Source organism: Carassius auratus, chromosome 11, assembly GCF_003368295.1.
Source record: "Carassius auratus strain Wakin chromosome 11, ASM336829v1, whole genome shotgun sequence".
Lineage (NCBI taxonomy): Eukaryota > Metazoa > Chordata > Actinopteri > Cypriniformes > Cyprinidae > Carassius > Carassius auratus.
The window spans coordinates 14,523,546-14,999,575 of record NC_039253.1 but is presented as its reverse complement, the minus strand read 5'-3'; the positions used below and the strand labels follow the sequence as shown (position 1 = coordinate 14,999,575).

The 476,030-nt window shown below is 36.7% G+C and overlaps 15 protein-coding genes across 35 annotated transcripts; 9 read left to right on the top strand and 6 right to left on the bottom strand.

The window, feature by feature from the left end:
- Positions 1 to 3,948: 3,948 nt before the first annotated feature.
- LOC113111129 (forkhead box protein J3-like) lies at positions 3,949 to 94,374 on the bottom strand. Of its 2 annotated transcripts, none has more exons than XM_026275618.1 (12): positions 94,145 to 94,374; positions 53,919 to 54,351; positions 32,571 to 32,645; positions 26,519 to 26,602; positions 21,155 to 21,256; positions 15,507 to 15,635; positions 13,481 to 13,655; positions 10,230 to 10,640; positions 9,754 to 9,855; positions 9,311 to 9,496; positions 9,131 to 9,244; positions 3,949 to 8,335 (listed from the first exon to the last, which is right to left on the bottom strand). In XM_026275618.1, the coding sequence occupies exons 2-12, from the start codon at positions 54,237 to 54,239 to the stop codon at positions 8,223 to 8,225; spliced, it is 1,812 nt and encodes a 603-aa protein (XP_026131403.1). In that variant the 5' UTR covers positions 54,240 to 54,351; positions 94,145 to 94,374; the 3' UTR covers positions 3,949 to 8,222. The 2 variants fall into 2 exon arrangements, with proteins under 2 accessions (XP_026131403.1, XP_026131404.1); XM_026275619.1 differs by having other exon boundaries at positions 9,131 to 9,232.
- A 1,163-nt stretch (positions 94,375 to 95,537) lies between these two features.
- ppcs (phosphopantothenoylcysteine synthetase) lies at positions 95,538 to 98,018 on the top strand. The gene is made up of 4 exons (XM_026275617.1): positions 95,538 to 95,685; positions 96,104 to 96,645; positions 96,731 to 96,834; positions 97,252 to 98,018. Exons 2-4 carry the CDS (start codon positions 96,111 to 96,113, stop codon positions 97,570 to 97,572), a joined length of 960 nt encoding a protein of 319 aa, XP_026131402.1. The 5' UTR covers positions 95,538 to 95,685; positions 96,104 to 96,110; the 3' UTR covers positions 97,573 to 98,018.
- A 14-nt stretch (positions 98,019 to 98,032) lies between these two features.
- Positions 98,033 to 102,228, bottom strand: utp3 (UTP3 small subunit processome component). The gene is made up of 16 exons (XM_026275616.1): positions 102,060 to 102,228; positions 101,671 to 101,758; positions 101,540 to 101,596; positions 101,392 to 101,448; positions 101,139 to 101,271; positions 100,904 to 100,972; positions 100,690 to 100,811; positions 100,441 to 100,593; positions 100,267 to 100,338; positions 100,070 to 100,110; positions 99,160 to 99,256; positions 98,961 to 99,077; positions 98,743 to 98,876; positions 98,615 to 98,669; positions 98,392 to 98,499; positions 98,033 to 98,292 (listed from the first exon to the last, which is right to left on the bottom strand). Exons 1-16 carry the CDS (start codon positions 102,074 to 102,076, stop codon positions 98,203 to 98,205), a joined length of 1,410 nt encoding a protein of 469 aa, XP_026131401.1. The 5' UTR covers positions 102,077 to 102,228; the 3' UTR covers positions 98,033 to 98,202.
- Positions 102,229 to 103,574: 1,346 nt separating this feature from the next.
- On the top strand, positions 103,575 to 128,567 carry cpne1 (copine I). Of its 4 annotated transcripts, XM_026275613.1 has the most exons (17): positions 103,637 to 103,687; positions 105,550 to 105,633; positions 121,716 to 121,847; positions 122,156 to 122,335; positions 123,170 to 123,244; positions 123,660 to 123,731; positions 123,914 to 123,997; positions 124,123 to 124,212; positions 125,149 to 125,247; positions 125,404 to 125,490; positions 125,598 to 125,657; positions 125,825 to 125,958; positions 126,431 to 126,485; positions 126,576 to 126,627; positions 126,737 to 126,870; positions 127,021 to 127,257; positions 127,367 to 128,567. In XM_026275613.1, exons 3-17 carry the CDS (start codon positions 121,716 to 121,718, stop codon positions 127,478 to 127,480), a joined length of 1,605 nt encoding a protein of 534 aa, XP_026131398.1. In that variant the 5' UTR covers positions 103,637 to 103,687; positions 105,550 to 105,633; the 3' UTR covers positions 127,481 to 128,567. The 4 variants fall into 4 exon arrangements, with proteins under 4 accessions (XP_026131399.1, XP_026131398.1, XP_026131397.1 ...); XM_026275614.1 differs by lacking the exon at positions 105,550 to 105,633 and having other exon boundaries at positions 103,575 to 103,687; XM_026275612.1 differs by lacking the exons at positions 103,637 to 103,687; positions 105,550 to 105,633 and adding an exon at positions 121,141 to 121,262.
- On the top strand, positions 103,584 to 119,218 carry rbm12 (RNA binding motif protein 12). 2 transcript variants are annotated; one of them, XM_026275610.1, is made up of 3 exons: positions 103,588 to 103,687; positions 105,550 to 105,633; positions 115,653 to 119,218. In XM_026275610.1, exon 3 carries the CDS (start codon positions 115,675 to 115,677, stop codon positions 118,285 to 118,287), a length of 2,613 nt encoding a protein of 870 aa, XP_026131395.1. In that variant the 5' UTR covers positions 103,588 to 103,687; positions 105,550 to 105,633; positions 115,653 to 115,674; the 3' UTR covers positions 118,288 to 119,218. The 2 variants fall into 2 exon arrangements, with proteins under 2 accessions (XP_026131396.1, XP_026131395.1); XM_026275611.1 differs by lacking the exon at positions 105,550 to 105,633 and having other exon boundaries at positions 103,584 to 103,687.
- Positions 128,568 to 133,824: 5,257 nt separating the features above from the next.
- On the top strand, positions 133,825 to 146,502 carry LOC113110597 (fer-1-like protein 4). The gene is given in 25 exon segments (XM_074559939.1): positions 133,825 to 133,892; positions 134,069 to 134,238; positions 134,638 to 134,832; positions 135,214 to 135,327; positions 135,330 to 135,395; positions 135,689 to 135,796; positions 136,341 to 136,444; positions 136,446 to 136,531; positions 136,633 to 136,658; positions 136,661 to 136,749; positions 136,922 to 136,975; positions 136,977 to 137,023; positions 137,541 to 137,661; positions 137,896 to 138,075; positions 138,078 to 138,176; positions 138,697 to 138,817; positions 139,042 to 139,214; positions 139,562 to 139,744; positions 141,330 to 141,371; positions 141,475 to 141,553; positions 142,239 to 142,342; positions 142,504 to 142,638; positions 142,731 to 142,844; positions 143,517 to 143,644; positions 146,322 to 146,502. Coding segments are annotated over 25 exon segments (2,787 nt in total).
- A 2,209-nt stretch (positions 146,503 to 148,711) lies between these two features.
- Positions 148,712 to 185,749, top strand: unm_sa1614 (un-named sa1614). Of its 3 annotated transcripts, none has more exons than XM_026275603.1 (29): positions 148,712 to 149,063; positions 157,883 to 157,955; positions 158,377 to 158,522; positions 158,830 to 158,904; positions 159,511 to 159,560; positions 160,410 to 160,539; positions 162,089 to 162,174; positions 162,594 to 162,669; positions 164,431 to 164,517; positions 165,150 to 165,161; positions 167,568 to 167,668; positions 167,941 to 168,010; positions 168,718 to 168,805; positions 169,293 to 169,341; positions 170,719 to 170,882; positions 172,015 to 172,148; positions 172,306 to 172,397; positions 173,808 to 173,994; positions 174,354 to 174,439; positions 174,599 to 174,714; positions 175,040 to 175,107; positions 176,151 to 176,258; positions 176,402 to 176,636; positions 176,709 to 176,891; positions 177,027 to 177,090; positions 182,388 to 182,449; positions 182,567 to 182,754; positions 183,382 to 183,504; positions 184,685 to 185,749. In XM_026275603.1, the coding sequence occupies exons 1-29, from the start codon at positions 148,938 to 148,940 to the stop codon at positions 184,757 to 184,759; spliced, it is 3,054 nt and encodes a 1,017-aa protein (XP_026131388.1). In that variant the 5' UTR covers positions 148,712 to 148,937; the 3' UTR covers positions 184,760 to 185,749. The 3 variants fall into 3 exon arrangements, with proteins under 3 accessions (XP_026131388.1, XP_026131387.1, XP_026131389.1); XM_026275602.1 differs by having other exon boundaries at positions 182,564 to 182,754; XM_026275604.1 differs by lacking the exon at positions 165,150 to 165,161 and having other exon boundaries at positions 182,564 to 182,754.
- A 134-nt stretch (positions 185,750 to 185,883) lies between these two features.
- st3gal8 (ST3 beta-galactoside alpha-2,3-sialyltransferase 8) lies at positions 185,884 to 202,368 on the bottom strand. 4 transcript variants are annotated; one of them, XM_026275606.1, is made up of 7 exons: positions 202,240 to 202,368; positions 194,172 to 194,882; positions 190,053 to 190,240; positions 189,491 to 189,670; positions 188,929 to 188,974; positions 188,723 to 188,842; positions 185,884 to 188,642 (listed from the first exon to the last, which is right to left on the bottom strand). In XM_026275606.1, the coding sequence occupies exons 2-7, from the start codon at positions 194,439 to 194,441 to the stop codon at positions 188,475 to 188,477; spliced, it is 972 nt and encodes a 323-aa protein (XP_026131391.1). In that variant the 5' UTR covers positions 194,442 to 194,882; positions 202,240 to 202,368; the 3' UTR covers positions 185,884 to 188,474. The 4 variants fall into 4 exon arrangements, with proteins under 4 accessions (XP_026131391.1, XP_026131390.1, XP_026131392.1 ...); XM_026275605.1 differs by having other exon boundaries at positions 202,236 to 202,357; XM_026275607.1 differs by lacking the exon at positions 202,240 to 202,368 and adding an exon at positions 198,208 to 198,866.
- Positions 202,369 to 207,083: 4,715 nt separating this feature from the next.
- On the top strand, positions 207,084 to 209,842 carry dynlrb1 (dynein, light chain, roadblock-type 1). Of its 2 annotated transcripts, none has more exons than XM_026275601.1 (4): positions 207,084 to 207,163; positions 208,033 to 208,108; positions 208,246 to 208,413; positions 209,527 to 209,842. In XM_026275601.1, the coding sequence occupies exons 1-4, from the start codon at positions 207,161 to 207,163 to the stop codon at positions 209,568 to 209,570; spliced, it is 291 nt and encodes a 96-aa protein (XP_026131386.1). In that variant the 5' UTR covers positions 207,084 to 207,160; the 3' UTR covers positions 209,571 to 209,842. The 2 variants fall into 2 exon arrangements, with proteins under 2 accessions (XP_026131386.1, XP_026131385.1); XM_026275600.1 differs by lacking the exon at positions 207,084 to 207,163 and adding an exon at positions 207,558 to 207,706.
- A 303-nt stretch (positions 209,843 to 210,145) lies between these two features.
- map1lc3a (microtubule-associated protein 1 light chain 3 alpha) lies at positions 210,146 to 215,393 on the top strand. The gene is made up of 4 exons (XM_026275599.1): positions 210,146 to 210,325; positions 211,609 to 211,664; positions 212,417 to 212,523; positions 214,030 to 215,393. Exons 1-4 carry the CDS (start codon positions 210,286 to 210,288, stop codon positions 214,190 to 214,192), a joined length of 366 nt encoding a protein of 121 aa, XP_026131384.1. The 5' UTR covers positions 210,146 to 210,285; the 3' UTR covers positions 214,193 to 215,393.
- A 152-nt stretch (positions 215,394 to 215,545) lies between these two features.
- On the bottom strand, positions 215,546 to 233,934 carry efcc1 (EF-hand and coiled-coil domain containing 1). Its single transcript, XM_026275598.1, is given in 9 exon segments — positions 215,546 to 216,213; positions 216,215 to 216,308; positions 217,291 to 217,360; positions 218,012 to 218,170; positions 220,128 to 220,293; positions 220,487 to 220,622; positions 221,782 to 221,930; positions 231,768 to 232,183; positions 233,071 to 233,934. Coding segments are annotated over 9 exon segments (1,995 nt in total). The 5' UTR covers positions 233,836 to 233,934; the 3' UTR covers positions 215,546 to 216,173.
- A 785-nt stretch (positions 233,935 to 234,719) lies between these two features.
- Positions 234,720 to 243,035, top strand: cfap92 (cilia and flagella associated protein 92 (putative)). Its single transcript, XM_026275595.1, has 12 exons — positions 234,720 to 235,118; positions 235,267 to 235,528; positions 235,697 to 235,902; positions 236,711 to 236,930; positions 237,882 to 238,040; positions 239,378 to 239,562; positions 239,644 to 240,452; positions 240,559 to 240,753; positions 241,028 to 241,528; positions 241,672 to 241,776; positions 242,252 to 242,405; positions 242,776 to 243,035. The coding sequence occupies exons 2-9, from the start codon at positions 235,282 to 235,284 to the stop codon at positions 241,341 to 241,343; spliced, it is 2,337 nt and encodes a 778-aa protein (XP_026131380.1). The 5' UTR covers positions 234,720 to 235,118; positions 235,267 to 235,281; the 3' UTR covers positions 241,344 to 241,528; positions 241,672 to 241,776; positions 242,252 to 242,405; positions 242,776 to 243,035.
- Positions 243,036 to 243,044: 9 nt separating this feature from the next.
- LOC113111117 (acyl-CoA dehydrogenase family member 9, mitochondrial-like) lies at positions 243,045 to 252,989 on the bottom strand. Its single transcript, XM_026275597.1, has 18 exons — positions 252,734 to 252,989; positions 251,887 to 251,980; positions 251,570 to 251,671; positions 251,308 to 251,414; positions 250,407 to 250,507; positions 250,238 to 250,316; positions 249,975 to 250,149; positions 249,147 to 249,220; positions 248,993 to 249,068; positions 248,830 to 248,900; positions 248,620 to 248,739; positions 248,398 to 248,526; positions 247,122 to 247,201; positions 246,922 to 247,048; positions 246,557 to 246,634; positions 245,092 to 245,220; positions 244,381 to 244,453; positions 243,045 to 244,144 (listed from the first exon to the last, which is right to left on the bottom strand). The coding sequence occupies exons 1-18, from the start codon at positions 252,899 to 252,901 to the stop codon at positions 244,044 to 244,046; spliced, it is 1,884 nt and encodes a 627-aa protein (XP_026131382.1). The 5' UTR covers positions 252,902 to 252,989; the 3' UTR covers positions 243,045 to 244,043.
- Positions 252,990 to 254,333: 1,344 nt separating this feature from the next.
- iqsec1b (IQ motif and Sec7 domain ArfGEF 1b) lies at positions 254,334 to 420,870 on the bottom strand. Of its 9 annotated transcripts, XM_026275586.1 has the most exons (16): positions 420,370 to 420,653; positions 381,788 to 381,823; positions 364,949 to 365,056; positions 275,256 to 275,529; positions 273,143 to 274,401; positions 271,587 to 271,748; positions 270,135 to 270,257; positions 268,990 to 269,156; positions 268,498 to 268,637; positions 265,683 to 265,712; positions 264,708 to 264,833; positions 264,337 to 264,436; positions 263,800 to 263,961; positions 263,537 to 263,713; positions 260,624 to 260,673; positions 254,334 to 258,163 (listed from the first exon to the last, which is right to left on the bottom strand). In XM_026275586.1, exons 1-16 carry the CDS (start codon positions 420,651 to 420,653, stop codon positions 257,624 to 257,626), a joined length of 3,738 nt encoding a protein of 1,245 aa, XP_026131371.1. In that variant the 3' UTR covers positions 254,334 to 257,623. The 9 variants fall into 9 exon arrangements, with proteins under 9 accessions (XP_026131371.1, XP_026131372.1, XP_026131377.1 ...); XM_026275587.1 differs by lacking the exon at positions 364,949 to 365,056 and having other exon boundaries at positions 257,624 to 258,163; positions 420,370 to 420,870; XM_026275593.1 differs by lacking the exon at positions 260,624 to 260,673 and having other exon boundaries at positions 257,910 to 258,163; positions 420,370 to 420,869.
- Positions 420,871 to 449,397: 28,527 nt separating this feature from the next.
- hdac11 (histone deacetylase 11) lies at positions 449,398 to 475,364 on the top strand. 2 transcript variants are annotated; one of them, XM_026275585.1, is made up of 12 exons: positions 449,398 to 449,604; positions 450,041 to 450,101; positions 450,277 to 450,425; positions 450,872 to 450,972; positions 452,558 to 452,584; positions 452,981 to 453,097; positions 458,034 to 458,076; positions 458,942 to 459,018; positions 459,830 to 459,892; positions 467,883 to 467,979; positions 470,679 to 470,857; positions 471,945 to 475,364. In XM_026275585.1, the coding sequence occupies exons 2-12, from the start codon at positions 450,067 to 450,069 to the stop codon at positions 472,182 to 472,184; spliced, it is 1,128 nt and encodes a 375-aa protein (XP_026131370.1). In that variant the 5' UTR covers positions 449,398 to 449,604; positions 450,041 to 450,066; the 3' UTR covers positions 472,185 to 475,364. The 2 variants fall into 2 exon arrangements, with proteins under 2 accessions (XP_026131370.1, XP_026131369.1); XM_026275584.1 differs by lacking the exon at positions 452,558 to 452,584.
- Positions 475,365 to 476,030: the final 666 nt, after the last annotated feature.

Sequence of the window (476,030 nt, the reverse complement as noted above, 5' to 3'; positions counted from 1 at the left end):
CCCTTTTGTGACAACATGCCCCACTTAGTTATGGTCAACATAATTAATACATTTGTCCAGTATATATGAAAAAAACGTCTTAATCGGTCTTAATTTATGTGACTGTGGTTTTATTGTGTTCAGTCTTTATTCAACAACTATAGCAAAACTGGTATTTCATTTTTTATCTTGGAGAATAAGCTTAAGTTTTTAAAAAGAAATCACAAAGGAACTCAAAAGTAGGATATTAGAAATAACTGAATGATTTAAGACTTTTGACTCAAAACCCTCCCTAAAATTAAATTAAATATATATATATATTCTTATTGCAGAGACATTTTATAAAAAGATAATGAAAATTAACCTGGAGTGGAGTTGATCAGATCATAAAATTTTCATTTTCACATGGTGTGTATTGACATTCAGAGACTATTGCTTTTTCATTCATCTTGTAGATCTGACCTGGCTTTTCATGCATTTTGAAAAAAAGACAATATTCTGCTCAGAATGCAGCAAATCCACCAAACATCAGATTTCATCAATTCTCTCCAAACATACTCTGGATACAATAATAAAAAAGGTGCTAAAAAAGAGGTGCTATAAAATAATGCAACATGATAAGTAATGCCTGAAATGTAAAATGCCATAAAAATAGATATACAAGTGTAACATGATAAATAACTTATGAAATTGGTAAATAACTAATCTAAAGTGCATTATATTTAATTGTAACCTCCAAATACAGTTTCTCTAATTGGATTTCCACCCCATCCCAAATAATTGGGCTAAAAGGCTTGTAGTCATTTCGGCCACTGGGGGGCACTGCGAATTCATGTCTTTAGATTGAGTTTGAGGCATTGGAAATTTGGGATCGCTTTGCAAATCTAACAATAATTTAACATGTATTGGGTCAGAGAGATTTTTTTAAACGTGTATTCAATCATAACAACAAAATTAAAATAGTTTAGAACAATTAAAAAACAGCTTGATCAATAAATATGCTTAGAACTCTTTCTCCGTTCTCAGAGAGAGCTGTCAACATGTGAAGCCCTTCTGTGTCTGGTCCACATGATTACAGCAGTCCACATCCCAAATAAATCCAGAACCAGCGTTTCCAATAAGTCTCATGTGTTATGATGTGGAGAGTGAGACATCTGCTTCTCAGAGTGATGCATGTTCCACATATGGATGCAGTTTCTCTGCTTGACCCAACAAGCATCCATTGTGAACATCCTGTACAACATGTGCTAAACACCCGTGTGTAAACTAAACGTCCTCAGAGAGTCACAGCTACACTAGTAACAGTCTATGAGGTGTCTGCCTTTATCTGCATACTTTGGGAATTTGTGATTTACTGATTTTTTTTATTTTTTATTATTCAATTACATGAAAGAGACGCATAAACAGATTTATGTTACAAATAGTTTGATCTTACACTATTATAGGAACAGTGCACCCCATAATGAACATTTCTTAAAATGTACAAACTCTCAGGTCATCCAAGATGTACATACATTTTCCTCTTCGTTGGAACAGATTTGGAGTAATCTCACATTATATCACCTGCTAACCACTGGATCCTCTGCTGTGAATGGGTGCCGTCAGAATAAATTTAAACAGATGATAAAAGCATCACAATAATCCATAAATAATCCACACATCTCCAGTCCATCAATTAACTTTGTGTGAAGTTAACAGCTGCATGTTTGTGATAAATTCCCCATTAATCAGCCAAAATATGAGTCAATAATCCATAATAATGACCCCTCCAGTATATATATATATATATATATATATATATACACACACACCAAAATCCACCATTTGATTTATTTTTATTTATAAATGGTGCTCGATCTGTACATAACTCTCCTTTTTCACTAGTTACATTTTAACTGAAATGTTTGAAGTTCAAAACATCTTGATGAATTTATTACAAACTTTCATCTTAACTGATAGACTGGAGTTGTGTGGATTGTAGTTACGTTTTTATCAGCTGTTTGAAAGGTCATTCTGACGGCACCCATTCACTGTACAGAGTCCATTAGAAAGAAAGCAAGTAATGTAATGCTAAATTTGTTCTAGATGAAGAAACCAATTAATCTATATTTTGAATGGCCTGAGGGTGAGAACATTTTCAGGAATTGTCAGTTTTTGGGTGAACTGTTCCTTTAAAGTGCATAATTTGACCACATTGTTCACAAGAAAGTATGTTGTAAAGGATGTAGATTATAATGCAATAATCCTATTCTAGTACTCACCAGATTGAGCACATTTTTCTTGACCAGGCTCTGCCTGCATAGCCCACGGTGATCAGAATGAGTGTCCAGAAGCAGACCTCAGCTAACCCATCCTAAAAAGCACAAGGTCTCTAAACAAAGCCAGTCTTGAGGCTGCACACTGAACATATTAGAGCGCATGCAATGCAGAAAGTATGCAGCACCATGGGATTGCTAGGCTCTTCTAGATCATCCAGAGGTTTCTCAGAATCACCTATTTCAGGAAAAATCTCAAAGCAGGAGGTAATGTTTCCTCCTCAATAAATCATTTATAAAGTGTTTTACTGTATTTCTTCCACAATAAAAAAAAAAAAAAAAAAAAGGTCAGTGATCAGAGTAATATCTGTGTTATTTTGCAGCAATTTAGATCAGACTGCTGTCCTGACAGAGCTTTCAAAAACAGAGAAAGAGATTCCCACATCACATCTTCCAAAATGCCATTAAGTTGAAGAGATTGATCTGATGGGGCCAAGGGGTCGATACGTATGTGAATTTACTAACAAAATCTATTTTAAAGTGTCTCTGAACATAAGCTTCAGATACTAGAAGTAGACCGCCAAGTCAGTGACAGCACCAGATCGTCAAATTCAAAATAGGTCGGTAAAATACCAAGGGACTGTGTGTGCTCTTCAGGAGGAAACTGGGATTACAAAGACTTAAGCGATTTCAAAGCACCACGGTGAGTGCACCAAATACAGAAGTGTGAGGAAACGCAAACTTGTAGGGGGCTTCAAACACTACAGCATCTTGAGAGAGCTTCTCAATGCTAAGAACATCCAGTCAACGGCTGTCTTGTCATCAGAAACAGGTTTTTACTGAAAAAGCAAGACAGCTAACCTAGATCTGCTGAGCAAAAGCAGGCTAGTTAACAAGCTTATTGTTCTAACCCAATGTGACAGCCGAGGCTCAGCTGCACGTGTACCATAGAAGACTACAGCGTGTACAGAACGATTTGATGAAAAATGAATCAGATTTGAAGTTTAATGTGAGATTGCAACCTTAAAAGTTCGCTTTAGGGTCAGATGCTTTAATGTTTCATGAATTAAGTTGACAGCATATGTGAATGTCTTATCCCATGTATTACATGGCTGGTCAAAAAAATAACAACAACTGTGGCCAATAAATACTTTACATTTAATTGAAATTTATTTTATAATTGTACCAGTTTTCCCATAAAACACTTAGCCTAGCTACAAGATGCACACAGCACAAATATTTTAATACTTAAATCCTTTTGGGCAGTTTTAATAATTTATGAAATGAGAAAAATCAAGTGTACAAGAAGGTAAGAACCATTCACATGGAATGAAAACATCTATATGTAGATATCTATATATCAACAAATCTATAGATGTGTTTTTTTGTTGTTGTTTTTGTTGCTTGAATGCTATATATAATTGATGAATTTTCTGTCAGTATTTCTGAACCATACAAGTTTTAAGAAATACTGGCATCCCGAGATCAAATCCCAGCTCGAGGACCTCCTCTTTCTCTCCCACTTCGCTTCCTGTCATCTCTACACTGTCCTGATACAATAATGGCAAAAAAGAAAAGAAAAAAGAAGATAATTGCGATCAGAATCAAATGATATATATCAAATAATGTTTTTGGCATTTTAGAGTATTCTGTGCAAGTACTTTAGTTTTTGCAAGGATTTGTATATGAAATAAATATCACGAAGCAGCAAAGATTCCACAGTGAAGTTAACATATTTTATTTCTTTAAGTGCCATTCATGCATATCGGGGGAAGGGGTGGTTTTGACAATCCTAATGACACTTCAGAGTTATTTTACAGCACTAAAACCAATACAAAGAGAAGCCGTGTCATCTTATTGGACAGCAAAAGTAATAAACCGTGCAATAACAAAATGGACAAAAAGGGGAAAATAAAGGAAACAACAAATACAAGTAATGACCAGGACAAAATCAAACAGAAAACAAAGATTAAAATAGAATCTAAACACTGAAACACTGAATGTTGAACCATAGTACAGGTAAAAGGTAGTCACACAAAAAGCCAACGCATTTTCATCACATATATACAATATAGATATATACATACGGTGTCACCCTTGGATTGGACAATAACAAAATACTCTGTATTCATCTCCCTCTTTTCTTTCGCAGGTGAACCCGAGCCCTTGCCTTGATCCCTCACCACCCCAGAGGAAAAAAGGACAATTCGAAAAGACATATATTTACAATAAGCACAATGACACACCAACAATGATTAAAATAGGCTCCAAATACCAGAACTTGTTGGCAGTTTTCTCCCATAAATGTAACAAGGCTTCTTCCTTGATTACAGTAATCTCTCTGGCAGACGCATCCCCACTTGTTTTTAGTTCTTTTTTTCTTTTGTTTTACGAAAACTGAGTTGTCTTTAAACAGTTAAAACTTTCACACAACACAAACACAAAATCAAAGGAGCAATGTTTTTCCTTTTTCTTTTTTGAGAAAAAGAGGAAGAGAGAGAGAGAACTCATCAACTGTCCAGCTCATATTCTCTAGCGCTCCCTTTACGCTTTCCGTTCAGTCCGATCCTTCAGAGTTATGTTACTCTTCCCCTGGGAAGGACGCCAATTACCTGCTGCCTTAAATGTTGCAAAATTAAACTTTCTCTCTTTGGCAAACAAGAGATCCAAACACATCACTACCAAACACAGATTGGCAATACATACGAAATATTTCCAACCGAAAACTGACCCTCCTTCTGCGGTCGACATCCAGACAAACCATGATCGAGGGTGAACCCCACAGTATGGTGTTAAAGTTCACACCGAGGGTGGATCGATGCCAGATGTTCACTTTGCAGCGAGCGAACAAGGTGAGATCCTGCTTGAGTAAATGAAGGACGTAAGCGTTTGTGCTTTTGAATTCTTTTCCAAGTGTACAAATGATCAGATAAAAGCCCTCAAAGCTCTTTGTATGACAAACACTGAGGCTGGGCGAACAAGGCTTGAGAACACTTCAACAGTATCCAAACAAAAACATGAGATGGAAAGAAAAGAGCAAGAACAGGATGCAGGGAGCCAAAGCAGATTTGGGCAATGAAGCTTAGCTTAAGAACAAAGTGCACAGCGTAACAGTCAAACAAAAAACACAGACGCTGAACAGTCTGTCTGGGGTAAAGTGGATAACGGTTCTGTCACTGTTCTGCCCTTCCTTGTAGAATCAGGCAATGTGAGCAGACTCACAAAATCAGCATCGTGGGCAATTTAAGTGGATTTCTAGGTTACGTCAGGCTTCAGTAATATGGTTTCGCCAATTTAAACCCTATTAGCATCAGAGAATCTGACAGTTGGATATGTACATGGATATGTAACAAACTACATAGCTGATCGCGGACAGGACTCCAGCTGAAATGTCATGAACATGAAGAAAGTTTGACTGGGTTCCTTAACCATTACAAACCTTTTAGGGTGAATCTCTCAGAAGCGGTCATATTTGACCCCAATTCAAAAAAATTGTAAATCGTTTTATATTATAATGTAAAGACTGTAAAAATATCATTACTAGTAGGGGGAAAAAAAAAGCTAAATTACACTTTTTCTACCACCTTTAAGGTAAATGTAATTATTCAACTACAAACAAATACTGTTTAACAGTAATGAGGAAACATCTAATGAATCATTGTTGAGAATAATGGGAATTACTAAAAGAAAAAGAAAATGTTAAATTTCTGAACAGATTACAGTAATGGGAATTTTGGAAGGAAGATGTACTTATGTGCCATTATAATAACAATACTGTTTCATGATTATTGATTTCAAAACTCCAAGTATTAATTCTCCTAATATATAATTTTTTTATGTAATCCATCATTTCTTTTTCTTTCTAACTGTGAGGTTTAAATGTGTGTTTTTATGAAGGACACATGATAAACTGTTCCATTAATATTAAGGGCCTTAGAGATAAAGGCCAATGCATCTCAATGACTAGTGTAAATACTTTGAGAGTTTAGAATACTGTGATACATTTAAAATAAAAAGATTGTCATAAGATCAGTTCACTTTTCCAAGTCTATTAGCACTTACACTCTGATGAATAACAAAACAAAGCCCATAAAGACGACTGAAAACTACCGAAGACAAAGGTGTGCATAAACCTTCAAGCTATGAGATCCACTCCTTCCCTTTTCAACTGCATTTTATGGCTTTTCTAAACCAGCCCTGCACTCTAAAATTTGGTCTAATCAAGTACTGCTTCTAACTGAGAAATACCCTGCTGAAGGTCAAAGACCGGACATATTTCTAATTTGGGTTCCGCTATTCTTGTCCACATCTTGTGCATCAGTTTTGTGCTCTTTAAGAGAGATGATTGTAATCATTAATAGCCCTAAATTAATTATATTGCACACAAATATCCATAATATCACTGATATGATAAAATGAGACTGGTTTGTAAAGTAAGCAGATACTTTCAACTAAAAGTCTTAAAATAAAGACTGTAGTATGCTAATTACAGCTGCTTAAGGGCGCTACACTTGATCGAGCAGGATGCAGCTACTGTTTAGTTCCAGCATCCAAGTAGATGTTTTTCTTGTTTAGTTTTTTTTTGAAGGATGGTCTGAACGTGTGTGATTTTAAACTTTGCACAACTTCTTAGTAGTAGAATTTCAAACGCAGCAGTTAACATTCCTCCAAAATAAGGCTATTAGTGTATCAAAGTACTTTAGTGATCTCCTTTCTCTCAGTATTACGCTAAACACAGCATTCAAAAGCCAAAGTGAAGGTATGCTCTCTGCAAAATGTTCTTGTCAGTGCAGCAAAGAGCAAGCGATTTCATGTCAGTTGGTCCTAGGGTTAAAATAAAGAGGGCTCTTTTATTGCGGACCATTAAGCAAATGTGCCTTGACGTGATTTTCATCTCCTCCTCAACACTGCTGTAAAGAGCCACACAGCAGGCTGATTTTCGCAACGTGAACAGGGCTCTCCGGTATTCCATAAATCTCCAGTCAGGGAAGTGATTGCTCCTAAACAATGCGTGAAATCTTCTGTGGCAGGTCCTGAGGGCTTTAAACGAACTCCAAAAGCAACGCAGTCCTATCGGGAGACTACAGGTTGACGGGTGATGGTCAACAGAACGAGGATTGTACATGCAAAAATAAAGCAGTGAGGATATCGATAGTGAGGTCTGGATCGAGATCATTTTCTGACACACACACACGTTCAGACTAGCCTAAAACTATTAGTGACAAAAACATGACACACTTCAGACAGCAAAGATACACAAGTACAAATACTGCAGGTAATGTGGCTTACATGTTTCATTATGAGCCTTAACAATCAGTAAAATCTGCTGGATTTGGATGCATGGCGATGTCTGCATTTTACAGTGTGTAGGGTCAGAGGAGCGAAAACAAAAAGGGCTACTTGTGCCTGAACGACGGCAGGTGCTTCGAGTGTCACATTACCTGCACCATCGGCCCTCTTCTGAAAAAGCGCCCTGCATCTCAGATGAAGTTTCACAACATAAATGAGGGAGCCAATCTTGTCTGATAGGCAGTCGAGGCCTGAGTTTATCACCATGAGAGGGGAGAACAAGCCGGATGCAATCACTCGAAAAATCACAGAACAACAGTTGAAGAGCAGGGGCGAGCTTGGCAAGTTTGCAGAGAGGCTGTGGGTCGGGAGACATTTGACTTAACAAACCACTTGCCTCTTGGACAAGTATAAAAGCGATCACTTAAACATGTCCTAGTAAATGTGATTGTCTTCAAAGTAATATCTTTTTTTTTTGTTTGTTTTTGTTTCATAAAAACACCAGGAACACAGGAGTTTCTTTCAGCTCATTATGAACAACACCTGCACTATTTTTCAAGTGTCCCATTCCAATCTGCCTTCTGTCGTGGGCATGCAGACACCTCAGGTCCAGCCCTCTTGCTCTGTAACAATAACACACTGACTCCATACGCTCCGTTCTCATTGTGTCTGCACCACTCTTCGCTCTCAGGGACTGGGTTAGACGATGGAGTCCCAGTCAAAGTCGTCCTGGATGTCATCGGCAGGCATGCGGCGTATCTGGAAGTTCCCAGCAGGCATCATATGCTGCTGGTTCATTTGAGTGTGATGACCTGAGTGCAGAGCAGAGGGGAATGGTCACTACATACAATGCTTTAGTGTGCAGAGATTTTTTAAGAAAACTATTTCGACTCATATTGTGGAAATATGCTAACGATACACAAAGGAGTGGATGCTTGTCTGTAGTTGTATGTGAATAATGTTTTACAGTGTTGCTATGCCTTAATTATATAAAGTGTGACTCCTAGGGTGTTTTGAGAATAACCAGGGTGTCTCTTTAATATCCTGGTCACTATATATTGCTCAGCTGCCTTAAATAAATGACTTAAAGGGATAGTTCACCGAGAAACATAAATTAAATTCTAATTATTCACCCTCATGCCGTTCCGAACCTGTAAGACCTTTGTTCATCTTCAGAACACAAATTAATATTTTTGATGAAATTCGAGAGCTTTTTGACCCTGCATAGACAGGAAGGGAAATGAGACGTTCAAGGCCCATAAAGTTAGTAAGTACATTGTTAAAATAGTTCATTTGACATCAATGGTTTAACCTTTATTTTATGAAGCTACAAAAATCAGCATATTAGAGTGAATTCTGAAGGATCATGTGACACTGATAACTGTAGTAATAACTTTTGCCATTACAGGAATTCATACATTTTTAGAAAACATTTTACTGTATTATGCATTCTTTAGATTAGGGGTTTGTTCTCTTATCCCAAGTATGAGTGATAGTAATATGTGTGATGATGGTATTACATACAATTGTAACATTGTTAAACACTGCATCCTGTTTAACATAATGCACATGCTGCCACATTTATAAGAGCTGAAAAGGACAAGGACCTGTCATAGTGGGGCCAGCGCTGCTCATGGGAGGCATATGAGGATATCCTGGTGGACCCATCATTGAACTCAAGCTCTGTCTCGAGTCCATGTACATGTTTCCTGAAAAACACACTGATGTTACTATGTTAATATTGTGGCAGTCTTAACATGTGACACTGTGGATTGTAGTCTGCTCACCTGTGTTGATGTGTGTGTTGGGTTTCGGATGCATGGAGCCGTGGCACACTGGAGGTTGCACTGCTCCTTGTGGCTGGATTCCAGTGCGAGCAAAGAACTGATTGATGGAGGAGCAGAGGTCTGCAATCTGAGTGGGCTCGAGAGACCAGTTATTCAGCTCTGCCTGCCTCATGCTCTCTTTCAAACCTTCAGAAAAACAGTGACATTATTTAATCGGTACGTCCAGTTGATTTCTCAAAACTAAAATGAAACTGCTTGCTAAACGCTACAGTTTAAATTTACTTAAGTAAATTATCAAATGCAACTCACAATATAATCATTATACATCATACAAGCTGAAGTAGTACAAAATTTACAGTAAAAAACAAAAAAGAGCATTTAGTGTCTTGATAAAAACAATAACAACAGTGAATTTACTATAGAAACAGACATTCTGATTATACCTTGGAAGGGTGACAGATCAACATCAGCCCAGTTGTAGCTGCTGGCGATGCGGCAGCTTTCTTTTAGCGCATCCAGGTTGGGGTACCAGTCACTGGGAAGACCTGCAGACAAAACAAGTAGGGAGTGAAGGCCACAGCAGACAACAGAACACTGAATGTGTGGAAGCTGTCATGCACTTCCTGTTTGAGGCAGCAGGGGGAGTCATAACCCTCTCCTACAGGCCTGCTCTCTAAAGTGTGCAGCATTTGCTTTGTTCTCATTAGACGGGCTGTATAAATCACCCTATGATTTACTGCTGACTGCTCCAAAGTTGCCATAAATTTCTTAATCTAAAATAAATGACTGTTAGAAGAGGCCTGAATAAATCGGCCTGTCAGGGCAATGCCAGCATGAAAGGAAGTATGCTGAGGGTTCGAGACAGAAAGCAAGAGAGAGGATCAGATAGCGAAAACTATCAAGACACACAGACTCTTACCGGTGTTGCACTGCATCTGTTGCTGGGCAGGATGAGGCTGGTGGGACAGATTCTGGTGCTGCTGCTGCTGCGGCGTGTGCTGGCCGTGGGCCTGGTGCTGGGAGGGATGCTGCCCATGCTGGCTGTGTTGGCTGTGCTGGGGGTGTTGGCTGTGCTGGCTCAGCGCTGTGTGTGGGTGCTGGCTGTGCTGGGTGTGAGGGCCATGCTGGGAGAGGTGCTGTCCGTGGGGCGAGTTGTGGGCCGAGTGAGGGGGGTGGGAGAGAGGCACCTGGCTACCGTTGTTGGGGTGAGAGTTAGTGATGCTGTTCTGGTTGTTGTGAGGGTGGGTGCTGATGGTGCTGCTGGGGGAGTGTTGGTAAGAGCAGGAGGTGTGGGTCTGCTGGGACGACTCCGAGGGCATACCCATCAGACCTGTAAGAATCAAACAAACCGTATCATTTCAAACAGGCTGCCTGCATCTGGTATGAAGCTTTTTCATCATGTCAATCTAAACTATTCATTAACACTCAAGTCTCTGATACAGGCAATAACTTTATATGAAGGCAAGTCAGTCGCAATAACTTTATGGAATTTATTTATCGTTTTGTTATTAATCTTAATGTTAATTTTTACATATGCTTTAAAAATATAGTTTTAAAAAACATTTTACCACTAGTTAGGCACTTAATGCATAAGCAAACAGTTAAAATATCAGTTAAAATGTTACGTTTATTTAAAATTTTACTGTATTTTATTTCAGTTTTTTATTTCATCATTCATTGACAGGTAATACTTCAATAAAACATTTAGACAAATGAACTTGCATTCAACAATAATATTACTGTTTAATTGATATTTCTAGCATTTAGTTATTTTAATTAATTTCAATAAAATTTTATCTTAATAAAGCACAATCATTTACAGCTTTTCATCTGCTGGTTATTAATCTTAAATGTACATTTCTACACATACTAACAGTTGTTTAATTTTGAAAGTGTAAAAATTAATATGTTAACATGCAAATGAAGTTAAAATGTATACATTTATATATATATTTTTTTTACTTTTGTCTTGATTTAAAATGTAATATCAAAACTATTTTTTATTATACATCAATGACATAATAACAACAACATGCAAATGTAAATCAAACAAGATTATTAAATGCTTTAATAAATGCATGTTTATTGCCATATTTCGACACTTTACCTATTAACTAAAATGAATGTACAGAACCTTACTGTAAAGTGTTATGTAAAAACCAACGGTCGAAGCTGTAGCCTGGAGGGCTTACCTCCATGCATTCTTTGAGTGAGCCACTGTTCTTGTGTAGGCAGCACGAGCTTGACTCCAGCTTGCAACTTTTTCTGATCTTGTGTCCTACTCTCCCCATAATGATACTTTATCCTATCCTTCCCTATTTTTATCAATGTGGCAAAAAAGGCCAAAACATTTTGAAAACATTTGAATCTGTCTTTTTAAAATGCACCGGGGCGCCGAGACGGTGACTCAGCACAAAGTTATCATCTCTTAAATTGCACCAGAATATCTCTCTCTCCAACTTGTGCAGCAATTGTTCTGAACTAGTTTCTGAAAATGCCTAACAAGCTTCCAACATCTGCACACTCAATAGCAATCAGTGAAGCGTGCGCCTCGTGGTCTTAAGAGGCCCTGTCCATCATGGCACTGGCACCGTAAACCTATTTCGGTGGAGAGCTTTTAGAGCAGACTGCGGGCCCTGCATCGCTGCAATCGGCAGAGAACACTCATCGGCGGGGTGACAGGGGTGCATCTCTTATCAGCAGAGAAAGCCTATTGTCCAACCATGGGAGAGCACAGAAAGCAATTAGCTAGCAGCCCCCCTGAATAATAATGCGAGTTCATTACCTATTATCAAAGCCAGTGAATTAGCTCAGTGTCTCCAGCAGTGGGGTGTGAAATCCTCTCGCCAGCTTTATTTGCTCATTTTAATTGCCCAAGCTTGTCTGACTAAGATATTTCACTTTTATGCACATAAAAAGGTAACAACGTTCAGCTAATGAAACATAGATGATAGATTAAAGAAGTTCACTTTGGAAACATTAACATGAAAAGCATCTGATTTGAGCAAAGCAGGTTAGACGTGGGGGCTCGTCTGGTGTTGCGTGCAACCCGCTTGTCAAGGGCTTTTTGTACATCAGTCAATCAGATTACAAACAACAGGAATTAACTTCCTATAAGACAGGCAAGCTTGCAGAGAACTAAATCTAGCACTGCATTTCATCAGAGCTGGAAAAATCTCTTCCAATGAAAAAAATCTTGGGAGCACACTGAGCCAATATCTTCCTTGTGATTCATAAAAATGGCTGCTAAACAAGGCTTGGAAAAAAAACATACTTCATAGGAGGCACATAAAACAAAACAAAGGAGGCACTGAGATCTTCATATATGTGAACACTTTGTTTTCCTAATAAATCCTCAAAGAATCCATAACCAGGAAGTTAACTGTGCTTTTAAAAGACACAATACTGTTTTAGATAAATAACTTGCACCACAATAATCTTGTCTTAATTTTGTTATAAAGTATTTTATAATGCTTTCAGATACAAAGAGGGTCATTGTTTGATAAATCGTATTTATTTCGGTTTAGACACTAAATTCCATATTTTGCAAAACAAATGATGTTAGGTTAAGCTTTGATCCATTTTAATTAACCAGCTAATATAATACTTGTTAGCATATAAAATTACATAAATTATATATAAAATATTATATTTATAAACGATTCTACCTATATCATAAATTATTTTTAATACAATTAAATAAATATAAATATTTTAAAATAAAATATAATTTAAGAATTAAATAAAACTTTGATCCATTATAATATACTTTCTTTTTTATATACAAAATGACAAAGTATAAAATATTATATTAACCTTTCCAAAATTAGAGGCCTATTCAACCAATACATATGATACATTATAACATTAATATACACATCTCAGTAGATATTATGAATTAATTATTATATAAAATTTTTATTTGCAATATATTGCAGTGAATTTCTGAAAATGACTCATCCGGCAGGCCCAAACAGAACCTGCACACTCCAAATTCTGCAGAACTGATCAGCTACTGCATGGTGATTTATGAATTATTTTGGCTGACTTGTTGATGCTTTCAGCTACCAATAAGCCTGAAGTACACTAAGCCCTGGAAGCTACAGACTAGTCTTGGCCTTCGTTTTTTCCCCAGAGCTGTCTGATGGGATGACCGAGTGTGCAACTCACCCTGTGGGTTGTAGGACTGCTCGAACACAGTCTTGTAAAGGCTGCGGAAGGAGGCACTGAGATCTTCGAAGTCAGAGAAGAGCAGCTGCTTGTCGCGTTCCGGTATGCTGTACTGGGCCTGAGGGGCCTGCTGCAAGCTCATGGACTGGGACACAGACTCTGGATGACTCGTCACCTAAAGGGGGAGGAGAGGAGGATGACTGTGGTGTGAGGGAACGAACACAAGATTAGCAACCTTGCCACTCTAAACGGCAGCACTGCTCAGCCAGGCCCAGTGACCGGCAGCTTAGAGCGGAGATAGAACATGACAGCACTGACTACAGCACTCAGCATCACGGCAAAGGAAATGAACTGCCTGACACACTGCAGTACAATACGCAGGAGCCAAATCTCAGGCGCACAAAACCCTCCAAATCTTGACCATTTATTTACTAGCACGGCTGAATCTCTACATAACCATACAGCCATGATCAAAACAGACATGTCTCCTGAGAGGCTCTCTCTGAAGTTGTTTTTATTATTTATTCTGTAATTAACAGCTTGGCGAAACTAACTGAGCAATGCAACCGAAATCGACAGCAAGATCATAAAAGCTCTCCTGCAAAAAAACAGGCACTGATCCATAAAACAAATCCTTCTAATGATAAATATCCAGTACAGGTTCGCCCATCAAAATGAATTAGATTGTGTGTCTAAAACTCTCAACGCAAGTGTTTCACTTCAAATCATCTACGCACTGTTTTGGGTCTGAAGAGATGCCTTTCATGCCCAGAATGAGGGATTCATTGAATAGCTCTCAAGGTCTCCATAATGCTGAGCATATTTGTGGCACACACAAGGGCAGAGGCTCTGCCATGTCTAGCTCAAGACAACAGTGTTTAGCAGACTGGAGAGGCTGGCAAAACAGTCATCTGCCACTCTGAAGAGAAGTCTAATTCTAGCTTTCAGTGTGAACTAGTGAGGGAAATACATGCATCTGAACACATCACAGTGCTATTACAAACAAGTCCTGTAAACAGATAACTGTAAACATCCCACTGATAATAAATGGTTCCAGCATTATACTACACAAAATCATTATTTTTTTAGAATTAAAATAAATTTTAAGGCAACAAAATTTTGTGAATATCTTACACTCCAGATCCCATTCATTCAGTAGAGGTTCACTGAAAATGTTAAGGGAGATAGTTTGCTTATAATATGCAATAGTTACATTTGTTAATAGCTAAAATGCATATGTAATCATATTAAGTACTGGACAGACAACAGTATTCTGCTAGGTATGCACAATATTAACCTTCTGGCTGACACTGATGAGATATATATTTTCATGCTATTGCTCATAACTAATAAATGGCCAATGGCTACACTATCTTTAAAAAGATAAAATACCATTAACCACTAAAATTAATACTATATATGAATTTTGGCATCACTAAATCAGAGCAGGAAACACTAGTTAGCTTGCATAGAACATTAGCAGCAGAGACTAATTGTACAGAAGAAATATGAGCAGTGGGAGTCAGATGACACACTATGCATCACTGTAAAGATGAGCGCATATAATCTGGTTATGTTCAAACAGACTACAGTGTTCGAATCAGCTGGATGAAGCAGAGAAAGACAGACAGAGAGAGAGCGAGCATTGTCTGGCCCACTGAAGTGAATCTATCAGTGTCTGTGCCGGATCAATGTTGAGAGCCTGGAGCGAGAAGCATGCAGGGCTTTCTAGGGGACCACAACAAAGAAGCGGCTTCTCTGGTGGGAGGACATCAGAGGCAGTGTCTCTCCTTAGCAGCGCGCCAGCAGTATGAGCTCTGTCTTTCATTCCCTTAACCTCTGTGTCAGTGCGCTCTCATGCACAGGCCTCCATACTCCAGTATTCTGACAAACGCACAGGAATCTTGCTGCTTCTCATAAAGAAGCGCTCCACAATAAAACTCAGCAAATTAAGAGCTCTGCTTCAGGTTCACAAGAGGTTGAAGAGCAGAATAGCGCCTGCAAAGTCTGAGAATTCAGCTCTTACTGGTGTGTAGCTGTGCACGCTGCCCACGCTGTTGAGATTAACAGAGGCCAGGCTCTGGTCAGAGAGGCTATTGTTAAGGCTGCTTCGAGGGCTGTCACTCCCGTCCTGGTCAGGGTTGTACAATGCCACCTGGAAATCAAGAAAGAGAAAGGGTCAATGATTTAGACAATTAATGAGTGCTTATGACACAAATCTAGCTTAAAACACAAGTGCCAAGTTCTTAGACATGTACTCTTTGTTCATGTTGGTTTCATAAGTTTAAGAAAAACTGGAAAATTGTATGCCTTTAATAAAAGCAAAATTTTTTGATTTAATGACACTAAAAAGGACAACATTTTCCGTTTACACTGAATACAACTCCCTATACACATTTTAATTATTTTTGTATATATAAAATTAATTAAAACAACAACAATAAAAATAATTACAAATATATTTGTTAAGAAAATTTAACCATAAATTTCATACACAATATATTGATATATTTTTATTTAACTTTTTTTTATTGATGTAAGACCGTTATTCAGACGACTGTAAACTGAACTATGTAATTATATATCTATTGCATTTTTAAAATTAAAAATAAAAATATATTAAATATATAAAAATATTCATAATAAAAAATTATTAAACATGCAACTCATTAACTGTATACATGTAAGTATTGAAGTTCCTCTCCATATATATATATATATATATATATATATATATATATATATATATATATATATATATATATATATATATATATATATATATATATGTGTTTGTGTGAACACAAAACCTGTTTTAAGTCGCTGGGTTATATTTTTAGCTATAGCCAAAAAAAATTCAAAATTATAGATTTTTCTTTTATGCCAAACATCATTAGGATATTAAGTAACGATCATGTTCCATGAAGATATTTTGTACATTTCCTACCATAAATATCAAAACCTAATTTTTGATTAGTAATATGCATTGCTAAGAATTCATTTGGACAACTTCAAAGGCAATTTTCTCAGTACCGCAATTAGATTTTTTTGCACCCTCAGAATCCAGATATTCAAATAGTTGTATCTCGGCCAAATATTGTCTGATCCTTATAAACCATACAATGGAAAGCTTATTTATTCAGCTTTCAGATTTAATATAAATCTCAATTCGAAAAAATTTACACTTAAAAATGGTTTTGTGGTCCAGGGTCACACACAAACATGCATATATATATAATTTTTATTTATTTTAATGGTTCATATGTGCATTAATTAAATTCATTTTTATATATTTTTTAAAATATTATTATTATTGTCTGTATATTTACGTGTATGAACTTATATGATAAGCTGATACCAAAGAGGAGTGTTGAGGAAAAGGAGCCAATCAAAAAGAAACTGCCTGGTTTCAGAGGTCTTGAGGGGAATTCTTAGCCCTTTTCATAACAGTAACAGCTGCATCACATACGTGACGTGTGGCATGCGTACGCCACACTGCCTGTACAAGAGTGAGGTCAGCGCTAACATGCCGTGCCCCACACTGTGGCTCATATGGAGAGAGAGCGTGGCTGGTGGCCAGCAAGATGATCTGCTGTCTCAGACGGCTGAGACGGGAGAGCTCTCCTTCAGTAAAGGTCACGATGCTGGCAGCATTGGAACCGTCAACTCACTCCGCAAATTGGTTGGGGACAGCTCACAAAGGTCCCAAATGCTACAGAGACCCTGACCTTTCTGTGTGCACTGTTGAATGCGCAGTTTTCCGAAGCCGAAGAACCTCCACTTCAAAATGATAATACCAATTATCATTTATAAAGCTGAACTGCAAATATGTGCTGGTTGCAAAATGAGAATAAATAAGGCATTGGAGGGATGGTATGGGAATGAATATAATGAGCTCCTGGGAGAATAGTCCTACATTGAGTTTGCCATGGTAGGAAAGGATGAATGGAACTGTAACAATGCTGGGTGCGCTCACATCACACGCCACATGTCTTGGCAGCAGCAGCGTAGTACTAAAACCACGCAACAAGTCCCAAGATTCACCTGCCTCAGTAAGGATGTGCAAAGGCTTTCATGCTACACTTAACCGGTCGCTTACCCAAAAATGAAAATACAGTCATTACTGATCATGTCGTTCCATACATTTGAACATATTTAACACAATGTCTCAATGCAAGTGGCTTTCATTGTATGGATATTTTAGAAAACCCTAGGGTTATCCATTTCAATAGTGAAAGGCCCAATAGATTTTTGGTTGCCACAAGAGATGCAAATGCAAACGTTTCGGTCCCATTCCTCCTTGACTCAGCGCGACAGCAGACAGAAAGACACATTACAGATCATGGTCTCTTACAGAGAATTATCATTCAAGCAGAATAAATGTTTCCCAATCCTATTATTCCCTGTTCATCAAAAGAGCGGAGCATAACGGTTGCCGGGGCTGCACTGGATTGAGGGTGGATGGGGGGTTAATGTCATGGAATGATTTGCATATTATAACTCTTCCCTCGTTCAGCTATGTTTAGGCCTGGAAACAGCACATTACCAGAACAACTAACCCTGTGTGCAACTAAGCTCAGGCATGTCGAAAATTCAATCATGCAGAAAACAGTTACAATTATAATCAAAACCTGGTGTGAAGAACAAGTATAAATGTTATATGTAATTAAGTCATAAAAGAGGCTTTTAGCCGTGAGCCTTTCACCACAATCTATTTTTACTCCCTGTATCCATAAAGTATGATTTAAAGACCTCGTCACACTGTGGTTTGTTCAAGGCCCAAAATGTAGACGCCTATATACTAACACTGTGTGCATGTCCACACGCACGCACACACACACACACACACACACACGCGCACACACGCGCGCGCATACACAGTGGGAAAGTAACACGCAGAGAGAAGGTAAGGGGTGAACAAATCCATTGCAAATACTCCTGTGTGTTTGCTGCAGTGGAAAAGGAGCGCTATATTTAGCCGTGAATTAAAGTAAAAAGCCAGTGGAGTCTTTCATACGGGCGACTAATCTTCAGCATGAGACAAGGATTATGAAATCAAAGAGAAATCCACCCAGGTGTCTCTAACAATAACTTACATTCAAAAGAAAATTTCTACTTCGACACAATTTAAAGAATGTCAGAAAAAAAAGGAGAGAAAGAAAGTTCAGCTTTGGCTTCAATCCATCTTTTGTTACAACCTTGACAATATAAAATAAGAAATATTATAAATATACAAATATATTTAAAATCATATCTAAAAATGTATATCATTAAATTACAAATCCCTCCCCTCCCTCTCTCTCTCTCTCACACACACACACACAAAATAATTATATTGATTATTCAGCAGTAATATGTACAATGCATTTAAAGAAAAAGTTAGAAAGAAGGTAAGAAATACAATATAATAACAAACATATAAAATATAATATTAACAATAAAATAATATATACTCATTATACACTTAAAATATCTGTTAATTTATTTAGCAGCATTTCACATTCATTTCTACTATGCAATTTAAGAAAAAGACTGAAAGTTCTTGTTAAGCATCAAGTTTCATTATATTTCAATATAATGAAAATACAAATATATTACAATATATTTAAATAATACTGAGTTTAACACTGCAATAACACTGCAGTAAAGTCTTGATTAACATATATGTCTTTTCTTAATTCACTTAGCAGATTCTCTCTTTAAAACATCATAGAATATACGTCTGCAGATTCCATCTGGGCCTACTCACAAAGCTCAGCCAACTGAACTGAGAGAGGGAAAAGCACAGCAATAGCATAGTGATCATTTAGTGAGTGAGAGAGAGAGAGAGAGAGAGAGAGAGAGAGAGAGAGAGAGAGAGAGAGAGAGAGAGAGAGAGAGAGAGAGAATGCTCTGTTTCAGCCAGGCTTTCCTTCTCCATGTTATGCAGCACAGGCGCTTTCCCATTGGCCTGCACCAGCAGGCGGGAAAGTAAGAGAAAGAAGGAATTCCTGTGGCTTGGCATGAAGTGCTCAAGAGGCGTGGTGTGTTCTCTGTTTACAGGGCCCACACTGAGAAACAGCATCTCCAAGGAGCCACCAAACTCTGCTTTTTTTACTCTCCTGTGTGTTTGGTTTCTAGTCTATCAGCATTTCGAGTAGGAGGGCAAAGAAAGCATATGCTCATGGGATAACCCGAAATCCCACTATGGGTGGATCTTGAAATACTTCCCATATGAATCAGTCATACCTTTAGCTTGAAATGTTTTGCTGTGTGAAATGCTGTAAAGGACATTTGGCGGTGTGCGAAAACAACAACACTAATATTGCAATAAAACAATGATAATAAAAAAAAAGATTTAAGGTTTATTGTGTTAACATATAGGATGTGTTCTAAAACCATAAAAAACAAATGTCAATATTAGCATGCATTTTAGCCTATATATATATATATATATATATATATATATATATATATATATATATATATATATATATATATATATATATATATATATATATATATATATATATATATTATGAGTATTACTGTTATTAGAAAACTGGTTCACTTTTAAAGTTCTATTTCAGTTAGGACAACTCACTAGGTTTTGCAAAGAAATGTTCTAGTAATCAACAAACAAATCTATATACACTGTATAAAAATTATATACAGCACCAACACTGTATTCTTTCCAGATTAACAGATCACCAAACATACTATAATTCAATCCAAACGAATTCCACATTCCCTCTCAGTCCTCATCTTAAACACCGAGCTTAATGTGAAATACTATTGGTTTAATGCCTGAAGTAAATTAATAACTGATGCTTTTGGGCTTTGTAAAAGCACTCCAGAGAGAGCGAGCAGCCCGCACCAGGCCAAGAGTGGAGCGCTTAAGGTTAAAAAGCCTATTTCAATTTCAGAGTGTTTGGCTCCATTCCTTTTTACACACTTCTCCATGAAGTCATGCCACGGAGGGCAAGTTATGGTACAAGTCACTCCGGGTGCTCTGCCTAGAAGCATACAGCAGGTAATCAGACCTCCAAACACTGAACAAACTCGCTGTTCTCTAGCAGAAATGTACTAAAACAATTTAGCACCACAATACAAGCTTTTATAGATGCAACACGATATTTAATGCAACTTAACATTCATGAGTATTTTAATATATACAGACCGGTCCCATCCACTTTCATTGCAAGTAACCAAGATTTTTGCTTTTTTTTTTTAAGGAGAACAAGAGACAAATGGGAGTTAATATTGTTGTTTCTGCATATTAAGATGGTATAAGAGGAATCATTTTAACATAAAATCAAACACTTTAGCTTTAACTGAATGACAGAACCATTGAGTCAAACCATATCCAAAGACAAAAAATACTGTATTCATGCACGGCTTCTGTAAGCGCAAACCTGACATTTTGGACTCGACAGACATATAGAACAAGGTTTTAGTGATTCACAATACACCGCATATGCACCGTTAAGAGGATTTGTGCACATAATGCCATTCCAGTATAGATGAGACTCTAAGTCAGTCTTCTCAGTGTCCGTGTAAACAAAAGCATCACTCTTCAGTCCTGTTATGAAGTGCACGCATATAGTCATGGCAGGAAAAAATAAATGTAAACTGGGTATGTAGGCCACTGGTGTCAGCTGTGATAGAGGAAACACAGCCAGGACCGAAAACTACCTTGTTAGTCACAGTGTTGATTGCCAGCGTTGGAGAGGCACTTCCAGAGATGATGCAGTCCATTCCCAAGTTATCCGACTCCAGGCTGTACGGCGTGGACGCCTGCAGGAAAACAAAGACATACTCAGCCAACCAGGATGGAGACAATAAGGGATGTGAAGTGACTTTGATTTCTATTCAAAGGCGTTTGGTATTACTCTGGTGAAAGAAATTTTAAAGCATACGCAGTGAGCGTTTATCAACAACAAAAGAGCAACACCTTTTATTTAGGTCAAAAATGGAGGCATTCTGGGAAAGAGATGAGCAGGAGAGAGGAACGGCTCCCTGTGCTCTGTCTGCTCTTGCTGGGGTAAAAGATAACTTCAGCACGCCTGTCTCCCAAAACTGCTTATTATAAGAGGATTGCCTGGCAACAATGCGATTTTTAATTTGTGATAAACATAAATGAGATTTAGCTAAGTCACAATTTTTTACGTCAAAGAATTTCTTAAAAGAGACAACAGGAGGATGAGAGAGAAACAGAGAGAAAGAAAGAGAGCACGAGTGTCTAAGGAAATATACTCCTAATAGCGAGCTTCACACTTTGCAAAGACCGAATTCCCACTTATTTTTGCATGCAGGATCAGGCTGAGAGAGAATGGATCTAATTGGAGGTTTTTGATGTGAGCGAAGTGAGTCTCAGTATGAAAAATGTTTGTGTGTGGCCTGAGGGCAGAGCTGTGTACCGAGAGAATGATACTCTCACTGGAGTCTAGAGTATGGCAATTATAAATGACACCGGCCCAACTGCCTGACCATACAGAGGAAAACACGCGCCACCAACTCAACACACATGAGGTCAATTAGGCTATCAGGCTTATCACATGTGATTTCTAACATATACACTTTCTGTCCAACCATTTTACATTCTCTTAAAGGGACAGTGGTGCGAGATGTGTATGGTCTCTGATAACATTGTAATTGTTGTTTTAACAATGTATGAGCAGCCACTTAGAAAAACACTCACTTAGTGACTACAAAACATGCCTTCATATCATGCACTCAGTGAGCTTGATGTAGTCTGTTTGATTGCAGTTTGAGTTCAGATATGGGGCCAAAACATTAAATAAAATAATAATGCCCCTCAAATGTGTTTTTTTTTATTTTTATTAAATTTACGTAATATGATACAATAAGGTGACACACATCACACAAGCAAGAGTGCTGTTTTCCCCTGAATATCAACACGACTACAAACGTTATCAAATTTGACATAAAATGTTGCATACATCTATTACTATAAAAAAAAAACACAAAGGATATGAACAATTTCTCTGTCAGGCCTACAGTCTACAGGCCTAAACCAGTCAAGAAAAAGCACAAAAACACTAAGCAAAATATTGTTTGATAATCATCAACAAAATCCCTGAAATTACTGCGTTATAATTTGAGCCGATTTTATTTCCAATTTGATTAATTTGATTTTTTTCATTACTCTGCATATATATTAGTCTAAAGTACATGAATTTAATTAACATTTAATAAATGTTATATAGTACTTCTATTTAGCAAAATGCTCCTCTCTAGCATTCATTTTTCTAGCTAACTAACACGTTTTTAGTCACCGAATACGTTTTTTTTCTGAGGTAAAAATGACATTATGTGACATTGTTTATAAGCTGTTTTATTGACGCCTTTCCCAATTGAGAGACTGATTGGGCAATTGCATATGACTGGATGTGGATTTTGGTAAGCTGTACTGTTTCTTAACATACCTTAGGATGTTCATTCATTTTTATTTTGTGGTGTAAATAGTTAAAGCAGAGGAGATTATCAGTTCATGTGTTTCGCGCTACCGCTTCTCTTGAAATAAAGCCTTACAACAATCTGTCACTTCATATTAAACAGCACCAAATTGGCATTTATTGTTTTAATATTGTAATAAAATGGCACAAATTTTAAATGAGAGACTTTGCTTCATATCAGAAGCAACAAAGTAAAACACTTTTGGGGAGTTTTTGGATGCAGAGGGCGCTACAATATTACATTCATTAACTGAAAACAGGTCAGCCCTAGTTATAATTTTGTCAGTATCGCACAATAAAATTCTTGGTGTCAGTTGCTAAAAATATCTAGTCCAAGCTAACACCCCACCATGCATCCCCCCCCCCCCAATTGTGCTTGTGACTACGATTTAGTCACAGTCTGAAGCCCTGATAAATAACATGCTTCTTTGCAAATGCTCTTTTCATCTATATGGTTTCATTTCATGGTTATATCGTCTACATGTCTTCATTCCCCGCCCCTTGCTCTAACACTAGCTAAACTTTTTTTGGTTCGCCTGCCTCCAATCCACAAAGCAGGGCTGGACAAAATGATGCAAGATGGCTCTGAGACAGGTCAAATTCGGAGGCCAGCGTCGAGTGCAGCCGAGTTGTATATTCCAGTGAGCACTGCACATAAATAATGGAAGGAAAAAGCTCCGGCTGAAAATAACCGGCGCAGAAACTCTGCATTAATTGATGTTTGCTAAAAAATGACTGCAGAATGCAACGTATGTAAAGGCTGCCTGGGGCACAGTTTATTAATAAGTTGGACCCCCTCAACAAGATAAACTGAGCTGCACTGAGTGAGACAACTATATAAAAAGAAATGAGCATGCAATCAGAAAACCTGTGTGCGGCACGAGGGTAAAGCACCGACTCAGACATGAAACAAAGCCAGACTGAGGAAATATTCAGTCCTGTCTCATTCTTTTCTATCAACACACCAAACCCATGTTGTCACATATTTCTGGCCTTGTAAAAAATCTAAAACCCAACACAGGCAGCATCATGCTAAAGGAAAAAGTCTGCAAGATAATGCTTATGGAAAAAAGAAACTTAAGCAATATCTTTATTTTGGCAAAACTAAAACATACTATGTTAATCTTAATCTAATGTGTGGTTTGTTGTTTGGTTTTGTTTGTTGCTCTTTCCAAAAGATAAAAAACATGTGCAATGAGCCATCAAAACATGAAGAAATAATATGGTTTTCTGCTGACCATTAAAGTTTAGAAAGATGAATCTGACTACAATAGTTTCAGATTTTTACACCTGTAATTCTTTTTCCCACAGAAATATATTTTCATAGCAGGGACTCAAAAGTGATCCTTACTACATACTAAAACAATATAATTTTTTTTTTATTTTGTATTTTAAAGCAAACATTAACACAACATTCAGTCAGAAAGCAAAGTGGATTAAAAGAAGTGATTCATGAGATTAAAGTTTGTGAATCATATAAACCTGAAGCAAATGCATTAAAAGTAGGGGTGGACCAAATGTTCGACAACCATAATTATTCAGCCAAAAATAGCAACAAAATCTCTTTGGGCATTTGGCCTAATAATCAAAAAGACTGAATAAATTGTACCGAACAATAACGTGACGCGTTCAAATAGAGGCGCGATCTAATGCAGCAAACATGAGGGCAGTGTGGAAGCATTTAAAACTATCAGAGAAAGACACAAAAATCATTATAAGCACCAACAGCGAGAGACTGTTTAGCACTGCATCAATTGTCTTCGATTAGAGAAGTGGAAGGGGTGGTTGTTGCTGGTTACTGTATGATGAAATCACGAAATGCACTTAATTAAATAAACTGCAGAACGTTGTGTTTTCTAATACACAAACAAATTGCATGTATTTTAACAGCGCTGCATGAGCTAGTGATGCCAGGGTTCAAAGTCCAATGCACGCGGAAAATCTGCGCTAAAATTGTGTTATTCATCAGTTGCTTAGTAAGGCATTTGACGATGCAATACATGCAACAAACATCTTTCCAAATTTGTAATGAGAATCATTTATAAATCTGCTGTTGTCAACAAAAAGAAGCACTGAGGTCGTCCTGTGGGTTTCTGGCAAAATAAAAGCTGAGAAAAAGCAAGAATTCCATCAACATTAATAAATGTTATTACAGTAATTTTACTGTTGTTCTGTAAAATAAAATAAAAAAGACAATAATAAGGATAATAATAATTACAACAGCTCTATTAATAAATTTATTATAGCATTCACACAAAGTGTTCAGACTAGGATCCGTAATACTTTCTAATGTTTTAAAATAAGTCTCTTCTGCTCAGCAAGGCTGAATTTATTTGTACAGTAAAAAAAATGGTTTTTGATTTTGGCTATTAAATTAATGCAATTGTGAAAAAAAAAAAAAGGCAAAATGGAGGGGCTGGGGGGTTTGCGAAAAACCGTATACGATATTTTGCCTTCGTCCCAGTGTGTTATTATTATATCATCTTTGAATTATTTCAGTTTTTAATATCATAAAAAATTATCATCTGAAACTGCCAAATCTTAGGTAAAACAATTTATATTTCCATGGGAGTGTAAATCATTGGTTCATTGGAACAAATTTGGAAAAATTTTAGCATTACATCACTTGCTTGCCAGTGGATCCTCTGCAGAATAGGTGCCGTCAGAATGAGAGTCCAAACAGCTGATTAAAACATCACAATAATCCATGAGTAATTCACACGACTCCAGTAAAGCAAAAAGCTGTTTGTTTGTTTGTTTGTTTTTAATAAAGAAGTCCTTAAGATGCTTTTGACTTCAAATCACTGCTTTAAAAGACATTAACTAATGGACTGAAAGTGATGTACTGCTAAATTTCTCTAAATCTATTCCAATGAAGAAATAAACTCATTTTGGATGGTCCAATGCTGAGTAAATTTTCTTTTTTTGGGTGAACAATTCCTTTCAAATTTTTAAAATAAAAGAAAACAAGAACTCGATTCAACTTAACAGTAACATTTCTTGTAATTCAACCCTTTAACAGTTCTTTCCTTAGGCGAAACAGGGTTTTGAAAAACATAAATAAATGAGGTAGCCTATCTCTAGATGCATGCAAAATATAAAAAAAAAATTTAACTGCATGGACATTATTAAAAGATTTTTCTGATTATGCAAAGCTCTTATTTGATTGTTTTTTTGTTTTTTTTACTATTATATTAATTGGGAATAAACTGTAAAAATATTTTTTAGTAAATCACAAACAACTGGAAAAGTTATGGGGACTCTGAATATTATTATAGAGAATGGGGAGCCATACAATGACTGTGCTGGAAACGGTGTAATAATCACAGTGGCATCTGAACAGTAATCTAAGCACATGGTCAAGAGAAGTGATGTAGCAAATCACTGACATTGAGCTTGAACTGGGAGAGTGAGACACTCACTGTTTTCTGCTTTTTGATCACTCCCGGACTTGAAGTAATTGGCTGAGTTTGGCTCGAAAAAGTCTGTATGTCTGAAAGCCGACCACCAGGGGGTCTCGGAGCACACACATAAACGTTAACGCGCACACACACAAAAACACAAACAAACTTTCACTCACCCGCTCTCCAGACCGTGGCCTCTTCTTGGGTCGTGTGGGCAGCGTGTCCTCCTTTGGATTTGTGTCGATTGCCCAGTACGAACCCTAAAAACAGGATGAGGATGGAATATTAGTCCCAAAGCAAGTCATCATACTCTAAAATAGTGGTCAACTTAAAGCCATTCAATAAAACTTTGATGAAAAGCAGAGCCCGATAATCAGCAGGGTTTCCAAGAGAGAAACTTCTGTAATCAAATACTGGGCACATTCACCGTCAAACACGTACAACTTTTAGTTCATCAAAGTTTCAGCAGGCTCATTTGTAAGCCCGTCACGTAGGGAACACGTATATGTTGAGGTGCGAAGAAGTTGGGTCTTTTGCTACAGCCGTTTCTTGCGCTCGCTCTCTCGCTTCGCATTTCTCCTGAGCCTTGGCAGAGGCAGGTAAAATGTTAAGCCCCTCCTGAAGCCCCTCTTCCTCAGCCGCAGGTTTATCGATTGCTCCTGTTCAGGGCTGGACACAGAGGTGTTGGATTTCTGGTCAGGTCTGAGCTCTGATAATCAGGCAGAAAATAGCACACCTTGGATTGGGGCTGCTGGTATCCAAGCACCCAAGACCCTGGCTGAATAATTTATCTTTGCATTCTTCCTGTTTAATTTATTTTTCAATAGTGCTGCTCTTCCCAGAAGCTAAAAGGCAAATCTGGACACAAAGTTAGTCAAAAAGAAAAAGAAATTAACCTCCAGGCTTGGGTTTTATTTTAAAATATTTCATATTATATGGGATAAGATCTCAATTGTCCAGAGAGGGTGCGATCAAGACCTTCAAAATTACTTGTGCACAGCTCGTGTGTGCACCTAAGCAATGCAAATAATTGAAAATCACCAAAGGATTTGTCTAGACCGCATGCTTCAGGTTTCTCAAACGTTCGGCCTCCAAAGACATATTGATAAAATGATGTAAATTTCTGCATTTAAACAGCAATACGGCACAGGTTAGAAGCTACAGTATGGCAATGAGCAAAGCCTCACTACCTTAAGAAAATTTCTCGTTATCCCTGTTTTAATACACGACTGCTGCAGCCATTTGTTAGCTAAGTGTGATGACAGCTCCAAAACAATCTGACCAATCGCAGTGCTCACAGCATGATCACACCTTGCTTTAACATGCCATTTTTTGGCCTTGGAAGCAGTGTATTAAAACCAGCCTAATGAGAGGATGTGACACAATTAACATTAATCAAATGGTAAACCAGGCATTCAGATTTTAACATTTATAAATGCTTATCACTTTTTAGCAGTCAACCAAAGTCAGACATTATAGTCATTACTTTATCTTAACTTTTAATAAGTGCCTCATTTAATTTTATATTCTTAAAAGGTACATACTGTACACACATTTGTGTGTGTACATATGTTATTTTTAATATTTGTTTAGTGGAATTTTGTTTATGAATTAAGGCGAGTATTACGGATACAAATACTGATGTCTCTATGAAATTGACTATTGACTATTTATTCAACATTAGAGTATAAATGACATATCAATTTTAAAGGGGTCATCGGATTACAAGAAGTTATCCTAAGCGATTGAGGCATTTTGTTGTTGGATGTAATGCTTGAACATAGCAGTCGTCATTTACTCCCGACATCTGAGCCACTGAAGATGCAGCGGATTTAATTTGTTTTTGAAGGAAATGCTTCCCGATCTACCTGAACATCTAATGCGTCCCTGATCTACCTATCTTCGTGTGAACATAGGTAGATCGCAAATAGGAATTAGATGCTATTTACACTAATGAAAACAGCATATTTTCATATCGATAGATGCTACTTACAGTAAGCGCAAATAGCTATAGATTCTATTTACACTATTTTAAATGTATTTATTGCAAAATAGTGGCAATTATCTCCACCTCAATATTGTAGTACATTGTAAAACAGTATGCTATATTGCTATATTAACTTACTGAGTGTAAATTTTAATTAATTTAAATTAATGGATGCCAACTTATTGGGACAATAAAGCCCTCCCTACACCGACCCTAACCGATACTTAATTTTAAAATTTTGGATAATATTCTTCATTTTCATTGAAATTAAATGCTTTTCTGATGTTATGTGAAATTTGAAAAGGGAGAAAAAGGCGCTTGGACATGGTTGCATTAGATATAATGAAGGGGGACGTTTAAGACGAGATATTGCGTTGGTCCCATATGGATTACTTTATAACTGAATATTTGTTTTTGGTAGTTTAGTTTAGTAACTTGTTTAGTTTAAAAGTAGACATGTCTAGTTTTCTATAGATATATCTCTCATGTCTCTTCGTTAAGTATTTACTGAGTTAGAGTTTTCTAAATGAAGATCACCGCAGACCAAGGCTGCAGACAGTGCACCTTAGTTTTATTTATTTTTTAAATGCACCAAGTTTAGTTGTTCTTATGCGTGTATACAGATAAAAATAGACCCTTATCAGATTTGATTGATGTATTGCTTTTATCTGTACAATCAAAACTGAAAGTGTAATTTAAGTTCTTTTTGGGGTTATCAGGAGAAGATGCCTCAAAACACGTATTCGCGTTGATCGACTCCAGAGGGTTAAGTAAAGATCATGTTCCATGAAGAAAATTTGTAAATTCCTACTGTAAATATATCAAAACCTAATTTCTGATTAGTAATATGCGTTGCTAAGAACTTCATTTAGACAACTTCAAAGGCGATTTTCTCAATATTTAGATTTTTTGCACCCTCAGGCCGGTGACAAACTGGATGCGTAGCGTAAGCGTTTCAGCTGCGTGGCGTGTCCATTTTTAATTCGATTCCCATGTTAACAGGTTAGAGCTTGCAGACTGCCTGCGTGAGACACGTGCATGCTAGAAATAGAACTGACGCCTATTTTTCAGGCGACACACAAGCGTTTTGGAAGCATTTCCAGGCAAAATAGAATAGGAAAATATGTTTATATGCCATTTTGTACACAAATACATATTAACTAATGAAATTTTGATGTTTGAAAGTCTATAGGTTGACATAAATTCAGATATAAGTGTAATTTAAGAAATAAATATCGATTTTCAAATATTGCAACTGTCAAACAGTCTATTTTGCCGTCAATACTGTTGACTGTGTTCTTTATCAGTAGGCTTTATATTTATGCTCAATGAAGTATAGATATTGTTGTCGTGAAGACAATGAGACTGGTCTGTCGGCGGCCTCCCTCTATGTCACATACAGCAGCAGCAGCGTGCCAGAGCCGCCTCAGGCAAGATTCTGGTGTGTAAAGACACAGAAAACGCGACGCAGGCGCCACTCAACTGACACGGAGCAGAAACACCACGCTCACGCCACGCAATCAGTGTGTCACTGGCCTCAGATTCCAGATATTCAAATAATTATATCTCGGCCAAATATTACATCAATGGAAAGCTTATTTATTCAACTTTCAGAAGATGTATAAATCTTAATTTAAAGAAAAAAGACCCTTATGACGAGTTTTGTTATCCATGGTCACATATACGCTTCATGCACACACAGAAGGTTTTGTTTCCTCTAACCATCTTTTAGGGGTTTCTTGCTTTTAGACTAGTCGGACACAAAACTTCAGTTTGAACAACAGTCAAATTTTTACAATAAATAAAAATTACATATTACATATTAAATAGCTACAGCATTACCCACAGTGCCATGGAGCACTCAAGACAAGCACTGTAACGTGATACTTAAAATTCTAACTTGTCACTGATTTCCTGGGAATAGGAATGACGTATCATTAGAGAGTGACATGTGCAGCAAAAACATCAAAAGCATATCCTGACATTCAGAGAATAAATCATCATACTGTACATATGATCTATTCTATGCAACTTGATAAACAGCGCATGGCACTTGAATTGAGAGGTGTGCTGATGTGAAAGGGTCTTCAGTTTCTTTATAAATTCTAATGTAGCATGAGTAGCTTAAAATGTTAAATGCTAAAGGTAGTGAGAGCTCCCACACAATAAATAGACTAGATAAGTACAGCAACTCTCAAATAGTTTAACAAATGGTGAAACAGGATCTTCACCTTGCATCACCATTTACGCATTAAATTCCACCATTAGACCATCAGAGTGCATAACATGCATGAAAATGTCCCTGTAACAAACATCCTAGTGTTCTTTATTTCAATTTAAATAACCATGTTCCTGTAACTGATGCAGTGACGATGAAGGACAGCTGAAGGTGACTGAGAACGCTGGCAGTATGTTACACCTAGCAGATGTAATTTAAATTTAAAATACAGCAAGACACTTTCACTGTGGAAGGGGAGGCTGAGTAGCGTTCCTTTTAATTAGCTGAAAAATCTTGAAAAACTGAAAGCCCTTGGGAGGGGAGTATCTGTAGGCTGCAACACAATCCCTGGAGAGAAAGCAGCGTTTAAAGAAATCCATGAAAGGAGAGTTTACATGAATCTGAAATGTAGGGCAATACTATAAAAGATTGTGTCGAGGTTACTTGTTTAGATAATAAATTCAGCTGAACCCCAAAATTAAAAGCCATTAAAGAAATGCACTTAAGAACATTAATACACCTCCCATAACAATATCCATCGCAAATCAAGTATTACATTTTTCAAAATGAAGAAGTACATTAACTGACGTTTTATCCAAACCAACTTGAAAAGGGGAATATATAAATATATTAAATACTATTGTTCAAAGGGTTTTTAGGGTGTTTAGGGTTGGAAAGATTTGTATTAGACCAATCAATATTGACAGTAAAGACTGAAGGATCATGTGACAATGAAGTCTGGAAAAATGTCTATTATATATTTTAACACGCTAAAATAGAAGATAGTTCATTTAAATTGTAACATTTCACAAGATTACTGTTCTTCATTTCTGAGCAAATAAATGCGGCCTTTGTGAACATAAGAAACTTATTTCAAAACTACAAATATAGAAATATGTATGTGCTGGCTTTTGCAGTGGTTTAATGTTAACTGCCTTCTAACTGAAATTTCCATTCTAATGGAAAAAAATCAGTAAGGTCTCAAAGCAGACTAAACCTCTCAGACCAGTAGTCTACTCAAGGGCAAATGCGATTGTATCTGTCCCAAAGTTTGGCCTTGCTCATTCTCAGTAGCTGCTGCGGATCACAAAGGTGAAGTGAACAATCGTTTTTGCCATCTCTGAGAAGCATACCTCAGTTACTATCTCGCACAAACAGCAGGGTCCATATTCCTGCCATATTACAATATTGATGGAACATATCAAGAAGAGCCCCGCGCAGCTTTGAAGTTCTCCTTCCACGGGGGAGGGATGTGTGGAAGGAGGCAAATTCCAAATTGAGCATTAGGGATGCAAGCATGTTGGCCATGCATAAGGAATAGAATCCATCCAGCGATAGATTATTTTGTATTTAGTGGAGCACATCCCAGGAGTGTCAATATCAGAGGATCACAGCAAAACATATAATTAGCATTCAGTCCCCATCCCCTGCATGCCTCGACTCTTCTCTTTATGTCGTGCTTTGAGCGTATGTGCGTGAACGTGCTCGCACAAGATGGCTGAGGATACAGAGAAATGAGTGTGTGTGTGTATTTTGGTGGCGGTGCTTTATAGAACAAAAAAAAAATAACAAAATAGGTTAACCGGGGTCCATCGATGCTGTATTGATGTACTGACAACACTGTATATATTTCAGAAAATAAACACGTGTTATCAGATGTGCATGCTTATTTTGAGGTATATCGCTCTGCACTCTGGCCTAAACGTGAATCAATCGGGCTGTTTTTGCTCTGGCGGGCCGGGCTAGCAGTACGCCGACTGAGGAGAAGCAGGTGGTGGTCTTCCCCCCTCTTGTGCAGTAAGTGCCGGGCTGAAGTACTTTCTCCTTTCCCTAAAAGAGCTCTGGAAAGTGCTTTTAAAACATTACTGCGAGTGCTCGCTCTCATCTATTTTCACAAGGATACAAATGCATTTTTTAACGGCCAAATCTGCTCTGGAAGCGGCATTTTGTATTTAGTGAATGTACAAAAACCTGCATTTCTGAATAAAACGGCACTACATATGGAGGAAAAGAGAACGCTTACCTTTCCTGGGTCATCTTTGGAGCGTGGCACTTTTAGAAAACACTTGTTCAACGAGAGATTGTGTCGTATTGAGTTCTGTAGGAGGAAAGGGAGAAAGAGATGCGTTTAGGTTGTTTATAGGTTAATGAGACTCTCGCATGATATTACACTACAATAGTCCCTAAAACCCTCATTTACATGCAGCCTATAGCGTGCTGCCAGACGGCGGCATAGCAATCGCAAGCATGTAGGGTCCCTGCAAATAAGAGAATATGAATAAAACACTGGGGTATTATAACCCAGAGCCTGCGTCATCTTTTCTGCACTATGCAAAGCAACCGGGCAAGAGAAATATATTAAAGAGATTCATCTTGCTGCAGACGACAGTCTCAAAAAAAAAAAAAAAAAAAAACATTTGCAGGACGATTAGGACAATTGCAGAATATTGAGACTCCTAAACTCAATAATAAAAACCCCTGACTCAACTATTTTTAACTACACAGATATTTTTCATAACTTCTGAGATTCCCACACGTCCGAGTGCACGGAGACTGATGTGACAAAAAAAAAATCCTATACATAAAGGATGTCCTGAGGTTAATAATAAAAAAATAAATTAAAAAAAAAAACAGAAAAAGATCCCATTTACTAGCATAGTAATTAATTAATCATCCCATTCCTCAGGGGGAAATGAATTATGCAATTATTATTATTATTTTTTTTAACTTACACAATTCTTTAATGAGCAAAAGGTAATTTTGCAGCATGTGAGGGATGAATCAGCAGGAGGCAGCTTGAACGCACATTATGCCTTAATGCTCGGCGTGTTCCAGCTGGAGCTTAGCCAGCCGCTTGGCTTAAGACACTAGAAACGCACAGGTTTTGAAATCATTTGACCAAATTGTATTGACAGATGGCTGTGATATAAAAGCTCTGGGATCTTTGCATGAGCTGGTCTGGTGTGGAACGAGCCTACCGCGAGAGAAATGCTCACGAGAGACGCGATTAGATGAAAATGCTAAGGAAACACACAGTCTAGGTTAATATGTGATGAATTTGTGTGAAATAACTACCATATAACATCTAATGAGGGCAATAATGGGCCATTTCCACTGGGCAGATCAAGGATGACTGCAGGTGCGTGATAGATGTTTAACAGGGGACCGAAGGGAATGACATGTCAAGGTAAGGGAGTCTCCGACTGCATCAGCAGTACTGAAACCATTAGTGGCAATAAAGGTGAGATCTCCAGGACAGCTGAACCTGAGAGTTCATGAGATGCACGCATAAAAACAAAGGCAGGTCAGAGCAGTTTATAACCCATTGTTGAACCCACTGCATCTGTCCACAGACCCAAATCTTGTAGAGCATTAAAACTTTAGCAGCCACAGCAACTCTAGACACTGCAATATCCAAGGCTAGTCACGCAGACAACGTCACATTCTCTCCCTGGAAAAAACAACAACAGCAACATCAATTACTTAAGCCTGCTCTGCAATAGCAATGTGCAATTTGGCCATTTTGAATGCCTGAGTACTTGACAAATAAAGCATAAGGGTAAGTTGAAGAGAACAGGTGAAGCAAGATCTTTCTATTTTTGAATTATTATAAATATGCTTCAGATGGACATGCTTCAGCTCATGAGTTTCACAATCTGCACAGAATCACTGAATAGATTAAATAGATCACTTTCTTGTTCAAAGCAATGATTCTGTGTTCACCTTCTATCAGGTTAGATGGCAACTAGCTAAGTGGACATGCAGGTCAGACAGGCAGGTCTCTTTCCCTGGCTGTCACTCTCTCGCTTTTGTCCTCCACTGCTTTAACCTTCCTCTCTCTTCTCGGTCTCTCCCTCTTTCTCTGTTGGGGGCCGGAGGGTTCAAGGCTGGCTCAGCAGGGCTCCAGCAGACAGCCACGGCTAATAAGCACTACTGCACCAGTCCAGTCTGTCTCCAACTCTCTATCAGGGGAACTAACCAGGAGAGCCGCAGGGCCAGCTGCCATTCTGACACACTAAGTTTGAGTGTGTGTGTGTGTGTGTGTGTGTGTGTGTGTGTGTGAGAGTGTGAGTGTGTGTGAGAGAGAGAGAGAGAGAGAGAGAGAGAGAGAGAAAGTAAGAAAAAAGGAAAGGAATGACCAAAAGAAGTCAGGGTGTGAAAGCTTGTGTGTGTAAAAGCCCACTTTTTATCAGATGCACATTGTACAGTGAAAGCTACCAAATCCAATGCATGTTATGAACATTAGCAACATGATCAACAGGGTTTTGCTATAAAACAACCTTTAAGTGATTCTTATTTTTTATTTTAATATATTAATACCTCTACATTTTATCACATATATTTTAGATCATAGGTCTTCAACCCTGCTTCCGGGGGACCCACTGTCCTGCAAAGTTTATTTCCAACATGCTACAGCACTCCCGGCCTGTGACTTTACAAGTGATCCAGAAGACCTTGATTATCTGGTTCAGGTGTGTTTGATTAGGGTTGGAGCTGATCTCTGCAGGACAGTGGATCCCCAGGAACTGGGTTGAAGACCTATGTATTAGATATTTTTATATAAATATTTAAATAAATATATGCATTCCATATTTTATATACAAATAGATAGGCCTACATAATTTATGACATGCATGTTTATAAAATTGAATGATACAATAAAAATATACTATTACTAATATTAACAACAAAGACAACAATGATAGTGAATGAATAAATTTGGGATCTTACGTCATTTTACTGCTGTAATAAAATATTTATTTTAACATTTATTATATTTACTATTTACTAAACAGACTTAATTGCATTTAAAATCTAATAATTTTTCAACAACAACAAATACAATCAATTTCAAAAAGATAAAAAACAGCTTTCATTTTTCTCCATGAATCATGTTTTCCACAAGGGTTGCAAATGCTTTTTCGTGTTGACGACATGGATTATTCATGACAACATGAAGTGCTACTATGGCTTAGATCTTTGCACACTTAAGGTAGGACATGTAAGGACATGTAACCTGTCTAAATTCATCAGAGGCCTGCTTGTCAGTGAACTACATACAAAACACCCCTTTTTTTATACCCTGAATTCAACCTGGAAAAAGAGTTTTACTTTTTGATGAGTTGTGTCTGTCTCTCATATATCACTACACGTTAACAAGCAAGTCCTGTCTGACAGTATCTTTACAGGCACATGTAAAACCAAAGGTTAGCAGGTCATTCCTGAACATTACAAAGGCCTTCTAGAATGTAAAAATATTCCACAACACATGAAATGATGAGCAGCTAACACTGCTGAATGTCGTATACTTGCATAGATTAAAGCTGGAGCTCAGAAGCACAGCAGTGCAATGAAGTGATGAAGAGGAGGAGGAAAAGAGCTGTAGGAGTCATCGAGGATGAGGAGCTACATTAAAAGGGTCAGACACTGAGCTCTGTAGGAGTGCCTGTCCATTACGGTCTCAGGGGGCTGAGATGTACCTGCATTCCAATGCGTTCCTGTCTTGTAACCCCCCTTGAAAACGGGCTCGCTGACAGTCAGTGCACCCATCCGCCCACTCACCCCGGCCTCTCGCCCACCTCTCCCATCATGACAGAAGGGCAGGCGGGGGAAAGTGGGTCAGGTTGACCTCCCTGTCCCGAGTATCAAGCGCTCAGCGTGAGTCAAAGGGACAGGCCGTGTCGCAGCAGAGTTCTTCATCAAGGACGCACCGCAGTTCCCCGCTTGCTCAGCCCAGGGAGCCCAGGTTACAGCAGAACCATCCCATCAATGCTGGCAAATCCAGCCTGACATCCTCACTCCACATACCACGACACAGAGGGAGACTTTAAATTATGGGGGGTTGGCTAGGAAACTGATGAACACTTGATTACAAGATAAAACACGTTTTAACATCTGAAGGTCTCAATGTAAAGGCTCTCTATATAGCAGAAAATCTATATGCATTAAATTCATGTCAGGCAATTATTGTGCTGTAACTGAATAAGTTAACATATGTGACCCTGGACCACAAGTCTTAACTGTAAAAAAAAATTCAGAAATTGAGATCATCTGAAAGCTCTGTCCGAGATATAACTGTCCGAGATGCAACTATTTGAAAATCTGGAATCTGAGGGTGCAAAAACAATGAGAAAATCGCCTTTAAAGTTGTCCAAATGAATTCTTAGCAATGCATATTATGAGTCAAAAATTACGTTTTGATATATTTATGGTAGGAAATTTACAAAATATCTTATATTTATGGAACATGATCTTGGAACATGAGGGGTGTACGATAATGACAAAAAAAGAAAATTCTGAAGTGCCATTTAGATGCAATAACACAAGCTGTATAATTCAGGACATGAATGCATTTACCCTAAGTAGCAGTTACAAATGCATAAATAATTGGCCTATTTTACTGAAAATAAAATTAACCTCAGAAATCTTGTATTCATTTTAATTTAATGTTACATTAAGCTACTATGATGTAGTTCCTAAAGGAGCATTTCAAAATTGTATTATAAAAAATAATATAGGTTTAAGTTTTATAAAGAAAATCTGTCTAGAAGAAAAGAGAAAAAAAAATATTCAAGACACAAAACAACTGGGTATATGGAATATAGGCCTGGGCGAAAAATCGATTGAATGAATTAATTTGAATTTTTTGTTACAGGCAATTTAAAAAAGTAAATCAAGTTTTTGTGTAATGGCACATTTTTGGCTCCCCGGAGCTTCCGTAGCGTTAGTTTCACATGGCAGTATGGCAAGCGACAACAACAACATCACAGCACACACGAAACAGCAAGCGACAACATGGCTACCAGTGAGAGTTGGAAGTTTGTTCCCAAGAAAGGAATAAAATCATCTGTTTTTTGGAACTGGTATGGGTTTGCTGTGACAGACGTGGAGCAAGAGACCCTAAAGCCCATCGCAGTCAAAAGCAGCAGCACCAGCCGAATATGAAAATGGGGGTTACATTTGTCTTGCTTTTGATTAGAGCTGCTCCGATAACGATTGGCCGATCGTTAATGCGTATCTCGTCAGTAAAGCCGGTTTTCTAATCAGCGGTAAATTCCCTCAGGTGCATGATTTCACATCGAGCAGGTGTTACTACAAGGAGCCATAACTGAGAAGATGCGCAAATCCACTTCATTTTCAGCATTTATTTGCGCATCTTTTCAGTTAACAAACGGCTCTGTGTAGTAACAGCTGCTCGATGTGAAATCACGCACCTGAGGGAATTTACCGCTGATTAGAAAACCGGCTTTACTGACGAGATGCGTATTAACGATCGGCCGATCATGATTGGAGCAGCCCTACTTTTGATTAAATAAAAGCAAAATTTGCTTTAAGTTGTCTGCTGTTTGTAATTGTTGCTTTCCTTAAGAAGGGGGAAAATCGGAAATCGAATTAAAAAAAATAAAATCTGAGATTTTATTTTTAGGCTATATCGCCCAGCCCTAATGGAATACGTGTATGACTTTAGCTTAAATTGTTAGTTTGGGGATATTGTCTAGCCATCAGTAAAGCAATTTTCAGCACAATGATGTACTATCATGTAAAAGGTGTAGGGGAAAATAAAAAGCAAGGTTTACTGATTGAGCAAGACAAAAAGTAGCGTTTCAATACTCCAGAGGACATTCCACACACAGCCTGGAATTCCCAGCATTCCTACTTATACACCGTGTGTCATTTCTGTGCAGTGTACCCATTCCCACCCATCCCATACACTATTTTGTTTTCTCTCTCAAATGCATTCAAATATCTTTGACATATGGGCTTTTCCGCAAACCATGCTCAAGATCCCTCAGCCACTACAGTTTCTGACAAGCTCTTTGCAAACACAGAGACACACAAAGGCATTTCTTAAGCTTGAAATATCTCTACACACGTTAAGGAATGTAGCACGTTGGCAGACTGTGTTTGTAATGGGTGTGAGAAGATGCTACAGTTGGTTTTTTCATGTACTCTGTGAGAGAAGGCACAAACTGTTCTCTTAACTGGACTCAGAGTGGAACACCCCATCCAGCTCGCAGACTATACCTGTGAAAATATCCACCACCTCTGACAGACAAGCCATGCGACTGCTGCCTGGAACTGGATGCAGTGAGGTTTTAATCACCCTCGGCCACAGCGATGAGGACAGCATGACTGAGTGTGAGAGAGGCTGCAGCTGATAAGGCACTAAGATGTGGAGGCCGCTTGTTAAATGAGTAACGGGAAGGCATTACTTACTGGAGCTGTACCTGAACTCTGGCACTGTTTACACCTGGTTTTACCATAAGTTTTAGGTGATCTTAGCACAAAAAGACACCAAGTACCATACATATTAAGCACTATACTGGTTGGCATACCAAATAATTCTTGCACATGTAACTGTATGGTTAAAATTGCCACAAATGTGTGAAAAAAAAAAGCTTTTAAAAAAGTTTTAGCACGTCTGGGAAAATAACTATTTACAATACAAATGCAATGTTTCATGGTTTTCTGCCTTCTTCTGTACGTAATGTTTCTTTAGTCTTATTTACAACACTAGATATTTTTTAATGATTAATAATTTATGAAATGTTTTCCAATGAAATACTCACAATTTTGTGTCACTGCAAAGTAAATATTTACGATTTTAAAGTTACATCACCTTAATTTAATGGTTAATGTTGGTTTTATACATACTAATTCATATTTAAAATGTATACATTAATTAGGAACAAATACTGTAAAACAAGATTAATTATTAATTCAAGATAACTTGGCATTTACCAGTTGAACTAATTGTAAATTATAATGAATATTTATGTATTTTTATGAATTAACATTTTAAAATTACAGTCCCCTAAATTGCTAGCATTGGTAATGCAATTCAAAATTACTTTTTTCTTTTCTTTTATAAAACTAAATTTAGCACAGACCACCTGAATGCTACATTTTACAGTAATTCACCAGAGATGAAAATTAATACCAGACAAACAACCTTTAAAAGTTAAAGGTTCTTCATGCATCACCAATGCCAATAAAAAGCTTTCACTCTTAAGAGTGTAAATAGGCTGTGATACCAGAGTATGTTCCATATATATCCATTTTATGAAAAAATTAATAAATAATGAATTTATTTTTCATTTAAATGGCTTACAATCACTTGAGAAAACATACCAAAGCAGAGCAAAACGGCATTTCTAACTTCAGCTTCAAGACAAACAGCCCACAATCGAGCAGCAGTGGACGACTAGTTTAATGATTTCTCAACTTCATATTTCAAGGACTTCAAAGGTATTTGATCTCTTTTCTCTTGGCATCTAGTAGCAGTGTCTTGGCATGCAACGTTTTTAAAGCCCATTCCTTCTCTGATCTTTACTCGCTTATACGTAGTTTTAATAAAACATGAAGATTTTGCTAGCTGCAGCAAAAATGAATGCCAAGGTGAAAACCACAAGAAACATAAAGAGCCCCATTACACAGAGATCTGAATAGCTTGCAACGAGAACAAGTTGAGAAGCGGCACGGTCAATACAAGCATGATGTAATGCCGCGTGCAGTGCACTCTGTGAAGTATTGCGATAATTAAAATTTGCAAATGCTGTACACAGTAATATAACACCTTTGGGAACTGACTAATTCGAGGTTTAAATTAAACCCATCATTCACGTAAAGTATGTTAATTTATAAGAGTAATAATACATGAGTACCATGGTAAGTGAGCCCTGAACAGATATTAGACTAGACAATGGCACTTTTTTTTTTTTCATCTTGACCAAATCAGCAAAGAATCTGAGGAAGCCTAGAGGATGGAGCCAGTGACTATGGCAAATATCAAGTGCAAGACTCTGTGTTTCTTAGAAAGACACAGGGAGTGCTGATGAAATAAATAAATAGTCTTAACCCCTTTGAGCATCTTGAGAGGTTGGCTACATGATCCTCTTATATAAAAAGTGGCAATGAAAGTCTTCCAAATGGACTTCCTTCTCTACATAAGAGCATAGCCGCAGCTCTGTCACAAACACTTCGAAAGCTATTGCAAACTAAACTGTGAAAGTTTTCAATAGAAATTCAAAAATCAGTCTCCAACTGTGTGACCAGGGTTCAAAAAGAGACAAGAGAGGACTATTCATTCAGATTTTCTTTCCAAGTTAGACTGGCTTTGTCACCCAAGGTGCTTTTAAAGCAAAGAGAGCTTTAAGACCTGAGCCATTTCATATGACCTGACCTCTCTCTGGAGATTTCAAAACCCTCTGTATCTTTTTCTAAATTTTTTCAAGGCTGCAGTACTTACTTTAGATTAACAGCAGGGAGTTCAATTTAAAACAGCTGCCATTTAATAAAGATTTTAAATGTTTTGGGAAGAAATTCACTAGTGTAATTCTGACTAATATGTCAAAAAAAAAAAAACTATAAAAAGGCACTTGTCCGGAGTTTTTAATCAATGTACTGTAAAGCTGCACTTTTAGCAAGGCATGTTCATACTTTAATGTTGAAAGGCTAACAAAAGAGCCTTTCCCTCAATTTTCTAACAACCTTGAAGAACACCAAATTCCACAGAATCCTGCCTTGCTCTGGTTTAGAGAGAAGACATTCAGGGGATTAGCTTGATTGAATTCTTCTGCTCTCTGTAGAGATCAGCAGACAAAACAAAGAAACATGTCCTTCTACATCAATTGCAGCTAGACACTCGCACATGAAATGGGACACAGTTATCAACAATGTAATGCATTTCCTTCATTATCCAAGCCAGATATTTTGGGATCATGAAAAATGGGCGTTTTACACACCAGAATGAGGAAAGGTGGTTGGAATTGACATTACGTGAACCTGGACCACAAAACCATTCATAAGGGTAATTTTTTTGAAATTGAGATTTATACTAAATCTGAAATGGTAAATAATCAGCTAACCTACTCTACTGACAAATAACACGCATGCATTCTCATTTCCCAACATGAATAATGTTCTTTGCTTGAGGTTCTATAAGATACAGGCAATGCCAGAATAAGAAGAAACGTCTCACAAAATTACAAAATAATTTTACACCACAATAAAAACATTTCCAAATAAGCAAGTAATCCAAGTAACGGCAAAATAGTGGTGGTACATAACACAAAAGCCATGTGTATTAGTCCAGTAAAAATCAGGAATATCTCACCGAGGCAAACAGAGAACTTGGCACTTGTGTGTGACATAGCTGCGTTGAGTTTTAAAGAGAGAGCTCTTTGCTCCGCTCTCCTCGGAGGAGCCGCAGAAGGTTATAAAAGATTACAAAGCAAAGAGACGTCTCTCCCAGTTTATCCTCCCTGAAAGCCTTCGTGTGCTCTCAGTTCCAGATGAGCGATCTGATGAGAGCCATTTGTCAGGCCCTCCTCTTAATTATCAGCCGGCTCAGAGCGGCATCCTGCAACAGCCACTGACAATGGCACTCTGGGCCTTATTCAGCAGCGCCTCAAAACTGCTGTCAGAAAGAGACAAAGAAACTGTGTTCATCTGAGAGTGGAGGTAAAGCTACTCAGCATAGTGAGTTCAAAACGCTTGTGCATTACTTTTTGTGTATTATAGAAGAGGAAGGTACAGCCGTCGCCTTTCCGTGCCACAGGGATTGGTGGGAAGTAAAATCATTTAAATGTTATAATTTAGGTCCATGCCAACAGATAAAACACAGGGTTAAGGAGTTGCGTGGGAGAAGTCCCTTTATAATCAGGGCTATGAGGAAGAAAATAAGAAGACAGTTGTGCAGAGAGCAGATGATATTAATGTTGGGGGGGGGGGGGTTGGTTTGTGGTTAGCTTCAAACAGCGTTTAAAAACGGCAAGTGGTTAGCGAGCAGTCTGTCCAAACAGGAGTGAATTTGTGGTATTTTAAGGGTTGTTTACTACCTTTTTAAATAAAGAGGCACTATTATATTTTATATATAGCCTAGCAAGTAAACAACATATTCCTCTCTGCATAAGGACTTATGTAATTAAAATATCTCCTGAAGGTCTGTCATTCACTTTTTACAGTTTACAATTTGCAAAGAACAATCAAAAAGCAGCTCTTTCAACAAACACAACACAGAATGAAAATCACATTTACATCTCATTCAAAATTCAGGTTTGTCTCTTGTTAAAACGTTAAAACAAACAGACACGCATAAATCATGTGAGTGAAATCAGGTAATGGGTGAAAATCTAGATGTGACAAAAGGTTTTTGGTTAAATATTTTACAAATCTCCCCTGAAGGAAGAACATTAAGGCATTTAAATGATATTACACATAGTAGTTATAATTGAAATAATACAGAAAGACTTTAATTTCATTACAAAAACAAGTAAATTAACTAAATTAACATCATTAAACAAATTCCAGTGTCAACAGACTAATTTAGGTTTGGGTCCATGTTGTGATGTTACATTTGGAGAATCCACAACCCAGTGTTTCATTTTGTTCGGCTTCAGCTACGGCCAAGAATGTTCATAATTGGTGCATCCCTACAGAGTACCTCTGATGTTAAAAGAGAGGAAAACCACACTAATTAATACTTAAATTAATATTTTCATGTGTCAATTTCATATTGTGACCAATGTATTGCAATATCACATCTTTTTTTTTTTATGTCGCCTTCTAGTATGCTCCAAATGTAAAAAAAAAAATACATAAATTCAATATTCACTGGTGCTTTAGATTTAAAAAAAAATGGGAACAGGACTGAAAATGTGAGGGCCACCAGCAAAACCAGAGTTTGGAATGGCCACTGCACACGAGTGGCGGATGAAGCGCAGCGAGAAGAGTGTCCTCAGAACCACTAGCAAACGCAGCACTCATCCATTGCACCTGGGAGAGCTGCCATTAATATTACAGGTGCTTAAAGCTCCATCCAGTCAATAACCACTATTACAGCCAATGGAGCTAATGAGGGGAGCAGAGGTGACCATCCAGTTCCCATATGCACAATGCAGCCCTATCTCTCAACACTACTGTAAGACAGGGGCTGTTGTGTGAACACTTCATTGTGCTAGTGGCCTACAATCAGCACAAGCAGATCAACAGAACACAACTGTTTAAGTCAATGTCGACAATTAGGCTCTTTGAAAACAAAATCAATCTGCTAGAGGCTCTAACAGTGGTGCAACGGCAATGCTCGCTTCCAAGAAAGGGCTAAAAAAAAAAAACTTCGGAGAGGCGGTTTTGGCAAAAGTAAGGGAAACTCTGCATTCATCTACGACTGCGGACTGACAAGAATCCCTCACACAATAGAGGCCGTTAATCAATCGACAGAAATGCACTGCAGGAGCAGCGAAGAGCGCGCTGAGGGTGGACAGGGACCCGTCTTTAACACCTTTATCCATCTGAAGCTCGTACACTGTCTTTCTCTTCAGGCAACGCTCTCCTTTAAACTGTAGCGGAGAAGAGAGAATAGCAGATTCTTTGTGCTTTGACAAAGAAGAGAGGGGGGAAAAAATTACCCAAGTTTCCCCATTTGTATTCAACTTAACACAGATCCAAAAGTCACAACCCTCCTATAGAGTCCATTAGCAAAGTTAATGTAAAACTGTCAAGCACAACGACCCATAAATAATACATTGCTGAGGTGAGGAGAGGCCGGGTACCCTTCTGCTCACCGCCGTCCCTCTAGTCAGACACTCCAGCCCTCTACAAGGACACATTAATTGTCTAATTCAGAGGCAATTAGTTGGCAGTGAGAGGTTGTGGCCTTGCAGCCAGCTGGCTCTGATAAGGAGGACAGAGGCTACAGGGGCGGCAACCAGCAGTAGTAGCTCTGCCCGTCTCTCTCTGCCTGCTGACCAGTCTCCACTGCTACAGACGGCCCACGTCACCTTGAAATGAAAGGCGATTGCCTACACAGCCTGGTTGTATAGCACATAAAATAGTTTTCAGGGCCACAAAAGTATTTGAACACTTAAAAGACGCCAATAAAGGATTGTATATTATTGCCATTAGAAAAAAAAACAAGTGGCCAGTGGCATCTGCAAATAAAGAATGATGTGTTGCAACACATTTTTACTATGGGGTGGGGTCGGTCGGTCGATATATATTTATTTATTATAGAGATGTCTGTAGGGTTTCTTGATAACCAGAACTTGTTTAAATGTTAATACTGAACAATATATCTACTCTTTTAAAATTTAAAACCAATCTCTTTTTGAAATGTTTTACTTACAACGTGTGCTTGTGTTATTTTTAAGTGCCACTTTGTTTGACGTTTTGCTATCTATAATACAATTCTTATACAGTTCTTCAATATGACTGCAGTGGGCAAACATTTTTGGTGCTACTGTACATGCATTTTTCCAAAGTTTCCTTCAATAAATTAGAATGGAAAAAGTGTTTTGAGAGTGCTGACATTGATGAATAGGCAATCATCAGTGAGGAATTAATGTGTCATATTCATGGCTGCTATGACCTGCGATTATCCAGAGTGATGCAAAGATGTTGGGAGTTTTGCCTGTCAATGGCTATGGGATAAGAAGACCGCGTTGATTCCTGGCATCTCATCCATCATTGGTTGTGCTTTACTGCCAGGAGGCACTGCCATTCTGCTCTCCCGAGTAAAGGGTGAATTCTGTAAGGACACGGTGCCTGTGGATACATAAATACTGTTGCGACAAACTAATGATGATACCAGGCATGTGAAGTGCATTTTCTAATCTCAAGATGATTACAGAAATTGGGTTTCTGGCAAAAATGAAATAAATAATCCAAAGACACATATTGCTTTGAAGCAGAGATCTTGTAATTTCTGCTGTTTCCTAGCGGGAATTTAAGTCAAAGGAGGGGGAAAAAACAGGCACGGGATCAAAAAGCCCAGTCTAACTCATTAGACCTCAAAGTCCTGGCCTTCCCAGCTACCAGCACAGACAAACCAAAGTCACCCAAAACCCAGATAGTAAAAACATGGAGCTCAATGACATTTTCGATGTGGGAGTTCTATGTGAAGTCTCTGGGCAGTGTGCCATATCCTCAGTGACACCACACACATGGTGCCATTCTGTCTGCAGCTCCTGCCTGCTAAAACCATGTCAGACGGGCATAAAATGAGATGAAACATTTCTGCCATGGCACATTTCCCTTTGTTAAAACTCAGCATTGTACTATTAATGTCTTGGCAGGCCTGCTTAATCTTTAAAATTCGAGTTAAAAAAAAAAAAAAAAAAAAAAGTGAAAAGAAAGGTCAGGTTTGCTAAAGAGTAAGCAAAGTAAATGGGCAGCTTACAGATAATTACTTCAAATCTCAAGTACTATTGTGTATGTATGTGCAGCATTTGCCTTCATTCTGGAAGAGGTGCTCCTCATGCAAACATCTAGATCATTCAAATCTGCTGTTATACTGGGTCTTCATGCTCAAATACAAATATAAAAAATAGAGGAAACACTTAAAAGGGTGTAAGATTTACTGTTAGTGTTACCGAGTACTGTTTACTCCCGCTGATGTTCCAATGTGCGATGCAGAGATGCGGAGGATATTTCACAGACAAAGACAGGGCTTAGCAGTGCAGGCGATTCGGTCGCAAATAAAAATAGATAAAATATACAAATATATTTAAGGAGCATGTGTGCGAAAAAAGCAAAATCCCTCCGGGTGAGTTTTCTTAAATTTAATGTCTTAAGTCTTCAGTACATGAAATGGTAAAACAAACTTCTATTTGACCAAGAAGGAGAGTGATGGGGTGCTGCCTGTGGGAAGCACTGTATAATATATATGAATTTATATTATGTGTTGGTCCTATTTAAATGTTTTTTTTTTTTTGAAGTTGTACAAAATGTATTTTTATACAGAAATCAAAATCAAGCTCATCTTAGAAGAGGTCTATGCAATAAAACAAAACATTTCAGCATTTCCAGAAAATAACATCATTAACATGAAATAACTCTGGATTACTTTATTATAGACACAATGTATTATTTCAAAACAATGATATGGAGGCCAAAAAGAGAGAAGGGGAGAATCACAATCAATTAATTAATCTAAAATGAAATCTTTCCAAAGTGAACTGCAAAACCGTTCATCAAAATTACAATTGTATTTTTTTCTTCTTTGCATAATGCCAGTGGCAGTGACAGTCCAACTCCAGCATAAGCAGATTTCAGAGACTAGATCTGGAGTTATAGGTGAATACCAAGGACTAGACTATTTATAGCATGCGCAAATTCATCATGGCTCAGCGCCTCTCTCTTGGGGCCAAATCACATCAGCGATGAGAGGCCATGTTCAGGTCATCCCGGCCTCAATTAATAAAGAGCCGGGCATCCACGCCAGAATGAGGGAAGCCGCTGACTCGTTTAAAGGCTGGAATGATAACGGTGCTGAATTATTAGATATATATTTTTTTTTTAAGTGGATTATGGAAAAACTTTAGGGTAGGAGTGAAAATGTATGTAGACAGAAAAATAAAAGGTATGAGAGGAAGGCCATCCCCTTCTTCAGCTGTGATGTTCAAAAGCATACCTTCAAATGTCCAATACAAAACAACACCATTGTACTCACACAGCTTATTGGACCAATATTTAAGTTTTTTGTTTTCTTTGTAGCACATACAGATCAGTTTGGTTGAAAATAGTTTTTAAACCCTAAGTGTCTGATGGAAAGGCAGCTGCTATTATACAAGCAGAAAGAAAAGCTAAAGAGGCCGACATTTCACCTAAGTTCACCCAGCATTAAATGTTCCATGTCAGGTATTGACTTTGTGTAACAGGCCTCATTATCACCGTAGATAGGGTTGAATCAATCAATGGAGGACAAATGATTGATGTTTAGTGGGTGAAGTACACACCTACATGCTCAGTAGGGATCATGGGCTTCTTGTTGTCAGTAAGTTTACTCACAAGATAGATCTAAGGAGATATTTGTTCCTTTTATTCAGCAAGGATGTATTAAATTAGCCAAAAGTGACAATGTTACAAAAATTTATATTTCACATAAATGCCTTTTTTTTTTTTTTATTAATTATACATGAAATCTTGAAAATTGTTTTTTACAAAATCGCACAAATTCCTAATCTGAGCACCAAATCAGATTTCTGAAGGATAATGTAACACTGAAGACTGGAGAAACAGATACTGAAAATTAAGCTTTGCAATCACAGGAGTAAATTAAATACTAAATTATTTTTTAAATCGCACAACTTCTTTAAGACCCCAAACAGTAATGTCTCACCGATAAAAATTATTTTTTGGTAAATACTACACAAATACAAATGTAATTTCTACATTAATTGTGTTAAGGCAAGAATTAAGTAAATAAAGTAAATTCTATGCAAGTACTCAATTTAAGCTTATAGACATTAAAGTTTCAACTCAAGTATATTTTAATTGGAACTATTTGTTATGTTTTCAAAGATTCTTTAAGTAAATATCAAGGTTATGATCCTATATGTCTGATCATGCATTGGGGCACGAATAATTAAAAATGTTAAGATTTTCATTGTTTTTGAGTAGTATTTATACTGTTTTATGGCTGCTTTTGTTGTTAGTTTTAGTAACATACTGACATCTAGAGTTAATTTTCTACTCAAAATGACCCATTCATACTCAAACACTGTTCACTGAGTCTTACCGTCATTATGTATGGTGTACCAAGTATTGAGGTTTCTGTGTTCATTTGGCTATTAATTTTATTGAGTGGGCACATTATCTTAAAAGGATAACAGTCGGTCTACTTACTTGCATGTTTGCAAGTGAACCACATGCTTTAATAGCATGGTTGTTTTCGAGTGTTACCTTGTTAAAGTAAATTTTATAAACGTACAGATTTTATTTAATTGAATGCTTAAGTTTTACTTAATGAATGAGTGCAAAATTTGCAAAAGAAAGAAAAATGAAGTAAATCTTACGCATTGTTTTTTTTTCAGTGTTGACATTTAATAGCACAGTGATAAGCATTACATATTGTAAAATTTACAAACAAAGAGTCAATAAAATCTAATGGAAATTCCCAAGTAAACTTAACTTAAACATTTCTATTAAAAGCTACTGATAATTATGTTTAGGCTTTTACTTGTCAAATTTTTTGTAAATTATCTAGCCTTTTCTGAGTGAGAATTGTTTCCAAGCTTTTTTTTTTCAAGTAAATCCTACTCCAAACTTTTTACAGTGTACAGACTAAAAATATCTCCCTAGAGTACCCAACTAGTTGGTTGACGTATCTGCCAATTATTCATAAGTAGTACTTCCCTTAATTAAAAAAACAGTAGAACAGGGCCGATTACATGGCAACAGCAGTACTGGTTAACGTGATTCAAAATCTCAGTTTCTTCCAAAAGCACTTCCAAAGCAAACTCGGTGCTTTGCGAGGTGTAGCGAGTGCCCTCTCTGCCAGCTCCACCTGGTGAGCCGCTACGCTTTCTGCCCACCTACTCTGTGTTGAGCGGCGGGGTACGAGTGGGATGGGGCAAGGTGAGGCTGGTGGGCGGGTGGCCAGGCGGGAGCTTCCTGACACGGGAGCCAACCACACAGCAGGATCAAACTGGCTAAGGCATGAATCACCAGTACTCCCACCACCGACACATCCACTTCTGCTGCTGCCACAATTAACAACACAGAGAGGCTACAAATTCAAAATTTGCAACAACAGACCTAAAACTGCACACTAGATTTTACATTTTGAAGGACTATAAGGTAAATATACATTTTTAGAAAATGTTGGCAGAAAAAAAACATGCAGACAACTTTTATCTTAACATTTTAATAATTTCATATCAGGAGGACGTTTAAAAATGAAATGCCCGACAGCGTAATGATCCTGGCTGGAGGATTAAACTTAAAATCAGAGTGTGCTGAAGCAATTTTACATCTTAATGTTCCAAACCCCGCACACCAAGCCTGAGTCGAGAGATATGATGAGTGCAATACCTGTGCTTCCACATTTAAATAAAAGCAAGGGGAGCTGGGATTTGGGCTGTTGAGTTACTTAAGAGATAATGTTCCCAGCTCGCAAGTAAATAACGCCCTGAGGGGGTGTGAAGCAGTCCCCCAAATCACTTATTAGGAAAAAAAAATGGTCAATCGCCTCTGGTTTTCATTATGTTGGCTGCCCAGCAGCAGGGGCAACCTTTGATCTGTTTAGGTTGGTGAGCATTTGCATTTCATAATGAGATCAAAGAAGAAGGTCCGGACACTCCACAAGTGCCAGGAGCGTTTTTAAACAGGGCAAGACTCAAACCTGCCAACCGCATTTATCCATTAGAGCAGGCTGAAACAGCTTTGGAGCATCAGCGGCTACTGCGTTTGTGAGGAATTAAGCATTTGCACACTTTTTCGCCTGCATGCAGGTGTGAAAACGCGAGAATATCATGCCAGTAGCGATGGAAGAGATTCAAGAACAAACATTTCAAGCATATTTAAACTGGTTAAGATGCGAGAACTGCTTGGGATTTTCGGCGGCTCTTCAGATGAGCCGTCTCCTGCACATTGAGATTCAGACTTTGGGTTCGAAAGTGAGTAGAGCGATGACCTGAAAAGTCACCCAGCTTCCCGAAGCAATGCTGGTAAATCATCAGGGAGCAATTAGGCGAGAAAGTGCCAGAACCACATTGTGTATTCTGTGGAGCAGCAGCCGTGGCAAAGCCATCATAAGCAGGCCGTGCTGTCACATCTGCTAGCACTGCACGTTTTCTGAGTGCCTGATCAGATTACGGCCTGCTCTGTGGCTGGATTACAAACCTGTTTTGTAAACAGATTGAAAATTCTCGGAGGATAACAAGAGCTTTCGCGTTGCTTGGGTCCTCCATAATCCTCTAACATCCATACATTTAATGCTTTTAAACTGAGGTTTAGCCTTCACTCTGTTACAGCTTCTATATAAGTGGTCTGATGTCAAACAGGATGGCTATGCTGAAACGCTCGGATCAGGTGGGTGCGATGGCTTTTGCTTCACCAGAAGCAGCTTTCAGTTTCAAATGCATAAACTCAGATGGTGACGGGTGCTAAGCATCTTGACAGCATTAAACATCTCATCAGTGACAAGTGGGTTTGACTGGGAACAGTGAGCCTCTCAACCCAATAGACGGCAAATTAATCTCATTTGCTCTTTCACTCTTTACACCGAGGTAGCTTGCATGCAGATAATTGGGATTATGAGAACTGGTCAAAGACGAGTATATTACATAAGAGCTTTCAAAAGGGATGATGGATTATTTCTTCAAAGCAGTAACTTGAATCGGTGTTGTGGCTACATAATTGAACACCACCCTGCTGTAATACTAGATTGTTTGATACAAAAAAAAAAAGTTTTCATTACTAAAAAAAAAAAGACTAAAATATTTTCATTGACAGACTAAATGTCATCAGTTTTTGTTGACTAAAACTAGACAAAAATAGTCATGGATAATTCTGACTAAAATAAGACTAAAATGCTCAGGCTTTTAGTTGACAAACTTGACTAGACTAAAAATGAGTATGAACGTGACAAACTAATAAAAACTAAAATGACAGCTTCACACAAAGACTAGACTATACCTAAAATTAAAACCAAAAAATAAATAAATAAATAAAAATTGGGATATAAACCTGCCTGCAACAAAAATGTTGAGATGAAAAAGGAGCTTTATCCTATTCATTTTAGCATTCCAAAACATTCCTCAATAAGCTATAAAAAAACAAAAAACAAAAAAAAAAAAAACTCTATACTAACGATTTCAAAAGTAACAGTACTTTGGTCGATACAATATTCTTTGAAGAATATAAAATTGAAACAGGCTTTATTTGAAATGTATATATTTTGTAAAACTAAAAATTAGTTATTTTCACTTTTGATTAATGTGATGTGTTCTTGAGGAATAAAAACATGCATTTATTTTTTTAAAAACTAATTAAAATCTTAATGACCCCAAGCTTTTAACCAGTAATGTATAGGAATATAGTCCCACACACTGCGATAGTGTATAAGAGTCCCCTTACAAAGCAATTGAGACAGAAAAGCAAACAAAAAAAGCAAACAAAAAAAAAGTTCTTTTAAAAGACAAATTATCTGTTCAATTTCACATCACTGTGAATTATTCTATATAGACCATTTAAAAAAAAAAAACCCTAGTATATAATATAAATAAAAACCCTTGTGCAGTAAGTAAAATTCTGCAACAAAAAAAGAAGTTAATTTCTAACCCTAGTGACAACCCAACTCTACAGTAACCAGTTTCATAATATTGCAGACAGAATGTGCTAAAATCCATCTCAGGCTGCATATCTGTCTCCCCTAATATAGCGTTAATTTTTTTTGACCTTGATGAATTATCTATTCTTATTGACAGCACTTATTGATATTTCTTAAAAGCGTTGGCTAATGGAGTTCTATTGAGATGACTAAATGAGTTGCTGCCGCCTGGATTAGCCTGGTCTCATCTCTCCGGCAAAGCTAGAATTATCATAGAGAACAGACGTGTGCGTGCACTGGGTCGTAAATTCCTGCTGCCGACATCTCAGGGGGGATGTGGAGAGATAGAGGGCGATGACTGCACACAGACCTACATTCACCCCAGCCACGCTCGGTATATGTGCGAACGCGCAAATATAGCAGCGTGCACTTCAGAGACAAAGGATCTCTCTAAAATAATAGTCAATAGCGGTCGGAGTGAGATTTGCGCGTTCTGGTCTATTAAAAGAAACACTTGTATTACTGTTATACAATTCTTAACACCAACTCTGTAGCTCTGTTTTCCCATCAGTACATGCTCTTCCGTCTGTGAGATGCATTTGTGCTGCAATATCCTGAAAGCCATTTTCCACTTCACATAGTTGGATCGCAAGCACTTTCACAAAGAGTGACCAGTGTGTCTTTGATTTCAGCTATATGCTTAACTTATATTTACATAAATAAAAATAAGCAAAAGGAACTGTATCCAATTATCGAACTATTCATTACTTTTAACATTTAAACGAATACTACACACACTACAGAATGCATATTTAAACTTTCATACTGCTAGATTCTTAATATATAATAGCTGTTACAATACATGATATAGAGATGGAATGTGGCAATTAAAAGCCATCATTGAGAACAGCGGTAGGTCGCCTCTTTCCATGAGGCTTTTGAAAAAAGGCTTTTGAAAAAAGGCTAAATTCCAGCTAAATGGAAAGCCGTCCCTTGCTAAACGTGTCAGGGCAGCAACCTTGTACAGCGATTTCAGTGAATTCAGTGAAAAACGCAGAAATCCATTTGTTATGTCTGCCCACCGTGTAAAATGTGTGCAGAGGGGGGAGGGGAAAGGAAAAGAGAAATGCTGATGTATTTACAGGTGCTAGCAAGCAATTTAACTTACAGCCATCTTCCCAGGTACCACAGACAAAGTGTGAGCACGTTTCTAGCAAGAGAATAAAAAGGTTCATTTTAAATAAGTAAAAGCACCACGTTGACCCCAAAAATGTGCAAATACAAATCTTTTCAGCGGGAAAAAGCGTTATGCTTCTGGAGGGAAGAAAACGTAAGGAAATAGGATTGATAAATATGCAATTGAAACTCTCCTGCTCTGTAATCCACAGACAACAATGGGGTGGAAGTGTATGGAGCCATATGTTTGATCTGTTATTTTGATGATAGTTAGCAAGTAACATATTTATTTCTTAAACATACTTTAACGTTATTTTTAAACTTACAAAATCATGTGTTGCTCTCATATCTACACTGACTTAAATATCCGTTTTACAGCAGAGCAAAAGAGGGTGGTGTGTGTGAAAACATGCTCACCAACAGATAGACGTGCACACACACACATGCATGCACGGGGACATGAACCACGTACATCTTGTGTGCCTGCAATAAAGCTGTGCTACCGATTCTATTGCCAATAAATGTCAACTGATTGGAAAGCTCATTCTAATATCAATTTCCATCTTCGCTCTTTAAAAGGCAATCAGCACAGCTTCATCTCTGTATATCATACGCTCCTTGAGATGGTGACACAGCAATGGCTCTCTCCAACATAATGGACTTCTATCAAGGCATCTGGCATGAATAATATAAGCTATGAAAGGCCGTTTTTTTTTTTCTCTTCTATGGCTTGTGTGGCTGGATCTGGCTGGGTGAATATCAACACACTTCCTTCTCACACACATGTCTCCAAAAGGAGCCTTTATTTTCTTGTGTCACAAGACAAAACACTGTGACAAATATTAATGGTCATAAACGGATCCGAATGGCTCTTTGCAAAACAGCAGCGTTGCTGTTGCTTTGAAATTTTTGAAATGCTCCTTGGTGAGGAAAGGAAGAAAAAAAAAGTCTTGACGGTACAGGAAATGAGAATAATTTCACACATTAACCTTGGCAGTCTCCTCTGACTAAATTCAGGGCTGATTCAGTACACTGATTGAATTTAAGTGGAGGGATGTCACTCTTGTGCATGCAAATGTCTCTGACGGGTAGAAAGCAAATAATGACAAATTAACTGGCGCTTACAGTCAGCACCTCCCTTACCTTCCACCCGCTGCCGGCTTCCCTGTAATAGGGAAAATTGTCACAGATCCACTGGTAGATCTCGCTCAGTGTCATTTTCTTCTTTGGCGAGCTGTTTATGGCAAACGTTATGAGGCTGGCGTAGCTGTATGGTGGTTTGCCATCCTTGTGCTGCTGCACCTCCTCCTGGTCCAGTGTGGTGTTGGGGTCCAGCAGGGCGCTCTTCTTAGCCATGCCCGGCCCGTGAACGTTCTGGGCATCCGATTTCTGAATGGCCGCCCGCATGGTCAGCTGCGGCAGCCAGTCCATGGAGGTCAAGCTGCTCTCCAGCTCCGACGTCATGGTGGCAGGTCGAGTGGCGGCGGCGGCAAAGGAGGGGTGACAATCCGGTGCGGCGACGACGAGGAGGCTCCCTCAGATCACTGTTTTTGTTGGCGTCACTCAAAAACTAAACCTGTGGAGAAGAGCAATAGAGGGGATCATTATATTGCCTGACACTGTCAGGATATGAGCGATCGCTTTTGAAACGCGCCAACACTTCAATAGTTAGAATCACTCCAGCTGGAACCAATGTCATTTTAATTAGCACATTCAAACAGAGCATTTCTCTTTGGAGAGAAGCTCTAGAACAGACGCAGATCTGCAGACATAGAAAAAAAAAAACCTACAAAAAAAAAAAAACACTGAGCTGCACAGACCGGCCAAGCCGTCTGGCCCACCTCCTACCTCCGGCCTGCACCCTGCAGCTGACTCACACAACTGTAATCCGAGCTGCAAACTGAGTAAATGCTGCGGAATTGTTTTCACAACTGCCAGCCAAATGGGGGAATGGTTCACAAGGAATTCCAATTCTCCTGAGGGTAGCGTAACCCTTTCTATCTCCCTCTATCCTTCCCCAGGACTCGACAATGCAAGCATTTCACTCGCATTTGCGACTAAAAATAGATGTGTGCTAACTGGAAAATTTATTTAGGAGCAAGAGTGGGAATAAAATATATTAAACATCCTAACTTATACGGCAGCCTATGAGAAAAGTAATACATTTCTTCAATTTATTTACGGAAAAACAGTGATACATCTTCATATGATTATTGAACTTTAAAAACAATTTTATTTAAATAGCACATATGAGAAGGTGCACATTTGACACTAGAGGGCACTGACGGAGGCAGAAATGCAACTGTTACCCTGGTAACCCTGTAAACAAGGAAGCTGGCTTTCTGTTTGTCATATTGATATTTAGATTTGCTTTAGTCTTAACCATGAAACCAAATAATTCATACTTAAAAACTTAATGAGCTATTTATTTTAAAACTTTTTTATTATATTTTAATCTAACCTAAAACATGACCTACCCGTAGGCCAATACTGACCGATTCGTAATTATTGTTCAATAACACTTAACAGGTTCCATCAACATTAGTTAATATGAAATAACGATGACTGCATTTATTAATCTTAGTTCATGTTCATTTCAACATTTAATACTACATTATAAAATCTAAATTTGTATCTGCTAATATTATTAAATGTAGCTTACATAAACTAACAATAAATAGAGATATTTATCAACATTAACAAATAATATTAACTACTGCAACAATAAGCTATTGCACATTGTTCGTTAATGTTAACCTGCTTTGAAGTTAACTAATGGGCCCCTATTGTAAAATGTTACCTATTGTTCTTTCTTTCATTTGAACTTAAATTTTTTGCACTCTTATCTTGAAACGCTTGTTTACTTTATACTTCTGTGTATTTTTTAAATTAAAGCCTTTCTTAAGTAAAAGATCTTTGAGTAAGTTATTTAACCTGTTAGGACAACACTCCCACCCCCCCCCCCCCCCTTTCCAAATTAATAGGACTACAAATAATTACATAATTAGCCTGTCTAAAGTCTAATAATAATAATAATAATAATAATAAAAACCTTTTGTATATTCTGTATTCTGATAAATTAAATAATTGCATTTGTAAAAGTCTCTTTATACCACCTTATTAAGCTACAACACAAAAATTAACATTGCCCCCCTAATTTTTTTTTGTGTGTTCCCATTTTTCAACTTAGCAGCACACGTGCTCTTTTGGAAAAAGGTAAGCATCAAGCCCTGTTCCCCCCTCCATCTCTCTGCATTGTAAACAGGCCTCAGTGTCGTCGTCTGGCAGCACGATCTCTCATTCCCGTCTGTGGCTACACCCCACACCCACAAACAACCTTGTGTTTTAGGCACGGTGCCCTCTCTGGCTCAAAATAGCAGCAAAAGTGTCCAGTCACATAGGCACAGGGTCGGGTGGCATAATCAATCTACACTTCGCACAGGACGTCTTATTGTGAAAATGACAACACGACTGGAAAAAAGGCACTGGGGAGGGAATATCCCACATATTATTCAGACGAACCTCGGTTTAAAAATACCTCCTCAGTTCTCTTGGGAACCTCATTGAAATTCCTCTAGAATGGTGGAAAGCGAGCGCGAGCCTCTGAAATCTGATAAATGAGATGTCTGTGAGGCCAGTGCTATGACAGACTGTTTTTTTCATCATTCTGTCATTTCCATAAAGGTGAGTCAGGACCCTCTAATTTAAAAGATTTTTTCCAGCAAAAGGATGGGACCTCTCTGATCCAGCTGTATGAAGTGCAAACTTAATTTTAATTTAACATCTTCGTCATTCACATATAGAAAATGAGCACTTGCTAATTCAATTAAATCTAATTTATACGCAGTGGACTCTTCAAAAAAAAAAAATCATGCATCCAATCTGATTTTCACATAGACTGCAGAAATAAACTGCATTGACAAACTGAAAATGCTGCATGTTGCAACAAACAGGCAACCACCCTGAAAGCAATGCCAGGCAGACGGCAGCCTTATAAATGTGAAAGGTAAGACAACTATCCATATACTGCTAAAATAAACAGTCTGAACTTGCGTTTGGAAAACATTTTCTGCCAAATGCATAAATGTAAATATATGGTTAGCCAGTATTCTGAAGGTTTTCAGAGTCACGTTATCAACACATCAAAAATCTATACAAAATAGTAGATGGCATTAATTAATCTCCTGTGGTGACATGCTAATGTCATCTCAAACTATTTTAAACAGAATCTTGCTTATTTTTCACAACGAATGCAACATTTATTACCTTAAATTAAACTTCATGAGAACCATTTATTATTTTTTTTTAAATGATTTAAAACAATACCCATTCAAAATACATTTAAACCCAAACAACTGACATTGATTCAGGAAAAAAAAAGTCTCATGGATATGTCTGATAACAACAGTGCCTTCAATAAAGGAGAATTTGCAGGCTTTGCCCTCGTTGATTATGACCATATGCATTTAAAAGTAAAGACTTCACAAGAAACACCAAAGCTGACTCTAGCAGATAAAACTGTGGGCAGCATAGTCAGAATTGCTCAGAAAAACTTTGAAATATTGATCAAAATAAAAGAGTTTGATAAAAAAAAAAAAGCATGAAAAAAAAGAAAGCAAGCTGCAATAAAAAACTGAAGCAAAGTTCAAAACTTTCACATCAAGTTTTAACTAAAAAGTCATCTGATTTTTTTGGAAAGTCAGAGTGACCAGAACGATGCTAAAATACTTTGTGAACTTATAAAACACACACTATAGAAGAGTTCTTATAACAAAAAAGGCTGATTGGATGTTAATTTGGACTTAGGATAAATATTTTAATATTTGTGTGGCTGTTCATGCCACGTGCATAATGCAAAATGTATTTTAAGGCTTTGACTAATGAAGTAATACATTACAAACATGCCAAATGGTGCATACAGAATGAGGCATTCTCTGCACTTAATATTCACATCACCTTTCCACAACCCATAGAAGTATACCTGCAAGAATTCTGAATGATGAAATCTGCAGATAAATGTTCAGGTCTCAAGCATCACCTACTTGCTACAGGGCTGCTGCTATTTTGACTCAATGCACATCACCCAGGAATGCACTGCTGTGGTAATCGGTGCACCTCTGCAGTGCCAGGCAGTAAAATGTAGCCTGCATCTCCCCTCATTAACAGTGGTATCTGTACAAATGACTCAGTTACAGGCCCATGCTGCAGAGGAACAGACATTAAAGCGATACTCCTCCCCAAAATGAGCATTTTGTCATGAATAACTTACCCTCATTTCATTCCAAACCTGTAAAAGCTTCGTTCATCTTCAAAGATTTAACAAAATTTGGAAGAAAACCGTGAGGCTTGTGATTGTCTAATTTACTGCCAAGTAAGTTACACTGTCAAGTGAAAATTTGAAACTTTTGTGATGCGTTACATTAAAATATTAATAGTGATGTGTAATATTATATAAGACCTGTGCATTAACCTGCTGCTGTCTGGGTCATTTATGTAAATCAAACAACAAAAGAAAAGGTTAAATACTCTTCACTGAATATATAACTAAAATAGTCCGAATATAAACACTTATTATAGGTGCACCCTAGTGATTCAGGACAAGCCAAAAACACGGTTTGGAAAATGGATTCATGGTGTACTCGCTTATTATATACATTTTTCTACATTTTGAACACAAACAAAGTTACGGACCGCAGCTCTGATTGGTTATTTTTTACCGGGAGCGCATGACTTTGTGCAAATGGCAATAGGACCACTGGGAGGAGCCAGAGGAGCTTGATTTTTTTCACAGATTATCGGTCTCATATTCTACTGTCAGGACATAATGACAGGTTTAATAAATATTCAAAAAATATTTGTTTACAAAAGTTCCCTACAGCACCTTTAAAGCAAATTCCTATAGATTAAAGCAAAATGTAAGTATTTATAAAAAATAAGGATAGTATCAGTGCTCAAGGATAGTATCAGTGCTCAAGGATAGTATCAGTTAAAGTGTAAGAGTATATATTGTGCTGGTATAATTGTAGTGCCCTGTGATTTCCGTGCTGCAGAAAACGTGGACGGAATCCAGTCATAAGAACAGAATTCACGGTTTAATGAGTGGAATTGGAGTGGAATTGGTCAAAATTTGAATGAATTAAAAGTAGGTCTTTACACAAATCAAAATCACGATATGGACTAGTATCTGTAACTATTAAGCCTTAAAAAGGCTATTTAAATATGAATCCTGCATGTTCTGCGTGACTAATGAATGGAGCCGACACGAGGTTTCATTTATACTGAAGCATGTGTGACGCTCGCAGTGATTTCAGCTTCTGTTGTCTCTCTAAATGAGGATGTAAAACACATTTTTTCAGTATAATGTACATGAGCTTACTACTACTGCTACTAAAATGAAACATTATTTGATTGAGTAATAATCACACATTTCTTCCATGTTTTCATTTTCATAGTAAATCCCCTTTGTTTGGCAAAAAAGATTGCTTAATTTTTTGTAATTAAAAGATAAATTAAATTAATGTGTCATGCCTTGATTTGATAACCTGAAAAATAAGAAGGGGCAAATAACATAATTTTGAAAAAAATAAAATGGAATTTAGGAAAAAAATTTCAACATTTACTTTTATTATTATTATTATTATTTATTACTATTACTACTACTATTATGATTCAACACCATTTTAGTTTTTGTTCAGTATGCATTTTAAAAACTATCGGTTAATTAATCTGTATCGGCCAGTGTGATCCAACCTAGCTATCAGTATCAGCAAAATCCATTATCGGGTTTTTTTATGCAAAAGGCACATTTTACTAACAAGGCCATTTTTGGAACAATGAGAGTGGTTTAGTAACAACTCACAAACTGTGAAAAAATGCTCTGAGCATTCATTTATTTTGCAAGGTAAAATATACAAAGGCAAATGTGATCCTACTGTAATTCAAAGATGACAATAACTGGGAGTAATCTCTTTCCAAAACTCAATATTATCCGATCACAGTGTTAAGAGAAAATGTTAATTGCTTTGGCACGCCGTATGCTCTCTCAGACGCCATTTCTACGAGTCAAAACGTGAACAATAAATATTTACTTTACGGAACGAACGCGAGCAAACTCGTGTGTGTACATGGATGTGTGGATTAGTAAGCAGACTTGCTGTGGAGGGGGGGGGGGTAACTTGGCTTCGGCAGAGGGGAATCACTCTCTGTGAGCTCCTTCCACAGTGCCTGAAGACCTGGCACACCGCTTCACAACAACAACAGTGATGTAACCTAGTAACAAGCCTTTTCTACTCCTAACCGAAACTCTGGCCATGTCTTCTACATCAACAACATTATTACGCATGTAGAAAGGCTTGTGTTGTCTTAGCAATCATGAAAGGGAAAACAGGGAGGGGTGGGAAACACGCTCACCTGCCCCAAAGTAAAAAGGAGATTCCTCATTTTTTCCACCGCCCTAGGCACTGCTCTCGAGTTATTTTTGAAAACAAGAATAACTAAAATAGCAACGGCTCTTTGTTGTGCCTGAATGTCGAGTGCTGTAATTGTTCGCTGCCCAAAGACTCATCTTCATTATATGGAAAAGTAGGTAACAGCACCAGCTTTTAAATGTCAGTCTACCCTCTCCATTAAAGGCTTAATGGTTGCATTGAAACCACCCCCAGAATGAGTGCATTAATAACCCAGTCATTACTCGCATTTTTAGGATGTGTCAATTATCGCTCTGCTGCGCACACTGCCAGCCGAGCGCATTGTTCGGCTTATTACAGCCTGCAGCAGATCAGGGATTGTCACAGTGAGACTGCCGCTCATCCTGGCCTCTTGGATGCCATCGCTGATTTCGGGCCTGCCAGAGAGACTACTTTAAGGCAGCATGCACAGACCGGGAGATCCCAGGTGTCGGAGTAGCCCTGTGCCAGTAACGAGGTCTGGCAGATACACATTGGCCAGGGTGCTGTGTCCTCCGAGTGCTAATCTCATTGCTTTACATGAGGGCAGATTCCCACCTCTCCAGATCAGCCATCTACAGGGGACGCATTCATGTACTCCATAATTAATCTGCCAGTCACAGCAAAGTGCCACTCTGGCTGGAAAGAAATGGAGAGCTGCATGCATACGAGCAGCTGATAATCATAAACGTAGCACCGTGTTAATGGTAGGTTAACGTGTAAGCCGCAGGATTTTCAAAAGCACAAAGGGCGAGGTATGCAGCGAAGACAAATGAACACTGAATTCCCACCCAATGCGCTCTTTTTTTATTGTTCAATTCATTTTTACAAAAAAGCTAAATCATCTTAAATTATATACAAGACAATGTAGCATTGCCGCGGTGGTAATGTACCAACTACTGCCAGCGGTCCGGTGTTAAGATTTATCTATCCATATAGGGTTGGGTATAGATTGGGTTTTTATTCGATACCGGTGCCATATTGATACTTTTAAAACGATACCGGTGCCTATACGGTGCCTGAATCAATACCTATTTCAAAATAAATAAAATAAAAAAAGACTAAAAAGGATAACATTAAAGAACATTAAAAAGATAAATAATAAATCCATAGCATTCACACGCTCCTTGGATGCTCTAATTCCCAAGTTATGCTTCCCTTACTCTAAGGCTAATAAATGTATTTCACGATCAGGGTCATTATTTAGGGTCAGAGTTGTATTGCAGGGAGCCAAGTAGAACTATGAATGAACGATCCATGGTTCTGCTCTAAGGATTTAATGTTAAGTTACAAGTTTGTGAAAATACTGCCAGTGCCAGGTAAGTAAAGCAGATTATGAATATACTTAAGATTCACAAATACCAAAACCGTGTCTACACAAAAGCAAATATAAACCCAGTGATGTTTTCTGCTGTAGATGCGACTTGACGCGGCAAGGCAAATTCAAGATAGTAAACTGATGCCCCATTCCATTTCTGATAAAACTCCAGCACTCTGACACAAAGGACAATTGGATTCGCAATGTGGGGAAGAGTGGGGAAAAGACAAGAAAATATGACTAGGCATATTTCACCTGCAGATTCACCAGTAAAAAGGTGGGTAAACAAGTTTAGACGGTAAGTAGGCTAGTTAAGTAGTACTATTTAATCACAATATGTCAAATCAAGATCATGTCTGGGAGGATGCGTGTATATATTAGGGCTGTCACTTTTAGTTCGAAAATTGATTGCATAATCGATCGGACCAACCAAAAATAGCTTCGAAAATGAAAAATAGGTAATCGATTTTAACCAAATATGTACACTATTAATTTTAAAATAATGAAACAATTTAAAAAATATAGATAACAAAACTTACAAACAAGCAGAAAAAGAAAACAGAATTCTGAAAGTGCAGTATGCCTTGCAAAAGCTAGACAGAAAATACCAGCAATTTTCCGTGCCAATAAGACCCTTTGATGTCAAAAGCGACCTCTTATGCTGCGTTCACACCAAATGTGAATAGAGCGTCTGGCGCGAATTATTTCAATGCTAAGAAAATGTAAAGGTGCGTTTAGGCGCGTCTGGAGGTCTCGTGGCGCGGTAGATGCGAATTCGCCTCATTCGCGCATCTAGTTACAGGAGATTCTGAGTTATGAAAAGGACCATTGCAAGCTGACAGCGACTGGTAATACCCCCACCTTGCACACCTGAGTGTCCCTGGGACATCAGTGCGGTCGGAGTGTGTCTTCTCAACAGCTGGACATATAGTAAGTAAAAAAAAACGCTCTGCTCTGGACCCTGAAAATGTTGATCGACTTGTTTTCCTGTCCAATAAATTTGTAATGGCCCTAGCTTTTTTGCGCATTTCAATATAACTGCCTAGTGCCGCCTAGCCTAAGTGTTGCTTACATTCAATACAAAAACAAACATGGCCTGTTTCTCAAATACAAGTTTAATTTTTTGAACAGTTGTTTGCAATGGATTGAATCATTATTTAAAATAATCTTATTTTAATAATCTCCCCTCTCCCCGTCCCCTCTACACATTTATTTTTTCGAGAATGTTGCACTCTCGTTGCTGTTTGTTATTCTGCACGAAACTCATGCCAATAAATAAGATTGCTGACTTGTGCGTTTCCAGCGCTCTCTTTACATTCATCCGTTATTTGACGTTGGAAAATCGATATTATAATCGATTCAATGAACATTTATGTCTTAAAAATCAAAAAAGATTTTTTCGCAAGTGAAAGTCCTAGTATATATATATATATATATATATATATATATATATATATATATATATATATATATATATATATATATATATATATATATATATATATATATATATATATATATATATGCACAAACTATTTTTCTTTACAATAGGTGGGCTCAGCAGAAAAAGCATGGGAACCACTGCCCAAAAGAATCATATGAACTTGAGGAAAATGGGCATCCGATGACCTCTTTAAACATTTTCTGCCTATTTAACCAAGATTGAATAGCAAACATCTATATAGTCATTGGGGAAATGAAATCAAAAACAACAAACACATCATGACTAAAACATTAGTCCATCAGAGTGCTAAATAATGATTGTTATGGTGCAACCTTCATTCTCACAATATAACTATTCTAAGCAGACCTCAGATTGCCTGATGCGGAATGCAAAGAACGAAAAGGTAAAACAAACTAATTTTATCCTTTACGACTGAATCACATATCAGCCTCCAGCTGCAGACACTGCACTAGTGCCTACTGAGAGAGCAGAAAAAAAGTCCTTACAGGCTAATCAGCTGCAGGATGTCACATGGGGTTAAAAGCAGAGACAACAGGCTTTGTAACCTCTGATGCAGATACACTCAAATAATTACTGAAAGAGAGGAAGGAATTTGAATTTATGCAAGAGTAATTATGCCATTTGGGGATATTAGAGAGATTTTCTCAGCAGTCTGCCACCACTCGCAGTGCTTTTCAGAGACGGGCAGCTAAGAGCGGCACACGCTGACAAACACAAGGCCTTCTGCTCATTGTGCAATCTGCGGGCCCTTACAAAATGACGCTCAGCATTCCAGTAATTCAATAAGCCCTACTAGTGAATTACAACCCTGATCAGGAGGGGGATTGTCCCTGGCAGCTAGGCTGGGAGGTGCCCTTTGTGTACGAAGCAGTGCCGCTGCCCTGACACCAACCATGCGAACTCAATTACACTGCTTTGTGAGCCTGCGGCCCCCATATTAACACATATTCTCCCCTGAGAATCGTCGACCAGTGCCAGCCTGGCAGCCATTCGCCAAAGCTCACTGTTGAATCTCAAATAAAGCACTTAAGGCTCTGGCAAAATAATCATTTGTCCCTGGCATTCTTGAAAGCCCCCTTTCTCATCAGAATTCCCAGTTCCTTTCCTTGGCAATTAAACGCTAAGCTCTTTGACACTCTGCAGCAGGCAGCACAATGGGACCTCAGAGCAGTGCAGACACAATTCAATGTTCACTTGCATTATATAAAAAAAAAAGATGACTTTCAGATGGGAAGGCTCTTTAATAAAAGATCTAAATCTCTGGCGTTTGACGGAACTAAATTAATGTTAATTGCTCTACTCTAGGTATAATGACAAACATCTCTACTACTGATAAATCTCACTCATATGTAATTTTTGTCTAATTCCAAAATATATTCCTTCGGAATATTCTGACAGTTTATCGTGATCTATCAGGTTAAATCCATCACACCTCTATAACTATTAAGTCACAACGAACAAATAAACAACCTGAAATAAACAAACTGAATGGCTTTAGCCATTTCAAGTTCATCTCACGTAGGCCTAAAATTGTCAACACTTGGAATGACATTAACACTTGGGTTATAATTAAACCCGTTTTGCTTTTCAATCAATATCCAATCTCTCAGAAGTAATTAACAACATATTAAAGAGTTTATTGCCTGGCAGAGCTGGCTGCTGCAGCATCATTAACTGTTAAAATGTGACTCTTTGACACCTACAGTCATTTAGCAGCTTTTTACTGCAACAACCCCCCACCCCCCACCCCCTTCTCTTGGCTGTCATTCCAGCATCCTCCTCAAAATGAAACGCATTACCTTCCGGCGGGTGCAGATTCGCATTAGGACTCGCACACAATGGCAGACACCAAAAAAAGAAGTTGCAGAACATGAGAGAGAGAAGAGAGATGCATAATCTGTGTCAAACACAATGCACAGTAATTATGAATTTGCACCTTGATGGAACATTAAATCAGATGTTTAAAAAATCAAAACAGAGCAATAATGCAGATATCAACCCGAACACATGCAGAGACAAAAATGCTTCATAAGGTTGTGAGTGTGGTGCGTGATGCGTCACAGGGGACTAATCCCTTAGGAAATGAAGAACTGAGACAACATGACTCAGAAGGGGAATACCAGCGAGGGCTGATGAAAAAATGGACTAAAGTGGTGATTTCAAACCCACATGCTTTAGTATTACTGATGCAACCTTATTAATTTAGCTAAATCTAAATAATGTAATGTAATATTTGACTAAGGTTATTCTCAGCAAGTCTACAAGGTTCAGATTACAGGCTACAAATGTGATAGTTCAGTGTTCAGAATTATTTTGTTTGCCATGAGGAATATTGCCATTTCTCTATTCATAAAAATACACACTCAGACAGTGCATAAAACTGACCCAAACGATGTGTTTGAAGTGCAATGCATTACTAAAAAAAAAAAAAAAAAACCTACTTTAAGTTACTGCATCTAGGGAAAACTCTTAGCGATGTCCCGACGACAATTCAAAGAGCAACAGTTACTGTTCAAAAGCAGCCACCCACTATAAAGACTTACCCCAGAATGATAATGCATTGGAATCTGTGGTTGCACAACGCGGCGGCACACTAGAGATTAGAGGATTAAGTCACAGGTCAGTAGTTTCATCTTTTGTTGATGTTCCAGCTTTCCCATTACTTTTAAAAGACAATGCAGGAAAGCAGCCATGTTATATGAGGCAAGAGGCATGTCAATATACTACATTCCCAGGGACACTTTAAGAAATGCAAATGGATACAAAAATGTATAAGATAAATCAGTGCAATATGGCAGAAGTAGGTGACAGGGAATAAATCAACTGGACCAACCTGCAAAGGAGTTTGACCAGGGATTCCTGGTCATGTAGCTTTATAGTTACACCCAGTCATAAATTCCTCCAAATCATGCCATATATAGAAAGTCCGGACCAAGTCATACTCATGGCTGGGTTTAGCTCTGTTGCTGCACAGTCATCACTTGCAAAAAACAGTAACAGATAGTAACATATTCTGCATGTAGGGCCCTATGATTTCGCGATGCGGAAAACACGGATGGAATTCAGAAATCCAGTCATAGAAACTTAATTTACTATTTAACGCAGAATTTCACAGAATTCGTCAGTTTGGATGACCGAATCAAAAGTAGTTCATAACACGTAAATCAAATGACGACATTGAGTAGTATCTGTAAATATTAAGCCACAAAAAGACAAATTTAAACATGAATCATGCATAATCTGTGTGTCTCTGTGTGAATGAAAGGCACAGATGTGCAGTTTCGTCCATTACACATAAATTGAAGCGTGCCTGACGCTAGCAGTGATTTCAGAGTCTGCCGCCTCACTTAATGAGGACATAAATACATGAACATCTCCAGAACTGCTCTGAGAGTACTTCATGAGTATTTTACAGTTTCATTTAAGTAAATCTAACAGTTAGCATCATATATGCGCAACATTTTTTAAAGGTATTTATGGCAAAAAATAAAAGTTTGGTTCAACTTGAAAACATTGTGCCAGAAATATGTAACAATCTATGTTATACTACTACTGCTAAAATTATTACAACTTTATTTTTAAAGGAATAACAACACAATATGTCTTCCATGTTTTAATTTTAATAGTAAATCCCTTAATAGGAAATGCAAATAATTAGACAAACTAAAACCCAGAAATTGGTAACAATAAAACATAAACTGAGAAAAAATAAGAAAAATAGAACAAAGGGCCCTAAACGTAATTTTGGTTCAACTTTCAATAAAATGATGTTAAATTGTATAAGTTTCATGATTTTAATGAATTACACATCCTTTTGATTAATATACTTCATTTAAATATTAAAAAAGAAATCCAGAAAAAAAAAGAAAACGGAAAAAAATGGAATCCAGGAAAATCAAGAAAAATAAATAAATAAATTTGAAAAAAAAAAAAAAAAAGATTTCAAAGGGCCCTATGTAGTTAAACAAACACTTCAAAAGCTTTGATGTTCCCAGTGACTAAGAAACCTATCCAACCATATACTTTATGAGTGAGAGCAGATATTCATCAAGGGCAAGTTGTTTACATACAGTTAATAAAAAGGCTTTCAATGTAATAAAATTGGGAGGTGTTTATGTTTCCCCATTACAAAGGAAAAGTATCAAAGTATTAGTCTCAATATCTAATATCACTACAGGATTTGCGGAAGTGAAAAAAACAACAACATATATACACATTTATAAACGTCATGAATAAAAAAGTGATGGTATTTTAATTTATTACATTGAAAAAGTCGTCTAAAAGTAAGATTAAATGTTAGGTTAAAATGTAATGTTAGGCTGCCTTGGTTAAAGGTCCCCACTGATTAAAACAGAACGGGAAAAAAAATCAACAAGCTTTATAATACATCTACTTAAGACTGTCAATCAAATACAGAAACTAATAATGAAAGAAGGAAAATCCTAAATGTGACTGACACAGATTTTTTTTATTACTACAGGAAAGCACGTCAAAGATCATACATCGCCTGACATCCCCATCTAACTATCCCCTAATTAGGATGTAAAATGATCCATGGAGAGCAACAGGGCCACGGGGGTAAGTTCCACATAAGGTCATGTTACACCAAGGTTGGAGTGCCCACTCTGGCTACAACTCAGTAGAGGCAGTAGCAGACGTTTAGACTGAAAGAGGAACTCAAGCATGACAGAGCAGAAAAAGGCTGCAGTTTGAGATGTCCTGTGAAAGGGAAAGTTTAGTTCTGCATGGAAACTCTCAATGCATGACACAGGCTAAGTCTTAGTACAGGACATCCACAGTAATTACCTGAGAATATTATCACATGTATGACTTGTTCTGAATTAATTGGAGAGAAGTAATAAAAAGACATTCAAACTCTTGACACGAAGAATCTCTGGGCAGAGGTGCAATCAGAGTATAAATGTGAGATTCAGGGCCTAAATTAAGATTAATAAAATGTTATTATATTAATATAATAAACACAAAAATATTAATAATACATATTAATATAATGATTAACAATAATAATAATAATCATTATTACTATTATTATTATTATAATTCTAATTATTATTATTATTCAAGCTAGACAGTCAAATTTTACCCATCATCACATTGCACATGTTGTAAAGTTACTGGCCACTGTTTTGTTTCCTTGCCAAAACCAATTTTTATTTCACATCTGGCATTTATGGAGTGTTAATTTTAATACCCTTGCGGCAGTTATTTTGCAGTGTAGGCAAGAAAAGTTAGTTGACAAAATGACCACAAGTGTCACTGATCTGCCTGTTTAGCAGTTGAACATTCACGGCTGCATCAAAGCTGCTAAGAGTAACACTATATTAAAGTTGAGTCCCCTCTCCCTACCCCCTTCAAAAGCTTAAGCTGCAAGAATAACATTAAGATCAACATATTAACTCAACTATTCATTAAAGAATGGAATTGTGTTTTAGTTCCTTTTACAAACAGATGATATGTCTGAGGATAAGGGGACTATGGGCAGACACACCTTTCTCACACACACACACACACACACACACACACACACACACACAGAGACACACACACTACATTTATCAACAGGATATTGTTGGGGCAGGATGCTGAAGCAGTGACTCATTTCCTTTCACTAATTTGTGGTATGAATCAAAATCTCAAGCTTTCGTAGGTCAAAGCAGATGTTCATCAAAAAGATTTCACCTAAAAGCAGCAAATGACCTTGGCCTTCTCACTGAGTGAATGAATGAGAAGCACTGCCTGTCTGCCCCCTGTGATTGCTATTGACATGTTTCCTGCAAGAAAACACAATTGCCGGCTAACAGTAAAGTAATCAACTAAACTGGCTGGCAGACACAGCGCCAATACAGTATCATGGAAGCTCAGGCTTATCATCCAAAGGCTTAAAAAATATACAACTACTTACATAAAATATAAGCACAGTGGTCCAAAAGCCTGAGACCATCATTTCTATTCAGCATTTTTTTTTTATTCTGAAATGTAAAAATTACATTTATAAAAATAATAATAAATGACTTCTTACACGTGTAAATTGGGATGGGGGGGGTACAAATGTTTGGGGTCAGTAAGATAGATATACATTTAAGAAATCAATACTTTTTCAGCAAGGATGCATTACATTGATCAAAAGTGAGAGTGATGCCACAAAATTTAGCAGCACAACTGTTTTCAATATTGATAATAGTAAGAAATGTTTCTTGAGCACCAGGACAGCATATAAGAATGATTTCTGAAGGATCAAGTGAGATTGAAGACTGGAACAATGGCTGATGAAAATTCAGCTTTGCCAGAGGAATAAATTACATTAAAAAAATATTTTCGAATAAAAAACAACTATCTGAAATTATTATTTCTGAATATTACTTTTTAATTTATTTCAATTTTGATCGAATAAATGCCTTGGAGAGTGTATCAAATTCCTTTGATTAACTAGTATCAATGAAAAACCTATACGCATAAGGTGAAATATTTAAAAATGTGATAATATTGAGAATCATCAGCATCATGCCTCATAAGTCTTCTAGTGAATTACATTTTTACTAGGTAACCTTCACCCTAGCCACACATTACAGAAAATGTTTTTGATGCAGTACCAAAGACATGATTTGCTGCTACTGAAGCCTTCAACCTATAATGGACAAACCTGCTTCAGCATGCTACACTGACATAAGGGTTAACACATGACAGACATAAACTATGCAAGACAATACTACTGCAAGTTGGATTAAAGAATAGCTTTAATTGAACCGGAGTTAACTGCGTCCAAAATGGGATTACACAATTCAGCCAAACAGCTGTTCTGAGGGAAATGCAGATGGCCTGCAAGCTCATTTACCAGCTCAGGAGGTAATAAAAGCTTTGAAATCTCGGCGTGAACTACCGCTTAAGTCTAAGCCATGAAAAAATGCAATAGCAGTCAAAGACACTTAATGTGCTGATTTACTGTGAATCGATGTAGGAAGCACATCAAAGAGTATCTTCAAATCCTCAGAGTATTAAGGCCTGCAAATGATGTCTGATGCATTTTTCATTGATTTGGAAGATCATTTAGTTGAACTATAAGAACTGCTCCAGGCATACAATTAACCCTTTTTAAATGCACAGAAACATCACTTTTGGCACTTCTACAGTACAAATAAAATAGCGGAAAACACACTGGCCAAATGTTTTTTAACAATGCAAACTGTAATCTAGCATGTACATGAACCAAAATGCAGAGTTGGCTACGCTAGCTTAATACTAAAACAACTAAACCAGAACATTATAGCAGCTTACTTTCACCACTCTGTGCCAGCTTTGTTTATTCTAGTTTAATACTCAATTACCCAAACCATTAACAGCTTTCCCCTTGAGCACTTTAACACCATAAGAGAAACACTAAGCAGGAAATCCAGTTAATTAATTAATACTTGATTTGAACGTGGATGAAATCCTGTTACAAACCATATCTTGGTACACTTCCATCTAATTCCACCTGTTTTATTTCACAAATCTGTCTGAAGCTCACCTTTATTTCTCATCCACTTAATATTCGTGAATGCTTTTTTAGCTTCGACACGAAACGGGCTGCACTCATTTAGCTGGATTTGCATGTCTGCTCCAGAACAATGTGAGTGGAGATAAATCAAAACTCCCAGTGGCTGCCTCTGCCAGGTTTCACTCATTTGACAGAAAGAGCTTCAGCTCAGATCCCAGATTGAGAGGCATAACAAAGCAGGAACTTAAAGGGTCTCACTCACCAAACCAAGCAACATCTGCAACAACGGTCATCACAGGTAAAAAAAAAAAAAAAAAAAAAAAAAAAAAAAAGAACAATGAATCGTGGACAATTCAATAATTTTGATTATTTGGCGAAGTAACCCTTAAAACCAAGCACTTCCTTAAATTATAACCTTCCTTTATTATAATTACTACTATTATCATTAGCTGGCACACTTTTTGCAGACTGTTTAAACATCAAATGTTTCATTAATAAAAAATAATTACAAAAATGATAATTTTAATTATTATGATTATAATTATTATTATGATAGGCAATTTGTTACAGATTCCTTTAACACCAAATGTTTTCTTAATAATAATAATAATTATTATTATTATTTATATGTTTATTCATTATTATCTGAAAAAATATAAAGCAATCTGTAAAAAAAAACAAAAAGTGTGCAAGCTTATTACTGTTCAGAATTTTTTTGGCCTAACCAAGAGCAAGAATGCAGCAGACGAGGGCAAACATCTGACTTAAAGTGAATAAAACCTGTTGGCGGAACCTGAATTGCGATGTCCACTATTTTGGTCAGCTGTAAAGCTGGTGTGTAGATGCCAAATCAGTGTCCATCGACAGATGCAGCTCAAATAAATCACAGTCAGAGTCCTGACATTTTCAAGCATCTCAAATGACTTTTCACTTAGCTGATAATGAGATGCTTTAAATCTTTGTTCACTATATCAGTAACAAATAACTGTTAGCTTTTATTTTGAAATATTTCAAGTGTCTTCTGAAAATATAAGCAATATTATAAATGAATAGAGACTATTTACCCCCAGAAAGTATTTAAACACTGGTCAATAATTTATCCCTGATTCTAAAAAACTCATATGGCCTATGTAAACATACGTGCAAATATGCACCTTCAATTTGTTAGTGTACTTCAACAAACCCCCCAAAATCCTGCCAGTATTAAGACATCAGAGTGGAAAAACTAAATTTTAGTTATGCCGGTGTTAATGAAATGAGAGGTTTCTTGACAACTCTCTTTAGATTTCTATCAACGTCTCTTTGAGAAGCTCCATCGCAAATGGCAGCAAACAGAAACCTTTATGACACCTCTAACCAGGGTTCTAAATTAACACCAGCCAAATGCGCCTTAAAATTCATTTTGGCGGGTGTTAATTAAAACTTACTAGCCAGTTTGGCTGGTGATGCATGACATGAGGCTCTGTTCTTGGTCATTTCCCATGAACACTGTGCTGTAATGCTACGTGATGACATTTCATATGCCCATTGGCTGCACGCAGTTTGCAGTGAAACCAGCGTGAAAAAAAATAGAAACGAATAGAGCGTCCATCAGAAAACACGAGGAAGAAGAACGAATGGAGCCAGAGCAGGGAGCATAGACTGAAAGAGGAGGGAGTTAGCCATTAAAGAAAAAAATTAAGATTAAACTAAATGCGGTGATGGTTGGGACAGATTTCTGGGGGAAAAAAGAGGAACGAGGCAGGGGATGAGGATATCGACATAGAAACAAAGAAAAGAAAATGTAATGCCAAATGGTTGACGGGTCATGAATGGCTTGTGTTTGATCACAAGAATGTCGTAATGCTTTATCAGGATTGCCACATCTAAGTTACGCGAAAGAAAAAAAAAACAAAACAAGCAATTTCAGGGTGGGAACTAATAATTTTAAATTTGAATCAGTGTATATTTTGTTGTATGCATTGTACTTTATATGCGTTTTTCATGCCAACAATAAAATTAACAAATGCATTCAGTGGCACTCATAATTTGTTATTTTTACCGGAAAAAAATGGCTAGTGGAAATTCTGATTGGCTGGTAACTTTAGAATGTTAACAGCCACATTGGCTGGTGATCAAAAAAGTTAATTAAGAACCCTGCCTCTAACCTCAGTTCCAACAGTAAATGTGACTACTAGGGATGCACGATATTGTAAAAAAAAAAAAAAAAAAAAAAAACTCACATTGTGATATTTTGTTTTTCTGCAATATTTTGCGATATTAAAGAAAAAAAATCTCCAGATGACCTGAATAGCTCTATTTGAAAGAAAAAAGAAAAAAAAAAACTGATTGGTGTGATTTTGTAGTTGAGTAAATTAGCATAGAAAAAACAAAAACCAATTTCAAACACAGCACAACAACCTGTCAAAAAAAAAAAGTCTGGATTAATTTGAAAACATTTGTACCAAAAATATATTACTATTGCTCAGTAGATTATATTACCACAATGAAACAAACATTATTTTTAGGGTATGATCACACATTTTTTTCCATGTTTTAACTTTAATTGTAAAAATTGTTAAAGTTATTTTTTTCCAAAAAATAAAGTTTACTTAATTTTCTATTAAAAGATAAATTAAATTAATGTTATATGCCTTCCTTCGATAACCAGAAAAATGTAAATACACAACAGAATTTCTGAGGGGGAAAAAAGGCTATTTTAATTTTTTTGATTCAAATAATCAGACATGCTAAATAAAACACAGAATTTGATAAAACATATGGTGCGAAAAAATAAAACATTTCCTAGGGCCCTATGTTACACATAGGGATGTAACAGGCTCTGCACATTTTTCATTTTTCTCTTATTGCTTCAGACGTTTGTTCTATTTGAATGTAAGTGCCCATCGAAGTGGACGTCAAAGGATATTCCGTCATGATTCCAGTTCGAAGTGAACGTACTGTATGTGTTCCATTCAAAGTGCATTAAAGTGTGCGAGTCGTGAATATAAATTGTTTTTATTTAGAGGTATATGATGTCACACTTGTCCGTGTGTGAAGACGTTGCACAGCGCAAATCCGTGAATGAATGTTCCAATGTGAAGTAAACTTCAACAGATTTCCCGTTCAGGGAGTAGGGAGCAATGAACACAGTGTAGAGACCATGTCAATGGGAACACAGTTCATGCACACTTCTAACAAGCTGATTATCTGAATCAGGTGTGTTAACAAAGAGAGACATGCAAAATATGCAGAGCGGGGAGTCGCGAGGACTGGAATTGAGAACTGATGACCTAAATGAGGTGTTCTTAATGCTGTTTTTGTCCACGGAGGTTATGGGAAACATCATCTTTTCCATTATTTATGGAGCAGATAAAATGTATATAATCATTAAGCAACTCTTATTTTGACATATCTTTAAAGGCTGAAATGTGAGGTTGACCTTTTTATTAAACTTTTTCAAAGCTTTATTTGAACATTTACATTAGATATCACAACATGCTATTAAACCGTGACAATTTTAGTCACTATAATGGTGAGAAATTTTCATACCATTAAAACCCTAGTTATACTTTCATTTTCTTTCTCAGTTGTTTACCATCACCTAAGCCATAAGTCACTGTATTTACAAGGATACTTGCAGAGACATGCATTTTGACAGTTGTGAACAGAATTCGGTGTTTATGCGCATAAATGTGACTTTCACCGTGTCTACATTGGACGCGAGTAGCGCAACAAAATGCTATATAGACTAATATGATGCTATCTGACTACACTGATGATGCTATCTGATGCAACTAGGCACGACATGACAAATCCCTAACAGTAAACTGATGCCCCGTTTATGACGTACTGACACAAAGTTCAAATGATTTGTAATGGTCGCTTTGTCGCGTCCAGTGTAGACAGGATAACTGTTGCAGCATGTCCGATGTAGACTATCTGTGCGTGATGGTGTCTGTCCGAGAGCAAAGAAAACTATCAGTTTACTAAACACTGCACATCCTGCAATGTTACTATCGCGGATGCGCACATCGTGATATCAATGCTAAACCTTTATATCATGCAGCCCTAGTGACTACTATAAAAAAAAAACTCCATCTTGGTAAAACACTATGGGCAGCTATTTTCTACAGTATGAAGGCAGCAGGCAAACAGATGCAGCTGATCCAATTACAAAAGATTCAGCACACTAATGCAAATAGTGCCCGAAATCACTAGCTAGCCATAATCTTGTCCATCCACATAAGCCATAGAAGATTGGATTCCCATGGTCCTCAATGTCTGTGAACTGCTCGTTTGGGTTATGACTCACTTGGCAGAAGTCACACGTCATGTGGCAGGCAGCATGACTCATTCAGAACAGAGGATTTCTAGTGCAAAATGCTGATCTGCCATTATCAGACATCACGAGCCATGTATTAGTATTGACATCTCAAAAGTCCACTTCCAGCACTCAAATGATGTGTGTTAATTTAAAGATTTCACGAAGGGAGAAGTTAAGGCAAATGTTTGTGTTCTCCACCAATTAGGGCTAAAATAAATGTTTGTAAAATGACACAGCTTTTTTAATATCTGAAAGTACACTCTTAACATCAGTCAGTCAAGCATTATAATATGATAATCAAGTATCATTTAATGGTAAAACTTTAGTAATTAGAATTAAAACTTGATTTTAAAACTATAAAACTAGATTTTTGGTAATTCAGTGTTTCTATAAAAGTAAAAATTGGGAAAAAAACTAACAAAAATACTGATGATAAAGATAGGGATAGTACTCAGGGTTTCCCATACATTTATTTATTTCTGGCGGGAACCCACAATATCAAAACTGACCACCACAAATAGATTTTCCAAAAGGCTTTGACTTCATTGAATAAACATGACCACGACAAGTTTCAAAATCAAAAAGTGCTGAGGGTGTTTTATATCAGAAGGAAAACCGATTGTTTTCAGATAATTTTCGATGTCATTTTCATTCCATCTTGCGAGTTAATGTCTGATAAATCAGCATTTGTGAGCTCAGTGGATTCGCTGAAATAGGAAAATACCACAAAGTATATAGTTTACCTGTAGCGTGTCAATTCTCTCCTTCACACTAGAGTTTACGGTATATCAAATACAGGAGCGTTGCACATCCATTAAGATGAAGCGAAAAATAGCACAGATCGTTTGATGGAGAGTGAAACTCTGAAGCGCTCAGTCAGTTTTCAGTGAGAGAAAATATATCTGTGCTAAATTTATTCTTGGCCTCCAACTCACACACTGGCGAGTAAAATTTGAGAATTTATTAGTCATTGGCTAATATTAGACATCATTTAATAACCCAGAGTGAAGATTTTGCACATATCAGCAGTAAATCTCCATCCAAGCCAGAGGGCTTTCCTAAAAAAATCCAAGTACGCCCCAAAAAGAAGCCCGGGAAATGCCTATAGCGGTAGCTGGATAAACAGAAGATTTAACTGCTTTAATTGACTGAACGTAACTAATAAACACAGGACTAAGACAATATATGGTTTATCGGAGTTCTTCTTCTCATTATTATTTTACATTAAAGTATATTTATAATTCAATGCCTTTACCACTGCTTAGAATACCATCAAATATTTTGCATGCCTTATTCTGTGTAAGAAGCTACATCATCTCACAGGATTTATTTCAAACACTTGACTGACTTTATGAAGTAAGCTTGAAGTAAAAATATATTATTAAATGTGGTATTTTCACATGCTTTCAAATAGAGCAGCATTCAATACACAGAGCCATAGTTCACTGAGAAGCTACGCAAAAAAAACTGTCATTATCGTGAACAATTTCTTAGATTTCATTTTACGTAACTTGTCAGTGAACTATGGCTCGGTGTAGTAAATCCTGCTCCATCTGAACGCATGTGATGATGATTTACTGCTGCTGATTACATGTGTGTCTCGTCAGTAAAGCCGGTTCTGTGATTAGCAGTAAATGTCCATCACCTGCTTTCAAATTGAGCGGCACTTAATAGACAGAGTCGCAGTTTGCTGACAAGCTACACAATATCACGTTTATAAGAGCATGTGATTCATCTGTGATTATAATGCGGCATTGCGTAGCTTGTCAGCAAACTACGGCTCTGTGTAGTAAGTGCCGCTCCATTTGAAAGCAGGTGATAAGGATTTACTGCTAATCATGGAACCGGCTTTACTGAAGAGATGGGCATGATCATATAATTCGATATATTGTCCAGCCCTACTTTAAATACAGCATGATCTCAATTGACTGGACATCAGCCTCTGAAATCAAAGCATGCTAACTACCAGGGACTCTGAAGAGAGACAACTGAGTGAAAGATTTCAAAGCCTCCTACCTAAACTTAAAGTTCAAAGCTAAAAATGGAATGACAGGCAAAAATACCATAATTTGCAGGCCCTATTGGCAACCTTCACATGACTCTTTTTTAAAATGCAGCTAGTAATAGGTATGTGTGGTCACAGTGTTCAGCCATTAAGCACCCTATGAAAAAGTCTGCTACCCCCTACCGCACAGCAGCTTTTACAAGCAACATCCTTTTTGCATGTTAATGGGATAGTAAATCAAGACGGGGATGTGAAGGTATCAAACCGTATTTAAAGACATCAGACTTAATGAATAAACACACTCCCCGGAGCCGACACAATAGGAGTTGCAGGGAGATTGGACTGTGCATGACTGCTCGTGTCAGATGAAGCTGCAGGGTTCACCGCAGATGACATCAAAGACACAGAGGCTTGTAAAAGGTGAAAAGCAGGCAATAAGCCACACTCAGTTCAAATTTGTCTCCAATTCAAAGCTAGACAAAAAATTCTGGATACAGCAATTAGTGGTTCAAAGTACCATATAAGAAATGGAGTGTTATTGCAAGCTCAAATAAAAACAGATTCGATTTTGCAAGTAGGGAATTTCTTTTTTTTTTTTTTTTTTTACACAGTATGACTTATTGTCACATCACCAATGTCATTTCTTTTGCCCAAAGCCTCACTATGCAATGCAAAACTCATCATCCAGTTAAACAGAGAAAGATGCTCTTAGGAAATCCCCAACATGGCGTTCCATTCAAAGCTTTTGATTTCATCTCAAGAGTAGTCAGACCAAACCATGCTTTTAAAAATGCTGTATGCCAGAGATGCAAAATGATCTTCTGACTAGAAAACAAAATAATAAAAATCTGATGAAAAGCAGCTTAAATGGTTCAGATTTCATGTTCAGACAATGGTGAAAAAATATGTCTGTTTTAGCTTTATCAGTACAATTTCTTTGAGGTGATGCACATAAAGATACAGCTTTTAAACATTGTCCTGAATAAAAAAAAATAATAATAAAAGATTTGTTTTTATCCACTATATTTTCTTATTATATAAAAAAAAGGAAAACTCAGCCTGGCACTCCTTGAAAATGTTAAAAGTAGGTCATTCAGTCTCCAGTGACCAATTCTGGCAATAAACCAAACAGTGCAGGTATAGGTAAGGCAAGAGCTTTTGTGACTGAATCTATTTGGCAGAAGGGTCATGTTTTAACAGCTTTAAATTCAGTTCACAAATCAACACACTGCCCCTTCAAAACATTAAATCCTTATGAATATCTTACAGAGAATGTGAAACTAAATCTCTAATATGGAGCCTCCACTTTAGGCATATTTAGGCTGACTGAGATAGCTAAAACATATTCAATAAATTTTTAAATGTTTGAATTAGTTTTCATTTTTTATGACTCGACTGGCAGTCAATAAATTGGCCGATCTCACAAACAGATTGCAAGGTGGCATCACACTTGAGCGTGGTAGTTATGTCTTTCCAGCATATATATGTGATCAACGATGTGAAATTATGAGGTCTGAAAAAACAATTCAAAAATAAATTAAATAAATAAATAAAAATAGCCTATCATGAAACACTGGCTTAAGAATATAATACCAAGAATCTGATTCGCAGAGCAAATAGCGACTTGGGGAAAAGTGTCTCTCCTTCTTTAGTCCCATTGATCTCTAGGAAGTAATATCAGTTTCAGCATTAGCCAGGTGGCGCATTGTTCTTTGATGAAGCCTTGTAAATTAATTCGTTTCAAAACCTGGTTTCATTCATGAATAAATCAGCATTTTTTCTCATTGAATGAACAGTTTAATGATTCATCATTCATAAAGACAATCCCCTGCAGCCACCTACTGGTGTAACAATGTAACTGCACGGACTGACAGCATGTCAATATGGGTTCAGTTACGTTAAGTTTTACATTAATTTTTGTATGTTCTTTAATAAGCCAAAGAACCCTAATATGGAGTGTTTGATGCAAGCTCTTATTTTAAAAGGCCTATTAAAATGTTCATTGTAAAATGAATATTTGTTGTGCTCATTTATTTGATTCAATTAAAACAGTAATATTTTTTAAATAATATTACCAAGGCAATGTATTATTTAAAAAACAAAATGTTTATACTAACAGCCACCATAGAGCTGACATATCACTTATATAAATCTTTAATGACCAGAGTCGAGGCTGGTATCGATTGGTATCAAAATATTTGCATCCAAAAGAGAGAAAACCATTTCAAACAAACGTTACAACAACAATGATGGTATATAAATTCAAAATGTTTCATTTAATAACTAAAACATAACTGGGGCCGATTCCCCACACAGTTCTTATTTAATGACATGTAAGGGGTGGAATGCCTCAACTTTTTCACGGTTTTAGAGTCGCAGTTCTGGTACAGTTCGGTACGTGCTATGTTTAAGGAAAAGCTATACTTTCAAATTAAATTTTTTTTAGGTAGGTCTAGCATAAGTTTTTAGCTACAGAAATTTTATAAAGTAATTAAAATGTAAAACAGCATTGCATATTGGACTGTATAAATTAAAGATGATTCTTTGTTAAAGCTTTTCAATCAAGAGCAGTTAGTGATTTATTTGTTGTTGCTGTTCGATTAATATAACTTTAAGAGAATTCACTGATCAAGTGCACTGATACAGTAGCCCAACGTTCAGCCGGCTATGTCTGCTCTAGGATACTTACCAAGATGGGGCATTTTGACAATTTTTGTGTGAATTTGTCCATTTAAACACAATACTTCAGAGTAGGGATGGGCGTTTTCTGCAAATATCACATTCGAATATTTGAGCTCACAAAAAACGAATATTTGGATATTCGTTTATTTAAATTAAGTTTAATGAGACAGACATTATTTTTCAACAACATTTATTTTTTCCGTCATTTTGAACAAGCTTACACACAATAAGCTTGAACATTACAGTACACATCGTGTTTTGTAGCTGAAAACCTTTAACAATGCATGCAAACAAACAAAAGTACAGATTAAAAGCAAAAAAAAAAAAAGTGAACAAAGAAAAAAGAAAAAGTTAAAGAAAAAACGTAAAACAGCCTGCAGCAATTAGGCTATTGTAGAACGTATCCTACACTTAGCTTTGAAACTTTTAAAATGTCAACAATTCTTTTTTGCTTTTCTTTCTATTGTTTTACATGTTCTTGTTAAGAAATACGGGCATGTAAACATGATCGGGGGAAAGTCGGCTCCTTAGTCTGTTAACAACAAGGCCGGCCGCGGAGAAAACACGCTCTGACGGCACAGACATTGTCTGGACTCACAAATAACGGTGTGCTAAGCGAATAAGTTTTGTGAAGCGCTTCGTGTTTTCGTTTCACCATTGAATGGGATCCTCATCTGGTGGAATACATGGCTCCAGCAAGAACTGTCCCCACTCGTCAGCTGATCATATCTGTATATGGATTTCCATTTTGAAATAAATTTAGTAGCAGAGCTACTGAAAGCGATTTTTTTGTGCTGCAAATCCATTTATCCTTTGCTGAAATTTCTTTCGTCTTCATGGAGAGAGCGTGTCTTTGTTGCTTAGCAACGACAGATGCCTCAGGAGCTTCTGCCCGAGCGCTTTGGAAAGAAGGGGAAAGCAGCGTGACTAGCGTTTAGCGTTACGCGTTTTTAGGCGCGATATGTGAACGGCCCCTTATTCATTCATTTTATTATTTTTTGCTTGCATACATCTTCAAATATGCCGTGGAGAATCACAGAAAGTGACCAAATTAGGTTTTATTGTGGTTATTCGTTTTTTTTTTTTTTTTTTTTTTTTGCAAAATTCAAATATAATTTTTATTTATCGAATAATTAGAGCAGAACGAATATTCGAATGTTCGACTATCCGTGCACACCCCTACTTCAGAGAGCGCTTAATATTCTGAGGCGCAGGTTTGCACACTTCGGATGAGCGCAGGAACAAATCGTCCTTTGGCTATTAAATGTTTAAACTGGCAAAGCTTAAATGAGTTTAGTTTAAACACTGATATCAACATGAGCTGTTCAGGTCTCAGCTGTGTGCGCACGCTATCAGCTCCCGGGTGATGACGGAATAAATAAAACATATTAATACTAGCCAGACTGCTTAGTTCTACTCTAATATCCTTTGCAAACATTCAAAATATCAACACCACAAAACTATACATTTGCAATGCTGAATTACCAATGCTGATCTATTATCATGGTTGGGCCGATTGATGATACTATCGTGCATCGCCAATGTTGAGCCGGCATCGTGATACCCACTCCCAATCCCCTTTGCAATCCTCCGCATCCCAAATACCATGTTCAGAAAGAAAATTACATGTAGGCCTACTACAGAACCCAGAAGAGATGGAAAGTTACATCATTGGGTAATTATACAGTAAATAAATTGTGTTCATCAGGTTGCCGCTATTATGCCTGGTACTGAAACTGCTTTTGAATGCACGATCGAAGACTTTCAAGATTCACGATCACACGTATTCGGTTTATACTATGGAGCGGCATTACTTAACACATTTTTCAAGATTAGAAGTTTGTCAGTGGTGTTCAGGATCTGCAAATCATTCGTCCATCTTCCTCTTATATGCAAGTGAAATTTATGTACTGTAATGTACCAAGCAACCGTTAGCAATCCTCATTTTCCCTTTCTATATACGAATTCTCACCCCACCCCCACTTCAACATCTTGATGTTTCACTGCAGTCATCGTGCAAGACCTATTTTGTAGACATTGCCCAACCCTAATTATCACCAACAAATATAGCTGGACTTCCCCTAAAGCTTGCATTATTCAAAATAATAATAGAACACCATAAATGTGAGTTCAGACACCAGGTGCAGCTTCTTCCTCTCCTGCAGCCACTGGCCGGGTCACTCCAAGGGCTAGGATTCCAGTCGGCCTATTTAATAGACGATGACTCAGCCGGCCCAACTTGATGTCAGTGGAGTCAGCCACTAAGGGATCTGGCATTCTAAAGAACCATTGATCAGTGTGGCTCATGTCCCATCACTGACACACCAACACAAGGCCAACTTCACTGACCAAGCCTCTGAAAGCTTTGGAGTCAAGCAGGGATGAGTGTGCCCCTCCCCCATGTTGAGTTAATTCAAGCAGTGCAAAGGGAGCAATGCGGAGTCCAAAGGAAATATGACTCATTTGAGTAACATGAGGCATTCTCCACAGAACTCTTGTTTGTTAAGTGAGAGAGGCCAGTTTAATGCAGAAGTGTGAGACTTCAGGAGGAGAGCTGGGCTTCGAGGGGGAGAAAGAAATCACTTTTTTCCGTCATCTTAAAGCTCCACTCCCCTATAGTTTCACTGAGCAGGTCTTTGGCTACATTAAAGGACTTTCTGAAGTATAATGACAGAATCGTTCCCCTTTTTTGTGCAGCAGAATATATTAGTCAATAGAGTCAAAAGGTTGAAAGAACATGCGTGAATGCATCACAAGAGAATGCAAACACTGTAACTTAAGCTCAATAGTGTGCTAAATGCATTAAACATTTCCTGTGCCAGTTTTACCTTTGATGCAAACCACAGCAGGTCTGTAATGATGCTGTCAACACATTTTAATCAGAAGACAGATGAGACAGTCAAAGACAAGAGTTGCTCAGACTGACCTAAGACAAAATAGTGTTGATGAACCTGTCATAATTATATAATCGCCTGTTCATGATTATTTGAGATATCAGGTATTATTGACCACTTAAGACCAACTGCATAGTTCAATTTAAAATTCTGAATACAGAAATTCATGAAATTACAATGGAAAAATTGAGAAATTACTTTAAACTACATATAGAATCTCCAAACTAGGGATGGGCATGATTAATCGACGATCGATCATTGATCGTTAAGATTTTCCTCGATCATGTTAATTTGTTATCGATTAATCTAAAGCATTTTTTTTAATCTAATGCAGGTTGCGTTGCGTAGTGCGAGTCTTGAAGCAATTAAATGAATTTCACTGTGTGGCAGCAATTAAATATTTTACCACCAGGGTGCAATATTTGACACCCTACTCGGTTATCTGTGATCTTCCGTTTTGATTTCAAAGAATAATCATGAAGATGTAACGGCGAAGTGTGGCGTGGGACCATTTTGATTTAAAAAGCGAACTAGTTAACTGCAAACATTGCGATGGGGTGTTTAAGTACAACTCGGCCACGACTCAAATGATGTACCTGTGCATCCCGGCAACGTCAGTTCCCTCAGAGCGGGTGTTTTCGGCGGCTGGACTGACGGTCACCATGGTTGCGGTCGCGTCTGACACCAGATCATGTCAACATGCGGTATTTCTCAGCAAAAATTCGTAGACTCGTGCAGAAGTTGTATGCTAGTTATTAAAGTTAGTTTATTTTTCATGAGGCTTTAAGTAGCATAATTTGTTACGTTAGCGTAATTGTTAGGAAGGCTAATATCTGGCCTTTTCTTCTAGCTTCGATAGTTTTGAGTTAACGTACATTTTAACAAAATCTGTCAGATCTAAGTATTATAATGTTTTTTTTAATGTTATTGTTTAACATGATTATTTTAACATTATTATTATTTTGGAACAAGTGAGGTCTCTGTTTAAGAACGCCTGCTAGCAGCTGCAGGTTCCGCTGCTTTAGAGCACTGCATATGTACGCGCATATATGTTCGGTTTGCCTGAACGTAGTTTAACTGTCTGCCACAAGTTGATCTTGTAATAAAGGTCTCACCGAGGAAAAACACGCTGTATTTTTGTATTCATTGCATTTTTTTATTATAAAAAATAAATAATTATATTATAAAAATATTAATGATTAATCGATAGTCGATCGTTAATTCTCCTGACGATCGACTAAGAAAATTTAATCGAATGCCCATCCCTACTCCAAGCGTCCTCCTTTTTTTAAAGAAAAGATGATGAAATAAAAATATTGTTTTTTGTATAATGTGATTGTTTTAATGTTCTTTGGAAATTGCATTAAATCAGCATATATTTGTTTACAATAAATACTAGTGAATCAGTTTCCTTTTGAAATACAATGATATAAAAACACCCAGACTGGTTTTTGATGTTGAAACGTGCAGTGTTCATGTTTATTCAATGAAGACAAAGTCTTTTGGAAAATCTATTTGTGGTGGTCAGTTTTGATATTGTGAAAGCCCACCACAAATAAATCAATGTGTGGGAAACCCTGCCTTAAAATAGAAATCAGTTATTTAAAGTTTTAATAATATTTCACAATATTACTGTATTTTACCATATTTTTGTTAAAATAAATGTAGATCAGGTGACCATAAGAGAGACTTTTTTTCCACAAAAAAAAAGGATAATTTTTTTTTTTTTTTTTCGAACGAAGGACTCAGTCCTTGGTTGAAATTCCAAGGATCCTCGACATTGGGACAGTCCTTCAACAGATGTCGATGACGTAGCATCCTCGAAATTCTAGCTTCCGAGGGTCCTTCCTTGACATTGAGAAACGCCTTATGCAGATACACTGTGATACTTTAAACAAATTATTTAAACTCCTATCTGATTTTCTATTAGGGCTGGGCAAAAAAAAAAAAAAAAGCTTTTCCGATTAATCGATTCGATTTGATATCGATTCTCAAAAGCCATGAATCGATATTTTCCGGTATTTATTTCAGCAGACATTTAAAAGAGGATCTGAATAATGTGAATCTTTTCATTACTCTATTCCACTAGATGTCACCCTCTTATTTACTTTGCCTGACACTCATTTAGTGGTTATCATGGCGGAGATACTGTTGTCCAGAACCAAGCATTTGATCATCACGTGTAAAGGCGCCATAAAATCCGCAATGAATGAATGGCGGATAGTGCAATGCACTGTTTTGTTAACAGTTACACAAGTGCAGATGGCGCTCGTGGGGGTATTCAAACCTCTGTCATCTCACTATGACATGAATACATGAATTTCATCCCTAGCTGCTCTGAGACTCACTTCATTAACATTTTATTGTTTAATTTGACAAAATTACCATCATATCAAATACCTTTCTTCACCCTCAATACCACGACTGAGGTGCATTTTTACTCAGCAAAACCCCATTCCATAGCCATACCTGTAAAACACCCAGTTTAAGAGCAGTTTTTTTCTTATTGTAATAAGGAGCACTTGTCCTCCCAATTTAAAAAAATTAGGAGTAACTTCTGATCAATAATAAAAAAAAAAAATTCTGGTCAAAACTTTGCCTTCCTAACTTTTGTCTCAAAGTAATTTACAGGAGCATTTTTCTTTTTACCTTTGTAATGGCATTTTTCTAATTTTATTAAATGTATGCAGTGTTTACTAAGATTTTTTTCCAGCTGAGGTGAAAGGACTATTTCCCATGGACCACTCACCCTCCCTACCCTAGAATCACATGCACTCAGAACTGAATTTATTTTTAAATAAAAAAGGCAAGTAAATAGTACATAATACTGGGTGATATTGAATATTAGCAATAATATGTAAATAATTTTAACGACAATGTAAAATTTGAAAATATTTGGAATATCGAATATTTAAAATTTAAGCATACTTTCCCAAAAGGCAGCACTGAACGTCCAAAAAAGGAACATGTAACTGCAGACTGCTCTACACGCCTCTACTTTACTGTTATATTAACCAGTTTTCATAATATAGAGAGAGAGAGAGTGCAAAAGTCTGTGATATTGATTTATATAGAGTCATCGGGACATTCTAAATGCTTAACGTGAAAAACACTTAACGTGGTTTAATGTACCAATACAGTGATATTAACAGACCAAACTCACTAAACATCATACTAATAAAGTATGCTATCTACAAAAAATCAGATGATCCCTGAATATGAATTCAATGCGTCTAATAACACGTTAAGGCGAGTTAACGAGTTATTAAACGAGTTGCATTCATATTCAGGGCTCATCTGATTTTTTTATAGATAGTATACTTTATTAGTATGATTTTAAGTTAGTTTGGTTTGTTAATATCACTGTCTTAGTACATTAAGCCATGTTAAGCGTTTTTCACGGTAAGCATTTTAGAGTGTCCCCTGTCATCCAGCGTAGCTGCCCCCTCAAGCATCAGGTCGCGGAGCAACATAAAAAAGAACAGCTCAGACCGGCCAACAGTTAGGAGTAGCTGAAGCCTTTGTGAAATCTGTAAAATACAGCCGTGAAAGTAACAGGCATACATACCTGCTGAAGTCACGGACAACCTCCACGTCAGTGCCCATACTCATATGGAGAGCGTGAGTAGATAACGAGCTCACATACGCTATCTGCTTGAGGAGTGCATCGACTCCAATGCGAATCCACTGTCCTGGTGGGCCAGTGGTGACGCGATAATCAGTCTAGATTTTCGCTGTTGTCCAAAGTCGCGCGCAAATACGTGTAATACATTTTAGAACTCTTTGATTTCTTAAAAAAATAATGTATTGGAAAATGCATGTTCTTGTTGCTGTTTGCCATTTAACAATAAACAAAAATGTTTTAAAACGGGTCTCTGTCAGTTAAAAAAAGCAACAATATATACTACATAACTCAACGATAGAGCTTTGCATGCAGCAAAATCAGAATAAATTATGTAAAAAAATAATAATAATAATAAAAAAAAAACAGCGATAATACAGCATATCACGCTATTGAGCCACCCATAATAACCGCAGGGGAAATTTCTTAACCGCCCTATCAGTGGGAACATAGTTTCATGCCACAGAGCTTCTCTTAAAACCGCAGACAGTTAACAGACTTGTGTTCTTAGCTAAAAAAAGTATTACAAAAAAAAAAGTGAATTGCATGCACTAAAAAGTTGACAGAATGCACTTTCCGTACTTTTTGCACTGCTTCATTTACATACATACATGCGTTCAGTTAATAAAAAGCAGTTAAGTGATCACTTGGTCTAGATTTTTTTAACTGCTTAAATAAGGTGTTTAAATTTATTTATTTTTTTTAATGGGCAAAAGAAAATCATGTTTTTTTATTATTTATATGCAAATGCAAACATAGAGATATAAATTGAATATCGTAAAAATTGACAATATCTAAATGTAATTTTTTATTATATATCACCCAGCTCTAGATGGAGTTACAATGTAAAGTTGCTAATACTTACATATTTCAGATGATAAGCTATATTTGAGGTCACTGAATGATGGCGAGCATTTTGATGTCCTGCTTGATGTACTGACTTCACCCTGTGGATTTTTCTGTTTCTGTGACTAAATGGCAAAAAAAAAAAAAAAAGTTAAACCAAGCCTCTTCTGGTCAACGATAAAGTTAAAGTATATTTTTTGATTGTGCTAATTATTCTGTGTTACTTCTGAAGCCATACAGGATCTTAATTCCAGTACTCGTGCCCCCATGCTCTGCACATTTTGTAAGTTTCTCTAAACGCTTCAGACTTTTGTTCTATTTGAATGTAAGTGCCCTGCGAAGTGGATGTCACAGGGTATTCCAACATGATTCCAGTTCGAAGCAAATGTATGTTCCAATCAAATCAAATGCGTCAATTTTGCATGTATGTAATACTCTCTCGTGCTCTCTGCTTTCACCAAAGCGACGGCGAGTGATGTGCCTTTACAGTAGAGTTTACGGTATGTGAACATACATCTGAGCTAAACTTATACTTAGCCTCAGACTCACTTACTGGCGAGTAAAATCTGAGAATTTATTAGCCAGTGGCTAATATTAGACATTTTGAGTGAAGATTTAGTCGCATATACAAGTGATTTACTCGCAATGTAGAGGATTGCTTATGGAAATTTTCTTATACCACATTAGTAATAGCATACCCCCACATGTCCCCACCTAATACAATACCGAAACCATGAACTGAACTGTGAAACTTGAACTGTTACACCCCTATTCAAAATACTTTCTGCAACCAGCAAACATTTTTATGATGCAGCATTTCTAGACCTTAAACATCTCTCAAGGAGGTACAGAAACGGAACACCGTAGTGTTTGTGTTTTGAGTTACTTCAAAGTTCTTCAAGCACATCTTAATATAACTAATTTCTCTTTTTCAGAAAAAGTGACCTAAAGCATTTAATTCTCCAATTACATGTCAAATTAACATTCATTAAGAGTCATTAAGAGCTATAAATTCTTTAAAAAAATGTTCTGAAAAACCACAAATGCAACACTATATAAAATGAACAATCTACCATTCTGCAATTTTTAAGCCAACTTTAAAAACAAAACTTGAACATTTCCACTGCACTAAACTAATATGCTTTATTAATCAGACAAATTTTTGCATTACAGCTTTGGCTACTCCAACTCACATGGGAGAAATGAACCAAAACATGTAGGGGAAACTGTGCAAAAATTACTCAGAGCGAGCATGGATAAATGTCCATCTTTAGCAAGTTATTAGGGCTTCTCCGGAAGTGCATTTGTAACTACAGCTGAATATGCAGTAAGATGAAATAATTACAATGGTTATTAAGAGGCATTATGAGCTTGATTATGATTACTTAAACGGTGTAATCTAAGTAAAATCCATTCCCTTCTCACAGCATCCACATCTCTGCTGAACAAGAGAGACTCCGTTACCTGCAGCAAGCACTAAGTGAAAGATACTGTGCTGCTCTACTGTTTTAAGAGACAAAAGTCTCAAAAGTCCTCTAATTCCACGGTGCACACCCTTGCAGACCAGCCCTTTTCACCAAGGACAAACAAGCAATGCAACAAGAAATATTTCTCCAGTCATAACGAAAGAAATGAACGTACACAAAGGTATATCCCCACAAAGTGCACTGACGTGCTGGTGGTTATGAACCGAGGGCTTGTGCAGTCAAATAGGTAATGCTGTATGGTTAATGAAAGAGACTGACTGACTGCTTGAAACCTTCTGAAGCCACAAAACGCTACAGTAGATGGGGAAAGAGATTAGTCAAACCAATGCATGAGGGCAAAATGGCATCCAAAGCCACGTTTGCACAAAAAACCTGATCTGGAAGGTAGAATGGGTCTCAGCCAGGTAATAGGGGTGGATGGCACATAATCTATCCACTACACTGAATATCTGGAGTACCAACTACTGTTGGATCTGCCAGTGCAGCACAGCACAGACCAACATCTAACAAAGTTCTCTGTACATGGAGAGACTGGTAGAGCTCTGGCAGTGTATTTCAGCATTAATAAAAAATTAAAGTGTAGTGCTTCGGTAGATCTGTGCTCCTCTTCCCAGGGGTGGGAGAGCTGTTTGAAAAACTCAGAACCAGTGCAGCATTCCCATATCCACCCATATCTAGTGAGGGGCTCTTTAAAAATTCATTAATTTACAGCAAAAATAGATTAAAGCACCCAGCTGAGCAAAACTTGAAATTTGGCTCCTGAATAACATTAATAATAAAACAGCTCCCAAAAGCCCTGGGGGTTACGCCTGAAGAAACTGTGTTGGCTTCGCCTCACCTCGAAACACCTTGTGAAAGGCTCATTTTTTAGAAGCACTAAAATATTTTCATTTACATTCATGAGAATGAATTAGTGCTGTCAAACAATTAATCGTGATTAATCTCATCCAAAATAAAAGTTTCTGTTTTCATAATATGTATATTTATTATGTATATGTATATGACACATACAGCATATATTTTGAAAATATTTGCATGTATTTATTTATATTCACATAAATTATATCATATATAAATATATTTAATATATAAATTAACATTTTTCTTAAATATATACAAGCTTGCATGTGTGTCTTTATATATACATAATAGATATACACAGTACACACACATATTATATAAACTTTTATTTTGGATGTGATTAATCTGGATGAATCACTTGACAGCACTAGAATGAATGTGTTCAAAATTGTTCTGCTATTCAACATCAATCCACATCCAATCGGATCATAGCCTTGGAACTGCAAAACTATCAACCAGTGGCCTAAAAATGCCTGGAACTGCAGTTACTGTAATTGCTCTGGTCAGTTCTAAATTAGGTTCACTTAAGTGCAATTATTCCCCAGTGATCTTTCACATAAAGAGACTTTTTGGACATGAAAAAGTGGGCGCTCACAATATGATAGCAAACAAGATTCAAATTGGAATCAGAGATGAATGGCTTCATAGCTCATCTGCATTCTAGTGATGAACAGCCTTGCTAATGAAGACCGAGCTACTTACTTTCACTACTCGCACAGCATGGCTTCATATTGGTTTTTGGAGCCTCGGCATGTAAGCCATAATTGCAACAGCCTAAAATGGATGGGCCAAAATGGTCGTCTAGTTGTCCAATAACAGATCAATAACAGACAGATTTGAAGGTGACAAAAGCAGATGCTATTCACAATTAAGTTATGAAATTTCAAAGAGAACATTTTAGCATCCTATGCACATGCTTTGATTTGGCAGGCTAAATGACCTCACGATTTGAGAGGATTGGTCTGTTAATTCATCATTTACAGTGATTATATATAGACGAGGCGTTTAGTGAAACTTTATTCACACAACAGAAAACAAACTAAAAGATCAATCTTTGTACTATTCACAAAATCGATGTTAATCAAAATGGAAATCAACCAAAATTGAGAAATCAAAATGTTAAGTAGACTTTAAACCTCAGACTAGTTGATTATGAAAATATGTTCCATCACATCTCTGCAACAAAAAGAATGGATAATGTTCTATGAAAGGACTAAATATTAATGGTGGCAGCTTTTCTGAATTTACACTGATTACCTGATATGATTCTGCATTTAACTAATAAACACTTATTATTTTAACACTAGTATTGCAAGAGTGCTATGCTCCACGTAATGTCTATGCTTTGCAAGCACCAACATGCAGTACTGACAGTCACTGAGGCTTACATAAAACGAAAAAGTAACAAAAAGGATTTTTATCCAAATATTTAATAAAAGAGGAGGGGAAACAATGCAACGAGTGGTTACCTGATGGGCAGTTTCTGAGCTGGGCAAGCCATTCATTTAGCTTGCATGGACCCCATTTACCAACAGGGGTCTGATAACTTCATCTCACGGACAGTCATTTGAATAATCGCTTCAACAAGGAGGAAAAATGAAAAGCCTCTCAGTGAGACAGGGCTGGGCAAATGGCCACAGCTGAATTCCAAATGAGCTACTGGTATTCGAAAGGTGAGGGGCTGTCTCTTCTTTGCTCACGTCAGACTGCTCAATCTACAAATGCTTTTCTACTAATTCAATGTCATAACAGTGCTTTTCAACATCACAAACTAAAATCTGTCCGATTGTGAAAATCGAATGGAGAAAATGGAAAGCAAACCACTTGTTGCAACCAGACAGAAAAAGAGAGAAAATTATACATTGGTTTCATACGAAACAAATGTAAGAGAACAGATGTTGGTGCTGCACAGCTGGAGAAAGGCCTAACTTTTCTAAATGTGGGACAAATCTTATCAACCAACTCAGTAGAGTGAAAAAAATAAAAATAAAATGCTAATACCTCAGAAAACTCTGTAAACGGCGTAACTGTAAAGACAGCTCGTTACAGTGAACACTGTATAGCTCCAATGTATAAAAAATTGAATAACACAGTCACCACAGTCATCAAATATCTAAAGCGCAATACAATGCTCCATGCAATGCCCCATTTAGCGTGTAGCCTATGGCATCGTTTACCAATGATAAAGTAGGTGGAATGCATAAAGCCAGCAGTTTCCAGGTGAGTTTAGACATAGCGGCAGGATGCCCACTGAGGCCTGAGGGCAAGGAGACGAGTCTGTATGCAATACTGCAGCGGAGGCCTCGTCAGATCCTGGCATGGGAACAGTTATGGTACGCTACAACAGATGCCATGCTTGTGTTCTTTAAGAGCTCCCATTCCAGCCCATTTAGCTAAACACTAATGAACAACATACAGAACAAGTTGAAAGATAAAAGACACTTAAAGGGTAATACCTTTCAGCATTTAAAACCAAAGTAACAAAACCTTCTTTCATGCTACTCTGTTAGCTTTACTATGAAATTAGGCCCAAAACGCTATAGTACATGCAATCAGAATAAGATTAATGTAAATAATGAATCATTCATGTGCTATACAATTTCATCTTCTATAAAAAATATATTACAAAATACAAAAAATGTAAAATGCATATTATATATATATATATATATATATATATATATATATATATATATATATATAGATTCATTTTAATCTGTCTGAAATTTTAGGTGCTTTATTTGTATTTTTTTTTCTTTATCTTCAAACAAATCCTATTACCTTTTAATCATTTCATATTTTTTTCCCTGTATTCTTAATATCACTTTCAATGCTGTTAGTCATTTCTAATACCTATGTTACATGTTACAATATACATTTAACTAACAAATGCTATGTCCCCAAAGACATCATCTTTCAGGAAATGACATTTTTGGTGGGAAAACAACTGCAAAAACATGAGCAAGCAGCAGCAATGAATTCTGTTATGTTGCATGGCATCACATGATAAAATCTGATAAATGATGTATCTATATGCATACACAACACAACATATAAAGTATGCTATAGCTTTTAGACATTTTATATAAATACTGAAGTACAAAACATTACAGAGACGAAAATGTACAAATATAACATTCATGACTCAAATCATGGTCTTGATGCAATAATTGTAAATACTAAAATGCAGTGGTTTCAGCACAAGAACCACCAGGCGTGTTCTGACAGGCAACTGATAGTTCAATCATTTTCTACGTTCTGTGAGCTGACAACCCAAAGACAAACAAGTCTGGTGCTAACGTGAATCTTTCACACTATTGTACTGCTACACTGACTGGGTGGGGAAAATATGTCCCGGGTAGTTCGTATATGTCCATCATTCAGTATTTTAAGCATGCTGGTACATAATGCAACAGTCTCTCCCTTCATAACTCTACACTTTAAGTGAAGGAGGAGGGGAAGAAAATCCTATTATAACTAATAGAATGCTGTTGGTCAATCCTCATCAGGCCAATACAAATTGTAACATGCATGAAAAAATATGCAGACAAGCTGTCATTGTCAACTTAAGGCAAGACACTACAGGCAGAACCATTGTCTTTTCATGGCACTGGTCAATTTTGAGGTATCAGTCTATTTATCTTCTATCTATTTGCATTTGTAGACTTCCATTACAATACATATTTTATAGGCTGTTTTCACAGAATGATTTTTTTTCCCTAAACTGAGACGGAAACCTTCGCTTCAGTTTTAATCCCATTTATATTCTTTACAGAGTGCCTTGTTCATATATCACTTACCTGACTGCATATCCCCTCTGTAACTTTTAAATGGCAAAAAATAAAACAAGAATTCTGAACATGGGAAAAACAATTGTCATATTGTACTGTGATTAATTAAATGGGGAAGTGAAGTGACATCTATTCGTTACTATATTCACCTGTGGAGTCTTTCCTAAATGTCAAATTATGGTGGCTCCATACAAATGATAAACGTTAGTAATCGTGATATAAACAACAACAAATCAGATTCACCCCAGAGCATAACATGACAGTAAAGGTCTGTTCTTGCAGTAACTAAAAGGGAAAATCCAAATACCTGACAAGCAGCGGGTAACATTCCAGCAGTTGACTAGATGGGGCACTAGTCTCGCATTGACTAAATATGACAGTCTACATATGATGTGTATAAAATCTTGCCAATAAGCCACAGGAGTTGCATGCAAGATCAGAACTGTAGAGACTTACTGGGTCTTATCATCACCTGTCGCACATGCTGACAGAAAGGCAATACCTCACGCACAACTTCATAAAGTTAAACTAAAGGTTTCAATAACGCTTCATTAACAATATTACATATCTGTTTGCACAGAAACCGAGCTCGTATGCATATTAATGGCACCACAAGTTGGCCAGGATTCTTATTTAAAATGAAAAGCAGCTGCCGCACGTCTGTTTCCAAAATATTAATAGATACGGCCTCCACCTCCAACTACTGTTAGTTGACAGCACCAAAAGTTGCTCGTCTGGCAGTTCCCGGTCGAAAAGCTCGCTTCCAGCTCGGCTTACTGACCGAGTTTCAGTCACAAATATTTCAAGTATGATACGCTCACAAATAGCAGGCGAGGTAAAGTAAAGCGGGCGGCTAACGTTAATTAGCAGCTCACTCTCGCTACCTGTCTGACAAAAACCATATTGGCGGCTAGCAGATTGCTAACTAAACTTGTTCTGTTGTGACAGAGGAGCTTGCAGTGTCCCCACCTGCCCCCGACCGACGGCGGCAGCGACATACCACTTGAGGCCTGAACGTCTGTCCTCTCGCTCTGCTCAGAACTTCAGCAGCACTCAACTAACGTAACAGTTAAAGTCGACCATTTTTCGCGGGCCCTGACTTCAACTTCGCGAGCTCCATGTCGCGAGCTCGTAACGTTCAGCCGCACTCACCCGGGCTTGCGTCCGCTGCTGGAGGCCAGTACAGGTCTGTCAAAGTTAGCCGTCCCCTTCCTTTTTTCGATCACAGCTCCCTCTGTTTCCTCGAAACGAGCCTCAGGACTCCGTGTTTATCGTGAGTTTGAGAGCCGCAATCCCTTTACCGGTTTGTCCGTAGCGTCTCCTAGCTTCTCCGCCTCTCTCTCTCTCTCGCTCGGTCGTTCGTCTTTCTCTCTGAATAGCTACATCCGGGGACTGCGCGGATCAACCGGAACTACTTTTGGACATTAGCCGGAGAACGGCCCACAGTACCAAGCTGAGACAGGCTTCGCAGCCGGAAAGTAGTGCCTTTAGTGTACAATAATATTTTTACGAGAATTATTAGCAATGGCTTTTCACATTTGCCTCTAATCACAAAACTACCATACAATAAAAACAATATAGATGTGAAATTTACTAGTCGATTCAAAACAAACTTTATTATTGCTAATACAGTAATATAATATTTTATTATAACTTTAATCTTATTTTTTTCTTATTTTAGGTGTTAATCTTAAAATAAAGAGTATTTATTTGTAGGATGTGTAAATATCGCATTTATAATGCGAAGTTTCTATGACCCCAGTTCTAAACTGTTGCAAAATAATTTGTAAAATACTTCTCATTTCGTATTGCTTAAACAATGCTGCCCCCTGTGAACCGAACGTGGATTACATGTTATTGAAATATTTTAGTTTGTTCTTCCTTCAAAGTCTACTGTAGCCTACATTAGAAATGTATTTTAAATGTTAGATGGATACTTATAACACTCTTTATTGACCACAGTAAATTAAAGATATTTAATAAATTACATATTATGCTCTTCTTCTTTTATCTCTGTTTTCTTGTGTACTTTCTTTTGTCTCTATGTTTGCAGTAGCTCCTCACTGCAGAACACAAGATCCAGGGGGCGTGGTTGGATCCCATCTAGAGGGGGTGGAGATTGATGGGTTTAGGGATCAGGGGGTGGAGTCGGGTACTTGTGGGTCTATGTGAGGTGGGAGGGGTTGGCTCTGATCCAACCACGCCCCCTGGATCTTGTGTTCTGCAGTGATGACCACCTCATTAAAGCGAAGTATTGGTCTCTGCAGGAAAGTAATGGGAGTTACCAGATCAGGGTGTTTTTAGACCATGATAACTGATTGGCTGACGTCATAGTGATGGTAGGTTTAAGGGTGGGGTTAGGTAAGGGGGATATTGTGATTGCGTGATTTAGAAACTCCCAGCAGTTTGAAAACACCCACAATATCATAAACGCCCACTTTTGCTCTGCAGAGACCCAAGTCTCATTAAAACGGAGAGAATAACAGTCGTCTGTAAACCTTTATTTTGGAATTTTCACAGTAGCCCACTGAAAGAGCCAATCGCGTCATCCGAAGCTGCGCATGCGCACCCTTAACCATAATAAGTTGTAGGAACTGCTCTTGCTGATCTCTCACACATTAGGTCCAAGTTTATTAGGGTCATTCTCAGTTTAATTATATTCTTGCGCGTATTATTTGTGAGCAAGCAAACAGGTAAACATTTGTTTATCTTATTATGTTTATTTATTCATATCAGCGGGAGAATAAGAGAAGCTTCACGGATACTGACAGCGAGAATGTATTGTTTGAGGGAGCAGCATATGATTTGTGTACTACGCATGTTAAGTGAAAATGCATTAGTTTTTGGTCTAGTGAAAGTCATGATAATTATGGTACTCTTTCTCTTATTTTGACATTAGTTTATATTATCTGACCTTCATTTCATAGTTGACCAACAGTATATTGCTCAGGGACAATTGAATACATTCAATACAATATAAACTCGTATTATTTTAAGATCTTTAATCTGTCAGAATCTATCATCTTCTGTATCTTATTTTAATTCCAAATCGTCATTCATGAACAGATGCACAGTGATGACACTTTATTAACTAAACCCTATTTATTGTAGGTTTATAATGGCCCACTGTGACCCCTCAGCCTCAAAGGCAGTGGATGGAGGTCTGTCTGAAGAATTTGCGGTCCCCTCTCATGTGGATGATGTCAAGAAACTCATGGCAGAGTTTGCCGAACATCACGGATCAGCCGGGCGCAGAGTGGTTCTCATCACCTCAGGAGGAACCAAAGTTCCTCTGGAATCCCGAACAGTACGGTTCCTGGACAACTTCAGCAGTGGTCGGCGAGGGGCCTCCTCTGCGGAGTATTTTCTGGACTCAGGCTACGCAGTGATCTTTCTGCACAGGCATCGTTCTCTCTACCCATACACTCGTCTGTACACAGGGGTCAATTTACTGGATAGCTTACAATTAGAAACTGGTAAGGAGGATGCTGGTCAGATCCTGGTTGATCAGAACGCACTTCCAAACATTGCAAAGGTTCTAAAGCGCTATCAGGAAGTGAAAGCCGCAGGATTACTGCTGCCGGTGGAATTCAACACCTTGTCAGAGTACCTCCATCTACTCAAGGCAGCAGCCCAAGCATTAAGCTCCATAGGTGAGCAAACCCACTTCATGATTATTTGAGGATGAATAGATTTGTAGTGGAATTACTTCTATTAATTTCTGTTTTTCCCTCCTAGGATCCAAGGCTATGTTTTATTTGGCTGCTGCGGTTTCTGATTTCTACATCCCAGCATATGAAATGCCAGAACATAAAATTCAGTCTTCTAATGGGCCACTTCAGGTGTTGTATAATAAATACAAATATTAATTGAGTCTCCTAGGCCAGGGGTTTAGTCTTTTAGGTTTTCCGTATAGACCCCTTCAAATATGATCACCCTCATGTAAGGGACCCCATTTTAAAATTTAAAAAGCAGCTGTATATTTTCATGGACTAAGAAAATTTGTGTGAAAAATGTATATTAGGAATGTATTAATTGGAAAACATTGTTAAATTTGTATTATTGGTTTATTAATATGAATTGTAGTTCACAATTTAATTTATTACATTTTTAAATGCATCCCCTAGCGCTCCCTTGCAGTCCCCTGAGGGTCCACGGATCCCAGTGTAAAACCCCCTGTGCTAAATTACATGGTGTTAATCTAGGCTCCAAACTTCATATGAAAAAAATAATTAATCTGCTTGTTTAATGTAATTTAGATAAGTATGAAGATGGTTCCCAAGATGCTGTCCCCATTGGTGAAGGACTGGGCACCCAAGGCATTTGTCATCTCTTTCAAGTTGGAAACGGACCCCTCCATCCTTTTGGAGCGAGCACGTCGTGCCTTAGAAACATACAACCACCAGGCAGTGGTTGCGAATGTTCTCGACACACGTCGTGGTTATGTGGTTGTTGTTACCAAGAACACCCAACAAGAGCTAGTCCTCACAGATGAGGAAATGCAGAAAGAGGTAGAGATTGAGGACAGAATTGTCAGTAACCTGACTGAAGCACACAGTGAATTTATGTCTCAAGTATGAAAAAAAAGAAACAACTTGCTGCAGGTTTGTAGCATGTACTGTAGGCTGAAGGTACAGCTGGGATTAGTGTTTGTTTTATTGTAATAACTATAGTTAAAATCTTAATATAGAAACAGATCCTGGAAAACTGACTTTAAATTCAGACTCCAAGTTCAGAAAAATAAACTAATAAAACTTTTAACAGAGTAGATTTTCTGATTTACTCTGTACTATGAGATCAGAATACATTTTATTTTATTTCTTTGGCCTTTAATCATAGTTTGAAAACAAGATAATATATACTTCAGTATTTATTAACCTAATCTTGCCTTTGCTTAGTATTTTGAAAACTTTGAATCCATCTGCAAAAAAAATCACACACTTTAACAGCTGATGTAAAGTACATTTTGAACAATATAATATGTATGTTGAATGTATAAAAAAAATAAACTCTTTCTGCACATGTATCACCAAAATTAAATTTGCGTTTTACTGTGATCGGAACTTGATTTTATTTCATTTGCTGTTTGAGCAGTTGAATTAAACATGTCAAATCCATTAGTTAATATATGTGATACAGAGTATAAACACTGCAGAAAAACTGCACTTAATATCACTTTCAAGCTTGGATGAGTATCATCTGCAGATTTATCACTTGAGTTTGACGCTTCTCTTAACTCCCGCACGAATACCAGACCATTCTCCACTGTATCTCGTCTCCTCACGGCGCACCTCACGAACCTGACACAAATAATCGGAGGTCAGTGTCCATTTTGGGTAGTGATACCTTCTGCTTCAAAAACAAAAGTGAATTAAAGAAATGAATCCTGTGACACTTACCTGTCCCTTCCGACGAACCTGGGCACGTCTGAACTTCTCTCTGTGTTTGACTCTGGGATTCCGATCAATCTTCTTCCTCTTTGGTGTGAGCCCTTTGTTCTTGGACATCTTTTCACAAAACAAATGATGAGATTATATAAACACTGTCCCTAACATTGTTTACAATGGTGCCTATGTTTTTTTGGAAAGCTGAAGCATGCATCATTTAACCACAACACCTCACCTGATAGGTGATCCTTCTTTTAGCATCTCCCTCCATCTTTTCCTCCTCCACCAAACTTAAAACGCAATCAGTGACAGTAAGTTTTCTGAACCATTATTTATGACAAACAATGTTGTCAGTGGACTCACCCGTCTTCGTTCTCCATTTCATTCTTCTTCCTCTTGAGTTTCTGTTTCTCCGCCATGGCGTTATAAAAGCGCAGATTTGCTTCCTCGTCTGATTCGGACTCCTCTGCTTCTTCTGGCCTAGCCTTTTCTGAAACCTAAAATAAAGACGTGTCAGACTTGGCGAAAATGGAGCCAATGCTGTAACTTACCTAAATAAAAATGGAATGACTCGTAATTACTTTTATATGTTTGGTGATTGCTGATTTCTTTAAAGTTCTGTTTTGCTGTTCTCCAGAGAGAAGCTCACGCAGTTGAGGAGCCAGTCTAGCATCTACTGCTCCTACTTCATTTATCAGCTGTGAAAGAGATCAAGGTTTGAAAAGTTAAAATTTTTTAAATGACTACCTGTGAAAATCTGGTAAATTGGTTAGTACTTACATTCCTGTAGGTCAGCAATCTCTCAATCACAGGATGATTATGAGCTGGAATCCGTTTCGCCTTTAGAACCAAATAAAAACTAATGTTTGTGCAATAGCTGGAAAAAAAGGGAAAATTCATAGTGAAGTGACAACAGGGAATATTTCACCATTTATTCAGTTCATAAAAGAAAAAGAAAAGCATTACTTTTCAAAAATGTATAGTATGTACATTTTTTACATTTTTAAAAGAACTCTTATACTTGTTAATTTTATAAAAATACAGTAAATCTAATAATATTGTATAATACCATTACATTTTAAAATAACTTTTTTATATATTTAAATACATTTTAAAATGCAATAAATTCCTGTGATGGCAAAGCTGAATTTTCAGCAGCCATTACTCTTTAAGTCACACGAACCTTTAGAAATCATTCTAATAAGTTGACTTGCTGCTCAAGAAACATTTCTGACAATGATGAATGATAAATGATGAAAACAGTTGTGCTGCTTAATTTTTTGTGGTACTCTGATATTTAAAAAAAAAACTAAAATATTAACTGTCAATTTTTAATCAACTGAATGCATCCTTAATAAATAAAGGTTTTTCTTAAAAAAAAAAAAAAATCTTACAGACTTATAAAAAAAAAAAAAAAAATGTATTGGTATGTTTGAGCTATGACTATAACTACTATATAATATGAATAAGGCAATCACAGAAATAAGAGTATACAGTGGGGAAAATGTTTATTTGATCCCCTGCTGATTTTGTCATTTTGCCCACTTACAAAGAAATTAAGGGTCTATATTTTTTATGGTAGGTTTATTTTAATGGATAGAGACAGAATATCAACCAAAAATCTAGGGAAAGAAAAAAAAAACATTTAAATATTTTCCCCACTGTACAAAATGTGGTAGGTAAAGCTTACTTTAGATAAAGCTGCTGTTTGGTGATGAGGTATTTTGCACCCTAGAGGAAGAAAAGGATATAAAACAAAAAAATAAAAATGACAGCAACAACAACAACAAAAAAAAAACATTAGACTCCATTTTAAAGCATAATTACATAAAAATTGAATAACAGTCTAAAAACCATGTATTAAGAGCTATAACTAGGTAGACTAGCCTTTCCAGGAGGAATTCGTCCATCTTTGACCATTTCTACGAGGGGCTGAACTTCATCCCTCAATTCTGTCAGCTGTGTATGCAATAAACACTCAAATGTATCAATAAAACAGCATTATGGGAATATCCTTGCAATGCAAAAAGCAGCGTAAATGTCATTGTAGCAATTCTCTACCTTTGCTTTGAAGTCCTGAATAAGTTCCAACAGCTCTGGTGATTCTTTCTTTAGCAGTTTGAGCTTTTCCTTCTGTGACATGGTCTTCAGATCCTTTACAATCCTTTCCTCTTTTTCATCCTCCTTCTCCACTTCAGCCGCTGCTGCAAATTCCTAAAAATCCACAGGAAGGGTACAAAGACTTTGGGTAAAATGATGCAAACACCCAAACTCTATTCATAGCTTAAGAAAACAAAGTAAATTTAGTACCTCAAGAAGGTTTAGATCATAGTCTTCCTCACTCAGGTTGGCTGCCAATCTTGTTTGAATTTTTTTGGCCTCCTCTTCCTCTTCTTTGTCTTCTGCCTCTATGTCTTCAAATGATTTTCCCTCTGCAAAATACAAAAATCAAACATGCTGGAATATGTATGTATTTTACCAGAAATATCTTACACATGCCTGGGTACACTGAAGAAATCCTTACTTTTAGTGGTATAATCAGAATCATAGAATATCTTCTTTTTATTTCCCCAAGCCATGTCATTTGGGAGATCTGGAAGAACGGAAATGAAAGTGTAAGAGACAATACCTCAAACATGTTTGAGCGTTTTTAAAGTGGAAGAAAATACTTGACTTAACTTTAATAACAATGTAATACAAAAATAAAAAAACACATTCATAAACAGTGTTATATCTGGCTAATCTTTAAAGCATATTACCATCATCTTGCTTTCCTTCCAAGTCACTCTCCATGTCTGACTCTTCCTCTTCTTCATTGTCCTCTTCCTGCACTACCTCCTCTTCCTCATCATCATCATCTGAATCAGAAAGTGCCAGGGGCATGATCTCCTCCTGGAAAGAAAAAACTATTATTGCTGATCACCAAGTAAAGCGGTAAAGGCCAAACTACCACCATCAGTAAAAAAGCCCCATGTTAAAAGTTAAAATTAAAATAAATAATTATTTGATTACCGCTTTATCTTCATCCTCTTGATCGCTGTCTTCTTGAATCCCTTGAGCCAAAAGTTTCTACAGAAGAAAGCCAAAGATTGAATATTATTTAATAGGATAGTATTTGTGGCAGTTCATGCTTAAAGAACGAGAGGAAAACACAACTCACTGATATTTTCTCATTGTGGAATTCATCTATTTTATCCTCCACATACTTTGACGATTTCTGAGGAGAAAAACAAAGTCGTTTACAATCAGATTATCACAATAATACATACCAAGTTTTATCCAAAAAATTACCTTGTCTGGAATGGCTTCACCTCCATACGCTTCAGGATCATCACTGTCATATTCTTGCTGCTTCTTTGCTCTAGGCTTTTTTACTATCCTTTGAATTTGGGGAAAATGTAATATTACAAACGTTACACTGTGATGGTAAAATAACTAAATATATTTGCATTGACATTGTACTGCAGACGTCTGCCTACATCTTTTAGTACATATTTGTTAGTAAAATGCAACCATGCCGAATACAATAAATTGGTTGATATAATCATCGATTTAAAAAAAAAACTGTTTCATAAACTGATATATCCGCTCACCGTTATCAAACTATTCTAACGTTGTGATACCGCACAAAACCTGCAATTAATTACAAAATCAAGTAACATTAGATTAACGTTACCTACCTTCTTGCTCGAACCATGCTCCCAACGATTTACAAAGATTACTATTAAATCTAAGTATTCGAGCAGTTCATAAATAGAGCACGGCTCATAAACCAACACACAAACAAGTGAAAACAGGCCAGCAACTATCCGCGTGGACTTCCCTCGTGCCTTTAGAACGGGAAGTACACTAACAGTGAGTAAGTACTTCCTCCACTGTCAAAATTAAAGTCTCGACAACTAAAACAGTTTTCAGAAACATACATCGCGTTATTCCCTTATGTGTGTCTATTTTCAAAGTAATCTATTAACATGTTTTACAAATAATAGTGCCAACATAATCAACACCCACACACTGATGATCTATCTATCTATCTATCTATCTATCTATCTATCTATCTATCTATCTATCTATCTATCTATCTATCTATCTATCTATCTATCTATCTTCTTCTTCTTCTTCTGAATTTTGGCAGATTACTATTTTGTAGTATACCGGTACACCAACTGTACAGGAGTGTGTAATACCATGAACGTCATAGAGTCTAGGCTTCTATTAATAATAAAAAAAAATTGTTCTGCTATGATTATATATGATTATATAACAGAACTTTATATTTTTCTGGGATCTTCTTTCGGATAAAAAAACATAGCCTTTGTTTTAGGAATGGAGAATTTAAATCCCCAATCAATACCCCAGACTTCTAGGGGAAGTCGTGGCCTAATGGTTAGAGGGTTGGACTCCCAATCGAAGGGTTGTGGGTTCTAGTCTTGGGCCGGACGGAATTGTGGGTGGGGGGAGTGCATGTACAGTTCTCTCTCCACCTTCAATACCACGACTTAGGTGCCCTTGAGCAAGGCATCGAACCCCCAACTGCTCCCTGGGCGCCGCAGCATAAATGGCTGCCCACTGCTCCGGGTGTGTGCTCACAGTGTGTGTGTGTGTGTGTGTGCTCACTGCTCTGTGTGTGTGCATTTCGGATGGGTTAAATGCAGAGCACAAATTCTGAGTATGGGTCACCATACTTGGCTGAATGTCACTTCACTTTCACTTTTTTCACTTTCACTTTCACTTTCACTTTTCTTGTTCTAACACATGTATGTCCTTTTGAATAGCTGTGGCTATGTATGCTATGTTGCGTCCCCTTTTCTATATGACAGCATCATCTGCATACAACAATCATATATTTCTTACCCCAACTTTTTCAAATATGTCATTTACCATAATATTAAATAATATGGGACTAATTCCTCTTTCAACCATAAACTCTTCACTTATTCCATTAGCAACTCTCTTAACGACTCTTATTGAAGGTTGTGATAGAAAGTCTAGTATATAATTATACATTCTTCCACTGATTCCCATTTTATCTAATTTAATTAATATACCCTCTGTCTGTCTATCTATCTATCTATCTATCTATCTATCTATCTATCTATCTATCTATCTTTTGATGTCCATAGACCCGCCCACTACACCATGCGCCTCCAGCTGATTGGCTTACAGGAGCGCATGCGCCGTCGCTCTCTTTCAGTCTCGATTCTGAAGAGCACGACCAGACTTGGAAGAGCAAGAGGTGGAAGAACACAACTGAAGCGTCTTGTCTTTATTTTTATTTTTTAAAGATCTGTTAAGACAAATAATTTCGGTAAGAATATGCCAACTACATCAGTTCACACCTTGTATTTCATGTAGCCATACACAACACTGTCGACATCTGCAAAAAGGCAATGGTTTTGATCAGTTTAATGGAGGGCAGGGTGATTGAGAGCTGCAAACAAACGACACAGTTTTGTTTAAATTTGTAATGCGCAGCTAGCCAGTCATTTCTTCCTTTGCGTGCAATGGTTCTATTGTTTTCTTATTTCTGAGAAATGCTGTGCTGAAATGAAAGATTGAGGGGAATAGCAGCGAGCTTTGTTTCTGCTGGAGACGGCATCAGTCCATCTGCGCTTGTAAATATTACACAGACGGCGCCATTTTGTCATCTCGCTGGGTTTGAGGTTTGAATGGCTGATGACGCCATGCCATGGATCTTATTGTTAACTCTTATTTAACTTGAAGGCTGGTCATGCCTGTTTGTTTCTATTGTTATGATTCGCTTTTGTATTTTAGTGGTTGGTTGGGTTTTCCTGCAAAATCAAGCTTGCAAGCGTGTATAAGCTCTTATTTGACGCATACTTTGCTATGTGCTACGGATGAAACTCATTTCATATTCGATTTGTATCACGTTTGTAGCCAACTTTGTCATATTTCAGCATAAATCTGAATTATGGTGACATTTGAGTGTTGAATTTCGTGGAAATCTTGTGTTATGGTTTTTACCCAATGTTTTCAAAGTGCAAATAAGAGACTTCAACCTTGATGTCTTATTTGAATTATTTGGTTGATGGTAGTTACTATCTGTTTACATTCAGGTTTATGTTCAAATGGTTAGTGGCCTCTGATTATGTGACCTGGTTTCCACCTCTGGGGGTTAAGACACTTAACAGTATCTAACTGGTAGAATGTATTGTCACGTTTTTTGTCTAAATACGCTATTATGTAAGAACTAACCTAGTTTTTGTGGTTTCTGGTTGTAGGTGATCCGATAGGCATATTCCTCTCTTATTTAAACTGTTTACCCAGACATGAAAATTATGTTCTCACCCCAAAAAGAAAAAAAAATCAGTCGTCATCGAAACACAAATGAAATATTTTTTTAAATCTGTCTAACCTTTGAAAGTTCATGCAACTAAAACTTAAGCACATCAAAATGCACATAAAGAGATAATTCTTTTTTATTATAATTAAAATCACCCTGATAGTTTAATCCACAACATCTTGCTTTAAATGATGACAAATGAAGAATATGAAAAAAATATTTGGGTTTCCAAAGATGAACTGGTGTCTTGGAAGTTGAGTAAAAGACTTTCCATTTATGAAGGGGGTAAATGTGTGATGGGTTAGTCTAAATTGTGTGTGAAACTGGAAGAAAAAAGAAATGGTTTCTTAAAATTCCCATTGGTTTTTCTGTTGTTTTTAGTTTTTTTCTGATTCTGTATGTTTAAGGTTTACCAAATTGTAGGTCAGAAATATGAGTTAGGTTAAGAAAACAAGGATGCTGTTAGATATATTCTCCAATTACGTTTCTTTCACATTGCTCACAATTTAACCATTAGATTAATAATCAGATTTTCTCTTCACTCCCTGACACTTTTTTTTTTTTCTTCATCTCTGAAACTGTTCCTGTATTTTTGTTTTGGTATAAAGTATAAATGTTTGCCGGTATACTTGAGATACATGATATGCATGCATTTTAAGATCAATTCTCATGTTGATTGGTTTTGTGAAGCAGCTGGCCAACATCTCATGCGCACAAGTGGTGATTCAATTTTTTGTTTCGCTGTACAAGAATATGTTATACTAAATGGTCTGGAAATGGCTGGCACTGAATGGTTTTTCCTCATGGGTATGCTTGTTCTAATGCTGTTTACATATATTTTCCTCCGTTTATTCTTTTTATTACAGTCAAGAATTGATTTTAAATGATTGCCGTCAGGATTGGCTTGGGTATCCTGTGCATCTTGTAACGAAGCAGCACTTTTAACACAGGTAAGCATCTGAGGGATCTTAGTCAATTAAAATTCGATAGATGTGGTCAAATTATTATCATCTAAAAAAGATTAAGAAAAATGCATTCACATACGGTCTAGAAATGTGGCTTAATGACATTTCTTGTCTTAAAATATGTCATTGCAATATGTATTCTGTGCAAATGGTTGACTATATCTACAATGCAATTCTCTTTCTATCTTTTTATACATTGCTATTAAAGGAACACTGCACTTTTTTTGGAAATAGGTTCATTCTCCAACTCCCCCAGAGTTTTATCATTTTCGATTCCGTTCAGCCAATCTCTGGGTCTGGCAATATCACTTTTAGCATAGCTTAGCATACATCATTGAATCCCATTAGACCAGTAGCATCACATTAAAAAATGACCAAAGAGTTTCTATATTTTTTTCTATAAAACTTTACTCTTCTGTAGTTATATCATGTACTAAGACCGGCGGAAAATGAAAAGTTGTGATTTTTTTTTTGGCTGATATGATTAGGGACTTCAATTCCGGCATAATGATCAAGGAATTGTGCTGCTGTTACATGGCTGCAGCAGGCACAGTGATATCACGCAGCACCTGAAAATAGTCCCCAGCTAGTTTGTGTAGTTGCAGCTATAGCTGAGTTGCTGGGAACTAACTACTGCATGATATAGCTGCGCCTGCTGCGGCAATGTTACGGCAGCACAGTTATAACACAATATAACTACAGAATAGTCAAGTTTTAAATAGGAAAAATATCGAAACTCTTTGGTCATTTTTGAATGCAATGCTACTGGTCTAATAGGATTCAATGATGTATGCTAAGCTATGCTAAAAGTGCTATCCCCAGACCCGAAAAAACAGCTGAATGGATTAAAAAAAGGTAAAACTCATTTTATTAACTCTAGGGGAGTTGGAGAATGATCCTATTTCCAAAAAAAGTGGAGTGTTCCTTTAAAGTTTTTGGGGACAATAAGAAAATTGCTTCACAAATTTCTTTTAGGTTGTTGCTTGTTACCATAACCTGTTATAAAGCATATTAAAGCCTTTTAAGAGTTCCCACTGGAAATTTAAGGAGAATTTTGAAATTGATATTCCCCAGGCTGAAAAAGTTGAGGAAATTAAAATCTTTAAGAAATGCAATGTAAAGTTTTCTGGTTCTGCTCAGCTCAATATAATTTGTCAACTAAGCTATAATTTGCTTTTGGTGAGTGAAATCTCTCTCTTTTTTTTTGTTGTATTTTTTTTAAGGATTTAAAAAAAGGTTTATCACATTAATCACAGGTGACTATGTATAAAAACAATTAAAATTAATTCGTCAAAGTTTGGGGACCCTGTGGTCAGTTAATCATTAAGCCAGAAGCACTGTAGAATAGGCTACACCCGTGGTCTTCAATCCACAGCACAGCGTATGTTTTATTAAAAACACCTGAGTGATTATCAGCTCATTAGGAAAGATCTTCATGAACTGAACTGAATGTGTCAGATGTTCAGTGCTGTGACCCCAGGACTGTTTTTGCTTAAAGGGGTCCTATTATGCTTTTTCACTTTTTGAAATTTAGTCGTGTGTAATGTGAATGTTTTGGTTTAAAGATCTACAAAGTTACAAATCTCAAAGTCCACTTCAAAGGGAGATATTTAGTCAAATAAAATCCCCTTTCAAGAACTACAACGAATGGCTCATTTAGACTACAGTGTTGTATTCCGTGATTTTATGTCACAAATCGGCCCATTTGAATATTGTTAAAGTAATTCATACCTACAGAAATTCGAAAGGTTGTGGTGTAGGGAGGGGTGAGTCATGGTTTGAACACTTGGTTGAGTCCATCAGATAAGACGGCGACGACAAAGTAGGAGAGGGGGTAAAATCTTTGCGTGGCAGGGGCAGCTGCCACTGAGACCTGTCACTCGACCCGTCACCGCCAGGGGCAGCTGCCACTCTACCTGTCACTGCTATGTGCGCCTGTCACTCAACCTGCCACTGCTGCCACTCGATCTGTCACTGATATACGCGCCGTTCACTCGATCGGTCACTGATATACGCGCCGTTCACTCGATCTGTCACTGATATACGCGCCGTTCACTCGACCCGTCACTGATATACGCGCCGTTCACTCGATCTGTCACTGATATAGGCGCCGTTCACTCGACCCGTCACTGATATAGGCGCCGTTCACTCGACCCGTCACTGATATAGGCGCCGTTCACTCGACCCGTCACTGATATACGCGCCTGTCACTCGACCCGTCACTGCTATACGCGCCTGTCACTCGACCCGTCACTGCTATACGCGCCTGTCACTCGACCCGTCACTGCTATACGCGCCTGTCACTCGACCCGTCACTGCTATACGCGCCGTTCACTCGACCCGTCACTGATATACGCGCACCTGTCACTGCTATACGCGCACCTGTCACGGATACCCAGGTGAAAAAAAGTACAATTCTATAATGTATTTAAAGTGCTCTGTTTTCGCGCACTAATTTCGTTCTTTACATAAGTGTTGTAAAGTTGGTTTTAGGTTTGATATTCGCTGGATATTCGCCTAGGCTGCTTTAGGGACCGTCTACAAATTTACCTCTCAGTACAAAACGAAGTCCAATAATTAATACAAATTATATTTACAAAGCCATAGTAAATGTCATAGTAAATTTTCTGGCAAACTGAAATATTATATTTACAATGCCATAGTAAATGCCATAGTAAATTTTCTGGCAAACTGACAGAAAATATTTAACCAATATGTTGCTACAGACAATATCTCCCTTAATGTATGTACAGTACATAATTATTGTTAGAAAACAATTACTGTAATTAATCAAAAAAGGTTTTTATGTTCTAACGGTTGTAGAACATTCCTAGTTGCGAGACTGAGTTACTACAGGTGAACGTTTGCCAATATCACCCTTACTGTACATACAGTACATAATTAATTATCGAATACATATACTGTATTTGACCAAAAGGGTTTTTTATGTTCCAAAGGTTAATTATTCTTAGAAAAAAGTTTTTTTTCCCCAAAGGTTGCTGTACATTCCTAGTGACCAGACTGACTCTCTACAGGTTACATTTTCACAATAACAGCCTTACTGCTTGTATGGCACTCACATATTTTAATTAAAAACTAATTCATTAAAATTCACCTAATTCACATTCATATTTGTTAATTTTTTATTTATTTATTTTTGTGTTATATATGGTTTATGAGGACACAAATGTGTATAATGTCATGGGTAGTACAACATAATCATGGTTTATGAGGACATTTCCTGTGTCCCAGTAAAACAAAAGGCTTAAAAAACAAACAAAACAGTTTTTTCTGAAATTCAAATGTTTCCATAAGTTTTCTGTGAAGGGTAGGTTTAGGTGTAGGGTTTGTGTAGGGTGATAGAAAATACAGTTTATATAGTATAAAAACTTTTACACCTATGGAGAGTCCCCGCAAACCACAAATGCAAGAGTGTGTGTGTGTGTCTTTGTACAGTGCATTCATACATTTTAGGCAAGTAATCATAATTTTAAACCAAGCACATTTTACAAATTCCAAAACCTCATCAATCTTAATAACTTTTTTTCCTCATTTTATTGTTAAAAGAAAATCTACACTGAAAATAATGACTCTGTGGTATGGTAAAATCTATAACATTAATTCATGTAATTTATACATTGTAAAATCAAGATTACGTTGGAACTATAATATCTTAAGTAAAAATAACACTTATATAATAATAATAATTATGCACACCTTGATATATGAATGTTTTCACTTCCAGCCCTTATGGACAATTATATATCACTTATAAATGATTAAATTAAATATAAAATTAATTGTAGTTATTAAGATTAATGTGGTGTGGAATTTGTTAAATCTGCTTGTTAAAATAAAAACTATGGTCAGAATATCAACTTGTCTAATAATTAGGCATGCACAATACATACAAACACAAGTGCACAAACACACACACATACATCCATACATAAATGAATATGAATAATTTGCTATAAAATCCAAGGCCATTAGGAGAGTACTACAACCTTTAGAACATGAAAACCTTTTGGAAAACAAAAAACCCATTTGTTGAATTACAGTAGCTGATTTTGAATATGAATGACGTACTGCATGTACAGTAAGGGAGATATTGGCAAATGTTCACCTGTAGTAAATCAGTCTTGTAACTACTAACTTACTACAGTCTTTGGAACATGAAAAAAAACCTTCTGGTTAATGACAGTAATTGTTTTCAAATAATAAGTATGTACTGTACGTACTATACAGTAAGATAGAAATTGGCAAAATTTCACCTGTAGTAAATCATTCTTGTAATTACAAACATATGACAGCCTTATGTACTATAAAAACCTTTTTGATGAACCACAGTATTTTTTAATTATTTTCTAAGAATTATGTACTGTACGTGCAGTAAGGAAGATATTGGCAAAATCGCACCAGTATTAAGTCAGCATCATAACTACAAATGTATTACAGCCTTTGGAACATGAGAAAATCCTTTAGGTCAATTACGGTTTTTGTAAAGATGAATTATGTACTGCATGTACAGTAAGGTTGATATTTGCTAAATTTAAACTGTAGTGAGTAAGTCTCACCACTAGGAACGTACTACAACCTTTCAGAACTTAAAAAAACCTTGTGGTGAATTACAGTAATTGTTTTTTTTTTTTTTTAAGAATAATTATGTACTGTATGTACTGTAAGGTTTATATTTGCAAAATTTCAGCTGTGTAAACTCTGAAATTTCTGGACACTAGGAATACAACATTTGGAACATAAAAAACCCATTTGTTGAATTACAGTAATTGTTTTCTTAGAATAATTATGTACTGTATGTACAGTAAAGGAGATGTTGGCAAAATGTTACCAGTAGTAAGTCTGAAATGTACTACAGCCTTTGGAAGATTAAAAAAAACCCATTTGTTGAATTAAAGTAATTTTTCATAAATTTGTGTACCATACATACAGTAAGGAAGATATAGCTAAATGTAACCTGTAGAAAGTCAACCTTGTATGTACAAACATTCTACAGCCTTTAGAATACCGAAAAAAGCAGGGCTACTAAAAATTTAAAATAGAAATTTACTGTTTTTCACCTGGGTAACCCACCTGTCACTCGACCCGTGTTCCATCAAACCTTCTGTCAAAGTCACCAATACATGTGTTTGGCTTGCCTTCAGCTTTGAATATGTATGCTAGTTGGATATTGCCAGAGGGCCTTACTGCTTTTATTGTAGCAAATTATACACAATAGCAGATCAAAATAGTAGGCTAGCCTATAGTATAGTAGCTAGTAGTACTTTTTCAGGATTTAATTATTAATAAAAAGTTAAAAAGAAGAGCATTTACAGAAAATATAGATCTTTTCTAACAATGTAAGTGTTAACTGTCACTTTTCCTCAATTTAACACATCTTTGCTGCATAAAGGTATTACTTTCTTTCAAAAAAATAAAGGAAAAATTAATGACCCCAACTTTTGAACGGTAGTGTATATTGCAAAATAGTTCCATTTTAAATAAATGCTGTAATTTTTCACTTTTTATTCATTAAAAGAATCCTGACAAATTTATTTATATTAAGCAGCACAACATTTTTCAACATTAATAATTAATCAGCTTATTGAAGGATCTATTTCTGAAGGATCATGTGAAACTGAAGACTGAAGTAATGATGCTGAAAATTCGACTTGGATCACAGTAATAAATTACACTTTAAAGTGTATTATGTGTGTGTGTCTGTGTGTGTGCGTGCGTGCGGTGCGTGTGTTTGTGTGTATATATATATATATATATATATATATATATATATATATAACCTATAAGCCCATTATTACACTAACCATTATTTTAAATTGTAATAATATTTGACAATAGTACTGTTTTTTTCTTTGAATTTTTTATTAAATAAATGCAGGCTTAATGGGCATAAAATACTTATTTTTAAAAACATTACAAATAGCAATGCGTGTAAACTTTTGACCAGTACTGTAAATATTTATATATATATATATATATATATATATATATATATATATATATATATATATATATATATATATATATATATATATATATATATATATATATATATAGCAATATTTTTATAAAATGTATGTAAATAACAATTATTTCTTAAAATGCATGCAAATTGCAATAGTGCACTTTTTGGAAGTTTTAGCACAACAAATTGTTGGTGAAATACTTAAACTTTAATAAACATTCTTTTTATATACATGTATTGCATTTTTGTGTGATTTTATTATAATTATTTTAGGTTACTGTTGTATAACTTGGTTTCAGAGCTACATCATTGTGTATTTCAAATCTTGCCTAAACATTGTTAGAATTTATCTAGTCTAACAAAACTTTAACTAGACTTAACAAAACAGGCCTTTAAAATAAGAATTAGTTTTCCTAGTCAACTTACGAAGTAGTTACTTAAGAAAATACAACTATAACTGGTTACTTGACCGGTATACGGTGGTTGGAGAGGCGCAAGGCAAATTAATTCAGCAGTGACAGTTCCAGGCGCGTTTATCTGTTGCAGGTCGGGGGGCAGTTGCGTATAGCCGTGACCGGTCGAGTGACCGGCGCCTACACCCGTGACCGGTCGAGTGACCGGCGCGTATAGCCGTGCGTATAACCGTGACCGGTCGAGTGACCGGCGCGTATAGCCGTGCGTATAACCGTGACCGGTCGAGTGTCAGGCGCGTATAGCCGTGACCGGTCGAGTGACCGGCGCGTATAGCCGTGCGTATAACCGTGACCGGTCGAGTGACCGGCGCGTATAGCCGTGCGTATAACCGTGACCGGTCGAGTGACAGGCGCGTATAACCAGGGGCGTGTCTAGAGCATTTTCAGTGGGGGGGCCATGCTGGGGCACTGCCTCCTAATGGGGTGGCCGCCACTGCCCCCCCCCCCCCCCCCAAAAAAAAGCGAAATTCTAAAGTGTATTACGTATATCCTATTGATTTTATTATTATTTTTAACTTGAATAAGTTACTTGTAAACAAATGCAGTAATAAAGCACATTTTTGATTACTTTAGTTTTTGTCATCCCTGTATATATCCATTAAGTTAAATTTGAGAATACATATATATTTTTTTTTTCATTGAAAGAAACTCCCTATATCTTTACTTCTTTTCATGGCTTGCCACTGCTCTCTTCCCTACCTTCAAAAGAAACACTTATGTGTGTCTGTTTTTCTCAATCTCAAAAAAAGAAATCAAATTGTAAATGAAATGCACAGAATGCATCCACAACATTTCATGTGTAAATGGCTAAGTTAGGCCTGACAATTTAACTGACTCTCTAACTGACTTACTCTCATGCATTAACAAGTAACGTGTCACCAGACAAATATTATTATGGAACATTCTGTGCATATTGTCATTTGGTGCAATCTTGCTATATGTGGTCACTGTCACAAAATAAACTGATACAAAATATGCAAATCAACATGACATGTTTATTGTTTGATAGCCCCCCATCGTATTTTACTTTTATTGTGTTTTATTAAACGTTGACTGAACGTTCGATTGAAATCAACCACGACCAACGCGAGCAGAGCCTGACGGGGTAAAAACATTGATCTGAGAAAACCATACAAACATTTTAAACCATACATAAAGGTTACCTACCAGCTCTTTGTTTGGTGTCTTGTGATGTGTCGTTCTTGAACGACGAATCTTTAATGTGACTAGGGAAGAACAAGTCGTCTCTACGACGGCGACATCACTTTGATTGTTTTTTTTTTTTTTTTGTTTTGTTTTTTTACAGTGGATTCTAATCTTCAAAAATGACCGTGTTGTATGATTTATATCTTTTGAGTTCACCCTTCAGATTAGACTATAGAACTGTAGTGTTACTCGTTTAGGATTCAAAATGTTGTTTGCTTTTAATTTATGTCATTATGTCCTTTTTGAGCAAGCATCTTATACATATATTATTAAAAATGGATTAAAAATTAAACTAGGCTATAAATACTTTATTAGATTATTATATAGCCTAGTGTTTATTTACTGATAGACAGTCAAAAAGACAAATTAATCAATATTTTATTTATTAAAAGGTTTTATTTATTTATAAAATAATAACATCACAGATCCTCAAGAAACAGTAACAAAAACACAGTGACAGAAATGTCAGAATCTGTCATGGGTCTGTCACGTGATTAAGGAATGATTTGAACCCGAAGACTTGTCAGACACGAGGTGAGTTAATCACAGACTGAAGACCCAGGTCAAGAATTAATTAATTAAGTCCAAGATCGCGACGAGCGTTGTTTCTCTGAAGACGCTGCACTTCTTTGAATCCCGAACTTCAGTAGAGTCTATAGACTGATTTGCCATAAAATGAACCAATCACAAGACATCTTATAGGGGGGGCACCTGGGGTGGCCAATCGAATTTCAGGGGGGGCCGGTGCCCCCCCTGGCCACCACGTAGACCCGCCCCTGCGTATAACCGTGACCGGTCGAGTGACCGGCGCGCGTATAGCCGTGCGTATAACCGTGACCGGTCGAGTGACAGGCGCGTATAACCGTGACCGGTCGAGTGACAGGCGCGTATAGCCGTGACAGATCGAGTGACAGGCGCGTTTATCAGTGACAGATCGAGTGAACGGCGCGTATATCAGTGACAGATCGAGTGGCAGCAGTGGCAGGTTGAGTGACAGGCGCACATAGCAGTGACAGGTCTCAGTGGCAGCTGCCCCTGCCACGCAAAGATTTTACTCCTACTGCAAAGTAGTGCTGCTGTTGCGTCAAGTTTTCACAAGTTATTACACATGCACCTGAATAATTATGTAAATATGTATGTTACAGTTATGAAAGCTTTTATAATAAATTGCTGACAGTAAAATACTGGTCTGTCTTTAAAAAACTGAATGTAATTTTAATTTCGTCTTGCGTGTAATATCTGATAAAGCAGTGTTTGTGAGCTGAGCGCTGCTCTTTGTACAGTGTTACCGGGGAAACATCGATCTCTACCACTCCAACATCGCATCCTGCCTTCAGAGAATGAGTTTGCATATATATGCCACCACAAATAGTCTGTGGGAAACACTGGACTATGGTATACAAATCTGAAACATGATTTTGCCAAAAAAGAAAACCAAACAATAACTAACGTTGCCACTCTAATATGTCTTGCAAAATCTGTGAGTGCCAAGGTTCTTCACAATCCTCTTGTTCAGTATTCTCGGGTCTGAATCTGGCTCAAAGTGATATGGCAATGTTGACGAAATTGCTGCTTTCGCGAGGGGAGTAGCAGTACTGAAAAACCATCCAAGTTGTTCGCCAATCACAATGCACTGGGACAGCTAACCAATCAAAATACATTTAGTTTTTTGGAAGGCGTTCCATCGTCAAACCTGTTAATAATTGAGCCGTTTGTGCCAGGCTAGAGAGAAAGGTATTGTAATGATGTAAATTATGTGGAAAAACAATGTGTTTTTGAACCACCGATCATGTGAGAATGTTCTAGAACACCACTAAAACAAAACCAAGACTTTGTAAAAGAGCGTAATAGGACCCCTGTAATACAAAATACCAAACGGTGTTATTGATCTCGGTCTTCTTGTCAGATTTGAAGATTGTGACTGAAGTTAAACTCTGGCAAATGGCATGTTTAAAATGGTGTTTTAAGTAGAATGCTTTGTTTAAAAATATTATTAAATGCACTAAAAATTTGCCGTTGTTTGATAAGTTTTGTTCAGCTCAATTCATTAGTCAAAATATGTTTTGGTTTTGTTTGTTGCATGCTATAAAATTAAATCAAGTATGGTAGTGTGCTTTGGCTACAACTACAAAGGCATTAAACAATGTAATGAGCTAAGAGTTTGTGTTTCTTACTGGCTTTGCAGGGTTACAATTCAAGCTCTATTTTTTTCTGCTATAATTTGTTTTCCTCCATAATATTTGGTCTTGCTGTTGATTGTGTTCTTGTGGTTTGTATACTGGTTTTGTTATCTTTTTGCCTTTTACCATAGCCTGACGGTCGTTGCCTTCTTTCATCTACAGGTGTGTGTTATTGCACCTCAGCATGGCTGTGGTCATCCGTTTGCAGGGTCTCCCCATTGTGGCTGGGACTATGGACATACGCCATTTCTTCTCTGGATTGACCATCCCGGATGGTGGTGTGCATATTGTAGGGGGTGAACACGGTGAGGCTTTTATCGTGTTCGCCACAGATGAAGATGCAAGGCTTGGGATGATGCGCACAGGGGGGTCAATCAAAGGATCCAAGGTTTCTTTGTTGCTGAGTAGCAAAACTGAAATGCAAAATATGATCGAGCTCAGCCGTAGGCGCTTTGAAACTGGCAGTGCAGATGTTGCCACAGGAAATGGCAGTAGGCCGGGTCCACCAGTTAGTACTGGTGGAAGTGGAAGGGGCAACTTGTCAACCACAGCACAAAGTTTTAGTAACACAACTTCAACTACAGCCACCACAGCACCATCAACACATGAGCCTGTAAGCAACAAGACTGTCCCTACTTTTTCCACCACTACCATTGGCAACATGCCCCCAAACTTTAATAATTTCAGCAGCCCAAGTCTTAGTTTGGGATCCACAATGACCACAGCAATGTCGTCGATGAACTCTGTACCTCCCCCGATACCTCCCTTGCCTACCATGCAAACTCTACCACCGATGCCCCCCATACCAGTACCACCACCAGTTTCCACATTGCCACCAGTACCAGCTGTTAATCCGCTAACATCAGTGCCTCCGGTCCCTCCCATTGCACACATGCCGCACATGCCTGCGTTTCCTCCGTTTAACCCTGGTGTCCCTCCCCCAGTTGGCCCTGTCGCTGGTGGTTTAGCCTCTGGTCCACTGTCTCTCGGAAATCCCAATCCAATGTTCCTGAATCCCCTAAACCCTCTAAACCACCTGAATCTCCAACCTCACATGAAATCGCCAGTGACAAACCCAGATGAGTTTTACGTTCATCTACATGGCCTTCCTTTTTCAGTCAGTGAAATTGAAGTTAGAGATTTTTTCCAGGGACTTGGGATTGAGTCTGTTCGTTTGCTCAAAGACAACCTGGGTAGGAACAACGGCATGGCATTGGTTAAGTTTTACTCACCCCAAGAATCTTTCGAGGCTCTGAAAAGAAACGCAGGAATGATAGGCCAAAGATATGTTGAGATTTATCCAGCTACAGAGCGGCAGTGGAGAGAGAGCTCGGGACAGTCTAAAGCAGGTGGTGATGCCGAACAAAGCCGTCATCATCGTAGAAACGTCAATTCGCCATCACCCTCTGGCCGTGAGCGTGCCAGATCCCGATCTCCCCACAAACTAGAATTCTGTGTTTATTTGAAAGGACTCCCTTATGAAGCGGAAAACAAGCAGATCTTTGAGTTTTTCAAAAATCTAAACATTGTTGAAGATAGTATTTATATTGCATATGGACCAAATGGCAGGGCAACAGGTGAGGGATTTGTGGAGTTTAGGAATGAAACGGACTACAAAGCTGCTCTCGGTTGCCATATGCAGTACATGGGTAGTCGGTTCATACAGGTGCATCCAATCACAAAGAAAAACATGTATGAAAAGATAGATACCATTCGTAAACGGATGCAGGGTTCCCAAGGTGATCAGAAGAATAGCTCGGGTGAAGGAGGAAAGAGTGCCAAGAATTGTGCTCACATAACCAATATTCCCTATAATGTGTCAAAAAAAGATGTCCGTTTGTTTCTTGATGGCATTCAGTTGTTTGAGGAAAGCCTCAAGGTGTTAGTTGACGCAAATGGTAATGGTCTGGGCCAGGCTATTGTGCAGTTTAAGTCTGATGAGGATGCACTTAAAGCAGAGAGACTACATAGGCAGAAATTGAATGGCAGGGATGCTTTTGTTCATTTAGTAACATTTGAGCAGATGAAGGAAGTTGAGAGAAATCCTCCTCCCCAGGCAAAAAGAGGCCAGAAATCTCAAGGAAATTCCCATGCTCATGCCTATGTACACTCTCAGCCTCAGGTCCAAGTTCCCCAAGCACCTCATGCTTTTCCAGGAATGACAGGAGATGAGTTTAATTTTCTGAGAAATGCTGTAGGGACCCTTGGCAACGGGCCTCCTTTTGTCAACCCATTTATTGCCCCAGGTAACGGACTGGCAGCTCCGCCGCCTTTGCCGCCACTTGGTGCTTCTATGGGTGACATCTCGTTTAGCATTCCCCCACCAATGGTTGGAGGACCTCTGCCCGGTCCTGTTCTAGAGCATCCTGGTTTCAGACCCGATGGAAACAGTGCACCTGCCGGCTTTGTTAGTGCGCTAGAGCCCTTAAGAGGCATCACACCATTTGATAATGGATCTTCTCGTAAAGCAGTCAGCCAAAATCATGGCAATAGCCAAGGTCAGCGGCCAGGTTCTGAGAGTTTAAGAGGACCATCCAGCAGTGGTCCGGGTAATTCACGGCCCATAATTGTCAAAATTCAAAACATGCCCTTTACTGTGACCGTTGATGAGATTATTGATTTCTTCTATGGCTATCAAGTGTTGAATGGTTCAGTATGCTTGCAATTTAATGAGAAGGGTTTGCCAACTGGGGAAGCGATGGTTGCTTTTGACTCCCATGATGAAGCAATGGCTGCTGTTATGGACCTGAATGATAGGCCCATTGGGGCAAGAAAAGTTAAGGTTACTTTGGGGTGAAAGCAACATCTTAGTCTTTGTAAAGTGTCTTATCTTTTGGCATGGTTTTCTGGAAAATGTACTTATCTGGTTGTTTTATGTACAGAGTAAAAACTAACAAGTATTAGATTCTCTTTTTTCTGTACACATTATTTATCCAAGGTTGTAGGTACATGACGCATGTAATAATTGAGTAAAGACAATGTTTATTTTAAATTCCTCTAAACGGCATTAAGACTAAAGGTCAAAAATGTTTTAGTTCACATCTGCAGATCTGAAAGACATGTTTATAGTGGTAGGTTCAATAGAGCCTAATATCTGCGATAGAGGTTAGCTGGCAAGTACGTTTCACTCTCAGAATTCCTCGTTTTTGTATCTCTGCTCAAGTTTTACACATCTGTATCCATGCTGCATCTACACATTTCTTTCTGAGGTAAAAACCGTGCTGCTGTGCATTGTGTGCGAAATTCATGCCTACATTTGAGTTACAATGTTTGCTCTCTGCTGCAAACTTTTCTCTGTCAATAAAATGCAAATGTTCATGTCTTTTTCATTATCTGTTGCTGTCACATTGGATTGCTTTAAAAAGCCTGATGTCAAACCAATTTTGTAAATGCCAAGCGGGATGTGAAGCATATGCAGCATTGTAATATGTATATAAAAGCATTTTATTCTCTTTGCTTAGCTTCTGTTCTCTTGTTGCTGTGGTGTTTGATAGTTTCCTTTTTTTTATATAATGTTTGGCATTTTTTTTCCAGAGTTGCTGAAATGGATCAGTTTTTATGCTTAGTTTTCGACGTTCCAGCGTTTTTTCTTTTGTAAATAATTTCCAGCTTAACTTTTGTCAATAAAATGCCATACCTGAAATGATGACACTTAAAGTTATTGTGTTCTCTCTTGTCCTTCTGTTTTTTTTCCCCCAGTTCAGATGAACAATAAAATATTTTGCTGTGACTTCTTTGTTTGAATTTATCTAATCTATTTCTTGTTGCTTTAGACTGTCTTTATATTGTAGTCTCACAGTGCATTATTTAAATGTATTTTTTTTAACCTGAGATTTGAAGGCACTCTTTATATTTTCTGCTACCACAGATAAGCATCTTTAATAAAAGAATCATACTATTGAGTGGGTTCTGCTTGTTTAGAGTGGAACATTTTTCGTTCAGTTGAGCCAGGAAGCTACATTTTGTAATTATTTTAGTTATTTGCTTAAAGCTTAGTATATTGATCAGAAACCCATGAAATTTTGCCCTTGTTGTGCCACAAATGGATTTTTAAAAATGCTGTCTCCATTTGTAAAATTAAAGAGGAACACGTTTTTGAGTTGAGTTGTTTTTGAAATTTGTTCTTATGTTATACAAGAGAATGAACAATACTCATGCAAGCTGAACTGATGAGAGGTGCATGAATTGTTTCATTGTTTACACTGTAGATTATGATGGCAAATGTTATTGCTTCATAAAATGTGCTTTTCTTAAGATTTTTCACTTACTTGCATGGTTGTCATTTCTCTCTTCCGACCAGTTTTTTATTTTTATTTTATTATTATTATAAGGACTCAAGATTCTCAATGCCTTTTTATAAAAGCAGGTCAAGTGGGATTGCTTTCAAATGCTGTTCTTTGATGCTTTGAATCTGCTTGTGATGGTCTTGTGCAAAAGATCAAAAGATCAGGGTTATTTATGCAAGTTCTATATATTTGGGTTGATATTTTGCGCATCTGTTGTTGTGAAAAGCTTTGGAATTAAATTCATAATGAGTTGAGTGGATTTCTGCCTGTTTGGCATTCTCGAGCGGTTCTTCAGCTTTGTGGACTGCATATTTTGCTTAGTGCCTTTTTTTGACACTGAGCCTTGGTTCCTGATTAACATGTTAATGCTCAGGTAAGTGCTAATCACAGATATGACTACTGCTATAAAATATCAGTGAGCATTGGATGGTCTTCCAGATTTATTACTGTTTCTACATTTCAAAGGAAGGATGCATTGTGTTGGGGGGAAAACATGGAATTATTTAGCTTTGTTTTGAATAATCATCCTTGTTTTGAAAAAACTATGCTGCTATGCATTGCCACAATTTTGGAAACTTTTCGGCTGATATTGCAACCAAAAATGTTTTAAAGAAACTAGATTTTGAGGTATGCAATTGAAATACTGTGTCTATAAGTTGTGTGAGTTACAGCACTGCTTTGCAGTTGTGATTTATTTGGTGAGACTGGTGTTAAGGAGTGAAGTTTTTAGATTTAAATTTTAGCCTATGCATCGATTGCACTGCAATATAAAGAATCAACAAATGCCTCTAATTTGTCACTCTGAATGATTATCCATAAAGAAGGAACATAGGTAATATAGGAATTTGTACTGTATTTGTTCGCTTTTTGCAAATAATTTGGCCCAATTGAGAAATCTCTGTTACTGTGGAGACGGTGGTCATGAAAAGCAAGCTCTGCCTGAGTTTTTTTTTTTTTTTTTTTTTAACCCAGATGCAAAGTCAGGTTGCCTTTAAACCAGTCGAGATGCTGGTAGAATACGTTACAAAAAGCTGCTGATTGATCGCTGCATTGTTGGCTGTATATTACGTGAAAGTATAAACTCGTGCACTCGAGCTGTTATTAACGCTGAAACGCTTTTTTTTCCAGATTCATATTGGTAGTTTTGGTTACACGCGTGTTTTAATATCATTTTAAGTGTAATGAGTGTAAGTTGAAGGCGTTGGTTAAAATTAGAACTGCTTGTTGTCGCGTCCTCTGTGTAATGAGTCAGTCCACGTTGGTTTCATGCAGGCTGCTCTGTGCTGCGGCTGTTGCGGTGATTGACAGGCTTCTGGCCAATCCCAGCCTAGTTCAGCTGACGTTCTGACCAATAGCGTTGCACGTCTGGAGAGGAACTGAATGGCAACGCCCTGCTCATTTTGTATTACATGAACGACAGGGTGGAGAAGGCAGTTTTGGCACAGAGTATCTCCGAACGGTTTCTATAGTTTGAAAATTGTTAAGGGTATGATATTTTTGATTTCACGGTCGCATTTGTCAGCTCATTTTGTATTAGCGGATTGCCTGTACGCCGTTAAGCAATGTTTTTTTGCACAAGTTTTGCTTTTAATCGATTTATAATACATTTAAGGCGTGACTGTCGGGAAGTCACAGATACTCTGACATTTAGGCCATCAGATACGATATTTACATTACCTCATTTCTTTGTTATTTGTTTTAAAACGCATAACGTTAGTTTTGTGAAATGGAGCATCCACGGTTCGACCATATATTATATTTACTTTTGTTTTGCTTGACTACGGACAAGTTCAGCAGAATGCGTCCTTCTGAACAGTTCTTTCCCTTTTCCTTCATCAAATATTTCACTTCCTCGCGTTTGTCCGCATTAGTGATTCATAGAAGAGGTTTAGTTTCGAGACAGAAACTTTAACAAGTTTGTATCTTTTGTGGTTTTCAGATGGCCGCTCAATGTGTGTCGAAGGTCGAGCTCTCCATCTCTTGCAATAATCTGCTGGATAAAGATGTTGGATCCAAGTCTGATCCACTCTGTGTTCTGCTGCAGAGTGTCGGGGACGACAAATGGTCGGAGGTATGTATGTTAACCGTTAAAAAGCCTCTGTGGCTACATTACGACCAAATACCTTTTTTTTTTTTTTTTTTTTTTGAGTATAACAGCAGCTGACGCTCACTGCAACTTTACATTGGGCAAAAAAAGTGCTGAATGTCACAGCTTGCCAAAGTTGCAGTTCGCTGATTATTGACACCAATATGAACAGTGATTTCTGTGATTTATAATTGACATTATTTATACAATCATTGGTTATTAATTATTTAAAATGTAGTTTACTTGTGTGGGTGTGTATATCCTTGTTTGCTTAATGTATGTGATCACTGCAGGTGGAACGAACAGAGAGAGTGAAGAATTGCCAGGACCCAGAGTTCTCAACAAAACTTCACATTGACTACCACTTTGAGAAGGTGCAGAAACTAAAGTTTGGCGTCTATGATATTGACAACAAATCTGTTGACCTCAAGGATGATGACTTCTTGGGAGGCTTTGAATGCACCCTTGGCCAGGTATGTATCTAGAAAATTGTTGCATTGAGATGCACATATTCTTATATATTTTCATGCAGTGCTAATATTAGTGGGACTGGACTTCATTAAGTAAGGGACAATGTACATGAGGGATAATCGCAGAATTAAGGCTGACAGCACTAATGCTGTGTAAGACTGAAGGCCTTATTTTGTGATAACAACCAGCTGGATGCATGTTATTCTGTTTATAACACGGCTACATGCCACAAAAGTAAATAATTAGTAACGAAATATTGATTCAGGTTGAAATATTTGAACGCAAAGCTTCCATGAAGAAAGCATTTCAGACTATACGGGCATTAAAAGATATGGTAGTCATGCTACTTTTTACACAGCATTTCACCACATGAATAATTATGGTGATTAAATATTACTGGTTTAAGATTAAGTTGTTTTTTAATCTTACCTGTTTGTTATTTAACTACAAACCAACAACAAAGCAATCGTCGCAAAATGGCAGCAGCTGCGTTTGTATGAATAAAGAGATCAAGTCTGCAATACCAAAATGAAATAATTAAATATTTGTACAGAGAATATTTTATTTGCCAACCAAATGCAAAGCTTCCATGAAGAACATTTTTTCCCAGCAAGCGAATAGCACCGACTGCGGTTACCTGGATGCGCCTATGTTATTCGTTTTTACCGGTTGTTATTGATGAATAACATACCTCGGAATGTGGTGACTGTCCAATCAGAATCGAGTATTCCACAGAGCAATGTATAACAATGTATAACACATGCATAATGTTTTTTTTTATTTTTAACAATACACTTGAATTCACAGCTTTGTTTATGCATCAAACTTTACAACAGATTGTGTCATCTAGGAAGATCACCAGACCCCTTCAGCTCAAGGCAACAAAACCGGCTGGGAAAGGCACAATAACAGTATGTGTTACTAAACATTCTTACTGCTATTTCTAATATGGCATCACTGGTAACAGAAAATGGAAATGTATCACGTTAGAGTTTTACCACCTTCCCGATAAATGTTTTATATACCACATAATTAAATTAATTTGCATTTGCAGTGTCTTTATTTGCAGGAGAATTTAAGAGCTTCACAGAAGAATGATTAATTTGCATAATGTATGGTTTTTAGTAAGCCACAAAGAGGCCTCTGTTTGAGCAAATTAACATTTGCATTTGTTAATGTATGCAAAGTTTGTCAATATACCATTTGTTAGCTTTATACTGCATATCATTAGCTGTTTCTTAGCTTTATATAGAAATTCACTAGCTTTTTTAAAGTAAACATTTAGCTATGTTCTCTTTCTTTTTTCTTTCTTTTTTATATGAACAGATCACAGCTGAAGAGGTGAAAGACAACAGGGCTGTTGTGATGGAAGTAGAGGCCAAAAACCTGGATAAAAAGGTTGATATAATCAGCCTCTGTGTTCTTGCATCTTTCTGTAACCATTTATAATTTGAACCTTATAAAGTACAAGTTACTGCTGGCCAAACACACAAAAATGATTGCCATATTCAGTTTTTAAAAGCAGCTATGTACTGTTGTGTTCTTTGGAAGATGCATGTTATATTCACTACTTCTTTCAGGATATGTTTGGGAAATCTGATCCATTCTTGGAGTTTTTCAAGCAGGAAGAAGATGGGAAGTGGCAACTAGTTCACAGGACTGAGGTTTTTACCCACTTTCACTTAAACCGAGAACTTTTTGGTGTGTGTGCATGCAAAACAATTCATCAATTATAGAATTTTTTTTGCTGATGGTTGTTGTTTTTTTTACTTTTTTCTGTTTTTAATAGGTCATCAAAAATAATTTGAACCCATCTTGGAAAAAGTTTACTGTTTCCCTGCATACATTCTGTAGTGGTGACCTGAATAAACCAATAAAGGTATCAAAGGGTTTTTATGCTCAGTCATATGTGTGTTTGTAATAGTATCTTAATTTAACAATTTCACCATACAAGAGAAACCTTTGGTTTTATTTTAGAAGATAGTTCAGCACATTTATCTTCAGGATTATTGGAAGAAATTGGTGCTTTTGGCACTCAGCATAATTGAGAATTTGAAAAGTTACTCATCTACACTTAATGTGAACACTTCTTTTTTAAATTTCTATCACATATATAGCCTTCAAAAGTTAGCTGTCAGTAAAATTTGTTTTTGAAAGAAGCTTTTTCTGCTTAACAATCCTGCATTTATTTGATAAAATATATAGTAAAAACGTAAATAGTCAAACAATTATAATTTAGGATAACTGTTTTGTTTGAATATATTTTAAAGTAATGGAAATTGTTATTAAAATTCTTCTTCTTGTTGAATTTAAAGTTTAAAAATACATTTTTTAAATAGTAATTTTACCAAAGTAAAAGTCTTTACATGTTACTTTACTGTGATCAATTAAATGCATCCTCGTTTAATACAGGAATTAATTTCTTTAAAATGTACTACCCTCAGACTTTGGAACAGTAGTATACAAAATTTGGTGACAACTTTTGGACAAAGCTATAAGATCAGATAAAAAGACGTATAGTATCATTCAAATATAGCTGTGTACCTGTTTTATGTCCCCAAAGACACCATCAGCTAGCACTTTCAGTTGTCCTAGTCCTTAGACTAAAGCTTTGTCTAATTGCTAGGTAACTTGTTACGATAAGGATGAAGACACAAGCTCAGACATGATAGGAGAGTTCTCCTGCACCACCGCTAAACTAATGGAGGCTAAAGACAATGCGGTGAGCAGGATGCATGTCTGTTAACCTTCCATAAACATCTTTATTTTTCTTTCTGTCTGTCTGTGTCTGTCTGTCCATGGGTTTTTGTTTTAGGTTCATTGTTTTGATTATGATAGCGATGGCACTCATGATCTCATTGGTGTGTTTCAAACTAATGTGTCAGATCTGCAGAAAGCAGCTACTGGCTCCCCGGTGAGACTGCACCTTCAATGCTCCAGGCTTTCTTGTTGTCTTTGTGTTAGCAGTAGAATATTTCCTTTTCCTCACATAAATTTCTATTCTGATCCACTTCAATAATTTCTATGAGTTTTGTTGTAGGGCATAAGTGAAAAGTTTTCATTTTTGTAGGTTGAGTTCGACTGCATCCATCCAGAGAAGCAAAAGAAGAAAAAGAATTATAAGAACTCTGGGGTCATCAGGATTAAGTATTGCAAGGTTCAAACAATCTTCATCTGTTTCGTATGAAAACATACCAAGCAGTATTATGTGTTGCAAGTAGCAGAATTGTTTAGAATCATTTTAATCTCCATTCTGTCTTTCAGCTGGAGGCACAGTATTCATTTCTGGATTATGTAATGGGAGGTTGCCAAATTAACTTCACGGTAAGATCTGTCATGCCACAACATTTGCTTCTAATAGCAGGTGTTTTTTCTGTATTCATTTATACGCGGATGTAATGAATGGGTATAATGCAGAACATTACATTTAGGATGTAAATTGGAGGTGTGGTTTAAACTCTAAAACAAAGCAGAAAATTGTTTGGTTTTAGGTGGGCATTGACTTTACTGGCTCTAATGGAGACCCCCGCTCCCCTGACTCTCTGCACTATCTCAGCCCTAACGGCGTAAACCAGTATCTGTCAGCCCTCTGGTCCGTTGGCCAGGTAGTCCAAGACTACGACACGTAAGAGAGAGATTTTTGTCCGTAAAGTTCACCCTTTGAGCACTGTACTGAAAAAATTGTTGTAGAGAAAATATAGAAATATTAAAAATGTTTATTCAGCAGGAATGCATTAAATTGATCAAAAGTGACAGTAAATATATTTTTTAATGTTAAAAATTATTTATATTTCAAATAAATGTGGTTCTTTTGAACTTCTGTTCAAAGAATCCCCAAAAATATCAGTTCAATAAAAGAAAAAACAACAAAACTACAGTTTATTATAAGAAATGTGTCTTGAGCTGAGTAATGGATGCTGAAAATAACAGGAATTCATTCCATTTTAAAATATATATAATAATAATTACTATATTTATCAGTACTGTTCGTTTTTAAATGTATTTTTAATAATAAATTCCAGCCTTTTTGTGTGTGTACATAGAAGTGTTTTTTTTTTTTCCTGAAATAGATATATTTTTTCTATCTTCTCCTATAGTGATAAACTTTTCCCAGCATTTGGATTTGGTGCTCAAGTTCCTCCAAACTTCCAGGTTAGCCATTACAAGTGTCCTTGATACTTATTCACTATTAGTTGTAATAGAAATTTAATTCAACAAAAGTACATCTTTGCAATTTCTTAGGTATCCCATGAGTTCCCATTGAACTTCAACCCCAATAGCCCATATTGTCAAGGTGAGACTGACAATGTTTGAAAAATTTAAATAGAACAATTTGAACACCTTTTTGACTAGAACATGTTCTAAGATGCTAGTGTCACATGGCTGATGTTTATACCATGCAGGAGTGCAAGGCATTGTGGAGGCCTACCGGATGGTTTTGCCTCAAATTCGTCTCTATGGACCCACCAACTTCTCCCCCATTATAAATCACGTGGCCCGTATTGCAGCTGGAGCCGCCCAGCAACCAAATGCAGCAGTGAGTAACTCCACAGGCCTTTACTGTGGTGTGCTGCCTCATCCACAGGATGTGGTTTGATTGGTATTCATGTGTCTTTTGTCTCTGTTGTTTGCCATGGTATTTTCAGTCCATTCGCAACATGTATGTCTTTTTCTGTTTCAAAATTAGCAATACTTTGTGCTGTTGATCATCACTGATGGAGAAATCACTGATCTCGACCAGACCAGACAATCCATAGTGAACAGCTCCAAACTGCCCATGTCCATCATCATCGTGGGTGTGGGTGAGGCAGACTTTAAGGCCATGGAGTTTCTGGACGGGGACAATGGAGTTCTCAAATCTGTGACTGGAGAACCAGCAGTCAGAGATATTGTGCAGTTTGTGCCCTTCAAGCAGTTTGCCAGTGTATGAGCCTCTTAAAATATGAATTGGTTTAATGTTCTTAAATTCACATCCAGTGTTTTCTGTAATTATATTACTGTCAGTAATTAGCCCATCTCTCGTTTCTCCTTAGGCTCCCAAAGAAGCGCTGGCTCAGAGTGTTCTAGCCGAGGTGCCAAATCAGCTGGTGTCATACTTTAAAATGAGAAATATGGCTCCTGTCAACCCACCTTCACCTGTCAAGTAGACACCGGTTGGGAGACTGAATTGTAGGCTTCTAAAAGAAATAGGAGTTAGTTAGAATTGGTATGGGCCACCACTAGAGGGAACCACAGCTCTGTTAAAGGAAGACTTTCATTAGAGTTCTTTCTCAGTCCTTCATATTTTTCTTTTACTTTCCAAGATGGTCATTCCTTATATTATTCTTTTCCAACTGGAGAACTTTTTATATAAATGTCTTTTTTTTATAGATCTATTTCTCTATATTATTCCATATATTTTTGTATTATTGTTCATGAATACAGATGCCTTGGGTTTTTAAGCCAATATTTGAAATCACTTTTAGGCCTTGCTTTGCTTTTTGATGTAGTTGTATGCCATATCAATTGGGAATGCTGTTGTTTCTGCGATCTAGTATTTGTCAGAAGAAAAAAAAACTGAATGACTCCAATCGCATTCAATCACTTTGCTGCAATTAATAATCACAAATAATCATGGTGCCATAACAGAGTGAGTAGCTATAACTTTACCAAAGAAATTGCTGCATGTTTTTCAATAGCAAACTGTTCTAATATAGTGTGAAGCTAGAATCTTTGAGATTTGTTTTGCTAATATGTTATCATTGTTTTGATGTAGTATGAATTTGAGTAGAATGGATTTTAAAAATACTGGTTTACTTGTATAAAGACACAGACATTGGGATCATAGAACTCCTTATCCGTTATGCCTTTTTATTTTGAGGATTTTGTACATTGTGTCAAATACTATTTTAAAGATTTTAAAGATAAAGAGCTGTTAATTTTATCTAACTCAAATGTTTGCACCTTAATCGCACAGTAAAGTTAATTGCACTTCTCTAGATCTATTGATTTTAGAAATGTACTCTTGCTCTTGCCACGTAAAGCCTTATGGGACTATTATCTTGTTTAAAGAATCTTTTTAGGGAATGGTATTGTAATCATATGAATGATTTTCTTCTTAGTAATTCAACATGTTCTTCAAAAGCCATTGTCACTCAGTTACACCAATTTTAGTGTCACAAAAAATGCTGAATAAAATAAAATTGCCTTATTAACACACACAAGACGTGTATGTCTGTCTGTGCAACAAAAAAAGCATAGTTTTATTTCAATAAACTTATCCAATTCTCACTTGTTCGATTATTATTTGAAGTTAATGGAATTGAAATGCAGAATGAACACAGCTGTTCACCTGTATACTCCTATTACACCCTTTGGTTCAACTGTTAACTATTGAGTTATCATAGGTAAATATAACAACTTGTCTTCTGCCTGTGGAGTTTTCTGTCTGATTGTATGCTCTGACTTTGGAGGTTACATGAATGCTGGATATTTAAGAGCGGGCTTATTGAGGATGTCTTTGTCTAGCACTTACTTTAAGTCAGATTTGAGTGTTTTGTTTGTACCTTAAGAACAATGAAGACCAACTTCACTCAAAGCTAACACAGTGGAACAGGATTAGAAGACACAGAAACCCAGCAGCGCTTGGCCATTTCTATTAATGTCCTTTTAAAGAAGATCTATAACTGCCAGGGAGATAAGACAGGAAAGTGGTCTTTGTTTTTTAGAGGTAAGTGCTAGATATTGAGGAATAATCGCGTTGTCATATTATTCAGTTTAATTGGGGAATGAAAATTTTTTGTATTTATATAATGTGAGAGGATATTTAGAAAAGCAAAAAAAAAAAATTACCCCTGCCACATAAAGGAAAGCTCATCAGTCGCTACAAAACCATTCAAACTGTTTTCCATTAATATATTAATTGTTATATATTTTTAAATGTAATTTATTCCTGTTTTAGTAGCCAATACTCCAGTTTTCATTGTCACATGATCCTTCAGAAATAATTTTAACAAGAACTATTTACTATTATTATCAATGTCTTTACTCTCACTGTTTGATAAATTGAATGAATCCTTGCTGATTAAAAATAGCATTGTCCCAAAGCTATTGAAATGTAGTGTGCTGGTTACCATGCACCTTCACATTTTAGGCTACCTTTATTTTTTCATAATACATTTGGAGACAGCCTGTGAAATCAACAAACAAAGCTGCTGCTTCTTCTGGAATGAAGATGAAATCAGTGTTTTATTGAGTATGTCGAGAGGAGGACTTCATGCTAACCACACCTGTCGTGTATAATCATGCTAGATCTACCACAGGCACTTTAACATTCCCAAAGTCAGTAAACAGTCACATCTATGAGCTCAGATACAGTAATGAAATTACAATATTTGAGGTCTGTCAGAAGGTTATCCTTTAACTTAAGCTAACTGATACTGGAATGATGGGAAGGACAAGAAAGAAAAGACATTCAATCTGAATGGCAATAAATCATGTTCACTGGCTTTATGGGGATGAAGTCCTTGGGATTTTCATTTATTAGAAATGCATTGACTGTAAAACAGGGAGATATATAACACAAACACCACCATTTTATAGATTTCTATTTATTTATTTATTTATTTTATTTATACCCACACACACTGCAAACACAAACTTCAAAAGTTTGGAATAATTAAATTATTATTTGAAAGAAGTCGTTTAGGCTGATTTGTTAAGTCAAAAATACAGTAAAGCATGAATATTGTAAAACATTTTTACAATTTAAAGTAACTGTTTCTATTTAGTATATTTAAAAATGTAGTTTATTGTAATATGCAAATTTAATAATCAGCGTTGAAAGCAAGCAAGGGCACATTAAAGGGATAGTTCACCCAGAAATTGAAAATTGAAAAACTGTTGTCATCATTTACTCACCCTCATGTCGACTCGAACCTTTATGCGTTGCTTTCTTATGTTGAACATAAAATAATTTATTTTAAAGATTGCTGGTAGTCACACATTTGGTGGCTGCCACTGACTTCCATAGTAGGAAAAAATGTCAGTGGCAACCACCAGCATCTTCAAAATATCTTCTTCAAAAGTGACAGAGCAAAACATTCATAATGTTATGATTTCTAATTAAAATATATGCTAAAAATCACCACAAAATTAATAATTAGGCAGCTTAACATTTTTCAACATTAAGATAATATTTCTTGAAAACCAAAAACCTAATAAGAAAAAACACACATTTAGTCTGCGTCCAATAAATGAAAATGTTTGTACATTTTGTTTTAATCTGTTATTGTGTATTTATATGACACTTTAGATGCCCTCACTATGGGAAGGTTGAGAGGGATGAATTTCTGTCAGTCAGCATCTACAACTGCAGTAAGAGTTCAGCAACAGGTCAGAACATGAATCAGCCGTCATACTGAAAGTACTCATTATAAATAAGATGAGGGAAATGAACTAAATGATTCTTAATGAACATAATATTCCAAAACAGTTGATTGGTGTGTGCACAGATTGCTGGGAAGGCTGGTGATCAGCCTGCAGCATGTGGTGTCTGTGAGCTCCTCTCTGATGTGAGTGAAGAGCTGCTCTCAGTTAAACTAATCCTCTTCATGAAGGGTTATTGAATCATTAGCTGTTGGCGTGAGTGAAGCTCTTTTGTGTTGATATGTGCTGATGGACTTTATTCTGTAGATCTACATAGAGCTGGAGGTGAAGTACAACCCTCTTTAGGGGGCTGCAGGTGGGTGGGACGGTGATGACTTCATCAAAGAACAGGACACTGATGGCTGAGAGACATCGTTATGTTCATCTCATCCATCCATATGTCCATTTATCCATCAATCCTACCTTCCTCCCATCCATTCTTCCTTGTTTTTCCTTTCATCTATTATCCCTTCTTTAATTATTTCAGCATCTTCCTTCAATCCATTCCAGCTTTGTCCCATCCGTCCATCCATCCATCCATCCATCCATCCACCCATCCATCATCCATCCATCATTTCACACCTGCCTGCTTTCCTTTACCTATTTCTTTTCATCTTCATTCTACTTAATTCTTTTTTCTCCATCTATTCTTCCTTCCTTCTGTTCTTCCTTCCTTGCATCCAGCAATGCGTTCATCCATTCTTCCTTCCTTCCTTCCTTCCTTCTGTTCCTTCTTCCATTCAACTCCATTCCTTTATTACTTCCACTGCTACATTCATTCTGTTTTTATTTCCTTCTCTTCTCCATCCATCCATCCATCTTTTCTTTCTACCTTCTTCTTTCCTTCCATAAATTCTTCCTTTCTATCTTCCTTCCATACAGCCATTCTTCCTTTCTTCTATTTCTTTTCATCCATTATTCTTTTCCTCCATCCTTCCCTCATTCCCTACCTCCTTCTTTCCTGTCTTCCATCCATCCATCCATCCATCCATCCCTTTATTCCTTCATACCCTCTATTCTTTATTCTGTTCCATCTATCCTTCCTTTCTTCCCTCTATTCTTCATCCTTCGTACTTCTTTCTACCTAGTTTGAATGGATGGATGGACCCATGGTTTCGTCCATTTAATATATGTCACATTTCATTAGTTTTTTAATCTCTTTGTAAATCTGGATGTTCTCTATTTCAGCTCAGAGCTTGTCATCAGGAACTCAGGCTTTACAGAAGCAAAGTAAAGATATCTTCAATCAGTTCATTCAACACATCTTCATATCCTTTATTCATGGAATTCACACTGTCTGATGTACTCAATAATTTGTAGTTCTTCAGACGGCCTGCGTCCTCAGCAGCTGGATGTGAGACAAGAATGATCGGGCGCAGTCTTTTGAAAACTGATGATGAGAAAGGAGACGAAGATGATGATAACGACCACGATGATAATTATGATTTTGCAAATATTTGAATGTGGCAGTGTGACATTCACTCCCATTTAGAGGTGTGTTTCAGTTACATTTCAGTATAATAACTTACCATAAAGAGATCAATTGTATTGCAGTGCAGTGTAATGCAATACATTACACACTATATAACTAAAAATGACTCATCGTGTAATTCCCATATTTGAAATTAAATCTGGGAATTTATAAATAATACTTCTATAACTCAAGCCTTTTTTCTGTGTGTAGTTGTTGCAGGGCCATAGCAAAGCACGAGCTTGCTGTCACACCTAGAGTGAAGTCTTTCAAGGTAAAACAATTAAATGAGGCCTGCTTATTTCATATACAAATAATTTTATAATTGTTTTTAGACCACACTGTTTGATGAGAATCTAGTATGTTTAAGTCTTTTATTCCACTCTTTTTCCCTCAGGTGAATGTAATGTGTCGGGGTTAACATCAACCAAGCAGTGTATGTGACTATTGGAGATGAAAATGTATTTATTTATTTATTTTTTTAATTTCTAGGCTATGCTTCAAGCACTGCAAGCCTTCTCTTAGCCACTTAATATATCTTTTGTACTACAAATGTCGGTTTATATATATTTTATCTGTTTTCATGATATAATTGCAATTTAACTTGATAGGTCATGTGATTAATCATGGATGTATGTGATCATGTGATCATACATGGCTGTATATATGGAGGTGTGTCTCCCCACTTGTTTTCATGTCTGATGAAGGGCTTGGACCCGAAACGTTACACGTGGTGAGCAATCATTAAAATTGCTAAGGAGCGTTTTCTGGTGTGCGGACTTTTTTTTACAGATGAAAAAAAGCACACAGCTACTCAGAAGTCTACCAACTGTCCATTTACAATGAGGTAACTACTTGCAGAGAACTCTGTTATAAGCTTCTGAAGGTTTAGGCATCTCTCCAATTTTGTTGTTGTTGTTGCTGTGTTTGTCTTTAAGAACTTCATGTTTAAGATGTGCTCTTTGATAAAGTGATTGAGATTTCTGTAAGTATTCTCAGAGACACTATCGGAGGGCAATTAAAAAGATTTAAATGGATTTACATAAGTTTCTTATAGACTGTATACAGCAGCTAAAATGGTTTTAATGTTATTTTGCCTATAATAACTAGTGATGCTCATGTAAAATGTGAAAAATATACAGTATTGAAATAATAACAGTTCTTAATCTGACCTTAATGTTTGATTTGTATAAACTGAATTCATTTATATACTGCCATATTTGAGGTCATCTGACACAATGTTTAATATTTATGTTATGTGTAACATGGTAATTTTTTCCTCCATTTATTCTTATATTTTAGGCGGTTCATAAGAAAATTCTTGCCTTTTTGATGTCCTGGATAGGAACTTTTAAGATCGACATCAGCACAGTGTATCAGCAGCCGGGTAAACCCAGATAAACCCAGATTGTGAAGCAAAAAGTGCTCACTGCAAGCTTTGTTGCACACATTTTAAGTAAAGAATACAGAAGTTGAAAGTTCATTCCATTGGTAAAATGATAATAACATACCCTAGGCATTTTAATGGTGATAATTAACTCATCACAGATGGTAAAAAAAATAATAATAATAATAATGATTATAGGTCTGCTTAGAACCACATTTTCTAAGACGATGAAAGGAGACCCCATGGGCATGGTCAGCTTGGCACCAGCTGGCAGCCAGAATGATGACATTGAAAAGTAAGAGCTTGCCTTATGTTAAGATGGCTGTTCTCCTCTTAAGGACACATCCCCCCTAAAAGAAACATTAATATCAGATGTTTGGTTCTTTGGTCATTGGCATTAGTATGTTCAGTAGACAGTTTTCAGCATCTGAAACTTCAATATATTTTGGTGCATTTTCATGTGGCATGTAGGAACCTTCTCCTTCCAAAGAGGATGCCTTCAGAACACCCTTGGGCAAAGTTTGTCCTGAAGATCTTCATAGCAGAAGGTCTGCCCAGCATGAACTCGGGTTTCATGGGGAATATAATGAGAGACAAGAAGGTTTTCCTCGACCCTTATGTTCAGGTCACATTCGCTGGCCAGCAGTTGAATTTCTTTCTATTTTGTTTTGAATTCGATATTTTGTTCCAACATAAAAATGTTAAACAGGAAGAATAGAAAGTCCTTCTTGCAATATATATCCAGTAGCAAATCATCAAATTCAGTCAAATGCTACATAAATTAATTAATATCAATTGGTAGAGCACTGTTTGGGGGTTCGATTCCCCGGGAACACATGATATGTAAAAATTGATAGCCTGAATGCACTGTAAGTCGCTTTGGATAAAAGCGTCTGCTAAATGCATACATTTCTTTCATTTAAATTTCATAAATTTAAAGTACATACTGTAAAATGAAAAATAAAAACAAAATCTAAAATAAAAACATGTTTTTTTATTTAACAATGCAATAGAAATTGCATGAAATAAGTTACATGTTTAACAGGGGGAAACGTCAGTAGACAGCAACTCTAATACTCCTGAGTGGAATAAACAGATATCCTTTATTGAGCAGTTTCCTCCTCTTGCTTGACGAATCAAAATCCAGATCCCCGATGATGCCAACATTGCAGATGTGGCTGTGGCAGCAACACACTTCCTGTACCTTCTTCAAATCTCCAATCCCAACCGAAATGGTCAGTTGTAATAGTGACTGCAGATTTAATGAGATAGTTCACCCAGAGATGGAAATTCTGTCATCATTTACTCACCCTCATGTCGTTCCAAACCTATTTGACTTTCTTTCTTCTGTGGAACACAACATTTTTGATTACCAACATTCTTCAAAGTGTCATCTTTTGTGTTCGTAAGAAAGTCATATAGGTGGAATGACATGAGGGTAAAGTAAGTAATTTGAGAATTAATGTTTTTTTTGTGGACTATCACTCTAGTCATGTATCTGCATCTTCATTTTAACAAGATACCTTCATGTTACCTTAGGTCTTTACTGCTTTTTGAACAACTTCTACTTAATTATTTTTCTTCAATTTATTTTGCCTCTTTCCTCCATCCATCAGGTTTCAATCCCACCTTTGCCTCTACTTGGGTCAATCGATTCGGCTCTCCTCAAAACTCCACGCTGAGAGACATCCACAGGGATCTTAATGAAGGTCTGAGTGAAGGGATCTTCTATGGGGCAGAATACTGCTCTTGCTGAGTGCGGAGGTTTATTCCTCCCCAACAGTTGTGGTGACGGAGAGTAAGAGCTGATGGTCCAAGGAGAAGACAGCAGGCAAAGAAGGTATTGTCAAAATATATTAATGCATCAAGGAATACGTGTAGTTGTGTCGCTTAAAATAATCATAACAACATTAGCTCAGCCAGTAGTGTAACACTACCTCTTTGTTCGACCAATGGCAGATATCAAAAAATTTGTTTGTCATTAGTGGATATGTAATGTACAATTTTTGGTCTTATGCATTCATACACACACAAAGATGTTTCAGAAATGCTCTAGCACTCTAATCACAAATGGAAAACGATTTTATTCAGCAGTGCAGAGTCCCAGTGGGCCTGCTGAGGAGTCTGAAGATGTTGGTGCTGAGGTACCAGCTGCCATTACTGTCAAAGTGGAAGATGTTCACCCTCTTCCTGAAGTCAGTGATCAGGTCTGCCTGATAGGAAGAGAGAAGACAGTCTACCATGTTCTATTTGGGCTTATATGCGAGTTAGTTCTTTAGTCTTCTAATTTGATTGGCTGAGCAGCATGACAAGAAAGCATCCTAACTGTGTGGGAATGTTTCTGCAGGTTACATCGTTACAGCAAGTGGTGACGAGTCGTTATGAGTGAACCGGAGGATCATTCACTCGATTGATTCATTCACAGCACTTAATTGGTTAGAAAACGAACAAAGGGGTTGTCTTTAAGTCATTGATTCATTCACTAAATGTGTTCAAAATACTGAATCATTCATTACTGTGTGTTGCTTGGAGACTCACAAAGGAGGAAAAATAGACAATACAATTTCCAATATTCCAATATGTTTACTAAACTGTTTAAAAGTACTGTCTAAAAGTAGTATAACAGTTGTTCTGACGTTATTAATTTATAGTTTCATCTGTTATTTATATTCGTTATAAAAAAAAATTTCTTTAAACATTTTTGGTTTTAGTTATATTTAGTTATGATTACACTGTTTCACAGGGAATTATGGGAAAACTGCAGATGTTGTAGTGAAGTCCAGCAAGAGTGGTAGTCAGGAGAATCTGGCTGAGGACAGACAGCCGCTGTTGAAATCAGACGATGAGTTTGGAGAGAGGTGAACCTCTGAACCCTGGCCCTCGAGACAAATCCGTCACCCCACCCAGGAGACCACAACCCACTGAATACAACACGTGAAATGACATTCTCAAGACTGACTGGCAGCTTATTGTTATGTGGAGTGCCGCAGAATTATCCAAGAAAAGCAGCAAACTTTATCATTTTTACCATCCAGATCATTTAGTTGCATTTCTTATTCCGAGAGAAACCATGTATCTTTGTGTGGAGCTATTTTGAAGATCACACCATCCGATTCCACAACAGCAATTGGTCCAAGATGGCTGACCGACTGGCAAGTGACACTGAGCAGAAATATATGATTGTGTCTTTAATGAGCAGAATTACGAATATAACAATCTAATGTGTGTTAGAGTCTACACGCTAACTTATTTCCCTTATGTCATTCCAAAAGCACTTGACTGTTAGAATTTTCTTAGTTTGGCTTGTGTCCTATGTTCTTTAAGGAAAATGGCATCGATGAAGTGGAGATGCTGTTGAAAAGATCAAAGATCAAGGCTTAAAGAACGTTTGGTTGAGGTCGTGCAGGAATTCTTTTCCACTTGCAAGTAGGACACATTTGTATGAAGTAGTTTGAAAATGAACTATACTATACATTAGCAATCATTTTGCAATTCGATTCTACAGTCTAATGTTTTCTTTAACCTTACTAAAAATGGAGCAACATATTGCTTATTTGTATTGTTTATTACTGTATTTTGTTGTTGTTGTTGTTGCATACAATCAGCATACAATTGAGAGTTGTGAATTTTTGATAAGATAAATGCAGCACTCTTTTAAACTGGAAGTATTTATGTGGCTTGGTATCATAAAAAACTGTGTCACCAGCCTTCCAGCAGAGTTTAGACCCATTTAAGAAGAAGCAACTTCTGGTGCATCAATTCCCTGTAACATGCCTCCCACCAAATTAGTGGTGGAAGGTACTTCCAACTTCATTTAGCTAATACAAACATCTTGGATATTCTCCATAATTTGTCTCAGGCGGCTTTGAAAATCAATCAGTTTTAATTTGGATGACATTTCATGAAAATGACAGTCCCTCCTTTTGTCCTTTCATCCAGACAGTTATTATTTCTAGTTACGTGCTCACATTTATCAAGCTCGTGGCATTATTGCAGCCGATGACAATGGACTGTCCGACCCCTTCACCAATGTTGTGTTCAGCACACAGTGTCAGCTCACATGGGTGGGTCTCTTATTTATTAACACTTAGGTTTGATTTTCTCTCTTCACAATAAAAAGCACTGTATAAGAAAATCACTAAAACCTTACTTTTATTCAGTTCACGTGTGATTAATTGCCCATTTATGATGTCCATTCAGTCCACCTGGATTCTGAAGGGACTTGGAAATGAGTCAGTCAGCTTTTATTGATTGCAATTTTGTGTCTCAGAGATTGTTAAAGATTTTATTCTTTGTAGGCGATGAAAGAAACTTTGTCCCCGACGTGGTGTGAGTTACTCGTCTGTGATCAGGTTCTGATGGAGGACAGTAAGGACGAGTACACAGAAGACTCTCCTGTGGTCATCATCAACATCTATGACTACAACAAACTAGTGAGTGATAGTTCTAAATGGTACTTTAAAAACCCTGCTTAAACAAAACCCTGCAGTTTTTTGAGATCACAAAAGGCAAAAGCAAAGCTACGGAAATTTTGGCAGTGCTTGAGCTCATCGAGTTGGATGACTCAAGCTTCGGAGAGGTCGGACTTCAGTTTTTCTCATTAATTTGACTGCAAAAGACAAGAGCCTAGCTTAACACACATATAGACATGACATGACCAATCATTCATTTGTCTGTTAGAGAGCAGCTTAATTCACCTGAATGAATAGAAAGATATATATAAAAGTATTTAATGTTTTTGAAAGTAGTCTCTTTATGTTCACCAAGGGTGCATTTATTTGAAGAAAAAAAAAAAAAAAAAAACAGTAATAAAGTGAACTAATATTGCTATTACATTATATTATTAACTTACATCTTCTACTTATATTTTAAAATGCAGTGTATTAAGGCAAAGCTAAAGTGTATTATGTCACAGAATCTTTTGATGTTGATTTGGTGCTCAAACAACAATTCCTATTATTATTTATGTTGAAAGCAGTTGTGTTTCTTTAACCTGATGGTAAATATGATTTGCAGCAATCCTCCACCTCAACATATATCAGAGAGTTTTAAAATGTGCCTTTTAAATGTCATGTTTGTGTGCTCGGAATCCATCCCAGCCAGCTCTGCCACTGGATGTTGACCCCAAGCATCCACAGTAGATGGAAGAAGAATGCTATTATATCATTCCCAAGGGAGTTCGACCTGTGCTCAGGAAATACAGAATAGAGGTGCAAACTTGAACAGATATGAACTGAATAAACATTGAAAGTGTTTTTTTATGTCACAATTTAAAGGTTTTCAATGCCGAAGAACAAACTGAATCATCAGATGTGCATAAGTCACCCCTTCGAGAGAGTGTTTAAAATAGCAGCATGGTTTGACCTACTGCACAAGTTTGCCTGCTGACTGGTGTGGTACTTATCTACAGTGTTTTGAACTCAAACCCTTAAACTGCAGTTTTAGGAGCCTGAGGGACCTGAAAAGAGTCAACCTGTTTGAAGCGGAGCAGCTTCAAGTGAGGATTGAGTGTGCGGGCCACATGATCGAGTCGGAGGAAATTCAGAGCTACAAGCAGAATCCCAACTTCAGTGATGTGGTTAAACACTTTGATGTCGTAAGACTCCCTCTTTTCAAAGTATTAGACCTTATCTCAGGAGCTGTGTTGAGAACATGCTTGCCATACATGCACTGATCACATGTCCTGTTTATGAATTACTAAAAGCACTACTGGTGAGATGTCTTGCTCAGAATGATTTATTACACAATATGAAGTCTTTGTTAGTTGTAATAGGTTATTATTTGTGATTGTTTGGTGCATGGTGACGTTTACTAACACAAAAGCAATCATTTTATATGTAACATCCTAATAAACATTAAAAAAGTAAGCATTAAATATTTGATGAGGATGGCTTAATATTAATCATCTACTTGCTTTTATTATCATAACTGTACAATAGCTCATAACTGGATATGTGTCCTCAGGAACTGCATCCCCCTATTTCTATCTTCATAATTGAGCAGAGGGCATTCGGGAGGCTGGTCCTGGTGGGAACTCACGTGGTCCGAAACCTCGTGCAGTTTGGTCCCAAGGATCAAGAGGAGTGGAAAGACGAGGAGGGGGAGGAGCCTGAGGGAATAGGACCTTTTATAGCTCATATGTTTCTAGTTTAAAGGCCAAAAAATAAAGCATCTGCTGTTCTGATATGTGTACATAAATAATGCACATACAAAAGTGCACCAGACTCTCTTTCTTTATAACTAGGATGGCGTGAAACTTTGCTGAAATGAGCAAAGACACTGACTACACTTATATGCACACTATTCTTATTGAGGATCTAAATTATGTTTAAGTTAGAAGATAGTTCTGAACATGAATTTAGTTCATGCTTTTAACAGCAACACACAATAATTACTTCCAATAAATTGCGAATTGAGAGCTCATGAGATTCCTGCAGCACTTTTTTTTGCTTATTTCTAGTATTGTTTGTAAGTCTGACTGATCCAAAAATGTTTTCTTTCAGAACAACTGCCTATTGCAGTCATTATTACATTAATTTGGATTGCACTGCTTTGAACAGTGAATGCTCTATATACGATGTAAGTTGTCATAATATTTCATAATAAGACTGTTTGTACTATTTTGATCAAATAAATGCAGCCATGGTGAGCATAAGACACTTCTTTGGAAAACAAAGTATTGTAATCATATAGTATAACCACATTTGGAAAAACATCACTATTTTTGCGGATCAAAACATGTTCACTGTTGACATTTATTTTTAATATAGAATATAGTTTTAAATATATTTTCACATAGAAAATTCCTTAACATTCGCTCACAATTTTAGAGAAGAATCCTCCCCAGAAGACCACTCCTCTAACCACGGTGATCACCACGGACTTGGGTGGACTTCCTCTGAAACATAGCAAAATTCCTCTTAACTTAGTCATGGTTAGTTCCACTGTCTTTTTGTACACATTCTGTAGTGTTCCTCAAATTGCTACTCACCATATGTGTGAAACAGTTCAAAACTGTACATGCCATCTTCCACCACTTTTCAGAGGTTTTGCAAACACTTATCTTCAGACAGCTCCCATGTGGTCATGGAGAATCCAGTTTGGGTGAAATGACGTTAGTTGGCTGCTTTGGGATGTTTGAAATAGCTCCTAATGAGTACTTAGCGCACATGTTTTAACCACCCACCGCCTGCAGATATTAAATGTGAAGCCCTTTGCACCCATTAACCTGTTGATTATGGTGTGATCTGCTGGTTTGTTGAGCGCAGTGAAGTGTGTTCCTGTGTCAGTTTGTGCTCCTGCTGTTAGATCACTCTGATTAATTGGGCAGCCACTGCATAGCCAAGACCCCTGCTGACATCCAAATGGGATGCTTTCAATCATGAATGTGTGCATTTGGCTTCTAAAAATCCATGTTCGTGTTTAGTGTGTAAAGTCCTGTTCACAAATTAAAGGTTAGGAATGACATCGGGGTGAGTGAATGAGTTTAAATTTTAAAAATAATGTATTGCAGAAAACTCTATTTTCAGTCTCCAATCAAAAAGGTGATTTAGAAAGAGGAGGAGTTAGAGGAGGAGCCATCAGAAAAGGAGGAGGTTGATTGGTGGTCTAGATATTATGCATCACTGGCTGAACTCGAAAAACAGGTGATAAATTATTTTGATCATATATTGTATAAACTACGTGCCTTGTTGATTGTCTCAATGTGTAAATGTTTCCATCTCTTCTTCAGGAGGAGAAAGAGGATGACTTGGAAGATGGACATGCAATGGAGGTATTATTAGCACAAGCATGATTTAATTGTTACTCTATTATAAATGAATCATTGTTTTTGAACAAATCAGTTGAGTGAATAAATCAATGTCTCATTCATAAAGACTTACATCACCTATCAGTACCAGCATCTGAATTTGGAAGAGCATAACAACAGCGAATTCAGACATCTGAATGAAACCAGTTTGACAGGGGCCTAAAACATATATGGGCGCTTAAAAGTTGATTATCAAATGCATTACATAACAAAATTCCAAATGTAGTTGAAAAAGACATGAAATTGTGTTTAGTCTACTGTGCAATTATGGGTGGACTGAAAGTGAAATTACTTGAGAAAAGGTCTACCGTAATTTGTTTGTGGATACCACTTGGTGTGAACTTTCTTGTGTGATGACATTCTGACATTTTTATTGTAACCTAAGTGGCCACATCCTTTGCTTAGGACGTGTGTGTGAATCTAAAGGTAAATTACTTCACACATGCACTAAAAATCAGCTATGAACTGATTGAAAGTGAAATTACTTTTGAGAAAAGGTCTAGCATAATGTATTTGTGGAGACCGTTTGGTGTGAACTTTCTTGTGTGATGACATTCAGACATTTTTAGTGTAACCTAAGTGGCCACATCCTTTGCTTAGGATGCCTGTGTGAATCTGAAGGTAAATATCTTCATACATGCACTAAAAATCAGCTATGAAAGTGAAGTTACTTCTGATGAAACGTACGTAATTTGTTTATGGATGTTGCTTGGTTTGAGCTGTCTTGTTTGATGAGTATATTTAGTGTGACCCAAGTGGTCACATCCTCTACTTTAGAATGCTTAATACTGAATTTATTTCAAAGTATCAGTGCAATGTCACATTGTGCAGATGGAGCACCACTGAGCATGTCAGCACTAGAGGCTGAGGATGATAAGGCTGTGATTGAAATAGAGCCGCCTGCTCCAAAGAGGAAGAAAATTGCCACATTACAGGTTTGACATGTTCTTCAAACTGTGATCATTTTATTTAATTCAGTACAGTGTTTATAGTTTTATTTCTTCTCCTAAGCCATCTAAAACTATTTGCATTATCTGCAATTTACATTTTCTGTTCTTTTTTTCTTTTTTAATCTCTTTGTTATTTAATTCCCCAGCTTTACAAGTCTGAACTTGAAAACAAATTCAGTCAGTTTTTGGACTGTTTGCCCATATTTTCTGTCTACAAAGGGAAATCCAGCCTGGAAGATGAAGAGGAAGATGAAAGTACGAGATATATGGGTAAATACAAGGTGAGATGTGCGTTTTGGCAAGCTCTCATGCACTGGATCAAGAGTGTTACAGCATGCATTAAAAACGTCAAGGATTAGAGGTTAAAGCAGAGCTGTGCTTCATTGCAGGGATCGTTTCTGGAGACGAGGATGCAGTCTGTCAGATCTCTAATGGGATTCCCAAAAATGCACCCATCAAAGTCCTTGTGAGGGTATATGTAGTAAAAGTAGGTATCAGTTGTTTTTTAAATTTACAAATTCTGCACAGTTAGTTGACAGAGTGGGCATGAACATTTTAGGCAGTTTATATGAATGTATGATTGAAAGTTTTATAATATATATATGTGGTCATTATTTCTTTTAAGTTGATATGAAATGATCCATCTATTTTCTAAATGCATGTCATTGATCTTATTGTGAATTATTCATCCATTTTCTTTCTTTCTCTCTCTCTTTAAAAGAAAAATCAATAATTTTATGCTGAAACATTAGACCTCTCTCTGTCTCTCTGGTAATGTATGCCATACTTCTCCACTCATTTAGTCTGCCTAAACTCTTCTTGTTTCTTAGAATTGACTTCAATTTTGCATTCAGCCTTCATCCAGTCAACAGCTGATGCATAAGACCAAGTCCCCTTTCAACATTTTTTATTTTATGATAATGCATTTCACACTGTCACAATACAGAAGGAAAGAACTGTTGTGGCCTTTTTTTCCGTCTTTTACATTTTTTAGATTAACAGTACTGCATGAATGTATACAATAATTAGAAAAATGTTAAATTTGAAGGGTGCATTGCTTGCATCATAATGGTACAGTTTTCTATCATTTCCTCTTATATTTTGTGTGCATTGAATGTGAATGTGAACTGTTTATCCTTTCTTTCCTTTGAACCCCAAGGCAACCAATCTGGCTCCCACAGACCCGAGTGGAAAGGCAGACCCCTATGTGGTGGTAAAGGTTGACCAGCAGCAAATGGACAGCAAAGAACACTACATTCCCAAAAAACTGAACCCAGTGTTTGGAGAGTAAGTGTCGTCTGTTCACAAAATGAATGAATGCTCAAAACATTTGGTGTGGTGGCTGTAAGAATGAAAAATTAAATGTAATTTTTCATAGAGCTTTGCATGTACAGTATTTTTTACTTTTGACAGCCTGTACAACAACAACTACTGTTGAAGCTTGAAAACAGCATGATTTGAGCTAAAAAAAAGGGCTAAATCTGTGATATCATTAATCTCAGGTTTGGTCATGCTGTTTGTGTTTGACCATGACCTTGTTGGTTCTGATGACCAATTGGTGCGACTTGCATAGACCTGGAGAACCGTTCCTACAGCCGCCATCGCACCGGGTGAGGCCTGGCTCTTCATTATGATAAGTGGGTAATGGTTTTAGCCTGTGATGATGGTGGTGATAGTTATCATAATGATGATTAGTATTATTATCTTTGTCGTGACCACTACTGTCATTGTCATCAGAATTTCTCAAAGCTCCTTGATTGCTTTAAGCTCATATTGGAAGAGCTCTCAGAAGACTGTCTGAAGCTGCAACGTTTAAGAGACTGAGATAAATCAAGCTGTTTTGTGGCCTGATTTGTTTGACTCTCTGTAGGTTAAATCAGATTAGGATGTCTTGTGATTTCAGGGATGGCTATAATAAATGGAGAGATGCCAAGAAACCCACTGCGATATTATCTGAGCTCTGCCGCATAAATGGGATTCCATCTCCAGAGTACAGAGAGTCTGAAATTAAAGTTCTCAACAAGATCTTCAGAGTTCCCAATGAGGCTTTTCCAGAAGGTGGAAATACAAGTTTGTTAAAATAAAATAAACGTTATAAAGCAGCTTCATGTAATACAAACTGTAATTTTGTGTTCTGTTTCTCCAATGAAAAAAATGAGTTTGCCATGTAACAGAGATACAAAAAATATCCACATCTTTTTATTGTTTTATGGCACTGAAGTCCAACATTTGCCTTTGCCTAATTGTAATATTATACATTGATTACCCAAGCAAATACAAATGCTGTTTTGAAATTATGATGATAAGGGAAAAAAGCTGTCCAAACCTGCCTGGCACTTCTTGAAAAAGTAATTGCCCCCTCAAATCTAATAACTGGTTGTGCCACCCTTTGCACCAACAACTGCATCCAGCATTTGCAATAACTGGCAGTGAGTCTTTCACATCGCTGTGGAAAAATTGTGGCCCACTCTTCTTTACAGAATTGTTTTAATTTAGCCACTTTAGAGGGTTTGAGAGCATGAATGGACTGTTTAAGGTCATGCCACAGCATCTCAATCAGATTTAAGTCCGTGCCACTCCAAAACCTTAATTTTGTTTTTCGAGCCATTCAGAGGTGGACTTACTGTGTGTTTGGGATCATTGTCCTGCTGCATAACCCAAATGTGACTGAGCTTGAGGTCACAAACTGATGGCCGGACATTCTCCTTCAAGGTTTTCTGATAGAGTGCATAATTCATGGTTCCATCAATTAAGGCAAGTCATCCAGGTCCTGAAGCTGTGAAGCAGCCCAAGTCCCACTACCATAAACATGTTTGACTGCTGGTATGATGTTCTTCTTATGAAATGCTGTGTTGGTTCTACACCAGATGTAATGGGACACCAAGTTCTAAAAAGTTCAACTTTTGTTTCATCAGTCCACAGAATATTTACCCAAAGGTCTTGGAGATAATTTAAATATTTTCGGGCAAATGCGAGATGAGCCTTTGTGTTCTTGTTGGTCAGCAGTGGCTTTAGTCTTGGAACTCTCCCGTGGAAGCCATTTTTGCCCAGTCTCTTTCTTACTGTTGAATCATGAACACTGACCTTAATTGAGGCAAGTGAGGCCTGCAGTTCTTTAGATGCTGTTCTGGGTTCTTTTATGAGCTCCTGGATGAGTCATCATTGTGCTCTTGGAGTAATTTCGGTAGGCCGGCCACTCCTGGGAAGGTTCACCACTGTTCCAAGTTTTCTCCATTTGTGGATAATGGCTCTGACTGTGGTTCGCTGGAGTCCCAATGCTTTAGAAATAGCTTTATAACCCTTTCCAGACTGATACATGTCAACTATTTTGTTTCTTATCTGTTCTTAAATTTCTTTAGATTGCGACATGATGTGTTGCACTTTAAGCATGCTTCACTTTGTCAGACAGATTCTGTTTATTTGATTTCTTGATTCAACTGTTCTGGCAATTGAGTGGGCAATTCATTTTTCACGTATAGGGCCAGGTAGGTTTGGACAGCTTTTTTCCCTTAATAAATTAAATCAGTATTTAAAAACTGCATTTCATATTTACTTGCAATATATTTGTGTAATATTAAAATGTGTTTGTTCCGAATCTTTTAAGTGTGACAAATATGCAGAAAAAAAAGAACACCTTCCTTCTAATGGTACAAGAACTTTTTCAGTGCACCAATTAAGAGTAAAATCAAATCATCACTTTTGATTACTTTGTAGGTAGACTCAAACTCTTCGATCGTTAATGAGGTTTGCAGGGTAAAGTAGAGGCAGAGTTCCACCTAGTGACAGCTGAAGAAGCTGAGAACACCCCTGTGGGAAAAGCACGTAAAGAACCCGATCCTCTGGACAAACCAAATTAAGAGACTAAAACACTCTATCTGTTTATATATAGATATTCATATCAGTTTGCATCTTTATTGTGTACTTACTAAAATGTGCTACGTAAACATGATTTTGTTCCCTTAAGCCGCCCCAAGACATCTTTCATCTGGTTTGTGAACCCCTTGAAAACCTTTGTGTTCTTTATCTGGAAGAAGTACAAGAAGTACATCACTGCTTTGATCATTTTGGTTATCCTGGGGCTCTTCCTCTTCCTCATCCTCTACACCCTGCCTACACACATCAGCCAGCTTATTGTCAATGGATGAGAAGGTGGGAATGCTCATAAACAAAGAAATGTACCAGTACTGATCAACAGGGGAAATATATAAATATAAATAAATAAATATATATATATATATATATATATATATATATATATATATATATATATATATATATATATATATATATATATATATATATATATTTAAAAGCAGCAGCATTTTTTTGTATATGTGTTCTAGGACTGTTTTGTCAATAAAGCAATATGGTATGGTATACACAACAAAATCATTGCCTTCATTCAGAAGAAAAATCTTTCATTTATGTCTAGACTGTCAGAACTTCACATGTCTTTTTCCATTCTTTTTCCGTTTTTTGCCATTTGACATACATAGATACATGGCAGAAAACTTGATAAATGAAATGCTCCAGGTCACAGTATATGCTACAGCTTCAGTGACACTGTTGCTCAGTGTACTTGATGATATGACAAATAGAAACCAACAACCATCATTAAAAAAAATGTTTTTCATTCAGCAACATGCTTCCTGCATCTTTAGAAAATAAACTTTTCTCATTTAGAGAAATAATATAAAACGTGACAGCCTTAGTGACAGTAAATTGTGTTTCAGCAGTCTGTGATTCTGGGCTGATCTCAGAGTACATGATCTAAAACCACTCATGTGAGATAATTGGCTGTGAAATATAGAGAAGGGTAATTATATAGAATCCACCAGTGAAGCTTTACTGTCACATGGGAATAAAACTAAAAACTAGCAGCTAATGGACATGCAAATGATCACTTAATAATTCCCACAGTTTCCATGGTTATTCTCCTGAACTGAGCAGTGTGATCTATACATCATCACATCTCAGTGTTACGGACAGAATGTCGCAAAATAGAAGTATGTGTAAACCATGGTACCATATGTTAATCATCTACTGTCTGATACCATAGCTACGATGTGCAGGAGATCCATTTTATTTCATTTTTATTTTCATCTCAGTTGTAATTGGATTGTCACTTTCATTTGATCAGCTTCCATCAGCTATACTTCAACGTTTAGGAGTGAATTATTATATGTATGAATTTACAATATTTTGCAATATTTAACTTTTTTAATAAGTTTGTTTTCAGTGTAGTCACCTTAAAGTAGGTCTACAAATATTTTACAGTGCATGGGCTTTAGGCACCTAGCAACCACAATGTGAGTTGTGAATGAACAGCTTGGGAACATGCAACAGGGGTCACATGGCTGTCTTTGGTAGAAGGGTGCCTGCGGCTGACTGAGTGAAACTCTAATCAGAGGTGACAGCTGGGATAGGTGACTTCCAGGCTTTTTATTAATGATGCGTTATGTTGTGCTCTCTTCTACAATCTCAAATCAAAAGGCATGTGTGTTGCCATAGTCCCTCTCTTGGAAAAGTTTTTAGTTTTCTGATATTCTCTCTTAAATATTTGTGTTGTTTGGTTTGTGAATGAATCATCATTTTGAATGAATAATTTACCTAAATGAACTGATTTCTAAAGAACCTACTGAATGAATACACCCTTCACAGAACAAGCCGATAGGTTTTAAATCTGAATGACAAAAGCTTGCGAATAAACAAACCGGGATATCACATTTTGAACAAAGATTCTGGACGTGCACAAATAGTTTGTGATGAACCAGTTAAATGATTCATTGTTTCACAACAAGACACTTGTCACCACCTACTGGCGTAGTGTAACCTACAAAAAAAAAGAGTCACAGAATAAATTAGTACATATAATATATGTATGTGTGTGTGTTTGTGTGTGTGTGTGTGTGTGTGTGCGCGCGCGCACAGGTGAATGGTAACATTAAGAAAAAGCAAAATTTTAATAAATAAGAGAAAAATATCTTAGAATTGGCTAAAATATCATAAATATAATCTGGCGCCGGTTGCAATAAACTATAGGCTAGTCTTAAAGTTAGTAATAAGTCGGTTACATAGAACTTGAATCTAAAAGTAAACTGATTACTAGACTGCTAACTTCGCAGCATCAGTGACCAAACTATAAGACACAGTCCTAAGATAGTGGCTATGTTTATGCAACTGCCCCCTGATGGTGGTTTTATTCTTTTTCAGAGTGCACTTGAAAACGCCATCTCCACTACCGGATAATATACTGACCACAGTAGATGCTTATAATAGTTTCACCAGAAGGTTATTAACCACCCCAGCCAATGATGTGCTTTGTGGAGCGAGCCCATTGACCAACTGCGCATGCGTACTATGGAACAGTCAGCGCTAGACTGACACTAAGATCGTCCTGTTTCCTCTTTATGCGCTTTTTATCCACTATAGCCAAACATAACACTGCTGCACTTTACTTTGATGCTGTGGTGACTTTACACACAGCTTGACACCAACTGCCTCACCGACAATATTATAGATTTTAAACGGCTTGCTGTGACACATTTATTTTATATCTAATTAGATTTTTTGTTTCATTATGCCTGAGTTCATATCAGTGGACGAGTTTATAGCGGAGACTTTGGAGGATTACAGCTCTCCCACCACCTCTTCCTTCTACACCAAAATGACAAGTTGCCGAAATTCCGCCAACAATATCGAGGAGGTATGATAATATGCTTTCATCTGCTATGATCGCTTGTTATGTCTTTGGCAGTTAAGTTGTACAACATTATGAATGAAATGAAGGTATTCTGTCCTGTCCGTCAGCAGCAGCTGTCTTTATCCTGTTTTACGCTGCTTTGTTTCAATGCAGAACTGCTTAGTCCAGTGAACATATTGGTTTTCATGTATTATTCTCCATGAACACTGCTTCAAACATTACTGCAACAGACACTGACGCTCTTTGTCTTGTTGAATCCACTGGGCTGAGCGCAGCCTATTTCCAACACCACAAACCATGTGATTTCAAGCTCAATTCTCAATTAAAATATAGAAAATTATTGTATTCATACAACTAGTGGGCTTTCAGCACAATTCAAATGATTAAATAGCATGTATCCTCTCGTTTTCATGTGGTGTTGTGACATATATACAACTGAAAGAGGACGGATAACATTCATTTGCGCGTTAACGTACATTTTCTCGTCGTTATTGCACATTAAATTGCACCGATTACTTTGCAATCTGTCCGTTTCTGTAGTAATATATTTGACTTTTTATTTCGCGCTTCTTAAAGCCTATCCCTCTTCTTCCGTCAATACTGGCTTCTTCTGTATTATCAAGAGCACGTGCCTTTCATCCAGCGTTTATTGAGCTGCATAAACAAAAGCCGGTGTTCTGACAGATTTTGCTACCTCCCATTAAAACAGACGGTAGCAAAATTCTATAGCGAAAAGTACTACCTATCCGATTTTGTTTCCAGCGTGATATTAATAAGGTCCAAGGCTTTATTAACGTGTACACCTACCCCAACCATAAACCTACCCTTACAGTAATACTGTGTTGATAGCATAATCTGCTAGGTAGCATTATTTGTTTGAACACTGATTTTGGATTCATGGACCTTCTGGAGCTAAGGAACCAGCGTCTGTTTCTGGATCAGCATCCTTTGTTGTTGTTGTTGTTGAAATAACCTTCCCATGAACCAATCATTGCCCTCTGATTTTAGGGTTAGGGATGGAATGACTGGTTGATAGGGCTGCTGTTCCAGGATCAGCAAAAAAAAAAAGTTTTAATTAAATATATATTTGTATTAATTGTTTGTTGGTTTGCTTTAAAAACATAACTTTATTTATTATTTAATTTGTATGTATTGTATGAATTTGACCTGAAAACAGTGTAATTATTTTGCTATTGTATATTTTTCATCCTCTTCCTAATAAAACAAAGCTAATTTTTATGGACATTGGTCTACGTTTTCAAAACCCACAGTTGTGCCAATTTGAGGCATACAGCCGGGTCAGGCAACAACTGAATGATGACTTCTTTAATAAGAGTGACATAGTGAAATGTAAAGTAACCATGGTGATGACCTGGCCTGTACAATTCATAGTCATACAAACTGAACAGTGCACTGCATTACGTGCTTGATTGTTTGGGCTTCATGTGACAGGATGGGTTCCTTAATATCTAATGAAACTTGCACATGCGCAGCCTCAGGGGGGTTCAGGACAAAAGCTGTATAAATGAGTAGTGGTCTGGTTTTTCTTCTGAAGAGTCAGCCACCACTATCGTCATCCTTCATAACCTTGAGACTGTTCACAGACCAGACTTTCGTTAATGAAGGACACCTCTGTATAATCTGCCTTAGTGCAGATTTACAGGCACTGAAGTAAATCCTGCTGTTTAAAGGGATAATTCACCCTAAAAAAAAAAAAAAAACAGTTCTTTGGAACGGAAACGAATATATTTTGAAGTATTCTGTCCACATTATCTAAGTTAAAAAAGCGTAAAACAATACTAGACCTAATTGAAAACACACACACAAACACATTTTTATGTTTTAGGTGAACTATCCCTTTAAATAATGAATGTTATCAGCTCTCTTGGTACAAGACCTGTTCCATTCATTCAACGTTGAATCTCACCTTATCCGCACTGACCTCAAGAGAGATAATGGGAACCCCATGCTATAATAGAGGCTGTGTTTAGGTCATGTGACTTAATGACAAAGCTGGAACTGAAAAGACTTCTCTGGACAATTCTGATGATGATCCAATACACAATTCAGCTATTTCGCTTCAACACAACACAGTGCTTGTGTGTTCCCATTGTATGTTGCCGAAAGTAAATTGAAATGGAGGCAATTGCGGATTAGCAGAGACACCGGAGAGGAATAATGAAAGATAATTGGAGTGCTTGGATAATCTGCTGCACCAGTAGGAGTAGCCGAGGCTATTGTGCATGCCTTGTTTTTCTCATATGAAGTAATGCAGAGTTCAGAATGGAGACACCTGATATTACTATTATCATCATTCCTGGAGCATTTGGGGAGAGTAGGATGAACAAAGGCATTATAGGGTTTTCCTCAGGTTTCTTAAAAGTACGCTCAGTATTTTTGTTTACTAATAAAAAGTTTTAAACATATTGTTTAAAAACAATTATACTTCCAGGTGCATCATAAAAATGAAATGTAATTTAATAAATTCAATATGTAAAAGGAATTGATAACCCATTTGGACCAGTTAAATGCATTACTGTCAATTATTGCAGTGCTTAATGCTATGAAAGCCAGCTTGATGTATTTACTAGTGATTTCATGGATGGATATCATGCATTTTCTTATGGACTTGATGCAGTTCAATGAAAACACGTCATTGTTTATTCACTGCCATGTCATTAAAACCTGTCTGACTTTTTTCCCCTGTGGAACATCAAATATGGTATTTTAGTGTCTCAGTGTGTCTCCCTTAAAGTGGAAGTAAGAGGTAACCAAAACAATTTGGTTATCAATATTTCCTTAGAAGAAATTCATGCAAGTTTGGAAATATATGAGGGTGGGTTTATGATGACAGAACAGTTATATGTGGGTGAACTATCACTTGGTTTATTTTAGTATGTCATAAAGCCCCATTGTGGTCACAGCTTTTCAAAGGAATTGGCATCAGCATGTTATTTTATACCGTAAAACATCTGCTGACTTCATCATAAACCTGCTAGGCATTCTTCATGCTGCTGAGCTTCATCTGAGTGGGTTTTATGCTATTTCTGATGTGTGTGTGTGTCTGTCTCAGACCACTCTCTGTCTTTAGAGCACTGTGGACACAAAACAAGCATGCCTTGCCACGTGAGTGGTCATAGCACTTCTGGACTGCATTTTCACAGGCTATCCCAAATACCAGTGAGAAAATGACCAGTCACCTTTTACCTTATCTTGCTGTTGACAGTTAATAACTGTAAGAACGTGAACTCATGGTGGTGTGATATTGTTTGAGTTTCACTTCTGGCCTTCTTGGTTAAGTGGTGAAGAGAGTGAATTGTGTGGGCTTTGCTTAATAAAGCACAAAGAGGGAGATAAACATCTGGTTGTGCTCCTCAATTATAAAATGCCTCAAAGCTCAAAACATTATTATTGCATGTCTCATGGTGGATTTCTGACTTGAAGCATTGGGGCTTTTATGTTTTAGTACAGAAGCTGTTCTGTTGTGGTGAATAATTAACATTTTTCGATAAATTTAAACACTGTTTTCACCCAAAGGAAAAGAAATAAACTTTGAAAAAAGAAAGAAATAATAATTATACAATTTTAATTAAAATGTGGGATGGAATTTCTTTTGGCAGTGTAACTGAATCAAGGGAATTTCACCAGCATTTTCACGTAATAGCACTAAATGCACACAAAAGCCAATCTAAAGGGCCAGGCACCATCACTGCCATAAAGAACAAAAGAGCAGTGAGGTTAGCCATGCTGAGTACAGAATTCTCACTCTGCCTAGTCAGGGGAATGTGGATTTCAGCATGGAATGCTGTTCCAGGTGAACCACCGCACGGTTGAATTGTTATTGGCCCAGTGTACACATAACAGAGCTGACTGGAAGGGCTAAAGTTGAGAAAGTCAAACATCCTTTATGTAAAATGAGCTGTTCTTAATGTGATTGCCTATTTACTTAACTTAAAGGAACTTTTAGCAAAACAATAGAAAGCTACAAAAAGAACATAACATAAAGCATATAAAACTATTCCGTAAAACTTATACACTATGGGTCCTATCATACACCCGGCCCAGTGCAGCGCAAGGCACGGCGCAAGTGTTTTTGCTAGCTCAGCCCGACGCAGTTCTCATTTTCCCGTCCTGCGCCACGTTGTTTAAATAGCATATGCATCTGTGCAACCATGGGTGTGCTGTTCTAAAAAAGAGGTGTGTTCAGGCGCATTGTTGGCGCATTGCTATTTTGAGGAACTGAAAATAGACTGTATTAGTCAATATTTACAATAGACAATATTTTTTATTTGTTATTTAAAGAGCGCATTAATAATATGTGTGCTTACACTTTGCTCATTACACAAAGAGATGTGCATCAGCACACAAAATGTAAAAAAATGTTAAATTACATTCCATCATGTAGCCTAAATAGCAAACCCACCATGGCAACTTTTAAATGGGGATGAGAGATTAGCTGTGATTGGTTTTACGCCTAAAAAACACCCATTACTCATTAAGAGAGTTTAGGTCTAACCCTAATCAAACACCTGAGCATGCTAATCAATACCAATCAATATCTTTGGGATCATTAAAAAAACACAGGCAGGTGACTTTGATCAGGGTTGGAGCTAAACCCTGCAGCACATTGGACCTTCAGGACAAGATTTGAGGAACCCTGGTTTAGACCATGCTTCCGAGCGCGCCGACTGTTTTCCCATCGTTAAACTAGCAAAAGTGGATTCGGACATGCCCTGAGTGTACCTGCTTCGTGCACTTTAGACCATGCGCTAAGATCGTTTTTGTGTGAGGAACAGTCCAAACTTGAGTTGGAAATCCTGCATTGAGAATCCCATCAATGCAGAAGCTTCTGCAATAAAGTTCTAATTTAATTTCCCACACAATATAAGAAATCATACAGGTTTGAGGGTGAGTAAATAATGCAAGCATTTTCATTTTGGGATCACCATAGATAAGGGATAAGTGTTGGTTGCCAAGTCAGATTATTTGTGATCACACTCAAAGTGTTTCTTAATCGTGCTGTTTGAGGAGTTCATTACAGGCTCTTTGAACTACTGTAATAACAGTGAATTACATTTTCCTCTTCACACTGTCATGTGTGACACCAATGAATATTAATTGCTCATAATCCTTTTATGCTGCCATTTGACAAGCCTGATTCCTTAGAGAATAAAAACAGCAAGTTAAGACATGAGTGTCAGAGACCGAGGTCCTCGGCTTTGAAACAGGAAGTCTCCATAGAAACGAGCTATTTTTTTAAAAGGAAATAGATTTCAGGGCTAAGGAGAACAAAGAATCTAGTTAATCTCAGTTTTCTGCATAGTTACTTTGTAGAGTTTTTGAAAATGCTCTACTACATTTAACACACAGTCAGACATAAACAGTGTTATGGACATGAATGTAGTGAAAGCAGTCAGTGTTTAGGATCGACACCCATATTTACTGTCCTGATCGCTCCATGGTCTGCTGAGAGTTCACAACATCCTGTGAGATCAGTCGCGCCCAGCACATCACCTGTTCCTCCTGCTTCCATCAGGAAGATGATACCAGGCCATCAGAGCCAGAACCACCAGACTGGCCTGCAACGTCTGCCTCCATTCCAGTGCAGTGTGACTGATGAACGTATATTATTTTAATATGAACCCAGCCCACCACATACACCACACTTCTTTTTCTACACAATTGCAATGTAGCTGGGAACTGGACTATGCATTGCTGCAGTATTTACACCATATCTCACAACTGCAGTATATTTTCATATGGAAAATAATCCCTATGTCTCTGCTGTTTGTTTGTCTGATTTAAAGTTGTTGAATGTATTGCACTTTATGGACTCTTATTGCACTTTTGCATTGTAGGCTGCTCTGATGTTATCTCGTGGTTAATAATAACAATGACAATAAATAAAGACAGAAAGAAACACATTTATGCAATCCCATTTGCTACATTTCCATCGCCATCATTAATGGTTGCGTTTATGTCTCTTGCTAACAGGGAATGTTTTTAGAACCTTGGCTAATGTTCTGATAAGATTCTCTCAAAGTTATGAAAAAACATTCTTCCAGTAACATTAATGGAATGTTCTTACAAAGTTATCAAGCCTTTTTAATAATGTTCTTAAAACATTAGCACAAAAACATTTAGCTTTTGATTGCAACACCAACATCTCAAAATCCAGTCAACAACCAATGGATAGACTGAATATCCATTTCACTCAGGTGTACGTCACAATATAAAAGAAAATATCTCACCTTCTGTTTCACACGACATATTCATCTCCTGTGTGAAAGTGGCCATCTAACAACCATCTAGAATACACTTGCAACCACATGGCAGTGTGTAAACACTCAGAGCAGCTAAGTGACCACATAGCTATGACTTTATAACATGTCAAAGTGTATTCCAGCCTTTAATTGCTGTTGTCATTGAGCACATGTGCAATGTCATGCTCTCTTGCATTGGTTTATGGGTATATGATATGGATATTAAAAGCACTGTTTTGTGTTGATGCTAATAAGACTTTGGCGATTTAGCTGTTTGTAAAAATGTGATTAAATAACCTGTGGCTAAAAATTCTGGCTCTGTTTAAGGCAATGCTGATGGGATATGAGCTATAGGGAAGTGTTATAAATTTTGCAGGGTTTCATTCTCCACCCTAAGGAACAAACTGTTTATCTTGAATGGAGGGAAGGATAATTGGGACAGACATCCACAGGAAATACTGTTTCCTATTAAAGATATGAAGAAACTAGACTGTCAAACTCAGGCGGGTTGCGACACTATGAAATAAAGTCAGGGATCTTGTTTGTAAAGCCCCATATTGCAACACATATTCTCTTATTGTACAACATGATCCCTACACTTTTGTTGTGAGTGGAAATGGTTTAAATGAGGCAAACTGTTGAAGACTTCACTGCAGTTTACTATTCTGTACCACACGCAGAAATGTCATGCTCTCAGATGGCAGGCTGTAAACAAGCAACTATGAAGCTGTTAATTCATTTTTCCTTGTTTGCTCTTGCTTATTTAGTGATACAACCATCAGACTTCATGCTCTACTTGCTGCCTTACAGTAACTCAATTGTTGCATAATTCAAATAGCTAGATTAGATTTTAGTATAAAAAATGTAGCAGGTGTAATTTCAGCAGTCCAGTTTCAGAAGGCAAGCTCTCTGGGTCTTTCATTATTTCATAATCATTTCATGATTGCATGTAATTGTTGTTTTTGAAACAGGAAATGTGTTTCTGTAAGGAATCGTTAAAAAAGTTCTGTTTGTGTCCCTGTATGCGTGTTTCCTTGTGTTTGTGTGTATTTCAACACGATTTAAACAAATTGAAGTGGTCTGGAATGAAAATACATTTACATTTATACATTTGGCTGAAGCATGTATGCAGATTTTCTTAAACCTAATTCAGGGTACAGTTTCAGAGTTTGTGGTTGGTATGATCTTTTAATGTTTTTGAAAGAAGGCTATATTTTGGCTAACTGATCACAAATTCTGTAATATTGTGAAATATTCTTAATGTAAAACAAGTTTTCTATTGTAATCGAGCGCAGCGTTAGTTCAGTCAGGCCACGGAGGCATAGGCTGCAACCAGCTGATGCGGTCAACTGTCAAATAGCTCCAATCACAACCATTCTCCTATTAGAAACGAGACATATATACGTGGCACTACTGCTCGACAAGTATGCACAAATGACTCGCAACCCTCCCTCCCTCTCCATTATAAACATGAGCATATTACCATGCACATTCTGGTTGTCGTTTCTTTGTTTCAGATCACTAAGGCTTTCAAGTCCCTGTTGGCATGGACCTCACTGAGGTCCACTGAGAGACACTCATCCTCATAATCAAGCTACAGGATAGACGTCCCACTGCCACATCTACATGATTACCACTGTTTGCTTTTAAAGACATTTATTAAGTGTCATAATTGTCATGTATTTCCAAGCTGATGGTTCTGGGGGGTTAATGTTTAAGCTCTTGTATGTTCAGTTAATTTGGGAGCAAGAACCCCCATAAGGAACCATACTGCCAAAGATAAATTGTGTTCAATAAACTCAAGTAACTTGCCAAAGTGGTCTGTCTGAAATATTTTTTTAAATGTAATTAATTCCTGTCATGGCAAAGCAAATTTTTTTTTGTTGCATAAATTACTTGTTCCCTTTCACTTGATTCCTCAAAAATCATTCTAATATTCCATATGATTTGCTCTTCAGAAGCAGTTCTTAATAAAAATCAAATTTCTATTTCCAATTTTGGAAGTAGAAATATATATATTTTTACATTTTAAGTCATTTTTAATCAATACAATGTGTTTTTACTAAATTATAGTATTAATTTCTTTCAAAAAAGAAAAAAAGAAGAAAACTTCCTGACCCAAGACTGTTGAATAGTATTGTATGTATATTAGGGAATCGAACCTGTGACCTTACTAGTGCTATTTCCATGCTCTACTTTATGAGCTAAAGGGAAAACCTTGTGATATTTTATTGTTAAAATTTACATATTCACTAATCCTGCTCCCATAATTGTGGGTGCATGTTCTAAACTAGTCAAAATATTATAATATTTTGAGATACTGAACCTTTTATTTTCCTAAGCTGTAAGTCATAATCATCAGAATAAAAACAAACAAACTCTTGAAATATTTCAGTTTGTGTGCAGTGAATCTAGAAAATAAGAAAGTTAGATTTTTTTAATTAAATTACAAAAAAATAAAAACCTCTTCCATGATTCAAATTTTTGAAATGCACCATGTAAAATCTTTATATGAATGCATTGTTGGTGATACCCTTATTTTTTTCTTTCCTTTTACAGGCTTTGGACTCTGACCGCACAATCTTGCAGAAAATGAAGAAAGCAGCCAAAGCAAAGCACATCTCTGGCCAAGGTAACAAGAAATTACATTGAAACTATTTGATGTATTTGTGTTTACATATGTGACTACCGGTAAGTACCTGAAAAGGTATAATTTCTCAGTTATTCGGGTGCTAGCAACATTTTGTCACAAATGTCTTTACTATGCCGTAGTTGTTTTTTGAATTTCATGCACATTAGACTGTAAGCAACATTCATTTAGTCTTGGAATCTATTAATTCATTACTGAGATTGACAGCGTATGCAAAACATTTCCTCCAGCTCAACTATCTATGAATATGAATGAAGTAGAAGGCAGATGCCCCCTCTGAGACCCAAACATGTCAACATCTCTATCTGTTTTTTAGTGTCATGTGCTTTTAGCCCAATCCTCATGCTTTCTCAGTTATATCTTCACAGTTTTTGCTGAATTTCTGTTACTGATCTTCTTGCAGACCACATATTACATTTGGAGTCTTACATCAATTCCATGGAGAAGTTGGCCGTGAATTTCCGTAACAATGGAGAACAGGAAGTGGCTTCTGCGTTTAATAAGTTTGCTGAATTCTCCAAAGAACTGCTGACGCCAATGAAGAACTTGGTGAGACACATGGAGCTCCGGGGAGGGCTTCCCGTTAGGCTTCTGTATAATCCCATAGAGTGTTTTTAGTATTAGTCACGGTTTGGACTTACAAGATAGGCCTTATCTGCAAACAACTCAGCTTCCTCGCCAAAGGTTGTCTCTCTGTCCACAGTTCCTTATCCCTTCCTGGCATATTCATGTTAAATAGATTTTTAAAGGGAAAAATGTTTAATGTGCTTGTTTGCAAGTATATGCTGACATCAACTGGGTCTAAATTGGTTTTGCCAGCTCATAATTTCCATTTTAATATTTCTATTTTTATCAGTTGAAGAGCATGTTGCACAACGTCAACTTCTTCCTGGACTCGCTGGTAAAAGGGGATCTGAAAGAGGTCAAAGGTGTAAGTTGAAATCTACAATACAACTGATCCACTTGAATTTAAATTGTTCTTGTATTTGCTTTGTAAATGTTACCATCAGATGAATGCAGATAAATCAATCTATCTACATTTAATAAAATATTATAAGTCAAAATATGCTCAAAGCATGAACTTTAAAAAATGTGAAGAAATCCATATTTAAAGAAAATAAATAATTGGGTAGATCACAAGTATTTGCTTAGTTCAGCCTGATGAAATCAAGTCAAATTACTTTTGCAAATACATTTTTTGATAGTACCCCACTGTTTACCATTATAGTAAATAATTACCATCTTGTTCCATGGCATTCATACAGCAACTTTCTGATACTTATGTTGCCTTGTAAGTGTTCCTGGTAGATATGATGCAAATACAGATGAAGTGTGCAGGATATTTTCCCAGAAGGCAACAAGGCATGTGTTCTAGTTGAAATCTATTACAAAGATCATTTCCATAAGCACAGTGTTTAATGAGACAGATAAAACAGACTTGTCTTAAATCTTCTCTGTCTGTCTTAATGCTCTTGTCTTTTACTGTAAGATGATGTAAGACTGACTTTATTCTAACTCCTTGTTTTCATCTTGTCAGGACCTGAAAAAGCCTTTTGACAAGGCATGGAGAGATTATGAGAATAAATTGTGAGTGCTTTTTATAAGACTGTTTTTAAACTAGGCTTATTCCAGTCTTTTTTTTCCAGGGTTTTTTTTCTCTTTTTTGACACCCGCAAAATGTGGTGGTTTATTTTGATTCATTAGATAAGAGATATTGCAAAAGCCTTGAAATAAACAAGAGAACAATAAAACATTTTATCCCTGGTTTCTGTCATGACAGTCTGTGTGTGTGTGTGTCAAACAACAACCAATTTTAGAAACTGTGTAGGATTTATATTCTTTGTGCTTCATATGTTACATATTCTCTGTAGCATCACTCTCACTTGTTCTCTTTCTCATATTTATTCACACTTTTTTTCAAAGCCAAGGTTGTTTGCGTTGTTTAGTGTAATTTTAGTCTTATGTACATGTCAGTAGGACTTAAGTGCTTCATCCAAACACCAAACCAGAGATGTGTCCTTTTTGGCAGATATTAAATGGATATAATGTAAAAATATAATTAATATTATGAAATTCACTTTTTTATCTGTAAAAAACTGAAAAACTGTAGGTGGAAACTCAAAGGTAGCACATACATTCATCCACACAAATAAATTAACACAGCAAAAATATAAAAACTAATTAAATAAAGTTCAAATCTACTAATCTTTCATTATTACCAGAAATCCTTTTAGTTCTTTCCCGTATTGTTATTTTGCTCCTTGTAATTTCAGTTTTTCATTTAATTGTAATTCTTGGTAGTGTCTCGCTTCACTTTTCTTATAATACTTTTGTATTGTGCTTCCACGAATCCAATGAGGACCATATTTGTGCATTATGTAGTACTTCACTATATAGTAGAACTGACCAGAGTCATATGATTTCTGTCCCCTTCAGCACTAAAATCGAAAAAGAGAAGAGGGAACTGGCGAAGCAGTATGGAATGGTGCGTACAGAGGTGAGCGGAGGAGAGATTGCAGAAGACATGGAGAAAGAACGCAGAATGTTCCAGCTACAGATGTGTGAAGTAAGATCTGCTTGTGTTTGTGTAAGCTTCTATAGAGGAACATGACAGATGTTGTTAGATTAATTGTGTGATAAGCTCGTCTGTATATAAATATATTAAATTCCAAACCTTTGTTATAAACTAGTTTTTTCTTTTTTATCTTTTTGATGCCTCGCATGGGTGGATACGATGATCCCATTTATAGTGTGTACAATATTTTATAAAGACATTGTTGCTTTCAAAATGAAACAATAATAAACCCAAAATGTTACATTATGGATAAAAGTTTTGACCAAATTATTGTTATAATATTTTTTTCAATAGTTTATAGTTTGAATATGAAAGAATAATCTAAGGATGGCCGATATTCTGGTAGACAGAATGGTAGAAATGACATTGCTGTGCTATGTGGCCACGGAAACTTTGTTTGCGCGCTTTTTTCAGCATTTCAGTTCAAAAGCGAGTAATTTTAAGCTGTTGCAATGCAATCAGCAGTGAAAGAGAACTCATTTCGCTGTTTGCGTGTGCTGGCGCATTGTGTGAAGACGTGTGCATAGAGTTTGAGAGCATTGAGGGTTAGAGGCTATGAATGGTTAAATACACACACTTGAATGTGTCAAAATGCCTGTCTTTGCACGTACCCTCATAAGCACAATAATTTAGGTATTAAGTGACAGCAAACAGCTGAGAAAGAAAACACATGTGTAACAGTATATTGAACCTGGGCATTTCTTAAAGTGACAGCAGTCTAATATTCTTGCCGTCTGTCATTCATGTTAATCAAACAACAAAAGACTGGAAATCTCTCACTGATCTTGACTAAATCGCCTCGAGCATGTCTGAACATCCAGTTTACGTACAGTTTTATTCTGATTAAAGCTTTAATACAGCACAGCAACCGTACGTGCATCCATGTATTACACTTATCATTGCTATGTGAAAATAAGTGTATAAATGGAACAGTTTGTTGGAGCTAATCTGACAATCTGAATGAGACAGGGAGAGAGAGAGAGAGAGAGAGAGAGAGAGCAGGGCGACATGAGGAACAGGATTGAGAACCACTCCTTTAGACACATTGGTTTTGAAACTGTGAATCCATTAGAATTGTTAGAAGACAGAATCTCGATTCATATATGAACAGATTTTTACGTGCGCCCCTAGTTTTCTCTTCCTCTTCTCTAAAGAGGTTTATGATGTAACAGACCCTGGAAGAAGCTTGTTTTAGTCTCTTACCAGCTGTTTTTAGGCATTAAACTCTGTTTGCATTGAACTTTTTAAAAAATCCATGGTAACAAAAAAATAAAAAAATACCATATTTAGAGTGAAAAAAACAAATATATATTACTTTATTATTATTATTATTGCTTTTCTTTTTTTTCTTTTTTGAAACCATTATGCTGTTTTTCAGGATTCTTTGATGAATAGAAGGTTACATATGTTTTTTTAAATATAATTATTTGAAAGATAATTTTTATAACAATGTAAAAAGCCTTTTTTCGAGATAATGTCTCCTTGCTGAATGGAAATTAAATTTTCTTTAAATCTCATTTGTCGTTTTCCTTATAAACAGTACCTCATCAAAGTGAATGAAATTAAAACCAAGAAAGGAGTAGACCTGCTACAGAACCTCATCAAACACTACCACTCTCAATGCAAGTAAGTCTGGGAAAGAAAAAAAAGTTTTTGGAATTATCATGCATTTTTATGGACTTCGGACAAAAAGTCCCTGTAAAGCAAGATATTCAGTCCCCAACAATTCTGTCCAATGTCATGAACCATACCATAGCAAAATGAAAAAAGTCAACCGTGTGAAGAGAAATCTGTGGGATGGGCAGCACACCTGTGCCTGCTTGGCACCATCTCCATCAGTGTTAAATGTGTGCGTGGTGTGACTGATTGCCTTGCTTTATAGTCACATCCCTCCACGCTCGAGTCTGTCACGCTGTTTTGAGTGTGACTGGAATTTGAGAGAGTGCGAAACCACTGAAAAAAGCGTGAGAGAGGAATAGAGATTCCTTGAGAATTGACAACATTTTTTTGCAGGATTTGTAATTAAAATTTCTCTCTCCCGTCAGTTTCTTTCAGGAGTGTCTGTCTGCAACAGAAAAACTCAAGCAGTACATTGATGCCCTTACAGGACAGCTGAGTGCTGTGAGTGATTCTGCACATATATCTATCTATCTCACAGGCTTTAAAACTACTTTAAACTTCAAACTATTTCAGACAAAAGAAGTTTGTCTTTTTTTATCTAGTTATTATTATTACTAACTACCCAGCCGATTCCATCCATTTAGCTCATTTCTTACAGTACGATGTGATTAAGACTATAGTTTGAGATAGGGAAGAACTGTCCAAATAGTTTTAGCACTTGACAGGTCATTAGCTTTTAAATTTAGCATAATTGTACTAAACTGACATTTCAATTGTAAATGCAGAGCGTTTATCTTTAATTAGGGAGTAACGGCTTACTCGAGGAAAGGTCAGAATGCATAAAAAGGTGTTGATTTCTAAACTGGCTTTAAATAATTCAGACAGATAACCTGTATAGCATCTGTCAAGCGGTTTGATAGATTAGGCCCTGTACTCAAAATCCATTCAGACAAACAGGATCAGCCCTGTGTGTGTGTGTGTGTGTGTGTGTGTGTGTGTGTGTGTGTGTGTGTGTGTTAATGGGAGGCATGGTCATGTGGTGGAGCAGCTAATCTGTATTCAGAACACAACTTTGCAGCAATGAAGCTCAGGATGAGCATGACATTGGTCCCAGTCACTCAGTCCATGCTATCATATAGATCCCTGGCGTATTAATATTTCTTCATATACCAGCTCATAAGCAAGGTCTTTATTTTTAAATGAAAAATTATTGAGGATCCTTCACATCCTTTGTTCATTCTCAGCCAAATATATCTCAGTCTCAGTTAGTAGATTGCTCATGCTGAGCAGCCAATGACTTTTGGGCAATTGCTCTGCGTCTTTATGGCATCCCATCATCCCTCGAGCTAACACAGTGCATTCTCAATGTCCCTTCATCTCCTACTACGTGCTTTGTATAGTCAGCCCAGATCAATAATTTGTAGGCTAAAAATAGTTAAGTCAATCATATTAATATGTGTAAACCCACAGTGATGTAACCAAGAGGGTTACTGGTTTTTACTTAACAAACCCAAATGAATCTTAGATGTAAAATTTAATCCTGCTCAAAAAAACTTTTTTTATGCATCCTAATGTGGATTAAGCTGGTCTAGTTGGACTCTTGGTCTGGTTTAGCTGGTTAATCTGCTGATCTCCTAGCTCAACCAGCTGTCAAGCATCCAGTTTTAAGTTCTGTTAACTAAAACTGTTACAACATTTTTGTTAAATCTAATAAAGCTGAAATGAAAAATAAAACCTAAACTAAATAATACTGGAATACAAATAAATAAATCACATGACTAAAAATGTATTTAAAATATATATATATATATTTATACTATATAAATAGTTCTAAATTAACGCTGCTAGAAATCAACCAGAACCACATTTTCTTGATGGTAAAAATGTAGGTGCTTTTAGTTAACATCCCAGATTTTCAATCTAGACCACAAAGAACCACAACAGAGTGGCTTTTGTTTGCTTTGATCACGGCGCATCAAGGTTACCAGCCTTCGCCAGTGTACCTCACACTGACACAACCAGAGAAAGATCTGAGCTGTAAGCAGCTGGTAACAGTAAATTTATGGCTGATAAAGCAGACACCTTCTTTCAGCTGCAGCAAAGTTGTGAGTAACAGACAACTTCATGAAAGAGCCATAGTCTTAACCCAAAGCCTAAGTAATCACACTTAAAAAAACATGGCTGAAGGAGTGTTCAAGGAGGAGAGGATATGTAGGATGTGTTTGGAGGAATTTAAGTCTGTGTGTGTGTGTGTTTATATAGATCAAACATAAGCAGGATGATGAGAAAAGACAGCTCTGTTCTCTCAGAGATCAGCTCAGACCGGCTGTGCTGCCTGAATTCAAAGAGGTAAAGAATGACACTCTATTTGCACCTCATTCCCGTTCCACGGCACACACATTTTTCCTGCTTTGGAATTCACACAAATTTTTCATGCATACTTTCACCTATTACACTCCCAGTTGTTCAGCTTACAAATTCTAAACAGGTTTTTCTAACACTTCCTTTGTATACGATCTTGCAATGTAAGGTTTACTGTAATTGAAGGCTTATATGTATAGTGGATACTGGGGTAAGTTGTCACAAGGACTATTTCCCAGTGTCTAGTGCAATAAACTTCTGCTCTGTTTTCAGTTGTGTATTGTGTAGGACTGCAGTATGTTTAACCCCCTGCTATGCTCTATGTTTTTCCTGTCTCAGAGTTCACCCACCACTATTGATTCAGTCCAGGAAAATCAATAACATTTTATGTTGCAGTGCATGGTGTTATATATAATTTGTCAGGGTAATAAATAGACAAGGTCTTAAGGAGTAATTTGTTAGTCCTATTCAAGTATTTAATGGGATTATGGTGGAGGGGGATCAATGTATATTTGTTGTTGTCAATCATCTTCTACAATAATTAAAAAAAATGACTGGAATAAATGTGAAGAGCAGCTATTAACATAATTGTTTTTCTAAATGCTCCACTGACAAAATAGCAGTCCAGAAGAGTGAGTCAAGATATATATATTTTTTTTAATCAGCATGTGATGTTATCAAACTGTAATTAACCGTAAACACTTGCTTGTGAACTGTCACCTCACATTTCTATAGTTGAAAAACTTTAGCTTGTGATATTATCGCTAAGGTTCTGCTGCAAAATGTATATCTTATTATAATGTTTTTTTTTCTGAATTTTCTGAAAGCTGTTGATATTTGGAATATTTTGTGTTAAGCATATGTTAAGCTGTCAACAGCATGTTGTCGACTCTTACACTACTATTATGTAATTATGTAACATTTTTCATTTATTTATTTATTTTTCACAAAATGTCAGTTATGGTTTGAAAATATGTTCTATTAAATATTATTTAACCCAAAATATTCCTTTTTTAATTTAATGTAAACTCATTGCATGAGTGACATTCATCATTCATTTCCTGCATGTATTGACTCTTCATCATAAATGTGAGCAGGTACTTCCTCTTAGTTTTAGTACCTCTCTGCATGAATGGTGTGAACTTTGCATGACTTTCTCCTCAGCTTGAGTAGATTCGACCCTACTTTTACAAACTGCGATCATCATTTAAAGGGTTAGTTCAGCCAAAAAGGAAAATTATGTCATTTATGACTCACTCTCATGTCGTAAGACCAAACCCGTAAGACCTCCGTTTATCTTTTTTAGATTTAGTCAGAGAGCTCTCAGTCCCTCCATTGAAGCTGTGTGTACGGTATACTGTCCATGTCCAGAAAGGTAACATAAACATCATCAAAGTAGTCCATGTGACATCAGAGGGTCAGTTAGAATTTTTTGAAGCATCGAAAATACATTTTGGTCTAAAAATAGCAAAAACTACGACTTTATTCAGCATTGTCTTCTCTTCCGTGTCTGTTGTGAGCACGTTCACTGCAGTGTAGTAATTTCCGGTTCGTGAACGAATCATTCGATGTAACCGGATCTTCTTGAACCATTTTTAATGTTGCTGACACTCCCTCTGAGTTAAGACAAACCAATATCCCGGAGTAATTCATGTACTCAAACAGTACACTGACTGAACTGCTGTGAAGCGAGAACTGAAGATGAACACCGAGCCGAGCCAGATAACGAACGAACGAGGGACTCGATCATTCTCGAGTCAAGATCTGGTTGCATCGGTTTTTGGATCACCAGTAGTGATGGGAATTTCAGTTCTTTTCCGCAAATCGGTTCTTTCTGGCAGTTTATTCAATAAACCGGTTGAAGAAAACGGTTCACCGGTTCTTTTGCGATCGACGAAATGGCGTCATTGGCGATGATTGCCCTACATTCAAGCCTTCGGTTTACCCGCACCCATAACACTAGCACAGAATCAGTTCAGAATCAGTCACCAAAAGAATCACTTCGGTTCAGACGCTGTGTGTCGGTCTGCTACACACTGAATCACACATGCGCAGTATCATCAGCTCCTCGGTTCTCGAATCGGACACGTCCGACAGAAACATTTCTTGACTTGTGAAGGTGTTCATCTTCAGTTCTCTCTTCACAGCAGTTCAGTCAGTGTACTGTTTAAGTACATTAATTACTCCGGGATATTGGTTTGTTTTAACTCAGAGAGAGTGTCAGCCACATTAAAAAAGTTAACAGCTTATGTCATTTGTGGATTAATGCTTACTGGAGACGCGAACCATTTCAAACGATTCAGTTCGATTCGGTGAACTGGTTCAAGAAGATCCGGTTACATCGAGTGATTCTTTCGTGAACCGGATATTACTACACTGCAGTGTATGCACTCACAACAGACACAGAAGAGAAGACAATGCTTAATAAAGTCGTAGTTTTTGCTATTTTTAGACCAAAATGTATTTTCAATGCTTCAAAAAACTGACCCTCTGATGTCACATGGACTACTTTGATGTTGTTTTTGTTACCTTTCTGGACATGGACAGTAGACCGTACACACAGTTTCAATGGAGGGACAGAAGACTAAATCTAAAATATCTTAAACTGTGTTCTGAAGATGAATGGAGGTCTTACTGGTTTGGAACGACATGAGAGTGAGTCATTAATGACATAATTTTCCTTTTTGGCTGAACTAACCCTTTAATCGCCCTCATCTCAGTCTAAGCCTGCATGACTTTTTCACACAATGTTCACACTGCTCTTTTCTTTTGTAGAATGAAAGTGAACCGTGTCTTATCTAGTTATATGGACTAATTTTATGGTATTTTTGTGTGGTCATTTTTTGAGCTGAAACCCCCTGGTTTATATCAACATTCATTCTATGAAAACGAGCAGTGGGAAGATTTTTGTTCCCAAGAACAAAAACAAAATTAAATGATACAGAAACTATTTGTGCAATATCCCATGCATAGTGGCAATGAAAATTAACAAAGCTTTTTGAGCAGAACATATAAACATTCCTGTTTCTGTTGTGCAGGACTCCCTAAGCAGACAGACTGTGTACAGCATGCATCAGCTTCAAGGCAACAAGCAATATGGCTCAGAGAAATCAGGCTACCTCTACAAGAGGAGTGATGGGTAAATGAATGGATGTTGTAGCGAATGGTTGTGATATTATCAGAGTTCTTTTCCCGGACCCTGCATTCTTCAAACATGAAGTATGATCTGCTCATTCGTTAAGATTTCCCTGATAAATCCTTTCGGAAGTGCTCTGGTAGCCCTTCGTTTCAAATGATTCATGCTGATGATGCAGCTGTAGGACACGACACACATGCATTCACTATATAGCTGTGTGTTGATTGAGGAGAATGTGATGTGGATGCTGTGCTGTAATCTCATTTCTCTGATAGGTTGAGGAAGATGTGGCAGAAGAGGAAATGTACCGTGCAGAACTGCTATCTTACCATCGCTCATGGAACTGTGAGTACTCACATCGTTAGCGGTAAATCTAGCAGTAAGCATTTTTTTTCTTCTGCTGGTTTTTGTGATAAAATGTAAATGCATCCTGGACATATGTTCAGTTCTACAGTCCAGGCTGTATTGCTACGGTAAAACATGGTATAACTTTGGTAAAGCACTCTTCAGGTTTGAAGTGTACCAAATGGAAATGAATGATTTTCTCAGAAATGTCTGTAAGGTCTATGCAGACCAATTAGATGTAGTGTTTGAATATGTGGATCTGTTTTTTTATTTTATTTTAATTGTTTGGATTTTGAATATGACACATTGGACTGTATGAATTTGCTCAGTTTTGTGATTTCTTATTATTTTTATATGTACACTACATCTCTAAAGTTTGGTGTAATCAGATGTATAATGTTTATAAAGTCTCTTTTGCTCAATAAGGCTACACTGATTTGATCAAAATACAATAAAACAGTAATATACTAAAACAGTAGTATATTGTTTTTTTATTTAAAAACAATTCTACATGTAATTTACTTCTGTGATGACAAAGCTGAATATCAGAAAACTTATTACTTACATTTTTAGTGTGATGTGATATTTGTATATTTCTTTGCTTCATTAATAATTTTAGTTTTTATTTACTGTTTTAAATTAGATGTAAATTAATGTCTTGATTAGTTATGATATGTTAGTCATGATGTGCTATCGTTTTGTTGCAGCCGAATAAATCACCAGCTAAACTGAATCTCCTCACCTGCCAAGTCAAACCAAGTCTGGAAGACAAGAAATGCTTTGACCTCATCTCACGTGAGTTAGCCATGCACTCTCTCAGCATATTCCTCAACCAAGAGCTCAGACCCATCTGATATAATAGAAAATAAACCCCATTCAAGGTAGATTTTAGGATCTTCACGTCAAGCTGAAGCATATGAGCCTCGGGGAATTTTTGGTGAAGAGAACTGCTTAATTGTATCTGCATGCATCCATGCATTATTTTGGCCTAAGGTCTCTAGTGCCATTATTATGTTACGTAACAATCCTGGCATGTTTTGCAGTACATACTGGAGTCCGTGAACTAAATGTTTTTTCTGAAAACTGCATTGTTTAAATTCAGTACTTCCATTAGAGCACAAATGATTTGTTCTTTCCTGCCACTTGTATGTGAACAAAAGACCTCAAACCTGTTTTCTCTCTCCTGATTGTTTGCTGATTACACGGCTGAGGATGGATTGTGAATTTGCCAGGAATAATGAGGGTTGTTTTTTTGTTTGTTTTTTTTTCTTATTTTTTTTAGATAATCGCACTTACCATTTTCTGGCAGAGGATGAATCTGATTGTGTGGCGTAAGTGTTTCTTTAGTTTATTCACAGCAACAAATGTATTCAAATGGCCCTATTTAGTGTGTTGATATTTCAACCTTAGCGAACCCTCTCAAGCATTTATGGATGATTCACTTAACCATGATTACGCATAACTTCAAGTAATAAAAAGCAACACAAACTATTTTTTCATACTACATTTATGTATAAATATACACAAAATGTGTCTTGAATTAATACAGAGCTAAGTTATAAATAATAACGCATTATTGTATTTCCTGAAATTGGAAGTCTGAGTAGGAAATTTCGGTTACTCCTTATTTTATGCTTCCTTTTTACAGAAATTTCAAAGAGCTTGTTGCTTTTTATTTGAATTTTCAACAGGGTTTAGATTACATCCCAGTTGTGAACTATGATTTGATACTGATGCAAGGGATGGGCCATGCATTCTGATTCTCAGAATGATTAAAACATTTTTTTTGTCAGTTTTCCCATGAGAAAGGCACTACATTTCAAAGTGTACACTACCATTCAAAAGTCTGGGTTTATAGACATTAATGCTACACATTAGATTGAAATGACAGTAAAGAAAAAATAAATTAAATCCAAAAATTCACAATATTACAGTATCACAGTATTTTTGATCAAATAAACACAGCCTTGGTGAGCACAAGAGTCTTCTTTTAAAAACAGTATAAATGTTTATGCCAACCCTGAACTTTTGAATGCATGTGTATATAAAAATGATAAATACACTTGCATAAAGATGATCTCAAAGCTCACAGTCACTCGGATTTCATGGGCTCTTTAAAAAGAAAAGCTTTTACTCTGTCTCAGTCCACCCATGTGACTGTCAGATGAGAATGTGTGGACGGCATCAGATAGGAAAAAGCTTGTATAATTTTCAGCGCACACACACACCTCCCTCAAGCTGACCTTTCCATCTTGACAAAGTAACAGAGTCTCCTCTCTTGGAGAGAAAGCAAAAATATGTAACATTTCTTCCTCTGATGTGGCTGTCTGTACAATGAGTGAAGTGCTCACAGCCCAGGCTTCCATCTTCAGCTAAATGTCAGAGTTGAAGAGGAGCGAGTGAAGAGATTATTGATAGTCACATTATACCGCACCTTTTTACAAATGAATCCAAGAGCTTACAGTATTCACTAAATAGAATTGCACAAAGCGTTGCACTGTTTACAAAAATTCCCTGAGCTGTGACCAAGGACGTCTTCTCATTAACTGCTGATGAACTCTGATGTAACCTCTTAGAGCAGGATCATTATTAGTCACAAATGACTTTTTCATACATGGTGCCACCTGGGAATGCTGATGTTATTTCGATCTGAAGTGTCTTGTCGCCCTCTAATGGTTATATTTATTTTTGCACCTTACTAAAAATAGGTGGATATCAGTGCTTACAAACAGTAAGCAGGAAGCTCTAAATGTGGCTCTGGATGAGAGGAAGCCAAGTGGGGAAAACAGTGTTGAGGATCTGACACGAGCCATCACTGAGGATATCCGCCGTCTGCCTGGAAACAACGTTTGCTGTGACTGTGGGGCCCAAGGTGCAAAAATTAAGTGTTTACAGTAACACAAACATTTTTGGACATGCACTTTATATAGGTAGACTCTAAATGTTCAGAATAGCTGCATTTTTTTAGTTACAGTGCTACAATTTGACACTGTAGTTCCCCCAGCCTTAAATATTTTATTACACTCTTGTTTATTACAGTGGTTATAACATTGTGAGTCATTAATAGGTTTGGTAAGTTGTTCCAGAAGACTGTAAAAATGAAATGTGGCAAAAGTAAAAAGTGAGTTTGCTCAACTTTTAGCCCCAAAAATCTAAATTCAAGGAGAATGAACCATTCTCACAGACAGTGCTTATATGATAAAGTTCTTTGTGTTTATATTAACAGCGCGCTTGGAATCAAACAGGTTTAGAAATAGAAACTAAGCAGGGTTGGAAAATGCTTTGGAAATGAGCCCCATCTAGCACCTGAGCTGGTCATGTTTTCATGCTGTTTTTTCCAATGCTTGTGCATAAATCATGTTTAATTAAATTAGAATCCAGCGAGTGGACACGGGCGAATGGCCTGCAGGATTTATTGGCATGGTTCCTCTAAGAAATGCTGACGTTTTGGCTGGAGAGTTCAGATTTTCCTCGGCTGCACCTTTTGTCTCCTTTCCAAAAAGCATGCGTATGTGAAATTGAATATTACTGGAGCTCTTTTACACTGGGCCAGTGTTATTATAGTAATTATTACTATTTTGAGTTACCTTTTACTTGTATATTTTCAGTTTTCATTTTGATTTGAGTTTATAAGTTTAAGTATTATAGTTTAGTAATTATGTGCTTTCTATCTTTAATATGGCATATAGCTTTAATAGCCAAGTCAACATTTCTAAAACTATTTATTTAAGTAGTTTTAGTTTTTGGATTTAGCTTTAGTTAACAATAACATCTGACCTTACAGTAACTTTTTTATGAGGCTCCCTATTGGTTACTTTTTTACGACATACTTTATTTGTTCCATGTAAATGAGTGATACTTCAATACTAAAAACATGAGGGAAAATCTGTAATCTAATTAAATGGGTAATCTTGTCAATCAGGTTGTATATATTGTTAATAAGCCTTCATTTACCCCCGTTTCAGCAGCTGATAATGTGTTTTCCTTATATTCTTTCCTTTCAGATCCGACTTGGATCTCTATAAACCTAGGAATCCTGACGTGTATTGAGTGCTCAGGGATCCATCGGGAAATGGGTGTACATTATTCACGCATACAGTCGCTTTCCCTGGACAAACTAGGCACTTCAGAATTGCTGGTGAGGATCTACAGTGCTAAACAGATGAGAAAAATTCATTCATACACTGTTTAATGTAGCAGGTTTGACTTGAATGTGTTCATGTATAAAAACATTTGTTATGATCTTTACCACTACCCACAGATTTATGGTTCTTTCTCTCTCTTTTGCTCCTCAGTTGGCAAGAAATGTGGGGAATTCCGGTTTTAATGAAATCGTGGAGGCCAAGCTTCCCAGTCCCTCTGTGAAGCCATCAGCAGAGAGTGGCATGTGAGTGATGAGCAGCCCTGTTATAGCTCTTCAAATGGCAGCCAAATGGTTTCAGCTCTCGGAGTCTCTGTGTCCCCATAGCACCGGGTGTCTTTAGCATTTCCCATAGCATTCGTATCACTCAATTCCCTCTCAATTATGATTTTTTTCCTCTCAAAAGAGCACTCTTCTCGACTGGGTCGGCCGTAACCTGTCTGCACACAATTAACCTGTCTGCAGATGGTGCAGAGCTTTTAAATTTGTTTTAAATTGATCATTCATAAAAGTAATTTGAAAGCTGAGGTAGATCCAAATTACTTTAACCTTCAAACTGAACAGTTTGATTTACCCCGCTGTCACGATCAACGGAAGGATGTATGGTTGTTTACACTACTCTCACTAGCTGCTCTAAACTAATAGAGCTATTATTAGATTCTTCCACAGAGCCCTGAAATAACATTAGTATTCATAACTTAACTTCTTTAGGGGTGGTATATAAGAGGAAATGTTTAGTTCACTCCGTTGTACATTTATTTCGGATACCTATTCTACCATCACCACCCAACCCTGACCGCGTTTGGGAGAACTACACACATTTGGACAGTATGGAAAATGTTGGTGTAGAGGGACTAAACATGGAAATTAAGATTTTCCTTGTTTTGATATCAACATTATTTTTTTAGCATCCATCAGTCCAGTCTTCAGTGTCACATGATACTTCAGAAATCATTCTAATATGCTGATTTGGTGTTTGAGAAACATTTCTTATATTAATCAATGCTGAAAACTGAAAAGCATTTATTTTAAAATTAGATATCTTTTGTAACAATATTATAAATGTCTGTACTGCAATTTTTAAACAAATTAATGTATCCTTGTGGAATGCAAGTATTACTTTTTTTCAAGAAAAAAAAAATATTACTGGCTCCAAACCTTTGAACAGTAGTTGTAATACTAGAAGATCCAACAGCAAAAATAGCCTGTGCAGCTTTAAGGATCAGAGAGAGAGAGTGCAAATGGTCATGTAGAACTACATGACAGCTGTTTCTGTTCACGAATCCTTGGATTTTTGATTAACATAACTGAGTTGACTTCAGGCGTACACTTAAAACGTGGCCCCTTTAAGAGTTCTCGCAGCTGTTATCTGCTGGTGTCTGTCTCAGAGACCAGGGCTGGATTTTTTTCCTAATGGCAGTCTCTGTAGAGTTTCAACCCACATCTGTCCAACATGGTACCCTGAAAAGAGAGGAGATTTGCACTAATGAGAGCTCCAGTTATGTTGTTTCTACATGGCAGAGATGTTTATTTTTTTGAATTTCACGGGATGAAAAACAAAAACATATTTATGGGTATTGCCATCTGTTAATTAACTCTGCCATTATTGATAACCGAAAAAAGGCAGTGTATTAAAATCGTTGGTGTTATTTTCAGGGCCGTACGTAAGGACTTCATACTCTCAAAGTATATGGAGTGGCAGTTTGCACAGCATAGCTGCAGCTCACCGGAAACAAAACGCAAATATCTGCAGGACGCTGTGCACAGTCGGGATGTGTTCAGCCTCTTACAGCTTTACGCTGAGAGAATGGACTTCAGCCTGCCACTGCCATGTCCCCTACAGGTCAGCAGATACAAATTTCCTGCTTGAAAAATAGAACTCTACCCAATATCGTCCCAAACCTGTATTACTTACTTTCTTTTGCAGAACTCTAAATAAATAAATAAATAAATAAATGATGTTGGTAACCAAACAGTTCTGTTCCCATTGACTATTTTTATCCATACAATGGAAGTCAATGGCCACCCAAACCCTTTAATTAATAACATTCTTCAAAATATCTTCCTTTACGTTCCTCAAAAGAAAGAAAGTCATACAGGGTTTGAACGACATGGGGTACTATCCTTTACATGGGCACAGAACATTAATATATAACCTACTATTTCCTTTTTTGCATATAATTGCATATTGTGTTTTGACAGGAAAAGGGAGAAACTGCACTACACCTAGCCGTCCTATTGTCTGACAGGACTTCACTTCATGTGGCTGACTTCTTGTTCCACAACTGGTTAGTTAGAAAAAAATGACATTGTTATTCTGAAAGTGGCCTTAAAGGGTTAGCTCACCCAAAAATGAAAACTAGTTTCCAGTGAACTAACCCTCAAAGCAGATTCACATATGGATTATCTTCATCACAACTGCCTTTTCTTCTTCTTTGCTGTTTCAGTAATAATTTGGATGCTCAAACTGTGAAGGGGAACACTGCTTTGCATTACTGCTGTCAGCACAATAAAACTGAGTGCCTTAAACTTCTGCTCAGAGCCAAGGCCAACACTCATATCAGTGAGTGGGACCCTCAAACCACAAAGACATTTTTTACTTTGATTTTTTTCATGTTTAATAATGTGTTTGCTTACTTGTCCAGTTTTCAATTTTAAGTTGTCTCTGTTTTAATAGGTAAAGTTTTTAAAATAAAACAAATACACACGTCAGATTTAACATTAATTGATACTATATAGGGCTTTGTCAGTATCTTATTAGTCATTTTTAAAGGAAGGAAGCTTGTTATGTTCTTCTGTTGGCTGGTTTGGCTGTTGGCTCATTCGTCAGGAGTTGATTAGAGAGCAGGAAGATCATTGTGCTGATGATTATTGCTGTTCTGTGATAGAGAATGATAATGGAGAGACAGGGTTGGACATGGCTCGCAGACTGAAGCACACACTGTGCGAGGAGCTGGTGAGTCAAAGAGCTTTTCAGCAGTGACTTGTTAAAACAAGTCTTAATTTCTATTATATTCATGTGGGTGTGAATTGTATATTTCACTTTTATTGAACCAAATTTTCAAAAGTGCTGTATCAAGGTCATGGTCTTTTTTCTATAAGTGGGGTTCCCACACACTTTGGCCAATGCATTTCAATAGCTTTTCAGACACTGATAGGATTTCTTTCAAACCATGCAGGGAAATCACAATGTAGAGTAATTTATTTTATCATATAAATAGCTATAATTACTATAGCTAGAAAAAATGTGTTACTAAACCATACACTACCATTCATTACTTGTGTTAGATTTGTAATGTTTTTGAAAGTATCTTATGCGAATCAAGGCTGCATTCATTAGATCAAAAATACAGTAAAAAACAATAATATTGTGAAATATAATTATGATTAAAAAAAACTGCTTTCTATGTTAATATATTTTAATTTATTCCAGTGAATTTTCAGCATTACTCTAGTCTTGTTAAATGATTTGTCAGAAATCATTATGCTGAATTAATGCTCAAGAAACATTATAGTTTTTTTAATGCTGAAAAAGTTGTTCTTGTTTTTCCTTCAGGATTCTTTCAAGAATTTAAAGTAAAACATTTTTTATTTATTTCAAATAGATATCTTCTGTTACATTTTAAATGTCTATGCTTTCACTTTGTATTTAATGTATTTTTGCTGAATAAAAGTATTACATAAATAATAAAAATAAGGTATAAATAATAATAAAAGTATCATATATAGAATACAAATCTCTGACCCCAGTAGTATAGGGTACATAATGGAAAAAAAATTCCTACAGACACAGATTAAAGTAATAAGAGTAATTTTTTAACTTACTTATTCCAAGCAGTGTTACTGCACACTAATGAAAAATACCCTAGCAATCTCTATATCTAAACTGATCTTTAAAAATATATTATCCAATGATACAAATACCCAGAAGGCATGTAAAAAGGAATTGGTCAAAAAGTCACTGATCCACATGTCAAAGTAATGATGTGTCATGTTCAGATCCACCAATCACAGAACAACCTGTTCAACATGCACGTGCACGTGGAGTATGACTGGAGACTCCGGCATGATGACCTCTATGAGAGTGACGATGACTTAGATGACAAGGTAACAACATAAGAAGACTACTCCAATCATAACTTAATAGAACATTCTTGCATAAAGTGCAGTGTTATAATACATAAAACACCATATTTGTGTATCATGCAATTCATTGTCCAATGTGTAACAGTGATGGTCCATTTTTGTAGATGGGCCCAGTGAAGAAGGAGCGTTTAGGACGGCCATTCAGCTTGTATCACAGTAGCTCTGCCTCTCATGCTGGAGGAGGGGGGTTGTTCAACGTGGGCCGGAGGCTGGCAATGGCCCGGGGAGAAAACCGGAGGGAGGTGTACGCCAGTCCCAACTCTCAGACACGTAGCCTCGACAGTCCCCCTCCTCCACCCCCTTCATCACCCGCACCGCCACTGCCACCTCGAGTCAGAGGTGGGAAACTTCTCTTCTTTTCTCTGCTCTTCTCTTCTACAGTCTTGTTTACTCTCCTCGTGTCCTTTCCAGCTCCAAACATCCCCCCTCCTCCCCCTCCTATGAGCTCACCTGATGGCTGGATGTCCCATGAAGTGAGTAGCAGTAAGAAACGAACCCCTCCTCCCCCTCTTATCATCCGACACAAGCGCACCTATTCTGAGCCCGACCCTCACATGCCCCCCAGCCCCCACTCTACAAGGCAGGAACCAACAGGTACGTGACAAACCTGGAATGATGCATGTCAGATGGTTCCCATTCACTGGTCAATAGGTGTGAAAACCTGCATGCATAATTTATTGTCATGTTTACAAGCTGTATAAATAAGTTTTGTTTAACTTTCTTGTATAGATTATGGAGTTCCTGCTGGTCAGAGAAGCTTCGGTGGTCCAGACTCACCTTTCCAGAAGTGTGTGTAAGTGCTTTTTGAAGCCACAAATGCTGACATCTCACAGTGTTTTAAAATAAAAGCATTAGCGGGCAAATATAATGATTTAGGGTAACACTTTATTATAATGTTCAGGTGCAAGTCATTTATAAGTGATTAGTTAATGATAAACTAATCATTTACAAAACATTCATAAGCTATTAATAAGTTATATGCTAAAAATGTGTCTACGTTTTGTTAATTACTAATAATTTACAAGTAATTAGTTAATGATGAACTAATAATTTACAAAACATGACTATGCATTCATAAATGATTAATAAGTGATTTGTTAATATTTGTATCTGTTTTATAGATTAAGTTATACATAATTTAAGAGATTAGATGATGATTAACTAATCATTTACAAAACATGACTTTACGTTCACAAATTATTATTAAGTAATATGCTAACGAATGATTTACTAATCTGTCATAAGTTGCCTTAAAAAGGCATCATGATATAATCAAACAGATCCTTAGTAAATGGTTAATAGTTATTAGTTAAGTTACCAGTTAATATATTATTAATCACTTATAAAACATTGTAATGTCAACTGTACCATCATCTCAATAAACATTTGTTAATTATGAACAAATGATCAAGACAAGTTGAGCATTATTGTCATTCCGCTTCATGTGTGAACATACAGTGGAACAAAATGTTGTGCCTCACAGGACCAAGGTGCTACAGTACATAAATACAGACCTACAACAATGAAGTAAAACAGTATAAACCTATACAAAAACCAACCTACTGACAGATTTTGTTTGGGGGATGGAGGAGGTGAGATGGTCAATGTTTCAGGAGGTAGTGGTCTTGTGTGGGGTTTCAGAAGAAAGTGTTATGATTTGAGTTCAGTGGTCTCGCAGCCTGGGGGAAAAAGCTGTTGAGCAGTCTGGCGGAGCGGGCTCTGATGCTCCGGTGTTGTCTTCCTGATGGTAGGAGCTGGAAGAGACTGTGAAAGGGATGGGTGTGGTCCTTCATGATACTGTTGGCTTTGTTGGAGCATCGTGTAAGGAAAATGTCCAGGACGGAAGGGAGAGGGGCACCTATGATCTTTGCAGCTGTGCTCACTGTCCACTGGAGGGTCTTGCGGTCTGCTGCACTACAGTTCTCATACCAGACAGTGGTGCAGCTGGTCAGCACACTCTCAATGGTGCCCCTGTAGAATGTGGTGAGGATGGGTGGAGGGAGACTTGCTCTGCTCAGCTGGCGGAGAAAGTATAGGTGCTGTTGTACCTTCTGGGAGAGTGACTTGGCGTTGGTGGTCCAGGTGAGATCCTCTGTGATGTGCACCCCCAGGAATTTACTGCTGCTGACTCTCTCCACAGTCGAGCTGTTGATGGTCAGTGGGGGGTGGTCAACGTAGTTTCTCCTGAAATCCATCACAACCTCCTTTGTCTTCCCCACATTGAGGGACAGGTTGTTAGTACCACGTCATTCAGTCAGCATTGCCTCTTCCTATCTGTAGTGTGTTTTATCACTGTTGCCGATGAGACCCACCACCATAGAGTCAACATTTCAAAACACTTCATCATGCTGATTGGAGTCAGTGCTATGGAATGTTAGTCGTTTAGACAGGACACTGGTGATTTCTTTGGTACTGGTATGATTGTTGTGGATTTGAGACATGTGGGGACAACTACCTGGCTCAGCGAGGTGTTGAAGATATCTGTTAGGTCATCTGTCAACTGTCCAGCACAGTCTCTAAGTACACGGCCAGGTATATTGTCAGGACCTGCAGCGTTGCGTGGGTTAATCTTAGATATTAGGGATGCACCAATACCATTCTTTCCAGTATTCGCCCAATTATGATACTTTAATTTTTGGTACTTGCCGGAGTACTGATACCGATATTTTTATTGCATTTGTTAATTTTTTAAATATTGGGTACAAAACCCAGAAGAGTATGTATAATGTTACCTGGTTAATTTAATTTATAAAATAGATACAGTCAAACCAAAATGTATTCGGACACCTTCAACATTTCTCACATTATCAGAAGTTTATTTTCTATAGTTTAGAAGATAGTAATAAAATATGACAAGAACTCACAGAACAAATTCAGCTTGATAATGTTAGATAACTTTGATAGAAAGGTGTGTAATGGATTACAATCAACCAACAATTATTCAGACAGCTTTTAGTATGACAGTACTTGAGTGCATCCAGGAGGGATCTGTCGTCACTCGTCATCACAGGCCTGTGGCGGGGGATTGTAGTCATGATGGTCTGAATGGCTTGCCACAGCCTCCGTGTGTCTCTGTTTTCAGCGAACTGATTGTTGATTATTTGAGCATTTGACTGTATTTCGCATTTTTGATGCCACAGAACAGCTGTTGCTCTTGCTGTTTTGAGAAACTGAATGCTTCTGGGCTTTAGAAGCCCTCTGCTGTCATCCACGGCTTCTGGTTTGCACGTGTGGTAATGGTCTTGGTGACTGTCACCTCATCAATGCACTTTTTGATATAAGCACTCACAGATTCAGTGTACTCCTGCAGGTCTGTGTTGTTGTTGTAGGTGGCTGCCGCTTTAAACATATTTTTGAACCGGTTTGGCGAGTTGCAGGAGTGGTCGGCATGCTGGAATTAGCATAACAGATATGTGATCCGAGTACCCAAGGGGGGGGGGGGCGGGGTACAGCCTTGTATGCGTTCTTTTCTGTTTTGTAAACAAAGTTCACATTTTGGTAGAACTTTGGTAAAAATGTCCAAGTTTGTGTCGTTGACGTATGTGTGGTTGAGATTTTTGTGGTTTAAGTCAACAGCTATTATGAAAAAGTCTAAGGGGATATTTGTTTGCTGTTCGCTGATGGTGCTGTACAGCTCGCGAAGCACGTCCTTGGTGTTTGCAGGCCGTGAACGATATAACGGCCGACACTTTACAAACATAAACTCCACCAGCGATGAACAGTGTTTTGTCACTACTACAGCATTGTTACATTACTCTTTGTTTATGTGCTCATACAAGCCACCCCTGAAAGTCTTACCAGACAGTGCTGTATCTCTGTCCGCTCGGTAGCAGATTAACCCATGCAGCTGAACAGCAGAGTTCAGGATGTTGTCGTTTAGCCAGGATTCAGTGAAAACAAACACCCAACAATCCCTTGTCTCAAGCTGTGAAGCCTTTAGCCTAGTTCGTGTGCCTCCATACTTGCCACACTTCTGTGCCCTCTCACACTGCCAGCGTCGTCGTTTTGTGCAGGTAGAGTCAGTATGCCGAGGTCTCGGGGTTCAGCTTCAGCAGTAGACAGAGGCCTCGTAGCTTCTCAGAAGTCACAGGCGAAAGCTGATGTTTGTATACACTGCCAATTTCCATAAGGCTCTGCCGATTATAGATACATTTCTGATGACTTTGCGATAAGGTGAGACTGTTCGAAGACAAGGAAACAAGACTAACAGACATAAAAACACAGTTTTTGGGACCGGTGTAGCCCCTGAGTCTGACCGTGCCGCCATCTTGGATTGTCCAAGATGTCCAAATTCTCCAAATGATGATTAAACCATTAGTTAATGATCAGTATAGAATTGATGTATGTTTCGTTAAACAATTTCATGAAAGTTCTGAAAATTCAGCTTTGCCATGACAGGAGTAAATTACATGTTCAAATATATTAAAGGTGCACTAAGCGATTTTTGAAAAACACTTTTGACCAAAGTGTTGAACCTAGTCCCAATACACACTCACAGCCAATGAGCAGTAAGGGGCATGTCCAGTAATGATAGGGAGAAGAGCGCTCAGTGAGTACACAGGGCCGATATTAACAGATTGACTATAGATAGTGAGAGATGCAATAAAAAAGGGGGAAACCTTTCGGAAAAAATAAACATTAAAAAAAGAGTTATGGTAAAAGGTAGTACTGTGTAAATGTTGAAGCAGCTTTCCAGAAGTGGAGAGAACTAAAGGAGCGGGAAAGGACTGGAATCTGATTTTTTTAAAAGAATAATAAATGATTTGCTGTCAGGTGAATAAATGTGAAAATGACTTAGTCAGGAGATTCCAGTGGGTTGCGTTAAACCCTTTCTCTCATCATCACTTGTGATCTGTCTGGAGTGTGTGGGATCTAGTGATAATGTGATCCAGTTTTACCCTCCACTCAAGTGCACAGTGTTAAAATACTCCATGTGTGTCAGAGAAGACATCTGTCTACACTCTCACCAGACAGCCTTTACATTGCAGTACACACTACAAAATATTCAAACCTGTTGCGTAAACACTTGAATAATTCATTTACAAAGCTTTCGTCCTCCCCTAATCTAGTGTAAACAATTCATCACTTGTAAGTGTGTTACTCATCATTTGTAGATAATTTATGACAGATTTGTAAATCATTAACATATTACTGAATTGTCATTTGTGAAAGTAAAGTCATGTTTTGTAAAGGATTAGTTAATCATCATCTAATCACTTGTAAATTATAACTTAATCTACAAAACAGATAAAATATGAATTTATCACCTATTAATCATTTATGAAGACAAAGTTATGTTTTGTAATGATTAGTTCATCATTATCTAATAACTTAGTTCATCATTATCTAATAACTTAGTTCGTCATTATCTAATAACTTATACATTTACTTACAACTGAATGTTATTATAAAGTGTTACCCTGATCCCAAAACATTTGTGTAAATAAAATGATTTATATGTGTGGCTGTGTGTATACACACACACACACACATTATATACATCATATGTCTTAAAAAAAATAGCATATCATGAAATAATCAAACAGTTATTCCTTAGTAAATGGTTAATAAGTTACTAGTTAATAAATACTCTATGTGTGTCAAAGAAAACATCTGTACACCCTCACCAGTCAGCTCTTACAAAGAAGTGCACTACAAACTATTCAAAACCTTGTTGTGTAGATGCATGAATAAATCATTTACAAAGCTTTCTGCATCCCTAAATCTACAGTGTAAACTACTCATCACTTGTAAATGTTTGTAGATCTTTGCCCACAGTGTGTATACACACACAACCTGTGGTTTGTAAAACATTTAGTAACTCAACTGATGAGTAGTTTACACTTTAGATTAGGGGATGCAGAAAGTGTTGTAAATGCCTTGTATACACCTACAGATCATTTGTAACAGGTAAGAAATATATATACAGTATATACACACACACACATCAATCATCTACTAAAGAAATGACTGTGCTACACTGTCATGATTACACTTTTACACTGCATTGTTTATATAAAATACAGTACAATGCAATACACTATATTGGTTCTTATTGACACATACTGATTGTAAGACTGTCTGTTTCAGCTCAGGTTCTCCCAAATACACCACGTCTACTCTCAACTCCTTATCTGAGCTACCAGAACGAGGTAATTCTTTTAGTGTCTAGTTATCTTTCCACTATATTGTTTCCAGTGAAGTTGTTTTGCATATCATGGCTCATGGCTTTTGTTACGATGTGTTGTGGCTGTAATCTCTCTCAGCAGGCTTTCGAGCAGATGGGGAGAGCAGCTCGTCTCACTTGCTGTACCAAACCCCACAGCCCATCAACAGCGGCGGGCGACATGCCCCGGCCCTGTCCCCCACCTCCCCACGCTCCTTCAGCCTGGAGACTAACGGCAGCTCCTCTTCCTCCTGCCAAACTGCTCCTCACCCACTGCCCAGAAAAATCCTGGTGAGAACGGAAACCATGAGAAATGCATGAACTAGAGAGATTAATTTCATACTGCTCACACATCGTTCTTTCATAGCTCAGGAGTTTTAATGGTCTCAATGTTTCTTCATAAGGAAAAATCAAAATATACTTCACTTGGGGGGTGGGTTTCTTAGAAGACAACAAGAAACTTAAGAGTAAAAAAAAACTAATTTAGAGTTAATTATTTAATTTGGGTTACTATGTTATTTTAATGTTTTTGTCATAGTCTCTTATGCTCACCGTGTTACAATGTTTTATTTTTTTTTCTCGTTACCCATTATTCCAGTCTTTTGTTTCACATAATCCACATTCATTGTGTGTTTTGCTTCTAACTTCACCTTTCCCAGCTGTTTTACATCAACCAATTTACCAGCACCAAACCAGCTTAAACCAGACTGTATCCACATGGGAATAAATGCTGGTCTGAGCTGGAGGAATGTTATTTAGTTTGTCTTTGGCTGTTGGAAAGACATCGAGTGATGCAGGCATTCCTTGACATGTTCCTCATGCTTGTGGTTTCCCATAACAAATTATTGAAAAATCTTTATTACTTAAAAGCCACATGATACAGTTTTTGCAACTTCTTGTTTTTGTTTTTGTGTTCAGATGAAGTCGAAGCTGAAGCGTGTTAAAGCCATGTATGACTGTGTGGCGGATCATCACGATGAGCTCACTTTCAGTGAGGGTGAGGTTCTGGTGGTGCTCGGAGAGGAGGATGCTGATTGGTGGGTGAGTATAAGAATGAAAGAACAGTTAATTTGAGATCAGTTTTAAAGCAAAATTAAGAGACATGCAACTAGTAAAATAATGTCCTGGGGGATGGTCATTTGTACAGTTTAGTAGCCATTATATGAAAAAAATGAGCAGAATAATGTGACTGACCAATCAGTTTCAAACATTCCAGAAAGCCATGTAAAAGCAGAATGTCTGATATATTATTAGTATTTGATGTTTAAGGAAAAGAAGCTGTGTTGGTAAAATAATTATTCAAAACTTTACTGTTTCATTCATAAATTACAATTGTCACCATTGCTTTTTAAATATTAGTTTCTAACAAATTGCTACATAAGAATCAATGTTATTTTAGCATTATGTAATACTATAGTATCTATTAATATTTAGAATTTATGTTTTTAGTTTTCATTCAAATTTTAGCTTAATTGTTAGTAATTTTGTTATCTACTTTTGTCATTTTTATTAGATTTAGTGTTTAACTATTTATACCTATATAGCTTTAATTTATTTTTATTTCAGTTTTATTTTATATTTGAATTTTATGAGCTTTATTTCAATTACTGAAAAAATATAAAAGTTTTATGTTTTGGTTCGCAGTGACACAACTGATTTTATGTTTTAGGTTTTTGTTTAAACGGGGGTTTTAAAATTCACTTGAGCGACTTTTTAATTTATGCTGTTGGCCATATGTATCTAAATATCCCCACTTTAATATTTTTTACTCTTAAATTGAAAAATGTTTATTTTCTTGTCCTTCCTTGTCTGGACATTCCACCAAATATTGTATATTTTTTATTTAACACTAAAAAAATTAGTTTCAATGATTTTGGCTTTTTGAAGTTCTGTTGGCATAAATGACTCAAATTCCTTGTTACGGTTAGAGATGGTTCTGAAGAGGAAGCTGCAGGGTTCTTGTTAGCCTTTGACAGACTCATGCTGTGTGTGCAGATGTATCCTATGATCCCATGGGAGCAGATGGAACTGATCAGAGCAAAGCTCTCAGTGTCCATATTTTATTCTGTTCTGCTTCCATATCGGAGTCAGAAAGCCACCCATACATCTCCAGTGGGCTTTTCTAATATCCTGCAGATTCTTAATTCATTCTTCAGCTAATTGAATTAAACATCTTTCATTTTGACGACTTTAACCAGAGCCAGTAATGTTTCCCTTTCAGCACGGCTACATCGAGGGACAGCCAGACAGAACAGGCTTATTTCCAGCATCATTTGTCTCTATGCTCACTGAATGAAGCCAGCCAACGGAGCTGAAATCATAGCACAGTCTACTCTACTGCCAAAGTACCTTGGCAAATGAGGGGCTTGAAGTCCCCCCACAGAACCATCGGTAATGAAGAATCAGCATAACAAAGCAGCACTCCCAGGCCCGTCTGCAGCGCCAAGAGAGATGGGATATGTGGAACACGTTGTGCTGTGAGCTAAACTACCATCATGTACTCTCCTAAAAATGCTCCAAAAGCACACACAGCATGAGCTGCATGTTACATTGAACTGAACTCAAATGTGAGGAATCATAAATGTCAGATCACAGGTTTGTATTACGAAAATATAATGCCAAATGTTGTGTTGCTATTCAAGGAATGGAGAACAGCTTTAGCACAATCCTCAGCAACAGGGTAACTGTTAAAATGTCATCAAAAACAAACAAATCAATTGTGGATATTGTGTGTTTGGCTGATTAGCACAAAAACACATCCGGGTCATATTTCGCTTACAAAGAAAAGAAAAAAAATTATTTTTTTATACCTAGAATTTTTGCTTTTTTTTACATTTAAGCACATTTCTACGACGGCATTTTAGTGCCACGTTCAATTTTAAAAAAAATCTAAGATTACAAGATTAAAGTTGTAATATTTCGAGAATGAAGTTGAAATACTATAAAATATTTATTCTCAAAATATTTAGACTTTATTCTCGAAACATTTAAACTTTTTTCTCGAAACATTAAAACTTTATTCTTGTAATATTTTTTTTTAACGTGGCACTTAAAACGCTGTCATACATTTCCCCCAAATTTCTTAGTTTTTCAAAAATTATATTCTAATTTTGAATTCTTATTTCCATTACTGTATTAAATACTGTAAACAGTATTTTTTTTAATGTAAAAGCAGGAACATTTTTGCGTATTTTTTGCATTAAAATAATGTCAATTCGATTTTTTTTCACATTATAGAAACAATATTGGGAAGAAAAGTGCTTTAAAAATAAAAGTTGTAATAAAACTTTTATGGTCCTAAAACATTTATTTCCGATAAACTTTATTATTACTTTTTTTGAAAGAGGGGATTTTGAGATCACCCATTTATTGTTCAATTACTTCCGTAAGGTCAGATGAAAAAAATCACTGAATAAATGGTGATTTTAAGTAAGTGGTTTATTGAAAACAGACCACAGATTAATCACACGTTCACACAAAACATCATGAACATAGAAGCTTACAAAATGTGCACACACCACGCAATTTGGCCATTACAATGCTGTCAGACCATCACATTCATCTGGACAGTCTTTGAACATGGACTAACTCCTTAAAGTGCTTCGAGAGTAGAGAACTACTTGTGGCAGAAGACATTTTTGCAAATCATTTCACACCCAGGGAATATTAAATCTGCAGTCACATGTTTGAGAATATGACAAGTAAACAAAACCATATAAACTCATTTGGCCACAGTTTTTTGACGTTACTGTTCAATATCTTGGACTCCTAAATAATTCCACCAGGGAGATGTAAAAATTATTCAATTATAATTGGTGAGCTGTTTCTCTACTTGCATTAGATATATACACCATCATGTATTAAAAGTTGAACTTGTGGTCTTAGCTCTGTTTTTTATGTTTAATAACCTGAATGGAAAACTGGGGTATTGTGAGATATTTATGTATTGTGTATCTCATTAAAAAAAATAGGCCTGTATGTTTTTTTGTATTTTTTATTTATTTATGCGACAATATCAAATATTTTTTTATTTTTAATACTGTCCTGGATGCCCTTAAACTGTGACTTTTGAATTGAATTATTATCATTTTTATTTTGTTTGTTTATGCTTTGGTTCGGTTTCTAAATAGATTGTTAAAACACACTTTCTTGTCAGTTTCTTTTTTGAATATTTTCCAAACTATAACTCTCCAATCCCGATGGTGTTCAGAATATATGTAATAGTAAACTGTGAAAGCCAATCATTAACATGAAGCAAGGAATCCAAAGCTAAAATTCATTCGAGAACAGAAGTCACAGAAAAAACCCACAGCTTGATAACACTTGGCAACAAACAATGAAATTACAGCTCAAGTTTCTACCTCGTCTCAATCCTTAAAACAGTTCACAATAATGCAAACTAGAAAGGTGGGTGGCACACAGAACATATATTTACGACTAGTAATTTCAACTATAAAAATACAGAGATCCATTCTAATTCAGGAAAAAAGATAATGAATCAAAGATGTATGGAAATACAGCATGTGCTCTGTCCAGGACTGTAAATCACCAGACAGGTTGTTGTACGAGTGCCACAGAGAACACTCTAGGGACGGCTTTGGTCTAAAGGTATATAATGAATGATATTAAACATGTAACACACAACAACGCTCCCATAGCAAACAACTCACTCTCAACATAGAACGCATTTTCACAGCTCTATGTAACAAATACATCTTCCAGGATGTGGTTTGGCTATATTTAACTGATTTCAGTATGGTTCAATAACGACAGGATTTTAAGGTGAAAAAAAAAACCCCTTCAAAAACAACACAGGAAACGTGTGGTGACTCGAGCAATGTCAGTGCAACTGTGCATCTAAAAATGTGTGTATTGCTCATTTGACATTTTAAAACATTAAAACCCCCAACATTGTAATCTAAAAAGCTTTAACGCACTGCAGGTTGAAGTTAAAAGTCAAAATGAAATTTTAAATGAACTGAAGTACTTCACCCAAAAAAAGAAACAAATACTGTCATCAGTTTCTCACGCTCATGTCGTTCCAAATCTGCATGATTTTAAAAAGTATATGTTTAAAATATAGTAGTCAACATTTGAAGTGGATCTTAAAAAAGCTCATCAAAGTTGTCCTAAGACAAGAACGCATTTCGGGTTTAGGTTTTAGGACAACTTTAATGAAAGTCACTTCAAATGTTAGCTAGTGTATAGGGAAAATTATAAAACATTTTTTATAAAAAAATATTGTTTGAACCCCTATGTTACCCAATGTGAAGAAAAAGTTATTTCTGTGTTAAACTTTACTTTTAATACTGGTCTCATTTTGCATGATTTATCATTAAATGCTATTTCAAAGAAAACTGTTTTCATAAGCTTTCATCCAAATTTAACAACTTGCTTAACCTCCGAAATGCATTTCCTTTTCTGCTGACATGAAACTCTCCAACCATACATCAAATGGTCCAACCTGGTATTTAACACCCACTTTTATGATCCAATCAATTACCGATAGATCAAATCAAGCCCCGCCCCCTCTCATCTAATATTCTGTTGCTGGGTTGTGAATTCTGCTTCATGTTGCCCTGAAAACTGCTTATGATCAACATCTTTCTTGTAGTGCGGACAGCTTTGTTGACTGTACATGAAACTAGTTTTGCACATTTGCAGTACAGAAACTGTGTAAAGTTAGTCATAACAGTTGCAGTAAGAAAGAAGTATATGAGGAGGACCACGTCAAGCTGTTTTGCTTACTGTTTGTCATCTTCGAAGTTTCAGTGCCTGGAAGGAAGGCAAAAATCCCTCTTTTCTTCAGGCACAAGGCAAATGAAAGAACAGGAGAAGTTAAGTTGGTCTTAGGACTACAGCTTGATGTCTGTGGGTTTGGTTCAGTGCAGTTCACAGTGGTCAATTAATGTTAGGGTGGATCACAGATCTGCGTCTCTTTGGCTTCCATGCAGCTGCTGCACGTTCTGGCTTTGAGCAGTACTGAGTCAACAAAGGCCACAATTACAGGCTCACATGTACAGTTTGATTTTGCCCTCTTTGTGGAGCCTCTGAATAATAGAAGTCTCGAAATCAGCATTGTGGACACCTGTCTTTCGAAAGGCGGCAGCATATTTGTTGTACTCCCAGTAGTGGTGCCAGCTTCCCTGCTTGTCTGCCCCATATCCAAACACTGACACCTGTTGGGATTGAACATCGTCAGTGAGAATAGTCTGCTGACGCAGAAATTGTTATCTTGCCTTTAAAAGCAAGTACAAACCTCATCACATTGATGCAGAGCAAACATAATGGCTACTATCCCAGTGGACGGGTACCTTCCATGACGCTCTGTCCATTTGTCATGTGTGTATTTAAAGAAGGCTGGATTTATAACCATCACCTGGACAGCACACACGGTAGGATGAGTTAGGTGTAACAGATGGATGCATTTATGGATTTACAAGCTTTAGTGTGATTAATAATCACCTTGTCTTTGTCAGCTTTTACACGACTTTTCACTCTCATGTACGTCCTGTTTGGGATATACAAACAGTTTTAGCAAAGAGAGAGGAAAATTATTTTACTTATTTATGATTTTACTTATAATCTACACTATAAGTCAAAGTTTTTGAACAGTAAGATTTTTCATGTTTTTAAAAGAATACTCTTCTGCTCACCAAGCTGCATTTGTTTGATCCAAATTCAAATTCAATTAATATTGTGAAATGTTTTTACTATTTAAAATAACTGCTTTCTAGTTGAAAATATTTTAAAATGTAATTTATTCCTGTGATAAAAGCAGAATTTTCAGCATCATCACTCCAGTCTTCAGCGTCACATGAAACTTTAGAAATCATTTTAATATACTGATTTGCTGTTCAATAAACATTAAGTATTAAATTGTACTGTTTTTGCTGTACTTTGGACCAAATAAATACAGGCTTGGTGAGCAGAACAGACTTCTTTAAAAAACATAAAAAATCGAATTGTTCAAAAAATGTGGCTGGTAGTGTATGTTTTCCAGTTTTCAGGAAAGATTTTGACATACATTTTGATCTCTCCTGTGGAAAGGGCGCTGGACAACCACTGAATGTCTTTCAGTTTGAAGGGAAGAAGGACGAGGTGGACACCAGGTCTCAGATCAATCGCACTCTCTGGGTACATGAAGTGATGGGTGGTTCGGTTACCAACATACTCTTCAAAACCCACAGTTACTGCCCTATTCATTCTGAGGGACATTCAAGACAAAATGCATTAGTAAAAAAATGTATTGCACTTATTGGTTAACTTAAAAAAAAAAAAAAAAAGAATCATATTAATGAATTTCTTCAGGTTTCACTCTCAGATACTTTTATACAGATACAGTTTATTATTATTATTTTTTTTAGGTGACACAGGAGTGTTTTAAACAAACACACAAAAAAAACATATTAAAAAAAAAAATCTGTTTTGTCCATACAGTGAAAGTCAATGAGGCCCAGGCCTGTTTTGAACCCCTTTGACTTTCAGAGTACAGACAAAAAGAGAATTATCTTTTTTATAAATGTATGTTTTTCTATTGGGTGTGTGTGCCTGTGTGTGTGTGCCTGTGTGTGTGTGTGTAAACAGACCTAATAACAAATGGGTGGGAATCTATCAAGGCTCCGTATTTGGACTTCAACAGATTCCCCGAGTTTCCAACAACCGCACACCTCCGGCACTGGCCCTGCTGTGGCATTTCGTTCTTATGTGGAGGGGGAATGATCTCAAACATCTTCTGGAAGACACCCTTTTTCACTCCATCAGATGCCTGCAAAGACTATACAAAACAATATGATAAATACAACTTCTAAAGCTAACCATTCCATCTTAATGTTTAAAGGAAAGAAGTTTTGGCTATCCAAACTATTCCAATCTTATTGTGTATGCAAAAAGTAGTAGAGGTCTATGAAATTTTCAGAATTGATTCCTAGAGAAGTTTTTCTTCCAAAATACATGCAATATTCTGATATAAATTTGTATAATGTTTCATGGTGTAAGCGATATACAAAGCCAATCTTGAGCTTTAAAACATAACTTGAATAAAAATAAGTAAATGAATTTAAAAAATCTGATAAATTTGACAAAGTCAGTAAACTAATTAATTTATATGAAAAAAAAAAATGTAGATCAAGAATCGTTTTGGAATCGGATTGTGAGGTGCATCATAATAAAAGATAGATTCATTATATATATATTATTATAAATACTTTGCCCTGAAAGTACCAGGTAGTCACACAGTGAGGAAAAAAGTCCTGGGTAACACTTTCTATGAAGCCCGTATTTATAACACATAATAAGGGTATTCTTAAGGCATTACAATGAATTCATAATGCATTATAAAAAAACTTTATAATATGCTATGTATATCCACTCATGAATAATAATAACAACAATTATAATACATCATAATGCTTGGTATTTGTGGTTATAAGTTTAAGGGTATGATTATTTATAACACACAATAAACACTATATTAAATATATTTAATTTACAGTATAATGGTGTGTATAATGTCTTGACATTGTTTATTTAATAAGATCTGCAAAGTATCTTACTACAGCTTGTGATTGTTTAGATGCGGAGTGTTATTTGAATGTTTCCTGTGGAGCTAATGTTAATTAATTGATATGAGCGTAATACTCCAACTGAAAAAATGCTATGTTTTATATGGTTACATTTTATTTTGATTGTACCCTTAATCAATCGACTATAACAAGCTTTGCAACAACATGCCAACTAACTCTCATTAGAGTATTAGTACGCTCGAGAAAGGTAGAATCTAGTACGGTAGAATAAGCTGACGTACTTGCAAAGACACTTATAGTCAGTTTATAACAGTCTATAACTGATATTACAATAAAAATAGTTCAAAGCAAATGTATCATATTACATATTCAACTGATATCAGATATCTGATCTTATGGCTGTTTGAGAAAATAATAATAAAATGTTATTATTAATATTATTGTTACTACTTACAAGTGGTCTTTGACCACTTTAAGTAAAGTAGCATCAGAAAAATGCCAAGATATGAGACTTATAATACATTATAACTATGAGCAGTATAATCCATCATGCATTCCTTATAATGCATTATGCATTCATTATAATGTCTTAAGAATACCCCTTATAATGTATTATAATTACAGGCTTCATAGAAAGTGTTACCAAGCCCTGTATAGAAGAAAGCTGCATCAAGATGCATAGATAATCATTTTTCGCATCTCTCTGAATCATAATCAAATCAAATCGTAAGGTGCCTAGAGATTTCACCCCTAAAAAAATAATGTCCAGCGTTTCTTATGTGCCATGTGTAAAGTCAAAACTCTTGAGCCACACCAATATCAAGCCGAGTATACTCATAAGCCGTTAATTAGGCTAAATGAAACCTCACTGAAACACATGGCAGGGCCGAAGGGCCTACTTGTGCCCTTGTTCCCTAGGGAGAATTACTTTTTTGTTTAAGGAAACCAGATAATGACTGCAGCTCTGGGGATCCACTACCATTGCATTAATGATGTTTGACAAACAGATATGATGGTTGTGAACTTGAGAGGGTCTGGAATGAACACCAGCTGTTGTCTTTCCCTGACATGTCCATGTGACAGAAAGGGAAAATGATATCTAGCTATAATGATTCAACTTTAGAGGGATGCCTACGAATCCCAAGAGCTATTCTGTCTGAGGCCAATGGTTGTGTAGAAACTAGCAAATTAATCTAGGAACAAATCCAACATTAACTGTCCAATTCATTGTAGAAATTGGAGAACTACATCAGTGGTGTTCTGAAATGAGGCAAAGTCCTCAGTTGTTGTTGTTTTCATTAATGTCCCGGTCACATTTTTTTTTGGGGGGGGGGGGGGATAAATTTAAATGTACATTTTTATCTCATTAACCAATCACAGCCAATTGTAACCAGTCATATGTAATAGTGGAGGCATTGCTTCCTCTCACATGACTTTCCCCCATTCAATTCTCAATTGTACACACACACACACATATACACACACAAACACATGTATGTATATAACATATATAATTATAAAAGGAGGATATGGACCAGAAGACATTGCAATTACTAAATTATATTTAGACAGACTTAAGGAAGTTCCAGATCTGTGTTATGTGTTATTGCTCTTGTGAATTTATCTTGATGTTAATTACATTGTGCGAGCTGTCTCTTTAATACCGAGTGGTTTGTATACATGTTGCTGCTGATTGGGCTGACATTTTTGACACACCCAACAAACAAGAGAAAACATATCTCAAACCCCTTCGCACACCGTTGCACACCGTTTCCAGGAAACATGTCATTCAAACTGGAAACCGTACCAAAACCTTGCGCACCGGTTTGAGCTTGAACTTTTGAGCACCAGATATCAATTGCTGAGAATCACATTGTGTTTGACGCAAAACCAACTAGACTAAATCACAAGAAAAGATTAGCTGTTACTGTTATTTTTATGTTTTCTCAAACTAAGCTAATTTTAAAATTCCACTGAACACATATCTTCTTACATTTTTGGTCATAGACAACATATATTGAAGACATCACTCAGCATACCAGGTTAAAAAAAGTCACGACTCACCACTATATAAATAAATAAATATATATATATATATATATATATATATATATATATATATATATATATATATATATATATATATATATATATATATATATATATATAAATGAATGTGGTTTATTGGAAATTTTATGTAGTGTCATATATATACAGTATATGCCACTACATAAAATGTCAAATACACTGCCTTAAATAATTTTCATTTGGTAACATTTTTATCTATTACACATATCTACCTTATTGTTTCTAGAAAAGTGGGCGCAGCCATTTGTAAATTTTATGGGTCTGGCTTCCGGTCTCATCTCAAAACTGCTTGATATTGCAAACTGGTGTCTTACCATATTATTTTAATGTATTTTCTCAATTATGAACACAATGGTTTGTAGTGCAAACAGTTGTATCACTTACTGCACGTTGTTATTCTTCACGTTATTTCCCTATAGCAGCTAATCAACTGGAACTCTCATAGTCTTACTTCCGCATTGAAGAATCAGGTGGATTCAATTATTTAGAAATATTTTCTCAGATTTAAGAGTATAGTGATTAACAAAAAGCATGTTTGTATATGAGTAGGTTATGCAGTAATGTAGTCAGTTCTATCATTGCTCAGTTAGCGGAGAAGTAGGCAAGCTGCCACATGAGTAGCATTTTGCCGAGAAAATGGATGTGAAAAAACTATGTCACAATAACTATTGATGTTGTAAATTAGGATGTGGTCTAATAGTAGTAACACTTTTTTTCATTGTGTTTTAGCATGTTTTTCAAAATGCAAATAATACATTTTCCAATTGTAAGTTATTGCTCGTATTGTGAATTATTCATCCATTTGTTACAGTGGAATGAATATCAACTTCTGGAATAAATGATCTGTTGCTTCTTGAGTTTAAATTAATTTCTTCCGTTTATGCGTTAAAAAAAACAGGGTGCCACAATGCAGTAGTAAAAGCTACTGTATTCTGTAAGATTATGTTTAATTGGATTATAAAAATGTTTGAATCATCGTTTAAGGGCCAGTGAGATGAAAGTGCATTATCTGATTAATTATTCAGCATATCATGCAATTGATTCAATCTGAATTTAAAAATGACTGGCAGCCTTAGACTAACGAAATGCACTTACCAGCCACCACTTCAGAGAAAGTGGATCTATGTCATCGTCCCTGCCGGTGAGGTAAGGTTGCTGTTTATGATCATAGCGTTGGTCGAACCACCCTGACACACCCTTGTCTGCTATACAGGATGGACAGCTACAGTTCTTGAAATCATGATGATGAGTGGATAAATCTATGTTGGGCACAACACTGGCCTTCTGAATGGTGTGAGCAGCTATCATTAAAAACAAAATAGCACCTAGCAAAGCGCCTAAGTACAGTTTTCTTCTCAATATCATGGTTAAGAAATTATAAACCTCTGGGTGAATTTCCAGAGAAAAGATTTAAAGGGAACCACCACAGCAACAGGAATTGACTTCTGCTTTGGCTTGTTCCTGCCAAATAGATTGTGGTTTTATGGTCTATGATGAGTTGCTTTACAAAACAAAATGGCCTCTGAGGTGGAAAATGACAGGATTATCAATCCACGATTGTTCATTATGGCCTTGTTCTATCTGTCCATCCTGTCATGATTTTTCAAAGCCCAAGCACAAGTCCTCACAGTGGGACATGCTAAAAAGAGACAGACATGCTGTTTCTAAGTGTTCAGTTCAGTGAAGGAAAAGAGTCGAAGGCAAAGCAGCTTCACTTCCTGTCTGTACAGCTGTAAACGTCTATCCTCATATTTCCTTCCGCATTTATCCTAATGTAGTATCCACTGCAGCCAAAGCTTCTCATTCCTGAAAAATACAGAAGAACATCATTTAGAACATGTTTGTTTTTTTATTTATTTTTTACACTTTCATTCTGATTCACTACATCACCTTTCAAAACTGGTCTAAATAATTCACTCACAACACAAACAGTGCTGGGAAGATTACTTATAAATTATAGTCCTTTACTAATTATAGATTACAAAATGAAAACTGTAGTTAGTTTCGTAATCTAGGTTACTCATTTGAGTTATTGTATTCTGACTGCTTTTTAGATTAATTTAAATTAAACTTATATTTTAAAATGCAATATTTAAAACCCTCGAGTACATTTTTTCAGGATTCTTTGATGAACAGAAAGATCAGCATTTATCTGAAATAAGCTTTTGTAACATTTTACACTATACCATTCAAAAGCTTGGAGTCAGTATTAATATAAGTGATGACAAAGACATTTATACTATTACAAAAGATTTCTATTTCAGATAAATGCTGTTCAGAACTTTTCTATCAAAGAAACCTGAACTGTTTTCAACTTAATAATAATACATGCTTTTTTTGAACAGCAAATCAGCATATTAGAATGATTTCTGAACAATCATTTGACACTGAAGTGAAGACTAGAGTAATGATAATGAAATTTTAGCTTTTACATCACAAGAATAAATTACATTTTTATATATACAGTATTGTTCAAAATAATAGCAGTACAATGTGACTAACCAGAATAATCAAGGTTTTTCGTATATTTTTTTATTGCTACGTGGCAAACAAGTTACCAGTAGGTTCAGTAGATTCTCAGAAATCAAATGAGACCCAGCATTCATGATATGCACGCTCTTAAGGCTGTGCAATTGGGCAATTAGTTGAATTAGTTGAAAGGGGTGTGTTAAAAAAAATAGCAGTGTGGCATTCAATCACTGAGGTCATCAATTTTGTGAAAAAACAGGTGTGAATCAGGTGGCCCCTATTTAAGGATGAAGCCAACACTTGTTGAACATGCATTTGAAAGCTGAGGAAAATGGGTCGTTCAAGACATTGTTCAGAAGAACAGCGTACTTTGATTAAAAAGTTGATTAGAGAGGGGAAAACCTATAAAGAGGTGCAAAAAATGATAGGCTGTTCAGCTAAAATGATCTCCAATGCCTTAAAATGGAGAGCAAAACCAGAGAGACGTGGAAGAAAACAGAAGACAACCATCAAAATGGATAGAAGAATAACCAGAATGGCAAAGGCTCAGCCAATGATCACCTCCAGGATGATCAAAGACAGTCTGGAGTTACCTGTAAGTACTGTGACAGTTAGAAGACGTCTGTGTGAAGCTAATCTATTTTCAAGAATCCCCCGCAAAGTCCCTCTGTTAAAAAAAAGGCATGTGCAGAAGAGGTTACAATTTGCCAAAGAACACATCAACTGGCCTAAAGAGAAATGGAGGAACATTTTGTGGACTGATGAGAGTAAAATTGTTCTTTTTGGGTCCAAGGGCCACAGGCAGTTTGTGAGACGACCCCCAAACTCTGAATTCCAGTCACAGTACACAGTGAAGACAGTGAAGCATGGAGGTGCAAGCATCATGATATGGGCATGTTTCTCCTACTATGGTGTTGGGCCTATTTATCGCATACCAGGGATCATGGATCAGTTTGCATATGTTAAAATACTTGAAGAGGTCATGTTGCCCTATGCTGAAGAGGACATGCCCTTGAAATGTTTGTTTCAACAAGACAATGACCCAAAACACACTAGTAAACGGGCAAAGTCTTGGTTCCAAACCAACAAAATTAATGTTATGGAGTGGCCAGCCCAATCTCCAGACCTTAATCCAATGGAGAACTTGTGGGGTGATATCAAAAATGCTGTTTCTGAAGCAAAACCAAGAAATGTGAATGAATTGTGGAATGTTGTTAAAGAATCATGGAGTGGAATAACAGCTGAGAGGTGCCACAAGTTGGTTGACTCCATGCCACACAGATGTCAAGCAGTTTTAAAAAACTGTGGTCATACAACTAAATATTAGTTTAGTGATTCACAGGATTGCTAAATCCCAGAAAAAAAAAATGTTTGTACAAAATAGTTTTGAGTTTGTACAGTCAAAGGTAGACACTGCTATTTTTTTGAACACACCCCTTTCAACTAATTGCCCAATTGCACAGCCTTAAGAGCGAGCATATCATGAATGCTGGGTCTTGTTTGTTTTCTGACAATCTACTGAACCTACTGGTAACTTGTTTGCCACGTAGCAATAAAAAATATACTAAAAACCTTGATTATTCTGGTTAGTCATATTGTACTGCTATTATTTTGAACAATACTGTATATTTAAATAGAAAGCAGTTATTTTAAAATGTACAAATATTTCAAAATTGTAATGTTTTCGCTGTACTTTGGATCGAATAAATGCAGGCTTGGTGACAAGAAGAGACTTCTTACAGTTCCAAGACTTTTGACTGAAAGTGTATATATAATATATTTAATACACCAATTTTTTATATAAAAATTATGAAAAAGTTGTTTGAATCAATGATTCAATGACTCACTCATAAACTTGTTTTATTACCTAATGAATTAGCATTTAAGAATGATTCTCTTAAAATAATTAATAAATAAATAATTCATTCAATGATAAATACAGTTTTTAATCACCTAGTGGCGACACAATGCACAAATCAGCACAAATGTTATTTGAAGCACAGTTACTTTCAAAATCGAGCAAAGCTCTCATTTTGATCGCTATCAAATACTTTGAGGTTTATTATCTGAACTATAAACTTTACCCCAGTATTCATGTGATAATATGAATGATTCTAAGACAGATATAATACTGTGTAGTTGAAAAGACAGTTTGTGAAGATGTTTCTGAACCAAACATGGTACCTGCTCTCTCTGTGTCAGTGCGAACACAGTTTTGAATGATCCAGTAAAACTTTGTCAAAGGTTTAATAGACTTGTCATTTAGAAATGAAATGGCCTGGGTGTCTGAATCGAGATCGCAATCTTTTAACTTTTAATTGTGCAGCTCTATCACAAATCATATCTTGTTACTTGAGTTTGGCTAGATTTAAGTGAATAAACATTTAGTCACTTCCTACTTATTTTACACATATTGACTACTTTGAAGTTTTTCAATCCTTTTTGAAGCTACAGTCCACATTTCTCCTAACTACATGGAGCAGAGCAAGGATTAAAGTATATTCCTCTGTATTTGTGTTCTACAGAAGAAATGAGTTCATATCAAGTACATGAAGGTGAATAAACAATGACAGAATTTCCTATTTTTTGTGAATCATCCTATTAAAGTCAACTTACGAAACTCACTCTTTGAGGCAGTGCTAAATGAAAGAATCATTTTCACCTTCAGTCATGATGAAATGGTGTAAAAGGGAGTCTGTCTGTCGACTTATTCTTCAAAAACATACTGCTTATACAAGACGAGATGCAGAAATGCCCCAACTGTTGCCTCCTGCTGAGATTGCAAGAATGTGGCTGAACCTCCCTCAGTCTCCGACCATATCCACAGTGAAGAACTACATAAATAAAGCACCACTGACTGCATTGGACCGGTGTAGCAATCCATCTTTAGACTGATGACTTTCAAACGCAGCTACTCCAACAGTTTCCAGTCTAGAGCTTTGTACTTGATCCATGGTACTTAAAAAAGCCTTCTTGATCTCCTTAACAAGCATCCTTGAAACAGCCACTTTACTCTGAAAGAAAAAAGGCTGCCCCACAAACCACAGTCAAAGTGACTGCAAAGCAAGGCTGAAATGTTATCCTATATGCTAAGCAGGAAGTCCCAGACTTTCCACCTCAGTTAGAGAGCCGTGTCCAGTGGAGCAGGGAGAGGCTGGTAATGGGGTGGGGGATGTGGGATCAGCTGACATTCAGCTGATTTGGAAGAACCGTCTCTCTATGCCAGACAGCTGTCTCGCTACAGACCAAACAGAATTACATCTCAGGCCAGCATGCCAAACCTAGCAAGTCAGCAAAGTGGATGAGTCTCCCCCACCTTTCTTTATTCAAAGTGAACTATGCTAAAAAAAATGAGCTTAAAGTAACCAGTCCAGAGCTGATGAATCCAGAATGTTCTCATTCACTTACGCTGAAAAACAAGCGGCCCATTCAGTAAACTAATCAGGAGGAATTACAACATGTGGGACACTAGAAAGACATATGAGTTTCCCTACAAGTGTCATTAAACATATTATACCAAAGTAATATTTGCACTGGGATGTGGGGAGCCTGCATATTGTGACGTTCTTCTAAAGATAAGAGTGATTCTCACAATTTGAAAATAGAGCAAATGTCAATGTCTTGATACCCTGCCAGGTTACCATGGATCATCACTTCTGCCTAATCTGACATTGCAAGGTCAAAGAACAGATATAACCACCACAATGAAGAACTGCTGTGTGTTTTTTGGTTGCATAGTTTTTTTTAGCTGAATTCATTCATTTGCATACCAATGTCAATTGGGACTCTCATATTGTTGAAACTAGAGGCTCCTCAGTGAGTGCCAAACTATTCCGATTTGATTGCTCATTAAAATGTGCCCTTTACTCAGCAAAAGGGACCCCTTTTCGCAGGACTTCTGCCCAAATTTTCTGTGTATGCCTTGAGGTCCACACTGGGTTTGGAAGACAGCCACTTCAAGCAAACAGTAGTTGATAAATGACATAACCTTTCAGAACTATCAGGACTGTGAATACAATCTCAGGATTTGGAAAGGACCAAATGAAACTAGATTCCCTAAAGACAGTGGAGGTGGCTAACTGGCGTACTGCATGTTGAGGGGGAACCATTCTAGAAATGTAGTGCATTGTGGCCTTCATTTACAAATCTTTCAATTTAAGATTAATTTAGTGCTTTTCACAATGCATATCAGCAGTTGCAACACATTTGCAATATAATTACAATGATTATAATATTAGACAGTTTTGTATGTCAATCCAAAGTTATTAAAAGGCATTATCTGAAATTTTTGTGCCTTGTTATGATTTTATTTATTTATTTATGACATTAAGATTTTAGATAATTTAATTATTGTTCTCCATCCCATCACAAGCTGCTTTTAATGAAAAAAGTATATGTAGTATAATATATAATACATTTCCACCATGGTCTGGTTGTTATTTAACTATTTCTCTAATATATTCTCAGTAAAAAGGGGTCCCTTTTGCTAAATAAAGGGCACTTCCAATATATTTATATATCAATTCTAGAATAAAAATATATAATAAAAATAATGTAATGATAATACATTTAATCTTTTTTCTTACTTGCTTAATTTCTCTATATACTGCATTTGTTGATTAAAACAAAAATATATCTAATTTAAATAAAAGAAAATATTAGAAGAACAAAAAGAAAGTAAATAATTTTACTGGAGCCATAATTTAACACAACCTATACAGAAACAGAGCCCGGTCAACTAAACGTGTCTTGCATTACAAAACTGGGTGTTTAAAATGTTAATCGCTAATAATATATCTGACTTCTAATCGGAATATTGAATCACCATCAGTGTCAAAAAAAATAAAAAGTGTCTGCAAAAGTCGAGACATCCCCTGCAAGCCACTCTCATTTTAACCATGCAAACGAAATAAACATTTTCTCATGTGTTACCAAACAGAATCCAAGGTTTCCATTCCATTTCCATTTTTATTAACACCAGAATTTTTTTATTTTTATTATTAATTACGAAACAGCACTCAAAACTGCTGAGGTGCTGAGAAACCTAAAATATTTTCCTTGGATATCAGCCAAAAGCTTTTTAACTTGCAGAGGCATGAGAGCCTTGTTTTGCTAAAGGCACGTTGAAGACTCGGGCCATGTTAACACTACAGTGCGAGTTTCAAGTGAGGTGTGGAGTGGACTGCTAAAGGCAGAGGGGCTTTGGGGGTCTCACATTTCCTGTAAAGTCAGTCTCGCAGTTGTGGAAATGTGTGTGGCATGGTTCCCTCGACAAGGGAAGGAAAATACCCAAGCCCACCATCCCCCACAATATTTCTGTAAGCATAGCACACTTATCAGCCTCCCTGGTAGCCAGATTATCTTTCAGAATGCAAAACAAGGGTGCCTCTCATTTCCTTTCCTTATTCCATTGCATATGGTAACTCTAAAACTGATCTTAAGAAACTGGAATAGCCACACTGTAAAGTCGCCTACTATATGTAAAAATGCTACTGTAAAAACCTGTTACACAGTTACCTTTCTGTATGCAGCAAAAATAGTATACTGACAAAACATACTTCTAACACATGTATACATTAATATGTTTTACTGTATTGTTTAAGAAGTTCACATATGAATTACTTTAAGCCAGTATAGCTACCTTCACAAAATATTGTTAAACTAATTTATAGGTTGTATTTTAATCCACAATACATCTACTATATAATTTGATAAATACAGGCTACACTACATCATTTACTGATATATAGGCTAATTTAAGAACTGTAAATTATACAGTCACCAAAATGCTTGATCGCTGTATTTTTGCACAACTTGCCAGTTTTGTAGGCTACAGCAAATGTCTCTTTATAGTGTAACCAACACTGCTGCTATTGGTAGGAACTTTTAGGTAAACAGCTTGTGGTAAGACACAGAACTTGAACTGACTCAACTGAAACCCTTAATTTAGACAAACTTAAATTATTCTACACTAGAATTAATAGTAGCATACGTGATTAAATTATATCTGGTCTAGACGAAACCACTATCATGCATTACTACTAACCACTGGGGCATTTAGTCACTCATAGGTTATGTGTCAGACTCTCGTTATTCAACATGGAGCAACATATTACTTCCTAGACTGTATTTTTGGCTATCGTATGGCGCAAGTGGTCGAACACTTCAACGCCGATTACCAACCAAAAAAAGCTAAGCATCTCATATAGTTATGAGACACGGCCGTGGTTTACGTCCAAATGAAAAGTTGTCTCTTTTACTTTTAAACTTCCGCACACAATTTCAATGAGCTCTAAAGCGCAATTTTAGGAAGATAACAGTCATAAAAGTCTTCAAAAGATAAAAGTCATTAGACTCAAACCGTTTCCTCTAGAAGTTCAGCTCAAGTTTAACGTTACTCGTTTAGGTGATGGATCACCGTGTCCAACTCGAAATAAATCTTTTAACTACAACCTGTTGTTTAGTAGTAAAAAGGACTAGTTAGCATTGCATTAGCTAAAAGTTTGGGTTAAAAAGCAGTAGAGCCAAAGAAAGAACATAACTTTGAGGCGGCAGCTCAACTCCGTTAACTCATTTGAAACCGCTTGCTCTCATTAGATTCCCTCGTTTTTCCCTCTACGGTTTTTGAAACGGTTTAGTAGAAGAACACACGCAGTTGCATAGAAAGCGGGATAAGTTTAGGCTACTTACCCACCTTTTTCTCAGCTTGAGTGAGGGTGACTAACACACAGTACTCTGGTGCTTTGAGGAGAAATGATGTCAAGCTTTACGTCCTGCGTCTACTCGCTCTGTGAGTGTGTGTGTGTGTGTGTGTGTGTGAGAGAGAGAGAGTGAGAGAGAGAGAGAGAGAGAGAGAGAGAGAGAGAGAGAGAGAGAGAGAGAGTGTGCTCGCGACTTGCTCGAAAAAACTATATGCCTATTATTAAATCAACTTAACTGTTTATAATATCAATATATTTTAATTGTTCAGTATCAGTTAGTATGTGCTATTATGTAAGTTTTGTTTTAAATGTCACTTTTACTTTTTAAGAAATGAACAGCATTTTAAGAAATATTAAAATGATATTGTTCTAGAAACAGAATCTACATGGAGCAGTTCAGCCCTTATGGTTGTTGCCATTGTTTAAGTATCACATGACCACCTGTTTCCTCCAACAGATTTTTGTGTTTCTACCACTACTAAACTGTCTACTAAATTGCCTGAACCCAAGATATATTGTTGAGACTGAATCTAAATTATATAGGCTATATAGATGTGAGTGTTATAAGATAGAGAAAACAAAGGAAAAGATACAGAACTACAAACAGTTTGCAGTTATGTGTTCACGGTGTGTGTGTGTGTGTGTGTGTGTGTGTGTGTGCACTTGGATGTGTTAAATGCAGATCACGAATTCTGGGTATGGGACATGTGTAGTTTCATTTGTGTTATTCTCAAGATAAACATTCCCTGCATGCACTGTTGCGCATTGTAACATGGGCAGGGCTTGTGCAAAGGGAGCTACGGGAAATGTTGAGATGTTAATCAGATATGAGAGAAACTTCAAAATCTAATATTGCTTATCTGCACATTTGGCATCCATCATGGGTCTGGTTTGTGTGGTTCTCTGATAGCTGTCCATTGCTTAGTCAATGCAGCAGTTCTCTGACAGGCCACTGAGGTTATTGGGAGTGCAGTGTTTACTCAAAAAATGAATTAGCTTGACATTAATTGTTGTATTAAAGCAGTGCAGCTTCAGAAGACTAGACCTTCGCCAATCAGTCCTGTCTCCTGATGTCATTTATGCAGGAGGACATGATGTACTTTTTGATTTTGAACATAGAACCCTGATGTAGACAAATAGCTTTTGCTTTTATCACAAACTTTTCAAATAAAATATTAGGAGAAGGTAAATGTCTTACCTGATGAGAGCAAATTGAAAGAAGCAGTTTATTGCACAAATAAAAGGGTTTTAACATGGTAATAAGAATAAAAGTGATACATTTTCTTAAGCACAGACAGTACACACATTTTTGCAAAAGACTACAGGACGGATCCAAGATAAGAGTAAAAGCAACCATTTTTGCGCCCATCAGATAAAGCAGTCAACTACAATGCCCATTTTTACAGGACAGAAGAAATGTGCCAAATCTGGGTGGAAAAACAAGTCAGTAGAGTATGTATGCTTGTGATTATTTACATGCACTTCAAACCACAAAAATGAATCATTGAAGAAAGAGAACACACATTTATTAAACCACAAAAATTGTACATGTCTGGTAATTTAAGGCTGAATATACAGTAGGTGTAGATGTTTTCCTGAACAGCCGTGGCTGAAATGAGAAATTCAATTTTGAAATGAGAGGTCAAATTATTTACAATATGGTTTGAATTCAAACTTTGTTCATATGTGATCATGTTAAGATGTTGTTGTGTAATGTTGGACCTATAAAGAGAAAGTACACCATATCTAGTTTAATAGACTTCAACTTTGGCATAAACTCGAAAAAACTGAAAAAAACTGAAATTTGGACATCTGCCAAACAAACTCAACATTTCTTTCGCAATGTTACTGATCTTCTGCTGTCCTTCTGATATCGCTTGTATAAATGTTTAAGAACATCTTTATTTTTTTCAATGCCATTTAATTTCTTTATTTTTTACAAAATAAATGACTGTAGATGAATAGCATCAACATAAATTAAGGTTGAGTTTCTTTACAGAAAAGATGTAACAACACTATTTCCACCAATCAGGGATAAGCTAAGAGTCCTATGATAATTTCATTATTTACCCACTTCCTTCCCAATATTACATGAATGGTTATTAAGGCTGTAAATAGGTATGCAGACTTTATAAAGAAAAAACTGATTTTGATGAATGTAATTTTTTTTTTATCTACATTTTGTTTAGTACTTTAACTTTTGCAGATAAAATCATATAACATTAGAAATAAACTGTAGATTCTTAGGCAAAATTTTATGCATTTTTTAAACGCTAATTTGAAACAATTATGCTAATACAGCTAACTAAACACTGGACGACAGGGTGAGGTCAGTTTAACACATTATAGCATGCCCTTACATAGAACTGAGACCTTTCATGTTGTATATATGGGGTCATTTGGAAGCTCAAAGCCAAAGGAAGTGTGGGTAAAATGTGCCCTGCAGTCTCTGGATCCACCAAGCCTGCTCTCTAGGGTTAAAAAAATAGATTTTCCACCATTGTGACTCAGACTGAGAAAATGTATACATAGACACAAAGTTCACACATAAATTTACACAGTTTATTTGTTAGATCTATATGTTCTCTACCTCAGTACACTGGAGTTGATTGTTCATTAAGCATAAATACAGTTAAGGAAGTTTGTTCTGGTAGTTTGATTTAAACACACACGTACACACTCCTGCATCAAACAGAAAGTGTATCTGAGCTGTGGTCACTCACAGAATATTAAACACTATGAGTTCTTTTATATTGTTTCAGTAAACCTATTTTAGAAGCAAACTACAGATGCTGAAACAAAAAGTGTTACAACCACAACCGATCTAACTATTAGGAACAAGAGAACAACCAAATATAAAACATAAAGTAGGCTACTTGTATAAGCAATATGGTTACTGAAGGCTGTGACAGGATGCTAAACAAGTTATATACAAAACCGTAGAACAGTTGAGTAATAGTTTCAATAGTTTTAAATAGTTAGCGTTTGTGTAGTTGAACACAACAGACAAATACACACAGAGTTGCTGTTTTTTAAGCTTTGTTAATAATTTCCAGGAATGGAAAAAGCTGTTTGGTCAGTGACTTGCTATTGAAGGACAATATGATAAGCAGGTGATGACTGAACTATAACATGAGATGTCCACGTAGGACTGTGAGAAAGCAAAATGTGAGTCAATAAGCAGTGTAAACCATCATTAACAGTTATAAAATTTAATAGCATATATAGCAGATTTCCAGATAAAGGATTTAACAAATGAAAATTAGCTTGTTTTATTTATCAATTCATTTATTTGAGTTGCTTATCTGAGACTTTTCTGAGACAAAAACCAAAAAAGCTCAAGATTATAAAGAAGAAAATTATTATTTTTCAAATTATTTTTATTACTTTGTTTGTATTTATTAGGCAGAAAAAAAGAGAGAAAAGCAGTGTTTTCAAAAGGGTTTGAAATGAACAGTACTTGTACTATAGTCACTTAGTCATATTTCCTAACCCCGTCAGCAGGCATGGACAAGATGAGACAACCCGTATTGGGCAATAGCTGGTGTCCAGTTACATATGACTAAGAGACAGGGATTTAACCACAATGTGAAATTGTGCATGTTGGCATGGAAACTTGTCTCTTAAAAAATGTGCTAGCAACAAATGAGGTACTAGCAGCAGACTATGTGAACAAACTTTTGCAGTTTGGCCTTCGTTTGGTTAAATGTATGGCTGTGCGTCTCAACAAAACCGGTATCAAGACAAGGATCTTTTCACATCACTTCAGATGGAATCTGAGAGTTCAGTGTCTCTGACTGTAAACTAAAATTATTTATTATGACAAGAAGACAGTGAAGAGGACCAGGAGGTGCTTGACTTTGAATGTGCAGGAGTAAGGAAAACCGTACACAAAGCCCACTTTAAAGAGCTCTATTACCCCTCCATCATGCATTAGCTGCACATATGGAACAAGTCAAAGTTTCCATGTTTAGACTAAAGAGTAGAGCTGACCGAGCTGCAGTCATTATTTGGAAAACCTGAGGCGAAGTTTGGAAAGGAAGTAAATGAGCTCATAAATCCCTAGTGTGTCTCCTCATGTCTGCCACACTCAACAGACTGTACCTGTACCATCTGTACTGTGGCCAGGATATAATCAACTTATTTTCATTAGTTCTTATCCTCAAATCAGCCATATATAAAAATTCAACACTGGGTCACACCAGGTGACGTCTTAATGTAACATGAAGATTGTTTGTTTTGGTGAGGTGTGAAAAAGTCTATGTTTTGCTAACTTTTTAGTCTATATACAGACTTTTTATACATTACGTATTTTAAGTATAAAACATGGAGTAGTAAGTAGTTTTACATGTTAATTTTACTTCATTCCATTCATGCAAATCTCAAGTCACTACTAGTAATATAATACTGAGTAATATAACTTGGAGGCAGTATGCTAACTCTCTTTCCTTTTTTTTCTGCAAAAATGTAACAGAAGTAGTAATGCATAACCATCCTTTTATATACTACACACTTCTAGTTCGGTAGCTTGCAGCATCATAGCAAAATTAAGAAAAGATGGTGAGAGTTATGGACACAGGAAGGAAAGTGAAGACACTTTCGATATGTGGATTACCAGAAAAAGTCAAACATATTTTTCTTAAATACGCTGGTTATAATGAAGGAGCTAAGGATAAAAAGGTTAACACTGAAGAGCTTGATGGTCGATAATTCAACAGTGACCAAATCTAGAAAACTAGTTTCATTGTAATATTTGTTTTCTCACTCTCTCCCCTTATATCAACGCCTCACACTCCACCCCAGGAGGTGGCGGAAAAACACCAAATCATGGTTTGCCAACCGCCATTAAATCCAAAAGAAGAAGAAGAAAAAGAAAAAGCATCATAGCAACGAAAACATCAACTTTCCTTCAAAATGGCAAGTACATTTTAGCACTTAATCTTGATAACGTTTGCTTATAATTGAAGAAAAAAAACTGTTTTAGTTCGTTATTGTCTCATTTAGGGTTTCACTTTAATTGCAGGGCTTGAGTAACTATAATAAATACGTAGCCTACATTTATAGATGTCACTATAATCGATAATATAAATTGCAAACATATCTACAAACACTGGAATACATTCTTAGAGTATCAGATGAAGAGACAACCTCAACATTGTATTTTGTTTATATTTATTTATTTAATGTTTAGTGTAAAACATAGCAAAAATGACACGTATATATTTTCATGTTTGACATGTATATATTTTCATGTTTGACTCGAACTATACTGCACGATAATCGATCTAAAAAACTAATTAGACTAGTTAATACAAGAGAACGAAGATCTCGATGGTGGCTGTCCTCCAGTCCAGCAGATGGCAGTAGCGCAGAACCGCGCGCTCACATCATACATTCTTCTAGTTCCGTAGCTCTCGGCACCCATCTAAGCAACGAAAACAGCAACATACGTTCACAATGGCAAGTACACTTTTTTGAACGTGATAATATGTACACATAATTGGAAGTATATGTTTTTCGTTCGTTATTGTCTCGGTTAAGGTTTTTTTGGGGAGCTAAATTTGACTGTAGGGCGTTGTCATTTAAGATATGACACTTAGTAACCAGCTGCTGCTCGAGTAAATAATATAACAAACAAAAGCAAAAATAAGTTTTTTTTCCCCCCACCGACAGGTTTATGGATTTTCAGAGCGGTTACTCCGAAGGATATTAGATATTAAGCAATGACATACAGCCTATTTCGTGTTGCTTTTGCCGTTTTAATCTCTTAATCTTTTGTGTTGCAGGCTGAGGTGGAAGAGACGATCAAAAGGATTCAGAGTCAGAAAGGAGTACAAGGAATCATCATTGTTAATGCAGAAGGTATCTGGCAAAGGAGAAATGCTTGTAGATGTTTTAGTTTGGGTGTAAACGATGTGCTTCATTGGCAGTATGATATTGATAAAACAAAGAGACCTTTGTTGTTATATCTGTAATATTTCTACGTGCTCTTTAAACAGGCATCCCCATCAAAAGCACTCTTGACAACTCGAGCACAGTTCAGTACGCTGGTAATGTCCACCAGCTGCTCATGAAAGCTCGGGGAATGGTGAGGGACATTGACCCTCAAAATGATCTCACCTTTCTCAGGGTTCGATCAAAGAAGAATGAGATCATGATTGCCCCAGGTAAAGAGATGTACACTTATGAAATGCTCATTTCCATTAGATTAGTGCAGTGGTTCTCAGCAAACTTCCAAGCCAGACAATGACTTAAAATGATTTCAATCAATTTACATTTTTGAATGACAATAATAATAACTATTAAATGAATATTTCACCCCAAAATTAGAATTTGCTGAAAATTGACTCACCCTTAGGCTATGGTATGTGTAACAGAGTTTGTTGTTTCATCAGAACAGATTTGGACAAATTAAGCTTAACATACTTTGATCCTCTACGGTGAATGGGTGCCGTCAGAATCAGAGTCACAACAATCCACAAGTATTTGTCACGACTCCAGTGAAGAAAGAAGCTGTGTGTTCAACTTTAACAAATCTTGAATCTGAATCAGGAGAGAAATCTGCCCTTCACAAGGCATTCATTGAAGGACTGGAGTTGTTTGGATTACTTGTGGATTATTGTGCTGTTTTTATCAGCGGATTGGGTTGTCATCCTGACGGCACCCATTCACTGCATATGATCCACTGGTGAATTAGTGTGATGTAATGCTAAATTTATCCAAATCTGTTTTGAAAAGGAAAAAAACTCAGTCATGGATTGCCTGAGGATGAGCCAATTTTTACTTTCGGGTGAACTACCTTTTAAAGTGTGAAAACAATCTAACTTAATTAACTTTAAGTCACAAAGGTCACCACTGAGTTAGATGTCCTGTGAAGCTATTTTACAGGTTTTGGGTGACAGTGTTTGACTAATCATGATTTGTCTTGAAATGAATAATTATATGTACAGTTTCCGTTTTTGTAGATCAGATTTTTTTTATTTATATTGAATAATATTTTTACTCTGCCAGGAGACTTGCAGACCATTTGAATGTAAGATGTGATGTTTAGGAACATAGTTCTACTGTGTGTTTCGCAAGTGAATCTCATCAGTTTGTTCAGAAAGTGTGGTCAATATCTGGTGTATCTACACTGTGCATAAACATTGTGTGTGTATGGAATGCATAGTTCTATTCAGAATACAAAAACCTGAACAGATGTGAGTTGTATATGATGTATAATCGTAAATATACTGATAAATCTGACCATAAATTAGTATTATATTCTGTTCTCTCCACAGATAAAGACTATTTCCTGATCGTCATTCAAAATCCTACAGAGTAGTTTGGAATTCTTCATAGATTTTGCTGTAGTATTTTTCCTTTTTGAATTATTTGCCAAAAGTGTTTCATTTCATGTTCTAGTTCAGTTTATACTGCTCTTGCTTATCATTCCAGGATTTTGCTCTTTGTGTTGTAATTTATTGTTCTCTCATATTCTCTCTTTTGCAAATTCACCATCTGTTCATCACCTCTAAGTATCAACATGACACTATGACATACTGTACTTGTTTATTCTTAAAAAAGGACAATAAAACAATAATGCATTTCCTTTCATTTATTTTGTGCGTGAATATTTTCATATGGAATGGAAAGATGAAGCCAAAGTACCATAATGCACAGTTTCCCGTAATGTAAAACTGTGTTTAGATTGATTTAAATGTGTATGACCTATTGATATGTTAAATGATTTAAAATGTTACAAATACGAAATTAAGCTATTGTAAATAGTTAATTAAATGCAGAATAGTTAAAGAAAATTATACGATTAGAATAAATACTTGGAAAAGGTAATATAAGTTTATATGTACTTTAATTGGGTGCTCTGTCCCTTTAAATCCTGCTATGACATCACGAACTTTAGTACATTGTCTAGAGCTCGGTTTGCTTACAGTGAGTCAGGATCTCGAGAAGAAGCGAAGTCGACCGAGAATTCAGCATATAATATAACGCCTTTAAGTTCAATATATATATATTTTTAATCACATTTAAGTCCAGTTATGCCATCTGACAGACCCTTCAAACAGAGACGGAGCTTTGGTAAGACGAGTTTTATTCGTGCTGTGTCAGCATACGTGTGTTTGTTTATCAGGTTTGTTTTTCTCCATAGCCTGCTAGCAGTTGGGTGACACACTTTACAGTTTCATATAAGGCCTCATGTGCTTATGAAACGATTTTTTGAGGGATTTAGAGATACGTTTAAAATGTAAGTAAAACGGTTTTTAACCAAACCGACAGATGTCATTTGGTAATCCAGTGAGCTAGCCTTTCCCATAGGCCTGGTTTCAATAACAACAGCTTTAATCCACACATTATTTATTAGAGATCATATACATCAAATACACGGATTTTTATGTTGGTGTATTGTTAACCCTATTTGAACTGTCAGGTATTAACATCTATTATAAATGATCTATGACATTCATTTACTGAAAATAGTATTATTGCATATGAACTGGTATAAACGAAAGAAAACAATCATTTTATGAATAAACAGTGATTAAAAACAATATTAAAGAAATTGACGGAGATTACACGTGTTGGTGAAATGATGCTGTAATTTGAGCCCTTTCTCATAGTCCAGACTAAGGACAGGGTGTGGGGAGGGAGGAGCATAAAACCCTTGCATAATATTCCTAAACATAACAAAAACAACATATCTGCAGTTTTAAACATCTGTAAGTGTCCAGGCCAATATGTTATGCATTTTTATTTGGCCTTTGGTATTATGTAATTGACATGAATGACCCTGACATGGGCTCAGTTAAGATTAAGACAAATTGACACCATTTGTACCAGCAAGCAGGCTTAGTGTTGTGGTTTAGCATTTGACATGTATGTTTTTTTCCTCCCCAATGTTACACTGACACAATCATTATGCTCTAAGAACAAAACGACTCCTCAGATAGAAGTGGGTTACTCTGGATAAAATAAGAGTACTAATCCCCTGTGAGATCAAGTGTGGGACTCTAGTTTCATAGCAATATTATATATGCCTCACACTCTTTGGGGAGATCGACTTTTCATATCTATACATCTTATATATGTTTAAAATAGAGTAGGGTATGTCAAAGAGCAAGGAAACCAGCAATAAGCAGCCCTTACTAGTTTCTTATGCATTGGGAATATTTATTGCCTGTTTCTGCTGAACAGGTTTTCTGTAAGTGATGCTAATGCAGTGACTATAGTGTTTAACTACTGTGATGTCAATCCTGTGTGTTTCTAGTTACATAAACACATCCTTGGGTAGTGTTGTAGTCATTTAAAGTGTGTTCTCTCTAAATGAGTGTATTCAATCTTTGTTTTGTTTTCTTGGTTTTCAGCTGACCGTTGCAAGGAAGTGCAGCAGATACGAGAGCAGCATCCTAATAAAATCCCGGTGAGAAACTCTTTCAGCTTATGGATGTGTCATAAATGAATTAGGACTGAGTGAAGAAGGACCTTATTGCTTTCAAGATATTACTTGCACATCTTTTTTAAAGATTCTAAGCTTCTTCTAAGGAGGTTTGAAGATCATTTAAAATAATTGAAATCAAGATAAAACAACTAAAAATAAATATTTCATTATTTTAATTAAGGGTACTCATGGTCTTTGGAAACCAGGATTTGTGAGAAAGCAGTGTTATTTTATGTCAGTGAGAAGCTATTATAGTTGTTATTAATATTTGAAATCAACTTTTATTTTTATGTCTTTTTTTTTTTTTTTTTTTTTGCAATTTTGTTATGATTTTATCACGTTTATTAGTTTTTTTTATGTGGTTATATTGTTTCTATTAACTTAGGTTGTTAAAACAACAAATGTTGTCTTGGAAAATTAGCTGAAATACATCCTTCAAAATATCTTATTTTATTTCAGCTAACAGGCTGAAAGGATGGTTTTTCAAGGATGATTTTTTTTTTAAAAGGGTGATTTCTAAACCTGGGAGTCATTTAAATTAATAAAAACTCTAATAACTCCATGGGCATTTTATATGAATAGACATTTTTCTAGCCATTCCCAGGTAGAAAGTAAAGTTTTAAAAAACCCATGTACTTGATTCTTATCCAGTAAATCAGAAACAACTGGAAAGTCACAGATATTTGTTAGATTAAATGTTGTGTATAATTATGGGCCTAATATTTTTTTTCCAGGTGATCATTGAGAGGTATAAGGGAGAAAAGCAACTTCCTGTCTTGGACAAGACCAAGTTCCTCGTCCCTGACCATGTTAACATGAGTGAGCTGGTAAAGATAATCAGGTAAACATTATATCCCAAGATCCAAGTTTGGACCTTTGACAATTTATTTTTTTTACTTGTTGAGTTTTTAAGATCAGGTTGTTGAGTGTACCTTCCTGCATTGACTTTTATTTGATTTCACTGATATATGCAGAGTTTTTTTCCCCGAGTATATTTGTTTCAGTCTCATGTGGTTTGTTTACTCGTCTGGTGGGGGGTTGAAGCAGGGTGGGGGAGGAGAATGCAACGGTGTGCCAAATTTGAGTGTCTGCTGACCCTGTCATCCACAGGGGACTTCTGCGAATGCTTTTAAACAGTTTGAACTTGGAAAAATGTTTGCACACTATCCACATTCTCCGTGGTGTTTTATTTTCATATATCCATTGCGGTGTATTATTTTCAAAACAAGACTCAAGTGAGCTAAAGTTTCCTCTCAAGGGAAGCTTATAGATAAGTGTTGCCTTCCAGGTATTTTAACACAGACTCAGTCAGATGATCAGACTAAGAATATTTTGTTGGACCCATGCTGCCTGTCATACTTAATAATCCTTGGCTGCGAGTCATGACTGCTTTATTATTTATAGTTCAGACTCGAAACAAAGATTAAGTGATTATTAGAATTTAAAAGCGAAGCGTGTCATTACAGCTGCGCTGAATCACAATTTACATGGCTGTTAACAAGATCAATAAACAAATGTTGACATGAATTCTAAAAATATTTCAGGTTCAAAACAAGTCCAGTCAACGTAATTTTGTGGCCAATATAATATAATAGTTTTCTTAAAATATATACCGGTAAATAAATAAGGCAAAATCATTGAGCGAGACATTCAAATGAATGAGGCAAGTTATTACAGGATTTAAAAGCATAAAGCAAGATATATATTTATTATTTTTAAAACTGTTATTTGAGTTGTAATGTTTACATGTTTTATACGGTTTTATGACAGCAAAAGTGCTAAATTGAGTGTAACTTTACACTTTTTTTTTGTAACAAATCATATTGTCTGCATCTTGTGGCTACATTATTGAAACAAATTATTTTAGGATTTACATTCATACTAAGTATTCACTTTAAACCAGATTTTTTTGCCTTTTTTTTGTGAGGCGTTTTAAGTCTTTTTTTTTTCAAAGATTTTTAAAACAAGTGTGAAGTTTATTCGTTTTAAAACTTGTGTGTTATTTGAGCTTTAAAGCTGTTTAAATCATTGAGATTTTCATGGCAATGAAATAGCAAAATTGGATATACCTTTACACAGATTTATGTTAGGTTGATTTTTATTTCCACACAAAAATCATATCAGGCATATATTGTTTGCATCTTTTGGCTTAATTATTAAAACAGTGATTATTTTAATGTTTACTTTGATCTGCAAACCATTTTTTTTAAAAAAGAAAATCAGGGACAAGTGCACATTGATTTTGGTGGTAATCAATATTATGCCACAAATGCTGTTGAACTTGTACTGAACCCTAAATATATCCCTTTACATCTGACTCAGTAGTCAAAACGTCTCTGTTTTCCAGGCGTAGACTGCAGCTCAACCCCACCCAGGCGTTTTTTCTTCTTGTCAATCAGCACAGCATGGTCAGTGTGTCCACCCCCATTTCTGAGATCTACGAACAAGAGCGAGATGAAGATGGCTTCCTCTACATGGTTTACGCCTCCCAGGAGACCTTTGGTTGCTAAGCAGGCCACTCGACCTTTGAGGGAGGGACAGCAGCGGGAGGGAGGGAGAGACGTCAACAGGAAGCAGGCTCACCCAAATGTTCCCATCTCTCTCTCTTCTCATCATCCCTGCGCTCTCCTCTCTTGCTGGTAGAAACAAAATAAAGCCGTTGATCCTTCTCCGTGTGACACTACAGTGCAAACCATAGCCATATACTGTAAACACTATTCAGACCCTTTGTCCCATTGTAAACTTACTTGTTTTTTTTTATAAGCTCAGCGTAGGTTTTACACTGTTAATGCTTCGTATTTGGCCCCAGTTGTTTTTCTCCCTTGCATTTTATTATTTTTGAGACTATGTCATGTCAGATAATTAGAAACACATATTGCTGTAAATAGACATGAGTGTTTTTTTTGTTTGTTTTGTTTTGTTTTAGGATTAATTTTCTTTTTCTGTCTGTTCGCTTGTAGTCATTACCTGTTACCAGACCTTAGTGGTGCTGGTGTAAGATTATAAAATCTTACTTCAGAATTAAGTGCTTTTTTCAAACCAAGTGATTAATCATAATGCAGCATAATTCTCATCAAGACCCATTCTGTGGTTCCCGTGATAAAACTGTAAAGAGACCAGTGGCTCCAAAGGTGTAGTTATAAATATGAATTGAACTGTCAGAGGGTTTCTGAAGCCTTTATGAGCCTGTGTTTATTTCTGGACTCCTGTGTAAAAATAACTCATCATTTACTCATTGTAGAATTAAAGGTAACATTGATCTGTACTGTACACATGTGAGCCAGAAGAACATCTGAAATCTTATGGCATACAGTATTCTGCAGTCAGACTTGCATAATATTTAGTAGATGCAAATAAATTGCTTTTTTTGCACAATTCAAACATCTTAAGAGGACAAAACTATTAGAAGGTCATTTATAGCACATAATTATATTCTCCTTTATACTTGTTTTTTTTTTCTCCTGTGTCACCATACGAACTGTATGCCTTCTGTTAAATCTCAAATGAAGGGATAGTGATGCACTACTTTGCATGTGTTTTTCTCAACCTTTTTATATATTGATTTCTGCTTTAGATTTGTTAATTATTTCAGCTTTATTTATAGCAAAAAAAGAATTTGTAGATGTTTTGAAACCAAAAGAAAAAAAAAACTAAATATGTATGTCTATGTATGTTTGAAAAATGTGTGAGTATAAATCATTGTATGATTGATGTGTTATGTGTTTCATTTCTAGACGTATATAACAAGGTTCATCTATATATATATATATATATATATATATATATATATATATATATATATATATATATATATACACATACATAAACGTACATGTATATCTGGAGATATGGGAGAGAGGCACAGACACTGACCATGAGACGGTAACGTTTTTCTAATACTATATATTTTTTCATGCAAATCATAGATAAAAATCATCCTTGAGCAAGAAAACTACCCAGATGTGCTAAAAGACAATTGACAGTTACAGATAAAACTGAAAAACAATGAAAGGTGCATAAATTCTGTTCTCAACATGTGTCCCGTCTGTGTAAGATATGGAGAACACTATTTGACTAAATTCACATCTGTAACTAATACCTTTTAGTATCATCGATGTTTTTCTATTGAAATAGGCTTGATATATTGAGCTTTACATAGTTTATACCTGAGAGTTTCTGTATGATCGGGTGGTTCAGTACCACACGATGAAGCTGAGAAGAATACTATTGTACAACATGCATGTATTTTAAGATAATACTGACCAACAATGTATGACATTGCAAAAGGAAAATCAGAAAAAGTAGCTTTGAAAAGGAATCAGATCATGTTTCCTTATAAATGATAGAGCTAAATGATTTATACAAATATACATAGAAATATAAACACAAAGACAAATACATGGCTAATTTTGGTCCCATTTTCCAACATGGCTAGTTGGTAGTTTCTGAAAGAGGCTGTAGCATCCTGTGGCCATCAGGTGGCAGTAATGTCTAGCAGGAGATGAGCAGTGAGTTGGTGAGAGACTGGTGACTGTGCTCTCTCTATCTTCTCGCCATTAGAGAGGATCTCACACGCAGCCAGTTCATGACAAAGAGCATTGAGCACCTCCAAGATATGTGCTTTCCCTGCAGATCAGTCAGAGCGGTGTTAAGCATTAGACGCATGTAAGGGTTCACCGCTATACACTCAATCTTTTTATTATATCTTTATACTGTGTACACTGGGGACAACATGTCTGAGATCAATAATGAAAATGCTTTTCTAACTCAGCACCATTTTTTATTATAAATTATCAGCAAAAAAAATTTGTCTCCTTTTTCAATGGTAACAGCACAGTTCAGTATCGCTGAGACACTAAAATAGTTTTTACAAATATTTAAAATTTTCATATTGCATTTAAGTTTTAGTAATTTTGTTGTGTGCTTTTGTCATTTTATTAGATGAAACATCTGTATATATATATATATATATATATATATATATATATATATATATATATATATATATATATATATATATATTATTGACCTTTATTTTATTTTGAATGATTTTAGTGCATCAAGTTAAACTGAAATAAAACTTATTTTTATTTTACCTCAAGTAATGAGTATTTGTGTACATGTTTTTGTGACATATCAGGACACAACTTTGTATAATGACATGGGTATGACACAGGTATTACAAGGAGAGGGTGACTTATGAGGACATAACCCATGTCCCCATTTTTCAAAATGCTTATAAATCATACAGAATGAGTTTTTTTTTTCAGAAAGTAAAATTGCACAAAGATTCATGTGAGGGTTAGGGTTAGGGTTAGGGGTAGGGTTGGTGTAGGGCCATAGAATATACAGTTTGTACAGTATAAAACCATTACGCCTATAAAATGTCCCCACTTTTCACAAAAACAAACGTGTGTGTATATGATATATGATTTGGGAAAGATCCAAAGTTTAATTAAAAAAAAAACAATACAAATAATATAATAATAATAATAATAATAAATCTCAGCTTTTAAAGTGGTCTGCTGCCACATTTTCACAGGCATGTTAAACAACGAAGGTTTTATAAGAGCAAAGATGCCAAGCTCAAAATGATTGTGTCTCTTACCATGCTGAGGATCACTGCAGGACTCCAATGTGCTGAGCAAAATCTTTCCTAAAGATCTTCTTGAGACTTTCTACAAAAAATTTACCACCATAATAAATGTTAATAAATGGTAATTAAATTGCATTAAATAAATACCATAAATTATATATGTGACCCTGGACCACAAACCAGTCATAAGTACCACGGGTATATTTGTAGCAATAGCCAACAATACATTGTATGGGTCAAAATGACTTAATTTTTGATTAGTAATATGCATGGCTAAGAACCTAATTTTGATTTGGGATTTTTGTTTTGCACCCTCAGATTCCAGATTTTCAAATAGTTGAATCTCTGCCAAATATTGTCCGATCCTAACAAACCATACATCAAGAGAAAGCTTATTTATTCTATTATGACAGGTTTTGTTGACTAGGGTAACACATATATGAATTATTTCTAAAATGAAAATAATAGAAAAATTATAAAATGGCAAAAGCTTAGTCAATATTAATGATGAAAATGCAGTCATCCAGCCTGACAAGATATCAGTTGCACAAAATACTGTACTTGTACAGAAACAACAATTAACAAGGAGGATAATCATATGGACATGTTGCTAAACGACTTCCAAAATGAAGTCTATATTATTTTAGAATCATCAGCAAAACCAATTTGTCTACTGTGGGCTTAGAAACATTTACAACAGCATCTCTGGGCTGACGAGTCTCTACAGACTGACCAGCTCTCGCAGCTGCTGCAGAAGCTGTAGCACATCCATCAGTTTCTCCTCCACCAGAGACAAACGCACCCGCTCCGTCTCCAACATCTGCAGCTCCAGGTGGAGCAGCTCTGTCTCCTCTGCCTTCTGCTGTAGTTCCTGGACCAGGGCGTCCCTCATCTGAAGACACATGACACTTACCGTTGACCTTGTGAAGATTTAAACACTAACGCTCCAACACGCAATGAATTTCAGGTTAGGAGAATCTTTGCCAGATGTGCCGATAGCCCATAATTCAGCTGAGACGCATAATTTCTCAGACAGAAATAGTTCAGATATGCTTGTTTTTGGCCTGTCTGACCATATGTCAAAAAAATCCACATCCATATCCAAGTCTCGGCCCAAACTGGTTATGCCCAGACCGTTCAAGGATGGGTTTTTTCCACGAATGTGTGTGGGGCCTTTTTAAAAACACTAGTGACATAGTTCACGTCTGGTGCTTCGCAGCTGAGCTGTGTCTAACAGCTCAATGTAGATGCAATTGTGTGAGGCCTGGAGGTTTATTCCTGCAGTCGTGTGATTGGCTGTTCACACAGACACACACACGCAGCTGGAGAGTGAGAGGCTGAGAGCTGTGGCTTTTCTTTGAAGCCTGTCTTCTCATAACAACCGCTCGGTGGGCAAGTGCCTTGTAATCTAATTTTACATCCCTGCACCCCGAAAGCAACCATGAACGTAAAAGTAAAACAGAACTGAAAGTCTTGGTTGGGTGACGTAAGCTGTTGAAAAGAGCAGCAGCAGCAGCCAAAGTTTATTTGGATGAACTTCTGCCCTCGCGTATGAAAATGTCTCATTAGTATTTGAAATGTTTGATACGGGTTTTAACTGCTGGGTTACTATGTGTGCGTGTGTTTGTTTTCCTTTAGAGTTGAATATGATTCTGTTCTTCAGCTGTTCATGTCCTCAAGCTCCGAAATTATTTGTTTCTATGGCAATGCACATCATAGCAAAACGAATCCAAATATTTACTTCACACGTCTATTTCTTTTACAAAATCGCATGCAATGCAAGGTAGCTGAATAAGCACTTTCATTCATTAGCCACTATTTTTTTTGTGCGTTTTTAAATTACAGCAATCACATAAGAGAAATTAAAATGTCTGAGTATTCATCTCTAGCTCACTACGCATATTTACCGAACAAATACAGCATCGTTTTAACCACTGCATGAGTGGAACATACTTATTGATATTGATAAGAAACAAAGTTGCATCTTTCAAATTCTGTCCAATTGTTTTAGGAAATTCAACAATAAATTCCGTTTTGGCACTCGTTTCGGCTGTATAAATGCCGCAGCATGAAATGCGAGTGAGCGTGATCTCTTTACTACAAGTTTTAATGTGAAATAAACATGAATGAACATCTCATGCCTCATGTAACTGCTCAATCAGAGCTTCAACCAAAAAAAGAGGTCAAAACAAAATTGCACATAGCAGTACATTTACATCAGGCAAGTCTAGAGAAGAGCATTTAACAAAATATTAGACCACTAATCGTTATATTTAACTTTACCTGTTCCTGATGGCTTAATTTTTTTAATTATGTTGAATAAAGAATAAGTTAAGAAACAAGTTATGACAGCCACTGTGTAAATCAAAAAAAATTCAACAACAAATAGAAAAGTTTCAATTTATAATTTACATGTGCAATTAAATGTTTGCATATTTTTTTAGTTGAATGTTGATTGTTATATTAAAAAAATAAAGAGTTATAAAATGTAAGTTTGGGCTCTGTTGTTAATTGTAACCTTCCAGTAATGTCAAAGGGCTCCCTCTAGTTAAGAGTGTAGGATGAGGTCAATTTTTATCCCTAAGGAAATTTGATTATGTATACATATGTCTCTGTTTTTATTTTTCCTTAAAATAGACGTCTATGCTACCATATCTGTTTTCTTACCGATATTCTTCAAAATATCTCCTTTCATGTTCCACAGAAGAAAGTATTCCATAAAGGTTTGAAATGACTTGAGAGTAAATGACAGAACTTCATTTTCTTTGTTTGAACGATCCCTTTAAGTGTTAAATATATCATGATATCTCACAAGCTGTTAAAAAAACATCACTTGAACGCAGTCATACCTGGTCAGTGTCCATCTCTGCCCTCTTGGCCTGACTCTCCTTCAGTTCCAGTTGTTTGTTGAGTCGTATGACCCTCTCCAGCAGCTCTAGCACAGCCGTCTGACTCTCCTCTGTGCGCGAGTCACCGAAATGAGACAGGAGCTTCTTCACTGCTTTCTCATCACATCTGAGAGCACATAAAACACGTGAAGAACCAAAACAAGTACGAATGTAAATTTCTGGCAGTATGTTTCCCTATAAGTCATTTACAAATTCTTGACATGTTTAGATCTCATTTGAGTTTCAGAGCGTACAAAATAATTGAAAACAGCTGTCCAAGGGCTTTTTAAAACGATATGGTTAGTAGGGGACTGATGTACCTGTCTCCACAGCAGGACAGCCTGGTGAGGATTCGCTTCACCTCGTCCACTTGTCTCTGCTGCTCTCCGGTCCATCTTTCTTCCTCTTCATCAGACGCTGCCTGACCCTCCACTGAACGGAAAAGCTGCTCCTCCACTGTGTGAACACAGCATAAACATTTAGGACATTTTAGACAATTTAGACAAAAGGCACTGATATATTTTAAGATCAGTCAGTGCAAGTTTCTCTCATTTGAAACAGCTCAGACTTAGACGTTAGTTTAGGACTAGGTTTCAGCCTTGTCTGTGAAACCAAGAGACTGTCTTTTATTTTAATACACTTTTACATGTAATTGAGTCCTGTGATGGCAAAGCTGAATTTTCAGTGTTTTTAGTCACATGATCCTTCAGAAATCATTCTAACAAGCTGATTTGCTGCTCAAGAAACATTTAGCATTATCAACGTTTAAACAGTTGTGCAGGCTATTCATTTTGTGGAAACCGTGATACATTTTATACAGGATTCTTTAAAGGTGCTGTAGGGAACTTTTGTAAAAAAAATATTTTTTACATATTTGTTAAACCTGTCATTATGTCCTGACAGTAGAATATGAGACAGACAATCTGTGAAAAATCAAGCTCCTCTGGCTCCTCCCAGTGGTCCTATTGCCATTTGCAGAAACTCCATCACTCCCGGTAAAAAATAACCAATCAGAGCTGCGGTCCGTAACTTTGTTTGTGTTCAAAATGTAGAAAAATGTATATAATAAGCGAGTACACCATGAATCCATTTTCCAAACCGTGTTTTTACCTTGTCTTGAATCACTAGGCTACACCTATAATAAGTGTTTATATTCTGACTATTTTACATTGCTTCGGGGATACAGCGGCGGAGTAACCCAGTACCTTTGTGATTCTTCATAGACATAAACAGAGAGAAGTAGTTCCGGCTACAATGTTCTTCCGCAAGACGAAAACAGTTCTGTTTATTAACCGCTAGAGCGTAAAAAGTTCCCTACCGCAGCTTTAATGAACAAAGTTTAAAAGAACAGCATTTATTAAACTATACATTTTTTGCCTCATAATTTGATGCATCCTTACTAAATAAAAGCATTCAGTTATTTAAATTTTTTTTTTTAGTAGCTCAGGTTCTCTAAACCTTTTTTTTTACTTACATACAAGAATCTGCAATAATGCAGTAGTTGCCCAGTTACTGTAATATCAAGGACATTATTGGGAAAATTATGCAAGTATCAACTACAAAAGTTGCATGCCAACAAAGTCTCAAAAAAGAGTAATGTCAATATTTGTCTTACTGGTGTCAGGCACAGTCTCTGCACGTCCCGTCGGAGAGCGTCGATCCTGCTCTGTGTCCAGGCAACAGCGTGGCACAGTCTGACCGGCCCTATTATACCGTCTGTCTGGTTTGTTGATGAATGGAACCGATGTTTTAGACACTTCAGATCTGTGAAGAATACAGTACAGTGAAATAACATGTCAGTGTGGATCAGATGTAATTGGTAGTTCTGGTTTAGGACATTAGACTAACATAACACTATAGCAACAAACTGCTAAGGGCGTGCTTGAATTGCAACAAGTAGCATTTATTAGTTAATTTAAGCATTGTATTAATGTTTCATCACGTTCAAACATATATAGAACTACACAACATCAGCAAAAGGTGGTTGTGGGTAATTGAAGCCAGGCAAAGTGACATAAGATTCATCAAAGTGAAAAGAAATTTCAGACTCATGAAAACTGCTAGACCCTTGAAACTCAGTATGCACTATAATGAATGTTTAACATATGGCTGACGTCATTTACACCAACGCATATCTGCAGCCAGGGATTAAAAGTACATTACTTTGAACATTTTTACTTTCGTCAGACAGCTATAAGTGAATGTTACTGTCATTTCAACGAAACGGTTTCTCTGAGCTTTGTGACAGAAGAAATGCAATAGGGGGCTTTCATGAATCAAAGAATAAATGTTTCCAGATGACAAGGTCCTGCCTTGCAGAAAAGAAAAAAGTTAAAGGCTGCAGAAATCCATTTGCTCCAGCATGAATCCCAGAGAGTGAAAAAAGGGAAAAGAATTTGAAGCCGGGTGCACTCATGCATATATCCTGCTGCCATGAGGAACCCTTCAGTGCAGAGCGGCCATAAATACAGACCGTATGAGCCCACAAAATCATCCCTCAGTACACTACGCTTTTGCTTCTGAGCGGTACGCACAGTTTAAGGTCAATATTTGGAATCCACATTGTCAGATGAGGGGGCGCAGTGTGTTTGAAAATGGGGGTGGGTCAGTTAAAGGTGGGTTTGAGGGCTCTCGGATGACCTACAGCCGCTGAAGGAGAGACCAGGGAGACCCTAAAAAGGTCTGTCATGGTTGCTGTAGGAACCCACTGACATAAGTGAGATATTATGGGATAAGAACAGTATGCAGTGTAATTAACTAGAGTCTAATTGACAGGGATGTTGAGTTTGTGTTGGAATGATGTGTACTGTACTAAAAGTAAAGGCACTTTCTAAGAACAGGTTACACATTTAAGAAGAAGAAAAAAACTGGAACCACAATGCAGTTTAAACATATTTACATGACTGTTTAAAAATGTAAAGGTTTTTAAGATATCTTCACTGCACAAGGATGCATTAAATTCAAAAGTACCATTAAAGATTTTTGCATTGCTAAAAAAATCATATAAATGCTTTCTAACTTCTATTCATCAAATAAATGTTTACAACTTTCTAATCATCAAAAGATCCCAAGACTTTCTGATATTAAGAATGTTAGGCTGCACGACTGTTTTCAATAGTTATAACAGGAAATGTTTCTAGAGCAGCAAATCAGCATATTAGAATGATTTCTGAAGGATCACGTTACACTAAAGACTAGAGTAATGACGCCGAAGACTGGCCATCATAGAAATAAATTGTGATTTAAACTATATTAAAATATAATATTTGTTATTTTAAATTGTAATGTATTCTTGACCCAAAAAAAATTCAGTTGAGCATAAGAGTTTTTTCAAACATTCAAAAAAATCCTACCAAGCACAAATATTTGAATGGTAGTGTATGAATACGTTATTTAAAAAAAAAAAAAATAATAATCTTGTATAATTTTGTGCCAAAAGATAACGTTCTGAAAAAGCAGGACAATATACTGTATTACACATTTGCTTAACATCAATATCAGTCTTGTATAAGTGATTAGAATTGTCTATATGACTAATACTGCTGACAGGGTCTGCTTTATGTCTTCATGACTGAGAATAACAAATGAAGATAAGCTACTGACAAGACTCTTACTGTAACCCACCGTCTGTAGAAATGGACAGATGAGCACACACTGAGAACAGTTAAAGGAACTCTCTAGACACCTGAATCCACTCCAAACACTTGGAAAGAGTCTCAATATTAGATCCAGCCATCTAACTCTCTTGGCCTCTTCAAACACTGACTGTGAAACAAGTCTGGCCAAAGAAAGTAGGATGGAACGGTTGCATAAGGGGTTATGAAAAAGCAATCAACAGAAAAATCTAGGGTGGAGAAAAGTATTTTCTTCTTAACAAAACCAAGTGCGATGGGTATCACTTAATAATGGCAGTTTTTTGGGGCATAGGACTAGCTAAACATCATGATAAATGAATATGCTAAACATTTACACCCTAAAATGTTATGCTGGGCTATATTATATCCAAAGTCCTTTTTTGGTAAGTGATCATAAAAAAAAAAAAAAAACAAGCTATAAATTAAATAAGACATTTTTTTTGCAATCCAGATTCGAACTCACAGCACAGTTCAACATGTAAAGAGTATCAAGTACAACATGAGTATAAGCGCTAACCTCTAGGCCACAGCTCTAACAAAATGAGAGGAATTGAATACACAGTATGTTACATCTAATGCACACTTTAGATGCTGAAACATACTGGTTTTATTTCACAGCGTTCTCAAAGAGAGAGAACAGAGCATATGTCTGGATAAGACAAACACAAAGCCCAAATATGACGGAACCTCCATCTGGCATATGTTAGCTCTCCCAGCCATTAATTCCATTCTGTTTGATTCCATCTCCACTGTCTTCCAAACATCCACCTTATATACAAAGCAAACTTCTTATTTAGTGACAACAGGAGACAAAGGAATAAAACAGCACTTGTGAGAGGATGAACTAATATTCCTTCACGTTTCTTTGTGATGCAGGATTGCTAAATTGTAAATGCAAGACAGAAGATTTTATGATCAGTATTTCTTGGAAACCCAATGGCCTAAAAGTCTTTTCTTTTACTTGAAAAGTGGAGATGGATTGGACATTTCCTAATGAGTCTGCAATGGCTGTACTAGAATCTGTCTTTCTGATAAGTGTCTGTAGAAAACTTTACGTCATATACTTAACCTCAAACCGTTCTTAAAATAATAATAATAATAAACTACTTGTACGTGTTTAAAGAGGAAAAAGACAACACTTACAGTACTATGAGCATCGAATTCTACCAAGCTTACTTACTTTTTTTTATTTTATTTTTTAGAAAATTTAGGGCAATTTACAAACCAAAACAGATGCAAGACAGAACTGTGGCAAAGTCTGTATCTCATTAGTCTGTGTATCTCTTTTGGCTGCATGTCTCATCTCTTGACTTGAATGACTCTATTTTGGTGGTCAAGCTGCTAACAATAGGTTTCTATCTTGCGACTATATTTACACTGGAACGGAGTGATGTGCTAACGTGGGGTGAGCCCAGCTGTTTGTAGTTTAGACGTGCACTTCCTGTGTTTATTGCAGCAGGATCTGAACTTCCAGACCCCCTCCTGCAACCAGTATTTCATTGGAATAAAGACTCAGAGTAAAGGAAGAAAGATGAGACAATCCTATATGTTAAACAACCACATAACTACATTTCTGCCCGGATGTTGCAAGGTTCTTGATAAATGCTGATAAAGTAATCGATTTATCTTGAGACTATGAAACAGATGTCCACAATTAAGACTAGGCACATAGTTGGTAACACGATACCCTGGTTAAGTAAGACTAGAGAGGCTGAGGCAAACTGGCAGACATGGACCATGTGTGGATGCCCAGATGCTGTTATTCTTCCACTATATAGTCTGAGACGCGGGAAATCAGCTGATCTTGGTGGGGGGTTCCGTCTGGAACCATCTTGAGATTCCAAACAGAACCAGACAGTAATTCATCAGAGTCCGGAATCTTTGTGATTACGAGAGCAGTCCCAGTAAACACAGCTTTGAAGGAGGTTCGTGAAGTGTTTACGCATCTTCACAAGTCATAAACACGAAACGAACACATTGTCGAAGAATCCAAAAGGACTTAAACAGACTGAGCCTCGTGCACATTTCCATTTCAGTCAAAGTGTTCACGAGGAAGTGGGAGAAGAACGTTTTCGAGAAGCTTTCTCCCACAGCTTGGGCAGTTTATTAGTTGCTGAGGTCTGCAGAGAAGGAATATCAGCTGGCCGAAGGTGGGAGGAGAAAGAGAAATGTTTGTAGCTGTGTTTGAAAATGGGAAAAAGTCAAGGTCTCTGGAGCTTTTCATTCTCAAAGTGCTTCGAAAATACTGGACCAAAAAATCATGCTGAATAAAATCCTCCTAAAGACAACATTTTTATGAGGCCTCATTTTGTTGACATTTCTTTACCTTATTCAGACATAATAGAGGGGAATTTTCAAAGGGTTGTTCATTCCATCTGTCCAGCCCTGTTATTATGTGTTGAGGTACAACAGGTTACCCAGACACATTGTACGTGAGTCGGCCGCACCGCAGCTGAAATAATAGTTCTCTGAATAATAACTGATTACTTTAGAGCAGTTAGACGCCCTTACTTTTACCATGTCAGTCTCTGTGATGTCAGCAAAGCTCAAAAAACTGCACAGACCTGATGATAAATTCATTGCTTTTCACCTGGTATGAATAGAAAGACATAAAGCACGTTCGAAAGCTGAGCAATAAATAGAGTAAGATGGTGGAAATTCATCCCCACTGAACAAACAGCCGAGTGTTTGCTTCTTCATCCAGATGGCGGCTCTTGTCCCCCCTCCTCTCTTTGTGTTCCTCTCGTACCGTCTGTCTCTTTTGTCCTGAGGTCCGCCTCGCTGCGGTTCTCTCGGGGTCTAGACTGAGGGCTTCGGTCCATCTTGGATTCTGAGGGAGAGAAAAACGCCTCCAGGCAGGACACACGGGATGGTGTGTTTTTCATGGAAATAAACTGGACAGATCAGGTCTGTTCCCACCACCTCCCCCATGAGACCTGGCCTTCATCTAAACCACTTCCTCTTTCTTTATTAGGGCCAAGAGGGCTTCAGGAAACCTTACACAATATCTGTGTGATCTACACTTGGAATTTCTCTCATTCTGAACGACATTAAAAAAAGCAAATTTCTCCAGGGGCCGCATATCACAATAATTATTTTCCGTTATACTACCATTCAAAATGGTGGGGTAAGTAAGATATTTTTTTTTTAAGAAATGTTTTTTTTAAACATTCTATTCCTCAAAGAATCCTGAAAAAAGGTGTCATGTTTTTCAGAAAAATAATAATGAATCTTTTTTTTAAAGAGAAAGCTTTTAAAACATTTTTAATGCCACTTTTGATCAATAAAATGTATTTAAAAAAGTACTTATCCCAGGGTTTTGAGTGGTAGTGTTTCATTGTTTCCACCAAAACATTAAGCAGTTTCAACACTGATAATAATAAGACACGTTTCTTGATCATCAAAGAGACATATTAGAGTGATTTCTGAAGGATCACATGACACTGAAGACTGGAGTAATGATGCTGAAAATTTTGCTTAGCCATCAATAAAATATAATAAAATGCGGAATAATTTTCCACAATATGTCTGTTTTACTGTATTTTTGATCAAATAAATGCAGCTTTGTTGAGCTAATAATGGACTTCAGTAACACTTTAGTATAGGGACAATTCTCACTATTAAAGGGTTACTCCACCCCAAAATGAAAATTTTGTCAGTAATCACTTACCCCCATGTTATTCCAAACCTGTAAAGGCTTTGTTTGTCTCCAGAACACAATTTAAGATATTTTAGATGAATACCGGGAGGCTTATGACTGTCCCATAGACTGCCAAGTAAGTTACACTGTCAAAGTCCAGAAAAGTATGAAAAGCATCGTCAGAATAGTCCATCTGCCATCAGTGGTTCAACCGTAATGTTATGAAGTGACGACAATCCTTTTTGTATGCGAATAAAACAAAAATAATGACTTTATTCAACAATTCCTTTGTCAACAGTCTCCTCTGTGTCTCTCCACATCACTCACATCAGCCACACCACAATGATGCACTGTTTCTACATGTATTTATGCTTTGATTTGAAAGAAAACAGTGTATCCTTGTGGTGCAGCTGACACAAAAGAGCATAGGCAGTTTGAGTGATGTGGAGAGACACATTTGATGTTTATTTGTTATAAAGCACATATTCTGCATGATCATATTCTACAGCTCTAATCCTACCCAATACCTAATCATAAAAAACACATTACTAACTATAAATAAGCTGCTAATGAGGAGTTTATTGAGGCAAAAGTCATTTTATTAAAGGGGGGGGTGAAATGCTATTTCATGCATACTGAGTTTTTTACTCTGTTAAAGAGTTGGATTCCCATGCTAAACATGGACAAAGTTTCAAAAATTAAGTTGTACATTTGAAGGAGTATTTCTGTTCCAATACTACAGTTTTTTTCGAGTATGGCTCTGTGTGACGTTAGATGGAGCGGAATTTCCTTATATGGGTCCTGACGCACTTCTGCCGGAAGAGCGCGCGCTCCCGTATAGCGAGGCTGAGCAGAGCATAGACATTTCACTGATCAGAGCGATTCACTGATCAGAGCGAGAGCGTCGCGAAAAGTCACAAAAGAAGTGTGTTTTTGGTTGCCAGGGCAAGACAACACTGCACAGATTACCAAAGAAACAGCATTAAGGGACCAGTGGATGGAGTTTATTTTTACAGAGCATCAACGGAGTTGTGCAAGTGTTTTTGTTTGTTCCCTGCATTTCGAAGATGCTTGTTTTACAAACAAGGCCCAGTTTGACGACGGATTTGCGTATCGTTTATTTCTTAAGGATGATGCAATCCCAAGGAAAAAGGGTCACAATCGTGTGTTGGAACTGCAGGCGGTGAGTAAAACTGCTTCAAATATCTCTGCCTCCTTGTTAGTGCATCCGCCTCCTATGCCGGAGACCCGGGTTCGAGCCCCGCTCGGAGCGAGTCGTTGCTGCTTTCGTTCAGTTTCAGCCTCTGGATCTGATTCTGGATCATAAATAAACGGCTGAATCTGACTGTAAGCCATGGTTTGTTTTGGATGATGGTTTTGTCCTCACGATAATGTCACAGCTTCCAAACGCTCTCAACGCAAAAGCCTATTCGTGCTCGTGATTCTTTAGCTCCGCCCACACGTCACGCCTCCAGTCAGTCGTGTTTTTCCGGCAAAAATCGGTACAGACTATCTTTCTCTTATGAATATAATAAAACTAAAGACTTTTTGGATTTATGAAGGATGCAGTACTACTCTATAGGTACTCAAGATTAACAGGATATTGAGTGAAAACGAGCATTTCACCCCCCCTTTAAGCTTTGATAATACCAAAACTATTACAAATTTAACTAATGACACACATGAAGAATCTGGAAGCATGAAATACCCAAACATCGGTTATTTTGGCCAAACATTGGTTATTTCAGTGACAGGGCAAATTTGTTTAGCTTCTCTTCCAGAACACCACTGAAGTCATAAAATCACATAATATTTTTGTGCGTGCAGAATCTGGAGTAAATTGTACCTCTTTGGTACAATTTTGATGCTTTGATCAGGTCCAGGTTTTTTTTTATCACACATATTGAAAAAATTAATTTGACATTAAAACAGTGTCTCTGGAAATGCAACATTTCCAATATATGACTACTCTGAAGAGAGAGATAATTAGTTTAGAAGACATCCCTTTTTTGTGGATAAAGAGTCAAATATGGTTGATTAATATCATGACAGATGGGGAGGTTAGAGCGGCAGGTGGGAGAACTGAAGTAAGCTATTAAAATGTGGGATTATTACAAGAACTGCATTAAGGTCTGAACAAAAAGGATATAAAAATAGCCAGCGGACACACCTCTTTTCAGATAAAAGGCATTGCTCTCAGTGTGAATGGGTCAGTCCATGACCCACGGAGCATGACCGGTCTCCTCTTCGCCCACTGGCAGCTGCATCAAAAGCTATCCTCCACTGGTTTTGTTTTCAGAAAGCTGTGTGCCCATTGGATGCACTCTAGGGACTTTTCGGCACTTGCCCATGGGGTGTTCGGGCCTCAAAGAAAAACCCTGCTCTGATCTGCCACATACCAGCCAAAGAGCTCTGCACGTGGCTAAGGCACAAAGCACGTTTACATTTCCCTCCCCAAAAAAAAGAGCAGCTGAAACACAAGCCTCCTGATTGCAGTTGTTGCCAAACTTTGTGAGCTTTGTTACTAGGAGAAAAGATGCACAGTGACTAACTCCGAAATGGAGTTTAAAAATCCTGGTAAAACTGGGCAAAAATGTCATCTAGACTCATTGCTGTCCAACAAAAGATGCTATATCTGGCAAAAATAGTTCAATGACTGCATGCAATTTTCTACTATATTCTTTTCAAGTGTGAAGACTTGAAGTAGTAAATATGGTGTAGAGATGAGAGGTCTGTTACTGGTTATGGCTTAAAATTAAAACAGCGGCACAGCCCAAGGAATTATTTACACCCACCCTAATAAAGTCTACAAAGGACGCTGTGCTTCTGAACAACATACTCATCGTCAGCATCACAAATATTTGGTATGGTAGTTTAATATAAAAACAAAAAGGAACAGACAGTTTGTAAGCAGCATGCCGACATCTCTAAACTTGTTGAGGGTGGTAGGAGTTGTTGCTAGGCTATAGTTCATCCATTATTCTCTAGAGCGGGGAAACTGTTTGAAGATAGATGGGAACTTCCAATCTGTTTAGGTCAGGCCTTGCTTGGCTGAATGGAACTCTCCCCAAATGTGTCAGCTCCATTGTGATCTGGAATGAATTATTTGGCTTAAGAGCATCAATGGAGGGGCCATAGAAAGGCTTTTTGGTAAAGTTCACCACAGACTTTACATAGATCAGTGCAGCTTGGAGGTATTCAAGTGAATGTTAAATGCATCTCTTTTAGTAAGACCTGCATCTTACTACTGAATAGATGGGATGACCACCTCAACATTCATTAATATATGTCTTTCCAAATCCAGACCTTTTATTTAAACTACCTGAAAAAGAAGGACACTATAGTCTTGAACTGACTGCAATAGTGTATCTCGATAATACACTTAATATATCTCTGTAAACAAGAAAACATAAATCCACTTTTATCAGGATTGCCAGGAATGCTGTCCCGAAATTAGCATGCAAGAAATATGTAAACATTGATGACGTTAGGCCTAACTCCTTGTAAACGTAAATTAAATGGTTGCGCACTAGAAAAGTTCAATGACAGCCCAAGTATAAAACCCAAACTACGAAATGAGTGGCTTCCAGCAGTAGCTCAGCATAATTTCAGCTAACCAAAATGGGAGCCCATTTGCCACACACGTTGACAACTATACAAACCCAAACAAAACAAGGTCTGCACTCGAGAAGCAGAACCACATCAAGCCAACCTAAATAGCATGTATGTTGGCACACTTTTGCACAATCGGAGCCAGAAAGTTCTGGCAGGAGCCATTTTAACGGAGAGGAATCTCAGTTCACTGTGAGTCAGATCATTTGAAGATACTTTATGTAATGAGACTGCATTCAGTTTGGGTTAGATAATGAAATTAGCCTCTCTCAGAGACGTGCTGTGCTCTCTTTGTGTAAATCATTTTTTACACTCCGCATCATAAAACGGAGAGTACTATTTAATGAATCTAAGATGAGCTCTGCAATTTCCATAATACCTTTCAAACTGTTGTAAACATCCTCACTTGTTAGGACAGTTGCCAAATTGTCATGTTTTGACAGCATCTTTTACATCGACATCAGTGAAATCCCCCGAAACCGATGCCAAACTGTGGTAAGTGAGGATAATTTCTTCTTTATGTTTCATGTAAGCTATCCCAATGTAAAAACAGATTACCTCACCATTACAAACGTCTGTGGGAATACATGATCCCTAGTTAGGCCTTCTGAATGAACGCTGTCAAAACGGCATTAACCAGCAGTTCAGTAAATAAAGTGATATACGTTTCACTTGTTTGTTGCTTCTGGAACTTAATGTCAGTGTTATACTAACCTGTAGAACAGAAGCTCCATCTCTAGCTGCTCAATGTGCCTCTGCAGAACAGGCACATGACTGGCTTTGGTTTCCAGCTCCTTCACTTTCTTGAGGCCACTGAGCACAGCTTGTCTGGCTTCCTCCACTCTTTTCCTCATCTCTACCTGCTCCTTCTTTAGAGTCCTGTTACATTCCTCCAGCAACAGAACGGTCTCACGTGATACTCGCAGCTCCTGCTCCAGCTTCTGGTTGAAGAGCATGGCCTCCTCGATCTGCCCATCTCGGGAACTCCGGATGTACTCCACTTCTCTCAGGAAACTCTGGATGTCCTTCAGGTTTCCAGAAATGTTGGGTTTCTGAGCTGCTCGCCTTTGGTGGGCGATGAAACAGCCACCCTCTGGTTTATGTTTCGAGTGGCTTTTCCACAGACCCACCTATGATACACAGAAACATGTTACAGCCTTTCTGAAAATGAGCCATGGTTTTATTATGGTAAGAGTGACGTCTTTAAGATGTGGGTGACAAAAGACTATGGGCTGGGTGGATTACAAATTGCAATCTGTTACTGAATTCAAATTACATGACAAAAATTGTAGTTCGTAATGTAATCCATTTCATTACACATATTAGGTAATATAATCAGACTACTTTTAGATTACTTTTGACCTAAATCATTTATCACATTGATTTAAATAGGATAAGCTTGTATTATATTGGCATAAAAATACAAAGAGTAAGAAAATACATGAAGTGTGTTAAACATTATATTAAGTCAAGGAACTTGAAATGAAAACTAATATTAAATCATAAAAATGTTAAAATAAAATAAATAATTTTAAAATCAATCAACATATTTTTTTTCATTAAATAAATATTTATTTACCTGCACGTCATGTGACTATTACTTTTAATGTGTTGGGACCTAACTATGACTGATCTCTATGTGAATGTCTACAAAACTGGAAGACTTTATATTTTAGAAAGGAAAAATGAAAAGATGAAACAAGAAGAATTAGGGAGAATCAATTATGTACAATTATGAATAATTTAGTTCTATTGTGTGATTATGTAATAATTTTATCCATAAAAAAGTAACTGTAGTCTGATTACGAGTATGTTAAAATCTAATTTCAAGTAGCCTACTTAATTTTTGGAATCTTATTACGTAATCCAGATTACATGTATTCAGTTACCCAGATCAGCAGATTCTACCTGTAATTCGATGTAATGATCAAGTACACTTTATTTAGACAATATTGTTGCTCGATTTCTGTGAGTTATTATTAGAATAATTGTGTACAGTTGATCACAATGACTGTACCTGTAAGGCCAGCGAGCGAGCATCACTGCTCTGAAGGGCCGCGCGCATGTCCTCCACCAACTCCCTGAGACTTGCATTTTCCTCCTCAAGTTTGGCTATCCTGTCCTCAGCCTCCTCGAGGGCCACAATTTCCTCGTAGCACTCCCTGGTGCAGGAGCCCAGCTGCCTACAACCCGACGCGTGTCTATCCACAGTGGGAGAAGAAGGCTCACCGCTTTCTCTCTTAGCGCTGGTACCCAAAGACAGCAGCTTCTTGCGCCGCCTCAAGGGGCTCCTGAGTCTGATCTGCGTCTCTATATGCTCGCTCTCCTTGCCAACCAACAGCCTCCCATTCTCATACTGGCATCCAGCTTTGGTACTGAAATAACAGCAGAGTTTAGCGTGAAACTGCCTGAAGCTGAACTCTTTGGGTAGATTATCCAATATCCCCGCGCACTCCTCCAGATCACTCTCTTTATTGAGTCCTAAAATCTCGCAAAGAATGTTAAAATCATCGGCTGGGATTTTTCCATCTCCCTGACAGTCTAGGTGATGAAATATCTCCTGGAGGTATTGATCCAGCCCGGTTGCGAGGACTATAATTTCGTTTTCCACTCCACGGTCTAGTCCGTAATGATACGCCAGAGTGCTCACTATCCATTGTGTCCTGCGCGCGGGTCGACTGTATGGATCGCATGCGTCCGACTTTTCCATACTTTTTCCCTCACAAGAATTCCATTTATAGCGCCTAAATGGATTAATGGATTCAACAGATCCTCTAAGCATACAAACAGCATACCAAGTTCAAGTCATCTGAACACTAGACCGCCCCACTCTTGTAGTAGAAACTCTCGCGCTGTGCGCGCGGGGGCGTTAGCGAATGGAGCACTGCCCACAAAATCTTAACTGCAGAGGGGAAAAAAACTTTTGAAAAGATTAAGAAGCTAACAATTCGATAGCCATTGTGGCGATGTACAGGATATTTCATACATATACAGATCATTAACTGATATAATGTATAAAAAAGAAGGGGAAAAAACACTAAAATCAATCTACGTTGTGAATTAAACCTTTCTTCCACGGTTTCACAGACAAGGTTTAAACCTAGTCCCTGACTAAAGCTGTTTCAAATGAAAGTAACTTTCACTGACTGGTCTTAAAATATATCAACGCCTTTTTTATCTCAAGATGCACAGGATCTTTTTTTTCTAAGGCACATATATATAAATCTTACATTTCCCAATTGAACTTTGGACTAATCAAGCCATGTGAAACCAGGCCACTACATAAAATTACTACTACTAATAATAGGTAAAAATGTGATAAATCAAGGTTAATCAGAATTTTATTTTCGTGAAGAATGACAAATCAAATAAAACTGTAATATATGCAAAATGTAACCCACGCATAGACAAAAAAAAAAAAAAAAAAAAAAAAAAAAAAAAACAATAAAAAACAATGATTACATGAGTAATATTGTACATTAAGTGATTATATTTATTTCCAAAAAATCACAGTAGTCTATTTTTAAATCAAAATGTTAATACATCTAATTATTTTTTTTATCATTATATTCCAGTGTAACATATGAGGTAATTAACCAACAGTGAGAAAATGTGCATTTTGACTGTATTTTATTTGTTTTTTAACTTTCGAACATGCCCTTTTAGTACAAAGTTTTACTTGCCCTGAAGTTCTTTTTTTTTTTTTTTTTTTTTTTTTTCTGGTAGCATGGGAATTGTTTTATACGTTGCAGAAATAATCTTCTCCTTTCAGCCGTGCAGTAAGTAAAAGCTTTGAAGTGCACTTTGAAGTGAAGCGGAGTCGAATGTCGATCGTTCACTGTGTAACTGCTGTTGACTGTAGTTACAGTTCCATGTGCCGCTTGTCATTTCCTATTCACCAGCGCGCGCGCTTCATTATGTTCGCGCGACTCATGGTTGTCAAGGCGACGCAAAGCATTCCATTTAACAAAAGCCAACGTTACAAAGTTCTCCAATGCACATGCGATCAATTAAAACACAAAAGTAGCGCTGAGGAGAAAGGCTGGAAATCTGCTTTCAGTTTTGGTAAGTTTTCTTATGACCTTTATAAAATAATAATGCTTATTCAACATTATGTAAAAAAAAAAGTTTTGGGATGTTATTCTTTTTGTATTGTGCTATCTGAAACTATCACATATATTATTGTGTGATAGTCCTATATCTCCTTATCCAGCATTTCTAGCTGACAATGGAACGCACTGAATTAACATCACCTGAAATAGAGAGAATTGATGAAGACGAGAAGGTTCTAAAAGAATTGTCTTCAAACTCCACACAACTCACAGACCGTGAATCTGATGCTGACAAAAGTAAAGATCCTTATATGGAGATGCCAGAATCCAGCCCTGAGGATGAACAAACCATAACAACATTTTCAGCAGACTCCAGCTACATTGTGACCTGTAGAGTCAGCATCGCATTAGCTTTCTTGAAAAGTATGGCGGTGGTATTGTTTCAGTGTTTCATATCTATATATGCAATCTAAAATATTGTATTTTAAATATTTTTTCTTGACACCTGCATAAGAAATAAACTAAAAAAAAATTTTGCCTAAACTATCGTATACATTTTTTTTACATTATTCTTTATATTCCTTAATCAAGCAGAGCATGAGGGGCATCTCACCAATTCTGAGAAAAGAAAAAAGGAGACAAAGAAAGACGCATCGAGTGAGGTAGTGGAGGCCCCCAGAGCCGAGGGCTATTATTGCATTGAGTACAACATGCTGCCTGATGACCCTGAACCAACCAGAGTGGATCTAGTGATGTTCGGCTTGGCTGCTAAACTCTACATGGCGAATGAGACTAAGGTAAACTATTGGAATTAATTAGGGGTTTATTCTATATGCTAGATCTTGTAAATAATAAATTATTTATAGGCTATGTAGAATAATACTACTACTTTGACCTGATAAACAAACAGTTCTTGGTGTTAGTATATGTTAATAAATTATGCATAAGGGTTTGCTCCACTGACCCAAAGAAAGCTGGTTTAGAGTTTCAGTTAATGACCTCTTTGGACTTCTATTGTGCACCTTGCTGTTTAGGAGTGAACACCTTTTGTCTACCACTTGCTTGCATTTTTTTTCAGTGACAGTAAATTAATAGTAAGGGCATTATGCTTGCTGACCAAAGCTGCATTTTTAAATCAAACAATTTGATAAAAAAAATAGTTAAACTAGTAATGCTATATTAAATATAATTACTTTTAATTTTAATTCAGGTTAACATTTAATTTATTCCTGTGATGGCAAAGCAGAATTTTCAGCATCATTACTCAATTCTTCAGAATCACATGATCCTTCAGAAATGATTCTAATATTCTGATTTGCTGCACAATAAACATTTCTTATTATCACCAGTGTTGAAAATAGTTGCGCTGCTGCTTAACATTTTTGTGGAAACTGATTTTTTTTAATGAATAGAAAGTTCAAAAGAACAACATTTATTTGAATACAACTGAATGTGTTCTTGAATAAAAACGTATTCTTTTTTTTAAAATAAACAAATACAATCATACTTAACCCAATATTTTAACAATAGTCTAATTCTATTGTATTTTAAAACAAAATCTATCTCTATATAATAATGAAATCATGTGCTATATGTTCTGACAAGGTGCTAAAGCCTTGGCGAGAAGGAAACAAGGTGTGGGTGAGTTGGTCCCATACTTTAGAACTCAATGTCACCAAAGAGCTCCTGATTAAACTGGCCTCTCATAAGATCACTGGGAGAGTATGGGACAGCAAAGACAAGGTGTCTTTCAAAGCCAGGAATGACAGACCCAAAGCCTTCAAACTGCCACAGGAGAGGACTGGAGATGATCCAGAACAAATGGGTATGATCTACCCCTGTTTTATTGATTGTGCTTCCTTTTAGGATTTCCTTCATTGTAATGTTGGTATCTTGCAGCAAGATCAAGAGTTTAGACACCACAAGTGTGTCTATGATAGAGGAAAAATGAACGAAAATTTAACTTATCCATTTACTTAAGAAAGAGGGCTAATCATATTGTGTTGTTGCTCATTTAAAGACAGTCATCTATATCACAGCAGGCAGGAAAATGAGTGTGAATGCAATTGTGAGATCTGGCACTCACATCCTCACTTCTGTTGCAGTGCTGTGAGAATGGAGAATATTATACTCAAGAAGCACAGAGAACAATGCAAACATGCTGCATTTTTAATCATCATTCTTTAATAAAAAAAAAATCCTCAGTGATTTAAAATTACCAAAGCTCTCACTAAATGTTTTTAATGGTGGCATCAGGAAGATGGTTTGTGAGATGAGAGCGGTCTATGAGAAGGAGAACGTAAAAATAAGTACTATGAAAAACCACAAAGATCTAGTATCATCAGACTATAGGAAGGATTCGGAGCTACACTGTGCCACAGGTACATGATGCTGATGTTTATACTATATGCTAATAAAAGATTTATGAAGGCGATTGTTATGTTTTACAAAAACATGGATAGGTTTAATTGTGTATGTGCTCAATACCAAAGTACCCTTATAATGAACAAAATACATAATTTTTTAAACACCAACAGCTTTCCTCTACAGTTGAAACACTTTAACCATTTGTTAGTACAGTTCAGATACATTCGTGAAAATCTTGTTGACCCTAAACTGTTGAATGGTAGTGTAAGTCTGCTATTTATGGATTGATGAATTAATATTGACTTGATACATCTATATACACTTGATAAAATGGTCTCATCACAATTTTATCATTATGACTCTTGGAGTAGCAAATCAGTGGGCATCTTATTTGTCTATTTCAATTTAGCTCCTAGTAAGAGTGGTTTAACGATAGAAAAGAGCCAAACGTCACCCACTAAGAAGACACTGTTGCAGAAACCCACCCAGGATTCTGCAGAACTCACCGAGGTCAAACAGGAAAAGGAGGCTGCCTCACTGGAACTCAGTTTCGCTCCTCTCCTTGCAGGTAATTTCTTCCTAGCAACCTTGCCTAGCTTTTGGAGCATAAAAGTATTTTCTGAGTTTTATGCTCCTAAAACCGCTATTAGCAGCCGACAGCTGTTGTATTCACTCACTCTTATGGCTCTTATACACAGGTTTCCTGTAAGTGAATGTTGTGTTTATATAATACATCATGAACATGACTTTAGCGAGGCAACTTGCCATTTAGGGTTGTGTTCCTTATTCCTGAACGCTGTGGGGTGGATTTGAGTAAGGGGCTTCCCTGCAGGGTCCCTGCTACTTAGCTTCTAATTGGCTGTGGAATGGCACCAACCAAAGCCAACTGACTGCTTCTTTAGCTTTTGATGTTTCTCATCCAGACCCCCAGCAGGAGCTACTGATGAAAGACTTGGCTTGGAAAATATTTTAGCCTCATTCCCATAAAGCCGAGCCAGAGAAATCACATGTAGCTTCTTTCATTGCAGGGTTGGACGGAGGATGGAGGCTATTACCAATCTTGTTATTATTTTGCCAAATTATGACCCATTAAGGACAGAAATCTCATATTCTCTTCATTATTATGATGGATATGTGGAAAGACATGGGAGTGATGGATACTCCCATAGTTAGACTATGAGATATAGATGATGGTTTGAAGGGTTTTGCTTACTTTCATTCAGATGAGCTGCATTAAATTGATCAAAATACAGTGAATAAATTTATAATGTTACAAAAGATTTCTATTTAAAATAAACATTGCACTCTTTCACATAATGTGACACTGAAGGAGGAAAAATTCAGATTTGCCATCACAGGAATAAATTACATTTAAAAATGCTGCACACAGATATATATATATATATATATATATATATATATATATATATATATATATATATATATTACATTTAAATTGCAATAATTAATGAATGCAATAATTAATTATCATTGTCCAACTCTACAATGAAATTTTAGTCTTATTCTGAAAAGTGCATGCAAACATGCACATACAAAATATAAAAAAAAATTATACAAATTTTAAACCGATTGTACGGATTATGTATGCAAATTTAATTATAAATGTAAAGAGTGCAAAATATTCCATATGTGCAGAGAAAGGCAAGTGCAAATATGAACAAGTGTGTACCATTCATGACAGAAATATATTAAAAATAAGAGAAAGAATTCTAAGGATTTGCTGTATCTTTGATTAAATAAATGCAGCCTTGGTGAGCATATGAGACTTTGGTAAGAAACATCTTACCAGTCCCAAACTTTTGAAAGGTAATGTATGATTTTTATTTTATTTTTATATTTTTAAAACATCAGCTACGTGGCTGGCATGTTCTGTCTTTATGTTAGGGAGTACGATGCTCTCTGACTGTCTGGGATTCTGTTCCGGAGAAGTACAAGAGGGATTCTGGAATATCACTCTTGATCAGCCACTTTTATCTGAGCAGCTAAAAGCTGAACTCAATCCACTAGTCATCACAGTTTTATCAGCTTCTTCTCTGCCATCATCCCCAGTTCCGTTCCATGTACTCAAGGTATGAGATTTCAGAAATTATTAATTGTATTATTCAACAAGAACATATGACACATTATTAAACACATTCATCTTTCAATAGGCAAAATGTCATCCTGTCTACTGTCAGTACAAGTTTTGCAACATGCCTGTTTACAGAACCAAAGGCCATGATCACAACGCTAATATCTTCTTCAAGGATGTGAATGTGATTTTTACTGGTCTGCTGAGCCCTGGAAAGCTGCGTGAGTTTCTTAATGGTCCACCCATGAAGATCGAAGTCCATGATCGGGATAGAAAAAAGGAAAAACCCTGCAGTACACCAGCTATATTTGGGACTGACCCCAAAGATGCCAAAGATGATTTATGGGTCACGCGTAATGCATCAAAAGCAGATACTGAACTTCATGATCCATACGGCACCGCAAAACTGGATCTCTCAGAACTTCTTCGAGGATGCAAATATTTAAAGCTTAAATTGCCCATAAGGAATTCTTCTGAGGTTCCCTCAGATATTGCAACACCAGTTGGTCATTATCTTGAAGCTGACACCCACCTGAAAGTCCAGGTGGAGATAGCACATACTCTTCATCATGAAGATGGCAACAGTGATAGAGATTGCCCTTTTGGTCGTGTCATTTATGTCTTCAAGTATAACAATGCACCTGTCTTAGCTAAACTGACATCAGAAATTCTGCAGATCAATGCAGACGCCTTCCAACTGAAGCATTATCCAGAGGAAACAATTCAAAGGCTCCTGTCTGGTCATAAAATAAGAGCCAAAGACAGCGAGAACAAAAGGCTGAATGTTCTCACTGGATTTCATGTGATGGATAAGGCTCTACACCTTTTTGTTCTGGAAGGATTCAAGGATCAAGCGGTCAAAAGACTGTGGACTACAGTGCCTATAAAGTAAGAAAGTCGTCATTTAAAACACTCCCACATGTGCACAACATTCACCAATATGCAGCAAAGCAAAAATTCCTGAAGATCATACGACTGATCTGATCCATTCCAGGTTGGATGGTGATGAGGAGGAACAGGTGTCTGCGCTGTATAACTCAGACTTGAGTTTCTCAGAGCGCCTGTATGACATGCTTGACGTGGGTCTGAGTCCCATTTGCCTTGTAAAGCCAATTGAGACCATTTTGATGGAGCCACTGGTGTTTATCAGAAATACAGTTCCTCATGCCTGTCTTGAAGCCTTGAAATGGTAAAATTGCAATTACACTCAAAGAGCACTCCTTTTTGCCTTATAATTTTCTAGCATGGACCTTTTTTCTTGGTTTTCTCATGACAGCACATTGATTGGATTAGGATAGTATTAATGTTTGGCTACAATTTCAAAATGGTAACAAGTACCAGGTGTAATTGGATGGATTATTCTTCTATTCTGTGTGGTATTTGCTAAACCTAGAGGAACTAACGTTCTGAAACACTGAGGTATTGTACCAGAAAGTTTAAATGTTTCCTATTCACTTTGTTAGTATAAGCCACATCTGCAAAGCCAAGAAGCTTCAAGAAGTAGTGCACCACGACCTGTTCCCATCAGCCGACATGATGCTAAGCTTAAGCAAGGAGTTTGGATCAGATCTTGGGAGAGGAGAGCTATGGTTGGTAACAGAGACCCAGCTATCTCAGGATATACCTGATTGTCATAACATCAGAAAGAGAACTCGGACACCTCTTGACAACTTCAACAGAGAATACTTCCAAAGGAAATGGAATGAGGGTAATAACGTGAAGGACTTTATCCAGGTAATTAATGACTCATATGGGAAACAAAGTGGGGAAATTGAGTGAACTACTAAATGAATGCATTTTTTTTTTTTTTGGCAAATATCGAAGACATCCACAGGGCAAGTAACGCTTTACAAAAATCAAAGCCTAATGTGTTTTTGGATAATATTATTGAAGGTCAGACCATCAATTACCACAATGTTCAAACAACGAATTCCCCTGCTCTACTCTACAGAGAATTTCTTAAGGTTGGCATACTTTTATTTACTTTCAAAGTTTGAAAACTATAAAAAAAGATGCAGGTGTTGTGCTTAGGCAGGATCCTCTGTATTTTTGAGATCATATTACCACGTCAAACTTAAAGTAAAATGAGACTTTATTGTATTTCTAGGACTCCACTTGCATTCGCTTCTCTTACCCAGGTTTTAAGAGCAGTATTGAATCTAACCAGCACCTGAATCAGCCAGACGATGCTCGGATAGAGGAGCTGAGAAAGGTGCTGTTGAGGTCATGCTATACCGCCGTTACCCCCATCTGTGTCATGTTTCCCTCTCAGTGCAATGTCAACTTTATGGACATTCCTAAGAGCTTAAGCAAGAAGATAGAGTTTTACCGATGTTTACCTACCTTGCCCACTTCTTTACAGATCCCCAGAGCTTAAGACAGTATTTAGTTGCAGGTTTGGTGACAGGGCTAATGCTGATTGACTCATGGGACACAACGTTATCTAGAAGCATGTGCTTGCCTGAAATTGATTTATCAGCCTTTCAGACCCTGTAACTTATTGTTCCCTCCTGAACATGAGCATAGCACCCAAAAATGTGAACCTTACAGATGACAGATGGATGTTATCATTAACAAGTTTGTCCTCTTTGAGCAACTGAACATGTTTAATTATGTTTTTCCAAAATTATTAATTTACCAGCTCTTTTAAACACAGGTTTAATTATTATTATTTCATTTTTTTACAGCCTTGGAGAGAAAACATTGTACATGGAAACAAATTGAAGCCAACGCTTTCCAGATTCAGGCTGCCGTGGATCCACAGACATCAGGATTTTGAACTTTACTCCAAGCCCCCATTAGATTTTGGAGCAGAACTCCCCCTGAGCATTCTTTTACCTGGTAATATTTTCTTAAAGGGGTCACGAACTGCCTTTTTTTGTACTGTTCTCTAAGGTACACTTATGTTATCAAGATTTTTGATTATTTAAAAATGGTGATTTAAGTGGTAATATTTACATTTAGTCATTTTGCAGATGCTTTTATCCGAAGCGACTTACAAATGAGGACAATGCAAAGCATAAAAAAAAAACAATCAATCTAGCAACATAAAAAAACACTGCAACAGTAATACGGTCTATTATAATATCAATTCTGAAGTCCTCTAATGTCATTTTCAGTACAGTTCATAACTAAGAAAGAAAGAAAGTGCCAGATTTGTTTGTATGAAACAAGACTCAACTGGACTCATTTTACCTTGTATTTTGTTTAGGAGAGGCTCTACATGAGGTACATGCTCAGTACAACAGGTGGCAGAGGACGATGTCGCCTGATGAGACCTCTACAGGAAGTGGAAGAATTCCTGAATTCCGATGTCACATGAGGAGAGCTGGTCTGGATAAACTACAAGACATACTGAAGGACAAGCCCATGAAATATTCTCTGAAGAGACCAGGAATGGCTTTAAAAGTAATAAAAAGCGAAGCTATTTCCTAAAACGATATTATTGCAGAATATAAAAATATGCAGGAAAGTCAAACATCTTTTTTTTTAATTTTTATTATTATATCAGATTTATTGTTAGATGAACATTTTTAGATCTCACATCTACAGACCATTATGTCTCCTATCAGGCAGACTTCCACCAAACATACTTTCCTTTAAAATCTAATCCCTGTTTTTTCCCTCTCAGCCCATTCCCGTTATTTCTGTGGTCCAGCCTTCTGAAAAGACTGGCTCAGCAGAGAGGGAGGCCAATATTCCATTTGCTCCTGGACCCTTTCAGAACCACAGCCTGAGCTGGGACAAAAACACAATTCCAAGATACTCATCCCAGTACAGAAAATTCCACTTCAGGTTAGACATAATCCTTGTTTTTCAGTTTGTACCTTTTTAATAATTAATAACAGGCTAAATTACTGCACCCCAACTTGTAAATAAGTGTGAACCATTCACACTATTAATATAAATTCTCGAAAAAAACACCAAATATGTCCTGGAAGCACTTCTTGGGTGCAGAAATGAGAGAAAAAAAATTAATTAATCAACTTTTAAACTGCTCTGTCAGTAAAAATCCGATTTTTTAAAAAACAGAGATTACTGGAGGCCACATTCCTTTCTGCACAAGCGAAGTGTTTTACCGCTCACAGATGAAGAGAAAAACAAACACTCCTGTCGGAAACCTCCTGAAGCCCCAAAGACACCTGTGACAACTGCCCACTTCAAACACACCAGAAACATCACGGAGATGAGAACCAACAAAGACATCACCTTACATGTGCATTAAAGGTATTTCTTCATAACCACTTGGATTTTATGTCATTCAACAAATATTAAGAAGCACTTAGGCAGCACTAGATATAAAATACTGATATAAAAAGAAGTAAAATGTTGAGAGTGAGGCTCAATCCGGACTGCATATTGTGAGGAACAGAAGTATTTTATAGTAAGTGAACAATCGCAGCAGTTCCTCTCACTTTTGCTGGGTTAAACGGAGACACAGGGTTGTGGGAAACCTTTCTGACAACGAGAGCCGTCTCATCAGAAGGTTCTGTCCAGAGGATGCGAGCAGACATACGCCCTCTTAGCTAAGACCTCCTGGGCGATCTTCTTTATGTTGGCATCATTGTTCTCCGGGGAATCTGGAGAGAACACAAACCCCAATCCGTTCAGTGACACTCTGATCTAATGCATTGACTGGAGTTATTAGGCGGATGGTAATTGGAACAGTATGAAGAGTGCATTCAAGTGTTAGCGACTGACTGACTTATGGTTTGTAAGGCATTGAAGGAAATTCTACAACATATGCAAGCGCTTTGTCTTGCTATGCAATAAAACGAGAAGGGCTGGTATTAATTATACTGTGCGTTTTACTCACTTTTTTGAAGCTGAGTCAACAAGAAGTTGTTCTTGAAATGAGCATCCTTGCAGAAAGTGTTGGTGAGCAGCACCTGAAACCCAGCAGAGATTTAACAAGGCTGTTTACATTAACGATTTCAAAATTAACGTGCAAGCAAATTTCCTTTATTATGAGGTTTTTGTTGGCAAAATTATTTTACACTCTTTGACCTAAGAGCCATTCAAAAAAAGTAGAAAAGACATGGGGAATTATGAAATGTATGTTTAGAAGCATGCAAAACCTTCTATTACTTTGTCGGATTAAGCCAATATGCAAGCAAGCAGCACAGTCACAGCATGACAAGTCATTAAAATGTTTCCGTCAATTGTTTCTCTCATGCAAAATCAAAACAGCTCTGCTGCTATGAATTAAAATGCCTCCCGGGAGCAATCCACTTCTGAGAAGAAATGCATTATTTGTCACGCTGCGACATCCACAATCCTTTCAAGTTTAGTCCTCTAAACAGGTCAAGTAAATAAGTGGTTTCTTTCTTCTGTCTTAATCTGTACTTGTTCAACACTGCATGCTTCATTTAAATGCTTTGACTGAACACTGAACAAAAAGACTGAAGTCTTGAGGCAAGTCTCAAAACTAAGAATCGCTTTACAGGACGAGGTAACGTGCTCCTTTAAAATGGCCTGTTTTGAAACTGAGTGTGACCTCAGGGTGGAAGGTTTAAGTGGCTGTTACCTCATGGTCATGGTTTCGCAGGCCGATGCTGATGGAGCGACTGGTGCGGGACAGGACGGCTGTCATGGCGTAGAGGTTAATTAATACATCTGCAACTTTCTTCAACACAAGCTGCTCCTCGACAATTGTCTGAAACAGATGAAGTTACAGATATAACTGCAGAAGTGAAAGTGTAATATTAAGGGTTTTTGACAAAATGCTTTATATAAAGAATCAATAAAGTTCATGCAAAAAACGTAATAAAGTTTAGATTTTTTGTTTGCATTCTATGAACACTACCATTCAAAAGTTAGAATTTTCAGCTTCAGTCTATAATAATGCTTCAGAAATCATTCCAATATGCTGATTTAGTGCTGCTCAGCTGCTCTGCTTAATAATTTTGTGGAAATTGTGGTATGTTTTTTCAGGATTCTTTGATGAATAGAAAGCGCCGTAGAACAGCATTTATTTGAAATAGATTTTTTGTAACATTATAAAATGTCTTTACTGTCACTTTTGATCAACATGAAACACCCTTGCTGAATAAAAGTATTGAATTATTTAAAAAAAGCATATACTGGAGCATATACTTAACTGAATTCACATTTCTCATGAACTTAAAAATATATATTTATCTACAAAGCCAATTCCTATCATTAAAGTTTGAATCAAAAAAAGTTTTTTATTTATTTACAAAAACTAACACTTCAATTAAAACAAAATCAGTTTAAAATGTTTTGGTCCCAACATAATTCTGTTGGTTTCATTTGTGTTATTTTATCATTTTGATGATGTGAAACTGTACTGATAATCATTTAAGCACAGATTTGTCTGTATCTAGAATTAAACCCTCTATCTCTATATTATATTTCAAGATGTTTCACTTGATCTAGGTCACTCAAAGTAGGAAAATCAAGGCAGTCCTAACAGTAACAGAAACAGTGCGCTGCAACAGGAAAAACAGTGTGTGGATATCTGAAGCACTTCCAGGCTGCTCTCTTGTGACTGCAGTCTGATTACAATAGCACGGCCACACAGACGTCCATTCAGAAAAGAGAGAGTGGGGCCAGCTGTGTCACATATGAACATTACCTCAACCCAACAGGAAAGAAGGGACCAGAGACGAGGTCCCAGCAGCGCTAACAGCCCACGCTAATCACCTTGTGCATTACAAGAAAAAACACGCCTGTTTCTGAATGTTAAACCAATGGTCATTTTTCATTTTCTAGCAGCATCTGAGGAATGTGCACAAACTCGGATTAAAAACTGATGGTGAGGAAAATGAGATTGATGGGAATGGTGACTATGTGGCGCAGCTTACTATAAATATCTGTTTCTATGTATAAAGAAAGAGGTTTGCTTTGGCAAGACATTATCTGTCATACAGTAAAATAAATAAATAATTATATAATTATTTCATTAAACAAGAATACAGCTTCAAAAAGTTTCTAAATAATCCAATAAGTAATAAATCAAACAGTTTTACCTTTCCATATTGGTACAGTAATCTTTCCACAGTGGAGCCGAAGTGTGCAGCGTTCTGCTCAAACATTTTGGCGCTCTCCTGTGGGAGAAAGATGACATCATCACTCCTCTGAAAACGAGCTGGGCTCAATTACCCGACCACACGGGTTTAAAGGAGAGATCAGAAGGAAGGATTTCGCCTGATGAAATGTGACTGGCAGGAGAACTAGGCGAGATCAGATGTGAGGGTGACAGGACTTTTACTGGACAACCCTGCGCTGCTGTTATTACCATGACGTACATTCAGTTTATGACCACTGGTGTCCTTTTACTCTATAATATGACAGTTTACGACTATATAGAGCACAAGCAGCACTGGTTCTGTACCGTCAGACTGGGGTGCACAACGCCATCTTTGCCGGTCAGTCCAAAGTCCACCGTCCTCACCACTGAGTCTTTCAATTTCTTTCCCAGAATCTCAAACACCACCCCCACATTACCCTTCTTCATCTCCCTGTGAGAAGACAATGTCATATGTCAAATCATGCAGTTGTGTTACTTTTAAATATAAACTATCAATGACATACTTTATTTTTCCTGTTAGTATTTTGCCAGCATACTGCATTCCGGTAAGTGCGATGTACATCCTCAAAATCTCATTAGTGCCCTAAAAGCAGGAAAGAAAAATAAAGCACATTATATAATACATTCAGTTGTTTTTGCATGTTTATTCTGGAGCCTTACGTTTATGACAACATGCCCCCTGGTGGTAAAAAAAAAATTCTATATATGGTCCCCGTGATTTTGGCAAGACAGACATGATCCTGGATCAAAATTATTGTCCAAAACATAGACCTAACCCTACCCATAATTTATCATTAAAATCTGAGAGAAATTATAGTTGAATATCAAGGGTGGAGAAGCACTTAACTCTGGTTGTAAGGCTAAAACTGACATTGTAAACTTGTCCCTCAATTCTGATTGGTTGCTTGAAATGTTGTTTCAGGATCAACGAATATGTGTGTGTGTGTGTGTGTGTGACCCTGGACCTTAAGTGTCAATTTTTTTAAATTGAGATTTATACATCACGTGAAAGTAATTATGTAATTATGTTTTTGGTTGATGTGAGGTTTGTTATGATCACACAATATTTGGCCGAGATGAAAATAAATCTAATCTGAATGAATCTAAGGGTGCAAGAAAATCTAAATAATGAGAAAATGACCTTTAAATCTGTCCAAATGAACCAAAATCAAAAATATTTATATATTTACGGTAGGAAATTTACAAAATATTTTAATGGAACATGATCTTTGATCAATATCCTAATGATTTTTGGCGGGAAAATTGTTTTTTTTTTGACCCATACAATGTTTTTTTTTTGGCTAATGCTAAAAATATACCCCAGTGACTTAAAGACTGGTTTTGTGGTCCAGGGTCACACACACACACACACACACACACACACACACACACACACACACACACACACACATTTATATTTCAAATAAAAGCTTCCTATTCAAAGAATCCTCAAAAATGAAACAGTTTCCATAAATATATTAAGATACACAACTGTTTTCAACTTTGATAAGAAATGTTGAGCAGCAAATAATAATATCAGAAAAATTAAACACTGAAATTTAAATGTTTTTTTTTTTTAATAAATGGAAAATGTTTATTTAACATGTAAAATATTTTAGTAGCCCTTCTCCCAGAACACAAGATCCAGGAGGCGTGGTTGGATCCACGTTTAGTGGGTGGAGAATGGTAGGGTTAATGGTGGAGATGGGTGGGTTTAGGTATATGTAAGGTGGGAGGAGTTGGAGCTGGATCCAGCCATGTAATCCTGTTCCTCTGTACCTCAAATATCTGGAGGATGCGGCAATCCCTGAGGTAGCGCTCGTAGGGGTAGTTCTTGGTGAAGCCCAGCCCTCCTAAAACCTGCAGGGCTTCACTCACACAGATCCAGCTGCCCTCAGAGCTGAAGACCTGTATAACCACCACTGAGGGTCAATGCTCCAACATGGTTTTTTTTTTCCATTTAGAATAGTGATAAGTGATAATGATTTCATGTTACTTTACTTTGACCATAGCAGCCTCCAGAGAACAGTCTGGGACTCCAGGTCGGTCCATCATTCCAGCAGTGAGATAAGCCATGCTCTCCATCACAAACGCATTCAGGGTCATGGTAGCAAACTTATCCTGTGCCAAAGAAAAATAAAATCACATGGTGACTTAGCAAATACTAACAACAGAATCATTCAATATGATTAAACATAAGACATAACATACCTGAATCATTCCAAACTCAGAAAGGCTCCTGCTGAATTGTTTTCTTGTGCATGCATATTCTGATGTCATCTCTGGAATGATGTGGCATGTGAATTTAAATTTAAGGATCCATTTACAAGGATGTGAGTAATAATGGTGAATTTTTAATGAATCGTGCTCTCACCGATCAGCCTCTTGATCATCCCTGCTCCTGCACTGCCCATGCTGAAGCGCCCATTATTCAGAATGTTCATGGCGACCTAAGCGTACATCACGTGTCAATGCAACATGATGTTGTCATGGTGTTAAAAATGTGCACTGAAGGGAGATTGCATCACCTTAAAACCACCACCAACTTCACCAATGACATTCTCAATTGGCACCTTGGTGTCTTCAAAGGTGATCTCACAGGCTATTGAAAGGAAGTACAAATATTCAATAAATTGATTTATATAACCAACCATTTCTGTGACGTCTTTTACTTAATAATGTGTAAGTGTATGCATAAAAAAACAACAACAAAAAAACGACAACTTAATTTCGAACAATAAATACAGTTATATATATATATATATATATATATATATATATATATATTAAATAATATATATGTTTATTTAATTTTTACTTAGGAATTAATGCCTGTTTGATACATCTTTAAAATAAATGGCAATTTGTTATATACAGTATATACTAACTTTCAATAGTTTGGGATTGATAAGATTTAATGTGTTTTTTTTTAAAACAACTTCACAATTTAAAATAACTTTTCTATTTTAATATATTTCAAAATGTAATTTATTATTCCTATCATGTTAATGTCCTTTGATCCTATAGAAATCATTCTAATAGGTAGATTTGGTGCTTAAGAAACATTTCTTTTTCATTAAAAATGTTGAAAACTGTTTAAGATTTTTTCGTTGAAACCGTGATTTCAGGATACTTTGATGAACAAAAGTTCAATAGAATAGCATTTATTTGAAAAATTTATCTTTTGGAACATTATAAAAGTCTTATTAAAAAAAAAATCATTTGAACTGTGGTTTACAGTAGAGGTCCGAGTTTTTCTCCAGTTTTGAGATGGATTGAAATTCAATCACAAATACATTTCAACATTAGCTTCAAACACAAAAGTAGATGAACTTACTAAAACAGTTTAAACTTACTGTTTGAGCCTCTGATGCCCAGTTTGTCTTCAGGCTTGCCACTTGCGATGCCACCGAACGCCCTCTCTACAATGAAAGCTGTGATCTTATCTTTCTTTTGACCATCTGTGTCAACAACTTCAGTTCTGGCAAACACAGTCATGATGTCTGCCCAGCCACCATTGGAGATCCAAAACTTGAGAGCAAACATAAAAATGTAATCAAAATCATCCAATAAAAAGACTTCACTATGCCAAACACAATGACCTGATTGAAGCAGTCACCTTTGTGCCATTGAGCAAGAAGTGCTTGCCATCTTCTGTCAGCGTGGCGCGTGTCTGTATAGATGCAGCATCACTGCCACTAACACGAGAGAAGATGTGTCATTTAAAAATAATTACCAAAGCAGATTTGAAAATGAAATGGCTTTTAATCTTAGGTTATATGTCGTACCTTCCAGGTTCAGTGAGGCAGAAAGCTGCAATATGCTCTCCTGTTGCTAGTTTGGGGAGGTACTTTGCTTTCTGAGCTTCATTTCCAGCTATCAGTATGCCCTGAAATACAGAGATTGTTATGGAAATTATCAATTAACATAGAACTTAAAGGAATAGCAAATGAAAATGAGCTCAAATGTGCTCATCTGCAGGCTATCCAAGATGTATACAAGTTTATTTCTTCCTCAGAATGGATTTGTAGAAATCTAGCATTACATCACTTGCTCACCAATGGATCCTCTGCAGTAAATGGGTGCCGTCAGAACAAGAGTCAAAACAGCTGATAAAAACATTACAGTAATCCACAAGTAATCCACATGACTCCAGTCTATCAATTGTGAAGTGAAAATCTGCATAATGCAATATTTTTCCTTAAGATAATTTATTTCACCTAGTTCCCTGTTCAAAATATTGCATGTCTTATCTGAATCAGGAGAGCACAGATCAAGTATTATTTGCCAGCAAAATGGTCAAAAATAGTTTAAAAACATATGTCAGTGGTTTTTGGTATGAAAGGATAACAATGTATGGGCTTTTTCACTGAACTATGTTAGATTATTTTGGACAGAAGTGACGAATTGAAATTTAATGCCTTAATAATGCATTTGTTTCTTATAAACACACAGCTTTTCACTTCACAAGACGTTAACTGACGGACTGCAGTTGTGTTGATTACTGGATTACTGCGTGGTTTTTATCAGTTGTTTTGACTCTCATTCTGATGGCACCCATTCACTGTAGAGAAACCATTGGGATCAAAATTTTCGATGGTGAGTACACTTTCAGCAAATTTTCATTTTTGGGTGAATTATTGCTTTACTACAGTATGCACGATGCAACACAGACAGTCATTTGCTCACCTTCAGACCAATGGCTTGATGTGCTGCCAGTGTGACCGCAATAGCCCCATCTAAAGACGTGATCTCTCCTAACCTGGCATACATGGTGTTTGAGAGGCCCAGACCGCCTGGAGAGAACAGGCAAAGAAGAAGATGCAAATCTCTGATGGTATATTAGAATATTATATATATATATATATATATATATATATATATATATATATATATATATATATATATATATATATATATATTAATTTATGAAATCAGAGGTCAGTCCCACCATATTCTTCAGGTATCTGGATCCCAAACAGCCCCAGTTCCTTCAGCCCATTTAAAGTCTCAGGCGGAATTACAGCATCATGGTCAATCTTCGTGGAATCAACTATGGTGATATTTGCACAAGTACAGAAAAATATATATTTCTCAGTCATTTGTATGAATAACATAAGAAAATGCAAAAGCTGATATCAGTTAATAAGCCAGTATAATACATGACATAATATATGAAGGCCTCACAATAATAATAATAATAATAATAATAATAATAATAATAATAATAATAATAAAAATCATTAATGCATGTTTTGTTGTACCCACCATCTTCATTGAAAAACTTTTCCACAGGCTGAACAAGTTGGTTTATTTCCTCTAATTCTTCATTACTGATTTCTGGGTAGGGAAAGACTTCAGCCTAAACGATGTATAAAGATGTATAAATATATTTAGAATAAAATTTTAATGTACAGTAACAATGCATTACTGAGTATTTAAATGGGGCATAATACACGCAGTTTCACCAAATCTCAAGTTAATCTTGAGTACCTATCGAGCAATAGTGCATCCTTCATATCTCCAAAAAGTATTTAGTTTTATCATATATATAAAAGAAATATACAGCTTTACGATTCTTTCCGGAAAAAGCCGAGCTCCTGGAGGCGTACCGTGGGCGGAGCTAAAGAGTGACGAGCACTTGAGCGCCGAATGCCAAAACACACTTCTGATCACTGAACTATAATAGAGAACAGATCAGTGCTTTTGATGCCGTTTCACTTACCCTCTGCAGATCTGAATCATGACCGGGATCTTTTATAGCTGGGACAGCTCCAAATCCAGCATCGAACTGGGCCTTGTTTTTAAAATGTTCAGCAACAACTCGCTTGTGAAACTATTGCTGCCCCGGAAAAACAAACTCTATCCACCGTTTATATACCGCTGGGAAATAAGATTTTTATCCAACTTTTTAACCGTGTAAACAATTCTGAATCCTTGAAACAGCATTGCCCCCCCCCCCCCCCAAAGAAAACCATCTTCTGTAATAACTATACATATTATTAACATTTTGACGCTTTGACCTTGCCCAAATGGTGTCATCTTTTAATAGCTATGTCAGATATGTACACAATAAACAACAATTTATTCTGCAGTTTGTTGACATTAACGTTACCTTGTTTACTTTGCCCAGGAACAGATCTTTGGCATATGTCAAACTCCTCGCACTGGATCTAATGGATCGTCGAGACTGAAAGTGATGCAGACAAGCTCCTCGTGCAGCAAACAGATTTCTCCCAAATTTGACCGATCTTGACACAACGATAAGTTTGTTCAGGTTCATCTTCAACGTAGATACTCACATTAAACACCCTGCAACTGACTAAAACACCTTTCACCCATTTTCGTCTCACGTTGATGACGACACGAGTCCGTTTGGCGGCAGTTCATTTGATGCCCTGCAGATGTCAGTGTTTAGCTGCAACACACAAATTATATATTTCGATGCTGAGTAAAAATATCTTGATCGTCAATTCTCTCTGGTCTCTGATTTCATCACAGTACTTGCTCGAGTTTAAGTGAATTCCTGGGTCCAGATATTACTGAAATAACAGTAATGAGCAGTTCAGCGGGGTTCTTTCCTTCCAGTCCATCTTTAGGCAGCAACACCGCCTTGGTGTTGACAGTGAAGATTTAACCCTTAAAGCTGCTCTATTTATAGCCTAGAGCAGGCGAGACAGACACAGACAAAAAGGGTGCAGAGTCTCTTTCTCACCACCTGTCTGTAGGTCACATGCGTAATACATTTTTATCCAGTCATTCACAACTTATGTGCTTGATTATTATATTCACAGAAAAACATATCTTGAAACTTTCAGCCTTATCATTTATGTTTGGGGTTGGTTAGTTTCAAATATTTTTTTTACACAAGTCTCTTATGCTCACAAAGGCTGCTTTTATTCGATCAAAAATACAGTACAATTTAACGTAACCGTTTTCCATTGTAATATATTTTTAATTTAATTTATTCCCGTGATGGCAAAGCTGAATTTTCAGAATCATTACTCCAGTCTTCAAGTGTCACATCATCCTTCAGAAATCATTCTAATATGCTGATTTTCGTGCTCGAAAAATATTACACATTTACAATGGTGAAAACGAAAGAGTTCAAAAGAACAGCATTTAATTTGAAAAATAAATATTCTGTAACACCTTAAATACTTCACTGTCACTTTTGATGTTAATGTGTCCTTGCTGAATTAAGTATGAAAAAAAAACCCTTACTGACATTTTGAACAGTAATGAACATTATATTTTTTATATTGTCAAAGCATTTGTTTGAAGTCTTGACTCCTGATTCAGACCTCATCTATGGATGCCACTGCATAAAGGAGGATGTACTGACCTTAAGTTTGACATTCACAAATATAAAGACACTAAGAAACTCCAGTTTATCAAAGCTCTCAAGGAGCACTGAGAAGATGAATAGGGACTAACAGTTATTCACAGAATGCTTTAGTCTGAACACTATTAACTGAAATGTATGAATAAAAATATATCAGAGTTGAAAGACTATTGCAAGAATTCTGAGAAGCAGCAAACCTTTCACAAAGCCAGTTACGCAATGACCTCGCTGGCTCAAATGTACCAGTATGGTGAATTCAGTTTGTAGAGTTTTGAAGGCTATTCCTTATGATTCATATTTAACTACAACACACAAATGTATTCATAAAGGGCTTTTGAGATGCACAGAAAATGTTAAGGACTTGGAAACATGCATTCAAAATGATTTATTTCAACATAATGTGTGCTTTAATACAGAACAATACAAGTTAGGAATTTTATGGTATATTGTTTTATTTCATGTTCTCAACATGGTCACAGTTATAGTTAAACATCAACAGGGTCTCATCATCTACTTAGAAACAGAATGCATATTAAAATCATCCTCTCCTTGTTTGGTAATTAAAAAAATGAAATGTATGAGTGGACGCACATGAAAGGCGATGAGAGTTATGTAACAGTCGGCTTATTAAAGAAGATCCTATGACAAACTTGAGAAGTACATTTGGTAGCAGAAGCAGTGTCATGTTATTTTGAGTCTCTTTAAGGTGAAAAAAGGACTACACTGTCAATGCGATGGCCGAGCGAAAAACAAAAAAGTATTATACAGACTATGTACACATAAACCCAACCCCCTACCCTTACACTTTCCCTTTTTCATCCATATTAGATTTATATATGATATGCTTTTTTTCTATTTTCTCACATTGGTTTGTGATATATACAGCGACACAGGCTTTTTACAGAAAAAACTAAACAAAAACAAAACTGAAGTGTAATCTTTTTTGGGGGGGTAAACAAGAGATATACATGCCGAAATGCAGTGGCACAGCATAAAATGTAACTGCAAGCCAACACCACTTAAAAAAAAAAACAACACAATCGAACAAACAAAAGAAAGCACATTTCTTCATTTTTAAATAAGGTCATATTTCAAGCAGAGGTGCTAGGCATCAGCTGCATGCAAAGCTTGGTGATGTTTTGACTTGACCGTCCAGTACTGTACAGTACATAGCTGAAGCGCACCAATACATTTACAATACACTGCACTTAAATCCATTAAAAACATTCAACACAAAGGTGAAAAACCTAAAAAAAAAAAAAAAAACCACCTTGGAAAGAGACATTTTCTTGACAATTTTATTGTATTTATGGTGTGTTGTTTGGTCAGAAATGGCTTCGAGTGATCGTATTTGTACACAGAGATGAGCTGCTGTACTTTACAAATTACTGGTTTCAGTGCATCTTGGGAACAAGCCAGGTGTTATGAAGTCTGATAATGACATAAACACGGATTTATGCTCTATAATCTGTAAGCTTCTATTATTATTATTATTATTATACGGATGTGCCCCGGCGGCACTTCATTACGATTAGGCTACCGACTAATATTTCCCTTTATAAACGATTTGATGTTCAGTGTTAGATTTTTCACGCTCAGATAAACAATAAAAAGATGTCTCCTAATTGAATCTATTTCGGTACGAAACAAGATAAAGACATTTCGAATGAAGAGAAGTCTACAGATTTTAATATGTTCATCATCATCATCATTATCATCATCACTCATTTAACAACGGTCAACTGTAACACTGATAATATCTCTGGAAATATGCAATATCTAGAGAATATTTTGTACAATATACATGCAAGAGTACTTTAGTTGACATTCCTGACTGTAGGTTGCAGGTAAAACAGAGACCAGGGAGAACAAGATGTCGGTGGGGGGGCGAGAAACAATTTGGGGTTTGAAGTATGATATTGGAAATATGATAACAGAAACAACAAACCAAATCAACCAACCAACTGGCTGAACTGTCAAAACTGAAACATACATATTGCACATGATTAATTCATTAAAAAAAGAAAGACTGAAAGAGAAACGACGCACATCAAATGTGCGTACACTGGTCTCGTATAAGAGAGCGAGCTCATTTCAACCGTGGTTTCTGTACACGAAGTGAATATTTACAAAGACGAGTGCTGTTCAGAAGCTCTGTACTTGAGTTAAAAGAGCGTCAACACACAAACTATTACATCGAATCACAGCTCCGTCACCATGTGTCTACTTACAGTATAAAACAAGTCAAAAATTGAACCGAGAAAGGGGATATGTGTGAAAAAACATGTCCAAATCTGTTCATCCGAACCGACCCACTGCTACATATTATATGCAGTTTACATTACATTAGCTGTGTTTCTGAGCAAGTGAAAGGCATTCTCACGGGAGGACAGGAGAATATGTATCAAATCTACTTCATTTCCACACAGAAGAGGGCACACGCTCAGCCTGCTGAGAAAAAAATCAACATCTCTGCACAAACTAACTCTTGAAATACGGGGAGAGAATTTGATCAGCTCTAGCTTTCCTCTGACCCAAACACAACCCCTAATGTTCGACGGCAAAATAGCCTTCCCCATCACACCGGCTTTACCATAAACATCTTCAAATGTACATTTATTTCATATTGATTTATTCATCTCTAAAAAAATAGTTAAAAAAATAAAACCATGTTGCAGCAGTGGCCGGGACCGACGAGTCGAGGCCGTGGAGGATCCATCCATGAGTTCCCCTGTTCCACCCTCACCCTTCCCACAGTCCCTGTGATTGGTTTGCGCTACGTAGATCCCGAAGGAGGTGGAGCGAACACAAGCCGGAGATTCCGGAAGAGTCTTCCAACTCCAAGGCAACCAATCATTTTCATGTTGTTCAACTGGCTGCCTACTGAGTTCAGTATCAGTGAAAACTAGTAACTCCTACGTCGAGAGTACATAGAGAATACTGAGATTTTATCTGAGGCTTCGGATCATTTTAGTCCTATAACAATAATAATAATAGCTGCTAATATTATTATTATTATTTTACAAAATACTATATGCACGACACACACAAAGCAAATCTTTTTTCGTTTTCTTTCTTTTTTTTTTTGGAATAACTCAGTCACTGCTTTTTAATAATTGGCACGTTATAGTCCCCTAACTATATCACAGAAATGTGTGGTCTACAGCTACATTAAATACTGGAACACCGCTCATTGTGACCGACTTCTCTCGAACCGTAGTTTAGTTTCTGCAAACTAATAAGCAGGCTATTTGATAATGCATTTAGGTAATTAAGTACAAGAAAACAGTTGCTCTGGTCTTTTGCGCATGCTCTTGCTTCGCCGCCAAAGTCGAGAGGGTTGAAAGTCTCTAAAATCGAGCCTAAAAGAAAGCAGCAGCAGCAGTTTTATCTGGGGCTCTACAGCTTGAACAATGACTGGTAAGAACTGATGATTTGAGTTCTAGCCGCCCAAAAAGAGAAGACCGGTGCTACACAGTGTGGCTCCCTTTTCCAGAGGAAACGGGTACTGGATGAGTTGAAACGTGAGTCATGGTGCCCTTTTATTCGTGTCCTTGTAGGCAGCAACAATCCGTCGCACGTTACAATCTAAAGAGAGGCCCAACGGTCACCCCGCCAAAAACGGTCCCATTCCCAAGTGGAAAGAGTTCACAGAGGGGCTCAAACCACAGTGCTGATGCCGCTGTGTTTTGGCTTGGTGCTGCTGGCCGCCGGAGGAGGGGCCGGAGGCTGGTTGTGGTGGTGAGGTGCATGCTGGGAGTGGGAGGGGTGCGAGGGGTGTGGCCCGTGGCCGTGGGGACCGTGCGAGTGGCTGTGAGAGGATGATGGGCCAGGCGGAGGGTGGTACTGGTGGGGTGGGTGTTGAACGTGCGCTGGGGGGTGGTAGTGATGGTGGTGGTGGTATGGAGGAGGATTCTGCATGTGGCAAAATTGAGCGTGGTGGGAGTGCATCTGTGCCTGGGTCTCGGTGACACCATCGCGGGCTGTGTGGTGCAGGGTGATAGGGTGCGGGGTGTGAGAGATGAGTGTCGGGTGGGAGGGGTGTGAGGGCTGGGGAGGCAGAGAGGGCGACTTGCCCCGCTTGGTGCCAAACAGGGAGCCCAGGAGAGAAGAGGAGTTGGGGATGGACTGCTGGCGGGAGGGGCAGTCGCGGCTGGAAGTGGCTCGACGCCGCATGTGGGGGCTGCTAATGATGGACCCCTGCAGGAGGAGGAGGAGAGAGAGAACAGAGACGTTTGTACAGCATGCTTGATGAATCAAGAGCACAGTTCCATTTATTAATAATGCACATTCTGCATTCTAAAATGTTAAATGTTTATTTGGCCGGATTTAAATGTGTAATCATTAGGGTTGGAAACCAAGAATCAATTCTGGCATTTTTTAAGTCAAAACAATAAAAAAACAACAATGATTTTCATGATATTTGATTCTATTAACAGGTCTTCAATTACCTTATTTTGCCAGGAATAATCCACAAATTATCAAAAAGACTCCCAGTCGTGTAAGAAATGAGTCGTGAACTCAAGAGTTATTGGTTTGAATCAGTCTAGTGGCTCTCTGAATGAATCATTTGATTCTTTAAGTCATTACTTTTATCATGTCCTAATCAAGAAAACCACAAACTAGTTTATGAATAGTTGTACTTAAAGCAATGTGTAGTTAAATACAAATTCAGAATATATATATATATATATATATATATATATATATATATATATATATATATATATATATATATATATATATATATATATATATATAATTTTTTTTTTGTATAAGTTAAAGTACCACCAAATATTAAGAATCAACTGTAGTTCAATTTGAAACAAATTCTTTGATTCCCATCCCTAAGAAATATATATTCCATATGTTTCAAATAATAAAACACTACCATTCAAAAGTTTGGGGTTGGTAATTTTTTTCTCCATTTATTTTAAGTCTCTTATGCTCACCCAGGCTGCATTTACTTAACTTTTTATTGCATTTTAAATTTCCATAAATTTTACTGCAATTTAAATTATCTGTTTTAACATATTTCAAAATGTAATTTACACTACTGGCCAAAATCATTAGAAAAATCTTATTTTCACCAGCTAAAAATGGTTTTAAGTCAAGTCTTTTGCTCTAGTGTGTTAGTAGGAAATATCAGTTTACATTACATTACATTTTGCCATTAATTGTAATATGTCTCTTCAAGCATATTGAAGATGTTGCCACAGTTCTTCTGGATTTAGTCTGTCTCAGTTTGTTCTGTTTCTTCATGTCATTTCAGACAGACTGGATGATGGTGAGATCAGATCTCTGTGTGGAGCACTGGCTGCTGTCAGACTCCATGTGCAAACAAAAATCTGACTGGATTATAACAGTTAATGGCAATAATAATAAATAATTATTAATAATAATAATTTTGGCCACCACTGTATTTTTGTGATGGCAAAGCTGAATTTTCAGCAGCCATTACTCCAGTCTTCACCGTACTTTCCTTATCCGTCATCCCAATATGTCAATTTGGTGCTCAAGAAGCATTTTGTACTATCATCCATGTTGAAAATGTTTGTGCTGCTTAACATTTGTTTCAGGTCTCTTTGATGAAAAAAATAACAACATTTATTTTAAATAGCAATCTGTTGTAACATTATACATGCATCCTTGGATTTCTTTCATATTCTTAAAAAAAATAAATCACACTTACCCCAAACTTTTGAGCGGTAGTGTAATATCTACCAAAAGGCAATGCAAATTTAATACCCAAAATAGCATCACATAAAAAGTAAATGATTCCATTTATTTCAGTATTATAAAACAAGGACACAGCACTCAAGCAATGCATCATTACCATCCATCAGCAGTTAATGCATTTATAAAAGAGTGAAGCAGATCCCTGAAAGCCATGCATTACATGCAAAAGCAGAAACAGGCAAGATTGAGTTAGTCAGCCTTTAGCAATGTTAAAGCAAGCATATGGGCTTATCCTGCATTCCAGGATGGGCTGCCAAACAAACTGGCACACATGATAACCTATACGGACATAATGGGTGACAATCCAAATCCAGTCTATTAAAGCAACACCTTTGCTAAACTCCCTCATGTTTATTATGCTTATCTGCACACAGATGGGAAACAGTTTCAAGGCATTCCGAAGGGGGTTGCAAGGGAAGAGGTCAAGTGGTGGGAGGTTGGTGAGGAAATGAAGACTTGCACTTTTTGAAGTGCTGAGGTGCAACATTATATTGTTCACTTGCAATGGCCAAGTGAAACATGCCACCAGGAGTCAAATCGAAACCATTTACAAAATAAAAAGACACACACAGCCCATGGTACGTGACTTAGGATGTTTGCATTAGTTGAGTCATGCTGACTAAGTTGAACCTTGGAGATGTTATGATATGTGATGTGAGCCAAGGGGCAGAATTCCCCATCATTCCACATAAGCTCCACAGGAACAAGCATCCCATGCATGCAGGGTTGCCTACATAGTCCAAAAACAACAGCACACACATACAGACAGTGGAAACTACTAAGCAAAGAAGCAACCGAAAAGAAAAGATGGTAGACAGACCAGAAAAACAAATTAAGCAAAGTTGCAGTTTCAAAATGCAACATTGTCACATAGAATAGCGGCCTGTTGTAGGTTCTTGTCTCCTATATCACAATACTTACTTCCATATTGCTGTCTAGAGATCCTGCACTGCTGCGGCGCCCCCGCTTGCCTGAGCGAGACATGCAATATGATAGATTAGAGCACGCTCGAACAGTCAGATATATAGAGGCGTGTGTAGAGCATATATATCCTGCCTGCCTACAGGGGCGCTATTGAGACACGAAGCAAGCAGCCGTTGTCCGGAAAGGGAGGAAGGGTAGAGCCAGGTGGGTCAGGAGCTTTTAAAGGGCCAAAGGATGAGGGTATACTGGTCCTAAGATCACTAAGCATAAAGCTACATCTTCAAGATCTTCAAGAGTCTTGAGCAAACGGGTTTGATGACTACAGACTGAAGTCCCTAAACAAGATCGTAGCAGCAACTGAACAAAAACAAGCAAAACGATAAAAAAATCTTGATAATTTCTGATGTATGGACAAATACAAATGTGGCAGCCTAGACTGGCAGAATGAAACCTTTGGCAGTCTTTAATAATAAGCACTGAATGATTGAATGTCAATGTTAGGAGAGCTATCAACTGCTATCTGTGTAGTTTCGTCTTGAAGTAATTTTTGCTGAAAATGTACTCAACTCTCAGGCCAGATGAGTTTTTTCTTTCATCTGAACAGATTTAGAGAAACTTAGAATTACATCACTTGCCTACTGATCACATCATGACAAGTAATCCACATGTCAATCAATTAACATCTAAGCTTTATAAGAAAGTATGCAGTACGTATACGAGTGTGTAAGAAACAAATGAATGATTCAGGCCAAGATATGTACCCAAAAACCATAATAATATTTCTGAGCCCAAAATCAGTCCACTTCAACATTCACCAACATATTTTTTTGAACTGTTTTTACCCATAAACAGTTCTTGACCTGTGCCTATTTCTCTCCTAATTCAGGCAAGATGATATTTTTACTGGAAAAAGCCATTTTATGGTTGGAGGACTTTGTTTCTTACAAACACACAGCTTTTCACTTCACAAGACATTAATTAATGGACTGGAGTCTTGTTTGTAAACTCTTATTATGACGGCACCCGTTCACTGCGGAGTGATGTAATGTTACATTTCTCCAAATCTGTTCTGATGAAGAAACAAACTCATCTACATCTTACATAACCTGAAGTTGAGTCAATTTTCAGCAAATTTTCATTTTTGGGTGAACTGTTTCTCTTATGCGTTAATGAAAAGATTCTGCACACATTTTTCAGTGCGGTTTACACTGCAGAGAATGCTGGAATAAGATATACATAGCTTTGCCAGACATGTCTCTAGTTCACATGTTGTGACTCCTGCTGTCAGGCTCAGCGGCTGGCTTGGTTGAGTTCGATTCACACTTATGGAGCGTTACTGCACTGTTAAATGTTTGTTCTAACAGAGAAAGCATGTGAGGTCACACTATCCATTTTTTTCTGTGTAGTGACTGCCATGTTTAGGGCTCAAAACGATGTGCTAGATAGGGTGAGAAGATATCACAGCTTGTGAATTGTGTTCGAAGGTTCAATTATAGAGTGGCGAAAAAAACTAATGTGGAAGATAATATTTGTCAGGATGCATCTAGCTTCATTAGCCATGGCAAAAGACATTCATAATAGGGATGGGTGGCAGGTTACTATTATTTAGATAATTTTCAGCATTTTATATAATAAATATTATATATATATATATATATATATATATATATATATATAATAAATATTATATATATATATATATATATATATATATATATATATATACTATAATACCAACAAAATAAAGTTGACTTTAAGATATACTGTAGATAAATAGATAAATAGAGAGATAGCTTAATGTATAGCTTGATATTTGTGTATTTGCTCAGAATTTGTATTTTTTTTCTTTATTATTATTATTATTATTATTATTATTATTTACATTTCAACAAGGAAGCCATGGAAATATAAAAAAAGTTTTGTTTATAAAAAGGTGTTATTTTAGTATCAGTAGTATACTATTATAATATTTATTAACATTTTGAATTAGCTGTTAATATATTTTATATATATATATATATATATATATATACAAGTGATCGGTCCCAGTTTTCTGAAATTATTCGGACCTCCCCAGCCCGCCCCGAAAATAAAGTCAAATTTCTTTACCCAACCCCCCCGACCCGTGCCGAAATCACGCAAGTTACATTGCTGCACAAACCTTTGTATTGTAACCTTATCAAAGAACCTAATTAAATATGAAAATATATTGAGTTATTTCAAAGTGATTTCAAAGATGGATCTGTAATTTCTTTACAATTTAATAGTATTAGAAATGAATCAGGTGTTTGGACGATTTGTAAATAACATACAGTAGTTTAACAGTTTGGTCAAACCCTTCTGAACAATTTATCTAAACAAACAAAAAAGCATATAATTCTTAAAATTTCTGTGGTCTGTTACGGAGCCCGTGGGTTATGAGACGACCCGTGCATCGCTTATATTTTCAGTCATTTTAGTAATTCAACTTATTTCAGTTAATTGACAAGTCAATTTAGCACCAAAAGCTATTTTTATTAGTTCTGGTTTTAGTTTTAATTAATTACACTGGTCTAGTGACAATAATCAAAGATGATTTTGCATACTGATTTTCAATAGGCAAGTACCTCAAAACTAGTCTAATGGCAAGGACTTTAGGAAACCTAACAGTCAAATAAAAGCACATTAAACAAATTAAATTCATCTTAAATTGGCAATAAAATCCTTGAATATGTTACACAACACCCAGCTCTAATTGCTAGATAATTGAGGCTACACAATGGACAAACACCAGTTTAGAAGCAAGCATTCAGCGCTCTACTTTGGCAAGAGGCGAAGTATTGTTTGGACAAGACTGCAAAACATAATCAATGTTTGTGACAGATAAAGCCAGAAACACATGACATGTCTTATGTGGGTCTGCACACTCACCTGCATCTGAAAGGTCACGTAAGGAGCTGCTGAGGGCACTTCTCTTGAGGCCTTCACCCATGGCGTAACTGTCATCCAGGCTGGTGCGGCTCAGATTGCCATTTCCTGTTTCTTTCTTCAGCCCTGAGCTCTGGGAAATGCTGGGACGTACCACACCTTTCTGCTTCTCCAGTTCGGCTGCATAAAACGACGTCAACTTCAAAGATCATGTCATTTCACACACATTTCACTGCTTTTAGGCACTATAAACAGGAGCTGCTTACACTCTATTCTGTATTTCTCCATTTCCTGGACCTCTGCGATGGACTCCCGCAGGTCATCTGTGAACTTCTTGCGGTCTTGCGGGTTGGGGGCGTTGAAGTTAATGAGAACCTTGATGTCTGCGCCTGGAAGAGCTGAAGTGAGACGCACTCCATTGGGGTAATCTGAAAAGCAGCAGCGGGAGAGAAACATTTACAGACTGGCGGATCATGACAGCACTCAGACATGCCCTTTTCAGAGGGACGCACGGATCGATATTCTCACATTACGCAATCGCATATGACAGATATTTTAATCTTTTTGTGAGAAAATGCATCGTAATACACAATACATTGAGAATTTGTTTGTTTTCAATCAACAGCAGAAGTGTTTTATGACCTTTAACACCTGTTTCATGTTATCCTGCAAAGCGAAAAGCCTGGTTTTTACTCGACACACAAGAACAAAAGTGAAATCAAACTGTATGAACAAGGTAAAACAGTCCAGAAAAGGGCAATATGGGGTCAGAAGTGCTTTGCACCTTCATTGAGGGCACTTACACTGGTTTTCAAACAGAAGCACCTGCATCCCGTATAGAGAAAAGGACTGCCTGAAGCTGTACGTCACCGAATTCTTCTTCTTCTGGAAAATCTTAGTGACCTGAAATGAAGGAATGTCACATTAGGACCCCATCTGTTCCTAATTATCCTTGGCTCTATTCTTTGAGTCTTTGGAAAAGCTGAGTAACACTTTCTGATCACATGATGTACACAATTGGTGAACTAGAATTGGACTAAATGTGTTTTGCTGAACATACAGTAACACAACCATAACAACAAAACATAACAAAAAAAGGTATGATGTAAGACTGTTCGACCTCATTTTTTGCTGTGTCCGGAGTTGCATCATGGGCTACGATGTGTGTGCTTACCACTAAAAGGTCATTGAATAGGAAGATTTCTCTCTGGTGGAGACCCAGTTTCTGAGGTTTGTTAGGGTCTGGCACTTCGAACAGCCTGCAGTAACATACCAGCCTGCGATGTGGTAGAGACAGCACCTGTGTATGGGACACAAATATTGATTTATTGAATTATTGAGAAAGGAAAATACCACACTAGTATACAACTTACTATTGCTGCTGTATATAGCATGTTAAATCTACAGAGTACGTCTATTTGCTGTAGTCAAAAAAAGCAGGGCACTTCAGTGTACTACAGAGCTTACTGCATGAAATACTGTATCCCATGCTCGACTTGCCATTACGGTGGAATGGTGGAACTGGTAATTTACATTTAAATGCATTTAAATGACCAGTTTAAACATTTAGAGTCTTTGTTTTTTGATCAAAATGCAGTGCAGTATTCAGAAACTAACATAAAATAGGTTTAATTATTTTTTTTATACATTTTTTGATTTTATTAAATAATATTTATTTACTTATTTATTGTAACACTATAACCTACTAGATTATGCTACAAAAACTGACCAGAATGTAGTATAGTAGTTTGAAATGCGGAATAATGCTTATTGTTTTACTTATTTTATAAACCAAGTAGATATTATAAATTGCTGAAGGTTAAATTGTTTATATATATATATATATATATATATATATATATATATATATATATATATATATATATATATATATATATATATATATATATATATATATATATATATATATATATATATATATAATATATATACACACACACACACACACACACACAACATATTAGATCAAACTTGGAAAAAACTGACCAGAAAGAATGCAGAAAACCCTCAATTAAAATAAATTATTTTGAAATTTTGTGATTGTATTACGGTTTTGTAACCATGGTTCTCTGGCTTATATTGTTTAATGACAGTAAGAGGATTAAGAACAGTAAAACATTATACTTACACATCCAAGGCCATGGTGCAAAGACCCGATCTGAAAAATGAAAAAATGAGACTGATGAGTAAGGATCATGGTGAGAGGACTGAAGGGAGGCTTGAAGGTCAGAGAGTGGTCTCTCTCTCTCTCTCTCTCTCTCGTTAAGACCCCCCTCACTCTACCTGTCAGATGTTAGCAGTGCTGTATGAATGAGGTGAGAAGGGAAGTTAATGAGAAGCCAAACTGCTGCTGCTGCTTGAAACTGTGACAGGAAGTCTCGGCCCATTTTCAGGAATCTAATTACAGCACCCGGGATGCAGCGTCTGCAGGCAGGGGTCTCGGGCATAGCAGCCTTCTATCTGAGCTCCACAGGAGATCTCCATTATGTCCTCTCCAAAGATGCGTGGAAGATACACCAGGGAGAAGGTTTTCCTGGCAATCAAGCCATGTGTGCAGTTTCCATTAAAGCTTAAATGTTAATTATTTCAGCTCTAAAAACCCACAGTGCTTCCAAATTCAACTGTGTGACAGGCACTCGACGGGGTAAAGATGATGCAAGTTCATTATGGAAACAGCTTCAGTTAGTTTAGCCTTGGGAAAGAACAACTCTGCTGGAAGGCTTGATGTATATTGTACTGATCTTATGTGGATTATACAACTCTCCAGATCTATACAGTTGAGGTAATGGACTTTAGTCAAGGCAGATGATAATGGACTGCCTTTTTTTTTTCAATTCCAGAGGGACACATTAAATTAATCAAAAGTGACAGTGAAAACCTGAAGAAAGTGCTGGTCTTTTAACTTTCTTTTTATCAAAGAAACCTGAAAAAAAGTATCAGTTTCCACAAAATTACTAACCAACACTGTTTTCAACACTGACAATAAGAAATGCGTATAATCAGCACATTAGAATGATTTCTAACGATCATGTTGAAGACTAAAGATTGGAGTAATGACTGCTGAAAATTAAGCTTTGCCATCACAGGAATAAATATATTTATTAGGGCTGTCAAATGAGTAAAATTTTTAATCAAATTAATCAGAATTTTCAGTGGATTAATCAGGATTAATCACTATTTGCAATTACACCTGAATCCTAACCATTTTTTTCTGAAATGCATACCAAAAGATAAATAACAGGACACAGATACATAATTTTCATGTATTGATTCATCAATATGTGGTTATTTTTTTCTGAATTTCAAAAGTTTAACATTTACTTAGATCAAATTTACCTGAGCACTATATCAAACCATGCCATTTAACTACAGATAGTGTAAGAATTTTAGGTGTACCAGTGGTTAAATATAGCCACATATCTATGAAGTTATGCATATGCAAATTATGAGAAACTCGAAAGAATGAACTCAGAAACACAAACATGCTCCACCATCACATAAGCAGCACTCTGGGCACTCTTGTTTTTGGGAGGTGTTCATTTGCTCTGCCACAATACGGATCGATATTTTCACGATCTGAAGGCTTCAAGTGCCAGTAAAACCAAGTAAAAATGCAAATGCTTTTCCAAACAGCTTTAATTTTCGCTGCATTGCATGTAGGCGTTCTGCGCATGCGCAGTGTGAAACACAGGACGCTATAACAGGAAGAAGCTCCAGCGTATCAACTACCAAAGTCGTCTATGTTTATCGAGCTTGGCATGAATGTATTTGAGAGTAACTGGGGTAAAACCTTAAGCTTCTTCGGTGTTTTCGTCGTGGCGCTCGCCACTGTTTTTTTACTATCTTGAGAATTCAGAGATCGACAAGACTTTCCTGACCTAAATAATTTGTCACACTGCGCATGCGTGAAATGCGTTAAAATATTTGACGTAATTAACGACAAACAACTAATTAACGTCGTTAACGCGCTATTTTTGACAGCCCTAATATTTATATATACATATAAATGCATTTATATATTTTATATAAAAATATTGTCAAATAGGAATCAGTTGTTTTAAATTGTAATAATATTTCACAATAATACTCTCTTTTTTTTGATCAAACAAATACAGTACATATAAGCATAAGAGACTGGGGGGGGGTGTAAAATATGTTTAAAAAATACACTATCAAGGTAAGCTAAGACACAGGTTGAGAAACTAAATTTCAGCTAAATATCATGCTTAAATATCATGTCTTTTTAAAAATATATATATAATAGTGATGGGGTGCCTTCTCCATTTCTCCTCAACCACAAAGTGATCATTATGCTGAAAAAAATGGAAGACCCCATTTGACAGCATGTCTATACATTTTAATTTGTGTCATATTAAATATATAATATTTGCCTCTTCCACTGAATAATATTATAGCTGTAACTTGCTAAACTGCATGATGCGGTGGTTGAGTTCAGAGCAGGTGAACTGTCAGTAGATTTAATCTTTAGGTAACTCTGAAGGCCTCTGTGGAGAAGCAAATCCCATTTATCATTGCAGAGAATCACGCAGCACTCGCCACATGACTTACATACACCACAGTCAGACACCGTGAAGGTCTCAAGATAGGTATTAGTGAAGATCTGTCATAAAGAAGAACAGCTTGTAGATAAAGAATCTTCTAAGAGTTTCAATGTCATGTGCCTCTTGAGGATTTAAAGTGTTTGTAAATGGTTCCTGACAGAACAATAAAACCTATAGATCTACACTGCATAGAGGGGTGAAAGCCTACAAACACACCATAGGTGAGAGAAGGAACACGTTTAACCAATGTCCTTGGATCATTTCACACCAATGGACCATGACTGGAATCAATAAAAGTGTCATTTCTAGAACCGGGGTCAATGTAAGTTCACAACATGACAGATAGAGATTGTGGAAGACAAAAGAGATGATGACACTCACCGGCTTCTTGCCAACAATGAGTTTCTCCACCTTCTGTACCTGGGAGACGTGGTCTTCATTCGTTTTAAGCTCTCGTTTCCGGATTCGTTCATAGATGCCCACCAACATCTCTCTTGGGATGTCCTCTCCATCATCCACCCCTGTGCACAGGAAGCAAATAAACAAAACAAAAGAAAAAAAACATGAATAATTAGGGCATGCAAACTATTTACGGAAATTCTAGGAGAGAATTCAAAATGTAGGTTAAGCACATCTGAATTACGATGTGACTATATTTACATATTGAAGTTAAAGGTGAATCACTGTTTGCTTTGCACCAATTTTTATTCAAGGTTATGACCAGAAAGATGTCATTGCTATCCCAAAGAGGCCATTAATCAGTCTGGAGCACATGTATTACGTTTAATTAGAGCAAATTTGTGTATTATTTTTTTAGTATGACAAAAACCTCTGAATGATTTTGAAGGGGAAAACTGTGAATCTGAATCTCACCGCGAAGGTTCTTTACAAAATCCTCCAGTTTCATCTTCCTCTCTGGTTTCACGTTTGGGCTGTACATGTCCGTGTTGAGAAGTATGATGGCAAACGCCAGGATGAAGATGGTATCTGGGTTCCTAAACTGACGCACCACCCCAGGGTTGCAGATGCAGTAGCGCTGACTGAATGGAAATAAAAACAACAACAAATGAACAAAGTGAACAAATGAATATGAGACTGTACTTTCACAAAATCAATAGCTGCTCTGGTGAGTAATTGGTTCTAGATGCACTAGCATGACAGAGAATGGTAAAAGTGCTACCCTGTTAAAGAGCGGTGTTCTTTTAGATAACACTTTAATGGCTTTTAAACAGTTCATTTGGAAACTGTGTCTGCCTCAAAGGGTTTAGCTATAACAATATTTTTTGAAGGTCTAAAAGTAGCGAGCAGGCAACCGTTGGAGTTATCTTCACATGCGTTGTATGCTGCTGTGATCGCTCAAATGACAGACAGTCCTTGAGCAGCCGATCGAATAATGTTATCTGTGGGCTAAAGGAGCGTTTTATGTTTTTGTGTTGGTAAAATCTAATGAAGGCCAAGAAAGCAAACTATCTTAGAGAATTTCTTGCTTCTTACTGGATATAAACAAGGTTTAATGGAAATTGCTAATTGATCCATTCTCATTGTCTCATTGTCAAGCTTCTCTTAAAAGGACAGTTCACAGAACAATGAAAATTACATGTATGTTATTTATTTACCCTTATGTTAGTCCAAACCCATACAACTGGTCGATTTTAAAGTGAATATCCTGACCAAAAAAAAAAAAAAAAAGAAAGTTGTGTATATATGCCGATATTTTTGGCCATGACTGTATATCATAAAAATGGTTCATATGACTTGAGGGCTATATTTCAAGTTTTCTGAAGCAATATTGTAGTTTGGTAGAGGAACAGACCAGGCACTAAAAAACTTGATCATTTTGGTATGTTCATAGAAAATAATATTTTGATTATGAATCACTGGATAATAAGTCTAAATGACTCATTCATGAATCAGATGGATGTAATGATACCATTTTTAAAACAAGAGAAAGTTTCATTTTTGTGTGACCTGCTCCTTTAAGGATGCTTTTTTCAAGAATCAATTGAAATGTTTTTCACCTGAAGGCTTCAATGAGTCGCTCCACTTTTTGTGCCTCTCCCTGCACCCGGATATGTGCCTGGAATTTTCTCAAGGCCTCATCCAGCTCCATTCCAGAGAAATCCATCTCATCTACCACACAGCTGGAAAAAGATAATGAACCAAGTCAAAGGACCGCTACATTCTTTCCAGCACTGTAGTATAGCCAGGATTGTGTATTCCTTATTAGTTTGGAAGTCTTCTGGGAAAAAATTGCATTCTATTCCATGAATTTTATTAAATTTTCATAGCACACATGAAAATATTTTAAACAGAGTGGTCACTGCTTTTAGACAAAGGAAAAAGCTAGACAAATTTAGTCTTTCCGATAAAAGGAAGTTCTAGCGGTCTCTAAATCACAATCATGGGGCATACAAAGCAATCTCAGGGAGATTTTGCTCCAGAGGTACTCAGAGTGCATTTTATCTCACATGTCAAGATTTACTGATTTCAAGGAAGTGCCTTCAAAAAGCAATGTCAAACCAAGCTGAACACAGACTGCTTGGCCTTATCTGCCCCCATTATCTTGACTGTTACTGTCAGACTGAAAAAGAAGGATGAGTGAACTCAAGAAAGAGTGAGAATGAGTTGATTCACGTCACCTCGGAAAAGTGTTTCATGAACCCAGACACCTGGCTGGAATAATCGTTTGTCATATGCAGACTAATTTCAAGAGGTCACTAACAATTACAGTAAATACTTGTGGTTACAACAAAAACGAACCAGTTTCAATTGTTCTGCAATAGAATTAATAATTTCCATCTTTGATCCTCAATGCGCTCGATTTAAAAAGAGGACACTAAATGGATGTGGGTACAATTGTAAAGAACCAGTTTCTAAAACAATAGACTACGAATTTGATCTTACATGCACTCAAAGCCACATGAGCTTGAAAGGCTTAGACGTGGTGGTCAGTTTGTCTCAGGAAGGAAAACATAAATTCATAAAGGCTCCAGTGATACTGGCTTGATGTAATTTACCAAGTTCATTCTGCTGTGGTGAGGACAGTGAAGGATAGCGAAAAGCATAATCACAGAGGAGCATCCTAAAATGAAAGATTACGATGGAATTCCAGTTGTTGTTGTTTTTTTGTTTTTTTTAGAGAATTTGCGTTTATTTTTTTGTAAATGTATGTTAAATATGGTTTGCTTGGAGCTTGGATTGATTAAACTGAAAAATTATTTTTAAAAAATTTGCAGCATCCGAAGCATCTACCAGTAAATTATTTAAAATTAATCAAAATTGTGTCATTCTTCCTAGAATAATATACTTCTACCTGTCCAGAGACAACTACTTGTTAATACACAAACGCACACACGGTTGTGTGTTCACGGTTTGTGTGTGTTCACTGCTGTGTGTGTGCACTTTGGATGGGTTAAATGTGTCACGTCACGTCACTTTCACTCTTGTCACTTTAAATTTGTTGAACTTACTCAAGAACATCTCTGTTAAACTGTTTCTGCCTGTTGCCCAGGAACTCGCCAATCATCTGTCGACTCAGACCTTTTCTCTGTAACAGGAAATGGGCAACTCCCACAGGTGTGTCTGGGACAAATCCTCTCTCAATCAGGTATTGGATGCCTTTTTCAGGTTTCCTAGAGACAATAAAAGAAGATCAAGAGTCTGAACAGTGCCTGCACTGCTCCCAAAGTGTGACTAACCAGCTCTCAGATCAAGTATGTTCTTGGGACTGGGCCGTTACCATACAAGATTAAAAGGAACTTAATGGCCCAGTGTAAAGACAGGCAAATCAACAATCATCCAAGATTAGAGGTACCCACTCTAAACAAGGCTTTAAATGAACAAACACATTCTAAGGCACACAAAAAAACATTCACAGCCCCGGCAGCAAGCAAGCACTTTAATCCATTCAATAAGAAATTAAATCTAATTTGAAATACCTCATGATTGCAAAATAAAGGATCAAACATAATCCGTACATTGTTGTAAGGAGATAAAAAAAATACAAACCCTGTTTGTCTCAAGTACACATCGTTAGATGGTAAACTCTGGTTATGAGGGCAGTGTGTTTTCCTTGATCAACAGCCCAACTAAACTAATAGTGTTCTCTTCACGGTTCTAATTGCTTGATCGCTAATCAAATTTAGAGCGCTGAGTGGCAATCAAACAGCACCACATGCATGCACACAGACACATACTGAATAAATAAATGAGCCAAAATTATAATGACTGTCTGGAAAAGGAAAACACACGTCTAATGCGCTTTGTGCACTTGGCTTAGATGATAATTGAAAAAACATTTGCTCCCAGCATTGTTCGTGTACTAAGATCTTTCAGTTATTAACACAGCTCTGATTGGTGCTAATGAAAATCATTATTCAATGCAACCCGAAACATTGACACTCCAAAACTGTGATTGTGAGCAGCGTGGGAATGAGAAGCAAAGTAGCATCATATTTGCCTGGATTGAGGTGTGTTCCTGTAGTTCAAATAGTTGATCATGATGCTAGCAATGCCAAGGCTGTAGGTTTGGATTGCTTAAATGCAAGTCACTTTTGATAAATAGATCGGCTGGTTATATTAATATAAAAAGCATAATGGAATTGCATGCTGGCAACATGGGCATATAAAAAAAAAAAAAAAAACTGAAACGACTTAAACTGTGGTCACATTTACTTTATGGCACTTATGGAATTCATCGGATTCAAGTCTGTATGTAAAACATGCAAATTTCCATGTTTAGTAAAATAAGGTTTATTGAATTGTGACCTGTGATTAAGCTATGCTTTTTGCTGCTTCGCTACGCTATTGACAATGGGCAATAGACCCACTTTGTTGGTGAAATTTAGCTTAAGTTTCGCTAATACGCCCTTAAAGTAACAGTGTGCAAACTTTTCTAGAAGCAGAAAATTAAAAAACCCAGAATGGATTTGTAGTGGATGCTTCACTCTACTCACACTCTACTCTACTCTACTCTTTTCCCATCTAGCTTTCTACAACCAAAAGCATGCATTCACATTTCACCTACTTGTTAAAAAGGTTCAGGCCAATACGATAGTGCCTCTTGCGGATGATATCATTGCTGAACGCGGGTGAGTCCCAACTGTTGCGTGTCTCTTTATGATACGTCTGCTTGCTGAGAGTCTGCTCTCGAAGACTATCCCTGGATGAGGACTCCGAACTGCAGTTGATGGTATCATTGGAATTGGAAGTGCTATTGATGCTGTCGTTATCGCCATCGGAGAAGTCAGACTCGGATTTGCTCTGTCGGTTGGCAGTGCCGTTGATTGCCAGGTGGCTCTCCAGTTGCCTTGGCCGATGCCTTGGAGCGTCGTCATCTCTTGCCGGTCCCCTTGGTGGTAGCGCATGAGAGGGAATGTGTTTTGGGCTGCCCTGCTGACTAGTGATGCCCCGTTCATAAGCGTTCTGCCTCTTGAGTGAGCTTCGGTCAGAACGGTCGCTCAGCTCAACCGAGCTATCGCTGGGAGGTTCAATTGTAAGCAAGGGAAGGTGGTCTATCCTCAGTCTCTGCTCTTGACACTCTAGAGATGGGGTGCTTCGGCAGCTAGTGTCTGTGTCACCCTTTTCCTCCTTATGAGCTAGAGACCAGTAGTCCTGTGAGTTCAAAGAACGTAGACGGAGGTCTGATTCTGTGCTAGAAGGTCTGTCAACTGATTGTGATAAAGGAAGTGGAGGGGAGAGCTCTTCCTCATCTATATAAAGTGTCACATCACTATAGGAAGCTGTCATCTCATCTCGCTTACGGTGGTCACTACTGTGAGAAGGCTTGACCTTGTAGGTTACCTCTTGTTCTATGTCTGGATGACCTCTGGCTGGCTCTGGCTGTCCCTCATCTCCATGTAGGCTGCGACAGTTCAGAGCATCATCTATAGACTCTGCCAATGACTTCACTTGTCGAGAGAAAACATCCTCCAGCTCTGTAATGGCATCCGAGAAATCGCTCTGGACTGCAGGAGACTTCATGTTGGCGGGGACCATCTCCCCACGCTCCGATTGCACCAATGCTCCTAGTTTAGAACCATCGTCTGTAAGAGACACCTGCTTCCCCTCAAAATATGAACTGTGGACTTTTTCAGGTCCTTCAAAAGAAAACTGCATTCTCATATTGGACAAAACTATGCGTCTGGACATGCGGTTCTCCGACATAGAACTCCTGAGGCGCTCAAAGTTCTTGTTCATCTGATATTGGCGGAAGGCAGTCTGGATTGTTCGCGCAGCATGTCGGGTTATAAAGCGCCCTCCATACTTGCGCTCCAGCATCTCCACCTTTGGAAACACAAAAAGATTATGCACCATTTTTAGTCAGAGTATCAAAACCCAAACATGCGAAACATGTCCCTTCTTTCATAGTCTGACATATTTTTTTTGTTGGCAAGGATATTATTTGGTTCGGATATAACTTTTTTTTGTTGACAATATTTGGTTCGCCCTCCCATGATATAATATAACTTGACCAAACCACAAGCCAAAACTGGTAAGCCACAGAAATAAAAGAAACAAATAAAAGCCACACATGGAACTAACTATTAAAGCTTGGGTATCTTGGGTATAAAACCATTTCATCCCTTATTAAGGCATCATGGACTGAAGTACGCCTTTAGTTTGGTATCTAAGAAAGCAGTTGTTACCCACTACCATGCGAAAGTCGGCTCAAGAACTTTTTTAGCCTGAAGAATGGGCAGAACTAATCACATTTCTCAGCTCTGTGAGACCTCACACAGAGATGGTGGGCAGCATGCCTCTGGACAGTACCACAACATCATCACTCTGAATACGAATCACTCTCTCAGCATGCACCGAGTTATGATTCTCATCTCCTAGATCCTAAAAGGTTCTCATTGATCTCATATCAGCCTTTGGGTATATTAAATTACTTCATATGAAAGACATGCAGTCACCACAAGCAACTTTAAGGAATTAATGTTCACCCAACTACAATAAACTAGATTTATTTACACAGTCCCTTGAGGGGAAGTACATCAAGTGTAAGATGAAGCCACTGAACCTCAATCACACTCCCTCTGCACCAAAAAGGCGCATCGCATTATGAATACAAATAGCTGGTGAAGAATTTATTGTTTCTTGGTAGCATTCCAGTTAAAGATCATGAAGAACTCTACCTGTTTGTCTTGGAGGTCAGTTGAGAGCTCATAACTCTCAGAGAGTGATCGTGAGCGTTTGATAGCCTCCTCCTCTGCCTGTTTGCGAAGGATCGATTGGGAATGCTGGAGTTTGGGTCGCCGTGGGCGCTGCCGTATGTCGTGAGCATACAGTGGTGGGCCGTCAAAGTGCTCGCCACTGATGATGGCACTGCGGCTCACCGGCCCTCGTAAATAACTGCCACTGTTCTCTAGAGAGGGGCCCGCCTCACCACCCGGAGCCTCACCTTCCACACTGTACAGGGAAAAAGAAAGAAATTGTAAGTTGATTGAGTGGGTTAGAATAGAGAAAAAACTGTTTATTTCATACTGATGAATGACTGAGGCATACCAATAGGGATTCGGTTTTGATTCAATGAGTCAGTTGTTCAAGAATCAGACTACACTGGTTGCATGATATGTTTTAGATTCACAATTTTTTTTTTTAACTGTTCTGATTATGTCATTATTTCATATTCAATACAAACAGCAAACTCAGATTCACAACTCTGTTATGACAAAAGATAAGATTCAGAACAAATCTACAGACCAACACTCTTTACAGAACATACACCACCTTGTTTTTCCAGACACAAAGTTCCTTGTAAATCCCAATATCCACTCCCACAAGTTTACACATAAGATTATGAGTTGAACATTGACAGTGGTGTGGAGGTATAAAAGCAAACCACTATGTATATAGCAAAGCAGAGTGGTACATATTGCATCTCACAGGCAAAACAATACACAAGCAAAAATACAGCCTAAATGGAATGATCAACACTAAGTTCCTGCAGACAAAAGTCACTTTCAGTTGGTTAAGTTTGCATTTATTCAGTACTTATTCAGTGGTGTAATCTGTTGATGTGCTTTTTTTTTTTTATAACATACAGCTTCCATAGTATGTGCTTCAGCTCCTAACTCCTCCAGTACTGAATACCAAGATAAAAAATCCTAGTAGTCTACTGTCAGCTTTCACATACATCATGCTTACATTCCAAATGACACACTCTGGGCCATAGCTTTGAGAATCAACAGCATAACTCCTACCTGTCAACACCTAAGCAGAGGTATACCTGCTGTGGAAAATGACTTTTTGTTACTTGAGGCGATAAGGAAAAAGAGAACTGTGACACATTTGTAAACAGACAAACAATCACACACACTTCAGACACATATGGGGCCCTATCTTGCACCCAGCGCAATTGACTTTGTACACCGACGCATGTGTCATTCCTATTTTGCACCCGCGCAAAGCGCGCTTTTCCCTCCACAGAGGCACGTCGCTAAACTAGTGAATGAACTTGCGCTCCCTGGGCGGTTCAGCGCAAAAAAGGAGGCGTGTTCCGGCGCAAACAATCCCTGGTGCTATTTTGCTGTTCCATTAAACAATTGCGCCACTGACCAGAAAAAACCTAGTCTAAAGTCAGTGGCGCGTTGCGCGCTGTTCATTATGCTATTTTAAGGGCGCATGCTTGACCTAATGTATATAGCGTGCACAACGCGCATACACTTTCCTCATGTAATCTACACAGATTTTTATTAAGATTCATAAATTGTTACACTAAAAAAATATTAACACATGAGATGACGGAAATCATTGTGGTGTGCCACGAAGATGTGAAAAAATAGGCATAAATCTTGCTTACAAATTATTCAGGCTAATTGTAGTAATTAAGGATCAGACCTGTTTGCCCAATAGTGGCAAGACATATATGTATATAAGGACATCTGACAAATTGGTTTGTCCATCAAGAACCAGGAAAAAAAATCGATGAAACAATTGTGGCTATTTCCTCCCACGCCTGTTTAACCGACGCTATTTTGGGTGGGTTTCTCCCATCCCCATACAACACAACTTCTCTGTCTTTCACTGCTCTTACAAGAACATCAGTCTCCTCGGCTGTGAACCGCTCCTGGCGTGCGCCTGGTAAATACGCCATAATAATAGCAATCCATAATGGAACTTGCGCACCTGCTTTTAAAGGGAATGTTGGATGACGCTCTGATTGGTTTATTTCACGTTACGCCCAAACCACACCTATGAATAATGAAGCTGCTTCAGACCAACCCACTTTAGATTTGCGCCGGGCGCAAGAGCCATTTATCCCGCCGGGAAAATAGCAACAGCGCCGAGACCCGCCCACAAACTTACTTGCCCTTCGCGCTTTGACACTTGCGTTTCAGATCGTTAAAATAGGGCCCCTAATGTGATTCCATGGAAAGGTCAAAGTAGGTAATGAGGGTTATTTGATTTCAATGCATATCAGTTACACCAGTGAAAGAGAGATGACAGATATAGGTGCCTCTGATGTTAGAAACAGTCTTATCATCGTCGATCTCAACACCAGTGACAAAACTCACATGGATGGGTCTCTCACATGGATTAAGTGCTCTTCTTTTAATTAAATGAATTAGTGTGCAGCAGAGCGCTCAGTATTACAGAGATGAGACCACTGACAGTCAGACTGATTGAATTTGTTCATCTTGTATAGGGGAAGGCGGCAGAGGAGAAGATGTATGAAAGTTGGGGCACTGTTTGCAGGTGTTTCCAATCTTGGATAAGACAATATGAGAGCCTGGTGTAGATTGACTTCAACAAGCAATATCCTCAAGGGGACAAGCTCTATTGAGCCGAGACACCCTTATACACCGCTTCAGCTAGTGCTGTGATCATCGAAAGACATACAGAGGATGTGCCAGAGAGATGTATAGAGACTGTTCTCACACTTCCTGTCAGGTCTGTATTCACCTGCTGCTTCTGTAAAAATGCTTCGAAATACAGATTCAAGAGGGAGGTCAACACGAAGAAACCGACATAAACATGTTTCCTCAGTCACAGGTCCAGGTTGTTGAATCGATTCTTGTGTGAGACAACAAGAAGTCTCCAGCATACAGTCCAGACGGCTGGCTTGTTTTTTATATTTATTTATTGGTTTTGGTTCTTTAACAGTTGATTTACTAATACCTGTAAAGAATAATTATTTGTATTAAAGACTAAGTCAATTTTATGCTGTAGCTTCAGTTGCACAAGGTTCCCAACCATTGTTCTGTCTGTTTTATAATGCAGAGCACATTGAGGTGTCTCTGAGTGCCAATGCTCCTTCCAGACATGACCCAGAGTCATGAACACACATAAAGCCCACCTGCTGATCCGAAGGACAGAGCTAATGAGAGGGCAAGATGGGTAAAGTAGAAGGTTCTATATAGATTTAAAGGTTAATGCAATGGCCTTGTTTCACGCATTCCCACATGCACACATAAACATTCCTGATCTGCCCACAGTGTTTGGTAAAATGAAGGAAGATAAACATGTCTTGTTACATGTGATTGCACATTACATGAAAACACAGTGCAAGGTAATTCAGATGATGAATTTGGCAGCTAATTTCCCCACATCTCTGCACTGAGGACACCCAGCTCCAATGACTTTCGGTGTCTGTCGCCTGATGTCTCCTGAAAGAGCTCTCAGCGGGCTTTGAAGGGTGGCAGCAAATACAATTTTCATTTTGTTTGGTTGCCTTCTCATCTCTCCGAGGAGAGCCGGGGTATTTTCAAAGCCTGACTCCCCCTAAACTGTGATAGATGATGGTGTCTGAAAAAGTCGCAATTATTGGGAACACAAGCGATATAAAGTCCTGTGAGGATGCAGGATGACAGGTCTTTGAATAGATTCAATGAAAAGTATAAGAAAATAAATACTTGGAAGTGTTAAGAGATCATCACAGTGATGGTGTGAGGGAAAAAAACGAACACCTTTCTGAAATGGAGGACATCTTTTCATCTCCGAGCAACACAATGGGCTAAATGTTCAAGGTTGAGATAAAGTGAAGTTACATGGCGGGATAAAGCTGAATAAATGGGAATGGGAAATGGGAAATTTTTCTGCCTTGTGTTATTTTTTTAAGACCGTGAACACTATAGCAAATTGAATTTAATGAGGAAGAAAGCCTGCTTTAATTGAGCCGAGGACTGCGCTCTCAAATCTATAAGCTGATGCTCAAAACACTAATTAGAAATGGTTTCATTGTTAAAATGAGACACAGATTAGCTTCCAACTCTGTCAAGTTTTAACTGTCTTTCTTGCTTCATTCTCAAAACTACTTGCTAGAAGACAAACCGACCACTAGTGGCACCAATATGCATTTTGAAAATTTAAAGTGATAGTTCACCCAAACGTAAAAGGGTGATTTCCTAACTTTCATTTTTGTCTTAACTATCACTTTTTTTTTTTTTTTTACACCGAAATGTGGTTTAAAGCATATAAATGTCGATTTTATCCAACCAAGTGAAGTGTGGAAACAGCTGAGGCTCAAGCCAGCTGGCCAAGTTCTAGATTTTCCAGAGGGCCTCATTAGACAGCAAGATGAGGTGTCTTTAAAGGACCAGTTTGGGCTTCAGTCAAGTCCAGCTTAGAGAGATGTGGGAAGTTCTGACAAGGGTAAGAGAACACAAGTGCTAACAAGATCTGACAGAAGATGAAACGCACCGTCTCTTGCTCTTCACTTTGGAGTTCACCTAAATGATCCCCCCGGAAGAAGGCCTCTATCTTATAGTGCTAAATGACTTGTTTGAATCTCAAAGCCAAGAATCTATTGTCTTACAACATGCTGATATAAAGAGGAACTAATCACTGGTAATTTCAATCATCTAAAATTCCCATGAGTTAAAGTACAACTGGTTGAACTGCATTTTATTTACATTTCATTCCACTGAAGAGTCAACAATTACGCTTTTTTCCCTTCCTTTATAGGCAGCAATTTCTGCTGAGCTTATTTAACCTCATACTTCATCTAATTGACTGTGAAGCTGAGGTGCAGATGCTGAGTCTAACAAGGTAAAATAACAAGCTCATTTACATTACACAAACTAAACCACATTTTATTTGAACTCTCGGGTGCTGATCACACTAAACCACAAAATGTCCTTAAACAGCTCAGAACAAGAAACTGATCTAAAAGACTTATTTTGCAAAATAAAATACTAGTCTATATAACAGGCTTTATATTTAATATAATGATAATAGTCTTTTATGCTTACCAAGGCTGCATTTATTTAAACATCAAGACAGTAAAACCAGTAATATTGTGAAATATTCCTACAAAATGAAAATAATATATTTTACATTTTAATGTAAATTATTCCTGTGATGCAAAGCCAGCATTCATTACTCCAATCTTCAGTAATCACATGATCCATCACAAAACATTCTAATCTGACTGCTCAAGAAACATTTCTTATCATAATAATTGTCGAAAAATGTTTTGCTGCTTAATAGTTTTGTGGAAATATTGTGAATCTTTTGGTAACTGGAAAGTTCAAACCAACAGTGAAACACTTACAGAAATCTTTTGTAACATTCTAAATATTACAAACTTTTTTTAATTTATAGAAAAACTCTAACTGAACTCAAACAACCTTAGGCTCTCAGGCTTTGAGGAGGCAGAAGAAGCTGTCAAAATTACAGATGGGGTGTTTCCACAGAATTACGAACACATATAAATTTCTCTGTCATTGATCGGTATTTGTGCAGCTATATATGCATATAATGTTCTAGTGTAGATTAAGACCCTTACATGACATGTTTAGTGCTTTAAATCCAGGTTTGAGAGCATTAAAGGACCAGTCAAGCTAAATTCACAAGCGTGGCACGTTGCATGAATGCAGCCCTGTTGATGACTGGCAAATGCTCCAGCATTTCGCATAAAGCATTCATTGTTCAAACAAAGCTTGTTTTACTAACATCCCCAAGCTTATTCTAGTATTGCATCAATTTCAATGGGGCTGATCTACTAATAGCTATACATATACCTCTCTATTTGTTATGAATCATAAAATCAAATCGTTTTGTTGGCAGTGCCACTATAGTATGACACCTTCCCATGAGCAAGTTAAGAAAATATAGAGCCGAAAAACTAACACTCACACAAATACTTCATTCATTACCAATAAAATCATGCATAATGATTGATGCAGAGACCTCACTAAACAGCTATTACTGTTATATAATACAATCCGCATTTACAATCAGGGATGGATCAATGAAAAAAAAAAAAACACAGAGAAGAAAATTCAGGAATGGCATTAAAGCAGATTTTCACAGAAATGACATGGATATAAGCGCGTCTATCCGACACAAGATCAACTGAAACATCACTCAACCATACAACTAGAAGCAGACGTGCACTCAAGAGCAACAATGGAGGGGTTTGCGCAAGAGAGGAAGATCCCCCATAATTCAAAGCAGGTAAATGAAACAAAGAGCCACAGAACTGGAAGTCTCATACAACATCTGTGCTCTATTCAAAAACAAACCCAAATACACCTATACACTCCATCCCAATGAGTACAAACACAGTAGAAACACACTTAAAACTTATTTCTACTTCTAAGCATATTCTTGAACACACACACACACTGAAATCTTACCAGCTCCCCAGTTCCAGCAGGGACTGGCTTCTGTCTGAAGCGCAGTGCAAACACCACATGTCGATCTCTGATTCCTACAAACATCAACATCCCTTTGGCCGGTGGCTGCCCATCTCTTCGTCAGGCAAAGCCGTCTCATAGGAAAAAGAGGCACACTCTCAGTCCGACTAAAGACCACTAAATCCTCACCCTCCCTGTTGCTCGCTTTCTTTCCTTCTCTCCTTTTTTCCTCTGACTTTGTGGAAGGGGTGCTCTGAGGGGTGTGCAGAGAAGGGGAGGGAATTCCACAGTCCGGAAAACTAATTACGTGATGGCGGGAATATAAACGACCAGCCCGTCCTAAAGAGGAGGGAACGGGCCAGCCCGCCGAGTCTGGAGCAACAGAGCCAAAAGAACATACTGTAGGCTGGAAAGCCATGAAGGGATCGGGAAGCCCCTCTAGAATGACAAAAGGATGTGAGTCTATAAATAGCATGATCACAGGACGGACTAAAACTAGACGGATTGGATGAAGGAAGTCTCGCTCTCTCAGGTTTCAACGGCTGCAGTAACATGAGCTCGTAACGTGTCGTACACATGCTCCAGACTGGACTGGAGAAGTGAAGCCAGAAAGTGCTCTTAACTCTGCTCCACCATCGGCCAGTTTACACACTCATGATGGAGGCTGAAGAAAGTCACAACCCAACTTTGTATTGTGTGAATGCTAATGATGTGCAGCTGTGTGGATTTCTGATTCCTTCGAGGCATAGTTCACCCAAAAAAATAATACAACTGTCATCATTTACTCACCCTCATGCCATTCCACACCCTTTCTTTTCTTCATGGAAAAAGACAGTTGTTTTAGTCCATACAATGAAAGCCAATGAGATCTAAAACAACACTGAACCCCATTGACTTTTATTGTCAGGATTTCAAATGAGAAGAAAACTAACAAAAACAGATGCATTTCAAAATATCTGCTTTTGCATTCCACACAAGAAACAAACTCACACAAGTTTTGGAACAACATGAGAATGAGTAAACTCTTCCTTGAAATATAAAAAAACCTCATTCAGAAACACCTAAAAATGGTCTAAAGTGCAACGTTGTCTAGCAGATGTCTTTTTCACAGACAAGGCTCTGTTGTCTTGTAAAAGAGGTCTAAAAACACACACAGCTGTATTTATGACTAACGGTTTGAATAACGTTTCTATAAGCTTTTCCCTCTTTTGCCTCCTCCCGTTTACTTGCTTAGGGAGGGCGGCCTGCCTTACGCATTTCCTTTCTGACATCATTAACTAAACAATGGGCGTCGGGCAGGCAAAGCCCAGATGCTATCACCCGCCCAAGTGTGCAGTTCAGAGTGTCCGTGGGGTCAGAGAAAATAACCTCTCGATGTAGACTAGCATGTTTTTAGGAGTCACATCACAAGAGAAAAGAAAAAAAACAACATGAATGGCTTCCAGGTGGTGATATCTTGGAGTTTGGTGTCTAACGGTCGAGAAGGGATGTTCTCTAATTAGAGTAAAGGCTCAAAGCTGTTCTCTAGTGAATGCCTCTTTTATTTCCTGTTCCTTGCTCTCTTCCTGAATGAAGAATCCCTTAAGGAAGACTAAAACAGGTTAAAACTGGACCAAAGGGGTCCAGATAGCCTTATTAACCACTGTTCTTCAATGGTAGCCTCAAGATGTACATGTGTTCTTCGTCAAAGATCTTCAGCTCTAAAGTGTAAAGCAGCAAAGAGGTATGAATCACAGCAGGAAGCTGAAAACTGATCATGTTATGTCCTTTTGGATCACACAAGCCAGTTTGGTAATGTCTCGGCACACAAGGAATAAATAAAAGCATCTGTGAGGACAGTACTTCAGTGAGTCAGAGGAGTCATGTGTTCAAGACTGTGACTCACTTCCAAATGGGATGGACACATGCAGGAATAACGAAACTTCACTAAACTGATGAATTGCTATTTTGAATGTACAATTGAATGCAGTTGAAGTTGGTGATGCAAAAGCCTGTTACACTTTTCTGTAGCTTGTACGAAGCGGGAGGTCACCGTGATTTAGTGCTTTTAGAGCCACCTGACAGAGTTCATTACTGAGGTCCTCAAATCTTTAATGCTAAAAGGCTTGGGGAGCAATAAAAACTTTCCTGCTTGTCAGAGTAAGGATTCAAGGAAAACAGTGTGACAAATTTATACATTTGGTTCTAGGTCCACTTATCTGTCACTCTGTTAGCCAGAACTTAGGCTAAAACACCACAATGACCATGGAAAACATTTCTTTCCACTATATACTTGAAGGATATTCAGCTATTTGCCGAATACAGAGTAACTTACATTTCAGAAAAAGAGAGTGTCTTTTGTTTGTTTTTTACTCCACCAATAAAAACAGTTCCAAACAAATCCACAGTGCCAACAGTAGTGAATAAATCAGTTAAATTAATAATTCACTGACTCACTCATATGAACAGCCATTTGATCCATTTCTGAATGGTAATGGGAATGATTCAATGACTCACTTTTAAAGACAGTCAGTTGATGCCACCTACTCATGAATACCGTTTTTATTACTATTATTATTTTTTCATTATATATTTCTTTTAAAGTTTCAATGAAGGGCTCCCTATTTATTCTAGCCTTTTCTCATCCAGTTGTCATTTATTCTTTCATCGCTATTCTCAGCCTGCAGTCTGGGCTGACAGACTGCTGAGCTTCCTGTGAACTCGAAAGACAGAATTACAATGCGTCATTCCAGGTCTGACTTCATTCTCATCTTCAATCCATGGAACAAATTCATTTCCACCAGACGAATATGGAAAAGGCATACAGCATATTTGAAAAGAGCTGGACTGGACTGTTAGCTTAATCACTGATTCCTTAGAAACAAAACCTAGTGAATCTACAGTACAAGTGTGAATTAAATTACAGGGTGAGGTCACGGAACAGCTTAATCTCTGATTTCAACTGCGGCTGTCTGGAAAAAACCTAATTGTTAAAATCTGCCTACAGTGACACAAATCCCCAGTGTTATTCTGCAGTGGATTTTGGTGTGAAATTACATGTTATCTCCACTATGGATAATAAACTAATTTCTTTCCATCTAAATAGTTACTTTGTGATGCATTCTTAAAGGTATAATTCTGTTTTTATTACTTATGCCATTGTCATTCTCAGTAAAACACAAAAATAAAAACTTGGAAAAATGCATTCTTGTTTACATAATATAAAATAATAGAATAGAATAGATTAGAATAAAATATCTCTTTTACAAGTAAATATGGACAGCCTAGATCTCTATTCAATGTCCGACAGTGCAACCAAGACATTCTTCAGAATTGATCCTTTTCTGTTTCAACGAAGAAAGTCAACATAAGGGTTTTTGGTTGAACAGTCCCTCTCAGTGTATTGATGTGAAATCAGGAATCTACAGACTAGTGTTTAGGTAACAACCACTCTGCAATCTATAGAGCTACAAAACAATAACAATAATCACAAAATAGTACAGAATGATTTCAATGGCCACTCAGAGGCTCTTAACGTGGGTTTACAATGCACATTACCATCATTTCATGTATACATAATTACATAGCATCGGGCAGCCGCCCCAGCACTGAGACGCAGACATGTTTGCCTTTAGGTCCAGCTGTAATTTAGAGAACATTAAGCCTCTTTGGGTTAAGTGCTCCTTGCACCCTTCTTAAACCTGATCAAACAGAAAAACAAGTCATCTTCCTGTCTTAAAGGTAGTGGTGGACTAGAAAACTCCTGTTTATTGCATAGCTAGTTGTTTATCAGCCAATACTGTTCATTCTTCCACAGCTAATGTTCTATCCAGACTGACCCAATATTAATCTACAACTTAAATAAAGCAAGTTCCAACTCACTCCTGATTGACAGATAACCATTTCCTTTTTAGCTGATAAAGTCTGCAAACAAATTTGATTTACACTGTCCATATAAGGATACCTAAACATCTGTGTTTGAATGGGTGAAGTTTACCTCCATTTATATTTCCCATTCCTTCCCCCCCCCATACGCCATAGTGAAGCTTAAACATGATTTTGGCTTCTCTCACAGGCCTAATCTCTAATCTGAGGGATCCGGTCCACGTGTGGTCCTCCATCACTGTTTCCCCCACGCGGGTCTTTGTGATGGATTAAGTGTTGCACAGTCGCACTCCCTCCATCCGATGCAAAACAACCACTTCTGCTTCCTGCATCCTGACCGAAAGAGCAAATAGCTTCCCCGCAGTGGAAATGCGGTTCGTTTTGGAGGGCCAGTCATGGTCAGGTGTTTTTTAAAGGCTTTGCCCTTTCACATCTTCACCATGCTTGAGAGTTGCTTAATGGGATGGAATTGTGCAGTTCCATTTACCTCCCCATGCCATCCAGCAGTGACAATACAACAATTGTGGCAAATGACGTTAGGCCTATACCACCTCACAGGCTAGATTTTGTGTCAGAGCCAGTGCCTCAGTCATCGACTAATGGCAAACATGCTTTACACACTGCCTGATAGGAACATCCAGATTAGTCAAATTAGAAAAAACTAAATAATATTAAAGGGATAGTTCACCCAAAAATTATATTCTGTCATCATTTACTCATCCTCATGTCATTCCAAACCTGTATGAGTTGCTTTCTTATGTTGAACATAAAATAAGATATTTTGAAGACTGCTGGTAATTAAAAGTTGGTGGTTGCCATTGACTTCCATAGTATTATTTTTTCCTACTATGGAAGTCAGTGGCAACCACCAACTGTTTGATTACCAGCAATCTTCAGAATATTTTCTCTTATGTTCAACGTAAGAAAGCAACTCATACAGGTTTGGAACGACATGAGGATGAGTAAATGATGATAGATTTTTAATTTTTGGGCGAAATATCCTTTTAATGACTGTGTCGCTTAAAGTCTAGGTAACAACTTTAATAATAAGGAAACCTGCAGTGGGTTTGCCTTTTGCCATATGATGCTGCAATCCACAAAACAATCAAACAAATGAAAAAAAAACTGATAACAAACCACTGAATTGAATATTGATTATTACTTTAAAAGAGTCAACCAACTGCTTTCATTGGTATTAAAACATGTTGGTATTTCTATCAAATTTGTTGAGCCAGCGTCTTTGTTTTTCTAGTTCTTGTGGTGTGCTGTAAGGCTCTTTGAAATAACTGAAAAAACAACAGAGTGCAACAGTGCCTGCCAACTTTTTCAGCGGCCTTGGTCCTCAAAAGTATTCCTTACAGGAATTTAAAAAAAAGTATTTGTTAAAGAGCCATGAACCAAACCAAACAGCTACAAGGTACCCAACTAGAGTCCCATGAGTCCCATAAAAATGATTGCCATACATTTTCATGTTGAAAGAGTTCATACAAATAACAGTCTCTTATGAGACCTTTTCTTTAAAGAATCATTCAAAAAGACTCACAAGTTACTGGTTTAAATCTGTTACAAAATGTAAATAATGACAGTAAAGATAAACATTTTTTTTTGCTACATACACAAACAGTATCACACAAGGCTTTGAATTTAGATTCCAAATGAAGTCTTTTCTATATAGGTTAAGATCTTAAGATTTTGTTGGATGCAGTACTGTAGTTTTCCAACATCTCTACGGGTACATGATGGAAACTACACAAAAACTCTTTCCAAATTAAGGAAATGCTTAATAAAGTAGAACAAGCAATTAGGATTGCTAATAAAAAGAGCAACAGAAAATGAGAGCCTTTTATCTTTCTAATCACTGTCCTTGCAGCATATCCAGAGGCATGTGTGAATAACGACACAAGCGATTCTGTTGCTCAAGCACAAACAGACAAACAAACAGGCCGGGCGGTTTCAGCATGCTCAGACATTATCAGACCCCAGACATTCCCTCTCGTCCAAAATGACCACTGAGGTTGAGTCTAAATAAATAAAGAGTCTGGAGGATGTGTCTTGTTATCCTCCCTGTCTGCTCTCTCCAGTGCGGCAGGGACTGCGCAGCACCATCTAGATCCAGAGATCTGCCTAGCACGGTCAAAGTCTCAAACTCGGTTCTTTAGATTGCCTCAAGGATGACAGGCATGGAAGAGTGGGCTGTCTGTGACAGCGTGAGACTACCTGACACATGACCCTCAGACTGCCATCTTTCCGATAAAAAAAAAGTAGACAGAAGGAACTGAGGGACCGGCACAGCCAAGCTGCACAAGTACTTAAATGAACAACTCATCAAAGTACCAATATCAGTTTTAATGTTGCACCAAAATAATTGATTCCCACCTACAAATATTGATTCTTGGTGTTTTTCTAAACTAATGATTTACTAATGATACATTTATTTGGCATTAAAAAATGACTTGCTTTGAAAGAACATGCACATGCAATACAAGCACATACAATATTCAAATAGAGAAAGCAGTGTATAGTATTAAAGTATTTTACTTCACTAAATAACCAGGTATGACATTATTATAAGCTAATAGTTTCTAGTTAATGCTGTTAATAAATGGAAAACATTCTGATTTGTATGTATATCCATTGCACACTACCGTTAAAAAACAAAAAAATGTTTTTTCAATGGAGTTATAGGTAACTATGTACAGTATATGAGCAATATTAGCCTTGATAGTATAGTAGATTCATCAGATCAAAAGTCAAAGAAATGATATCCCCATTCCTAAAGGACAGAAAAGGTTCATCTGTGTTCATCATGTCTGTCTCTTTAGGCACCTTGATTGATGTGAAGTGACCAGACAATTCCCATCTCATCACAGTGAGAGACATTCATGACACATTCAGATCTCAGTCTCTCTAATGCAGCGTCAAGGTCGTTTTATTAACTCAGGCATTGCAAAATAACACCCTTTCACACGCTGTGAACTCTCTGTTTCACTTGCAAAAAATCAGCAAGGTTTATTTGCAGTTTGCCAATGTAATGTGCCAGTGATATGTCATTACTAAATACAAAACTAGTTGAAAGAACAACAAACACAAATCACACGCTGCCAAACATCCTCAAATCTAACAACAATAAAAGTGCATATCCTACCCATCTGAAGGTAAAACACCAGCTGTCAAAATCTCCTCTCTCTCGCTTGGATTTCCTTTACTGGAGGTCACCAAAAATTTGGGCACCGCTTCTATTCCTTTACTATGAATTCCTTTGCCATAGGCTACACACACTCAGGGCATTAAGAGGCAACCAGCACCTCCCAAAGCTGTCGTCTGCTCCAGTCACAGCATTAGCACTGGCACCAGGTAATGTCTCTGCCGTCTGTGCTATCGTGTTGTGTGTTCCTGCTCTGCTGAGGAGGGCGCAGGCAGCGTTATGGGGAAGTGCTGAGTGTGTGTGTGTGTGTGTGTGTGTTGAGGTGAAAAGGAAGGGAGTGGTGCCTGTAACACAGCTGACTGCTTTCTCTGAATTGAGTGTGATTTAAAGTCAGATTGAATGTGAAACTGTGCTGGATATCCTGTGACAAATTATCCTATTTTCTCATGCAACATATGGAATTCTTGTGTTCGCAAATGTAATCTAGCCAGAGTTATTATTGTAACCCTTTTCAGTTTTCATTAAAAAAGTTTTCATTGCTTAAAAAAAAATACTTAAATAAATTGCTTAAATAAAATAAAATAAATTGCTAATTGCCAAAGCATTTCTTATTTGTGTTTTTTTAGTAGAGGTTCTAATTTTTTAACTACATAAACTATAAAGTTTATATGACTAATAAATATGACAAAAAAACTACTACTAAAACTTTTTTTATATTAACAATAGTATCTCAAAATTAACAATAATATCTAGCTTTACTAAACATTAGGGCTGCAATGATTAATCAAGATTAATCACATTCAAAATAAAAGTTTATTTACATACTATAAGTGTTTCTATATTTATTTTGTACATAAAAATACATGCATATATTTCTATACTAGATTTTAGATTTATATATAAAATATTTATATACAATAAATTATATACAAGTATCATTTTGCAGACCTACTAAACATATTTATGATGAATTATGGAGGAAAAAATACTATTTTATTAATTACCAAAAGAAAAACAATGTCTAAAACAGACAGTGAGTTATGAATAAATCTAGCACAGGTGGGCCATTGAGCCTTTGTTAAATCCTCTGTGGATTCATCTAAACCTGACTGTCTCAGTAATTACTTCTAATACAAAACGAGAGTAAATCATTTTCATCGCTCTGTGTTCATACAAAGGAGATGACACTGAATATTTCTTTACAATAATGTCCTGCATCAGTGGGGGAGAAATTTATATGGCCATCCATTCTACGACGATCCCAGGGCTCAGGACGTGCGGCAGATCAAATGATTGATTTCACTCGCACGCGGGAAGTTTCACACAAGGACCTTTGTGAGAACTTCAAGGCGCATGTCAAAGTCATTATTTCTCAATACGTAAGAATGTGGTATGATATGTGAGAAGGGCTGGAGTGGTTTCAATTTGAGCGCTCGCTGCTCAGAGAAACTTTGATACCATTTCATCGCTTAAAAATGGTTTTATAAAGGATCACAGACCTGACATGTGGAACTTCCCTTTTTTTATCACAATGATTCAGAACTTTTCCACCACGTCATTCTTACTAAGTTCATGGTAACCAAAGTTTCAACCAAAATACTATGGTTGCCCTCATTAATGTTTGTAAAAGCAACATTTATAATAATGGAAATTTTCTACACCAAATATTATTTTATCATCATCTTGTACTGTGGCATGAGAGACACATATCCATCTAAACAATTTCCAATCATAAACAGATTCCAGACAAGAGATGACCAGAAGGTCTAATTCTCCTTCTCCTGCTGTCGAATTCATTGTCAATTTCAAGGTCAGGGCACAACAACACAACGCAATTTGTGTCAGCCATTTACTTCATGAATACCAATGAGAGAGCATTACATGCAGCCCTTCCACTACATTCGCATAAAAGAACAAAGATGTTACGGAAAATCGCTATGAAACATTACATTTCAATGCAAGTACAGAGTCAAGGAATGATTAAACTGATCACATTACACAGTGAATAAATATATATGGTGGCTTATAAACATCAGAATATGTGATTTGATATCTCCAGTTAAAATATAATAATAGAATGGGACTTTACGACACTTTAACAAAGAAAAAAAAAAACATCAGATGAGAACACTGACCTATATGTTCTGGCATCCCTGGCAAAACGGTTCATTTTCTGTGCCAGTTGAATACGTTCTTATAAAAGATAATAGCTTGACATAAACCGATCCTTGTAAAATTCAAGCATAGCACAACTCCTATAAAACGCACATTTTGCTTTAAATTCCAAACAAGTTTACTTGAGTTACCTGGTGAGGTGGTCTCAGGCAACACTTGCAATTATACAAATAGTGTAGCACATCTGGGAGCTGTCGAGAGTAACCTTTACAAGGGGCCTTCAGCAGACGTGTGGGCCGTCCATGCATACCAATACAGATACGCAACACAACACTGCTGCTCACTGCTTATACTGACCAAATTCCCTAAAAACATTAATAAAAACCATGTATCATCTATAAAAACCATACGAGCTGTGAATATGACTTACATTAGAGTTCCTGTTTATAGTGCATACCTAAACTTTACTCTAAATTTACCATTAGTTAAGTTGAAAATTGTGTAGCTCTGTAGAATGGATTAAAACGTTAAAATAAGAACCAAGAGTAGCGCATGCTCGGCTGAAAAGTATAATCAAATTACTCAAAATAATCAATAAATCAACATGAGTGGGCCTAATTATTAGTAATGCCTCTTTGCATTTACTAGCAATAATCTGGAGTTTATAGCAGAACACTTATGTTGTGTGGACTATCAAGTCTAAATAATCTATAAAGGTTATCTATTCCATCTTTCAATTAGAGTTTTTGTCTTAACCATTTTGACACTATTTTGGTTTCTATTTCAGCATGGTTTCAGTTTGCAGCCAAACCCACTGTGGCCCAACATCTGTCTCCCAATAGTTTATAAATCAGATATGATTCTAATTGGTTAATTATGACACTTAAGCGTCTCTTGTAGGGCACTGAGTTGTGTGCATGCTAGTCATGCTAGTACACTTATTTGTCTAACATTTTAAGGGCTAGCAATAAGTGAAGGCTGTACATTTTCCAAAGTACTGATCAGAAAATTATAGTTTGTAAGTAATAGTCAAAGAAAATGAGTTTAACTGAGTTAAATGAGTTAACTGCAGATTGAACTGTGGCCTCTTCTGTTTAAAACAAACATAACCTGATGAGACCACTGTGAACGTGGATCTGAAAGAATCTCTTAGGCCTCCGGGTCAAATCCCATCCATCCCAGAAACCTTTTATCTGTCTTTACAAGCTTTATTGAAGCTGGGCTATGATTTTTCTCCCATGTTGACAACATGTTGCCACACTGAGGCCACAGAAGTCTATATTTACACAACTGGGTGTAACACCCTTCTGATGATAATCGGATGATTTCTCATCAGGCTTGTGTAAGGTGGAAGAAAAGAACTAGTCATTTCAAATTAATGAGAAGTCAATGAGCGGGAACGCAATAATTATACGCTGTGTCCTTAAGGTAATAATAGCATGATTTGTCATGACATACAGCTAAAGAAAGAAGCAGCAGAAAGAAAGGGAGTATAAACATAGCGTGAGCAGCACAGTATCTGAAGAGTTCTTATCTTATTATATAATGCTTTTCTATAATTGTTGTGCTGGAGGGTCTGCAGAAAACTTGAAATCACAAAATGTTATTTAACAGCAAGAAAAATAAAGCACTTAAATGATAGTGTGTACATATATATATATATATATATATATATATATATATATATATATATATATATATATACACATACATACATACATACATACACTTATATATATCTATCAAAAGTGTGATTATTTGATGATTATTTGATTAAAGATAAAGTAAAAATAGTGATAGTGAAATATTATCAAAAATCAAAATGTTATTGTAATATATATATATATATATATATATATATATATATATATATATATATATATATATATATATATATATATATATATATATATATATATATATATATATATATATACACACACTGTGAATACCTTGAGTAAAGCAACCATCAGATTTTTTTCAGCAGCTATTCCCTTTCCAAAGCCTCCAATTATTTGACAATGGTTTGGCTTAAGACAATAGATTGCTAATTACAAAGGCAATTATTTTGTACTGAAAGCACAGCTTTACACAGTATTGAAATAATTTATACACTAAAATATACCGCTGCCTTTATATTTGAAAGTTGTGGACAAAATACCCAGTTGTACATGTGATAGAAACTTTGAATCTTTATCTGGCAAGTAATTATCTGGAATTTCTTGGGTATAGTGTGTCAGGGGATCTTACGATGAGCTTGGATGATGCGGCCTGTCAGAAATGACGTAACCAGCAAGCCACAGAACTGCTTCTGTCCGTCCCTGCCTAGAGTCTGTTCCTTTAACTTCACATGTAAAGCCGCACACACACACACACACACACACACACACACACCCTACAGTCAAACATCTGCAGTGCAGCTCTGTCCAAGCCTCATCCCATAAAGCAGCTTTCAGTTTCATGCTCCTAAACACTGATGTGTTTCCATCAGTCACACAGAGGCAATTCCTTTAAAACCCACTTCTGAAATCTTTCAGAACTTTGCCACAGAATAAACGCCTCATTGTCTAGTTCCATATCTAAGGAGAAATGAAAGCTGATGTGTGTCATTTTGAAACCAGTGGAGGGGCTTTTGTTTTTTTCTGAAAGTGATTTAGTATCTTTCAAGTATTTGTAGTCTGTCTGCGGAAATGAGTTCTTGATTATTGCAGCTCAGAGAGTAAGTAAGGTTACTTTCTAAGGTCATTCAACTGTTTTCAAAGACTTAACCAAAGATGCAGTCCCAGTGAAATGTCGCTCTCTTGTAAAGAACGAGGCTTCCTCCATATGCCTTTCTCTCCTGTTGAAAGATAGCCAGGTGGCGATTAGCAAGTCCCGAAAACCTCAAACCCAAACAAGCCTTCATCATCCTACACCTTGTTGTTATGACAAACAATGGCGCTGCATTCTCCTCCTCCGGATTCCTGGGAACTATTTTTTTCTGAGGCAGACTCCGCTAAATGAAGCCAAGTGGCAATTATCACAGAGCCTGGTGCAGCTTGACTGAACACACCGCAACAAATTACAAACCATCTTGACATCGTCTATAAACATGCCGCTTCGCTACATAACAAAAATAATGTTTAAGGGCTGTTTACTTGAAGCGGACAGCAAGAGTGAATCTGCAGCATCCAAACAGTGTGCTGTTGTTTGAGATTCAAGAGAAGAATATCAAGATTTCAATTTTTGTGCTAAAATAGCAGGGTGAAACGCATAACAGTGCTGCTAAAATTGTTATGTAAACCAAACAAACTATTTTCCAGCAGCAGTCGTCTAGAATTTGTGATTATCATGGAATGCTTTGCATGGATATGGAGAGTGAAACACTGCTCCAGAGCTGACCAGACAGGTGGCTTTAATAAGCACTAAAGCAAAAATAGATCATACCAACTGAGCATCCAAAAACAGAAACACTCTGGGACGAATTCACTAAACAGCTGCATTACTTTTGTAAGCTGTGTTTCAGTGCTATGCACTAACCACCTATAATTTAATCTGACTGGATGCTAAATACACTAATTAAGTATTTACATCAAGTCTGATTTACATCAAGAATGAGAGACCTCTTTCTACCATTACTTAACTTGTAGTTGAGTAACTGGGTTTTTTTTAGAACACAATGTAGGACACAATGTGCAGATTCACAAACATAAAACAATTTCCTTATTGCTTAATTTCCTTATAACCCATAGAGTTATATTTCAGGTAGGCTGATTTTATAAAGAATCCGGTCATGAGTCGTAACCAAAAAACGAAATAAACCGAACCGATCAAAAAGAAATAAAAACATCAAATTCTTCCAGTTCTTCATCATTCATGGAAAATATATCATACCTGGTTTCTCATGCACTACGCTCTGTCTTCACAGGCTCCCTACATGACACAATGACACAGCAGATTCGGATGAGAAGGTACATACCCCTGTTTGTTACTGCACCAGCCTTGCGTTGCAATATTTCATTGCCAATGTCTAGATCTTGTGTCCTGAATACTAATTTAAAGACAAGTCCTGCATTAACTCAAACACAGGACAGATTCGGGTGCACCAAACACTCCTCGGGCCCCATGAAATGCAATGATAATCAAATATTTAACATTTATTTCGAGCTAAGAGGAAAGAACATGGTTTGATATCTGCTGACAGAGGACAGGGCTGAATCTTAATTTGCTTGACCTCCATTTTCAAAGTTATTTATATATTTAAACCAGTTATTTAAAGCAACAAGACAGCTGGGGTGTCAGCTGTCACAAGGTACAAAAAATGCATTCATTTAAATAATATTTGCACAATGCATATTGTATAACACCTGCAAATATATAAGGCTTTGAAACCTTTAAACAATAAGAAGTTTGTTTAATGATGTAGTCCATTTTTATAAAGTTATTATTTGCCACACACAGAGCTTTCCACATGATTTTTAACAACGTTATGGCGGTGACATACGTGATATGGTTTTATCTGTGGATCAGCGATCATAAGTAAGGGATAATGTACATATAGCCGGATGTTCTCGCAGAATAAACCCCAAAAGGGTGATCAGGACCCCGACACGAAGCAGAGGGTCCTGGGGTTTATGGAAACCATATCACACCAGCCATTATGTTGTTGAACATCATACAGCTACTTGCCACATAAGTAAATAATCAGATGTAATATATTGATTTGAGTTGAAATATTTGAACGCAAAGCTTCCGTGAAGACAGCAGTTTCGAGCAAGCTGCAAATTCAAACTAAACTAGTGAATCTCTTTGCTAGTGAATCCCTAGAGGAAAGCAGCCATAATGATGGCAAGATCGCACATGGCAGACTCAAACCCCAATGTCAAACTCACCAACACAACAGCGCTCGAAGAGATCATTCAGATCACATGACTGTCAGAATGTGTTCGGCCCAACAGCACAGTAACAGACAGCAGAAACTGGGACCATTGATATCATACCATCATAACGCTGTGTGGTTTGACCTTGTTTTCTAGTAGATGTATGCTGTGTGATAGCTGTGTAACCCCAGGAAGAGGTCTGAAATATTCTTGATGAGTCATGCGGGGTTGGATGACTATATAAATGCACAGCTGTTGTCACTGAATGTCACAGAAGAACAGACGTATTTTGGGCTGTTTGAGCTTAGGCACAAATATAGGCATAACCAGCATGAATATTAATAGGGACAGTTTACCCAAAAGTGTAAATTCGGTCATCAGTTATTCAACTATGAAAAATGGTTTAACTGTTTTTGTCTATATACTGAAAATCAAAAGGGTCCAAAAACAATGGCATAAAAAAATAAATAAAATAAAAATAAAACGGACCATAACAAAACCAAACAAACCAAACCATCAACAACAACAACAAAAAACACACACAAAAAAAGACAAAACAAAATCAATACAAAAACCCAGGATCAAACCAAAAAGCAAACAATAAAATAAAACAGGAACATTAAGTCAGGCTTGGGATTACATTCTAAAAATGATAACAGAATTTACATTTATGAGGGTGAAATATCTCATTAAATGCCCCCAATTTAAGCTAATATAAATTATTTTGAACTGTTATTGGTAGCAGTATTACTATCAATATTTCATTTTGTTATGGCCAGTAACCCAAAACTAAAATGAATAATAAACATTTTTACAAGTGACTTTATGCATCACAATGTTATAATTAGAAATTTACAGTTTGAAAATATATGCTTTTATCTACATCATAAAACAGGGGAAATTAACATCTAAAATTAAACAATCTACTGATACAACACAAAGGAACAAATCTCTAATATCAGCAGATTTGGTGTTGATATATGTGGGGCATCCCAACCATATATTATATGAAAGCCAAGCATATGTTGAAAATATGAAAGGATCAAGCCCCATGTTCACATATTACATGCGCTAAACTTAGAATCTAATTACATCAGCAGATCCAAAGATAGTTCAGCTGAAACTCGTATGAATGCAACAACACCACCAGCTCAGATGAATCTAGCTGAATTCATAACCACAAAGAATGATTATTGCTGCATTATCTGATACCAAGCAGATTATTGCTGTATAATCTTCCCCAAAACAACAAAAAAAAATCCATCGCCCAAGGACGCCACAGAAGCCAAAACACTCTCTGGATCACACCAGATGACAGAGGGGGCACAATAAAAGCAGAAAAAACGGGCTGGCATCAGGATATGGATGAACAAAACATGTCCTGCTATACATAAATATAAAACATGAAGGAACCTCTAGCGCAAGGATGTAAATTTTCCATTTACTCTTGCATTTAATTCCTGTAATGGTTGTCGGGCAGCCAATCTACGTGAAATGTGTTTGCGTCAGTTGTTTCTGCTTCAATGTCACCATCCTAATGGACAAACATAATAAACAAGCAGATCAATGCTCGCTACTTAGAGCTCCATCAGCAAAGTTCTAGAAAGAAATGTCAAATCAAACTCTGGACGTCATCAGAGATTTCAGATATCATGCAAAAGTTTTATATAGTCAGTTTGGCTTAGTAAGCAAACAACCTCCAGCTAGTCCGCATCAGACATCAGTGACATCAGACTACGGAAGAGAGCGAGAACGAGTGAAAGAGAGAGAGAGAAACATAGCTGCATGCCTCAACAGCTGCTGCAGTCATCTTTGCCAGACACCTGCGTGCTGCTCAGGCATCCGCATACACACACACACACACACACACATACCTCTCACTCCATCCTGAGCCCGGCTGGCCACAAATAACATACAGCGTCTGGAGGTCTGCTCTCTAACTTAAGCTGCGGAGGATAAACTCAGTCGTCCCTGAGCACCAAAAGCCTGCATTGTTGCAGTGGCCAGTTCTCCTCTCACCTAGCGTGACGATGCACTCCAATGGGCCGTCTGCCTCCCTCCTTTCCCTCGAACACCCTCTCGTTTTCTCTGTCTCTCCAAGTCACTCTCTCTATGCTCCTCTCAACCCCTCCCCCTGCACTCATCCCTCTCTTCCCTCCCTCTCTCTCGCCCTCTCTGTCTTTCTCCCCCCGTGTGGTTTCTGTTGAAGGTGGCATCTCAGTGCTCTTGCCCCACGCAAAGGGGGCTGTGTCCTGTTCCTCTTTTTTATTTTTTATCATTGCTGCAAGGTCACAGTTTTTTTTTTTTTTTTTTTACAGTTCGAAAAAAAAGGGTTGGACAGAATGAAAAACAGAGACAAAAAAAAGTAACTGAGAATGAAAAAGAGTTAACTAGTTAACTGCTAGTAAATCAGATTAATTCTAAAAGGGATAGTGCATTTAAAAATGAAAATCCTGTCATCAGTTACTCTCCCTCATGTCGTTCCATACCTGTAAGTCTATTCATTTTCGGAACAGAAATTAAGATATATTTTATGAAATCCGAGAGCTATCTGACCCTGCATACACAGCAATGACATTGACAAGACCCAGAAAGGTAGAAAGGACATTGTTTATTCAATTTAGTCTCTTCCATGTGAGTGTACCATGATGTATGCGCATAGGCAGAAGTCCTGGGGGGTCGGGGGGACAGGACCCCCTCCATCTGAGGGTTTTCTCCCCTAAAAATATGACTAAAAATTATAAATATTATAAATAACAATGTTTTATACTTAAATAATTGTATAAGTAGTAAAACAACAAAAGCGTGGCAAAAATGCATTTTAAGTTAGTAAACATTTTGAGTCTCCCCCTCCTTTGCCTCACAGTGCTTTGGTCCAAATGCCTGCTTTCCTCTTTTACATCACCTACACACACACAAGTCCGGTGAGAGAGAACAAAGCCAATAGTAGGGCTGCACGATTAATCGATTCGATTGTCATGCATGCCTCGTTAGTGAAGCCGGTTCTGTGATTAGCGGTAAATGTCCATCACCTGCTTTCAAATAGAGCGGCACTTAATAGATAGAGCCGTAGTTCGCTGACAAGCTATGCAATATCACGTTCATAATCGCAGATTAATCACATGCGGTTATAAACTCAATATTGCATAGCTTGTCAGCGAACTACAGCTCTGTCTATTAAGTGCCGCTCTATTTGAAAGCAGGTGATGGACATTTACCGCTAATCACAGAATGAGACACACATGACAATCGCAAGCAATTAATCGTGCAGCCCTAGTCAATAGTTGTGGAACTTCAGTAAGTATGGCTGTCAAGGCTATTTTATTCACTTAAACATCGGATGAAGTGATTACTGTCTCTTTATAATATATTTTTCTACGAGTCTGTTATGTTTGCAATAATAATGTCACTTGATGGAAAGGGTTGCCATGTTTTCACAAAAAAAACCCTCCCAATTACTAATCAAAACTATTTACTATACACGAAACTATACACGCTTCGAGGGGATCCAACGGCAAAATTCATGCATGTGTGAATGCACAGCAAAGACTTTCAGAAAACGAGAAATTGTTGAAATAAGTCATTATTTTTGTTTTCTTTGCACACAAAAAGTATTCTAGTAGAAATTCATAAAATTAAGGTTGAACCACTGATGTCAAATGGGCTGTTTTAACATTGTCCTTAACTACCTTTCTGGGCCTTGAAAGTGGTAGTTCCATTGCTGTCCATTGCATGCAGGGTAAATCTAAATCCGATTTAATTAAAAGTATATAAATTTGTGTTGTGAAGATGAACAAAGGTCTTAATGGGTTTGGAACAACAGAATTACTGACAGAATTTTTGGGGTAAACTATCCCTTTAAGACACAGCATTAACATAGATGCTAAGTTGATGCTACTGGCCCCAAACAAAACTTAACAACATTAAACAAACAAACAAATAAATACTACAATTAATTTTATTAATATTTTTACAGAAATGTTAAGAGAGATTTTAAAATTTTACAGAGATTTTAAGCTTATATTATGTTATAATATATTACAGAATTGCACTGCCACTACAGCGAATTCTCGTTCTTTCATAGTATGTACTGAATTTGATGAAGAACTTCTCGATCATTAATGAAGTATGTTCTGTAGGCATGCAGGTGTGTCTAAATGCATTTCCAGACATACTTCGTTCACTTGGTTGGCACAAACATTTGATCCTGTATTTTTTTTTTTTTTTTTACCTGGGATATACTAACAGTAACCACACAAATAATTATCTTTAAACCCTGCTGCTGTTATGCTTCTATTTTGTTGTCTTATTACAAGCTATTCCGAGCTAAATCCCACTCGTGGTTATCTGCTCTTAATATGTGGATCACGGTGAATAAGTGCTGCTGACTTACTGTTGCGCCTTCAGACGGCAGCTGGCATGAAGTGGCATCAATCTCCTGACCTGTACACGTTCCTGAAAAGCAAATGTCTCAAGGCTGACCTTGGCTCACACCACCGAGAGATCCGAACCGCAGCGAGCGTTCACAGAATCCGTATGAGTGTCAGGACCTCAAGTTTTGTGTACGTGCTAATCTAAGTCCAATACAATCTCTCTTTCACTGTATAGGAAGGATTTAACTTTAATGGGATTGCAAGCTGAATCCGGCAGGTGGTGTCCAAGATTAGCTCATGTTCAGCTTTTGCCTTTAAAAATGGCAGAGCGTTGCACAACAAACATATAGAGACTCAGTCATCTGCGGCGGCACCAACCCCCTTATTACCCACTTCACAAATTTTGATGACTCAAGTGGAGTGGCACCTGCCTACCAATGGAGCCAAAACAATCCTTGGGAAATTGCTTAAAGATTCCTGGTAAAACAATGACTGCTGCAAACTAGTTAATGTAAGTAATCATTGGTGTGTCTACTGAAACTGATCTAGGTGGACAGCTGCCAAACTCTACTAGGGTCTTAGTTTCCAACTCAAACAGCTCACTCTCGGTATATTACAAACCAAATGAGAACATACCCAAGAAAAAAAAGTAATATATTTAAAATAAAAAAATTTCAAATCGGTTAACTTATTTACTGAAATACTGCTTGAGACTAACTTATATAAAAATTACAATTAAACTTAATTTGGAGTACTATTTGAGCACAATGCACATTTCTTAATATTAAGCCTAATTTGTGTTTTAATATCAATACTGATGAGGATTGATTGATCTTTGAATAAAATTGGTCTTTAAATGCAAGATATGTAAAGTGAGCCTTAAAGTACAGTATACTTGCAATAGCTCCACTTTAGCACAATCAAATATACTTCAGTTAGGGCTGGGCACTTCTTCCGATTTTATCAATTAATTAAAATGTAATGTTTTGCACCAATAAAATTTTTAAGAAATCAAAAAATAAAAGAAAAAGTTACTTGAGGCATGTTGTAGTAATTTTTTTTTTTTTAAGTTGACTAGTTTAAATTATTTTATTTTTTATCGAGAATCGGCTTAACGCTAAAAAAATGCTTTGATCACAGAAATATATTTTTAAGTTAAGTAAAACAGAAAACCACGTTTTTAAATTATAATAATATTTCACAATATTATTGTTTTATTTTCAGTATTTTTGATCAAATAAATCCAGGCTTGGTGAGCATCAGAGACTTCTTTCAAAGGCATTAAAAATAGTCATATGTATACAGGCGAAGTAAAAATATGCAAAATTGAAAATCAAATGTTGTATAAACAAAAAGGGTAGGGATCATATTTGTTTCAAGTGCTTTTTATTGAGGAGCACGAATGTCTTATTCTCGCATAGTGACTGACAGCTGAAGGTCTGGAATCAATGGCAGCTTTCACTTGCTAAAGCCCGCCAATAAGGCCGTTTGACCAACATGTCAAACAACCAATCATTGTTCGTTTCATTCAGCGTCATGTTTCGGTGTGGGGAAATGTCGCCACAATAAACAAGTAAAACTCTCGAATGTATTTTAAAGATTCTGTGCCGTGACCTTTAAATATTTGACATACTTTTGAGAATCCGGCGTTTAGTTCATCCTGATAAGCGATCGTCGTCACAGTTGTAAACTCGAATTTCATAAGTGGGTTTGGCGCCACAGCATTTTTGTTTCGTTAAAGAACGCGACACACACGTCTCGCGGAAATCATGTATAATTCAACCAATCCGATGACGACTTCAACACTCCTGAAGTGTTTCCACTTTTGTGTCCCATATGCATCAGACGTCTAGTCCACGGTCCGTGGCCGTGACGACTGAAGCTGAGACTACGAATGTCTAGTATCGGCCTTGGCACATGTCTTTCTAAAGCCAATTACTGAATTACAGTAACAATTTTATATCGTCTTTACAATATAGCACTCAATATTTTTCCTCGAGCAGTGTTTTTATACATGAAAATAATTATATAAGGAAGAGTGTACCTGCAAAGGGATCATCATCAAAAAGTTACATCTAATCTATGTATCTTCATCGATACTCTGCATTGAACAACCTGCATGAGACAACCACCTTTCAAATGAATGTCTAAATATAGACTGTTATGGGAATTTACACGTCAATCAGCATAATTGACGTTTGTGCCTTTGCCAGAGTAATGGAGAAAAATGTCCTTATGGGTTAAAAGACTCTCCTGGGACAATCATGCACATGCACAAATAAGGAGCAGCTGGAGGGGAGTACTGGAACTCGAAAACGCTGGACCCTTCAATCCACAGACTGCTGTGCTCCTCCTATTTCTGTTTTATCTCTGACAGCTGACCACCTGGGACTGCTGTGAGCATCGACTCAAACTCCCGCCCAATCACACACTCCCATAAGCTAATGAAGCCTGGCCAGTAATACGTGAGCTGAGCTATAGCACAAGATGATCTTAATGACAAGAGCAAGACAACCTCAAGAACTGCAGAACTGGATGCTATGAAGAACCTTTTTTTCTTCAATAACTTTCAAATGGCTTAGTAAAGGTTTAGACAGAAAGAGAGAACAGTAATGAGTGTAAAGAGGCTAGTCATTAATCTGCTGAAAGCTGAACAGATTATGACATCATCATCAACGTCCAATGCCTGAATCGTATTGATTCAGAACACAGGACAAAATGCATGCAGTTACACAGCAAAAATTACAATAATAACACTAAAATCTACATTTTAGTTAGGAAAACCTCTAGATTTGAATGCATCTTCTTTGCTGGTTGAAGGACTCCCTCTGTCACAAATAGGTCTTTGCACAGAGTTTGCAGAAATAACACAAATACGCCCAAGGTTTGTTTTTTCTTTGAGCACCAAACTCAAAGAGCATTAAACTGTATGCTACTGGCTCCCTGAGTTGAGCTGAATGTTCAGGGAGAATGAAGCACCTTGAGGCAATGCCACAGCTGCTTGCTAAAGCACAAGGCTACATCTAGATCTTTTTGGCTTTTTTAAACATATGGTCCTAAACTAGCTAGCCCTCAACAGAACAAATCAATTTTGGCAATCCTGCAACCTTATTTTATTGTATTTTATTCCAAATCTTTCTAACAGGTTTGTAAAAATGGATATAATAGGAAATGCTCATATAAAGCGAACAGAAAATAAATGGCTCATACAATATTTAATCCAAACCTGCCACCATTACTATTATTTTATTTTATTTTATTTATAAGTTTAGTAACTAAAAATGTAAAAATGCAAAGATATATATATAGAAAATGCTCATATAAAATGCACAGAAAATAATGGGCTCGTATAATATTTAGTTTGACCTTTTGAGGTTGACAATCAACATTTTGAAAGGTGAAAAAAAATCAGTTGCACAAAAATGAAAGTTTTCTTGAACAGTATATGCATATTAATAACATATTACTGAACTTATGCAATTCATAATAATATTATTATAAAAAATTACAATAATACATTTTCTCTGATCATCAAGGATACATGAAACCATAACATGTTTCACTGCCTAAAAAGTACATTAAATTTCCTTGGAAAGGAAAGATGCTGTTGTGAGTGGCTGGAACGGCCTCATCCTGTGTTTTATCCCATCAGATATCATGACCCCAGTGTGAACGATAGAAGGGTAACAGTGTTTCTGTTTTGATGAGCCACGCTTGTGACCTCACTCACTTCCTCTGAGGTCAGGAGGAGGTGTGTGTGAGCGAGTCACGGATGGCAAAGCAGCCATACATGGAGTGTTTTGGTATTCCTCAGCACCTGTTTGGCACCCGACTGCAGACGGAGGCAAGACATGAACAGACATAACAATCCATTCTAGCAGTATTGAGCTCACAAAGCTACTCTGGAAATATGCAGAGGAGAGGGAATTGACATCACTGACTTGTAACATTTTATTACCAGAATTCCACATTCACCTCCGTTTCAGACTGTAGGGGGAGCCATCGTACAATCTACATATCTGATGACGATAATGGGAAAGATACCACACCATTATACTCTGTATTTAGCTCTTAGAGAATCAATGGAAAGACATTGCTAATGAACATATTCAAATCCACCCGAAGCTATAATTATAATTATAAATATATAATGTATAATAATTGCAATTAATTAAAATATTTAACGACCGATTTGGGACAAGATGGTCTTGTCACATGAGATTATTCCCCAGGTCTATATAGGAAGATTTTTCAAAAAGAAGCTGTAATGTATATAAATGTCACAGATTCTCTGAGGTGAACTGGCGTGTTGCAGTGGCATTACCCCTGCAGCCAATTAACACAAGCTAGGAGAGCCTATACCCGACTGTGATTGGCTGAGGGCACTCAGGGGATCTCATTACAGCATGGTAGTGCAACTCTTCACTGGCACAGCCTCTGACGGCAGTTTGATCACTGGCTCAAAGAGTGCCAGCATGGACGACCACATCTCCAGTATTCTTTTTCAACCAAAGCGTCACAGTTCTTCATATTCTATACTGTTTTATATGCAGAAAGTACTAGTAAGGTAACTGATACTGCTGATGTGATGAGCTAGCCTGATTGCAGTCAGCACTTCAGTGATGAACACACCCCAAACCGTCAGTATTACATTCTGACAGAAAATCCTGCACCGGATATTAATGAGAACTCCAATCTTGTGGGGTGCTATCAGATTTATGATGGATGATAAACTGTGAGACTTGGAGTGATTCTTTATAAAGTCTGGCATTTATAATAATAATAATAACAATCAGAAAATCTCTTTTTGGAAACAGAACTACTGTACCTTCAGAAAAAAATATGGACAAAATCAATAAAAATAAAAATGTTTTTAATATATCTTTTTTGATGTATCAGGCTTGTATTTCATTGCATTTGTAATCTTTAAAGCATTAAAGCATCTATTTAGTACTCTTTTTTTATTCATACGGGAATAATATATTAGATTATTAATATTAATATAACAAATCAAAAGTATGATAAGAATAACAAACAGCAATGAAGTCTGGGCTACAAATATATACTGACTTTAAGGGACAGTTCACCAAAAAAATGAAAATTACACATTGATTCATTCACTTCAGAAGGCCTTTATTAACCCCTCCGGAGCTATGTGGAGCACTTTTTATGATGTATGGATGCAGTTTTTTGGGCTTCAAAATCTTAAACCCCATTCGCTGCCATTCTAAAGCTTGGAAGAGCCAGGACTTCTGAAATATAACTTATTATATTCATCTGTAAGAAGAAAGTGAACTACTGTATACAGGAATCTCTAATGTATTGTTATGTTATTATTAATATTAACAGATTCATTATATTATACTAATTCATTCATAACAATAAAAAATGTGCTTAAATACATATAGATTTAATATACATACAAGTACCCATTCTAAATATACATTGCAATTATTACATTACATATTTTTCTGACATTCAAAAGTGAATAACAAACTTCTGGAAATGTTTTCGTTGCCAGACCTGACACAGAAAGCCTGTGGAGTGATGTCATGGTAAGAGAGGCAGGGGTGCAGTTTGAGGGTCCTGGCTGATTTACGTACATGCTTTCAGTGAATGTGGTCGGGAAAGAAGAAGCACTGTACAGATAAAACATACTGTATAAACACTAGACAGACAGATAGACGCTCAAATGCATTAAGAACACTCCTAAAAAAAAAAAAACCTCCATCTGAAGACTGGTCTATTATCACAGAGCCGAATGGATCCGTGACTGTGTGCAGAATGATGAGCTTATAATCCAGACAGATATATAAAGCTCTATAATACAAACAGAATGAAGCTTGGTAAACAAGCCTTTACCTGAGCTTCAGCTACAGGCTACGGCCTGGAGAAGACCCAATGTCTGCAACTATAGTGTGTGTGTGTGTGTGTGTGTGTGTGTGTGTGTGTGTGTGTGCGTGTGTGTGCGTGTGTTTACACCACACCATGCAGTGAGAACCGGATTTAATGACTGTTTACAGGCCGCGATGACGTGTGTTCCACACATACACAGCTGTCAGTGCGGTAACTGCCTCTTCACTGTGTGTTCACATGCCTCGACTAATTTAAAGGGAAGCCAGGACTTGTGTGCATCCTGCTGGGATGTTTGCCATAGTGGAATGGGGGAAGGGTGACGTCCGTATGTCAGGATACAGTCTGATGCCATATGGGGACGAAGCCCAAGGACTGAGTGTGTTTTTATTTAACTGTCCACAAAGGCTTTTGTTGAAGGGATAGTTGTTCATCCAAAAATGAACATTTTGCTGTCAAAGTTATTTTTAGCTATGGTTCATCACGTTCAAGGGTGGGAAGCTCCAAAAAGGACTAAAAATATTACAAAAGAACCATAAAAAAAGCCTTATGTGCTATATTTTGAGACTAATACTGAATATTGACTTAATTTTGGCGTGCTTTCATACTGATCTATTTACAGGTAGGGCTTCAAAAAACTATAATGAATGAGTGATATAAACTACCTTTATGGTACTGTCGTGGTGCTATTTTTGGAGATTGACAGCTTCACAATGAACTTTGTGAACTCCCCCCTTATCTATCAGCCTTATGTTCTGGAGTTTTCCTGTGTTTAACTGCTCACGGCGTATCAGACATTTCCAGGTTTGCTCATCCGTAGCGCTCCTGGCTTCAGAGAGCTTTGCAATGACAGCAGAATTAAAAAGCCTCTTTAAAATAAAGCACATGCTTACTTTCATATTTTTATTGTATTCTGAACGCACAATTTTGTCTGTTTCAGGGGTTTACCAAGTACTTATCTAAGTTTAACAATGATTTGTGATGGATGGTGTCTGGGAGCAAAGTATTTGACAAAAAAAACACCTCTGGGACTCTTACACCCTCTGATATCTCCCTACGCCTGCCTTATCCATTTCCAACCATTATCACTCCACATGAATGAATAATCTGCAATGAATTTCTAATGTTCAATTTCTCTGTGACGCCATCACACAATTTATCATTCACAGTGTCTGGTGAAGCTGGACTACTACTGTAGGTGATAACACTATATGGAAATGGACTGGTAAACGGACAAGCAGAGGATGGATGGGCCAGTAAACAATGCATGAGCACACACCCACCTGGAGCCTGACATCCCCCTCTTTCCTCTACACCACTTACTGGGAAAAGAGTTGGCATCAGAATCAGCAGAATACCACCACCTGCCCACCATCAGCAAAACCCATTTCTAAGAAATAAAAAGTGTCAAAATTTGCCTATAGGCTATAAAATAAATAAATAAATAAATTATATATATATATATATATATATATATATACACACACACACACACACACACACACACACACACACACACACACACATATATATATTTATATACATCTCTGACATACATACATATATAGTTACGTCTGATAACCGATAAACCAAACATTATAATTCTATAATACTTTGACTAAATAAATTTTAAATAAATGATTAGAAGATATATTTAATTATTTTTTAATTAGAATAAAACACAAATTCATTAAGTAGAATTAAAACAAATAAAAAAAATATTTTGGCTTACAACTGATAAATTAGAAAAAAACAACATATATATATATATATATATATTAGGGGTGCTCCGATCACGATCGGCCGATCATTAATGCGCATCTCGTCAGTAAAGCCGGTTTTCTAATCAGCGGTTAATTCCATCAGGTGCGTGATTTCACATAGAGCAGCTGTTACTACACAGAGCCGTTGTTAACTGAGAAGATGCGCCAAAAAACGCTGAAAATGAAGTGGATTTGCGCATCTTCTCTATTAACACCGGCTCTGTGTAGTAACAGCTGCTCTATGTGAAATCACGCACCTGATGGAATTAACCGCTGATTAAATAACCGGCTTTACTAACGAGATGCGCATAACGATCGGCCGATCGTGATCGGAGCACCCCTAATATATATATGGCTTATAATACTACAATATAGGATTTTGTCTAAATAATTTAAAAATAAGCTACAACTAATAAAAATGACTAATTTTTTCATACTGTATAATGGGCACTATAAAAAAAATATTAATTTTGAGATTTGCTAAAGTTACAGGCATTTAAAAAATTACCTTTAAATGAGCTTTAGATTATGGAAAAGATCATCTAAAGGCAAAAATAAGCAGCACAACTAAATTTCCGACATCAGCTGACACTGATAAATTAAACAATCTCTAATATATCAGCGGATAACGGCTACGGTACCGATTTATTGCACATCCCTTATCTGATCTTTTAAAATGACCAAATATCTATCCAGACTTTACTGCAAAACTCTGAACAAGCAATATCAAAACCCAGACCTCCACAATAATGTCAAAGAGAGCTCAATTATTCCCCAGCACCTCCAGTGAGATCTTTATATAGACCTTCTCTGTCTACAGAGTGAAGCAGCCTGGATTACAAAGAGAGAGTGGCTGGAAGCAGAAGGGTAATGAGTGACAAGCACGCATCAGCAAAAAGACAGAGCTGCCTAATTACAGCTTATACTTCTTCAGCTCTAGCTCTACTTAAACACAGGAGCGGATGGAAGCAGGCACTGAAAGAATGTGAGGTAAGCTTCACTTCATGATCCCTGGATATTACTTCATCTCTGATGTTCTGAGTGGCAGTTGAAAAGCATCTCCCAAAATGAATAATTTTGATTCAACCCCCGAAAAGCAAGGATTGTACACTTTGTTCCGGAGTCTTTCATCATCATTTTTTCATTCGTTACATCTGAAGAGGGCAAGAGAAAAATGAACAGGCCGTCTCGGCTGAGGCAACGCGTCATTTTAGTTTCCGCTGAAGGGATTTCCTTTTTTCTCTCTCTGTCTCCTTCTTTCCAGTAGATTAAAATCCTCTCCTTCCAGTCTCTCATGCATAATTATGTTCATCACAAAGGATGAGCCTTTTAAATGGGCAAGAATTGCAGATGAGGCTGGATTGATTGGTTGCCTGGAGTTCCTCTCATATTAGACCTGCATCGTTTGCTAGATTCCACTTCTGAATAGGACGATACAATACATTTCTAATAATTTTCTCTGAGCTTTAATTGCATTGGATCTTATTTGAGATAATGAATAATATTACTCAGAATAATATCAATTATTAACCTATTTTCTTGTTATCACTCGAAAGCAATATGTGAACACTGAAAGATAATGTTTTTATAGTTTAATTGTTTCATCTTAAAAGAGTCGTCGCTACTAACTTAAAAATACAAAATCAATCAGACCAGTCTGAAAATGGCAAAATGAAAACGAATAACAACAAGTCTCAAAAAAGAAAATCAATATAGTTCTCAAAAGCAGCATAAAAAAGGACCTTTCCCACAAACTACAGTCTGTTTGAAGTGAGACAATAAAATATGTCAAATATGTTTGGTCTCTGTACATCTATCTTTGAAGAGGAAGAATAGCCAAAGCATGTCTCCCTGGTCCTCTAATATAATTCAAACAGTCCACCCCACTATAAAAGTGTCCTAAATTTGTCCGGCCTCAAGAGTGGCTTTCAATAGAGCCTTGCACAAGAGTAAAAGAGCTTCAGAAAGGCTCTCACCGACTTCAATCAATACTTCAGAGGAGAAGAACCACAGAGAATGTTAGGAGGGACTTTACTACCTTTTTCCTAATAACAGTTTTACCACATAAATCGAAGTCCCAAAAGATGATTAATAATTGCGTGAGGGTGTGGAAATAAAGATAGAACATAAATTTTTGGACGTGCATTCCCTTTAATTCTGTGCTTTTAGAGTTTTTGGCTATTTCAAGTCTTTCCACCCTGCTATTTGCACTCTTTATTATTATTCTCAAGAACAGAAGTTGTGGTACATCTGTGGACAAAAGACTGGAAACAGTTTCGTGTTTGGGTTGAGAGTAAAATAGCTAAATATTTCCGACCACGTCACTCAGTCTGACATTTTCTTCCACTTTAAAATGGGAAAAAGTCAGTCTCATCTTTCCTTTCTAAAAGCTTCCTCTTTAGTGGCTATTGTGCCGCCCCTAGCTGTTTTGCAAGGGTGATTTTGTTTATATAAGTTACATAAAGGCATGCAGGCGTGCACAGCTCTGTCAATGGATCTGAAATCCACCAATTCGTTTGCTGTCTCATATAAAAAAAATAAACTTTTGAAGAGTCCTTCATATCGAGCTTTTTTGAAATGCTATGAGCCAAAATAGAATGAAGGCAGAAAACTCCCATTGAAATGTCATTGAGAGTTTCCCGTGGTGAAAATAACTATCTTTCCAATAACACGCAGGGGACACTTGAAAATGATATACAGTAATGAGATACAAAAGTGGTCTGAAAGGGAAAAACGGCTATCGTGGCAAACATGGGCTGAAAAACGAAGTAAAGATCTTCAATGTTTGCAGCTCTGCATCATTAATTGTACAATTCAATATCTACAATTTGCTCCCGAGCAAAAAATCCTAAAGAGAGGAGCATGTGATAAACTACATGACCGATTTCAAATTTAAAATAGTGGCCAGAGAGGAAGTTTGTGTGCGTAAGGTTTAAAGGGTCAAGCAACATTAAACAGGAGATGAACTGACCTATTCGCAAAGAGGTCACGAGCGCCATAAATTTTAGATGTGCAGCAGAGAGAGACCGTGCTGGGCAATGTGCTGTGAGATGCATAAAATATGGAGCCCCAGGTGGATGGGACAGGCCAATATCCAGCCATTACTCAAGCTTTGAGCTGACAGACCACTGGCTAAATGTTACATCATTAAAAAGCATTCAAAAGCTAAAGTCTCAGTAAAATGTACACAAGTTTGTGAGGCTTCAACAGAACATAATGTGTCATTTTCTTAACATACAGTTACAATGACAGTCATTTTACAACAAGAGATTTAACACGTTACAAGATTCAGCACCCACAGAAAGGAGTTTATGATCTGAAAGGTAAGCTTTGGTACGATAAGACTGGATAGATTGGATTTCGCATGCATTTGAAAGGTAGGGCGATTCACTTTGTATTGTTTAGGCAGAGCTGATATAAATTTAATGCGTCCTCCCGAGCTCATTCAGATCGAATAACTAGGAGAGCAAGACGTATGAATCCTTTCATAAACGGGCTGATAGGAAAACCATTCATTCAGTTTAAAAATAAACCATATTAGAGATTCACAGAAATCATGAAGTGACTGTTCAGCTGCACCACAAAATAAAACAACGACTCATCAAACCAAAGAATGTGTCACGTGATTATACTGCTGAATGTAACCTAATTACACCGTGTAAACCGCAACCCTGGCTCTGAAATATTAATAGATGCTAATAAGAATATTGGCACTGTGTCAAAGGAAAATGGGAACAGTGCCTTCACTCATGATGACATGTTTGTCAATGAAGAAAAATGACTAAATAATGAGTTTTTCCATATTGGAGTATGAGATTCCGACAATACACACCACTTGCCATGGAAAGCAATGTTCCCTTAAAAAGAAAATACATCGTAAGCTTGATCAATCACAAACACACACACACACAGACAGACAGATAGATTTCCCAGAGATCAAAACAAACAAGCATTCATGAGTCTCATATAGGCAAAAGGACTGAACTAATACAAAAATATCTGCAGGCTTCTCTTGTAATCTCTCCCCACATTGTGGTGTAGTTTCCCATCCAGCCAAGAGGCCATGGATTAGACAGCATTGCTTACTCACCCACAGACAGTTCAGTGATCTGTCTAGAGACGTGCTGCTGTCTTTCTGCCACCGTTTGCCCACTTGATCAGTCAAATGATTCAGAAAAATTCCAGTGTCTCCTCTGAATAGAGAACTCAAATCTCTCACGTTGATGTAGAATGATATAGGTTTCTTCTTCTTGCTGTAAGGTAAGTGAAAAAAAACTGTGACATCCAATCCACGAGCAACTTTTTGAAGTCTGGTTAGAAGTCTAAAAAAGCCTGACTGCAGGCAAAGAGGGCAAAAAAAGCCTGGAGATTCCTTTCCAAAACACAGGCTCCAGCAAACAGGTCGGCCCCGAGAGCCCCCTCCAAAGGTTTGGAAAATATTTGCAAATGTCTGGTGACGCACTGGAGGCAAACTCACGGATGCAGACAACCAGTCAGACAACCCATAGGAAACAGGGCATAACTGAGAGATTCATAAAGTCCTGCAATGAGAGTATGACAAAAAAAAGAACAACTACCTCTCCATTTCTACACAGTGTTTGAGAAGGAAAGACGGGATAAGGCAGGCACCTTCAGACACAAATGCAAGCCGCACAGAGTAAATTAATAATAGCCTGTGCTTCCACAGTGTGTTAGTTTAAACCACTAGATCAGGTTGCCTGACATCTACAGTTTCACAAGACCTTTATTTTACAACAGCCTAAAATCTTCCAAAAAGCAATTTCCTTAAGCCTTGATAAAACATCACAAGGGGTTCCTTCTGAATCCATAATCATTCCAAATAGTATTAAAAATAAGACATTGCATTCCTGGAAGAAGGCCCTTGTCCTTGGTTTGTGCCCTGAAGGCAGGTGAGGAGATATTTTTTCCTTGTGAAATAAGATCTAGAGAGTGAACTCATACTAAAGATGACAGCTGGAAGGCAGCTATGAACAAGCCGGAAAAGAACCGGAGAAGAACTTGAGAACTCTGCCATGAAACACCCAACGATGAGAGTTCCAAAGCTGAGATCATGGAGATCTGGCTTACAGGACCACTATAATCAAATTATGTCATAATTTAGTCATTATTAGGGATGGGCGTTTTCCCAAATATCACATTAGAATATTTGAGCTCACAAAACGAATATTCGAATATTCATTTATTCGTTTATTTAAATTAAGTTTAATGAGACAGACGTTGTTTATCAGCAACATTTATTGTTTCCATCATTTTGAACAAGCTTACACACAATAAGCTTGAACATATCGTGTTTTGTAGCTGAAAACCTTTAACAATGCGTGCAAACAAACAAAAGTACAGTAATACAAAAGTAAGAAATACGGGCATGTAAACATGATCGGGGGAAAGTCGGCTCCTTAGTCTGTTAACAATAAGGCCGGCCGTGGAGAAAACGCGCTCTGACGGCACAGACGTTGTCTGGACTCACAAATAACGGTGTGCTAAGCGAATATGTTTTGTGAAGCGCTTCATGTTTTGGTTTCACCACTGAATGGGATCCTCATCTGGTGGAATGCGAGAAGAGAAGTTTTCACTGCATTCTCCAAGTTAGCGGTGTTTATTCGTTACTTAAGAGATGCAGCAACAATGTTCTTGAATGTGATTCTTCAAGGCTTATTTGAAGTACTGTAGAAGACCGCGGTTCTTATGGGCTGTTCACATATCGCATCTTTCGCGCGCTCAAGTTCGTTATTTCCAATGTAGGCACACGGTGTGCGCACTCATAATGGAAGCGACACGGTTGCGATGCATGTTAAAAACATCTCAACTTTTCAGAATGCCGCAGGCGCGCCGTAGGTCATGTGACAAGAACTAAACATTCAGCTTCATCCTTTCCTGTAACAACGTTGGAAGCTCAGCCAAGATGAAGGAACAGTTGATCATAGCTGTATATGGATTGCCATTTTGAAATAAATTCAGTAGCAGAGCTACTGCAAGCGATTTTTTGTGCTGCAAATCCATTTATCCTTTGCTGAAATTTCCGCGTCTTCATGGAGAGAGCACGTCATTGTTGCTTAGCAATGGCAGATGCCTCAGGAGCGCTTCTGCACGAGCACAAGCGGAGAAAGCGGCGCGCCTAGCGGTTTCCACGCATTTTTAGGCGCGATATGTGAACGGCCCCTTATTCATTCATTAATTATTTTTTGGCTATACTGGTTGTGCCCTATGTTTTTGATTCACTAAACCGAACTGGCTCATATGAATCATTTATTTGTGATCTAAGCCATAAAACGAGATTCTGACAAAATAGTGACTTAAATTTCCATCTGGTTGGGAACTACATCACATGAACACAGGAGTTTCATCTTCATGCAAGCTATTCCTTAAAATACACCGTATGTATGCCCCAGGTAGAACTGCAGGAGACGATGTCGGGAAGAACCACAAGAAGACAACTTCGAGAGAGTGCTATGTGTCTGTGGATATAGAAGAAATGGACAATGACTGAATCAAAAGATCTAAATATGTGTGTCTATGGAGGAGGCAACAAAAACGCCTGTACCCTTCCACTACAAAACAACTGTAAAGCAAAGGATGATTCAGAAGATTCAGTTGAGTGCGTGGCTCACCAAATGCTAGGGAGCAAATTACAGAGCCATGGAAAACTGGTGGGCTGCTGTGGTGAATGAAGTTTTCTTTAGTCACTAATTTTAGCCAAGCTGGGTGGAAGCACACAGTCAAGTTGAGCTATTAATGAAATGACTGTACTAATCTACACAAAATAATAGAACAAAATAGCATGCAATTTCAATGATAAAGAACAAATTAAGCCATGTTCTGTATGCGTTTTAGGGCCTTATTTCTATGACTTATTTACTTATTTAGTTTTTCACTAACCATGCATAAATGTTTTCTCAAAAACACAAACATCTACTGTACATTCATGCTGCTCACATATTATTGCAGCCCAGTTTCTGATAATTAAAGCATAATTAGACTTTAGCCATTAACATGTTTTTAAGATGCTGGAAAAAAACAAAGGGCATGTCAAAACTTCTCAAGTGCCCCCAAACTCCTTCAGACCACAGAGGGTTAAAATTCCAAAAGCTGTACTTAATAAAATGATTCTTCATGAGATGTTTAATTTTTCCCAGCTAATACGCATTAGCTACGCATTTCTCTTGGTGAATACTTTCATTTCATAGAAGAAAACACTATAAAAGTTTACTGCAATGACAAAAACATGTGAAAATAATAACTTGGGTATTTCACATACTGTAAAAGACCATGAGTATCTATAAATTAATGTTGCCACATCTCACCCTAACCTGAGTTGTCTTGCCCTAAACTGTCTAATACTGGTAAACCATAATGTGTGAACGGACAGAACAGGTGTTTTGCTAGAGAACGTCAAAAACATATTTTTTCTCCTACCTTATCGTCCGCACTGAAATGCAGTATTTCCACATCAGATTCAACATGAGGGCATTTCCTGCCTGGCTGCTCGATGAGGGTCTTCGAAACAAGGTGGTGTAGATCCAAAGAGGAGGAGAAGAAAATACAGTGGAGCTCAGCATGTGCTGCTTGACTCAACTCAACTCCAATCATCCAGACTAGCCGCTCCTTCCTCTTTCCCTTCTCTCAACCACAAACGGAGTGCTACGCTTGAAGTGCTCATGAGTGGGGAAATAAAAAATCACTTATTCATTCACCCCCCCACCAGTTCAAGTTACAGCAGTTGTTGCTGCTTCTGAAGTAAAGGCATCTAGCTTTGTTTATGCAGCCATACCCCAACGTTCCCCTCTGAGAGAAGTCGTCTCGCAGCAATCAAAGGTTCCCATGCTAGCCAAGGAATGGAGCATGCTATGTATGAACATCACAGACATATCCGGATGTACTCGTTCTCCTCCAGCAGATGCACTGTCAGCAGCAGGCAGGGTGTTTCTTTTGGTTCGGAGGTTGTTAAATCATGGTTTGTGTCAAAAGGGAAAGGCAGGCCCGCTCGGGTAACACTTACGCCAAATGTGACACATCTCCCTAAGGAGGCCAGGGAGGGTCTGACCAATGTTTAAACTCTCAAATATGACTTGTGGATGTAGTTAATTAGTCTCAATAACATCCAATAAGTGTCGTAATGGAATTTGACTGTAAAAACGCTGATGCTGTTGAGCTGAGGGAGGCCAGATTTGTCCTGAAGAACAGGGCTGGAGGAGGCTATGAGATCATAATCAAAGCCTGCCATTGGAGTAAAGGCTTGGCACGCTCCATGGAAATGGATTATTCTCGAAAACTGTAACTTAAAGCCTTGCACACCAACACTGGAATACACATGGGAAAGCATGTGAGGAAAAGCCATGAAGAAGAAAAACTGGACGGGAGCCACTCAAAGAACTGTGCAGGAACATGGAAATGAAACTAGTCAGGAACATTTTCAAATTAACTTTAGGTTGGCTTAAAGTTCTGCAAATACAGATGAGTGAAATATAAAGTGAGATATATTTTAGATGATAACATTTGTTATGTTTGGCTCCGTTCACCTCCTCACTGGTTTACCAGAAACTATCCCACAACCTTTGAGATAAAGTGTCCACTGTAATTTAAAGGGACGGCGAATATTAAAACATTTTACTGTTTTTATTTTTTATATTACAGAGTTTATGCTGTGAAGCCAACTTAAAATTTACAAGGAAAACTATCCAAAACAAGTACTCGGGTACACTATTTTTCAAAAGTTCGGCTTATTATCAATGTTGAAAACCACATAATAATTTTTGTGGAAATGGGATAAAATTTATTTCAGGATTCTTTGATGAACAAAGTTTGAAAAAGAAATAATTTGTAATATGATGCATGTCTTTACTGTCACTTTTGATCAAGTTAATGGATTCCGGCTGAATAAAAGTATTCAGTTTTGATTATATAAGGCAAATTCAAAGACCAAAGTTGTAACCTTTAAATCACCGCAGTAATCTTACGGGAAGCCTGGTGTTCGTTTTTCCATAGGAAATATAGCCTGCAACAAAATATTATGAAAGCAAATTCACAAATGAAAAATTAAAATCTGCTTGCTTTCCATGCCAACTTGCCTGACAATTCACATGCTGCTGAAAACAGAAACCCTTTTCAAAAGGATAGGAATAATCACCAGCACCTTTCTGAAGCAGCCTTGTTGTGTTGTTTCAAGACTGTTTGAAGACTGCCACATCCTCCAAAAAACATCCTCTCTTTCTCTAATTACCGTCCAACACATTCACCCACATATGTCTGGACAGAAAGAAACACATACACACTGGAACACATACACATGTTCTTTTTTTCGTTTCTTTTTTTCTGTAGCCTCAGCGGCGAAAGACTGAACTAAATACAATTTGGACAAAAGCATTGTAATTCAAGGCACAGAGCACACAAACACACACACAAACCAAGTCCATTATAGAGTGGGGGGCTGCTGTATCGCTGTTAAAACTGACAGTTTAATACTGGCTAATAATCCCAATGGAAGTGTGGAACACATTATGAGGAGGAATTTATGACTACACCTTTATTTATGACATGGATGTGCAAGTTTAATATCTTACTATGTAGTCTCCATCTGACAAACTAAAATGATTAAAAGACAAATCAATATTTATTTGGTAAGTAGTCACATAATATGAAGGATAATGTACAGTTACACTGTTATTAATGCAATAAAACCACTTTAAGATGATACTGTACATTACCTCTTTCATATTAGCTTCACCTGAGACTTAGTTATGTCATTTCAAGTCATTCATCATGATAATCACAGTCTGGCACAGACTAAAAGACTGCTTACACAATGTCCAGATCAACTACACAACACCAGAGTGCAAATACATAAATAAATAAAAATAGAAATGAAAAAAAAAAGCAATGGGAACATACAGTTCACTCATATTTACACAAATTAAATAAAAGAGCGAGAATGAACAGAAAAGAAGCCCTGTTTCTGCTTCACCACAATTACAAGCAAAAAGCTCCATAAAAGGTGAGTCTGTTTTAAGAAATGACCACAGCAAGGGAAAAAACAACTTTTGGTATTTTTTTTTATTTCAGCGTCCAGACTTCAAAGAACGTTCCAGCCTGGCATGTGTACACCCACCTCCACAACCGAGGTGAATATTAATGATCTGCTCTGCTAATCTGCATACGAAAGGGATGCTGTGTTTGTCCTCAATTTGTGCTAAGCTACAATAGTTTGAAAATGCACAGAATATGTTTCTAGACTACAGACATACAGTAGATGTAGTTTCTGTAGAGGCAAATGTAGATTCAGTAACAACAGATTCAGAATGAGAACTAAATGGAGAACAAACTGGTGTAATCAGCAACACTAATGACTGTATCATATTAATCAGTGAAGCACCTGTATGTGAAGTAATATTAGGTTTTGTTCCAGTCTTAAAGGGCCAGCGCCCCTTAATATACTTTATATATTAATGCAGCTATTAGAGGCACCTTCAGCTAAAAGAGAATCCAATTATCTAGATAAATCAAATTGTCCAGAGAAAATTAATGTTTGCCCAACAAAAACGCAAAATGTTAATGCTTTTGAATCATTTTAATGTGCTCTAAAGAGGTTTCAGTGGGCCGCTTATATCCTGACAAACTCCTACACTAAGTATCTAACATATAGCATGCCGAGAATAATAATAAAGGGAGATTTTTCTCTTTTGTTTCTTCTGTTTTGTTTTTAAATGTGAGGTTGAAAGTCACTAACGACACTGCATATTGTGCTAGATTGACAGCATTGCACTGCGCACAAAAGCCACGTTGTGTGAACCGCGCAGTTTCCACTGATTACAGCAGTCAATTGAAGGAAACGGTTAGGCGAGAAGGTCAGCACAAACAGTTGACAGGGGATTTCCTGAGTCGCTGCTCGAGTCAGAGATGTCCGGATTCCTTAGTCAGCAAAGGTTAAGCACAACACCATCAAATTGTTTTTTTATTTATGGTGGTCACAGGAGGGGAAGAAGATGGGAGACCCATAAACTTCCTGGAAATTTAAGTTTATGGGTCTCCCATCTTCTTCCCCTCCTGTGACCACATTAAATAAAAAAACAACTTCCATTGTATTTCCAGGCAGGTTTTGACTGCATTACATGCCCAAATCCCTTCACCAAATGATTTCAGTTATTTCAAACGTCCTTAGTTACAGCTTACAAAAGCATAAGAACCGAAACCCACAAAGACACTGACAATAAATAAAGTAAACAATAGGGAAAAAAACTGACAAATAATTTCCAGATTTTTGCCACAAAATTCCATTTAATTATGCATGGAAAGCACATGCTCTCTTTCTCCTGCTCCCGGAAACATACACATGCAAAGAAACATGCTGTCAGCACTGCTCTGATGATTTTATAACTAATATACTTTAGCAACTCAAAAGCTATTCTTGAAGCAGATGAACTTAGAGTTTTGTTTTTAGTTGTGATGCAATAAAACTTAATTTTCTAACGATTCAACAGTCCATCATCAATTATTTCTGATATATAATATAATAATCAGAAAATACAGTATATAAAACTACAAACAAACAAATATTTCACATAGTTCTCAATATTAGTTAAAAATGATAAATAATAATAATAAGTAATAATAGAAGAATTTAGTTTAAACAAATGACACTGACACTGCTACCACTGCTTAAAATTTAATGTCAACTTAAAACCAAAGCTTAAAGTTCAGCCGGATGTAAGAAGAAAGACTATCCTCAAGCAATTACACGGTCTTGGACAGAACACACACACGTGACCCATCACAGGACCAAGCCCAGGGGTCCATTGGGTACCATGCCCCACAATAGAGGATCAGATCTGTGATGGAAACGCTTGTCATGTCACAGAAACACAAAAGATCTAGAGTTAAATTGGCCTGACTTGCTGTAACCTCAGCTTTACAGCCCTCAATTCACAATAACACAAAGACACACTGAACTGAGGTCAGTCATGGCTCTTTACTGACTGAATAACAGCCTATAAAGCTGATCTGAGAACTGTTACTGAGGAAGAACAATACAATGCAGACAATGACTTTTTAATTAGAAATTAATTGCTCATAATGTGACAAAGAAACACATTATAATAAGCTGATAATACCTTCAATCATTTGTAAAGTCAAATTTACTGTATATAAAAGCCACACAGACGCCAACACTGAACAAAGACCTCTTACCTTTTATAGAAGCCATTGAGAGGCTGTAAGCAAAGAAACTGCCAGTAATCCAAGCAGAAAGTCTTGAGCTTCAACATTTTCCTAAGGAAGAACTGACGCGTTTAGCGATTTAGCATCCCTGCTAGCCTGCATAAAACAGCTAAGATCCATGTGGTTGCACCATCACACCTGACTCAGAGATGTTTGAGTGACCCCAAACGTCACTATGCCAAACGTCCCGTAGATCGACATACGACAGGGCCTCAGCGGTGGCTGTAAATCCTTCCTGCACGGATGGTAACACCCTTTGTGATGTCCCTCACACCCTCAATGAAGATGTCACACACACTCACACACACCATGCGTCCGACTCTCCACCGTTTCAGGGATGTGACACAAAGTGTGTGAGAAAGATATCTGTATATCCTAGCACTAATCCAGCAGGCCCAAAACAGTCCAAAAGGAATAAAAAAAGCAAAAAGCTCAGCTTTGTATTACAGCTGCTTCCATTGTCTGTCAGTGCTGATGACAGAGTCCAGCTCCAGTGTGCTTCACCCCAACCACAAAGCCCCCTACGCCCCCCTGCCTGGCCCGTATTAATTATGCTTTATCTGATGGTGCACTCCCTTTGCCAGCCATGTGTGTGCTGAGCAGTGCTAATCACTAGAAGCACATGGTGATCAGCAGGGACTGACGCTCACCAAACACACGCTGGCTGATTTACAACCCAACGCTGATATGCTGATGCCCGTTGCTGAGATACAGAATCACTACTGATTAAAATGCTAAATGGAAGCCTTAAGATGATGTTGATTGGTTGAGAGTGGGAGAGTGGGTGTGGCCAAGTTAGTCAGTAAGGGTATCGATTTTTTTCTCCATTGCATTTCAGGGGAGCTAACATGAAACCCTAAGCAGTAATTTCTTCTTAATTTTAGGAAACTTCTTAATTTACTTCTTTATATTAATTTAGAGGTTATTCTGAGTAAATGTATTTTTTTTTGTAAATTATTATGTCACATTACAGGACTCCTAAGTGAAAAAAAAAATATTTGAAACAAAGGAATATTTGTATATTTAAATATTGTCACACTACATGACTATTTAAACAAACTGCAAAAAGCAAAAATATTCCTAAATAAATACAGCAAGTAAACATAACATACATTTTAACCTAAACACACAATGTCAAAAAGTTCAGAGATTATTATTAGTAAAAAGAAAGAAAAAAAATAAACAATGTAATTAGAGACACATTATTATGCATGAGCTGACCCTAAACCTGAATATTCAGAGAAACAAATGAGATGTGTCCACAGTGTCACAGAAATTGAATGCACTGAAAGAGGTGTATTTAAGCACATGATAGTACATTCACGCAATCCATTTCAAGGAGGCATGACCAGTAATTACCAAACCCTGTAGGCACTCATTTCTCTAGAGAATATCAACAAACTTGTATGTGTGTATGTGTGTTTGGGATGCTCATCATTATGCAAGACACTGAAGCCCCTACATGCAGACGAATCATTCTGCTCCCTCTCACGCCCTCTAAACTCTCTTCAATCCATCCACATCCTGGCACTCAAACAACAAACACAGTGCTCTCGCTGAAGATTGGTACAATAGATCAGGGATTTCTTTGTCTAAGTCTAAAGTGAGAAATGCTAAATGACGCTAGCAGCCAAACAGAGCTCTATAGAGTTGAGCAGTCATACTGTTTGTTTGCCAAGGCACAAAAAGTTGAATGGTAAAAACACACATTAGTCAGCAATATATATATATATATATATATATATATATATATATATATATATATATATATATATATATATATATATATATATATATATATATATAAAATAACATTTTTAAATTGAACAAAATATATTTAAAACATTTCCAAATGGTTCATTATTCATTAGTTCTTTGCTAGTACTCACATCCCAGACAGTCAATTCACACACACACACACACACACAAAAAAAACATCTACACTCCCCCTTTCTGCAATTTAACATGGAATTGTATTTAATTGTATGTTCCCTTTTACTTGTTTAAAACCCATAAACATAAGAGAGCCACACATGTCCCTTTTCCTCATTAATGAGTCTCAGCAAACAGCTCTTTTGTCCTGTGGGTACTTTAGGGGCCCATTTTGTCGAGGAGAAGGCTGGGGGTTGGTGTTGCCCACTAAACAAACGAGGAAACATCCATCATCCGGTTGACTGAGATGACTGTTGCCTACTTCCTCTTAACATCAAGGTATTTTAAATGCTACATGATCATTTAAACCTCCAGATTTAAATGAAGTTTTTACTATATATAGAAGATTAAAAAAAACAATAGAAGTAGTACTTATTCTTTAAAAGTCAATCGATAAGGTAGGCTAAAAATATCATTTAAAGATTCCAGTTTCTTCAATGAGAAACAAAACTTTATAATGGGGGAAGATGTAAGTGTTCTTGAGCAGGCAGACTGGGCCAAAGCCGCCCATTAGTCCTTCTTGTACACCAGGTGTTGGCTTTTCAGTACCCAGCTGTGCTCCACATCCCCAGTAAATGAGCCAAGCGGCTCTCTGGTGCTAATGACAGCGGTCAGCACCCGAGGAAGCACACGTCACACTGCTGTTAATGAACCAGTGCTCTGCAAGAACTCAGCACCAGTTAATGGACCTCATTCACAGTGACCTTTGAATGCCAATTTTACGATGCAAGGCATCATATTCACGAATTACACTCAAGGGAACGCAGGGGAAAATCTCAAACTGATAGTTTTTTGATAATTTAAGGCTATATATGAAATGCATGTATAAAATTGCCTGCATTTATTTGATTATTATTGTATTATTGTATTTTTATTTGATTATTATTTGTTTCGAGTATTATTGTGAAAATAATTTAATTTAGTAAAAATTTTATTTTGTTCTGTAACGGTACATTTTCAGCATCATTTCTCGAGACATGAGCCTTCAGAAAGATTCATTAGCATTTATTATTATTATCAATGTTTACATTTTAAATTAAATTAAATGTATGCATTTAGCAGACACTTTTATCCAAAGCGACTTACAGTGCATTCAGGCTATCAATTTTTACCAATCATGTTTAAAACAGCTGTTTCTATTGTGGTACTGTGAAGTGATACTTTTTCACAATACTTTTATGAATAGAAGTTTCAACTGATTTTTTGGTAGCAATGTAAAGTCTTTACTTTCACTTCAATCAGTTGTATGGAATAAAAGGATTATGAAAAATAAAATTTTTTGGAACCTAATTTAACTTAATTTACAGTGCTTTTTAATTCTTAATGATCAGCTTAAAATTACAAACTGTTTGAGCTCTGATTAAAGTTTAAATACTATTTTCTTTGGTACCTAGTGAAAAATAGTGGAATATACCTTTTAAAATTATTCAGACGAATATTAGTTCAAATGACAACTTAGATGGCTTCAGAACAGCCTTACAGATTTAGAAGTGGTAATATACTGTACAGTAGCAATAATTAAATAAAAAAAAAACTGCAGTATTACAAATTAGCAGAAAAAAAAACAATTATGTACAATTCAGAAGTCATTTAGACTTTTTATGCCAAGTATATGCCTCAGTACCATCTAAACAAGGATATTACATTTCTTTGTGATTGTTGGAGAGTTGCATTGCTCATATGGTACAGTTGAGTAAAAATGAACATTTACAGAAAAATCACACCAGTGAGTATTTCACACAGAGCTACCAGCTGTGTAAATACTGGTTGATTTCATGGTCCCAGGGACTGCTTTGATATACATAAGAACTGATTATATAACTATGTTTGCTCTATTGTAATGGTTCATCCAGGGGGCCTGATGTCTCTTCAAAGACAGATTTTCTAGTAAAATAGAGAGCAGGGTTATTAATTTACCAATGAAAAAGACAAAAAATATCTTTTTTTTCTTAATTTTTTTGGATATCAGTCCAAAAAACACTGCCCTCCCTACGGCTAAAACCAGTTTAAGCTGGCTGTTGTGTTTTGAAACATGGTTTCTAGCAAGTTTAAGTTGGTGGACCATCTTGGAGCAGCAGATATATCAGCTTAAGTTGTTTTTGGTACATGCTAGCTAGTCAACTAGCTAATACCAAGCTTGGACCAACAAAACATCAGCTACAGTATCATGTGCCAATAAACAGCTTAAACCGGATTTTCCAACAACATGTTTGTTTGTTGTCAATCACCGCACTGACAAATACTGCAAAACATGGCGATGTGAGATCATGTTACTGACACTCACTCCTAGTCTCCATCTTGTCTGCACTCTCTGCTAACTTCATTACTTCCCTCTTTTCTCTTCACAATGTTAACATCTTTTATGACAGTGCTGTATGGCTTCTTTTAATTCCCCTGGTGAATGGGGTGATGATGTCGTCAGAGATACATTTTGACGATAAAAAAACCTGAAGTATCTGTGCGCCTCTTGTTTGATTGGCGGAAACCAAATAAGTGATAAATACGGTCAGGCACCGGTTCGCGGGGCATCTTAAAGACCCCTGAGAGGCCTTGGGCACCTCAAATGGGTAGGTGGTTGTGTAATTGCAGTTATTGTCGTTGCACTAGGGGCCAGATGGGGTCTAGGCTGAAATGATGAGGGTAGGCTGTATTTTCGTGGCCTCAATATCACTTCTCTGAAAGATGGCTATCACGGTGAAGAGCTCTATCTGGGCTCTGACAGATAGACTAATTTATCTTGATATGTCCTGCCATACTGCTATTCTGTAGAAGGTGTCCTCAACCCAGGGCGAAGAATTATGATGGCCAATTGCCCACAGGCTTGAGAGAAACCAATATGTACATGGCTGATATTCAAATTGGCTCTTTTTAAAATCAACAGAAAGACACTGCTTATGGATAACCATCGGCAAGATGGATAAAACAACACCTAGAACATAAAAAGTGCTGTATATTCAACAAACTGATGTTGAAAATTTATTTTATAGCCGTATGTTAAAGTCCTCCAATCTGCTGAGGAAAATGGTGTGACAGCTGAGGAAGTTATTGCCTACTGGTGGCCCGTTTGGGGCTAAATGGAGCACTTTAAATATGCATTTATGACCCTCGCCAGGTTTCTTGTGAAAAAACAAAACAAAAATGAAGAGGGGCAGAAAAGCAGAATACCTTTGTCTATTTTTAGTCTAGTATTATTGTGATCACTCCCTTTCAAAGGTCTTCAGAAAGCCCCTTTTTTCCCTCACTCTCAAAGCTGGAACAATAGCTGCCTGTGGACTGTCCCTGTGAGAATCGTTCAAGCACAAAGAAACATGGGTGTGAAACTCACACCCAGTTCTGGATGAACTATTTATATTGTTCCAAACACCCTGAAGTGGATCATAAAGGCAAAACACAGCTTCTTAAACTTGATCCTCTTCTGAACATATGAACAGATCCCCTGGTGCACAGACATACAAATTACACAGAAACAAATGGCTGCAAATGTAAATGAGGACAGCTGGGCATAGAACAAGATCAGATGTGAGTTTAGCATATTAAACGACTGGTTGCCTTCCTGTATTGGAAAGCACATGCAAACTAAATGGACTTCAATGGTGAGCGCATTAAACACAATATTGCAGATAAAACATTGTGCATATTTATTCGATGTCATCGAGAGATGTGTACCATCTGAGATCATTGGAAACAGGCCAGACCGGTTAAAACACATTTAACCAAGGTCTAATGGTGTAAGTATTTAACGACCACATGAGATTAAGAGCCAATTAATTCAATCACAGACCAAAGAATTATAATTTCAGTTTCACTGGCTGAGATGGAGACCGATTACACTAAAACTCATCAACTTCACTCATTATGTGGCCCATAATACCAGATTTGAACTAAAAATGGCTTGTTGGATGGATAACTGTAGCGGCCCTCAACGCTAATGAAACAGTTATGGTCTCTCAGCTTCATTACGATCAGTTCATCAACGACTCCTTATTAAGAATCATATACATTTATGAAACTTCCTAATGATAACATCTTGTATATGAGAACCGTTTTCCTCTATTCCCTAATCAAATTATGCACTCAAAGAGACAAAGACTGAACATACTTATAGTGCGAGTGAAAACCAACGATATGGTGCTATTTTTGAGGTTGATGTGACAGTTTTGTGAGTGCTCTCCTCACACTGAGATGAATCAGGCAAGCCTTGGTGGGTTCAACCTTTGCTTTGAAGTGGCTGTTTGTTGTCAACAAATTATATAATACTACATAAAGATGAAAAATGAATAAAATCTCAGCAGAGGCTTGCTGTTTTGTGCTGTTCACCTGTTGACTGCTATGGAGATGTGAGTGTTGGAAGTGAACAATTCAGCACAAATACATCCAAAACGGACTCCTCAAGAGTGTGACACTATACATGCACTACATTACTGAATCCTAATGGCAAAGGAAAACTACATTTCCACATTTTCTGAAGAAAATGGCAGCATCTTGGCTGCTAGCCTGTTGCTGTGTGGCTACTATGGTTTTCTGGGTAGTTGCTATGGTGTAAGGGGTTTTGTGCCTATATACTGTATGAAAAAAAATATCATATGAATTTAAAAAGCATCACACAAAAAGTTTGAAATGTTTTAACATAAATAAAAATTCCATAAATATAAAAATAAACACCAATATTTTAACTGAGCTGTTATTTTTTAAATGTAATTGCCAATCTGATGTTTAATATTGTGTCTAAAACAACACTTTTAACAAATACAGACACGATATTAAACAAACAATAAAATTATAATAATGGGAAGGTAAAATATTGCTAAAATGATAATCGAATAACAGATGTTTCTATGCATTGGCAGCTCTATAGGAACAGTATCAATATACTCTCGACAAAGTGTACTGCTGTAGTAGCAGTTCAAAAAAAGTTGAGTAAGATGGCAACAAGTTCACTTTCTACTGCTGATTGAGTCGGCCATTTGCGACCCAGAACAAAGTGTTCATCTCTCTTACAACAGACATGGCGCTCTTGCTAGTGGTTTCACATAAACACTAAAAATCCTTAGGGACACAGAGCCTTTAGTTCAGCACAGAAAATCCTGTAGGCTATTTCTGAGGGTCATAGCATGACCCTACCAGCAGAGCCCTGTCAGACCCAATGGGCTTTCATCATCAGCCTTTGAGGACCGGAGTGAGGAACATGAACCGGTTATTGGTCTCACTTCCTGTGGTTTAAGATAACAGTCATGGGGATTTTCAAATCAAGGTGCAGAATTTTCTGTTCCTGCTTCTACTTTCTGATTCCAACTGAAGAAAACAAGATGATAACATTGATCATGAGTTCACATACAAAGAGAAGTACTTGTTCTTTCATGCATTCATTCACCTCTGTCAGCAGTTACTGACTTGTGCTTCTACTGGACAATACAGACATATGTCATTTATAACACAATAATAAACTTCAGATCATGTGACATAGGAAATGCTACATCTCTCAAATATAATGAATATTTTGCGATGAAATCTGAGCTATTGGATTTTGAGTAAACCAATACATAAAGCTAGAGATGAGCTACTCACACTTTCTGCACTGATTGGGAGAGAATATCATCATTAAAAATGTAGTGAAGAACAGAAAAAACGGCACTCTTATTGGTAAATGAAAATATAATGAAATCAGTCCAAATATTTCAACATTTGAAGCTTTCAGTCAGGCAAAGATCCTAATAGTTTATAAAGCTGCTAAAGATGTCACTAAGCAACTAATATTTTGAGACTTGTAGCATCATTAGAGGTGTAAAAATACATGAAATATATGTTTAATTCATACGATTAATTAATTAACTATTAAGAGGAGCTGTCATCTTCAAGACTGCACATACAGTACATAACAGCTTCTACCAAACAACTGAGCATTTATTGTGTTATATTTAACAACAAATCGAAATATGTCATATTGTATTTGTAACATATATTAATATTATTAATAATTTTTCAAGGCAGCAGCTATCTGTACTAAGGGCAAATAAGTTTTATTAGCAATTAGATGCTATTTACAGTAAGTGAGTTCACAGTATTTTCACAGTATCACAGTATGAGTTTACAGTATTTTCTTAGCGATAGATTCTATTTACACCATGTAAAATAGCATAATTTCCTTGCATTAATATTGTTTACATGTTTATTTATACTACAGCAAGTAGCAGATATGTGCACCTCAGTACTGTAGTACATTATAAAACAGAATGCAATAGCCTAATAATGTATTGAGTGTAAATGCCTTCCCTACACCACCCCTAACCCTAACCCTTACCCTAACCCTAACCAATAAACACCAGTGAGGTATTTTAATTTACACTTTTCGATCACAATCTTCATTTTATTGAAAATAAATGTGTTTCCAATCATGATATGTGATGTGAAAAGGTAGAAGCATGAGTTCGGCAAAAGGCAGATTCAAACTCGGGTCGATTGTTTCAAAATGTCTCTGTTATGCGCTTTATATTTGTACTTAGTGTAAATAGACACATTCCATTTTTAATGCATGTATACACATATCTGGGTTAGAAGCCCTAATCTCATCAGTGCACTGAGTGACAGAATAATGCTTTGCCACCACACTGAATCCTGCTCATCTGACCTCAGTGCTGGAGTCTGCCTCTCGCCGGCAGGCTAATGTGAATGCCTTCCTCCTGCGAGGCATGGCACCACGCCACCTCCCATTACTGTCACTGACACTACTGCTGCCGTCAAGCTATAAAAACACATTCAAATCACATTCACACACAAACTGCAAAAAATAGGCTGCAGCATTAGTTTAAACTGTGCATTTCTGAAGAGCATGATCTGTAATTGTCCAACAAAGAGAGAAAGAGAAAGAGAGATGGAAGAAAGAAAGAGTTATTAGTCATGGTCCACTCTGGAGGAGTAACGCTTGTACAGGGTGACCTTGAGGGAGGGTCACATGACAGCGAAAGGCTGCCTCAATCCCCTTCCCGCCCTCCCTTTCCCTCTGGGATGAGGCACAGGGGGCAGCAGTGCAGGCAGACAGAGCTCAGGAGCAGATGGAAACATGGGCCACTGGCTTATGCAATGTCCCAGCTGAGAACGAGGCTTGTTGACTCTCTCTTTACTCGCTTGATAAATCACCATTTGAAAACACAGCACATAAACAGTAATATATAAGATGCAAATTGTTTACCTATCTGTCAGTCTGTCCGTCCATCCATCCATCCATCCATCCATCCATCCATCCATCCATCTATCTATCTATCTATCTATCTATCTATCTATCTATCTATCTATCTATCTATCTATCTATCTATCTATCTATCTATCTATCTATCTATCTATCTATCTATCTATCATGTTTTGCACGTTTTGCGCAACTGAACAACAGCAGCTCTTTGTAATAAATGCTGCTCCATGTGAAAGCGCACCGGTGATGGAGATTTACCGCTAGTTACAGAACCTATCTATGTAATCTTCATAGATTTGCATAAAGACAGACAGACAGACAAACAGACAGGCAGATATGAAACACAATAAATGCGGTTATTGCTTTCGGAGGTGTTTGGGAATGCAGTCGTTTAAAAGTTCTGCGAGGGAATTATACAGAAATACTTTGATGACAGACTGTCCTCGGGCATTTCCAAATGACTATAACAACATTTCAGACGGTGTGGAACAAGATCAGTCTGCTGGTTAGTCAGGATTTACCATCACCATAGCACAAAGTCACATGTGTATATATATAGGAATATATTTGCGAAATGCATTTCCATCTCCCATTTCTCACAATAAACATTTTTTGCATAAGTCAAAAACATCCTCAAGCAAGCGTATACATTTTTGTTGAATTAAGACAACTTTCAATTTTCAAAAAATCCAGTGTTTCCATCACTTTTTTTCTGATGCGATACTTCAAAATGCACATAAAAGCAGGGTGTGGAAACCCAGCTTATGTAATATGCATAGATTTGCATAGAGAGAGACAGACAGACAGACAGATGTATACTTAAATGTGTATCTCTCTGTATATCTGTCTGTCTCTCTTTTTGTCTGTCTGTCTTGTCTCTCTATCTTTATTACTATTTATGAATGGCTGCTATCTATTAATTAATAATATTCAAGCATATTTTAAATGCCATTATTTAAACAGTAAAACATTTATTACAAGTTATTTGTACAATTATATTTTACTCCTTTAAATCAGTTTAAAATGACAAGAAAAATTTAGATGACTAACATTATTAACAAACAGTGCAATTAAATCTTATTTCTACAAATATCAATTTATTTCTTCAGAACTTATAAGGACATATTTTGTGCCAAAAAAAAAAAACAAAAAAAAAGAGTAAATCTTGAAACCCAGAGAGTGTGTAGTTCGTTCAGCCTGACAAACAGCAGTACGCTCAATACAGACTGAAACTGCTGTCTTATACCGTTTCCAAAAATAGTCCTGGCGTGACATCACCAGAGCTACGTAAACACTGTCCACTTTGTTTTCAGTCTGCGTATGCAAGATATCTCAGCATACAGAGCCAACCTTATCCCTCTGCCCTGGGCTTAGAGACACACAGCCTGTGGCAAACTCACAGAACATGCTGAACGTGTCTGCCTCAAACAGCCGACCAGTCCATTAACAATTAAACACATGACCCAAGATTCTGCTCCTCGTATGATGTGATGGCTTTTCAAGATGTTAAATGAAGCATCAAGCAACTGCAGCAGTCAAGTTGTCATGTATGAAATTGAAACGAGGTCTTACTCCTGCAGATACGGGCAGAATAACAAGATCTCCGTGCTGTCATAAGCACTCGCTTCCAGTGATTTGACATTCTCATGAATGCAATGCTGAGGTTCATATCATCTGTTGTTTCATATCAAAACAAATGCAAATCTCGATATTCTTCCAATCTCGAAATAAGTCTCGGCACAATTACACACACTCACATGCACAAATCAACCATGTACTCACAAGTAGTAGCGATGAAAAGCCATGAAGATGCTGTGCTGTGTGTGAGTCTCTTGAGCGTGCCAAACTAAGCTTTGGTCTCACACACACACACACACAACCTCTCCTCTCAAACACTCGCAGGCGTGCTCAGCTCATTCAAGCTTAGCCTCAGCGGGGCAGTACACGGCACGGAGTGTGTGATGTAATGTGCATTTCAAACACACACACACACACACACACACACACACGAACAAGTACATCTCATCATCGATGTTTCATATGATATTCAGAGTTATGATCAGACACATTCATACGGTATGATGTATCAAAAATGACGTATTTGGAAATGCACTTTTTCTGCCCTCGATTTGTTTTTGTTTACCTCTGATCTGTCCAACCCTGGACTGCAGTATGGTCCAGTGAGCCAGAGACCCAGTTGGCTCAGTGGTTGCTATAGTAACATGTTCTGTTTGTGAGGCTGGACCAATCAGCAGGAGCGTGCAGCATCCCTGATGACACAAACGGATTCATTAAGAACTAACAAAAGCTTGTGTGAATAGGCAGGCTGAAGACTTAATTATGCTGGGAGGGAGGAAGATACCTCTTGATTTTAGAAATGTTTTAATTACTGGTCTATGTGTTTAATCGAAAATCACTGGCAGTGATTTCAAGTTTTTAATTGTTGGTCTTCATCTCTATTATAAAACTGCTGGGCCCAATTAATATTTTTAATTGTTAGTCTACAGTTCTAATATAAAATATCTGGGGCAGATGTGATTTTTTTTTTTAATTATTGATCTATGTCCCTCATATCAAATCACTGGTCCTGATTTATATATACACACATACATATTTTAATTGCTGGTCTATGTCTTTAATATAAAATTGGCCTAATTTAGAGTTTTTAATTGTTGATCTATGCCCTTTATATAACATAGCTAGATGGGATTATGATTTTTCAAACTTATTGTCTACTTATATAAAATCGCTGGCCGTGATTTAAAATTTTAATTGTTGTTGTCTCTAATACAAATCCTAAAATTCTTTCTTTTTATACATTCCTAATACAAATTTCCTGTCTACAATTTGAATTTTTCAATTGTTGGTCGACTTTCCTAATATAATTTTCTTTATTGTATAGATTTTTTTATATTGTTCTACAATATAATCTGAAATTGCATGTCAATAATATAAAAAAAGCTGGGGCCGATTTGATATATATATTTTTATTTACTGATGTTTTTATTTTTTTAAATTGTTGTGTTATGTCCAAAATATAAAATCTTTGGGTGTCATTTACTTTTTTTTAACCTTTGCTCTTCAATCATTTTATAAATTCTCTGGAACCAAATTAAATTTTTAACTGTTGTTCCACATGTGTTCCCAATGTTTTTTTTTTTAAACTGCTGATCTAAATTACTAATATAAAAGTTTCAGGTTGCATGTTTTACCTTTTTTTCTGGAACATCTCAACAGACAACCGCCTCCACTCCCGCTGGGACCCTCCAGCATGTACCTGTCACCAGGTATCAGTAACACCGTGGCACATGCACATTACCAGTTACCATAACAATACCTGTTCCCAACATGCACCAGGAGACTTAGCCTCCCACACACCCTAATACCTCCACAAGCTGACATAGCACTCGAGACGTAGAGGGGCTTTGGAAACATCTCCACCCCTGATATAACAAGGTTGGGGCCTTTGTTATGCTGATTTATGCTCCCGAAGGAACATTGCATTGTGGGATCACATCTTTTCAGGGATAGGAAAAAGCAAAGTAATGAGGCTGTACATCCCCACGCAAACACGCTCATTATGGAGTCATGGTGGCAGGCACGAGGCAGGGACTTGTGGGACCAGTATGCATTCATGTATGGAGATGATGGACAGAGGCTGGGAACGAAAAGCTGCAGGTGCATCCATCAGGGACAACTGTCAAGAGATGCTGATATACTGATACATCAAAATGTGCAAATTCACATGCTAATGCAATATTAATCTTAAAGCCATTCACAAATACCTAAACACCTTCTAACATCTGTCATTTAAAAATAAATAAATAAATAAATATGTGTGTGTGTGTGTGTGTGTGTATGTATATATATATATATATATATATATATATATATATATATATATATATATATATATATATATATATATATATATATATATATATATATATATATATATATATATATAATTATTTATTTATCTATTTTTTTGCATGGTTGAGCAACTATTTTCAGGTATGTTTTTTTTTTTTTTTTATACTTTATTTTTTCGAACATGCATTACATTGATCAAAGGTGACATTAAAAACATTGATAATATTTTAAAAGGTTTCTCTTTCAAATAAATTGTTTCTTTTGAACTTTCTTCATTATAGAATCTTTAAAATGTGCAATGCTTTCCAAAATATTAGGCAACATAAATGTTTTTTAAAATTAAACCGTTAGAATGGTTTCTGAAGGATCATGTGGCAGTCAATACTGGATTAATGAATGCTATAAGAGAGTTCTTTCAAAAACATTTTAAACAATTTACTGACTCCAAATTTTACATGGAAGTGCACATAATATGTATTATAATACATATTTAAAAAATATGTTAATTTGTATCATCCATTAATATTTATCTATTGTATTACCAAAAGAAATGCAACAGGCTGCAAACCATAAACCCGGAACTATGAATAAAATAAAGTAAAATTAAATTAAATGAAATGCCAGCTATAACATTTTCTTTTTGACATAGGAGCTAAACATCACACTAGAGCTCTATCTCTGATTCCACTTCAAATCCTGGGAATAGCACTCATTCACTGCCCTGGAGGATGGCTGGAAATTGTGAGTGTCTACGTGTATGTGTGTCTGGTGGTTTCAAATAGGACTGCCCCCAGTCGTATTCACTCAACTACTTGTGATCAGAAATTAGCTTTGGCTGAGAGGGACGTGCCGAGATTCTCTTTTTCTCTGCTCTCTGAGGCTCTTGTCTGAGGAGCTGATGCAGGCTAATCTCTGCTAGCCCTGAGCTACTTGCTAACAATACAGCACCGAGGGAGAAAAGATTACTTACGACTGAACATCTATTACGGAGAAATGATTTATTGATTTGCTGAGGGGTGGAAAACCAGAGGGAGGCAGGGTCTTGATACATTGGAGAGATCTGCAGAGGAGGCAGGAGTTTTCATGAGATAGAATTGAGGCAGACATATTCATGAGGCGGAACTGATGCAGAAGTGTCCATGAGGTGAACTCGAAGTGGCAGGATGCTCAGGAAAGAGGTACGCGTTGTCAGAATTGAATTGAGAATCCTTTTAAAATTCCAATCCCTGAATTTGAATAACATTTGAATTGAAGTGCAGTGGCAGACAGAATGTGGACCTACAGTTCAAATTTGAATGTGAGGAAGGAGAAGAATTTGAAATTCAAAGAAGGTTATAATCCTTAGATACTGTAGCGATAGATAGATAGATAGATAGATAGATAGATAGATAGATAGATAGATAGATAGATAGATGGACAGACAGAAATAATTAAAGAAGATAAATAATTTAAATGTAGCCTAAATGCAAATATATAAATACATAAACACAAATACATAGTATTTATTTTATTCACTGTATACAAATTGCTAATTCCAAAACGTAATTTTAAACCTAGTAACAGAAGTTCGAGCCATTGATAGCAGACTAATGCAGCTAAAAACTAAGTTATGAGAGAGAGAGAGAGAGAGAGAGAGAGAGAGAGAGAGAGATTACCTCTGTGAGTGTGAATCTCTCAAAAGTTTTTGGCAGCAATGTAATGATGAAACTTTATGCACCGTTTTTGTTACCTCACTTGTGAGAAGTTATGTCGTTTTTAAATTGTTAAACTATGGTAATGTTTCTGATAAAATCGCCAGAGTAACGTAACTCTAACAGCATGAGCGCCATAATGTTCCTGTAAACTGTATGTGCGTCTGTGAGGGAGAGAGAGGGGGAGGCTATGTGCTTTCCGTACATAAACAGAATTTTGTGGCAAAAACATGGAAATGATTTTATCCTGTTGTTTACTATATTTATTTGTTTGGCCAGTGTCGTTTTGAGTTTTGGTTCTTATGCTGTTGTACACTGTAAAGACCTTTAAATGAACTCAAATCACTTGGCGAAGTGATATGGACATGTAATGCGGTCAAGACCAGCCTGGAGCTACGTTTGCCATGCGTTTCCCTGAAAATAATTGCACACCTTAGAACAGGGGTGTCAAACTCTAGATTCGTTGAGATGCAGCCCTAATTAACACACCTGATCCAACTAATCATGTCCCTCAGGCTTATCTTAAAACTTCACAGTACTAAGGCCTCGTAGTATTGCAATTTAGTATATTCTTCTTCCTGTCAATCCAATAAAAAACTTCCTGTGCGCTGTTTCACATTTCCACATTCATGATTAGAAAAGAAGCCATTTTTTCACCTCTGAATTTTTCAAAACTGAGACAAAAAGGTTTGTGCAGCAGAATCGAAACAGAAATTATTCAAAATTGAGTCTGAAGCATCTTTGCAGCATCTGAGGCAGAAGTGTTCATGAGGAATGAGGAAGTAACATAGCCTACATAATTACAACATAGGCTACATCAATCCTCACGGTGGAAATCAGCTCATCATGAGGCGTTCTGACTTAAATATACACGTCAAAGGCTTTCCTGTCTGCACTGTAATATATAGGCAGGCATACACACAAAAATGCTCATGAGCTGTCTCTCTTTCATAAGCAACAAGGCACCGAACACCTGACACCTCATCATCTCAAAGACGGAATGAGAGTGAAACATATGGGAGATCTATTTGCATGCCTCGCATCTCCCTGACTCACTTAAGAGTCACACTCAGTCTTCAGCTCTGCTCTCCGCTCGGAGGATCACTCAGACTGTGTGTATGAATAATGGACACACATTAAACCCCAGATGTGCAGCAGGAAAGAAAGAGAGGAAGATAAAGAGAGAAAAGGAGAACTGAAGTCGCTGCAGGGGACAGACAACTGAGACACGGGGGGGACAGAATTGAATTATAACTTGCGTGATCGAGGGCTCATTTTAAAGGGATGATAGCAAAGGTTCGGCTAGACCCGTGTCAAATATCTGTTCCTGGATCAGTGTGCTGATGAGAAGTAATAGTGCAGCTCTAATACTGCTCGGATCCTCCAATACACTGTCTCCCTCCTCTGGAAGAGAGCCATGCATAGGCTGTCAGATGACAAAAATATGCATGGAAATATATGAGCCATAACAGCAAACAAATCAGAAAATTCATGGCATACAGTAAAATATAGATAATGGAATATATAATGGAAAATTCCATTTAATAACAGAAATTATGATAATATTAAAATAATATTAAATAAAAAAAATATAAAATATTCATTTAGTTGCTATATTTTTTTAGTTTAATTGTTTCATTAAATATAATATTAAATAAGTTATTGTATTCTAATTACATAATATTTGTGGTCATGTAGTTTGAAAAGCAACATTTCATAGGTTTGATTTACAGTCAAACACAATTGATCAAATAAATAGCTTGAATGTAATTCAAGTTGTTAAAATAAAAATAATAGCATCAGCCAAATGCAAATCCACACAATCCAAGGTTTCTTCCAACGCAGAAACACAATTTAAACATTAACAGGGATGCAAGCACAACTAATTTATTCAGTGTACATAATTTCAAATCTACCTGAATGTATTTTAACAGTAGAGAACTGCCTGTTTATGAGAGTTCAACTGATGTAACATGTGACCATCAGGGGGCAGTGTTTTCACACATCTATCACACCATGCGTTTCTCTGCATATGGATTTCAGAAGTTGATGAGCCAACCATAAATATGCTCAGATCATCAGTTCAAACAACATTTCACTGGCAATTACTCCACCAGAAATATAAATTGTGTGTATATTCCATGTTGATGACTTAAAAAGCGACCAGGGTGCAGCTGAGGTGACAGGCATGAAATGAATAGGCAACAACATTTCTTCTCTCTGTGTAGTCTGGCACTGACTGAGTGCTCTCTGAAGACATCTTCAGATGTTGTCTACAAACAGACGCACAGCGGGGAAAGTTGGAGCCAATTCTCCTTGTCAAAGAAAGCCAGCCGGGATGTAGAGCATGGCTTCAATCACAGTCAGACGATGCAATGATGATTACAATAACGCTAATCTAAGGGCAAAATTGCTTCCATTATCATTACAGTTAATCACTGTGACTAGCAGACCAGTGCCAACAGGGAACTGTCACAGTTAAATGAAAGCTGGGTGTCAAATTGTACAGGTCACTGCAAAAACGACCTTCAACAGAACAAACGTCTGCCTCTGACAGCAGTAACACAAGTGCTCCAACCGAGATGTTCAATCCCGGACGTCAGCATTATCCTCACATAGAGAAGCGGAAGAGGAGATGACAGTGAATTCTATCTTAGCAGACAATCTGCAACTGCACCTGTGTGAAACTCACTGATGCTAGAGAGAACGACGGGTTGCGAAATAATGCAAATCAGATCTTAATTATGCATCGAGAGACACATCCATTCTTAAAATATCGATCACAAAACGACTGCGATCAATCGCCTCCAAAGGTTACCGGAAAGAAAGCCAGGAGTAAGCGAGCAATTATTTCAATTTGCTCTGTGGCTCCATCAGCACATCTACACACTTGGACCACGTCCACACACAAATGCAGTCTCCTGAGATTTCTTCCTTGCACATTCTCTCTCTCTCTCTCTCTCTCTCTCTGGGAGTGTTATGATACTCAGTGATGGACACAAACATTTAAATCAAACCCCTCCGGGCTAAGGCAACAATTATTCCAGACCCCTGAATCTGCTCAAAACTCACACTATCCCGGTGTCCTTGCAGCAGTGGACTAGTGCAGACTGAAGCAACACACACTTTCTTTCGAATGGGCACATTCACACACATTACATAAGCCCACAACGAGACCAACACCTCAGTTCTGGAGTAAGCACTACATTCTCTCCCAAGAAATGTCATTCAGTATCCCAAGTTGTCGAAAGTGATATTAAAAATATATACTTACACTATATTTTTGCGGAGGTACGAGTTTGTTTTATTAAAAGAAGTCTCATATTCTCACAGAGGCTGCATTTATTTGTTATATCCACTTGTATTTTAACACAATAATATGACAAAAGATTATTACTATTTAAAATAACTGTTTACTATTTTAATATGTTTTGAAATGTAATTCATTGTTATGATGGCAAAACTTAATATTATTTGTAGAAACTGTGATAAATCTTTCAGGATTCTCTGATTAATACAAAGCAAAATGAATAAATAAATGACACATCTAAAACACATCTTAGGCTTAATATTAAGAAATGTGCGCAGTTCTCCAAATAAAGTTTAATTATATTTGTTATATCAGTAATTCTCGAGCGATATGTCAGTCTTGAGTGATATGTCAGTAAATACAGTACATTACTTTTTACTGTTAAATAATTTATATGAAACTAAGCATCTTTATTCTCAATTTTGATCAATTTAATGCATCCCTTCTCAATAATAATAATAAAAAAAAAAAAATCATAATGAGCCCAAACTTTTACAGTAGTGTACAATAAAACAAAATTATAAAATAAGAATCTGTCATAGCATATGAAGCATGACACAATCAGAGCCAATTTAAAAGACATTTCATCTTTGAGGATTTTGGTCCAATGAAATTTCAGAGTGAAATTTACCTTCACTGTCATTGGCCGAATAATGAAGCTAAACACAAAGCCACCATCCAACCACAATGAGAATCATAACACAGTATATAAATAAATAATAGTAAAATACGAATCACAAGACAGTCCTCCACCTTCAAGTCATAATTAGATTCTGACAAATTTGGGCACATACTGGCAAAAAATTATTTTAAGAAGAATATGTTGCGAACCGTATTTGACCTCGTTTAATGTGTCAGAACACAAGCGCTACCTAACTGGCTTTGACAGTAGAAGACATTTTTACGTCCCACAAAAAGGTCTAAGTTAAATTGCTCTAAATGCTGTGTCTATTCACCATGTCCCCACAGAAACAGAAACTCTTTATTATGCCATACGTCCTCTACTCCAGCTAGGACAATTAAACCCAAGCGGCAGTCTTATAACTGACGTTTGTGTTTAATTAGAGCGAGACAGAAGGTGAGTTTTGGGCTCCACGCGGGTCTCTGATGCTTTCGTAGTACTTCACCTCTATAAGACTCTGTCTCCGCTATTTACTACAGCACCTCGCCTCCCAGCAAGACCCGCGTCTCCTTGGAAACAGAGATTTGGCTGTGATTTGTGTGTATGTGTGTGTGAGATGTCTGATGTAGTGGGATACTGTCTGTCCCTTCAGCTCTGCATGGTGAGACTAGTCAAGCATCTGTAGCGTGTCCACAGGAGCTGATGGAACACATATGCCAAAGACTCCAGCTGTAAACAAGAGAAGACGCATCCTCCACATAAGCACAGGAACACTTGACTTCCTCTTCACAACGGCTGCTGAAATGACTTTTGTTGTCACTAGGATTGTCATTATAACTACTTTCAATAGTTACTACCATACATTTTATGGTTATGAATAATGATTTTGATATCACAGTAATCAATGCAATAACTATAAACATGATTTAGAACACTTTTATTTGATCAGTTAAATGTTTATTAATTTAATCAGTAAATACTAAAGTAAATAACACTTTTTTTGTGTCCAATTAAAAGAGTATTTCTTGTTAAATCACCTATACTGTCTACTTCGAAATTGCAACAAATCTTATTTCTTGAAACTTTATATCTATATTATTGCTAAATATCGAAAAATGATTTCACAAAATTGTTACTAAATCACACAATTGCAACTATTTCTCATGCTGCAACTTTATATCTCTTAATAATGATTATTTCTCATAATCGCGACTTTGTAAGTCACAATTTTTTTCATTTCCAAAGAGTGAAAAATAATTTTTTTTTAAAATTGGACTAAATCACACAGCTGCAACCTTTTCTCAAATGCCAACTTTTTTTCCTCATAATTGAGATTTTATTGCACAACTGCGTCTCTTTATATATATATATATATATATATATATATATATATATATATATATATATATATATATATATATATACACTTTTTTTTTTTTTTTTTACAAATTGTAAAAAAAAAAAAAAAAGCTAAAAATTACATTTAAACAACTGCATCAACTTATTTCTTGCATAAATAAACATTGCTTCAAGCCATTCACTAGCAACAATTTTAAGCTGTCAAAAGCAGCAGACTTGTATCGAAAAACCGATTCTGTAGTAACCTGAATATGAAGTAGCATTGACACATTGTACTGTACCACTGTAATATCAGTTGGCTCTGGTCTAAAGAGGAACATCAGTAACGTTTTATTTTAGGGACCAAGTTGCTAATTAGCATGCATATAGTGTCTGTTATTAGTACTTATAAAGCACACATTTTTGCCTTATTCTGCATGACCATATTTTAGATCCCTTAATCCTACCTCTTACCTAAACTTTAGAACCTTACTAACTATTAATAAGCAGAACATGAGGAGTATATTAAGGCAATAATAGATAATATTATTAATAGATAATACTGAGAATTGGTGCCCAAACTAAAGAGTGACCGGAACATCTAACTGGCTTGGATGTCACACTCTCTCTCACACTTTCTCTGACAGACTGGTTATGATGTTAATGTCATTCCTCTTCCTCTCTCCCTTGCCTTTCTTTCTGTCATCTCCGGTCCACTGAATACTGTACTCCACACTTCCACAGAAGCCTGTCAAGGAGGTCTTTAAAACAACTTTGCAATTTGCTTTTATACGTTTGATGGAAAAGGTCAATCCGAGGTCGGTTAACCTCTTCTACAATTCAAGGCCTCCCGCTGAATTTTACCGTTGACCTTTTGGGGACAAACCAAAGTAACGAGGCAAACGATTTGGAAAAACCTATACCTCTTTCCTTTTCAGCTTGAATGGTGCTGCTTCTTTTGACGAGTGCTACGGCAGTCCTAGTATTGTATTTCCTTACAATGCGTCTTTTTTCCATTCTCTTTCAATCATGGTTTCATTCTTCACACCTCATTCAGCGTCTCTCCAATTCAGCTTTCGTAATTATTTGAGACTTAGAAATTGTATAGACATTTTAATATTTCACTACAAATATGATGCGTGAGAATGAGGAGTCCTTGGGGACTCAAAACAGAGGGAAGGAGAGAGAGAAGGAAAGAGTGAGGTTGAGAGGGCTAGAGTGAATGTCAGTAGTCGTGCGAGCTGTACGTGTTTGGACTCTTGATAAGAAAGCGACCAGACGGAGAGAACAGAACTGTAATGATTAATGAGAGAAAGTGTGCCATCTTTAAGAGATTGGCCACATCGTTTTGACTAAACATGACTTAACTGAAGCATTTGTACAGTTAACGAATCAAGGACTGAATCCACATAATAGCAAGATCTTTGCTCGTATTCGTGACTTCATGTTCAAAAGATTATTACAGTTGCTCACTAGCATAGGTTGTGTTTTGGATACCGCACTTATGGGAATTTTACCAAGTAGGACACATGGCTAGATCAACGTCCTTATATAAATTAAATATGAAAGCGATCATAACTATGGTCTACTCACAAGGAAGCACTCAGATTGGAGCAATGCATCACATGCATCATTGTATTCTGATTCAAAACGTTGAAATCAAATAGTTAAGAAATTTAAAACCCCCACAAGATCATAAATAAATAAAATTAGTATTGAATAATATTTAATATGCACAATTTAACTGATTAAAGTCGACCGTGTGTGAAGTTGGCACGATTACCATAACTCATTATATTACCTATTTCATTTTGCACCCCTACTACTTTGCTGAAATTTAGATGAGATTAGTTTGTTTGGCCTGAATGAAATTAACTTATTCAATATACTTTCAAAAGCACAACCCTGGACACACAAACAAAAATCCACAAAGGAAGAGGAAGGTATTTGAAAGATTCAAGATTCTTCGTAATTCTATTAATGATATTGTACTTTAGCGAATTTAAAACTTTTTTGGAAACTTCAAGATATGCCGAAACTCACGATGGCAAGCCCTGAGGATACACAGAAATCAATTTGAACACAACACTTGTCAGCTCTTACAAGAGCCAAGAAAATATCGAAATAAAGCCAAGATCAATACTACAGCTTGAGTCCACACGATGTTTGTATGCAGTCATGCTCATAAGAAAGAGATTTAGGTTTCATTTAGAAATAACACTTTAAAGCAGTCATATCAGAATAATTGTATAAAATAGATAACAAATTTCTTTGAGCCCAGATTTTCAGAGCTGTAGGCATGTACAGTACTGTAAATTACAAATTTCACTGCAGAAGATAATCGCTATTGCACATAATTGAGTTTTTATTCTGAATTTTGACTGAACACTTTAGCTTGTATTTAACATTTGGCTGTTTATGAAATAAATGAATTGCACGGCCAAACAATTCCTTCCATTTTTTATGGCAGCATAAAAATGCACAGCTAGAATATCAATAGCATGCTCAACTTTTTGCTCTTCTACTGCTAAAAAGGAAAAAAGTGAAATTGGCCACACTTTTTTCCCAACATACTGAATCACTTGCAAATCACATATAATTACAATCTTTAAGTAGGAAATTGCGTTGATTACTTTATCTCATTCACATAGACATATAGTCTAAAAAAACACTTCCTGAAATTCTCACACAGACATCTGCAGATGTAGGCAAGGCAAGGCAAGTTTATGTATATACTGTAGCACATTTCATACACAATGGTAATTCAAAGTGCATTACATGAAATGAATTTCAAACCAAATCATAAAAAATAAATCACAAAAACAAAACGAGGAAAACAAAAACTTTTACAATTATTTAAAATTGATATAAAATGAATTAAAATAGAAAAAGATTATACATGATATACAGTGCAATCAGTTCAGATGTAGAATAGTGCACAGAACTCATTCAATAAATGCACAGATAAACATCTGAGTTTTGAGTCATAGTTTACATGTGGCTAATGTTTTAGCACATCCGATCTATTCTGGAAGCTGATTCCAACTGCTGGCGACATAATAGCTATTAGTGGATTCCCTTTTTTTTGTGTGAACCTTTGGCATTTCTAACTGCCTCGATCCTAATGATCTGAGTGGTCTGTTAGGGTTATATGTCTGCAATGTGTTTAGGTCCTAGGCCATTGAGTGATTTATAAATAATAATAATTATTATTATTATTATTCATTACATTTATATAGCACTTTTCTAGGCACTCAAAGTGCTTACATGGTCAGGGGGTATCTCCTCATCCACCACCAGTGTGCAGCATCCACCAGGATGATGCGACGGCAGCCATATTGCGCCAGAACGCCCACCACACACCAGCTTACTGGTGGAGAGGAAATAGCGTGATGAAGCCAATCAGCAGATATGGGGATTGTTAGGAGGCCATGATGGTCGGAGGCCAATGGGCGAATTTAGCCAGGATGCCGAGGTCACACCTCTACTCTTTTCGAAAGACATCCTGGGATTTTTAATGACCACAGAGAGTCAGGACCTCGGTTTAACGTCTCATCCGAATGAGTAAAAGTACTTTAAAATCAATCCTAAATATAACTGGAAGCCAGTATAAGGTGTGATATGCTGAGATTGTCTGGTTCTTGTCAGAATCCTGGCAGCAGCATTCTGGATGAGCTGCAGCTGTCTAATAGTATTCTTGGGAAGGCTGGTGAGGAGCCCATTACAATAGTCCACCCTGCTGGTGAAAAAGGCATGTTTCTCTAAGTCTTGACTGGAAACTAAACATTGAATTCTTGCAATGTTTTTGAGATGATAGTATGCTGATTTAGTTACTGCTTTGACATGACTTGTGTTTTTCTCTCACCACCCCTGTAAAAATCCCAGGCCGAATTATCTACTGTTTTTGAAAAACACCAAGGTCGTGTGATAATTTAATTGCCGTCCAAATCCACACCTCTGAGTTAACAAAAAGAAATCGATTCAAAATTCAGTGCTTAAAAACCCTTTTAAGCACTCCTGAACACTGTAAGGTACGTTAATTATTGTACTTCGGTGTAATTTGCATACATATTGATTTCTGAAATGCTGGAAAGTTTTAAAAGAACAATACTGCTCATAACTGCTCACAGCAATTGGAAGCAGAAAGTGAAGAAAAGCACACAAATATAAAAAATGGGGATTTATTATGGCAGCAGCAGGTATGCAATACAGTTTTTAAAATGTGTAGGCCTATTATAAATGGAAAAATAGGCTACATAACTATATTGCGTATGCTTTTTAAACAGGAGATTTAAATAATCAAATAATAAATAGGATTAGGCCTGAATATTATAAAATAAGCTTGGAATAATAAGAATACATTTTACATAATAAGTATTTTAAAATGCATTTTACAGAAGAATAAGAATATATTTAGTAAATGAAATTCATTTTATTTACAACAGGCAATTATGTGACGGGTCACGTAAGCAGCACGTTCCCAGGTTCGTAGGATCACAGAACTCACTCCTCCTCTATGAATAGATCACCATGAGTGAATCCATGAGTTTTTATCAGTGAGGTGATATTTAAATGTATTTTTACAGACGTACACGTTTTTCTCTCACCACCCCTGTAAAAATCCCAGGCCGAATTATCTACTGTTTTTGAAAAACACCAAGGTCGTGTGATAATTTAATTGCCGTCCAAATCCACACCTCTGAGTTAACAAAAAGAAATCGATTCAAAATTCAGTGCTTAAAAACCCTTTTAAGCACTCCTGAACACTGTAAGGTACGTTAATTATTGTACTTCGGTGTAATTTGCATACATATTGATTTCTGAAATGCTGGAAAGTTTTAAAAGAACAATACTGCTCATAACTGCTCACAGCAATTGGAAGCAGAAAGTGAAGAAAAGCACACAAATATAAAAAATGGGGATTTATTATGGCAGCAGCAGGTATGCAATACAGTTTTTAAAATGTGTAGGCCTATTATAAATGGAAAAATAGGCTACATAACTATATTGCGTATGCTTTTTAAACAGGAGATTTAAATAATCAAATAATAAATAGGATTAGGCCTGAATATTATAAAATAAGCTTGGAATAATAAGAATACATTTTACATAATAAGTATTTTAAAATGCATTTTACAGAAGAATAAGAATATATTTAGTAAATGAAATTCATTTTATTTACAACAGGCAATTATGTGACGGGTCACGTAAGCAGCACGTTCCCAGGTTCGTAGGATCACAGAACTCACTCCTCCTCTATGAATAGATCACCATGAGTGAATCCATGAGTTTTTATCAGTGAGGTGATATTTTTACAGACGTACACGTGAGAAACAGTTACTGTCCGAATCGGGCATTTGTTTCCAAATGCAATTCTTCAGTTTTCTCCTTGTTAAACTGAAGAAATTTCCGGCACATCCAACTGTTAATTTCATCAGTGCATTGGCAGGAGGGAGTCATTTGGTGATAAGGCTAGGTAAATCTAGGTGTCCTCTGAATAGCTGTGATAGGCAATTCGGTCCTTTCTCATTATTTGACTTAGTGGGAGCATATACATGCTAAACAAGAGCGGTGTAAGAATTGATCCTTGTGGGACTCCGCATTTCATGGACGTTCACTTAGACTTATGCTCTCCTATACTCACATAATAACCTCTCCCTTCTAAGTATGACCTGAACCATTTGAGGACCATCCCAGAAAGCCCGACCCAGTTTTCCAGTCTCTCTAGTAGTGTGTTATGATAGACAATGTACACTACTGTTAAAAAATTGGGTAAGAAAGATGTTTCTTTTGTAAATAAATAAATACTTTTATGCAGTGAGGGTGAATTCAACTGATCAAAGGTGACCGTAAAAAAGACTTATGTTACAAATTATTTAAATTTCAAATACATGCTATTCTTTTGAATGAATGATTTCTAAAGGATCATGTGACACTGAAGACTGGAGTAATGGTTGACAAATTTTTTTTTTTTATTGTATTAATATTCCATTGTTTTTACTGTATTTTAATCAAATAAATGCAGTCTTGGTGTGCAATAAAAATAGATGATAGATAGATATCTATAATTGAAAGAAACTGTAACAGAGATATTCTACCCTAAAGAAAAATGTTTACTTAAAAGGTTTCCCTCAGTTCTGTATCCCATATAATAAAATAAACCCAATAATACATCTCCATGACAATGGACATAAAACTCTAAGTCAGATGGAAGTAATAGGAATACTGAAAGAAAAGAAAAGTAATATTGTGAGTGCTTTAGCAAGACTTTCTCAAGCTTTTTTTCTGAACATAATCCAGTATAACTACTGTCTGAATCTAATGTAGAAACATTTGGTTGTTTCTATGACACAGAGAACAATTTGTTACAGTCAAACACCCTTCGATTTGAGGAAGTGACGTATTCACATTCCATGGCAATATAAAAAGATATGAACAATGAAAAAGGCATAGTTTGAAACAAAATCTGTAAATTTAGATGCACTTCTAACCAAAATAAAAGGCTACTCTATATTAAAGTAAATTCCTACATTTTCTCCAGAACTAAGTGGTGTATGCTCAAGTAAAAAGCACAAGCCCGAAATCTCAAGTCCTGCCTTAAATTTTTATTTTCCACCTTTTGTAACTTCCACAAGGCGCTCGTTGAAATTCAGAGGGAAAAATATATTCAATATATTTTCAGCAGGCTGTTACACATTGAAAAAAAAATATGTAGATACATTATTCATAAATAATTACAAAGAATTGGTAAATTATTGAATTAAAATTCTTATTCCGAAGTATAAAGAATTGAAGGGTATTTTCTTGCAAAATGTACTCAAAAATCTCTACTTGCTTTATTTCGAAAAATCACTTTTAATGTGCCTCAGAAAGGATCAAAATATAATTTGCACAATTAGACTTAAAAGTTTCAGGCAACTTGTGAGTGACTTTATTTTAATTTGTCAAAGTCTATTTTTACTTGCATTTGGCACTTAGCTAGTGTTCATTTTGGATTTCAGCTGTTGGTTTCCAAGAGTTAGTTTTGCATGAAGTCTTTGAGCTCTCAGCACAGATGTGCATGATTTTGTTGAGCCGAAGAGGGGCGGGAGCTGGAACCATTTTAATCAACACCTGAAAGGCAAGAAGGAGTCCATGTGTGTGAGTGAGGAGGCTTTGTGGCTAAACAATAGAAAAATTACATATCAGTCTGTCAATTAAGTCCCCTCACGCCACGAATCTCAGCAAGACACACTCGCTGATTAACATGCACGCAGAGTTAACAAGCATCCAGCATGGGCAGAGTGACCACAGAAAGATTCCCACAGCATCTGCCTTAAGGAATCTTCAGAGAGAGGATAAGGGTTAATCATGTCTACAGCCAAAAATACACACGAATCCATAACTAGCCTTCATTGACAAAAAACAACAACAACCACCACACAAAATATTGACCTTAATCGGGTCGTTGGCACATTGAATGAATATTCCACGTTCAACACATATTGAATAGAAAAATAGATTTTTTTAAATTTTTATTAACACTTAAAATTAAAATACACAATATTTAAAATAGCAATAATAATAATAATAATAATAATAACAATATTGTATATTATTTAAGTTGCCCCATGAACTTTGCTACTTTAAATGAAAAAGAATATAAAATAAGTATAAAAATTTAAATAATTATTAATCATTTTAATACTTCCAAAAAAATTATTTTATTATTTATATATTTTATTATTACTATTAATATTATTTTGATTGCAAAAATGCTGTCAACCTGTTTTAAATATTCATTATTATTTGTATCAATTATCTGAAAGAAAAGTACAATTTATAGTGTATTTGGTTATAGATCATTGACGAAACACTAAATTTTCACTGTTTTCCAGCCAAAGGCATTATCTTATTAATCGGACCGCACTTGCATGCCTAACATTCTTGTTTTCATTCACATTAAATAAAACATGGCTAAAGTTTATTGTAAATCCACTATGTGAAAACTCCAGAGAGTGTATCTTTAAACAGAATCTTCAGCCCCGCCAATTTCCATTCAATGGTGTGCAATCAAAGCACTAATTACTGTGCAATCACGTTATCTACGCCCAGAACAACAAACTATAGCTGAGTACAGTACAGTGGCAGAGAAGCCACAGGCTGGGGGCGCTACGCTACAAGTGGTGACCTATGGGGAGAGATTGACAGGATGGTTTGTGATGGCTCACCACAGCAGGCACATGAGCTGCGCTGTGCGGCCCACCATATCAACACAGCACATACGGGGTCACATACGGAGGTTTACGCGACCACATGTGTTCAGCGAGGGGATGGGAAGACTGACGTTTTACTGTTTTACAGAAGCTGTCTGATCTTGCTCTGTCAACATCACATCTGTCAGAGAAACGGCGTACCACAAAGCAAACCAGTGATCTTGGGGTTGCCCTCTTATATGAGGTCTTCACAAACTGCAAATCACAATGAATCAAGTTGAGAGTGAGCCAGAGGCACATTGTGACACGTGGGGAAAGAAAGAAAAAAAAAATCAAGAAAGTGAGTGGTGAGAGAGAGGCTTGGCTTATTATATAAGACGGCTACTATTGCACAGTGCTGTAGTAAATCCATGCGTACCATATTAGGATGGATTTTAATGAGGTAACAGTGACCAGGGTTCCATTGGCATGTAAATTAATTGTTCTGTGGGCTCATGAGGGGTCAGCTGGCGAACAGGAGCATCATAAAGATACAATGCGTAATTACTGCTCAAGCTTCAGCTGCCAAATAAGCCGCCTTTATACTTGTCAGAATGGGAACTGCCACATTAGGAAGAGCAGTGTGATCTGACAAGCAGTCTAGGGAGAGAGACGCAAACACACATACGAAGAGAGAGAGAGAGACAGAGAGAGAGAGAGATGGAGGGAGAGACAGAAGAACGTAATAAAGGATAAGTGAGATATACATACACACACACACACACACACACACACACATACACATATACATACACATACATACATACAGTTGTGCTCAAAATTATTCATACCCTTGGTAAATATGATCAAAGAAGGTTGTGAAAATAAATCTGCATTGTTTATCCACTCAATCTTTTATGGAAAAAAAAAAAAAAAACATCTAACCTTTAAAGTCAAAAGTGGGGGAAAATCACTTTATGAAATAAATATTTTTCTCTAATGCAGTAAGAGGACGTGTGACTATCGTTGTTTGGGAGGGTTTCAAGAAAAAAACTAGAAAATAAAACATTTCTCATCCAAAAGCAAACTCAGATTCAGATTAAACTAAAAAATAAAAAAAAAGCTTTTTAGCAGCAAACACTCAAGATGGTTTTGGTGCACACAGGGATAAAAAAGTACCCCATGTGTACAATGAAATATACTGCTGGATCTTTAATGTTATGGGCCTATTTTTCTGCCAGGGATCCTGGATATTTTGTTCAGATAGATGGTATAATGGATTCTTTAAAATATAAATGGATAAAAAAAATTTCAACCGACTGTCCATGTGAGAAATCTTATAATGGGCCATAGTTAGATCTCCCGACAGGACAATAATCCACAAACAAACTTTAAAATCAAAACAAAAATGGGTCACTGAGAAGAAAACCAAGCTTATGCCCTGGCCAACCCAGTTCCCTGAGCTGAACCATATAGAAAATGAGTGTGGTTAACTGAAGAGGAGAAGCATCAACATGTAGCTGAAAATCTGAAGGCTCTGGAGAGATTCTCTATGAAGGAATGGTCTCTGATCTCCTCTCAGATGTTCTCTAAACTCTTTAGCCATTATAGGTGAAGACTCAGAGCTGTTCTCTTGGCAAAAGGAGGTTACAAAAAGTATTGAATAAAAGGGTATGATTAATTGTGACCAATGTGCATTTATTCCATAATGTGATTTCTCCAATGAAATGTTAGATTTTAGTCATTTTTTTATTAATGCAGATACATTTTCACAGCCTTCTCTGATCATATTTACCGAGGGTATGAATCATTTTGAGCACAACTATGTGTATATATATATATATATATATATATATATACACACACACACACATATATATATACACACACACACACACACACATACACATACACACACACACTTTTGTATAATATATACTAAATTACATTATATTAATATAAAATGTTTTATTATAAATAATATTGTTTTGAATTAACAATATTAAACATACTTTAATAAATATAAGACATTTTAAAGCAGCAAAAATAAATGAAAGGCAGTATTACCATCATACTATATAACTAAATAGTCAAAAAAATGTGTGTGTCATTTTTTTCTCCATTGGTAATTTACTAACAATTTACAGAAAAAAAAATATATATATATATATTTTCAGAATTATTCTAAGACATTATTCTTAATGTCCGCATTTGCTGTAACAATAATACTGTTGGGATGGTTGCCACAGATTTCATCAGAGACGCGTACCGTTCTCCACCCAGACACAAGTCTTGCAGGCTATTCTCTTCACTGTACTACATCTGAGACTCGTGAGGAAAGAGTTTTGGTTCTGACAGTCTGCTTCTAAACATGTATGAAACATGAACTGCACCGAACTCCTGCCTGTTTAAATCAAATCTTTCGTCTTCTTCTTCTGACTACAGTATGCATAATTTTGGGTGCCTCTTAGAAGTAGCGTTCCTATGAAGTTGGGGTTAGGGGGCGCAAAGACTGAAAGTCCGGCAGAAGCGAAAACGAGGAATAATGCATTGGAGTACGAGAGATAGAAGGCGACCATTTTCTAAACTAGCACACCAGAGGAGTCACTCCAAGAACAGCGTGTGCAAACAAAACACCCTCAACGCATAAAGACGTCTAGTCTTCTGAGGGAGGAGGTCATTAAGTAGATGGCTGGTGTGAGGGTGGGCTTTATTTGCTCACAAAGACCTGTTTTGCTTTAATCCACCATGAGCTGTGATGTGTTAAATTGCACCGGTGTCAGAAAATAACAGGCCTTCACACAATAACACACACCCTTGTCATTAAGAAGGGCTCACACAGAAGCACTGTCTTGAAGAAGGGGGGTGGGGTGTGGAGGATCAAGTCACAGCGTTGCTTTCAGTGTGACAATGCATAATATGCCTTCTGCAGCCCTGAACGATGTGCCACTGCAATTATATTAGCAACATCGTATCAGTTAAGACAAAAAAGCCAAGAGCCACATTACGAGATATTTTCTCAATTTTGAGGTTAATTCAAATTCCATCTTTACACTGGAGCTTTCCTCACCCACCGGATGACAAGGATGGAGATGGAGATTGGGTGCATGGATTTTTGCGATAGTGACTATTCACCAACCAAAACAACAAACAAAGCGATGTCTTTAGTGAAACACTGGCAGACCGATTTATCAACCAGGCCAATTAATCGTCCGACAATTGGCAATTTGAGATATTGTGCCTGCTTGGCTGATTAATGAACTTATTTGCATTTTTTTTTCTGTTTACAGTTATTTTTAATTGAAATATTTGAATAAATATTATGTTAAACTAATGTTCCCTTAATTTCAGAAATTTGTTTAAAAAAAAAAAAGTACAAGACACGTTACAGTTTGAAAGTTCGGGTCAGGAAGTTTTTTTTACATTTATTAATTTTTAAGAATTAATGGATGCAAAGATGACAAAGATCCATTATTCTTCAAAGATGACAGTAAATTTTAGATTTACAATCTAACAAAAAAATAGTTAAATTCTGTTCATTTTGTCTTTCTATTAAAAGGTAAATAAATAACAGTATGGTATAATTATAAAGGTATAATAATTACAATATAATTATTCACAAAAACACTAAGCTTAAGAATGATTTCTGAAAGATCATTTGACACTGGACACTGGAAAAATGGCTACTAAAAATTCAGCTTGGCCTTCAGTGGAATAAATTTTATTTTAAAATATATTAAAATCGAAAAAAACGCTATCTTTACTTTTTCTCAATATTAGCGTGTTCATTGTATTGTCGATCAAATAACTGCAGCCTTGTTGAGAATAAAAGACTTAAAAAAATGAAATAAATAATAATCTTAGCGACCCAAAACTATTAAATTGTAGAATGGGCGCATATACTGTATACTACACATATACTTGCGTACAATTATATAAACATCAAAATGTTGAAATGTTGAAAGCCCCACTTGGTTGAACAAGTATAAGAACATTCTAGAATGCTGAGAGGTCCAGATGTCTGCACGCGTCTCCACATATCTCCCAACAGCATTGGGGCGGTTTGTGTAACAGGTGGCGGGGTCTGCCCTCCTCTCCCAGCGCCCCTGCATGGGTTTGCGAGCACAGCACCACTAGTATCAGCATACTTTTCCAAACTTGCTAATGAACATCTCTCTTATAGCTACCACCTGGCTGGAGCAGCCCTCTGTACACCAGCCATCTGACGGATCAGGGACGGAATAATTAGTTCATTATTGGCTGGCTTTTGTGGGAAAAGATAAACACACAATTATTTTAGTTAATATTAAATATAATATTTCATAACAGTTGAGCTCTGACAGGTGCTGTTCTGTTGTATGAATAGAGCTTGTTAAATAAATAAAATGTCCAGTACTCCACACTAAATTATTACTGTAGATTGTATTGATTCACTGAACTGGAGAGAATCTTAACATGTACAGGAGAATTATGAGTTTATCTTCGCAGGTGGAGAGGTTGTTGAGTACACTTTAGCTGCAGGTAATATTAGCGTGACGACTTTGAGTTTTGAGGAAAGGGCAAACACTTATGCATGGTACAAATTTCCAATTTTCTCAGTGCTGATAAGACTTGATTCTAACCCTGATAACAGATTTTTACATCATGTAAAACCAACTTCAACAAACGGCAGTATGCTGGCCTTTCTAACTGTGAGAAAAACAGTCTAGTGTGGAAAAAAACTCTCTATAATATGTGACCCTGGACCACAAATCCCGTCTTGAGTCACTGGGGTATACTTGTAGCCAAAAATACATTGTATAGGTTAAAATTATTGATTTTTCTTTTATGCCAAAAATCTTTGAGATAATATATGCATGTTGAAAAATTGATCCTTATGGCTGGTTTTGTGATACAGGGTCACATATATTATACAGTACATATACATATACACTACCTTTCAAAAGTTTGAGGCTGTAAGATTTCTTTTTTGTGTACAGTATGTTTGGAAAAAAGTTTCTTACAGTATGTGCATCAAGGCTGCATTTATTTTGATAAAATACAGTAAAAACAGTAATATTGTGGAATATTACTGCAATTTCAAATTATGGTTTTCAATTTTAATGTCTTTATTAAAGTTATAATTACATAGTTTTATACAAATGTGTTAGTCATAGTTACCAATGTTGAAACTAGTTGTGCTGCTTAATATTTTGTACCTTTTTTCTTCAATGAATAGAAAGTTAGCTTGCTGAATAAAAACATTTTTCTTCTTCTTCAAAAAAAAAAACAATCGTACTGACCCCAAAGTTTTTAACAGTAGCATATTCATCTACATTTGCATCTGTATTATTTCTAACGATGTTCCTTCAGTATCAATTGTTACGTGATTTGGGAACAGATACAATTTTTAGAAATCACTAATTGCATAAACATTTGGTCATGTTGGGAGGTCCAACTGATGCCAGCCCCAAAGTTTCTCCCAGTATCACAGAACAGCAGATGGTGGGACAGACCACTGACTCTTGCTGGCCTCTCCATCTGTGAGGTCTGAGTGAATCAATCCATTTTGCGTAGACCTTCTGAACCTCTCCAGCAGCCTGTGGCAGCATTTAAGCTCCTGCAGACTTGCATGGAGACCTTGCTTTATCTTTGGCCACAGAGAGGGAGAGACACGGGAAAGTGTCTGGACAGGCACGACCGAAGCTATACATTTTTCATTAAAACCCTAACAAAACGCTTAGTGACACTGTGACTGCAGTGAGCAGTATGTCAGTAACAATTAAAGAATTGCTATCTCAGGGCAGAACATATGCTTTATCTGAAGGGGGCACACACTCTATTCTCCCTTATCTCACTGTGGAGGATCTACCAATATCTTGAGCTCCCGAAATTGTAAAATGAAAATAATCAAACAATAATCATACAAAAAATGCATACCACAACCACATCAAACGTTGTATATATAATGTATACATGTAGGCATGTAATGCAGGTTGTATATATAATGAATGCATTATAAAGGCATTCCAAATATAGACGGTTTCAACGGCAACAACATAAACAAACGTTACTGCGCGTGAATGTATTGTGGACCTAACTTAACTTCCGGTAGACTTCCAAATAGAATAAATAACAAAAGCCAACTCCCTCTAGAGTAGATAACTTTTTTGATAACAAACCAAATATGTTTGCTGCGTGGACTTAACGAAAATGTAAATTAATTATTTGCCAGCAGGAGATGTTTTAAAGCATAGACATAAAGCGTGAGAAATAGAGGTTTCCCCAGTAACAGCTGTAAACAAAGCAGAGCTGGTACGCTCACACGCTGCTTTATCAGGTATATAACATGCAAGTCTTCCTTCAGAAATACAGCGATATAAAAACACCTGTGCCTTGCTTTGATATTTAAACATATAAATGTAAGGAATTATTATTAATAAAAGTGCAGTACGTAACGTTACTCATGTTTATTCAACGAATCCTTTTTGAAAATCTATCAGTTTTAAAATTGTGGCGAGAATCCAAAAATAAATAAATGTATACCTTAAACCAGTTTTATGATCTCAAACAAATTGCAACACTAATAAAACATAAAAAATAACTAATAATGGTTTATATGGTTAATAACTAATAATCTTTATAAAAACAAGCATTAAATCATAAATGTCATATGTAATCACCATAAATATCCATTAGTTATATTTTACTGTTAAATATTAGCATTATTTGTTAGAAGCTAAAATGGATTGCAAAGTGTACTTTATGGCTTTATGAAATTGTAACGCATCAAAAATGCCTTTCTAATGCATTTGAAATATACAGTATATTTTATAAGGTGTGGGATGTGATAGTCTATGAAGGATGTTTGCTTATGTCATTTGCTCAAAAAGTGCTGCATAAGAGGAGGAAATGACTTTCAGTGATCTATTCAGTCAAGCCATTGATCCGGACTATAAATAATTAACATGAGAGGCTAGTTCCTGTTCACCACAAGAGTTTAGATTACCATTTCTGTCAGAGAAACTTCTGAGCATATTCTAAGAGGAATTTATTCATAAAAAGTCGGAGCAAGAAATTGTATCTTACATTTTTTCAAGTTTTTTTCTTTTTTTTCTGCTGATTTTTTTAGGGTAAAAGGGTGTGTGTATATGTATATATCTTATATGAACTTTTTTTTCTCCTACTACCCCTAAAGACTCGGAGATGCTCGTTAAAAACAAAATTGTGACAATGGCCAACTTCACAAAAATAACCGATGAAAGATTTTTGGCATTGGCCAAACAGGTTATTACATTATATTACAATGCACGCATTTATTTCTATACACCATCATATACATAGCCTCTAGCCATAATTATAAGAGAAATAGGTTGATTACTGTGTATATGAAATCAAATATAATTGCATATGCCATTAAAGTATAATTATGACAGTTAGATTAGTAGATCTGGCTAGTGCAGATCATCAATATTTAATAATTAAAGTTTAATAAAACCCGAATCACATTTCTTACATTCATATAAGCTCATTACCTTCAGGCTTCATCTACTTGACCAACTAGATTTTTTAGAACCAATTAAAGACGCATTGAATATGAATATCTATTTGGCTAAAACTTGACAATATCTATGTACAAAGCTTGACTAAATCAAGCATGAAATAGCGGTCCATACACTACTGTTGAAAAGTTTGGAGAGTGTGAGATCTTGATTTGGTGCTGAAGAATCATTTTTTTATTATTAGCATTATTAGCAAGTTAAAAAAAGGTGTGCTGTTAAATATTTTAGTGGGACCATGATATTCTTTGGTATAAAAAGTTCAACAACATTCATTTAAAACAGAAAACTTTTTTAGAATTGTGTCTTCACACCTTTGATGATTTTAATGAATCGTTTTTCTTTTTTTAATTAAAAATAAATAAATACAAATCTTTCTGGACCCAAACTTAGTATATAATGTATGAACAAGCTACAAGTCTCTCTCTGAGATACTTAGCAAAATATCTGAGCTTCTATTCTCTGTTCAATGAAAATGAATGGTGACCATGGAGTTCTAAAGCTCCAAAAAGGATCACAAAGCACCATAAAGACATAAAATTGTTTTAGTCCATATAACTAAAAAAGCAGCTTGAACAGTCTGCTATAAATAACTCCTTTTGTGCTCCACGGAGCAAGGAAAGTCATACAGGTTTCACATGAGGGTGTATTATTGATGACAGAATTAGTCATTTTTGGTTGAACTTTACCTTTATTAAGTTCCAGAGACCAACATCTCAAAGCTAGTGTCAGAATCACAATGCCTATGTTCCGGTCGGTTGCCAGTTTTGGGTAAATTGTACTTTCCTTTAGAAATCAAATTGGATTTCATGTCTCAGTAGTCTCTGAGGTCAGGGTGCAATATCCCAAATCTCTGTCGCCACAGAATTACAAATTTGTAACTCCATTTGAGAAATTAAGTTATGAGGAACACACATCCTCTCCCCTCTGAAAGTTTTCCAGTATTGTTCAAAACTGCATCAGGAATTGGAGTGCATCGGAGCACTCAATCTACAATCAGCACACTCACTGTTGCTTTTGAAGGCAGGCACCTGTGTCACTTATACCTCCTCTCAGCACGGACGGGAAGTTAATTAACTGCCTGTAGGACCAGCAGGGTCCTTTGACAGACACCGAGTTGGACACATTCTGTTCCACAGGCGTTTATAGTGATGAATTAGCTCTGCCGCACACCTCCACATCCCCCTCCTCATCATCGGTTTTGTACTTTGCTCATCCTAAGCAGCAGTGCTAGCTTTCAGGGAACTGCTGCTCTCTACAGCCACAGCATCACGTGACAGCAAAGTGCTCATTCCTTCCAACGTACCGGAGAGAGCAAGTCTGTAAAGAATAGCTAGGGGGTTTAATAACTAAAGTGAGGCTATATAATTCAAATAAGTACTTACAAAAACGTATATTATTATAGTGATGTTTAATAGTCGTTGCTGTTTAATATTTTTGTGGGATCTTTTTTCAAGATTATTCTTTGATTAAGAAAATATATCACTCACTCACTCACTCACTCACTCACTAAGGACATTTGTGTTTCATAAGCCTTTAACCTAAAAGTGTTGGACTGTGAAGATGGAGGTCATATCTGAACCTAGTCGATCATGTTACCTGTATTTATGTAATCATGTTTTAAAATGCCATCGCGGTATTCTGAAACATTTGCAACTAGACATTTCTGTCATTTCACAAACCGTTATCTAATGAATGACGATAAAGGAGCTCTATGTGAAAATGTTGAATGAGATATGAAGTGTTCCTGACCTATAGAACTCCCTCCCTGTCCTTATGTGAAGCATTGCTCTATTGCAGACTCTCCGTGCCCTTGACCAGCGATCAGTCAAGTGTGGGAAGGGACACACACACACACACACCCAAACACACACTTAAGCCAATATCCAATCCTTCCAGGGCCTGAAGGCCAAATAAACAGTCCGTGTCTGACACCCCTTAACTCTTACTATCAGATTATTTTAGTAGGGGTCAGAAGTTATGGTGTTATTGCTGCACACTAGCATAATACAAACAGATATCCCACTGGATAATATACTTCTACTGTATCAAAACAATCTAGATGCACTGTTAATTTATTAATACATAAAAGTTATTGTAACTTAATATGGATCTATTGACATTACCCATATTTATATATGATGAACAACTAGTGCCCACAAATTTCCACCCTCACAGGTCATCCTAGAATTGGTGGTTCTTGGTCAAAATAGTTATGTAAAAGGAATATGCATCAAATTGACAGAAGCGTGTGACAAATTATTCCCAGTAAAATCTCAACTGAAACTCATTCCAGACTTTGAGAGGAATTGACACAGTTTGATCACATTACAAAGTGAGTTAGGAATCAAAGTAGCCACTTTTTCATCTTTCAGAGGGTTTGTTGTGTGAAAGAAGTACAGTTAGCATGCTCTGCTGTATTGCAGTCTATTAGAAGCTTCCAGTGAAGCATGCTGGGTCAACCTGTCGAAATTCTTCCTCCTGTGGTGACAAGTTGAGATGTTATTTAAACAAACCACACAGACCAGGCCAGTATATGCACCGTCATGGTTGACAACAGACCCACTGCTGAGCAGCAAAGACATACTCCAGCACTCCAACTGCCAAACTTTACTTCTTAGGACTTCTTAAGACTCTTAAGAGCTGACGACAGTTATTATGCACAGTACAGTCATTACAAAGAAGAAGAAAACTAACATACTAGAGGAAATTGCACTGATTGTTCATCTAGTATGTCCTAAAGTCTAAAAGAACTCCATTTACTCTCCTTCAGAAATGTGTGTGGCACAGTAGAGATATTAAATATGGTGAGTGTAGAGAAACATACGGTCCTGATATACATACATGCTAACCCTCCCGATTTTTCTACAACGTGAAGATTAGGTAAATAAATGTTATGGCATATGACACTGTAATTTGCATAAGTTTATGATTGTCTGATCACAAACGATCTCACTGGGAATCCTGAGAACATCTATATAGGTAATAAAAAAATATTTTATTTTACCATGATAGGTAAAAAAAAAAAAAAAAAAGATAGCTTGAATGCACTGTTAGTCGCTTTGGATAAAAGCGTCTGCTAAATGCATTATAAAAAATAAATAAATAAATAAAAAAATAAAAATCACATTTTCTGACACAAAATTCATTTAAGCATTCATCTTCCTCCATGCAATCAAGGTTAAAAGGCAAGACTTATTATTATTTTTATACTTATTTACATTTTACAATATTAAAAACTCCTCTTCTGACAAAAGATCAGGTCATTTAAAAGGTCATTTAATGCCAAAAACAATCATTCTCTTGCTTTTTTAAATGACATTTTTTGTATCTCAATAAGTGAATTAATGCCGCGTTGCGCAGTCCTGTTTACCATTGCTTAGTGATTTTTACGTTCTTGGCTACGGCGGTGTGACATCAAACTTCCGGTCGCTGTAGCCGTTCCATTCGCAGCTGTTGCTTAAAGTCCCTAATAATAAAGGTTACACCTCGAAGTCAAGCGCGGCAAATTCAGAACAGAAAAAGAAGAAGAAGAATGGGAAGAGGATGAAAGAAGAGACATGGCGAATAAAAAGAAAAAAACATGCCTGCAAATTACTAGCTAAATGGACTGGGTTGGGTTGGGTTTGCATAAATGGGGTTGGGTTGTGATGGGTTGATGTTATTGTACATAATATGTATGTATAAACTATGTACAGATAAATGAATTATATTCTTCTTTACGTTTGTTTGTGTGTGTGATTATATATGACACAACCCCCCCCTGTTTGTATCCTAAGGAATAGTGCTAAGCTAAATGCTAACATAGTAGCCCGCACGCTACAGCGATTGAATACACCCACTGAGACGGGAGAGATACTTATCAACCTATCTAAGATGAGGGAAGAACATAGTGGAATATGGAAAAATTGTTCCTTTCAGATCAAAGTAGCTTGGATACGAATGTCTGCCCAGTGGATTGAAATAGGGCTACCTCCTGCTCTACCCAGATTTTAACATACATGCAAAGATCCTCTGTGAGAACCAGGGGTGAAGCAGATTGACTAGACATACATAATAGACAGTATACTGGAAAAAGTATCATTTTTTATTGTCTCTATGTAAACGTGATGTTTGAAATAGCATGCATTATGTAATGGTGGAAATTTTCATCTGCTAAACTATCATCACATGACCTCGTTATGTCACGTTGCATTCACATTAAGTGGAATCTAGTTATTAACTCTAAAATCAAAGTGGTATGTTTGCATTTTTATTTATTTATTTATTTAAATTGTGTTTCTTGGCAAGCAGATAAGTAAAACTTAACTTAAAAAAACATTATAAAAAAAGAAAAGAAAAGATAAAAATGTATAGGAGAAAGAAGGAGATGTTAATAATGTTATTAATTCCAAAGTCATTCAAGGATATTCATTATCATCTCTATGGTTGTTTTCAGAATGTAATACTAAATTGAGTAATAATATTACTATTTCCTGTATATTGTATATATTTCTTACATTTATTACACAATGGTAAACATTTTAAACTGTAGTATGCTAGACTGGTGTCCCATGACCTCACGATTGGGGCTGGGTATTGATTCAGATATCCCGAAAACACAAGTTCTTGATTCGATTCTCGATTTTTTTTTTTATATTCAGTGAATATAGTTTTAATACAAATGCTATTAATATTTCAAAAAAATTGACAATAAACATCAGTTTAAAAATGGTGAATAAAATTTTTTTAAGAATCACAAGCCTGTACTTTAAACCTATAATTTTTTTGTTTAGGGTCATTTTTTACACAATAATAGGGCCCTAGAAAATGTTCTTATTTTTTTCTGGTAATCAGATTAGAGCTGGACCAGAATATTTGATTATTCTAATATTCGTTCGGTGGGTAGGCATTAGATTTTAAATTTTGTGATTCGAATAATCTTTTTTCTTTTTTTCTTTTTTAACACCTGGCATCCCCCGTGAAACGGTATTCATTCGTGCTTGAATATAGCCGTTTTGTTACTATCGGGCCGAATGGTTCTAAGGACTGTCAGGTATGGTTACAGTGTGTGTGAAGTAACACACACTGTAACACACATATACATATATACACGTGTACACAGCACATATATCACTGATTCTTGAGAAGTTGATGTAGTGAGAAGACAATGAGTGTCATAGATTTGATGTAATAATGATACAGTTAAATTGAAGGAGACAATTGGGTTAAATACATTCTATTATTAATCTCTAATAAGATTTACAATTGAAAATATTGTAATTATTTAACCTTATAGCAGTTACGATTGCTAGACATGTTTCGTCCCATTTGTCAAGAATCAGTGATATATATATATATATATATATATATATATATATATATATATATATACACACACACACACACACACACACACACACACACACACACACACACACACACACACACACATTAAATTTCATTTAAATATAAACATTTCAATTAATGCATTTAGCAGATGCTTTTATCCAAAGCGACTTTCGTTGAATTCATTCAATTTCTCCTAACATGGATATATAATATATACTGCAGAAATAGCATAAAGTGTGTGGTACAACATTATGCAACTGTAAGCAATGGAATGAAACAACTGGTAGCTTGTCAGCTGCTTTTTCCGACAGCAACCACCACTATTGATCTCTTGGTCTATGAGTGGAGCTCTTGATTACTAATATGAGGCTGTTGCAATTAAGAACCTGGTTGTTGAAGTTCAAAGGCTGTAATTTACATGCTAATATGTAGCAGAGGCTAGAATCTTCTTTTATTGTGTTTAAAATCAACATTGGCGTTTTGATGTAATTGCATTCGTGAGACAGAATGTTTATTATCTTGTTAGCTGGTCATGAAGTATTGAAGAGGAGCAAAACAACAGCTGCTATTTGAAGTTTGGTTTTAAGAAATGACTAGCATGATAGTTTTAACTTGTGTACCTGGAATTGCACTTGGGTCTCTGATCAATAACCATTTCCTTAGTGCTTTGTCAATTCCTGGAGCCATGTCAATTTTTAACCTAGGCTCATTAGAAAAAATGTGCCTCCACTTACATTTTTGCAAAACTCCCATTTCCATAAATACGTTGAACACTATAGATACTCAAAGAAATTTAATTCCTTTTCAGAAAAAATCATGGCTTCAGAGGCAGATAGTTGAAAATTAAAGACAATTTTTTTTGTACAGTTCCTTAAAAATACTGTTATGACCTCAACCACATATGGCTTTTCTAAAGTAAACTTGCTTGGTAGCTCACCTGATAAAACATTGTACTTACGATGAAATGTGTCCAGTCGAACGCGAGTTACAATAAAAGTGCTCAAAAAGATAAAAAAAAAAAGCAGGATGAAATGGGATGGTCGCTTTAGAAAAAGTATTTTTATCTAATGTTTGTTTTTGTTACCACTATTAGTTAGTTTTAGGGTAGGATTTAGTGTGTTGCAGTTGTACACAATTTTCAAATGCATTAACCTTTTAGCACCACTTTTCCTTTCTGAACTGCTGCAATAATGTACAAAAATCAACAAAATAAAACATTGCTAGATACACATTCATTTGATTGAAATATAAAAATAAACCTCTCTGACTGAAGGAGCATAACATGTCTCCACAGGTACATTGTTCCAATGAGTCTGGGTTGTCAGTTTTGGTTGTGCTCTGTTTCTTTCACACATCTTTAAAATGGTTAGTGTTCATCCACATTTAAAAAATATAAAATAATAATAATTAACCACACCTTTCAAACCCCTTATAGACCATTTGCTTCCCATATGCTACCCACATTCTCATTTAGACAAAAAGATGTGCTTGAGAAAATCTTTGCTAGTCTTAACATATTGTTTTCATTTACATTAAAGGCCTGAGCGCATGCTTGCACACTAGAAAGTTCTTTCATTTCATCTTTTTATCATTGCCTTCCCTGCATGGCTCAGGCAAAGTCTGATCTCATGAAACCAGGATTGAGAGATCTCTAAACACTCCACCCAACTGTTTGAGCCTAAGATCCCACAGGATGACTGTTGTTATTTGTAGTTGCGCTCTAAGCCTGACATGTTATCTCGATCCGTGGTCAACGGCAGTTAATGTACAGGGATGTCTCGAGCCCTTGGGGTAATCACTAATGTTTATCAGAACCCGTCATCTCCAAAGCTAATTAAAAATCATCAAACAAGGCTAAACAACAGAGCTAATTAACAGGACACAGAATAACTATCCTCCACGGACAACAGGCTAGCATGAATTTTCATATAAACTAGAAGAGGCTTTTAATCATCAAAGTTCTATGGACATGCTATTGGCTATGCTATGCTACAGCACACACACATATTAAAAACTACAATCTCTGCCACTAGCTACAGTACATTATGGGGGAGAATTTCTAGCATGTAACAGTTTGTGTTATAGATCCAATACAAGTGCTGTCAAATGATTAATCACATCCAAAACAAAAGTTTTGTTCACATAATATATATATATAAGCGACTTACAGTGCATGCAGACAATTTTTTTTTTCTTTTTTTTACCAGTATGTGTGTTCCCTGGGAACTGAACCCACAACCTTTTACGCTGCTAATGCAATGCTCTACCACTAAGCCACAGGAACATTGTAAAGATCATTATTTTGTGTAATTGTTGTAACAGAATATGCTGACATGCTTTAATGTTTAAAAAAACACATTATTTTTCAAATACTGTACCTTATTGTAGGTCCTCTATGACCCCTCTCTCTCAAACATGTAATTTTCTACAAAGTCCCTCCTTCCGACAAGCGAAGTCTGCTTTGATTGGCCAACTGAATCAGGGCATTGTGATTGGCCAAACACCGCAAGCACTTGTTGGAAATGTAACGCTCCTTTTAAATTTTTTACATCATATGACCCCTTTAAATTCATCCATCTAAAGCCAAGCAATTTTTTTAAGTCTTTTAGGATTGTACTTGTCAGACTGTACAAACATTATGATCATGTCACACTGTGGGATCTCAGTTGTCATTAATGTCAAACTGTACAACAGTCAAGACGCATTAAATATGGGTGCGTGCAAGAAAACTTGTCCGGAGTTTTACCATATCAACCCATACTAGGGCTGGGCGATAAAACGATAACGATATGTATCGCGATGGACATGTAATCGATATCAATAAAAAATGCGTTACCTAGAAAATAAATTAGATTAAATTAGAAGTTTTTTGAGGAAAACATTTTAGGATTTTTTTTTTCATTAAATGAACTTCATTGGCAACCAACTCAGTTGCTATTGTTTCCTCAAAAAACAATTTATTTTCCACTTAAGAAAGAAAGACATGGATATCTTGGATTGCATTGGGGTGAGTAAATTCTTATTTTGAGTTAATATATTTTTCTCCTGGTCCTTATTTTGAATAGATCATAAAAATATCAATAATTATTGATATCGGCCGATATTAAACACTTATATCGTGATACAGTTTTCAGCCATATCGCCCAGCCCTAACCCATACACATTCAGTGATTGCGAGCTGCATTGCATGTGGGGCTGTAATTTTGACTATCATTAAAAGTATATGAATGGTGGCAATACCAGTGTGCTTATGCAGAGTAGTGGAAGCAGCACTACACACCCATAGAAAACAGCAGCGTTACTGGTGTTTATCATAGCAAAGGAAACATATCAGATGAATTTCCGTGAGCAGAGGATGGGTTTTTGCAGGAAGAAGAAATCTCTAGCATTTAGTTCTGATCATAGCTTGTCTTTAAAAACGAAGACAGTTTGATGTTCGTAGTAGGAGATGTCACACTGCAGGACTGTGCGCCAAATCTTCTGACACTGCTAGACGTTCGTCAGAGGTCAAGTTTGATCGCAACAGCCATTAATCAGCTGTCGGTGAACACGTCAAACTAATGATCAAAGACTACAGATTTTAGCCTAGGATTATAAGAATCTTTTAGGATTATAAAAATGTGTCTCAGATAACCGTATCATGGCCAAAATCGCACAGTGTGAGCCAGGCTTAACTTGACACAGTAAAAACCTTGCATCATACAAATGTCACACAATCAGCAGCATGACATCCCACTGCTCCACAGCAGGAGGAATCTATGTGTTTTTTCATTTTCTATCCGAGTGCACCATCAGACACAGGAGGTCCGCTTCCACAGAAGCCACAAAGAAGGAGCATTACAGTACTGCTCAGGGCCCAGTCATGGCAGACAGATCTATTAAATGAACACGGATGTGTATTTTTGAGCAATCAGCTGTATGTCGCTATGATGGGAGCATGACAATTTGCATAACCTGACACCAGGCCACCAATATGTGTGGAGAATAAGATAGAAGTTAGTCTATGCAGCAGCTCTGAGATATTAGCAAGTGAATATTAAACCCTTCCATTTACCCAAGAGATGCAGATTTCCATTTGCGACAGGGGTAACTTCTTCGACACAGCGGCACAATAAAGTTGCCAGGGTTATCTGTGACATCAAGGGGCAAAGAAGCGTGCCGTCTTCAAAAGGAAAAGAAAAAGAGAGACATGTTCAGCTTACAAGAGGTTCTTGATGTTCGGTCATGCTTCAAACAGATCAAAGTCAGCAAGGCACAAATCACAGGCAAGCCGTGATACAGTCTGAAATGCACAAAAAAATGAAATGTACTGAATCGGAATGATGGAAAAATGCGGTGTGTACATGCACAATCAAACCAGTTATGGTTAAAGAGATTCTCACAAAAAATGAACACTGTTATCATTTACTCACCCACATGTCATTGCAAAACATCTGGACTTTCTTTTTTCCATGGAAAGAAAAAGGAGAAACTTTTTTCCTATGCAATTAAAATGAACAGAAACTAGCGCTTCAAAAAGTGAAAACTATGAAATGATCAAAAATAATGCTGTAGGACTTGTGTACTACAGCTATATCTTCTGAAGTCAAACCATAACAAAACGGGCTGAACAAAAAAATACAGCTGGGCCAGTAGTTTAGAATTTTACTCTCATCCTAATGCACACTGTCCCACCTACGTATACTATATCTATGTTCATTCCCCCAGCTATGCATGTAAACATATTTCAGCAGATTTAATGTGTATATCTTAAATCAAAACCTCTGTCTTGATAGTTATTAGTGTTTTGATGTATATGTAAACACCGAATTCAGCAGTTGTCCATCCTTTGGAACCCTCTTTCGACTGAATGGCAGGCAACTGAAACTCATTTAAGAAGTGTGGGAAACCCATCAGTGCTTATAGACCAGAAAAGCTGACCAAGGCTGTTAGGGGACTGGAATATCTCGTTACTTGCATCCGGTGTGCATTGCATCTCAATGATTTCAAATCAAGGTCAGGAACTTTCGAATATGCATAATCACAGCTGACTATTGGCTGAATCAGCTCTCATCTGGCTGAAAGAATGTAAGGGGCGGACAGAGAGAAAAAAAGAGCGAGAACAAGCAAGAAAAACAATAATGAAATGTAAAAGAAAGACAAATGTGTTTACCTAATAAACCAGAGTGCTAAATTCATGAACACTCTTTATCATCTATTCAAGAAAAAAATAAAAATAAATAACATGTCCTTGGAAACAAAGGAAATTAAACATTTAAGGACAATTTTGCTGGGAAAACCTTCTCATAAGCGGACAGGACATAATTAGTCTAAAACCATGCCATGCTTCCTCAATTCAAAAGCATATTTCCTGTGATCTGAATAGCCTTCATCAACTCTACAATAAGTAAAGTCATTTCAGATTAAAAGCAAAATCCTGTGCTTATCCAAAATGGATGAGGACATCAAGTTAGTCCTTCTTAGCGCCGGATGAATAAATGGGCAAAATATATTCTAATTATTTTACTGCCAATAAAATTAAGCAATATTGTGAATATCATTCAAACATTCATAAAGAGATTTTTACTCTGTGTTTTAGGTCTTACATTAAACATTTTGATTATTTGAACCAGATTTCAGCCGATACATTAAACATTTAAACCTACTTTTAAATGATTTTAGAGCAAATGCATAAATACAGCGATACATAAAGAATATCATTAGATGGCTGAAAATGATTTTTTTAAAGATATATATCACACAGTCCTTCTTTCCAAAGAACAAGTGATGAAACAAGCAGATTTTTCTAATTTAAACCATTTTAAGTCTCCATGATTAATTAAATGGGAACAGATTACATCTCTTCCTGTTCACTTTTATAATCCTCATATCAGTGCACAAGATAATCTAAAGCGCTGAAGACACAATCCTGTGAAAAGCAGGTAGCATCCGACCAGAAAATAACATCTGCCTTTCTTCGCTGTGCAGCCAGTCAGGTGACATTTGGCTAATGTATGCAGAACATCTAAAAAACCTTATATTACGTCCCAAAAGGATGGCGGTATCGTAGATTACAGGAGAATTGCTCGGCATAATCATTACTGGCCAAGGGCTCATTTGCATTTGCAATGAGTAATAATCTTTCCAGACTATTAATGAAATCTAATGAAGGTGTATAAGAGGCTTACTGACAGTACAATTAGATGTCATGTTCATCACAACTGCTTCTGAGAGACCAGAGGTTTGAAGCGGTTAAACAGCATATGTGCCATCCTGGACACCTGGTCAGATTAAGCTAGTTCTACCAAACCAATTACCGGATCTTATTTTTCAATCTCACATCCAACATATAAAAACTATAGTACCTAAAAAAAGGCAGATTTTTGAGCATTACAGAGCATACCGCCCAAGTCAATATTACATGAGATTAAAAGACCAGATGTTTGCTGGATATCTGAGCCAGAGATGCTTTGAATGTCATGTTTTGCTTTTTTGAATTACGAAACTTGGCTAGTCAGGCTTAAATGTGAGTATTAACATTCACAGGAGGCGACACATGCTCTTTAATTATTTAAATTGAATGCATGCATTCAGTATTTTGTTTAAAATGGATTCTGTTGATTGAACAAAACTTCAATTGAATTTCAATCAAAGGCACCAAGGTCCCTCATCCAGTTAATCAACTATTTGGAATTGCTAAACTTATTACATTAAATTTATATTAACCCAAAATCTCACTCTGATTTGTCGCCATGGAAACAAACCAATGAATCAAATTGATCAAGATCCCCACACGTCTTTGTAATTTCCATTTTTGAAGACTGAATTATTAATTACCAAACAGTCGTCTTATTTTGTGTGCTTTCTTTATTCATTGGTACAGCATGTAGGGCTGAATTGTAAATCATTTAGCTTAATGAACCTTCTTATACATGGGCCAGCCAATTTCCCATGATGCACACATGTCCATTTCCAGCCTGCTAATATTTATGACTGTTCATTTCATGGGCAAAAAAGAGAGATCTTGCAATGTCACGTCAAAGCCGTTGGGTTTACAAGACATAACCACAAGACAAAGAAGCTGTTCTCCTCAGCGACTCTGCTAACCAACGATAATCGGTAATGTCATGGGATTAAACCCCTTTGAGTTTCCGCCCTGGCTGCCATAAGCTTTCTGTTATCACCACAGAGCAGGTTCTGGAGTTACATAACTCCTACAACTAAACAATCGCTCCTAAACTTAAACTAAAAAAAAGTCCAAAAAGCTGGCAAGAACTCAAAGCTAGCCTAAGATTAGCTTCGAGGACTAATTGAGCTGCAAAACTGCAGTATGAGCTTCATTTTATAGGAGATGTCCAAAAGTCTGATCAAACAGACACCCCCCAAATATTTTTAAGGGTTAGTTCACCTAACAATGAACATTCCAAGACCTCCATTCATCTTCGGAGCATAGATTCAAATATCTTTGATGGAATCTGAGAGTTCTCAGACCCTCCATAGACAGTAGTGGTCTTTGTGTTTTTTGACAGCTGATGCCGATGCCAATATCTTGGAAAGGAGGGTGGCCGATGGCCAGTATAAATGTATTTATTTTAATTAATATTTAATAAATTTGAAATAATTTGAAAATGGATTAACAATGATTTGTACAATAAGACATACTTTAACACAAATAAATAAACATTTCATAAAAATATAATTAAAAAGGAAGTAAACTGTAACCAACCGAGCACTGAGTATTCTGGGAAGTTTGTGTGCATTTTTTAATAAATAAACCCAAGGTAACACTCATTATAGATACAGCACACAGTGAAAATGATATGAATATAACAGTGGGAAAATGCATAATTTGAAATCCTGAATTTAATGTTTAAAGCATATACATGCCGTAAAAATAAAAGTCCCGCCTCGAAAGCATCGGCCAAACATTGAAAAATGCCAAATATCAGCTGATATATTAACCACTAATAGACAGCAAGGATATTACCCTGATAAACGCACAGACATGTACTGTAGCAATGACATCAGTAAAATAGTCCATGTGACATCAGGGGTTCAACCGTAATTTTACGAAGCTATGAGAATACTTTGTGCGCACAGAAAACAATAACAACACAATTTATTCAGCATATCTTATCCCATGCCTTTTTTTTTTAACCTTTAAAGCCTTGATGTTTACTACGAATCTTCAGTTCTTAAACATTTCTCCTTTTACCCTCCACTGACAAAAAGTCATACAAGTTTGGTATGTATTTATTTGTTTATTTAGTTATTTATTTATTTATAAATCCATGGACGTGGGGGGAATAATACTATGTAAAAAAAAAACTGACCCAGAACATGTTTACGTTATCGACGAAGTACATGGAGTCATGATTAAATCAACATAGTCTCTTAAAATCAATGCTAGGCAAGCCTTGACATTTTGCCAACCCTTTCCTTAAACAACATAATATGTAGAGAAAGATGATTGCTTTTGATTCTGTCTCATCTTAACCCTCTGAATCTCCATCCCACCCCATTTACTGACCCTAAAATCGGTTGGCAAATTTTCATTAGTTCGAGGTCCTTGGTTCCCATCTGACAGCATTGATATATGTGTCATTTCTGCCAATATTATATTGGTGATTCAGAGAGAAATAAAATGCCCCTGATTGAAATACTCAAGCAAAGCCAAAAGACTATTCCCATTTTTCATTGAGCACATGCTGCTTGCAATGGAGCTGCATTTAGCAGTACTGGCCGGCACCCAAACTACAAAACCGAGTAATTGTGTTTAAATGGTCCAGACTGATCAGCATTGTGATCACAGATCCTTTCATGCCTCTCAAATGGTTTCCTCAGATCCACCAGACAAACCTCCATGTTACCATCAATCGTGCATGAAAGTAAAGAAGCTTTGAACCATTAAGCCACTCTCGGCCCCTGGTGCTGTGAAACAAACCGAATCCGAGTGGCTATGCGGTTCAGCTTCACTGCACAACAATCCATCACAGATCTGCCAGTTTGTGAATGGACTGACTGCTAACACATGGGTGCTGAAAAACAAGGCCAAGCCACAATTGTGTCTGGAAGACCTATGGAGATGTAGAAATGAAATAAACATAGTCTATCATTGGTGTTTAACAAATGGTTGGTCACTTTATGTCAATCAGATAATCTCCTTTTGTTTAAGTGAGCATTAGTGATGCACCGAATGTTCGGCAACTGAAAGTATTCATCAGAAAACAGCAAAACAACAACAACAACAACAACAAAAAATCCTATTTCAGTGTTTGGCCAAATAAGCGGGAAGACTGAATAAATAATATTGAATAATGACTTGATTTGATCAAATAGAGGCGTGCATTTATGCAGCAAACACGTGGCCAGAACGGAAGCATTTAAAAGTGTCAGAGAAAGATGCAAAAAAGCACCAGCAGCGAGAGACTAGAGAGCCCAGTGAGAGACAATTACAGATTTGTGCACAACTTTGGCAGTATTTTATAAATGTATAAAAAGGTATTTTTCGAAATGACAGCGTCTCCATTAACCAATGTATTGCATTTTAAACATACATTTTTACTCTTGCGATAAGTCATGGCAATGGATTTTGGTGGGAGTTTGATGGATTTTGCAAATATTTATTTGAAGAAGTATGCGTACATCTTTACAGAAGCAGCATGGAGAGCTGCTTCAGAAATGTGTGTGGCACGGCTGGTAGAAACACAAGCATTGACTAGAGTGGTTACAATCAGCTTCAGTGGTGTATCAGAGCCACATTGCACCGCAGACGTGTGCAGTGTAAAATTATCTTATTACGTTTTACATATGCCATGTGACCCGTAAATGTGGAAAAACTTTTCCATTGCAGCATTGTGAAATATTCCTTTTTCGAATTGCAGAATTTTTTTTTTTTTTGTGCCATATATGGGAGTTCTTGCGAAATTGACATGTTTCCATTAGGCATATTTTAATTTTGCGCAATTTAAAAGGTAATGGAAATGTAGCTACTGCAGAGCATGTCTCTGATAAGAAGTGGTAGGGGTGGTTGTGGCTTGTTATTGTATGATGATTGAAAGCGCAAAATGGCTTAAAATTAGTTCATAAACTGCAGAATGTTGTTTTCTAATACATACATGAATTGAAAGAATTCTGACAACGCTGCACATGCTCACAACGTATCTGCTTGTTGGCAGGAATTCAAAGTGTAAAGTAAATCTGTGTTGAAACGATATTACTTGTTAGTTGCTCAGTAACATTCATATGAATTTTAACAAGGCATGTGGCAATGCGATATGTGTGAAAACCCCAATTTTCTAAATCTGCTGCTGTCAACAAAATAATTTATAATAAAAAAAAGAATAAAATCAACATTAATAAATGTTAGCATTGTTATTTTACTGTTGTTAGAATTGTTATTTTACTTTTGTTCTGAAATGAAATAAAAAGTAACACAATAATGATAATAGCAATTACAATTGCTCTATTAATCTTTTAATTATTTTCTGTTCTGCAAGGCTGCATTTATTTATACAGTAAAAAAAAAAATGCCTGATTCAAGAAGGGGGGTCTCAAAAATAGCCAAGAAATATTGTCTTACTAACTTATTGATTTTCAATTAAATTGTGCTTTATTGGTATAATGTCTGCTAGAACGTAAAAAAAAAAAAATCAATGTTAAGTAACCATTTTTAAATTGTTGTTTTATAATTGATTTTTTGGTAACACTTTATTTTAGGGTATCTTGTTGCTTATAAGCATGCATATTACTAGAATATTAGCCATTTATTTGTATTAATTAAGCACAAATTAATGCCTTATTCTACATTACCTTATTCTACATAATTCTACTGAATACCTAAACTTAACAGCTACCTTACTAAAAATGAATAAGCAGCAAATTAGGAATTCAATGAGGAAAAAGTTGTAGTTAATAGTGAATAAGTGTTCCTTATACTAAAGTGCTACCGATTTTTTTCTTTGAATGCAAGAATCTTTATTTCGGTAAATTTGTAGTGAGCATTCATTTAGTCAAAGGTCTGACTACAACAACATGTTTTTGTAGCAACCTAATGTTTGTAAGTGTATCTCCCCAGCTCTGTTTCCTGCTGCAGTGACCTCTTTCATTGTGCAGATGAATCATACAGAGGTCATTATCATATTGCTAATATATCATGGCAGAGGCACAGTGCTTAAAGCAGTGCACCTCCATAATTCAACTGCTCTTAATAAAAGTGTTAAACCTCCATCCCAAAAATGGTGCTGTGATAAAACTGTCCAGTGGAGTACTTTTAGTAAACCATCACTGTCAATAATGGGTGCATTTGGTGCCGGTCAACTGCAGTTCACAATACATTTCACTCCCAAAGTTGCATCAGTGGTGTGATGATTCTGTCATGTTTTTACCAGCTGTTTGGACTCTCAATCTGACAGCACCCATTCACTATAGAGGATCCAATGCTGAGTAATGAATATCTATGAATTGCTCACTGTAGCTCCTTTATACAAAAACTACCAATCAAAGGTTTTTGAACAAATTTTCATTATTAATTTTGATTTAAAGAAGTTTCTTCCTGCTCACCATGCCTGCATTTATTTGATCCAAAATACAGTAAAAGAAGTAATATTGTGAAATATTTGTACTATTAAAAGAACTGCTTTCTATTTTAATATATTTTAAAGTGCAATTTATTCCTGTGATCAAAGCTAAATTTTCAGCAACATTATCTCAGTCTTCAGTGTCATATGATCCTTCAAAAATCTTTCTGATATGCTGATTTGCTGTTAAAGAAACATTTATTAATATTATTATTATTATTATCAATATTTAAAACAGTTGAGTACATTTCTTTTTCAGGAATCTTTGATCAACAGAAAGATCCAAAGTTTAGCCTTTATCTGTAATAATAGGCTTCCATTCAAAAGCTTTAAGTTAGTTATAGGCATTATAGAAATTAATACTATTATTTAGCAAGGATGCTTTAAATTGATCAAAAGTGATGATAAAGACATTTATAATGTTACAAAAGATTTCTATTTGAGATAAATGCTGCTGAACTATTTATCAAAGAAATCTGAAAAATTCTACTTAGCTGTTTTCAACATAATAATAACAATAATGTTAATAAATGTTTTTTGCTGCGCAAATCAGAATAGTAGAATGATTGCTGGACAATCATTTGACTTCAGTAATGAGTAATTAGCAGATATTTTAAATATATATACACACACACACACACACACACACACAAAGATTCCATATATATATATATATATATATATATATATATATATATATATATATATATATATTTATTTATTTTTTTTTTTTACTGTTTTTGCTGTACTTTAGATCAATTAAATGTAGGCTTAGTGAGCAGAAGGGACTTCTTTAAAAATAACATAAAAAATCTTTTGACTGGTAGTGTACTATGCAAAGTATACTCAAACATTATTGACTGATAGTATGCTACTCCCAATATAGCCCTATTCCTCAATGTATAAAAGATGATAGTGGTAATAAAACATAAGAGGTTTAAATCTGGCTGTGAAACCTTTTTTCTATTTCACTCTCTCTGTCTCTGTCTGTCTATTTTTTGGTCTACCTCAGATCTCTCATAACCCTGAGGGAGCCTTTATTTATATGAGGCAGCAGCAACTTCAATGGCTTTTAATAATTAATGATTTTGCGACCTGGCTGTATAAGGCCAGCTCCACCAAACAGTAGTGAAGTACCACATACAGTATATTACTGCGGCTTTACAACACTCACTTTAACAGGGCACAAGTGCTTGGACAGAGCTCTGTGACTATCCCTCACATTGAAAAAACATGAGCTAGAAAGCAAGCCGGATGCTAGATATCCCCAGAGCTGCTGTCTTTGCAGTAGGCACCTGCAGTGGTTGTGAACTCCCCATAAGAGAGACTCCAAATTCCCTACATCTCTATGTAGCAGACCAGATGCAGAGTGAGAGAGAGGGAGAGAGAGTGTGAACACAAATACTGGCCCCTCAACAACGTAGTACGACCAGAATTTGTGCCAACACCAAAACTTGACTGAGAATTATTGCCTTGTAAAACCCATTTTGCTATGATGAGGCAGAGATACAGGGTGGATTAAGAGGAAACTGCACAATTAGTCAGAAGAAAGGGATATTAGGAAAACTACAAGTGCTGTAGCACTCTTTCTCTCAGGCGGTGTTCGAAGCTTACGTGAACCCCTCGTCTAGTTTTGCAAATATTGTGATGTCAAGGATCCCCATATACACTGAGAAAAATTTGGAGTAGAAACCATTTTTACTTAGAAATAATTAAATATAAAAAAAAAAAAAACAAAAAAAAAAACGAAGTAGCAGTAGTAAAAAAACTTATTTGTGAAATTTTGAAGTAGAAAGCCTGAAACAGTATTCTCATATATATATATATATATATATATATATATATTTATTACTACTACTTCACAAAATAGTCAGATATATATTTGTTAATATAAAAATCCATTTAAACTACATAAGACAAATTATATTATATATTAAAGACAAAATGTTGTTTCTTAAATTAAGTCATTTGTTACTGTACAAACACTAAAAGATCTTATTAAAAGACTAGGTGTAAAATAGAATAAAATTAGTTTTGTTTTTAGTGACCTTTTCTTAGTTTTAGATAAACACAAAAATAATGCACTATCACTCGATTGAAATGAACAATAATAATGATTATTATTATTAATAATAAAAGTTCTCCACAGCAAGAATAAAATTAACTGATTAAAACTTGCAGTAAAGACAATTATAATGTTATACAAAAGATTTATATTTCAAATAAATGCTGTTGTTTTGAACTTTCCATTCATCCTGAAAAAAAGTATCATGTTTCCTCAAAAATATTAAGCAGCACACCTGTTTTCGACATTAATAATATTATGAAATGTAATGTAGACTGACGTAAATGGCTCTAAAATCAGGCTTTTCCATAAAAGAAAATAAAATACATTTTAAAACGTATTCAAATAGAAAACAGTTGTTTTTAAATAGCAATAATATTACTGTATTATTTATTTAAAATACAGTTTTTTTTATGAATGCAGCCTTAATTGGTGAGTGTGAGAGACTTTTCTATTGAAAAATATTGAATTAAAAATAATTTTTACAAAATCATCAAAAATTATTAATCTTCTAAACTGTTTTGCAGATAAATATATTCATATTTATGAATTACTTAATAAATAAATTAACAATATTCATAATGTATTACAATAAAAAGCGCCTATTTGACACTACATGAAAATATTACTCTACTTTTTAAAGACACATTTTTGTCTGCCTTCAAAAATCAATCAAAAGGAGGCATTGACGACAGGATGTGACCCAAATACTGAATTCTGACATGCCTTGATACCCTCCTTCTTCCGGATACTTGAAAGATAAGCATTTTGTCAGGTCAGCGACACAGCCACACGTGTTTGTTTACCCAGTATCTGCAAGCAACCAGTGTGTGGCCGGCCCTGCCTACTTAACCTTGGCAAAGCCACAGGCCAAGTACAGAACAGCGTGTCAGGAGAAAGAACCCGTCTTACTCTGCACTGTTAGCGTGAGCATCAGAGCGCTGGAACAGAGCCTGTCAACAGCTGTGTGACACGTGCGCACGCACACGGAGTGGATCGGCTTCAATGGAGCAGCCTATTACAGGCCCCAAATCAATGAGCAGATACATAGAGAGTGAGAGAGAAGGCAGGAAGGTGAGTGTAAAGACCGAGGTGAAAATGAGAGAGGACAAATGCTCTGGGGAACCAGGTCTAAAAACCTCCCTGCGGCTATACTCACTCACACACACACGTCCTTGTCTAGAAGGAACAGTGTGTATTGTACAGGGCTGCTCGGTGGAAAGCAGAGGCGTGCTGATGTCATGCTGATGTATCCCACTAGCAAAGCCTGGCAGCAGTGACATATTTTGGTTTGTAGTAAGGGGAATAAAGAAAACTGCAAGAGGTGACATTTCACTCTGCTCTGATGATGGTCTGAGTCACTGAAATCGAAACGATTTGTCAAACAGACTACACTTCGTAAGTTTTATGAGAAAGTGTTATATCTCAAGTTATCCACAATAAACTGTGCTTTCAAAATGATTAAAGACTAAAATGAAGTTTAGTTTTGTTTTTCAAAGTGTGAAGGATTTTTTATCCTTAGAAATATTTCAGCCATTACTACATACAGTATATACACTGCCAAACATATACAGTTTTGGATGAGCCAGTTTAAATATATGTAACTTAAAAAAATATATATAATAATGTGAATTAAAAAAAAAAATCAAATGAATAATATAATAATAATAATATAATGAATAATACATTCATAATATTCATAGAAATACTAAATACTAAATAATATTAAAACAAAAACTGTCCTACCTGAAACAGTGGGAATAAAATATAAATACAATATATGTATATTAAAAATTGTCATAATGTATAACTACATAAAGACTACATGATCCTACTTGAAAATAAAATTGCATTCATAAATTTTTTTTGGATGAGCAGATTTAAATAAATTTAAAACTAAATTCTAAATTCATTTATTTATTGAAAAGTTTTCAGCAAAGAAATTGACTGTCAGGCTGATAATACACCGGGCAACTTTGAGAAATGTTGCCGTCAACTCTAACAACCAGATGATACACAGGGCCCATGACCAATCTAAAATATCCAGATAGAAATTTGTTAGCCATTCTCATGGGGAAAGTGCCCAAGCAATTGTTTAAAAAAGTTGCCCAGCAAAATCGCTCCAAAAGTTACCCCGTGTATCATCATTCACTCACACAACAATCCAAGGATAACACCCTCCGCTGCATCTCAAACCTTCAAGAAAGGCTCAACATGTTGTCTGCGCTTTGAAAATGATGAGAGAGTTTGACGACATTAAAACAGTGGCTGAAATAACACTGATATCTGACTCGACTGCCAGCATCCATTTATCAGTCTCAACATCAAAGTCTGACTGAGGCGGGACTTAAAAACGTCCAGATAAGGGAGAGATATGAGTGATATGCCTGTTCACTCAATTGAGTTTGGCTCGAAGCTTTGATATCGAAGAGGAGAACTTCACTGTAAGTGAAAATTCCCAGAGTATCTGCTTTCTTCAAGTGTTTGTCCCCATTTCTAGGGATAAAACAGTTGCTTAAAACTAAGAGTGTTTTCTGTGAAATATACCGCAGATGTAAATCTACTGCTGCAAATACACCCAGTGTAAGAGACTTCTTTTAAAAGTAAAAATGTTCCTAAAAACTTTTGAACGTTAGGTGATATGCAGTACATTAAAATATGTTAGTTTTTTTTTTCTTGTTTTCCATTTTCTCTTAAATTTTGTATTTCATTTAAGTTTTTACAATAATATATTACAAATATTTATTACTTTGTCCCTTCTGCGATGCGGAAAACAGGGAATCCACTCATAAAATTTTAATTTACTGTATAATGCGGAATGTCATGGAATTAATAAAATAAATAATAAATAAAAAGTAGGTGAGTACACTTAAATCAAAATATGATATGGTCTAGCACAGGGCTATTCAATTAGTTTAATTTGAGGGCCATAGTATCGAAAACTTTAAGTGGGCCAGGTGGGGGCGGTCATCCCAATGTCTTTTATAAGATAAGAAATTAAATTGAAAAGCAAATACAGCTGTAAAATAAACAAATATTATACCAACAATAACATCTCTGAAATGTTAACATTAGTGCTATCAATAGATTAAAAAAAATATTTAAATGATCGCACAATTTTATTTAATTAAATTTCATTGTAAGGATGCACGATCATGATTTTTCATTGCCTATTCCGATACCGATTTTTTTTTACAAGCATACTGGCCTATTCCGATTTCCTTTTTTTTTTTTCTTTAAGCAACAAACAAGAAAGAAGGAAAGTATGCATAAACAAGATGTTTATTTGGTATTTAATAGGCCAAACTGGCTTTTGGCTATTGAAAACAATAACCATAACCATCTGAAATTAACGGCAGTAACTGCACAGTAAGTAGACTACATTCAATACAAACATAGAAGGTACAAACATCAGCATTTAGCTTTTGTTTTTGAATTGGGTTGAAACTACATAGAACTGGCCTTAAATGAAAACATTAACTGTAATCATGTGAAATGAAAGGCAATAACTGCATAGTTCTACTCTACAACACAATCAACACACATTCAGTAAGAGGTTTCTTAATCAGCGTTCAGTATTTGCTTTAGTTTTTAAATTTGGTTTTAAATAAAAAAAAAGGTCTTTACCAGTGAGACTAAATAAAAGTATGCTATATAAAAATTGGAAAATGTTAAAATCAAATAATGTTGGTGTGAACAAAACAAAGAAGCAAAGTGTTTAATTCGTCCAATTAATAAAATAAAATAAAACAGGGTAATGATTCACATATTTATTTTACTTGAGGCACTGAAAAATAAATAAGTATTGTCTCAAAAAAATATAGATGTGAATAATTACTCGTAGTACTTTTTTTCAATGTGTGCTACAACAGGTGATTTTTAAATCAAATAATCGATGTAATTTTAAGGTAAAAAAATAAAAATCATCCTATACAGAACTGATGTTTACTTCTGGCTTCTCAAACGTATATGCAAGTTCTACTTTACAATAAAAAATAAAAAAATGAATTTTTTGTCCGTTTTGTTTCTCTTCCAAAATGCGAGAAGTTGAGCTGAACATCCCTTCACTGTCTCCGCTTGTGCAGGGCTTGTGCAGTGCAAGGGACTCTTATTTTGTGCATTAGGCTGTTCGCATCCTGCTATCTGTGCCTCAGATGTGCAGCTCTGCACTTCCAGTGCTGAATGGCTGCCTGTGTCCTGCTCATAGATTTCGAAATACTTCCACACAAATGACATGATAGCGAATGATTCCATTCCAATGTAGTTCCACGCAGGCGCACTTCCGGAAAAATTGGCCGAAAAAAAGACTAAAAACCGTCTGATTGCCGGGTCGTGTATTTTAAGCAAAAAACGTCCGGTTCCGATTTATGGCCGGTCAACCGGTGCAACCCTAATTAATTGCATATTAATATTTTTATGTTAAATATATATTTATGTTTGGTCTAGTGTCTGTGAATATTAAGCCACAAAAATACTATTTAAATATGAATACTTCATGTTCTGCATTTCTCAGACACACGGTTTTCATTTACATCAGCGCGTGATGCTTGTAGTATTTTCAGCCTCTGCCAACTCAATATTAGAGTACATGAACACACTGTTTATTGTCATATCATATACAAACAGAAACTCAAAGGTTTTCACAGCGACCTGTCAAAATAAAAGTTTGATTCAACTTGAAGAAACTGTGACAAAAATTTAGCTATTACTAAATGTAATGATAGAACTACTACTACTGATAAAATTAATATTAAAACAATATTTTCAAGGAATATTTACCAGAATATTTTTTACTAGAATTTCTTTCCCAAAAAATGTAAACGCACAAAGTAACAAATAAAGTAATACTAAACTTTGTTTTAATAAAATCCTTCATTTAGAGATGTTTTGATGATTAAAATATAAAGACACCATTAAAATAGAATCCAGAAAAGTAATGGAAAACAGAATTTGTTCAAGTTAAACTTTTCAATTAATTAAACATTCTTTTTGATTAATAAAAAACAGACTGTAGAAAAATGTAAAGAAAAAAAAATAATCCAGAAAAATTACAATGGAAAAAATTGAATTTGGAGCCATACACAAGAGGGAGGTAACACTGTTATATCAGCCAAGTGGACATGTTTATCAGCTGATGCAAATCATCTCAAAATGACCAAAGACCGGCTGGTATATTGGTCCATTAAAACACAAAAACGTTTTTCTTCCCAAATGTCTTAAACTGCCAAATTATACATCTGGTTCATTCACACCAACACAGGAAAGAGTTTTAAATTTAGATTCATATCAGACTCGCTTTTCCAATTCAACAATCTTATCTAGTTTTCCATGTTAATAAGACAGATCCGGGGGAAGAACACTAAGCCAAGAGACTGTCAACACAGGGCCTTTGGTTTTCATAAAGGCTAAGACTTTAAGGCTTTCCTCAGTCTAGAAAACTGCCTGTTTGCTCGCCTAACAAAAAATACACAGCGATCTTCCCCGATTATAATTATACACCCTCGATCCCTTACAGCACTTCACCCTAAAACTAATAAGCGTCATCCATCTGCAGCCAGATAATTTGCCAATTACCGACAACAACTGTTGTTGTGTGTTATCGTGTTTAATGTTGTTGCACAAGTCCAATGTTCCTCAAGAAGCGCTCCTTAGGGACAGCCTCTCGCTTTGATAAGCAGTCTGAGCTTCTTTTGCAACAATTTCCTCTCCAGTGCTCAATTCAAACTTCCCTGGCTGATGAAATCTGGGATCAACAGCAAACCCCCGAACAAGATCGTTTCAGTGGCTCACAAAATGCTACGAGTGTTGAGGAGGACCTGCTGGATGTTTGGGAGAGTCCCTGAGGATTCTGCTGCTCCATCGAAACTAATGCCACCCCCAGCTGGAAGGAAGCGTTGAGGTACATTGATTCACACTCTACAACACTGCAGTGCTGAGTGAGGATCTAATTAAGTCTGTTAATAACCTAGTGTTGATACAGCTGTAAATGTTCAACCGAATGGATACAGCAGCAGTCATCTTTCTGTTCGACTTGAGTTGCAATACAACGGTGCCTATGAATGTTATTAATAAAGACCTGCTTCAGAGAATCTATCACAATGAGGTAGAGACCCACGGCTCAGGATTGATGGGAAAAAATGTCTTACTGAAGTGCAAAGTAGACAGATAGTACAAAAATGTGTCTTATTTTTGCCACTTGGCACTTAAGCACTTGAGCAATAACTCAGCAATCTCAAGATGATGAAAAGGGCTCAAAGTTTAGGGGTTGATGTTTTACAGTACAGTATGTGTGATATTTATGGCCATCACTTTAAAAAGTGCTTCACAGACCTGCTTATGAATAATAATAAGATGATAATATGATGGACAAATAATATTATTACTATTTTAGTAAATAGTTTGTAAAATACTGACTAAGAATTCAGGTTTGTAGTTGAGTGCTTGTACATTTCCAAATAAAGTAAAACAAGAAGCTAACCAAAACATCCAAAAATGTATTAAATAATAATAATACAACATTCAACCCTCATTAATTACGCTTAATGACAAACAAAATAAACACATACATGATGACTCTAGATATTTGTTGGTTTAGTGGTTACAATTTCGCTTTGAATGCGAAGTGGTTTTCACTAATCTATCCTATTATTTTCAATAGGACACATTCATTCAAATTTAATAAGATGAATAAAACTGCTACTAACTATAGAACACACACTAACAACATGAAATTTTTTTCTTAATTATACATCATTGCCACAAGCTATTTTAGAAGGCAGTGTATACAAAACTGGACTATGGTGATATTTTGCCTAGATAAACTCAACATTCAAGGCTTTGAATCAAATCGGACAAACAAAAAAAGTGCAAGCTTTCAAAGGTACGACCATGATTACACAATGCCCTTGAACGTAAATTTAAAAGCTTAAAAATAATCCACATAATCCAAAAATGTAGCCCTGGAAAATAAAAATTATAATCTCTTCACTGGAAGGTTTCCACAATAACATAAACTGATTACAAATCTGTAGTGGGAACAATGAGGATGTCTGTCCAAGAAGTCAATGCGCATCTAAGACAGGATGCAGAAAATGTCAACACAAATGCATGACTCAGTCAGGGAAATGACATGTGTCTACTAAATAACGAACGTGCATCGCATAATCTGACATGGCAATGAGAAATGCAGTTCTCAGAGAATCTACTATGAGCTTTATGATGACAGCAGAAGAGCCAAGATCCACAGAGAGAGTGTCCTCTCCTAACCTACCTGACATTTGCGACATGCAAGCCCTCACTTTCATTCCTGTGGGGGACAAAAAAGAGAGACACAGAGTTAGAAGATGAAATTTTGAAAGAGGCAGTGAACAACTTGACATCTCAAACTTAAAAAAATAAACTATCCTCCATGTACTGACAGAACAATAGCAGTCTTGTTGTCTGGAACCATATGGGCTACACTACAAACCCATCTACAGTATGAATGACTATATGCCCAAGTGATGCAAGCAATAACATTCAACGTGACCTGTGTAGTCTGATTTCACGAGCAAATGATTCGTATTAACTCTTTCTTCAAAGTGTATTAAAACATACAGTACAACCAGTGTTATCTGATTCACGAAGAAATTACTCTTATGAACTCATTCTTTTAAGTACTTTTGTACAACTAAATTCTTATTTTTTTAGGAAGTAAATGAGCATTCACCATTCTGTATACAGACTCAATAGCCGCAGACTCTCTGTATGTGATGGAGAGCTCTAATATTCACATTTGTGACTGGCAGATTACCCCAGGCATCCCCTAGCCCAAGCCCTTGTTTAATAATTCACACGTTTACCTTTGAGAAAAAGGCTTTGTCAGAAAAGCTATGGTCCTCATTGGACTAAAGGTGCCAGCAGCCTCGCTCTCAGATAGACGCCAGAATGCTTCCTGGACAGAGAACTGGTTCTGATCCCATTACTCAACAAAATGGTCACACACAATAAAAACTGCCAAGAGCTGTTGATGGGACCACTGTGTTGATGTTAGGAGTGGATGGCATTGACATGTCTCTGGGAATGTCAAAAAAAGCTGTGTAGTTGGCCCTAATAATAATTGTGAGGAATTCCGAGTGTGCTTTTTTATTACTGGTCAACGCTTTTAGCTCAACAACTACCTATTCCCGACTATGAAGAGGGCAGATTTAAAAACTCAATTTGTAGCATTCTATGCAAGCTGCTAGCAGACTCATTTGTAGTATGTCCCCAGATTTGCTTGTTTTGATTCTGCTCAATTTTAGCACTGCTAACTGCAAGTTCAGCTGAAAACCCACAGCTTGGTAAAATAATTGATTAAATTAAAGTCACATATGTTTTGTTGTTATCTGAAAATTATGCATATACTCCTCATTTATAAGTACAGTAAGATAATAAAACTGCCTAAGAGGATCATGGGTGCTTCATTATAATTGTTCAGCAAGTGTTGGTTTTGAAATAGTACTGTAATTGTGCCAGGTTAATATAATACAGTAATAGGCAAATTAAACAATTAGGCAAATGAGGCAATGCAAAAGGGAATGAGAAGATCCACAATGCCACAAATGCACCTATAATTTGCACTAAATTGTTACAGGATGAAATTAACCTTATTGATCTCACATCACTGTACTTATGATTGCTTTAATTTGTTAGTGGTTTGACAAGCCATTATGTGGTATAAGGAAAATAAATAATTAATTTAATAATAGAGTATAGGAAAGACCACACAATCTCTCAGCAGTTGTGGTTCCAGAAGTATTTCAAATAAAAAAACAAGAATAGATTGTGTACATATTTTATGAGTCAAAGAACTAGTTGTGTAATGATGTAATCAAATCAAATACTTTTGAAGATTTTGACATCACTGACTTATATATGTATATGGTTGTAATAAACAGATTTAGAAATAAATATATAAATGCTTACACAGCAACATTTAGCAACAAACTGCTTTCAACATGTACTATAAAAAAGATTTATTGAGCACTAATTAGCATATTAACATGTTTGTTAACTTGTAATAATCTTCCACAATATTACTTTGATAAAGTAAATGAATAATGAATATGATTTGTTAAAAAAAAAAAAAAAATATATATATATATATATATATATATATATATATATATATATATATAATTCTACCAAACACAACATTTTGAACAGTAGTGTACTTTGAGATAGGAAGACAGACTCAGTTAAAACTAAATACTTTATGTTTATTGCTTTGATTTTTCACACTGACTTGTGGTTCAAACAGAAGCATGTAACACAGCTTAATCTCAGAGCTCATGGTAGATCAGCTTTGAAAGTTTTAAACTTTAAAAATCAATTTCTCTATGAAGAAAATGAATGAGATTGCACTCTGAAACAACAGCACCCCTATGAATGTTCAAACAGAACTGATACCACTGCACTCCACTGAAACAACTTGGAAGTCATAATAGGACACCTGAAACCTTTGGTAGACAGTTTGCTAAAAGACATGACTGGTTTGTTCTTGACAGAAATTAATTTTAAGAAAAGCATATATAATTTTACCAATAGCAGAAATGCTGCATTCCATTCAGTGTTTTCAGTAGACAGCTATACCAATGCAATTTCTGCTATGCTTTTGATTACAGATCTTAAGGAAGTTCTGGTTAACCACAAACCAAAAGCCAAAATGGGGTCAGACACTTTAAACTAGAAATAAAACAGATGATCAAAGGCATTTTCGGAATTTGTAAACATGTAGCAAACTATTCCTTAATAAACACAATTTATACATTTTTCAAATGGCAAATGTAACTTTAAAGGAAAAAGGAAAGCCTAAGCCACCAAGATATAGACGAGTTTGTTTCTTCATCAGAACACATTTAGAGAAAATTATTATAACATCACTTGCTTACCAATGGATCCTTTTTTTACCGTAGCAATTGGAGCACAGAGGATGATACTCACACACTTGGACAATAACAACATACATGTATGGATGTTGTTTTTTGACTTCAGCTCAGCATTTAACACTGTCATTCCCTCCAAGCTGAAGACAAAACTTGGAGACCTGGACATTAACATCTCCCTCTGCAACTGTATTATGGACTTTCTGACCAACAGACCTCAGGATGTTGGTTCAGGCCCCACCTGCTCCACCACCATCACACTCAACACCGGCATACCACAGGGCTGTTTGCTGAGCCCATCTCTCTACTCCCTCTACACCCACGACTGCAAGCCTGTGAATGGATCAATCTCCATCAATAAGTTTGCACATGACACCAAGGTGATTGGCCTCATCAGAGACAACGTTGAGACTGCCTACAGGGACGAGGTTCGGAACCTGGCCACACAAAGGAGCTCATTGTGGACTTCAGGAAGAAGAAAGGAAGCACGCATGACCCCATCTACTAGGGGTGTCCCGGTACTAGTATACCCGGTAACGGTTCCAGGGCAAATTCCAAATAGAAGTGATCATCCCTATCCTCTTGGAGTGGGGACTTTGGAGTGAATAGGGCACAGACAGGATACTGAATGCACCATTTGCACACTGGAATATTTTTCTATGAACTTTTTTAATGTCCAGTGCACTAGAGTAAATGACGTTCATATGTTAGTGTAGTGTACATACACTTATTACATAATCCATCTGTATAGTATGTTTATAGTACACCTATCTGTATATTATGCTGATAATATAAAAAAAATCTGTAAATTATGTCCATAGTAGGGATGGGCGTTTTCCACAAATATCACATTCAAATATTTGTTTATTTAAATTAAGTTTAATGAGACAGACGTTATTTTTCAGCAACATTTATTGTTTCCGTCATTTTGAACAAGCTTACACACAATAAGCTTGAACATTACACATCTTGTTTTGTAGCTAAAAACCTTTAACAATGCATGCAAACAAACAAAAGTACAGATTAAAAGCAGATTAAAAGATTAAAAAGAAAAAATGTAAAGCAGCCTGCAGCAATTAGGCTATTTTACAGAATGTAGCTTACACTTAACTTTGAAACTTTTAAACTGCCAGCAAATCTTTTTTGCTTTTTTTTCTATTGTTTTACATGTTCTTGTTAAGAAATACGGGCATGTAAACATGATCGGGGAAAGTCGGCTCCTTAGTCTGTTAACAATAAGGCCGGCCGCGGAGAAAACGCGCTCTTAATTAGTTGCTTATTAGCATGCTTATTAACAACATATTGGCTGTTTAGTAGTACTTTAAAAGCATATATTCTGCATGACCATAATCTACCTCCCTAATCCTATCCAATACCTAAACTTCACAACTTCCTTATTAACAATTAATAAGCAGCAAATTAGGAGTTTATTGAGGCATAAGTTATAGTTAATAGCGAGAATTGGACCTTGAAATAAAGTGTGACCATAAACTCATCTACATTTTTGATGGTCTGAGAGTGAGTAGGTTTTTAGGCAAATTTACATTTTTAGGTGAACTATTCCTTTAACACACTGAGCAGAAACAGCTTGATCTTTGTTTTGAATAGTCTGAATTACTTTAAAGGGATAGTTCACCCAAAAATGAAAATTCTGTCATAATTTGGGGGCGGCAGTGGCTCAGTGGTTCATGTAGGTTGTCTACAAACTGGAAGGTTGGTGGTTCAATCCCCGGCTCCACCTGACCAAGTGTCGAGGTGTCCTTGAGCAAGACACATAACCACAGCAGCTCCCGACGAGCTGGATGGTGCCTTGAATGGCAGACACCACAGTCGGTGTGTGAATGAGTGTGTGAATGTGATGAGTGTATTAGTTGCTTTCTTATGTTGAAAACAAAATAATATTTTGAAGATCGCTGCTAAACAGTTGGTGGTTCCCATCAAGTTCCTATGGATTTTTTGGACTAACTATTCCTTTAACCAGCAAGTGTCAAACTACAGTTCTAACAATTCAGTGCTGCAGTTCCTTCAGTTTTAATCAGCCAATTTTATCCTGAATTTGGTGCTTGGTGAATGTTAATTTTGGACCCAGCCTGACGTTCATTTTCTGTTACACTTAATGCACCAACTGTTTTGAAGAGATCTGAACTTTAAGCTCCAAATGTTCAAAGCAAAATTAATAAGTAACACCTTCAATCTTAATATTAAAAACCAGGGAACAGGTCTTACACTATGATAAACCAGAATAATCCAGATCATCAAACGAAAGTCAGGAAAGTCAGATCAGTTCTCAACAAGACAGCAGTTCAAAAAAAAAAAAAAAAAAAAAAAAAAGAAAAGGAAAGGAGAAAAAAAAAAAAAGTTCAGCATACTGGGGCTTTTTAAAGAGTTTGCACTCCCTCCACAAAGTGTGAGACAAGCACAAATCTAACATCACAGCTCCAGCACTTCAAAGCCGTGGCAGTGCCTCCCCACAGGAGTGGCTGTGGAACAGATGTCTGAGAAAAATGCAGCACAGCAATCGTTTTGTGGCCTTCAGTGAAAAAAAAAACTCCAGAGTAACAGACCACACGACGAAGGACCCAAAGATAGCACAGTCTGAAGGTCTTGTGTGTCGTCAGCGACAAAGTACTGTTAATTTGAAACCAAATAAAATAAATTTCTACAGGGCTGTAAAACATAAATTTTTACTTCAGAAATCTTAATTATCACTTATTTATATCTATAAGTATCATCTAAGAGAGGTTAAAAACAGTAACGAGTTGCTACCGAGATACAAAAATCTCTCTCCTACTTTACTGTCAATTTTTCACAATGATGTCATAGTGCCATTTAAAACTTTGGTTTCAGTTTGGTCAGTTATTATAATTTTATTTTATTTTTTTATGGCATTTTGCCTTTATTATGATAATACAAATCAGAATGGCCAGCGAGCAAAGTGGGAGAGGGATAGGGGCAGGACCAATCATCCATCTATCTTTTCTGTCCTAATGAAATCACTGGACCTCGTGTATCATGGTATCGAAGAGCGATGCCAGTCCAATGAAACACTGCTGCTCAATCACCACAACACAAGGTTATAATGACCCTAATCGTTATAGCTCTAATGAGATCCTATCAAAATCAATCATCATTTCTAAGCTTGTTTTCATGGCATGCTTATGAACACAATTAAATCAAAGCATTTAATTTGAATAACAAATCATATCTACCCATATACGAGAACAGGTTATGCTCAGATAGCTTATTGATATTCATTGTGTTATACAGCTGCATGTGTGGATAAAATATAAGGGTTGGACGGCTCTCGAGGCAAAGACGATGATGGTTTGAGAGTATAGCAGCCACACAGAATCCATCAATACTACATCTGTTCATCTGCTCTGGGCTAATGTAAGTCCTCCCAGCTTCAGACACTGATATACATTGATAGCAAAGCCGCATTACATAAAATATTACACTGAATGACTGCTAAGACTATCATCATGGGCACATCTGAGCACCACAAGATTTGAGCAAGTGTGGTATTATTTACACCAGTCGTTCTCAAGCCGTTTTGCTTCACGAACCAGATTTCATATAGCAAACCATTTCACATAGCACAAAATTAAACAAAAATGTCCATAGTGGTGTTGTTATTGGTAAAACTATTTTTTTTTAGTTTTTGTTAACTGAAATAAAGGTGAAATAAAAATAGCCAATAATTTAGCAAATTATTATTTGCATGTTATGGTCAATAAATAGCCAGAATTATTATTAATAAAATCTATTTAAAAATATTATTATACAGTACATAAAAATATAGTTACAATAGTATACTATTTTCGATTTAACTGCAATTAATTGTTTTAAATGATACAAATGAATGTACACAACAAAACTTACACATAAAAACATCAAATGTGAATAGAATGTTTTTCTAAACAAACAAAAAAAATCTGTGTTATATATTCAATATTTGAAATTAAATAAAAATCCCCTCTTTCTAAACTATACTCTCCTATCATTTGCATGCAGCATTGTTTTTTCCTTGTTAACATATTAAAACAGAAATACTCTATCTTGGCAAACAATGTCCTACACTAAAGATGAGAAGATTTTCACTCTTACTTCTATTATTAGGCAACAATGGAAACTGGGCAATTACTTAATCGCTCAGCACATTAATATAATTCATCAGTCGGATTCAGATATTTTGAAAAAATTAGGTCAGCCGCAGTAATTCATCCTCGACCAACTGAGCTTTGAGAGACAAAAAACATTTTGCGTTCTTATCTATGTTGAGCACTCACACACTGGGATTGTAAGTTTAATATCTTAATTCGTTTCTGATTGCATGTTGATTCGTGAAATGATTATCCTTCGGTTCTAATGCTTTGAACTTCTAACTGCCCCTCATTAAGAGGATGTTCAGAACCGTCAGTGTTTGTGCTGGCAATAAATAATTCCAACGTTTTAAATTTTCAAGCGGATGGCCGCAGTGGGATATTGTGTTGACTTCTGTTTGGCCCTTTAGGACAAAAGAAAATGACTCAAACTGCAGAACTTCCCTGCCCAAGACAGATCCCAACTGGGAGAGCAGACACAGCTATGAATTATTACAAACTGAACTTCTTGTGTTGTTTGAGAATATCTGAGAATAGAAAGTCTGTATCACAAAGTATCATTTCATTTAGGGCTGCACGATATGGGAAAAAATGACATTGCAATATTTTATTTTTCTGCAATATATATTGTGATATGAAATCTAATCAAATTTTTTCTTACAAACAAAAATGGGGTGAGCACACTTACATTCTCATTTTAAATGATTTAAACATCAGAGTATTATTTAAATTAGAGTAAATTATTTGTTTGTAACTTTAGGGTATGGTTTGAATTGTTAACATATTAACTACCATGAACTAACCACAAGATTCACGGATTCGTACATCCCGATATCGATGCTTAAACGACACATCGTGCAGCCCTAATTTCATCTCCCATGCTCTTAAAATTAACTTAATCACAGTTTAAACAAAAAAATAACAAGGAATCAACATTTTTGTTTCATCTTTCATCATATTATATCCACCAATCTATTAAAGGGGTCCTACTATGCTTTTCTTTTTACTTAAAAATTTTTAGTCAGTTAATGTATGTTTGGGCATAAAAAAGATAAACAAAGTTACAAATCTCAACGTCCACTCCAAAGGGACATATTTTGTTTACAAAAAATAAAAAAAAACTACAATGAAGGGCTCATTTGGACTACAGCTGGTTTTCCCGGGGTTTTTGTGAAGTCACAAAGTGGCCCATTAGAATACCATTCAATTAAATCCCACCTACGGAAATCCTAAAGGTTTATGGGTGGGGAAGGACAAGGTCTAATGCTGTGTTCACACCAAACGCGAATAGAGCGTCTGGCGCGAATGATTTCAATGTTAAGTCAATGCAAAGGCGCGTTAACGCGCGTCTGGATTTCACGCGCGAATGAAGCGAATGATCTCAAAATGGTCAAGCGGCAAACTAGACGCGGTAGACGCGAATTTGACGCTCTATTCGCGTTTGGTGTGAACACAGCATAAGTTAGAACACTTGGTTGAATGCATCAGACAAGACAACGACAAAGAAAAAGTGCGTTTAAGCAGTTGTTGACATCCTATCTAAAACGTGAATTGGACGCAAAAAAAAAAAAACACAATACCTTTACCACTCTAATATGTCTTGCAATACCCATGTGTGCAAAGGTTCTAAGCTGTCCTCGTGCAATATCCTCACGGCCTGAAACTGTCTCAAACTGATATGGCAATATTGACGCCATCCTTAACTATACTGGAGCTGATGGAACTTGCTGCTTTGTCAAGGGGCGTGGCAGTACTGAAACACCATCTAAGCTGCACGCCAATCACAACACACTGAGACAGCTAACCAATCACAACACTTTTTATTTTTTGGAAGGTGGCCTTCATCAAACCCTGAACTAATTGAGCAATTAGTCCTAAATAAACACCTCCTAAACAAAATCAAGACTTTGTAAAAGAGTATAATAGGACCCCCTTAAACACAGAAGACATGAAAGATAACCAGTAAATTAAATGTAAACTTTTCCAAAAACTCTAATCAGAGCCACAAATTAAGTTTTGCAATTCGTCCAGTTGATCATCATGTTACAGAACCTAACCTGCCTTCATGAATAACACACATTAAAGAGTTAGAAATTTAAAAAGCAGGCCCAGTTTAAAATCATCCACTCGTGGGTGCCGTTATGGAAGTGTTGGCCCAGTCCTGTGGCTGGCTCCAGCTCCCATGTCCATTAAAGGTCACCAAAAGTCAAGTTTTCATTCGCTTCCTTTTGTCCTCTCTCCCCATTAAATCTGAAAATTGTTTAATCCAGCAGGGCAATGAAATTAACCTTTTCACCCGCCAGCCCATGCATCAGCGCCAGAAAGGCAAATCGCATTTTTAAACTGGATGAAGAGGGCCTGACTGTCCCTAGAGCTGTTAACCTCACACATTTGAAGGGTTCTTCACTCAAAGGCCATATATATGCTTGGCTATAATAAGAATTGTGTGAAAAAGCAGTTTTGTTAGCTAAATTTAGATGTCACTTGAGGTACTAAGCATTGTCTCGGGCATCCGAAATGAAGACACCATAGAGACCAGTATTAATTAAACTCAAAGGACTGAAACTAAAGAAAAAAAAGACAGCATGAAAGGACATGCTGACATTTAGTATGCTGCAACTATTAGGTTGTTTTCACTCTTGGTTCGATTGTTAGGTCCGATTCCACCGGTTTCATTTCTTTTAAAACTGTATTATTTGGATCTGAACCTTGGTACATTTCTATTATCAATGTGTCGGCTGTGAGCACCAGCAGCAGCTGTTTACCATAAAAACTAGGTAAAGACTCAGGAGGAGAAAACGCCTGTTTCACTGTGTTATTGGAAGTATTTGTCCCTTTGGATTCACTGCCACAACTTTACACAGCACTCGATTCTGTCTGCCGCAGATATGAGCCACTCTACGAAGAGAAGAATTTATATGGAACATTCCATTATTGTGAAATAATTGCAACCGGAAACATGCAAAAATTCTAATTACACGTCATCAATAGTGGTTCACTTACCAGGCGCCAGCCAACTATATCAGTTCAGAAAATCATGAAAACTAATCAAGCAAATAGAAAGTGCCCACACTGTAAAGAAGTCACATTAATCACAATGCACTTTTTGCACACAAACATTCTATGGAACTTTTGTTATCATTTAACCGAGGACAATTGTGTAACCGATTATCATTGTTATTTTATTGCCCAGCCCTACAAAACAGATTTCTTGCCCATTCTCACCAAAAATGATAACTATAACTATATTGGTGTCCACACCAAAACACAATAAAAACATTTTTTATTCATAAGCATTCAATAATTCTGACTGACTCTCAATGTTCTTATCATTCAAAAGTTGGAAAAAAGTAGTTCTGAAAGACATTATACTGTGACGTTAATATTACTATAGCTATCATCCTTGGTATGACCATACTATAGTCAACTTGTCCAACTTGAACCCAATGCGAAATCTGTTAAGGGAAAGCTTTAACCCTCAAGCAATTAACTGAAATGAAATTATTCAATTTATTAAGAAAAAATGCTCAATATTGGTAAATGTGGCCACACCTTTAGATGATATGCATTTCCCAGTGTCCCACTGGAAAACATTACAGACATCGTTGAACATTCATCTTCTTTCATGACTGCAATTAGTGGATGAAGGAGAAAAAAACATAAAACACTGGCCAAGGCAAAATGCTGGCCTAAACTAAGGAATCAATATGAGATCAATGTTTCTTTATCCACAAGAACTCAGAAACTTTCTTCAGATTTACTCTGTGGTGATAATCCAAGTTGTCTTTTCTCCTCAGCAGTGTTCTCTTTTATTCAGCGACAGGGGTTAATGCCCGCCCAAGCAGCAAATGTAAGACTTTGCAGTTTTAAATGGGAGATACACAGCCCCAAGTTTCTATCTAATGCCAATTGAATTTCTATTGATTCTTCTGAGCTCAGTATGTAGCATAACGCCCTGGCGGAGTGCAGTCGATTTAACAGAAATACCTGTTTTACCACCATGTTCAATTCCAACTGAAATGACACTTAGCCAGGCGGATATGTAGCAGGTGAGGTTATTCATGTTAGAAGGAACCGAGTTAGCCTGTATCGGGTGATCCTCCCTTCACCTACCAAAGAAAATGGTAGCAATTCATTGTGGCACTGGAGTCTGAAAGTTCAGGGTACATCCATTTTGGAAGAATGTCAGCTCTACTGAAACATGTTGCAATGTGAGCAGTCAAGCCTGGCAGGGGCTAAAGCTCACCCAATTCATGTGCACCACATACTCCAACTACTTTAATAAAGTGACCAGGAACATGATATTTTACCCCTAAAGATAACTTTCAAGTTCCAACACTGCACTAAAATTTCATGTAACATGATGATGGATTGGCAACCAGCATCTGACAGATGATCTATAGCTATTGCATTTCTCTTCTCATTAATTTCTATCCATATGGGCCATTTTGGTACAGCACTGCCAGCAATTTGGGTCACATGGAAATTGCCATTTAAAGAGCTGCTCTAATGAGAACTAAGTCCAATAAAATGGGCTCAAAACTTCAGTCTTGGGCCTTATAACATGCATTCCGCTCTGTTAACTAAATTACGTAGTCTTGGTCTTCATAAGAAAGCATTTTACAATGTGTTCAGCAGTTTTATATGGCTGCAAATCATTTGTAACATGCATAGAAATATTTTCTCCTTGAAGGCAACTTTATTTCTTTGCTTTGTGCAGTTACTTCCGGATGTCATTTGCTGAACAGTGGTAAATATCAGACTGCATTAAGATAATGAATTACAGAAAGCTTAGCTGGGAGTTATCATTTCTTTCCCCTGATGTCATAACAAACTAATTTGTACTTCAAAACAGATTACACTTACTATGTAAAATGTGAATGCTTACAAATCTTATAGATCATTGAATCTGATTAGACCGTAAGCATCTCTCAAAAATGACCAAAGAGTTTTTATATTTTTCCTATTTAAAAGTTGACTCTTCTGTAGTTACAATGTGTAATTAGACCGATGGAGAAAGAAAAGTTGCGGAGATCGGCTGAATGTTAAAACTCAACTGTTTAACTCTAGGGGAGTCGGAAAATGAGCCTATGAGATTAGAAGGTAAAATATGGCCAATATTACTGATTTTCTGTACTCACAAATTTCATAGACAATAAAGAAACGGGGGGAAATAAGGAAATGCATATGAAACAGACATATTAAAAAAGGGCCAAGCTGTTGTGCATCCTGATTTCCAGTAACTCTGTGAGTAACATGACTGACCCTGGCATCTTACACTGATTCATTCTCTTCCATTGACTGTACTGTAATCTTTTTAAAGGCATTTAATCACGCTCGCTGAGTCTGCACTTCCTTTAAAAGGATTCACTTTCTAGGAGTGATGATTGGGGTCCTCAACATGCTTAGGCTAAAGACCACATTTTACTGCATTAGTACATTATATCAATGAGAAGATGAGGAATGCATTATATACATTAACAAATCAGAATCATGCATCGACTCATTCATATTTTACAGCACGATCAGCCTGACGGCAGCTAGTTAGAACCTTCAGTGCAAATAGTTAATTTAATAAGGCCTAAATAGGAGGAATTATAGTCTTGAAAGGCCCCTTTTTTTCTCAGGAGGACTAATCACTCCATCATTATGAAAATGGGAATATTAAGACCATTTTCGGTAAGCCTATAAAGTTACAGAAAAGGACTGACTAATACAGCAAGAAATGGGAATTTTGTAAAACAGCAGCTCTGCATAAGAGTGCTGCCTTGGTCTTTTTCCCAGGTGAATGAAGTCATGCTCCAGGGCCTTTCGGGTTTTCTGTTTATAATAGATATGCCAGAGCTTCTCACGAAAATTATTCATCACAGTCTTCTCTGCAGCTTTGTACACATGAAAGAAAACTGGTGTGGGGGGGGATATGTAGTGCTCTATTTAAAATAAAAAAAAACTGAAGAAAGACAGCTCTAAAAAAATGTACAGGGCAATTGTACAAAGTCGCTTTAAAGCAAAACTTTTAATAGAAAATATTTAATTTTGTTCATAATAGATCACCATAATGTTGAGGGAAGCCACTTTGAAACTATATATTTCTAAGCTACTCATAATTTAAACTAGGTCAACTATAGTCAAGCTACTTCCTTTAAAAAAAAAAAAAAAATCCAGCAAGCCCAGACAAAAAAGCACAGAAAAACACAAAGCCCAGAACTGAACCTCTAGTTTATTAAATACTTTTGGGATAAACTGGAACAGCAAGGCAGATTTCATCAGTGTCTGACCTCGCACTTGTGTCTTTGAACTTTTAATGTAAAAAGCATGGCAAAAAAAAAACATTAATCCCTCCGTTTGCTGCTATAAAAGCCTTAGTTTTTCTGGGAAGGCCTTCAGTTAGATGTTGGAACACAGAAGCAGGGATTCGCTCTCATTCAGACTGAAGAGCGTCAGTGAGCTCAGGTAATGATGGTGGAGGACAGGGTCTGGCTTGACTTCTGCGATCAATTTCATTTCGAAAGGTATTCGTTTAGTGATGTTTAAGTCTGGGCTTTGTGCAGGCCAGTTGAGTTCTTCCACAATATCTGTTCACCCTCACAGATATTACTGGAATAGCAAAATCTGTTATTTTGAAGAGTGTATCCACATACCTTTGGCCATACAGTGCATCATTGAGGACAGAATGAAATTATCGCTTCGGCTCGCATGGCTCTTCAGCTTTGGCTACAATACAATGCTTTGAAGACTTTTATTATGCTATTTTGTTATATGACATTGCATTGTGTTGGCTTATTACTGGACAAGCTAAATTAAGGCGATAATCATATTAAATTTTAATTACATTTAATTACATTACAATTTTTAAGTACTAACTCCCCAAAGCTTACAATGTGGAAATGAACAAACATGGCAGGTGACCAAATAACTTGTATCCCTCCTCCAAAGTCTTCCTAATGTAAAAGTCCAATTGGATTTTGACCTATTTAATACAACAAGGCCATATTAGGCTGAAAATGGCTTTATACAATTAGCTAGCATTGCAAGAGACAACCATTTCCTGCAAGACACAAGCTAAGAATTAAGTTGAGAGTTTATCATCCATTTATTCACCCAAAAATACTGTTACTATTGACTCAACCCTCATGTTGTTCCAGACCAGTAGTACTTTCTTTCTTTCTTCCTTCCATGGTCCACAAAAGAAGCAAACTAGATCAACCGATTCTTTGAAAGAAAGGCTATGTTTCCGGAGACTGATTCATTCATGAGGGCAGATGTCAAGATCACATTGAGCATAGCGTATCATATATGGACCGATTTTATGATATGGTGTTTTTTTTTAAATCGTGATGAACAGTCGAAGAAAAAAAAATCAATAAAGTCTAAATTCAATGTTATATTTCATTCACAATGCCTGTTCTTTGTGATGTCACATGTCAAATTTTCTTCCTTTTATGTTTTGTGTATAGAAATAAATAGCATAAAGGCATGTAATCGATGCCCATTTTCATTTGTGGTGAACAATCCCTTGAAGCAGCGCTGATTTAGCCTCTAAAAACAGATTCTGCATGTTCACATCACTTGTTATTGCTTCATAAAGCAGTCTCTGACATCAAATGTGGCTGTTTGAAGGCCAGAGAGATTTACTTGGCAGTTATTTCCATCACTTAGTGGTTTAACACATAGCCTAATAAGATTTATAAAGTTGCAGCACAAAAATAAAGTGCTGACCTGCAGTATGTCTCTGCGGAAATGTTCTGCTGTATCTCTGTGAAATCAGAAGATGAGTTTGTATTCAAACAGCAATGACTGCACCGGGCAGGATGGATGGCCAGGCTGATAAGACCACTGCTGGCTCGTCTATCTGACTGCGTAGTGCTCACATACCGCTTCAGCTGTTTTTGCGGAAATATTGTTGTGCTCCGAATGATGTCACAGCCTGACACGAGTAAAGTAATGCACCATAAAGATGAACAATGTACCGCCAAGACGATTTCGAAAATGTCTAAAAACGAAGATGATGTTATTTACTCACCCTCATGTCACTTCAAGCCCCTTCAGAATTCTCCTCTGGCATGAGGGTAAATAAATAACAGAAGTTCCATTTTGGGGTGAAACATTCATTTAAACTGAGAAGACTGTCTAATACACACTGTGTTCTTAACCAGGCTGGCCTACCGCTGAGCTGAAAAGGCAAATTAGAAAGAATATTACGAAACAGTCATCATACATGGCTCTTAGCAGATTTTATGCTTCTCTATGCTGCTGGATTTTGCTTTTATGATTCACACGCAGGAGTCATTTTCCCAGTCAGAGAAAAAAACATGATCAGCACCGGCTCGCTTGCAGTTTCATAACAGCTAATGCTCACACGATTTAAGCTCATTGTTCCAGCGTTCTTTGAGATTACATCCAGCCCGGATGAATCAATACGGTAATATTGCATTTATTCGTCAAATCCCTTTGTTAGGGAAGACTTTTCACACGTCGGCCTAATGCTGCTGTCCCTCTGCAAAGAAAAAATGAGGCAGGGAAGGGGAAAAGGCATGAGGGTGGGGGGTGAAGTCTGCATTTAAGTCCCACCATTTCCTGTCACCTTATCTCTAGCTTGTCTTTGTTCCTGTCATTTATACACTTCCCAAAGGCATCCAGCAGCCCCGACCTCACTTCCTGTGTTGCTTCCTGTAGGCATTTAAACAGGTGAGGCATTCTGGCATGTTAGGAAAATAAAATAAACTTACTACTGCATTTTCGACTTTGTATGAGCAATTTGTAGAAACATTTTCTTAAAAGTGGGGCCGGGACTTTAACTCGTTAATTGAGATTAATTAATTACACAAAAAATAACGCGTTAACTAAGATTAATTAATTACGGGAAAAAAAATCCGCATTTTTAATAACTTATTTTTGCACCGCGGAAGGTTTCTCACTGAATGAGTTTCGGCGGACCGATTATACTGGAGCACCAACTAGCGTTCGCAACTTCGCATATCATGGCAGCAGCACATCGAGCCTGAAGTATCACCTCAACGCAAAACATATAGCAGCTAGCGTGGACTTTACACTTTATGTTGAACTATGTATTATTTTGTTGGTGCAACTGGCACTTTATGTTGAACTCTTTATTGTTTTGGCCAAGGTTATTGAGAGTTGGACTTAGTATGTTATGGCCTCTGAAGCAACAGAGAGATGTTTTCTAATAGTCAGTGTTTCCAATGTTCTGAATGTAATTGACAGTATTGTGTTTTACTTAAAAAAACACTTTACAGAAGGTTCCAGCACCTATAAGCTTCCTGAATTTCTGAAATTTACTATTTCTAAATTGTTTCTAAATATGCTATTGCTACACTTCATGGCAAAAATTGTACTGGTCTGCTAGACTTAGTTGAACAAAAATAAACAATATTTTGTTGCTTAAGCTTATGTATTCAGTCATTATTCAATGGTATACTATCAATCCATGTGAAAAAAAATTACTTCTCACTGTTCTCAGGTCAAATATTAAATATTTATATGCGATTAAAATGTGATTAATTTCGATTAATTAATTACAAAGCCTCTAATTAATTAGATTAATTGTTTTAATCGAGTCCTGTCCCTACTTAAAAGTATTAAAAATATTTTCAGAATAGGTTGTTGCCAACAAAATTAAATCAATATCAACTTCAAAGTCACTTTAATCATAACAGAAGTAACACATTTTTTATATTTTGTGCAGTGCCATTTTTTGCCTACTTATCGCAGTCAGATGTTTAAATGATTACGGCCCCATTGCCTTGACACCAATTATTATGAAGTGCTTTGAAAGGCTTGTCTTATCTCACATCAAAGCCAATATCCCCACTGATCCTGATAGCCATCAGTTTGCCTACTGTAGGAACAGATCAACAGAGGAGCATCCCAACACATATTTTAGGATGTTATTTGTTATTTGTATGACCAAAAAGGGAAGCTTGTTAAGACCCAATATTTAGAAGGGCATTAAGATACCTTTAATATTTTTTGAGTAACAGGCATGCAAACGTAGTGGAAAAAAATTAAAAAGTGCTCTTTTCCTATATTTGAATGGTCACCATTGGCTCATAATGTCAACATATTTTACTAACAGACCTACTAAACTCTGTGTACAAATAAAATTGTGATGTTGCCATCTTTCTGAAGTAATTTTTACCCTCTTGTAATTTGGCTCTGAATCTCAGGTAAAATTTTCCATTTTGGACCCCCCTCTACAAAATAGAGGATTTTCCTGAAAAAAAAAAAATCATGATATGACATTTTGCCCAGCACTAGTTTGAAATTGCATACTAACAAAGTTGAACACTAACTTCACCACAGAAAATGAAGACAAGTTGAACGAGTAGTTAGTATGCAAGTGCATGAGCTTGTAATTCCAAACAGCCCTCGACTCTTGTTGGGTTAAAAAGCGATCTCAACCGATTTGAAAAGAAGATCATTTGCACCAGCTGGTAAAAGCGCGTGGCCAGTGCTAAACTTCCTGCCTCTGCTTTGAATTTGTGCTGTGGGTGTGTGTGTGGAGAGCAGGCTGTTTTCAGAGTCATTAGCAGGTGCTCCAAGCATACAGACAGTCTCTGCATGAGGCTTTCCCCAGGAAGCCAAAGATGAAATGGCACAAATAATGAGGGGCATTATCAATCACTGGCAGGAGGTTGCTTACTCACATGCACACGAGATGAGAGAGCAAGAGAGGTAGAGAGTGAGAAAGAGAGAAAAAAAAATTGCTGTTTTATTTAACCATTCAAGAAAGCTTGACATTGGGGACAGCAGTGCTGTGGGTAATATCAGCAGGAGCCCTACAGGATAAAACCATATTACCAAGTTTATCTCACGGCAAGGCAAACAGGTTAAACAGCCCATGGAGCCACAGTAAAAGCCGTAATGCACTTCCCAGCAGCACTCAGATTAATTAGAACCCGATCTGTTTGCAAAACCTATCTAGGAGGTTACTTCTACAATTCCCCATTCATCAATTTCTGCTCAACCGCTGCTCAAGGGGGAAGAAATAGCAAAGACTGTAACCCAACAGCATACGACCCAAACGAGAGCAGACAAAATTACTTCCAACCCCTCGCACCCTTCCAACTACATCATCCAGTTCTGTATTTCACAACTAGATTTCAGAGAATCATGTCAACAACAGCAAAAATACACAGGAACATATGTCAGAAGCAGATACTTCACGGGAATAAATTGCATTTTAAAGTAAGTTAAATACTAAACTTTTTATTGTAATAATATTTCACATTATTGTCGTTTTTACTCTATTTTTGATTGAATAAACGCAGCCTATGTGAGCAAAGACTTATTTCAAAAGCATAAAAAACAACTACTACTAATGGTGAATAATGAAAATGAAAATAAATGGTCATATGGATTTTTTTTTACATCGTACAGAATTGGTGCGACATGACAGTTAGTAAATGACAAATATATAATCTATATAAATGTACATAAATATTCCAACCTGACCAAAGGAGCTTTGTGGCCAGAACAAAGATTAGGCTGGTTTAAGCCATTTTTAGTAAACATCTTAAATATAAAAATTACAACTTAGTTTATTTTCTTTTTATATAAAAAAATTAAAAAATAAAATAAAAATAATACTATTCAGTGTATGTTCTTTAACTTAAGTCTAATGTCAGTAGCTAAAGTTTAATGTCAACAACTGCCAGATTAAGCATCTTGCACTTTCGAAAGTATAATTACAAAAGTGATTTGTATTCTCTTTCAAACGCAGGTAAATACAGAAAAACAAAAGGGATATTAGAGCATGATACTGCTATGGTGAAAATTATGTAATGGCCACAACCCCAGCGGCCCTGGCATAATCACATGCCTGCAGAAACGAGTTCCTAAATCAAGCAGATACGACTTAAGGGTTCAGTACAGTTCAGGCCTGGTAAAAGTAGCCAGTCTGACGCGCTCAACAGATGACACGGGATTAAAGAGCAGACACGCACTGAAAAACACATTAATACAAACATCACATTCTAATATTGAGTTTGGGATGAAACAAAATGTCACTCTTTACCTTAAGGCTTTAGCTGGTTATTTTTTACTCTTTTTTTTTTTTTTTTAGTGGGCTAAATATTCTTCACAAAAGCACTATAGGCAAATATATCCAAATAACTCCAGAAATAACCGTCTTAATAAAGTAGGACAACATAAATTACATTTTGACCATGCTCTGATCAGCAACATCTAGCTCTCAAACAGGATGTGTGAGCTTTTTAACCACAATACTTTCAAGAGGACATCTTGTTATCCTTCACAATAAAGCTAAGTTTGTGGATAAAAATCTGAAGCCCTCCTGAAAAAAAATGTATTTCATGCTATTAACTGATTTACATTAGTCTTTAAACTAGACTGCAAAATTCAAGTGGTTTCACATTGAGACTTGAGATTTTTTATATATATACACACATACACACATACATACATGCATATTATAAAGTATATTTTATTTAAACAAACAAATGAAATATAGCAAACTATAATAATTTATAGCGCATACAGGATCCAGTACAAACCAAAAGCTTGCATAACTTTCCTCCTCTGCTCAGGCTCATACATACATGTACATATAAAGAGAGCTCATCTATAGTTGCTCTATGGGGCAAATCTGCCCGTTTAAAATGATATTAATTCCAGGACAACATCACTTTAGGAATATGCTCAAATTTTCTTTTCCAGGGCTCTAGGACCTTACATGAGGACAGCAGTATTAGTAACACTCTGGGCACAGATCATGCTCTTAAACTGATTCGGATAATTGGGGTTGTTCCAAAACCTGTGATCACAGTCTATGGGAGAAAATCTCTGTGCTGTAAGCCAAAGAGACAAATCACACCTTTCAAATATTATTAGAGAAAATGATCAAACGTATCAAATCAAATGCTGGGCTCAGTCCTGCAAAAGGATATTTGTTGGACTTCAGTTTGGGGGTTGGGGGGTGGTATATGTTTTCACCAGAGTCGCCGTCCACAGTGGCCTGTTGGTCCCCGGAACTCTGTCGCACAGATTGTCTACTTAACCTGTTACATAAATCCAAATTATCCTCATTAATCTCCGTCTAATTATTGAAAAGCCCAGGCTGAATAAGAGCAGTTATGCTTAATCGCCTCAGATGCTGGCTCAGGGTGAGATGATTTCATATCACAGTCTAATTAAAATGCCTCTGGGGAGCTTCTCTTCATCTACATGACCTTTGACTTTTGGCATACAGCAGCTCTCACCTGCGGCTCTGCCCTCGTTCTCTGTTGCCCTGCAGGTGGTTGAAATGACAGAAGGGCCTCAGAGAGATATACGCCAGTGGGGCGGTGCAATTAAGGATTAAAAAAAAAAAAAAAACTTTGTCAGGGTAAAAATATACTTTGCTTCAACTAAATGCAAAACAAAGAACTGCAGAAACTTTCAACCTCTGAATGTATAGCAGGCTGAGATTTAGTAGCCATAAATACTAGTATTGTGACTTTCCAACTGAAAAGTAAAATAAAATTATAATTTAATTATATTAATTTTTCTAAATAGTTGATTTTTTTTCCATTTAGTATCAGTATTATTGCTACTAATAATAACAACAAAAACAGTATTTTACATTTTTATTATTACTGACATTATTATTATTTCCATATTTTCCCCTAACTTAATTTACAGTAAAGTATTAAAATATAATTTGTATCATTACAATACTAATACTTATTTTAATATTTTAATTTAGGAATAATTATATTTTTACAGGACTATTATTATTACTCACTTATTGTATGTTATTATTAGTATTATTGTCATATTCAATATAAATATGGTACAGTCATATGTATCAGAAATATTGCAGTTATATTGTGCCCTAAATTGTGCACCTCAACTACTGACTCTAATAACACAATCTTTATCTATATGTTTTTTTTCCAAATTTTTCGAAATATCTTCTTCACAGACCCTGTCACAACAAGTGGTCACAGGAGACGCTTTTAAAACTCATTTAACGCCAGCTAAAACAGCAGTGTCTCAGATGACCACTTGCGATCGGATCACTCACGAATGTCAATACCAGATACAAACAGGGCCAAAGAGAGAGGAAATGCAGCCCCAGGAAGTGTGTACAGCCCTGGAGTAAGTGCCAAAGCTGCTCTTAAGGCTTAACATATATTGAGCATTATGTAAACAGACTCCCAACATTACTCATCACCGCTGTGGAAAGACCACGGCTAAAGCTCGGATTAGTGATGTAGGAGGTTATTGTGGATTTTCAAGTTAGAAGCTCGATTTTAGCGGAAGTGCCTGAGCCGAATGCAAAACTCATAAATCAACAATGAAATTACCAACTTTCGAAACCCTGTGGCTCTCAGAGCTCGGCTTCTAAACCTTGCTAAGCCTTAGGCAATCGTTATTAAATGCAAATATAACAGGAACACATTAACAGTGTGGTTCCCATTTTCATTAGAGGCACAATAAGAACAAAATAAAGGGAACCCATTACAGATGAAGGCTTGTGCTGCGACGTTCCGTGTAGCAGAGATGTTAATTGGGAACCTGCTTAAATGCTAGCGGGCGGGAGGGGGGGGAGGTGAGCAGCGACTAGTTGTGCTTTTACAGTTGGTGAGTGAACTAAGTACTTCCCTTACCATTAACGTTAAATTGCTCTGTTTGCTTCTAATGCAGGAAGGTGGCAAATTCTCACTTTCCAAAGCATCTTGAGCAAAGGCCTGTTAGAAATAGCGGAAATAAAAAAATAAAAAATCAACACAGCCGGCTGCAGATAGCATCCCTTTGGATTAGGAATAAACAGACAGTGTGCGGCAGATGCTTGAATGAAAAGTCAACATACAATTGGGTCTCGTTTCAGGAGAAGACAGGAATTTTTAAAAGAAAGAGGATCCAAACAGCTATTGTTTACATGATTGGCAAAGCTTCCGGTCAAAGCACTGGGACAACAATTCAAAACTGGAAGTGCTAGAGAGAAGTTAAAAACTTTTTATGAGCTCAGACTGTTATAAACTTAAAGGTACTGCATATTCTTAAACGGATGCTCAAGGTAAACTAGTTACGTTATAATTTACTATTATTTTCATTGTTATCACAAACCATGGCTGTAAATTTTAATCAATCAAACTATTTCTTCTCAAATTAAACAGCTGATCAAAATGTGTTATGATGGTTTATACATTTTTGGATAAAGGATTATACCAAAGGATTTACAGTACATGTTCAGTTAAAAAATAAAACTAAATTAATTAATTAACCCAATATCGCATTTGAGCTAATATCACCAGAGCAAACAAGTCATAAGGTCTCCTGAGCTTTAGCTGAGGTTACAAATGCTTCATAAATTCAGAATCAGTCTCTGCTACTGCTACTGTAATAACACAGAATTGATTTATAAGTGGAAAGGGTTGAGTCAGAGGCTGTGAGTTGTGGGTTCTGATGAAAATAAATGAGAAATGGCCTACCACTAGGAAACCATTTCTGAACAGGCACTATATTGTTTCTTGACCACAGTAGGACATTTGAGAAGCAAAATGAACAAAAATGTCTCAATCTTAAGTATTTCCTTCAATGTGCTCTGTTTCCTTCATCATTGCTCTCAAATTCTCCAATGCAAAAATCTCTGCAAATCCAACCATTTGGGGTTTACCAATAGGTACTGCAACTGGTTTGATTATTTTGTGTTTGTAAAGTATCAACAAGCTAAATTCAAGAACAGAAAAATTCTGGCTGATTCAAAAAGCTGATAGTAAATTTATTTTCATTAATTGATATAATAATAATAATTACTGTAAATGTTTTTTTTTTTTTTTATTAGACATGCAATAAATCAACCAACACCAAAGAATTTTACAAATGATGTAATATCATATCATATCATTCGATAACTAATATGGTACTCATTTATAAAAAAATCACTGAAATTTCATATTTGACAATTTATTTATTATTTTACTAACAATATAATCTCGAACTAACACAACACCTCGTGGCATTGTTGTGTGTTCACTGATCACACGATTACCTGGTTATTAAAAAGCTACCAAAGCATTGGAAAAAAAAAAAACTACTACAAAAAGCCACACAGAATACACACCATCAAGGCCTCTGCCAGCAGTCTCAGTGAGCCAGAACACTCTGTAATCTAAAAGAGGGCTTTTGGGGTAGCTGTAAAGCACTGCCCTAAGGGTGAACAGAACCAAGCAAATCTTCACTCTCTTTTCTTCCTCTCTGCCTCCTCAAGACAACTCTGTCCACATCCCACCTTCCTCCAGCCAAAGCCCTGAGGGGCAAAGCTTGTTCTGTGTTCACACATCTACCCGCCAGAGCTTAAAATTAGTGATAGGGCTGTCTCGATCCCACTTTTTTAGAACCGATCCATTACCAGAAATTCTGACTATCTGCCGATACCAAAACCAATTGTATAAAAATTTTTATCAGTGTTGAATTACTATACCTCAATGTATTGACCTGATCATCACTCTTTTGTGTGTTAAACACAATCTACCACATAAAGACAACTTAATTGTAAAGAAGAACAAGAAATGAATAAATAATCTATGATTAAAAAAATACTACTATAAACTAGGTTACTGGATAAATCAGTAGCTATGTATGTTACTATAGAAAAATCATAATAATTTTATAAAATCTAAATATTTAGTGGGGAAAAAATGATTTAATGGGGAAGAAATATAAATTAATAAGTATAGGGCTAAATCTGGTAAAATGTTAAACATTTGTCTTCGTATTTTTGTAAAATACATTCATGAAAAACAAATAGCCTAATACATTTATATATCAATTAATATAAATGTTTAGCACAGTAATGAGGCAGCAACATATGATAGATAAGACAACAGAAAGGCAACAGAAAGGCTAAAAATAAAAATAGATAGGTTAAAATTTGTAGCCTGAATGCACTGTAAGTCGCTTTGGATAAAAGTGTCTGCTAAATGCATAAATTTAATTTTATTTAAATTTAAAAGGCTGTTAATAATCTTTCACTGAGCAAAATATCATAAAATCATGATGTGCACAGAAGAATGCGCTTGACGCAACACGGAGACACAACGCACAGTGCTCCACATAGAAAAAAATTTAAAGCACAAAGGGAAGATGATTTTGATCCATAGTGTATTATATCTGTGTGACAGTTTACTGAGCCTTTTCTTTGAACAGTTTTGAATTTCAGTTACTGTGCGCATTAAGGACAATTCATACAGTATGTAGTGCTCTCTACTCCATGATCGGTAACACTTTATTTTATGGTTACACCTATTAGTTGCATATTACTGGAATATTAGCCCTGTATTAGTGCTAATTAAACACATATTAATGCCTTATTCTACATCACTAATCCTACCCAATACCTAAACTTAAACACTACCTTATAACTATTAATTAAGCAGCAAATTAAGAATTTATTTTAGAAAAAAGTCATAGTTAATAGTTAACAAGTGTTACCTATTCTAAAGTGTTACCAGTTTTTTTGTGCAAAACCACTGATCTTTATCTACAGATTAAGTAGAATAATAAAAACAGTGAATCATCTTGGAGAAGGTTTTATCGTCTTGACTATCGTAACCGAATGCGACGTGCAGTTTGAATTCTGATGGAGGATGACAGAAATCCGCAGTGGAAAGAAGAGTTTTACGTGAACTTGTATTTAACGACTTAAATATTAATCTACTATGGAACGGTCTCTGAACACCTGAAAAAAGTGCAAGGAAGCTTTATGGTGCCTTATAATGATTTGTGCCTTTGGTGGGGCTTAACAATAATACAGAATAGTATACGCACAATATTGGGTTTGGAACGGTCTCATCTGACCTATACCCTGATCCAGCAGAAATGCCAGTATCGGAGGCTTCAGAGTGATAATGTTACTGAATATTGGATCGGCGTACCACTAATTAGTGATGCACCAAAATATTTTTTTTCCTTAATCTACAAAGCCAAAATTAATGTTATGATTTAGCTGAAAACTTTTTTATTAAATTAATTTATCAAATTTATTTTACATTCTGTCATTAATTACTCACCCTCATATTGTTCCAAACCCGAAAAACCTTTGTTCATCTTCGGAACACAAATGAAGATATTTTTGATGAAATTTGAGAGCTCTCTGACCCGCCATAGAAGGAAGGATATTACCACAATCAAAGCACAGAAACATAGGGAGGACATCGGTAAAATAATCCATGTGACATCAGGGGTTCAACCATAAATTTATAAAGCAGTGACATTACTTGACCAGGAATCACCATCCTTGTGGTCTATGGAGGGTCAGAGAACTCTTAGATTTCATCAGAAACATCTTAATTTGGTTTCCGAAGATGAATGAAGGTCTTACGCATTTGGAACGACATGGGGGTGAGTAATTAATGACAGAATTTTCATTTCTGGGTGAACTAACTCTTTAATGAATGTCAAAACAACAATTCTTGTTTGGATTTCTTTATAAAATTGACAGATAGATTCAAATCAAAAAATCAATAGTCTTAACCAAACCACAGCCATTGGAAAAGAGATAAAAGTAACCATTTTGGTCAAAATGGATTTGGAAAAAAATCATGTTTTAACTTGCAAAATGTTTGGAGCATCACTAATTTAATCATATTTATTTAACATCAGCACAAAAAGGAGGGAAATCACTGCAACACATGGCCTTCCTGGGACATTGCTTCAGGGAACTACCGCATTAGGGAGATACAGTGAACTGGAGGGCTAGCGATGGTGGACGTAACAGTCATTCTCCTCCTTCAGCACCTGAGAGAGAGCAGGAGTGTGCTGTGCATTGGGGAACTAATCTACACACCCTCAGGCTATGATTTGGTGAATGTTAGCTGGTGCTGGGTTAAATCTATCCCCTTATGCACCCTGCCCTCTCCTGTCTGACACTTTGAGGAGTAATAGGGCCAAATTGAACACAGAGATTAGGAGCACACAACAGTCAGTGCTCCAGCAGATTTTGATGCGCTGCTCACTGGAGAGAAGTTGCACTCAAATCAAACTGTCATTGAAAACTTAGTGCTATGCTGTGGGAGTTTGGCCTGCTATTTATCTCTGCTGAAAGCAACTGCCCATTTATCAAAGAATCAGAGAGCAGACCAAAGCACTTTTAGATTCATAAGATCTCAGTGATCGCAGTGCACTCTCATGGCTTTGGGGGTGAATTCATCAAATTAGACTCTATAGTAAGCACATTTCATATTTTTAACAAACAAATTCAACCAAATTAAAAGATTGTATTCCTTTAATCTTAATATACTTGCTAAAAAAGAACAGAGTTAACTTTCATATAGGCTGCTGGACATTTGTATTGACAAACAGAGCAATGGTTGAAAATGTCCATCTAGGGAGGAATGGACAGAAAATGGTCAAACAGTGAATGAAACAATGTCAAACAGTGTACAAACAACATATGGACAGTGAACAAACAGTGTATAGATGAAGAGTCAATGAACAGCAAATGGATGATGTATGGATGACCTACAGTCAACATACAAATGACTAAAAGATCATAAACAGTGTCAGACTAACAGACAGATATCAACAAACTTAAACATACCTACAGAGAACAAATTACATGGAAAGTTAATGACTACATATAATGATAATTGATATGCAGCACACATATCTTGGTGGATGGAGGGAATATATTGTTGGATCCATCTACAGAGTGACAGACATGTCTATTCAACAGACTGTGAACAAAGGAAGTACACATGAAGAACAAATTCTATACAAACAACATACAGGGAAGAAGTTGCTAGACAGATGGAAGGTGAACATAAAGGAATTTACATCGACAAGTCCTATTGAAATAATTGGGGAAAAAAGATTGCGAACAATGGACTGATTGTTTAAGGGTCACGTTAGGGGTGGGCCATATTACCAAACGATAGGAGTAATTTTATTTCAAGGTCACAATATATATCATGATATAGTTGTTTCTTATTTAAATAAGGTCTTCATGACATCAACATTTATGTTACAATAGAAATGTCATAATTCTTGTCACCAGTGTCAATCTACAGAAATCTAATGCAAGTGTACTTACATGAATGGGGTCTTTTATCACAGGGACGTCTCCATGTTTTAATAGCAAATGATGTGCAAATCAAGTGTCGACTTGAGCCTTGTTTATAAAACATTTGTCACTCAAATGACCAGAACACACAAATGCACTTGATACACAACTGCATCCACTGTTCATGTAATACAGGGTTCTTGGGGATTCAATTCAAGATTCAAGATTTTTATTCGTCACATACAAAATTATATATAGCATATATAACCAGCAGTGAAATGTTGAAATGTTTGAAATGTTTCAAATGGAACCTGAACATAGTAAACTTTCCCCCACATCCAAAAACGCACTTATTTGGAGGCATTCTCGAACAAATCCTATGCAGCGCTGGCAACGATTTTGAAGCACGTTGATGTGCGCGGTCACGCTCTCCTCTGGACAACGTGTGTAGGCATGCTTTTATTGGAGAAATGCTCATATAAGGACTTCCGTTCTCGTCATTAGATTCACGATCGGAAAAAAAAAACAGCCGAAACTTGTAGCAACCCGGAAGTAAGATTTTCAGCACAGAAATTCTCAGTCATTCTTCTAAATTATTTTTTTAAACTTTGGCCATATTTAGAACGAGAATCCATCTCTTTAACACTGTGAACAACTCTGAATACACGAAACACCATTGTACCCCCCCCTTTAAGAGCTTGGATCCAATATACTCTTACATCTTTCTTTCTCGGCTTTTTGCTTTCACTTAAGACCTAAATGACTGTTTACGAGGATACTTGCAAAGACAGGAATTTTGATACATACAGGCGTGTGTATTTAACCATTCAAACCTCTAGTGCCAAAAATATCAAAAAAAAAATAACTGTTCAATACTCCTGTGCTCTATGACCACTGTCATCCGCAAACCTCTTTGACAAACTATATGCTTTCGTGACCATGTAGAAGAGCAATGTCATGCATGCATGTAACCACAATAGAGATGACAATCCAAAATCTCTACCAGTTGACAAATTTCTACCGGGTAATTGTGTCTAAGTATATCCTCCACCCTTATGTCACGTACAGTGAACAACGTAGATACCGAATGCATGACAGACAGAGAACAACTTAAAGACAGCAAACAAGCAGACAACAGACAGCAAATGGATGTAATATTCATCTAAGACAGACAGACAAATCTATTAACAAACGGAACAACTGCTTTCCCTTTGATGTTGATGAATAACCAACCACATCTATCTCAAGAAATGAAGTATAATAGCCCTTGTTTCTTCACACAATGAAATTTTGCTTTGGTATTTACTAATGTCTCGCCCATCATCAATGATGGATTGCTTGCTGTTGCTTCACAAACCTCACAGATGAGGGAGAGACAGATCATTCATGAGTTAGATGAAGACAGTCCATTTCCAGCACAGTGGGTGTTTCAACAAACCCTACAACCCCCAAGTGAAAGGCTATTAAAAGCAGAAGGCTGTTGGTTATCTCTGTGATGTGCCATGACTATCAGTGACTTCACATAAAATGAGGTTGGACTAAACTGTACTAGGGGCCAGAGGAGAACAAATTTAAGCCCCAGTAGAGGGGGTTGAGGTTTTCTGTTTCCCTAGCTGCATAATAATTGGTTATGCATCTTTATAATACCATATCTCTATCCTTTATCCAGTGTTCACTTTGCAACAGTAAGTGACAAATACACAAGAGTGCTGCCAAGAGGAACACTGTAATTTAAGTCAAAAGTTGCAGTCTTCTGTAATTGTTTCAAAACACCAACGTTATGGAGCCAAAGTTGCCTCCTCGTGGAATTTAGTTATAGATAACCACTTGACTGATTGCATTGAGAAATATAATAATACTTTTGAATGAGCAGAATGTTGTTTACGCCTCATGACATCAGGAAGTGAAGCTAGGAAGATTTTAAAATTGAAGAGGACGTCTACAGTTGAGAGCACAGAAATGGCTTAAATTCACAAGGCCTATGAATTTCAATACATTTTAATTCTATTTCCTTACATTTGAATATCACAATTGCGTTCTGAATGATGTGCAACCCTGCAGTGATGCAATACATTTTAGACTGGAGCTGAGAGGTTGCTTCCCTCTTATTTATGTCACTGTCAACTTTTTTTCTGATTACTGAAAATTTAAAACCAACTGTCATCAGAGTCTTGGCCAGCTCACTGCAAAAGATGCCACAGGGCTCCTGCAGGGATGTAGGTTAGAATATGGAATAACATTTTAATCTATGTATGATCAGTGTAAACAAAATCAGATAATTAAGACTAAACTCAATGCATTAAGGTTTAAAGAGGTGGAGGTGGACTGCAGATCTGCATTGCCCGTAACTGTTTCAGGGACCTGCACAGTTAGTTTTCCATTCCCTTTTCCATAAAACCTGTGACACTGCATCGGTTCAGTTTAAATCGTTACAACTGATCAGAAACTTACAGTGTGTAAATCCAGTTTAATATATCTGGTAAGAGGCTGAAACCGATCTTTTTATTAATGAAAAGGTTATGCAACACTTTGCATGAAAATTAGACCAGTGTGTGAACTGCTTTTTTAAGCTAAAAAAAAAATTATCTGGGACTTCAGTTGTAGTGTGCCTGTGGCATGTGCAATGTAGCAAATTGAATTTGCAGGTAATATAACATTTACAATTTAAATAATTATAACTATAACGTAATGAATGGTTCACCCAAAAACGAAAAACTGGTGAAAATTTACTCGGCCACAAGCCATCCAAGATGCAAATGAGTTTGTTTCATCATTGGAACAGATCCAGGGATCTTGATCATTTGCAGTGAATGTACATGCTGCCAGGATGAGAATTCGTAAAGCTGATAAAAACCATCACAATAATTCATGAGTAATCAACACAACTCCAATCTGTCAATTAACAACTTGTGAAGTGAAAAGCTCAGTGTTTTAATAATCAACTTAATGATTAAGATGTTTTTAACTTAAACCATTACTTCTAGCTAAAATACGAGTCTACTATCCATAATATTGCTTTCTGTAAAAAAAGCCATCTGAGTAAGGATAGAAATATGCACAAATCAAACACTGTTTACAAGCTAAAACAGTCCAAATAAGTTGTAAACAAATAAATGTCGGCCGGATTTTGATGTGAAAGGACAACAAGCAATGGACTTTTTTTTTCCAGTGAAGGGTGCATTAATATGGATTCTGGCTTATGATTTCACTTTACAGGAGGTTAACTTAAAAACACACAAGATGTGTGGATTACTTGTAGATTATTGTGATGTCTTTATCAGCTGTTTGGACTCTCATTCTGATGGCACACATTCACTCCAGGGGATCCATTGGTGAGCAAGTGATGTAAAGACACAATTCTTCAAATATGTTCATTCTCAAACTCATTTACATCTTGGATGGACTTATTACTAAAGTAATGATAATATAGGGAGAATATTTTGATCATAAAAATAATGCCACAACAGAACTTTATGTAAAAAAATAAAACCCATAAATAATAGAATATTTTGTTCTTCTAATTCAGAGATGACATATGAACCAGACACATTCTTGAATAATTTATGAGATCCACCTGTCTACAACGCCTATATATTATGTAACATTCTCCTGGTACAGATGAACTGTGAAATATTACCTCTCATTCCCATTTTGTCCTGAAAGATCCACAGATTTCTACTTAGTGTCCCTCATACTCGGTGTTCCCAATCCCAAATCACCATCAATCAGTGTGGCATGTACAGAACCATGTTTCCTCAGTGGGCTCCCTCAGACACAATCCAATAAAAGCTTCTCTTTGTCAGGTCCGGCTCATGCTGTAGGCCTTCGGTGACTAATAGCTTAGAGGCCCTGGTTATCAACAGCAGGATCAATCGTCAATTAGTGTTGGTCACTGGTGTAAGGCACGGCTCACTGACAGTTGTCGGTCGTTGTATGACACTTCCAAATCAAAGCAGGATACTATCTGTATGAATATTCCAGGTGCATCCCAATCAAGAACATAAATAAAGACATGGTGGCAAATAAAGTAGCAAATCTTATCAACAAATGCCGCCTCAGGAGGTAACAAATCTTTTTAAAGAGATGATTCACCAACTACCTCACCCTATGGTTTTAAAAACTGCTATTTTCCTCATTTTAACAATATTTCCCATCATGCTCTGGTAATTATGTTTAAATACAGCGCAAAGTCTTATAATCTGAAGCACCAGCAAGCTAAAACACATAAAACTCAAACAATGGAGCAATTAAATGGAACAAAACAGAATGATTTTTCCTTTTCTTTGCTCAATGTGGTAAAATGCTGCTGGCAGCCTCAGACAAAGATCATCTCGACCATTATGGGATATCTCTTGCATTGGCTACATGATAGATGGTCTCCATTTAACCAGCTGATAATATCCCTTGAGAATCCCTATCACAACGTTACAAATGGAAGGCAATGGTCACCATATGATCCATAATCTAAACCCAAGACCATCATCTCGCTTCATCAAAGAATATGAATGAACTGCAGAGTAAAAGGCGATTTTTTTTGGTTGGGAGTGAAGATAGTTAAGGCCATTTAGAATTCACATTGAATACATTGCAGGTCTCTGCTGTTGTTGCCTTCAGCTTTCCTCTAACACCATAAACAAAACAAGGGGAAATCATTGCATAAAAAACAAATAATAGTTATAATAATAAATTATGGTACTGTTAAACTGTATTTTGCATAAGGAACATTTTAAGACTATTACTTTTTAATTTTGTAATGCATCAAGAGATTATATTTTATGCCAGTTAACCACATTAAATATATTATTTATTTATTTTTTCTTCCATAATTTAATTTATTACAACTATAATTCTAATTTTAGTAATTAGTTTCATTTTGACAATATTTATTACGGTTAATCACAATATATAATTGTAATATTTATATTGACATTTTTTGTAATATTTACTGCATAAAATCTGCATTAAAATGAAACCACAGAACCAGTTTAAGAGAGAAAATGTAGCTCTTTGATGGGCCTGAATTTACAGAATTCATAAGCAGGAAAAATATGCCACATATTGTCAGCCCTTTCATATGCACAGCGCTCATTGAGACATATAAAAAGACTTCTAAAACCAAATAAATAAATAGAGAGACACTCTCATACTGTGAATTAACAATCATTATATAACTCTAAGCCTTGTCATCTCATTAAATCGTATGCCATCTGCAGCACACTTTTCAAAGTTCCTCACTTTTCCAGATCCAGTGAGGTTTCTTCATTCTGGGACGAAATATTAGAACGCTAAGCCCAAGCAACACACATTTTATGACAGGAGTTCCAATTTGCAACTAGTTCTGCACCAGTAAACAATATCGCATGCCTCTGCACTGCAACTAATAGATCAATGCCATGAGCTATAATAGCACAAAAAAAGCAATATTACTCAAATATCCAGAGATCAGCAGATCAGTGGATGGTTGCATGTTCATATTTCCTTTCAATGCATATTTCATGCATTGATTTTATTCTTTATATCACGTCCACCATAACCTCTTCTTTTGCTTTTTTGTGGTAACCAACATTATGCCGCCAATGCATTATCGAGTGAGTTTAACTTGTACTCAACCCAGAATACTCCCTTAAGCCTCAGCTACCTTTGATTTAAAGTCTTATAGCTCAAGCTATATATAACATATTCAACATATACAATCACATACAGTATTTTCAAGGGAGCAATTTGACCAGTCACACACGCCTTCAATGTTTAATTCCCTCACAGCTCCCCACGTCTGTTTACTCCTCTCATCTTAGTATTCAAAAGGCAGTGTTAAACGGCCACCCAAGGGTTTCATATAGGCCTAGTCCGGTCTCCACTATCCGAGATGGATGCCACTCCCTCATGGAAAAACACATCATAGCCTGCACATGTTCTGCTTCTGCCCTAGGCTACTCCGAATCCCATTCACACACTTAATTATCCATCATGCTGGAGATTTCAATATTCCATTTGCAGCCATACAACCTGCAGGTTGCTGAACCTGAACAAACATTGTAAGCATGCTACCACTTGCTATGCCTCTCACAAAAGACACTATATAATGTTTTCTATGGAATTATTAGACAAAAAGTAAATCTTTTGTCTAATATTTCCATAGAAAGTGTTATATAGTTTAGTTATATAATTTTTAAGAAAACAAAGGTGACGTTAAATTGACTTTTATATTCTAACAAACTAAAAATTTTACTTTTGCTATCAAAGAGAATGGAAGAGTATATTTGCAGCCAAGGATATGCACCACCTCTGGCAACAGTATACTGTACATCTGCCAGCCATTGATTTTGAGTTAGAGATGTTAGTACACTGCATAGTGAAGGGTATGAGATTCCATGCAGTTCCCTTGAGCAACATCTCCTCATCTAATATAAACCTGGCAACAGAGATATTTCCCTTTAGGAAAGTACCGTACCAAAAATTGGCTTAGAAACTAGTATAATTTTTTTGAACAGTCATAAAGAAGACAACAAACAAAATGTAAGCCTTTGTTGAGACGAAATGGGAAAAAATATCTTCAAGCAGATAGCTGTTCATAAAATGTAAATTATGAAAAATGTAAAAAAAAAAAAAAAAAAAAAACTGGTTCACCATATGAAGCATTCGAGTCGCTTCAGAAAACCAGGATGTTCAATTCATATGGATTACATGTTTTATAAACATATTGATGCATGAAAGTTTTAGTTTGCGTGGACTTGCAGTGGATAGGCAGAATATAAAAAAAGTATCCTATTTGTGTCCAAAGATAAACTGAAATCTAGAATGAGTATTTTATGGATTATGAAACGGAATCAGCAGTTTATAAAGTTAAAACTTAATGATAGATTTATTATTTACAAAGTAACAAGGTTTTCACTTCACAAAAAGTGAATTAATTGAATGGAGTCGTGTGGATGCACTCTTATTCTGACAGCACCCATTCACTGCAGAGGATCTATTGGTGGGCAAGTGATGTGATGCTAAATATCTCTACATCCGCTCTAATGAAGCAGCAAACTCATCTACATCTAGGATGACCTGAGGTTGAGAAATATTTCAGCAGATTTTCACTATTCCTTTCAAATCCAACCAGCTAAATTTGAACATTCTGGCTACTACTACTTCCTAGACAAATATCTACTGAAGAAGATCCCACTTAGCGAATATAAGATAATTCCACACAAGCAATGCATCCACTAACATTTGTATACAAAAATCACCAAGAGATTCTTCACAAGCCATTTCAGTCTGTGCTATTGCCAGTTTGTTGCGGTCAGCACAAAGCTGTAGGCTGACGTGGCAAAGTGCTTCGTGACATGAGGGCCAGCAGTTGGCTGCAGCAAAAAATGCCGGTCTTTTAACTCTCCACAACATTGTGCAGAAACAATGCATAGCAAATACAGTCCCCTTCTATGGTGAAACGCAGCACACAAATCATTGGTTGAAGTTTCATTGCCTACTACACTATCATACTCTAAATCACGGTGTGTGTGCTTGCAAGCAGTCACAAGCAATAATGGCACCAGCCTATGAAAAAAAAATACAGAGCAGCTAGAAAACAGATTGTCAGTGCAGAGCTGCAAGTGTAGAAATGCTCTGTTATGACTTGGCGATCTCCCTGTCAGAGCCACTGACTGGTGCAAGAAAGACTAGCCAAGCTAAACACATGCTGCTTCCAGCTTTGATTTCACTATTCAGCCTTCAAACCCCCTTCAGAAGTCGACAAACTCATGTATGCTTAAAACACAAAGTGCCAGCAGAATAAAATGAAAAGACTTGTCTTTTTTGACATGAATAGCACAAGAGACTTGAATTGTTTTAGGCAGCTAGCGAACCAAAAAGGCATGTTCTGCTGCAAGAAAAATTCGCCTTTGTGCAAATGTACTATAGCTACCAGTCAGAGTTGTTAATGGACCGCAGTGCCAAGTTGCAAGATCCACCCCTTAAGAAAACATTTTCTTGTCTTATATATCCAGATGAACACCTAAATGATGTTATTTTGACAATCTGTGAGGAGATGCAGAATAACAGTGGTCCTTTTTTCTGATTCTCCTTTGGTGTTAAACCCACCGTCCATGAAATTATAAGGATGTGAGAAGATTTGAGCAGATGATCTTTTCAAATCCTCACAATTTGAATGCCTCTGGGTTTAACGCTACAGGAGCATGAGGAAAAAGGCAACTATAGTGACTGCCATCTACATTACATGTGCTTGCTTCATTGTGACTGCACTGTTGAAACCCACAGTTCTTCAAATCATGACCAGGTAAAAAGATCTAACACGGGATCTTCACAAATCCTTGTTTTTGAAGCAACTTACAAAAAGTAGACCTTATCTTACATGAAGAGTCACAAGTCAAGTTGTGTCTGTGCTATCACTTTATCACAAATCCATGCTTCACTGTGTTTTCCTGGGATGTCATCTTTCCTCTTTTTCTTTTGGTAATAAAAAACCCAGAGTCTTCAGATAGTGTGTACTGCTGTATCACATAACACACCCAGCTTTGTGACTACACATGTTCCTCTCAAGCTAATGACAGTTCCTCACACCACCAGTTATTCTGCTGAATAAGTTAAGCTGCAGAATAACTGGAGTGGTCTTTTTTCTCATTCTCCAGTGGTGTTAAACCCAGAGTCTTTCAAATCATGAGGATCTGAGAAGATCCGAGTGGATGATCTTCTCAAATCCTTGTGAACTGAAGGACTGTGGGTTCAACACCAAGGAGAATGAGGAAAAAGGACGAGTACCTCACATCACATGCAATCTAAATGAAGCATGCATTCAAGACACAGGCCTATTGCCATGAACATCATAGATTCAGCTTTGTCACCATGCAAGTTCCTCTCAAGTTATGCCAATTCCTCACTCCCCCGGTTATTCTTTAGAATATGTTTAGCTGCAGAAAAACTGGAGTGCTCTTTTTCCAGAGTCCTTGAGAATGTGATAAGACTGGAGCAGCTGATCTTCTCTAATCCTCAAAATTTGAAGGACTTTCAGTTCAAAACTGAGACGCTAAATAAAGGAGATGAATTCACATCAAAAGCCATCACAATGATGCATCCATTTAAGAGACACTGTTGAGAATACCTTATTCTGTCACTTCAAAATGCACTTTTCCACCTTCAGTGGTTCCATTTGCGTTTCTGGTTTAGCATGGTAAAATTTCAAACCATTCTCAGATTTCTCACCATGTTATCTAACCATCCACCATTATTTAACACCTATAGTCATGCGTTTTGCTAGAATAATTTAGCATTTTATATGTATTTTTATGTATTTAGGTATATAATATCAGCTATCTCATTGAAAAGTATTACTACAATATACAGTTAATGATTTTAATGTTTTTGTTAGTTAATCTGGGAACTTTGTTCATCTCAAAAAAAAAAAAAAAAAAAAAGAAAAAGGAAAGGAGAAAAAAAGCAGACCTAAAAACTGGAACGTCATCATCCTTGGCACCACACTCACTGTACGGTTTATCAACAGTACCATGCCATCTACAACTCTTGCATCACTGTGGTAAAAACAGACATATGTTGAATATTTTGTAATACTGATTTCATAACAAAACAGTGAAAAATAAAACTGTAACTGTACCAGCGAAAACCATTCATCCCAAAGGTGGAAAAGAGACTAAAGTCAAGGGTGCGCATATTATGAACAGAATTGTTTTGACATTCAAGCAGGCACAGATAAGTCAGGCGTATGCAAAAAGCAAATAGCAAGCGGGAAATTAAAATGAATTGCTAATGTTACACCACAGAGCTCAGTCATTGTAGAGCCAGGAATAAAATTAAATTATATCTTGCCTGATCTCAAGAACAGATACAGTATTTCACTCTTACAGAATCTGTACTGCATAGAAGAAAGGTGAAGGTGAAAGCCAAACTTTCTGCCTCTCTGCACGGAATTACAACACAAGCTATTGACAAAATATTGTGCAGAAAGTGCTTCTTAAAAGGTTACCGCTTTGATTGCTATAGTGCTATAAAACGATTTGCTAAATAAACTCTAAAACAAAATAGAAGATGATGAGTGATCAGCCAGTGCAGTTGCATTACAAGGGCTAATGTGATACAGCTAAAATCCAAATCCACATGACGCTTAAAAATGCCACATGTCTGGGGGAGAAATTTATGTTCCTGACTCATCCAAACACTCATGTAAATTTCCATGAATATGCCAGATAAACACTTATCTCTTGCAATGAATCCTCTTGGAAATCCTAACACACTGCAGCAAGCCAGCAAACACATCGTGCAGTGTGGCACCAGAAGCTATGTGAGTTCCTGATTGTCAAAATAATCAAATAATAGCAGATTAGAATACTTAGGGTTTCTTCAATAAAAGCATTGTGGAGTAACACTGTATTGTGAATGAAATTGAGAAGGAACTCCTAACAGACTGTTCATCTCAAACATTCAAAACAAAGATATGAATTTTTCCATTTTAAATAATGCAAATAAATACATTTGGAACCAACAAGAATACTGAGTGAAACAAGCAATGTTTGCCATTTCAGTACACATATTACTCTCGTACAAAGACTAAATCTGACATCCATTAAAACCACTGCAGCTGCAAAACAGATGTTTTGCGAGCAATTCTCTTAAGTCCCGTGTTTGTCATTAAAAAACATGATTTGAAAAATACAGGCTGCTAAAAAGAGAGTATATTTTACATTTTTTAAATCGCATGTCTTTCTTACTGTTGAACCATACCAATCAGACACTTGCTCAAGGATGCTTTCATCTGTTTAGAGACGAGGAAAACGGAATAATTTCATAATTTTTCCTCACCCACACTACACTTAACCCTGAGTTATTGCATTTTCGACCCAGTGTTAGCGCTGCTTTCCACCCTGGGGTCATAAAAACCCTTGTTCTTGAGAGGATGTTGCGTTGTTTAGCAACTGGCAACCTAATCAAGATTTGCTCCATTACATATTCACGAGCTTTCTACAGTTCTCCGAACTTTTACACGCTTAGTCTCCATAACTGAGGGAAATGTTAAACATGTCAAGCTGCGAAGGCAAACATCTTAACTGAAAATAATGAAGACACCGTGTTTTTGCTGTATATTATACAAGGATAAATCCAACCCGCGCGGATATACTTGGCAACATTTCCACAGATGGACACGCCGTTGTTAAAATGAGCGCCGTATTGACCAATCAACGTTAGCTTAGATACCTCATGAATATGCAAATAAAAACATTAACCTGTACTACTTGTGAAATCCCAAAAGCTGACAACCCAGGATTAATAACCCCGGATAAAGTATATACAACAGTGTAAAACATGGAACGAGACAACCTAGGATTAAGTGCACAGAATGACGTAAATATTATGGGTAAATAATTTCAAGTGTCAAAAGCTCGTTTTAGTCTTGTCAAAATTGAACGCCGTCGACATGGGGTGTGTGCGTGCACGCGAGCTGCCTACCTAGACAGCGTTTTGAGCATCGTAACCGTACTCTGTAATCAAATATGCTTTTAATGTATCTTTTCTAACTGACTGCAGTGCTACCCAAGTGTTATCTAATACATTCACTTTAAAACAAACAGGCTGAACCATTTGTATATAAATAACACGCCCGGTGACATTTGAGTGCTGGTATTTACTCACACCCAAAGCCGTCCCGAGTCTGTTTTCGTTGAGACCTACACATAAACACTACTGATCATAACTACACATTTAAATAACACCAAATACATCTGACATGCCTGCTTAGATATACCATTCATGCGTGGTTTAAACAAAACAAGCAGAGACGGCTTTGCAAAAGTGGGACTCTTACTTTTCTTGGATCACATTCTCCTTGATGGCACCCAGCGTGGGGTGACTGTTGCCCTGTTGCAGTCTGCAGGTGGCCAGGTGCCTCTGGTGCTGATCCTTCAAGCACACGTTCTCTTGACAAAGATCACACACTTGCTGTTCGAGCTCTTCAATCCGATTCTTCTGCTTCTCCAACAACTCCTGTTGGGTTTCGATGATTTTATTGAGCTCTTTGAGGTACTCCGCCGCCTTGCTGGGGTTTTCGGTCGGGTTTTCCATGTCGATGTAAGCGAAATGCCCGTCCATGGGGCAAATTCGATCCGCTGAGCAGGGTTTACAGCCGCTCCGCCATTGTTTATGTTTGCTGGTAGTGCTGGCTGCTGTCGGCGCTCAGTACTGAGTACAGAAGTTGCGCTCGAGCGCCTGTCCGCTGCAGCGCGCCGTCCAGAGGCTCTGCGCTGCGCCACAATAACTAACCCGCTCCGTGGATGCTAAATCCGTTTAACCCTTCACTGGGAGGACTGTTAAGGTAAGCAGTGCATACTTGCGCTGGTAGGATCTCTATTTACCGTGGTATTTTATTACATAAAAACCAATTTATGTTATTATCAAACATAAAAAAAAGAAAAAAAGCATAGCCTAAACAAAGTATTAAATGGTTTTAGGAGGTTAAATGGTTCTCCTAACTAAAAAAAAAAAAAAAATTGTTGAAAAAAGACTGGTCTTACTTGCAGACCAACAAGATCAGATTGGCCAGGCTTGAGACTGAATGAACTGAAGACCTGGGGCCTGTTTCATAACACAAGTTTACCAAATAAGCCAGGTTTATTATAAGTATTGGCTTGTCAGTTGATTTGGTTAAAAATAAGTCAGAATAACTTAAATAAGCCTGGCTTGCTCGGTAAACTTATTTTATGAAGCCCCCAGCTAACAAGTTATTTTTTTTTTAAGCAGGGATATTATACTGTAAACCCATAATAAATAAACATGAGATCAGAGGGCCAAACTGGCAGATGTCATGCGTACCCTTTAAACAAGTGCACTACTCAACCCAGCCAAACCACTCCTGCTACAGAACAGAGAATCCTAAAGAGGAGTTATATTTTCATGCAATAACTCCTTTTCAATGGCACACTGACAGTTAAATAATGTTCAGGGCTCATTAAATCTGTTTAAAACTCCTAATCTTTGGATTATAAAACATGTATAACTTTTAGATTAATGTACTGGATATTCTGTGTAATATTTATTTTGATTCTTATAATTGAATGTTATTATGTAATTTTTTAAAAAGCATACACTCACACAGAGAGACACACGTGTGTGTGTTTATTATATTCCTATTTCAGTACATGAAAAATAGGTGGGTTAAAATACACTTCCTGTCAGCAGCTCCCTGTGTTTCAGTCCCACTAAGTGCCCTCTGGTGGTTGTCTTTGGAAATAACAGAATATGACTGCCAATTTACGATTGATCTTTATGCCAGTTGGTGCAATGGTATAATGAAACCCAAACTTGATTTACTTGATTTATTTTTCAATTTGTCTGTATGGCGATTGTCTTGTATAATTCATTATAGTTACAGTATTGCTTGGTTGAGATTAATAAATAGTTACATGCCACAATCTGAGTGTTTCAAATGACAATGAAAGATTAAAATTGTTACATAAAAGAGAGAAATGACTGAGCCTGGGGATCTAATTATAGCACGTGTCCAATAGAATGCATAGCATATGCAAGCTGCCAAAAAAAGAGAGAGAAATAAAACTGATTAGGTGAACTGTTTATCTTCCCAATTGTCATGACAGACAGTGCCGAGGCATATGCTGTGTGTTCTCTGGTACCTGTGCATTGTGCTACTAATGAGGGAGAGACACCAGATAATGTGCATAATTCACACTTTATCCTTTCTGATAACAAAGACGCTGTCTCCATCAAAGCTTTTGGAAAGATGACAAGGATGGGCTGAGTTTTACCATAAGGCAGTCTGCCTTCCTCAAAAAGGAGCGTATTTTTAGAAGCCTTTGTCATCTCTCGATTCATTTTTCAAACTTTTTGATTGTTTCTCATCTTTTTATAGCAGATTACTTTGTGGTTTGGAAAATTAAAGCTAAGACAGGAAAGGTTGTGTTGTAAACACAAAATAAAATTATTCTTCTTTATTATGACGAGTCACCTTTGATAAAGTACCTTTTCCAGTAATAATAATAAAAAAAAAGATTGTTTTAGACTGTCCATCTGGATTCCTCTGCATACATTGATAACATTATGTAAGGTCATAAAGTGCCACCACCCATAAACATAAGCTTAGTCTGCATTGATCCAGACACGGCTAAACCAATGCAGACTTAAGGAAGTATAATTTGTACTGTACTTTACTGTATGTTTAAAAATGCAAGACACAAGCAAAAAAAAAAACACTCGGATTTAAATGTTAAACTTCTAGGGTTCTCTCAAAGTTCTGAACACGTTTTTCTGGTATTAATTAATGCTCATTCAAAGTTATCTGGTATTTAATAATATTCTCAAAACATTAGCACAAAAACATTATCTGTACGTCATGCATGGAATTTTTTTAAAACATTTTAAATAAAATTTGTTTAACATTTTTAAATGTTGCTACTTTGGAATGTTTAGAGGAAATTCAAAAATAATGGTCCCACTGCATTTGTAAATGATCAAAAAACAATGACCAAACTGGGAAAATATTTTGAACGTTAAGAGGACATTCAAAAATAATGCTTTCATAACTTAAATTGCACACTTATTTTTGCATGTTCTTTACATATAAAAAGAACAACAACAACAAAACATTTACAACCATAATTATTAGGACTGGATATTAAAATTCTAATTCAATGACTGTTCTAAGGAAAAGCTAATTATTCTATAGCTTCTTAAATTGAAGCTATCTTCTGTAGCTTCTTAAAATGTGCAAATACTACAATTAAAATTGTGTCTTAGACTCTTTCAAGGCCTTTTTTTATTTTCAGCATCATGATGGTAAGCAACAGCTATAATGGCATGCAATTCGATTTCAAAACATGAATGATTTTTTCAACCTTGTTGTTGTGCTGTCTCAATCATTGAGAGGCAACACCAACTACTGCATCTCAATGTACGATGTTTTGAGTGAATTTCCTCTGTCTGATTCCAAACAGACTGTAGCCTGAAGGTAAGCTGTCGTACCTCCCTGTCTATACCCTCATCTTCTCCGCCTGAGCATCTTATGCCATCATCTTCTTCAGTTCTTTGAGTAATTTCGACTCAGCTAGAGCTCTCATTCTTAAACATTTCATTAGCCTGACATTCAGATGGATGAGCATTTACGACACAATCATGTGAGTGAAGTTGTTTTGAGTACAAAAAACTTGCATAATTGCATTTGATAACAAAAGTAAAAAAACTATAGCAGCCATATTTTCCACAGTATTATTCTTGTGAATATCATTAAAGTTGAGTATATTCAAAAAGCTTATATGGATCTGTTGCTCATCAAGGCTGTGTTTGCATCACAATTTTGTTTTTAAATGAACAAAATCTCAAAAATTTAACCCTAGGTTTATATAAGTGGTGCTCAAGGGCACTGAAATAATCACCTTAATGGTACACCGTTTTTACATGTGCCTCTTATTGAAACCGCATTGATTTTGCCACTACATACACAATGGCATTTCCAAAGTGGTGCATCTATAGGGCATACTGATACAGGGCAACAGAAACTAAATGTGGCCCTTCAAAATCACTTGAAAAAAAGCTTCAAAAGCACTTCAAAATATCCTCATGACACTGCCAAAGAAAACTGCTTTTCTTGCAGTCATGTTTGACTCTTTTTGCATGACACATTAAAATATTTACAGCCATTTATTGTCTGTGGAGTGAAAGAGGAAAGCGTTTTTAACTTTCAATTTTCGTCTGATAAGCCAGTGCTGTCTGGCAGATGGGCCTGCAGTGAATGCATTCCAATAGCATTAGTCCAGCAATCCCTGAACCAGATAGATAATGTCATGCATTTTATGGTTGATGTGAGAAGCAAACACAAAAATTCAATATCAAATTCAAGATGTGTTCTTTTTAAACTGGTTTATATATATATATAATTTTTAAAAACTGAAAAATAAATATTGTAGAAACAATTGCTAGATACAGCAATTTATGGTTAAATATTGAATTGCACAAAAACAGCAAATAACATCTTTAATTAAATATGAAATTTTGAAGTTAAAGGAGAAAGAATAAAATAGTATTTTCCTTTAAAATGGACTCCAGTAATCCTTGTTTATTTACAACTTCAGTGTTTTAAACATTGCATTTTAAATTACTTCAGATAACCACATATAGTGACCAACTGGCTAGTTTAAGCCTTTATGGTAAAATATACCATTATTTGAACAAAAAGCATTTTGCCATTGATTTCCTGTGTGATTTCAGCTGCACTTACTGTACGTTACCCTTCAAATTGCACAAACTAAAATTATGAATTGAAAATGCGCAAACATTTTTATGCTCATCATGAGGTGTTTTTATTAGGCAATTTGCGATGGAAACAGTTTTTCGCATTTACAGGTCACCTGGCATATGAAAAAAATCACATGATCACTCTTTAATGTACTATAATCTCCAAGAAACACTTCATATGTGGCTGTTCTCATGCTGCTTCGCTAAATATACATCTGTTGGCATGACGTATTCCTAGATGAAAAAATTAAGTTTTAGCCACATTGCATTGGTTAATTGAAATGCCTTCATTTTGCATTTATAAAAATATTGCAAAGGTTTTGTGCAAATCTGAAAATACAGCTACTGTTTCACCAGTGATCTTTTCTCTGCACCAGCCAAGCAACTACCATAGAGAGGAAGTGTTATGTTAACGAATAGATCTCAAGGTAAATTAGACCTCTCTGCCCACCTACATGATCTAATCAATTTCTGATGAATAAAATTAAGCCCAGTCCTACATATTTACCCCATTTCATTTACAAATAAATCAAATTACAGAAGTAAAATGAGATGCAAATGCCGTCAAGTTAACTTTAAGTTTCTCTGTGTTGTTTATGGCCTTATTGAATCCTCACTTAGACTATTACTCTACAGCAACCTGTCTAAACAGCTGTCAGACTCACACAACAGACTCATATCAATCCTGCTGGCACATTAGCATGTTACTGCAGTCTTTTTATGCATGCATTGAATTCTTTAGCAGTGGAAGACTCATCTGATGTGAAATCTAGAGAATTATTGAGAGACTGATGAGATTTGCCTCATTTGAACCAAAATCATTTTAGAGTGTTTATGTTGCTTCTCCTATTCATCTATATGTGTTATCTTGCTGAAACACATATTGCACAAAACAAAATTCACAGCATTCTATGCAACACACGTCTGCATTGCTAATACAAGAGGGCTGTGCAAGACGTACTATATTTTCCTCCTGACCATTCCAGACATTGCCCATCCTTCTTAATCGGATGCAATGCAACCAGTTTCGCACTGCCCATCTGCTATCGTGCACATACGCTCACAGATCAATTACGTCTGAGGACCTGAAGGTATAAATAAAATGAGAAAATTAAAAATGAGGTACAGCTTACTCAGCATATTACTAACAATCATTAAAAGGAACTAAATGGTACAGATTCCATGGAAACTAGCTGTATTTACCCGCAGTGAGGCCTTTTGTGTCTCGGTGGCCCTAGTGACCTCTAAAGTGAACATGAAGACAGATCCTGGTTAGGCATGTTTATTCATGGTTTTTTTTTCAGTCTTTTGTCTGTACGTATCTCTAGGCTTTGCTTTCATCAGCTGCTGTTGCAGAGACAGGATGAATTCAAATCAACTGATTTTGAAAACACAGGGTGGTCATATAAAAACATGATACTGTTGGTTCTGTGTGGTCAGGTCAAAGGCACTATCTAGATTAAACACCTATAAGGAGTGTTAACACATTTTTGTCCTTCTCTGCACTACAATGTAAACCTGATAACAGAACATGTATTTTGAGTGATTGTAACACCTTTAGATAATAGACACAGCTGCTTTATATCTGAAGCAGAGATCCAAAGAAATGTCATATTAGTTTATCAATCGGCCACTGGACTCTGACCAGGAACAGAAGTGCTGTGAGAGTGAGAGACGAGGCATTGCGACCTGTGACATTTTGTCCTTCACTTCACTTCTCAGCTTCCACTCAGCAAAGGCAAAGCCAATTTCTTATCTGTACAAGGTCAGAGAAGAGATGCTGACTGTCGCTCAACTCTTGCACCCTGTTAAAAATGCTTTGAGGGTGTGGAGGATGAGGGGACACTTTTAGGGGCATTAAAGAAACTGTGGTAGAGCTCTATTCGGTTTGTTCATTGTGCTATAAAAACGTTCTGTAAGTTTTTAAGTGCAAAACTTTCCCATTAGTCTAAAAACAGCCTACTGAAGCCAAAACCGTTGTGGAATGTGCCACTGTATGACATAATAGTGTGACTAAACCCCACCTCTGCAGAAGATGATCAACGCCTGCTTCTACATCACTGTCTGTTTAGCCCCGCCCACCGATTGGTGCACATACGCAAATGACAATAGTGCAAACACATGTCTATGCAGAAACCAAACAACAAACTTTGACAAATTTTATTTTGAATAAAATTCAAGACCATGATCCAGATTACTATTGCTTTATTTGTTTTTACAGATAGCATTTATACAGCATTTACTTTGGAGTCTACACTCTGCCATGCCTGAATGGACTGTTCTGATGAGGGAGGTCAAAACAGGACAGAAACTAGGCTATCACTTCTAATTTATGTTTTTTGATGTAAAACTTGGATAGCATTATAAGTGGACTTTATAAAATAAAACAAATTAAAAATAAAAAAATAACTAAACAAAGGCTGTTCATGACCTCTTTATTAAACACAAAATGTTGTCTCTCAAATATATTGCTTCATTGAGTGAACCGTTTTTTTAACATGGTCACATAAATAAATAATTCTCTCATCAAATTAATGGTTTAGTGATTCATTTTAACGCTTGAATTTTAGTCAGCCAAAAACTTGAAAGGGTTAAATGGATAACATGTTAAATATAATGATTAAGATATAATTTCACTACAAATATGATAAAAGGAAATTCTATCATCATTCCTTACCATCACATTCTATTACTTTCTTCTGTAGAACACAAAACATATTTTTAAGAATGTTACAATGAAACATGGTGGACCCCAGAGGCTTTTATTGCATGTTCCAAAAAAAGAAGAGAAAGAAATCTAAGACATGAGGGTGTATTTTAGTTATATTTCTTGTAAAATTAAGTTATATTTAATATTGTTACCATAATAACATTTTTGTGCATGTTAAATCTTATTGCAGAATTACACTGTATCGTTTGAAAGTTTTAGATACTGAAATGACAAATGTTTCAATTATATAGCTTGAATGTAGTTAGCTACATTTTGTTAGTAGCTTGTAGTGTAACTATCTTTTAAAAGGGTTGCTGGCCTACATTATTTCCGACACTGCTCCTATGCCAAGATCAAGCTGCCTGATTAGCTGATGAGTAAATCATTTCTCCAGGCAGGCAGGCAGACATTTTGCTTTGTGTTGTGCTACAATGTAATCACTCAAAACAGGAACGTTTCATGCTGTTATATTCTCTGTTTGAATTGCATTTCAAATGATGTATGCCTCAATTTTAAGCAGTCCTCGTTGTAATTTGCTGACTCAGTTTAAAACTATATTATATCACTATTATCTTCAACTTATATTGCTGTTTCAGCCATGCCTCCACTGTGTTCGAGATGATGCCATTTTTAACATTGTGCTCAATGACACCCTGATGCAATTACAGTAATTACAGTAAATTGCAGCTTTGAATATCCAAATCTTACGTTCACAAAAGAAATAGATTTTATATGCAAACCTTTTGAATAAGACAAGATTTTTAGGCACTTTTTTCTATCGGAATGTTCATTAAAATTGAATGTGTTGTCAGAGTCATGGCAATTTTACTTGACTCTGTCACACTATGAACAAATCAGGAAGTGGCAAAGTAAGGGCGCATGCTTTGTAACCTGATTTTTAGTTGTCAAACTATAAAGTGAATTTTTAAAGGTAATAAATCACCATACTTGCAAAGCTACTTAAAGACTAATATATATAAAGCCCAAAGGACAAGCGGTCTTGTTCTAAACCAGTCACACACTGGATTTAAAGTGTTAGTTTCTACAAATTTGGCTAAAAATGAGTTTTTCAGCCATATAAGCAGACCATTTCAGTCACTAAATCATTATGCATGTGACAGTACCAAGGTACTGTAGGTTGCAAAGAGACATCGAACAACAGCACAAGATTCCCGGTTAATGGCTTCATTATTCTCAGTATGTCTACTAGAAGAGGCATTATAAAATCCCCATGAAGTACCATCCATCAACTTGAACAAAACCAAGAAAGGAAAACTAAAACTGGTAAAAAGCCATAGTAAGTTTTTAAAAGAAACTTTTTAAATGCAACATTACCTCTAACATCAGTACACACAGCAAGCAACACAGTTAAATGAAAGGGGGTGTGACATGCACAGCAATCTACACAAAAAAGTCCCCAAAAGTAACACTGAAGGGGTCTGTCTATGTGAACAGCTGCGAGATCACATGCTGATTCCAATTACATAGATGAGTAGAAGGTACCAGATTAAGACTTGAAACCAGATTGGGGTTAATACAGATGCATTTTAAGAAAACAATTCCAAAAAAGGATAATATCCTGAGAGAAAAAAGAAAAACTACTATTGCTTCATAATTCAAAATATCGATAAAACACCTGCACTCCAAACCATCGCAGGGTAAATATTGGACAGAATGCATGATGGGTTATTTTGACCCAACATCCTCCTGCATGTCTGTGCTGCGATGGTTTCAAATAAAAAGATAATTGTGACCTTGTATCTCACAGGTCTGATTTTCATTCTCATTGCTAACTGTATCTCAACTTTTACAGTTTTTACTCTGAGGTTGAAAAAAAGGCTTCCATCATTTTCTGTAGTAAGAACTGAAAAAAGAAACTACAAAGGAATGCTTTTGTACTATAAATGAGAACATTTACTTCTTTGGCCTTTTTAAGGCTGGAGGAATGAATGTTTAAACGTACTAATGTTACAATGTACAGTGTAACAGGAACAAGATGAGCTGGTGTGTCTTGACCTTTGGAGGTTAAAGTGTTGTTGAAGGTGGGTTCACCAATGTGCCAGTGTACTCAGGAGTGAGGGATGACCGAAGTGCTGGGGACTGTTAGCCTTCCTCAATAATTCCTCAATAATTCAGACCATTTTCTCTGCGAGTCTGGATGTAGGATGTAATAGCTTAATTTTTAACACCCAGACCTCACTGGGTCAGTCAGTATTGATCGAGTGTGGCTTAAAGACAGACAGCAGCAAAACATACCTGTCTGTGGCCTTTTTGAGTCAAGATGGAATTTTTTTAAAACCAGTGTGTGTTCCTCATTTTTTATTTGTACGAAGAGAACAATGTTGGTTTCAGTGCTTACTAATCAACTTAACAGGAGAGTTCTTTCAAAAAAATAAAAAATAATTAAATTCAGTCATTTATTTCACCCACTTATTCACATTTTCTATATATTTTTGAGTAGTATTATTAGAAATATTATTACAATTTACAATAAGTTTTTACTACTTTAAAGGGGGGGTGAAATGCTTGTTTTCACTCAATATCCTGTTAATCGTGAGTACCTATAGAGTAGTACTGCATCCTTCATAACTCCAAAAAGTCTTTAGTTTTATTATATTCATAAGAGAAAGATAGTCTGTACTGATTTTTCCTGGAAAAACACGACCGGCTGGAGACGTGACGTGTGGGCGGAGCTAAAGAATCACGAGCGCCAGTAGGCTTTTGTGAGTTTGGAAGCTGTGACACCGTGAGGACAAAACCAACCAAAACAAACCATGGCTAACAGTCAGATTCAGCGTATATTTATGATCCAGAATCAGATCCCGAGGCTGAAATTTAACAAGAGCAGCATCAGCAACAACGTCTCTGTGTGGTAAGTACTGAAACTGTATATATTTGCTTAGCGGTTTTGGAAAATGACTAAGTTCCACATTGTCGTCTTTTTTTTTTTTTTTTTTTTTTTTTTTAAGCTGTACATGTGGAAAGTGCAGTTTGATGACAACATCGCATGTTGTTTACTTGATGTGCTTACGCGCCAATAGCTAAGTTAACAACACAGAGATATTTGAAGCAGTTTTACTCACCGCCTGCGGTTCCAACACACGATCGTGGCCCTTTTTCGTTGGGACTGCATTATCCTCAAGAAATAAACGATGTGCAAATCCGGCGTCAAACTGGGCCTTGTTTGTAAAACAAGCATCTTCGAAATGCAGGGAACAAACACAAACACTTGCACAACTCCGTTGATGCTCTGTAAAAATAAACTCCATCCACTGGTCCGTTAATGCTGTTTTTTCTTTGGTAATCTGTGCAGGGTTGTCTTGCCCTGGCAACCAAAAACACACTTCTTTTGTGACATTTCGCGACGCTCTCGCTCTGATCAGTGAAGTCTGTTGTGCTCTCAGTGCGCTGCTATACGGGAGCGCGCGCTATTCCGCCAGACGTGCCCTTAGGACCCATATAAGGAAATTCCGCTCCATCTAACGTCACACAGAGCCATACTCGGAAAAAAAACTTTCAGAAACTTTTTTGGAACAGAAATAGTCCTTCAAACGTACAACTTAGTTTTTGAAACTTTGTCCATGTTTAGCATGGGAATCCAACTCTTTAACAGTGTACAAAACTCAGTATGCCTGAAATAGCATTTCACCCTCCCCCCCCCCCCCCCCTTTAATATATTTAAAAATGTTATTTATTCCAGCAATGGTAAAACTGAATTCATTACTCCAGTCGTCACTGTCAAAGAATCCTTCAAAAATCATTCTAGTATGCCACGAGGGAAAATAGAAAGTCATATACACCTAGGAGGGTTGGGTTAGGGCAATTTTTATTTATGGATGAACTATCCCAAAAATGCCAGACAGAAATGCATTCAGACTGACTTTAAACTTGGTAATAGAGGAAAAAGGAAACAACACCTTACTACATTTCCATGTTTCCACAGCCTTTGCAGAAAGGTTCAGTCATTACTCAGATGTCTTCTAGCAGTATACATTTAACACAGGATCCAGAATAGGCCAATTACGGAAAAACCGTTAGTCAACCTTATGATCCTTAGATCACCTCACCCTCATTAAACTTCAACCCTCTTTCACATCAGCATCCAAACAGAAAGCCAATTTGCCCTGCCAGTCTCTTTACTTTCAGCCTGGGTAGTGTTGTTTAGGCAAGCTTTTATCTTAAACTCAAGATCACTGTGGCCTCAGCATAAAAAACAGCATCACTGCAGATTACTATATACGTTTACGGACGTCTTGATTCATTTTGCACTGTGAGGCTGCTTAGAAATTGCAGGATTATTACAGTCTAACTTGATGGTCAGAGAGAAAGCCTGGATCGCGCCGTTCAGAAAAATCAACGGTATATAGCAACAGTTTCTCTCTAAACACTTTAATCATTTCTCTGTCGTGAGTAATCCTAACAGCGTAAGCACTAATGCCTGAGCTCAGTGGAATCCCTGACTCATGTGATCACCACAAAAGGATTACTGATGAAAACCACATCTCACATGGCTATGCCAATAGAATGTGGTGCCTGTGATTCTGCCAAGTAGGACATGCTCCTGGGTCAACATGTTTTGTCCTGCATGAGGAGCAGTGTAGTGTTGGTCAGTGATGCCCTCCTGCTGCTGTCGTAACTACAACATGTTATTTTATTATATTATTTTACCACTTTACCATAGGGATGTAAAGGGTCAATCGCTATATCTCAGTTTTGACAGTTTTACTGTATATTTAGCAATGTGACTTTTTATTTTAAATGTCTTCTTTACAAATACCCCTTTTAAAGGGGTCATTTGATGTGAAGTTTTCCTTTGATTGTGCATATATAAGATCCATAAAGTTGCAAAGACTAAAGTCTTTACCTCAAAGAAATGTTCTGTATAAAAGTTCAAACTCATCCACGCCTTAATCCTCATTTAAACTCGCCCCCACAAATCTACTTGTTGGATGATTTGCATAACACTGCCCAAATGTTTATGGAAAGAAAGAAAGCATAAATTAGTTGTGGAAACATTGTGCATTTCCAAATATGGTAAGGGGCTTAACATTTATGTCACACGTTTGAGGTATTCAGCCAATAAAAATGCACTGCATAGCTGGCCTATCAGAGCACACCTTGCTTTTCAAAATGGTGAGCTTTGTAAAAATCAAGCAGAGAGCAGCAGCTTTGTAAGGTATGTAGAAAATAATGTGTTTTTGAACCTTAAACCACATGAACACAAAATAATGATATTTTTAGTCATATGACCCTTTAATTATTATTAATTATTTTTTTTACGTTTTTTTTTGTTGTTGAAATTTTAATTTTTAATTTTTTTTAGAAATTATACTTTAATTATGCAAGGATGCATTAAATTGATCAAAAGTAACAGTAAAGACATTTATAATATCTGTAACATTTCTGTTTACTTTAATTTAAATATATATTCTTATATATACTTATATATTTATATATATAACTAGAAAACATTTATTTGAACTGAATCTAAATGTAAAATTACAAAAATATTGATTAATATTTCTGTTGCACATATAAAATTCCCACTAGGTTCTCTTCAGTCTAGTTGTATAAAAATACTTCAGCTGTATTATTATAAGCCAGTAATACAATTACTTAAAAAAATAATATCACAACCCTCCTCAACAAACCACATGATTTGGGGTACCATTAATGGCCGCAGCTCAAACAGGGACAAATAACATTCAATACCTAAGGTAAGCTCTTTGTTCAAATCCCTATTTGACCTTATGAGTAATAGTTATAGCAATGTTTGCCTCAGCAAGCTCCGCTAATTAAAAAGAACAAAGCAGGAGTTTATTTATCTTTATTTTAAGTTATTTAAAGTGTGCATCTTTATAGTCCATTGTATGTGTGGAAGCTGTCCTTGAAACTATATCTAGGTTTTCTTTCTTTTTTTTTCATAAGTATATGTTATACAATATCACTTATTTTCTCTGATGACGGTGATGCCTGGAAGGAATTTAGTAGAAATAGATACAGATCCACCAAGCAGAAGCTGGCAAACCTGGATCCATACCGGCACTGCAATTGTTGATAACACCATTGTTAAAAATCCTCAAAGCAAGCCTAATTCAGGCTGTTCTTCAGTGAAATCTTCTCAGCCAGTTCCAAAGAGGGTCTCTGAGAGATAAGCAGGTGATATGATGAGTCACGTGCCTCTCTGCAGAGTGCCTTCAAGGTTTTAAGATTCATCCATTCGGTGTCTCTCTCTTCTGATCTCTAAATGAGGCGAGTAGCGATTTGAGTTGGTTTATCCCATCTGACATGACATCCAACCAAGAAAATGATGGCTGATGCTCCCTCCAGATCTCAGGAAATGAGGTAAATTTCTGCAAATGCCTGCTGTCAGGCATGTGTAGTCCTTGCCAACTGAAACCCTGAGCATGTGAATCCGCTTGGTCTTTTCTCCTCCTCACAATTATGTCTTAAATCCCCATCTGAGAAAATGATGGCAGCCACCATCATGACAGACCTTGAATCTTAATGCAAGGATCATCGCGATAGTCAATAAAAAGGGAGCAAGAGAGACAATCATTAATGCGAATCAACCGTGACTCTCCATTACTGCATGACACTACATGACAAATGTTTCCGTTCTAGATTGTACCTCATTCAGGAAGGTTAAAAGCTTGGTCTCTATCATCTATGAGCTCCTGCAATTTATATAGAAGGGCTTCTATTAACATTTCATAAGCTGCTCATGACACAGATCAGAAGAAGCACACGATTCAGTGCAATTGCTTGTGAAATGAATGCTGATGTCAATGTTGGCATTTCATCGGAAGTAATTATTGTCCAAATTCCCATACAGAGTGGAAAAAGGGGGTTAAGGAATGTATTTTCATATTTGAAAGATCTGGATAAGCATGAAGATGATGAAGATGAAGATGATGCATGCAAGCTAATCAATCTAATCCTGATGAAAAATGCAAATTCACTTTAAAAAGGGAAGAAATGAGCACACCTTTGAGAAATTGCTTAATGCATGCAAACCTGTCAAAACATAGTGATTCATTAGTAAATTTTTATAATTTTAGTAAAATTATTTAATTTCGTTTTAGCAATACATTTATAGGAATAATATTATTGTTGTGACAAGTCAGAAGGGTTCGGATCCATATGCCGCTTTATTATAGAGTAGTCAGACAATACAGGGTCCATCATCAGAAATTGCAACAGTAGAGGCAAGGCAGAGACAGGCTAAGGTCGAGGCCAGCGGCTAACATACAGAATCCAGAGAACAGGAAGAAGGTCCAGGCAGGCAGCAAACAATCACAGTCCAAGCAAACAATCCCAGGTCCGGGGAAGGCAGAGAGCAATCAGGAAATAATAAACATAAGGTCTAACACAGGTAGGCAATGACATAGGAAAACACTGAAAGTAGTGACAGCCGAAACAAATCAAGATGTCCGAAGGAGCTGATGTGAGTGTGTGCTTTATACAGTGTGGGCGTAATGAGATGCAGGTGTGTGGGTGTGGTCAATTCCATGTCTATGGGATGATGGGAACCTCAATATTCGGGAGAAAGCTCTCTCTGGTGGTGCGGAGGAGGCAGTACAGGAGCCTCCTCTGTAACAATGATGATGAAATTAATCACAAAACATAAATTTAACAGAGAATTCCACTAAAATAGTTTTAGCTTAATGTTGGTCATATCATAATATACATCAATAGACATTTGAAAAACAATTATTTTGAGTCTACAGCATAAATTAATTCAAAAAAAATAATAATAATAATTTCTAATCTAATAATACAGAAGACCAGCAATACATAGAGAAAAACGGAAGTATATGATGACATTTTATATACAAATTTTAAGTAAACCATGAATACCATTTATTCTGCATATATCTAGATATGCTAAACATATATTCACAAATTAAAAAGATAGTTCACCCAAAATTGAAAATTCTGTCATAATTTTTTCACTCTCATGTCATTCCAAACCTATATGATTTTTTTTTTCTTAGTTTTTTTTATCCATTCTATATAAATCACTGGTCACCAAAAACAGTGTGTTTACCATCATAGCTTCTTAATTTTTGTTTTGTAGAAGAAAGTAAGTCTTGCAAGTTTGAAATTATACTGGGGAGAGCAAATAGATAGAATCTTCATTTTTGCAACACCTAAACTTCTAGACATTTATATCTAAGATAATTATATTATCTTAATTACATTATAAGGTGATAAGTATGAACTCTTTTGTACAAAGCACCAACTGTCAAAAAATAAAAATAAAAAAAATCAATAAAATTACCTTCTGCCCTTATGAAACAAAAATAAATTGCAGTATATTGGAAAATATCATGTAATATATTAGGCATATATTCTCATATATATTTATTATTTCCAATATATTGCAATATATTGAAAGCGGCAATCATTTGTATATTTTGCAATATATTATATAATATATGTATCATCAATATATTGTTAAATGTATTCAAATATATAAAATATTAGAAAATAAAAAGGGAAAATAATATATTACAGTATATCACAATATATTTTAAGAAATATATTGGTAAATATATTTTCCTTTCGTAAGGGTGAGGCACGGTTAGCTGTTGGACAGCATTGAATGTGGGATTTTGAAAACTGTTTGCTTAAGCTTAACCATTAAGCTCGAACTCACAAAGAACATCCCCTTGTGCTCCTGCAAGCACATTCATTTCCAATATAACCTACCACTTAGAGGCTCCCCCACCAGCAGGGTCCATCTCCACACTTACATGCATCACATTAGCCAACTGGTGAGCTGTCACGTGCCTGAAAACAAGGCGACAGAATCAATTTTGAGTGTCAATGCATCAGAAGATGCCTGCATCTGAGTTCTTTCCATCCCATTCCCATACCCATTCCCATTACACTCTGCTGCCCATTAATTTGGGTTAGCCAAACGGAGAGAACTCATTGACAGGAATCAGGGCATGAAGGAGAAAATGTTTAAATTACTGTAACCCAGGCTGGTAGGATTATTAGGTATCTGACACACGACTCTGATAAGATGATTAAAAAGTAGAAGGATTGTCTGTGAAGTGCTCAGTTAATCTAAAGTTCTGTAAAAGTGCTTGTCTTGCTTACACATGAATGCTTCTCATTAAATTTCTCAGAGGATATGAACACTTTTAGTATGTACTACAAGCTCAGCTGTTCAGACAAAGATGTCTTCATGTTTCTGACCTAAGTTCATAAATATTGTTCTATAACAGCAGCAGCCACAGCTGATGAATTGAAGCCACGGGAGAAAAAAATGTTTTATATTGTGTGCTAGAGGGAAAATTAAGTAATTAGTAATTTCTTGTAATTGAACTGTAACTCACTGTTTAGAATCTTGTTGGGAAAGCCAAAGCAAATTCATATACATCTATTTAAGACATTAATAATGCACTTCTAAGACAAAAGTTTCTCATTCCATTTCCCAAAGGCCTGCTAATATAAATCCACTCTTGCAAATACAGTAAACAATAAAAATGACTTATGACTTAATACAGTCAGCTGTCACTCCAGTCACTTTTTCAGTAAAACAAACTGGCAAATCTGCCTGCCTCATTATTTCATGCCCCCAAAACGGATAAATAGACTGCATTCATCTACTCCTCCACTAAAAAAAAAAAAAAAGAAGTAAATTTTAGCTGCATAAAAAATTCTCTAAATGAGCCAGTATTTCTGTATAATGAGGGCGAGCAGAATGTTTCAATATTGTTGCTCTTCTTCACAGACTCAGTGTGCATGTATAACATCTGCCTTTTTCACTAAAGAGATTATTTCTTCACACTTATATATCAATATTATCTGATTCTGGATGCATTTTTTTTACTGAGATACATTCTCACCTATAGAGTTCTTTACATTCCATTTAACCAAATTAAATGCACATTGTGTACAAGAACTGCAACATCCAAGTCTCTTGAGAGCACACAGATTTTTCAGTCAATATAATTTAGTCACTGTGAATATGTAAATTACCTAATTAACACATTCAGGTTAAGTGTACTGTGTTTTAACATTGAGCACTGTGACTGTAATAATCTACTGGGATGTTTCTCTTACAGTAACTAGAATACACCCACATGTACAGTAGGCATACAAGTTCCTCCCTTTTTGAAATCGTCAGTCATCGTCAGTCACTGACGTCAAACATCATACATTTCTAAAGAAAGAAGACTGAAAGACGAAGATTGAAAGAAAAGTAGCCTCATTACATACTGACATGGAGCCTGGTGACTGGAGGGGAGGAGTTTGCAAATTCCTGGGGCCGTTTTCCACTGATTTCCACTGTTTTCCACTACGCTGCTATTTAGTTATTTTGTAAACATGCACTACACGGGCGCATTTAAACGGCGCCATTATGGCAACCCCGTCAATTTAAAGAACTTCAGTTGTAAAAACCTTATAAGCTAAATCTGTTAACCTAGTATGAACTTTGTTGGTAATTGTGGTAACAGTACAAAAGGAAAATTATTATTATTTATTTATTTTTAATTTACTGATAACCCTGTTAAAAAAACCGTGCATATGCTGGTTAGGTATGTTTTGACACTGGAAAAGGACCAGCATAAACCAACAAAAGGACCAGCATAAACCAGCATCCCAGCGTCAAAACAATACCTAACCAGCATATGCAGTTTTTTTTTCAGCAGGGAAATCATACACTATAACCATAATATGCCAATGAAACTGTATTAAAGGGATAGATCACCCAAAAATTAAAATTCTGTAATTACTCCCCTTCATGTCGCTCTTAACCCATAAGACCTTTGTTCATCTTCGGAACACAAATTATTATATTTTTTATGAAATCTGAACGCTTTCTTACCCTGTGTAGATAGCAATGCAACTACCACTTTCAAGGACCAGAGAGGTAATAAGGACATTGTTAAAATAGGCTAGTCCATTTGACATCAGTGGATCAACCATAATTTTATGAAGTTACGGGAATACTTTTTGTGCACAAAGAAAACAAAAATGTGTTGTGAATCTGCCATCAATTTGCATCGAAGACTGATACAAAATAGATGAAAATGTTGAATAAATTTATTTTATTTTTATTTTCTTAATGCATACATTTAAAGGGATAGTTCACCTAAAAATGTAAATTCTGTCATTAATTACTCACTCTCATTTCGTTTCAAACCCATAAGACCTTTGTTCATCTTCGGAACACAAATTAAGATGTTTTTGACCTTGCATAGACAGCAACACAACTAAAATGTTCCCCGGTCCGAGAATACTTTTTGTGCGAGAAAAAAGAAGAAGACTTTATTCAACTATTCTTCTCCTCTGTATCAGCTGGACTAAACAACATAAGCTGTCCCGTGTCAGCTGCGTCATGCCGGATCTGTTTCCCACGTTGTTGTGATTTGATCTGAATGGACCCATCGTACCCGTATGATGCAGCTGACACAGAACAGCATAAGCTATTTATGTCCAGCATATATTTTCCAAAATGGCACCAGGTTGATGCGAAGGAGACAAATTATTGAATAAAGTCTATTTTTTTGTTGTTGTTTTTTTTTTTTCACAAAAAGTGTCTCATAGCTTTGTATAGTTGCGAATGAAAGAATTGCGAATTGAAATGACATGAGGGTGAGTAATTAATGACAGAATTTTCATTTTGGGGTTAACTATCCTTTTAAGAAACAAGTATTTTTTGAAGTCATTAACAAAAGATTTTTCTCCTGTTCCATTTTATAATGGATCCTGGATATAAATACGGGTTGCTTGAAAGCTTTAGTGTGGCCTTGAGAACTACATAAGATTGAGAGTTTGGTAGGCCTAGAAAATATTATCTTCAGATATTTAAATGAGCTTGAAGGATGTCATTTTAAATTATATGTCATTGTGAATGTGAGATCTTGTTAACAGAGAGCTCATTGTGGAGGGTCGATCTGTGTGTTTTTGAAATTCTGTTTCTATGTTCATGGAGATGAAAATGCCATGACCTTCAGCCATTCTGTAGCGAACAATGGAAAGATAGAACAGCACCAAAAATATTATCGCTCTCGCTGTCAAGGATTTTAGAAAGTAACTCAGTGTACATATTTTAGCCTTTATTTATTCAGTGCCGATAGTGATTCATACACCACAGAGGTCTCAAATGAAGCGAGCCATCACAGCCCACAGCAAGTGCTCAGCTGACCTTAACCCAATGCACATCAGTCATATAAATCAAGGGGCCACACTTGCTCATACTACAAGATGAAGTGTGCTTCAAATCAATATAAATCTATTCGTTTTTTTGCACAAAATGTCTGCAGCCTGCGTATTTGTGGCCAGCAGTCCAACCAGCTGTTGTTTTGATCTCGGCCAATTTCCTTTCATTTCTTGACCACAAATCCAAACTGGATGATCTCACTTATAGCCTGCAGTGAGATTGGATTCAATTGAGATACAACAGTTGCATGAGATTGACAGATTACATCCATATAATACATGGGGGTGGCAATTCGTCCAGTGAAAGATTGGTTTGTTCTAATAACAGGCACAGGGAACTAAATGCATGGTCAGTCTTCAATAGGGTAATCAATCGCAGGGATGAGAACAAAAGCATAGATGGCCTTAAAAGGCGTTTGTCAGCAGTGAAGTGCACACTTTTTTTTCCAAACGCTGTTCACAAACATTAATAGCAAGCAAAATTGCTCTGTCTGTCCTTCTCTCCTCATTTTACAATCTTTCTCTCTTCCACTTTCTTTCACTGAAAGTGAGTGATCAATCACAAAGGCAATGTTTGAGATATTTCATTGATGCACCTATGTCTGATATAAATGTTAAACGAAAAGTGCTGTCCTTTTTGCTTTTGGTTCCGATCCAACGCTGTTTTTAAAGGGATTGTTCACCTAAATATTTACTCAGCTAATACTCCGCTCAGTTAATGCTGCTCTTATTCACATTAAAAGTGTACAGGAAACAAGCACTTTCATTGTATGAAAACAATGACATTTCTGGATATCATTTAATAAAATAATAAAAAAAAAAAACTAACAGGTGATATAAAGGTGAGAAATGAGACATAAAGAACTAAGATATGAAGCTTAAATGTAATGCACCAAATAGCATGTCGATGACTCTTAGAAACAATTTCTTTCTTTAGAAAAACGTATCTATCATTTAGCCAAGTCTCCAATCAGCAGGTGAGCCAATAAGGCCATTTCTCTCAGAGTTCGGCCATTAGAGCTGTACCACATTACCACCAACATATAACAAAGTACAGCCCTCAGCCCATCAGTCAAATGACTCCAACGGAAAATAAACAGAATCCATCACATACCACAGCACCGAAGAATGGAAAAAGGCACATTAAAAAAGCTGCAGACATTGATTTGTAACACACATTACTCATGAATTATGCAGGCTGTGCCAGAGAAACTCCAGGTAAACAAAGCGGTGCGGAAGGTGAGAACAATAAATAAGATTTAAACTTAAAGTAGTGTACAGCAATGGCTCTTCACTCCTAACCATAAACTGAAACTGAATTGATTTTTTGAAACGATATGGAAAAATGAGATAAGAAAAATAGATTTAAGCAAAGAGGAGGTCACAAGGTCAAATGTGCCGTTAAAGTGTGACAGCAGTGGATGATGCATTGATGGATAATGACCACAGTAGAATCTATAATCTGCTCATAATAGCCATATAACTAGACTTTTGCAGAATAAAATTCATACTCTGATATCCATGAATATTCACAAGCAATAGGCTGTTAATTCAATCATTCTTTGACACGCTTTTCATTTTGTATTTATGCAGAGAAATCTCTTCGGGGCCCCAATTTGGCAAGAAAACATTTGCAGTAATCAGCGGATAATGGAAGATTTTAGGTCTGAATCCTAAAACTGTGGCATAATGATTTCCACCTAGTGCTTTTCTGAGATCTTCTTTTGTGCAGTTTTGCTTCTGTCGTTTGGAAAGTTACTCTTTGTTTGTTATTAACAAACCCACACAGCAGAACTCATTACTCTCATAGTGGTTCAGAAAGATATTAGAGAAATCCCCAGCTCCCAGAAAACAAGCCATTGTGTTAAAGGACTCACAGAAAACTATGGTGTAAGAATGGCTTCCTCATGGGTGTGATTGTGTTATGCTGAAGAGGAATAGTCTGTCATTTATATGGTGGGAAGTTTGTTTGTCATCTGATTGCTACTGGTTTGTTCATGTATGTGGCTGGTCAGGTGTTTGAGTACACTGTAAAAAAATATTTTTAACTCAAGTAAATGAATTAATTGATTGACTGATTGACTTCCTATTTTTCACATTTTTGGTAGAATAACTTTTAGGTGCATCTCAGTCCACCTTTTCTATTACGGTATGATATACTCCAAGTCAAACAAGCATAGCAAGCAATGAACCAGCAATGCTTTATATAACTTATTATTTTTTAAGTTGACTTAAATTGTTATTTGGAAAAAGTTCAATAACGTGTATACAATAAACATTTCTTGTCATCATAGCTCATCTATTAATACCAAAAAAAAAAAAAAAGTAGTATCACAACTGAAAATAATTTTCTATTTTAATGCATTTAAAAGTGAAATAATACATTTTTTATTTATTTCTGTGATGGCAAAGCTAAATTTTCAGCAGACATTACTCTGGGCTTTAGTGTCACATGATCCTTCAGAAATCATTCTCATATGCTGATTTTCTTATCAAGAAAATTTGTGTGTGTGTAAACTGTGATCTTCTAAAAATCTTATAACATTGTAAACATCTGTTTATATTTAAACAGTAATTTTTTTTATCAATTTAATGCATTGTTACTGAGTAAAAGTATTCATTTCTTATCATTTTAACTTAAGCTCAGTGAATACATTTACCTTAATTAATGCAAACAGTTGCCTCCAAACACAGCATTGAGTGAACAGTACTTCACATGCACCCATAAACCACTTGAGTTTTACAAGTAGTGGAAATTACTCACATATCAAGAGGTTTTTTATGGGGGCCTTTGTGTCATCAGCAAGTAGATATAGGTTGTGCGATTAAACAATGATACAGTCAATACAATGAAAACCTTCTGTTCACTTTAGTATTATTTGCGAGTAAACACAGACGCGCAAAACACATGATGAATTTTGTTGCCATGTTTTCCTATGAGAGATTGCCATATATTCATCATAGTACACAGGGTGGATTTATGACTGAATGAATCTCTGTTTCCATTCCTGTAATTCCACTAATAAAATCATGCACCTGAAGATTAAGTGCTCATGAGTGCTGTTTGCATCCTCACTACAGCCTGCTTCTCATTTATTGTAAGTGGATACACCTACTCTATGGTCCTGAGCTCATTACTGGCCATATCTCTTGTTTGTTTAATGTATTGTGGAAAGGTGGACATCCGCAAATGTCCAGTGCTACAAGAAAGAACACCATGTTCTCAACTTTTTTTTTTTTTTTTAACTGACAAAACACTCATGTGAGACAAATGTGATTTTAAGTGGTGCTTGCATATGGGTTTTATGCATCGCTGAATTGTAAAAATGTAAATGAATGCTTTCTCATTTGGCAAGTGTTTTAGCTCTGGCTAGTGCTCATTTGTTTAACATCCGACAGTGCAGGTGGTCCGTGATCTTTTCATAGATTTATAGCAATGGAACTTCTAACTTCTTTCTCTCTGTCCCAATTTGTTAGAAACATCTCTTAACTTGATTTTACAGCTCTAAGTTTTCTCTGCATCTCCTAAACAGATCAAGCACATTTAATTTATTGACTAGTTATATACTAACAATATATATATACTGTGTGTGTGTGTGTGTGTATATAAATATGTTAAAAATGTTGACAAAAAAATATTTTAAATCTGCAATATTATCATAAAAATAAAATAAAACGTTGTTGGCAAAGCTTGAAATGTGATGTATTGCATTTTTGGGTGGGAATATCAATAAAAGTCTGTTTGCGATTTATTTTTCATTCATGGTTGTTGGACATACTGGAGATATTGCTGTAAATATATCACTGTTGTAATTACAGTGCTGTTTTTGTGAATTTTTTGCTGCTGTAAAATAATCCTCCCTTTTCGCAGAAATTCGCACCTATTTAACAAACAGATGACAGCTCTTTGGACATGATCCCTGTCACACAGATCCACAAAAACAACTAAAAATGCTGTATTATCTAGGCCAATGGTTGGTGATGTCACTTTGTAAAGAAACATTATGCACCTGTACTAACGAACCCGTAATATGTATGTGTATAACACCATTTTCATGATTATGACAGACATTATGTGCCTGTCACAGGTTTAAAAGCATTTCGGTTGCTAAGGGAGACTGTACTTCCAACCTTGAAAACATGGTCCTTATGTGTTATACCGAGGTGTACTGTCTTTTTGAGGAAAACAACATAAATATCCCCACCATAATCAAATGTTTCATCACTTTCACAAACAAAAAGAAAAACACTGGCTAAAAAAGACATTTGACTCCACAGCTGCGAATAATCACAGAAAAGGCAAATCATTAGGAGAGTGAGACAATTGATTGCAGTACTAAGAAAAAGCCTTCAGCCAATAGAATCAATTCTGACAGCACCACACAGAAAATGGTCATCAACATGAGAAATCTATTAAGCACAAAGTGCAAACAACAAAATCATATCCACGAGTTCCATCTTGGATACTGCAGAGCATCGCAAAGCAAATATTTAGCTCGGGCACTGTGAGTGTGGACAGGCCTTATTGAGGGGTCTCATTGTTGCATGGTCACATGTCATTGTGTTTGCAGTAGGCTGGGGAGTTCAGGGCTTGGTACAGGCAGGGTTGGGATGGGAGGACAGAAGCTCTCTTGACAAAGCTTTGGACTTTACCCAGCATCAGCTGCCAGCTCCAAAATGCTCCAAATGTCTGTGACAGCCTGTGGCATTTGATATCAACCACTCTGATTTTGGCTGTCCAAATTTTAGTGAGTTTATATAGCAAAGCGGTGATGACTGTTTTATGAAAAGGACAGAATTTCCACTACTTTTGTTAGCAGTGGGTTATTATATGTGGGTGATGCTGTCATCCAGTAGTTGTATGTTATTAAGGAATATCCTGATAATTTGGACACCCTATCAAATGTGTACAACTGGTAGTTCTGCTCCTTAAATCTGATTGATTGATCGTTCATAGAGTGCCTGCTTAACAGCACAACATAACTGTGACCTTTTACCAATAGGTAGGTGATGGTCACTCTACAGTAAATAAAACACTGGCTCCATCTGAAATCCCATACTTTCCTCCAACATAGTTGTCAAAAAACAGTGTGAGAACAGAGTAGTATATGTCTGAATTCACAGTATTTATACTGTACTATCAGTGGCTTTCCTCCCCAGGATGAAAGAGAAGCAGTGCCACCTCAAAATAATGGATGAGAAAAAACTGTAGTGAAAAAATAAAACTGTGTCAATATGATAAAATATAACATTATTAAGTGTATTAATCAATAGTTTTTTTTTCTCTAAAGAAACAATGTCCAACAGCGACACCAGCAGGTAAAGTTAAAGTGGTAGTCTGTGTCTGTCTTGCCTCCCCTGAGCTCATTGAGTTTTAACAGACCCCCTAAAAGTGTGCCGTGAGTTTGATGGGGGTAGTTGAGATTGAATGAGGGAAGTCATGTCAGAGAAGACAATGTCTCCATTGTGGTGTGATTGCATATGACTTGTTATGATTGGCTGTGATTTGGTTCATGCAATAAATCCTGCCTCTTGTGTTCGCGCATTGAACTGAATCAACAATATAATAGCGTTATTATAACCAATATGCTATGTCAAAATAGGACTTTTTTCATTTTATTTTAAGATTTATGAAAATTTAAGACAAATCTCAGTGTCTTTGACTAATTTTAACCAAGCTTTGATGATCCGAAAAATTGAAAAATAGTTAAAAGAGAACTAAAAAGACTAGATGAACATAAGTTCACAAACAAAATATATTGTTTTGAAATAAATGTAAAATACTTATTAAAAAAAAAACAATACCTTAATAAGATTCATACTTGCTTTAAACAGAATATTGATTACATTGTTAATGTTAAAATATAAAATCGATTTTTTTCTGATAATAATTTTTTTTTCTTCAAATAATTTTTATTTAACAAAGAAAATGTGACATAAATTTACAATTGATTTAAAGGGCACCATGCTATGCCTCTTTTTACAAGATGTTATATTGGTCTCGGGTATCCCCAGGATGTGTCTGTGAAGTTTCTTCCCAATATATATATTGTATATATTGTAGGAACACTTCACCCCTCAGTGTCTGTGGTTTGACTTTTTCAAACTGGCAAAAAAGCACCTGCTCTTTACTATGTTTACTTAAGGATCATATTGTCACTGTTGACCTTGGGGAGGATTTGATTGCAGATGGCTGAGCTTTCTATCTAAAATCTCATGATCCCCTTTAGTATTGCTCAACATAAATCAAAGTGTTCCTTCGCTCGGTAGAAAGACAGTACTTTTACTTAAAGATGAGATCAAACCCACGAGGATACTTTCCATGCTCCAGAATGTGATGAAAATGCAAATCTCAGTTCTTAATTATGTATATGGGTAACATATTTAAAACTAGCATATCTGACATAGTATCCTCAATTCATACATGAAACAAATCCCCAGAAGACTCTTTCATAAACTTTTCAAAATAACATATTTAGCATAGCCAAGTAATAGAGAAAATACAGCTACTGTAGCAAGGGCTAAAATAATTAGCACCTTTATATGACATCATCAGAAGATAATTACTTCCTCAAGCCTCAACGGACCACTGTTTATTTTTGTAGCTTCCATTTGTATATTCTACAAATGGTAGCAAAAACTAGTTAATTATTCCCTGGCTGTCCTTAGCAAACAAAGCCTCAGTGCCTTAGAGCGGGTTCTGTTAACCGATTATTTTAGGTTTTGCAATTCTAAACCATTCAAGGTCAAACTAACTCCTAGGATTCTCAGGAACTGCAATCGGCTGTGCTGAAATGTTATAGTTTTATCCCAACAGGCCCTTCTAGAATGACAATCGCAAATAGCTAGCTGATCTTTAACTTTTTAGCTGCCAGATTGTGGAGTACAATGATCTAATCTTGAGTTTGAGACCAAGGAACATTCTCAGACCAGTGCCATCATATTCTTGTACAGGAAGACATACCTTTATCTTCCTCCTAGCCCTGGTGCATTCAAACCCTCCATTTTAAACAGAGCCATTTATCACACAACTCTGTCACAAAGAGCTTGCAGACAGAACCTGGAGAACAAAGGATTCATATTCCATGCAATGCACCGATGGCAACCTTTGATGTTTATGTCGCCTCATAGATGAATTGCACCAGCCCTCGGTATGAAAGTTGTTCCCTACTTCCTTTAAAGGTCTTAAAATGAGCAGAGATCACTCCCACAAGGTTATAACTTTTTTTGGTCACCTTTAGCAATGTTTCACTGTGAGAGTCCTCGAGGAATGGTATACAGCAGCAGCAGCAGCAGCAGTAGCAGTATCTCAGAAAACAAAGTGTGTGGCTCCACAGAACGAATTGTCCACACCTTTGCAGTCAACAAAGGAGCACAAAGCCCAGAACATCCACTGTAAGAACCAAGCTGCTGATGATAACATGGACAGTCATCTCTCTTTGACTGTCGTCATGGAAACTGATCAACCGGGTATTTGAGGCCAGGTGAAGTGTCTGCTTGCCTCCAGCAGGTTATCTGAAAAATGACAAAACAGAGCGCAACAGATGTTTTACAATCATCCTTCTCTGACAAACGCTCTGGTTAGAAATCAAAAGATAATCAATTATAGGAATTAGAAGCAGACTTTGCTTAAGCTGATTGATTTTCAATCTTCCATCTGTTGAAACGTGGTAATAAATTGGCATAATAATATTCAATTAATGAATCTAACTTTCAGAAAGTTTCTCGTTGATTGTTTCTTGAATGTATTAGCATACAGTTGGTCTGTCTTTCAAAAGAATGGAAAGAAAATTATATTAAATTTGATATGTCAGGTTTGACATCATGGACCCTAAAATGACATTTTAAAATGCCATACTAAAATTGGTTCTTGTGTTTCATTACCAAATGTAAAATTTCCTGTGAATAGCAACCCGATTCATATGGAATCAAAAGACTCTTTAAAAAAAAAAAGATTTTTATGGTTCTTTGTGTTCTAAAAGTCATATGGAAAGCTGTGCAAAGATTCATTAAAATAATAATCAAACATTCTATTATTTTTGTGTTAAAAAAAAACACAAGAGGGTAAGTAGGTAAGTAAAAACTGATTTTTTTATATATATTTATTTTTACTTCGCTTTGCATGAAATATGCCTCCAAGTATGGAAACAATTTAAAAAAAAGTGCTCTCTGTTCACTATTGAATTCTTAATCAGATTTTATTTATTGGCCCTTTTCTAGGAAACTCCATTCTCGTGGATATGGATATATGCTTTTTGCAATGAATGAATCAGGAAACTTTTATCTAAATCCACTATTTAAAATGAATTTATTAAAGCAGAATTCTGACTATGAGAAAATGTGCATATTTGAATGACTCATCAAACTCTTTGTAAGGTGAGGCAGAGAGAGATGGAATTCTTTGAGAGACTAAACGGGATGTCTCACATAACCAACAGAACTGTTTGATGGGGGAAGAAATGTGCAGCCTAAGAGAGAAATGCAGATGAACCAGTTTGCATTATGATGGGGTCATGAGTGTACTTATTAAATTCACCTAAGGAGCAGGTCGGTATTCATTGCATAGGGGAAGATATTTCTATACTTTCCATTTCTTCTTCTTTAAAAAAATAAAAATAAAAAAAATAAAAGACAAGTCTGAAGTCTCAATTTATGCAAAAATATTCCATTATAGAAAGAAGCTACTCAGGCCATGCCATAGGCTGCCTCAGCTTCAAAGAACAGCCACAGTGAGACTGTACTTTGTGGGAAGTGCTAAGACCCATTACATTACATGCTAGCAGTGGGTGCCTTTAGATTACCACAGCCTGTGAAGGAATTAGGATACTGATAAAACTGCTAGCAATGAGGGCAGGGACACACGGGCTGCCATCCATTCTCTTTTATCTATTGTACTCTCTTTTGTATTCACGGGTTACTCTGAGCTGAAAGAAAGCAGCTAGTGAGTGAGTAAGGGATACATCTTCATATCTCTGAGACGGGGGTGATGACGTCAGTATTGCACTAGGGCTACAAACAGATATTTTTAGTAACTACAACTCTGGGGACAGCAACTAGGAGACATGTTACCCTATAAAATAAATGAAGTGAAGTAGAAGTTTCATCATCTCTCATAAATTATTGAAATTCTGCTTATGTGCATCAATGCAAATGCATAGATAATGATAATGAGACCATAAGTTTTTCTGACAGGCCCTTTCTAAATAACAACATCATGTTTTGTTTTCCTCAGCTGGATTGGCTTACAGAAATCCTCAGATGGAGGGATGCAGAGAGAGAGAAAATAAAGTGAGTTATTAAAGTGCAACTAAGCCTCTTGAAAGGAGGAGAATGCACTTCCCATATCTTGTTGTTGATGTGAGCTGTTCAAAGGTCAAATTCCTCTGTCATTAAACTATATAATTACTATTTTTTGAATATTATTCTAAAAGGATTAATATTCAATGCTTTTTAATTTATTTTTATTTTGAACAATAACCAAGGTGTCTTAGTTCACCCTTTGATGCCCTGGAAAATGCACAAAATACTGCCTTTCATTATCTTTTATACCAGTGTCATTTGAATTAATATTATTGATGGATTAGTGTTGAATAACGTATTTATGTTGTTCGTGTTCATCTCAGTTTAACTCTAACAAAAAGGAATTTATACATTTAGAGTTCAGCATTGTTGTCAGTATGACGTAGTAAGGGACGCGTGCGTAAGGAGCGCAGCTGTCCTTCAGGAAGGGAGGAACTACGAGCAGACGATTAAATATGCGCACCAACTCTTGTCTGCAAATGTCTAAGAGAAACAACAATACTATCCATTAAGAGGATTGTTGCAAGTGTTCTGTTACTAATAAAAAACGCCTAGACGACGAATAATTTCACCGTAGAAATAAGAGAAATATAAAATGGCTAGCAGGTGAGTCGTGCCGATTTCACATTTACAGTGATTTTTTTACCCCCAAGCAAATCAAAAGGGTCCGGCTGTATCTTTCAACGAGTACGTCGCGTTAGGTCGGTTTTGTTTATCAGGAGATTTCGGGAAGGATATTCTAAAGCGAAAATATTCCCTGCACAGTTGCGTCTTCCAAATTACTAGAGCGCCTGCGCAAAGCAGGCATGGCAATCTGGGATCTGTAGTTTTTCCTAACTTCAAGGATAAGTTTGATAATACTAAACGTAAACAAATAAAGATGTATGTACATTATTGGCAGCAATAATTGCATTTTAATATAGGCTATCTGTATACGAATGACAACCATAAAACGCAGCAAATGCTTACAGAAGAGTCCTTACAGAAAAACAGTGCCATAGTGACAGTTTTCCACTAATACTGTTATTTCATGCGTTTCAAGCTGAAAATTGGTATGCTGTGGCCACAATGTCAAAAAAAGAAGATTCAGGAGGAAAGAAGGGGTAGGTATTGTTTTCAAAATTTACCCAATGTAATTTTTCCACATTTGTTATGTGAAATGAAGTATAATGTACATTCAAATGTTATTGCGAAATAACTACAGACACCAATACAATTAGCCTCTACACTCTCTTATATGCTGCATTACGTTTACGTTACATATTCATCTTTCCACAGTTCCCACCAAACTGAACTTTACGCAGAGGTCCCTGCGTCATGCCTGCCGATTGTCTATTCCCCAGAGTACAACATCACCTTCATGGGTCTGGAAAAGCTACACCCCTTTGACGCTGGCAAATGGGGCAAGGTCATTCGCTTCTTAAAAGGTGTGCAGCAAAAATGCAGGTGGAGTTTGCCAGGCAGGCACTCTGACCTAAGGTGATCTATAAAATATGATACAAAAAGAATTGGGGTAATCAAAGAGCTGCAAGTCAGTTCAGGAATGGAGGGTGGTGGGGAGGTACAGGTGGAGGGATGTAGAGAAGGGAAGAGAGAGGAGCAATCAGTGAGACAGAGATAATGAGGGAAGCTGAACTCCCCTTGGGAACAGGAGCAAGAGGATGTTGGCTTCTCAGCTGCTGCTGCAAGGTCAGGGGCAAAGTGTAACTCTGGCAGCTCTTCAGATAAACTAGTCAGCAGTGCAAGCTCTTTTTCCTCATTAGTTCACTTAACAGTTGAAAATGTGCTGAATTTCCACAGCTCACCATGTATTATCATATATTAGTGTTCACATTAGTTTTTGCTTTCGTATGATACATTGATTTGTTTCCAGAGGAGCAGTTCATCACCGATGAGATCATTGTTCTAGCCAGGGAGGCCAGTGAGGCGGATCTTCTTGTCGTTCACACTGCGCGTTACCTGAACAGACTCAAGGTAGAGATGCAGTGTCTACTGTACCCATGTACTGTGTTATCACTTCTTTTCCTGGCACCCATAACTCCATATACTGATGGCAAAAGGTTACTATAAGCAATACAAATAACCAATTATAAAAGCCAAATTCTGATTTTCTAATTGGTTTGTCCTTTACCCCAACCCGGCTTGCGATAAACTGCAAATGTACTTATTGTAGACCTTCTATGAGATCAGTGCCAAAAGAAGAATCAATTTTAATCTATTATAGCCCCATTATGACTGTGCGGACATTCCTTTATCAAAAAGACATCTAGACTTCTCATTTCATCTCACCAGCAATGAGCCAGTGATGCACAGAGGAAGTGTACAATAGCAAATTGCACTGGATTACTCCGAGCAGGCCTTTATTTCAATCCAAATCAATCAGTTCGCAGTCTTCTGCAAAGATTGCAGTCTGCCAAAAGGCTCTAAAGCACCCATAAGTCAGCTGCCCCATCATGCAGTCTGCACAGTGAGGAAAATTTAAAGGAGCAGTTCACACATAAATGAAAATTCTGTAATTATTCCTTGTGTTGTTCCAGAACTGTGAGCTGTATAATAATCAACTCCAAAACTGATGTCAAGTGTGAATGTCGAAGTAAACTTTAAATAGTTTCTTGCGTACAACTTCTGTAACAATGGTATAAACTCTTCAGTTATCGTATCAAAAAAGTTTTCTATTGAATGATTGGCATTGGCTCAATTGTTCATGAATGGAACTACACTAGTTGCGCTGTATGTTTTTGAGCCTCTAAACAGCACAGACTCGATAGTGAATCATATTATGATGTTTGTGTTGTTTGTTTTATTCACTAAAAAGAACCCCATTTTTTTTCTCTTGTATTGAGCTGCATTTTGTAATTCACTAAAAAAGAACCAACTCAGAAGACTCATGGGGTCATAAATCGGACTACACTGGTTGTGCTGTGTTATTCACTAAATTCGCAAAAAATAAGAAGAGTCATTTGTCTGAGAAATCTACAGTTGAACTGTATGTTAACTGTGTGAGCCATGAGAACAAAAGGAAAAAAAGTGCTTTCTTGCTGTTGTACAGCATATGGCCCTTTTTATCGTATCAAATTCAATTGTTTTTGCCTTGGTACTGTGGATTCGGTACAGACACGTTGCTGCTGAAAAGCAATACGGGAATGCTGCCGATCGAGCTTGCTGTAATGAAGATCCCGATTAATCACAAAATCAATATTTTTACCCGTCTTTAGCTAGAATGAATGCGACATCCGAATTTTGAGACATCCGTTGTGTAAGTGAAGTTTGAAGATTCTACAGATTTTTTCATTTTGTGTTCATGGAAATGCACATAGAATCACATGAGGGTGAGTAAATACATGACAGTTTTCATTTGGGAATGAACGTATTCCTTTAAATTAGGCGTTCGATTTCCTGAATCTATATTTGGTGATGCATGTTTTGCTTCAGTTGTCGCTTGTAATGTAGCTGAGTTCCACTACTTTCTTCTCACTTATGAAGGCTTATCATTCAGCTTCATGGTCACCCTTTAAATCGGCTCTATGTATGTATTCTCTCTTTCCCTTAATGCATGCAGAACGCTATCTTGGAGGGCTCCAGAGAGGTATCTGAGATCTACTGTGACAGAATCTGTTGTACTTGCTTCACACTTTTTCACTCTGTAATATGTATCAGTACAGTCTATTTATCCTGCTTTAACATTTTGCCACCAGTTTGCATTTCCACCAAATTTTATCCCCAGCATCACCCATTTTTCACTCCCAGAGCAAGATTGGAAACCTGATGTATTGTACAATCCACCATCATCCCCCCTATAGCTTTCTGTTTTGATTTCTGGTATTTATAGCATCCTTTTTTTTTTTTCACACAATATCAACAAATAAATAATATGTCAATATTTATTAATTAGAATTTAGAAGGCATAGTCATTGTCATTTAGACCCAGAGTAGCACGATCATTTACCTTGAAAAAACGTGCATGTGATTTCTTCCCTCTCAGTGGTCGCTGGTGGTTGCCACCATCACAGAAATCCCACCTGTCCTGTTCCTGCCCAACTTCCTGGTACAGCGCAAAGTTCTAAAACCTTTGCGGACACAAACGGGAGGAACCATTATGGTAGGTTTCATGTATCCATTTTACCCAGAAATGAGATTAAAACATACATAATATAGGTAATTTATGAACTCATAATAAACTTTTTTTTTTGACTTCCAAGCTACAATGTAGACCTTTTCTATTTTAAAAGAAAACATAGTTCCCAGTGGTACTGTTATAATAATAAGGGCTTAAAATTAATTTGCAAGAAAAAAAAAGAAATCTGGAAAAAAATCTTGATTTTAAAGTTTTATAGCTGCCCAATTTGCTTTTATTGTCCAGCAGCAAAACATTGTATTAAATACAATACAAATAGGGTTCTGATAGATTACACATCCTTACATATCAAATAGAAAGTCAAAAGAAAACCCTTCAGTTTATCCATCTTGTGTGTTTCTGTAGATCTTAAGATTCTACAAGCTTTAACAGGGTTTTATTCCTAATTCTCTGTTTATGCTGCAAGCAAGTAGCACAGAGAAATTTGAATAGAAATGATGTACACATTGCTTTAGGATTTTTTCAGTAGGTTTTGTACAACACCAGGTGTTATACTGCTCAGAGAATGTAATACAGTGAGTCATCATCTTGCTCAGGCTCCAACTCCATGGAGTATTGTTCAAAGTTTTGCTTGGAAATAGGAACATTTGGTGACAGAAAGTTGTTTGTGAGGGCCTAGTTTGGGCCTCTCATTGGCATAAGTTGAAATAACCTGGGGAGGAACAGCCGGTAGGAAAGGCTCTGAACATCTGTGATAGAGACGCTCGGAGGAGTTTCTCACAGGTAACACAACCACATTAACACAAACAGCCTCTTTTGAAGCTATCATAGAAGCAGACACATTACTTGCTGCTTTCCTGCTTGGCAGTTAAGCAAAGAAACAAAAAATAAAGGCTGAGAATGCTACTTTAATTTCTTATGAGTTTTCAGTGTTTTATTTCTCAAAGGAGGTTTCTGTTTTTGGTTCATAATAACCTGCTTGGATGTTTGTGCACTTTAGCCCATGACAGTTTTCTCTGTAGGAAATACTTTCTGATAGTTAAATTGTTGTATTTTAATATTTGATTTGCTTAAACTTAAGCAATAAGCACACAATGAGAACACTACTGGGAATTGCTACTTCTTTCAATAACATTTGGTATTCTTTGGTTTGCATCACAGTATTTATCTTTAATAATAGTAGTCATTGAGATTTACATTTTCTTAGGAATCAGGAAAAATCGCTGCAGCGATGCTAATGTAATGGCAGGATGAGTCTTTTTGAAGCTTCAGAACAACTAAACCAGTTGCTTAAAAATCATTCACTGATTTGAACAGAATCTAAAATTGAAGCAATAGAGACTGTGTAAATGCAACACAGCAAAAATACATTTAATGGCATGTTTTCCTAAACATTTCAAGCACCCTGGCATTATATGGACCATATTGCCACCTTAATAATTTTTAAACCCTTTGCTTTAAAAAAGCAAACATAGAGGTTAAAGTGAAGCACTTACATTGATTTAAAAACAGAAACATGGAGCTTGTAAATTTATGTAGGCAATTAACATTCTTAGTTTTTTCTGTTAAAACTTGACTAATGTTGTACAATTAAATGCAACTTAGCGGACAATTTTTTCATAATAAAATCATGTTAATACCCATATTGTTTACTCCTTTTGTCTTTATTAATAAAGCAGTGTTTTAATGTTTACAAATTGGCCTCATTCACTTCTATTGTAAGTGCCTCTTTGTGACTGTAACCCAGATTTTTTAAGAAAAGGATGGACAAGCCAAAATGAATTTTTATGGTAATCATTACAGACATTTCAAAACATTTCAATCAAACATTATTCCAAAAAGGCTGTTGATTTAGCCAAACCCAGAAAATTCCTTTAAGGCACGTTGGTGTTAATCTTCTAGCTGCAGTACCATCTTGAGGACGTCCTTCCCTACTTTCTGTCCTCCCTGTTATTCCAGGGATGTAAAAGACTGCAGTAAATTACTTTGCGGTAGGCCAGGTGTTCTCCACAGTGCATATGCGCTCTGACAGACTGCACTGCGCAGCAGACGAACTCACGATGAGTGTGCTCCACACGTCCCTCTCAGCCCGAGAACATAATTATACCTCCCATTGAGCCCTTCTCACGGCCTGCTAATTGACTCCCATTTCAGTCAGCAGTCGACAGGCTAGATGGAGCTGTGGTTCTGGTTCAGGGAACATGGGAGTATGTGCGGGCCGTCCCCGTCTTAAGTAGTGAGCAAGGAAGTTCAAGGTTAGACAACATCCGCCTTGTAATTGTGGGCGTTTGGGAGAAATTATCATAATGGGCAGACTCGTATCATTAATCTCTGTTCTGTTGTTGTGGATTTGTTTATTATCAGAGTCTTAATGTGATGATTATGAATGAGATCAGATGTGCACACTTGTCTTTGCTTTAATAGCACTACTTCAGTTACAAACAGGGCGGTCGAGCTCGAGTTTAGAGATGCAGAATGTGGCGGTGGATGTTTATATAAATTGATGCTTTTCACACAGAGCGGTCGTGATGTCATTTAGGTAGTTTGACTAGAAATGGCACTGATATGAGCCGTGTTTAGATTCTGAAGAGGATACATTTAAAAATAAGCATGGCCCAGAGCCAGTGTGAGTGAGCGAATTCTATTCGTGTCCCAGGAAACTGAGTCATCATTGTCCCAGTGTTTTGTAGATTTGTGTTTACTATATACTTATACACTGCTAAGGGGTCTAGAGAGTGAAATGAAATGCAGGTGGGGATTTGTCAAGTGTCTTTGCATCAGTTGGAAAGTGTTGGTATAAAAAAAATCAATAATGTTTTGCAATGTATTTCATCATATTCCAGCAAAAGTCTAAACAACAGGGATACATTATAGCTGACATGAAGTGTTTCTGAAAAAAAAATACATTTATAATGGCTGCTGAAATGTTTTTTTTTTTGCCATTACAGGAATAAATGGTATATTAAAATAGTTTGTATTTAAATCTAAAACAGTTTTTAAATTGCAGTAATATTACACAGTATTGCTGTATTTAGTGTATGTTTGATCAAACTAATTCATCCTTGGTGTACTTTTCTCCATTTCTGTGTGTATTCATATATCAGCTGAACTGAATTGTGAACTACTGGCCCAAAAATCCATATTTTGTTGAGGCCTGTATAGAGACTATTTCCATGTTGCCATGTTTCATTGAGAGCACCGGATTTGAATACAATATTAATCATGAGTACATTTATATGCACTCTGGTCCTTGAAATTGATTGAAATGATTGTAGACTCCAACTTTTGATGCAGTTTTACTGATGGATACCCTATCAGTAGAAACCCAGAGGAGAGGGAGAGCAGGAGAAAGTTAAAAAGGAAAGATAGAACTGAGTTGAGCTAAGCTGTGCCTCCTAGGAGCAGCTCAGGGCTCTAGGCTCACTGATAACCTTCTCCTTATGCAAAGCCATGCACTGGCTGCAGCCAAGGGATTGAGCTCAAGAGCACTATGTGTGTGTGTGTGTGTTCATGTTCGTGTTCGTATATGTGTGGAGCTCTCCTCTCAGTGTAGCACTCTACTTCACGAGTGACTGAAAGTAGCTTTTAATGCACTCAGAGGAGAGTGTCATGAGTGTACTGGGCTGTATATCAATTCTAGATCAGTTAAACTGGTCTAAAATGATCATTAGTTGGTATTTCAGAGTGTGCGACAATGCAAATTCATAATAGATAAGCAACACATATCAGAAATAATATTGTATAGTTTCTACTTTATATTTCATTGTTTGTATTCGGAAAAGGTCTTTAATAGATGTTTGTAAAAAAATTAAAAAAAACTCACTAGGACATTGATGATGATAAGAAATGTTTATTGAGCATCAAACCAGCATATTAGAATGATTTCTCTAGGATTATGTGACACTAAAGACTGGAGTAATGGCTGCTAAAATATAGCTTTGCCATCACAGTAATAAATTACATTTTAAAACCTTAAAATAGAAGACGGTCATTTTAAAATTTTATCATTTCACCAAATGACTGTTTTTAATAGATTTTTATTAAATAAATACAGCCTTGGTAAACATAAGACGCTTCTTTTCTAAACATTAAAAAACCTCAATGACCTCAATGGTAGTGTGTGTGTCACACACACACACATCTCAGGAATAAAAAAGAAAAAAATATACTATTTGTTGAAAGTGTCCCTCAACACAATCTATTTAAGACTACACCACTCTGAATGGTTCTGCAGTGCTAAGTACTCAGAGCTTCCAAAGACTTGTGGAGGCAACTAGATTACTTTTGAAAATAAGAAATGATGAAAGAAAACACGATCTTGTCTTATTTGAAAGACAGGTGTAAATCTGATTATTATTTCAACAAAGCAGCATCAGGTTTTCTTTTTATTGCAAAACTCATTGGAATGCGCCACTCTTGGAAGACGGCGTTATCTGTGATAGACAAATGGATTACGCTTGCTGTGATATTGGCGCTATTTTAAAGACGTTTCCTGTTATTCCTCTGCCATTAAATGTGTTTCGATAGATTGGATTTCCCTTATGTTCATAATAACAGTAATGCAAAACTTAGATAGGAGACAGATGTGTGAATAAAGAAAAGAATATATGAGGAAAGCACTAAAATAAATGACTAAACTAAGTGTATTTTAAATATAAGAAAAGCACAGGCTATGTAAAAAGCTGCACAAAACCCCTCCTAAACCATCAGCAGACCATATATGCACAGAACTTGTGTGTGCAGTTGAAAGGATTTATAATCAGAGATGAAAGAAGTTCAGATAATGTCGTATCCTCCCTCAGCTTTAGCGCCAAGTTACTCTGCTTTTGATTTATCCGGCATATGAACAGATTTCTGTTTTCTGTTCATTTATTGATGACTCGATAGGGGGAAAATGCCAGCTGGAAAATGAAACCATGAAAGTAAAGTGTTCTCTCTCTCTCTCTCTTTTCTTACCTAGGCTGGAAAGCTTGCAATGGATCGAGGATGGGCAATAAATGTGGGTGAGTTCTTCCCTAATGTTCCCAATCATCACTCGAAAAACAATTGCCAGGAGAATAAGTGCATTTTACTGTGGCTTATGAATTTGCTGTGCTATTTGATTCCATCTCAGACAAACTATTGATTCTCAAACATCCTGATATTACTTAGTCACAACAAATTCCCTCTAATTTTGTCACTGTTCAACTGACATTGAGTGGAAATAATTACATAAAATAAATAATAATATTATTATTATTATTTAAAATATATATTTAAAATAGACATGTTCCACTGGTAGCCTTGAACACTTCAATATTAAGATGTAACAATGTTGTTCTTTGGATAACTTAATTCAAAATTCCCCAAAGATGGCTATGTATCATTGCATTCACTATTCTATTCTCATCCTCTTTTCTGAAAGTGGGAGAAAAAGCGTGCCTCCTGCTTGCTCAGCCACTTCCTTCATGCCGCTGAGAAACAGAGCCACTCTTTGCCTCTGCATTGCTAAACATTAATAGACAACCGACGACTATTCATTCAAATGCGCGCGTTGTTCTCTGGAGGGTGTTGCACAGTAATTGAAAGGTGTGAATCAGCAAGCGGGGTCGTGTGAATAAGCAATAAATGCTAATCAGCAACCGGCCCGCTCCTGTAGAGGAGCTTCCTGAGTGCAAAGTCATTTAATGAGGCTAAACGTGTCAAGTCATGGGAGGACAGATGGGATCTGTTACCTGAATGTATAAATACGATCCTAATTAAAAACTAGTCTTTCAATCACCCTGATTTTGTGGTAACATTCAGATGGAAATCTTTTGGTGGCACTGGAATACAGGTGCCATTTTTATGCACGGAGCTGTTTTTAAGGCTCTGTTCTGCTTTTTGCAGGAGGAGGCTTCCACCACTGCTCCAGTGACAAAGGAGGAGGTTTTTGTGCTTACGCTGACATCACACTAGCGATAAAGGTGAGATGTTTGCATCAAAGCATTAGAGATTGCTAAATTGGCCTCTATAAGAAATGTATTAGCTATCTAAAAGAGTTGTAAATAATATGAATGAATTATGAACAGCATGGCAGTTAAAACAGTTGAAATCTTTGACCAGTTGCTGAGTGAAATTGTGATGACCAAGGTCAAAATCTAATATTGCTTAGATTTAATCAATATTTTACTTAACCCTTTTTATCCAAATTCACTTAAAAATGTATTGTATGAACAAATATGAAAAATCATGCTATATATTTAAACTAAATGAATTTAGATTTTGAAAGTAGTCTATAAATGCATATACAGTAGTTGGTGGAGTTTTTTAATTGCATGATAAACTAAATAAGGTGATAGTGCTGGTTTACTACTGTAACTTTACCACTTTTATTCACCAGCTGTAATATTTTTACTATGTAAATGTAAATTTTTGGGTTGTGGATTCACTTATCATATTTGGTATAGTTGCCATTTGGTATAGTTAAGAAATAATATAATTTCATTCTATTTAAAAAAAAAAAACAGACTAAAGATATTAGGAATACATGCCATTAAATCTTTTACAATCCAGCCATTGAGTTTCATTAAACCATCCTGCATAGACTCATGGGTACAGATATAATGTTCCGCATTTCTACCATCTTTTTACTGAAACTCATCCATTGATTTGTTGTTTTCCACATTCCTTCCACTCTCAGATTGTTGCTATGTCATGAAGTCCACAAACCTCTCTGCAATTTGTTCCTCTGTCAGGCACAACCTAACTGCCTCCCTTGTGTGTTTCCCTCTGCAGTTTCTCTTTGAGAGGGTGGAAGGAGTTGCCAGGGCCACCATCATCGATTTAGACGCCCATCAGGTGAGCAGTCCTTTTTCAACTCCACTCTGTCAGTCAATGGAATTGACGCCGTTGACGAGATAATACCCTCTTTTTGGAGGCGAAATCAATAACTCTGCACTCTGATTACTTATATGCAACAGCTTTGACTCTTCTGCAGTTGAAACATGCTTTCTTTTGTTGTCATGACTCCGTTAGTGTTGGCTGTTGAGTGTGTTATTAGGATGATTGCCATGGCAATCACTACTCAATGATAGAAATGCTACTTTTTTGGGTTGTCAAGTGTGTTATGATATTGTACATGCTCTTATAGTGTGTAATGAGGTAATGGCTTTTTGTGTTGTTTAGTTCTTTTACCAACTTACAAGAAGTTGGCTTATCCCCCCAAAAGTTTTACATAACCATATTGTGCGTGTTTTGTGTATTTTTGCTATGTTTTTAAGACATCTGTGCTAATCTAAGCACATGGGTGGTTAAGTTCTTTAATTAGATATAATGTTCAAAAAATAATAAAATATATAAAATAGAACCGGACTAATATGTTTCAATGACTTTCATTCAAAAGTTTGGGCCCATTAATATTTCACATAATTGTGATTCTTTTTTGAACCTTCTATTCATGAAAGAATCCTAAACAATACATCTCAGTCTAATTTCTTGGGCACATAATCAACAGATTAGAATGATTTCTGAAGAATCATGTCATACTGAAGACTGGAGTAATGGCTGATGAAAATTAGGCTTTGCATCATGTGAATAAATTACATTATTAATATATTAAAATAGTAAATTTGAGTTTAAATTGTAATAATATTTCACAATATTAAAGTTGTGACACTTCTGACACTTGTAGTATGTTTACAAAGTAATGTATATCAATCTTTAACAAAAAAATAAATAAAAAAACTTATATTAATTTAGCATGATATGACCCCTTTAGAGACCAGAAATGAATATTGTAAGAAGCCACTTAGTTGGTCTTAGGAGCAGTAGAATATGTCATAACCTATGCAGTACTGAGATAGTAAATGATCCCACTCATTAATAAAATATGAACCTTATTTAATCATTCTCCCTAAATTACAGGTTTTATGATGTATACTTCACATGGATAACAGCCATATGCCAGTCATTGATTTATCCTTATCATCTTGATATTTGCTTGGTCACAAGTGTTTTTATAGCCTGACTTACAAACTAATTAACACCAAAGCAGCTAATCACTTGTGAGAATGTATGTTCATTGCGATCTAGCGTCTCTTTGTGGACATTGGGGACTGTGAAGGTGAGCAGAAAATATTTGGTTTGACGGCGTGGTCACCCGAGCAAGAGGAGAGCTGGATGAAACGAAAGAGACGAGGAAGTGCTTGATTAGATAACAGAATGAAAAAGAGAGCTGTCTCACAACCAAGGACTCTGAGGTTAAGAGTTGAATTAAGAAGCAGAGCTCTAAATGAGCAATCAGCTGCAAAGAGACATCCGTAATTCTTTATGTTTCAGGTTTTCAGTGAGTTAATATTGGTGCTTTATAATTTTGCAATACAGTTTGAATCAAGATAGCAAATATACAGTATGACACCTATAGTGAAAGATCTTTGCTGAAAAAAAAAAATGAAATGAACTGAAAATGTTCCATTAATTTTCATATAAAATATGTTATGGTGAACCATAGTTGTTTCATTTCATTTTACCTCATAATTTTCTTATTAAGATGTCATTACTTGATCTTCTAGTAAAATTACTTCTCTCTGGTACTGTGTGCCAGAACCCTGTCCCTTTCTATTTAGTCTGCTTGAATCCTGTCCCTTTCTATTTAGTGTGCTGGAATCCTGTCCCTTTCTTACAGTCGAGCATAGTAGGTGTTGAAATAATCATAATCAACCACTACTGAGTATATATATATATATATATATATATATATATATATATATATACATACACACACACACACACACACACACACACACACACACACACATTTTTGGTCCCACTTTATATTAGGTGGCAGTGTTGTGTACTCGAGACTCGGACTCGGTCTTGGACTCGGTCTCGAGACCGTATTTTAATGGTCTCGGTCTTGTCATGGACTCGTGTGCATTTTGACTCGGTATTGACTCGGACTCGAACATATTAGGAATCGGACTTATTCCCGAGTCCACTCGAGTCCCAATAAAAATATTTCATGATTATTACTGTATGTTAATGTTTATTTGAATTGATGTTAAATTGAAATTGATTGACACATCCAAAGACTGGTGATTTTCTTTTGACGTGAGACGTTAAGCCAGCGACACACCGGATGTGTGGCGCAAGCATCTCAGCTGCGTGGCGTGTCTGTTTTTAATTCGGCTCCCATGTTAACAGGTTAGATCTTGCAGACTGCCTGCATGAGACGCACGGAAAACCCGTGCATGCTAGAAATAGAACCGACGCATATTTTTAACGTGACACGCGTGCATGTTGGAAGCGTTTCCAGGCAAAATATACTAGGAAGATATGTCATTTTGTACACAAATACATATTAATTCATGACATTTTGATATTTGAAAGTCTATAGGTTGACATAAATTCAGATATAAATGTAATTTAGAAAATAAATTAATAATGATCGATTTTCAAATATTGCACCTGTCAAACATACTCTATTTTGTCCTATCAGTAGGTGTGTAAAAAAAAAAAAAAGTTGATATTGTTGTCATGAAGACAAGAGCCTGGTTTTTCGGCTGCCTCCCTCTATGTCACCTACAGCAGCAGCAGCAGCGCGCCAAGCGCCGCGTGCAGGCACGCTTCTGGTGTGTAAAGACAGAAAACGCGAAGCAGCCACCACGCTTCTGGCACGCAGCAGAGATGCCACGCAGCCAGTGTGTCACCGGGCTTAAGTTACCCTCCTGCCATCCGCCTGTAGTGATCCCGCTTTCCAGAAAGCCACATTGCTACATTATTTCTCTCAACTGTGTTATTTTTTACAAAGTAGGACAAAATGGTCACAGAAAAAAAAAAAAAAAAATCGTTTAATTAAATTATATAATGAATACAGACACAGACTGACTGTCTCAACACTAAACATCTTCCCCCCCCAAAAAATGTCTGACAGAATGCATTGAACTTATATGGCATTTCATCCAGCTTTCTTCCCCTGGCACATACACACTTTTGCATGAAATTTTCCTGGACAGTCAGTCGGCTCTTGTGTGTATGCCCTCCGTAACTAAAAAAAACTTGGACTAGTGTGTATTTTACCCTTAAAACGCACCATCCAGGGAAATTAGCATTAGATTATCCGATGCTGTTACAGAAAGTGATAAAATGGTAACTGTTGTCAGTCCCCGCTTCCTCTGCGCCAGTAGAGAGAGTTTTTAGTCTGGGTGGATTGATCATGAGACCACATCGTGCTTGGTTGGGTAGCAGGATGGTCTCCTCACTTATTTTTTTGAAAAGTAGTTGTAATACTACAGTTGCCCATCTGTAATCTTCACAACATCTAAAGTGAACATAATCCAAGCCATTGTAAGGATATTAGCAGTCATTAGTTAAGCTTCAAGGTTAAAAGTTATGTAAAAGCTGTTACAGTTGAACATTTACAGGTATAGTGGTACAGTTATGTTACTTGTACTAGAAGTGTTATGTAGAATTACAATATAGGGTCGTACAGTAATGTTATGTGTACTAGAAAGGTTATATGGATGTGTATAGTGGTACAACGATGTTATGTGAAAATGAGCACTTAATATTGACAAGTAACAATTCATAATACTAATAAAATTAACTTTACACCACATACTATGTGGCCCTTTTACCCTTTATTGTTTCCACCTAACATTTTACATACTCTTGAAGATTTCTATAGGTCTTGTCTGAGACCCAATCTCTCTTGGGTCTGGACTCGACCCTTTCTGAACTCGGTCTTAACTCGGACTCGACCCTTTCTGAACTCGGTCTTGACTCGGACTCGACCCTCTCTGGACTCGATCTGGACTCGGACTCGAATGAGCTGGTCTCGACTACAACACTGTTAGGTGGCCTTAACTACTATGTACTTACATAATAAAATAAGTACAATGTACTTTTTGTGTTCATATTGTATTGTAAAACACTTTTGCTGCTATTGAGGTGGGATAGGGGTAAGGTTAGGGAGAGGGTTGGAGGAATGGGTAAGTTTTAGGGTGGGTTAAGGTGTAAAGTATGGGTCAACAGTGTAATTATAAATGTAATTACAGAAATTAAATACAGATGTAATTACATGTAGTTTTTTTTATATATATATATATATATACATAAGTACAATGTAAAAACATGTATGTACACTAAGTACATTGCACTAAAATATTAATTAAAATGTAAGTACATAGTAGTTAAGGCCACTTAATATAAAATGGGTCCAATTTTTTTTTTTTTTTTTTTACTTTTTTTGAGTGATAATTGTGATCACATTTGTTGTCTTAATTAGTGATAAACTTGTATATCTGTGGTAAGTTTTTTAATTAAAAAAAATTCGCTCCGTTCCCACGGCTCTTGGCCCCACCCCACTCGCCACACTCACCAAGTCTGCATTTATTTGATGAAAAATACAATAAAAACAATAATACTGTAAATAATTTTTTCAAATGTAAAATAGCTGTTTTCTATTTCAAATTATATTTTAAAATGGCAAAGCTGAATTTTCATTGTAATATGCTGATTTGGTGCTTAAGAAATGATACGGCTTAATATCCTTCCTTTAATTAGTGTAAATCAACAGGTTTACCTTATATTTGCAGTTTATTGCACTCTCCTTCCTAATGAGTCACCTCCTGTGCTAATGAGCCCAGCCTATTAATTAAGTTCTCACAGACCCAGGTGTTGTTGTTCCTGATCAATTTTGGTGCTACAGTAGCACACAAAACTGGTATAAGCATTTTTAAGTGTGGCTTGATTGTAATTATAGTCTTTTGCTCATCGACTAAGCCAACAAGATCAGATCAATATCACTGCTGGGTGAATAATTCATGGAGGGACACAAGCAGAACAAAGGTGGGAATCTTTATGTTGGCATATAAATGTACCTCAAAGCGCTGTCTCAGCTGGGTTTAACGGCTGTGAAAATATCGAGAGGGGAGACGTTGGCGTTAAAGCTCCAATTAAAGGCTTAAAGTTATGCCATGTAATGGTCTCTGTAGGCAACAACAGTTGCATATATGAATTCATAAGTGTTTGCTAATAACCATGAGTATCTGCACAATGAGTTGACATATAAGGGATTCAAAGTACTAAAAGCAGTTGTTAGCACCACTGAATGTTACATACCCAACAATGACTTTAAGTCAACTCAAAAGTTTCCCTTTGTCTTTGGAGTATTATAAGCTTTTTAAGTAGTAAAGTTGCAAAGGCTAAAGTCTCAAACCTAAAGAGAAATTCTTTCTAAAAGTTAAGACACCTCCACGCCTCGTTTAAACACACCCCAGCGTCTACGTCACTGTGTGGAAAGATTTGCATAACATCTCCCAAATGTTTATGCAAAGAAATAAAGTGTAACTTGTATTCCTGCTGTAGTATTGTTGCCACCTCCACCATGTCCTGGAGACGCTGTGGTCCTGTCCTAAAGGGCACCCTAAACCCTTGCGTTATTCCTCTGAGTCTGCACTTTCATGATGTAATACAGCTTTGACTGTCGGGTAGAAGTCTGCTGCGAAGTTCGCCCCAGTGTGGGCTTGGCAGAAGTGCAGATCAAGGGTGCTAAACGGCTGCAAAGGGGGCGCTCGCGAGCACCCTTCTGAATACTAAAATGTGCACACTGTAGCCATTGTAAGTCCGCAAGACAAAAGGTGCATGTTGAGTCTGCATTTCTGTCACATGCTTGAGGTGTTTGGCCAATCACAATACACCGGATAGCTGGCCAATAAAAAAGCACACCACGCTTTCAGGAGCTTTAAAAAAAAAATCATTGCAGAAATGTGAATGTGCAGATTAAGTTGCTACACTACCGAATATATCTGTTAAGGGGGATAACTTGTCTAAAAAAATGTAATGAGGGAAAAAAATAATCCTTTTTACATTTGAATTGATGAGTTGGAGAAGTGACAGGGCATTAAGAATCAAGAAATGGCCTAAGAGCAAATCATCCTAGGATTGCTCTCATTCAGTGTTTTTGTTGTTGTTGTTGTGTTATTTATATGCTGTTATTTAATATATTAAATTATATGTATTATTTATTAAATATATAAAAAAACTTTAAGTTAACAGAAATTGTTTTGAATACTTTTAGTTAACAATGAAATATCAGCAAGTTTTCATTTAAGTGCCACTGGAGCCTGCATAATATTTGCCAGGCCAGTCTGTGTAATTCGTCAGACATCAATTTCCCGCTCATCTCCAAGACCTACCACCAGGGCTTTATCTGCAGCATTTATCAGTCAGTATGACTCTGTGGATTTACAAAATCTCATCTCTTAGCATCTTTCAGATTCAGTTTTTATAGTTCATGACATCAAAATATCTTCATATATCCAAACAGCATCTCTATCACCTCTTTAATTGCCTGTAGCGAACTGAAGAGGGTGAATCTACATGAAAACAATGAAATGGTCCATCTGACATTTCCAGCATGTGCTTATATTAGTAAACAAGCCGTTGGGTGTTCCAGTTCCGAGGTGATTGCAGACTTGATCTCTGATGCAGAAATACTGTACCTTCTGTCCTCTGGTCTTATAATAGCATTGACGCATCAGATAATATTACCGTTCTGTAACAGTTCACCTCTACTAGAGACCATCAGTGCAACTTAAGGGCACCTGCATGTTCAGTAATCACTCCTGTATATATTATTAATGTAAGCTGCCTGTTAGATTTCAGAGGACCAAACTCAAAATTGCTACATGGATATATTTTTGCCAGCAGCAAGGTTTCGTTGGTTGAGTGCACAGATGGTGCAGACAGGAGAATGTGAATGTGTCCCTAACGTGTGGTTCATAGTCTCGTAATTGGCTAACGGTCGCTGTGAGCAGAGAGACAGGGCTGTTTTGGAATAAGAGGCTGGAATCATACACAGGAGTTGTGGGCCTTGCAGCAGTTTTAAATTAAAAGTGACAATAGCCAGACGCTGTACGTGACAGAAGAGGAGGATGGAATGAGGAGAGATGGAAATGTTATGTCTTCAGAACACAGAGCTCAACACTTAGCAGAGGAGAGCTATGGGAAAGCTCATCTTCGCATCTCTCGCTGTCAGTCATGCTCAATTTAAAAAACAAATGCAGTTGCACTCGCACTGGACATGTGCAATACACTGTATTATAGTAACTGTTGTTGACAAGCGGTTTTGAGATTTTTGTGAGCTGAGGGAGTGAACAGTTTTGTAAAATACATGAAATACAAGTTGTGAAATACATATCTTTATCTTTTAGTCGTTTTTCTACAAAATTCCCAAAAATAATTAAAAAAAGATAAATTACTTGAAGCAAAACCAAGTTTATTAATTTTAACTGCAAAGCTTTTTAATGAAAAATTTTCTTTTACTGCTGTATTATTATTATTATTATTATTATTATTATTATTATTATTATCATCACTATTATTATTAAGGGTGAAATTGACACTGGGGGTGATTTTGATCATTTTGATAATGCATTGAAGAAGGTTAATATATTATTAATGTATTTTTTATTTTTTATTTTATGGAAAACAAGACAATATGTGCTATTTTTGCCACATTTAAGCTGGCATTTTACCCACTGGGTTCTGCAGATTTCCATAGACTTGAACCCTTATTATTCTTTGCATGCTGACTTATTGAATATTCGTATTTAATATAGTAATTTCAGCTCATTGTAACACAATTGGTTAGTAGAGTTCAGCAGATTTTCTCCTAAAATCACCAGTCATTTTTGTGTTAACCACTAGACCATATATTTATTAAATATATTTATTGGACTGTAGTAAGTGAAACCTGCTGCAACATTAATCTTAGTTGTGGTTATTAGTCCAAAACCAGGAATCCACATAAAATGAACTTATATTTGCTCTTTGATGCATATTGCAGGGAAACGGCCACGAGCGGGATTTCCTGGAAGACAGGCGCGTTTACATAATGGATGTCTATAATCGCCACATCTATCCAGGAGATGGATATGCAAAGAGTGAGTTAATGTGCATTTGAGTGTGTAAATGGGGATCTGAAGTGATCCTGATTATGTAAAGATATCCTGTCCCACAGTGATACGAGAAGCCGAAGCGATTTGGATCATGGTTATCGGACTGATTTAGCCTTTATTTGCATATCTACACACACTCTCAAAGAATGGCATACTGAGGCGAAGGCAGATGAAAGGAAATGAAAGAATGCATGTCACCCTTCTGACGGTTAGAGCTTTTGCTCTCCTACAGGGGGCAGTGTCCTGCAACCCTCATGCTACTGTACTTGTACTGTATGCTTCTATCTTATTTTTATCATACACATTTCTAGTGTTACCTTAACACCTTTCTTTATATAAAAAAAATAAAGAAGAGTTTGCATGAAAACAAAAAGGGATGTGAAAATATTTGTACCTTCTCTGTACAATATCTATGTGTGCCTACTTAAACATTGCTTCTGATACAAATATTTTCTCACATCTACATGCCAGTGTCTGTTACAGTAATCCATTTGTATAAAAATATATTTTTGAGCTTAATTTATTGTACAAATATCTTAACATTTAAAAGCCTTGGCTTACAATGATAAGGTATTCAAATTCAAATTGACCATTGATGTCATTGTCAATTGCTTACTGAATGGCGATTGGTCTTCTTTTTCTGCCTTGCATGCACTGATATTTCCTTTAGGAAATATTTTGATTGATATGTTGGATATCAAAGAAACCCACAGCGGTTTGAAGGAATGACTGACAACACGCTTCAACTGGCACCGATATCGCCACGTTATAATCTTCGTCAATTAACGCATCCGTTATTTGCACTCTTCGAACTCGCTCTGTCAAACATTTGAGTAGGAGTGACAGAAATATTGCTGTTCTGATCAGCTTCAATGCACACTGTGCGACAACTTGTCAAACCTGAGATGATTTCATTAATGCATTAACGTACCGTAACCAGCTAAACATAAGGTTTTATAAACATATAATATTCTGAATTAAACTTCCCCTCGCTCTATTGAAGGCACATCCTGGCTTCTCATGATAAGTTTTACATGGCCTTACTTTTTTCTAAACCATTTTCCCTCTGTGACTTCTCAGTAGGTTCAAAAGAGAATGTACCACTGTTTTCTTACTCTGTGTATTTGTAGTCCTCTCATCTGCCTGGAAAGGCACAAGAGACTAATTAAGTCTTAAAAGCCTCAGAGAAGGCAAGGTATTGTGCTCCATTTGCCTTTAAACCAGGCTTAAATAAACGAAAGAACGTCTTGCATTAGTTTTACCTTTTTAAAGTAAATAGTTACCACTTTGCAGTTACATCCACAGCAAATTTGGTAAGAAAAAAAGCCAGAAAAATCCTTAGTGGCTTTTGCCCCAGATAATTTTTTTTAAACCGGTGCAACTTAAAAAAAATCTGTAATTTACTCACCCTCATACCCCTGTATCTTTTAAATATTTTGTGGGTATTACTTGTGTGGAAAACAAAAGTAAATATTTATTGCAGACTGTTATGGCCGCTCTTTTACATACTGGGAAAGTGAATGGTGACCAATTATATCAAGCAGTTTTAATTGACTAATGACTTACATTTAAAACCTCTATTATATGATTTTATGATTTTTTTTTATATAGCACAAAAGCAGTGTTGTGCCTGAACGCGTTCATTGAAGGATAGTTCATGAACTCGTTCATATTTTGGGCGAACGTGAACTGAACGTGCTGTATTAATGCCTGATGAACGTTACTGTCAACTCGTTCATTCTGGTGTCTGTGAACGGCACGCTCTCTCAGGTTAACTTCGTTCAATAGGGTGCCAGATTTCTATAGAGCCTTCCAGGCGAAAAACCGGCTAAAACACACCGTAAACGGGTTTTAATATGTACCGGAAAAACACCCAATCTGGCAACACCAGCCACCAGTGTCGCACCACCGTCCGCCGCATGCGTGGCGTGTCACCAAAAAAAAATAAAAAAAAAGGCATCGAGGTGACAGCAGCATGTAGCAAGAAGGCGTATGACCATTTAAAAGAATTTTATGATGTTTATGACAAGGTCGGTGAGAATGGGAGACAAAGCATTAAAGCAACAAGGGGGAAGTGCTGTCCCCTCAATGCTAATGTAAACCCTGGTTCGATAAGGATTCAAAATTGGAAATGAAGATGAAATCTGACGCATAGCTTCATTGTTAAAACTGATAAAATAATTGCTGTCTGTGATTCTATATGGGCTGTTGCAATTATTTTGAAAAATATTAGCTCGCAGCAACATATGGAAAAAAGAACTATGAACTAGTTCATTTTTGGAACTGTGTGAACTTAGTTCAAAATTTTGTAGTTTGAACTATGAACTGATCTAGTTCATTTTAAAATTTGTGAATTGAACTTCGAACTAGTTCATGTAGAAAGTGAACATTCCCAACACTGCACAAAAGACATTTGGGCTACCCTGGTCACCATTCACTTTCATTGTATTGAAGAGAGCAGAAAAGTCATACAGGAAAATAAACAGTCATATGACTTGGAACAGAATGTACATTATTGGGTGAACTAACCCTTTTAAAAGGTTATTTTAATAGGTTTCTTTGTCCAGTATTTGAGCGTAACTACTCTGAATTGCTGTTATATATTCTGTTTGCTGACATTTTACCTCCCTTTGTCTGCAGTTAAGGTAATGAAAGCCTAATTTGGTCTTCATTTTTGACTTCAGGGGCGATTAAACGAAAAGTGGAGCTGGAATGGGGCACAGAAGACATGGAATATCTACAGAAAGTGGAGCTCCATTCAGAAGGGGCGCTGAATGAAATACGGCCTGACATCATCATATACAATGCAGGCACGGACATTCTTGATGGAGACCCTCTTGGAGGGCTGGCTATATCCCCACAGGTACAGCTGTCACTCATTCTTTCTTTCAGCCCACCATATCAGATCTGAGACTGTAGGGTTTTCTAGCCTGGTCAATAAACTTCTGTATCAATTATTCAGGATGAATGAGCAGTAGTGCTGAAAAACGTCTTCATTTTGTAGATTCGGAGGGAGATTAGAAGAAAGACTTTTTATTAAAATCATACATCATATAGTATATAAATGGTGACAGTGTTTGATATGCCTGCACATGAGGTTACATTGTGACCTTGTGCCTCATAAATTTTTGTATTTCACTAACACATTATTGAATTTTCATTATTAAATGCTATTAAATTAATATTATTATAGCATCTTGTTATAAAATTACTAGCAAGCATTAACTATAACTTTTGCCTCTATAAACTACTAATTTGCTGCTTATTACTAGTTAATAAGGTTGTTGTTAGGTTTAGGTATTGGTTAGGAAACTAATTTTGGATCGATTTGATATTTTGCTAAAATTACTCATTACATATCACATACCCCCATGCTGTTCCAAACCTGTAAAAGCTTTGCTCATCTTCGGAACACAATTTAAGATATTTTGGATGAAAACTGGGAGGCTTGAGACTGTCCCATAGACTGCCAAGTGAATAACACTGTCAAGGTCCAGAAAAGTATAAAAAGCATCATCTCAAGCAGTACTCCATCTGCCATCAGTGGTTCAACCGTAACACTATGAAGCGATGAGAATACTTTGTATGCGACTAAAACAAAAATAACGTCTTTATTCAACAATTCCTTTGTCCACTGTGTCTCCTCTGTGTCTCTCCATATCACGTATATACTGCGTATGCTGTTCTGTATCAGCTGCGCCACAAGGATGCGCTGTTTCCTTTCAAATCTGTATTTATGCTTTGATTTGAAAGAAAACAGCACATCCTTGTGACACGGCTGGCACAGAAGAGCATACGCTCAAGCCTCCTGGTTTTCATCTGAAATATCTGAAGACAAGTGAAACTTTTACGGGTTTGGAACGACGTAAGTGATCAATGACAAATTTTTCATTTTGGGGTGAAGTATCCCTTTAACACTGAATAATAAAATATTCTCTCCCCTCTTTCAGGGTATCATTAAGAGAGATGAGATCATCTTCAGGGCAGCCCGGAGACGAGGAATCCCCATCCTCATGGTGACATCAGGGGGCTACCAGAAGAAAACCGCCCGCATCATTGCTGATTCCATACTGAATCTGCACAGACAGGGTTTGATTGGTGAAGAGGCTGTAGAGGGTGCAGGACCCTCACATGTACCGCTCATGATGAGCAAATCTGTGTCATCGGGGGCCACGTTCAGTGCCATTTAAACTCTCCTGATCTTGGACCTTTCAAGTGTGTCAAACACACTGTTCATTTATCTAATGCAAACATTTAGAACTAATATCTAATGTTCTGGTCAGGGATCTAATGGTTTGGTGGTTTGGACCGAGCTTGACTCAGGATAGTTTTTGTAGTTCATTGATTTGAACTATTTATTTTTTAGTGATAGTTTTGGAGTGAAATTTTGAAATTGGGTAATATTTTTTATCTTTTACCATAATTTCTTAAGGGTAATTTTATGCAATGCTTGTTTGCACATTCAATTTTCAAAGGAATGTTTTACCCAAAATAAATTCCGTCAGCATTTAACGCTTACACTTATTCCAAATCTATTCAGTTTTATTATATGGGAAAAGAACGTTTCTCATTTTATGTTCCACAAAAGAAAAACAATTATACGGGCTTGGAATGATAGAGTTTTCATTGTTGGGTAAAACTCTTTAATTGGTGCCCACAAGTTGGGCGTTGGAAGGGAATTGATTTCTTCTCAATTTCAAATTTAAAACACAAATCGAAGGGGTACTGTACATTAATACATTCTTTTAGAAATCCCCAGTTTGAGATCCACACAAGAAAAATAGTCCATTTGCCAAGAGTTGATTTTATTAAAGCATTTGCGTCAGCTGCAACACTATATTAGATTTCTTCCAAATTTAATCATGTCATTAAGTATCAATTTTGGATGCATTACAGATTCATCATTGCGTCAACCTGCTCTGCTATCATGCCTTTATTCTGTAACATTAAATGGAAGTTAAGTGGAAGTTTCTCTTAAGATGTGCTTTTGTGACCAGTTAGTTTTAGCAGCACGCAGGAATTCTCATTTGTGTGCATCAGCAGGTGGACCATTGTCAGGCTGAGTGGTTTCTATCATATTACACCTGGCAGGCTTTTGAAATGTCTTCAGGCTGAGGCCGGGGCTCTCTCTATTAGGAAATGAAACTCTTCATTGGAGAATCTGAGAGACACTTCAGTTGGTTACCAGTGACAGTTCTAAAGCCGTGATCTTGTCTGCCTCAATTTACGAAAATGGTTTCGGTCGTCTAGAGAATAAATAGGAGATGATCACGCTGGTTTCTTTTTTGTTCAGATTCTAAATTCTAGTTTGAAATCTAGATTCTCAGATTTTTTTGTTTTGTTATTGTTTATTACTCTACAAAAATGTACTACTATTGGCATTATAAGCTTTTATTTAAAGATATGATTCACCCAAAAATGAAAATTTTATCATAATTTATTCACCCTCATGTTTATATATATATATATATATATATATATTATTTTATTTATTTTTTTCTAAATTTGCTTGACTTTTTTTTTGTTTTGTGGAATACAAGTAGGACATGATAGGAAGAAATATGAGATGAGAGGAAAAAATTACATATCAGTGCTTTTCAATGTTCACTCTCAAGACTGGTAATAATATGTGGAAATGATATGAAGTGGAAGGAAAAAAATCTATACTGTATTTCAGTGCTAATGCAAGTGGATATAAAGTTTCTTGGGGGAATGTTTTGCAAGTAAGTGCAAAGTTTTTCAAGGTGTCCAAAAGAAATGTAAAGTTTCTTTAAAAGTTTTGCAAGTGAACATACTGTTTCTCTGGGGACGCAAAAGTTTTTCAAGCAATTACAATTTTTCCTTTGGGAACACGAAAGTTTTGCAGATGAACACCAAAGCACTGAATGTTACATTTCTTTACATCTAATATTTTTTCCATCACAAACTCCTGTTTCTATCCACATTTTCTAAATTATCTCCTTTTTTGTTCTGCTAAAAAAATAAAAATAATATATATATATATGTGTATATATATATATATATATACACATACATACACCATAATGCAGGTAATTAAATGAATGTCTTTTATTTAGTTTTATTTCAAGCTCAAGGCTGGTATTCAGAGGGTTGTCTTTGAAGCGAGTTAGAAGTTTTAGAAAATTGCATGCACCTATGGCATGTTTTTGGGGCAGATCTATATTTCTGTGTGGCTCATGGCAGAGAAGGACTGCATATAAAATCGCATACTTTCTAAATAGGTGATTCTTTTGAATAAGTAATTACCTGCTAACAATGAAAAAACTATTCTAGATAGTAACAATGTGTGTATAGTGTGAATGTAATTGGGACGTCATCCAGGCACCATTGGCGTACTGTTTTATGAATACTGTGAATTCGGACACACTACTTCGTTTGCCTATACAACAGTTGGGAAGTTTGCGATTTCAGATGCGGCAGAAATATTTGGAGGAGCTAATGGTACAGAAACACACATACACACATCATGTTTAACAGTGAATTAAAATGTAAGTTTTAAAATCTACTGAAATATGATTATTTATTTATTTGTTTACAATGATACCTCCCTTTCCACATATCATGGTTGGAGACTTAGGTTATAAAAGTAAAGAGAGAAGAGCGCTAAATTAGCGAGGTGTTTTCTTTTTTGGAATGGGAAAATTTGAGCATTATTAATGTTTTTTTTTTAGGTATTGGGTTGAAGTTATGAGTCTCATATTGCACTCGGGTGCTGGAGGGATCTTGGTAATGGACACTAATGAGTGTAGTAGGGCTCTTTTTGTTTCCTTTCTTTTTCCCTTAAATGAAAGGCGTCAAAAGGATGCGTATGGAGGTCACTTGAAAGACGTGAACCCTCTAGGTCTAGCTAGCAGTTTAATGGATCCGTACATGAAAAGCACCACCACGGTCCTGCTTGAGCAAATGACTTTCTGATGAGTATTTAATTTGCATAGGTCTAAATAGGATTTAAAATTTGAAATGGTAACATTTTGTTTGGTTGATAACCTTGTGTACACCTTGAACACTAAACGTCTTATGCACTTATTGTGGTTTGTGCCACTTTATGAAATAAGTATATTCAATTTATTCCTTTGTCTTGAATTATTTTTAATAGGAAATTCCTTCAAATTTAATTAGTAACTCATTAATCATATCTTGTCTACTTAAACCTGTTTTTATTTATAAAAATACTTCATTACATGGGTAATATAATACATTTATACAAATCTATAGAGATGGTGCTTTGTTAAGATCTAACAAATGTGCCAAATGTCTTCATGTTGGGTTTGTCATGTTGTTTTGTACCTGGAACATTTATTTAATGCCGTTTCCATGTAAGAACCAGGAAATAAATCAAGTCTAACAATGCAATTACCGAAGACCTCATGTTTATTGTATACTATATCTGTTAACACTTGATATGATTTATATGACTTTGTTCCATCAGCATGAAATCTTCAAACACCTGCTGGTTTATTTTTCGAAAGCCTTGCCACAACCGGAGAAGATTAATGCTGAAAGCAAGTGCTGAGCGGCGGGACAAATGTGCTGTATTATTCATCATCTCTGCTTTCAGTCTCTTTTGTTAGTGTGTTTGTTTTGCAATGCACAAGCAGATATCATCTACTTATACTGACGTTTCAGCATGTGTGTTCCCAGGGAATCAGACCCATGACCTTGGAGTTGTGAGTGCCGGTTGAGCTGAATGCCCATGACGTGGATATGCTTTCAAAAGGTGAATGATTTGACCATTTATTCTACTTGATACTACTTTTTTCCAATCTGAAAGCCAAAAACAACACGCACTTCTGTGAGCTTTCCATTATGCCAACCGTGTGTATGTCCCTCCTGTACTCCACCCTCCAATGATGTCAAGAGTTATTTCAGGAGGTGTATATGACTCAGCGATCAAACGCCCAGAGCCCAGTGACGTCATGTGAGCTGTCCGTCTGAGAGCTACAAAAGCAGCTCAGATGTCTTTATTCAGACTCCCCATCGCCACTGTTTTACAGGCTCTCATTAACGGCTGCTAT

What these genes read in the sequence shown, in the direction of transcription:
- LOC113111129 (XM_026275618.1), bottom strand. Translation starts at nt 54,239, where the DNA reads ATGACGTCGGAGCTGGAGAGCAGCTTGACCTCCATGGACTGGCTGCCG. An exon ending in TCAACACTGTGACTAACAAG is followed by an intron (nt 15,636 to 21,154) that starts GTAGTTTTCGGT and finishes CTTGATTTCCAG; the next exon opens with GTGGCATTGTACAACCCTGA. An exon ending in CAACACACACATCAACACAG is followed by an intron (nt 9,245 to 9,310) that starts GTGAGCAGACTA and finishes TAGTAACATCAG; the next exon opens with TGTGTTTTTCAGGAAACATG.
- ppcs (XM_026275617.1), top strand. Translation starts at nt 96,111, where the DNA reads ATGGCCCACTGTGACCCCTCAGCCTCAAAGGCAGTGGATGGAGGTCTG. An exon ending in CCAAGCATTAAGCTCCATAG is followed by an intron (nt 96,646 to 96,730) that starts GTGAGCAAACCC and finishes TTTCCCTCCTAG; the next exon opens with GATCCAAGGCTATGTTTTAT. An exon ending in CTTCTAATGGGCCACTTCAG is followed by an intron (nt 96,835 to 97,251) that starts GTGTTGTATAAT and finishes AATGTAATTTAG; the next exon opens with ATAAGTATGAAGATGGTTCC.
- utp3 (XM_026275616.1), bottom strand. An exon ending in GTGAAGCCATTCCAGACAAG is followed by an intron (nt 101,597 to 101,670) that starts GTAATTTTTTGG and finishes TTTTCTCCTCAG; the next exon opens with AAATCGTCAAAGTATGTGGA. An exon ending in AGGTTCGTCGGAAGGGACAG is followed by an intron (nt 98,293 to 98,391) that starts GTAAGTGTCACA and finishes TATTTGTGTCAG; the next exon opens with GTTCGTGAGGTGCGCCGTGA.
- rbm12 (XM_026275611.1), top strand. Translation starts at nt 115,675, where the DNA reads ATGGCTGTGGTCATCCGTTTGCAGGGTCTCCCCATTGTGGCTGGGACT.
- cpne1 (XM_026275614.1), top strand. Translation starts at nt 121,716, where the DNA reads ATGGCCGCTCAATGTGTGTCGAAGGTCGAGCTCTCCATCTCTTGCAAT. An exon ending in CCAAAAACCTGGATAAAAAG is followed by an intron (nt 123,732 to 123,913) that starts GTTGATATAATC and finishes TACTTCTTTCAG; the next exon opens with GATATGTTTGGGAAATCTGA. An exon ending in AAGTTCCTCCAAACTTCCAG is followed by an intron (nt 126,486 to 126,575) that starts GTTAGCCATTAC and finishes GCAATTTCTTAG; the next exon opens with GTATCCCATGAGTTCCCATT.
- unm_sa1614 (XM_026275602.1), top strand. Translation starts at nt 148,938, where the DNA reads ATGCCTGAGTTCATATCAGTGGACGAGTTTATAGCGGAGACTTTGGAG. An exon ending in CTCTACAAGAGGAGTGATGG is followed by an intron (nt 167,669 to 167,940) that starts GTAAATGAATGG and finishes TTTCTCTGATAG; the next exon opens with GTTGAGGAAGATGTGGCAGA. An exon ending in ACTGCCACCTCGAGTCAGAG is followed by an intron (nt 176,637 to 176,708) that starts GTGGGAAACTTC and finishes TGTCCTTTCCAG; the next exon opens with CTCCAAACATCCCCCCTCCT.
- st3gal8 (XM_026275606.1), bottom strand. Translation starts at nt 194,441, where the DNA reads ATGATATTGAGAAGAAAACTGTACTTAGGCGCTTTGCTAGGTGCTATT. An exon ending in TAAAAGCTGACAAAGACAAG is followed by an intron (nt 188,843 to 188,928) that starts GTGATTATTAAT and finishes TGTGCTGTCCAG; the next exon opens with GTGATGGTTATAAATCCAGC. An exon ending in CTCTGCATCAATGTGATGAG is followed by an intron (nt 188,643 to 188,722) that starts GTTTGTACTTGC and finishes CAATCCCAACAG; the next exon opens with GTGTCAGTGTTTGGATATGG.
- dynlrb1 (XM_026275601.1), top strand. An exon ending in CATCATTGTTAATGCAGAAG is followed by an intron (nt 208,109 to 208,245) that starts GTATCTGGCAAA and finishes CTCTTTAAACAG; the next exon opens with GCATCCCCATCAAAAGCACT. An exon ending in TGAGATCATGATTGCCCCAG is followed by an intron (nt 208,414 to 209,526) that starts GTAAAGAGATGT and finishes TTCTCTCCACAG; the next exon opens with ATAAAGACTATTTCCTGATC.
- map1lc3a (XM_026275599.1), top strand. Translation starts at nt 210,286, where the DNA reads ATGCCATCTGACAGACCCTTCAAACAGAGACGGAGCTTTG. An exon ending in CAAACAGAGACGGAGCTTTG is followed by an intron (nt 210,326 to 211,608) that starts GTAAGACGAGTT and finishes CTTGGTTTTCAG; the next exon opens with CTGACCGTTGCAAGGAAGTG. An exon ending in GAGCTGGTAAAGATAATCAG is followed by an intron (nt 212,524 to 214,029) that starts GTAAACATTATA and finishes TCTGTTTTCCAG; the next exon opens with GCGTAGACTGCAGCTCAACC.
- cfap92 (XM_026275595.1), top strand. Translation starts at nt 235,282, where the DNA reads ATGGAACGCACTGAATTAACATCACCTGAAATAGAGAGAATTGATGAA. An exon ending in ACATGGCGAATGAGACTAAG is followed by an intron (nt 235,903 to 236,710) that starts GTAAACTATTGG and finishes TGTTCTGACAAG; the next exon opens with GTGCTAAAGCCTTGGCGAGA. An exon ending in TGGACTACAGTGCCTATAAA is followed by an intron (nt 240,453 to 240,558) that starts GTAAGAAAGTCG and finishes GATCCATTCCAG; the next exon opens with GTTGGATGGTGATGAGGAGG.
- LOC113111117 (XM_026275597.1), bottom strand. Translation starts at nt 252,901, where the DNA reads ATGAACCTGAACAAACTTATCGTTGTGTCAAGATCGGTCAAATTTGGG. An exon ending in AAAGTTTTTCAATGAAGATG is followed by an intron (nt 251,672 to 251,886) that starts GTGGGTACAACA and finishes ATATCACCATAG; the next exon opens with TTGATTCCACGAAGATTGAC. An exon ending in TACTGTACCAATATGGAAAG is followed by an intron (nt 245,221 to 246,556) that starts GTAAAACTGTTT and finishes CATCTGTTTCAG; the next exon opens with ACAATTGTCGAGGAGCAGCT.
- iqsec1b (XM_026275586.1), bottom strand. Translation starts at nt 420,653, where the DNA reads ATGGACGGGCATTTCGCTTACATCGACATGGAAAACCCGACCGAAAAC. An exon ending in GGCCTGAACCTTTTTAACAA is followed by an intron (nt 271,749 to 273,142) that starts GTAGGTGAAATG and finishes TATTGTCTCTAG; the next exon opens with GAAACCTGAAAAAGGCATCC. An exon ending in CTCTAGACAGCAATATGGAA is followed by an intron (nt 258,164 to 260,623) that starts GTAAGTATTGTG and finishes CTCCTCCTGCAG; the next exon opens with GGGTCCATCATTAGCAGCCC.
- hdac11 (XM_026275585.1), top strand. Translation starts at nt 450,067, where the DNA reads ATGTCAAAAAAAGAAGATTCAGGAGGAAAGAAGGG. An exon ending in GATTCAGGAGGAAAGAAGGG is followed by an intron (nt 450,102 to 450,276) that starts GTAGGTATTGTT and finishes ATCTTTCCACAG; the next exon opens with TTCCCACCAAACTGAACTTT. An exon ending in GGTCATTCGCTTCTTAAAAG is followed by an intron (nt 450,426 to 450,871) that starts GTGTGCAGCAAA and finishes ATTTGTTTCCAG; the next exon opens with AGGAGCAGTTCATCACCGAT.